General features: G+C 42.9%; 3 protein-coding genes and 3 long non-coding RNA genes across 19 annotated transcripts; 3 read left to right on the plus strand and 3 right to left on the minus strand.

Moving 5' to 3' along the window:
- Positions 1-20,348: 20,348 nt before the first annotated feature.
- On the minus strand, positions 20,349-23,349 carry LOC307210153. Its single transcript, XR_013835879.1, has 2 exons — positions 22,982-23,349; positions 20,349-21,556 (listed from the first exon to the last, which is right to left on the minus strand). It is a non-coding gene; the product is annotated as an uncharacterized lncRNA (long non-coding RNA).
- A 952-nt stretch (positions 23,350-24,301) lies between these two features.
- APOH (apolipoprotein H) lies at positions 24,302-36,741 on the plus strand. Its single transcript, XM_079965623.1, has 8 exons — positions 24,302-24,417; positions 26,383-26,559; positions 29,592-29,688; positions 30,281-30,357; positions 32,526-32,714; positions 32,835-33,014; positions 34,451-34,648; positions 36,403-36,741. Exons 1-8 carry the CDS (start codon positions 24,354-24,356, stop codon positions 36,471-36,473), a joined length of 1,053 nt encoding a protein of 350 aa, XP_079821749.1. The 5' UTR covers positions 24,302-24,353; the 3' UTR covers positions 36,474-36,741.
- Positions 36,742-41,905: 5,164 nt separating this feature from the next.
- Positions 41,906-252,331, plus strand: CEP112 (centrosomal protein 112). Of its 5 annotated transcripts, XM_079965385.1 has the most exons (27): positions 41,906-42,300; positions 45,536-45,680; positions 48,289-48,479; positions 49,737-49,906; positions 60,301-60,397; positions 61,575-61,649; positions 72,515-72,562; positions 72,657-72,734; positions 86,118-86,204; positions 90,215-90,314; positions 91,385-91,503; positions 91,675-91,818; positions 103,472-103,626; positions 104,429-104,558; positions 105,049-105,141; positions 106,373-106,432; positions 110,649-110,728; positions 133,002-133,137; positions 140,038-140,145; positions 147,018-147,200; positions 182,272-182,502; positions 201,202-201,264; positions 204,766-204,915; positions 228,136-228,225; positions 244,649-244,750; positions 248,701-248,765; positions 251,884-252,331. In XM_079965385.1, the coding sequence occupies exons 2-27, from the start codon at positions 45,572-45,574 to the stop codon at positions 251,885-251,887; spliced, it is 2,868 nt and encodes a 955-aa protein (XP_079821511.1). In that variant the 5' UTR covers positions 41,906-42,300; positions 45,536-45,571; the 3' UTR covers positions 251,888-252,331. The 5 variants fall into 5 exon arrangements, 4 of the variants coding, with proteins under 4 accessions (XP_079821511.1, XP_079821514.1, XP_079821512.1 ...); XM_079965388.1 differs by lacking the exon at positions 45,536-45,680; XM_079965386.1 differs by lacking the exon at positions 251,884-252,331 and having other exon boundaries at positions 248,701-249,013.
- Positions 202,249-277,855, minus strand: LOC307210110. 6 transcript variants are annotated; one of them, XR_013835831.1, is made up of 5 exons: positions 277,232-277,855; positions 263,586-263,716; positions 209,424-209,471; positions 207,819-207,997; positions 202,254-202,291 (listed from the first exon to the last, which is right to left on the minus strand). It is a non-coding gene; the product is annotated as an uncharacterized lncRNA (long non-coding RNA). The 6 variants fall into 6 exon arrangements; XR_013835832.1 differs by lacking the exon at positions 202,254-202,291 and having other exon boundaries at positions 207,430-207,997; XR_013835830.1 differs by lacking the exons at positions 207,819-207,997; positions 209,424-209,471; positions 277,232-277,855 and adding an exon at positions 277,003-277,136 and having other exon boundaries at positions 202,249-202,291.
- AXIN2 (axin 2) lies at positions 277,116-359,712 on the plus strand. Of its 4 annotated transcripts, XM_079965396.1 has the most exons (12): positions 277,116-277,246; positions 282,259-282,346; positions 312,912-313,861; positions 322,677-322,817; positions 334,435-334,537; positions 339,414-339,554; positions 339,980-340,488; positions 340,732-340,923; positions 341,246-341,476; positions 342,289-342,384; positions 345,483-345,650; positions 356,842-359,712. In XM_079965396.1, the coding sequence occupies exons 3-12, from the start codon at positions 313,038-313,040 to the stop codon at positions 356,966-356,968; spliced, it is 2,532 nt and encodes an 843-aa protein (XP_079821522.1). In that variant the 5' UTR covers positions 277,116-277,246; positions 282,259-282,346; positions 312,912-313,037; the 3' UTR covers positions 356,969-359,712. The 4 variants fall into 4 exon arrangements, with proteins under 4 accessions (XP_079821522.1, XP_079821521.1, XP_079821524.1 ...); XM_079965395.1 differs by lacking the exons at positions 277,116-277,246; positions 282,259-282,346 and adding an exon at positions 310,241-310,681; XM_079965398.1 differs by lacking the exons at positions 277,116-277,246; positions 282,259-282,346 and adding an exon at positions 310,840-311,027.
- A 117,240-nt stretch (positions 359,713-476,952) lies between these two features.
- LOC307210921 lies at positions 476,953-483,045 on the minus strand. Of its 2 annotated transcripts, none has more exons than XR_013836227.1 (3): positions 482,678-483,045; positions 478,223-478,302; positions 476,953-477,349 (listed from the first exon to the last, which is right to left on the minus strand). It is a non-coding gene; the product is annotated as an uncharacterized lncRNA (long non-coding RNA). The 2 variants fall into 2 exon arrangements; XR_013836228.1 differs by lacking the exon at positions 482,678-483,045 and adding an exon at positions 481,905-482,615.
- Between the last annotated feature and the right edge of the window lie 62,845 nt (positions 483,046-545,890).

Here is a 545,890-nt window from a genome sequence, read left to right on the forward strand (position 1 = left end):
TGGAGTTTTCCCAGTGCAAGCACTGGTCTATGCAGCAGGTTGTAAACTCTGTAGCAAGCTTGAATTGATAGGGAAGGTCATCCGCTGTTCCGTTCCGGCGGCAGCTGTGTCCTGACGCCCTGCAGTTTTAATTTCTGTGGAATCACCGGAGCAGCTGCGGCACATCACGCTTTGAAGGGAAAGGTGAGCGACTTCTTTGGCTCGGTGTCGGTGTGATTTTTGCTCTGGGATAATCGGCCACAGTCGCCAGCTGCGCATCCACACTCCTCTCTCTCTTACATCCCTTCATGCACTTGGCCAAATGACCATGGTTGGAACCGTTCTGCCTCCTTGGTTCCCTGTAACCCTTTTCACCAACAACATGCAGCCCCTTCTCTCCCTGAGGCCCTTTGCACTGGCAATGTTGACTGGCATTTCAGGACTCCCTGGCAACTCAGTTAATGCCATGATGATGAGCGATGCCTGATCTCTTGTATCTGGTGCTTGGGGAGCTTATCAGTACTTCCTCCTGTGTCTACCTCTATTTTTTTTACATTTGTTTTAAAATCCTGCAGCTGCTTGGATGCCTCCTTCATATTTTCAGCTTCTGCAATATGTGCCATAATGGCTTACCCAGAGGGTGGCTTTAAAAATTGCTTTCAGTTTATAGATAAGCTGTGAGCAAGGGCCTCATATTCCTGACCTGTTGAACGTATTCTTCTAGCAAGGCCTTTTTTTCGTCTGGAACTTGCCGAAACTCACTTCTCAGGTGGGCGCCATTGCCATTATAAGAGAACAAGGGAGGCGTTTGTGGTGAGTTCCGGCACCTCTTTTTCTAGAAAAATACTGCTGTCTTTTAGGATGATTCATGGCTCGCAACATTCACAAAAGCACACATATGGATGGTCCAAGCTTAAGAATTGGGGTTAGTCTTCAACTCTTACGCCCTGGTGACATAGCCTAGGCATCAGAGTCACCCTGTTCTAAATGCTAGGCAGGTTAGTGGCATTTGACATTTTCATGTACCTCACAAGAGAACATAATCACTATTACTCTGTAAGCAGCTTGTATATCTGTGTGCTTTTCCTAGTCTCAAATTCTCAGACGCTACACTGGGGGCTTTCCAAAGATTTAAACTGTAGCAGGAATCTCTGTTTCGTTGCTGTCATGCTCTGCAAAGTGCATAGCATAGCAATTAGTCTGAAGCTGAATGCCAGCAATAACGACTCTCTGCATTCAGAGTCGCACTCCTTCCCTGCAGTGGTGCCCTGTCGACTGAGGCTGTGCTGTGCTGGGAGGCAGAGAAATATTCCTTTCCTCGCTGCTGACTGGCCTGTTACCTCACAGCTGGCCGGTCTCACTGCAAAGCAAGCCAGATGTGTAGGAAACTGGAGGGTGGGTACCATGGCGATGTTCCTTCCTTCAAACATCTTGGCCTATTACTCGGCTTACTATCATGGAAGCAACAAAGAGAAATGGAGGCCCGCTGTTACCATGTTAGACTGTCTGTCTTCTGGACATGTTGGGCTTTGTGCTGCGTGAATGTCCCTCAGAAGATAGGAGGATACAACACAACACACCAGAAGCTTAGTGTTTAGTGACAAAAGAGAAAGATAATTATTGAAATGTAATACAAAATCAGAAGTGGCAGTAAAAGCAGTCAGACAAGGACTCAGGGAGAGTGAAGCTCACTTGATGATTGTGAGCCAGCCGCCCTCTCTGCATCTTACCTAAACCTCACTGGGAGGGTACAATGGGGGAGGCGAGAGTTTCACGTCCACTGCCCTGAATTCCTTGAAGGAAGGGTGGGATATAAATTAAGTCAAACAGTGGCAGAATACCTCTTTTGCACACAAAAGGTTCTAGTTGTAATGTTCTCAGGCAGCCAAGCAAGCCCCGATAATTACTCTCTGGCAGTTTTATGTTACGTTTATTTACAAAAACACATCCAGAGCACTGCTTCTCGCCTGCTCGCATTGATGAGAGTTGGTCAGTCTGAATCTCTGCCCCTTTAACAGAAGGAAAGACACCAGATTCCCTCCCTTCTCCTCTTGCCCTTCTGTGGTCCTCTGACCTTATCCAGTCTCCTAGAACAGGGAATGAGAGGCTGGCCTTCCCCCTCTCCACTTCCACTCAACACATTCTCAGTCCTCTGCTTATCTGCTGATTGCCTAGCAACACTCTGGCTGCCTCCTAACTCTCCCGCTCCTTGAGAGCTAACAGTGTCTTCTTTGGGAAGGGGGGGGGTCAAACTACCCCTTCTCAGCTCTGTTAGCCAGCTCTTATCTGCAGAGTCGGTCTCTCTCTCACTTAGCTCAATTTCTGAGTCTGACTCTTCCCCTCGGGTGAGCCATGTTCCTTACACTAGCATACCTCCAACATTTTCCCAATGAAAACGGAGATGTCCCCTCCAACATTTATCCAGTGAAAATAGGGACATCCCCTCCAACATTTCTGTGATGAAAATAGGGATGTCCTATTCCTTACCCTCCAACATTTCTTTGAAGAAAATAGCAACGTCTCCTCCAACATTTCTCTGATGAGAACAGGGATGTCCTATGTGAAGTCCTTGCATTTCTGGGAGTGTCCCTTGCCTGAAACTCTGGAGAGCTGCTGCCAGTCAAAGCAGGCAACACTTAACTACATGGGCCAAGGATCTGCCTTGGTATAGGGCAGATTCCTATGCTCCTAAGCTGGGGGTGGTGGGTAGAGAAGAAGCAAACACTGGCCAGGAAGGACAAAAGGGCTTCTGGATATTGGATTTCCTTCCCACCAGAGGTGGAACCCCTTTGCTGAAAGCAATATGGTTTTGCCTCAGTTCTGCTAATTAAATGCACCCAGGCAGACACATACTTTTTGTGTCACTTCATTAAGTGCAATGGAGACAGAGTAAGCAGACTCTGTGCTGTCTTCCCCTTTTCCTGCTGAGAAGGAGTTAAGTCCTGAATATGCAAGAGGTGTGGGGAGAGAAGAGAAGGCCGAGAGGGCAGTCCTTGTTAGCATCTTGCTCTACAGTGCACCAAAGAGTCAAATCTTTCTCCTGCGCGAAGACCAGGTGGCATGGTGATCTGAAAGCTGTCTGCCACAACAAATGTGCAAACTTCCATCCTCTGATGGAATTATGCTTCTCTAAGCGAAATGTTTTTCTAAGAGATTTTACAACCTTATTAAAATTCCTGGTAAGTAAGCTATGGGAACCAGGAAAGAGCCAGGGAATACAGAGCATGCAGTGTTATTTGTACAAAGCAGGAACTTTGGTGTGGTTCAACGTCTAGGCTTGATAGTTTGCTCTGGCTGAGCAATGAAAATGTATGCTGTTTGCCTATGTTACACTATGATTGCTATACTTAAGTGTTCCTTTCTTGCAAGCTGACGAGAAATTATTTCACCCTCTCTGAAGGCTGGGATCTGTAACTTGAAAGCCATTTTGTTTGTGGTCCACTTTAGCCGGATTCTTAATGGAACACTAAATCTGCAGTAATAACATAATACTAATAAATTATGTTGTCTTTATGTGAAGTTGTGATATGAACCAGTTCCATTGGTCTGGCATCAGGCAGTGGTTCAGTGGCTTGAGGAGCAGAACACTAGACATTGTGCAGAGCACAGAACTGACATGGTGACTTATGGCCATTTTGGCCAAGCATTACACATAGTGGGAGGGAGTTTTGCCACTGGGTGAACAGCTCAGCAGAGAGCTACAGCGAACCATGGTTCTCTGATAAATGTAGCAATATGGCACATGTATTTAATCGCGGCACCCACACTTTATGTTTTCAGGAATGCATACTTAAAACATCTTATGTGTGAAGTGAGGTCTAAATAAAATAACAGGAGGAAATGGTTTGATAAAGTAGAGTGGAATAACTCACAAGCTGCTTACAATATTTGTTGGGAATTAGAAGTTCCGCTCTCTGCTGGCTCCCCGTTCCCTTTTCTGATCAGATGATCTCAGAGGATCAGGCAAATGGATCACTCCTTGGATCCCCGAGGGTTGCTTTGATGAGTTCAACCCAGGTTCTACCTAACATCTCTATAAAGCTGCTGGAAGAAATCGTCTGAAGATTTAGAACAAGGTATCATCAACAAACAAGCAAACGGAGGGGAAAGGGACACGGGTGGCGCTGTGGGTTAAACCACAGAGCCTAGAACTTGCCGATCAGAAGGTTGGCGGTTCAAATCCCAGTGACAGGGTGAGCTCCCGTTGCTCGGTCCTGCTCCTGCCAACCTAGCAGTTTGAAAGCACGGCAAAGTGCAAGTAGATAAACAGGTATCACTCCGGCAGGAAGGTAAACGGCGTTTCCATGCACTGCTCTGGTTCGCCAGAAGCGGCTTAATCATGCTGGCCACATGACCCGGAAGCTGAACGCTGGCTCCCTCGGCCAATAAAGCGAGATGAGTGCCACAACCCCAGGGTTGGCCACGACTGGACCTGATGGTCAGGGGTCCCTTTACCTTTACCTATCATCAACAAATTGATGAGACCAGGTCTGTTTTTAACAACTGTGACACCTAAGATGTTGTCTGACATGGTCCAGAAGCAGCCATCTCTGTCCTTTTAACCAGCAGTGGACAGCTGTAGTTGGATGGATGAGGGCTAATAGACAAGACAGGAGAGATGCTAGTTATACATCTTGATTTGTCTAATTATTGATGACGCTTCATAGAATCATAGACTCAAAGAATTGTAGAGTTGGAAGGGACCCTGAGGGTCAACCCCTGCAATGCATGAATCTCAGCTAAGGCATCCATGACAGATGGCCATTTGATTGTCATTTGTTACTCAAGGCCATCCCTAGACTTACTTATAGAGGCTGGCTTGTTCCTAGAGACACAGTAGACAGTGGGATCCTATGGGATATTTTGCTATCTCCACCTCACTCTCTGGCAGCTAAAGTAATGAGAGTTTGCAACTATTTTCCACTGTTTGGTAAACATTGGACTTGACTACTGTAACTCATTTTGCATGGGACTGCCCTTGATGACTTTTCATAAATTTAAACACAAGCTGCTGCAGAATACAAGGTCCAGCCTTATTCTGGGAACAGATAGCTATCAGTTTGCTTCCAGGTTCAGTTCAGGTTGTTGGTTATAGAGCCCCAGCCCTCCTGAGTTTGGCCTGATGTTATTAGCATCTCTCTCCATAGAAGGCCTCAGCTTTAGTAGACCCCCAACTTCAAAGAGCTTACCCTTCTGCTCTCCTCTTTCAAAAGTACCGATACTGAGAGCAAACTACGAGGCTATATTGGTTTTAGCCCTTTGGAATTATGGTCCCATGGAGATTCATAGATGCTTTTCTCTATCAACTCTTAGGAAGCTGGCCAAAACCTTCTGGTTGATTCCCGCCGCCCCGGTGTCCCACCCATATAGTTTTTAGAATTAGGGAAATTGCTATTTTAATGGGACATTAGCTGGTGTAATGTGTTTTAATGGGTTGTTGTTCCCCTACATCAGCATGGAAATGGATCATAATGGAATACACTCTTTTTGCCCACTCTGTTTTAATATTTTAGCATTGCAAATGTTTTTGAATCTTTAGCTTTTGCCAAAGTAAAGTGGTATAACATTATTCAAATAAATAAATGCTCCAAACTTGGTTGCTTAAAGTATGCTGACACTTCTGCAAGAATCTTACGTAAATTTGAACGGGGGAGTCTGCTCCTCTTCTAGGTAGCAGCTTTTCACCAGAGCATATCATTCTCTGATGTTGCAGCGCATTACACAACATCATACTAGGTTTTGCTAGTGCAGGGATATTCAACAAGGAGTTGTGGCAGATCTCTGAAAAGCAGGAGAGACAGCCAATTGGAGATGAAGTGAGGAGGCAGCTGGCTGAGGAAGTCAACCATCAGAAGGGTTTGATTTATCTGGGCTATTGCTCATCAGCTGCGCTGACCACCAGTGATGAAGTGAGTCCTCCTCCTTGGTTAATCTACCATATTATCAGCCACAGGGCTGGAGCTGTTCCTGCTGAGGTGCAAAATGAGAATGTCTACATCAGCCTTTCTCAACCTTGGGTTGCTAGATGTTATTGGACTACAACTCCCATCGTTCCTATCCAGCATGCTCAGTGGTCAGGGTGATGGGAGTTCAAGAACATCTGGAGAACTAAGGTTGAGAAAGGCTGTTCTAGATCAAGGATAGCCAACATGGTGCTCTCCAGATGTTGATGGACTACAACTCCCATCTTCCCTAGTCTTTGACCATGGTGGTTGGGGCTGATGGGAATTGTAATTCAGCAACATTACCTGCCATTACCAGGCCCTCCTTTCCTGTGGAGACTTGTGACATGTATGTCTAAGGCACAGTGTGTAAAGAAGTCCTGGTTCCTATATATTTTCAGTGCATATGTCCCAAATCAGCTTTGGGTTACCTATATTGTCATTCTGCCAGTTACTGAGTACCCTGGCCCCGTCTAGCAGAACACTTAAGCTCATAATTAGCTCTGAACAACGAGATAACCCACACTACTTAATAAGATTAACTGCATGACAAATTCCCTGCTGATGCCACAACCTCAGATTAAAACTACCATCTCAAACACATTACGTACATGGGGCAGGACGGCCATTGACTCCATCCAGATTTCATTCCATATGTAGTCTATTTATGGCCAGAGTGGATTTCTATCAAAACAATGTGCAGGAGACACACACAGGGATGTTAATCTTGAACAATGTATACTAAACAGGAAGCCAGAACTGCACTGTCTGATCCCTATTGACTTGTTGCTAGCCAAGTATGAAGTATTTCAGTTATTGTGGACATTAAATATTATCCCCAATTTATGTACTATTTATGCAATTGGTATTACAATTCTTACCCAGAAGTCCGGCTATTGGTATGGGTCCAGCAAGCTCTGTTATGTGCCAAAAGCCATTTGCACACATGTGCAGTAGGACTTTTACGAAAGAAAGTTCCCCAGTATTGAATTTGAAGATCCTTCCGACACCTTGCTGAGTTTCAAGAACCGTGTCTGTTTCTGCTGTTTAAAAACAAAGTTTGAAATGCCTAGATAATTTTTGTGAGACACAGTTTACTCCTCATAAACCTACAGCGTTTCAAAAATGTTCATAGATTTTTAAAGTCCTTTTTTTAAAAAAAAATTCCATTACAGTCTGTGTGCAGTTGACCTCAAGAAGTGCTTCTCCAGTAATTATTATTTTTTCAGTGACAAGTTACAGCAAACTTATCCCAGCAGCAATAGCCTAGCATTTGGGGAAGCTGCAGATTTGCAGTCTTTTGTGGAAGGAAGTAGATCTAACCAGGTATGTATGTGTGTTTCAAGGACTAAACAACAGTGCAGTGATTCCCCTGCAGGAGGTACATTATGTGTTCACAAAATAGTGTGCTGTCGAAAAGGGGCCTGTGACAATATTTGAAGAAGGGCTGAAATGTTGCTGATGCATTCTTTTAAAAATGGCCATAGGTCCTAAGAGCAAGATTAGTCTGGGAACTGTCCTGTTATTCCTCTGAGCATCTCTTTACTAATAGCCCTTAATATTTATATAGCCATGTAACAAGGTAAAAGTTATAGGTAAAGGACCTCTGGACGGTAAAGTCCAGTCAAAGGCGACTCTGGGGTTGCAGCACTCATTTCGCTTTCAGGTCAAGGGAGCCAGCGTTTATCCACAGACAGCTTTCCAGGGCATGTGGCCAGCATGACTAAACCGCTACTGGTGCAATGGGACACCGTGATGAATGCCAGAGTGCACGGAAACACTGTTTACCTTCCCACCGCAGTGGTACCTATTTATCTACTTGCTAGGTTGGCAGGAGCTGGGGCAGAGCAACGGGAGCTCACCCCACCACGGGGATTCAAACCACTGGCCTTCTGACCGGCAAGCCCAAGAGGCCCAGTGGTTTAGACCAGTAACAAACATCCAAACTGCCCATATTGCAAATGAAAGGCTGGAGGAGCTGTTGAGGCAGAGAGAGAACAGCGGCTTGCATAAGTTCATTGCGGAGATGAAATTTGACTCTTGCGTTTCCCAGCTCGCAATCTTTTCCACGTTTACTCAGAAGTAAGCCCCAACGTGCTGTTTACTCCTAGGCCAATGAGGCTGGGGTTGCAGCCTTGGCCACTATGCTGCACAAATCACTTCCAGGAAGAAGAAATAAGGTGGAACATTTTCATGTGAGCACTGTTTTCAGATTGGGGATGAGCAACCTTTTTTTCCTGCTAAGGGTCAGATTCCCTTGGGGGGGGGGCAGAGTGATGGAACAACCCTCCCAATGCTGCATCTTTTTTTTTTTTTTAATAAATTTTTTATTAGATTTTCAGATTTTACACACACACACAAAACAAAAACAAAAACAAAACCATGTATAATTTCATATTCTTACTTTCTTTACCCCCTTTCCCTGACTTCCCCCCACCCCCTCTTCATACATCCCAATTCCAATAATTAATTCAGCAAGTTCTTATCTCCCATCTTTAACATATTATTATTATTTTTTAAAACTTAGCTCTTTTTACTTATCCACATTTAACTTATCCAATTCTATTATAAACATTAAATCCTTTTTCTGAGGTCGACCTAATTTCCCTTCCAAGAATTTCTCCCTTCGTATATTAATTAATTATATGTCATAATAGCCGAATGCAAAAATCATACAATTTTGAAATTCTATTCTCCCCTCCCTCCCTACCCCAGTTTCCATCCCTTCCCAAGCAAATATCCCCGAAAACAGTTCCTAGCCCGGATTCCTCACATCCGAGGCCTTCAAGTCTCTGTCAGTCTCTCTCTGCCGATTTTGTTGATACCCTTTTTTGTTGGTCCTCAGGTCTCGAAGGAGTTCTGTCACAGTCACATCAAATTTTCTTCCATCCAGAATATTTAAAACAATTGCTGCAAAAGGTCAGCTGATCTCCCATATTCAAAGAGGAAGTCCCAATCATATTTCTTTATTCTTTTAAATTCCAGTATTCCAAGGACTCCAGGGACTTCCTCCTTCATCTTTCTCATCTTTCGCAGATTTGTAATCCGAAGATCTTCTTCTTTATTTCCTGACAATATAGGCTTCTGATTTGTATTTTCCTGTAGTTTTTTCACTCCTTCTTTCCTCTCCACCAATTCCAAAAACGTCTCTTCTGGTTCAGCTGCAGATTCCTTATCAATCAAATCTTTTATGCATTCAGCAGAGTTGTTTGTTTTAGAGTTCAAGGTCATAAGTTCTTTATTCATAGCCGTACTCTGCTCCTGCAGCATTCCCACGAGAAAAAACATTTTTTCTATCTCTGCCAGTAATTTTCCCTCTGCAGCCATTGTAATGTCTCTAGTTCCCCCTAGGGGGATTCCAATTACTTGATAGTCCTTTTTCCAACAGTCCGTTACTTGTTGTTTATAGCTACGTTGTTTCCAACCACCTCAATTCAAATGCAACACTTTTAATTCAGAGAGTCATTAAATAACAAAGTTCTTAACTTTAGCCGCCCGTTTGACAGCTCCTTTGACAGCTGTCAAACTCCTTATTCTTTTTCCTCCGGCTCACACACAGGACGCTCCCGGGTTCGGGGGGGGGTTTACACAAAAACTTCCAAAATTCTTCACTTTCTCTCCAGCACAAGACTTCTTCTGTCAAATTCTTGGAAGTATCTTTTATCTGACGCCAAAAACAGTACTCTCCACCTTAGTTCTCCGATCCTTGCTTTAGATCGTTTGTAGGTAGGGGGGGTGCGGACTTCCCTTTAGCACATCCCCCGGTTGTACCGAATTCAAAGGTATAAATTTTAAAGTCCAAATTCCATTCTACTCACGGGTTGTTCTTTTTCCAGTCCGAATTTTGGGAAAAAAGTCAGCGCTCTCTGGCCATGGCTGCGCGGCTTCGCTCCACTGAAGTAGCGGTCTACTCACAGCACCACGCCACTCCCCGTACCCTCTCCGTAGCCTTTAAAAAGGCTCTTCGTGGGTCGGGGAAGGCGCTTAAAGGTGCCCGCCGAGTCACCAAGTCCGCAGGCTTCCGCGCCTGCGGTTTCTAAGGGTCCCCGCGTCGCCGGCGCGGCAAGACCCGTCTTCAGCAGAGCCGATTCCCTCCGGAGCTCGGAGGGAATCCGCCATTAGCCGATCGCGCTAACCCGGAAGTCCCTCCCAATGCTGCATCTTACCTGGGTGATGCTGAGGCGAGGCATCAGCAGGGAAACCCTTGCATGGACACAGCACTACACCTGCTGGTGCATCACACAGCTCAATGTTTCCTTGCCTTCCCCCAGTCTCAGCCAGTAAGCTTCCGTGTTCAAAGCAGGGCTCTGTGGGTAATCTTTTGGTGGCACCAGAGCCAGAACTGGTCAAGGCCACGCCTTCTCTTTCTTTCTCTGACACCCCCTTTCCTTGCTCTCTTCTCTCCCTCCCCACCTAGCAGGTTGCTGGGACAGAAACAGATTTTATTATTTATTATTTATTTATTATTAATACCCCACCCATCTTAATGGGTTTCCTCAGCCACTCTGGGCGGCTCCCAACAGAAATAATAAAAACAACAACAAAACATTAAAAACTTCGCTAAACAGATGTCTTTTAAAAGTAAGATAGTTGTTTAATGCCTTGACATCTGTTGGGAGGGCATTCCACAGGGCAGGCGCCACTACCAAGAAGGCCCTCTTGCCTGGTTCCCTGTAGCTTTGCTTCTTGCAGGGAGGGAACCGCCAGAAGGCCCTCAAAGCTGGACTGAATGATGGGGGTGGAGATGCTCCTACAGGTATACTGGGCCGAGGCCGTTTAGGGCTTTAAAGGTCAGCATCAACACTTTGAATTGTGCTCGGAAATGTACTGGGAGCCAATGTAGGTCTTTCAGGACTGGTGTTATATGGTCTTGGCGATAGTTTGATTTGTTTGCAGAGGATTTTTGATTCTGAAAATAGCCTGAGAGCTGAATAAAAGAGTCCAAGGCCTGCAGGTGCCACCCATCCCCCCCAACCCCTGTTCTGAAGGATACGCCCTAGCAGAGAAAACCATCATTACTTGGCGTAATTAGTTTTGTGCCTCAATTTTTCGTTTTCGCTTTTGCCTCAGAGCAGTTAGCTGTCAGCTAAATTTAGACTCTCTACTTGGTATCAGGCTACAGGCATAGCATAAATGACCTGCTAGGCTGTGTTTACAAAATGGGAGCAGTCCCAGCAAGTACACAGACCTGGGCAAATTTGTTCTGTAACAATATCATCCATTTTGAAAAGGGCACTTGCGCCCCCGCTGGAGTCACACACCCAAGCGCAAAGTGAAGAGGAAGGACCCCTCCGAGCATTTATCCACCTTCACACTTGGAAGTTGTTGCTTGTGTATAAAGGACATTGCAGCTGGCACAAATGAGCAGCTGGGGATTCGAAGCTCTCGTGAATCATCCATCTTTATAGCACCAGGCTCTCCCCTTCCATGCTGAGTAATATGTATCTTCCTGGAGAGTGAAAGGAAGACGCTGAAGAAAGTTGGCTGGGTTGTCATCACCTCACTTCCTCGTGCCAAAGACTGAGCCAATTCACATTACCTCAGACTCATGTAACCATAAGCATTGTGCTTATGGCAAAGTTGTCAGAGGTTGCTCAATACTGTGACACAGCCAGATATTTGGCGTGAGTCCATACTAATCTTTGCGCAACTGGAATCAACCCTCTGTGAGAGTGGAAAAAGTAATCCAAGGACAATAGATTTGGGTTGGCCATTTTGGGCAGTGGGAAGCTCAGGTTGACAAAGTGCTGCTCCAAAACCAGGTCCCCTAATTCTCTTTTCCAGTTTATTTTGTTTCATTTATTTAAAGAATTGCACATCACCTTTACCATTGTTGACATCCTGGTTGTTTCTTATGGCTATAGGAGCCTTGTACCAAAACACCTAAGACTTCTTCGTGGTTTTCTGTAGAGTAGAAATAGAGTCCTCCAGATGTTATTGGGCTACAACTCCACACCCTCCGACATTTCTCCAATGAAATAGGGACGTCCTAAGGAGAAGCAGGAGATTCTGGGATCAAATCAGAAACTGGGATGGCTTCTGTAAATTTCGGGACTGTCACTGGAAAATAGGGACACTTGGAGGGTCTGCAACTCCCGTAATCTCTGATCATTGGCCATGATAGCTGAGCTGGGTGGGAGTCAGAGCCCCCAAAAATCCAGCGCAGCAGTCAGCCGGTCCCCCACTCCTGCTTTAGAAGAACAAAGGGAGAAAACACTATTCCATAAAACAGGAAACTCCCTCTTTGACAGTGAAGCAGGGGCAAAAAGCATGCTGGGACTCAGATACATCGGCAAAGAAAAAGTGCTTTATATGTGTTGTATATGCATTATAACACTGTGACACCAGAGGGCTCTGTGGAGTTCCGTTTTTGCCAACCCAATTTCTCATACAATGTTTACAAGGCGTTTAACTGAAATTCTTCATTGATGCGTCTAGATCCAGGCATTGACTCACATGCTGTGGAATGTAATCATGACACTTGCAACTTCGTCTCACTCTGAGGTTGCTTTGTATGTGTTTCTGAGTCCCTGGGTGACTAGTTCGGGAGAGTAATGTGGTGGCAAAGGTCAATAGTAGGAAAGCTAATATATAATCCATGGTATGTAAACATTTCCAGCTAGCTGAAAGGGAAACACTGTTATTTTTTAAAGTCTATTCTTGGTCATTCTTGGACTATTTTCAGGATAAATGTGAAAGGCAATTCACCCAATAATGAATTAATTAATTCAAGAGGACCTCAATATACCGTGAATGAAAGTTTGAAGAGTGAATGGCTTAGTGGAAATGGTTCGGGGGGGGGGGGGGACACAGCTCCTTCAGGCCACAGCTGTCACTGTTATGTTGCCCTCCTCTGTGCATTTGCTTAACACAATGCGATCCTGGTGAAAGCCATTGTAATAGCTGCAAGGATGTTTAGATAAGTAGACTGCCCTGTCCTCGGGGCAGGCTGCATAAATAGTTAGGGTTTCATACCCACTTAGCTATAAAAGCAGATACAACTCAGAGATAGGGAGGGAAGAGGCAGATCAGTATTCCAGCATGTGGAGTATGGTGGGACGGCCGCAGAAAAACAGCACCTGTAAAAGAAAAGCCAAGATCCCATTGCATTTTGCCTGCCTAGTGATGGCCTTTGAGTTAGGTCCAAGGCTGCTGCATCCCAACACCATGACTTGGATGCTGACTATTGCAAGCAGAAAGAAGCAACAGGAAAGTGATTTTCCTTTCACCTCTTCTCCCATGCAACTTCCATGTGAAGCTCCAAAAGGCTCTGAAGATGTTTGGGGAATCCTTTTGTACAGACAGTGTGATTTGAGACATGCTGTGATGGCGGTGAATTATCCAAAATTCATTCGCTCATTCATTTTATTTGTATGCCTCTTTCCCCCACACACCCCCAAAAATTCATGCTCAAAGCGGCCTACAGCTTCCTACTTGGGAGGAAAGAGAACCAGCTATAAACTATGACCCAGTGCAGGACCAGGAAGATGAGGAGCTGGCAGTGAGGGTATCTCAGTGTCTTCGAGAGCCTTGCTGGTTTAAAAGCTTCCCACTGGAGATAGTGTTCACACTTAGTGCTCATTCTAGACAACAAGGGAGAAGCCAAAAGCCATTGGCAGCGAAGTCAATGCAATGGTTTTGCCCTTCTCCAACTGTTGGGATGGCTGATGCCAGGTGACAGCTGATGGAAAGAGGAGCCTGATCTACCTGGCTTCTCAGCAGAGCTGTTGGTGGCCTCTCTTCTTCTCTCCCTCTGCCATTGGAACACATTAAACCCAGAGGGATTGACTGCTTATACAGTGCATTTTATGGATTGTCAGGGATGCCCAAGTTCCCTCAACCTCACTTGTATTTAGTATCTGCGCTTCTTTAATTTTCTGATGCCACCAAATTACTCAGAATGCTTTCTTGGAATCTGAATTCTGAGTTGGAAGGGACTCCAAGGGTCATGTAGCCCAACTCACTGTGATGCAGGAATCTCAGCTAAAGCATCCATGATAGATGGCCACCCAACCTCTCCAGGGCTGGATTTAGGTTTGATGAGGCCCTGAGCTACTGAAGGTAATGGGGCCCTTTATATGTCCACCTGTCCTTTGTAAACAACTAACTGTCGCTGTTTTTTTGTGTTGAATATATGCTATATGGTAATTTATGGACCTAATAGGTATCTAGAGCCATTTGCACATAACAAAATATGTATTTTATCCAAGTAATTGTTGAACTGAAATACAGTTAAGAAGAAGTATATTTATAGTGAAATACAATTAAGAAGAAGTATATTTTGGGGGCACCCTAAGAGTAGGGCCCTAAGCTATAGCTTCTTTAGCTTATACGTAAATCTGGCACTGGACCTCTCCAAGGAAGGAGAGTCCACCACCTCTTGCGTGAGTCTGTTCCACTGTTGAATAGCTCTTACTGTCAGAAAGTTCTTCCTGATGTTTAGTCGGACTCTCCTTTCTTGTATCTTGAAGCCATTTATTCGAGTCTCACCTTCCAGAACAAGAGAAAACAAGTTTGCTCCCTCTTCCATGGGACAGCCCTTGATATATTTGAAGATGGCTATCCTATCTCTTCTCATTCTCCTCTTTTCCAGGCTAAACATACCCAGCTCCTTCAACCGTTCCTCATAAGGCTTGGTTTCCAGACCCTTGATCATCTTGCTTGCCCTCCTCTGCAAACATTCCAGCGTGTCAACATCCTTCTTAAATTGTGGTGCCCAATTCGACACCTCCTAGTAGCATGCGTGGTAGGCTTAGGCAGTGGCGTAGCGTGGGTTGTCAGCACCCGGGGCAAGGCAAGTAATTTGCGCCCCCTAACCCTGAGTGAGCCAGGTAGGGGCAGAGAGTTGCGAGTGCGAGCGCCCCCCCAGATGTTGCGCCTGGTGCGGCCGGCCCCCCCTGCACCCCCCACGCTACGCCACTGGGCTTAGGCATAAGATGGACACCAACACTAGAGACAGCGTGTATTTCAAACTAAATCAAAGGTTTACTAAAGGGATACTATTTACATAAGGAAATATCGATACAGCTTGGAGTCTCAAAGGTTCTGATGACTCAAGGGACTCTGTTGTTGAGAGTAGCCTCTAAATGACTTACCTCAGGCCAAATTCCTCAAGCCTCCACCCCAGCCAATTATTCCTACAAATCTGTCCAGCTACGGAGAACAATCTGCCTCTGTATCCCAAGGATCCCCTGGTTGAACTTCTGGCTGCTTGGACAGTTTAGCTCACTTGTGTAACCTCACTCTGGTAATATCTTTATATAGGGCAGCATCTCAGACTAACTCAGCCACTGGCAACCTTCCCTGAACTTCCCCAGACAAGTATAAATAACACACCGGGTGTTAATATGCAGGCCTCAATTCCCCCCTCAGCTATTATCTAGTCTTATTCTTCACACTTTCCTCCTCAGCACCTTTATTCCCACCAAATCCTCAACTGTCAAAATCGCAACTGTCTCTTTGACTTTCAGCTAACTCCAGACTCCTCAGACTGAATTTATCTGAACCAGGCCCTGCCTAAGAAAGTTTTGCCAAGAACTGCTGTTGGTTGCATGGTGTCAGGGAACTGACATCAGAGCTAGAGGTGGAGGCAGGGCTCCAAAGGGATGCAGGAGAGGGGACCAGCAGGGGTGAAGGAATTCAGCGTAACACCAGTAGAGAAGAGAATGAGATGGAGGATTTGGAGACAGGGCTCCGAGACCCTTCACCAGAGACTAGTGGAGAGAGCGCTGACACGCCTCTGCTTTCCCCTTACTTGCGCAGACGAGTTCCGCGCAGGGAAAGTAGGAGGAGACTTGACGTCAAACAGCTCTTATGCTGGAAAAGGTTCAAGAAACGCCCACTGACGGATTCTGCAAGCAACTGACCGGCCACGGAGTGTGGGCTGTCAGCCAAGGGATGGTGAACCAGGCAATCTAACTGAAATTGAAGGCAGCTTATGCACAAGTAACCCCTTACAACCATTACACATGGGCTTGTGACATCTTAACAGTACAATGGTACCTCAGGTTACATACACTTCAGGTTACATATGCTTCAGGTTACAGACTCTGCTAACCCAGAAATAGTGCTTCAGGTTAAGAACTTTGCTTCAGGATGAGAACAGAAATTGTGCTCTGGCGGCGCGGCGGCAGCAGGAAGCCCCATTAAGCTAAAGTGATGCTTCAGGTTAAGAACAGTTTCAGGTTAAGAAAGGACCTCAGAAACGAATTAAGTACTTAACCCAAGGTACCACTGTACAAGGCCGCAAACTCTTGTCACAGAGGACACAGGAGTCATTTCTCCCCTTCTTTCCAAACACAAACACATATCTGCCATTTCTCCACAGGTGCTGTTTCTCCTCAAACAGCAAAACAATGTTATTGCTCATCCAAATAGTCACCAAAATGTAATGAGTTGTGGACCCTGACTTGCAATCCTCAGGAAAAACAAAAACATGTTGTCAATTTGCTTTTGGGTTGACCTTCCACAACCATCCACATCCAGTGCTTCTCAAGAGGGTTCCCCAACTCTCTGGAGAGGCATTTTGGGGGGTGAGGTAGGGAAAGTTGGCTTCTTCTTTCAGTATTCAGGAAGAGCCCTCCAAGCCAATATCTGGGCACTGGTTTCATTTTTATTTGGAGGCCTAGAGCAGGCTTTCTCAACATCGGCCCTCCAGATGTTTTGAGACTACAATTCCCATCATCCCCGACCACTGGTCCTGCTAGCTAGGGATCATGGGAGTTGTAGGCCAAAAAAATCTGGAGGGCCGAGGTGAAGGAAGCCTGGCCTAGAGTTTCCATCTACAAATAATTGGTACCTTCAGGGCTTTTGTTATTAAGAAACAACAATAACAACACTGGGCTGTGTCATAAAACCACAGAATTCGTACCTGAATGTAATCACCTGCTATAAAGAGTAAAAGCAATGCTATCCTTCTTTGGGTGAGAGAGTAGCTTCTCTTTTTACTGTTGAGGCAGGAGTGCTCAGGATAGTTCAAAAAATGCCTTACATGGATTAAATTAAAAGGGCAAAATTTTTCTTTGTACTTTAGATCAGAGACTTAGATGTCATGTATAATTACACGATACCCTCCAAATAATACCTTGCGGAGAGAAAAAGAAATACATTTTATCTTTAGCTTAATTGGTTTGCTGACGCTTTGCCAGGGGTAACCATATACTATGAAGCACATAATCTCTTCTTAATTATTCATTTGCATTTACTGGAAAGAGTTTTTTTATTATTATGGATAATATACATTTGAACATTCCTTTGCAATTAATACTGCTAATCAGCATGTTCCTAAGAGCAATCCTAGACTCAAGTTATGCCAGTTGAGGGGCGATGGAATCTAGCAGAAACCCTGCTATGTTGCAGGTAGAATTCCAAAAATGACAGGGAATCTAGGGGGTTGCTCCCAAAACAGGCTGTTGTGGGTAGAATAGCAGATCTTCCAAGCGTCCCTGTTTTCCAGGGACAGTCCTGGATTTACAGAAGCCATTCTGGTTTTTTATTTGATCCTGGAATGTCCTGATTTCCTATACAGTGGTACCTCTGGTTGCAGACACGATCTGTTCTAGGGTGCCGTTCGCACCCCGAAAAGTCTGCAACCAGAACGGCGCTTCTGCACATGTGCGAAGAACGATAGAGCGCTTCTGTGCATGCGCAAACTGTGCAGAACGCTTCTGCGCATGTGTGAACCTTGCAGAACGCTTTTGTCCATGCGCGTGCAGCGAAACCCGGAAGTAAATACTTCTGGGTTTGCCGCGTTCTTAAACTGAAAAAACGCAACATGAAGCGTTTGCAAGAAGAGGTATGACTGTATTTTCATCAGAGAAATGTTGGAGGGTATGGAGTAATGTGATCCCCGAGCAAAGGAGATAAGTAACTAAACAACCTTTAGAAGACAGCTGAAGGTTCGTTCCCATGTGGCTGGACTTGACCTGTTAACATTTTAATTCCCCTTTAAGAGTGCATTGCATTGTAATCAAAATGGCAGCAGAGGTGAATTTGTGTGGGACCTGCTTGCCTGCAGGTTCTGCCCCTAAGGGTTGTTGGACACAATAATAATAATAATAATAAATTTTGCTTATACCCCACCCTCCCCAACCAGAGCCAGGCTCAGGGCGGCTGACACCAGTAAAATTACAATAAAAACATAATAGGGAAAAAAAACCAATTTAAAATACAGGTTAAAATGCAATTTAAAATGCAGCCTCATTTTAAAAGTAGCCCATAAATCAAAACTGTAAGGGGAGGGAAACAAGGGTCAGACTGAGTCCAAACCAAAGGCCAGGTGGAACAGCTCTGTCTTACAGGCCCTGCGGAAAGATGTCAAGTCCTGCAGGGCCCTAGTCTCTTGTGACAGAGCGTTCCACCAAGTTGGGGCTAGTACTGAAAAGGCCCTGGCCCTAGTTGAGACCAATCTAACCACCTTTCGACCTGGGACCTCCAAAGTGTTGTCATTTGTGGACAGCTATTGCAGGAAAGTATTACATATTGAAGGGCAAGCTGCAGTTCTACTCATTTCAGGGAAATTGCGCCACTGAATGGGGAATAATTTCAAGAAGCGTAGCTATGCTACCCTGCTACAGAAAACACAAAACCAGAGCCTTGCTCCTTAGAAGACCTAGAGATTATTTGATACCTCTTCTCGGTAGAATTTGACCAATTATAATTTAATTTCTCTTCCCAGTATAAAGCGGAAGGGAAGAAAATGGAGTATTGAGCATTTAGGGGCCAGCTAATGGGCCATTGACTCTGAAAGGTTTTTCTGTAGGAAACCTTTAAAAAGAAAGTACAGTAAATTAAGACTGCTTTTAGTTTTCCAGAGTATGTTGCGCCCTCTGGTGATCATGTTCAGAAGCACTCATATGGTGACTAAAGTGAGAAAGCTACTGGAATTCCTTGTGTCTGATTTAAACATACATTAGAAAGACATATAAAATAAAAAATAAAAATCCAGAGTGCCTAGATCCTAAAATCTTGAGATAAAAGGTGAGGCACAGGCTGAAGGTGATCCTGGGCTGACTTTTGAACATGAAAATGCAAGATTATTTTTCAATGTTCAAAAGCCTCCTCTTTGGTGTATGTAGGATGAGTTAAGAGACCTAAGGCTGTTGCCCTTCTTTCCCTTGGGGCCATAGCTCAAAATAGTGCAGCAGGTGCATTGCATCCCAAAAGTCCATGGTCTAATACCTGACATCTCCAATAAGCAGGATGTTTTGTTGTCACGGTCCGGGTTACAGGCAGCTGGAGTCCTGGCTTGGTATGTTGGGACCAGGGTAGAGGTCAGGAAGTGGGAATCAGCAGTCCAGGGTCAGCAGTCCAGGGGTCAGGTAGCCAAGAGTCCAAGGATACCAGGAGTCAGGAAGCCAAAGCACAGCTAGGGTGGGTAGCACATTGCTGTAGCAAAGAGCCGGAGGGAAATGCTGGTCTTATATACCCCTCCCAGCCCTTGCCACCAGGTGCTACAAGCATAGCTGTCAACTTTTCCCTTTTCTTGCGAGGAATCCTATTTGGAATGAGGGAATTTCCCTCAAAAAAAGGAAAACGTTGACAGCTATGGCTACCAGTCTTCGGTCAGGCCTCACCTGTGCGGCCGCGCCTTGCCCTTCCAGGCCAAACTCAGGAAGACCCCAGTCCTGCGAGGCCCTACCAGTCACAGGGCCTAGCTCCTGCAGGCACTCCTGACATTTGTAGCAGGACCCAGATACAGTGGTACCTCGGGTTAAGTACTTAATTTGTTCTGGAGGGCCATTCTTAACCTGAAACTGTTCTTAACCTGAAGACCACTTTAGCTAATGGGGCCTCCTGCTGCTGCCGCGCCGCCAGAGCACAATTTCTGTTCTCATCCTGAAGCAAAGTTCTTAACCTGAAGTACTATTTCTGGGTTAGCAGAGTCTGTAACCTGAAGCGTATGTAACCTGAGGTACCACTGTAATTGGTAGACAATGCCCTGCTAGATGAGCCAACGGTAAAATGCAGCATGCTACTTGGAAGTCAATCCCATTGAATCCAGTGGGGATTTACTTCTGAGAATACAGGCATTGCATCAGAGCAGATTAAAGGTAACTCAGGAAATCCTGAACAATTGATAGGTAGCTGTGCGCTCCCAACCCATGTGATGCATTTATTAATACTGACTGTATTCAGCATGATAAGCCTCGGTTTTTGATTTGATTTTTATTTCTTTGAAATCCTGCTCTTTCAGGATCTTAAACAAACATGCCACAGAACCTGGCTTTGTCTTTTATCAATATTCCTAGAGCCTCTAATGCAAGTAAGTTTGTATGAGCCAAGCCATCTTGGTTTCCCTTAATTACACTTGGCAGAACCTCAGACTTTTTAGAAACACACTTTGGGAAAACCAGTCTGAAAGCAGCAGAGTAATGTTCCTGCAGTTTCTCTTGGGCAACGATAAGAAATTACATAAGACGTGTCCAGTGGCAAAAATCGTGCAGTATAATCTTAATTTTTTTACATATAAAAAAGTAGAAACATTTAAAAATGTTAAAATCAGAATGATATACAATATGGATGGTTTGCTTATACAGAGAAAAATCTGTATCATTGAATTGAGGGAGCATCTCTACCCTCATTGTTCAGCCTGGACACTGAGGTCCAGCTCTGAGGGCCTTCTGGAGGCTCCCTCCTTGTGAGAAGTGAGGTTACAGGGAACCAGGCAGAGGGTATTCTCGGTAGTGGCGCCCGCCCTGTGGAACACCCTCACTTCAGACGTCAAGGAAATAAACAACTACTGTGGAACCCCAGTTGTCAAACGGAATCCGTTCTGGAAGACCGTTCGACTTCCGAAACGTTCAACAACCGAGGCGCAATTGCCAGTTGGCAAAATCCATTGAAAAAATGGAGAAATGCGCCTCAGGAGCTGTTTGACTTCCAAGGCGCGTTCAAGAATGAAAGCATTCACTTCCGGGTTGTTGTCTTTTGAAAGACGAAATGTTTGACTTTCAAAGCATTCGACAGCCGAGGTTCCACTGTATCTGACGTTTAGAAGACATGTGAAGGCAGCTCTGTTTAGGGAAGTTTTTATGTTTGATGTTTTATTGTGTTTTTAATATTCTGTTGGGAGCCGCCCAGAGTGGCTGGGGAAACTCAGCCAGATAGGTGGGGTATTATTATTGTTATTGTTATTGTTGTTGTTGTTGTTGTTACACACTTTAGCAAAAGATCACATTTTATGGAGCACCATAATAAAAACATAATAGCAGACAGCATAATAATAAAATAATCATAACAACAGTCCCCCACCCACAGCTCTAACTGGCCACAGATTATTTAATGGCCAAAGGCCTGGGTAAAGAGGAATGTTTTTGTCTGGTGTCTAATGACATTGTACTGATGGTGCCAGGCGAGTCTCTCTGGGGAGAGCATTCCACAGACAGGGAGCCATCCCAAAAAGGACCCGTTCTTGTGCCGCCACCCTCCTAACCTCTCAAGGAGGGGGTACATAGAGAAGGGCCTTGGATGACAAGTTCAGGGTCTGGGTTGGTTCATATGGGGAGAGGTGGTCCTTAAGGTGTTGAGGTCCTGATCCATGTAAGACTTTATAGGTCAGAACCAGCACTTTGAAGTGGGCCCCGAAACGAATGGGCAGTCAGCCAAGTTAGGACCAGGCTTGACTTTTTGCTTGCCTGGAAAGAGGACAGAGAGGAACATGTGAGTGTGAATGAACTAACCTACTGTACAAAGGGAAAATTCACACTTGTTGCATTGCCCACTTTTTTTGCCTCTCGCCCTGCCCACCACTGGATTGGTCCAGAGGGGAAAGTGGTCCTTAGGGAACCTTTTCATCCCATCTCTACCATAGCAGATACAGTACTTGTTCTGCTAGCACAGCAGCTGTGTATCTCTGCACTCCCACCATTGCGTAATTGGTATCTAGGATTTTTCTGTCCGTTGTTAAATAACAACAAACAGGTATGTGTTACAATAACTACGGAATAATACAGCAATGTCATTTCTTAAGGCCATAAGAACCGCATGTTGTTTTTTAATATTAAAAGTACTACTTTCTTGTTGTGGTCTGGATATCGCTGGCAAATTTTCTGTATCCCAGAGCCTTGGAAGCAATTTTTCTAATTATTCATCTGATCTTGTCAGCCAGATAATGTTTTGATCTGGCTAGTGATTCCACCCCTACCCCCAGTTAGGGCACTTTCCAAAACTTGGTTGTACCACTGTGAAATTGGCAGATGCTCTTTTAACTTCCAGCAACTGGCAATTAACATTCTAGCTTCTAGAATGACATGTCTCGATATGTCACCAGGTGTTTATCAAAATAGTTTTCCTCTGAATGGAAGAAACTCTTTCAGTTTTAAAGTGAGTTGATAACCAGTAATTAGTCTTATTTCAGAGATTATCATTGCCCAAAATTGTTTCAGTTTAGGGCACGCTAACCATATATGTTGGAGCCTTTGGTGAAGAGCCATAACTCATTGATGGAGCATGTGCTTTGCATTCAAAAGGTCTCAGATTCAGTCCAGATGAAGTCACATTTTTTTGTTGCCTTAGAAAACACATATTGTTGATTATACCTGAAGGAGCATTTCCACCCCTGTCATTCAGCCCTGTCATTCAGGTGAAGTAACAGGGAACAAGGCAGAGGGCCTTCTCGGTAGTGGCGCCCGCCCTGTGGTTCGCCCTCCCATCAGACGTCAAGGATATAAATAAATATACAGCTGAAGGCAGCCCTGTACTGGGAGTTTTTTAATTTTTGGTATTTTATTATGTTTTTATATATGTTGGAAGCTGCCCAGAGTGGCTGGGGCAACACAGCCAGATGGGTGAGTTATAAAAAGAAGAAGAGGAGGAGGAGGAGCTTTTTTCTGAAAAGGAAACAGAGGCCTGCTAAGAAAGAAATATCTGTTCTAGATTTCAGGTCCCCAGCACACAATTCTGTCTCCCACCATTATGGCAGTTTATTGGACCCTTTGAGAGCTGTAAAAGCCCTCCACAAAAAGATCTGTAAAACTGTCTCCTTCTTCTTTCTTCTTTCTCCTCCTCCTTCTCCATTTTATTCATAATTCATACTTGCTCCCTACCAACCCTTTTCTTACCTTGGGCTGCAGCTCCCTTCCGGCATCATTTATTCTTTTCAACAGGTTGGACACTGTAAGTGCTGAGCTATTCTGCCTTCTCTCTGTCACCTGAATAGCATTTCTCCATCTTCTCCACACAGAAGACCTATTATTTCTTGTCCTTCATCTTGCTTCAAACATAGAAGAAACATGCCTGTCAACTGTCCCAGAATATGTGGGACATCTGTCCCAAGAAGAATGGCAACTTAAGTTGAATATACACAACTTGCAGACCTAACATATAGAATAAGAGAACAAGAAGCACATACGTTTAAAGACTGGAAAACGTTTATTGAATATATGGGGAATACCTGTGTATAGCTGAAAGTGCTGGCAGCATTAAGATAAATTCAACAGTGTGAACAAGTTTTGATGGATGCAATGATAGAATACTGAATGGTATAGTTTTTGTAAAATATGCAGGGATTTATGATATGTAAAATGAACCATGGAAATAGAAGGGAAGTCATTGATATCTTAAGGATGTAGAATAGTATTTTAAATTGTAAAACAGAAAAGTTTATTTTATTCTCATATATGTGTGTGTGCGCGCGCGCGCGAATAAAATATGGGACATCCTGTTTTTTCTCAAGAGAGGACAGTGGTCAAAATGGCCTCCGCAAACTCATGCAATTTGGGGCTGCACTGGTTTTTATTTTGGGGGGGGACTGGTGCCCCAAGGCACACATTTTCCTAGGGGTGCCACCGCAAAAAAGGCCTTGCTCTGTGCTCCTACCAACATAACTTCCTTTGGTGGTTAGTCCCTCTGAAGCAGATCTTACAAGTAAAGAAACAACACTGAAACATTTTAAGCTACTAATATGAGCATAGCCTGAGTCTAGACTCCTAACAAAGGGATCATCATGTGCCAAGCCAGACATGACCTCTACCCACCCTCTCCCAGCTTACAACACTAGCAAATATTGCTCTGGTCAGTGACATTATCACTCTTGCTCTTGAGAAGAAAAGAGAAACTTGGCTAGTCTTAAGACTTGGGTAAGAAGAAACAACCTACAGTATCGCCTTTCAACCATCCCACCTCCACACCTGATAAAGATTGGGTAATTGAACATTCTGTCCAGAAAGGTACAGTGTACAAAAGATTCCCAAACAAGAGTGAACTGGAGCTTTAAGCGACTTTTTAAAAAAAAGTATTGCAAAATGTTCTGCGCACCTTTGCTTGTTCAGTCTGTTTGCCCTGCAGGTTTCGGGAATCCCTCTTTTCCCCTCCTTTTGTTTACGAGAATCAAAATAAACATGGGAAGTTAATATTTAGCCTTCCATTCTGTTTATTTTTAGGAGGCAAAGGACTGAGTTTGGACCCATTTGGGCAGCCTGTAACGAAGCAACAATGTCTCCTGTCCCACTCATCTTCTGGATGGTTGCTCTAGCCCACACTGTTCTTGCAGGACGTGGTAAGCATCTCTAATATTTTAACAGGACAAAAAGCAAACAAACCAGTCTGTGATAGCTTAGAGACTGAAATGTAATGTAGTATGAGATTTTGCAAGTAATAACCCATTTTTTCCTGGTGTTCATAGGAGCCAGCTCCTAGGGGCTGCAGGGGCTTCACACACCCCCATAAAATATTTGAGGGGACTGGGCCTCCACAAAGTTGATGGGCATTCCCATTCAAATGCTGTGTGTGCACTGCGTCATGGGATTGATTATGCATGGCAGGGCTAACCTGGGCAAGATGATTCCTATGCTCTGAAGAGTAGTGTGCCTTAATTTCTGTTGGAGCATGCTGGAAGGGACGCGGGTGGCGCTGTGGGTTAAACCACAGAGCCTAGGACTTGCTGATCAGAAGGTTGGCGGTTTGAATCCCCGCGACGGGGTGAGCTCCCGTTGCTCGGTCCCTTCTCCTGCCAACCTAGCAGTTGGAAAGTGCTTCAAAGTGCAAGTAGATAAATAGGTACCTCTCTGGTGGGAAGGTAAACGGCATTTCCGTGTGCTGCTCTGGTTCGCCAGAAGCGGCTTAGTCATGCTGGCCACATGACCCGGAAGCTGTACGCCGGCTCCCTCGGCCAATAAAGTGAGATGAGCGCCGCAACCCCAGAGTTGGCCACGACTGGACCTAATGGTCTTTCTTGGTCTTTTTTATGCTGGAATGTCACAATATGATCTAAATCTAACAAGTCACTGAATTTGACCTGCTTTGCTTAGTATGCATCTGCTTCCATCATTTAATTCAGTTCAGGTGTGTTAACCTGGTATGTAGGAACGGGGAATCAGGACAGACAAAGAGTTTGATGATCGAGAGGCGTTCCTCGAGAGACGTTCCTTTTTGGCCAGCCTCCAGAACCTCTCTTTTATTAAGTATTACAAAACATTGCCACCAGTGTGCTGGTAGCTGATTGGTTAACATACAAACAAAGGAACTCTATACTGGTATAGAAAGAGAACATCCTTTCACTGGTATATCATGTGAGGCAAGTGTTGTAAAAATAAAGACGCCAGCATATGAGAGAAGCTAACTTGACTTTACCTCTCTTAGAAAAAATTTAGCTGCTGGCACTTGTCAGAGAGCCGTAGCCTCATGAACTATGGATTAACTAAATCCCCTTTGCAAATCTGATTGCAAAGGTTATAAATGTGTGGCAAAATCTGGGAAACTGAATTAGTTCGGTATTAATTTCAAGCCTACATTTCTGAAAGCTTTCCTGTTTCTGCTTCTGCATCATCATAAATGGATTGTTAGAATATTAATTTTTAAAAGGCCAGAGTTCAGAGAGCAAGCCATGATGTAGCCTTTAGCAGAAAAAAGTCACATAAAAAGTCAGTGGTAAATATTGTAACATGGTTGTGATTTATTTATTTAGTGGATAGCGCCGGGCATGACTTCAGGGACATCAGATGTTTGAAAAGAAGGTGGGGAGATATTCACAAGGGCAGATATAGTTCTGTGAGTGGGCCCTCAAAGAATCCAGTAAAAGAAAGGTGATTTTGGTCGGTGCATTCTTATTGATAAAGCTTTCAGCCAAATAACTGGTGAAATATTTTCCCATCAGCACATGTAGCAAATGGGTCAAGTATAGATCTTCTCCCTGCCAATTTTCCAGTTTTTTTGGTGGGAGGAACCATATCCTTTTCCCCTCTTTCCTTTGAATTACTCTGAGCAGTAGTTCTAGTTGGTGGCTATAGTCAAGTGCCCGAGGGTCAACTTCATGTACTGATGGAGGTTGATGCGGGATTAAAATGGATCACAGTCCTGCTGCCAGTTATGCCTTCAGTACACCACCTTTATGTGATGAACCAAAGGCACAATGTGCTCATATTATTATTACCTGTTTATTTGGTTGCTTCAAAACATGGGGATGCTATAGCTGTTAATGAATACAAAGCCTGATAAATAAAGTACGGTACTTGGTGTCTTCTAGTCTGTCCCAGACCACCTGAAATACCATTGGCTACTGCTGACATACAGAAGGAAGAGTTCAATATGGGAGAGGAAATTACATACCACTGTAACCCTGGTTATGTGCCTTACTCAGGCTCAAGGAGTTATACATGCCCCTGGTCTGGTAGATGGCCTGTTGTTACATTTAGATGTATACGTAAGTACATTCTTTCTATAATGTGTCTTGCTGGTTTTTTTGCTTACCATAACCTATTCGAGTAAGAACTATTCATTTTACAAAATACAAAGCAAACCTTGTACAGTGGTACCTCAGGTTACATACGCTTCAGGTTACAGATGCTTCAGGTTACAGACTCCGCTAACCCAGAAATATTACCTCGGGTTAAGAACTTTGCTTCAGGATGAGAACAGAAATTGTGCTCTGGTGGCGCGGCAGCAGCGGGAGGTCCCATTAGCTATAGTGGTGCTTCAGGTTAAGAACAGTTTCAGGTTAAGACCTCCAGAACGAATTAAGGTCTTAACCCGAGGTACCACTGTATTTAGTTTGTATACAGAATCTGTCTGTCTTCAGAAACCCTTCTCTCTAATGCTTGATATCTTGTCCCTACTACCTCAGCAAAAGTATGAGAATTATATTTTATTAACTTCACCCTGGAAGAGGCAATACATTATACTCACAGGGTGTGTTTTAGAGCTCAGCTACGGTAACACTTTGCCACAACGGCTATTTCAAGCACGTGTAATAAGCTTCTGATTTCTGCAATGAAATCGCCTGGATATCAGTGTAGATACATCATCAGCGTCACCATCATAATTTCTATTGTTTATACTCCGCCATTCTGGCTAGGTTGCCCCAGGCACTCTGGGTGGCTTCCAACACATAAAAACACAATAAAATGTCAAACATTAAAAACTTACTGATACAAGGCTGCCTTAAGATTTCTTCTAAAAGTTGTGTAGTCCTTTATCTCCTTGACATCTGATGGGAGGGCATTCCACAGAGAGGGCACCACTGCCGAGAAAGCCCTCTGCCTGGTTCCCTGTAACTTCACTTCTCACAGTGAGGGAAGTCCCAGAAGGTCCTTGGAACTGGACCTCAGTGTCCAGGCTGAACAATAGGGGTGGAGATGCTCCTTCAGGTATATAGGGCCAAGGCTGTTTAGGGCTTTAAAGGGTCAGAAACACCACTCAGAAACATACTAGGAGCCAGTGAAGATCCTTTAGGATCAGTGTTATATGGTCCTGGCAGCTGCTCCCAGTCACAAGTCTAACTGTTACATTCTGGATTAGTTTTAGTTTCTGAGTCAAAGGTAGCTCCATGTAGAGAACATTGCAGTAGTCCAAGATAACCAGAGCATGTACCACTTTGGCAAGACAGAGATGGTGATGTGGTTAAATATAATAGTTTCAAGAAAGTAATGTTTAAATGTTTTAACTCAACCTACTGCAAGATGAGGACGCAGGTGGCGCTGTGGGTTAAAGCCTCAGCGCCTAGGGCTTGCCGATCGAAAGGTCGGCAGTTCGAATCCCTGCGGCGGGGTGCGCTCCCGCTGCTCGGTCCCAGCGCCTGCCAACCTAGCAGTTCGAAAGCACCTCCGGGTGCAAGTAGATAAATAGGGACCGCTTACCAGCGGGAAGGTAAACGGCGTTTCCGTGTGCGGCTCTGGCTCGCCAGAGCAGCGATGTCACGCTGGCCACGTGACCCGGAAGTGTCTCCGGACAGCGCTGGCCCCTGGCCTCTTAAGTGAGATGGGCGCACAACCCCAGAGTCTGTCAAGACTGGCCCGTACGGGCAGGGGTACCTTTACCTTTACCTTTACTGCAAGATGATGTTTGGATAGAAATCTCAACAAGCAGACATTTCCTGCCATAGGCAATTTCTCAAGGTGACCAAAAGCTATCTGTATTCTGTAATTGAGCCTAAAGCTGGATTGAATAAATCAAGGAAAATAACCCACATCTAGGAAAATCAGGAAGAAAGGTGCAACTATCTTACCCAAGAAAGGAAACTAGCTGGAAGTTTTCTGGTTCGGTGAGATTTAAAGAAAAAACAAAAAAGAGACAAGAATACATGTGGGTCATAGAATCATAGTACAGTCGTACCTTGGAAGCTGAAGAAAATCCGTTCTGGAGGTCCATTCAACTTCCAAAACGTTTGACAACCAAGGCGTGGCTTCTGATTGGCTGCAGGAGCATGCAATCAGAAGCCGCAGAGCCACATCGGACATTCGGCTTCCAAAGAACATTCACAGATTGGAACACTCACTTCTGGGTTTGCAGTGTTTGGGAGCCAAAACATTGAACTCGCAAGTTGTTTGGCTTCCAAGGTACGACTGTATTGTAGAGTGGAAAGTACCCCGAGGGTCATTTAGTCCAATGCAGGAAATGTCTGAATCCTGTCCACATCCTCTAGCTATGCAACCTTTTAAAATATCCATACAACAAGCAGTCCTCAGTGGTACATCCCCTCAATTTGTAATAGCTGTGGAATCCAAGGTAGAACAAACCCAAGTAGCGTTGTGCTGTGTTTCACAGCATAGTCACAATGGACCACAAAGTGGTCCGTTTATCGCCATCATATGTTGATCATCCCTTCTAAATAGTTCCTGAGAATTGCTTTTAACAGCTATGCAACGGGCAGAAACAATAGTTAAAGCTTTCCTTGCAAAGATGGGAAAAGCTGTCACTATTGATTTCTGCATGCCATGTGGTTGTTAAAAGCATTTCTAAGGGAGGGTCCCTCGTAACGTGAGCCTTGTACAAAACTGAAGTAAGGCAAACAGTTCTGAATGTGACTTTATGATGTGTGACAGGAACAGCTTTTGCACTGCAAGTTGCATCAGAGAAACAACTTAGGAACATTTGAATGCATTATTTCTGTTTTGCCAGTATTGTACGCTGGTTTCAGGAGAGTGGCGAGTCCTACATATCAACTGCTTCCTGATATATTTAACTGCAGGCACCAAAAATTAAACACAGTAGGGTCTCAGACATGCAGAAACAGGTACCTGACCACCACTGAGCTACCACTTTTACTCTGTAGGAGTCCATACTATTTAGGGATTTGATGTACTCTTCACGTGGTCACACACTTAAGTTCATTGGGTGCTAATCTATCCCCAAGAGATTGTTGTGATTAAAATACGCAGTGGCTCTTTTGGAATGACTTGAATGCCTCTGTTCTGGAAATGAACAAAAATAATGAAACATTGTCTTATACTAAAACAGCAAAAAAATGTTACTACCCTGGACCTTTGGAAAATGGAGAGACCGAACATACAGACCTCAACTACCAGAGTTCTATAAGGTTTTCGTGTCATCCAGGGTAAGTTGTGCGGCGGTGTTCTATTTAAAGGAGCGATTCCAATCCCATGGATTTTTGCTGTCCCTGCCAGGGACAGGTAGCATATAGGCAAGAAGATTAAAACCTCCACTGTCTTGTATATGGATCTGGAGAATGTTATGTTATTTTGTCTGAAAAGAAATAAGAACAAATAAACTGTTGTTACAACAAATATCCATGCCCAAATGTCAAAAAGCTTGGCAAGGGCTGCTGAATCTCATTCCAGTGGATGAGATTGCTGTTACTTGGCCATCTGTTGGTGTAGGAGTATGTAAGCTTCTGATTTAACACAGAATTGTTCAGTGAGTTATATGTAGCTTAGGCTATATTATGCATTTTGGTGTTAATTGGCAAAAGTGAGAATAGCCTCAAAGGCAACTCTTGGCAATTTTCTAAGTATATATTAAGTGTGAAGTAAAAGAAACAGCACCAAAATCAAGGCCATTACTGGGCCATATTAGAAACTCCATGTGGGATACCTAACCCAGCTGGATTTGTTTTTTTTTTTTTTTTGTCAATCACGAGTGCAAAATATTTTTTAAAACTGCTGTTATAGATGTGTTTTATTTCTCAGGTATATTCTTCAAGGGAAGAAAACCGCCCAATGCCTGGCAGATGGACAGTGGAGTGAAAAATTACCCAAATGCCAACGTATGTGAGAAATGGGTTCGTTATGTGTATGAAGATGTGACGGGCTGACTGACCCAATCACGGGGGTATCAAATGTAGCAACCTTTGTACATGTGTAATGTTAAGACATCCTGGATAAAGGTCTGGGTATCGTCTTGGATGTCTTGGAACCAGGTTATTTGAAGGACTGCCTGAACTCCTGTCAGATTAGCTAATCGTTGAGGCCTTGCTTGTGGGCCCGCTGGTTAAGGTCCAAGGTCCATCAGGTTGGTGCTTGCAGGAGATAAGACCTTCTCAGTGACGGAATTGCATTTGCACAGGAAGTGCGCTTAGCTCAATTGTTTTTAAATGATACACAGAAAAACCCATCTTTTTACATTCACTTTTAACTGATTAATTTGAGGTTCGTCTAGGGTATTAAGCATGATTTAACAGCTGGTGCTGTTTTTCTGTTCTATTTTCTATAATACAGCTACTTTTTAGAGAGAATTGTGAAATTTTCTTTTCATGTGTGTTTATGATATGAACAACCTGTGTGGTCTTGAAAGGTTATGTACAATTGCTTAAATAGATACTGTATGGGTAGCTTTTCCATTCAAAACAGTAGAGTCATACTCTCAAAATAGATAATTGTACAGTACTTCTACATTCCCCCCCCCCATCTGTTCTGGATTACGTCTCAATTCACTGCAGATGATTTGTGTGTGATTGTGTGTGCAGGAGGAAAATTCTTTTCCCTGAGTGGAAGTCATTCTGTGTCTGCAATTATTTCATTGGATTCAACCCACTGGTCTCACACAGCACTTTTGATATCCACACATTGCGAAGTACCCAATCTCTTCTCCACCCCTATTTCCATATTTTTCATATGCTTCTATGTTCCTGATACATCTCCCAATGATAAAACAGATAAAATCTGAGCAAGCAGCTTGCATTTTAAACTCACCTAAATCATGGCACTATCATGACTACAGGAATATTTTTTTTTATTGCTGATTCTATTTTGTTGCAGAAAAAGTTCGTGTATTTTAAAAATGTAAATAATAAAATGAGTTTCTGCAATCTTGCTGATATCTAGCCAGCCAAACTCTTAACAGGGCTTGTTTCTACAGCTTTACAGGTAGTCATTGTGGGCAGGGAGAATCCAGCAAGGCCCTTGATTTTGGCCCTGAGGTTCAGCTCTAGCTGCAACACTGCTTTCAAGCAAGCCTGTGCAGAGCTTGTCTAAGGCCCGGGGTGAGAGTCTTGTTATAATAAAGTTATAAACATCCCTGGCATGACAGCGTAAACCTCCTTAGCCCTCCAAGGCCAAGGCAATGTGTACCCGGCTGCCCCACACTCTGCATGGGCCTGCTTTCAAGTATAGTCATACCTTGGAAGTCAAACGGAATCCGTTCTGGAAGTCCATTCGACTTCCAAAATGTTCGGAAACCAAAGTGCGGCTTCTGATTGGCTGCAGGAAGCTCCCGCAGCCAATCGGAAGCAGCGGAAGCCACGTCGGATGTTCGGCTTCCAAAAATAGTTCGCAAACCAAAACACTCGCTTCCAGGTTTGTGGTGTTCGGGAGCCAAAACGTTCGAGAACTAAGCTGTTCGAAAACCAAGGTACAACTGTATTAGAACTCTCTCTCAGTTCTTAGAAAGAGAAACCTTTTTAAAAAAAAAAAATGATGGGGAAGACACTTGTTTAATTTTCTCTTTGTAAGAAATGAATCAGCATCACCCTTGGTGGTGAGTTATGTGAAGTACCAATTATATCCCATGTATATTTGAATTCCCCTCCCCTTTAATCCCTGAATGGCTACATTTCCCACTGATCTTTTACAATATCCGTGGAACTAATTTTGGCTAAACATATCCAAAATGAGCTTCAATATAGGAACAGAAATATATTGGGGGCCTCAGTGTGTTTTGGGGGAAAGCCTGCAGACTTGGTGTACAGTTGCCGTGTTTTGGTCTTTCACATTTACAATTCTCTTTAAGAGAAGTGCACTAGACGCCCACTCAAACTTTCCAGCCACCTTAGCTTATGTTAACTAATCAAGAGATTTTTTTTTACAGGTGAAGCAAATACTCCAACGTATCAGAATGAATTCCGTAAGAACAGGAGTGTTTTATAAGATATTTAGCCAAATAGGCACAAGAGTAAAGTTTTTACACTGTCTCAAATAAATTTGCTTTTTCCTCCAGCTGTCGTTTGTCCTCCGCCTCCAGTTTCTGAATTTGGAGCCCTTTCTTACCGTAAACTTGTGCCTGGAAATGTATCAGTCTTCCAAGACGTAATCAAGTTTGAGTGCTTACCGCCTCTTGCTTTGTTTGGAAACGAAACAGCCAAATGTCTGGCCAGTGGAAACTGGAGTGAACTACCTGAATGCAGGTGTAAGTCCTCTAAATATAATCTTGCTATTTGAAAGACAGTTTCGGTATGCAAGTTCTCTCTTTTCGCCCTTCCCCCATGGCCTCTAAACCATAGCAATCTTTTTCTTCCCCCTAACACAGCTGTAGAATGTCCATATCCAGAGCAAATAGAAAATGGGTTTATAAACTTTGCTCTTCGTCGTACTTACAAATACAAAGAAACTGTGCAATATGGCTGTAATCCTCCATATGTACTAGATGGGGCTTCAGAATCCAGCTGTGAAAAAACAGGGACCTGGTCAACAAAACCAGCTTGCAGAGGTAAAACTTAGCATCTGATGTATCTAACCATACGGCGGCTTTTCATTTTTGAAAAAGTGACCCTGGGAGGAATTCAACATAGCACTAGAGCAATTGTTTTCTCAGCGCAAGCTTTTCAGTTTGCCAAATAGAATGATCCCTTTCCTTCTCCCTTTGTGCACTGTTCTGGTAATTCTACAAAACCGCACACTCCTATCAGTTTCAGGGAGCGAAGGGGTGCATTTGAGGGGGGGAGCCTTGTTGTGGACATTCTCATATGGTCTTCCACAAGTGGAATTAGTTAGTGGAATCCCGTTCCCAGTTTTTCGGATATCTTTATGTCATAAAGCTTATGTATTTTTCATGCAATCATAAAAGTCAGCTGGTTGTGAGACAATGAACCTAGACTGTAAATACAAATCAGTGTTGCCTGTTGTGCTGTATATGAATTCAGCATCTGTAAGCTCATAACTCTTGAGCTACCCTCTGTATAGATGCCCATTAGGACTCCCCTTCCAAGTTGTTATGTGTGCCTACCTTAACAAGAACAATTTCACAGTACAACGTGAACACATCCGGGTTGCAGTCTAGGCAAAGCTACTTGTTGTTGTTTAGTTGTTTAGTCGTGTCCGACTCTTTGTGACCCCAAGGACCAGAGCACGCCAGGCACTCCTGTCTTCCACTGCCTCCTGCAGTTTGGTCAAACTCATGCTGGTAGCTTCAAGAACACTGTCCAACCATCTCGTCCTCTGTCGTCCCCTTCTCCTTGTGCCCTCCATCTTTCCTTTCCCAACATCAGGGTCTTTTCCAGGGAGTCTTCTCTTCTCATGAGGTGGCCAAAGTATTGGAGCCTCAGCTTCAGGATCTGTCCTTCCAGTGAGCACTCAGGGCTGATTTCCTTCAGAATGGATCGGTTTGATCTTCTTGCAGTCCATGGGACTCTCAAGAGTCTCCTCCAGCACCATAATTCAAAAGCATCAATTCTTTGGCAATCAGCCTTCTTAATGGTCCAGCTCTCACTTCCATACATCACTACTGGGAAAACCAAAGCTAGATGTTATTAATGTGGTCCATTGTTTTGAGTGGGGCTTAGAAACATTTACCAGACCCTTAAATATATTACATGTATATTTATAATGATATGTAATAGTTATCTACAATAGGTGCAATCTTACGGTTGTCAGTAGTAGACATCGCTTCTTGCACGTGATCTGCTGCTTAAGAACATGTAAGCAATGCTAGAGGGACAGAACCTAGGTTGCTAGGAAAATAACAATGATTACTTGAGGAGGCTTCATCAGGTCAATTTTGCTTGATTTATTCATAAAGCCATTTGTCTGAATAATGATGTCATTCGCCCCACAATTGCATTTGTATTATTGCTGAAGCATCTGACTGATCCAAGATATGTGCTTATTCAACCATACTGTTTGTATCCCTTTCCCACCCCCTTGTAGCACCATGTGCCATACCAGTAAAAAGGGCTACAGTATTATACAATGAGCAGAAACTAAAGGTGCAAGACCATCTCAGGAATGGAATAAAACATGGTGAGACCATCTGGTTTTTCTGCAAAAATAAAGAACAGCAGTGTAGTTACACTGTACCTACTCAATGCATAGATGGCACTCTTTCGGTCCCTGCCTGCTTCAAAGGTAAGATCAAGCTGGGTTTTCCACCCCCTTCTTGTAAAATAAATAAATAAAAATCATTTATTGTGGTCTATGTTAACCGGAAGCAAATTACTCAGCTGACAATTTAGTATGCTAAAGCAAAGTGCAAGAGACACTCTGTTTTTGTGTTTACACACCTCCTGTCATGTATTGGGATGCACTGATGTCTCAGAAGCTTAGGCTGATGAAAAGACTCCAAATATCCAGAGCACTGATCATACCATTTTGAAACACAAGAAAACAACCAGTCTGCCTCCGTCCAATGCTTTTGAGTGGGACTGAAGAACCAACAAGTGGGGAAGAGGGATTATGTGCAGTCTATACAAGCAAGCCTAGCTCTTCCATCCTGGGTAGAATCTACACACGTTAAAAATGTTGTGAAAATGCTTTTTTAACAAAAAATCGTTTTGAAAAATGCATTGAATTTGCTTTAGCTCACAGTCACCATCTAGTGTCACAATTGAATATTGCACTTTACAACACATTCAAAATGTATTACAGTGGTACCTCGGGTTAAGTACTTAATTCGTTCTGGAGGTCCGTTCTTAACCTGAAACTGTTCTTAACCTGAAGCACCACTTTAGCTAATGGGGCCTCCTGCTGCCACCGCGCCGCCGGAGCACAATTTCTGTTCTCATCCTGAAGCAAAGTTCTTAACCCGAAGTACTATCTCTGGGTTAGCGTAGTCTGTAACCTGAAGCGTATGTAACCTGAGGTACCACTGTACTTGCTGCTGTATAGCTGAGTCCCTAATCTCTCCTAAACAGCAATGGGAGTAGAGCAGAGGTGGTTATTTTCTGTAGTGTTCATATCCTGAGAGCAGTGCTTTTTTCTGGGGGGACACATACCCCTAAACATTTTGTGAATCTTTGTACTTTTGTCCATTTACTGGATTAATTTCCCCCAATTTGAACTATGAAATGGTGATTTTCTTGAGTCAAAATGAGAGTACCCCTAAACATTTTTAAAAGAAAAAAAAGCACTGCCTAATAGACAGCTCCCATCCTTGCCTAGCACAGAGCTTGGATAAGTCGCATGAAAGGAATTTAGGTTACCCACCTGCCTAATTTATTTTCTTCCTAAATTGACTTCATAAACACTGGCTGACTCTTTTCACTTCAGGGCTGGTATTAGAGAAGCATAGTTCTTGAGCCAAAATATATATGTAGAGGAAAGCCCAAAATTATGTATAAACATTCAGGTGGCAAGCACATACCAGGGGCTGTATCAAACATGGGTTCCATGAACTGACATGTGCTCATAAATTATTTTCCTCCACCTAAAGGCTCTCCAAAGGGTTGGGAGAACCTACCAAACATTGCAGGCTGTCTTATGGGGCTACAGTGGGGAAGGGAATCAACTGAAATCAGGAACTTTGTGTGAGCATTGCACAATTCCTATGCCAGATTTCCAGCAATTCCTTTCTTTTTGTGGGGCATAGGAATCTGTAGCTGGGAGGACAAGAAAGGAAAATTTGTCTGGGGGAGCTGCTTTTTGATCTCAGTATTCCCCCGCCCTCCCCCCAATGATTAAACCTTAATAATTTTATTTGGTATAGCTTTATTTGGAAAAAGAAAAATGCTATACCTTTGCCTGTTAATACACTAAGTTGCTTCATCTTTTGCATGGACTGATGATCACTGTTCTGCCCATCTGTACACAAAGCATATGAATATATGTGTATCATATTTTGAGTTACAAGTATCTTAACTAAATGTTCATTTTTTCTTTAATAGAACGTGGGTGGATTTCATCCTTGGTGAAAACAGATGTAGCAGACATGACACCATGCGAGAACATCAATTGAAGAGGATATCTCCAAGTGTTGTTTGAAAAAAGATGTACATGAATGGTACAATAGAGTTCCTTCTAGATAACACCTACATGCAAGCACAACCCTACCAGCGGATTCTAAACTGCCCCTTTACAGCAACTTTCCATCAAAATTGCCTTTAAGCTACATCATCTTGTGCTAATTTTGTCCTCATTCTTTTTAAGAAACATGCTTTTAGCCTGTCTACAGGAAATAAACATGTAGCAGCTAACATACAGTTGAAAAGCTGCATGAACCAGCAGTAGTTGATTGCAATGTTAATGTAACCAGGGTCTCTCTTTGTGGCAAATCAGTTTCAAGTATGATGTAATTACATAATTGTAATGGTTCTAGGGGTTGCTCGTGCGTAAACCGGCGCCACACCTGGCTGGGTTGCCTGAGTGAACCTTTTCTGTCCGGACAGCCACTCGCCCGTGGCTGTCTCAATCGCTGGCAGAATCCGTCAGTGGGCGTTTCTTGAACTTCTTCCAGCAAAGCAGCTCTTTGACGCCTAGTCTCCGCCTACTCTCCCTGCACGGAAGCCTTCTGCACAGGGAGGGTGTGGGCAGCGGAGGACCCGTGCTCTCCCCGCTGGTCTCCGGCGAGGAGTCATGGAGCCATCTCGCTGATTCCCCCATCTGCCCCCCTTCTCCACTGGTGCTACGCTGATTTCCTTCCCCAGAAGATGGGCTGCTTCTCTCCCTCCCAGGACGCTCTACGGAATCCCTCTTCAGCCCTCCCTCTCCCTCTGGCTCCGATGGCAGTTCCCTGACAATAATATTGCATTATTAGGTTTTAAATAATTTTCTTGATGAAAATGTTGTTAATTTGTGAGCTGGGCTAGAAAGGGCTAGCAACGAAGGGAGCTGACTACTGTTTTCTCCAGACTTCACCCAGCATAAGCACATCAGGGTATCTGCTACCTGAATGATCTGCTGTAGCCTTGTGGAATGGAACTTCCCCCAGGAGACACAGCCTGTGGAGACAACCATTGCCCCTTGTAGCTGGGCTAGGAGAAAAACATCTGGGTTTTGAAACAAGATCTCTCTCATCCCTGTGTATCTTGAAAGACATACCTGTGGCAGGCTCACAGTGTTCGTCTGTGTGTCTATCCATGCTCCTAGGTGCAGCATGGGCTGTACAGGTGTCAGCTGGCTATTTTTTAGATCCTGCTGTCCCTGGAGCCTGGTCTGATCAGGATGTTGGCTAAATAAGCAAATGCATGGACCACCTATTTCCCCAGACAGGCCACAACTGCTACAAATACCTACATGAATACACTTGGTGCTGCACACAAGCCAAATCAGGAGAGTTGTATTCATAGTGAAGTCCCTGGTATGCAAATCTCACATACTGGTGATGAAGCTGATGAAGTGGTATGTGAAGACAGGCCTCTGTGAGATCCAATGTGGCTTGGGGCTTTCCAGTACAGTGATACCTCGGGTTAAGAACTTAATTCGTTCCGGAGGTCCGGTCTTAATCTGAAACTGTTCTTAACCTGAGGTACCACTTTAGCTAATGGGGCCTCTTGCTGCCACCGTGCCGTTGGCACACGATTTCTGTTCTTATCCTGAGGTAAAATTCTTAACCCGAGGTACTATTTCTGGGTTAGCAGAGTCTGTAACCTGAAGCGCCTGTAACCCGAGGTACCACTGTATTGTCTTTGACCCACTTTAGATTCAGAATTGCCCTCCAGTCCCCAATTTCCTGGGAATGGTGACTAGAATGGAATAGCAGGCATTGCCCCAGGAAAACAGGCTCTATCATTTATATGCTGCTCAGATTCTTGATGGCATCAGCTAGTATTTCTGAAGCCTTTTGGACCTGAATGAGGATAAGGAATAAGGTGGGAAAATTGGGCAAATTCAAACTGGTGTCCTTTTCTGACAATGGCCAAGATCCATTGATCCCTGTAGGTGCTGAGCCACAATGAAGCAAAGTGCTGGAGTTCTGGTCAGGCCTGTAGCTGGTGCTGTGGGTCTGATGCCTCCCCACACTTATGTCAATGAATTGTTATGAATTGCTCCTGTATCCAGAAGCCAACACAATAGGATTAAGAAACGAAACATGAAAAAGGACAATAATAAAGTGTGTGCAGATCAAGCTACTTAACAATGTACCAATCAGAACATCTGGAGAGGGGGGAGAGACAGGGAACAAATATCTAGATATTTACAAACTGACAAACAAGTACATACCTCCCTGGTGAGATCTACTTTTTTAAAAACCTATATATTTTTTATTATTAAAGATTTGCTTGGGTTACAAAGCGAAATCTACTCCTAATATTGTGTAAATAATACTTAAGCATTTAGTAAGAATGGTTTCAAGCATATGCTTTTTCACTGTTTAAAATATTTTTCTGTTTCACAACTAATGCATTGCAAAACAGAATACGTCAAGAAACATGCGTGTTGACTGGCTCAAAATATCACAAAATGCTACTTGGCTGTTATATCACAGCAGGATTCAGGTTCTGTCATACTGATTTTCCAAACAAGAAACTTGAGGTTTTCTTGAATTCTACTTACCCCACCAATGGTGGCTCATTCATTCTACTTACCAATTTCCAAGATGGATGCATTAAAGCGCTTAAAACACTATTCTTCCAGAGTAAAATGATGGTATTTTTGTAATTATATCCCTTGGCAAGTAGAATAAAAATTATTACCCCAAAGCCTCTGAAGCTGTGAAATGAATTTTGTGACTCACATTTCAAACATGAAAGGTTTGCGCAGAAACCCTGAAATATTATACTGTGACTAGAAGTGTTTTCAAGAGTTTATTATGATGAATGAATCCTGCCTTTTTCTTTGTAGACAACTGAAAGAGTGCCTCAAGCTGTGTTTATGCTTCTTGTGGCAACCTGCTGTGGTACTTGCAAAGATAAGAGAGCATGGGGGGGGGGAGGTTTAAAAAAGCAGCAAGCTACGGTCTATCTAAATGAATACTTTTTTTACAATTCAAATTGTGAGTTGTATCACATTGGGGATTTGTACATATTCAACCATTGTATTTTCAGAATCAATACCTCTGGAGGGACGGTATGCAACATATGTTTAGTACAGGGACTTTCTTTTGTAGTTGGATTATGGTGAGCATAGTGACATCTGCCTTTTCACTCTTGGATAGAAATTAGGCAGGTTATCAAGTCACATAAATCTGTACAGGAATTCTTTCCCTTTTACAAGCTGTTCTCTTCTTCAGTCCTTGAAAATGAAGCTATCAAAATACAGTAACATGATCCCTTCGGAAATTAGGCCCAGGGTGACTTGTAGTTCCCTGGCCCTTCGTGTCTACTAGAGGTGTTGGGAAACTTTGGCCCTCCAGATGCGGTTGAACTACAGCCCCCATAATCTCTGATCACTGGTCATGCTAGCTGGGACTGATGGGAGTTGTAGTTCAGCAAAACCTGAAGGGCCACAGGGTAGCTATCCCTATCTGAAGTATGTTTACCATGTACATTCATGGAACAGTATAAAGAATAATAGCTGTTGTCACTTGATATTTAGCAACTTTTACTGGTCAATGACTGCTGAAACTGTATTGAGCAGAAATGGTTGGCATCCACCTGTCTCAGGATACAACAGAGTGTGCCTTTGGGACTGAAGTCAAACCGCTGGGAGAATTACAGCACCTGCTGTGGCTGCAGAGACCAATAGCCAAGAGACAGCGATCTGGGCTGAGTTAAGAATCCTCATCCAATTTGCATTTGCTATGAGTGGCTCTAAGGACAAATTATTGCCCAAAAAGCAGGATACAAATATAATGTAATAATAAATAAGTAAATGAACTGAGTGGGATGGACGTCTAAGTAAATACGTTTTTGACTTGCAGTGAAAGGTGGGAGAGTGGAGAGAATGGAAGAACACAAACGCAAAAGTTTTCCCTTTCAGTACCTCAAGGACCCAGGAAGTGTTCAGGCTGTCACTGAATATGCTGACATGAGGCTCATTTCTAGCCCTTGGTAATATACAGCAGAACAAACATGTTTTTGTGGCACTTCTTTACCCAAGATAGTGATTGTCTTCTTATTTTTTTAAAAAACACCATCACTGCAGGATACAGGCTACTGTAAAGTAAGTGACTGCAAGCAGATATAAAAGAATTTTAATAATGGGGGTGGGGAGGCCAGGCAGTAGCTCCTGGGAAGTGAAGCAGGGACAGTCTGTCACAGGGCTGGATTTAGGTTTGATGAGGCCCTAAGCTACTGAAGGTAATGGGGCCCCTTTTATGTGTCCAGCTGTCCTTTGTTGCTTTTTTGTGTTGAATATATGCTATATGGTAATTTATGCACCTGACCATTAGGTCCAGTCATGGCCAACTCTGGGGTTGTGGCCAGCATGACTAAGCCGCTTCTAGCGAACCAGAGCAGCACACAGAAATGCTGTTTACCTTCCTGCTGGAGCGGTACCTGTTTATCTACTTGCACTTGACGTGCTTTTGAACTACTAGTTCGGCAGGAGCTGGGACCGAGAAACTGGAGCTCACCCCGTTGTGGGGATTCAAACCTCCGACCTTCCAACCGGCAAGCCCTAGACTCTGTGGTTTAGACCACAGTGCCACCCGCGTCCCAATTTATGGGGCCCTAGGCTATAGCTTGTTTAGGTAAAGGTAAAGGGATCCCTGACCATTAGGTCCAGTCGCGGACGTCTCTGGGGTTGCGGCACTCATCTCGCTCTGTAGGCCGAGGGAGCCAGCGTACAACTTCCGGGTCATGTGGCCAGCATGACTAAGCTGCTTCTGGCGAACTAGAGCAGCGCACGGAAACGCCGTTTACCTTCCCGCCGGAGTGGTACCTATTTATCTACTTGCACTTTGACGTGCTTTCGAACTGCTAGGTTGGCAGGAGCTGGGACCCAGTAACGGGAGCTCAGCCCGTCGCGGGGATTCGAACCGCCAATCTTCTGATTGGAAAGTCCTAGGCTCTGTGGTTTAACCGAATCCAGCACCTCTCTTAAGGAATCACTGATATTTGCCACCCCCCTAATAGCAATTTACTCTCCCCCCCCATCAGCTGTGTAGCCAGCCACTCGGGCACCTGGAGCAGTGCGTGCCCTGAGCCGGTGGGCATCATATAAACAGCAACCATTATTATTATTATTATTATTATTATTATTATTATTATTATTATTATTATTCTATCCCGCCTGTAATAAATGTCCAGCGCCCACCACCGCCCTCTGCAGCTCCCCAGCAGTCTGTCAATTCTCCTTTGTCACCTGAGCCTACTGGCTCCGAAACCCCATTGATGACGGCAGGGCTCCAAACGGGACACGCAATTTCACACACACACCCCTCTTAAAACTCTCTTAAAACGGCGCCACTCCTGGCGAGGCCTAGCCGCTTTTCCCAAGCGCAGGCCGCGTCGCCTAGCAACCCCGCCGACGCAGCCGAGCTCGCTGCGCCGGAAGCGGAAGTAGTTCGGGCCCGTCGGGCCTGCCCCTCGCTGAGGGAGCCCGGCGGGAAAGGGCGGGGTTGGTTTGAACCGTTGGCTGCCTTTTGGCTGGTCTCCTGGCAGCCGCGCCGACTCTCCTCGGAGCCCCGTTTCTCGGGGTCGCGTCGTTCAGCCCCACTGAAATAAGCGGGGGGGGGGGGAGAGAGGGAGGCGCAGGTTTGGGAGGCCTGTGGAGGGTTTAGGACACTCCCTCAGTTCACTGCAACCACCGCAGACCCACTTCTGTGGCATCTCCTTGTAGCCTCGCCCTTGTGTGTGTGTGTGTGGGGGGGGTGGAGGGAAGCGGGGTTTGCCAACCTCCCTCTCTTTCTCTGCCAGGGGGCGAACCTTTGCCCAAAGCCTCGACGTCGTGGACTGCGCGAGGTAAACGGAGCTATGTTGTCATTTCTGTGCTTAAGGAGCTTGTTGCAGCCCTCCTCTGCACAGTTGCTTGGGAATAAATCCCATTTAATTGGATGGGGCTAATTTTCCGAGTAGGTATGCATAAGCCTGGGCATGGGCCAGTGCCGGATTAAACCCCTAGGCAGTCGAAATCTTGCCCCCCCCTCCCGCAAATTATCTCCTAATACTATATTTCATTTTTAAAGGTAAAGGGACCCCTGACCATTAGGTCCAGTCGTGGCTGACTCTGGGGTTGCGGCGCTCATCTTGCTTTATTGGCTGAGGGAGCCGGTGTACAGCTTCCGGCTCATGTGGCCAGCATGACTAAGCTGCTTCTGGCGAACCAGAGCAGCACACGGAAAACGTCATTTACCTTCACCTATTTATCTACTTGTACTTTGACGTGCTTTCGAACTGCTAGGTTGGCAGGAGCAGGGACCGAGCAACTGGAGCTCACCCCCATCACGGGGATTTGAACCGCCAACCTTTTGATCTGCAAGTCCTAAGCTCTGTGGTTTAACCCACAGCACCACCCGCGTCCCTTATTTCATTTTTACCAACCAATTTCAACAAACTGATTTCATTGCACAAAAACAAACCGTAGCCATTTGGATCCGTTGTGGCCCCTGAAAGGCATGAGGGGGCCTTAGGCTGGTGCTTATGCTGCCTATATGGTAATCCGGCTCTGGCTTTTGCACATTTACATTGGGGTGTTTTTTTGGCCCCATTGAACTTGGGGGGTGGGGTCGGGATGGGGGGACCTTGGAGTGAACGCGTTTATGGTGGGGTTAAAAAGGCAGCTGTCCTATGTACACTGATCAAGGTCCCATTGAACTGTCAGGCATATTTCTGCACAGATGTGCCAAGGATTGCGCTTGCAGGGTCCTTGCCTTTCCACTGAAAATCCCATATCAACAATTCTGTGTCTGTGTCCCACTATGTTTGGTAAGCGTTACTAGGGCATAAGGGTGCACAGGATTACTGCCTGAGAGATTTGCTGCGGCCATGTCATATACACATCCTTGTAGGGTGGAGATAAACTACTCCGGCCGGCCTGATGATTTGTTAGTGGGAGAGAAACGGCAAAATAATGCAATTAGAACAATGTTTTTAAACAGAACACTCAAATTGGCTCAAAGAGCTGTAGCCAGATTGTTTACCTGGGTTGGTTATAGGAAGCATACAACTCCAGTGGTGACTGGTCTGCTTGTGGGCACAATTTAAAGTGCTGGTTAGGATCCATAAAATCTTATTCGGCTTAGGTCAAGGATATCTGAAATACTGTAGTCCCTCATATAAACCTGCCAGGGCTGTGAGATCTTCAAGGGAGGCCCTTCCCATGCTCCCACCACCCTCACAGGCATACTTGTGGGAGAAGGCCTTCTCAGTGTCTGCTCCCAGACTTTGGAACTCCCTTCCTAGAGAAGTTAGACTTGTTGTCCTTCTCTGGCAGGTGAAGATGTGCTTGTTCTAACAGTCTTTTGGGAACTGAATGCTTTTAAGGAAAGGCAGGTGTTGTGTTTTTATTTGTGTTGATCTGTATGTGATCTCATATATACAGTGGTTTTTTTCTGGGGGGACGCAGGGGTATGCATACCACTAAATATTTTGTGAATCTTTGTACCTTTGTCCATTTACTGTATTTATTTCCCCCGATTTGAGCTATAAAATGGTGATTTTCTTAAGTCAAAACGAGAGTAACCCTAAACATTTTTTTTTAGAAAAAAGCAGTGTGTGTGTGTGTTCTACTAGTGTTTAATTGTTTTTTAATTATTGCTTTTAAAAAATATGTTTTTAGCTGTTTCTGTTTTAGCTGTAAGCTGCCTTAAGTCTCTGTCAGGGAAAAAGGCGGAATATAAAAAGATATAATAATGATAATACAGTGAAGTTTTTTGAGGATAAATATCTGTGTTGACCTGTGCTGAAAACCAATTTAGCTAAGCAAGTAAGCTCAAAAGAGTAACAATGTATATGATGTCAAGGAAGTGTTTATCTTATGTCTCTTGCTTATGATACATATTAATTGAATGTCAGTTCAATTTTAACCAGTGGAGGCATGCTTTCAAGTACATTGACTGCAGCTTCTAACTTGGCAAAGCAATGTTTATCTTATACTTAACAAATTCTGCACAAACTCCACATATAATTCTGATAGTTTTTTCGGTAGTATTACTGTTTGTCTTCTCCAAATTCTATTTAAACCCAAGAAGCTTGGTAACTGTAGCTAGTGTTCTAGGTGCATTTTGCAACAGGGAATTTCATTAGCGTGAGCAGTTTCTGAGGTCTGGGCACAGTACTGCGCCTAAGATTTCAGATTAAAACTGCAGCGTGGAAGGAAAGGAGGACCTTTTTCTGCCTCCCCACTTCCAGCTACTCTCTTAAGACTGGAGAAAATACCCACTTAACAATATTAAGGGGTAGGCAGGAAATGGAATAGGTCATGTGAAGAATGAACATAATATTTTAGATTCAGGTACGTAGCCTTGTTGGGTATCTGAAGAAGTGTGCATGCACACAAAAGCTCATACCAAGTACAAACTTATTTGGTCTCTAAGGTGCTACTGGACTTTTTTAATTTTTTAAATATATTTATAATATTTTAGCTGCTGTTCATTCATTTTCAGCTTTGTATCGTTATTTTAAAAGGTGGCCATAACCTAGGTTTAAGGTGCATTTAGCTCCTAGCTTTCATATCTCAGTTTCTCTGACTGTAGCTTATCCCTCACATAGCTACAATTTCCAGCACCCTTATTAAACTACATTTCTCAGGGTTCTTGGGGTGTGTGTGTGTGTGTGTGTGAAATGTGCTTTAAATATGTTTTGTGTATGCTGCCACTGTTACTGGTTTTCAATCCAGATCCCTGCTAGCTAGGGATGATGGGAGTTGTGGTCCAACAACAGCTGGAGACCCAAGTTTGGGAAACTCTGATCCAGATGATGGACATGATATATATCCCTGTCAGCAGGTTCTTCTTTTGGGAGGGCCATTTTGAGAAGAGTATGAGGCAGGCAGTATCTCACTTCCATCTGTTTTAGATGTCAAGTTCTGTTGACACACTACTACTTCCTACATTGCTCTTTAACATCTGTGTTGGCAATTTACAATGGACTATATTTGGCCCAAGCTGGGAGACCTGTTTGTTGAACTTTGCTGTGTATAAATAAAGTATTATTTAAAATAAAAGATTGCATTGTGTTTTTTGCATTGTGTTTCCAGTTATCCTTTTAAACACATCTATATTCCGATTGTTGAATGAGCAGAATGAGTGGTGAAGAAGAAACTTGGGAGAAACTGGATTCAGAATTTGATCACTATGTTGTGGATATGAAGCCTTATGTTTTGAAACTGCCTCACAAATCAGGTAAACATTAGAATGAAACAATATTAATATTTTATTTTGCCATTTTACAGTAGCACACTTAAACCAAATAAGATAAACATATATGCTCTTTAATCTTGGCTTTGCTATATGATCAAGAACCATGATCTTATAAATAAACTGAGTCCTAATTTATCTTATGGACTCATGGTATGTTGTGAATATTATGGTGGGGAGGGAAGAATGAGTTTTTGTCTGAGTAAATTTATCATATCAAAGCACTGCTTACAGTTGGATTGCTGTGTGTAGCATGCTTTATGTCTAGGCAGCTAAGACTAGTCTAACAACTTTGTGTGTCTTGAGCAAAAGTAACAAAAATCATATATGCTGCTGATCTTGAACTACTTCCCTTATACACAAAATACCCAGATCTCGGAGACATGGGTATAGTGATGGGGGATGTTCAATTCATTGAGGAAGCTTCATGCAATGAAAGAGTCTGGGAATCCAGTCCTGTCACTTGCTTTTGAAGGGCTTTCAAGTGCAGGGTCACAGTGCTGATGACTGCCCAATTCCAGTAGCCCTGGAGCATAGGATTGTATCCAACTCTTCTGCTCCACTTGCACAGCAGGCTTGCTGACTGATTGATTGAATTGATATACTGCCCTATACCTGGAGGTCTTGGTGCGGTTCACACAATAAAATCAAAATATGAAACCACAAAATACATAATCAAAATTAAAAAGCACAACCCAATAGCCGCCGCCCACAACTCACATTTTAAAAGGGCATAGGCTTCCTGAGCAGAACTTTACCCCTTTTCTCCCCTGCAGCCCACCCCACCCTCAAAATGGGGCAGATTTGGGGGCTGTATGGGCAGATGAGCAGAAGGGAGAGTTCTGTTGCGCAAGTAGAACTGTTTGCACAGTGTTGAATGCAACCCATAGGGAGGAAGCCTAGTGCAATATTCTTTGCTGGGTATAAAATTGGATTGAGGGATTAGTAAAATATATAAAATATGGTAAGTTAGGATTCGATGATGTGAACAGTTATTGTTGTTCCAAGAAAAGGGATACAGTCTCCCTGGCACTTGCGCTGTGTATAGAGTGCAGGTGATGTTGTCTAGTGTCAGTTTACTGAAGGAAGAGGAATGATGGAATAAATGCTTTACCAAATTAAATACTGAAAAGTGCTACAAATGTGCATAATCATAACATTTGTTTTCATTGTTTATCTTTTAAGCATTTCTGTTAATACTGATTATTCAGGCTCATCCTTCTTAATGATGTAAATATACTTTTATATAAAGAATTCCGGTTATTTTATGATTAATCACATAGAGATAATGAAAATTAAAAACAAATAGGATTTGTTGAGGATTATACCATTTTATTAAATTACAAATGATTTTTAGAAACTTCTCTTCCTGATCTTACTTAAAAACAAATAAACACTATAGCAGGTTAACTAATATTATTGCTATTAATGAATGAAAAAAGCATTTTTATAAATTTAGAGATTACAGACAGAGAATGGACTTACTATGTGGATGTAATCTACAAAGTGTAAGTGCTTGATAAATATTTTGTTGATCAGTTTTTTAATCCTACTAGTGGTACATGTTGTTACAGAAGAACAACCACTGTAATGCCATGAGAGGTTGCTGAATTTACTCCTCTAGTTAAAATATTTTCACAAGTAGGCTCAGTATATTAGTAACAGGATGTGGTTTTTCATAAAGAGGATAGAAAATTGTTTCACTTCCTGAAGAACACACATGACATTTTGGCCTTAATTCTGTAGAGGGAATATATCTGTATTTTATCACTAAATTTAATACCTTGTTCTTAAAATGCTTTCATTTATTGTCTCCCAACACAACCATGAAATGTATACAACATCACAAGAATTTGAAGGGGTATGCTTAGAAAAAAAATGTTGCTAAGGCTGTGGTGTGATTATACCACACTCTGATCCAAAGATTTAGATCTGTTTCATATATAGTATGAGAAAATCTATACATAAAATATGTATGATTTAGTGTATAAAAATTATAAAGGTGTATATTCAAACTTGTAATACACAAAATATACAGATGATTCACACATTACATTTTTTCTCTAACGTATATAAAAAAAGTCCCATGTGGCAAACTTTAAATCCATAGAGGTGTATTCTGTGGTATTGCTCAATTTTATTTTATTTTGCATTAATTCACTAAATCTGCTTTCATGTATCCCCTAACACCTTGGAACAGATTTATAATGTATCTTTGTGTTGCAGGGAAAGGGTGTTCCTAAAAATTACTTCTTGTTGCACTTATCCAAGCCTTACCATCAGCGGAATGATGCTTGAATAAAGCTCATAGCCTGTACTTCCTTCAAATTTATAAGTAGCTTTTACACGCAAACACATGCGTTAAGAGTCAAACTACCAGTATCCGAGTGCTTCCCTGTGTTAATTAGTCTGTGTAAGTGTAACAGTTTATGCAGTATTACTAACTTCCAAAAGATTTCTTTTGAAGTTTACATTTTACAATAAAACATTTTCAGCTCGGCATAAATTTATTTATTGATAGAAAAGGTAAATGTTTAGACCGCTGTAATATCAGCTTCTTACACTTGATACATTCCACCCCCACCCTTCTCAGAACGTCAGAGGTGTGCCCTTTGGATCAAAAAGCTTTGTGAGCCTTCAGGTGCAGGCGCAGGTACTGTGGGTAGGAAGAACCGGAACTTGTATGGAAAGCTGCTTCTGCATATGCTGAAGAGAGGAGTGCTGGAAGGCCCCTTTACACAGAAACCAGAAACAGGAACACTGAAAACTCTTCCTTCGTACATGGTAAATATGAAGTGCATTGTTATGGAAGGATAGTAGTTGTCACTGTATGAGCCTGAGGGCTTTTGATGCAGCAAGAGGCCTCACTCTCCCAAGAGGCGGCATGGTGTTTTTGGCAGATTCCCCCTTGCCCTGTCCTAGGGAATCTTCTCTAGGGCAATATTTTGGGAGTGCCAGGGGATGGAGAATCAGCAAAAATGGTTTCTTCTCATGGATGCCTCCCTCCAGTGCAGCTGTGCTAAGAACACTAATTGGATTTCATCCATAGTCATCAAGTTAACGTACCTATTTTGTATTTATGGCAATGCACACAGAGATCCTTTTGGAGTTGCAAACAGGACAAAACAATTTGGGATATGAATTCTTTTTTAATGCCTTTTATTTTTGCTATTGTTGCTTTTACTGTGCTAAACTGCCATTCTCATAGAAGCCTAGGGTAGTTTACAGCATAATAAAATACAATTAAGAGGTTTTAAAAGAACTACATATGGATACTGTTGTTCGGACTGCCTTACGTTATCACACTGCAGGCCATATCTGTTTTTGGAAACTCAAGTAGGGATGTACCTCCTGATCTCAAAGCATTAGATACTTGGACCTCATGCCATCCAGGGCTTTGTACACTGGTTCCAACACTTTAAATGGGGTCCAGTATCAATTTGTTTGTCTACCTGAACTATGGAACTCCTCAAAGTGCTTTACAACTTGAGCAATTTGAGAATCTATTCTGACATAAGCTAAGGCACAAGTACTCGGGTGTGTCACTGGGACACAGATGTATGGTGTAGTTGGTCTAAATTGCTGGACAGTGTTGGTGTTTGATGATAGCAAAATGCGTGACCATTTATGAAGGTTTTATATTTCTGGCTCTTCAATATGTATATAGGAGATAATGCAGCGTGGTAAGAGTTTGTGAAACCAAGTGAGAAGTTTAATACAGAGTTGACCTTCAAAATAAATATGAAAAGGTTACTCCAGCTGAGTCTGACATAAATGTTTTATTTTTAAAAATGATACTAAGCAAATGGCAAAGATAGCCAAGAAGCTGATAAATTGTGTTAAACACAGTCAAGGATAAGTTAGAACGGAAAGTCAAGTTTCTGAAAGGTTATCACTTTCCGGAATATGTGTAGAAGTATTTTGGTGATAATACATCACTTCTGTTGCCTAGGTCCTGGAAACTCATAGTTTATGAAGAGAAGCTAGGATATGTTCCTGGAAACTTAAAAGCGTTTTTATTTTTTAATTTTTTAAATGTAGTCTATCTACTTTGATGAACCAAATTCAGCAAGAGTGTGGAACAGCAGCCCAGAAGGTTTACCTGATTGGGTCATGGGAGAGCTGGGACAAAGTGATTCTAAAATGGATGAATCCTGGAAGGTATCTTTTAGAGAGGAGTCTGCTCTAGTAACCTCACCCCTTGGACACAGGTAAGAAGTGCTTTGCTAATCTACATAAATATATCCAAAACGAGTAACACTGAAAAGAGACGCCTTTGAAGCATGTTAAAACATCACCTTGGCACTCACGCTAAGAAATTGTGCTTACAGTGTAAATTGCAGAGAAGGGCCATAAAAGGCCTGGCTTGCACATCACATTAAATTATAGTTGAAATAAACTGGTTTAATGTGAATGTGCATTCTGCTGATACCACTCCTTCCTCACACCTGCTGATAAACTAAACCATGGTCTGTCTTTGTGTTATATCTGAACCTGGACTCGTGGTTTTTTCCTTGGCTTACTGCGGTAACCCAAGATTTGCTTTTGGATTGCTGCTCGTGGTTTGTTTGGAGAGAAAGAAATCATGAGGCAGGGCCTGCACGTAACATTAAGCCAGACCATGGCTTTGTTCCCCAGTGGTGTGGCAGTGGTGGTGAGGGACAAGCGAAGTGCTTATGATGTCAGCAGCAGCATGCATGATAAGAATGAGGTCCCTGTCTGCTTCATTAGGGCTTTTAATGATCTAGTGGGCATGCAAAAACACGGTATTCTTTTTCTGCCCTCATTTGCTTATTCTAATTTTGTAAAGCTCTTTATGCTTCTCAGTGGCTACCCCAAGATTTGTAAACCTATTCCTAGAGAGGTCTTCCTTAAGGTAAAGGTAAAGGTACCCCTGCCCGTACGGGCCAGTCTTGACAGACTCTGGGGTTGTGCGCCCATCTCACTTAAGAGGCCAGGGGCCAGCGCTGTCCGGAGACACTTCCGGGTCACGTGGCCAGCGTGACATCGCTGCTCTGGCAAGCCAGAGCCGCACACGGAAACGCCGTTTACCTTCCCGCTGGTAAGCGGTCCCTATTTATCTACTTGCACCCGGAGGTGCTTTCGAACTGCTAGGTTGGCAGGCGCTGGGACCGAGCAGCGGGAGCGCACCCCGCCGCAGGGATTCGAACCGCCGACCTTTCGATCGGCAAGTCCTAGGCGCTGAGGCTTTAACCCACAGCGCCACCTGCGTCCCAGGTCTTCCTTAGCACCCCCTTTCTTCCAATTCTTTAAAAGACTTTTTAATATACATTTAGAAAGCCTTTGGCATGTCATATCACCCTGATTTTATTATTTATTCTTCTTTAATGCAACCAATGTCTTTGGTTGCTTATATGGCACTTGAGTGTACACATGTTTCTGTGGAGGTCTTCCCTGGTGCTCACAGTGTCCCCTCCTCCCACTGAAATTAGGCTTCAAAGAAATAATAATTCGCTGTATGCACAGTGGCAGTGTGTTTCATACATAGATTTATAGAACTGTTGGAAGGGACCACAAGGGCCATCTAGGCCAACCCCCTGCAATGCAGGAATTTTTCACCCAACATGGGGCTCAAACCCAAGACCCTGAGATTAAGAGTCTCATGCTCTACCAACTGAGCTATCCCTCAGGTGATACCCATGGCAGTTTTCTGGTTTGCAAATGTGCCAGTAGGCCCCAGAAACAAAGACGACCCACCATGCATTAATGAGTGGAATGGTTCCACCAGTTATGGTACTTATTTTGTAGATTAGTTTTGAGTCTTAATTTAAGCCTTAGACATGTTTGCATGTTTAGCTTTTGGATTTATAGCTGGAGCAGAGTTGAGTAATCGAACTCCTATTGCCTGCTGCATTGTATTCTATTGTTGCTATGTTGTTGTTTTTTTAAGGCTGAGAGTATTTTTCTATTTTTTGTTAGCTTCTGTGGGCTCTACAGGAGGAAGTGTGGGGTATACAGTAATTACAGATAATTGTTCCTTGTTGTAAATGAATTTGAGATCCTGTGAAAGGATCAATAAAAGTAAAAGTCATTATACTGTGATTCTCTTTTGATGTTGGAATTTGCTGTGCAACAGAAGGATAGTTTTTGCTTTTAACTTAGCTGGTGGCTGTAAACTCGGCTGTGCAACTTGCTTTAGAAATTCACTTCTGTTATGCTTTCTGTCTATGCACCTCATTTGAATTGTAGACCATAGTTCAGGTATAATGCTAAATAATGGTTTAGTACTACTGTGTGGTCCAAACCACTGAGCCTCTTGGGCTTGCTGATCAGAAGGTCGGTGGTTCGAATCCCTGCAATGGGGTGAGCTCCCGTTGCTTGGTCCCAGCTCCTGCCAACCTAGCAGTTTGAAAGCACACCAGTGCAAGTAGATAAATAGGTACTGCTGCAGTGGGAAAGTAAATGGCGTTTCCGTGTGCTCTGGCACTCATCACGGTCCTCTGTGCACCAGTAGCAGTTTAGTTATGCTGGCCACATGACCCCGGAAAGCTGTCTGTGGAAAACACTGGCTCCCTCAGCCTGTGCAAGATGAGCGCTGTAGCCCATAGTCACCTTTGACTGGACTTAACCATCCAGGGGTCCTTTACCTTTACCAAGTACAGTGGTACCTCGGGTTACATACGCTTCAGGTTACATACGCTTCAGGTTACACACTCCGCTAACCCAGAAATAGTGCTTCAGGTTAAGAACTTTGCTTCAGGATGAGAACAGAAATCGTGCTCCAGTGGCACGGCAGCAGCGAGAGGCCCCATTAGCTAAAGTGGTGCTTCAGGTTAAGAACAGTTTCAGGTTAAAAACGGACCTCCGGAACGAATTAAGTACTTAACCCGAGGTACCACTGTACTACTGTGTGACAAAAGATTTCTGTTCCCACATATGTTTCCCTTTGATTAAGCATAGTTTGATATTGTATCTGAACTGACAAACTGATGTATGCTTAAAATCAGAAGCTGAAGCTGGTTTGTAACCCTGTTTTGTTTTTGTTTTTTTATAAATATTTATTAAAATTTTCAAGGTTAATACATAATAACAGAAAAAAGAAGAAAAAACAGGAATACAAGAATATAGAAAATTAAAAACAATTTAAAAACAAAAAAAAAACCAAAAAAGACATGTATAAATTCCATTTACATAGTTTCTTTTACCTTACTTTCAAGACCTCCTCATACCACCCTTTCTTATATTCCAGTTCAAAATTGTTTGTTCAGCAAGTCCTCACCATTAAATCTTTTGCTTATTTCAAGTCCTTATTTTCTATCTCTTAAGCATTACAGCTGAAAACCACTTAGTTACTATCCAACATCCCTCTAGCATTCCTTAATTTTACAGTGTTTCTGCAAATAGTCTTTAAACTTCTTCCAGTCTTCTTCCACCGACTCTTTTCCCTGATCTCGGATTCTGCTGGTCATTTCTGCCAGTCCCATGTAGTCGATCATCTTCATCTGCCATTCTTCCAGAGTGGGTAGATCTTGTGTCTTCCAATATTTGCGATGAGTATTCTTGCTGCTGTTGTCGCATACAAAAAGAGAGTTCTGTCCTTCTTTGGCACCAATTGGCCGACCATGCCCAGGAAAAAGGCCTCTGGTTTCTTCAAAAAGGTATACTTAAATACCTTTTTCATTTCATTATAAATCATTTCCCAGAAAGCCTTAACCCTTGGGCACGTCCACCAAAGGTGAAAGAATGTACCTTCAGTCGGTTTGTAACCCTGTTTTGAAAGGCAAGTGCAAATAATTATTTGCCAATTTGGATATAATAGCAAATTCTGACTTCTGCAAAAGAGGAAGTAGCTAGTTGGGAATATGATGTGAACATAAACTCATTGCTGTAGCTCTGAACCATGGTTTGCTGTTAGATATAACCCAGCCCAGAGTTTTCTTTGCAGCTGAATTTTCAGAGAACTGAAAGAAATCTGTGTTGGGCTGTATTTTTAAATGAGGGATGTAGCACCTTTCCTCAGTAAGACCCTACAGTCCTGGAAACATATGTTGGTTACACTTAATATTAAGAGTAAGGTAACTAAGAAGCATTGTGTGAACAAACTATTTGGCTGACTGCTACAGGAAATGCAAATAATTTGCTGACTGCTACAGGAAAAGCCAAATAATTTTTAACTGCATTTCTCTATTTCTAGATGCATATCTATAACTTGGACGCAGTCCTTGGATAACAGCTTGACTTTCTTTGCAAAAAGAATTGTAGATTTTTGCAATGAACTTTCTAGCGTGGCAAATGCAGTACTTGTTTGAATATAATTCCAGTTTGTTTTGTTTGAACAAAATGTTTTGATTACTTTGTTTAGAAGGGCATTTTTCTTACCATGATTTTATTCCTGTGATCTAATTTAGCCTCCTGTGGAGATTATGGGTAAAAAAATTTTTTTTAAGGTGTAACTTTGACTTAGGGCAAGCAGTTTGGGTAGGTAGCTAAAGTCAGTGTTTACTGGTCATGACCTGATTCATCATGAGTAAATATACCCCCCTCAACAAAAGACGAGTGTTTTTTATTTGTAATATTTCACACATGTGCTTTTTATGGTGAGTAATTTATTGAAACTTGGAGCTGAAGTCTAATGCCTCAAATTTTATAGCTCCTTGTACTTTGAAAAATCACTTTAATCTTAAAAGCTGTCCCCCCCTTCAATATGCGTTTGATCATTGTTACTAAAAAATCTTTGATTAAAACCTTATTTGTGAAGCATTTCTAACAACATTTTACATTATGCTGTTTGTGTTCAAGGCTGCTTTTTATTATTAACGATGTAGAATCCGTAGCACCCTTTTCTTAAGGATGTATTAGAGAAATCATGAATGCTTCATAAATACATCAAACTGTCCAACAGAACAGCCCATCTAGTCTCTTGAACTTTAAAAAATATCCAACATAACCTTTTTAGGAAGGTACTCATAGCGAGCAGAGGGAGGAATGAGAGGTGGTAGAGGACTTCTCTAGGGTCCTTAACAGCTATCCTCTGTCTTGATTTTTATTTTATTAATTTTTTAGTCAGAGCTTTCCCTGGATATGCTGTTTCCTTCATTCACTAGGAGAGATTCCCATTTCAGAGTCAGAATGCCTTCCTTTGGTTTGTATTGGGCTGCCAAAAGGCAGTGCTATTGATAATGAATAATATTTATAGTTTCATGCTTTCAACTACCCTGATCAGTAGCAAGTTTAGGTGGCAATCTTTACAGGAACAGCAGCCTTGAACAAAGTGAATATTGAGAGCTTAGGTATATGTTTGTAAAGAAACATATTCGGAGGGGGGTGGGGTCAGCATGGGAATGGACAGGCACTCAGAAAAATAGTGCCTTTCTTTAAGTGGAATTGATTCTCCCAATACTCACGCAAAACTCTTTTTCTAGCTAGCAGTTTGGCATGACTGCATTCTAGCTGCTAATCATCTACTCCCACCCATCTACTCCCACCCACTCCCAGTCAGGTGGGTTGGGAAGCCCTAAAATCCACCAATACATACATTATACCAGTGTCCTAGTTGGCATATTTGGCAGGATGAAACATATTTAGCTATTACAAAAATCATCTCACATTGCAAGACTGTCAAACTGTTTATGAGACTGGGTGAACCATTATTTTGGTTACTAATCTATACAATTCAGCAAGATGATACAAGACTTCTGAAATATGCAAGAAGGAAGGAACAGCTACATACACAGGCAGCATTCTTTTTTTAGCACAATGACTTGAATTGTTTTCTCATTATGCTCTAGAAATTGACCCACAACTGAAGCGGTAAAAAGTACGAATTATTTTTGGGATGGCTATTGCTGGTTTCTTGGTGTAAATGTCTGAAATTGTCAGCAGGTGGCGATCTTGTTCTGTAGAATAGACTAAAAGAGGTTCCTTATTTTTTTGCTAGCCAAGTTTTTTGGTAGGGTGGTCTCTGCAAGTATGTTATGTTGGTAGCTACTCTGTTTCCAACTGAATTAGTTTATTTCCTGAAGAGCTTTTCTTACAAGTTAAGGACTCAGAAGCATTAAACATTATTGATCAGAGGAGAATCAATCATTTTAATTCAGAAATGGTTGGATGGGTAGAGTTTAGTAGAAAAACTTCTCCTTTTTTTTAGGTCTTTATTGCATTTATTTACATAGGTCTGTACCAGGAATGGGAAATGGATTGCCTTCTAGATTAATAGGACTTCAGCTCCCATCAGCCCTGACTATTGACCATGCTGGCAGAGGCTGGTGGGAGTTAGAGGCACACTGGAGTGTCATAGGTTCCCCATCCCTGGGGAATGTGAACATAGAAATACAGAAAGCCTACCTTGTAAACAAGTCAGATCATTGGCCCATCTAGCTTTTTATTGCCTACACATACTGACAGTGACATTCTAGGACAGGATTTCCCAAGCTTTGGTCTCCAGCTGTTTTTGGACTACGAGCCTCATTGTTCCTGACTACTGGTCTTGCTAGCTAGGAATGATGGGATTTTAAAAAAGAAATGGTGAGGTAGGGTGATTTAAGCAGTAAAGGCAGGTATGGCCTTTTTTGTTTTGTTTTTACAACTTTTCTTTCTTTAAGATTTTTATTCCACTTTAAGTGATGTACTGTCATACCTCGGGTTGCAGTAGCTTCAGGTTGAGCATTTTTGGGTTGGAACACATTACTTCCGGGTTTCGCCGCATGTGCAGATGCTCAAAATGACATGCGCATGCACGGAAGCGGCAAATTGTGGCACGCACAGATGCGGGTTGCGTTCGCTTCAGGATGCGAATGGGGCTCCGGAACAGATCCTGTTCACATCCAGAGGTACCACTGTAGCTAGCCAGCCAACCATAGTCCCCCACAGTCCCTAGGATTGAATGACACGATGTCACAGGTAATGGAACATTGCTTAATGGCCTATGTTATAAACCAGCCACTCCCACTTTCTGGCTAGCAGGTGTGAGCCACCAAGGATTAGGTAGGGTTCTTCCACCACAAAATATCCCCACGACCACTTTAGGATCGCTTGACCAAGCAATAAACTTCCAACATGAATTGGAGCAAACTCCTAGCTAATATGCACCCATATCAGCGGAGTAGAATCTGAACAGGAAGTCTAATTGATTAGCATTAAGAAATGGTTCTTATAGCTAGCACTTTTTTTTTGTAGCAGTACAGTTTATGGATGAAATATAACAAGATGTTATGTACATTTCTAGCATGTTTTAATAATTTGTTTAACAATTAGGAGAAAATAGAATGTTTAAAAATTTAAACATTAATGAAATATTAAACAGGATTTTTGTTTTTGTATTCATCCATTATTCAACCAAATGGGAAGCTTGCTTCCTAGGCTTTCTTCTGAAATGAAAAGTCTGCTATATAGTGTATCAGATATGGCAGTTCTAAACTCTGTTCATCATTTATGATCACAGCAAGCTTGGGAAGGGAAGAGAACCTTTCTGTTTAGCTCCAAGATTCAGCGTGCCTGAGAGGTCCCTGCATGGTTCATAAGGTGGTCAGGCATTTTGGGAGCTGCACAAAAAAAACCTGTCTGACATGAAGTGCAGAGTGGGTGACAGCATCATGGGTCAAATAGAGAAGTCTGATGTGCCAAGAGCGGTTCTCTACCCTGATCTAGAGATACAAAAAAATCACCTGAGATGCTGAAGGTATCTTTCCTTGCCTCAGGGAACAGTATAACCCTGTAAGATGTTCAAAGCAGTCTTGAACACAAATTTCAAACCCCCATCACAGGCAAGAATGTCACTGTGAGAAATAGCCTGGCAGAAAGTGCAAAAGTAGTAACAGCTACTAAAGCACTGGTGTCAGTTGGCAATGTGGTTATTCTTGAATTGGTGGCTGGGATATTGAAAGGAAAATTCAGGAGCCAGCTGATGAAATTTGATGTTCATTATTATAAAATCCTATTTTTAAACAGGGGAACCTCTGCGGCATTTCTCTTCCATGCAAATGATAAATGTTGATTCAAAAAGAAGCAAAGCATTAGGGTGTTGCCGCAGCTAAGTATAATTTTCCATGGGCATTACAACTTGCCACGTGGACATGATGCTGGCCTGCAACTTGTGAATGCATAGTAAAATGTCACAGGCACAAGGTCTTGCTTTGGAGGCATTTATTTATGAAATCATTCATCAATGAATTTTCACACGTCACAAATTGGTCACAGGTCATTTGCCAGAAAACCTTTTTTTCCACTGTTTCCAATAAGTATTACCATAAGTTTGACAACTGCCCATGAAACATTAGCTGTTTATGTATATTGGTTTATGTATATTGCCACAGATGGGGAGAAAAGTGATACACACATTTAAAGAAAACACTTATCTAAGGTAAAGGTAAAGGGACCCCTGACAGTTAAGCCCAGTTGCAAACGACTCTGGGGTTTCAGCGCTCATCTCGCTTTACAGGTTGAGGGAGCCGACATTTGTCCGCAGACAGTTTTTCCGGGTCATGTGGCCAGCATGACTAAGCCGCTTCTGGTGCAATGGAACACTGAAACCAGAGCAGCTGGAGCGGTACCTATTAATCTACTTGCACTTTTGGTGTGCTTTCAAACTGCTAGGTTGGCAGGAGCTGGGACTGAGCACCGGGAGCTCTCCCCATCACAGGGATTCGAACTGCCGACCTTTTGATCAGCAAGCTCAAGGCTCAGTGGTTTAGACCACAGCGCCACCCGCATCCCTAACTTATCTAAGTGTAACTTATCTCAGTTACACATAAATTATTGAGGTTGCTAAACTGTTACATCATCATCATCATCATTATTACCATCCTATACCTGTAGGTCTCAGGACGGTTCACAGAATAAAATATAAAACCACAAAGTACATAATCAAAATAAAAACAACAACCCAATAACCCCCACTCCCCCCAAAAACCCACATTTTGAAAGGGCGCAGGATCCTCCTCACAACATTTAAAGTAAGACAATTAACAAATCTGGACAAGAGCCACCCGTTGGAAAGACCATGATCTCAGAAATGTCTGCAGCAATATTTATTGGCAACCAAATTGGCTGGGTGCCTTTCTGATACAAAGACAAAAATAGCTTTGAAAAAGGGGAGGGGGATAGCTTTGGTTGTTGAGTAGATGTAACATATTCCTCTTCCGCAAGGGGAAGGCCTGTATCTAATGTTGCAAATGAGTCCTCTTTGCTGAGTTTCATCTTCTTTCTTCTTGGCGCTGTTTCCACCGCTGATGAGCTTCCACCAGGTGGTTGTTTGTCCATGCCAGAAAGCCACCATGACTTTCTGGATCAGCCTCTTGGTCAGAGCCTGTATATCTGCCAAGGTCTGGAAGGATGCTTGGGTCACAGCTTTCAGAAACGAAATAACAAGAAAGCACTTAAACTAATATGCACATGTGGTGGGAATGCACAGCCATTAAGGAATTTTTCAATCTATAATGAATTAGAAAAGTTATTTAAGTTCTCATTTAAGAAAAAACCTGAAACCTTCCTCCTAGGCATAATGTCATCAGAAATAAAAAAAGATGTTAGACCACTTTTTATGTATATGACAGTAGCAGCCAGGATCTTAATTGCAAGTAATTGGGAAAGTGATAAAACACCTACGATAAATGAGTGGCAGGTCCAAATGATAGAATATCTGCAGTTGGCTATGATGACAGGGAGAGTCATAGGATATCTAAAACAGAAAGTACAGAAAGAATGGAAAATCTTTAAAGAATACCTGGAAAACTATTTTAATAATAAACATCTCCTGGAAGAACTAGAATGATTCTTGTAAAATAAGAAACATAATGCTTTTGGTATCTGATAAAAATAAAGAAAGTAATACAGTAATTTGGAACTGTGTGTGAAAGAACAATAGAAATAATAATACAATGAGTCTAATCGGAAGTTAAATGTGTTTATACTTTTTTTCAATTCTTTTCTTTATTAATTTCCTTTTTCCTTTTCCTTTTTTTTCTTTTCTCTCCCCCCCCTTTCTTTTCGTCTCCTTCTTTCTGATCTGCTAAGAAAGAGATAAAGTTAAACATGAAAAGTTGACTAACACAAAGTGATGTTTTGTAGTTTGTTAACTATTGTTAAAGATGGTCAACTGTAATGAATTGATGTTTTAGTTATTGTTGATTTATTGTTATTGTTGAATCTTAAATAAAAGTTATATTTTTTTAAAAAAAGCACTTAAACTACCAGTGGCATGCTTCTTGATTATTTTTGTAGGGAGGATCAAGGCAGTTAACAAATAGTTTAAGGTTAATTGGAATGAAATAGTATTAGTTAAGACAGGAAATATTATGTAAAGAAGCTTGCAAATGTTTCATTGGTCACTATGAATTATCTAGTATAACGTAATGTAGGAATATAATATCCCTGGATGTTCAAATGGCTGCAGCTGCTCCACCCCCCTTTGTTTAATGGCTTTATCTTCTATAATGCAACATATTTTATGTTTTGTTTTAATTTCATATGGCCTTTTAGTACCCTTGTGATGGAAAGGCATGATAGAAATATAAATAAACAAATGTTTTTTTTGTAAATTGCTTTGAGATGCCTCATGGGAAGTGATATACAAATGAAATAAATAAATAAACAATAGTTTTCAGTAAGCTCTAATTTGTTTTGTATTCCCCCCTCCCGCCTACAATAGGGAACAATATACATATAATGGGAAGCGAGCACTAAAGTCCCGTTCTATGAGTCCACTTCATCTGCCAGAAGAGAACAACTTTACCTCAAAAACACCAGTAAGATTATTTTCTCTTTTATTTTCTATTTGCAGTAAAATTTCTTGAATGGTCAGTTTGTATGCTGAAACTCATGAACCGTACAGGCAAGAAATTTGTGATAAATAGGACAAAAACCTTACATTTCATACAGAAATGTTACATGCCTGCTCTGGCACAAGGTTTCTGGCTTGCATTAAGCCAAAATTCCTCATTATGTCCTAACCAGTGGACTGTTTTAATGTCAGTTAACAAATCAGGATCTTCATGTTGAAATACATGGCAAGGTTCAATGGAGATTGGCTTGTATTTCAGCATGAAGATCCTGGCTTATTTTACTGGTTTGTTAAATGACATTTAAACAGTGCTGGACTTGTGATGGGGAAAGGAAAAGGGGTGCTTATTCCTGGGTCCATAAACCATGGTTTATGAAGCCAGAAATGGTGGTCTTACCTGGACCATTGCATTTTGACAGCGTGGGTTTTAAGGGAATGTTTTCATCAGATATGGTAAGTCATACAAACTTTGTTTCCGAAATGGCCCACTTGTGTGAGAAGGCCATCCTAATAATTTTCAAGGCTAGACTTGTGTATATTTGTAGTAGTTGCCTTCTACAGATTGCTGAGGAGTTGGGAGGAATTCTTTTGAGATTTTGTAAGCAAGTCACCAAAGACATGAATAACTGATTAGTTATGGGGCTTTAGATGATTGACCACGTTATTGATTAACATATTGGGTACTCACTGTAGCTGCATGATATAGAAATACCAGCAGTCAAATACAGTCTCATGGGGAGTAGTGGCATTAAACAGACACCGCTTGCTTTAAATTTATGGGACCTAGAGTAGACTGTTCAGAATAAAATGCAGTTCTCATTCCCGCCCGCCCCCCCATATATTTATTTAGCCTGTAATCCAAAGCACATACTAGGGACTAAGTTTCAGTGAACAGTGGGGGACTTTCTTGTATGTACATATACGTAGGATTGCACTGTTAGTGGCTAATGTGTTGGGACTTCTGCTTGGATTAGTAAATTGCCTGAGCAACTTCAATATGTGATCCACCTTGAACTGGAGCTAGAAAATGAATTTCCAACACTGGCCAACATTTCCTTATTAGAAATGATAAACTTTTTGCTTTGCTGTTTCTCCATGTTTGCTCCAGCTATAACATTTCATCTGAACATTTAATATTCCAGGAGGATCGTCACACACAAAAAATGTCTTTGGATGACAGTGACCTTGAAGCTCGTCTCAACAGTTGGAATCTTGGGGTAAAATAAACATGCATTTCTTTGATTTGCTGGCTTTAGAAGAAAATGCATTTGTAATTTAGTCTCAACAGTATGGTCACTAAGTGTCTTTTTAGGCCTGGTTCACATGTCAAATTAAACTATGGTTTAAAATAGTGGGACTGTGAAGTCCCTATTGTTCTCTTTGCCCATTCTTTTCTTTGGTTTGTTTGCTCCCCAGCCTGCCAAAGACTGGCTTTGCATTATATGTTTCCCTTAAACAAACCATGAATTGCCAGCCCAGAATGAATCTTGGTTTCTGCTTGTGGTGTATTTTGGGGGTAATGAACCATGAGCCATGGTTTGTACATAATGCAAAGCAAGCCTCTGGTTAGTTTCCTCTCTGGTGTGCCAATGAAAGGAGCAGGAGAGGAACACAATGGGTGCTTTCAAGTACGAGGCATTAAGCCACAGCTTATCTTAAACATTTGGTTTAATGTTATGCATCAGCCATAATGTTAGCATGGAAAGAAATTGGAATAAATCTTAAAAGGCTATGAAGATTCAGGTAGGTAGGCTATGAAGGTTATTGTTTTTGACACATCAAGGTAGGCTGAAATGATGAAATGTTCATCATTTGTTGAACAAATGATGCCACGGATTCATAACACTACAAGGGACGTTAAGCTGAGTGAGAAAAAAGAAAATTCCTCTACCTTTAGAATATTTGCATAAGTAAATAAAGGGAGCCCAGCTGGATCAGGCAAAAGTCCATCTCGTTCAATATCCGGCTTCCCAAGGCGTCTTAACAGATACCTCCTGGAAAATCCAGAAGCAAGGCATAAAGCCAAAGCGCTCTCACCTGCTATTGCTCCTCAAATTTGTTATTTGATCAGAATTTTAATGTCATTGGTCCTGGAGAATCAATGTAGCCATTGGTGCCATCTATCCTTCATAAATTTCTCCAGCCTGCTTTTAAAACAATGTAAGCTAGCTGCCATTTTCAAATCTTAGGGCAGCAAATTTCATACATTAATGTTGTGATGCATGAAAAAGACAAACACGGCCTGAATTTACTGGCTATCAGTTTCCTAGCAGGGAGGCCATTCCCCCACACCATACACTATTTTACAAACTTTGGTTTCCTCCCCCTACCTAACACTTTTTCCAGTCCGATAAGTTCCAAACATCATAGCCTTTTACTATAGGGAAGGGGTTTCAGCCTGATGATATTTTCAGGAGGAGTGGATGTGCTGGATCTGGTCAGGGTGGAAGGTATCCTGTTCCTGTTTTGCATTATAAAATGTTTTCCATTCTTCTGACATCGGTGGAAGGGGAGAAGTGCTGGTGTAGTTTTGGCCTTTGTGGGGGCATGCCAGAGAAACAAAGGGACTGTGGATCCTGCACATCCAAGGCCTCTCCCAATCTGCCTCTGACACACCCTTTTTTATCCTCTACTGCTATGGAAATACAGTTCGTCTCTGCTGGCAGGTCTTTCTGCTGCAAAAATGGGTGCTTCTCTGGGGGCACAAGTGCTTTTCTGGTGGTGAGCCTTCCTCTCTGCTGGAGGAGCAGTACGTACTTTACTTCAGTCACCCTTCAGCTGACTAAAGCCTGTTTTAGGAGTGCTCCCTAAGATCTATATTTCAGTATTTTGATTTAAAGTGTATGCCCCCCCCCTTTAACAGCTTCTCATCTTATGATCAAAGAGTGTAATCAACCACTGTTTACAAAGGGGGGATTTCCCATTGACTTCATTAGGAAATGGACTGTTTCCCAGTATTCTTCAATAATATTTTTTTTAAATGTGTGTGTATGTTTACAATAACAGTAGAGTGTTTTTGTTAGGATCTAATGATGCATATGTGCATGCTTAAGCTTGTTTGTTGTAGTTGATGAGATGTCTTGTTCTGAACATCATGCAGAGAGTCAAAATTTCCAGAATGTTTGATGCTGTGGGCAATTCTGTCCTGCCACCCTAAAAACCTGGTTCTTTTGGTGGTGGTGGTGGGGAGAAATATATGCAATGGTTACTCAAAGCTGAAATGCTTTAACAACATAATGTATCATTTTATAACCTGGTTAGGACATAAAATTGTACCATTTGACATTTAGGAAAATTAAATGAAAATGCCTTATGTTTGGTATAAGCAAAATTGCTAATACCCAGTTGTAGTTTACATTCTTTGTGAGTCTTGCTAAGAGCTTTGTTCTCACCCAACTTTTCATATTTTTCCTCCTTGGCTTTGGCACACACAACAGGTCTCTTGCAGTTTCTGCTCCACCTTCTTCTGAATCTTTTTCTCCAGGAAGGCAGGACAATCAGCTGCTTGTTTTACCATCAGTAGTAGGGTGTCCCCATCATAGACATATGAGAGAGGTGTAAAAGTTGACTGCAAAGCCCAGTGCAAGTATAAAAAGACAATAGAAACAGGATGCTTGTGTCCCATATCTCCAAACTAGAATAAAGGATAGTCCTCTTCATGAAGATGGTAGCAACTCCTAAGTGCAGAAATATTGGACTTTAGTATTATATATGTCAGTATTATCATGCTCTAATAGTGTAAGATTGCCCTACATAAAACTTCAAAAGCATCATTTTCATTCTAAAAAAAAAAATACTTCATAGGAATTTTTCTACTGTTTTCTAAACCTTCTTAAAAAAAATAAATCCAAATAGTTTTCCCCAGGTTGTCATTTGCAAAGATCAGACTTAAAAAGACAGCAAGATTTCTAAACTTTGATGAAAATTTCTTAGGGGGTATAAAAAGGGGGAGAACCCCCAATATTTCCATTTCCCATTGGCCTTCACATCTTCACTCACTTGGCCACAGGTTTTTGAGGAAGGAAGAAAACTCAGTTGACAAGTGCATAAACACTCCATACTGGGTCTCTCAGTGACTCTTTCCTGATTTTAGGTCACCAGATGTTGTTGAACTGCAACTCTTGTCATTCTCAGCTGGAATGTCCAGTAGTCAAATACGGTTGTGGTTCAACCAGTGGCGTAGCGTGGGTTGTCAGCACCCGGGGCAAGGCAAGTAATTTGCGCCCCTAACCCGTGGATTGTGGATTTGCGCCCCCTAACCCTACCTCCCAGATGTTGCGCCCGGTGCGGCTGGCCCCCCCTGCACCCCCCATGCTACGCCACTGGGTTCAACATTATTTGGAGACCCAAGATTGAGGAGGACTGCTTTTGGCCTTGGCCTTGCATAAGTTACAGTGGAAGCTCGGTTCCCAAATGAAATCCATTCTGGAAGCCCGTTTGGCTTCAGAAACGTTTGAAAATGGAAGCGTTTACCGGTACTTCCAGGTTTTCGGTGTTCGGGAACCGAAATGTACGAGAATGGAGGCGTTCAGGAACTGAGGTTCCACTGTAATGACATTTTGGAAAAATCCCATGCTGAAAGCATTAGCACTGGCTTGTTTGTTTGTTTTGAAGCACAGACAGCCTAAAAAATGTATGGCCCATATGTTTGCTTTTGTGTGTTACTGAGATGCAGATCAATGAGACAATCAATGTATTTATTACAGTAAGATGAAAGGGATTGGCTGATAAAATGCACTAAATACTATATTAAACAGTGTGGGATATTCTCACACATTTGTATTTGCATACAAATTTAGTGTTTTTCTATTGATCTTTTTAACAATTGATTCAAGTTCTCGAGACTGAAGCAAGTAGATGTGCCTCTTTGATTAGATAGGTAACCTAATTGGATTTTCTGCCTCTCCTTCTGGCTGGCTCTGCCTTTGACCTCATGGTTTCTGGCTCTTGGTCTGTTAATTGGCTGTGTTTTTCCATAGAACAGTGTTTCACGTGGTTTTGTATAATTGCTGCTGACCCTGGATAGCAATATGTTTCTTGTAGCACCAAAATGAGAACGATGCTCTTGAAAGAGTATGACAATATTTTTCGAGATGCGAGAACTTGGGAATCCAGTCCTGTTCTCATGTATTAGTTGTACAGGTTGTAGCAGGATTAAGTGCTAGAAAGAAGAGGTTTAATTCAGGACCCAAACACTTTTTACACTTGCATAAGTAATAGTGATGACATTGCAAAAGATTAAGGCTTGGACGCAGCTGAACAGTCCTAGCACTTCCTGTGAAGCCTAGATTTATGAGAAATTAATCTGATTACTTCGGATTAGTTACAGTTCAGGCTTAGGGGGCACCAGCATGTACTCTGGCTCTACTGGTTGAGATTGATGTAGTGTCTATGTTAGGACAAGTCACAGATCAGTTGTCACAGAGGCACTTTTTGGGCAGCTTCCTCTTCAATATAACCTGCTGCCTGCACACACCCAATAAAAGCAAATGTGTTTATGACATATCTGTCTCTTGAGATAGAGGATAGTGATATGTTTTTAAGAGGCAAGTGCTTCCTGGAATTTTTTAGAAACAAGAAAAAAGGTGTTTTTTAAATGGATAGTATAATGTCCGAGGTTGGATCCATTATACTGAAAATCAGGTGTAGTCATGCCAAAGTCACATTTGGTCTACCATCTTGATTCATAATGGCATCTGGCATCCAATTGTCAGTGGAAACCCCCCAGCTTGGGAACCCTCATGCTGAATTTGGTGATGTTATTGAGACAGCCAAAACTATGTCATAAAACATGCAAAGTTAAATCAAAGTGATATTTAGGTTTGCCATCTTGATTGAAAATGGGATCCAGTTTCCAAATGTGGATGAAGACCACTTTTCCCACCTTGGGAATCCTTTTCCTGAGTTTGGTGATATCTCAAGAGACCCATTGTGGTGTAGTGGTTAAGAGCGATAGAGTCGTAATCTGGTGAACCGGGTTCGCGTCTCCGTTCCTCCACGTGCAGCTGCTGGGTAACCTTGGGCCAGTCACACTTCTCTGAAGTCTCTCAGCCCCACTCACCTCACAGAGTGTTTGTTGTGGGGGAGGAAGGGAAAGGAGAATGTTAGCCGCTTTGAGACTCCTTCGGGTAGTGATAAAGCGGGATATCAAATCCAAACTCCTCCTCCTCCTCCTCCTCCTCTTCTTCTTCTTCTACTTCTTCTTCTTCTTCTTCTTAACTCAGAGAACAAAGGGAAAAATGGACAGACAAACTATTCTATACAATGTATAGTAGTTCCACTAAATATTGGCATCTATTTGCAAAATGTTTCATCATTGATTAATCTAGTGAAAACATGTGTATTTTAGTGTTTCCAAACCTTTAATAAATATATTACCATTATATTGTCGTCATGATTATGCTTGGTTCTCTTAGATTCAAGTTTCTTTAAACTACGCTCTTTTGAGATTTCTCAAATATGAATGCACTGAATGGGGTATGCCCATGGAGAATGAGGTCCACTTGCACAACAAGACTCCCTCCCCAGAGCAGATTTAGGGGGGTAAATCTCAGGGTTCCTGAGGGTAGGAAAGGGGGGAAAGTCCCATTTAATTCAATAAGTTATAATTAACCATAAAATCAGAAAACTGACTTGTTGAAATAAAAAGGTCTGTGTTGCTTTATAGGTTTTTTAAAAAACTTTCATTTAATTTCTGTGCTGCTTAATATATTAAACACATCTCTAAGAGGTATGCAGAAAATTGAAGCAACAACAGAAAACTTAAATAAAATATTACAAAAAAGGTTACGATAATACAATGTTACTAATATATAAAAATCAGTATCAGTTCATTTTCCTTCTGACAGACCCTCCCTCTCAGCCTCTGGGTTCTCACACAGGGTTCATCAAACTCCCAGGTCACCCACAAAAGTCTCACAACAAGAAGAGGTCCTGGAAACAGCTGGCATCACCCTAGTCTCTCATACTAGACTTAATTTTTATGAGCAGGCCCAAGGTGGATGATACTTCCTTAAGCTGCCCACAACTGCGTTCCATTCAACTGCACTCTCCACACCCACCCAGTTCCAGGTACAGCAAGTTTGTTGAGTTTCTCATTGGCTCCAAAGGATGGGGAAAAGGCCCCCTTCCACTCACAGCTCTTTCTTTACCCTTTGCCCTCTCCTCCTCCTCCATCTTATTAGATGCTGATTGCTGCTATGAGACATGCATGCATCACAGCCAAGAGGTTTTCTTTACTCAGCCTGATTAGGAATGAAAAACATGTTCCAGCTTAGCTGTTAAGGGACCTTGCTAGCATGCCCTGCTTTACACATTTTGATATTCAGTGTTATACCGATGGACTTCACCTGTTGGTTCTTTTCTTCAGAGTGTAAATATGTTTCCCTCCTGTTCTCAAGTGTGCTGGTATTGTCCTATGATTTTACTCACAAATTATGGTTATATATTCTAATCATGTTTTGATACATTTTGAAAAGCAGTGGACATACGATCTTGACTAATTTTGCCTTTCGTAATTGAAACTCTAATAGAAGATTATTAGTGCCTCTTCCTAAGCTTTTATTAACATATCTCATTGATACAGGACCACTGCAGATTAGACTTCGTGGTCTAGAATTTAAATTTGTAATGTGTAATAGAAAGGACTGACTGTCTACTGTTCTTTGGAGTTAAAATAGTGCTCTGTTGGCAAGCCTATACATACTTGGCCTGCAACTAGTTTTGTTATTTTGTGCGTTTATTTTAGTATCCCAGATCTTACTATTCTGGCTTGCAAATAATATTATGCTAAGTAGTGTTGAAATCTCTCTATTAATCCTTTCTAGTGGGAGTGAAACTATGGATAGTTCCCAGCATCTGTTCTACCTTATGCTTAATAGCTACTTTTGCATGATGCTTTCACTAACGCAAGACAAAGGGCAACACACCAAGATTCTGAATTTTGAACTTGGGCTGACTTGCCAGTTCAATTTGTATGTAAAAGAATCTGTCTGTGCTGTATGTGTACAACAAGTACAACATCTTCTTGACACCAGTCAACAGAGAAAGAATTAATCTCCACTCAAATACTGAACCAGTATGTAGATCCAGACTTATTGGAACAGACTTGTAGAAATCCATGTGGCTTAAGGTAGTTGTGATGAATTTCCTGTTCATTTCAATGGGTTTTCTCTAAGCATGCCTTTTCAACTCAAAATTACTCTAAGCATACCTTTTCAACTCAAAATTACTCATTATAAGGAATGGCAGAGGTTTAAATAAAGCAGGGATGGAGAGACACACAGGAAAAAGTGTCAATTTTAAACAATGGCAGAGATTTGAATTGAGCAAGTAGGAAGTGACACAGGTCCTAGGTGGCAGTTTAAAACAAGGTGCGAGTACATCAAGAAGAGTTTGAAAAGGCCCTGTTGTGTTAGATTTTTTGTGTTATCACTTCTATTTCTTCCTTTTTAAAATTGTTTGCTTATTTTCTTGATAAACAACCTCTCAGTGTTTTTCTATCCCTATTTTACTAGAACTTCTGTTGTTGTTTGTAACAGCCACTTTTTTCCTTTCACTGTACAGTGTCTCACTGTACTCAAATGTCTCCCTCTTCTATTCCTCAGCTGCTGCATGTTAGAGGGATAAAGGATACGAAGCCCTCAAATATACCATAGTGCCTTCACACAATGTGTTTCACTCCTGGTGCTGTGTATTGTCTTCAACGTGAAGTTCCAGATTCAGTGTAGTAATTTAGAACATAATTTGTTAACAAGCATCTACAGTGGTACCTCGGGTTACATACACTTCAGGTTACATACGCTTCAGGTTACAGACTCCGCTAAACCAGAAATAGTACCTCGGATTAAGATCTTTGCTTCAGGATGAGAACAGAAATCGTGCTCCAGCAGCACAGCGGCAGCAGGAGGCCCCATTAGCTAAAGTGGTGCTTCAGGTTAAGAACAGTTTCAGGTTAAGTACAGACCTCCAGAACAAATTAAGTACTTAACTTGAGGTACCACTGTATGTACAACATTCACCAGCTGAGCCTACCTTTCTTTAACTGAACCAACAAACTGGCTGACTTGCCCTTAGAAGTCTATTCATCTTAAAGATACAGCAATAAACAACATCATGGGCTGTGTGCTAAGGGGGCTGCAGAATAGGAGAGGACAAAGGCATATAAATGGGGGTGGTCTGTGTGCAAGAGAGTGTTGGAAAAATGTGGGAGGAGAAGGTGAAAATCAGGGTGCAAAAAAGGAGTAGGAGGGGATGGTGGCTTCATATTTGAGAGGAAAGTGAATTGGGTGCGTAGTAGTTGCAATGTGTGAGGGGAGGAAGATGCAAGACGTTACCATGGGGACGAATTGTTTGCAAGAGGAGCTGCATAAAAGGAATGAAAGTGGGAGGCAGGCGTGGTCATGGGGTGAAGATAAAAATGGGCACGAAGCAGGGTTGCACAGCAGAAGTGGCTTCAGAAATGGGGTTGGAAAGGTGAATAATGAGCTTAGTAGTTGCATGGGGTGGGAAGGGGAAGTGCTAGGGGGTTAATGGGAGAATGACAGCGGGGTTGGCAGGCAGAGTGAGCTGGGGTGCAGCCCCCCAAGCAAAATACAGTGGTACCTCGGGTTAAGTACTTAATTCGTTCCGGAGGTCCATTCTTAACCTGAAACTGTACTTAACCTGAAGCACCACTTTAGCTAATGGGGCCTCCTGCTGCCACCATGCCACCGGAGCACAATTTCTGTTCTCATCCTGAAGCAAAGTTCTTAACCTGAGGTACTATTTTTGGGTTAGTGGAGTCTGTAACCTGAAGTGTATGTAACCTGAAGCGTATGTAACCCGAGGTACCACTGTACATAAGAAAATTTTTTAATGTGCATATGTGTGCATGAATATATATATTACATGTATAACATTATTGCGAATATTCAGTTGTAATATGTTGCTTCTTTAGCCCTGTAGAATAAGTAATGGGAAGATTAATGAATCCTAAACCTTTTACATTAAATCTTTCCAAGCAAGTCTTTGCATCTCATGATACTTCAGTAGGGTGCAAAAACAGCCATTTCCCCCAATTTGGAAAATATGCTTCTGTTTGTATTTCTTTTGGAACTTAACATATTTTATGTTTGCTTGTGTGCCGCTTTCTTTTTTTTAATTGGGTGATACTGATTGTGACAGCCTTTTTGCTATGGTATTACTGGGGAAATGAGAAATTGTGAGGATGTGTAGCTGGAAAGGAATGAGCATTCAGACACAGCGTGGTTTGCAGATCAGTTTGAGTGAATGTAATCCATAAGCTTATGGACTGGAGGAGCATTTAATTTCAAAGTGCTGCTCCCTCTCTCTCTAAACTGGAAAATGCAAGACTTTGTGTAAAGGAACCACTCAGCCACATTCTGTTCATTTGTAAACAAGTGATGTTTACCTTTCCCACTTATAGCCTTACTTTATTTTAGAACTAGTTTATTGCATTTCATGCCAAATAAAATATGCAAAGCAGCTGTCAGTTTTCATTTCCATTAATAGCTGCATGTTTATTTGCATACTTCATTTTAAAAAATGAAAACTTTTTAAGAAATTAAGTGCCTTTTATATGAGGGATGGGGATATGAAAAAATATATGTCCTGAATACTTAATCCTGTGTTAATCAATTTCTGTAGAATTCTCATTGGAGTTGATTGTGTCTTCATAAAGGAAAAGCAGGCAGGAAGATGTTTAAGACTATATAATATATTCAAAGTTTTATAAAGTATTTTCAAGCCGAAGTGCTATACAATATAATAAAACCAAAGATGGGTCGTAGCTACAACATTACAATATTGTCAGATAAAGACCTGTTTTCATGCTAAGCTTTAAAATGGCCTTCAGGTGATCCTTGTTTCATGGAACTAAATTTTACTGTACTATTCATCTACATTGGCTAAATGGGAGGCACTGTAATTTGTTGGACAGGAGAGCTGAATGGTGGTAGGAACAAGTCCTTGTAGTTTTATCTAAGCAGTTGAAGTTTTATCTAAAAACAGAAGTATATTGTTGCCTTGAGTAAACTCTCCTCCCGCCCAAAATGCAAGATACAGAATTTGAAAATAAATAAGCACATATGAAAGGAGCACCAAGAAGAATGGAAGAAATTCAAAGATTATTTAGTTAAATATGCTAAGATAATATAAGTAGAACTATTTGTAAGTACCAAATTGGCCTAGGAGTTAAATATGTTAAATTGTATAACATTATGGATAGAGAATAATATGAAAAGAAAGAAAGATGTTAATTGATTAAGTTTATTTCATTTGAAAGAAGTATTGGAAAACTGCTACAATGATTTATATGGAAACTCAGCTAGGGGGATTTGAGGAAGTCACTCAACAATGATAACAAAATTGGGATTTTAACAGCTAGGATAAATGTTTGTTTGTTTGTTTTATACTGTAATTTTTTTTATGTCTGTTATAAATTTGGAAAACTGATAAAAAAAATTGAAGGAAAAAAGAAAATATGTTTCTCCCTCACAACATCCCTTAAAAAATGTGTGTATTCCATTGCCTCCATTGCTGGCCTGAATCGAAAGGAAGGCTATCTTCAGTCCAAAATCACTAGTATTTTAAGACCAAATGGTTACAGCAGTAAGGAGGAAAGAAGCAGGGTTTTATTTGGATATCAGAGGATCTTGGTTATTGTGGGGATAAAAAGGGGGCCATCAGTGTAACCTTGAGGTCCTTGGAAGAAAGAAGGAATATAAATGAATGTCAGGGAGACATTGTGAGGATTACTTTTCCTCACATCAAACCTTTTAAAACTTTCGTTGCTTTTGGTTCTCACCCCTCGAGGGCCTCAGGCAGGGAGTTAATGTTACAACTATCCTGTGAGGTAGTTTATCTGAGGGATTGTGACTTGTCTAAACTCAACCAGTAAGTTTAATGACTACGAGGGTTTGAATCCATTTTGTGATTTTTAGGATATGACTTTCTTATGAAATGAGGACATTTCTATTAAACCAGGCATCTTGGAACCGTTTTTCTGAATGCCATCTTTGAATATTAACAACACAATAAGAAGGATCTATGCATTTAACCTCTTGCAATTCCTCTCTTTCAGCTTGAAAATCCCAGATATTTACGTGAGAAACCTATACCATTTTCACTGGTAGGTTGCGTTTTTCTATTTTGCTTTGTAAGAATTTCTAGTCTACAATTGCCCCAAAGGCCATGCAAAGTTGACTTTTTTATTTTTTCAATAGATGTCACCCAGGATAGGTATGAGGAAGCACAATACTTCTCAAGAGGAACAGACATTTTCCCGCATGTTTGAAAAGGAGGTAATATATATGTATATATTAGCGGAGTTGGTAACCTGAAGCGTATGTAACCTGAAGCGTATGTAACCCGAGGTACTACTGTATTTATATTATGTACAAACACAGGGTGCTTACATCATCACAACGTTTTATTTATTTCTATTTCTATTTCTATTTCTATTATTACTACTACTACTACTATTACTATTACTACTACTACTTATTACCTAGACTTAAAAAGGAATCATATGTCACTGTCATGCCGGCCAATCTTAGAATCATAGAATCATAGAGTTGGGCTAACAGTCTCATTTATTTGTTTTAGTGAATGTGTGAATGCCTGTCTTTTAAAGCAATAAAAATATGAAAAACAAAGGGTTGGATCCAGGGTTCCTGTGACTAAAGTTCAAGAAGCTTCTTTGGATGACAGGCCCAGTACTAGAAGTGAAATAGAACAAGCCTTTTAATGTGATAAATGATGCTTCGGAACAGCCATCTTGAATCTCAGGCTCCTGTTTGCTATGGGTTGGTGATGCTCATGGAAAGGGAGGGGAGGCCGTTTTTACAGATTCCCTCTATAGCCTTCTGCCCCACTTCCCATGACCTACTAGAGTGTCCTTACAGCATTCAAGAAAATACTTTTTGAGAGGATGCTAGATCTTCTTCCAGTAATTACTGGAACCATTTAAACCAAATGACCCCAGTCCATTCTGGTGAGGTGCTTTAGTAGGATTTCATCTCCCAGGCCAGAATATCCACTAAGGCACCAAGGCAATTTCATCACCAAAGTGAGGCTGTGGAACCTGATAGAAATGGATTCAGGTAATCGCTTTCCTTCAGGAAAACCAATTTGTGGTTTAGTAATCTGGTTTTCAAAGAAAAGGCACAAAAAATCTTTGGATCCTGGCCACTATTTGAACAGAGCCTGATTGCATTAAAGAAATAGTGCCCTTGGTTATCTGTAGAACTAATGAACAGAAAGTCGTACTGGAATATTAAAAAACAGAAACTTGGCAAATAACTCATTTTATACCGAAGTTAACATAACCTGCTCTTGGACTTCTGTGGTTTTCTTTAAAACTGCAACATGACACATGGTTATATATTCATAAGTTCCACAGAAGTCGATAGGACTTAATTATGTGTAACTCTGCAGGATTGCAGCCAGTGTTTTCACAGATTAATTCAGGGAATGCAACCTATTTTTTTTTTTTTTAAGTATAATAGCAAGTTGTTCCGTTTGGGGGTTTTTTTTATAGTTTTGAGTCTATGTTGTTCTTGCTGGTGGCTGCTATTCTGGTACTTGCTCCCTTTTGGAATATATTATATAGAATAATTAAAAGTGACTGCTCCCTTTTGATGTCTTTGCCATACATGTAATGGAATCTTTATTTTCTGAGATGACATCTTGGTATTGAAATAAACATCCAGATTGTACCACATGTGTACATTTAAAGGAAGGAACCTCTCCTGAACCTGTTCATATACTGTATCTTAAGATTATTCTTAAATTTGTTGTGGTTTTGTGTCTCTTCCACACCCTGAGTTATTTTTTGTTGTCTGACGATAGCTCACATGTATTTTAGTGTGTGGTTTCTATAAGAAGCTTGCAAATACAACATGCTTTGGTATGTAGTTTAAGATGTGACTAAATGGCAAACTAGCTAAAAATGAACAGACATACGTAGTAAGCAGTCCCATGGTGAATGTATTGTGGTTTACCTTCTGCCTGTCCCACCCCAAAGTGTCAATACTTACTATGCAGAGTTGAGCTCAACTTTTCTGCTGAAAAGATGGCAGTGTTTTTCTGTATGTACATTTGGAATTGTGAATGGATTCATAATGAACATAAAGTAATGGCTTGGGAAGGAACATTCGTGACTAAAATAGGTTCATCTTGTATACAAGAAGTTCACCTATAAATGTGCTGCTCTCTTCAGTTTGATAACTTTGTGATGTCCTGCATTCCTTGAAGCTAGGATCAATAATTTCTTGTAACAACTGCATCTCATTTGTCACAGTGCAGAATCTCAGAATAAATATTTTCTGCTTGAAGCACATTAATATTTATTTTGGTGCTGTAACCATGGCATGGCTCAGAACAAATTCTCTGTTGTCCAGACCAGGGCCTCTCTATTGCTGTATATTGAACTATTGTTGCACATTGACATCACATGCAACAAGATGAGTATGAGGCAGGTAGAGATGTGATTACCGAACACAAGATTGAACTCTCCCATGAAACAAGCTGATGTGTAGGAAGCTCAGTCCTACTAGGAAATGCCTGGACCCTGTTGAGGGAGGAATTGAGTCTTGCTCAGTTTACATGTACTGAGAAATGGCTGGCACGCCCAAGCTTTGTGCAGTATTCCCTCCCCCCCCCCCCGCCGCCGCCCATGTTGGCATGCCACCATTGAGAGGTGGACGGAACAACCCACATGCCCACTTGACATCAAGATGGCATCAGGTGATTGACACGTGAGTGGTCCCACCCACCTCTCAGTGTTGGCACACTGGGGTGAGGGATATAAAGATCAGACTCACTGAGCCAAAAAGATTTCCCACCTCTGCTGTACAGTGACTAACTGTGAAATGACTTGCTGTTAAGGTCAAAATGTACAGTAAGCAGCGAGAGGGGTCTGGAATGAAAGACTTTAAAAAATAAATAAATCCCTACACAGCCATAGTCTTTGCTGGGTTACGTTAGGAAAATCAAAACGATCCAGCCATTGTGACTGGTATATGGGGATATTAGTAACCTATTTCACAGTATAAAAAAATTCCTCCCAGGAGCACCTTAGAGACCAACTAAGTTGTTATTGGTATGAGCTGGAAGGAATTTTTTTATTTTGTTTCGACTACGGTAGACCAACATGGCTACCTACCTGTAACTAGAACTATTTCACAGTGTTGTTAAGAATACAGAGGAAATATAGTGGAAAAGTGGAAGTTTCCATTCTTTTAATTATATTATCTAGCTCCTTACATTTCTTTTTGTACTTTTTAACTTTTCTTTGTATCTACAAACAGTTAGCAAGTTTTAAGGAAATACAGTTGTGGTATTGCTTTGTTGTATAAACTCAGTAATAACAAAGACCTTTTGCTTTGTAGTACAAAATGTACTCAAAGATGAAACTTTATTCAAATGGAAAGGTTCTAAATATAGGCCTTTTTCAGAATAGAAACTGATTGGCATCAAAATGGACTGGGTTAAATAGGATAACTGGCTCTTTGCTTTTAACCTTTCCCCTTCGTTCATAAACCATTCCTGCACCTGTTTTTACTCCCTAACAGCAAACACATGGCCTTCTTAGAATCATAGAATCATAGAGTCATAGAGTCATAGAGTTGGAAGAGACCACAAGGGCCATCGAGTCCAACCCCCTGCCAAGCAGGAAACACCATCAGAGCACTCCTGACATATGGTTGTCAAGCCTCTGCTTAAAGACCTCCAAAGAAGGAGACTCCACCACACTCCTTGGCAGCAAATTCCACTGTCAAACAGCTCTTACTGTCAGGAAGTTCTTCCTAATGCTTAGGTGGAATCTTCTTTCTTGTAGTTTGGATCCATTGCTCCGTGTCCGCTTCTCTGGAGCAGCAGAAAACAACCTTTCTCCCTCCTCTATGTGACATCCTTTTATATATTTGAACATGGCTATCATATCACCCCTTAACCTCCTCTTCTCCAGGCTAAACATGCCCAGCTCCCTTAGCCGTTCCTCATAAGGCATCGTTTCCAGGCTTTTGACCATTTTGGTTGCCCTCCTCTGGACACGTTCCAGTTTGTCAGTGTCCTTCTTGAACTGTGGTGCCCAGAACTGGACACAGTACTCCAGGTGAGGTCTGACCAGAGCAGAATACAGTGGCACTATTACTTCCCTTGATCTAGATGCTATACTCCTATTGATGCAGCCCAGAATTGCATTGGCTTTTTTAGCTGCCGTGTCACACTGTTGGCTTATGTCAAGTTTGTGATCAACCAAGACTCCTAGATCCTTTTCACATGTACTGCTCTCAAGCCAGGTGTCACCCAGCTTGTATTTGTGCCTCTCATTTTTTTTGCCCAAGTGCAATACTTTACATTTCTCCCTGTTAAAATTCATCTTGTTTGTTTTGGCCCAGTTCTCTAATCTGTCAAGGTCATTTTGAAGTGTGATCCTGTCCTCTGGGGTGTTAGCCACCCCTCCCAGTTTGGTGTCATCTGCAAATTTGATCAGGATGCCCTTGAGTCCATCATCCAAGTCGTTGATAAAGATGTTGAATAAGACAGGGCCCAAGACAGAACCCTGTGGCACCCCACTAGTCACTCTTCTCCAGGATGAAGAGGAACCATTGATGAGACCCTTTGGGTTCGGTCAGTCAGCCAGTTACAAATCCACTGAGTGGTAGCATAGTCAAGACTGCATTTTACCAGCTTCTTTACAAGAATATCATGGGGCACCTTGTCAAATGCCTTGCTGAAATCAAGGTAGGCTACATCCACTGCGTTCCCTTCATCTACCAGGCTTGTAATTCTGTCAAAAAATGAGATCAGGTTAGTCTGACATGACTTATTTTTCAGAAATCCATGCTGACTATTGGTGATCACAGCATTCCTTTCTAGGTGCTCACAGACTATTTGCTTAATGATCTGCTCCAGAATCTTCCCTGGTATTGATGTCAGACTGACTGGGCAGTAATTATTTGGGTCCTCTCTTTCCCCCTTTTTGAAAATAGGGACAACATTTGCCCTCCTCCAGTCTGTCGGGACTTCGCCTGTTCTCCAGGAATTCTCAAAGATGACTGCCAGTGGTTCTGAGATCACATCTGCCAGTTCTTTTAATACTCTTGGATGATAGATCTTTGAAAATAAGAAAGTTACCAACCAGCAGATTCTAGTAGCTCTTTTCTGTGTACTTTTGACATCAATTCAACTGTTGGATGACTGTCATCAATTAAAAACCATGGGTTCAAATAAAGAAAGAAGAAAGCAGCAAGAGCATGCTGATTTTCAACAGCTCTAGAGCAACTGAGAACAGATGGCAGAAGTGGTTCATTTTGAGAAATAGGAAAGTTCGCTTTGAACTCCGCCCATCCTGAATGCCACCCACCCATAAAGAGAAGGGAGTAAAGTTCTTATTTACATTCTGAACAATATGAAACCAAACATGTTTCTGGAAATTAGTTTTTTAACTTGTGTAGAATAGAAAACAAGTCTAGCTGTATAATGCCAGTATGATTTTAGTAGTTATAAACAGCTTTCAAACAATTGATTTAGTTGGTGTAAACTGTGGAGTTTTAGAGCCTTTTAGTGTTCCTGTTTAATTTTAAAGCTTCCATTCCGTGTTGTCATATTTTGGATTGCATCTTTAAAATTCTCTAATTTCCCTCCTTGAAAGTAAGGAATAAAGAAATGTATAATTTTTAATGAAACTTTTGCTAAGCGAAGATAAAGGTTTTCTGTTTTTTCTTAGTCTCACTAAGGAAAAAATAAATATTTTTGAATGACAAGTTCCTGGCTGTTCTAGCACTGTGGTACAAATATAAGAATGAACCAATTTCATGTTCTGGATACTTCATAGTTATTTTTACACAGTGTAATGCCATCTTGTGGTTGAATAATTGCATGTTAGGTGAAAGTACTGACTAAGTATTACTTTCATTACATCAAGGGTGCTTTATGACCATAGGGCAAATCAGGCTTTGACTGTGCTTTGATCCTCTGAATATTTCTTGCTGAGTGATGGGCTTTGCTGTTACCTTTGTGGAAACTTAAGCAGTGTATGCTTCTGGGGGAAAATCTTTAGCTATCTTTCCGATTTAGAACTAGAATCCTAGTGCACAAAGTAGCATTTGCAGCTGAAATATCTCACCTCTTTCTACCTTCAAATTTGAATCTCGGTAGCTCACATGATCGGACAGATATTGCAAGTCTCTTACTGTGAATTTTCCCCCAGACTCCAGAAGAAAGTCACAAAACACCTGTTATCAGTTGATATAAGACCACAACTTTTATTTAACACTATAACTGTAGGGTTACCCTTCCCATATCAATACCTCCCCTCTCCCTGCTTAGAGCAGAGACCAAATCAAGGGTATGTCCTAAACCGTGCATTGGGCTGATGACTATCTGAGCTATCCAATGGAGAAGGGAAGGAGGAGTCCTCTACATGCATATTGAAGACCATAGTCTTTGCTGTCTACAACACAAGCCCACAGAATACCTCAGCAAGGCCATTGGACAGCAGGGTGGGTGGTACATTCAGCTGTGATCTGTGAGAGAGTTTCTCCTGCAAGTTTCAAAGGCCTCAGAAGCCTGCTTTCACAGTAACTTGGTAGAGGGATTTTAATTTGGCTGTTCCTGTTCTGTGGAGATGCAACAGGTGCCCACTATCTGGAAGCAACTGAAGATATTTTTGTTCCAACAGGCTTCCCCAGCTGTGTCTTCACCATAAGTGTCTGCTTTGTATGGCTTTAGTTTTGTTTTAAATGTATTGGCTGGTTTTGTTCTTTTGAACTGTTCTAAATTATCTTCAATGTACAGTACCTTGAGCTTGAGAAAGCTGTTTAGAAGCCAGTTAATAAATAAGTGGTGGTACTAATAAAAATACACCCAACAGTATTCCCAGCCTGTCTCCATGACTCCATGTCAGACACAAACCCTCCTGTCCAGGTTTTAAGAGGAGAGGAATGAGATCCACTCTCATATTGGGACTTTTTCTGCCTATCCTCTCCTATGTGCCCCTAAATCTGCACTGGAAGGTTGAGGGAGCCCCCAGAACAAGTTTAGGGGGAAGGGGGGATCCTGTTGCATAAGTGGACCTCAGTCTACACAAACACAACCCACTTTACTCTGTTGAATTCCACTCAGTGTTTTCAACATTGGTAGAAAGTATTGTGCTGCCGTTTCCAAGGGACAGTTTGGTCATCATTGTTGCCATCCTTTAATGTGATAGTTAAAAGGTAAAAGGTTTGGATATCAGAAGGCAAGTGGTATGGGGAGAGAGAAACAACAGAGGAGTGGTAATCAATGTGGTGCACTTCAGATTACGTTGGACTTCAACTCACATCATTGTGGGCAATTGGCTATTCAGGCCAAGGTTGATGGATTGGGAACTGCACTCCCAAAATCTATGGAAGTCACCATTATGGCTTACTAGAGGGTTGGACGTTATTTGGACAGATGGGAACAGCTATGGATTCTTCATGTTTATTAATTTCCAGGGCATGGAAGGGAAACCTATTAAAATGATAGTGAATTATAGTTTATATCTGTTGAAGGGGAGACATTCAGACAAATCAAAAAACAAAAACTGCACAGCTGGACCATTCCTGAGTAAAGTGCATTACATGGGATTTAGCATCTTCATCTGGGGTAATCTGTTTGAAAAGTGTTTTTGGCAAAGTGACTTTATGGAAGTAAGGATTGTGGATGGGGGAGTGAAGACTTCTTGGGAATATAAACCTTTAGTTTAAAATATTTTTTCCCCAGGGTTGACATACATAAAACATTAGAAGCATAAAATCTTAGGTGGCATTTTCTTTTTGAAAACTCTCCAAACAGACATTTATATTAATAATGAATAGGTAATAGTTCTAAATTTTTAATTTTGAAGTACAAAAAGATGTAAATTTTTAAGTTTTCAAAACCAACACTCATAGGAATTTTAAGTGTTGCTTCTCTGTGGAAATTAAACGGCAAATGTAAAGGAAGGCTGTTTTTCCCCCATTCAGGCTGCTTCCTCTTAAACTGCAGTAAATTTTGAATAAAAGGAATTGCGTTGTTTACTTCTTCAGCAAAACATCAATAAATTACCACCCAATCCTCAATAAACAAGCTTCCTAAAGGTGCCTTTGTTGGGTAATTCCATTGTGACCAATCTAACATTTGTAAGCTGCTTTACATAATGTTTTGTGTTTTAGCTACTTTTATTTCATTCCGATTAACGTTGAACTCGTTGTGTTAATTGCCTTGATCCTCCCTAAAAAAATAATCAAGATGACATGCCACTGGTAGTTTAAATGCTTTCTTGTTTTCTTGTTTTTGAAAGCTGTGACCCATGTCAGACCCATGTCATTGAGGTTTTGCAACCTCAAGAATTTATCTGTAAAGTGTTTTCTCTAAAAGTGGCAAATGACCCCTGGCCAATGTTATATGTGAGAATTTCTTGATAGAAACCCCCAAATAAGTTCCTCTAAAGCAAGATCTTGTGCATGTGACTCTTTGCTATGAATTCAAAAGCTGCAGACCAGCATCAAGTCCATGTGAGAAGTTGTAACACCATCAGGAATTTATACTTAGCTATGGCAGCACCCTAATGATATGGTTCCGTTCAAATCAATATTTATCATTTCATTCATCATGTCACAGGAGTCCCCCCTTTTAAAAAGAAGATTTCATACTACTGAATATCATATTGCATCGCCTGGCTAACAATTTTTTTTTCCATTGTACCAGTCTCCAACTCAACAATAACAAAGTTGGCCACTGACATCAGCACTTCAGTGACTGTTTCTGCTTCTGTGCTTTATTTCAGAATAATTGCATATACTATAGGGACATCATTCCCTGTGTTTGTGGTGTCTATTTTAAATTGTGTTTAAAAATCATTTACTCTTTGTGTTCAAGACTGCCCTAAACCTTTCACATGGTGATAGGGCTTTTTTTCAGCAGGAACTCACTGTAACTCAGTCCTGGCACCTGTCAGGTGGACGCTATTGCCATTAAAAGAGAACAAGGGAGGTGCTCACTGTGAGTTCTGGCACCTATTTTTCTAGAAAAATAGTACTGGTTGTATTATTCCCTGAAGCATGAGAGCTTCGCCTGCCAAACCTCCCCACTAGGCCACTTAGGGCAAGCCATGGCCGCCCACCTACACCTGATGCCATATTGGTAAGGGCAGGGCTTGACTGAGAGGCTGGAGTCTGGAGGACTGTAGGCCCAAAACTGCTTTATCCAGCTCCCAAAGCACCCACCAACCAGCTGGTTGTCAGGAGCCTTTGAAGCGCTGCACAAAGCAGGAACCCAGTGCTAAGCAGTCTATCTCCCCCTTCATATCAGATGATACAAAGGGAGAGAGATCTTGCTGAGTTCAGGTGCACTAAGCAGGATCTCCATGCCCCCATTAGGAGAGGGGGGATTCTTCTTGGTACTGGGCTCAGGAAATCAATTGGGCACTCCAGCAAGCTCATTCCATCCCAAACTCAGTGCAAAAAGGGAAGACGGGGATATTCCCTTCCCTTTTAAGTCAGATCTTCTTGTGATCTCAAAGAGCTCCAAAGGCTTATGCCCACTTTCCTGTTAATAGGCCTGATATTGCTGCAGTCTTAAAGTGGAGGGGGGCGTGCAAATTCTCACAAAAGCTTTGTGGTCCCCCCCCCTTTAAAATTGCAGTGAGATTTGGCTTAAAAGAGACTCCCGAAGGCTTCTTCCTACTTTCCCTTTTAAGACCAATCTTGTTCCAATGGGAGTGACAGGGATTTTGACATGAACTTTGGCCCATGAGACAGATCTTGATAAGAATCCCATGGAGCCAGAAAAGTAGCCCTGGTGATAAGGTCTGGTCTTTGTGTGGTAAGAGTCGTCAGGTCCAGATATTTGGGCAACAGCTGGCCTGGAAAGGAATTGGTAAAACCTGGTCCAGTGTGGAAGTCCATTCCCACCATGCCTTGAATGGAGGATTGAACTAAATAACTTTAGTTTCAGTTCTGCTCATGGTCTCAGGAGTAGTTTGGTAGTCCCATGAGCAGAAAAAGTGTCTGGTAACCCCAGAAACCAAATGGAACTATTTTGAAATAAGTGGTTTAATGTTCAGTCCAAAGCTTAAGCAAGCAGGATATTATGAAAAACGAAAAACAAGTTGTTGATTTTAAAAAAATAATAATATTGTTTTATTTAAAAAGAAGCAAAGTGTGTGTTAGAGAGCACATAAAATCCATTTCATTGGTATCACTCTCAATAGCTTTAATTATAGGGAAAGAACAGATGTTTGACATCAGTAGTGTTTACATGCCCGTAAGGCTTAATTTCTTCATAGTTCTTTGTAAAGAGCATAAACAATGACAGAAACACAAAGGAATGAGCTGTGGCAATGATAAAAATTTTGCACTTGCAAACATTTCAGTATGGGAAGAATACACATAATAATCTAAAACATTATTACCGTTTTCTGTTTTTATCGACAGTTTTACCAGGAACAGTTGCTGCTTTTATTATGATTAATCAGCTTCATTGTTTTTCATTCTGAAAAAAAGACATAGGAGTATCATAATATTCTTTTGAACCTATTTTGGAGATGTATTTGCCTGTGTTTGGCACTAGGCCATTAAGCAAGAGGAGCTGATAAAACTTACTAATGTGTTGTCAGCTGTATACTGTAGTAAGAAACTAAAATGAGTGGTTGATCATAGACTAGATTTATTTGTTAGCCTAATAATCACAATATAGTTAACCAGCCTAACTTCATTGCATTCTTAAATTCAAAGGGAGTCTCACTTTTAGGGACACATTCCTTAAATTGGATTATCGATCACTTGCACCTGCAAATGCAACCACCTTACATTTTGTGATATCAGTTCTACATTCTTCTGTGTTTCTACAATGATTTATGGTGGAAAAGTTAAGAGCAGTCTGTACTGAATTTCGAACCTGAAATCAAGACTTAGCTTTATTTGGAGAAAGCTTAAATGAGCTCCAGGATTCTTTGTTGTTGTTTTTTTTTTTTTTGGTTTTGGCCTGTGCTTTTAATTCCCCCCCCAAAAAACAATAGTAGTTAGTTAATTAATTTCTTTCTCCTGTACTTCACACAGGGAACATGGAATGTTTGAGACCTTTCGTACGGTTACTTTCCTTGAGCCAAAGCTTTATTCTGAGTCATGCTGCCTTATAATATATGGAGAAGGTGACCATTGTCATCTCAGAAAAGATAAACTGAAGTTGTTAGGTGCTGCATATTCCCTTCTTGTAGGACATACAGTGAGGTGGGAAAGTATTTCCTGTTGTTATTCTGTCTCTCACAGCTACAATAAACCTACCATTAAAATTATGGACTGGTCATTTCTTCATCAGAGGGCAAACGGGCAAATTTAGCAGGGGATCAAGTACGTTTTCCCCTCACTGTATATGCCTCTTGTAGCTCAAGGGACATTTATGGATCTTGGCTTAATTCCATGAGGACTTCAGCCTAATTTAATGTGAGTGGCAAAGAGGAGAAAAAACAGGGAGGAGGGACAGAAAAAGGGAGGAGGAGGAGGAGGAGGAGGAGGAGGTGGAGAGAGAGAGAGAGAGAGAGAGAGAGAGAGAGAGAGAAAAGAAGCTGACTTACTCACTGTTTGTTCTGGCTCTGCCCACTGCTGACATGTGGCCTGCAGCAGGGAATGCAGTCACTGATTAAGAAATGTTTCCCATCCCTGGGCTAAAGCAATTGTTACAAACCTACATTAAAAATTGCTGTGCAAAATTTCACTTCAGGAGCAGCTTTAAAGATGTATGTTCTTGATAGATGAGGCTGTTTGTTGGGAAGACCTGGGGTTAATTGGAAGAGTCTCTTGAAACCACACAGTATGTCCCTGGAATTTCACAACATCATTCAGAGTAGGTGTTTGGGAAGGGGCAATGGAGTGACAGCTGCCAGAGGGGTCTCTAGTCCCTGAATGCTAGTAGAGTGCCACAACATCAGGAGATGATGATGATGATGATGATGATGATGATGATGATATATAAATTATTATTTATACCCCACCCTTCAGGCTGAGTTTCCGAACCCACTCTTGGCAGCTGCCAACAGAATATTAAAAACACGATAAAACATCAACCTTTCTGGGCTTCTGTACCTGCTCCCACAAACAGAGAGCACCAGCTCATTAAAGGCAAGCAGATCTGCACTGGCAGCCCCATTGTGCTCCCAGTACTCACAAACTGGGTGGAAGATTGATTTCTTGAATTTCTACTGGCAGTGGAGCTGGGTTGAGTATAGCTTCTTTGGAGCCTCAGAACTTGGGGCCATGGAGATCCCCAACAGTGGTGGTAGATAAAAGCTGTGACACTCCTACAGCCTCTGGGACCTGAGCAGATAACGGTTTCCTCTTCCTTCCATTGACAGGCATTGTGTGGGGTTATCTGGAGTGTAGCACCTGAGATGGTGCACTGGGTCATGATGCATCATCAGATCACACTGCTGGCATGTAGTGGCTGTCTCCATTTGGGGACATCTCCCTGGGTATTGCTGAGCAGCAGCTGTCTATGGAATGCCATTTTTGCCACACCCAGACCTATCATGATGAAAACACCTTGTGACATAATGGGCCTGTCTCCAGGATGCCTTGCCTTTCTAGCAGCCCTGGCCGGACCACCTCCCATTGCTGCCCATACCTGTAGGCACTTATGCCTTATTAGGATGCTGCAAGCTCCCCAGGCTGCTTGTTCACCTTGGTCCAGCAACCTGATGTCTAAGATTGTTCCTTCTGCCTTCTGGGTGTTTCATGGTATCCATCTGTTTCTCTGTTGAATTTCAAAACACACTTCAAGAAGATATGTTGTAAACTCCTATAAGAAAGTGGCATTTCTCACTTATGGCTGTGGTAAACTGATTGCAACTGAGAAAATGTAGAAGACCGGTTTGAGAATCCCTTTAATATAAACTATTAAATTCTTGGGCAATATAAAATAAAAGAGATCCAATCTTGCCAAAGCACATACATTATTGTTGGCTTACACTGGATGAACACCCCCCTTTTAAGGAGTTCTCTGTGTATTATAGTACTCTTTTTGCCTTCATTTGATTGCTTGGTGCATTTTGTTTTCAGCAATTATTTTTCAGTGTTAACTTCAGTGCCCAACATACTTTTATAATTATATACTGGTATTTGCATTTACAAGCATCTTGCATTTATTTAGATTATGTTTGTAGACGATATGGACAGAATTAGTGAAAGACAAGGCAGGATTATTTGAAGGGGCTGGATATTTTTCATATCCAGAATCTTTTTACTAAGTATTCAAACAGAATATATTTGTCTTTGCGGGTTTCAGTTTAAATTATTCATTGATCAGTTTTCCTGTTATTGTTTTGCACCTTTTTTTGTTTGTTTGCATTATTATTTTTATTTTGCAAGAACTGTAGGAAGGCAGGGAACAGTTGGGATGCTATTGCAGGTGCAGTAAGAGAAAATGGGAATTGACTTCTCTAATGCAAATTGAGACCAATATATGGGTACTTGCAAGTAGAAAACAGATTGTTGTTGAAAAAGGCTTTTTCTACTTGTCTAACTTCAGCTGAAACCATTTTCAGCAGATTGATATTTATTTATATAAATAAAATGAGTGACTTTTAAAATGTTGAGCTTATTTTGGAGGTTGGTAAAAAATAATAATAATATTTTGTTTCTCTTGAAACTGATCAATATATTTAAATTTTCCATTTGCAGCTGGAGATGAAATCCAAACTAATGGAAGCTAGAATTCAAGAAGAAAAGCTTAAATTACAGCAGAAGCATGATGGAGATGTTCAGAAGGTATAGTATATTGTGAAAAAGGTTTGAATGATGATTGTATATGACATTGTAGTGTGCAAGGAAATAATAAAAGTAAAGCTTTTCCTCAGGCAGTTTATCCAGTATTTGGCTTTAAAATGGGATTCCATTGGCTATGTGAAACGCTCGAAAACTGATATGAATGGGATTTTGTATATTGGAATAATAAGAATTTTTGGATGCAGCATTGCGCTGTCTTTTGTAGCTTGCACTGATCATGTTAGTATAAGACACAGTATAAGACAAAGGATTACAAACTACTTGGCCTTGGTAGGCAGTTCCACTTATATGGGAAAATGCACATATGTGCTTGCTTGCGCACAAGCATGAAAATTTGAACACTCCTAAAACCCTGTATTTTGCTACTGTAACCTTGTGGTGATGCATGAGAGAGAGATTCTGCAAATGGCTTGAAGCCTGCTGTCTAAAGGGCTGTGGTAAAAGCTTTGGCAACCACTGAGTTGGATTTCAGTAGATAGGGCTTGTGGCTATTTCTTTGTATTTGCCAGAACAGAAGTTGGTCCCAGTGGTGGTACAAGAGAGCACGTTATCTCCCAACTAGTTAATCCCATGCCAGATCCTACATTGGTAATAGCATTTGATTGTTGGAAACATTTCTCATTTTGTTAATAGGCATTCCATTGGCTCTGTAAAACCTTCCAATTACCAAGAAGTCTTGGTTTACTACTAGATTTACATCAGAAGGTCTGAGGGAGTTAATTTTTTTATTTATTTAGAAGAGTTTGCAAAGAGCACATAATGCCAAACACAGTTTAGTTTAATGTGGCTTAACATCCAATTAACTTCTGACTAGTATAAGCTACAATTCAGAGTATTTCCACTCTGAATGCATTTGATCTTACAACGCTCCATGAGCAGAAGGCCGCTGCCACATAAAGAAGGGTTTTCAGCAAACTGAAATCCAGAAGTCCACTTCCATTTGTGCAAGGCATTGCACAGTCCCTTGCGTGAGGTTTTGCTCAGCATCTCAAGATGCAAAAGGGCTTGCATGGTGCTGCAGGCTGTCTTCCACTAGTCCCTGCAAACAGTTAATGGGGCAGCACCACTTCCAGAATTTCTAATGCCCATGCACCTCTGGATCTAACCTCATGTTTTCTATGGGTTATGGAGTGATTCTCTTATGGGACCCTCTGAAGCAGAAGGGACATACTTTAGGGTACCATATTTGTCGCCTGAGGTATAGGAGTCCTCGGTGGTTAGCAGTGTCTTGTATCAGCTTTGGCTGGTATGCCTGCTACAGCAGCTCCTGGATAGGAACAGCTTGGCCACTGTAGTCCATGCACTGGTAGTCTCAAGACTGGTTTATGTGCTTTATCTGCAACTGCCCTTGGGCAGTCCGAAGCTTGAGCTAGTGTGGAATACTGCACCTAGACTGGTGGTGGGAACAGACAACCGCCAGCTCATTCCACAAGTGTTAAAAGATCTGTACTGACTTCCCATCTGCTAGCAGATCAGGTCAAGGTTCTCATACTGGTAGTGAACAAAGCTCTGAACAATTTAGACCCAGGACACCTTAAGAATTGTCTTACGCTGTATGTCCCAGATTGATTGCTGAGATCACGTAGGACAGTACTGTTATTGGGCCAGAAACATGACTCATGTCAACGAGGAGTTATTCCTTCCTTCAATGTAGTGCACCCAACTCTGTGGAGCTTCATCCCATTGGAAATTAGGCAGGTGCTGTCCCTTACTCACTTTCACATGCAAGATAAAAGTGGTTTTATTTCAGGAGGCCTTTGCGGTGTGAATGCTGTTTTGATGTTTTCTTCTCCAGTGTTTTAATTTATCTTTACATTTTGTGCATTGTATATTTTAATTTTGTAAGCTGTTTTGAGACCCAGATGTGGTGAAAAGGGGGGTATAAACTTTCTGAATAAATGAAATACATAAAATGCATGTTGTAGCACTGAGTATCTTGCAGGGTACTAGCAGGGTAATAATGGAAGTAAATTTGTTGTAATGACTCAGAGGGGATAGCAGTCCTGAAAATCTGTCAGAAGACTTGGTGAATGTTGGTTTTTCATGCTTGTTTGCTTTGTTTTAAGGCTATGCTGTTTGGGGATTTTTCTTATACTGTGTTGATTTTGTGTAAACTGTGTTGTGAACCTTTGTAGAAAGGCAGGGTATAAATTAATACGTAATAATGATAACATTGTTTGACCCCAAAGTATAAAACATTGAAGATTCTTCAAAAGGATTGTAATATTTGGCAATGTACATATTTTGTTAATTGGCTCTTGCCACTGTGTCTAGGTGCTGAATATGAGAGGATGTAAGAGTTTTGAAAGAATAACATGGAATGGGAGGTTGGTCAACCCAAGGCACCAACAGCTCCCAAAGGTGTCCAGTGTGAAACCACATCCTCTTAAACAGTAATGTTAGGATTGGTGTCAGAGGCAATATGATTTCTCAGTTAAAGTTCACTTGTACCAAAACTCTGAACTGAGCCTGGGGTGAGCAAATGTCCTGGGTGGTTGAAGATGAAGTGAATCTGCTGATGGAGACCTCAACAATGAGCATAGTCATGAATTCTCGCCAGGTCTCTCATATGTCAGCCAAACTGAGAAAGAAGATAACAGCATAAGAAAACTGAAAGATATGTTGGCAAGATCGGTGGCAATAGGTGATGGGATTTGGAGATGGTTGGGAAGCAGTTTCCCCTCAACTCCCCTCAAAAAAGTGGTCCTAATTGCTTTGAGCATAGTAAGAGATTAAAAGAAGAGCCAGTGGACTTTTTGCCTCCAGCCTGTAACATTACTATATATTTGTATTCCAGATGCACAGTGTGAGTGGAAGTAATGCCTTGCTTCCTTTAAGTTTATGCATTGCTGAGAGTGAATAGGAAATGTCCGTGTGTCATGAACTGAAAGACAGTGAGGCAGAACATTATTTTATAAATTTGTGGGATATCCTGTGGTATTTCATGACCACATGTGGTACAGTGGAGAGCTGGCAGTTTTGCAAATAACCAAGTTTTATTGTTACAATCAATGGAAGTAGACCATTGTCTAGGCCTGTAGGAGCCATAGTAGTTTGGGTTTGTATATTCAGCCCAGTACGAAAGGCATAGGGCTAGAAAACTTACATTTCTATACTATTCAGAATTGCGAGTACCACTAAATATTGGGTGAATGTAAAGGGAATAGAATATATTTTTCACAAAGGTGAGATTGTGGCCAGAGAATATGGCGGTGGGAATTATCTCAGGATTTGGGGAATCCACTGAAAAGTTTAAGCTGGTTAATAATCATAAATATGTACAGCCCTGTATTCTGGGGAGGTTTAGAACAAAAATATTGCCCTTGCTTTTCCTTTGAAACTAGTAGTTTTGTTTTGACTGACACAGCAGGGTCTCCAGATGAGATGTCCTATGGTATTCTAAAGTAAAGAATAATCCTTTTATTATTATTTTTTGTTTGCAGACTGAATACCGAGTTCTTTTGTAAAGAAAACATTTCATCTTGAATGTTTTCTTCACATTCTTTTCTTTTCTTGCTGGGATCCCAAAGGATTAAACAGAGCATTTAGCAATAATACTTACACTTGCATTTTAGAGTTCTCTTTCAGAACTTGTTAGACTTCAAAATTCTTTATATGATTGCAAAGGGATGTTGATGCCTTGGGGAAAATAAATCTTCTCAAAATCAGTCTTTTGTGTAACGTTTCCCTCTCTTTTCAGTTCCTTTCACAAAGGACATTTACACTAAAACTGTACGAGTCTTTTAAAAAGTTTTGTGCTGTTTTGACCAGCTGAATGCATCCTTTGTTTATGTTACATTTAGTTGCTCTAAATACTTTCTAAATTCATAAATCCTTATTAAGTGTGTGAGAAATACACACTTCATGGAGTTTCTTTTAATATACCAAATTTATCTTGGTTCCTGCTGATACTATACTGTATTCTGATTGTAGTCTTTCCGGTATATACTTAGCCTCATAGATTTACTAAGCATTGGTGATTTATCCTATAGATTTTGGACAGAAAGAATAATGAAACTGAGGTACTGAAGACCTTGTACAAAACTAAGCAGAGTGAAGCTGAAGAGACCATTCGAAAGCTTGAAAAAAAAGGTGATGAAGCATAAACGAAGTATTCTGGACTCAAAAGTATTAATTTTCACCTTATCTAACTAGAGGCAAATATTCAGGACTTTGTCAGAAATTGCTCCTCAAACTGGCTTTGCCATGGATTGCTACAGAACAAAAAAAAGAGCATCCCTGTTCTCTTTGGTTAGATCTTCTCAGCAGCCTTTGTAAAAGGAAGCAGGATGAGCCTGCTGGCGTGCTGGTCAACAGCTACTGTTAGGAGTTACTGTCTGATTTGGAGGGTATACCTTTGAACCTGCATAGAATTAATCTGAATACATTTGAAGAGTCTTAATTGTTTTGCTGTTAGAAGCATTTGAGCACCATGAGCTTTGCTCAAGTGTTTGGCTTGGTTTTCTAAAGTGAAATTATTTGGCTCAGGACTGTTCTGCCGACCCAATGAGTTTAGTGATGGGCACCCCCTCTCCACCACCCCAATACCAGCCCCCCCGTATCCTATGGAAAACTACTTTTGCAACTTGGGATTAAAAAAACAACAATATGGCAGCGTAGTCCATTAATCAGATGAGAAACAAACAAAATCTTGGTAGACCTATCTACTGAATTCTGTACAATTAGAGTACAGAAGGTGACCATTTTGTGCGGAGGTTTTGTTCCGCAGAGCATGCATAAATGCCCCCACCCCATTATGCCCTGCCCCCATTAAGCCCTGCCCTTATCCGGTCCCCATTCTGCCTTCTTCTGGGTCCTAAAGGATCCACATGTCGGCAATCGCACGTCAATTGGACATGTCTAAAATGGTCACCACCTGTAGTTCTTTGGAACCTGACCACCCTTTGTATTCAAAACATTTATATGTTTTATAATCACACTTATCCAGAAATAAATTGGAAGCAAACTAATTTATCGTTCAAGGTTTTTAAAGAAATGTAATCAAAGGCAGGTTTCACACATTAAAATGAAATGCCGCTTTTAAACAAAGTGAGGTCAGCTGGAACACTCATCTGATTATATCCGTTGCCAGATGTAATATCAGAAAGGCCCATTTTCTCATGTATTGCATTTTCTTCTTTTATATTTCTCTTTTCTGACAGTTCAGACGCTTGTCCGTGAGTCACAAGTTGTTAGAGAAGCAAAGGAAAAGCAAATTGCAGAACTAAAGAAGTTGTGTGAGCAAAGTACAGATTCCTTGAACAATGAATGGGAGAAAAGGGTAATCTGTGTTTTTTCCCCCCTGGATTCACTATAAATGTAGGAAGATATTGATATGGAAAAAATATTTCTATTTTTAAAAAATAATACATTGCCTTTTTATAATACCACAGCCATTTTAGGATAGGAGCTGCTGAATGCTATCCTAATTTTTGTGTGTGTTTGTGTATAGCTCCATAATGCTGTGGCTGAAATGGAAAAGGAGAAGTTTGACCTTCAGAAAAAACACACGGAAAACATCCAGGAATTGCTGGAGGATACAAACGCACGACTAAGTAAAATGGAAGCAGAATATTTGGCACAAAACAAATCAACTGTAAGTATTCCAGAATGTGGAAATTTGTATAGTTCAAGTGACATAAACGAGTGTATTGTAGTGCTGATATAAAAATTTAGGTAAAAAAATTATTTGTGTCACAGAAATATGCGAAAATATTGTCAGGCTGAGAATTATTGTAACTCTTGTGCAGTACAAGACTGTAAACAGTGACATTGCTTTATTAAACGGATAGTTGAAGTGGGAACACTGTGTCTCTTCCTCTCCCCCATCCTACTTCACACAAGGTTTCACTTCACCTCCATGTTTATTTTGAATATAATAGCTGATACATTTTACAGTTTATTGTAAGATTTTTATTATGAAATGGCAGTAGTGATTCAGAGCTCCAGCTAAAGCTTTTCTCCTACTTTTTAGTTCTATAGAGAATCAAACCTGTAGAGGTGCAAAACCTGTATTGGAGTGTGGGCCTTGCCTTTTATGGTATTATGGCTAATCAACAACTGGTTCCGCTTTAGGTCACGTTTTTTTCTGTATCATTGTAATAGTGGGTTTCCTTGAGCTAAAGTGTGGATTACTTTCCTGCAATGAGGAATCGTTGTTGTTGTTGTTGTTGTTGTTGTTGTTGTTGTTGTTGTTGTTGCTGCTGCTGCTCTTCTTCTTCTTCTTCTTCTTCTTCTTCTTCTTCTTCTTCTTCTTCTTCTTCTTCCATGCTATACATGCAGGTCTCAGGGTGGTTCACAGAATAAAATTAGAATATGAAACCACAAAGTACATAATAAAATAAAAACAACAACAACAACCCAATAATCCCTCACCCAACACATTTTCAAAGGGCATAGGATGTCAGTCAAATCCTGATTAAAAGGGAACGTTTTTGCCTGGTGCCTAAAGGTGTATAATGAAGGCGCCAGGTGAACCTCCCTGAGGAGAGCATTCCACAGACGGGGAGCCACTGCAGAGAAGGCCCATTCTCGTGTCGCCACATTCCAAATGTCTCAGAGGGCCTCAGAAGGTGATATCAGGGTCTGGATAGGTTCATAGGGAAAGTGGTGGTCCTTGAGGTATTGCGGTCCTGACGTGTTTAAGGCTCTATAGTTCAAAATCAGCACTTTGAATTCTGCACTACCTTAAGTTCCCAAACTGTCTTCAGAGGTAGCCCTACATATAATGTAGGTCCATGCCTTTTCCATATCTTTGCTCTCTATTTTCCAGTTTTAATGTTCTTAGCATGGGATATTTAAACCTATAAGTTTTATGCTATGATAAATCTGCTCTGCTGGTGTCTCCTGATTGTTCCATTGCCCCATCTTAATGTTTCTTCATGGATATTTGCCACATAGGATGCCAAGAGACCTTATCAAAAGAATTGCTCAGTTAGTTAGAAAATCCCCACTTTTTTATCTCCCTCCCCCCGAAGTGACCTACTTTCAGATCTGCAAGTTCAATCAGTTTAGTGTAGAGTGTGAAGAACACAGAGAATTGGAAGGTAGGGTTGGCCAGATCACTCTGTCTCTGGTTTGTATCTATGTCAAGTGTGTTTATTCTGAAGTCTGTTCCATCCCATTTCTGCAGTTAACTTGCAGGTTTTTTTAAAAAGCTAAATCTGTATGAAAATTCATAGATGCTTAAATATGTGAATAATCACGGAATACATCTTCAAATACCTATTTTATCTCAATGTACACATTTCTAAATGTGTCTTTTCATAAAATAAGTACCTTAGAATGCATTTTGGTTCTTTTTTTAAAAGCTAAGAACTGTATCACAAAATTCTGAGTGCCAAATCTGCAGGATATTTATGTTCCGGCCCTTATGGTAGTCCAGGAGGTTCAAATGAGGTCATTTTGCTTAAAAAATTCCTCCCCATCTCTGTTCTGGAAGGCAGAGATGTTGCAGGAAAACTGACACCTTTCTTGGGTACTGGCAAGTCTGGCAAGTCCGGTCATACATCGGGTTTAAGTAGCTTTGGGTTAAGCTTTCTCGGGTTGCGCTCTGCAGCGACACGGAAGTAACGGAGTGTGTTACTTCCGGGTATCGCTGCTCGTGCATGCGCAGACACTCAAAATGATGTCATGCGCATGTGCGGAAGCAGCAAATCGCAACCCACGGATGCAGGTTGCGTTCGCTTCAGGATGTGAACGGGGCTCTGGAACGGATCCCATTCGCATCCAGAGGTACCACTGTAGTCAGTCTTTGATTCTGGAAAATGATTCCTCTTCCTTGTTCTGAAAGGCTGAGCCAAACTAAGTACACAGCCAAGGAGGATGACTCCCAGATTGGTTGTGAGAATCACGGTGGTCAGTAAGACTTCACAGGGCAGCAGATTCTGTTTTAAAACGGTTTTCTTTTTCCTTCTTTCTCTTCCTTCATTATGATTGGACACACTAATCTTTCTCTTACCTCTTTTTGCTCTTTTCCAGTCTTAAGTAGTGGAAGGGCAGAGGGGAGCTGAAGTACAGCAAGAAGAAAGAAGTTGCTAGTGTTGTTTCTTCCCATCTCTCCCTGGCCATTAACTCATTAGGTGGCCTTAGACAAACCATTATCTCTCGGTGATAATTTTGGCCCTTTCTTCCGGGGCAGTTGTATCAATGTATACACAGCACTTGGAAGATTTGAAATGCTCTCTCTGACCATGTTTGCATATTACAGCAAGCCATGAGCTGATGCTCAGTGTGAATGAGCAGTGTTCTATTGCAGACTGTCAAATTCCTCCCATTTCACTCTGTCCTTACTCAAGCAAGGGGAAGCAAACCACAAGCAGCACTTGTTGTTCCTTTCCCCCTGCCCAAGGAAGGGTGAAATGAATCAGGAACAAGTCAGCAGTTCATGCTAAGTCATGGATTGTGGCTTTCCATGACAAGTGAACAGGACCTATAAATGCAAAGTATTTTGATTTATGGAAAGGGAGAACGTTCATCATCTTAAATTCTTTTCAAGTTATTGTTAGTGCTGGTAGTAGCTTCCATGTGTTGCGACTGAACTCTTTGCACTCTTCATGATATGGCATGGTTGTCTGTCCCCGCTCCCAGCATTGACAAGGCCTGTTGAAAGACAACAAAGACCATGAATGCTTTATTTGAGTTGTCATAGCATCAGCATAGTTATGGTATCGGAGGTTGTATTGCAACAGTGGGCACAAGTAATGACTTATTCTTATAGATTTGCAGGATGGAATGGTGTCACACTTGAGCAACGTTAGAAGATTTGAAAGTACTTGTTAGCAGATAGGGAACTGGGATTGGGAAGCTGTAACCCCTAGGGGGGAATCTCATTTAAAGGGGTCATCCATCATACCAGATTGGTTCCTCATGTAGATGGGAAGTCACTTTTCATCTTGCAATTCCCGCATGGTCCTTCATCATTTCTTTATTCTAGTTTGACAGTAGCGACAGAATACAAACTCATCGCAAAAGTGTCTCTCTGTTCTATGCTCAGGTGTTGATGTTTCACAAGGTTTTGTGTCTTGGTGTCCTTCCCTTCTGAGTCGCTTGTGAGACGAATTTTGTACTTGGAGTTTGCAAGGCAGGTATTTGTGCCTTAAAACTCAACAAGTCCCTTTTGACATTTTTCATCAGTGTGGCACATTTAAAGTAGTGATCATTTGTTTGATGTTGCCTTTAAAGCTCACTCAAATTTTAGATTCTGTTGTTAATGAAAGTTGAATTGGAAAAAAATTAGCATTCAAACCTTGGCATAGGTAATGATAAATATGGCAAGAAATGGACACAGTCTGTCAGCAGGATTGAATTTTAGAACCATCAAAAGCAGACAGATCTTGCACAGCAGCTCCTGATTTAATAATTAAACATAGTAGGGTTCAAGGTATGGCTTAAGATGAAAGACTAGACTGTCACTGAAAATTAGTTTCTCTTTTCTTATTATTTCAGACTCCCCCACCCCCCTTTTTCTTAGAGTCTTCTACTGTCAAGAGTGCCATTTGTTGTGCACAAGTGAATTTTGCTGAGTGATGAGACTTGCAAATTATATTCTTGACACATGCATTATTCTGTTATACATAGTTCTATTTCTGAGGAGAAATATTGCTATCTTAAACATACAGCAATAGTTATTGCTAGATTTTGGACCAGAAAAATTATTAGTATTTGACAAGTAAGTTGGAACAATGGTTTCACCCAAAAGTCAACATTAGATTTGGCATTTGACTCCTAATCCTTTTTAAGCTTATAATAAACATATAAATGGAATTTTAAAAAATATATTGGAACGAATTTGGGGAGGGGGATACACATGGTGGTGAATGATTCATTTTGGAATATTTGAAAATTGGCAGCCTTTGAAAACAGAAATGGGATTTAGAGACAGATGGATTTCTGGTCATGTTAGATATTACTCTCTGAACATAGCATGCACTGGAGTGACTCTCTGACTCGCATGATTCCTGTGTTTTGCTTGGCTGCTGTCCCTGAGCTGTAGGTGTAGCATCTTACCCAGCAAATCATCATATTCTCCTGTGAAAGACATCAAATTCAGGGATATCCCAGTAAGAATGAATGAAGTATTTGGCCAGGTTGGATATGTTGGTTTCTATTTCCCTCACTGAGCAGCAACTGCAGTCACAAGACATTGTTTTGCATTCCACAGTCCAAGTTACTGTTGGATTCCCACGGGAATGGGAGACTGGATGTGATATTCACTGGTTTCCTGTTTTTCACTGTTCTCTCGGTTTCTTTGTCAGAGAGACAGTTGCTTCTCTGCTCTCACAGAGGCAAGATGCATGTTTGTATTCTCTTAGCATAGAGTGTAAATAAAGTTAAGAATGTGGCACATACTGCTTATCCTTCTGCTGTGCGGACTACTCTGCTTGGGCTCAAGATACGACGAGCCTGTATCAGCTTCAGATGGGCCGAAGCTGGTCAAAATCTCACAGGATATTGCTTTCTACTGGGCGAGAGTGTGGGCTTTTTATAACTGTAAGTGGGCAAATAAATATATATCTGGAGGTCTTTTAAAAGCCTTCAAACAAGTAGCTTATTAGCATTCTCAAATAGCACGCAATAGTTTTGTATAAGAAGTCTACAGCAATAAGAATTATGTTTTACATACCAGCTTAATTTATCTTCTGCGATTCATCGCTTGATAAATAAACATTTATTTTGTTTCTTAAAACCACCAGCTCACATTTTATCTTCTTGTGCCTTTAGCCAGAGAGAAGGGTTATGTGAACAATGAAGTTTAGTTATCAGCAGGGCTGATAACTTGTTAAAAAAATTCTGTTAAAGAAAATTCTGCTTCAATAGGAGTTTGAATCTGATCTGTATACACTGGTACCTTGGGTTAAATACTTAATTCATTCTGGAGGTCCGTTCTTAACCTGAAACTGTTCTTAACCTGAAGCACCACTTTAGCTAATGGAGCCTCCCGCTGCTGCCGTGCCACCGGAGCATGATTTCTGCTCTCATCCTGAAGCAAAGTTCTTAACCTGAGGTAATATTTCTGGGTTAATAAGAGTCTGTAACCTGAAGCGTATGTATTCTGAAGCGTCTGTAACCCGAGGTACCACTTTACTGGGGTCTCCAAATTATGGCTGGGCTTGGTAGCCAACTTTTAGTTTCTGCTTGCCAGCTATGCAGTCTAATCATAATAATAATGCATAATAGTACAACAGTACATCAATTTATCAACACAGCTGTTGCCTATGTCATGTACTACATGGGTTGTTGTTATTTTTTAATTCACCTGAAATCCACAGTGCTTGTTTTTGACAATGCCTTCCCCCCCTTTCAAAATGTTGAAGACTATCCCTCTGCACCGCACTGCATCCCACCCAAAATATACATATGTTTTATATAAATTCAAATATTAAACATTTACATTGTTGTTTTCAGATACAACCACAACGTGTGGGGAAGGCGTGGTTCAGTATGATGTTTAATTTTTTGGCTGATTAATGAAGGGGAAATAAAGGCTTAGAAGCTACGTAACTAGGCTTCTACCGGTGGGAGCATTCCCAGTTCCACAAACAAGATGGAAGTGGGAAAGTGGGAAGGAAGCGGGGGAGACAACTTTCACTGACTCCTCCTTCCTCCTGCAGCCGTCTTGTATCTCATATATCTTCTCCTGAGCAGTTACCCTGGTAACATTATGAACCACATATTTTCACACATTCAGGCACCCAGACCTTTCAGTAGTCATATGGAGTTTTTATTGATGATTTGCTTTGTGTATATTGCTTTGTACACTAAATTTCATTCTGTTTCAATCACGCTTATGTGTAAAAGTTGAGAGATTTCAGCATTAGCATGTGTCTAAACAACCAGGTTGTTAGGCAATCATCTTTATTTCCTCTCTCATTGTTTTTCTTTGCTTTGAGGCAAAGAGTCTCAAGAAATCTGAAAGTGATTCACTGCCTAATAGCCACATTGTTTTCTCTTCCAATTACATGTGTTTACATTTCATCATAACAGGAATCAAATATCTTCCTATCCCCTGTATACAATAGGAGTTAAATATCTTCTTATTTCCTGTAACTTGCTAGATAGCAGATAAGATCTAAAACACTTGATACGATTCTGCTTGATCAGATTCAGCTTTAAATAAGTATTAGATATTTCGTTCAATCGCAAATTCCTCTTGTGTAACCTGGTATATTATGGAATTATGAACTTTCTTTTTTATGGTTTATGATTTTATTCAGCCATCACCACTGAATACCTCTTCACTTTTTTTGTACAGTATTTTAAAAATGCTTAATTCTAATGTTGCTTCCACATAATCTCTACTGCTTTGTCTAGTTTTTATTTTGTATTGCCCCTTGCTGTCTCTTACTTCCCCTTATTTCAGGTAACAGTCTGCCTGTATGCATAAACATCAGTAAAGAATTACTAGGAATTATAGAAGCGTACATTTGGATGGCTGGTTCTTCATTGCGAGGAGGCTTTCCAGTCTATCATTTTAGATGTCAAATTTACAGGGACAATATTTTCTCCTGGAGTAGGACACCTAGCATAGGGAAATTAAGTTTTTTGGGGGGCAGGAAGGCCCATCTCCTAAACTTACTTTTGGAAGAGGATCTTGCTCTTCCCACCTTTGTCATGGGCAGATAGACTCTGGCATTGTTCCTTACTTGTGGCAGTTTAGTATTTTGAAAGAAGGAGCTAAGTTAACAACTCTAGCCTAAAGAACAGAGTAGAGAGACTCCCCCTTTGGTCACACTATCCTGGCATACACTTCACTTGGAGATGGGAAAGAGAGAGTTTCCCTTAGGTCTCAGTTTTTCCACGTATAGTTACGTGCTGGCAATCATTCTTCATGGCATAGGCTTCTACTTCACAAGCACCGGTGGGCACATGAACTTGTGGAGTGACAAGTCTTGCATGTCCAACCTGGTGCTCTCCAGATGTTTTCAACTACAACACCCATGAGCCCCAGGCTGCATAAATTGGCCATGCTAGCTGGAGCTGATGGGAGAGGATCTAGGAAGCACCAGTAGGGAGGAAACTGGACCATAGAGTTCTTCAATAGGCTTTCTAAATGGCAGATTCCACAGATTTTGTCATTAGAATCATGGTTGCCTAAACAACCATGTGGTTCGATTCACCACAGAGGACACAGCCAGTACCAAATGTATGACACAGGAAGGTAGGGCACACAGTCATTTTCTCTCTGGGGATTGTCAGTGTACATGGAGAGTTTCAGTGCTCCTCAGTGTCCCACTCCCATAATGGTCAGAAGAGTCTTCACAACCTTTTCTCTTCCATGGTTGGTGTATTGCTCTACACAGTTGCATTAACTTTCAAGTCCCTGAGGGTTTTGTGGCATGCTTGGTTGGGGAGCTGCCACCTCAGCAGCTTTGTGAGAAAGGACTTATTTATGTGAGATGTTCAGGCAGCCACGGTGTTCAGGACATAGCTTTACCAAAACACTATAAGATGAACATTTTAACCTCTTCCGAGAGTGTCTTCAGGAGGCCTGCCTTACAAGGGTAGATCTGATGTGGACACTTTATTAAGTTGGCCACACCATTGCTAATGACCTATATGCAGAGATTATGTAATGAAGTTTCATCTTTTCCCTTTAAGATTACAATTCATTTTATCTCTGTCATCTAGGTTAAAATATATTTCCATTTGAATTTCTGACAGGCACATATTTCCTTCCATATGAATGTCTCCATTCTTTGTGATTGGTTGTAGAGCTCTTAGTCCAGGTTTTCCCTCTACGTCTTTGTGAAATTTTTGTGGAGCCTGGGGCAGGGTGTTCTCTGTAGTAGCACCAGAACTTTGGAATCTGCTTTCTTGGAAAGCATCCCACCCTGCCTCAGTATCAGAGTTCAGACAGGGAGTAAATATTTTAATTTTCTTGTCCTATTAAAATAGCTTACACTCTGTTGCCTTTGGTTTTTATTGTTTTTATATATGAGCTATTTTTTCATTTACAGTACATTGCCTTGAGTCCTTTTCTGGTAGAACATTTTTTTAAAAAGTAATTTTACTTGAAATCATCTAGGAGATGTGTTTTAATTTCTAGCCAGTGGGTTTATTGTTTTCATTATCAATGCTTTTAAAATGATTGTTTGGGCCCTTTCAGTTTTCTCTCGTGTGCCATTATGAACTGCTAACGGTTTCTTAAACAAGAAAAGTTTATTCTCTTTCGAGTGATTCAAGTTATTCCCCCCCCCCTTGCCAAATACTGTCCAATTGTCAAAGTGGGATATCCTCTTGATCTTATCATATGGCCAAATCTACTGGATACAGGATGTCTGAAAGCTGCTGTTTATCAAAAGCAGGATAGTAATCTCCACTGGCTACACAGCAAATCCTATAATTGAAAAGAAAAATGTGCTTGACTTTTTGTCCAAACAAATATAGTCCTTAAAGATGTGTTAAGAACAATTTGAAAGAATATATTTTAAGAATGCACTGCGTATGTGATGTTCGTGTTTCAGAAGATATAATGCAAGTGCTTTACCCAAGTACGAGCCATAAAAATCTCCAGTTTACAGAATTGTGTCAACAATAATTTCAGCTACATACTATAAAAAAGCACCGAGTTGATGGATGCTAAGTTTCACTTTAGCAGTGGCTGGAAATATTCATTCTTTCCACCTTCTGCCGCACAAGCCTTTGTTAACATAAAAATTGTGATTTGTGTGTCCTGTTTAAATTCCTGAATCCTGACCCAGCTTTGATATTAACCACTTGCCTGGTTGTCATGGGAGGCATCTGACCTTTACCAGTTGAGAGATCAAACCCTGCCCCAGCAATCCATTGGCTGGTCGCATTCAGGAAAGACTACTGTAATGTACTCTACATTGGGCTGCCTTTGAAGACTGTCCAGAAACTTTCAGCTGGTGCAGAATGCTAGTTGATAGTGAGTGTATGGTGATTGGAGCACAGGACACCAAATCTATACCAGTGGCACTGGTTGCCTGTACATTTCTGAGCAAGCTCAGAGGTTTTACTTGTATATTTGCCTATCAGGTCAGTTTGGCTGCTGGGCCTGAGAGATGGGACCTTCTCTGTGGTACCCTCCAGATTGGGGAACTCCACAAGGGTGTGTATGGCCTCTCCACTGCCGGTGTTTATGTGTGTCTTAAAAAACCTACCTCTGTCAAACCTCTTAAAGGCTATACTCTTAGAACTGGTTATTTTACTACAGATGGTTCTGCTTCTTAGGTGCTAATTTGTACTGATGCTTGTAAACTGCTCAGACTTTTAAAGGGTTGCGAACACCAGTGCTGTCGTTACATTCTATTTTATTTATGTATTGTTTTATGATGTTGTGAATAGTTCTGGGTGTGCAGTGCCCCGAAGAGCAACACCCAGATGATTAATAAATAGATAAATAAATTGCAGTGGGATGGCACCAGTGCATCTTTTGGACAGGAGGCAAGTTCAGCTCATTTTGCAATGGCCACTTGCTGTTCTAAGTTGCTCAGATTGTAATGCCTGGACCCATAGATCTATGAAACAGATGGCGTAGAAATTGCTTTTGGAATAAGAAGTGGTAGAAATGATAAGAGAGCCTGTGTCATGTAGTAGTTCGAGCGTCAGAGTAGGATCGGTGCGGGGGGGCGGGGCGGGACCAGGTTTCAAATCCCCACTCGGCCGTGAAGCTCACTGGATGACCCTGGGCCAGTCACTGCCTCTCAGCCTAACCTACCATTAATTAATTAATTAATTAATTAATTAATTAATTAATTAATGGTAGGTTAGGCTGAGAGGCAGTGACTGGCCCAGGGTCATCCGGTCATAATTAATTAATGGCTTATGTACATTCACTTTGTAAATGAATCATGTGTCTTTGCATTTTGGATAAATTCAGATAGCGAACAGCCTTTTCACCTAGGGGGCCAAGATTAAAAAATGGTACTACCATGCACCTGCTGCTAAAATGCTGCCTGGAGGCCCAGGAGGGAGGACCATGAGTGATGTTGCTGCCAGAAGTTTTTTTAAAAATAATAATAATGCAGCAGCGTTGAAGGGTTCAGGTTGTCTGTGTTGGGGACCCATCATCAGCACTATGCAAAAGGCTCCCTGACATCTAGTCCCCGCACAGTAGTGCTATCTAAAAGGAAGAAATAGCACATATTTGTATCATGGCATGATATATAGAATACTGCAGTGGCAAAACAAAAGTGCAGGGGCATAACAAACCTACTTTCAGATAAGGAACAAAGGAAAATGCTGATTCTAAGCTTCTGCTTCTGGGATATCTTTGGGAGAAAAAAAGGTTAAGGAATACTGTATTTTTCGCTCTATAAGACGCACTTTTTCCTTCCTAAAAAGTAAGGGGAAATGTGTGTGCGTCTTATGGAGCAAATGCAGGCTGCGCAGCTATCGCTGAAGCCAGAACAGCAAGAGGGATTGCTGCGCAACGATCCCTCTTCCTGTTCTGGCATCAGGGACAGCCGCGCGAAGCCTCTTCAGGGCAGCAAGAGCATGCCTCCCGATGCGCTGAAGAGGCTTTGCGTTGCTTTCGCTGAAGCCAGAACAGCAAGAGGGATTGCTGTGTAGCAATCCCTCTTGCTGTTCTGGCTTCTGGGATTCAGAATATTTCCCCCCTTGTTTTCCTCCTCCAAAAACTAGGTACGTGAGTGGAGTCCCTTGGATGGTGCTTTGTATGCCTCCTTCCAGCAACTACTGCAGCCGAGCTAGTGCCAAACGTACTGCTCTGCTTTCCTTTGGAGCACATCAGTGAAGCCGAGAGTGGGGTCTTGTCATCTGTCCACTTCCCAGGCTTGTGCCCCGGGGGGGGGGGTCACTTCAGTGTTGCTAATGCAGCGGTTTGACTTCACCTCCAGAGGTGCACTCCATTGTCTCTCGAGAGAAAGAAATGCCAACAATATGATGTCAGTATAATTCAGTTCTCTGTGTTAATAAATCTACCAATTCTTTACAGTCTCAATTTTTATAGCTTTATGATAAGATTAGGTATAAAGGTAAAGGAAAAGGAACCTTGGACCGTTAAGTCCAGTCCAAGATTAAGTATAGAGTGGTATATTATTCTCGAGCAACTCTCTATAATGACTCTCCCATCTGGAAATGAAAATTTGAAATTGTTTTTGAAATTTTGAATGAAAGGCTGTTCATTCTGTTTGAAGTTGATGCACATTTAATTTGTTTTGTTGTATGTGATTTGATGGGCTTGCTTTTCCAACCTTTGTATTTTCCATAGAGAATCTTCACATCAACTCAATTCCTAATAGAGTTTTAACCACTTTATTTAGAACCAGGTGGTCAAAGAGCTGGAGGCTCGTGTCCACCAGTTGACTGTGGAAGCGGAATCCAGTAATTTGCAGCATCAGAAGTTATCTCAAGAAAAGACCAGTCTTGAGCAAGCCTACCAGGCTGTGTGCACAGAACTCGAAGAAGTCAAGGCAAGGTACTTAATGAACATTTCCACTTTGGATAATAGGTGTAAAGTTATTCAGTGCTACCTGTAATAAAACATTAGTATTTAGTAATAACTGACTGATAAATGAAAACAAAAAGTTGCATTTTGAGTTTCATAAATATCTGGGTATGTTTTACTTTCCTATTTACTTGGATCACATACTGTGAAATAATTTCCTCACCTTCTGATGTGTTTCCATGGCGGTTAATTGGATAAATCAACGGTGATAATAATCAATAGCAGAGGTACAACTTCTAAGGGGGTAGTAATGCAAAGACAACAAACAATCTTGTGGCACCAAGGCACATCAGTGGTTGAGGAATTCACAGTTCTATGGAGAAATACAATGAACCTATAAAGAACCCAGGAAAGTCAGCAAAATAGTGTAGCGTAAGCATTCTTGAACTTCTTGTTCTCCTTGATCCGGATAGTAACTTTATGAGAAAAGTGAATGTATAAGCAAACCTTCATCTGCCATTACCTCAGATAATGTACTTGATCTTTCTCTGTTATTGGTTGCTTCTCACAGGATTTCCCAATGGTGGGTGTGGAGTCCCTGGTTGAAAATGGAGCTCTATATATAGCTAGAGGAATTGGTATATGAAACCGCTTGTTTTCTCATTGGTTGTATTTTTGTAAAAGCAATTCATTGTTTGAAGTGATTGTATTTTCATGCTTCATAAGAAAATGAAGTTTAATATTGTTCTGTTCATGCTGTAAGATGTGTAAGAGAAGAGAATGTTGTGTTATGTCAGATACCTCTGCTTAGATTTCCTTGCAATATTTGTAGATGCAACTCACTTCAGAAAGAAAAGGGGCGTATTGTGCAAGACTTTGAGCAGAACATTCAGACTCTACAAAGCAAATATGATGATGACATAGATTTGTTGAAACAGGAACATGCTCTTTCTGCAGTGAAAGTAAGTTCACACTCAAGAATAGGATAGGCTTATATACAGATAGGCTTATATATAAACAATATATTAAAGCAAGTTTTCAGTGTTAATTTTTGAGGTTTTATGCTTGCATACACATGTATAGATATGACTGGGTTTAATTTAATCAGCTGATTCTTTTCAGCTCCCTTAATATACTTAATATGCATGCATGTTGACAGGGTTGAAGTCTAATGTTTCAGTGTTAGTTTGTTTCTCTGAAGTGTGTGCACAATTTTTAATCAAGTGCCAATGACTATTCTAACAACACTGTTTAATCTATCAGTAACTATAGTAGTATTTGCATTTTAAGGACAAATGAAATATGGAGAGATTGAGTTTAAAAGTTTTCTGTATCTTTTCCAAGTAGATCATCTTCTCCTCCTCCTGTCTTTTAAGTTGAACTTTGAAAAAAGTTTATTTCTGCCGGAGCTAATACAAGACCAACATTCCCTTGTCTATTAAATCCCTACAGGCATCTGATGTGATTGAAGAATTAGAACAGTGTGTGTCGCAATTAAAACAACAGTTACTGGAATCAGAACATCAAAGGCAGCAACAGCTGAGGGTGAGCTCTGCATTTTTCACTCAGGAAAAATGATGAGCCTTTTTTTTTTCTTTTTTCGTTTTACTACTTTCTGTGATTTGTATGAATAGAATGCTCAAGTGAGAGAGTTTCTGGAGTTCTTGGAAATGTGAGCCAATCACTCAACATCCGTAATAATGGAATATGTTCTTATTTCTGGCTAAACCCTTTAAAGAAACTTGGGGGCTATTTGTCTTATTTCCTTGCTTATTGAACTGATATGAAAAGCGTATATATCAGTGGATTAAAGAAATGCATACAGTGAAGTTGAAAGTAATCCCTGTGTCTGTCTTACATAGTGATAGCTACATTTGTATAAATTAGTACATTAGCATAAACATGTCGCATGGCTCCTACATTTCAAATATTTGCTGCCTTTTCCTTGCTGTCCAAATTATGCCCGGCTCTTATTCTTTCTCATTCCTAACCAGTAAATTCACTGCATCTCCTTTTCAGCTTTCCACTGCCCAACATCCTTTCCTTTTTATCCATTAGCTGCCTTTACTACGGGTTGTGTAACCCTTTAGGGAGAGGAGCCCACATTATGCAGTTAACTGTTTGTGGTATTTTGCTCATGTATGCAAACCTCTCTCCCCACTTTGGGGTGGGGGGCATATGGAAACTGGTTCTGCATGTTTGCACACCTCTAATGGAATGCGGGTGGTGCTGTGGGTTAAACCACAGAGCCTAAGACTCGCCGATCAGAAGGTTGGCGGTTCAAATCCCCGCGACGGGGTGAGCTCCTGTTGCTCAGTCCCTGCTCCTGCCAACCTAGCAGTTTGAAAGCACATCAAAAAGTCCAAATAGGTACCGCTCTGGCGGGAAGGTAAACAGCGTTTCCGTGTGCTGCTCTGGTTCGCCAGAAGCAGCTTAGTCATGCTGGCCACATGACCTGGAAGCTGTACGCCGGCTCCCTCGGCCAATAAAGCAAGATGAGCACTGCAACTCCAGAGTTGGTCACGACTGGACCTAATGGTCAGGGGTCCCTTTACCTTTATCTTAATGGGAGACTGGAACTGGTGGCATCTTGAGCTCTGATTCCCACACCTTTTCTATAGACCAGTTTTTCACCTGTTTTAAAATTGATTAGCTAAGTCAACTCCCCGCCGTCTGATCAAACTTGCTGTTACATGTGCATTGAATATGGTTATCAGATAGTTCCAAAAGTTTTAGTTATCATGTAATCGTCAGTTCCTTGACCTCTATTTTTCAGGATCAAGAACAGACATATATGCAGGAGAAACTTCATTTAGAGAGAGATCTTGAAAAGAAGGTAATGAATTGAAGTATCAGTTTTATTATATGGAATATCCACTGTAACCATTAAAAGATTTATTTATAAACTGTAAAATGCAAATGTTGGCCAGAAAAGGAACACAGAACTGGTGAAATGTAAAAGCTTATCTGCCAAGGAGCGTTTTTCAATGATAAACCTGTTGATGTTTGTCAGAGAGCTATACTGTCTTGGTTAAGTTATAGTCATTAGCATATTTTAGTCCATAAAGTGGGGGAAACCCTCTTAGGTTAAAGATTTGAATAGTGCCCTGTCTGAATATGCTTAAGATCTTTCAGTAATTATTTTTAGTTATAATGACATCCAGATTTAAAAGGTTGAATTGGAAGATCTACTAACTAAAAAACAAATCACAGATTATATTGCCTGTTCTCCAAATTAATCGGTGAGGCAGAGACTGGAGGACACAGGCTCATTCCACCCCAATACAGCAGCTCCTTGTGCCAGATTGAGAAAAGTAATATTAAACTGTTTTCTTCCACTTTCAGTCTTCACAACCACCTCTTTGCTGACAAGCCTGTCCTTGAAATTTTCATGGCAGTCCATCAACCCCAATCACCCAGAATTCTTAGCAAAATACAGAAATATTTCACTTGAGCTGTATTTTTTTTCTATCAGAGTCTGCACTTTTGTAGGAAACAATGGAGAACACAATCATATATAAAGAATCCTGCAAATATCTCTCTTGATATCCAACACTTGTTGAAACTCTTAACAGGTTCCTGAGAGTACAAAAGAGTTATGTTTGATCATTGCTGTGTGTACATTCCCTTGCAGCGGTGTAGGAAAATGTAAATCAAGGCTGGCCAACTTTGCTTTTCCGGAATGCACATGATAGTGTGATTGTTTCAGATATATGTTGTTGGGTGCCTGTTGGCCATCACTCAGTTGATGTCTTGATTTAGAAGAGATGCCCATTAATGCAGCTGCCCACTGCATATACTACAGTGGTACCTCGGGTTAAGTATTTAATTCGTTCCAGAGGTCTGTACTTAACCTGAAACTGTTCTTAACCTGAAGCACCACTTTAGCTAATGGGGCCTCCTGCTGCCGCTGCGCCGCCGGAGCACGATTTCTGTTCTTATCCTGAAGCAAAGTTCTTAACCTGAAGCACTATTTCTGGGTTAGTGGAGTCTGTAACCTGAAGCGTCTGTAACCTGAAGTGTATGTAACCCGAGGTACCACTGTATAGTGTAGAGACCTGGTGTTTGAGCCGTTGATAGTTCTACATAGGTTGTCTGTGATATGCTAAAAGGACATGTGTGTCAGTAGCTCCCATAGAACTGATGATCATCAGATCTGGCAGTTAAAAATGTATTGGAAAAGGAAAAGTGTGGTTGTATTGATATATGCTTTAATTATTATTATTAAGAATAATAAATGTCTATCCCGCCCATTGGGCTGCGTTTTCCCAGCTACCCTGGGCGGTTTACAACATATATAAAAACGTAACAAAACATCAAACGTTAAAAAACAAAATATCCTATCCAACAACATACAAACCAATAAAGCAATAGAAATCAATAATAACAGCAGCAACAATAACAATAATAACAGTTTACAGTTATACCCAGATTAAAATAACCGCCAACCCCAACTAAACATTTAACCAACACCCGCCCAACAAAAACAAAACAGAGGAACCAAAATTAGAACCATTTAAAACATTTTACACGGGTGGCGCAGTGGGTTAAACCACAGAGCTTAGGACTTGCAGATCAGAAGTTCGGCAGTTCGAATCCCCACGACGGGGTGAGCTCCCGTTGCTCGGTCCCTGCTCCTGCCAACCTAGCAGTTCGAAAGCACGTCAAAGTGCAAGTAGATAAATAGGTACTACTCCGGCGGGAAGATAAACAGCGTTTCCGTGCGCTGCTCTGGTTCGCCAGAAGTGGCTTAGTCATGCTGGCCACATGACCTGGAAGCTGTACACCGGCTCCCTCGGGCAATAAAGCGAGATGAGTGCCGCAACCCCAGAGTCGGCCACGACTGGACCTAATGGTCAGGGGTCCCTTTACCTTTACTTAAAACATTTTAAAATGTTTTAGCCAGTTGTCCCAAACCAAGAGGTTACTTGCTTTGCATCAGGGGTAGCTATCTCATGGCCCCATGTGGCATCCCCAAGTGATTTTTGTGGCCCCTGAAAACCCCTGAGAATCCAATCACATTGAGGCTGTGTTGTCACATGGTAGAGCATAGGTTTGTGCTCTGGGTGGGGGGGGATGTGGGAAAGTTGCATTCAGTGATTAAAAAATTGCACTGAGATTGCCTTTTGAGCCCGTAGGTTTGACACCACCATCTTCAGCATTTTGTGTTCATTTTCTGGTGTGGGTGGGTGGGATGGATTCTGTTTTTGCCACGTGCAATTTTTTTGTCCACTGGCAGACGTCCTTTGAAGGGTTCTCCGGAGGATAATATATGACCCCAGGGCTGAAATTATTAGCCGTCTGTGGTTTACCTACAAGGCATAAAAACAGTCATTAAATGCAACTACATTAGTAGGGGCTAATTCAACAGACATATTCTACTGTTATTATTTTATTTATTGCAGCATATTAAGCTTGAAAACTCCACTAGACAAATGAGGAGAACTATCTCTGCAGCAGACATGAGGTTGACAGTTCCACATAGGTATCAGAACCATATCAAAGGAAGAAACAACTTTAACACCTATTCTGCCTTGGGCAAAAGCACTGGGAACATATGTCTAGCAAGTTTAAAGTTTTGACTGTTGGACCAATAAAGAAAAGCAGACCTCAAAGAAAAAGACCCACTACAGAGCAGAATTGCTAGCAACCAAACATTACAATCATAGGTATATTAGCTGGTCTTCATGACTTTCCATAACTTTTGACTTATTTAATTGAGGATGACATAGTGAGAAATATTTAGAGTATGTAAAATCTGTGATCACATTGGTCAAGAATGGTGAGATGGCAGCTTTCCATCTGCCTTGCAGTACAAGGTGGCAAAAGGGACAAAGCTCTCCCTGGCAAGTTCCACTAACAAGAAGTAAAATTTTAAAGAAACATTTAAAACTCTCAGTTATGCTGTTTTATTTCTTAACACTACTGTATTTTACATGACTATCTGGCTCATGCTCACTTAGCTTTGTCCCAAGGTCACTTGCATCACTGGTTGGGGTTACTTGCAACTCTAGTGGACAAAGGCAGGAGTAGGCTTTTACAATAAAAACATAATTGGGGGGGGGACAATTTAAAATACAGGTTAAAATACAATTTAAAATGCAGCCTCATTTTAGAAGTAGCCCATAGATGAAAACCGTAAGGCCAGGCAGAACAGCTCTGTCTTGCAGGCCCTGCAGAAAGAGGTCAAGTCCCGCAGGGCCCTAGTCTCTTGTGACAGAGCGTTCCACCAAGTCGGGACCAGTATTGAAAAGGCTCTGGCCCTAGTTGAGACCAATCTAACCACCTTGTGACTTGGGACCTCCAAAGTGTTGTCATTTGTAGACCTTAAGGTCCTCCGCAGGGCATGCCAGATATGTTGTAACACACAGTTTGGAAAGCTCTGCCTTAAATAAGCCCTTAATATTGGACTGGAAAACAAACTGGGACAATTGCAGATACAGTGGTACATCGGAAGTCGAACGGAATTCATTCCAGAAGTCCGTTTGACTTCCAAAATGTTCGGAAACCAAGGTGCGGCTTCCAGTTGGCTGCAGTAAGCTCCTGCAGCCAATTGGAAGCCACGGAATCTGTGTCAGATGTTCGGGTTCCAAAGAATGTTTGCAAACTGGAATACTCACTTCTGGGTTTGTGGCGTTCGGGAGCCAAAACATTTGACTCGCAAGGCGTTTGGGAACTTAGGTACCTCGGGTTACAGATGCTTCAGGTTACAAACTCCACTAACCCAGAAATAGTACCTTGGGTTAAGAACTTTGCTTCAGGATGAGAACAGAAGTCATGCAGTGGCAGTGGGAGGCCACATTAGCTAAAGTGGTGCTTCAGGTTAAGAACAGTTTCAGGTTCTCACTGTATGTGAGAATAGTGGTCTGTGCTGGTTAATGGGCAGGCTGCTGTATTCTGCATTGGCTGAAGTTTCAGAACCATCTTCAAATGCAGCCTCACATAGAGTCTGTTGTGGAAGACCTCAGAGAATGACTGGCAGTGACCATATGTCACGGTTATCAGGGTGTGTGATGGCTGGAACGTAACTCTTTTTCTTTTTTAAATGTTAGATGCATGGGTTGCAGAATGACTTTGAGAAGGAGAGAAAGGATTCTCATAGGAGAATACGAAAAATGGAAGACATGCTGAGGTGAGTAAAATGGCTCCAGAATGTTCCTGAGGAAGATTATGTTTTGTTTTTTAAATATTGATATTTTTATTGAAAGAATCTCGGCTAAAAAGAAATAAATTGATACAAAGGAAAAAAGGGGAGACTTGAGGGGGTGGGGAGAACAAAGAAGTGTATAAGAAAGAGAGAAATGTATACAGACACACAAATGCAATGTAATATACTCCCATACATTCCTATACATTATATAAATTCATATAGTGTTATTATCCTAATACATATGTAGGTTTTGTTGATACTGGAGTCATGCTTGTATCTAAATATACATGATGGAGAGAGGTGGTTCTTAGCCATCAAATAGAATCAGGAGTGGTGAAGTTCCACTTAACTCTGCTATTTGGATACTTTCACTATATCCTCATTTCTCAGTGTAAATAGAAAAGGGCTGTCTTCATTGTAGGCTCTTCTCAAGAAAAGGCATCAAACTCTTAAGAAGAGTGCTGTTCTTTCTTTCTACTGTCTAACCAAAAAGCGTCACCCAGTATATGATTAAAAACAGTTAGGTCTGGAGATTAACTTTGCTGCCTGTGTTAATTGTGCATATCCAGTTGTGGGTTTTTTATGGCATTTGAAAAGTTCCTGTTCATGGAGAGTTTAATGTCGCCTTTTGCTTATAGCTTTTATAAGCAGTAATGTAACAAAGCAAAGACAATGTGGTGATACAAATAAATATTGTATTTTGTTTTTTCAGTGTGAAATATAGATCTGTACAGAGCAGTGCTCTGTAAATATTCTTTGAGTTTCAAAAGTATAAAAACTATCTGAGCTTGTAGCAATATTTTTACCCTCTCTGTTGCTGCTTCAAGACTGTCACCCAAGTGCTCCCCCACTTTCCCCCTGAAAGTCAGGGTTTGCATGGACGTAATGATGGTGCACCTTATCCTATATAAAAAAATTCCCTCCAGTAGCACCTTAGAGACCAACTAAGTTTGTAATGTGCTACTGGAAGGAATTTTTTTATTTTGTTTCTACTACAGCCGACCAACACGGCTACCTACCTGTAACTTATCCTATATAACAGCATTACAAAACCATTTAAGATCTAAGTCAATGCTCCATGTCCTGACTCTGAATAAGTGAGTGCATTTTCCCATTTCCAACCCCCAACTGCTAAAGCTGTGTGCTTTTTTCAGCAGATGAAAGCTTTGGCAAAAACCACAAACTCTTCTTTTTAGTTCAACCCTAATAAATATTCCAGCACACTGAGATGAGAGAGCGTTTACACAGAGAGCGTTTAGTGTTGATGGCTGCAGTATTAATTTAAATCCCAAAGATGATGCTCATACTCACATTAAAATATTATCTTATGGTGTTCTCATGGTTCTTTTTAGGTAATAGCAGCATATAAAGGAATAAAGGTTGTATTGTGTGTTTTCAGGGAATAGATGTATGGCCTGATTCTGCACACCTGATAATCATGCAGAACCCAGAAGCATAGATTCTGTATGGGAAGGAAAGGGGGTAAAACAGCTATATGTTGAAAGGGGTGGGGTGTGTGTGTAGTGTTTTGTGTTTATTTCATGTGTGTGCTTATACTATGCCTTTATAAGTTCTCAACTTGGCAGATGTTTAGACTATGTACAGATAATTTTTCAGAGATTTGAGGCAATATTATAGGGGTCTTACTGCTTCTGGGCAATGTGCTTCTGCGTGTGAGCAGCTGTTTTGTTTCACCATCATCTCATATGAGACTGACTTGTAGTATTTCAAGCTCTGTGACAGAAAAACAGAAACATAGCCAGCACACTTGAGATAGAAATGTGTCCCTTTTAGCATGATTCTGATTGCCTGCAGTATGGTGCCTGTGACTGATAATATACTGCTTCCACTCCATGCACAAAGCAGTGATTTATGCAGCCCCTTAAAATGAAAAAAAAAGTGTGAATTTTATTTCAGGAGTGAAATTTACTAGATCAGAAGGTGACTCTGATCTGGTCTATTCAGTTCCACATTTCTTTTGAATTCTGGGACTAGAAAAAGAGCAGCTGCAAGATTCTTTTCTTCCCTCTATTACGTTCCTTCTGTTACTATCTTACAAATGCTTGCTAGATTAGGGCCACTGTGGCAGTGAAGATGTAGTCACTCCCATTAATCCAGAGAAATGGATATCGGTTATACCAAAAGCTGAACAGCAACTATTAAACAGCTTATCATCTCTCTGTGTTGCTTGAAAATCTAGACAATTGCTGCATGGTAACACTGATCTTAACCCTGTGGTTAGAGACTATAGATGACGGGTGGGGAACCTACCTGGGCCAAGTGTAGTTGGACAGGCCTCCCAATTTGGTTTTCTAGACCATTTTGGTCATGCCCAACCACCTTCCCTACATCTCACAAAGTTCAGTGCCTGCAAAATCCCTTGTGCAGTGTTTCCCAAGTGCCCAACCAATTGATTGCAAGCTTTGCAAGCCCTGCACTTTGTGAACTTTGCAATTCCATAGATTTCAGATTTTAATACAATAAAACACGATATGTAAGATATAAAAGAAGCAATAAGATCACAATTAAAAATCAATATGATTAAACAACCATACATAGGTGTATTCTTTTCACATCCAAACTAGAGTCAAATAAGTCATGCAGTTTGAGTTTTACTAGTTGCTGGCTTAAGAGAGGTGAACAATATTTTTAAAAAGGTAAAGGTACCCTGCCCGTACGGGCCAGTCTTGCCAGACTCTAGGGTTGTGCGCTCATCTCACTCTATAGGCCGGGAGTCAGCGCTGTCCACAGACACTTCCGGGTCACGTGGCCAGAGTGACAAGCTGCATCTGGCGAGCCAGCGCAGCACATGGAATGCCGTTTACCTTCCCGCTGGTAAGCGGTCCCTATTTATCTACTTGCACCCGGGGGTGCTTTCGAACTGCTAGGTTGGCAGGCGCTGGGACTGAACGACGGGAGCGCACCCCGCCGCAGGGATTCGAACCGCCGACCATGCGATCGGCAAGTCCTAGGTGCTGAGGTTTTACCCACAGCGCCACCCGCGTCCCCGAACAATATTTTAGGGCAGTTTAACAAATATCCTGTCCTTTTCTTCATGGGAAACTCATTCAGATTTTTTAAGAGGGACACAAATATGTTATTTCTTAGATAACAATCATAACACACAGTAGGACTGGGCGATATTAGCTTTTCAACATCATGGTTTATCGCCAACCAAACATCGCAGTTTGAAAAAACAATCTGCATTGGTCTCTGCCCATGAGGCACCTGGTGAAACTTCTCCAGCTTTCACCTTGGGAGCTGAGGTGATTTCACCCAGGCACCTGTGGGCTAGGACAACACAACTTGTTTGTCCAGCACAGCTGGGTGGAGGGAAGGTTCCCATTCCCCAGCTGAGACAGTCCCGCCATGAGCAGGCAGAACATCAGTGCTTCTTTAACTGCTTGCTGTGAGGAGCGCCAACTGCGTTCCCCTCAGCTGAGCAGTTTCATGGAGCTCCCACCATCGGCTCACGGGAGCCAGCGTTGGGCTGGGAGCTCCTTTAACTGCTTGGTTGAGGTAAGGGCAGCTGCAAACTTGTCCTCAGTCGAGCAGTTTAAAGATGCAGAGGGAGGAACAAGCTGTATCAGTGCCTCTCCAATACAGCTTGTTTATTCCTCTGCGTCGTATGAGGGCAGAGTGCAATGTTGGTTTCACTCAGCGGTATATTGCTGGTGAAACTGCCACTGCTCCTGAGTCCCTCTGCTAACAGCACTGCTGGAGAAAGGAATATACACAATTCTGCATAATCTACATGTTTTTGCGAAGCAATTTTGACCATTTTTATGCCCATTTTGCCCTAGTATACACATTTACATACAGATTACTTGGTTGGGGAGCAGCATTACAAGTTTCGTAGAAATGTGAATTTTGAAGGATGGCTTCAGTTTATGTATTTTTTCTGAATGTGGAAATTAGGTAAGGTTCATCTTTAAAGGTGAATCAAATTGAATTTTGTCCCCATCCCTACTTGGGAGTAAACCCCACTGAATTCACTTGGACTTACTTTTGAGTAGGGTTGCACTGTTTGTTGGTATATATGTTGTAGAGCAGAGATGTCCAACAAGTCGATTGTGATCTACTGGTAGATTCCCTTGAGGTTTTGGTAGATCACGGTCAATCTCTGGCTCCCTTTCCTTAGCGTCGCTAAAACTGACTCCTGCCCCGCCCCTCGCCCTTCCCTCCATTGTTGTATGATCTCTGGAAGGGAAGACGGAGCTTTCTCTGTGCTGCTGTTTTGAACCATAGTGATCTATTTGTGAGTGACTTTACCCCTTTGTCCCTTGCCTTTAACCCCCCCCCATGGAACTACCCGCAAAAAGCTTTATTTTTTAACACCCCCCCCCAACGGGGCTTCTCTACAACCCCTATTGTAGAGAATATCTTACTCTAAACTGTAAACACAGTACACTGTTAATGGCTTGTTTTCTCCAAAGCAAAACCATAAGGGTAGCAATTACCTTATGAGTCCCATCAGTGCAAGCTCTGTGCAAAGGCATTAACTTGCACAGTGGGACTTGCACAATGGGGCATTCTCCCGCTCATCCCCTCACAATCTAAAAGGCAATACAAACTGAAAAGGGATGGAGGTGGGGAAGAGAACTTAGGCATAGAGTTCTGGTAACAATCATTTGGAATGAAAAGATCTCTAGGATAGGATGAACTAAAAGTTACTATCTTTCAGCAACACTGATGTAGAGCCCCTGCAGATCCCGCTTTCTCTCCCCCTGTTCTCTGATTAAATGGCTGTTGCTAGATGACAATTCAGGGAGGAGCCTGATGGAACTGGGCTTTGAGTAGAGCAAAGGAGATGGAGCGATTTTGCAGTCCCATTTCTCTCTTATAACCAGGCCTTTGGATGATTAACATTCTGTCGTCTCTAAAATGTTTTTTTTTGGGGGGGGGTATTGGTTTTCATTTTGTTATATTTGTGCTCTCATTTTGTATTATGTTGTCAGCTGCCCTGTAATCTTTAGACGAAGGCATACAAATCAAATGAATGATTGAATGACCAGAGTTTGATTTGGTTGAGTGTTGTTCAAGCAAACAAATGCGGGTTTGAACAGGAAAAGTTATTAAGTTAAATAGAGCAAAGCTTTGTTTGTTTGTTTTAATCCCCTAAACCAATAAATATAATGTGAGCCTCTAAAAGAATTGTGTTATGCTTATGTCTACGGTAAAAATGCTATAATGACTGGTTTTTTCAGTCTGCCCATCAGATAAAGAAGCAGTCTTTAGGTATGTAGATTGTTTGTTGCAATAAGTTACTTTTTTTATTCTGTATCCACCTTTATGACAATTAAAGTTGTAGTTACATTGTATTCCAAAGTCTAGTCTGGCTCTTGCATTAAAGTATCATGTAACTAAATGTTTCCAACTAGGAAATAATAGGGTGGCCGCTGCTACTTTAAATTTAGGATGTTCTGTTCGTGACATTTTTTAATTTACTGCATACATTATAACTGACTCTGCCATATTTCATGCTTCTGGAAATGCCTGGCACATCTGCCACCCTTTCCATAAGCAATGGGGAATGTTTTCCATATCTCATGGTGAGTGCTTAGCATGGTCCAGGGAGACTGTGAAACCCTCATTGCCATGCACCCCCTGCATGGAGATGGTCTTTTACTTGAGCTATGTTCCTTTCCCCCGGCACCTTACTGGAGTACCATCAAGGCATGTTTCAAGGGAGGCACTGGCTCCTGCAACAAGCAGCCAGTCTCCATACAGCGACACTCCATCTGAAGCCACAGAGCCTTCATGGTTCTCAGTTGACTTCTGCTAGTAGGGGTATTTCCACAGATAAAGACTCCCTTCTGCCAGGGGACATAGGCCATCTCCTAACTTGCTCCAGCCCAGCAGATTTGGGGGTTTGAATTCTTATTAATGTGCCTATGCTTCCAGTGGAAGCTTGTTTAAAAAATACTCTTTACTGCTTTGCAGTTCTCGTAATTGCTGCACATTTCCTGTCAATGCTGATTTATATTTAATGTTGGCAAACTAGTCACTGCCATGTTCTCCTTAGTGGAAATTGCTTTAATATAAGTTAGTGTTTCTTTAGAAAGTAATTTAAAATGTCTACATGCCATGACTGAACACATAATGCCTATATAATTACTTAGGGCAAGGGAGGTTCTTTCTGATTACTGTATGTTAGTTGAATCATAATGGCATGTTATGAGGGACAGATCACTTATTAGGCTAAACCTTTCTTGATATAATCTCATTTGCAATGAATGCAGAAAATGGGGGGGCTGGGATTACATTGCTAAGTATATACAGAGTAGACACCAGATGCTGAAAAGTGGGGTTTTTAAGTGTGTGTTGAAAAAGCCGGGTTGGGTAGGTTAAGAAATGTAAAAAATGGTAAGCATAGTAAAAAATGAATAAACAAAATGACCTGGCCAATTAAAAATGTGTACAGGCATGCATGCAATGAAATTAAGATCCAGAGCATGTTCTTTAAGTACATCAGGGCCTATTAGGTACTTAGATGGATATTGTTAGGAGCACCATGTACGCTGCGCTTTAAGTGGGATATGTATTACATTAGCAAATAATTTAGTTCCATATAGCCTGCTTTGCTGTCAGCTCTGAAATGTTAGGTGTAATATTGGTGATTCAAAGATCTGATAGTTGTCTAAGCTATTTGCACAGGGATATTGTTTTCCGATATGTGACTTGCAAGTGCTGTCATTTGTTTACTTTTCCAGCTGTTCTCATTCTTTCACTGGTGATCTTTGCACAGGGACCTGATAGGTTGTGTGGTACATTGATTGATCTACATGAATGGCAGATCAACAACTAGTGGGCTGGCACAGTTCCATGAGTAACCTACTTATGTGTATGCTGCAAATATCAGAATAGGAATACACTTCATTCTTGTATCCTGTTCAGCTTAATTACACAATAAACTGATATTCCACAGTAAGGTATTGGTGTGATCCATAAATGGGGGGGGGGGGGGGTCGGGGACGACCGGGGACTACAGAGTTACTTCACTTAACACTACTCTCGTGTGAGATCAGATATTATTTTTCAAAGTGATCTCTACCCTTAGTGCAAGCTTGATTGCAATCCTCTACACCAGAGAAAGGGGACCTGTGGAGTTCTACATGTTGTGGACTACAACTATCACTGACCATTGTCCATGTTGGCTGGAGCTGACAAGAATTGGACAACATCTGAAGGGCAACAGGTGCCCCATCCCTGCTATACATAGTTTCCTGGGAGGAAGCCTTAACTGAGATCAGTGGGACTTAGTTATGAGTAGACATGCATAGAATTGCACTGTTACTATATTTGCTTTGATTGTAGTTGTTTTCTGCAAATATGTTATCCATAGGCCATAATTTTCCACTGACACTCACATAGCCTGTTGAGTGAAATGGGTGAAGAATAGTGCTGAAGCATTTTCAAACACACATTAAATTGTCAAAAGCATATGTGGATGTGATCTATGGTCAAGTGTTTGGTGATGGAGATTATGGTGATGAACCTTTATGTTACTTTCCTTACCTGTCTTGGTAGCCAAGCCTAAAGCTGTTGCAAGTTCTGATGTTATAGAGCGAATGCTCACCCACCAACTGCTTTAAATTAATTCTAATTTTGTTTTATGTAAGAAGGTAGTGCCACTTCTCTTTCTTCGGTGTATACATCTGATCAGATCTTGTTTAAAATGAAAGGCTTTGCACAATGTCAGTGTTTGGAAGGTCAAGCTTTACAAAATCTCAGTGACTGTATCATATACTGTAGAGACTTCTTTTCCACAATATGCAGAAGTTGGTATGAAATTATGATCATTTGGATAAGATAGCCCGTTAAGAATACTTTAAAAAAATTATTGTCTTGTTCTTTGGGAATACATGACTAAAAAAACAATTTTGTCTCTTTGTAACAATATGTGTTGGGAGTAATGTGATTCTTCGGTGACTTTTGAGGGTTTGAATGCTTAGTGTGCTTACTGAGGTGTTATTTTTTAGTAGATTGTGACATTGTGAGAAAAGTTGATAACACCGTTGTTGGTAATGGCAGGAAGACTTACATAACTTGTACAGTAATTGCTTGCCTGGCATGTCTTGCTTCATATGAACAAGATGTTTGTCATATTACAGCATTAGACTCCTGAAATGTCTTCATCGCCCATCAAAAAGCTTGTCCCCTTCAATTAAAGTTGTCTTGACATCTATTTAGGAATTATCACCCTTTGTATGATATATATGTCTAAATCATTGTGATATCTTTGTGGTACATCAATATGACGAGTACCTGAACACATCATGTTGAGCTTAATAGAAGAATTCAGTCACATACATAATCAAATTGTATGATAACCAGCAACCTCATTGCTTCTAGAACTCAGCATTCCCCAACTTCTAATATGAGAAAAGCCTGCTGGATCAGGCCAATGAACCTATCTGGTCCATCATTCTGTTTTCATAGTGGCCAAACAGATGACTGTGGGAAACCCCCAAGCAAGATTCAAACACAAGAGCACTCTTCCCCTCCCCCCCCAAAAAAATGGTTTCCAGCAACTGGTATTCAAAAGCATCACTGCCTCTAACTGTTGAGGAAGTCCAGAGTTATCATGACTAGCAGCCATCGATAGCCCTCTCCTCCATGAATTTCTCTAATCCTCTTTTAAAGCCATTGAGATTGGTGGCCATCACTGCCTCTTGTGGGAGCAAGTTCCATAGTTCAACTATGCGCTACATGAAGAAGTGCTTTATTTTATCTGTCTTGAATCTTCCAACATTCAGCTTTATGGGTTGTCCAGGAGTTGTCCTTGTGGAAACCCTGCTGGTCCTGCTTCAGTAAGACTTATTCTTCTATATGCTTGGTGTCAGGGAATGGGAGGCAGAGAAAGGGGAGAGAATGGGAACGTATCGAGACAAACCTCCATTAATTAGTAGTGGTTCTTCCTCGGACGAGGAAGGTGGTGAAAGGCTGTCAGGAGGCAATGAATCTGAGAGGGAGGAGGCACTTCCGGGGCTAAGCCACTCTCGTAAGAGAGGAAGGAGGGGGGTTGGGCTTAGGAGGTGGCTATGCGGGGCAAAACCGAAAGCAACTTCAGTCGAGGCAACTGACTTGCCATGACTGGAATGGACTTTCAAAGCTGATTGTAAATAGCATGAAAGCAGCAATAAATATGGCTGGATTCCCGGACTCTTATCTCCGCTAGCACTCACAACTCATCTCTGACACTTGGGTTTTTTGGTTGTTTTGTTTTTAAATCGCCCTCTCGACCAAGTTTCCCTGGGAAAGATGTTAAGCTGATCAGTCTGTAATTTCCAGGACACTCCATCCCCCGTCCCTTTTTAAAAAATTGATGTTACATTGACTACTTTCCAGTCCTCAGGTATGGAGACTGTTCTGAAGGACAAGTTACTTGTTCTTGTCAGAAGATCAGCATTTGAGTTCTTTGAGAATTCTTGAGTGAATTCCATTTGGACCCAGCAATTTGGCAGTTTTTATGTTGTCTGTTAGTTCTAGAATTTTGAATGCTTCCCCCCCCCACCCCTTTAGTGTGTTTCCTGCTTGGCAGGGGGTTGGACTCGATGGCCCTTGTGGTCTCTTCCAACTCTATGATTCTATGATTCTATGATTATAGTTTCACAGATTGTCCTTTTACATGTCAGCCTGCATACCCATGTGCCTTATCTTGTGTTACTAGCATTGGTGTTTTTGATCTAATGTACCCTGGGCATCAACTATAAATAGCTTATAGTTAAAATTTATAATATTCTTCTTTCAGAATTAGCTAAGATTTTACTGGTGCAAAATTCATAGAGAGCCATTTGTTGGGTAAGCAGATTCAGAGGCAACCCATAAGGTTTGGTGATTCTGTTTCCAAGCCAGACAAGACACAGAGCTGGAAATGGGCTAAACTGTAAGTGTGTATGAGAATGCTGGGGGAAGATATCGGATAAGACTTGCCTTCCATATTGCTAGTTACAGACCCGCCATTTTTTGCATAAATGAATATCAGAGATAACCTGTGGAAGATTTGTACAGAGCCAATTTTTTTTAGAAGTGGTGTCTACTTTAATGTTATTTAATTGTGGCTTAGGGAATGTGTCATTCATGAAGTCACTTCTGAAATTTTATATGGCAAGATTCAATTTTCTTCCTGCTTCCACTGGGTAGCACATCACATTTCTGTAGGAAGAAGCTTCCAAATCCTTTGAGATTGTGGTTTAGACCTGAAAGCCAGAGGTTGAACATGGAGCAGCCTGAATTAATATCCCGCTAGATACTATGCAAGGGGTATGCCCACTCTTTAATTACTCACTGTTATATATGTCAGGAACCAGAGTTTCACACCCCACGCCCAGCCTGAAGATACGCTACTGACTCAGAGGACTCTACTGCAGAAGACCAGGAAGACCTGAGACCTTGCTTTGTCTTACTGCAGACCAGGACGGTATCATGTGAATCCCTGAGATTCTGGAACCTCCATAACTAAATTGGAGAATGTCGAGGTTGTTTATTGAGTGTGGGTGTCACAATTGTTTTGACGTCCTTATCCTGCAGATCTAGGAACGCTGAGGTTTCTGAACACAGGGACCAAGTTTCTGAACATTTTAACATGGAATGGCGAAGCTGATATGTTATAGGGGCTCAATACTGTGTTTGTCATCATATAGATGCTAAGTACTCTGCTCATTAAAAGAGTTGTATCATGATGAGAGTAGTGATCTTTGTGATTTAAAAACAATGATATATGCAGGGCTGAAGAGTTTGATTATTCCCCCCCAACTTTAATATTCTTCCTCTACTCCTAAATCATTGGGGGAAAGCATCTGTTCTCCACTTGGTACTCTGAGCATCTGAAACCATTTAGTCCCAAAGCAGTCAAAGTTTCCATCATATTGTAAACATTCCTTTAGTTCTAGTGAACATGCTGACATAACCCTCACTCTAGGGGGCATAACGTAAAGTATGAACAGAAAATAGAAAATATGTGGAAACCTTTGTTTTATAGTTGCCATTTAAAAGAATAAGTATCCCGTTAACTGTTTCAAAACTGATCCCACGCCTTATTTCTCCACAGGGCCTGTTAATGCTAGTGAGATGCTTATAACTAAAACATAAATAAATTAAAAAACCTTTCTGCACTTGATTTCTCTTTAGGCCTATTTCGAATGTACTAGTGGATGTATCTTCAACAGGATAGGTACAGTAGGTGATGGATTCACCGCCATGATAAATAACTTGATGGTTACAAAGTAATATTACATGCTGTGAAATGAACGAGCATTTTAGAAGAATTTCTTTAGGATGTTTTGTTATTGTAACTGAACATATTGCATGCTCACATTGTATGTCATTGCCTATCAACTATTCTTATGCATCTAGAACCTTAAAATCATATTGGAGGCTATCCATCCAAACTGAATTCCCTCCCCACCACCCATCCCCATCAGAAATCCCACCCAGTGCCTCTTCCACTATAAAGTTGGGATGATTGTTATCAGGTAGGCCAAGCCTGCAGACCCAGACAATCACTCTGTAGGGCAAATTCCTCCCTGCCCCTGAAAACAGTGACCACTAAATTACCTAAAGGAAAGTCAATGCAGGGTTGTTGCCTTCTGAAAGGACAGCCCATAAATGAGTGCAATAAAGGGAGGGTAGGAGGGAAAGCGGGATGTAAACAGTGGGGTTTCCAATCCCCTGCAGCTCGCCTTAAATACTCCCAGAGTGGATCTGGATGGACAAAGTCTTCACCCAGGTCTGCCCCGGGATCTCCACCCACCAGGAGCTAAGCCTAAGTAATTGGCTCTCTGGGGTCTCGTCATGTTTCCCAGCCCTCCACATGGCTGAGAGGAGCAGTAAAATCACCCCGTCTGGCACGCTGAGGCTGGGAAACAGCAACATATTTCCCCATTACCCTGCCAAGGCTGTAAATGCCACTTCCAGTAGGGCTGAGGGTGAGGAAACAAGTCTTCTTTGCCATCCTAGACCGATACATATAAACCACACACTATGCTTATATTCTAAGCCTGCTGATATGTTAAAATGGGGTTGAAGTAAGTAACATGATGCTTTCATAAGCAATCCAGAAATTATAACTGTATCAGACTCTTAGGATTCTAGGAGATAGCAATGGGAGATGGCAGTTCAATGCTTTTACCTTTTGGCCTAGGGTTCTGTGCTGTCTCCTTTGTATTTAACAACTCGATACCATATTAAAAACATACATCAAAACACCTAACAATTCTTCCATATTCTATATCCATAATAATAATAATAATAATAATAATAATAATAATAATAATTTATTTATACCCCGCCCATCTTTCATGGGTTTCCCCAGCCACTCTGGGGGGCTTCCAACACAATATTAAAATACAGTAGTCCTTCAGATATTAAAAGCTTCCCTAAACAGGGCTGCCTTCAGATGTCTTCTAAAAGTCAGATAGTTGTTTTTTTCCTTTGAGATCTGGTTTACAAACAGACCTACAAACAACATTGTGAAAATAGATTTTAAGCAGCCAAAGCCAAAAACTAGGAGGAGAAACGTTCATCAATTTCTAATCAACATTATAGAATAGCATGTTGGTCAGTTAAACTAATGGAGCCCAGTTGTTTCCCGTAGTGAATAAACTTTTATCTCCATTTTAAAGGTATTTGCTTTTAAATGGCTATGCTGTATCTTTGCAAAAGCTGACATATTGATGGCAGCCAACTCCGAAGCCCCAGATGCTTTATCCCAGATCATCCAGGACCTGGAATAGGCTGCTCTAGATCTCCTTGAGGAGGCTGTGTTGGTCCTGATGGACTGTTGAATGTGGACAAACATAATTGCTCCTCATTAAGAAACAAATTGTTCCAGTGTTAAGGTGTTAGCCTGTTCTGAATAGGGCTTGAAAGATCAAGTTTGCAATTTGGAAGTACTATTTTCCATCTTTTCCTATGGATGCCTTTGGGATTTTGGAGTTCACTGTCATCAGTGTGTAGACTCCTACAGGAGTGGTTAAATTAACAAACTTGTTGATAATACAGAAATGGTCACTCAAAAACAAGAGACCTTTATCTTAGCTATTAGAAGAGACTGGACATCAGAATAACTGAAGCATTTGCTATTTTATTATGTTTATTATCAATTGCTGAATGTTTCCCTTATGGGTTTTGTTTTTGTTTTAAAACTGTTTCCACAATGCTGCAGGTAGATTTGTAATTTGTACTGATGGCAACTCACAATTATGCATTTATGATGGACCAGTCAGATCTGTAATATTAAGTTGTAGTGTGGAGTCCCCATATTCATTGTTCCAGCCAGTTGGCTGCTCTCCTCTAATTCTCCATTCTATTCCCACTCCCGTCAGATTTTCATTTGCCAGTCCCCCAACCCAACCAACAATCAGTCAGCATTTCTTGCCCACTAAACATGCTCAGTCCTCCTTGGGGTGCCCTTCAGGGTTTTGCTTGCTTAAAGATCTTTTGTTCTTCTGTTGAGTACCTCTAAGCTCGCTGGAACCTTTCTCTTGTGCATGGATGGTGCTGTTTTGGTTTTGGTGCAGAGTCATCAACATTCAGCCCGCCCAAAAGAAAACAAATAAAAACAGAATAAGAGAACTGTATAATAAAGGGACTCTGAGGACCATCTTGTCCAGCCCCCTACAATGATGGAATATGCAGCTGACTCATTAGGGGGATCGAACCTGCAACCCTTTGGGTTGAAGGGACACAGAGAGGCAAACACAAGTTGCCGATGAACTGAAAACATGACATTCAATGTTAGTGCCTTTGAATATGCAAAGTAAGTTTTTCTTCTCAGACTGTTGGCTGATACTTACATTATCTAAACCAACCAACGAACTCAATCTTTTAATTTTGTATTTTCGATATGCTAATATTAATAATAATACCCAAAGGAGTTTTCAGTTGTGGCTTAGTTTAGTACTAAAAATGCTGCATACAGTTTATTTGATGTTAACATCACCAAATACACAAAACTGTATACAATTCTTCAATTAAATGCTTGCTTTCTTCCACCCTAAACAAGAAATTCCATATTAGATTCAGAACCACTGAATAATGAACAAGCCTGTTGTCTCCTTAAATTTTTGGTTCATTTGTCTGCAGTGATGAATGCAACTTAGAATGCTTTCTAGCAACTTCACAATATTAAAGTGCCCAGGGACAGGACAGGGATGATGTTTTGAAGGCAATAAATATTTCAGCTTCACATTTCAGCCTTTCTTCTTTATTCCTTTGATCTGGGTTTGGTTTAGTTATCATTCTGCTTGAATGACTTCACACTGTCTCTTCCCCTCCTCCCCCTTCTCTGAACAAAAATAGTAATTCTGCACATATTCCATATGGTTGGGATTTTTTTTGCTGTACAAGATAGCCATTCTTTGATTCTGATAACTGCTGCTTAAATAATGTATTTAATTACATCTTAACTCCAGTGGATTGTTATAAAAAGGCTTATCTTTAATTATGCAGTTTATTGTCTGTTTTTTATTTCACAATTAAAGGACAGAAAAATGGCACAAATATGAAGGATACAGTCCTTCATCATGTGGATGCTGTGCTTGTGCATGGAAGGATGCTCATATGGCTCAATGGTGTCCTGTTTCTACCTACCTTCCTCAATACATGAACCTGAGAAGTACTGAGTCAGTGTAGCAGGCCAAGAAGGTGCCTTGGGGAGCCAAGGGGTGCCCATAATCTCATCCTCTGTCTGGTCAGGTTTCTGTGAGCTCCAAGACTTAAATAATGTGGCTCAGTGGGGAGGAAAAGCTGGATAAAGACGGTGCAAATATAATTTCCCTTCTTTGGAATGCCCTAGTATATTGTCTATGCACATGTCTGTAAACTGGTTTACATATCACTTTAAACAACAGTTAAGCATCGTTGTGGTATAAAGGTGAAAACATAGCATGCTGGCATATGAGGCTAAAATTGTGGCTGCTTTTCTCCTTCCGTGCTTCAGGGAGCTAAGCCATGGTTTAATGAGGGCTTGTGGTTTCTTTCCCCCAAAGAAAGCACGAGAAGCAAGCCAAGAAGCAACCTTCATGTTTTGTTTGCAGAGAGACAAACTCATCAACCAGAGTTTGGATGTAACACAAAGCCAAACCATGGCTTCCCTCCAGACAGCGAAGTAGAAGCTCAAGTAGGAAAGGAGCAAAATGGCTACTGCACCAGCATTCTGCATATTCATTTTAAGTCATAGTTAAGCATAACTGTGTTTTAAAGCAATGTGGAAACAGTCCTGTACAGTACACTGTGAGTAGAGAAGCAGGACTCTTCTGAATCCTGCAGGAATTTCTTGTCATGCAAGCATAAATAATGTTGAAAATGTGTCTTAAGTCACCAGTCGATGGCTGTTACATTTTGTTCACATTTGTGTGTTCTGCAATATGAGAACAGAAATGTTGGCATGTTTGAGGATACATGTGTTCCAGTGCACATCCCTAGAAGTGGGAACAAGAGTCTGTTTCCAAATAAGAGTTTAAGCCTCCACCCCAAGGGCACATCTGTTTATACCCTACAAAATAAACATATTTTACCCTGTATTTAAAAATCTTTTCACCAGCCAGAAGTTCAAATGTCCGCAGTTATTTCCATAGTTAAAAGCCCTCTAATAATGTTGGGTGATTCATATTGGCCTGTTTTAGAGAAGAAGACATACATCCCTCTGCCTTAGAATAGTAGAATATATAATATCAGAACTGATTGTGACAGTTCTTTTGAAGATGCAAAGAAGTCAGGAAGATGAGAGACTAGGGTGCAGAATATTTTCATATGTAATATTTTATCAAGGTGCCTGACAGATCTTTCAGATTTATTTCCATAACCTCGTATAGGGAGTGTCATTTATAAGCTCATTTGTATGATTTCTTTCAATGTATTTCCTAACAACAACAGCGCACAATATTTTGTATGTATAATACAATAAACTGAGGGAAAAAATAACTGGCTACTTCCCAGAAGATTTACAGCTGTTTGTAAACACTTTTAAATGTCTAGATGGAAGCTGCTGTATTTTACTCTCCTAATTTACAGTCTATTCTGCCACATAGCAGTTGTAGCATCTCAGGAGCTTGCTGAGATACTAAAGATGTGCACAAGTCTTAAGTACAGGAGCTAGATCATCATTTCCCTATCACTAAGTAAAGTCGGAGAAAGATGAGGCTCTTCTGGAAGTATACTTTGGAACTGTGATACCAAAACAGAAATGGACTATCCCAAACCCTTATTCTACAGTTGTCCTTAAGAAAAGAAACATAGAATTGTTCCTTCCCATGGAAAGCTTCTTGGGAGAAAGTAAGGCTGGATGGGATGGTCCTTGACCAAGACAGAAGAGTGGAAATAGTTTGCAGAAAAATGGGCTTTCCCTTTGTCTCCCAAATCCGAGAAATGTGAACATACACCCTCTTCCTTTTGCAGTGGCTCTTTATTTCTAGACTTCCATTACAGCCACAGGTCTCTTCTGTCTGTAATGTACCTGGAATTTCCAGTGGTAGCCTTGGCTTAGTAACTGTTGCTTAGCAACATGACGGCCACTATTCCTCTTTATTTTTGTCAGAATATGTGTATCATCCAGGTTTAGGTTGATGTTTCAGTGGCTTGTGTTAAGCAGCTTGGTGGGTCGTTGTAGGTCTCTGGGATGGATTGAGAAATAAATGACAAATGCTGCAAGCTCCTGATACTTTCAAGTACCTACGTACCTTAAGACAAAAGATAAAAATGATTCTTATTTGATTTATTAAAACCTGCAGAGGCTGCTCCCTTTCTTTTGGGCAGGAATAGTAATTAGAATACCCAGGAGGTTTTGGTGTGTGTGTGTTTTTTGTCTGAGAGGTATAAATAAATTGAAAAAGTCTAAGAGAAGAAATCAAGTTCCTGAACGAAGTTTCTCAGGATTTTCCTTGTAATGCATACTCTTGCTAGCGAGTTTTATTGGTATTTCATAAAGTTTGTCCCTGGAGTGGAGTGCAAAAACATCTTCTGCCTGATAAAGTTTTTAACTTTTATCCTGTGTTGGGAAAGTTATACACCAGTCAAGCATAAATCCATTCAGATTACGAGGTGTTTTAGGGCAAAGTGGGGGAAGAGATAAGGCTGGTTTGATCTACTGGGTTTTTAACAGAAACCTGTGGACCTGTTAAACCAAATGAGTCAGTTGCAAGGTCTTATCTCCCTAGTGTTTCTTGTGGCTTTTTAATATCTGAAATAAGTGATATGAAATGGCAAGTAGTTCCAGAGGACTGAAATAGTTGTTCTGTTAATTGATTTGCCCTTTACCTTATGCACAAAGTTATTGTTGAGTTGCAGTGGTTATTACAAGTAATCGTTTGTGTTTTGACATGTAGTAAGTCACAAATCTATTCTGAGATTATTAGTATACCAACCATTGGATCACCCCTAGTTTTAGTTGATCTCATTGTGAATATTTTGGTATTATCTCTTCTGTACAGAGTTGTTTTTATATTTTGGAAGAGAGATGGAAGTGAAATAATTGCTTAAACACTTAAGACAAGTATTTAGAATACATATTCTCACTTTATTTGTACATTTCTTCCTTAAATTGTTATTTATACTTCATAGTCATGTTTAAATGGAGATTATTTACACAATTCTGCTAATTCTGTAACCATATCCTTGATATATTGAGATGAAAGAATTTTTTTTCTTACAAATAAATTGAGGCCAAAGATTAAATTCGTGCTTTTATTATTCATGCCAGCTCAGTTTTTAAGGGATTTGAGTGATGTAACTGTATTGTATTGGGCACTGCAACAAGTAATACCGGGGGTGGGAGAGAGACCTTCAAAGTGAATATTTTAATGTTTCATGGAAACAACACTTCTCAATATCCTGGAGGGGAAAAGTTGCGAACTACAAATTATTGCTGTAGATGTAGAACTGGCTTCTGCACCCTGGAAAATCAATGGAAGCTGATTCCTGGCTGGCAACTTCTCAAGAGGTTGATGGTTGAAATACATCAGAAATGAAATCAGATTCCTGAAGCACAACAGATTTCAATGCAATTATCAAAGAGAGTAAGATGGAGTTCGTTGGTTGGTTTAGATAATGTAAGTATCAGCCAACAGTCTGAGAAGAAAAACTTACTTTGCATATTCAAAGGCAATAACATTGAATGTCATGTTTTCAGTTCATCGGCAACTTGTGTTTGCCTCTCTGTGTCCCTTCAACCCAAAGGGTTGCAGGTTCGATCCCCGTATGAGTCAGCTGCATATTCCATCATTGTAGGGGGCTGGACAAGATGGTCCTCAGAGTCCCTTTATTATACAGTTCTCTTATTCTGTTTTTATTTGTTTTCTTTTGAGCGGGCTGAATGTTGATGACTCTGCACAAGTACATGTTTTCCTAAACAGCTATTTGCAGCGAGCTGCTTTTTCATCTTTGGTAAGGGTGCAATCAAAACCCTGGCTTTGCAAGTTGGCAGTGCTTAACAGAACAGTGGGGCCAACACTGTATAAGCAGCCCTGCTGCTCACACCATCCAGGATGAAAGTGGGGGCAAATAACAGTGCCAGCTTGGAACTAGAGCAGAATTTAACCTGAATTGGGTGTGATGCACTCATGAAAAGGGGCCTTTTCAGGACTTTCTACAGGTTTCTATTAGTGGGGAACCCACTAGCAGCCCTTCTGCCTACCTGCCCATTTGGTGGGTGGGACAAAAAACTGCACACAATCCAGCCCCACACAAAGTGTGTGTATGTGTGTGTGGGGGGGGGGGTGTTGAATGGCAGCGTTAGACTGCAGTTCTACACACGTTGGAATTCAGTAGAACTTCCTTCTAGGTATGCAGCCAAAGCTAAAATTAACCACCATCTTTAAAAGACATAGGTAAAGGTAAAGGGACCCCTGACCATTAGGTCCAGTCGTGGCCGACTCTGAGGTTGTGGCGCTCATCTCGCTTTATTGGCCGAGGGAGCCGGCATACAGCTTCTGGGTCATGTGGCCAGCATGACTAAGCTGCTTCTGGTGAACCAGAGCAGTGCACGGAAACGCTGTTTACCTTCCCGCCAGAGCGGTACCTATTTATCTACTTGCACTTTAATGTGCTTTCGAACTGCTAGGTTGGCAGGAGCAGGGACTGATCAACGGGAGCTCACCCCGTCGCGGGGATTCGAACCGCCGACCTTCTGATCGGCAAGTCCTAGGCTCTGTGGTTTAACCAACAGCACCACCTGCGTCCCTTTAAAAGACATAGATCACTATTTTTTTAAAAAAAACCTAACACTCCAAACCTTTCAAAACTTCTATCTAAGCCTAGTAGAAATTATGCTATAGTTTACATGCCTATGAGCCTTTTTTGTTGAAATGTATAACCTGTGAGTTTAATCAACCTTTTACACACACACACCCGACGACAGATAGCCTGTCAGTTATATCAAATTCAGTTTGCTATGTTTACAGTAGAAATCATTGTGACTTCTTAACAGTGTAGAAATATGTCAGTATGCAGATCTGTAGAAACGGAAATGTATTTAAAAAGTAAGAATTTTGCTATATATAAAGGCAAAGCTAGCAACGAAATTTATTTACAAATATACAAATCTGGAAAAACAAAAGCAGGCATCTGTTTTATTTTTTGTCAGCCGTTTTGAGTTTATAAAGAAAAAGGGTTAACAGCTTTCTGAATAAAATAAACATAAAATAAATATATTACACGCATGTATTGTTACCGTATTTTTCGCCCTATAGGACGCACTTTTTCCCATCCAAAAATGAAGGGGAAATGTGTGTGTGTCCTATGGGGCGAATGCAGGCTTTCGCTGAAGCCTGGAGAGCGAGAGGGGTCGGTGCGCACCGACCCCTCTCCCTCTCCAGGCTTCAGGAAGCTATCCGCAAGCCGTGGGAGCCCGCGGGAGTTCCCCCTGGGCTCCCATGGCTTGCGCAGAGCTGCCTGCACCCCGAAGCCCCGGCGAGCTGAGCAGTCGCACTGGGGCTTCGGGTAGCTCTGCGCAAGCCGCGGGATCCCTCCCCCGGCTTGCGCAGCGCTGCCTCTTATCCCGAAGTCCCGGCGTGCTGAGCAGTCGCGCCGGGCTTCAGGTAGCTCTGTGCATGCCGCAGGAGAGCTCCCCCGGCTTGCGCAGAGCTGCCTCTTATCCCGACGCCACGGCGCGCTGAGCAGTCGCGCCCAGGCTTCGGGTAGCACTGCGCAAGCCGCGGGAGGGCTCCTCCGGCTTGCGCAGCGCTGCCTCTTATCCTGAAGCCCCGCGCGCTGAGCAGTTGCGCCCGGGCTTCGGGTAGCTCTGCGCAAGCCGCGGGATGGCTCCCACGGCTTGCGGAGAGCAGCCTGTTCTGGGGGCTGGGGTTGGGGGAAGCTTGCGCCTTGGGGGGGGGATATTTTTTTTTTCTTTATTCCCCCCCCCCCAAAAAAAAACTAGGTGCGCCTTATGGGCCAGTGCGCCCTATGGGGTGAAAAATACGGTATATTAAAACCATAAAGAAAGCAAGTTAGGTATGAGTCCTAGATTGGGGTGTGTGTGTAAAAATCAGATTTGTTTTATTCTCACAAAATAGTCTTTTTTTAAAGAAAAACCACCACCACCTAAGAATACTCACATATAAGAGAGAAGTTGAGAGGAAATGTAGTATAAACAATAACTTATGCCATAAATACAAGGAGAATTGAAAATAGGCATGCTTGTATTCATGGACAAATAGGACCTGCAATGTGGAGTGCTTCTGTTTGGTGCTCCAGCCAACTATTCATATTCTCTTCTAGGAAGTTGCTCTGGTCTCCCCACCTAGTTTTCCATTCCTCCTGACCAACAGGCAGCATACAGTGTCCCCCGAGCACATTCAGTCATCATTGGGCTACTTTGGACTGTTTCCTTCCATTCTTTTTTGTACGTCTGCAAACACTGGAGTTCTCCAAACCTGCCCCTTTGTGCATGAATGGTGCGATTTCGGATATGTAAGAATCTACACCTACCTCTGAACTTTGGAAATAGAGGGAATGATATATTGCTTTAAAACATGTCAGCTGCATGCATCATACCAAGATCAAAGGTTTTTACGAGAATAAGAACCTGTGCATAATTCTGAAAAAGACCATATTATGGTCAGTTGTGATACTTCAGTTTCTAATGCTCCTGAAAGCTGCATCTTTAGTCTTTAAAAATTAGTGTTCACTGTTTGACATTAAGATAAAGTGACTTGGGATAATCATACTCTTTTGAAGCATAAGTTGTGTCACCCATGCAAATGCTGAATTGATATCATAACTGCGCATTAAGAGTTTTCACTAAATTGACTTGAGAAGATCCCAATGTGTGTCATGTTCTCCATACTTAATAATCTGACGTATACCAGGCAGCAAATAATCCTCTTTCTTTCTTAGAGGAGATGGTGGAGGGGATATACTTCTGTTGATGTGTTAATGTATGCATATACTGTAACAATGCAGGCATATATATTCCAAATGTTTTCTTGATTAAATATCTTTGGATGATGTGTTAACGTTACTTAATGGAAGATTAAGGAAAAGGGTTCTATGGGGTACAATAAAGCTGCACTACTTAAGCTTCCTTGGTATAGCTGAAAACTTTGAAGGTGAAATAACCTGCACAAGAGCCTAGTCCTATGTTTGGGCTCTTTTTGGCTCCCAGTACATTTCCGAGCACAATTCAAAGTGTAGGTGCTGACCTTTAAAGCCCTAAATGGCCTTGGCCCAGTATACCTGAAGGAGCATCTACACCCCCATCGTTCTGCCCAGACACTGAGGTCCAGTGCCGAGGGCCTTCAGGTGGTTCCCTCACTGTGAGAAGCAAAGCTACAGGGAACCAGGCAGAGGGCCTTTTTGGTAGTGGCACCCGCCCTGTGGAATGCCCTCCCATCAGATGTCAGAGATAAGCAAGTACCTGACATTTAGAAGACATCTGAAGGCAGCCCTGTTCAGGGAAGTTTTTAATGTGTGACCTTTTAATGTATTTTTAATCTTTGTTGGAAGCCGCCCAGAGTGGCTGGGGAAGTCCACCCAGATGGGCAGGGTACAAATAAATTGCGGTATTATTATTAATAATAATATTAATATTATGATTATTACTACTCAATGAGCAAGTGAAAATAATCTCTGATTTACCATCCAACTTGTTGTTTTCTCCTTCAGAGTATTGCTAAGGGAAGTTTGGCATAACCATGGACAGGAAATTAAAGCCTGAGTACTACTTTAAATGGATAGGGTTAAAGGCCTTTCTTCTACACAAGCACACATGTTCTTTTATTTGATACTTGAACTATGGAAAATTTCTCTGACTTTCTAGGGAGAAGGAGGAGCAGCTGACTCGGGCGATGGAGGTACAGAGGCTGCATGCCCAGCAGGCTGATGCTGCCCTGGAGGAGTTTAAGCGGCAGGTGGAGCTGAACTCAGAAAAAGTCTATGCTGAAATGAAAGAGCAGGTGAGGAGGTCACAATGCCAGCCTTTCTGCAACTATCTGTCTCAGTGGGGAAGCATATTCTCATCTTATATTTCCAGAAACATACTTCACTTGATAGTGCTACATCAAACTCTTTCACAATGCAACGGCTTTTCCAGCAAGTCAGAAAAAAGGATGTTAGCCGTTGATTTATCTTTATAACAAAGCCAGGATTGACATTGCTATAAAACTATCCGTAGCAGTATTACTGATTAGGGCTTTTTCCAGAAGTTCCAAGAATAAAATACTAGTTTATGCATTGTTCTGGGTTGCATCTTATCTCCCTTTTTTCACATCTCTTATTTCTTCTTTTTAATGGAAAATTCACTTTAGATGTATCTAGCCAATCTCCGAAAGCCTGGCATGGTAGGAAACCTTTCTCCTCACTTCATTACTGAAGCCACTTGCATTTAATTTCAGTCTTGCAGTGCAGGTAAGGCACAATATTTCCTGTGAAAGGGTCATAGGTATTCTCTCGGATGAAGCGGCACAATGACTGTTTAAGGCAAATGAAAAGAAATGGAGAAAGGGCCATGTAAGCATGGCAAATAGCAAGTGATATATTTTTAAAACAAAAGGAAGGAGGGGAAACATTGTCATGTGAGGCTCTGTTTGTTGAGTGAGTTTGAGGAATCCCTGTACCACTGGAGTAGAGAGGAGGAAGGATTTCCCAGCCAGTTTCTTATAGGCCAGTGGAAACACAGGGATGCGGCAATATATCAGTGATGGGTGGGAGAGAAATGTGAAACAGGAGTGCAATTACTCCAGAAATTCTAAAGTATTTGTCTCAATATACGTATAGTGCAATATAGCCTTGTTCAGTGGTTCACTGGTTGTGTGTGTGTATATTGGTACATTTGTGAAACTAGTAAATAGCTTAATTTTTAGTTAGAAAAATATGGGAGGCAAAATGATAGCTGCAGGAGATGGTGTCTCCAGATATTAGGTGTTGGGCAGAAAGAATTCAAGTTGGATGGAAGAGCAGTGAGGCACCCCCTCTCCGCCCACAAAGGAACCCCTGGTAGGAAGGAACATCACATTTGCCAGCTCCTTGGGGATAATCTGTACACTGGGGAGTACACATAGTCTACACTCTGGAGCTGCTGAAGAAGCCACAAACTTTTTTTGAAAACCACCCAATAAAATAAATAGACTCAGGGCTTTTTTTTCCTTTAAAAATGTTTAGGGGTTCTCTCATTTTCCTACTCATATTGAAATACTGCCCCTCAATGAGGCCAAACTTAAATTCACAAAATGTTTAGGGGTATGGGTACCCCTGCGTACCCCCAGAAAAAAAGCACTGAATAGACCTGCTGACAAAAACATCTGTACTGCGTAGGGAACTGAGTCATATACTCAGTTCTAAGGCTGATTCCTTCAGCTCCCACACCCATGTTCATCACAGTTACAGTTGTTGAATTAAGGAGTCCTAAAAAGCAGAGACATCACCTTGCCAACAAAGGTCTGTATAGTTAAAGCTATGGTTTCCCCAGGAGTGATGTATGGAAGCGAGAGCTGGACCATAAAGAAGGCTGATCGCCGAAGAATTGATGCTTTTGAATTATGGTGCTGGAGGAGACTCTTGAGAATCCCATGGACTGCAAGAAGATCAAACCTATCCATTCTGAAGGAAATCAGCCCTGAGTGCTCACTGGAAGGACAGATCATGAAGCTGAGGCTCCAGTACTTTGGCCACCTCATGAGAAGAGAAGACTCCCTGGAAAAGACCCTGATGTTGGGAAAGATGGAGGGCACAAGGAGAAGGGGATGACAGAGGATGAGATGGTTGGACAGTGTTCTCGAAGCTACCAGCATGAGTTTGACTAGACTGTGGGAGGCAGTGGAAGACAGGAGTGCCTGGCGTGCTCTGGTCCATGGGGTCACGAAGAGTCAGACACAACTAAACGACTAAACAACAACAACAACAATTTGGCTGAGGGGTAGTGGGGAGCATGCTCTGGTTCATGGGGTCACGGAGAGTCGAACACGACTAAGATGACTAAACAACAACAGGAACAACATTTGGCTTGTTTGAAGTAAATATAATCCTCTGTTAATCAGTCAAAAATTCATGATTCTGCATAAGAGGCTCCTTGAGGAAATGTTGGTGTACCTGCCAACTTGTGTGTCTGATAGCCAACCTACACATATTTCCTACACCTGAGTTTTAGAACATATTTGGTCAAATTGTTGCTTGCTGTTACATCAGAACCAGCAAATTATGAACAGGCTGAGAAATTAAAGGTAAACCCCTGACCGTTAAGTCCACTTGCAGACGACTCTGGGGTTGTGGCGCTTATCTCGCTTTACTGGCCGAGGGAGCCGGCGTTTATCCGCAGACAGCTTCCCACTTCTGGCAAACCAGAGCAGCGCATGGAAACACCATTTACCTTCCTGCCAGAGCTGTACCTATTTATCTACTTGCACTTTGACGTGTTTTCGAACTGCTAGGTTGGCAGGAGCAGGGACTGAGCAACGGGAGCTCACCCTGTCGCGGGGATTCGAACCGCCGACCTTCTGATTGGCAAGCACTAGGCTCTATGGTTTAATCCAGCAGAACATGAGGGGTAATGGGGAGCATTTGAGCACATGGCTTAATCATTTAATGCCTGGTCGTGGTTTGGTGTTATTTTTGAATCGATTAAATCCACCTGTCACAGGGATTCGGTGTGCTAAATAGCCTGGGTCCAGGTGCTAAGGTAGACTTCACATTTGTTCTAATTAACATTGGAGCTCAGTTAAACCTTAAAGTTCTGCTGTAGTGCATGCAAAAAGGATCAACATGGTAAAATGTTGCAGTTCTAAGCCCATAGCTTTTATATTCTTAAATTTCTATTCATAGTACAATGTTGTATCAGAAAGAATTATCTTCTTTTTAATGTAGCTATTGATGGCATAAAGTTAAAGTTTTAGCAACACAATATCTTTTATATATCCTCATTTTTTCATTTTAATCTTTTATTGAGAAAGTAAGTGTGGGCAGTATTGTGGATTTTTCAGTTACTATAACCAATATTTTATTTATTAGACTATATAATTTATGGCTTTCTGATATTGTTACCATCTGCTTTTTATTTTGCCAAGGCTCATGGCTGTCGCAATAATCAGATGTTTGTTAATGGGGCTGTTGATAGAATGCTAACTATGGAGGTGTGTGTGTTTTCTCTCGGTTTGTGCCCAGTTCATCGCCGAATATTTCCGCGCTTTGATAATTTCTCCACATCATTTCTACCCTTAAGCCTTGATTCTGCTGCTATGAACCATGCCAGAGTTAAATGAATATAGTCATTGCCAAAGTTTGAACATATCACGAAACATGATGCATGTACAGTGGTACCTTGGGTTACATACACTTCAGGTCACATATGCTTCAGGTTACAGACTCTGCTAACCCAGAAATAGTGCTTCAGGTTAAGAACTTTGCTTCAGGATAAGAACAGAAATCGTGCTCCTGCAGCGCGGCGGCAGCAGGAGGCCCCATTAGCTAAAGTAGTGCTTCAGGTTAAGAACAGTTTCAGGTTAAGAATAGACCTCTGGAACGAATTAAGTACTTAACCCGAGGTACCACTGTATTGTTCACCGTTGGAGCTGTGTGGGGAATTCCTTTGAAGAAGTCCCTGGATGCATCTGTGTTCTTCTATGCACACAAACAGACACTTATGACACAATTGATTGTTGTAGTGTTCTTCATTTGTGAAGGGTGATTTTGATAAGTGGTTTCAAATCAACTTTTTCTTTGGTTTCCTTATGTGGTCAGTTAGCAATTCACGGCTGGTGTGCTGCCTGTGGACTGTGGACTTCATGATGGCTTAACCTAATCTGAAACAAATAAAAAATGGAAGTGAAATAATTGGCTACTGTACCAGAAGAAATGATCATATAAACATTGCCCACTATTTTAGCTCTAGTGCTTGTCAGTCTTGGCAAATGAGACGACCAGGCCACACTTTTCATTTTTATTTTAGAAAGGGATTTGGTATTAGTATTCTTATTTATGCAGTGCCATCCACATACGCATTTCCCCCCAGGGTAATATTAGTTTTAAAAAGAGGCTTTTATCTAAAATTCAACAGTTGAAGGAAGTATGGAGATAACAGAAAAAGGCAGGAAGAATGTGGGGAAATGCAATCATATGTTCTGAAGCTTCATTTTATGTGGGTCTGAGGACTGGGGTGTGTACTATTACATAATTTGTTCTAATGTGAAATACATTCTTTATCACATTTGTATCCCATTCTACTCTATCTTATGGAGCCAAGGGTTGCACACATGTGGTATTCCCCATTTCATCAGTGGGTCCGAGTCCCCCTTTTTGGGGTGAAAGATGAGAATCGCTGTTGAGACTGTTGTTGCTCTTTTTGCTTGCTGTTTGAAATGGTTTAAGTATTGTATGGCTTACTTGTTTTAATTTAAACCAGTGATGGCCAAACTTGGCCCTACAGCTGTTTTGGGACTACAATTCCCATCATGCCTGACCACTGGTCCTGTTAGCCAGGGATGATGGGAGTTGTAGTCAAAAAACAGCTGGAGGGCCAAGTTTGAGTTGTATTCAAGAACTGTATGAGTTGTATTCAAGAAGTCATGTCATTAGCTCAAGGACTTTCAACTGTGCAATAGAACTTCCACTCCCTATCCTCTCCCTATGCCCCTTCATCTGTTCTGGGGAGTTCTCCAACCCTCCAGAGCAGATTGTGGGGTAGGAGGAGTCCCGCTGCACAGGTGGAAATCATTGTGCTAACAGGGTGATTTGGTTGGATACAACCCTTTGTGTAACCCACTTTGAGACTGCACAGGGAAGAGTGGTCAATAAATGCACATAAGCAAATCAAAGACAAAATAATAATTATAAACAGGGGTGGTATTTAAATTGGATAAGGATTATCACTAAATAGGAAATAACTGTAACAAGTGGTTCTAACCGGGGACAGAAATTCTGCACAAGTTGAAATGTGACGTTATTAGAACTCCAGATTCCCCCCCCCCCACCCTGCCTTATCTTCTCAATACTGGCAGAAGATGTGTACTTCCAAGCAACCACCGCCAGAGGGATTATGGGTATCTTCCAGCTAAATACCTCTGATAATACTTCTGATAATCTTGGCCTTCCTTTATCTCTTGAGACTATGAACTCTTCAATCACAGTATTGATGCCCCTGCTATTCCCTCCCAAGTGTTACTATGGGATGTTACTCCTGCGAACCCTAGTTTCACCACCCCACCCTTTTTAAAAAACATAGTGTTTCATCAACCTTCATAGTCCAGTTAGCAGAAACCAAAAACAACACAGGATGTGGTCCCTCCATTTTCTTTTAAAAGAATACCTTTCTAAAAATATTGAGCACAAAGTGGTAGTAAAAATCAAAGAGTCTCAAATGTTTAATTACATAGCTAAGCAAAGACAAAATTAAAGGTGCTATACAATGCATCCTCTCTCTTCAACATCTGACTTGCTCCCTATGATTCTAAACAGAGCAAACATTTACCTTGAATTATAGTCTTTTTTCATCTTGAGGTCATGCTCATGAATTGGAACTTGGGGCACATGATGTTCTCCTTCCAGATGAGACTTCCTAAAAGCTAACCTCTCTGGATGTCCATTTGTATATGCCTTTCTAGATAGCTTCTAGCAAGTGATCTTTTTCATTTATTTACCTAAATATTATTACCTAGCCCCTTCTATGTAGCCCACAAGTTTTATTTGCTTTCAGTAGATTCTGTTCTAGGGGCTTCTGATGTCATTAGTTTTAGTACCCATCCACTACCTGGAACCCCCCCCCCATATATATCTTTTCTACTATTGTTTTTTTGGGGGGAGCCTGCTGACACCTCCCTCTTTGTGCATCAATGCTTCTCTTTTGGCTACGTAAACAAAGGCACTCATAGTTTGAACATCAGAAGTAGAAAGAGTGATGATTCTGCTTAATTTAGGTCTCTGGAAGCATGCATGACACAAATCTGACCACTATGCTGATAATACAAATAACTAAATTAGGAAATGAGTTAGGAGCATCACTTGCCTTTTTTCAGAGTCGAGCCATTGGTCTGTCTTGCACAGTGATGCCGACATTGACTGGCAGTGGCTTTCCAGATTTCCAGATAGGGATCTTTTCCCTACCTGGAAATACTGTAGATTATAAGTGCATGCAATTTTTCATGCACAAATTATTGATGATATTTGCTTGTTGGATTTTCTATGCCACTTCTATGTATCATACAATAATGTCAACTGTATTGTTGAACTGTATTATCGCATTCAGAATGCAAGGGCAAACAGGCAAATATTTGGTTAAACAATCCAGGTATATTTAGCAAGCAAGTCATGTCATGTAGTCTATAAGATAAAAAAAATGTAAGAAGCCAGGAAAGCTTGAGCAAAAGTCTTTCCTGAGTGCAAATATAATAACCCCAGTGATGACTGTTTTCAGAATCAGTATACAGTATTGCATTTAATTACTACAGACAAACACATTTATAATGAAATTCAAACACAGTTGCATGAGAGAGGAAAATAAAGATGGAATATTCTCCAGCCAAAGTCCAGCATTTTAAACTGCCATTGTTTTAAATTAAATGCTGCAACAAAGTATTTTAGACAAAATCTATTCCTCAGTTTTTCATGAGCTAGAGTCCGCTTCATCAGATGCAAAACTGGAGAGAGCTCAGCACTGGTTTCAGTCTCCCAGTGAAAATTACTAAATTTTAACTGGATTGTGCTGGTGGTCTTGTCACTACAGATATTGTATCCTTGAATCACCCTCAGCAACACACAACAATGCTGCAGGACCATTTTAAGCTGTTTGATGGCAGGAGAACTGTTATCAGCAGTGTCTTGTCTTGAAATAACTAATTTATATATGTTAAATATTGTCTCTTACTTTCTAGATGGAAAGAGTGGAAGCAGATCTAAGCAGATCAAAATCTCTCCGTGAAAAGCAGTCAAAAGAATTCTCCTGGCAGCTTGAAGAGCTCAAGCAAAGATATGAGCAACAGGTTAGCTAGCTAGCTTTAAAATAAATACATATTATAAACAACAGCTCTAGCATTTACCTTTTGATACAACTGGGCCCAACTTGCATTTTCTTCTTAAAAAATAATAATATTGGGTGTTGTTGACTTAAGTTTCACAGGAAGTTCATTAACACAAGGTTTGCATTCTTTTCTGTTGTTTACACTTGTAGCAAGGCTTCCTATTTATTTCCAGAGGTTTCAAATTGTGTTTGGTGTATATTGCTATATCTCAAGATGTTCCAGACCCTGGTTTGCTGAACTCGAAACTCATCTCCTTTGTTTAAATGCCATATTATCACTTCATAGTTAAAGCAAGCCATGTTTGTAAGCCAACAGCTATGGTTTCACACTAGGGTTTGTTGGCAGAAAACAAACCATGAGTTGCCCCTCTGCCAGAATATCTATATAAATTTCTCATGAAATCTTCTTTATGATCTTCTGCTAAATTCTTTTTTCTCATCCCTGGATGTCTGTTCTTTAAAACTTTACACTAATAGTTCATTCTGTTCCTTTTATGCTGTTTTTTTGGCAACAAACTACAAGATAACTTCAGCGCGAGTCATTTCTGAATATTTCTGAACTTTATCATGGTCTCTGCAGTGTTGTATATCGGTTCTAAATATCCCATTTAATGGTACCAACTTTTCATTCATGCGTTATGTAGAGTCAGGTTCTACAGCACTGTTGTGGATTTGTGCCTTGAAGGTTGTCATGCCTTTTAGGTAAAAGAGTGCATTCCAAAATGTTGATTAAAGTGAGTTATAATTGAGCCCTAAGACAAAACAGGTAGTGTATTCCTCTGCATTACATATAAAATGCCTCAGGTGATACAATGATGTTGCCAAGGCAAAGCCTGTGCTTTGAAATATACAGCCTGGAATGTTCAAATGATATCATGGAACATCATGGGCGACCTCTGTGCTTTCTCTCCATCTGGAGTGCAATGTCCCCAGCCCCACTAGCCTTATCCAAGATTCAGTATAATGCCAGCTGCAGTAAGTTGCTGCCTCAATGAAACAGATGGGAAGAGGGCCCATGAGTACTCCATCCTTACCTTTCATGTCTTTGCTGTGGAGATGCTGGTGGACCAGCTTTTACTGGGAGGTGGGGAAGATGTGGCCTTCTAAGGATTTATCAGCAGAAAATTAGCTTAATAGCCTGGGGTTTTTTGTGAGCAGTGGAGGGGCCTGTCATAGGTTGCCAGAAGGGTGGGTGGTTTGTTTTGTTTTTTTCCTGGAAGAGATGACTGGGAGCTAAAACTTCAGTCATGTAGCATGGACCAAAAACATGATGTGGTCATCTTAGATGCCTTGATTGATGAAGACTTGATGAAGGATTTTAGCACTCTAAATGGGACAGTTGTGAATGATGTGTGGATTCCAGAATGGACATCGCCCTAAAATTTGATCAATTGAGATTTGAATCTGATATCCTGATTGCAAAAATGTTAGTGTTATGTTTGGTTAAAAAACAGCAGTCCTTGGTCATGTTCATGAATTTACGTATTAGCTTACCTATTCTTTCTTCCCTTCTTTTGTAATTACTCTGGGTACTTGCTGGTAGAAGAGCATGATATAAATACCAAAATATTAAATAACCTCAACCCTTAGATTTGTATCCAGCAAAAATAATAATTTATTAATTTGACCATCAGTCAGCTGGATGCCGATGGTTCACAGGTTAAGGGTGAACCTGCCTTTGTTTCCATTACTTGGTATTCAGACAGCTATTTTGTTTCTGTGATGTGGAAGTCAATAATAAATAGCTATTGACAGACATATCTGTGGATATGTTTAATCCTTTTAAAAAGTAATCTAAGATGGTTACTGGTGCCATATAGTGGTAGAATATTCTGGTTAGACTGGTAAACCTTGCTTGATTTATTTATGTCAGAGATTTAAAACTCCATCCTGTGTCCAGATCAGAGCATGGGGCACCTTAGAACACAGCAAAGAATATAAAAAGTAATATAAAGTTAAATCCTTGTGCACCATTAAAAATGGAGCTTCCCACATAAGGTTTAACAGTGGCTAAAGTCAACATTGGGAATTGGCATTCCAAAGGGAGTTTATAGTAGGACACAATCTGAGTCTGAGAGTCAGTTTAAAAGAGCTCTGTATATTTCTTCATTGAAATGTCCTTCTTTCAACAAAATATGATGGCAAGGCCCATGTTGGTGCCAGCTAGACATCTCACTCAAATTCAGCTTCAGATTTGTCACTTTCCTTTGAAGTACCTACTAAGGTCATTTTTTAAAAGAGAAACTTTTTGTTTTTGGCTTTTACTTAGTTTAGTTGGTCTTTCAAATATACCAGCTGTAAGGAGAACAAAGTGTGTGTGTGTGTGTGTGTGTGAGAGAGAGAGAGAGAGAGAGAGAGAGAGAGTTCCTATCTGCCAGGAGCAGCTGCCTTAGATACTTCAAAGGTATTGGACACCACAGAGAAGGCAGCAGCTTTTCCTGCCTTTGAAACGGCTTCAGTGCCTGGGTCAGGCTTAAAAGACCCTCAGCACACAAAACTGTTATGGTGTGTATGTGTATATATTATACATTTCTCTTGCTGTTTGTGCATGTGTTTTGAATGCTTTTAATTTACACAAAACACCTTCTGGATGGTACTGACTGAAAGCGCTTTCATTAAAAGCCACAGGTTCTTGAATGTATAAATTCGCAGTATTTGGAATTTCAGAAATCCTGGGTGCTGTTCCAAACTTCTCAAACAAAGATATGCCAGGTGTATAATTTGATTCTCAACACTGTAACCATAATCCAAGGGGTATATGTTACCCCAAATGTACCTTTCCCCATCTCCTGTGGGGAGGGAAAGTGCATGCAAAGGCATTTCTCAATGGATACAAAAGCTTTCTTTAAAAGTGAATGGAACTACCATACAAGCAGATATCTGGATCAAGGCCTACAGATGCCTTCAAAAAGAGGTGAAATGCTAAATGGACTTTTTGGTAGTGGCACGCAACCTGTGGAACACCCTCCCATCAGATGTCAAAGAGATAAACAACTACCTGACATTTAGAAGACATCTGAAGGCAGCCCTGTTCAGGGAAGTTTTTAATGTGTTTTTAATCTTTGTTGGAAGCTGCCCAGAGTGGCTGGGGAAACCCAGCCAGATGGGCGGGGGACAAATAATAAATTATTATTATTATTATGCTTAAGTCCCATTTCTTTCCTTGTGACTTATGTGTTTGACATCCCGTTCCTATGCATCTGAGAACAAGGGCCAAGGTTCAGGAGTTCAGGATTAGCAAGAGCTGCAAAGTAGTTCCAACAAGTTTCCCCTCCTACTTGCCAAGGTTTTAATCAGTGGCAAAGAAATCCCAGGTATTCGTTAGAATCCATCTCCTTGCACACCACATCTTTTGAATTTTCCTGCTCTGTTCCAGCTAAATTGCTCCTGCATTCTGAGAGAAAGAGCAGGAACAATGAGGTCAGTACAATGCAAACACACTGGCAAGAGCACTGAATTGTCTCCACCAATGTTATTGCACCTTACTGCTGCCTTACTACTCCCCCACTCTCTCTGGTATAAAGTAGTGACATAGCCAGAGGGGAGGTCAGGTGAGCACTACAGCTCCACCATGCTGTCCTCCATTGATGCTAGGGGCAATTTCCTCTAATATATCTATATTTAAATGTTGTTTTTTGTTGTTGTTTAGTTGTATCTGACTCTTTGTGACCCCATGGACCAGAGCACACCAGGCACTCCTGTCTTCCACTGCCTCCCGCAGTTTGGTCAGACTCATGTTTGTAGCTTCGAGAACACTGTCCAACCATCTCGTCCTCTGTCGTCCCCTTCTCCTTGTGCCCTCCATCTTTCCCAGCATCAGGGTCTTTTCCAGGGAGTCTTCTCTTCTCATGAGGTGGCCAAAGTATTGGAGCCTCAGCTTCAGGATCTGTCCTTCCAGTGAGCACTCAGGGCTGATTTCCTTCAGAATGGATAGGTTTGATCTTCTTGCAGTCCATGGGACTCTCAAGAGTCTCCTCCAGGACCTCCAGCACCATAATTCAAAAGCATCAATTCTTTGGCGATCAGCCTTCTATATGGTCCAACTCTTTAAATGTATCACCCCTCAATTCCAGGTTTGCCATCCCACTGTAGTATATCCAAGAAATGAAACCCTAGATGGTTACTATACCAGGCTACAATTGGAAGACTTGTACAAGTGTGTCCCTGCTTCATCTATGAAGGATTTGGATCACCAGGGGTAGTGGCTAGGTTCAATCTCCACACTAGTAGTGTCACCAAATACAAAACATTACACTTTACCATACAAGTCGCTCCTTAAAGCATACAGGGTTTCTTCTCTCCAAGCACCACCCTGGGTTTCTGTAAATATTTGGACTTCCTCTTTGTTGTACACTCCCTTTTACAGTATCATAATGATGGATATTCTGCTAGTTATAGTGAAAACAAGCATATAGGAAAGAGAGGATACAGAAACTGATATTCGTGCTTTTCTCACTATTTTCTTTTTGATTTAAGAGTTCACAGATAGGGATACTTCATACATTTCTTTGATGAGCTGAAAGGGTTCAAGGCAATACCGCCCAAGCCATTTTGCAGCCTGAGGCAAATGGCAAGATGGAGCCTCTCCCCAGTCCTTGTACTACAGACTAGTCATTCACAGTGGTGACAGCACAGTGTCCTCTACTGCAGCAGATGGCACAAGCTAGCTTAGAGGAAGTAGGTCAGAACACATGGCACACACAGCTCTGTCCCCTACTTAGCATTTTGCCACCTGGAACCTCACTCTGCCTCATAGTAGTGCTGTCCCTGGTTTAAGGGGACTAGAAAGGGCAGCATGGGTGGACCACCAGAAAATCAGTTGGCAAAGGGAAAACCGTGGTGTCCGTGAAAGTCTTTCTAGTGTTGTTGTCATTTAGTCGTGTCTGACTCCTTGTGACCCCATGGGCCAGAGCACTCCTGTCTTCCACTGCCTCCCGCAGTTTGGTCAGACTCATGCTGGTAGCTTAGAGAACACTGTCCAACCATCTCTTCCTCTGCCGTCCCCTTCTCCTTGTGCCCTCCATCTTCCCCAACATCAAGGTCTTTTCCAGGGAGTCTTCTCTTCTCATGAGGTGGCCAAAGTATTGGAGCTTCAGCTTCAGGATCTGTCCTTCCAGTGAGCACTCAGGGCTGATTTCCTTAAGAATGGATAGGAGCTTCAGTTTTATTTTATTTTGACAAATATTTATGAGCCAGTTTTTAGAAGTTTGGAACAATGTGTCTTGATTCCGGCGCTCATTTTGCATGGAAGCGCATCCTGTTCTGTTCAAAGAAGCTTCCTTCCATATAAGTGGATTTAGGCCTTGATGTGTTAGATAAAAATGTGTGAGTATGTAGGCAAGGGCAGGGGAAATTAGCTGGTTTTTACTAATGCGTAATTCCAGGTAACTCACTGCTGAATGTATCTTTTTCAGGATTAGAATTACGATGCTTTGTTTTTATTAAACTGTACAAAAAGATGTAAAGCACAGTGTGTAACACAACACGATTCCCTTCTGAGGTTGGAAATAAAATATTTAAAAAACCACACATTTCCCCTTAGTCCCTGAATAGGGAGGGGGCGGGAATCTTTTAATTGCAGTGTTACAAATGCACATAACAGCCATTTCCAAGGACACATTTGCAGCTGCCGGTGGCAGAAAATGCCGACTTAAAAAATGAATGCTATCGCTTTAAGATAAGGTGCTTGCGCACTTTTACCCACACAAACAAGATCGATTTTGAGCAGACTCCTACTGTTTGCTTTCTTTTCTGAAGAAGAAGAGGAAGAAGTGGGATTCTCACGCTGACTATAACCAACATATTCTCGATAACGTGCTTTTTTTTCTTCTCCTGAAATCCACCAAAACTGAAGAAAAATCCAAGTGACTGTTCTTAGCAGCTGTGTGGCCTGGAGTTCACTAGGAAAGCTGGCTTCCTGCAGTCCCCTATTCATCACCTGCTTCAAAGGCAGCCTAGCTGGCTATAGTTTGCAGGCCAGGTAGGGTGCCATTGTGCACAGCCTGGGAGGATTAGTATCAAAGCTGCGGCAACCAGGCCCTTGGTCTCGGGCTGCCATTCAGTCTAGCAGGGAGAGGCTAAGACTGGCCAAGGTCATCGTATCCAGTGTGGTGTGGACTGGGAAAGGATCCTTCCTGAGAATAGAATGCTTCTTATGAAATCATGGCGCAAGCTTGCAGCACAGCAGGTTCCCTCCTGAAACACATACATCTGTTTATGTTGGTGTACCGTAGCTGACAGCGGAATAATAGAGCTCTTGTTTAATGTGTGTGTGTTTGTGTGCGTATATATATTTCTCTTTAACGAAAATAATATATGTACAGTCGCCTAGATGGGCTTTTATTTTGGAGAAGTCATAGCAAAATATTTTAACAGATTTACCGATGCTTTTGTGTGCAAGCATGAAGAGCAGAAGAGGCTGATTTAACCATTTTTAATCTGCGTCGCTGCTGGATGTCAACAGCAGGATACTTGGGGAAACGTATACAGAATGCGACAATGGCGTGGGATTTTTTTGGTGGTTTTTTTTTTAAAAAAAATTAAAAACCACACACACATTCTGACATCCATACAAGTACATTGCGTTTCAAGATGTGCCGTATTTGTTTAGCTGTCACGCTTAACAAAATTGCTCCGATTGTGTTTTTTATTTTTATTTTAAAAATAAAGACAAAGGTAATTCGAGGTAAGGATGACGTAATAATAATAATAATAATAATAATAATAATAATGTGAACTTGAAATTGTGGAGGGTGGGAAATTAAGCTGTAAGATGAGTTGTCATGACGACAGGGATGTTCTATTGATGAACTGTACTCCCCATTGTCCAATCAGATAGTAGAGCTGAAGCTGGAGCATGAACAGGAGAAGACGCACCTATTCCAGCAGAATAACACAGAAAAGGATTGCCTGGTCCGAGAACATGAACGGCAAATTGAGAAACTGGAAAAACAGCTTCGGGCTGCCATGACAGAGTATGACAATAAAACCCAAGAATGCAGGAAGCGAGATGTACAGGTAAATCAATAGCATTTCGAAAGTCATAGGCTTTTAAATAATACTATCAATAACAACAACAACAATAATAATAATTTTATGTTTTTCCAGTTTGGTGGTTAATGCACGCTTTTGATCACTTGCAAAACTGGCATATAAACACAAAATTTTCTCTCTTTTTCCTTCAAACTCTCCCTCCCCCTGCCACTGCAGAAAAAAGGCTTTAACTGCAAAAACCACAGGTAGCCAGATTAAGAATCCCATGGTGTGCAATAACTTGGCCTCTTATTTATAATCTTGTCTCATTTTCTTTCATGAAGGACTTAAGCGGCGAGGTATTTCCTCCCTCCCACTTTATCTACAATAACCCCCTCCCCCCCTTCGGACAAATCTATTTTCAACATATCTGAGTTATTCGTATGGACTTTTTTGTTTTAGTTTTTCTCCGCTGGCAGCCTGCAAATAGCTTGTGCTTAAGTTTCCGTTTGATTTCTTAATGTTTTGGGTTTGGGGTATTTTTTAAAATATTTTTTTGAATATTTTGACTTGAGTTCACCTGATGAACAGTTGAAATGCTTTGAATTTGGAGTTTTCATTAGGTATGTCTCCACCCCCCCTTGTATATAACCCTATGTGTGAATGTCTAAAAAACTGATATATATTATATGTAATCACACAAATGAGCACACACACACGCATACACATACATGAATGCATTCATATATTCACACTTCCCAGTTCTATGGTCACTGTTGGAAGCCATTTGGCAGAATAACCTCCAGCTGTGGTAGCATTTGGATCTTCAAACTTATGGATGAAATGTGGACTGTCAGCATGGAAAATTATCTTTATTAATTGTTCCGTTTGAAACAAATCATTTTAGTTCATTGTGTGGTGTTTGCATTTATCATGCAAGTATATAGGCGTAGTTTATTATCAAGAATATATGTGCTCTGAAAGCCTGAAGTAAAGACAATAACTTGAAAGCATGTATAGTGATGTGATATGTGTATCTATCTATCTATATTTATCTATCTGCATTAGAATAGCTTGGATAATTTTATACAGAAATGGGCTTCTTTGTTTCTGTGGGTTAACTGCCATATAGTTTTCGCGTTTTGTATTTCTTCCCCCATTCTGGGTGGAACATGATGGCCGTGTTGGCGCCGTTCATTGTAAAATCTTAACTATTGCATTGGTCCATATCTAAGCAAAATTAACAGCTTACTTTATTATTTTGCCTCATGAAAGTAATATCTTTTACAAATTGTGAGTATGGGGTGCATCTAGACCATTATACATTTTAATAAATACGTTAATATATTAGAATTATTGGAACCAGTGCTTTTCCTGCTAGTTGGATATTTGCAGTGGATGCAATGCACAAAAAGTTTGACTGTAATCAGTAGGTCTTAAGCATTTAGTCCAAGTTCAGTTGTAATCATTGGGACTTATTTAATTGTGCACTTCAGTTCCATTGACAGAAAATTATCTATGCCGAATGTTGCTGGACTGTACCAGGCAGGGATATGACTTTTGAGTTGTCACTGTTGAAGCTGTTTCATTACTAATCAGCTTGTATGTACTGCCTAATGAGTTCAATTCATGGTAGCGGTTGGCAATGATATTTTAAAAAATATTTATTTCATATATACAGTATTATTTTAGTAGCGCTCTAAATTATCCCTTAAGCTTGTATGCTTCCTGATGGTTCTGGTATATATTAGAGATTAAGCAATCCCTAATAAGCTTTCAAAATTGGTTGTTTTTCTATTGAAATGATTAAATTCCATGTTTATTATTTTTACTATTATTTCAGCGTAACTATCATGGCAGCTCAATAAGAGGAATGTACTTATTCACGACTAGGCCACTTGTTTCAAAATGCTATCTGATGACTATTACTTTTATTAGGATTTTTTTTTGGGGGGGGGATGAAGGACCAATCCTGTTGGATCAAACTGATAAACGGTAGTGATGTTACTGATAAAATATTCTATTTACACTTGGCTTTTCATACAATTGGTATTTAGTGATGTGTTTTACTGCCATCTGCTAAAGCGATTTAGATAGTGACATTAACAAAGCAATAGCAATGTGTGTCTAGGAAATCAGTATATATGAAAAAGTGTGACCCTCGTTATAAGGTGTAAGTTTTACATGAACCATGTTTGTACAGTGTGACTTCACACCCCCATTCCCTCAACAACATAGTGGAAGCCATTTTGTTGAGCTAGCTTCTTCATATCCTTGTAATCATTATTCGTCAGATAAACATATTTTACTTTTTCTGAAAAACCTGAATGATTCATCGTTTGGTTGTTTGCCGTTACGGCTATGGAGGCATTTTCCATGACTCTTCCACTGTAACCATAAGTGGATGCGTTTTTTTTAACCCTCCATATTGACGGGAAAGTTTCACAAAGTTCTGAAGAGAGGAGCATTTCGAAGAGTCACTAGAAAGGTTTACACTCTTGCAATGTACTGCTGAAGTCTTAAATTAACTACTGAAATAAACAAGATATTAGAGACATTATTAATATAAGATACATTCAAATTGGTTTGCAACTCAAGAATGTGAAACTTGTATGAATATTTGTTAATACTAGTTAATATCCCCACAATTATATCAAAATGTTGCATATGTCCAGTTTTCAACAAATTGTTAACTCAAACTGAATTTTCTTGATTAGAACGAATATCACTTTTATGTGGCCGATCAACAATTGTTTGTTTTCATTTTCATATACCATTTGAATTTCATTTTCTCATCACTATAAACACGTCTAACCTTTTATCTCTTGTTGGGTGATAACATTTGGCAACATCAGCTAATCTCTTAAGGGGATGGTCACCTCGACATCCAAGAGCATATCTTTAGGGTTTTTGCACTTGGCAATAATCCTTCACTGGCATTCTTTGCAGGTCACTAATTCCATTGAGGTTAAATAGCCTCCTTATTTTGACATTTGGGAGTAAATGTTTTTATTAAACTCGGTTTTAATTCACTATGCTAACACTTGTTTATGTGCATAAATACTATGTACTTTATTTACACACACACAGTGTAATTTCCTCCCAAAGGGGCCCAGGGCAGCAAACATTCAAATTATAAAACAATTAAAACATTTTTTTAAAAAAATGCAGTACAGATGGAGATTGAGAATAAATGTGTGCATTATATTTCCATCTTTGGAGTTATTTTAATAACCAATGAAAAGTACTCAAAATGTGACTTCTAAAAACTATAACCTTGTTATTACAAATAGACATCTTTCTAAAAGAAAAGATTAGTGCTCTCTTTTCTAAAAAAAAAACTTCATTGCCTTATAACCAATTTTGACCTAGCTGCCAGCAAATGTATCAGTTTCACCATCACACTCTTTCTTGATCCAGTTGTCACCTTTTCCCAAGTACATGACACATATTCTTGCCACTTCAAGGAGTGAACTGTTCACATCTGCTTCATAGTTGTATCTTCTTAATCCTTATTCCTTGGCTGTTTGACCTTTGGACAAAGAAGAAAGGAATGAACTTCAGAGAAATCACATTACTTTGTTCTGTTGTAAAATGGGCACCAAAAATGAAACCTTTTCTCCCATTTTCTGTTACAATGTGCTGCCCTGCCATTTTCTTCCACTCATAAATGTTTCAGCAATAGAGCACCAGTAATGTCACAGAGGATTAGTAGTTAAAAAGTTGATATACTGTCCACTTGTCCCGGAACAGTTTCCATCCCATAAGGTAAAAGGATAAATTCCATCTCTCTCTATATATATATATATATATTCAAGTTTCAAGATGAATGAAAATAATAGCTTTATTAGTTCAGAATACTTTCAAAACTCTCATAAAATGAGAGAACTGAGCTTGATGAAATAGTGTTTATAGCCTTCCTTGCATTCTGTTCTTGCTAGTTTACTCTATTTGCCTGTCTTCTTTTCTGTTGCCCTTTTCCTGTTGTATATTTTCCTACTTGGTTTCTCTTAAGCTTCACTGTGCTTTGCTACATTTTTCTTCCATTTCTTACTCTATCTTTAAAATTCACTTCTGCCACCTGTTTGCTGCTTAATGGGTTCTTAAGCAATCATGGTGGTAGTCCATTTGGGGTGTAGCTCTTGCCCCCTTTTTATCACTATTTATTTGAAAAGCTAGTTTTAATCTTGATCTATGGTAATTTCAGTTTTTATTGAGAAACAACCCCATGAAATCTTGCTACACGTTTCCTGCTTAGAAGGCTTGTGGGTGAGGGATATGCCTTTTCCTGAAGTCAAAGACAACAGAGAGACCAATAGAGACATGCATATGAGGCCCCTTGGCTTGCAAGCATGCCCCTTGCCCTCTGGTACAGTTGTGACGAGGAGATGCAAAGCTTTCACTTCTGTTTTTTTTTAATTTACTCCTTTCTGTTTTTGTATTAATCGCAGGTTGTCTTGTCATGTGAACCATGCAAACTTGAAAATCATAGCTATGGTTTGTGGAAGCAACTTGGCTTTCAACCATAGTTTATGCATCAGACTTGTTTTCAGTAGCCATAGTTAAGATTAACCAGAATTCAAAACTCAGGTGACATGCTAAACTGCAATTAAAGCACATCCTTCCAGTTTCCTCCTTGTGACCAGGCCAGAGGAGGAGAAATGGTGCAGCAGAGACTAGACTCATTTTTTTGTAATGCCAAACAATGGTTTAGCATTACGTCTGAATGTTGCCACAGAGTTGTAAGTGACTTTGGTTACCACATTGCACATTCTGCTTTAGTCAGTAGACAAGAATTTCAGATATTTATCCATTCGCTGAAGATGCTGTCAGTTTGCATTTTCTGTGATTCTCATTGTTAGGACAGCTATGATATCTGTTCACTTTTATGCATAGGAAATAAAAGCTACAATTATGTCTGGGACACACACACAGGAGTTTGTTTTTCAGTCATGGCCACACTGATGAATTAGGATGCAGATTTTATTAGTAAAGCTTTCATTGGGCCTTGCAGCCACCTTCCGTTTTTCACATCCATTTCCTGACCATAGCCTGCAACATGGGACCTTGTTTAATTGTTTTAAAAATGTATATGTTCCTGTTTTCTCTTCACTCTGTTTCACTCAGGGCATTTCTACTCTGCAGAGATCTAGGTCTAAGTCATTTGTTCTTCCTAGAGAATCTGAGACTTATAGGGTAGAGATCTCCAACAGTATTTTTAGCATTCTCATCAAATCACAGCTCCAATAATTGGGGAGGGAGCTGTGACTGTTAAAGTGGGATGGGACCAGTATAAATTTGTAATATAGACACGTTCCCACTCTCGTCTTCTTTCTTCCATTGCTGTTTTTCTCTTCATAATCCATGCAACACACACAAGGCTGGTTTGCATGTGATGTTAAATCATAGTTTAGTGTTTCAGAGACTAGCCTCAAGGAGCCTGAGCAAAACACTTGGCTTCTGCACTTCCTACACCTCCATGTGGCCTGGAGAAGGACTTCTGTCAAGTCTATTTTCACTTTTAAAGAATTTCAGCTTTGTATTAAGTAGAAACCAGGAATCCTAGATTTAAAAGAACTCTGGCTAGTTCGATAAACCGCTTTCATAACTCCTGGCTTAAAACTGGCTTATTGTGAAATTGAGTAGAGTTTATCTCGTATGTAATGCTAAGCTGAGCTTCTTGAAAGGTGAAACTAAACTCACTGAATCTCCTCCTCTGGGTCAAGTGGGAGGAACAGCCACAGCAAACTATTACTAGGTAACTTAAGATTCAAATATTAAGTGTGGGCATTATGGTAATCCAAAATCTCTGCCTCAGGTCTGGAGAATTATTCGCTTTATAGATCCATTAATTCTTAAGTTGCTTAAAAGATGTTGAAAATACAAAAAATAATTTGTGAATATGATTCTGAGTGGTTGGTTTTCTCAAGTGCTAAAGTGTTTTCCTATTTCTCGCTGCACAGTTGATCCCAAGGGACAAGCAACAAAGAGTAGGTGAAACAAAATCTCATTAGACCAATTTTTGTGTGTGTTGTAATATGCAAGCTTTCAAGTTTCATAGTATTCTTAATCAGCCATAATACTTTATTTTATTCCTTGTGTTGGAGCTTATTTACTAGTCAGCTGTGGATGTTTTCTCTAGGTTGATCCAAAAGAAGGCCAACATTCTGTTGAATTCTGAAATGCCGAACTTGGGAAAGCCCATTCCTTTTGAAGCCCAGTTGTCCATCTAGCCAAGGGAGCAGACTCTGCTTAGCTTTCCCCTTAACCTTTTCTTTGGATACTGATATTCTGTATTAGCCTTGTTATACAAGTATCTGAGAAGACAGTTCACTTTTACTTTAGTACTTGTTCCCTAGTTAGGTGCTTCTAGAGTTTTCCTATAGTACCCTTTGCACTTTTCCTAGTCTACAGGAAGCCTCTCTGTCCTTGCACCTGTCTGCTTAGCCCCCTCTGGCTCTTGGCAGAAATACAATGGAGTGAAATGGCAACTTCCAATCACAAATCAGGGATAATCTGTGGTGCTACTGTTGAGATCATGGAACAATGTAGGTACTTGAACTTGCCCACTGGGCAAAATTATTATGGGGACTCTGAATCAGAACCTATTGAACTCCTGGACTCTGTGCTTCAGAAAGCAAGCTTGTGGCCTTAATGATCAGTAGGTTTACATGAGATATAAGATGCCCTCTGACTTCCAAATTAACAGCAGTTAAAACCTTACCGTTCTCTGTTTCTCAGATACATTCTTACGGGAAGGCAAGCTTTCAGAACCAGGGATCATTAAAAAGGTGGATATTGGAACCCCATCATTAGTACGCACTATACATTTATATTTAGTACACACTATACGTTTAAAGCACATGACATCTCCCAAGGAATCCTGGGAACTGCAGTTTGTTAAGGGTGCTGTGAATTGTAGCTATGTGAAGGGTAAACTACAGTTCACATGATTTAGAGGGGATAGTCATGACCCTTAAATGTATGGTGTGCATGCAGCCTAAGGTACACCGGCAAAAAATTAAGAACCAGATCAGGACAGTCCATCACTAGGGTTGGACAGGTCTGAAACATACGATGTGGGCATGTCCAATGATACACATTTGTTTTGGTCTGACATTGTTGTCTGTGTCAACTTTGTACTAGTGAAATCCTTGATATTTGTTGATGTTTATGTGCTTTTAAATCAGATTCCTGTAGTGTGGGGATTAGCAAACAACAAAAGTGTGTTTTATGAGTCCTTGTGGTTGCTAAGACCTCACTGCCCTTTTTGCATTCAAACATATTCCTCACAAATGTGGATACCTCTCTGGACATTTGGAAGGCTAATATCTATGTTTAAATTAAGAGGGACTTACTGTATTATCAGTGTGTATTGATGGGCTTTCTTTTTTCTTTAACTCCTCCTTCCCATTTTTTCCTTGTTAATTTTTTTATGGGTTGGGCAGATCCTTTACAGTTGGTCTGGCCCAGGTCTCAGAGAGGATGAGGCCAAGGCTGTCCCATTCTGTTTCCAGATGGGTTTTTAATGGGAAATGCTTAAAAATCTGCCTGGAAACACACTTTTAAAAAAAGTATTTAGAAGGTCGTTTGAGGATTGTGCGTTGCCTCGATTCTCTCCCTGCTGCCTGCCACCTCATGCTTTGTGTTTTTTTTATAAAAATTTTTATTAAAGTTTATCATACCAACACAATACAATAATACAAACAAACAAGAAAAACAGAAAAAAGAAAGAAAAAATAAAACAAAAACATGTATAATTTCCGTGCCTTATTTTCTTATAACTTACTTCCCCGACTTCCCCATACCTCCCCTCTCTGTATTCCAATTTCTATTTTAATGCTTCAGCAAATCCTTACCCTTAATTTTAATTTAATTTTTAACCTTTCTTTTCTTTTACATATTCATTACCGCTGAAAACCCCATAATTTCTAAATCAAAGTCATTCTAACATTCATTAATTTTGCAATGTTTCTTAAGATAGTCCTTAAATTTGTTCCAATCTTCTTCCGCTGTCTCTCTTCCCTGGTCTCGGATTCTGCCGGCTGCCACCTCATGCTTTGAATACACATACAACAAGTTCCCCTAGGAGCAACAGGGTGTAAACAGAGGGCAGCCATATTTTGACTCCCGTAAAGTTCCCCAAGAGCCATAGAATGCCCTCAAGTCTCATCATTCTCAGGGGAACTTGCTGCATGTACATTCAAAGGTGCCCAAGCACTAGCTGCTCAGACTATGGGTGGTGCTCTGTTTTAGAAAATTTAAAAGGAGAAATGGGAGGGGGGAATAGGGGAATAGGGGAAGGAGGCAGCACACAACCCTTGAAGGAATAAAGAAATTACAGATTATGGAGCATTGATATGATCCAGGTCATGTTCCACCAGGATCAGATCAGGTGAATCTACTGTGGAATCCAAGACAAGCAGATTCCTCTCCCATCTCTATCTGACATAGCTCTTTAAAAGATTCAGTTACAGATAGGTAGCCGTGTTGGTCTGCCATAGTCAAAACAAAAAAAATTCCTTCCAGTAGCACCTTAAAGACCAACTAAGTTAGTTCTTGGTATGAGCTTTCGTGTGCATGCACACTTCTTCAGATATCTGTGTATCTGAAGAAGTGTGCATGCACACGAAAGCTCATACCAAGAACTAACTTAGTTGGTCTTTAAGGTGCTACTGGAAGGAATTTTTTTTGTTTTCTCTTTAAAAGAGTTAAGCATGAAAAACAGGAAAGGAGGAAGTACATTAAGAAGGTGATAGAGGCCCTGGCATTTATCCAATCAGGAATTCACTGCTGGTTTCTGCAAAAAAAAAAATTCCAACATAGTGCAGCAGACATATTAAGAAACAATCCTGGAAGTGGGTAGGAGAGGGTTTAGGTAAAGGAAAAGGAAATAGTTCTTAGACTTCTTTAAACATTAAAACCATAGCCACAGTGTCTGTGGTCTGCCTCCACAGTTGGAGGAAACCACGCTTCTGAATCCTGGTTGCTGGAAACCAGGGGAGGGGAGAGTGCTCTTGTGTTCGAATCCTGATTGCTGGTTTCCTAAAGGCAACTGTTCAGCCACTGTGAGAACAGGATGCTGGACTAGATTGGCCATTGGCCTGATTGAACAGGCTTTCCTAAGTTCTCACGTTCATGCTTTTGCAGAAAAAAATTGATTATACAGTTCCATTGATACTTAACACAGTTTGTGGTGCATGCATCTTTCTGGATTGTTCTTGGTTGGAGTAGTTTGGCACATGGCCTCCTGCTTATGCAAACTCCTAAGGCAACAAGTGTGCTGTGGCACCCTGGGGTGCCTTGAATGATGGTTAGGGTGCCGTGGGCAGCATCGGCCTCTGTCCTACTTTCCTTCCCTCCCTCCTGTGATGCCCTCCCACGTCTTTGCCTCCCAGAGGCTTCCACGGCTGTTTGTTGCAGCAGCCCTGGCTACAAGCTCCCCAGGCAAATGGTGCCTCTGGGGCTGGCCAGGGGGTGCTTCCCAGGGCCCTGTGGGGCAGTGTGAGGAGGCACCTCTCTTTGGTGTGGGGTGTGCAGCTCCAGGGGTGGTAGCAGTGGCTGCCTGGAGGACTCCCAAGGAGAGGCGAGAGGAGAAGAGAGGAGGCTGAGGGAACACTCCACAAGGGAGGGTATTCTAAAAGGGGTGAGGGGCTGCTGGCTCTGTAGGCAAGTGGTGACTTAACTGGGTTCCTGAGCCCCACAGGGGTGCTGCAGAAAGAATGTGTTTGGTCAAGGATGCTGTGGACCCAAAAAGGTTGAAAACCTCTGTCGTAAGAGAAAGAACTTAGGTTTCCTTTTGCAGCAGCCTCTCCATGTCATTTTCTAATACAGTGGTACCTCGGGTTACAGACACTTCAGGTTACATAGGCTTCAGGTTACAGACTCCGCTAACCCAGAAATAGTACCTCGGGTTAAGAACTTTGCTTCAGGATGAGAACAGAAATCATGCTCCGGCGGTGCGGCAGCAGTAGGAGGCCCCATTAGCTAAAGTGGTGCTTCAGGTTAAGAACAGTTTCAGGTTAAGAATGGACCTCCAGAACGAATGAAGTACTTAACTCGAGGTATCACTGTACTTGTTGAACAGCAGATTATTTCAAATAGATTCACCTAAAATAATATGGCTAACATTTGTTATTTAAAGCTTGCTACCCTATTCTGTATAGGTCAATTTATTTAGAACACATGACTGTCATTTCTTTGTTTTCAAAATCAAAGTAATTCACTCTTTCAGAAACAGGGAGCGCCTGAAAAGCTGTCAGTATTTTAACATTTTTTGTAGATTTTTTTAAGATGATAAAATAGCCGTTGGTTTCATAGCATGTCTTTAAAGCAGCATGCCTTTCAGATTCCTGAAATTCAGGTAGCAAGTTAGCTTGGGGGTAAGGGGAATACAAGAACACTATAGCTCTTCCTTTGAAGTACTGAGTCATTTTTTGGATCTTTCAACTCAGTTTGGCCCAAATTACAGACACTGTTCATACTTCAATTACTTTAAATTTGAGAATACTTTTTGTGGTACTTAAAAGAAGTCAATATGCAAAGGGTGATGGAGAAACTGAACTTATCAAAGACATTGTAAACTTAAATTTATTTGGTTGATATATTTCCATCTGTTCTACACTATCTGGTGGCAATGTATGACCAGGAGTTCACATATTTTGGCTTTTCCTAGTAGGCTGCTATTCTTTGTGCTTGCCACAGGGGCAGAGGTTTCTCATACCACACTAAGCTTTGGACTAGAGAGCAGCAGCATGAATTTGTTATGTTGCTTTTGTCTGTTGTGTTGAGCTTTGGAGTAGGCAGCCTCCAGAGAGAACCACTCTCTCTCCTCTTTTGCACAGGAGAAGAGAGGTATTGGAGCACACTGAGCTTTAGATCAGACAGATCTGCTGTTGCAAAGCTCAGCATAAGTTAGCGTGCTTGCCCTTCATTTTCTGCAACTTGTGGGAAGCTCAGGGGAGAACTCTCTTCAGTGTCTGTTATCCTACCTCACCTGAGATCTAGGACTATTGTCTCTAGGAAATGGATTTTTGGAGGTCTGGTGGTTAATGTCCAATTGTTTCGTTCTGACAAAAATGGAGGTTAAGCAGGCCAGATGTTTTTGTTTATTTAGTAGAGTACAGTGGTACCTCGGGTTAAGTACTTAATTTGTTCCGGAGGTCCGTTCTTAACCTGAAACTCTTCTTAACCTGAAGCCCACTTTAGCTAATGGGGCCTCCTCCTGCTGCTGCGCCGCCGGAGCCCGATTTCTGTTCTTACCCTGAAGCAAAGTTCTTAACCTGAAGCACTATTTCTGGGTTAGTGGAGTGTGTAACCTGAAGCGTATGTACCAACCTGAAGCATATGTAACCCGAGGTACCACTGTATAGTGTGCTGTGTGATCATTTGGAGGAATGGTGAATGCTTCCTATCTCATCTCTTTTTAAGCTTGAGGCATTTAGGATGAGAAACAGAAGGACTTGGACCAATCAATATCTCATAAGCAGAGTTTGTGAGAAGCCAAAAAGATGCTTGTGAATGTTTCTCATTCCCCATGCTACTATAGAGATAAGCAGGAAGATCATATTATCCACTCTGGGTCATCCTAGTCAGGAATTGCCTCATTAACCAGAGCAGGGTAACTAATGTGTAGTAACAGAGTGATTAACATTTCAAATAGGGAGTTCCGGGAAGCTTGACTTGTAGTCGGACTAGAAAGCGCATTCCTTATTTGTAACAGACGGGGAGGTACAAAATAGAAAGGACTTCTTGGCTGGAAGCCCAAGTGTTAAGCATCCCACTATATGCTTATCATAATTGTGTCTTGAAATCAGATTTTGGTTTGCTAAGATGAATTCCAGTTTCAGCTAAGACATTGTGTTTTATTGTGTGTAGATTGTGAATCACTGGTTTTCTCACTCCATTGTTTTGAATAAAGGTTGTTCTTGAAAGCTTCAGGCAGAAATATATAAAGTGACATCTTCTCACAAGTATTTTGATGCTGCCCATTTTTGTGTATTTGGTAGGAAATGAATAACAGGCAGAAGTTAAGTGTAAACAGAATAACAATGGAAATACAATATGATAGATAATGGTACAATATAAATTTGTGGGCTTTGCATATCACGTATAACTGAAAATGTGCTATATTTATAGTGTTCACCTGGTGTTTATTATTTTCCTTTCTTTTTTTTTGCTTCCGGAAAATTTTTAATTGTTGAAAGACTACTTTGTCCTTTGTACAGTTACAGGTTTTGACCATTAATCTATTTTAATCAGATATATATGATGCATTTTGTGGAAAGGTCCACTCAACATCAGCCAACCAAACACAAACTGTCAATTGGCTGATCCAGATTATGATCTCTTACATTGACATGTTGCTTATTCATCCTTCTTGAGGCTACTCCTCTGTTCAGTATTTCTCCCTTCTCTTTGCACTTTGGCAGATGCAGCTTGTGATTAAGTTAATGAGCTTGGAACAAAGTGCAGTGACTGGTGCAAATGTAGGATCTGCATATAGGCGGGCTGAGTGTAACCCTCTTGTCATGGTCTGACCACTTCCAGGGAGGTTTGGACTATTGTCTGCAACCTTGCCCTGCAGTGGTGGGGGACCAATTCAGATGGTCTGCCCTTGACACCTGTTAGGTCACACAGTTCTGCCTACCAGATGGTGAATGGCCCTCATAGCATGTTGAGAGCAGTTTGCATGGGGCTTCAAGAATAATGTTGCTCAACCCTATAGTGCCTTAGACACAGCAGTTTTTGCAAGTCCAGTTGAGTTGTCCAATGCAGCACCTTCCCATATTTTGTGGAATTAATTTTGGTTTATGTGTCTTGATGGTGTAGACAGGGTAATGATGTGACCAACTTCTTGCATTCTTGACCCCTGTCCATCCTGGCTGGTCAAAGCTAGTTTGTGTGGTAGGACTGACTGACTGACTGACTGACTGGGTGGGTGGGTGGGTCCAGGGTATGGTGAACATGGTTCTATTCAGTGGAATGGAGCCTGCAGCCCTTAAGCGGTAATGAAGAAACCCGTTATGAACTCTGTGGTTTACAGTAAATACTGCCAAGCCGCATTCTTGGGCACAGTGGTGCAGAGAGTGATGGCGGAGCAGTTGCAGGAGTTTCTTGATCTGGATTCTATCTGGATTCATTTCAATCCGGGTTCAGGCATGGTTTAGGGACTGAATCAGCTTTGGTCACCCTGATGTGTTGAGAGCAGGACAGAGAGGGAATGCATCTCTACTCCGGCTTCCTGACCTGTTGGCAGCTTTTGATACACCTGACCATGGTATCTTGGACCAGCTCTGTGGGATGGGAACTGGGGGCAGTGTTTTGCACTGGTTCTTATTCCTTCCTACATGGCCGTGTCTAGAGAACAGCATTGGGGGATTGTATCTTGGACCCACGGTCCTTGTGGTATGGTGTACCACAGAGCACAGTCCTGTTAAACAACTATATGAAACCACTGGGGGGTAGTTATTAGGAGTTTTGGAGCAAAAACAATGAGATACTCTGCTGATAGTCAGCTGTTTCTCCATAGCATCTGAGTCAGAAAAGGCTGAGCATGGTCTCAAACCTTGTCTGGATATAATTATGGAGTGATGGTTTGAGCAATGGGGTGATATGATAGCCATGTTCAAATATATAAAAGGATGTCACATAGAGGAGGGAGAAAGGTTGTTTTCTGCTGCTCCAGAGAAGTGGACACGGAGCAATGGCTCCAAACTACAAGAAAGAAGATTCCACCTAAACATTAGGAAGAACTTCCTGACAGTAAGAGCTGTTCGACAGAGGAATTGGCTGCCAAGGAGTGTGGTGGAGTCTCCTTCTTTGGAGGTCTTTAAGCAGAGGCTTGACAACCATATGTCAGGAGTGCTCTGATGGTGTTTCCTGCTTGGCAGGGGGTTGGACTCGATGGCCCTTGTGGTCTCTTCCAACTCTATGATTCTATGATTCTAAGACAGAGGCATGGTGGGTGGGTGGTTCCATTTTCCAGAAGATAGGTCATTGCTTGTTTTGGATGGGGTTACTCTTCTTCTGAAATAATAGTTTAGGTGTGTTTCTGGATTTATCTTTGTCACTTGACACTAGGAGTCAAGTGGCTAGGAGTGCCTTTTAACTGTTACAGGTAGTGAGCTGACTACGGCCAGTCTTAGGCAGGGGTAGCCCGGATGCAGTGATTCATGTATTGGTAAACTTAACATTTGATTATTCTAATGCACTTTCTGTGAGGCTACAGAAGCTCCAGTGCTTAAAACCTTGCACTGGTTGCCTATATGTTACTGGGTCAGATTCAAGGTTCTTGTAATAATTCACAAGGCACTTAACAACATGGATCCAGGATATCTTAAAGACTGCCCAATCTCTATCCCCGCCTGAGGGAGAGGAATCTGTGGAGGAGTCTCTGTTGGTGGTACCCCAGGGCTCAGATTCCTGGTGCTTAAATATTACAAGCTGCCCAAGCCTCCCAGGTGAGATTATATAGGCACCCTCCTTGCTGAATTTCAGGCATGTGGCTGATGCTTTCTTGCTGCAGAAGACATTTTAAGGTAGCGTTTGGTTTTATGCTAAATTATTTTTGTTTTATTGTCCAATTTTCTGTGTATTGTTTTGATGTACACCACTTAGAAATGAAAACAAGCAGTATATAAATGTATTAATAAAATAAACAAACAGGATGATCTGTGGCATGTAAAACTTACTTTAATAACAAGGTCTACATAGATAAATGGGACGCAGGTGGCGCTGTGGGTTAAAGCCTCAGCGCCTAGGACTTGCCGATCGAAAGGTCGGCGGTTCGAATCCCTGCAGCGGGGTGCGCTCCCGCTGCTTGGTCCCAGCGCCTGCCAACCTAGCAGTTCGAAAGCACCTCCGGGTGCAAGTAGATAAATAGGGACCGCTTACCAGCGGGAAGGTAAAGAGCAGCGATGTCACGCTGGCCACGTGACCCGGAAGTGTCTCCGGACAGCGCTGGCCCCTGGCCTCTTAAGTGAGATGGGCGCACAACCCCAGAGTCTGTCAAGACTGGCCCGTATGGGCAGGGGTACCTTTACCTTTACCTTTTACATAGATAAATAGTTGGTGTCCCCTGTAGCTTACTATAAATGTTTATGATGCCTGTAGCAGTTTTAATGTCAAGTGCTTTTTGTAATCACTGTTTCTTTTGTCATAACAACCTATGAGGTTGGTCATTACAATTTCCCATTTTCTACATAGACGAAACTTTCTGGTTTAGGCTGAAACTTTCTGGTTTAGCTCAGTGGTGGTTTTTTTGTGAGTTGTGATTCCACCTTGTTTGTATAGTTTAGTTTAGTAAATATAAGTCTTCCCACAAAACATTATGGTAATTGCGTCAACTATATAAAAGGTATTTTATTTGCTTCTCCACTACAGAACCAGGAAGATAGAGTTCTTCTTTCTTCTTTGGTGATCACTCATAGCCGAGTAAGATTGTCTTCCATAAACACAGTTTTAACAATGAGTCCGTAAGTGACTGTGGAGGCCAATTCTGGATCCACACGTCCTTCCACAGTGGGGACATTGGTTTCTGGGCGAGAATTGATTACAGTGTGGATTTGCCAAGCGTGCCTTCCTCTTAGCATGTTTCTCCCTTGCGTCCTGAGTTCGAGTGTCTTCAAAGCCCATGACACCTTTGGTAAAGGCTGTTCTCCAACTGGAGCGCTCGCAGGCCAGTGTTTCCCAGTTTTCAGTGTTTATACCACATTTTTTAAGATTTGCCTTGAGTCAGTCTTTAAACCTCTTTTGTTGACCACCAGCATTACGCTTTCCATTTTTAAGTTCGGAATAGAGTAGTTGCTTTGGGAGACAATCATCAGGCATCCACAGAACATGACCAGTCCAACGAAGTTGATGTTGAAGAATCCTTGCTTCAACACTGGTGATCTTTGCTTCTTCTAGTACACTGATATTAGTTTGCCTGTCTTCCCAAGTGATGTGTAAAAGTTTTCTGAGACACTGTTGATGGAATCTTTCAAGGAGTTAGAGATGGCGTTTATAAGTGGTCCATGTTTCACAAGCATACAGTAAGGTTGGTAGTACAATAGCTTTGTAAACAAGTATTTTGGTTTCCCTGTGAATGTCCCGGTCCTCAAACACTCTGCACTTCAGTCGGGAAGGTAGAGTACATAAGTGGCAGCCTATTGTCATAGCTGGACAGCTGCGCCCCAATCTTCAGTCCAAGAAGTTATACAAACTCCTACTTTCTTGGCTAGTAGAAAGGGGGTATGGAAAGCATGAAGAGAAGAGACTCATTTTCCCTCTTGCAGCTTGAAGTATGGGGATGGAATGTTCAGAATTTCCCTCTCCCACTCTCAGACCCCCTTGACACATACTAGCATCCCAGGAACCGCTTCCTCACAAGGCAATCCCACACCTCTAGAAGCAGAGAATTGTAGAGAGTTGGAAGGGACCTGTAGGGTCATCTGGTTTGGCCCCCTGCAATGAATGTGTGTGTATGTATATGAATTAATCCCATGGTTCTCCTTGCAGGGTACTTGTTGGGAAGGAAAGGCTTGCATGTTGAGTATTGTGAGGTCACACTGGCAGAAATCAGCTCCCTCTGCTGTACAAGGAGTGTATGCAGCAGGCCTTGTTTTCTCATGATGGGTTTGAGAGACAAAGAAATGGACAGAGTGGGGTATATAAACAAGCAAGAGAAGTGCCCTTAGTGTGTCCTGTCTTTTATGGCAAGTTAGAACATATTTGAGGGGGGGGGGTGTTGGGAGGAGTATCTCTTTCTCTTTTGTTTTGTTTTAAGAAGTGCAGAATACTACTCCTTACGTTTCCCATACATAGGTTCTGCTTCGTGGGATAGTAGACTAGTCTTTGGGATAATTCTATTTATTTTTTGTAATGTAGCACAGAGTATGCACGCAGATAGCTTTTTAAGCCTACTTTTTATGATGGGGAAGAAAGCTTCCTAATAATAATGAGGATGAGAGAAATTTTCACTGTGTCCAAATGATGTGAAGGAGATTGGAGGGGTCAGAGGGGTTTACTAATTTCCACCTGAAGAAACCTGAGAACAGAAATCTAATACAGAATCTGAAATGAAGTGCAGATTGTGCCAGCTATTTGCAGCATGTTCAAGGATATATCATGTAAAAATAATGTTAAAGCTGGCACAGTATCCTTAGAAGCATGTACCTCTTTTGTATATTGATGTGCAGAGCTGCTTTTGTGGCAGTGACTAAGATTTTATGAATTGATTGTGTAATTTGTGCATATTTGTAGGTTGTGGATAATGTTACTGCTTCCTCTCTATTGATATGGAGCACATTGTGGCTTAATGTTAAACCAACGTGCAAATCTGTTTTTTCTTAGAAATTTGTGTTCTAAAGGTTCTGTTGTTTTCATATATTTGGGTTACGACATGGATCCCCACCCTGCCCTCAATAAAGCATTACTTTGTTTTGACATCTTTGCCCATCAGCTAATTATAAAGGGACTCATTGTCGATGATGGCGTAAGCCAGTCATCACCCCCAAGAAGGGCATAAGTCAGTCTGATCATCAGTGGATGCATGCAAATTGGGAGAGCTCTAGTTCTCGCACCATTTAAAGAACAAAGCATGCAACGCACAATAACTCTTGTCTTTGGCCAGTCCCATCAAATTTACCATAAATATGTGAAGGAATCTAAATAGTGTGGGCTCTCTGTGGGCAAAGTTCTTATCTAGCTTTGTGAGAATGCAAAATAAAGTATTCATTTAACCTACTATAAAAATATGTATGCTATGCAGTTATAATCATATGTCATTATTCAGAAAATACAGCAGAAACTCTGACAAATTAAAAACAGAAGGATGTGTCTGCAAGGGCTTTTTCAGTCATTAAAAAGCTGCTTCACCTCTCAGGCAAACTATTTAATGGCAACTTCTTGCTCACTGTACTGACATCTTCAAAGGCTTTGACATCTGTCAGCCTTTGAACTGCCATTAAAAAATATTATCCCATTTCCATTCTTTTATGCCCATTTTTTTAATTATAGCCCTTCTTTCAAGTTGGGAACATGGTTGGTTTAAATGATGCTGTCCTTTCGTTTTCAGCCACCCAGCTGCGGTTTGAATAAATTGATGTCGAATCAAAGGCGGGACTTTAAAGGGAAAAGGTTTGATGGACTTGGACTCCGAACCAGATGAGGCTTTATGATGAAAAGGGTTTAATCCCAGCACAGGCATTGCTTCTATCAGTCGAGCAGTACAAAGCAATTCATATATATAGGTTCACGAGAAATGATCTATTTTTTAAAAAACAGCACAGATCTTTTCAGGACTTGCAAATGTGGCATTAGCTAATATTCAGAGCAGTGATTTCCTTTCATCCACTAGAAGCTTATGATTATAGTACAGTTCTCGAATTGGAAATGAGAGCTGCAACACAGATTTAAAGCTATGCTGTCTGATTTGTATTCAATATACATGTCACTGCGGGACAAGCTAGTCTAGGCCAAGCTGGTTCAATAAAAGGAACAAGCAGTTTCATCATTTGAGATTCAGAGAAGACGACAGGGAGAAAAAGCTGCCAATTAATTAGTACCAGCATCACCTGATGCTTGTGCAACTGCTCTTGACGGATATAGCATCTTTTCCAAAACTGTCCCAGAATCAGATTTTAACACTCACTTTATTTGAATAATAATTATTCCCTTGGCATCCTCCTGCAGTAAAATAATACGTAGCATTAACCAACAATGTGTAATTTATATTTGCAGCATCACTTGTCTTGTTGAATTTTTGGTTTGAACATCTTTCAGTCATGAAAATTATTGCTCTTCCCTCATAACAGCTGCCTTCATTAATGCTGTAATTATGTATGATTATGAGGAGATCAGAATACTTTTTTTAAAAAAAAAAAATATGGTTCGTTGCTTTATAATACTTTTTTTTTTTTTTACTTACTCTGGAATTTCTTATCTGAAAAAGATACTCAGCAGTGTTTCTGATCTCTATAGATGAAGGAATATGTTTAGTGAATAAACATTTACAAAAATTAGATGGGTAAGTGACATGGTACCATATCTGAAGGTCTGTAGGTGAATGTGTCAGAGCTCATCATTATCAGAGATTAAAGATGTTCTTGGCATAATCTCAACTCCAGAGATTTTGCTTTGCTTTTCTCTGATCTCCGGCCATTATAAGATAATTGATTCAGATTTGAGTTAAAAACTCTCAGGTGATTGTTATGAAGCCCTTGTGACTCATACTACTTAATTGTCAATTCTAAGGATGATGTTTTAGGACTAATTGAAGAACTGATAGGTAACAAGCACAAGGTCAAGATAGTATTCACCAAGGAGTGCATTCAGAATTGGAATAGAGGTTATGGAGAGGCAAGATCTTAAAGCAAATGGTCTATCTTGTAATAGTTTGTGGGCCAGAAAGTGTGGTTTTTACTATCTTGGGTGAATAGAATCATAGAATGGTAGAGTTAGAAGGGACCCTGAGGATCATCTAGTCCATCTCTCTACAATGCAGGAATATGCAGCTGTCCCATATGGGGATCAAACCTGTGACCTTGGGGTTATCAGCACCATGCTCTAACCAACTGAGCTATCTTTATTTGATAGGCTACGAAGCTAGCAAAATCACCACGTCTGTTGGTATTTAGTAGCCTTCATACAAAAGCAATAAATAGAATAACCAAAATGTGTAATACAGTGGTACCTTGGGTTAAATACTTAATTCATTCCGGAGGTCCGTACTTAACCTGAAACTGTTCTTAACCTGAAGCATCACTTTAGCTAATGGGACCTCCTGCTGCTGCCGCGCCGCCGGAACACGATTTCTGTTCTCATCCTGAAGCAAAGTTCTTAACCCGAGGTACTATTTCTGGGTTAGTGGAGTCTGTAACCTGAAGCGTATGTAACCTGAAGCGTATGTAACCCGAGGTACCACTGTATCCAGTTTGGGGCTATAAATTTCACACCTTTTGTCCAGTTTGGCTCCAAAATGCTCACGTCGTCCCAAAAAAGACCCATAACATATTGAAATAATTTTGGGAGCATCATGGCAAAGATGAAGAACAGACTGTTCAAGGTCTGTAAATAATGCAATGATTTTTTTAAAAAAAGATTTCACTTACAGTTAACATAGTTCCTAGAGTCCAAGATATGATCTGCCCTCTGCAAAGTATACACCAAAATGTTCCTTACTTAGCCTGTTATCCGACACTGATCAGTGATTGATCATATCCCTATTGAGGTAACTTTCTCGGTGTAAAACAATACTCCTCCCTCTCTTCATCTGTCAGCACGATTCCTTCCAATTATGGGAGCCTTAAAGCGGGGTAGTTGGTACCATCTTGAGGGATTACATTTCTTTCATAGCCTATAACCTTAGTAAAATTATTAGCCATGATGGCTGTCAGTAATGAGTAGCTTTTACTTGGGTGGGTGGGGACCTCTTCTACATGAAATAAAAGTTAGAGAGAGGAAAATGAAAGAAAACATGTACTTTTATTAAGTCAGTATGTAGCTACCATACCTTCATTCACAAATCATGAAAACTGCAAAGCTGAAGTACATTTTCTCCAGTATTTTAATCATAAAGGTCATTGTGAATATCATCTCTTTCAATGACACGTTCAATGTCATATTTGTTTTCATCAGCTTGCTTATTACAATGCTGTACAAGGCATATTGCTGTTCATTTCATTCTTCATACAGGTACCTGTGAGTGCTGCACAATATAGCTTACACCTTCAGGACAGCAGTTCCAGAACTGACACTGGAGTTGGCTTTCCAGTCAACCATTGTGTATTCTGTCTCTGTAGTAGAATTTCATAGGATTTTATAGGGAAACCATCACTGATACCAGGTTCAGCTTGAATGACAGTTAAAAACCACCTAGGTCTTCTAGGTTTTACTCAGACTAAATGCATTGAAATTCATGAGCATAAATTAGGTCCCCCAATCTCAGTAGCTCTGTTCTGAGCAAAACTTATTGAATATCACCCATAGTTTGGGATGGGTGGAGGGAAATAGTATTCATCACATGCAATTTGACATTGCTGAAAGCCACTGTGATTATTAATGGTATTTATAGCCTGGTTCTCATCAAAGTGATCTACGGCCAGGTCACCATAGTAGAAGAGAACTGTTTTCAGCTAGTGCTGAAAGAGGGACAAAGGAGGCACCAACTGAACTCTAGGGGAGCAGTATTCCATAACTGAGGTACCCTTGCTGAGGAAGGCCTCCCCAGCCAAACTTAAAAGCTTGGGCAGAACAATCAGTAGGTGTTATTTCAGAAAACCCAAGTCCTGAGCTGTTCAGGGCTTTGCAAATCAACTAACACTTTGAAGTGGGCCCAGTGACAAAAGGCAGCCAGTGTGAATTATTATGGACCAGTGTTACATACCGTATTTTTCCGTCTATAAGATGCCCCATGTATAAGACACCCCCTATTTTGGTGGCCTCTGATTTAAGAAAATGGGGAGAGATTTATCCATGTATAAGACACCCCCAAATTTTGGACATTATTTTTAGGGGGGGGACCTAGTCTTATATACAGAAAAATGCGGTATTTTGTGCAGAGATGCCTGTTAATACTTCAGCTGCTGTATTTTGTGATAGCTGCTGCAATACCTAGACTCCTAGGGCATGGGTAGGCAAACTAAGGCCTGGGGGCCGGATCCAGCCCAATCGCCTTCTAAATCCTGCCTGCGGATGGTCTGGGAATCAGCGTGTTTTTACCTGAGTAGAATGTGCCCTTTTATTTAAAATGCATCTCTGGGTTGTTTGTGGGGCATAGGAATTCGTTCACCCCCCCAAAAAAAAATAGCCTGCCCCCCCAAGGTCTGGGGGACAGTGGACTGGCCCCCTGCTGAAAAAGTTTGCTGACCCCTGTCCTAGAGTGTATTCAAGGGTAGCTTTGCATGGACAAATTGCAGTACTCTGAATGGGAGGTTACTAGAGTGTGGAGGCACTGTGTTCAAGCTATCGCTGTCCAGAAATGGCTGTAGCTGTCAAACCAGACATTTACAGATAGGTAGCCGTGTTGGTCTGCCATAGTCAAAACAAAATAAAAAAATTCCTTCCAGTAGCACCTTAAAGACCAAAAACCAGACATTGCTAGAAAAAGGCACCCCATGCCACCAGAACCATCTGAGTCTCCAGTGACAAGGTCAAATCAAGGTGTATCCCTAGACTACGTACCTGATCCAGGAATAGTTGAGTGTTGTCAAGAATAGGCTGGTGTTTCCCAGGTCTGACAACCAGCAATCCACAGCTCCTCCATCTTGGTGGGATTCAGTTTCAGTTTATTAGCTATCGTCTAACACAGGGACGTCCAGCTCCCAAGAGACTGCAGTCTACTCACAGAATAAAAAACTGGCAGTGATCTACCCCTTTTTTGGGGGGGTGTTCAGTTGTTGAGCTTTTTTTATGGAGGAATGTCCCGTTATGGAGAGGAAAATGTCGAAATTGAGATTAACCAACAGCTCGCTGTTGGACATCCCTGGTCTAACACATTACAGCTACCACACTGATCCAGCACCTGCAGAGCTTCACGTGTTAAGGGAGGAGCAGTAGCTCAGTCACAGAACACCTACTTTATATATAGAAGCTCCCAAGTTCACCCCTAGCATCCCCATAAACCCATAAAACTCCGAGAGCCACTGCCAGCTTCTGCTTTTGATCAGCCACAACTTGCTGTGTTATCTGAACCAAGAACTCCGATTAACTGTGGTTCGTTTCAGCAACACAGTTTCAGAAACCATGGTTTGAAGTTGTGCATTTTAAAGCTAAACATAGTTAAAGTTAACCACAGTGTCAGTTCAGACAAACTTCATTGATAAAATGATGGTGGTGAACATCAGTGGCAGGGCAACTCGTCTCATGGTCTCATCAGCATATGCATATACTTAAAGCAGAAAGAGTTAGCACTGTTTCTGCCAGTGCTTACAGTTAGATTTGTCCCTTGATTAAGGTAATCTTAGTTGAGTAATGAACTAAATTTGCATTTGAATAAAAAGAACAGTTCTGAAGCAATAATATTTGAGGAGGCATTCTCTCCTATTTGAGAGAGAGAAGGGGAATGCCTCTATATATAGTGTTTCCCTCTGCAAAATTTATAAACGCCTGTGTATCTGCACCCTGATTAATCATGAGTACTGTTTTAGTCAATTAAATTGATTAATCCAAGGTTGCAACCCTACCAACAATCAGTGCTATGTGTAGTTGCCTTTTGTTTCATATCCAGTAGGGGCAGATTGTTGTTGTTGTTTACTGAATTAATATTCCGCCCTATACCCAGAGGTCTCAGGGCAGTTCACTGAATAAAATCAAAATATAAAACCACAAAATACATAATCAAAACAAAAACAACCCAATAGCCTCCCCCCAAATCCCCACATTTTAAAAGGGCAAGGGATGTTGTTAATTTTTTTTGCCCACTCTTTGCCAGCATATCTCAGGGCAGGTTTCAGCAGTTAAAAATTCAATATAAAAACTTTTATAACAAATCACAGGAATAGGGTAGTTACCCCAAAAACACACCGGGGTAAATAGGTGCCTCTTCAGCATTTGCCGAAAGCTGTATAGTGAAGGTGCCAGACATGCCTCTGAGGGGAGAGAATTCAACAGTTTAGTTTATACTGGTTTGGTGAGAGGGGACTGGATCCTGCATTTCAATTTAAGTCATGCTGAGAGAAAAATAAAGGACATTTGGCAGCTGGCCATTACATGTTTCTTGAGAACTGATACATTATACATAATTATTTTTGATATACAGCCTGTGGGAAAATATGAACAAAACTATCCTGTGATGGTAGAGGGCTGCTGCTTTTTTTTGCTTTTTTCTGCTGCAAACTAATGTGTAATCACTTTGTGCACACACACAAAATAGGGAGTACTAATCAACCATGTTAACTTTAATTATTAGCAGTGCTCAGAATTCTTGGCTTTAGTCAGAACACAAAAATTTGCTGTTAAAAATAGATATCAAACATTTCGGTGGTCAGTGACTTATAGCAACTGTTTGTTGTGCTGGCAAAACTGCAAGCTGAAATGAAAAATAGGGAACCTGTGGCCCTCAATATGTGGGTGACACCAACTCCTTTCATTCCTAGCCACCAGCATTGACAGTGGTCAGGGATAATGGGAGTTGAAGCACAACAGCATCTGGAGAGCCAATCCAGTGGTACCTCTGGGTGCAAATGGGATCCGTTCCGGAGCCCCATTCGCATCCTGAGCAGAACGCAACCCGCGTCTGTGGTTGCGATTTGCTGCTTCTGTGCATGCGCGTGACGTCACTTTGAGTGTCTGCACATGCGCGAGCAGCGAAACCCGGAAGTAACGCGTGCCATTACTTCTGGGTCTCCATGGAGCGTAACCTGAAAACGCTCAACCTGAAGCGACTTTAACCCGGGGTATGACTGTAATCAAAGCTACAACAAAGCATAAAATTCACTTCACAAAGATACATGGTTCAGCTCGTATGTCTGAAACCACCTACATAAGCACAATAATGTGTTGAGCATGCACCAGAAACCTATTGTCTGTGCTACCTAAACTCAACAAGGAGGGAATTCCAAAGGGCATGTGCTGCAACACTGAAAGGCGCTGCTCTGAATGAGCTTGGAGGGGAGTGGCAACACTAGGAAACCCATGGCCAGATAGCACATTGGCAGTCCATGCAGTTATACAGTGGTACCTCGGGTTACATACGCTTCAGGTTACAGACTCCGCTAACCCAGAAATAGTGCTTCAGGTTAAGAACTTTGCTTCAGGATGAGAAGAGAAATCGTGCTCTGGCGGTGCGGCAGCAGCAGGAGGCCCCATTAGCTAAAGTGGTGCTTCAGGTTAAGAACAGTTTCAGGTTAAGAACGGACCTCTGGAACGAATTAAGTATTTAACCTGAGGTACCACTGTATCAGCAAAGGTGTTACAAGCTGTTGGTAGCTGCTGCATCCTGTATCAGCTGCAGCTTACAGACCTTTTTTTGAAGGAGGTCCCACATAGAATGCACTGTGGTAATCCATCCTTTGGGTTATCAATGTGGCCATGCTGTTCATGTCCAACAATGACCAAATTTAGTAAAAGGAGTTACAAACTATTAAGGCTGTCTGCCTCACCAATGACAAAGGTAGGTCCAGGAGTATCCCCACATTCACACGTTAAGATGGCAACTGGCCTATCTCCCAGACATTGAAGTAGAAATCTGCATGCAAATATGTCAGATATTTCAATTGTTTTGACAGCAAACCACCCTTTCTCATAATATATAGCTCCCGCCCGTGTAAAATGCTAAATTTTCTGCTTCCTCTAACCTCTATTACTCAGCTTTCTGCCTCTGCCACATCAGACAACAGTTTTTACTATACCATTTCCTTCTTTAACTTTAATGACATCAGAAGAGTGCTGCTCAGTCAGACCAGAGGTGCATCTTGTCTGGTATTCTGTTCCCACAGTGGCCAACCAGATGCCTATGGGAAGCCAACAAGCAAGACGCTTGGGATTCCCACCAACTGGTATTCAGAAGCATACTCCCTCTGTTTCTGGGGGTAGTACATAACCATCATATCTAGGTACCATTGATGGATTTATTCGCCACAAATTTGTTGAATTTCCTTTCAAAGCCTTCAAACGTTGTGATAGTTGTAAAATGCAGCCAGTTGGATTGTAACTTGCCTGTTTTAGAAGCTATAGGAGAATCTTTTGTTATTATGTGGACATGAATAAACTTATTTCACGGAAATCAATGGGCCCTGAAAAGTCCTCAGTTTTCACTGCATCATTTGCAGGAGTTTATCTTAGTATACAAATTGCATTTATTTAAAATATTTTATATTCTACCTTTCATCAAACAATATTTGCAGGGTGATTTGTGATAATACAGCAATTAAATATATACCTCTAAACCCATAAAACCTGAAATGAAAGCAGCTGTTTTACAAGTTGAGGATGTGCCTCCAATAGATTCACAACAGATAGCAAAACAGATTTCAGCGTATGCAAAATTTCAAAGCTGTCACTTGTAATGTATCTTACAGGAGAGCTTTGACATTTGTAAGCAGATTAGTGCTGTTAAAATTAATGGAGGACATATGCAAGTTAGCAACATAACACCTTACTCCTAGTAGACAATTTTTTTAAGGATCTGTCAGAGATGCTTGCAAAGGTGAAAGAAACTAGAAATACTGGGACAGCGTAAATGTCTAAGTATTTAACCTTCTATCAGTTGGATTTGTAAGCTACATTTTAAAAGGAAAATATGCAACTACATTTACCATCTAATCTTTCAACTTTTGACAACCTCAGTCAGAGTTATGATGGAGCTGATTTAGACTTTATAACATTAGACACAACTTCAAGAAGCACCAAGCAAATGTTAAAGTCAAATCCACAATTTCACTTGCCTGTGTGCTATATTTCATCTTCCTTTAATCTAAAAACCTTAAGCATTCTTGAGAGATCATAGCACTGTTGACACATTAAATAATCCTCTGCCTAACATATTTTTTTAATTATTTAAATGAAAATAAACTAGGGCATGATCTAGTCAAAGTATTCCTAGCAGGGATTCCATATGAACATAGATATAAATCTCCAAACTCACAGTAGATGTGTGTCAGACACTTCCTTAGCATAAGAACCCACGTTTTTGTGGATATAAGTCTCCCCTTCACATTTCATAGACTGAGGAAATCAGCAATTATTGTGTGTTACATTTGGCCCTCTTTTGCGTTGCAAGTCTGTATATAGACTTCTTAATGCATTGTATATGACAAATAACTTTTTATCTTCTTGCCAGTGGTGTTTGTGATAGAAGGAAGTGAAATCCAAATGTTTGTGTAGTGAGATGCACTTGATTTAATCTTGTTTGGTGCACACAGGAACCATACTATTCTAAGATACACTAGTCTGAGATCATTTAGGACTTTGAGAAGCAAACAGTTCAGCTCTTTGAATTGGGTTTGGAACCTACCGTGTTTTTCGCTCTATAAGATGCACCAGACCATAAGACGCACCTAGTTTTTGGAGGAGGAAAACAAGAAAAAGAAATATTCTGAATCCCAAAAGCGAGAACAGCAAGAGGGATCTGGCTTCTGGGATAGCCTCTTGCTGTTCTGGCTCATGGGATAGCCACGTGCAGCCTCTCCTGGGCAAGGGGAGCCTTCATCCCCCTGCCTGGGAGAGGCTGCGCACGGCTAAGGCTCCCCCAAGAGCCATGCTCCCTTTAAAGAGCGTGTGGAGTGTGTGTGCGGCTCTCGGGGGCTTTTCCCCAAGGAGGGAGAAGGGCAGCCACGTGGCTCTTTAAAGGGAGCGCTGAGCAGAGCCTGCCGCCTGCATTCGCTCCATAAGACGCACACACATCTCCCCTTTTTAGGAGGGGAAAAGTGTGTCTTATAGAGCAATAAATACAGTAATTGGCAACCACTGCAGCTTATAGGGGAAGGACCCCAAAAGAGGAACACGAAGCCTGAACATTATTCTCAGAGGATGGCCATGTATGATGATGCCTGACACATTTTGTAATACGTTTTCATTGCCTATGCCTCTTTAACATTTCCCAGGAATGTTTCAGCTCCAAAAGAGAGCACATTTGTAATATTTATTTTGAGATTTCCACAGTCTGAGATGTGGATCCTGATGGCATCATGTTTGAAGAAAGCCCTAGAAAGATTGCTGGGCATTCCTATGGGAGAGGAACCAGGTTTTAGCTTTACCAGTATCTCCTTAACATGAGGAAGTAGCCCTGCACTCCTTCTCTGACACTGAGGATGCAAGAAGGCAATTTCTGCTCACCCCCTCCCTTGGGTGGGCGGGGTTTGTGACACCGCACAACCTCCTGGTACAGGTGAGCCACCCACCTTTGTTCCAGGGAGCCATTGCCCTGCCCCCATCTCAGCAGGTCTATGGGCAGCCAGCTGGGGGTGGGGCAAGGGCCAGCATAAGGGTCCCTTCCACCCTTCAGACAGGGGTAGCAAGAGCCCCACCAGAACCTATGCCTGAGCAATAGGGTGTGGTCTTTTTAACTCAGTATATATACTCTCAGATGAGGCAGAGCAAGGGACAACCCCTTAGCTACACAGCTATGAAAGCTCACATTTCAGACATTTGCTGGCTAGAGCAATATTCATAGCTTGCTGCCCTGAGCTAACCAGTCACCAATACGCCATAAGGAGCTGACCATGGTCCTGTTCTCCTGCAAGTAGCCTGTTTTGTTGCCAAATCGTGCCAATATTCTGCTAGGTGGTGCCTTACTCCAGGAATACGAAATAGTTTGTCCTGGCCTGCAAAAGAGAATACATTTGAGGCAGATTAGGAAAGTCCTCTTTGCCACAGCTCAGACTTGTCCATTGAGAAGTACTGATCAAAAACTATGTGCAGTCTGTCATCCTGATCTTTCAAGGGGTATGACCCCTATCTAGACCAGATAATCTCACTAACATACTTCATCTATTTCATCTATATTCACTCTTAACTTATCTTCTAATGTGTTTTTAGTTTCACTACCAGCCCTGCAGAACAACTGAAGTTGGCCTAGAAATTTAGTCTCATTCAGAAATATATGGAGTTGATCAGCCACCACCTACTCAGTTGGAGAATGGCTCTAAATTACCATCATGATGATTTGATTATAGTTTTGCCAGAAAGGAACAGAAAATTGCCTTCCTTGGGGGTTGTGCTGAGCCCTCCCAAAGGTGTTTGCAATGCTCTAAACTCGTGGTGCCAGTTTATCCCAGCAAAATGTTTCAAGCCAGGATGGATGAAGATCAAATTGACACTACTGTCAAGCACGTTATATGTATACAGCAATGAAACTAATACAAGGAACCATAATCTGACTTTGAAGGCTCTTTTGACTTGGCTTTAATTTGTTCTAGTCAGTTAGATGCAAATGACTTTAACTGCAAACCACTTCACAGAAATGTCAAAGTGGACAATGAGGATCAAACAACATGTTGTGTAAATAGGGTTGTTGTTTTTTAACTAATACACTTAGAACTGGCCGCACATTTCATGTGTGTGTGTGCAAAATCAAGTATAGGGGGATAAACCCACACAGAAAACAAATATGTAGGTATTTATTTATTTAGTATACTGTTCTTCATCCCTAAATATCATAAAATACAAGATAAAAATACATAAAAATACAAGATTAAAAGCTTAAATTCCATAATAAAAGCAAGAACAAAAACCAAGAACCCCTCACCCCTCCCACAACACATTTAAAAGGGTATAGGATGATAATCAGCCGAAGGCCTGGTTGAAGAGGAACCTTTTTGCCTGGTGCCTAAAGGTGTATAATGAAGGTACCAGCCGAACTTCCATGGGGACAGCATCCCACAAAACAGGGGCCACTGCAGAAAAGGCTCTTTCTCTTGTTACCACCCTCCAAACCTCTTGTGGAAGGGGCACACGAAGAAAGGCCTTAACAAGTGTCATGTCTTTCTTTTTAAAAAGCAGCAGCTGGATCCAAATTGGAACTATTGCACGAGGGAACAATCTCCCAAGCTGCTATTTGCCCCTGCAGGAGTTCCTTCAGGGGCAAATAGCTTTGCAAGTAATTTTCCAAGAGAAAACTATCCTGGAGGAAGGGTTTAACCCTCCTTTACCTGATCCATAGTCTTGGTCTGGCTCAGGGTGCCCTGTGGCATTGCTTTTCTAAAGAGGCAGGGCCACTTTTCAGCAAGTCAGTTGAAAACTCTATTAACATAATGTGCCATTTGATTCTGAGGCTTCCCATTGACTTGGGGCCTAGTTAGAGAAACCCTTCAAATAATATTATTATTATTGTTTGTTTGTTTGTTTGTTTGTTTGTTTGTTATTTATACCCCGCCCATCTGGCTGAGTTTCCCCAGCCACTCTGGGTGGCTTCCAATCAAGTGTTAAAAACGAAACAGCATTAAATATTAAAAACTTCCCTAAACATATTTGCGCTGGGTAACACTGTGGACTCAGTTATGATAATCTTTTCTCCAGCCTTCGCCAATCTAATGCCCTTCAGATTACAGCTCCCATCATGCCCAGACAGCAAAAGTTGGTGGTGGCTACTCTTCTATTTTGGCACAATTGTTGTGCCTCAAAAATGTAAAGTGACTTGGACTTCTTTAAAACATATTAAAGGTAAAGGGACCCCTGACCATTAGGTGCAGTTGTAGCCGACTCTGGGGTTGCGGTGCTCATCTTGCTTTATTGGCCAAGGAAGCCGGCATACAACTTTCGGGTCATGTGGCCAGCATGACTAAGCCACCTGTGGCGAAACCAGAGCAGCGCACAGAAACGCCATTTACCTTCCTGCCGGAGCGGTACCTATTTATCTACTTGCACTTTGATGTGCTTTCAGACTGCTAGGTTGGCAGGAGCAGGGACCGAGCAACGGGAGCTCATCCCGTTGTGGGGATTTGAACTGCCGACCTTCTGATCGGCAAGTCCTAGGCTCTGTGGTTTAACCCACAGCGCCACCCGCATCCCTTAAAACATATTAGGTTTGCTTTAAAAGAGCCATATTCTTTTCTTGCACGACTCTGAGCAAGTAATCGTACTGACACAGCAAAAGGATTTGACCTTCTCTGGGCTACCTTGCCAGGCGCAGTGCTATGGACAAATCAAATCACCAGTGCTTAAACAATATAAAGATGTCTTTGGTCTTTTCCAAAAAGTAGATAAATGCCTTTTGCTCACTTTATGCAGGGAGTTATTTCATGGTTTTTATATGCTGTTGAATAACTAGTGGTTTAAGGTACGTTGGGGACGCGGGTGGCATTGTGGTCTAAAAAGTTGGTGACCCTCAGTCTGTGTTATCTGATGTGTAAGGCTCTCTGTCTTAGTGGTTCAAAAAAAAAAATTATTGCCATTTTTAATTTCCAGAGAGCATAGCTTTATGAAAATCAGATCACAGGCACATTCTTGTCAGTGTAAGCCTTTCTCACTCTACGCCTGGACTTTAAAGTGATAATCTTCTCACAATAATAGCCATTTATCTTCTCCCATTTTACATTTCCTCATTCAACTAAGAGTCATTTGCCGAGTTAATGTTCAGTTTTTGCTTTAGGCTGTAATGATTTTACAAAAGACATTTTTATATTACTCATATTTCTGCTTTCATAGCACTAAAGAGCCAAGTCTAGAGGTCTTCTATCAACATGATGGCATGACTAGTTGCAGCAGGTTATTAGCCTGACGTGACTTTGGAAGTAGCATAGCTGCCCTATTGGTTAAAAACCCACCTTGCCTCACTGCAGTGCCCCAGTAGGCATTATCATACCATTCACCTCTACTGAAACAGAAATTATCTAGGCATCTGATGATATTTTGCTGTGACAGTGCAAGCCACTATTTGTGCTGTTACAACTGAAGAATTTATTATTATTAGGTTGACATTACTACCGTGTACTAATTCATTCCTTTCCCCCATCCCATAAACCTTCAAAGTGCAATTCCAACTTGCACTCCTCTAGAATGTCTAGGGCTTATGTACTGTTGACAAGTCTGAAGACCACAACCATAGTTGTCAAATACTGTGGAAGAAAACAAAACCTAATTTATTCAGATGCTAGGGAATATAAATTTGGCTTGGCAGACATTTGGGAAAGAAGTACTTAGAGAAGAGCAGCGCAGAGATCATAAAGCGACAGCTGACACTGTAGGCTACTGAGAATGTGTTTTTAAAAGCAATCTTGTTATAGGGTTCCCTTCCAAATACTAGCTGTAGAATCTGAATACTAATAGGTAATTTCACTTTAATGGTACATAGTAAGCCTATTTCTCCTTTTGGCAATGCAAAATCTTGGTAGTATTTAAGACTTAAGAATCAATTCGAAACTGATTCCCTATATCCCTTTGGATAGCAGTGGCATTTATGTGGATGAAACTCTTATTACAAAACTGGGATTTACAGTTCAAAAACGTACATATTTTCTAGGTTGAAAACATATTTCCTATGCAGGCCCCTGTGAATTTCAGTGTTTGCTTTGCCATTAAGCACATTCTCATACATAAGCTGTTCGGTAAAAAATATTCTTGTTTAAAGCGGTGTATGCATAAAAATGAGGCAACTTATTATAAAGAAGAACATTTTTGCTTTACTGTTACAAAATGCAAATATTTGAGTGGAAAAAATCTGGGGGGAAACTACCAGAAATTATTCAATCACTAAAAGAACAATGGAGTAGCAATTCTTGTATGTATCACATTATCTTCATTCACTTTGTTCTCTCTTCCTTCTCAGACAAGCTGTTATCTTCTAAAGGAGCTCAACACATAATAGACGAACGTTAGAAATAATTAGACAATATGTTATGCAAAGCTTAGTGGAATTTATAGATTTTGGGGAGGGGGGGCACATTTAGCAATTTAAGAAAGAAAGAAAGAAGGTTAGCCAAACCCAGAAAACGCCATTATGTGCTGAGGGAGAAGTTACAACCTGAATGGGTCAAACTAGATGAGACTACAGCAGTTCTATACACTTAAAACTGGATCTTCCCCAAGTGCAGAGAAAAACAGCAGGTTTTCAATCTAATTTTGAAGATAAAGGGGTGTGTGCAGCGAGGGGCATGGTATGTTCCCACCTAAGGTGATTTTCTTCTAGCTGATTACCCTTTGGGTATTGAAACCCAGTTGGAGGGCAGACTTTGGGGAGATGTTGTTGTTTTAAAGGATGTTTTAGTATTCCTCACTGTTTTGCTTTTTTAATAACACCACTGGCACCTGTTTTGTTTATAAGATTTCATACCCGTCCTTCACCCAGAGTGGCTGGGGAAACCCAGGCAGATGGCCGGGGTATAAATAATAAATTATTATTATTATTATTAGGACAAAACCAGATATGAACCTGCTGCCATTACCATTACTTTTAACCCCTACAGTCCCTTAAGATCTCCCCCCAAAATATAATGTGTTGTTGAGTAGCTCCGTAATATTTGTGTAAAACTGACTATTCTTAAAAATCGTTGACATTCCAATGAAATTTAGTTTTGCCATACTGTATTGAACGCAACACATTTAAAAACAGCACCTGCTATTTTGTCCTTGATTGTTGGTTGTTCTTGTCCTTGATTCTTGTCAACTACTACTCAATTATTTATTTGTTTGTTTGTTTGTTTGTTTTAATGGCAACTCAAGTGATAAGTGTTTTGACAAGTAAGCCACAGAAGGTTTAGAAACTTACATACCTGAAATGATTTAATAAAGTGAAACAACTTTTTTTCAGATTATTTGTGCTGTGCACTATGAAATACGTTAATTGCAATGGATAGCTATTTGCTGCTGCTGTTTATCTCTCATTTATGCGTGCTTGTGGTCCCCAACTGCCAAGTAACCACGTAGCTATAATGTTTGCTCCTTCTAGTCCACATTGCCAAGCTCTGTAAGCGAGGGAAGGTAAAAAGGTGCAATTATGTATGTGAATTGCATACTAAACCATTTCTTTTATCAATTGAATCTTAGTCGTTTCCGACTCTTCGTGACCCCATGGACCAGAGCACGCCAGGCACTCCTGTCTTTCTTGAGATATATAGAGACCTCTTAATAGTAGCATAGTGTAGGGGGTCACGGGGACAGTTGTCCCGAGTGCAAAATTGTTAGGGGGCACAAAATTTCAGCACCCAATGCTGCCTCAATACAGCTGTAAGCTTCCATTGCTGGGCTTGGTTGAAAACAGCTTCTCCATGCGAACCAGGAAGTGACCTCTCCAGGCAATTGAATGACTCTTCTTATCTCTGTGGCTGTGATTTCCTGGGTGACGCAAACACCATTAGGCAGCTGAATGCACATATTCCATCGGTTTCTATCCCTCACTCCCACCCTCTGCACAGCCCTGGGCACTGGCAACCCACGCTACACCACTGCCTCTTAATGTATATTGAACCAAGTGTGTTTTACGAACTACTTCTGATTGAGTGTTGATGGATATGATGATTCACACGAGTGAGTGCATGATTATAACTCTCCATCTGGAAGTTCTTCAGACTTGAATACAGTACCCACAGTCAGCAGTTCACAATCTCATCCCAAAGCAGCCTTCCTTGCCCTAAATTCTACTGGGTAGGCTTGTTTTTGAGTCCAGATGTCACTGGTTAGTATGTGGGAGAGGGCCTTCTCTGTGGTTGTGTGTAGCTTTTGTAGCTCCCTACTCTGGGAGGTTAAAGTGCTCCCCACCCTACAGTTGCAGGCACTGTACTTGCTGGATTAAATAGACCTTTGCAACTGCCCCTGAATTTTTTAAGATTATTTTTATCTGTTGCACCTTTCTCTTTTTTTACTGTTTGGTTTTTATTGTTTTTTAACTGCAAATGCAGTGGAATGGCAAGAAATATCGTATTTTTCCATCTATAAGACACCCCCTTGTATAAGACGACCCCTATTTTTGGACATTATTTTTTAGGGGGAAAACCTAGTCTTATACATGGAAAAATACAGTAAATAAACAAATGCAACTGATTGTTTTTTAAAAAAAACCTCTCCATTTCTCAGTACATGTGCGTTAATTTATTTTTAATTTGCAACAGGTGTGACTAGATACTATTTATAAACAAGTTTGTGAGTTTATGATATGCAGTATTTGTGCAATCCAAAGGCACAGATCCTTTTGTTGTTGTTTTTGGAGGCCTCAGAGTTGCTAACATTTGCTATAAGTCATTATGAGGTATAAAAATAAGAATTATTTTCTAGTAAGTGATTTTCAACATTGCATTTTCCAGTTTTCCCTCGACTCTCAGGAGTAGGCCCACAGTCTACAATCTTGAGCATGCTTTTTCCTTGGAAATAAGTCCCACTGAAATAAATGCAACTTTTCCCCTAGTGAAATGCATGGATCAGGATGCGAGAGAATCTTGTTTCCTGATTTCGTGAAATATTATGGAATATTATGCTTGTAGCAAACCTCCTTTTAATTCACGGCTTTATGGATTACAGTCTTGAATAGGGAGCTTTAATGTGAGCACAAAACATGTCTGCGTTGTGTGCCAGACTTTATATGTTGGATGTATTTTAACAGCACATATACATACCTTCATACACTCTCACTTCCCCATAATTTAGGGAAATGCTTTCACACCTATGATGTGGTAGTTCTCTACTCAAAATGGTCATCTCATGTGTTTGTTTTTAGTAGAAAAACTAAACATAAAAAGTAACTTCTACTATCATTACTATTTTAAAGATCATTTCTGATATGGAAGCCCAGATCCACACACTGCGAGAAGAGCTCATTCAAGTGAATACACAGAGAAAACAGCAGCTAGTTGAACTTAGCCTTCTTAGAGAAGAAGAAAAACAAAAAACTCTTCGGGATCATGAGACTGCCATGAACAAGCTGAAAGTTGAGTCAGAAAAGATGATTCTAGATCTGCAAAGGTCTAATGCCACAGAAATGGAGATGGCACTCGAAAAGGTAAGCACGAAAACAGTACCTGACTTTCCCATTTCTAGGAAAATGACTGTGAAACTTGCTTCCTTCCTCCCTCCCTCCCTCTCTTGCTGTGGCCAAGGGAAGTAGACAAGGGAATAGGTCAGAGGTTTTCAACCTTTCTCAGTCCATGGCTGCCTGGAACTTGGCAGGGGGTTGGACTCGATGGCCCTTGTGGTCTCTTCCAACTCTATGATTCTATGATTCTACCGTACATTTATTCTGCCGCTCCCCGTGGCCAAATGTGCTCTGAGCCTCAGAAATCCAGTTATGTCACCCCTTGCCTGCAGAGCCATCCCTTTTCAAACACCCTCCCTTGTGGAGTTTTCCCTCAGGCTCCTCTCCTCCCCCCTCTTCTTGGGAGTCCTCCGGGCAGCTGACCCAGGTCTCTAAGCCACCCACCCCACCCCAAAGAGAGGTGTCTCTTCATGCAACCCCACCAAGGGTCTGGGAAGAGGATGCCCCCAGCCCTAGCGGCCTGATGGGGACAGAGACACAAGAGGGCATCAGGGGAGGGAGAGAAGGAAAGAGGGATAGAGGCCAGTGTTGACTGTGGCACCCCTGACCATCATTTAAGGCACCCTAGGGTGCCACGGCACACTGGTTGAAAAACCTCGCACTATGGTGAACAGCAATAGAGAGACATCTCCTTCAATAGGTGGTGACTTCAGCAAAGTGAATGTATTTGTAATAAGGGGGATCCTGCTGAGGGAGTCTGTCAGATGGCAAGGGTGGCTGCTCACGAGTAACCAGGCAGGACTCTGACCTGTCTTTTACAGGTTTTATTTAGGTGCAAACTATTTACAGTGCAAAACCCCAAAGTTCATGTCTGCCTCAGTCACTAGCAGAATCCGGGAGTGCCTGTTTCCTGGCCCTCCTCCAGCATAAAGGCCTCGTTACACCCAGGCTCTTCCTTCCCTCTTTGCACTTTAGACTTCTGCGCAGGTTGGGCGATGGAAGGGGCATGCTTCCCCCCTGGCCGGCTTTGCCAGAAGTGGTGCTGAGGCTCCCACCAGCATCCTCTGGTCCTTTCACCTCTTCCCCACTGGAGGTGGGGTTTTCCTCATCACCGGAAGAGGAACTGCTTCGCATGATTTTCGGAGGCTCCCTGTAACACAACTACCCCTCTGTTTCCCGTCCCTGTTCTGATGGCAGTTCCTGACAGAGTCATACCCAGGGGTTCCCTAAAACTAAGTGCCAGCGTTGTGGACAGATGTATATGTGTATGCCTGCAGTGTACACATTATATACATTATTATAATGCCCAACATCTCACCATATGAATAGGGTCATTTTGAGCACTTTAAATTGCACAAAATTCTTAATGTAAATTAAGAAAGCCTATTGAACTTGACATTTTGATCTCGTTTGTTTTGATTTTACTTTATTCTTTTGGGAGTGAGGGCATTGGCCACTGCTGTGGCAGATTCTCTGGTGCTGCTTTGACTTTATCTTGAATCCCTGATATTTATGGCCCTAATAAAAATGATACATTTTTTGTGGCTCAGTGTTAAAACTGCGTTGGAACTTCTCAAAATGCTTATCTCCATTGGTCAACATTCAGGTGTTTAAATGTTTTAGCGTGTATTAAAACACAATCTGCAATTTATTACAGGATGAAATGTAGCAACCAAATGGGGCAATTTGCATATAGAGTTGGAACAGCCTTTGTGAAACTGACATTTCATTTACCTGCATCAGGTTCTTGGTCTATAATTTTAAACAGCATTCTAAGGATTACGTTGGAAATCTGCCAGCCTGAAACCATTAAAGGCTGTGATCAACAATTCAGAATCTTTTTTGAATTTAAAGAAAGCTGCACTTGGCATAATTATTTAAAGCCAAGGTCAGAGAAAGTATTTAAACCTTTGAAATTCATAATTAAAGGATTAATATTAACTCATGAAGACATTGTCATTTTTGCTTAAAAGTTGAATTTGAATCTCAGTTCTTTTCTTTTCTTTGATCTTTATATATTTAAAGCATAGCAAAAGGAAAAGTTAACTTCTCTCCAAATTAAAGTTGCATTGCTTCATTGCTGTGATATATTGTCAACTTCTTTAAAAATGGCTGACTTTAATAATAATAAATACAACCAAAATAATTTCTGGTGTCAGCTGAAAAAGATGTATTTGCTAGTATTTGCAGGATAGGGATCAAAGTTAAATCCTTCTAAGCCCATACAACAAGTAGACACTTTAAAGGTGCTGACCTTTAAAGCCCTAAATGACCTTGGCTCTGTATACAGTAGTGCCTCGCAAAACGAAATTAATCCGTTCCATGAGGCTCTTCGTATAGCGGTTTTTTCGTCTTGCGAAGCAAGCCCATTGACAGCTTAGCAGATTAGCGCTATTAGCGGTTTAGCGGCTTTTAGCGGATCAGCTGATAAGCGGCTTAGGGCTTAGGAAAAGGGGGGGGGGAGGGAAGAAACCCTGCAGGAACTCGCAAGACATTTTCGTCTTGCGAAGCAAGCCCATAGGGAAATTTGTTTTGCGAAGCGCCTCCAAAACGGTAAACCCTTTCGTCTAGCGGGTTTTCTGTCTTGCGAGGCGTTTGTCTTGCGGGGCACCACTGTACCTGAAGAAGTGTCTCTACACTCATTGTGCAGCTGCAACACTGAGGTCCAGTTCTGAGGGCCTTCTGGCATTTCACTCACTGTGAGAAGTGAAGTTACAGAGAACCAGGCAGAGGGCCTTCTCAATAGTGGCGCCCGCCCTGTGGAATGCTAAGGAGATAAAGAACTACACAACTTTTAGAAGACATCTGAAGGCAGCCCTGTATCAGGATGTTTTTAATGTTTGATGTTTTGCTATCTTTTTAATATTCTGTTGGAAGCTGTCCAGAGTGGCTGGGGCAACCCAGTTAGATGGGTGGCATATAAGTAAATAATAATAACAACTACTACTACTACTACTACCAGAATGGAATAATTTCGGGTTTCGGGGTCTCGCATGTGCAAAAGTGCTAAATCGCGCAGAAGCGCCGAATCGCAACCCACGCATGCACAGACGCTGGTTGCGAGCGTGCATCCCGCACGGATCACATTCGCAACCTGAGCGTCCACTGTACCAGTTTAGGATTGAAATTTCTTAATGTTTCATAAAGGTGCAGAATATCCAAATATCCACCAGATATGAACTTCTGCTGTGAAATAAATAGTGGATAAGAACAAACATAAAAACAAGGATCACAGATAACCCTACATAAGGTTGAATAATATCTTAAGACGGGTATGGGAATTAGATTGGAAGCGATTAACCAAACTGGATCCTGATTAGCTTAGCAAATGTGCTAGCAATTTTATTGCTGCACCATAGCAAATGAACATTTCTGCACAAAACAACCTCAGCAAGATTGAAGGAAATGTATTTGAAACTAGTACAAAAATGGCACCTAGCACCGATTTAAATAGGGAAAAAAGTACAAAAATTGCTTAGCTAGATTAGATGCTGGGGGGGGGGGGCTGTTTATCCATGTGTGGTTGGAACTGTGAGAGGGCACCCAAGTTCTGGAAGAAGCCCTTTCAAGAGACAGCTGGATTAAATATTGCAGAAAAGTCCAGAACTGGCTTTATTGGATCTGTCCAAAGGGGAAAACCCAATCTTACTGTGTAATAATTTGATTGGATATTTTTTAGTAATGGCAACACTGTTGATAGCCAGATGCTAGAAAGAAGCCAACGACTTAATATACAAAAATAGTGCTATGTGATGTGGAAAGTAGCACTTAACGGAAAAACTAAGGCAAAGACTACAATTTGAAGGGGTCAGAGGAAAAAAAGAGACATTTGTGGTGGACTGGTGCCTGGTGCAATATATGAATGCAACCTCAAAAGAGAGACAAATACCAGTCTTATTCTGTAATTTGTGGTCACAATAACATCAATGGACATCTTTGCATTGTGTGCAGTTTCATGTCATCCCAAAGGACTCAACAAAGGATATAATTCCATATCCATAATTTCACTTGTTGCATTGGTCACTGGTTTGGGTGAGGGGGTTACTTTGAATTATGAATTATGATCTTTCTTTCAGCTTTTTATTTCATGTAATGTTAGAAAAGCAAATATGTATATATATCAACCATCCTACACTTTAAAAAAATATACAGACTGGGTATTGTATTTTGTCTGACTTCTTCAGAACACAAAAAAAATATTTAATGAGCTTGGTTATTAGATTTATGTCATGCAATATCTAAACATATTTAATACAATTAGATTAAGATAGAATTAATTTGTTTCTTCTCTTCAAATATATATATTGGCATCTGATAGGCAGTCATTCTAGTTCTACTAAATTATAATATATATTGTTTTGACAAATCAATATGCTGGAGGTAGGTCCTACTGGAGCTCAGATTGCACTAACAATTATTGTTGAAGTGGGGTGGGAGCAAGGACTTTGCATTACGTTGCTGCTGATATCTCCTTGGATATTTTGCAGCTGTGGGGCGGCGGTTCAAATGGAAAGCAAGTGACAATGGAAAGGTCACTTCCTTCCCTCTTGCACCTTCTCGGGAACAAATCTCTCTTCCCCACAGTGGAGAAGGTGCTGTTAGAGCTTTGTTACACATACAGCTGCCGTGTAATGTGTAGTTTGCCTTTCTGTCTCACAGATGTTACGGGTTGTGTCAACAGAACCTTTGGGGTAAACATTAGTTAGCCAGGTGTAATACAATGAAAAAAGCTCATGTGGATTTGTGAGTTTGCTGGACATTAGTAAAAGAAAGAGATCAGCTGTAGTTTTAAGTGGGTGCAGATGTGATTTTTGGCGAAATATATCTGTTAGTAACATTCGTCTTTGGAATTTACTTGGCAAAGAAAATAATCATTCAGAACGAATGACCCTAAAATATCAGTTGACATGCTAACAATACTCTAAGGAAGCAACCTTGGAACACTTCAAACATGTCATAAAACAGCTGTATTTTGAGCCATGTGCATTTTGAACCATATGTATAATATTGTGTGTGTGTGTGTGTGTGTGTGTGTGTGTGTGTATGCACGCACGCACACAGACACTTGTGCATTTTCTGTCCCTAAACACACAGTGCATGCACCTTCAAAAGGATACCACACTCAGTTCACCCTCTGGAGATGCTCACTGTCTCTTACAACACTAGAAGCTATCAAATCTGCCTGTACTGATGTTCTATTCAGTGAGAACAACTCTTGGTCACAGTAGCATGTTTGCAGCATGCTACTTCACCATAACTATGTGGTTTAAGGCCATGGTATTGCAGTTGAAGTCATATATATCTTGTTGCTGAACAATTTGCAAGAAGATGTTTTTCATTCCATTGGTTTCTGAATTTTAAATCACCTTTTAAAACCTTGCATTGTTTTTCCTTACTCTATATGGCATCTGCTTCTGTCCCATTGCTAATACTTCTATAGACAAGAATGGTATACTTGCTTGCAAGTGCATCTCTATTTAGCACATGCGGAAGGTAGCCAGGCTCGATTAAATGGCATGGATATCATGCTGACTCATGTTCTTGCACTCTGGACATCATCAGGCTGTGAAGAATGAGAGTAGCAGCTTCCCTGATCAGATTGCCAGAGTTCTGCCTTCCTTCCCCTGAAATCCCATATATAGATAGTTGACAATCTCTGCTCATCATTGTTGCCATGCTATTCTGCTAGGTCTGGAAGAATGATCAGTGCAAGCCTTTATTGTGTTGCCACATTGTTCTGTAAGAGAATTTTCAAAGTGGCCATTGCAAAAGAGGCAGGTGTACAGCGGTCAGCAAACTTTTTCAGCAGGGGGCCGGTCCACTGTCCCTCAGACCTTGTGGGGGGCCAGACTATATTTTGAAAAAAAATAATAAAGAACAAATTCCTATGCCCCACAAATAATACAGAGATGCATTTTAAATAAAAGGACACATTCTACTAATATAAAAACATGCTGATTCCCAGACCATCCGTGGGCCAGATTTAGAAGGCAATTGGGCCGGATCTGGCCCCCGGGCCTTAGTTTGCCTACCTACGGTCTACACACTGAAAACAGATCAGGTTTACATGCTAATCACAGCATTCTAGCACAAAAACCCTGCAACCCCCAATTTTAAGTCTGAAGTTGGCAGTGTAGAAACCGTACTCAGTTTTGCTCTTATCTGAAGTTTGCCTGGATTTCAACATTTCATTTCATTTTCATTATTTAATTATCTATTTTGTTTGTTTGTACCTTTTTAATGCAAATGTCCTAAGGAAAAGCAGGACATTCCAGTATCAAACCAGAAACCGGGATTGCTTCTGTATATAGGGACACTTGGAGGGTCTAAGCTATAGCTGGGAGCTAAAGCAGCTCTTTAGTACGGGACAACCCTTTTAATGTTGGAACTCCCCCCTCTCTCTCTCACCCCACAGTCCACCTCCATGTTGCCACAACTTTTTCTTTCTTTCCTAGAAATAACTGTAAATACCTGTCTTGGTAAGATTCTCCTGAGATAAAGCAGCAAGTTGTCGGCTTTTCCAAAATATCCTTATCCATTGTTTGTGTTTTGTTTTTTCTTTGCGTAGCCCCAAGCATCTATTATTTAACATGCCGTCCTTGCTTCATTGAAAAGCACACTACATCAGCATACAAATGCTAACTTGCCTGGGTTCATTACATCCTGCAGCTTAGCATATTTGTGTTTGTTTGCAAAATCCAGTATTTGAAAGCCACGTAGTCGTATATGCATTAGGAACCGTAGATCTCGCATTTGACATCTACAAAATCTCTGGCCATTATAAACCAGTTAGGTTACCGCAACACTCTTCAAGTCAGCTCGGCTTGCATGTTTCGTCCAAAATGCCGCTCGCTTTGAGGAATGTTCTTTCTTTTTACTTGTACTCGTTCTGCCTTCTTTGGCTGGATATGTTATGGTTACCAGATTTTTTTAAATGAATCTGGGGACACTTTTTTAAAAAAAAAAAACTGAGTAGCAACAAGGAGTCAGTAGTAGGGATGGTGAAGCAAAAGACCCTGGGCCCAAGCACACATGCATATTGTATAAAAGTGCAAAGCCCTTCTTTCACACCCTGTGAAACATAAATGTGCAGAGTTTTTAAAAAACTGAGCAACGGCGCACCGCCCGCCGTGACTCCTGAGCCTTCCCCAAACTCCTGCCCCCTTCTCCCTTTGTTTTGACCGATCGGGGGTGGGGGGCTCGGGAGTTGCAGGCAGGTGGCCGTTGCTGAGGAGGGGTGCAAGGCACACGGTTTCTCTGCCAGGTAAGATGTAAAGCCCTTCTTTCGCATCTTGTGAAACATAAATGCGCATAGTTTTTTAAAAAACTGGGCAACAGCCGCCCGCCTGCGACTCCCAAGCCTCCCCCAATCGGTCAAAACAAAGGAGGCAGGGGGCAGGAGATCTGTACTGCCAGACATCCCCAGTTTCCTGTTGGCAGTGGAGGCGGCGGCGGCAGTCAGCAGCCTGGAGCCAGCCTGGTAGCGCAGTTGGCTCTGGCTGGCTTCAGGAGCTGCTCGCTGCCGTGGCACCCGCCATTTTTCCTCTCTGGAAGTCCCCATGTGATGTGTTGAACACAAGACACATGGGGACTTCTGGAGAGGAAAAATGGCAGGCGCCACGGCAGCGAGCAGTTCCTTCAGCCAGCCAGAGCCAACTGCAGTACCAGGCTGCTTCTGGGCTGCTGAGGCTGCCACTGCCACGTTTCCCAGGGATAGATTTGCAAATCTGGGGACATTCTGGAGACGGAATTTGTCCGGGGACAGATTTGCAAATCGGGGGACGTCTGGTAACCCTAGGATATGTAGGATTGTTTCTCTCAATAATTCCCTTTCTCGGCAATTGAATAGTTCTAACCAGAATGTTGGATTTGTCCTGCGATGATGTTTACTTCAAAGCTATGCAACAAGGCATTGAAGTGAAAAGAAAGTGGCAGGCTTCCGGCCAACTTCCATTTCCCTGGGATTCTTGCTAGATTAGGCGGACCTTGTCTGATCCACCCAGTAAGACACTTGTTAATGCAAGAACGCATATGCAGAATCAGTTAACACAGGTTGGCAGTGGCTTGAACTATGAAGAGGTTCTGAGTGTGCATTTTTCCTTTGTAAATTTAAATTGGTGGACCACAGGGATTCTAAAGGCCAGGGAAGACTGATGTCAGGCCAGTCCTGATTTAGAGTACATGTTTCAGAAAATCGTTTTCTTCTTCCTTTGTCTCACCCTGACTTGAGAAATGTAAAAGATTTTAAGGATGGTGGGAATGGCTGCAAAACCAGGAGTTGCGTAATTTGATGCTTTTAGGCCTACACAGTCTTTTAATGTGGAAAAAAAAACCCCAAAGTGTTCCAAAATGACTTGCAGCTGCAGAACATGTCAGGGAATAAAAACCACCTTCATTAAATGGGTGAGAAAGAATTATAATTGTTTTGAAGTCTTTATGATCAGCCTGCATATGTTTCATTGTAATACGATACTAAAGTGCCTCAATTACGATTTGTATATTTTGGTGCCAGAAGGTTTTTTTCCCCTTATGCTAAATTACTAAGTTCTGTCAGCTGTTGGGCTGTCATACAGAGATACAGTAAATCACATTATATTTTGTCATGGATTACACAGAGAAATATATTTGGAAATAGAGATCAAAGTACTTTTACAATCACATTTGAGTATAGGAAGGATGTTTAACTTGTATAAAATCTGATTTAGGTGAAACTGTTGCCATTCTGGTGTGAATTTGAAATAAATTGGAGTGTGTGAGTGAGTGAGTGATTGAATTGGAGTGTCTTTGTGTGTGTAATATATATGAATGGAAGACAAATCCTGAAAACTGTTTTCTTTTTGATATTTAGTCTGGAGAAGTTAATTCTGACCTACAGCTGCAAACTGAGTACAGATAAACAATGAAATACTGAAAAACTAGAGTCTCCAAAAAGTCTTATTTATGTTTTTAATTGCATTCATGATTGAGCAATACATTCCATTCTACTTTTAATTGGGATTTTGCTGGACTTGCATATGATTAGTCATTGGTTTGGTAATGCTTTCTGGCTTTGTGAAGTTGCACTATTTTTCTTTTTTGAAGCTTTTGTTCTATTTAAAACTATTTAAAGTAATCCAGTGTAATCTTACTAAGGAACATTGATTACTTCATATCATGGATTTTGGCTGTACTTCAGAAAACAGCAGGAGATTTTGCATGACTTATCAAAGGCATTTATTAAATTATTAGAGCACACCCCCCCTTTTGTTAACATTTATATTTCATAAAGTCTTTCCCACAAAACTCAGCACTATTTTTTTGCACTAATCACACTGATTTCTTCTTAACCATTAGCATCTTTGCAGTTTGGTTTGCAATTAATTCACAGTTTCAACTTCAAAAGAAGCTCTTCCGTAGGCTTCTACAAAACGGTTTGCCTTTATTCATTTTCTTGTTACTTCTCCCCATCTCAGAATGAACCTATGTCTGGGTGCATGCAGAACACCAGCAGTTTGGAGACTGAACAGATTGGCTCAAATAAGGGTAGGGAATACACCATTGGTCCAGTATGCCAAAACCTCTCCATACACATACCTGTGGGCCAAGTTTGACAGATGGGTGAGGCTGCCCTATCATCACCTTCCATCACAATGGCATCACATGATCCACTAGCGAAAAGGGTGAGCAGTGCTTCCTGAGCACTGACCATCAGCTGATTGTCATCACAGGGGAAGACCTGTTTTTCCCATATCCAGGATAGCATTAAAATTTGGGAGTTTTGCTATTGACTTTGATAGCAGCAGGACTTACATATTTGCAAAAGTATTTCTAAACTGCCGATTCATAAAATGCCAGGGCGGGGTGAAATACCATTAAAAAATAAAAATAAGGTGACCGGCTAATCAAAAATAAAGAGCTGCAAAGGCCTGCTGGCATGAAAAGGTCTTCAAGAGACAGTTGAAAGTCAAAGCAAGGATGCCTGCCAAATCTCTGCTAGAAGAGTATTCCGCAGAATGGGGCTGGCAGTACTAAATGCCTGAGGCCAGCTAGGCCTCTGTAACACACGGGACAATTAAAACCTCACCTCTGAATGATCTCAGTGATGTAAGGGCTCGGGCAGTCCTTAAGGGTTCAAGTTTTTCAGGACTTTGTACAAGAAGAACCTTGAACCTGCCCTGGCAGTGTATGAGTGGCCAGGGCAGATGTTTTAGTAGAGTAGTTACATGCTATCTTTTGAGACCATGTCTTATCTCTGATCCTTTTTAGGATATATGGTAGAATTAGCCATTCTTGGAGTAATTTTCTTGACATGAGTCAAAACTATTCAGTGCTCCCCCCCCCCTTTTTCGTATAGGAGACTTCTGTAAGGAAGTTTTTTAATTATTATTTTTAGAATATGGACCCATTTACATTAGCCCTTTAATGTGCAGTTCTTTGCTATACATCAGAGAACTGTTGCTTCTTCCCTGGAGCAAGTCTTCCTTCTGTAGTTCCCTCCTTGCCTTTTAAAAGTATGCTTATATTTTTACTCAGCTAATTAGAGAATATTAACTCATATAGAACGATTGCCTTACCATTGTGCTTTTTAAAATATTGTTAAATTTTATTTCATCGTTTAACCGGCTGAAGCCTGTTCTTTGAAAAATGCATTGTGGAAAACATACTCAGAATGTGCTTACTGGAATTGAAGGAAGACTTTCACATATAAACTCCATAAGGAAAGAGGCCAGAGGTATTTTGGGGTGGGGTTGGGGATTAGATCATTTCTGAAAATGTGACCGAGTATTTAATTCTTTATTATTTTACTGAGTGCTACATTTGCTTGTGAAAAATCATCCCATTTAGAAACTTGATAACTAAACTACAGATCCTGCCTTTTGTATTAGTCTTCAGTCCATTTTTGTGGAGCAATTGAGTCATCACATCCATGAGAATTTACTGAGGTTCTAGAAAATCAACCTGTTCATCATTAAAAAGTTATGACTTCATGTTTAAAAAGGTAAAGGTACCCCTGCCCGTACGGGCCAGTCTTGACAGACTCTGGGGTTGTGCGCCCATCTCACTTAAGAGGCCAGGGGCCAGCGCTGTCCGCAGACACTTCCAGGTCACGTGGCCAGCGTGACATCGCTGCTCTGGCCAGAGCCAGAGCCAGAGCCAGAGCCGCACACGGAAACGCCGTTTACCTTCCCGCTGGTAAGCGGTCCCTATTTATCTACTTGCACCCGGAGGTGCTTTCGAACTGCTAGGTTGGCAGACTTATCCTTAAAATAAGGGTTAAAATGTGAGACATGTAATGCTAAGTTAAAGTCCCTTACAGGTGTACTAGCAATGCTAGTGGAATGGCTTCCATAAAGAAGATGTAGGAAGCCAGCTTGGTTCTTCTGGCTAGCTGCACAATATATTATTGCAGGCCTAATACACAACCAGTTGCACAAGCTTCCATTATTCTTGCCCTCTCACTGGCACAGCAGCCCATGCACTGGTGGTCAGATAGTGTTGAATGCAGACCAAGTAATAGGGACAACTCAGGAACATGGATTTTGGCAACTAGTGGGCAGTATGGGGTTGCCATATTTCAAAAAGTAAAATTCCTGACACCTGCAGAATTACTGAACTTTTTAAGAAACCCACCAGTTGTTTAGCTTTTGGGGGGAGCAGACCCAAATTTGGGGAAACCTACCCCCAAAATAGTGTTTTTGAACTGTTTCCACTGTTTTTCCCCATCACGTTGCCATACATCCGGGTTTTCCCTGACATTTTGCCGAGTCGGCAAAATTCCTCCCAGACACCATTTTTACAGCTAGTACCATCCATGTATAAAATACTTGGTACAATTTACAATGTATAGAATACCACTGAAGCCCAATAGAGAGGCCTCCACCTCAAAGAGCTTACGGTCTAGATGTGGGCAATGAAGAAGACAATAAAGGAAGAATGGATAGAGAGGGACAAGGATAACAAGGAAAGGAGGGGGGGACACAGACAGACAGACAGACAGACAGACATTTAGGTTTTAGGTCAGTTGCTGAATCAGTCTGCTTGGGTGTTCTGGTTGCCACTGATGTGCTCCACTGATGTGGTGTCAGGGACTGGGCAGAGGAGGAATAATAATAATAATAATAATAATAATAATAATAATAATTTTTATTTATACCCCGCCCTCCCCAGCCAAGGCCGGGCTCAGGGAGGCTAACAAGCAATAATAAAAACAAATTAAATGAATAAAATTTAAAAACAAGATTAAAATACAACATTAAAATATTGAAACATTAAAATATTAAAATGCAGCCTCATCACAGGAGGAGAAAGGACAAAGAAAAAAGAAAGAGGGGGAGGGAATCAAATTGGTTCCAAGCCAAAGGCCAGGCAGAACAACTCTATCTTACAGGCCCTGTGGAAAGAAATCAGATCCTGCAGGGCCCTGGTCTCATGAGGCAGAGCGTTCCACCAGGCTGGAGCCAGTGTTGAAAAGGCCCTGGCTCCGGTTGAAGCTAATCTAACTTCCTTAGGGCCCAGGACCACTAGGGTGTTGCTATTTATGGACCTTGAGGCTCTCCATGGGGCATACCGGGAGAGGCGGTCCCGTAGGTACGAATGTCCTGGACCGTGAAGGGCTTTAAAGGTCAAAACCAGCACCTTAAATCTGACCCTGTACTCCACCGGGAGCCAGTGCAGCTGGAAAAGCACTGGGTGAATATGCTCCCATGGCAGAGACCCTGTGAGGAGCCTCGCTGCTGCATTCTGCACCCGCTGGAGTTTCTGGGACAGCTTCAAGGGCAGCCCCGCATAGAGCGAATTACACTAGTCAAGCCTGGAGGTGACTGTCGCATGGATCACTGTGGCCAGGTCGGAGACCGCCTCCCCCTTCTGAACCTTCCAGGGAAGAGGAAGAGAAACACAGTATAGATTTACAACAGGGGTTTGAGGAAGGTAGCAGCTCAGAGGCAGATGAAGGGAAAGGTTGGGAAATCATAGGAGAGTCAGAGCAAAACCTGGCTGACATGTCATTAGAAAGCATTCCAGGGGACACACACACACACACACACAGAGAGAGAGAGAGAGAGAGAGAGAGAGAGAGAGAGAAAACCTGGTGAGCCTTGAAAGTAGAAGAGTAAAGAGCTCAAAGACAGAGGGCACGTAGCACCACCCTTAGAAGTGACGAATGAGGAAGTGGGAGAGACAGGGGGTGGAGATTCACTAGGGCAAGGCCATTATCCAAGAGGCTGTGTTCTATAGCCTCTGTCTATAATTACTGAATAATAATTAAAATAGGATGGTAAGAATCCTTCCCTTGTCTTTATACTTTCCTGGGCCACCATCCAGGAGCCGCTGACAGCCTCCTAACATGTGGACACTACATACATACATCTCTATCAAATCAAGTATGAGAGAGGGCTTCATCGGTAGAGACCTTGATCTAGTGCTGCCCCCCTGATTCATGGGTATTTTGTCATCATGTTGACTGCCCTTATTTGGATGTTGGTGAGTGCAGACAAGAGTGGTTTATGGACCAGGTTGAGAGCTGTTATTCACAAGTGCCTCTGGAGAAGATTTGTTCTGAAATGTGCTGGGCCAAACAAACCTTTTTCTGTACACCTTAAGGCCTCCATTTTTTCTTTCAGTGCCTTCTCGGTTGTTTTCCCCCTTCTCATTGTGTATGGACCAGAAATGATTGACTAAAGTGCATTCTGGTGAGTTAAACAAGCCTACCTTATGGTTTGAAGTGGGCTTGTTTGCTCACTTGAGAGCCTTTTAAACCAAAATCTCTGGTTCATATTTGCCAGGGTTCATCAAAAAATGAAATGAAATGTTTCAGAAGTTCTTCTGCCAGCCATGGGGAAGGAGGAGAGGTGTGCAAGCATTTCAGCATTATGTGTCGGTCAGCCCAATATTTTCCTTCCCTTGATTTCTCTGCCTGAGGTTGAATAGTACCAGGACAGGAAGGGAGAACAGTGGTACCTTTTCATTTCTGTGTGAGATGCCTGCTGATATTCTTGTGACATCTTCTAGATTGATGTCAGTGCATTACCTCTGGTTGGACTTGTACCTGAGGCTACCTTTCTAGATGCTTTGCCAAACTGCTTTCCAAAGTTTCAATGGATTGCAAAGATGATTCATTTATCAGTGAGTCGCAACTAGAAATATTTATTAAAGATTTGTTTTAGCAATGTCTTGTATGTTAAATGAGAATTGGGAAACTCAGTTGCTCATGTTTCCTGTTGCTTCAGACATTGTGCTTGTTTTAAATAACTTAGGTCTTCCGTCAATCAATACTTATTGGCTATTGATAACACTTAGGTAAGGAACAGTGTTTGCCTCTCCTTCAAAACGCATGAGATAATAGCATGCCATATGCCCTACAGTAACTGGGCAATACAGGGTGAGCTAAGGACATAATCATAAACACAGAGATTTGATGCCTATGTGGACTTCAGAGCTATAATACTTTAGAGAGACAGCTGCTCTTGCAAACTATGAGCCATTATGTTTTTGCCAAAACCAAACCCATTTGTCATTTCCGTTCTCCTCGTGGCTGCTCATCAAGGTATTTAGGAATGAAAACTTTCACTTAGGCAGCAGCCAGCTGCAGAGCTCATTCATTCAGGGAAACCACAACCCAGTGTTTATGATGTCAGAACTGATCACTGTATAAGCAATTGTTTGTAGTGTCACAAACACTGGCCCACAGCTCTGCTGAGTGAGTCAGACAAGAGGAAAGGAATGCTTCAAAAGTTCTCTTTACAAGACAAATATCTGTTAATCATCACTTTTGATCTGCTTAAGGAAGTTTAACATGGTTTTACCAGCAAGTAGTGTGTTTTCTGAAGAGTAGAGCTGGTGTTAAATTGTAGTGTATCTGTTAAGATATTACTGAAAAGAAAGCAGATAATACAACCTTCATTAGCACAGTATGAAGGCCTTAAACGATAGCACTGTACATCCTTTTGATCCAATTCCAGCTAACTGTTATCATTCAGGCTTTGGCTGAACATGGTGCAGCTTACAATATGGATATAATTAGTACAGAATGCTGACATATAAACGAACTGCATACCTGTAGCAGCTTTTCATCACTGGTAGAACGACAAGTGCATCAATTACACATCTCCCCACAACACTGGCACCCCTGCTTAAACACTTGCCCCTGTATTTAACTCATGAAACTTGATTTTAAAATGTTCAGACCTTATTGATGTCAATAGAATGTTCTTCCAAGGAAGCATGGGTATTACCAGAGCCTAATTGGAAAAAAATAGGGACGCAGGTGGCGCTGTGGGTTAAACCACAGAGCCTAGGGCTTGCCGATCAGAAGGTCAGCGGTTCGAATCCCCGCAACGGGGTGAGCTCCCGTTGCTCGGTCCCTGCTCCTGCCAACCTAGCAGTTCGAAAGCATGTCAAAGTGCAAGTAGATAAATAGGTACCGCTCCTGCAGGAAGGTAAACAGCGTTTCCGTGCGCTGCTCTGGTTTGCTAGAAGCGGCTTAGTCATGCTGGCCACATGACCCGGAAGCTGTACGCCGGCTCCCTCGGCCAATAAAGCAAGATGAGCACCGCAACCCCAGAGTCGGCCACGACTGGACCTAATGGTCAGGGGTCCCTTTACCTTTACCTTTAATTGGATAAAAGGGAAATCTTTCAGAAACAAGGCTTAATATAAAATATAAAATATAAAATACAAGTTTCTAGCCCATGTGGTTGCAAAGATATGCTGAAGAAATTCAGGCAATTCTTGTGGTAAAATGACAACGCTAAAGGGGGAACAAAGTTTTCCAGTAGTCTAGGGTGGGGCTTAACCTGCATAGCTGCTGTCCCTCCCCATCACTAGTCAAACTAGAATAATTTATGGGGAGATAATGCAAATTTGTTTGCTAGCAGAGTTTGCAGAATTGAATAAGTTTGGCAAATTATTTGGTTCAGAATGTACACAATGTTAGTCAGAGTAAGTTGCATACAAACAAAATACTAAAACAGGAGTTTTGTCTTCCATGGCAGGAGGTACACATTCAGCTGAGTATCACTTCTTTTTGTGAGTTCTACAAAGTTCTAAAACTGCTCTGGGGATTGGGGATTGGGGATTGTTACAGATACTAGCCAATTAGTGCTATACACAGTAGGCTTCTACTGCACAGTCACAGGACTGGTTTTCTGTTAGCTGGACGCTGCAGAGAATTGCTTGTCTGATCAGAATGCCATGTGTGTAATTCCAGAGTGGCCTCATCAGACAAATAGTTTTTTCATTTGATGACACCATAGCTTTCCCCTATATAAGAAGGCCCTCAAAATGTATTCCTGTTTACACAGTTCTGCCTTTGAGTGCCCAGGTTTGAGCCTGGGATATTTATTTACACGCAGCAATATATATCATGCCCTCATGGGGCCTGCAAGACAGCTTGTAACACCAATTACAACAATATACGATCCATGTTACAATACAGACTAAGAAAAAAAACCAAGCAAAACAACCAACAACCAGAAGCCAGATATAAAAATCATAGAGATGAGGAGAGAAACCAAACAAAAATAGTTTTAGCAGCACTCAAGAGCTCCCTACCCTTTATCTTTCTAGGCAGCGTACAGAACAGATGCTAGTTTCCACAAATTTGGTGGCAGTGTTGTGTTGAATGATCATTACTGCCTTTGCATTGTAATGGCATCTGTACTGCCATTCTCTCTGGTCAAACTGGTTTGGGGTGGAGTTTATGTGTGTTTTTCCCCAGTGTTTTCTCAGTGAATGCTTACTGTCATGGGTAGCAAACTTTACGTGAGCATGGATGCTGTGGGTGTCTAGAAGGGTTTGGTGCTGCACCATTCTTGAAGCTAAACTGCTTGTGCATGGGGTTGGTGATCATTGGGAACACTTAAGAGGGTGATATAAGTGCAGTGGTACCTCGGTTTTCGGAAGCCGAACGTTCTGGTTTTCAAACGCTGAAAACCCAGAAGTAAATGCTTCCGTTGTCGAAGGCACCTTGGAAGTCAAATGGCTTCCACTGCCATTTCTTCCAATTTTCTCCATTGACTTCGCAGACCGCCCTTTGCGCCTCAGTTGTCGAACGTTTTGGAAGTCAAATGGTCTTCCGGGGTATCACTGTATAACAAAAATGACTCCATCCATTTCACCCCCTACACTGCTTGCAGTCTAATTTGGTCAGTTTTGCATATATATTTTTTGAATACTAGAAGGACTGGGGGGAGTATTATTGTGTTTTTATATTTGTTGGAGTGGCTGGGGCAACCCAGCCAGGTGGGCGGGGTATTCTTATTCTGTCAAAGCCAGTAGGCTTCAGTCCTCAAAGCAACACTCCTCCTCTACTGTTAGATTTCTATAATTTCTGTATAGAGCTAGTCCCACAGCAACTGCAAGCTGTACATCTTTTTCACTGCTCCACACACACAAAAATAATTGAAAAAATGCATAGAGTCTTTGTATATACATGACCCAGTTTTACTCTGCCCAATGTTGAAGAGACTCTTTGGGCCCTAGCTCTGCCCTTGATCACCTGTGGGTGGTCTCCAGTACCTGCACAGTGTTCTTTTGGCATCAGAGGAGTTCATTGCTGGCACAGGCTAAGTTATTTTCTTTTTTATATTTAGTTCAGAGAGAAGTTAATTCTGACCCACAGCTGCAGAATTGAGCTCCAAAGTTGAGCTCATAGCTTTAGCCACAGAGTCAGTTCTTTTCACTGCTTGCTTTTTCTAATGCTTTTCTCAAAACTCAGTGGGCGTTGTCCAGAGCTTCTTGTCCCCTTTCATAAAAACATTCCACATCAGCACAATGATTGTCTGTGGTGTGCTGTGCCTAGTGCCTGCCTGCTCCGTAATGGAACAGAGGAGCCCATGCATCAGAGCTGTTGGAGCACAGCCACTGTGCTGTGTCACCTACAAACATTTACTTAGAACGTATGGCTTTGCCATTCTGCATCCAGAAACATGAGAACACTGAGCAAATTACTTGGGCGTAATTAGTTCTGAGAGATGTCTTTTTGGAACTGGTTATTAAAAGAAATCTTTATTTCAAAATTGTGGCCCAAGTAGGCTGGGGGAAAGGGGAGGTAGAGAAAATTTACGTGGTGTTTTTTGCGTGTGTGTGGTGAATTTCAGGAACTGAATTCAGGAATTGCATGTGATATCAAAAGCAGCAACGAACCCCCTCTTTCCAGATTGCTTTTTGGCTTATGAATATGATGTGAAAGATAAGGGGGGGGGGTCAAAGGGAAGCCAAGTGGTTCCATAGCGTATTGGATTTTTACTTCAACAGCCGCCAGCTTTCAGTAAAAAAAGGTGTAAGAATATGACAAAAGGAACTTGCAGGCGTCAGCTGGCATACAAAATCATAGAGTATGCATCACATTGTACCCTCACAGCCTCCAGTGGAGCTTATGGGTTTTTTCCTTCCCTTTTTTCTTCTCACAGAGATGAAGTCATCCTGATAAACTCTGTTTCTCCCCCTGTCTTTTTTTAATCCATAGAGTCCTTTATGTTTCTCTAATAATTGGCAGCAGAGGTACTATTCTCCTCCCCCCCCTGCCTTTCAAGTGATGAATAGTTGGCTGTAGATCAAAGACAAGCCCTAGCGGTTTTTTGGCTGCCACAAAAGGGCGTTGGAATTGGCAGAGATCCCAGCTGCTTAGTGATAGGCATGTAGACGAGGTGCCAGGCAATAGGGGTCAGTGGCAAAATGTCTGTACACGTTCTTCATCTGAGATAATCTGGTTTCCTTTTTGTGTGTGTGTATGTGTGTGTATTTCAGGCCAACAGCAGGTTGAAGCAGATTGAAAAGGAATACAGTCAGAAGTTTGCCAAATCTTCACAGGTAGGAAACATAAAAATAAAACAAAAAACCCCCCTACTTTTACAAAACTTGGGTTTTTGTTATCGGGTTATTGTTTTTCCCTTTTCTTTCAGTTTTCAAAATGAAAATAGAAATAAGGCAGACTTGCTTCTGTTCTTGCAGTGTTAGTATGTAAACCCAGCTCCAGTTGTTCCCATATTGTTTTGTACTTTGTTGATGAATACTTTTTGCCCTTTTTGGGGGGAGAGTAAGTGAATCAATGCTCTGCTCTATATCACTCAGGAAAGGCTCATACAGCTTCCTTGCTGGGTGATACAGGAAATGGTTGAACAAGGAACTATTGCGACCTGGTTTGCTTTATGCATGAACTGATTGGAAATTCAGAGGTGGTTGCTTGAAATATAATCTTACATATGATGCAAAGTGGCCTAGATGCTACTGAATCATAAAACATATTATCCTATCCAGTGCTTTTTTTTTTTTTAAGGAAAATGTTTAGGGTTACTCTCATTTTCCACTCATATTGAAGTACTCCCCCTTAGTGAGGCCAAACTTAGATTCACAAAATGTTTAGGGGTATGCGTCCCCCTGCACCCCCCCCCCCCGAAAAAAGCACTGATCCTACCTACCCACTTCTCTAATAGGAGCTATAGCAAGAAAAGAGACCTTTGGGAGGAATTCTGCCTAAAGACTGCTAATACTCCTAACTCCAAAACTTGGCGTGAAAATGGCGCAGCAATAAGAACCTAACTTGGCTGAACTGGCAGCCTGTAGGACTGACTTAATGATCCACAAGCAGGAACTTCTCTAGCTTTCTGCTGAAACAGCTGGCTGGAGTCCTTCCTGGTCAGCAGATTTTCATCAACCCCTTTTTTTTTTTTTTTGGAGCAAATCCACTGACTGGGAAAAATATCAGTCTGTCATTGTAAGCAGCGGGTCTTGTTCTGGGGAACTGGTCAGTGTTCTTGGTGATATCTGTTCAGAAATATTTCAGCAAGACGTGGAAATGGAGCAGAAATATTTCCTCCAAGACGTGGAAATGGAGCACCTATTGAGAGCCAAAACGCAAGGTCCAAATAATTTTATAAATAAATTAATCAGTGACTGCACCAAGGATGGGATTCAAACTGTACAAGCAGTTTCTATACATATCCTGGAGAACAAGTGGACATATTCTTAGCCTGTGTGTTTCTATTTTCTTTTAATCTGAGGAGGCTGTTGTAAGGGTTTGTACACGTATCACAGCCTTTTAGGCCACATTATTGGCACAGAGACCAAATTAAAATATTGGACTTCATCTTTAATTCTGAATGTCTTCACTTCTTGTGGGATTTGCATCAGCCTCACACTGTCATTTGAACAAAGTTTTCGTAATGTAATGTTAATAATAGGTCACTTGTAACTTTCATGTGGTCGGGCTGCTGACAACATCAGCCTAATCTAACACTCTCTGGCCTCTTGGAACATTTGCTTTTTAACACCCACACATGAAAAATAGATTCCAAGAAATTCTCTCTGAAGTTTGGGCAAAATAAACGATTACATTTTTCTCCCCTGAGATTTACTGCCCAAAGCATTTCCTTGTCTATCCGCTGCTTTCAAAAATTTCTTAATATATTATTAAAACATCACAGCTTTTTAACCCAGAAGAACCTTAGAGTCCCATCCAGGTATTCTCACCCTGTGTTCTCTCTGCAATTTTATCTTAATTAAGCGAATAATTTAAAATTACTTGAGCTGGATTCTTTAACGTATGTTTCCATGGACTCTTTTGGTGGGATTGGGTGTGCTTTTTTAGAGCATCCCAACTTCACAAGCCAAATGACTAGTCTAATGTTGTATACATCTGCACTGTTGAATTAGTGATTTAGTCCCAGAACATTGGGTAATTAGGTAGATGCACATACACAATTTTTTCTGCTCAACATGCCATTTATTTAGGACAGAAAGGCAGCCATGAGATGATTGTACCTTGTACAAGATTGTATAAGATTGTACAAGACTGTACCTTTATTCAGCTACAGATGAGCTCCTTTCAAGAAAGCATTTCCCAGTTGTGTTCCCTTATTTAATATATTTTCATATCAGTTCTTTACTAGGGACAACTGTTTCCTTTGAATTATCCTTGTTGTTGAAAAGCTGACAAACTGTGCTAAACAGTCTATATATCATTTATTATTATTATTATTATTATTATTGGTTACTCAGATGCATCTGGGCAATTTGATATTTTTAAAAATCCATTATGAACAGATGCAACTGGAGAATAAGTATGACAATATAAACAGCAGATTGTATCATTTGATGTAACAAGCCAGAAATGGAGTTTGAGGGAAGTCAACGGGGTGGGGGGGGATTGGAAAATGAATGTTTAGTAATGATGATGGATATTTGTTGCAAGAAAGAAAATCAATAAAAATTATTTATTAAAAAAGAGAGAGAATAAGTATGGCAAAAACAGCTGCAATAAAACAAAACAACAAACTAACAACAATAAAATCCCCTGCTCAAGCACGTACACAGTCTACCTCATCACAATACTGCCTTGTTTTTGTTCCCAACTTGGGTCCAGAGTTCTCTAGTGCAAACAAGGATTTTTATATATCGGTGACTGACTGTCATTACTGCCTGAACCCTGGGATGTTTTCTCAGAACTTGGCCCAGTGGAGTCTAGTAAGGCTTTCTCTTAAGTGAGTGTGCTGAAAGCAGTGGCCTTAGATAGAAGACAAGTATTATGACAAGCATGCATGCAGACTTTTGTGAGACTCTCATTCAAAACTTGCCAAATCATAGTAGGAACTAACTGCTATGTTAGATTAATTTCATAAACTAAATGTGATATGTCGTGGACCAGAGTCTAGAGGTTCCCCCCCCCAACAAAAAACCCACCCCTGACACAATTCTCTGCACATGTGTAGGGAATTTCCAGAGTCCAATTCAGACCACAGCTTTTGCAGCCCCTAAAAAACTGCTTCCCTTCCCTGAGCATGCGCTGCAATTGACTGCAGCTTCTTCAAGCTGGCAAAAGCAACTTCAAGAAAGTTGGCAAATGCCAACTAAACCAAAGTATCCAATGTTTATCATTTATATTGCAATTGTCATTCTCTGGGGGTTAGCTCAGAATGTCATGAATCATTGCTACATATCCTAACGTGCAAGAATATTTCAGACGATTGATTTTACAAAATCATTGCAGCGAAGTGGAAAATTGGAAACCCTTATTTCCCATGTTTTCTCATAACAAATGTGCTTTGTTCTGGTGAGTAAATTATTGGGGAATTTTATAGTGGAAAATTTTTTCATATATTTTTACGTTCGGCAATTTTATGCCATTCTGGGTCTTGCTGTATTTCTTTTCTCTGTGTAGAACGTTATGCTTGCTAGTGTTGTAATATGTTAATTTCAACTATTTAGTTTTCACAGTTGAGTTTGCTAACTCAGATTTTTGTGTCAAGTGTAAATACATGCAAAACATAAACTTCTTACTATTGTAGGAGTTTTAGCATGCTGTTTTCTTTTTAGATCATAGCTGAACTTAAGACAACCATTTCCTCTCTGACAGAGGAAAGCAGCCAGCAGCAGCTTGCTGCAGAAAGGCGTCTGCAGGATGTTTTACAAAAGTTTGAAGAAGAGAAGAAGCAGCTGATTAGAGATAATGACAGAGCAATCAAGGTAATCTTGGGCTTTGAGTCAATGATGCTACCAGCTGTTTGAGCATAATTAAAAGTTTTGAAAGCATTGACTGTGGCTGCATGAATGCATGTAGCATTCATGTTCTTATAGCGTTCAACAATTTCATTCACTGGACTTGAACTGTGATACATTTATTGACCGGTTTTTCTATGGGAAATAATTGGAGAGAAATTTACTGTAGTAATTTTTTTTTTTTAATAACAACAGTCAACCTTTAGGTATGGGATAGCATTTTTTGAAAATATTCTGGAACTTTAGGGTGGGATTCAAAGTACAGTAGCTTTATAGAGACTGCTTCGTAAGCATAAACATTTGTGCTTGCCTGATGGAATTGTCTCCCCTCTCATGCTGTTCTTGGAATACTCCTGACTCCCCCAGAGCTGATTGGGGGATGCGGAGAAAGGAGATGGCGAAAGCCCCACTGCAATAAATTCTGCTATTGCAAAGACAGCCCTTAGTGTAAAATATTTCCGTGTTGGGACATATACTGGAAAGCACTCAACCAGACCTGGTAAATTGACCCTTCTGATAAAGTTAGTGCCACGTTGCTTTGTGGTTCCTTTCCAAGTCAACAGCTATAAAAATAGGCACTATCTGGGGCCATTGTCCATCCATTTGAAGCCTCTTAAGAATGATAGAGGTGGACTGTCTTAGCCACGGGTAGGCAAACTAAGGCCCCGGGGGCCGGATCCAGCCCAATCGCCTTCTAGATCTGGCCCGTGGGCGGTCTGGGAATCAGCGTGTTTTTACATGAGTAGAATGTGTCCTTTTATTTAAAATGCATCTCTGGGTTTTTTGTGGGGCCCGCCTGGTGTTTTTACATGAGTAGAATGTGTGCTTTTATTTAAAATGCATCTCTGGGTTATTTGTGGGGCATAAGAATTCGTTCAGTCCCCCGCCCCCCCCCCCCAAAAAAAAATAGTCTGGCCCCGTACAAGGTCTGAGGGACAGTGGACCAGCCCCCTGCTGAAAAAGTTTGCTGACCCCTGTCTTAGCAACAGACAACAGAAGCATGAATAGTGTCATCCTCAGTAACTGCCCCATAACTGCAGTACTCTTCCTTTGGAGCCTCACCTGCCTTAAGGAACATCTTTTCAGAGCAGTGTAACGCCATTTGTTTTGGCTTGGTTTTAGGAGCTGAGTCAGTTTGGAGCTTCGGTTTTGGATTTAAATCTGTTCAGCAGATTTTAATTTGCCACTTTACATGTTTATAAATTTGTTTTAACTTACTAACACATGACTAGTCTCTGGGACTGAGTGGGCTAGAAATACGAACGAATAATGTCAGGATTTTCTAATTCTTTAAAAGAGCATTCATATTCTTGGTGTCACAGTGATATGTATGCATGTAAGTAGATGGAGTCGCCTTTGTGACTGTTTGTAGGCTTGGGGCCAGTTGGCCTTTTTGTTTTGCATCGACTTTCTCCATGCTGTCTCTGTCCATTAGATGTTGTTTCAAAAAAGTTTGTGTGCACCCGGATTGGTTTATTTTCCAGCTATTTTGCATTATTTCTTCTCCTATGAGCTATTTCAGTATAATGGGGATGCTTCAACTGGTATTTCTCCTAATTGGTATGTAGCAAAGATTCAGTGCCAATCCCCCATATAACTCAGGGTGTACAGATACCGAGGGGTGGGGGGGGGGTGGGCAGTACCTCTGAACAAGGGGGGAATCATGCAACAAAAAGATGTATTCTAAGCAATGCAAGTTAAAACTACCAGAATGAGCCAGGGTCATCTTAATTGTAAAGATGCCATAAGTGCTTGAGGACCATATTACGTTCTTCAAATTGACATCCCTGCACATGCTTTCTTGAATAGAAATGTACTGCGGTTACATTTAACTGCAAAACAAGGACTGCATTAAGTTACCGGTACGTTTTGGCCAGGTTTGCACATAATGGTAAATTCAAACAAAGTATGGCTTACCAGCAATGAGGAAACTGTTCAAATGGTGACTCCCTGAGAACCAGTTCTCGTATCAAGAACATTTGTGGCTTGTTCTTGTGGTTTGGAGAAAAATAAACCATTTGTGCTGGTTTCCACGTAACCCTATGGCAGTGCTCTGCCTTGTTTCCTTCTGGTGTGGCAAAAGGAAGAGGGTGGGCACAGTATGAGCAGGCATGTATGTGAATGCTTGCACATTCTTGATAAGCCATACTTCATTTAACTATGGCTTCCTGTTATATGCAGACTCAGCCTTTGTGGCAAGAAATCTTCCACTATGCTACTTTCATTATTTTTTCCTACTTTTTATATGGCATTCCATTTCTAACAGAATTTCAACATGTGTAAGGTGAGGATGAGACTTACCTTGATTTTCTCTGGTTTCTAAGGATCATGCTTAGAGAAGCAGCAACACATTTTCTTGTTCCTGATACTTCAGTCAGTGTGAAATCATTTCTTAAAGTGTTTCCCTCCAGGCAAATATGGTGAATGAAAGGTTAATCTCTGAGGGGCTACCCTTGCAAACCATTCACAATCTGAGTTACAAAGGAGGAGAAGCATCAGCCTTCATTACTAGACAAGATTGTGATTTGTATCATTTCGTAATTTTAGGGAATAGAATGATCCTCTGAAAAGCATCCTTCACCCAAAAGAAAACAATTATCCTCCAAAAACCTATTACAATGTGGAGAGATGATGCTCCTCTTCATATACAAGGTGCTATAATGTTTATATTCATCTGTTCAGTAAAAGGGAAGCTTTTTTTTTTAGTGTCTGTGTTTGCATTTATTTTATGAATTAGATTTAGGGATTGCATGTTATTTAGAATGGGCTGCTCACATTTGAAAACGTAAAACAGGACTTGATGGAAAAATCAACAACATGGCAGCTGCACTTTCCTGGAAGTGACTGTAATGCCGCTGGAAACTGTTTACCTTTGAGGGTGGCATCTTGGCCCTCTGGGGCCTGGGTGGAATCTGGCAGCTTATTGTCACTCCCATTGTGGCAGGTAAGTTCACTGGGCCCCAAATGGTCTTGCTGCCCTTCCTCACAGGACAGGTGGGTTTGATGTGCTCAGGAAGGTGGGTGGGGAGAGAATAGGATCCCAAATTAGCTGGTAAGAGCAACGGCAAGTGGAAAATGTGTCTGCTTTCTAGCACTTAGCAGTGATTTTTAGCCTGACTGAACCATGTCATTTCCCAGATTCTCACCTTACTGCTTCAGTCCTATATTCAGCTGCTCGCACTGAAAATTTCTTGATCATGAGTGGCGGCAGCTGTGAACCAGGTAGATTTGTGAATTGGCAAAAAGGTTGGCTGCAACATAATGCTATCTGTTAGAGGATGAAGGATGCACTCTAACTGGGTGAGGGTTTACACGAAGAGCTAATCTATTGAGGTAATATTTCTACTATGAGGATTGGGGGAAAGGTGATTTAAAAATACCTTCACCTTGGCTATGACCTTGCTGGCTTCCTGTTAGAGAATGAAAGCTCTCATGCTTCTCAGTGATCAGACGTGTTGCCATGCATGAGAATTACTAATCCCTTGAAAAGATCCTGGAATATTAACCTGGCCATCTCAGTACCAGTTATTCCCCCCCCCTCCCCCCCGCTGATAATAACCCACTCCCAAAGACAGGTTCTGTAACAAAACGGGAAAATGGTGACACCTGGCATGAGGTGGGCTTTTAGTGCCTTTCTTAGGCACTTCTCTCTGTACAAAACTGGATTTGGATGGGAAAAGACAGCATTGTCTCAAACACGCTCCATGACCTTTCTCTGCAGACTTGTTTGTTCTGCTACCTCAAGCTGGAAAGCAGACAGATGCTACAAAGCAGCCATGTGGAATCTAGACAAACCATTTCTGTTCAGCAAAGCCTCATGCCTAGTGCTTGATCTAGCACTATTAAGACCCGCCTGAAACCACAGTCTCCTGATCCTTGATGCTGTAATCAATATCATTTTGCAATGTGTCCAGGATGCTGGACATGTTTTTACATGATCTTTTTTGTATACTGCTTAAAGGTAAAGGTAAAGGGACCCCTGACCATTAGGTCCAGTCATGGCCGACTCTGGGGTTGCGGTGCTCATCTCGCTTTATTGGCCGAGGGAGCTGGCATACAGCTTCCGGGTCATGTGTATATATCATTTATTATTATTATTATTATTATTATTAGTTACTCAGATGCATCTGGGCAATTTGATATTTTTAAAAATCCATTATGAACAGATGAACTGCCAACCTAGCAGTTTGAAAGCACCTCAAAGTGCAAGTAGATAAATAGGTACCGTTCCAGCGGGAAGGTAAACGGTGTTTCCATGTGCTGCTCTGGTTCACCAGAAGTGGCTTAGTCATGCTGGCCACATGACCTGGAAGCTGTACGCTGGCTCCCTCGGCCAATAGAGATGAGCGCCGCAACCCCAGAGTCAACCACAACTGGACCTAATGGTCAGGGGTCCCTTTACCTTTATGTCACACTTGCCATTCAAGCAACACAGTCCAGGGAAAAATGCAAGTCTAGGAATGAACTGTGCCTACCTTCAAATGTGACCGGGAATATTGTGTACCTGTTGTGGAAAGGTTTCCCTGAAAATAGAAATGTTGCAAATTACTGACGTAAACAGACTGGTCTATATGTTGAAGTTTATTGCGAAAGAATTTTAAATTGAAGTTAATTCTTAAATAATGCCAGGTGCCATTTTTCATTCAACAGTACTTTTGGGAAATGTTGCATTTTGTCCAACATGGTACATTCCCAAAATAATGCAACAGTTCACCCAATTGTTGTTTACTGTTCTAGTTTTCTTTTTAGACAAGTAAGATGAAATTATGAAAGATTAACAGAAATGGGTTCCCAGGGACAGAAAGTAATACATGAAACAACTTTAAATGTGTTATGGAGAAGGCAGCTTTTAGAATGAATTTAATAGTGGGCTCCTAAGAATCAAGCATCATTCAGAATGATCCTAGCCTCAAAAATCTGGGGCATCACAAAAAAGGCTGTTTAAAAAGCCAGGATTCCACCTCTTCCAACCAAGTATCAACGAAATAGCCTGTACAAAAGCCTGTGTAGGCTTTCCAATTGTCAGGCTTTGTTCTGCTTCCAGAGACTTTCTGGAATTCTGCCTTTTTCCTTTTCTCTTCTGGAACAGCATTGACTTGGAGGCTCTTCCAGCAGTGTAGGTGGAAATACAATATGAACCAACTTTTATATTCACCACCAAAAGGCTGTGGGAGCATTTGGCATTTTCAAAGCAAATGTCTGTAAGCCTACAAATTTTATTGCTGTGCAGTAAAGCTATTTGCACCTAGTTTTCAGAGTTTGACATATTAATAGAAAGTTATAAGCATTTGCATTTTCAAATGAAATATTAAACTACACCTGATATTTTCAAGAAAGGTGGACAAGCCAAAACCTGTGAGAAAAAACATGGAGGGTGTTTGGTTGGAAGGTGTGACAGAAGATGTCAATGTTCAGGTTATTAGAACTGACCCATCCACTTCAGATAGCTTAGGAAGCAGGCTTCTATATCAGTCTGTAAAGGTGCTTTGCTCAATGCCCCTGCCAAGTAGCTTCTTAGATTCCTAAGGGAGCCCTACTCCTTAGACATATTCACATAGGATAGATCAATCAGTCAGTCAGTCAAAGGATATCAGCCATGTTGGCTTAATAGAAGCCAATTTCGGAGTCAAGATCCAACTGAATGCCAATTTTGGGAAGAAAGAAACAGCACCTGAGGACTATTGCCTCAATTTCCCTGTCTGTGGGTTTCCAAAGGCATCTAGCTGTCCTCTCTGGGATGCTGGACAACAAGGACCTTGATCTGATCTCGGAAGGCCCAGTGATGTTCTTACGCTTTTGTGGGGAAATTCTCTATTTCAGGCTGAGGGTGAGGGTGAAATTTAAAGAGCAAAAGAACATGCATGTGCTTCCATTGTTAGTAAACTGAACCTAGCCTGTTGAGACATTCATAATAATAATTATAATTATAATTATAATTATAATTTATTATTTGTACCCCGCCCATCTGGCTGGGTTTCCCCAGCCACTCTCGGCAGCTTCCATAAAAACAAAAAATACACTAAAATATCACAGATTAAAAACTTCCCTGAACAGGGCTGCCTTAAGATGTCTTCTGAATGTCAGGTAGTTATTTATCACTTTGACATCTGATGGGAGGGCGTTCCACAGGGCAGGCGCCACTACCGAGAAGGCCCTCTGCCTGGTTCCCTGTAGCTTTGCTTCTCGCAATGAGGGAACCGCCAGAAGGCCCTCGGCGCTGGACCTCAGCGTCCGGGCAGAACGATGGGGGTGGAGATGCTCCTTCAGGTATACTGGGCCGAGGCAATATGGCATTTTATATATTGCACTAAATCTCCCCAACTGCATTTTCTCAGCTAGCCTTTGGCCAATTAACTATGAAATCCATTATTGTGGTTCTGGAAGCATGTAGGTTTTCATAGTGTGCCCAACCAGGAAGAGAAAGAAGTGTTCTGTTTTACCATGTGGATGAGCTCAGAAAAACCTTGGGGTGCTATGCTTGCCTAAGTATTAACTACTCTGCCTTTTGTACTCTTAGCATAACTCCATTTTAAAGCCAGTTCTGCAAGATAGTACCCACCCCCCTTGCTAATGCACTGTCTGAAGAAAACTAAGGAGATGGATTGAAATCATTTTTACAGATTCCTTGATAGTTACCAGCCTTGCCATAACATCTGTATTCCCTATCTTTGGAGACTTAAAAACCACTAAGGGACAGGATGTGGTGCAGCAGTCAACAACACATGCCTGGTTCCTCAAGCACAGAAATTCCTTGCTTTTCCCATGCAACTGTCATAGGCTTCATCTGATACACTTCCCAACCCAGCCTCATTGGGTCCCTACTGCTGATTCTGCCCACCTGAGTCCTCAAGAAGATATTACTTCTCTCACATCTGTGTTTCCGGAAAGCTGTGCATGCCACATCGCTTGAGGCATAATCTGACACAGGAGTTGGCCTCCTATATCTAAAAGATATATAGTGGGGCTAGGGGAAGGGAGATGAAAAAGCAAGTTTGCTTGATGCTTTAAAAAAGCAAGAACAGAAAAAAGAGAGAAACAGATTGGACCTGTATCAATAAAAATTTGCATTGCCAAATCCTTCATACCTGATGCTCTTTCTACAGACTGGGAGTCCTTCCATCTCCAGGAGACTGTTTTTGGAGATGCTGGAGAACATGCTCATTTTCTCTAGCTTTAGTAAAAATGTAGGTCTCTCCTTATAGGGCTATATTTAGGTTCCTTATGTTTTCCTTTCTAAAGTTAATGTAATTCATGTCCTTGCAATTCCCCTGAGTAAAAACAGCAATTACTGGTGCCTATGCAATAATTTGAACCGTATCAGCAGGTTCTAATTGTCTGCATACCTGGTAACACCCTTCACCACTGCTCGCTACCAAGCCACCATGCTTGGCTCACAGCTGATATTATGTGTTTCCTCAGCTCCTCTAAAATACCACACGGTAATTGACCAAATTTGGTGAAAAGTCTGGAAACTAGGAAGGGGGTAGAGGGAAACAAAAGGTGATTGATGTTTTGAGATTATAGTGTGGTTTGAGTTGTCAAGGTTAATGCACTATACTTTGTGGAAGTGCTGCCTTCCTTTTTTTTTTTTTTAATACTCCGTTTTTTATGCCCTTCTGACTGTTTTCTGCTCAGTCCCCATGAGTGGTTTACAACAGTCCTCGTTTGCAGCTGGTGTTTGGCGTGCACATGAGCTTGGTCCTGCCAGCTCAGTTTTACTAGAGACCTAAAACTTCATTTCTTTCTGCAGCTACAGTTTTGCCTTCTGCTTCTTAAATTAGTGCCTTTTGCATCCAACTCGGCTGAATGAGAAGTTCCCCGTGTTTTCTTTTTTCAGTCAAGCATTCAAAATACAAATAGTACTAAGCCTTGTTACGCCGTGGTATCCTTGGTTTCGCTGCTGTTGGTATCTCAGCTGTGTAAGAAGGCAGCATTTTATTAGATGTGCGAGATGGTTTTGAAAGGGCTAAAACTCCCTACTTTTCTGCGCGCTTCTAATGAGAGAAGGCTGAGATGTAGCTGCACAAATGGGAAACCGGTGGTGCTCTGGAACTTGTTCTGTTTTCTGTTATTTTTTAATGCTTTTGCATTTTAAAAATGTCATCCATGCCTCAAAAATATTTGAAATTATATATTAAAAAGTAAGAGAAAGCTAAAGGGGCCCATCTTACCAGAAATGTGCCAAGCAAGCTTGGCATGAACTCATTTTGAATTGATGAAGTACTGTTCAAACACTCCTGCCTTCAGAATACTTTCTACCTGTATAGGAACATTGTAGTCACACGAAGGGATGGAACTGAACACCACTAGTTTCAGTATGTTTTCTTTCTCTGCCAAAGAGGCCAAGAAACTCGTAAAATCTCTGTTCCCTAAGAATACGGTTATTAGACATAAAATGGTTATTGCAGAAGAATTGCTTATGTCCTCTGCATGGCTTGTCAGTATGTGATGATTTTAACTTTCTTTTTACAGCTCCTCTTCGTTCTACTATCACCTCCCATATTCAGACTGCAGCTTTAAGTATCTCAGTAGAGTTGAACAAATTAAGGATCTCAGTATAGTTCAAATGGTTGTAGTCGAATGGTGAGGACAGTAACCATAAGGATTTGTGGTGCATATGCTCGTAGATGTATTTGATTAAACAGCTTTGACAGGAAATAGAGAAATGGGAGTAGTAACAGTACATTAAAAAAAAAAAAAACAACTGGCAAAATTGCTGGGTTCCACTTTGAAAATGTTTGGAACCTAGAGAAGTGAGTTCTGATCTGCCAAAAACAAATTGAATTCTCCTTTTCTCTGGCTGGAATAATAAATCTGAAATGAATTTCATTTATATTATTATTATTATTATTATTATTATTATAATATTAAAATATTCATATACTGCCTATTATGAAAATATCTCAAGATGGTTTACTATTAATGATACAATAACAATAAAATAGATCAAGCAGCATCGTCAGTCATTTCAAAAACTACGGAAAAGTTATGACAAGTGATTGCAGTTAGTGTCACGTGTAGTTAGATTCTAAATCTCTGAAACTTCAACCTCGCATCTGCAATGATTTAATGAACTCTGATTCCGGAAATCCATGAGAAATGCCACATTATCAGAACTGATGGCACCTATGCCAGGTTTCATTGAAAGTTTTACGACTTCTATACTAGGGTTGCCATATTCCCAAGCGTGAAAAAGGTTTGTTTTCTGCGACGTTGTTGAGCTTGTATTAGATTAAATGAGGTGTTTCCAATGAACTGGAAGTCGAAAACCACAGCTTTTTTTCAGCTGGAACTCCCCAGACCTCAGTTCTGGCACCTCCCCAATGGGTACCATTGTCATTACAGTGGTACCTCGGGTTTCATACGCTTCAGGTTACATACGCTTCAGGTTACAGACTCTGCTAACCCGGAAATAGTGCTTCAGGTCAAGAACTTTGCCTCAGGATAAGAACAGAAATCGTGCTACGGCGGTGCGGCGGCAGCAGGAGGCCCCATTAGCTAAAGTGGTGCTTCAGGTTAAGAACAGCTTCAGATTAAGAATGGACCTCCAGAACGAATTAAGTACTTAACCCGAGGTACCACTGTATAAGAGAAGAGAGGACTTCATGATGAGTCTTGGCACCTCTTTTTCTAGAAAAACAGTACGGGTCCAAACAATTTCTGTTAGGTCAGCAAAGTACTTATTATTACTTGTCCTCGGGGTTTTTGTTTCAGATATAATCCCTGCTCAATTATTTTGTTTTAGATATAATCCCTACTTTCATCCATCCTTACATAGCTGTTTGGCTTTATGTGGAGTTCACCTGTGCTAATTTTCAGTTTAAATGTTCACAAAAATCAAAGACCTACTGTTATTTGTAAGGCAAATTCCTCCTCTATCAGCCCCCAAAGTCTATAGATAGAGGAAACGGTGATGCAAATCAACGAAGTGGAATTAAAATCTGGTAAAATGAGCATGCTTATTTTTTAAAATCAAGTCTTCTTACCATTTTGTGAAAGGCTTTCAAAAACCTGACAATGAATATGAGTATAAAAGAAAGCTGCAGTAAATTTTCCATTTACATAAAAAATACTTTAAAATCCAGAAGAGCATGTGAAATGTAGATATGCTTTTCCATATAATTTATGCTGACAAGCATCTTTGCCATATCTTTCTGTAACTCACTAGATCAGGGACTTTGAGGAACAAGCTTTCTTGGAAATCAGTAGAAGTTAGTATGTCTTAAAAAGACACACACTCACATGCTACTAATGGAACTGTATAGCAAATATTTGAAAAGGCAGTCATCTTTTCCCTCAGGCTAATAAGATTAAGTTCTAATAATCTTTTTGACCAGCTGCTGAAGACATTAGTTTTCATATGTTTTTCTTACGTAAATTAGCTAAATCACAGTCAAATATTGAAACAAAATAAAAGAAAACTTAAAAACTCTTAGTTCACCCTCTTTATTGACTCTTAATTGCCTTTGCAATTGGACTACCTTATCTTAAAGGCTTGATGAAGAATTTTGTGTGACTTGACTGTCCTCCCTTGCCAAGCACTGTTGGCTCAAAGACATAATATTTAAAAGATTTTGGGTGCTTTTCACATCACAGATTGAATTGTCAGGCCATATTGATTCAAGCCAGCTTTTGCTCAGTTCAAATAGCAACAGGTTGCCATGAAAGTTAATACAGTTGACCTAAGGTCAGTTTTGAAAGTAAAAAGACATTATGAAACTTATTTTTTCTTTTGTGTACATGGAATACACAGAGCATTAATATTGTTACCTGATAGCACAGCTTATTCTGCTGTGGGAGGGATGCCCTTTTCTTCCTGCCAGTGATAATTAGCATAGACCCAAATGGTCCACTTTGTTTTAATATACCAAATAATAAATTTGGTTGGTTGATAGGCAAAGATCTTCGCCCAAGCGGTTACACTATGGGATGCCGCTTGGGACCAGTTTACTTCCACAACCGCCTAACCTCCTATTTGTTCACTCGACTACTTCAATCTGTTACAGATACCACATAATGCTTGTTCTTCTCTTGTAAGTAATTGTGTAAGAAACCACCTACACTATGGAACTCCCTGCCTATTGACATCAGCAAGGCACATTTACTGCACACTTTAGCGGTGCCTGCTTAAAATATTTTTGTTTAGACAAGGCTATCTGAACATGAAGAATGCTGGCATGTGTTTTAAGGTGGGGCAGGATGGCTCTGTGGTTTGCTGATCAGAAGGTCGGCGGTTCAATCCCCGTGACAGGGTGAGCTCCCGTTGTTCGGTCCCAGCTCCTGCCCACCTAGCAGTTCAAAAGCACGTCATGTGCAAGTAGATAAATAGGTACCACTCCGGTGGGACGGTAAACGATGTTTCTGTGCACTGCTCTGGTTCGCCAGAAGTGGCTTAGTCATGCTGGTCTCATGACCCAGAAGCTGACTGCGGACAAACGCTGGCTCCCTCGGCCTATAGAGCGAGATGAGCACCGCAACCCCAGAGTCGTCCACAACTGGACCTAATGGTCAGGGGTACCTTTACCTTTACCTAGGATATAAAAGCACTAACAAATATAGGGCGTGGTATTCAATTAAATAATTGCGTAAGCAGAATGATTTCTGCTTGGGCAATGGGAATTCCCCCTTCTCTTCTCCTCCCCTCCCCCCACACCATCCTCAGTTCTGCGCTGGCAGGTTGGGGGAAATCTAGAACAGATTTAGCGGCGTCTGGCGGGGGGGATGGGGAGGAAGGAGGGCAAGTTTTCTTGTGCAAGCGGAAGTAGTTTTGCTTGTGGAAGACGCTACTTAACGCTACTTTGAATACAACCCAATGCCACGTTTGTTTTATGATATTGGGGTTATTTATATAAATGAACTATATTGCACGTTACAATCTGTTAATAAAAGTAAATTTAAAAACAAACAAACAAGTAGTAGTTCTATGAAGCCTAATGGGTCAATCTCTCATACTCTTTTCTGCGATCAGCGTAATGGTCTGTTTGATACACCACAATTCCATGGATCCAATCACAATCTCATCCCTGCTAAGCATGGTTGTTGTGCCCTCTTTGTGACAAAAAAGGTCAATTCACTTTCCTTGCTGTTAGATTATCTGAGGTTCGTTTTCACTGTGGAAGCAGGATGGAATTGTCCAGTGGTACATTTTATAGCAGTCAGATGAGGACCCTGCCTCCCTCTTTTCCCTATTACCCCGAGAAAGCTGGGATTCAGCAGGGGTCAGGAGTGAGTTCAAGACTTTGCCAACAGAATGATTCTTAAGTCTTGCTGTATGTGATCTGGACCGAGGATTAAGCCATTAAATTCTTACCTGGCACTCCCTCTGATTAATTTGTTTTTTTGTGTGTGTCTGTGTGCTTCATAGTTCTGAAATCAAACCCAAAGGGCTGGTTGTATTTAAAGGGGAGAAAAACAACCTTAACATGTATGCTTTGAGACTGATAACAAACTCTGCAGTTCAAGCTTTAATAACTAGAGGGAAGCTAAGAAACTTCAAAAAGTGGTGTGATAATGTTTTTGACAATGCGTCAGCTAAATGTTAGACAGAATCTTTTAAATCCTCTCAATATAAGTAGTTTTAAATTGGAAGTTTTGAACTTTTCCCTCCACAAGTGTATGCTAAAGCTGTTCTGGTATCTTTGAGTTTAGAAGATCTATTTTCTGAAAAACATGAGTTTTTATCTAAGTTGTTTCCTCTTGCCCAACTGAAGCAAAAATGCATTAGATATCCTAACCAACTGTACTAGCAATACACCAATATTAATATTCTAGCCTTTTAAATATTTATCTAGAGGGTACTGTTTTATGCAGTGATCTCTGACCTTTGAGTGATCTCCCACTAGCACTCTTGACAGTAATCCAAAAGGCTGCTGATGTCAGTGGGAAGGCTTCTCAGTGAATGATATAATAGATCAGTGTTGGGGTGGGTGGGTGCTCAGTTTCAGTAGATACTGTATTTTTCACTCCATAAGACACACTTTTTCCCTCCTAAAAAGCAAGGGGAAATGAGTGTGCATCTTATAGAGCGAATGCAGGGGGGAGGCAGGCAGAAAAAGCCCCCAAGCTCCACATGGCTCTTGTGGGCTTTTCCCCAGGAGGTAGAAGGAACTGACGTGGCCAGTCAGTCCCTTTTCCCTCCACTTAGAAAAGCCCGCAGGAGCCACGCGCTCCTTAAAGGGTGCGCGGCTCCTGTGGGCTTTTGTGGGAGGTAGGGGTATTGCCATAGCCGTGCGCAGCCCCTCCGGCTGGAGAGGTTGTGCGCGGCTAAAGAGGAAGCCAAGACAGCGAGCAGGATCCATCCCGCTCGCTGTCTTGGCTTCTTTGCTCTTTGGAACTGAGGGGGAGGGGGAATAAGATTTTTTTTTCTTGATTTCCCCCTCTAAAAACTAGGTGCGCCTTATGGTCCAGTGCGCCTTATGGAGCGAAAAATACGGTAAATGTGGCCCTGCAGGCCTCTCCATCAGGTCCTCAGGACTCCCGCCAGAAACAAACAGTTGATTCAGAGGCTTATTTTGCACAGTCTCTACATAAAAATATCCTTTGGACGAAAAATATTTCCCCAATAGTTGTTCTACTGCAAAACAAAATGTCCCCCTTAGGAGTAGATAACTTTTTTCCCATTTTTTTTAACATGAGCTCATGGTGGAATTGATTGAGTTCAAATGCTGACAGGAGTATCAATTCACACTCAACCATATGGGAAGAAAACCCCTGACCCAACTGCCCCAATGTCAGAAAGGGTAGGGAAACCTGCTATCCTATTTGTTAATGGGTAACCCAGTTTTGCACTTTGTGTGACTGGGGGTGAACTTTGGTAATATTTCGTAATATGGTGCCCTGTGCAAGGCCAAAGTTTGGCGCCCTCAAATGGATATTCTCAGTTGTGGGTCGCCTCAATTTTGCGCGCACACCCCCCATTTTGACACCCTATGTGAAGGAACTGCTCACACCACCCTAAATTTGGCGCTGCTAGTAAATGCAAGCCCATCTGATCAGCTGAAGCTGTAGGCACCCCTGGCAATGCCAACACGACTGGCACAAAACAAAAAGGGAAAGGAAATCTTCAGGCCCCAGCTCCTTAAAAAGGGGGCAACTGCTGCCCTCCTAAGCAGATCTTCAGAAATGGTTAGACCCCTGTAGTTTTGGCAGGGGGCTTTGGAGGGGCACATAAGAAACCCCTGTGTTTGGCATGCTTTACAGATTGTGATGTTAACACGTTACCTGGACCTATTAAAACTGTAAGCACTGTTTTCATTTCTGATTTTGTAATTCCAAGAATCATTCTACCTTATTTCATTGTTTAGATTTTAATTTGCTCCAGAGTAAGGTGAAGAATTCAAAGGTATCACACTTCAAAGAATAAAACCGTTCTTGTTTCATTTTAATGGGGCTGTTCATAGGCATATGTTTAAGTATTTTTCTTAATCATTGTGTTCCAGTAGTCAGAAAAACTTTTTGAACAGTGCTGAAAAATATGAGTTGGAGAAAAGGATGAAACATAAGAAAATGTTAAGAGTCTTTAAAGAACTTCTTGAGCTTATAGCTGCCTGGGTTCCTAGATGAAAAACAGTATTTGAGTAAATTTTTAAGAACAGGGAATCAAACTAAACAATAACAATTTGTGTTATCAATTGTATTTTTTTCTACTTTACCCATAATTTACACAGCAATACTGTCTCTACTGCACTGTACAACTAGTTTACATGAATGTAATGGGCAAATTAATAGTGGTCCAGTTTGCATGCAGTGTTAATGCATCATTTAAAATAAACTTTGCTTTAACATGCACAGGTACTTTGCCCCTCCCTGGCTCCTGATAGAGCCATGCAGCAGAGAGAACATGCCTAAAACAAGCCAGAGTCTGGCCTATTGTAAGGTGTGAACCCAAGACCATGGTTTGTTCTCTCCAAACAAACCACAACTGGTAAGCCACAAACAAACCTTGGCTTCTAAGTCAAGACCAGGGGAGGAAACAAAGTGCTCATGTTTAATTAGAACAATCGTTTACTTTGAACAGTGGTTTCTTGTTATGTGTGAACCAGACCAGTATAAGGTGTGTCAAACCAGACACAGGTTTGTTGCTTGATAGTTCTTGCTCAGGAATGGATTCTTTTCACCACTTTCCCACATTGTAAGGTTCTTAGCATGTCAGTATCCTGCCAGGGATTGATCTCACAACTTATTCAACACCATGGGCTAAATCTACAGTGAGTTTGAGAAATACTGTTGCATTAAGAAGCAGGGGTTGTTCCTTTATGTGGTGGTGTAAATCCTCACTAGGATTTTTCAGTGTCCTGGAGAGATTGTGTATATGCAATACAAAAACTCTCCAATATATTTCAGTACTGGGTGTAGTACAAAATACAACTTTCCACCCTTGCAGACATTAGGGTCAATTTCAGTTTATCTCCAGCCCCTATTTTTTGTTTTCAGAATAAAGAAATAGAGACTTCAATACTGGAGTTTGTATTGGACAAGTAGCCCAATGAGTAGCGGAGCAATAATTCAACATCAAAGAGAGAGCTTCTTAGATATATTGGTATTTTGCAACAACTGCAAAAGTTCCCACCAGAAAAGAATTTTTCCATATGTGCACAGCAAACATATGCCTTAAGTTAACTGCATACACTTTTGTTTTGTTTTCCTTGTACAAAAAGAAAAAGGGTATTGTGTTATTAACATTTCTTTAAAAAAACCACCTACAATTCTGCAGTTTAAGAGGGATAAGGAGAGGACGTCTCATGGATCCCATGATCCCATTTTTAGCTGAAATCACCTGAAGTACCTGCTTTACAATAACAGATAATATTTTACCAAATGATTAAGAAGTTATAACTTGGTGGTATGTACAGAATACACCAGCAGTTATCAAAGTTTGCTGTCAACTTTTCCTTGTCTTGTTTTAGTACTATCATCAACAGGCCCACATTTAATTGGGGGATATTGAGCAATCACAGCGAGTATTATTTTACAGGAAGGCATAGGGCAGAAGAATGCTGGGTATAGATTTGCCCCATCACCAGTCAAAATAAATATGGAGACTACCCAACATAAAATACCACCGTTTTTGCATAAACCTTCCAAGACAGTTCTTTCACTGCAGCTCAGGAAGGCTTAGGGGTTTGACCATTACTATTTTTCCACAGCACTTGGAATCAACATAGACCTTCCAAGGCAGCAATATTTGTTTCTGTGCTATTCCCAGCTCACCTAAACAGGGGAAGAATCCCACTTTTCACAAAAAAACTGCACTTGGGTGAGGGGAGCTGAAATTCCCCTTCAGGCCCTTTTCTCCTAAACTACCTCCCTTTAAACTCCAATTCTTTGAAGCCCTGGTGCAGGGGTAAGGATATTACAGCTACAGATTTCAGCCTTCTAGGAGTCTGGGGCAATTCTGATGTGGTTGTCATCCTGGCAATGGGCTGCGTTGGCTCTCTCTCAACATTGCATCAGAAGAAAGCCTTGGATATTTCCACAGGCAGAAAATATCCACACACAACATGGCACTTAGGATTTCCACCGCCTCTTTAGGGGCTGCAAACAGGAAAGAACCTGACCTAGACATTCAGTTGTTATCAGGTATAAACCACTCTATTCTTCAGAAACGTGGAAATCGAAATCGAAAGAACCCTTGATAAGTGAATTTAAATTTCCTCCCTTTTATGCTAACTGCTCTGGTACACTGAGCTATATAATTTATATCCCTATAAATTCCTTCTGGCCTTTCCTAGCTCTGGCATTTTAATTATTTGCCATTGACTTTCACTCAGGATTTCAGCAAGCTACGTATGCTCAATCTCTTGCAGAAGGAAACAGGGGGGAAAGAATAGATTGTGGGAGGATGCTATCAATTTTATGAAGATAATGTTAAATTGCAGCTGCTTCAACTGATGTTCTCGCTTGCAAAACTTGTTGCCAAACATTTCTGACTGCAGCAACTTGAATTTAACTTAGATTGAATATCCACACATTTGGTCTGTTAAGTACATTATGAGTCAGAGGGAATTTTGAGTGAATTAAACTCCCAAACATTTACAAGTGCTATCATGTCAAACTTATTCATGTGGTAATGAAAAGTTTCCCTCCTCTTTCAAATACCAAGCCTAATACCCGATCATAGCCAACATTCCTTTAGGGCTTTTCCAGTGATGTCGCCCCACACCATAATTGTGCCAACCCCAATATAATGGTGGTAGCATTATAATCCTGCCACCCAAATACAGTCAGGGAGGAGCCTTGCTAGGTGGAGTTATAACGCTGCTCGTGTACTGTGATTTATTTATTTGTACCAGTCAGGGGAAATGTGTGCTGCAGACATGGCTGTGAAGCTAAGTAATACCACTAAATAGTATAATTAACTTTCTTTTAGCCCCATTTGCCTTGCAGTTCTATTGAAAAAGGAAAATGCTGTTCTGAGCTTCTTGATAGAAGGTTAGGAAGCAAACATAAACAACTATATTTCTCATTGTTTTTGCAGGCCTCACAGTAGGTCTAAGTAGTTAAACCTCTCCCTTCCAAGTTATCTTAAAGTGCTGTGGAGAGCCGTTTGGGTGGGTATATCTGTGATATTTCTCAATATATGCAAAGAAGTATTGCTTGCGTTCAATCAATTTCTCCAAGTTAAGCACTCACAATGTTAGATCTTAGAATTCAATCAAACCGTTTCACTTTCGCATTTTGTACAAAATTTATGAAATTGTTACCAAGTAGATGTTTTAATGACTCCATATCAAAACTACTCTGGTGTCCTATCTGCCTGAATAGAGTTTTAAATCTGTTTTTAAAATCTGCTGACCAAACTAATCACCTGTTTTTTGTTTGTTTTTAAGCATTGTTAATTGCCATGTTGGTGAATGAAAAATCTGAAAAGTCAGTCAGAATAATGCTTTCTCTACAACATTGTAAGAGAGTTTTGGAAGGTATTCTGAAGGAAAACAAGACCTTTAGGTGCATATCAGTCAAGATGCTGATGGGAAACTCCCTTGCCCACAAATGTCAGAACTCCTCTTAATAATCTTCCAGTAATAGTATCTGGAAAACCAGCATAGGGACAGTGAGACCACAGGAAGCATGTAGCAAAATCATTATTTGTACCTGCTATTTTAAAACTTGCTTTTGATTCAAATGTTGTAGCCACACATGGAAGCTTTTAAAAATTTGCTTCTACCTGGTAACTGCTCCACAGGAAAACCATAGCATTTTTAAGTGGGTCAGTTTAATTAAGTAGAGAATCTCATGCCAGTGCCAGCTGCCAGAAATGCACATCTCCAAGTAAACCTAGTTGATCTCCATGGTTAGCAGTTTACAAATGTAACTTCATGTTGAGTGATTAACCATATATGGTGGTAAAAATTAAATAAATTCTGAGAGCTACTTTTGGCGTCATTGTTTGCCAACAAAACGTGCTTAATGAACAGAACCAATGGCTCCATTCATGTGAAAGTGCAGTCGAACCTAGGTTCTCTAACGGCTTAGTTGTCAAACAGATCGGCTCCCGGACACCGAAAACCTGGAAGCAAGTGTTCCAGTTTTTGAACGTTTTTCGGAAGCCAAACATCTGATGCGGCTTCCGCTTGAGTGCAGGAAGCTCCTGCAGCTAATCGGAAGCTGCGCCTCTGTTTTCGAACAGTTTTGGGAGTCGAATAGACTTCCGGAACAGATTAAGTTTGAGAACCATGGTTCCACTGTATTGTTCTCAGCCTTGCTCTGCATCACAGTTTATCTCTTTTAGTGGAGACTGGATTCCTTGATAGTGGTAGGTCATAGGATCATCAATGAGAAAGTTGCATGGATGCTCAGTTCCAACAAAACCATTTTCCTCTGTATACTCACAAGGAAAAAAACCACCAAAGAGCCACCCCACCATGGCTGTCAGTTTTGACCTTGGTGATAGTATTATAACTGCAAGGCATTGTTCTATGCTGTATTTAATAATAAAGTATTAGGTGCAAGAGAAAATGTAATAAATCAAAGGTTTATCATTTATCTGGTTTCCCCACACTTATATCAATATATCAAAGTGATTATGCCTTTTTCCATAACTCTATAGTGCACTCACATTGTTACAGGAGTAGAGCTTATCTCATTTACATTTTTAAGTGCCTTTCAAAGTATGGAATATCTGTGCTAGAAAGCAAAACATTGCACTTCCTTGTTCTCTGGCCAATACAAAGCACATCCAAGGTCAGGTATGGTGTAAACATTCAACAGCAAACATATTTGCTTGTCATTTGAAAGCCAACTTGGCTGAAATAAAAAGCTATCTTTATAGCAGTGATGCAAGTCATCTCTGCAGCTGAGAGAATCTGATTAATACTTGTTCCTTGCACAGTGTAACTTTTAGTCATTATTTATCCCTTGAGGATAACACATCAGTCACTTTCATAATTCCATAGTGCTGCTATCATTCCATCAGACTTTATTTTTAAGCGACACTGTATGGTCCATCCCAACTAGTCATTTAACAGGAATCTGTAGGCTTTGGGTTTTAGAGGTTTGAACCTGAATGGTGTGTTTTTTTTCCTGAAAAAAATGCCTAGTGTATTATTGAGCAGTTGAAACTAGTGCAGTAAGCTTTTTTTGCTGAATCATGACTTCTGAACCTTAATTCTGCATTTAATTTTCAAAAGATGCTATATTGTGTTTCCAGAAAAAGCTGCCAAGTGCTGTTTATTACATTTTTAAATGTATCCTGCTTGAAGAAAGGAAGGCTAGCATATTAACTGCAGCAGAGGGCATGCAGGTTTCTGGATTAATATCCACAGCCCGAATCTCTCACTTGAATATAGAGTATTTCCCCAGCCCATTAACTCAAATTGCTTGCAAAATGTAGCATGTCAGTGATGCACCCAATAGTTCTTATTAAGAATCTGATTTATAAAGTATATCAGGTCTTCAGTGATGGGATTAGGTCTTTAGTGATGGAAACTGTAAATGACATACTTTCCCAAACTGGAGAAAAACTGACCAGATTGTAGGTAGTGCATCTTTATCCTGGAGCAGAATTGATGTCCCAGATTAATTTACATCTTGCAGGTGTCTTCTAGTGTCTGTCAAGTTGCTCTTCTTTAATAAAATGCACTCCTTTCTTTCATGTATGGGGAAAATTTCCTAGCTAACAGTGACCTTAAAGAGACCAGATAGGAAGGGCAACTGCCTTCCTTTTTCAAATGCAAAGCTATTGCATGTGAAGTAGCACCCTATTTTCTGAAGACCAATGTACCATCTATATATTTGGGGAAATGGTTTGCCCATTTGCTTGTATTCTGTGAGTTTGGATGCCTCTCAAGATATCGTCACCAAACTTTGCATGGGACTCCCAAGGTGGGGCCAGTAGTCTTTGTGGATGTTTGAACACTGGCTGCCATTTTGAATTGAATCTGAATTTGCCAATAAATTGACATGTCAACAGACTGCGTAAAAATTCTTCTGTCAGTTGTTAAACCATATGTGTCCTCATTTGTGAATTGTGATATTATTTTGAAGATGTATTTTAATATGGATATTATTAACAAAATGACTGCATGAAGCTTCTTGTCAAATCCGAACTATTCTCTGGGCAAATTAAAATAAGAATGCACACAAACTTCTTTCTGTATAGTTAAAGTACACTTTTCCCGCTGATACTTGCCACAGCTTTTAATTCCCAGTTCTACTTTTGGCACATCTCTTAGCAGTCTTAATTCCCATAATCCAGATCATAACGCACCACTGGAAGAGCAACAACGATGCCAAAAGTTACACCATGCCACCATTTAGAAATCCCAGGAAGTTGGAATGTAAAGTTCATTCCTTTCCCATTTACGCATATTATCTTTTTAGAATGATAATGATCCTAGGGGATAGTCTGAAGGCATACAATGGGGCAACTTTGCTGGAGTTTAGCATAGTCAGCCTGCTCTCATTAGTTGCATCAGACCTGTAATATGCATAACTTGTGGCAATTAATTTCAAACAAGTTTGAAGCCCATTCTTTACTCCATAATTTAGCTTTTTGGAAGCACTTGGTAGAGGGTGGAGGAACCCAAAGCACACAGATAATTAAAAAGTTCAGATGCTGTAATTTGTATGCTGTTAATTACTGATACAGTGTCATACTGCTGTTGAAAAGTAGGAGCATGTATGAATTTGGCGGACCCAGAACTTCAGAAGAGCATGGTACAACAACTGAGCCTTTTCACCTCATTGCCCAATGTAATGAAAGGGATGTGGGGACAAAAGACGGCATTACAGACCTTTCTTTTAACTGCCCTAACCTTGGTTCCTTTGGCAGCAAATGTTGCAACATGTGTTTTATGGTGGACTTCCATTATGGCACGCTGTGTATGTATGTAATGTATAACAATATGGAATTGTTAACATCTGAAGCTCTCTCGGTGTCGATTAAGGTTTTTGGCATCATAATATGTTAAAGCTTTACAGCATTAATGCTTTCAAGTTAACTCTTGGAATCACTTCAGAACAATTATGCAAGGGCTATCAGAAGTATTTTTCTTATCTTATCTGGATAGCCATTTTATCCTGTAAAAGATTTAAGCCTACTCTGCTCTGTTAATTGTCTAAGAGTTAGAAAGGGGATGATGTTAGATCTTTGTACTGCAAGTTATTTTAGTTGCTTCCAGTAGGATTAAAAGTTTTGCTCATTGAGAAGGAAGTGCTAAGTGTGCCACAAGCACTAAAATGAATCACGTCCTATGTTTTCTAGTTTATCCAGTCTACATTTTTTAGTGGGCAATGAGATAGAATTCAGAGATAGTGATGAGATAGTAATGTTCAGAGGTTTAAGTCCAATTCAAAGAGGATATGCAGTCCATTGCAAACTGCACATTCATTGCAAATTCCACATTCTATTATTAATCTCAGGGAGCAGCATTCAAAGTTGCACATCCATAGAAGGATTTCTCTTTGTGCAACAGAATTTTCCTCCATCCCTTCCCCTGGTGTGCCCCCTAAATCTGCTGGTGGGGGAGGGTGTCCTCCCAACCCTCCGGAACAAATCTGGGGAAGAGAGGGAAGGAAAGTCTCATTGTGTATTGCACACAACTATCTAACTGACACAGGTGGCGCTGTGGGTTAAACCACAGAGGACTTGCCAATCAGAAGGTCAGCGGTTCAAATCCCTGCGACATGGTGAGCTCCCGTTGCTCGGTCCCTGCTCCTGCCAACCTAGCAGTTCGAAAGCACGTCAAAGTGCAAGTAGATAAATAGGTACCACTCCGGCGGGAAGGTAAACAGTGTTTCCATGCGCTGCTCTGGTTCGCCAGAAGCGGCTTAGTCATGCTGGCCACATGATCCAGAAGCTGTACACCAGCTCCCTCGGCCAATAAAGCGAGATGAGCACCACAACCCCAGAGTCGGTCACGACTGGATCTAATGGTCAGGGGTCCCTTTACCTTTATCTAACTGAATGCTTCCCACAATCTGTTATCAAGGACACATTTCGCTCTTACATCTGAAAAAGATTGTTTACTTTGAAAACCTAGAATCCACTTTCTATCTAGTTGGCCCATTTCTCCAACTAGCTCAGTATTTTCCATACAGGCTGGTAGGGGTTTCTGATAGAAATATTCTCCCAGCCTTAGAGACTGAACCCAAGAAAGTGCTGCATGCAAGGCATGTGCCTAAGTGTTGAACTTCTGATTCTCGTTACACTGGATTGTTGGAGAGAGCCTACCTTTTGTGTGAGAGAGAGTTGATGTTCTTGGTGTTGCCCTCTGACTGGAGGGAGGCAAACCCAGAGCAAGACCCATGCAGAGACCCAACTCTGTGCATACGAAATGAATGCTTAAACTAGAAGCAATGGAAGGAACTTGCAATACAGCTGATGAGGACATGGAACAGAATTTACCATTCCACTCCCCACAGGGAAATGAGACCAGGTCAGAGCCATGGATCATATAAATGAGCAGGCTCCTTTGCAGGCTCCTGGAAGCCTGTTGTTGTTGTTCCCATGACTTGCCAGCAGTCCTAAAGGACACTAGTGTGCTTTGTTTTGACAAATACAACTGCTATCAGTGCTGCTGTAGAAAGGAATTAGTGAAAAGAAAGCTAATGGAGGCCACCACTCTGTTTGTCATTGCGGAATGCAGAAGACCCATGAGTTAAGCGTTCAGATGTTGCATTCATTCCATTTTGTTTCTTTCTGATCTTAAGAATGTTCATATCTGCTTTGTTTTGATATTTTTTCAGGGCTTGCAGGATGAAATTGAAACCTACTGCAATCAGGTTCGCTCTGTTCAAAAGAAGTTACAGCACAGAGATCTGGAGACACAGGAACAGGTAAAATGTTGTTGCTTGATAGATTTCTGCCCTTGGGCAGGGAGACTGCACGTATACTGGAAAACAATTTCTTGCTTGAAGACGCAACCACATTTTTGGCTGAATTTTCAGTGTGCTTTATATTTGTTTTTGTTCATAGAAAAAGAATTAAACTGTCTGTACCCTGGGTACAGGTTTTTATGTAGTTTTGTCTCTTTCAACCCAGTATTTCAGCTACCTTATGCTGTCAAATGATACATATTTATTTGTAAATGGCAATACTATTTGTAATATATGTTTTTAGGTATTTATTCAGGTGGTTAATTTAACCATTTTCAGAAAACCTATACAGGTGGCAAACATTTCACACAGGGCTTCTGTTTTTGACCTCCATGCGTATTGGCAGAGCATGTATAAGTGCAGCCAACCCCCTTACGCCCCCTATTACTCCCCCATTCTGCCTACTTCGAGGTCCAAAAGGATCCATGCATTGGTGATCGAGCATCAGTTGGATGTGCCTAAAAAGATTGATGCCTTTACACACCAAATAAAACTTTTAAGTAGAGATAAAATCATATTAACTATATGACATTCTCTTGCCCTCTTCTCTTGTATATTAAGTGCTTCTTCAAATGAGACATGTTATATTCAGATGTAGTGTTAAACCATGATTTAGTGTTACAAGGATCAACAGGTGAGAGGCCTTCCCTTCCTGGATGGGGAAAGAAGTTTAAAGCTTCTGACCATCAGTTTTGAACAAAAACTCACAGAAGTTTTAAACTCTTTTCTCCCTTGAAGGGTGGGGAAGTGGAAAGGGAACATTCAAGTCTAAACACCAGGGTTGCTCATGGTCATAATGATAAAACATGCTGAATAAATAGGAGTGAGTATGACTTGGGAATGCAAAAGGTAAGTACTGGAACACTGCTTTTTCCCCACGCATCCTACTCCTGATGAAGTGACTTGTGGGTTTCAAGTGCTATATAGATGAAAAACAAAATGTTTATTTAAAGGGGCATATGAAATATCATCCTGAGCTTTTAAGGCTGCAGTTGTACTGTGCACACTTACCGGGGGGGGGGGGGGAGACATTGAACTTAGACATCTGATTAGACATGTAGAAGTGGGCAACACAAGAAATACTGCAGTGTAAAAGAGAATAAAGAAATACTTATTCTTAGAGCCATGATATTTAGCCATGGATCCTTTGCTTGTTATGAGGATTAAAAAGTTTCTTTCTTTACAACCCCACATGTAAAGTTTTCAGTTTTTGGTCCAATGCCAAAATATTTGCTGTTCATTCTTAACTCTGTATACTTTGCATAGTTATATTGCAAGAACAGTTATCAGATAATCTGAAAGATTCTTTTTCCATGAGTAATGCTGTGGCTGTTTGCATTATTTAAAAGAGAGAAAATGTTTTCTGAGGGAGCGGTTCATTGTTTAAGGAAATTAACCAACTCTCTGATTCCTGATTTTTATACTCTCATGTTTATCATTCATTATCTTCTACTTCATATAGTCTATTATCCTTGCATTTTGTACAGCACGGGGGCTAGAATTATGTGGGGTTTAAAGTATCACACTAGGACTTGAGAGAGCTTGGTTCAAATACCCATTCAGCTGTGTAGTTATCACTATTTCTCAACGTAACTTATCTCAGTAAGTTAACATGATAATATGATGGGATGGTATAAAGTTGTATGCCACCCTGAGATCCTTGGAGAAAGAACAGGCTGAAAGGTAGTACATAATAAATCCTAGGTGTCCTTTAAAAGTTGCCAAAAATTCTGCCAAGACTTTAATTTTTATGCAGGCTTCCCATTTCCCCATTCCGTTCATCTTTCTGATCTTTATCTGCTACCTATAACTCATAATTCCTTCTGTCATTCTTAGTTATACATAAATGTCCACACGTTTTTATAACAAATGGGAGTTAAGTAGCGGGGCTGATAATAAGGTTATATGCATGTACAACAAATGAGAAGTTGCTGTGATGTGTTCCGATGGATTGAGCCCAGCTGCTTTTATCAGTCAGTGGCTTTGTGGGGTTTGCTGTGGTTGACTGGGGAGGGTGTAGGTTGGCTGCCATTGACGATCTGATCAACCCTTTCTTGGAGGAGTTACACAACATTCTGGAAATGGGTTGAACTGCATGTGAACAGTCATGTGATACCCACAAACCCATTGTGTTCTACTCATGGTAGACTCACTGAAACTAATGGGCCTAAGCCAGTCATGTCTATTAGTGTTAATGGGTATGCTCTGAGTATGATTTGACACTGGATACAACCCATTTTCTCCATGCTCTGTCCTGGAGGGGAATAGGTACACTAGTCAACAGCTCACTGGGTGTACTTCCAGCACACTGTTGTTTCCTATGTACATCTACATGCCACCTAGGTAAAGGTAAAGGGACCCCTGACCATTAGGTCCAGTCATGACCAACTCTGGGGTTGCGGTACTCATCTCGCTTTATTGGCCGAGGGAACCGGCGTACAGCTTCTGGGTCATGTGGCCAGCATGACTAAGCCGCTTCTGGTGAACCAGAGCAGCACACGGAAACGCCGTTTACCTTCCCGCCAGAGTGGTACCTATTTATCTACTTGTACTTTGACGTGCTTTCGAACTGCTAAGTTGGCAGGAGCAGGGACCGAGCAACGGGAGCTCACCCCATCGTGGGGATTCGAACCACCAACCTTCTGATTGGCAAGTCCTAGGCTCTGTGGTTTAACCCACAGTGCCACCGTGTCCTATGCCACCTAATCGGTCAGTAAATCAGCACATGTAAAAAGTGTTCCTTAATACCATGACAAATACTTTGTATGTTCAGCAGAGGAGAATAAAAACAAAAATGGGGATTTGAAACAAATTTTGTGGGAGATGCTCTTCTATTAGCTGCCTTCTCCCTCCCTACTATAGTTTCTAACTGCTGATTCACATAATGCATCACTGGAGAGTTCATCTGATGTCTATCACTCAGTGATACAAAGCTAAAAATATACATACAGCATTATGATATGGGAATAAGTTGAAGAATCCTGAAATGGTAGAATGGACTGTGTGTCTCATACACACACACACACACACACACACAGAGAGAGAGAGAGAGAGAGAGAGAATAGTAGCCCATTCCAGTTCAGCTAATTAACAGCCATGATAATTAAAGCACATCCCTAGTACTTTCCCCCCTAAGTGTACCAAATATTATTGTCTTGATAACACATTTTCTAAAGGTTCACAATTTGCCTTGGCACAATTACAAAAGGCAATTTCCTGGGCCTTTGCAAGTCTGTTTTGAGTGAGAGAAATGCAGGTTTAAATGGCTGCTGTTTTTCATTAAAAGGAAAACTCTTGTGTTTTGATTCTATAACAAACAAATGAATGAGACATGAAAAAAAATTGTTGTGTTTTTAATTAAAAACACAAGGCTGTTTCTCATTATTTCCTGTTGGGTGGTATCTTGGTTCTTCATGTTTGCCTTGTTTTTAGATGAGGCAACTCTCTAACTTTGTGCTCATGTCTCACAAGTTCACTAGAGGGCAAACTACACATTACTCTTCAGCCATGTGTAATGATGGCCCTGTGGCCTCCTTCAGTGCTGCAAAGTAAGTCCAGAACACAGGTGGGGTTACAAGCATTGGTGAGGGAGGGGAAAGTTTAGGGCTGTAAACAGTTAAGCCCTTGCTTCACTCCGGCCGCTTCTCTGATGCCTGTCACCCCTGCTAGGAAGAATACACCATTAGTGCTTCATTACGCAGACATGGCTATATTGTATTGTGTCATTTGTTCTTCAGATGAATGCACTTTTGCTTGGCCTTCATCTTAGCAGCATGCAAGGCATTAGCTTTCCCCACTGTGCATGTGAGAAATATTTTTAAACTTCTGTTAAATTTAATAGAATGGATCTCTAAAAAAGGCAGTATTGCTAAGCAAAATTGCCAGACCTAAATGTGGCTTCTGAAACTAGAAACCGAAGGAAAGTTTGACAGCTAAAACTTTTGACAGACACTCGTCAAAAAGGGATCTCTGCCTGAATGTACACAATCGCTAAGATCTCCCTTCTGTAGCTCCACCTTTATATCTCTGAAGACATTTAATCTAGGACAAGTCCCCAAAGCATCTTAAATAGAAGATAATTGGTCCCAAACTGAAAATCAAATATAATTTGTGAATATTATTAAAAGAATAAGGATAAGTTCCACTATCATTTTCACATTCTTTAATATTTATTTTGAAATAAATTCAAACACAAGAAAATGGAGGCTTGAATACGTTGTTGTCTAGAAATAGAGTGAAGTCTGTTTAGAAAATACTGATTCCATTTCATTCCACAGTGCAAAATGAAAACAGAAGTGATAATTGCAAGAGAAATATGATTCAATGGCACATTGAGTTTGCCAGTTGAATGTTTATTATTCTAACTTATTTTTTTGACCATTGGGTGTTTACAGTCTTCAGCCTAACTTGTCTGTGTCTATTCCAATTAAATAAATGTGTTCTCACACAACAGTGATGCATCTTTTGAAAAATTTGGTTGCTAATCATAGAGAACATTTGCCACATCTTCTTATTAAAGGAAACGTGATTGGTCGCAGGTTATGGATATAATAAGTTAAATCATCATGTTTATGTTATAATGGATCCTCTTGCTGCCTGTTTTAGTGGTTTAGACAGTAGGTATCAAATTTCTCTGAGACATTCTATTCTTTTACTTGTCGGTTGATCTCAAGATTGGTCTTGTCAGGTGCTAGAGGGCTCAGACTATGTTAAAACTTTAGAGACACTGGAAACAGCCCAATTGATTGAAATTATATGAAGGGAAAATGGGGAAGGGGACTGTTCACATCAGTATCACTAATGGATAAGTGAAAACCATGTATTGTTCATTAGATGAATACTGTGATTCTGTATTACTGGGTAGAACTTGTTTCTGTAACAACTCTATATAAGTGAAAGATAAAGGAAAGTAGAACCTTAAGTTGACTATCCAATTTTTCCTATCCACCACCATCCCATTTCCAGACCAAGTCAAGGACAGATGACAACTTGAGACAGCCCCATGGTTGTCATAGAGGCCATGAAGTCCTGAGCCAGAACATAGATGTTGAAATCAACCAGAGCTATCATTCTTAATTCCTCCAGCACACTCCTGAGATTACTTCCACCAGCTCAGTCAGAGAAGCTACTGGGCATCAGGGTAGATGGTACACTAGTAACAGCCCTCCCTAGCAGCGCTGTAGCTATTGGAGGGCTAGCTGGGTTTTTTTGTCCTGGGTGAAGCCTCCAGAGGGGCACCATTGAGGCTCCCAACCTGTGTGTGTGTGTGTGTGTGTGTGTGTGTGCGCGCGCGCGCGCGCAAATGCGCATGGAGGTCTTTGGCCAATCACCAGGTGCAGGCCCTCACAGCCAGCTTCAAGATAGGGGTTTCCTGGTGATGGAGATGGAAGTTGATGGATCTCAGCTACACTCCACTCCCATACTGGCCCTTGCAACCTCTCTTGGTGTTGCTCAAAAGTATCTGAGTAAGCGCGGTGCACTCACCCAAGTCTCAGAAAAACACACCCAGATCAGCACCCAGGATGAGTGAGGTCTTGTTGTGTACTGCTCTGGTGTTAAGCAACAGCACACAAGAGACTAGTGGCTTGCTAAGTGTCTTTGTAGCAACAGGGACAATTTGATTTCACAATCTGCAACGAATGTATATAGCAAAATCACCAAACACGGGAAATGAGGGCTAGGATCATTTTCTAAGCCCTTTTTTCCAGTCCTTTTATCTAAGTGGAAAGATACCAAAGTGGGTAGAGAGTTCTTGTACAAGCAGAACATTGCCAAAGAGGCCAACAGAGGTAAATGGTAGCTACAAAGAAGTGAACCTTGATAATCAGGCACAGTCTCAGAAAAGTACAAAGGTGAGCGTGCAGCTGCCGTGGCAAAGAACAGATAGTTAACGTGATTTGAGCAGCTGGAAATAGGAAGTGGAAAGAGGGGATAAGGGAGATAGAAAAGGCATGTAAACAAAGTTGAAAGGCACTGAGTAAACTTGCTTAAAAGGAAGAGAGTGAAATTTTGATAAGAATATTAAGTGACTGTGCCAGTGTTCCAGCATTGTTGAGATGTTCTGCAATTTCAGTTATTTATTTTCCTTATTAGGAAAGGACATGTTGGAAGATACAGCTTTTCTTTTTACACAATGAATCATTTTGCAGAACCATAGAAACAATTGAAGGATTTGTCTCCTTTCATGGGGCAGAATTATTTGCAATAGTTTAGAATGGGGCTGCCTGAGCTGGGCTATTCAGTAAAGAAAAAATGTGGTAATAGAAACACAAATGCAAAAATGGGCATCAGTAGACAAGAAGTGTGGTAGGTTCCTGATAGCTCTTCATCAGGAACAATATTTTAGCTGTCTAATGAAGTAGTGCTGAATTTCTCAACCGATGGGGTAACTCTTACTGAAAGCCTCATACATATGCTAACAGAGGAGACAAAAATTCTATTGTTAACCAGCAATATATTTGCAGCGCTGATTTGCTGCAGGGTACATTAGCAAAAAAACTGGTGTTGGAAGCAGGGTTGTCGTCGTTTTTACAATCAAGCAATATATAAACTGTCTGGAGTAAATATCGAGAAAAAACAAGGATCTTTACCCCTACATTAGTAGCATAAACGCTGCAATGGAGACTGTCTATTCCAAGCTGGTACTTCGGCTAATAATGACTATTTGGTGGTGGCGTGTTTTAAAGTTAATGTCTGCAGCCCTACTCAAAGCTTGCACAACACAACTTCAGCCATAGCAGAAGTGGACAATCAGTAATGTCTTAGGCAGGAACAAAAGATTAAGTCCAAAGTAAATGCAGAAAAGTAACTAAGCTATTAACTGAAATTAATATGTATCTAAATCACCAAATCTGCCACATACAAAGTATGGGATCTATGTAGGGTTTTTCTCTCTCTTTTTTGTAGTGGGATGGGAAGGAGGCCAGGATTCTATGATACTTGCAGCTGGTTGGGACATAATTTATTCTCCAACAGGCCACTTCTTAAAATTATACTTTGATCCTAAAACATTTCACTGGGCTATATTTCAATCCTGTTTTAATTGAGCCAATAAACAGTGTATGACTTTTATTGGTTATAATTCTGAGCCACCATTTCACTCTCAAGTTTACTTGCTTGTCGGTTCTTCTCTGATGAAGCCTCAGTTCCTCCTACAGTGACCAGCCAAGGATTTTCTATGGCGTCTCTGCTTATTTTGACCTTGAGCAAGTAATGCATCTTGACTTTAGGTTCCCGTGTATATAGATGGAAATAATATTGGTTGACAAGGGATTGTAGCGCATGATTAAGAACGTGATTAAGAATATTTTTCAGGTTTTTATTTTAGTGAATGTCTATTTTAAATTCTCTGCAACTGTGGAATTTTAGCTGAAATTGTTAGACACCCCCCCCAGCTGTACCCTGTGAGAAGCATTGGAGAACAGTATGATATGTCTGTCTGAAATTGAGAGTTAAATTGATTCCCTGTCCTTTTCCAAAAAGGGGACTTATAACATGAGAGCATAAGTAATTTATTTAACTCTCGCCTTCAGAACAGTTTCTTAACCTGAAACTGTTCTTAACCTGAAGCACCACTTTAGCTAATGGGGCCTCCTGCTGCTGCCGCATCCCAGAGCACGATTTCTGTTCTCATCCTGAAGCAAAGTTCTTAACCCGAGGTACTATTTCTGGGTTAGTAGAATCTGTAACCTGAAACGTCTGTAACCCGAGGTACCACTGTACTGAGAAAGAATTGGGCCATGGTCTGTTCACGGGTCAGGAACTGTGACCCCTCCATATGTTGTTGGATTCCCAACTGCCATCTGCTCCATCTAGCATGGCTAATGAACAAGGGTGATTGGAGTTGTAGTGCAAGAACATCGGGGGGCCGACACAGGTTTTCCAATACCTGATCTGCTCCCTCCTGCACAACAGCTCTTTGTTAGATGGGAATCCATATTTGGAGTCTGTAGATCTCTCACTGTACCCCGACCAAGCACCCAAACATTGCCTTCCATGCTTTGCAAAGAAGTACAGTCTACCTCCACCAAGAGCATTCTGCAGGTTGTGAGGGTGGATCATGCCCTTGCCTATTATGATCTTATATACATGGGCATTTAATTTTGAACTTGTTTAGGAACTGTCCATGTAAGGAACTGTTTGACTGATTCATTCATTCCTGTCTCTTACTGCCCTAGGAGAGGTGTGGGGAATCTTTTGCCCTCCAGATATTGCTGAATGACAACCTCCATCATCCAATGCTTGCTGTGGCTGATGGGAATTGTAATTCACCCCTGACCTATGCTCTTGTCAGATCAGTTACCCCAGAGTGGCTAAGAAAGACAGAGAGACAGAACTCATTACCTCTAAGAGAAGTGAAATGGCTCTCTCTCCTGCCAACCACCCTCCTATTCTTGGTGCTTATCTTCACTGATAACATAGTTTGAGAGCTAGTGAATAGTTAATAATGAATATATACTGGTACAGATTGGCTGCTTGGAAATAATCTGAGCCTTTTGGGGGAGGCCAGATGAAAAACTTAAATAACGCAATCCCCAACTCAACACCAGTAGCAAATGTAGAACCCTAGGTTCTTATGGTAAAACTCTGCAACTGTTCTTTGGCTGCCTAGGTCATATTGTTTGGGGGGGTATTCCAAGGGTATTATGGAGGCTCCCTCCTTCATTTCTTGAGGAGGGATGCATATTGTGAAACATATTGTGCAACACATCTGTCATCTCATGATAGAAGACCTTCAGCCACCAATATATTTTCTTTCAGAAGAAGGAGCTCATTGGCAGTAAGATTCCTGCAGAGGCAATGAAGGATTCTTTACACTGGCAGAATAGTCAAGTAGCAAGTGTTTTCTGACCACAGCTATGCCATGGTGTTGAGTGATGACTTTTATTCCTCTCCAACTCACGTAATCACAAGAATGCTGCTGTTATGTAGCATATTGCTTCCTAAGGTTTGCTTGGCTGCTTCTCTTTGGCAGTTATGAATTATATAAACTGTAAGTGCTTAACTACAAACAGAGGATTTTCCAGGTGGGTGATCTGGTTTTAGAAAGAAAAGACCAGCAGTCACTAAAATAATACGTTTTCTTGGAGACAGGCTACATGTTCAGACAAATCACATGGTGCAGCCCTTGGGTCATACCCCTTCAGAAAGCAGGTGGGGGAATTGCATGACTGAATAAAAAAATCTCCAAATTTATGCTCTAATCCTGGGCAATCTAGTTTCTATAGGCAAGGAGTCGTGTGTGTGTGTGTGTGTGTGTGTGTGTGTGTGTGTTATGTTTGGGTTCCCCCCTGTCATGGAGGAACATTCAAACATCACGCATTATGAAGTGGTGCAGTCCCAGACAAACCGCATTACCTGATTACAGTGGTAGCTCAGGTTACATTCGCTTCAGGTTACATACACTTCAGGTTACAGACTCTAACCCAGAAATAGTGCTCCAGTTAAGAACTTTGCTTCTGGATAAGAACAGAAATCGTGCTCTGGCGGCACGGCAGCAGCAGGAGGCCCCATTAGCTAAAGTGGTGCTTCAGGTTAAGAACAGCTTCAGGTTAAGTACGGACCTCCGGAACGAATTAAGTTCTTAACCCGAGGTACCACTGTATTTCGAATACTGTATGTACTCCTTCCCTTGGATAAGGATAGGGGGCGGGATTCAGTGTCTTTTATATATTTACTGAGTTTTATTTCATATACAATACCTTTATATATAGCTAATACAATTTAAAAAATAATTTTGAGACTTTTAAAAGAGCTGGATACTCAATAGGCAGCAGAGAAGCCACTTGTGCCAATATGAATACTTGTTAATACTTTGGAAATGTAGTAACTTCTGGAATCATATCTTTCCCCCTCCAGTAGAGCAATGTGATACTGTGAAAGTTGCAGCCTAACCAAGCTGCTGTCCCAACCCAAACTAAGACCCTTGGCTGATATTCCCTGGGGCCTTTCATCACCACCCCACTGTTACATAACCAACTGTTTGACTTCTTACACAGAGGTGTAAGTTTTGCTATTACTTTAGCCTCCCTAGGTAGGTGATACCTTTCAGTCCATAAGATCCACAAAATTACCAGATTGATAAAACACAGCACTTATTTTCTGAATGCCTGAAAATGAAAACACTGAGCTGTTCTGGTGTTTTGTTTCTTCTCAAGAAAATGTGTACCATATGTTAAGCAAACTCAAACACATTTTATTTAATGTTTTATTAGATAAAAAAAAAAACCCTCAAAAAGCCCCACCCTGAGTGAGTGGATGATTTATTCTGAAAAAGCTCAAATACCACACGGTTTTTAAAATGCACACAGGAAGGCAGGGTGGGAAATCACACATTTAGAACAGTTCTTTACCACGCTTAAATGGGATCACATAAGAACATGAGCAATGCCACCCCCACAGCCAAAGTTTTATACAAATACCATACAAGTACTGCTGAGGGCATGTGAGGCAATGATAAAGGAGAGTGCCTCTGAGCATATGCAGAGTCTGTTCTTGACCACTCCTTCAGCATATATGTCTTAAGATACCACTAAGATCAAGAAGACAAGACAGGAGACTTGTATTCAAGGTCAAATGAAATGGTTCCATACGTTGCGAACTGCCCTGTGATCTTCGGATGAAGGGCGGTATCCAAATCTAATCAGTCAATCAATCAATCAATCAATTTCAAATTGTGCATAATGATTAAAAGTATACCTTCCTAGCTGTGAGCTCTGTGGTTCCAGAGACCAAGGTATAGATGAGGAGATCCCCAGTTAGAACCTAACCAATGTGATGAACTCACTAGGTGGCCTTGGGTCAGTCATGGGGAGCTTGTATCCTTCCAGGTATTGCTGGACTATGGTTTCCAGCATCCTCGATGGTTGGCCATTCTGGTGATTGGCCACTCTCTTACTTTTGAAGTGCTTTGATCATCTGGAGCCACCCTGTTGAACGATGGTGATGATATTGGCTTAATTTTACGGTGCTGTGACAAAAGATCATTTAGATAATGTATAAGATGCGTTTTGAGCTCTTAGAAATAGGGTTCCTATTGAGGGTATTTGGCGAGCCAACATGGCTGTGATGTGGGATTGAGGTGATCATTCTGTGATATTATGGCAGTAGACAAAGCTGTATTGTAACTTTTGGAAGAAGAAGAAGAAGAAGAAGAAGAAGAAGAAGAAGAAGAAGAAGAAGAAGAAGAAGAAGAAGAGGAGGAGGAGGAGGAGGAGGAGGAGGAGGAAGAAATAATAATAATAATGATTGTTGTTCTCAGTAGGCTCAAGACCTAGCTCCTCACCTTGTTAAAATTCCAGCCGAATCCTATGCATGTTTACTCAGATGTAATATTATCAAAATATTCAGTGCGGCTTCATCTCAGGTGTAGGAGTGCAGCTTTAATCACAAAATGTTGCTCCAACAGTAATGGGATGTACATAAGTCAAGTCACAGTTCTCTGACCATTGACCTCTGATAGAAGTCATAATATAAATAAATAAAACCCCTGGGTCAAACCTAAAGCAGCCTTCCTCAACTTGGTGGCCTCCATGTGTCTAGGACTACAGCTGCCATCCATCCCAGCTTATTTGGTCCATCATAAGGGAGGATAGGGGGGACGCAGGTGGCGCTGTGGGTTAAAGCCTCAGCGCCTAGGGCTTGCCGATCGAAAGGTCGGCGGTTCGAATCCCTGCGGCGGGGTGCGCTCCCGCTGCTCGGTCCCAGCACCTGCCAACCTAGCAGTTCGAAAGCACCTCCGGGTGCAAGTAGATAAATAGGGACCGCTTACCAGCGGGAAGGTAAACGGCGTTTCCGTGTGCGGCTCTGGCTCGCCAGAGCAGCGATGTCACGCTGGCCACGTGACCCGGAAGTGTCTCCGGACAGCGCTGGCCCCTGGCCTCTTAAGTGAGATGTGCGCACAACCCCAGAGTCTGTCAAGACTGGCCCGTACGGGCAGGGGTACCTTTACCTTTACCTTTAAGGGAGGATAGGAGCTGTCTCCCTAAACATCTGAAGGGCACCAGGTTGGGAAAGACTGGCCTAAGGAAGGGGAGATCTGTTAACATGGTGCTTTCTCCTACTTCTTTACATGTGAAGCCTGCCTGCTATGACTTCATTGCCTATCCTTTTTGTTTAACATGCATTCAAAAGATTTACATCTCTCATTATTGCTTGAATTGAAACTGAGTGTCATATTCCCTTTTGCATTTATATTTTTTATTGCATCATACTATGTTTGGCAAGATTTCCCCCCGCTTGAATATGTTTGCTGGTACTTCAAGTAGGTCTTAACTTCTGTCACAGTCTTGACAATTAAACATAAATTGTATAGGTTTTGCAGATAAATGTACATCATAACTCGTTTTGTTTTCAAGTAAGTTTACTTGAAGTTCTTAAGCGTGTTGATTTTTAGTCCAAAGGGCAAAAGCGTTCCAGCAACTGTAACAAGTTTGTAGTTTAAAGATATGCCTCCTGCCAGCCTAGCAGTTCGAAAGCACGTCAAAGTGCAAGTAGATAAATAGGTACCGCTCCGGCAGGAAGGTAAAGGGCGTTTCTGTGTGCTGCTCTGGTTCGCCAGAGGCGGCTTAGTCATGCTGGCCAATAAAGCAAGATGAGCACCGCAACCCCAGAGTCGGCCATGACTGGACCTAATGGTCAGGGGTCCCTTTACCTTTACCTTATTAGCATGAAGCATCATGACACATGAACACTGTTGTAAGAACATGTGAGTTTGTAGGCTGTAACAACAATTTGTATCTAGCTCCCTTCTAATCTCCTTTTACACATCCGAGGCACAGTCCACGAATGTCACTCTTGCACATCTTTGCTAATTTGCGATTCTTCTGTTTGTTTTGAGGGATTTTATTTATTAAAAAGAAGAAGAATTGTGCAATAGAGGTTTGTGCTCTAGAGAAGTCTTCTGCTTTCGGCCTCTTGTTTTCCTGCTCAGAGCAGGCTTATGAGCAAGTGTCACTTTAAAACCAATTTTAGCCCACTTTAAACCTGGAATATTTTCCTGTTGTACACTTCCACTGCCCTTTGTCGGCTTCTTTGATCTTTCCTGCCATCTTCACCAATCTAGAGCCAGTTAAAAGCCTTCAGAAAACAAGCGTAATAGTCTCATGGAGTTTGCACCACTTTACAATGCCGAGAGAGAGTTTCATATATGACTCTTGGCCAACAACAAAGAAGACTAGAGGGAAGATTAGACTAGAATCTTTCCAATAAGCCAGCGCCCTACATGTGGGAAGCTTCTTGCATGACAGTCCATTCCAATACATCCTACCACACATTTCTTTTGAAGGTTTGCTTTGGGTCTAAGTACATACAGTGTCAGCCATCCAGGGAAGGACCCCATCACTTCTGGATCGTGTCTGGCATGCTGTTGAGAACTAATTAAATGTAAAAAGTAAGCTCCACAGTCCGTTAATGAGTTTACTGAAAGTATTCACAAATTTGATAATAGTTCTTCAGGAATAGGATACATTCACTTTTCATGAAAGGAACTAAAAGCAGAAAGAAGCTTCAGCTTAAAACTGTTTGTTTTGCCTTGACTACCTCAAACAAACTGCTAAACACAACTTCCAAAGTTTCATTTTCTCTTTGAAGTAAACTGCCAAATTACTGTTCAATCCAGTGTTCAGTGTTTCTTCATCTCACTGGCAAGAGAGTTGTGCAGCTGCTGCAACTGAACTCATTCAGCGAGTACTGTGACTCAAGTCATCCTATTTATTTAATATGAGCAGAGGTGGAAGGAAGGCGATTATGATGTGGCTATTTCAAAGCCTGTCACGAACATGCCGAAAAGAACCACTGTATAAACCCAAACTCTGCATTTAAAACAAAAAAAACAAAAACAAAAAAAAACAGAGCAACATTTTGATTATTGGTCCTGCTTGTCAGGTAATTCAGTGTTGTTTCAAAAATTCAATATACATCTTTAGTTCAGCTCAGTGATACTTTATATGCTAATGTATGTTGTTGGTTTTCTGTCAGTCTTGTCGAAGCCAGTATCTTTTATGAGTGATTGTGTCAGCTGGTGAAAGGGATGCTCAGAGCTATACATCTCAACACCTTCCTTACACAATGGAATGGCACCCCAGTAGTTATTGAGCATGATAATTTATTGTGTTTGAGAAACAATTATTTCTACATTGAACATGCTAATTTGGTACAAACTTCTATGCTGCTACATGTTAGAATGTTCGGATTAATTAGTAAATGAGATGATTTGCCCCATTTGAGTTTGTGAAATGTTTTAGCACTCGACTTCAGAATGCAGTGGTACTCAACTATATTTCGTTTAGTTGGTCAGTTTTATCCATTCCAACCCCCGTTCAAATAATAATGTGTCCTAAACCTACTGGAGTCTCTTCTCCTAATCAGTGAAATGGGAATGAGCATTGCAGTTTGCATAGCTAGATTGCCTCCATTGCTTTAGAGCCTTGATAGCTCAGCTGGTTAGAGCCTGGTGCTAATAATGCCAAGGTTGCAGGTTCGATCCCTGTTTGGGGCAGCTGCATATTTCTGCATTTCAAAGGATTGGACTAGATGATGCTCAGGATCCCTTCCAACGCTACAGTTCTATGGTTCTATTACACATGAAAAGGAAACGCCCCCTTTTCCAGATCAAAGGGGTGAGGAACCTTTATCTCATCCATCCCTTGTGAGCCAAGTTTTGAATGGCATGTTCTTAATCAGCCTTACTTGTCCAAAGAGGAAGGGGGAGAGTTGCATAGGCCTTCCTTTTGTTCTGAAAAGCAACAACTCTGTCAGACCGTAGTCGGTTTGAATGCATTTTATTTCAAAGTTTTGCTCTGAATATCTGAGACTGATGAAGAACTGACTACAGCAAAGCTGACTTCCAACATTCCTGTCAGATCCTAAATGTAAGGCCTGAGGATTGTAGTCTACAAGCCAAACCTTTTCTTTTTCTCTTCTCTGGGAATGACTATGTAGGCACGAAAGGATGAAGCGTTCACAGGCAGGATGCAGCCCTGTTGCTTTCCCCAAAAACAGTTATGCCAGTAAGAGTCATATTTCAAATGCTTTGTATTTCCATGGCATTATTCACTCTTACCTGTAGAGAAAGACACCACAAACTCTTCAAGATGCCCAAAAAGTTTTCTCAAATTAGCTTGAATTCTCATGGAATATTGAATCTTAGCATAAGTTTTGAGGTCACCGAAGGAACCCTCTATTCATACGATCTTTAAAAACGATTTGATGTTTTAAAAGGGAAGGGAAACCTTCCTTAAGAGAGGGCTTTTGCTTTTATTCATTTATACTTTAAAAGCATTGTGGGGACAGTAGGACAATTATTATTATTATTTTGCTCAGCTGCCATATTAATTTGATTGGGAATTGAAGGAGCATCAAGGAGTGTCTTGTAGGGTTTATTTTTTTTTCCTGCTAGGGAGATGTCTTTAAAATACTGTGTTGGCTATCATTAGGTCATTCGCTATTTTAGCTTTATTTAGCTTTATTACTCTACTGAAGGATACTTAATAGCACTGGAAAGCAGTCCCAAAATATCCAGGATGCAAAGGGGGGAGAAACAACACACACAATAAAACCGTTCTTGTAACTTTTCTATATATTTAAAAGGGGATACGTTGTAATAGAAAAAATATGCACTCCACCTTTGCTAAGAGAAGGATGGAAGAAAAAACAGCATGTGGGCCAGGCCTTGAAAAAAAAACAGATTCAGTGCTGAGTGAGTAGGAGCAGGAAGTGACTGCACATGGGTTTGGGGAGACTATACCTGCAATAATTTATTCAGTTTTTATGTCTTAGTTTTTGGTGGGAGAGACACAACATGTGTAAAAAGCTCATGTTGGCATCTTTGACACGATTCTTCAGCCGTTATTTAAGACTCTGAAAACAAGTTGAAGTTGACCATTTCAGTTCTAAACAACTTGAGATAACCACTTACCATATATTTTGCTCTATAAGACTCACTTTTTCCCTCCTAAAAAGTAAGGGGAAATGTGTGTGCGTCTTATGGAGTGAATGCAGGCTGCGCGGCTATCCCAGAAGCCAGAACAGCAAGAGATCACTGCGCAGCGATCCCTCTTGCTGTTCTGGCTTCTGAGATTCAGAATATTTTTTTTCTTGCTTTGCTCCTCCAAAAACTAGGTGCGTCTTGTGGTCTGGTGCATCTTATAGAGCAAAAAATACAGTAATTGAATGTAAAGAAGGAGACAACCTTGATTTGTCATGTGAGAGTACTCAGGGATCCTTCAGTTTAATGGAACACAACACAATTGTTTTCTTGTATATCTATACACCTTGCATATAGATTTGATGAATGTGGAGTTCAGACTGGGAAAAGTAGGCTGTGACAGCTCCCAACTGTGTGACCTCCTATTAGCTATGTAAATGCTCATATCTTTGGTTTCAGATGACTTCTATACGGCAGGAATATGAAACCAAACTCAAAGGTCTGATGCCAGCATCTGTGAGACAAGAACTTGAAGACACAATTATTTCGCTAAAATCTCAGGTAAAATCTGAAACGTCCCTCTCTTTGTAAGACTGGAACTGTGCACATCCTGACATTTGACGGTTCCAAGAATTGTCAATATATTTAATGGCACACAGCATCCCAGTTTGGCCATTAGTTGTACATAGTCCTAATTTTGGTTTCTTTTCCAGCCTGTTTTTCACCAGAATGGCTGATACTGTGGCTGAATCATTACTGCTGTATATGCAGTAGAATCATATGGGAAGAGGTCAAATTATCCCTTTGGGGGTTCATTAAAAATTCCCTGAAAGATAGAGCATGGTGGCTGTTCCTTAAGGTAAAGGTAAAGGGACCCTGACCATTAGGTCCAGTCGTGACCATCTCTGGGGTTGCAGCGCTCATCTTGCTTTATTGGCCGAGGGATCTGGTCTACAGCTTCCGGGTCATGTGGCCAGCATGACTAAGCCGCTTCTGGCAAACCAGAGCAGCACACGGAAACACTGTTTACCTTCCCGCCGGAGCGGTACCTATTTATCTACTTGCACTTTGACGTGCTTTCGAACTGCTAGGTTGGCAGGAGCTGGTATTGAGCAACGGGAGCTCACCCCGTCGTGGGGATTGAACCGCCGACCTTCTGATCGGCAAGCCCTAGGCTCTGTGGTTTAACCCACAGCGCAACAGGTAGGTTTATTTTTACAATGCTGCTATGCTTTCCACCATGAGGACCCAATTGAGGAAGACAATGCCACACTTCTGCAGTAAGACATTACTGACACACAAAAATGGGGCTTGTGCTCTCTGGTTCATTTTACCTATTTATCACGATGCTTATATTGCACCTTTCCTACGAGGAGTTCAGGATGCAATGTGATGCTCTCCTACACTCCATTTGACCCTCCCAACAAGCCTGCGAAGTAGGTTAGACTGAGACACTGCCAGTGGCCCAAGATCAATCAGTGAGCTTCATGGCTGAGTAGGGATTTGAACCCTGGTCCGACCCTCTAGCCCAGGGTTTCTCAAACTTGGGTCTCCAGCTGTTGTTGGACTACAACTCCCATCATCCCTAACTAGTAGGACCAGTGTTCAGGGATGATGGGGACTGTCGTCCAAAAAACAGCTGGAGACCCAAGTTTGGGAAACTTTGCTCTAACCCAATGACAGGGAACCTGCAAACCTCCATATGTTGTTGGACTCCCAACTCCCATCATCCCTGAGCATTGGTCATGCTAGGTGGAGCTGATGGGAGTTGGGATCCAACAATATCTGAAGGCCATGGGATAGCCATCCCTACTCCAACCATGGCATGACAGGGATTGCCTCTGTGTATCTATAGGAGCGTCTCCACCCCCATTTTTCAGCCCGGACACTGAGGTCCAGCACCCAGGGCCTTCTAGCGGTTCCCTCACTGCGAGAAGTGAGGTTACAGGGAACCAGGCAGAGGGCCTTCTTGGTAGTGGTGCCCGCCCTGTGGAATGCCCTCCCATCAGATGTCAAGGAAATAAACAACTATCTGACTTTTAGAAGACATCTGAAGGCAGCCCTGTTTAGGGAAGTTTTTAAGGATCAATGTTTTATTGTGGCTTTAATATTCTGTTGGGTGCTGCCTAGAGTGGCTGGGGAAACCCAGCCAGATGGGCAGGGTATAAATTTATTATTGTTGTTGTTGTTGTTGTTGTTGTTGTTGTTGTTGTATGTGAGTGCAGGCAGGGTGTAGGGATCAGAAGAATAAGAAGGGTGTAGAATAAGGAGGCACAGAGTGGCTGAATACAGTTCAGCTTGGCTGCACTGTTCAGTCCACTGCTGAGTGTACAACAAGCATTCCGATACTATGATATACTCATTCATTTTGGAGCAGGACCCTTTAGGAGCCATTTGCGCTCTACTTGGAGAAACTTGAAATACTTTGCTGCTCTCACATTCCTTTAATTCCAGAGCTTTTCAGGGGACGATCAAAAGGTTAAAATGGATATTTGTTATATGAGTTCCCACTGAATGAGGAGAGGAAACCTTTAATTTAAAAAATGTTAAAAAATCATTTTTCCACATATTTATTTGGTAAAATACTAGTTTGAAATGAGTTATTTTCTCGCTATAATTTCTGGCACATAAGACATTGGATGAAACACCACCAACTTTGAAGACAGGAGGAGCTCCATTAGAAAGAAACTTACTGTTAATTTTGCTTTTAGCCTCTGTTTATAAATACATAAGAGAAATAAAAATGGAACATTATATGGGATATCTGTGACCGAAAAGTTCTGTGTCCCCACTTGCCAATCATAAAAGGAGTTTTATAATTTCTAGAGGGAATGTCTTAGTAGCAAAAATATGGCATCTTAAAGACCAACAAATTTATCATGGCATAAGCTGCTATTGGGCTACAGTCCATGGAAACTTACACTGTAATAAATTTGTCTCAGTACAATTCTAACCATGTATTAGAAGTGGAGTTAGGATTGCAGCCTTGGTCCCCAGGGTTCCAGAAGACTCTTAGAAGCTTTTGCTTGTGGGAACAAATTTCTATTGGAATTCACTGCAAAATAAATAAATAAATAAATAAATATTTACTTACTTAACTTAATAAATTTCTATACTTCCCTACATCCGAGGATCACAGGGTGGTTTACTATATATATATATATATATATATATATATATATAACATAGTAACAAAAAAAAATAATGACATGTATATCGTATTTTTCGCTCTATAAGACGCACCAGACCACAAGACGCACCTAGTTTTTGGAGGAGGAAAAAATATATTCTGAATCTCAGAAGCCAAACATTTCCCCTTACTTTTTAGGAGGGAAAAAGTGAGTCTTATAGAGCAAAAAATACGGTATATAGGAGTTAAGAATTTAACTAGGAAACCTATTTTAAGTTAATAACTGTGCTTATCTAATAATTTTGCCAGTACAAAACATTGAAGAGGTGACAACTGGAAAAATCTGCAGCTTCCCCTGTAGTGAAGTTTGGAGTTGTTTGGTTTCTTTTTCCTTTTTATTTTTTTAATGAAATCTGATTTCCACCTGCAGGGCTTTTGTGAGTATACACAGCATTTCAAAGGAGCAAAAGTCACTCCAGACTCCTAATAGTGGGTGTTAATGCAGAAAAAGCCTAGCTGGCAGCTGCCAGTGAAATACAGTAGCCAGCTACAGACTGTTCAGTAAGCAGGGCTCCCTTCTGAAGCACAGGTGTCCTCTCCTTTGAAATTGCTGAAATTCCTGCTTCAAAAACATCAGACGGAAAGAGCAGTGGAATCCTTGCACCTGTCAGGGTTATTAATTGTTCCAGAGGAATGAGAGGGCTTGGCTGGGTAAAAGTACCAACCAGGCGGCTTTAACAATGAACAAATAGGAAACATTCACTTCTCAAACAAAGCTTTGCTTATGTTTAAAATATGTTGGCCTCCTCCTCCCTTCTGAGACTTTCAGTGTATTCTTTGTGTCCTGTCCTAGCATGGCACCAGTGCCCTGTTAGAGTATGCTTAGGATTTTACCTCTCTGGTGAGGACAGTCTGATCCTTTTTCTTTCTTTTTCCAAAAGGAGAATCAAAGGCAAAGGATTTTAATATTGCCTGCGATGTGTCATTGTTAACACTGAAATGGCAGAACATGGGAGCCTTGTACCCAGGCTTAGTTCCTAAACCCCTGAGTTCTTGTAAGCATCTATTAAGGCTGAAGTTTTTAAAAGTACACCACTCCCGACCGACATGTTCTTTCAAGGTGTTGCGCAGTTCTAGACTATATGTATGAATGTGGGTCACGGAAGGTGTTTCCATATCATGTAATTTGCTGGATTGCATTCAGGCTGCCTCCCTTGCTAGCGCAATGCACAGTAGCCACCAGCAAATAGATAATAAATGCAGATAAACCAAATTTAAATAATGAAGGTAAATGAATGGACACCTCTGGGAAACCACAACCATTGTTCGTCGGTCTTCTGTCAGCTGGGAGCCCCTTTGTCATGACAGCTGTGTTTTCCAGGTGAATTTTCTGCAGAAAAGAGCATCCATCCTGCAAGAGGAACTGAGCACATACCGTACCAGGAGGTAAGCCGATACTTCCTCTTCAGGCTGTAACACTTCGCACCTGGCATTGCAGAGCTGCAAAGTGTATTGAGAAGGACTCCGGCGCCTTGGCAAGTTTGAAAGCAGCTTACTGTTCGGTAAACAAAACGACTTTGGGAAGCTACGCCCCTCCCGTAACCCCCGTGCTTAGCGTTCGAGCAAGATGAGAACTTGCAGGTGCCTTGCAAGCCTGGGCCTCGCCTTGGCATTCATCGTGAGATGGTGGCTCAACACACCACCTCCGCCTTCGAAGGTGATGCAGTTTGTAATATTGCAGATTGTATCTTCAAAGCACCGGATCTTCACCCACTTAGCTTTACTTAGACATTCACACCATTGTGAATAAATAGCCACAGATGTTGCAACAGCAACTGCACCTTTGGGAAGGGTGATTCACATGGGTGATTAAGTGAAAGGGACCTTCCAGGTGATGTCACTGAAAGTTTTCACACTGATCACCCCTTATTTCTTCAGGGCAGGATATGCAAATAGGGTTTTAATTGAAACTGTGTGTATGGAAGATGTAAGACTGTAACATGAAAGCAGGGATATCTCAGATTTCTCAACAAGCTTCTCCATAGACCTTGGCCTCATTTAATTTCAACAGATAGCAACAATGAGGGCTAAACTTATGTGTGAGATTCTGGCTCAGTTTGAGCCTTGTGCTGGAACATTTTGTCCTTGTTCTGCCCCTTCCCACCTCCCTTCTTTGTGTATCACGATTGAAGACTTCCTCGATTAATTAGCCATAGTTTCCCCCAGTATGTCTGAACGGAGTAACTATGGTTGCCAAAACCAGAATAGGCCATGATCAGAAACCAGCTTCATGTCTTCAAATCCTGCCATGTTCTGGTCCTCATAACCATTGAGAGCAAGCAGTCGCCTACACTGTTTCCATTTTGGCACCTGTTAAAAACATTCCTGTTTAGACAAGCCTTACCCAGATGCTAAGGAAGTTGAGGCAGTTTTAATGTGTTTTAGTATTTTAATTTTTGTATGTTTTAAAGCAGAGCTGTAATTTTTCTTGATTTTTTTGTTTTATCTTTTGGTAAACCGCTTTGAGCTCTTTTACAATCCAGCAGTGTACAAATTTTATGAAACAAACAAACAAATATTTCCCAGTTCCTGCATACTAATTTGAAGCTATGGCTACTTGACCCAGAAGTCCTGAATGCTGGGCCACTGCTTTGCCTTTTGGAAAAGCAGAATTAGAGAGCGAAGGAAGAAATAATATGTAAGTTACTTTATAAAGCACTGTAGAGGTGGGGACATCACTCAATGGAGTGGTTTGCCTGCACACAATATATATTCTGCATGGAGAATCCATGTCTTATGAGCTTAGGTAACAAAAAAATTATCTCACCATCCACCATCCAGCATGTTGTACCTGCAGGTCTGTTCCCACATGCACAGAAAATAATAAGGGGCTCAGTGATGATGCATTGCAGATAGCACGTCTGAGAGGACTGACTATTCATACCAAAGATGAAAGTACGGCAAGCATTTCTCATTGTACAAGTTGGTTGAGGTCCCAAGAGCATTGTCTAAAGCAGTGTTTCCCAAAGTGGGCAATACCATGCCCTGTGTGCAGTTGGGGGGCACTAAATAAAAATAAGGGGGCGGTAGAAGCATAAAGAAAGAAGAGAGGAGAAAACAATTGAAAAACAGTTCATACATGTTCCATCTGTTGTGTAATGATGCTTACTGCCAGGTTGGGCTCTGTTGCGGGGGGACGACAACGCCACCCCTGGATCCAACTGGAGGCGAGAGGTTTTTCTGGGCTTTGGTGATCCCAGGCCCAGGAAGCTTGTCTGGCTATTTGACCAATGGCAGACAGGCTGCAAATCCAGCCCTGCCCCTTCATTTAAAGAAGGTCGATTTCCAGGGGGTGCTAAGTATATATTCCCCCCCCCTGAAAAGTGGGCAATAGGTTAAAACTGATTTATTAATTGGTGAAAGACGAGAATTATAATATATTAAGATAAATTATTAGGATAAAAACAAAGCTGGAAAGGATTTGCTGAAACACCTAATTGAACTAGAATACAAAAAAGGGAGGTGTGAGGAGGTCAAGGAAATAAGCAAAGGAAAGAAAGCTATGTAAAGGTTTGTTGATTTGTTGTTTTTTAAATTGTTTGTGTGTGTATTTTTATGTTTTTGTTATTTTTCTTTTTTCTTTTTATTTTTTGTAACTTTCAAAATCTTTATAAAAAAAGAAAAAGAAAAGTGGGCAATAGGCCAAATAAGTTTGGGAACCTTTGGTTAAAGCATCACCACCTATAAGGGCTTGAACCCATTTTCACTTCTATCTGCATTGCATCTCTTTACAATGGGTTGTATCTGGTTAGTGGCTACATTTTGATCCAGCAAGTAGTATCCCCTAATAGAGAAGTGGTTTTACTGGTGCCCCTGGTCCCCCAAACAGACTTCGGGGCGGGGGGGGAGTGGCAAAAGTTGCCTCACTCCTTGTTCCTTTAGTGGACAGCTTCTGTTGGAGCAACAGCACTGGATAAATTAGATTCTGTCCATTGTCTTAAATGCCAGTCCTGCTAGTCTCCCAACACTCAGGACCAGCTTTTCAGGGCATTAGGGTCCATAGAGAAGAAGGTCCTCAAATGCTCCTTTGTGCACATGGCTTTTTAAGATCCCAGTTGTTACCTTTTTGCATGCAGGTATCTCAGGTGACCATGTTCCAAATTGACTATTAAAGTCCTTCTAAGCACTACCTCTTCTAAGCACTACCAGGGACGTGGGTGCGCTGTGGGTTAAACCACAGAGCCTAGGACTTGCCAATCAGAAGGTCGGTGGTTCGAATCCCCATGACGGGGTGAGCTCCCGTTGCTCGGTCCCTGCTTCCACATGACCTGGAAGCTGTCTGTGGACAAACGCCGGCTCCCTCGGCCTATAGAGCGAGATGAGCGCGCAATCCCAGAGTCAGTCATGACTGGACCTAATGGTCAGGGGTCCCTTTACCTTTACCTTTAAGCACTACCTCTTAGTGAGGGCTCTGAACCCAGCAAGTAGAAAAGTGTTTGGTGTTTTCAGCATTGTCAGTAGTAAAGGGAACATTTGTGACTGATGAGAACATTTTATTTCTTAGGTAACTGTTGGAGCTGACTGGTTTCTTCAGAGGACTTCTTTTCAGCAGGTTTGAAGATTTGGATCTTGTGAAACTAATCTGAGAGATCAGTGGTTGTTTTGTTAAATCAGACAATGTAATTAAGTTTCTGAAAGCACATCCTTCATTCATAACAGTATTTTAAGTTACCACTTATTTGAATTATTTTATCATTATATTACAAATTTTAAAGCTTTTGATATATTGGATATCTATATATGTCAATATACTTACTGAAAAACTTAATTTTGTTTGCTCATTTTGCTTTTGTTACCAGCTTCCTGCTGCAGTTTGTTCGCTTTTACACATGCTAAAAATCACGTCCTTATTAGAATCATCATTACTATTATAGTGTCCAAAATATGTTAAAACATATATGGCATTATTTTCATGTTCACATGTTATGTAATATTAAAGTATTTTTTGTAGATTATGTTTCCACATTATTTCCATTATCAGTGACATATCATTTGCTGCAAGAATAGCTGCAATGATTCCTTTAATGTTTCTTATCGATAACGTCTTGTAAGATTTTGTATTTAGTAGAGTACACTTTTGTGGCTATATGGAAAGACTATATAATTGTTTCTGTTCCTTAGCTTGGCTAATTGATTGAACAATAAGTGCTTTCACTAGGGATAATAAGAATCTCTCTTAGTCTGGAGTGCATAACTTCTAAATAATTTGCTATAGCAAAACACTGTAAGTGTATTGTAGACTCTTGACAAGGAAACTTTTACACTGTTTTACAGGCCTTGGAAAAGTATTTCCCTACAATTCAGGTGTAAATGTTATTTGAGCAGTTCCTTTAACATTTAGCGTGGATTTCCTGATGGGTTTGGTAGGAAATCGAAGCTAGCAATATGAAACACTGATAGGGAAATTACAATGAATTGTCTACATCAGGAGTAGCCAATCTGTTGCCTTGCTGGACTGCAAAACATGCCCACGTCATCTTCCCTGTCACTGGCTATGTTGGCTAGGACTAATGGGAGTTGGAATCCAACAACATCTAGAGGGACCACATTGACACTCCCTGCTTTAGGCAGGATATTAGTAGTAGTAGTAGTAGTAGTAGTAGTAGTAGTATTTAAGGAAGCACATGCCTGGAGTGTGTTCCAACCTCCAAGTAAGGATAGGCAGCATTTGCTGAAAAGTAAGCCATTTTCAACCAAAAGGTTTCAAAGCTAAATTCTTCTGTATGTAACAATTTTTTAATACAAAACGTTATGTAAATAGCCACCCTTGTTTTCTTTTTAACTTTTTTCTTTTTTGAAATAATGATAATAATAATAATTAAAAGCATCATCAACTGAGAGGAGCACACACATGTATTTGCCATTTATCCCTTTGAAATATACAGAAGTAGTGATTAGGCAAGGATTGGGGCCCTCGTTTCATGTCTCTCAAAGCAAATGCCACATGCTTGTGCACCTTGCAACTCGAGGAACGTGGTGCTTACGTCCAAAATGTTGCACAATGAACTATTTTGAAACATTAGATGATAGGTTAGAAATAATAATAGTTTTGTATAGGACTTCCAAGGTTCAAAGTGCTTCAAAGGGACTCTGTAAGTCACTATTAATATTCCCCATTATGCAGATTGGGGTGGGGAAACGGAGGCTGAGAGTGGCTTGCCTAAGGCCATCTAAGACCATGACAAAGGTGAGATTCAAGCCTACGATTTCTGATTGGTATGCTGTTTTGCTGCTTTCAGGGTATATATTATTCACTTTACTTTATGAAGAGTATAGTCATTCACCCAATTTCATGACCACCGGTGCTCATGGGATGCCTGGGCCAGTCAGTCCCAAGCTAGGGTCTCCAGCTGTTGTTGGACTACAGTTCCCATTATCCCTGACCACTGGTTTTGCTAGCCAGGGATGATGGGAGTTGTGGTCCAGAAACAGCTGGAGACCCATCTTTGGGAAACCCTGGCCTAGGTCATGAGGTCTGCTGCATCGAATGAAGCCTTCTCTCAGTTAACTCAGCCAGTAGTAGATTCCCAACGGGTACGTTGATTCAGATATCACCAGATACCAACTTTGTGATGACATCACACACTTATCCTGTATAAGGGGACTGCTCTGGGGGAAATAATCACATTGCTCAAAGCTTTGAATTGAGGCTGACCCCTACTAATGTGTGGGCCTAGGCTTGCATTTGGAAGAGAACAGCACTTGTAGCAGCAAGTAACAGGGACATGACTTTCTTGGGAATGTAATGGAGCAATATAAAACCGACTCTTTGCTCAGACTGAGCAAACGTCTGGGCCCTGCAAAGAGGAGCTACTGTGGACACATCACTGTGTAAGTTGAACAAAGCCATAAAGCTTTGGAAAAAAATACTTGGGTGCTGGAATTTGGTGAGGCATGGGGTTTCCTGGGAGCACGTGCATACAGAGACTAGTGAGCTTGTGAAGCATAGCAAAACTCTCACTGGCAGACACAGGTAGGGGTAAAAGGATTCAGTAGAGACCCTGAAACTGGATGTTACAGACTTGCCCTGTCTACAGAGGAATAAACTTGTGGCATGAAGACTTTTTAAAACACAGGTTGCTTCCAGGTTATTATCAGGCAGTTAGTAGCAGATGATAGGCTAATGGATATTTTCCAATACAAGACTATTTCCTTAAGACCTCTCTCTCTCTCTCTCTCTCTCTCTCTCTCTCTCTCGTTTTTCTTCCTTACTTTCTCTCTCGTACACATATGCACACACATACATTCCATATCACTCATTCACAATACAGTATTCCCTGGTCACTACACAGTCTGTTGGCACATTAAAATGCAATATAAATAGATTGTTGAGTTCTGTACAAAATGTTTTTTCTTTTCTTTCCTTAAAAATGTAATGGTCCTAACTATTTCATCAATATAGATGGCATTCTGTATTTTATTGAGGTGAAGTATTGTTTCCCAGATAGTCACTTTTCTTTTTGTTACCCAAGTAACACGTGTTTGTTTTCTTAGTTATAATACCCTTGCCCCTTTTTTGGCTGTGCATGATATAACGGTGCTTTAATTGTAACATGGTAGGTTCATTTATTTATTTTCTCCTGCAGCAGAGCTGTTGCGCTCTTGTTAGTTGTTCAGCTCTCTTATAAAAACAACTTCAGTGGTTCATGCTGTGTTCAGCCTTTGCTCCTAGCAGAGAGGACTCCAACTCCGATAGGAAGAAAATATTTGTGATTGCTTTAATAACTGCTAAAGGTTACGCTGAAAAACACCAGGCACCCTCAGTGCTAAGCAGTTCCAGTAGATAATGCAGTGAGATTATGATTTCTCCGCCCTCTCAAGTCTCCATTTGCCAAAGGCACCAGCTCTGTTTCTGGGGTGGGGGCGCTGGCAGGGGAGAGGAACTGAGAACATCAAGCAATGTGTGAAAAAGTTTCGGAACACAAGGTCATTTTAATTCATGGTTTCCTTTTTTTAAAAAAAAACCTCATCTTTGCTCAGCTTTGATATTTTTTGTTCAGAAAAGTCATTCCTCTTAAAGCCTTGTCATTAAAGAAAGTTGGCTCTTTTACAGCACATTATCAAATAGAGTAGAAATTGTAAGTTACTGAAATGAAATTGCGTGATCAGTTCTAAGTCTGGTAACCCAAAAAAAGGAAAAAACAGTTTGGCTTTTGTGCTAGTGCTCCCTGCCCCCCCCCCCCCCAGTATTAGTGTTACAGCGAGGGTTTCCTACATTTCTTTTTTGTGCAACATTGTACAAACGTAGCCCATCCGCACTGCATTTTGTGTTTAAGTTTGGTAACCTAACACACACACTTAAAATTGGTTGGGCTTTTATGATGCTTGGGTTTTGTTTTTGTTTTTTGCTTTTGTGGTTTACAAAGCTCCCATAGGCTATACAAACATAACCAGCACCCCTTTGGGCTCCCCTGCACTGAAGGTTATGGGTTACTCCTGGGCTAGAGGGTGTGTGTGAAATGAACCAAAGGATGCAATTGAAAAACATACGGCAGAAGGGTATGGCTTTTTAAATGTAAAGCCAGAAGAAGCCAAACCATTGGTTAATTTGAGTGTGTGTGAGAGAGAGAGAGGGGGGGGGGGAGAAACTCATTTTCTTTACAATCTTAACATATGGGATCCTGGTCAAAATCTGCCCAACTCAGATTCACCCCACTGTGTTATAGTCATAATTACTGCATTCCACTCTTGAGAGAGAGAACAGAATGGGTTGTATCCAAAAAAATTTTACTCGGAGCAGACCCACTGGGTTGCACTCGGTGCTATTTTTCTAGAAAAAAGAGGTGCCACAACTCACCATGAACACCTCCCTCATTCTCTTAGGATGGCATTGGAGAGGTGCCAGAACCCACCTGAGAGGTTCCAGCAAGTTCCGGCTGGAGAAAAAGCCCTGGTTGAACTCAGCATAGCACTAAGTAAATTGTTGTGGAAGTAGAGCTATTTGTGCTTGGGCAAAGGGACTCTTCTCCCCCAATCTCCTCTCCCTGTGCATACTCTGAATTTGTTCCCCAACCATCAGGATCATATTTGGGCAAGCAGGGGGAGTCCCATCGTGCAAGCAGAAGTTGTTCCTCTTGTGCAAGGATTTAGTTGACTACCGCCCGTTGAAGTTAATGGAACTAAGATTGTCATTCCCATTAATTTTAATGGGTCTACTCTTGAGTATTGCATTAGGTACAACCCATTGTCTTTCCAGAGCTATCGCACAAGGGTGACAGACTCCTTAAAAGTATCTCAAACGGTAACAAGCTGGGATATAATGGGGAACCGTTCACCTTTCCTTCATTTTGGGGAGTCATATATATATATTACACACACACACACACACACACACACACACAGAGGAAAATCGTTGTAACTTTACACTGAAATGCAGTAGCTTTGTAGGACTAAGGTGGAAATTTGCAGACAGTAATGCACCATACATTTTCTTCTTAGAATTGTAAGCATCACAGATGTTACTCCTTTTTTCCAATAAATGAGCCTGAGTCAGGGGTAGCAAATATGGTGCCCTTCATATGTTGTGAGGCTCTAACTCCCATCATCCCTGAACATTTGCCATACCAACTTGCGCTGGTGGGAATTGTAGTCCCCACAGCATCTGAACGGCACCATATTGGCTTTTCCAGATGCAAACTATGTTAGTCCTGATCCAATATTCCCTCTGCTCATGAGAACTGCAGGTCATGTGTGAAGCTTTCATGTGACTCGTTTTCACATTAAGCTGCCTTTGGTATGGAAGTGAAAGGGGAGCCCTTGCTCACTAGAGAACTTGATTTGCACTCCTGCAATGTTAAAACCTGAATCTCTGTGACTGTAGTCCTATATATACACTTAAGTAAGTAAGAAAACGATGGAGCTTACTTCTGAGTTAGACACGTATAGGATTGGCCTGTATAACTTTTGTTGAACTGGTTTTGAACACACCAAGGTGTATTTCCCTGATAAAGGTGTTCAACACCAAGTATAATACATTTGTTTGCAGCCACACTCAAACTTTGTTTTCATTCAGTCATGGCCCTACTACCTGTGGAAGATATTGATTCATATAACATTATTTTTAAAGCACTAGAATGCTTTTGTAGACCATTTGGCCATTCCAGAGGGCTCCACAAGTGACATCATAGCTCCCGAAGTGTCAATTTTCCCACTTACCCATTTGGCTCACAGAATGTTTCCCAGGTGCCTGCCTTTGCTCAGAATCTTTCCCACCATTCCGATGATGCATCAAAAGTGTCTGAGGGATTCCTTTCCATTGTGCTTTAAGATTTGGTAAGGGAAGGGTTGGCATCATGAATGGGATGGCACGGCATACAACACACAAAGCATCACCATCTAGAAATAACACGGTTAATTTCCACCACACCTAGAAATAGCTAGATCACCATTTTCATATGCTATCTTGGCCCAGTCAGTAGGCACAAATTTCTAAAGTGGAACTGAAATTGCATGATTGAATAGTATTACATTGACAAGCATGATGTTCAAACACAGATGGAGGAGGTTCGGAAGCACTTGTGGGCCATTCCAGTACTAATGGAGGGTGAGAAGAGATTTCAGGGGTGCCAGTGGTACCCTTTAAAAGTTCAAAGGATTGGATATTCTAAGCTTGACTATGAAATTCAAAGTGTTGGATACATCTAAGTTTAGATTCCAAAAACCAGTGTATATTAAGAGCATTGTTGTGGTTCATTTTCTTGTCTCACTGCTCAGGGACAGGTGCACCTCAAGAAGAACATTTTTGTCATCTGAAACATAGGGGAGGGCGGTTAACCCCCCCCCCCCAATACCACACCTGTGAAAAAAGTTATGCCTCTGTAAATGCCACCATTAACTTAGCTTGCATTTTCCAGGGGACACATGCTTGCTTGTGTTCCCAAGCTTTCTCTGTGTTAAACATCCACATTCCAGCAGATTGCAGATCAAGAGGGAAACCCCCCCCCCAAAAAAAACCCCACCTTTCTCTGAAAGAGTTCAGTCAGGGTACTAGGAAGTAGCACTGGCACTCCTACATTGGCTCCCAGTCCATTTCTGAGCACAATTCAAAGTGTTGGTGCTGACCTTTAAAGCCCTAAGCGGCCTCGGCCCAGTATATCTGAAGGAGCATCTCCACCCCCACCGTTCTGCCAGGACACTGAGGTCCAGCATCTCCACCCCCACCGTTCTGCCAGGACACTGAGGTCCAGCTCCGAGGGCCTTCTGGCTGTTCCCTCCCTGCGGGAAGTGAGGTTAGAGGGAACCAGGCAGAGGGCCTTCTCGGTAGTGGTGCCTGCCCTGTGGAACGCCCTCCCATCAGATGTCAATGAAACAAACAACTATCTGACTTTCAGAAGACATCTGAAGGCAGCCCTGTATTGGGAAGATTTTAATGTTTGAAGTTTTATTGTGTTTTTAATATTCTGTTGGGAGCTGCCCAGAGTGGCTGGGGAAACTGGAATGCAGATGCGGCTTCTGCAGGTTTTGTTTGCCCGCCCCCCTCAGCTCCCATCAGCAAGGAAGCGGCTTGGAGATGCCACAGAACAATTGCTCCAGGGGAAGCTGTTTCTGATTATATTGCATTATGAGAAAGCATACCAGTAGTGCTTTTTTTCAGGAGGTACTCAGTGGTACACAGTACCAGCACCTCTTTTTGTTGTTGTTGTTGTTAAAAAGTGTGGCGCTTACTGTAACAACTTTATGGTGAGTACCGGCACCTAGGGGGGAACACTGCATACCAGCGAAGGTAATATGGATCATTTCTATAGAGGCAAAGGATAGGAAGTACCAAGTTGGCAGGCTTACTGTACAATCCTATTACACATTTACTCAGAAATGTGGTGTATTGTATGTCAATGGAGCCATCAGGTAAGTGGGTTTTGGATTGCAGTCTAGAGCTTCTTTCCTGTTGCCCTTTTGGGGCTTTTGATTTGCCCTTAAAATCTTTCCTGCAAGACATTCTCCAAACTAATAACGCTAGGCTCCTATCAACCCTTAGTGGCTGAGATGTAATGCATGAAACTTAACATTAATTACCCTGGGCATATCAACTTAAGTTGGTTTGTGACTGTGATAAATCTGTAGCTCTAAAATGCACAGTAGAATGCCTTTCTATAAGAAAAGCCCGGTTGGGTCAGACCAAAATGCCTATCTAGTCCAGGGTTCTGTGCTTCCCATGCACAGCACGTGGGAAGCCGCAAGCAGGATATTCAGGAAGCATCACTCTTTCCACTTATTATCACATTATTAACTGTTATTTATACAGAGCCATCACTGTATATGGCTCTGTTGCACAATTTAAGAGAAGGAAGTCTACTCTGAAGGACAGAGCTTTCCAAATTGCGTATCGCGGCATGCTAGTGTGTCAGCTACAGTGTGTAGGTGTGTTGCACAAATGCTCTTATAAGGGGTTAGTTTAATATCCGGTTTGCTAGTAAAATTGAATTACTGTGTCGCGAAATGATGCATGTCTTAAAAAAGTGTGTCGCCAACATGAGAAGGTTGGAAAACTCTGATCTAAAACAATGAATAAAGACGATAAAGTCAAAATCCTTAAGTTTAAATGCATGATTCACAAGACCAAAGAACCTCAGTAGAAGGACCTTTCTTAACAAAGTGCTGTCTAAGCCTGCTGGGCACTATCACCACTGAGAGTTCACTCTTCCACCACATCCTACATCCCCTTTGGGTAAAAAAACCCAACAACCCTCAAGTGAAGAACAGGCTGTTGTTGTGTAGTCTTGCCACTGATAAGCTGTCAACAGCTTCCTAGACTCCTCAGAGCACAGTTTTCAAACCATAACCAGGAGTGAGGAACCTGCAGCCCTCCAGATTTGCTGAACATCATCTCCCATCATCCTTGACATTTGGCCACAGTGGCTGGAGCTGATGGGAGTTGGAGTTCAGCAGCATCTGGAGGGCTGTAGGTGCTCCATCTCTGACCCTAATCAAATGGAACGTGTCTACTACCCTCATTCTTCAATTCTAGAAGATTAAATTCAAACCAGAAGACACCTATTTTTAGTGTTGTTGTCGTTGTTTAGTCGTTTAGTCGTGTCTGACTCTTCGTGACCCCATGGACCAGAGCACGCCAGGCACTCCTGTCTTCCACTGCTTCCCACAGTTTTGTCAAACTCATGCTGGTAGCTTCGAGAACACTGTCCAACCATCTCGTCCTCTGTCGTCCCCTTCTCCTTGTGCCCTCAAACTTTCCCAACATCAGGGTCTTTTCCAGGGAGTCTTCTCTTCTCATGAGGTGGCCAAAGTATTGGAGCCTCAGCTTCATGATCTGTCCTTCCAGTGAGCACTCAGGGCTGATTTCCATGTAAAATGTCTGTACCCAGCTACTGGTATTCAGATATTGTTATTTGTTGTTTAGTCATTTAGTCGTGTCCGACTCTTCGTGACCCCATAGACCAGAGCACACCAGGCACTCCTGTCTTCCACTGCCTCCCGCAGCTTGGTCAAACTCATGTTCATCGCTTATAGGATTATATTAAATGCTGCTGTTCTGCGGCTCCAAGACAGCAGACTTCTGCTTGCACAATATCATTTCCCCTCTTCTCCCCAGTGCACCCTGCTCCAGAGGGTTGGAGTCTCCATTTGGAAAAGATTTTCAGGGCACGGGAGAGGAGAGGAAGGGGAAGTCTTGGTGCACAAGTAGAACTCTCCTCTTGCAGCCCTGGATGCAACACATAGATCTTCAACCATTCTTGCATCAAGAAATCTGAGTGTAGAAGTCGAGCATGAAAGCAGTATACCTACAGAACAGTCCCATACTTCTCCTAGGTATGGTTTGATAGCTCTGTGCAAAAGATACTTGCTGGATACAACTGTCCAGATTCAGTTTAGAACAGGACTACTATACATTTCAGGTTTGTTTGTTTGTTTGTTTGTTTGTTTGTTTGTTTTTAAATGGAGCATTACTTTCACATCTTGTCTGTTTCGATCTTAAAATTGTTGCTTCTCATGTTTCCTACTCATGATTGGTATGGTGGAAGCCGGGTTGGCCAACAGCCAGAGCCAGTGATACATAGAGCCAACTAATTCTATTTTTCACCCCATTCTCTCCCTGCTGAGTGCTACAAGGGCAACACTGAGACAAAGGAGAAGGAAGCTATCAACCTCCAACCCAGACTGCTTTGTAACTAAGGGATTAGGCTGAGGGTAGGGACAGCTGGCAGCTGACAGCTTAGTAGGGCAAGCCCCCATTTGCCCTAATGGACCAGCCTCCATTCCCATCATCTATGTTTGCCCCCAGAACTAATCTCAGTACTGTACGTGGTGGTTGCATAACTGAATCCAGGATCTAAACCTGAATTTTAGACCAGGAATCTAAATTAAATTATTGTTTACCTTGTCACAAAAACAACCATTCCATCATCTGGGGTCCAATCTAACAACAGCACCTTAAGTACAAGACTGAGTGTGATAAGAGGTGTAACATCTTTTAATTCACTGGACTACTGCGCATTAAGTAAGAAATCTCTCAAAAGATCAGATTTGGGGGGATGTTCCTTGATTTAGCTTTGCTCAAGTTGTCACAGTGGCTACAAGGGCCTATGCTCAGGTTAGGTCCTTGTGAAGTACTGTAAACCATTACACCATGCTAGGCCTCTTGCTGGACTACTGTCAAGCTCTCTTTGCGAGGCTGCCCTTGAAGACCATTCAGAAATTTCCGTTGTTGTGCTATGTTGCCATTAAGGATCATGTTGCTTCCTTGTTATGTCTACTGCTTAGCTGTAGGCCGATTTCCTTATGCAATTTAAGGTGAGGGAGGTTATTACCTTTAAAGCCCCAAACAGCTTGGGGCCAAGTTATCCAAAGGGCAAAATCCCCCTACATTAATCAGTCTGAACTTTGAGATCATCCGGCAAGCCTGTCTTGTGCAAGATTTTTCCAATTGGTTGTTTGTTTACTGATCTTTTTATCTGCCACTTTGATTTTTCCCCCTGTTTTATTTGGATTATTTTGTTGTTGATTAGCTATTTTGCTTTTTATTGATGTTAGCCAGTATAGGAAGGGGAAAGAAGGGTACAAAATGCAACGTAATCAAATAACCTGGAACTCGATGCACCTTCGGACTTAAGAGAACAAAGGGCTGTGACCTCAAAGACCCAAACTAGTAGCTAGTTGTTTTGCTTTATAAGCGTTCCAAAGTAAAATTAAGATTACCAGTTCAGATCTAGTTTAATCTCCGTAACACGTTCTCAGTAGCTTTCATTTTTGAGATGTTTTAATTGAACAAGTAACCAATAGGTTGCACCAATCCTTGCTGGTCGTTTCCAGCAGTTTAAATACTTCACAATATCCTTGGGAGTGAGAGAAGACTGCATTAGGCAAACAGCCCAGAAGTGAATTAGCGTCATGGACAAATAAACCTTTGAGGTTTGTATGACCTACACATTCTCCATCTCCATTTCCCCCACTCACAGCAGCTAATGAGAAAACTCCACCATTTGCATTTCTGAGATTCATAACGCAATTTGCATCCTTGCAAAACACTCAAGCTGCAAATTGTCCTTCCGACTCTGACCTACCTCTGATCGTGAGGCATATGTACAGGGAAGAGGAGTCTTCAGTTTTAAGGGTCATAAACCAGATGTCAGGGTTATGACCTTCAGGGAACAGGGGATGGAATGCTGAGGATGATGGTTTATGGAACAGCCTGCAGAATCTGGTCCACAGTACATTAACATAATAATAGCTCTTGGTGTTATAGCACCTTCCAAAGACTTCAAAGCAAATTCAACAGGGCCTCAAATTGCCTGTCTCTCTTGAACCTGCTGGCTCTGCACTTTGTTCTCCACGGAAAATTGTTCCAGGTTGTGCCTGGGATGCTTCGAAAACATCTCTCAACTCTACATCTCAAAATAAGAACAGTACACACGAACACTACGAGGATTTTAATTCTTGGAGTGAGGAGGTTTAGTTGCTTCCTTTCTGTGTGAAACACCTTGATTAGAGTTCAAGGCAGAGAGGTAGACGACGGATTAAATAACAAATTTCAATGTCTGTGGGTTACACTTTCATTTTCTCATTTTTTTTTAACCTTTTCAGACAGATCTTTAAAACCTCAAATAGCAACTAAATAAAAGGAAACTGGTAGTTTTCTAGTGTGCTTTTGTGAAATTTCAAATACTGCAAGTCTAATATAATACATTAAATAAATAATGGAGGCCCGCTGTGAATCCAATGTAAGCAAGACAAAACCACAAAGCTCCATTGTACCTTTTCACTGTTCTCGGGAGATGCCAGTGAGGTTGAACTCTGCTCAAGGCGGCTGCTGCCAGGTATAGAGACAGTCCGGTTCCTCATATGGACGTGACTCGAATGTAGAGGCCGTCCATAATTCTCTTGCACTGTAAAAAAAGGGGGGTACAGGAGAAAATGAACATCTCTATCAAACGAAACCTTACAGCTGAGTCTCTTGTAATCCGACTTTGGATTTGATGGCTCCATTCCTTGAAAACATCTCCAACCAGGTCTGTAGCACCTGACCTGGTTTTCTGTTAGCATCCAGGTCCATGCCGGTGTGTTGGGGTGGATTTTTTTTAGAGCCCTCCAGGCGAGGGGCCAGCCTATCTCCAAGACCACCTCCCACTGTAGGAACCTCCATGCTGGTTGAAATCCTCTAATCAGGCTCTGCTCACTAAGTATGGTGAGATCACCAGACCCAGCACTTAGCACTAGCCAGTGTGAGGTGTCTGCTGCAGGCAGCTAATTTTGGGTGTCACGAAAGGGCAGCAAATGGTGAGTTATTTGTTACTGTCATATTTTTACCGCCAGGGAACAAACAGGCAAAGGGCTTGTTGGATTTTCGGCCTCAAGGGCCAGAATGACTATGCAACTTGACTTGGGAAGATGGGGCGCTATTTGCTGTCCTGCCTCAGGCTACAAAATATTTTGTGCCAACCCTGGAAATCAATAGCAGCTAAAAGCAGGGCTTTTTATGACAGGTGTCCCTGGTCTCTGGAATGACATTCTCCATGGTCATCAGGACTCTGTCTGAAATCAACAAGACTCTCCTCGTCCGGGAGTCGTTTGGAGGCTGATTTGATTGGAGCTGTTTTGTTTTGGGGCTGCTGGATTGTGCGGTGTGAGTTTGTATTTTGCTTGTTGTTTAATCACGACCTAAATGGGGGAAATAGGTCTAATGCATGCTCCAGCCGTAACAGCTGCTGGTTGTGCATTTGGTGGCAGTGTGCATAGGACTTGCATATGAGGGAGACACTGATGAAGAAATCAGTTTGAAACGCACTGAGTTCAATAAAAATGTTGCTTGTGTGTGTGTGTGCTTTCCTCCCTTCCATTCCTGGCAGGAGGTATGGCCAGTGGTCACAACCTGCTCCCTCCAAACACTTATGGACATGTGGGGTGGGTCATGTAATGTAGGCGCACACACAGAATTCTTAGAAAAATGAACTTGAGCCTGGGAAAAATGGTAGAGACATCGATATTCTAAGATAAATTGCTGGTTAAGAACACCTACTGGTGATCTCTTCCCCAAGGCCCCCCAAAACCTTGAACCTAGCCCAAATCCCTTGACTTCTAATGAGTCACTTGGGAATGTATGGCTCACTACACTGCTAGAAGCTTAGAAACTTACCTCTCAATACAGCTGGGGGAGACCACATGTAAACCTCAGTTATAGTCTGGAAGGATTACTCAAGTTAGCATGGTAGGGTCAGTATTGCCTCAGTTCAATCACATGAATTCAAACTTGAGGGGTAAATACAGATTTTGGTATTTACAAACTTGGTACAAATACAAACTTGGTAAATACAGATTTTTTTAGTGCTTATTTATTTTATGATATCTCTCTCTTACATTTTATATATTTGTTCCATCCTACTCCTTCCTTCCCAAGGACTTTGCACAGTTATGTCAGTTTACCTCATAACGCCACGAGGTAGTTCAGACTAAAACACCCTGTTGCCCAAGGGCCAGGTTGTAAGCATGAGGGGGAAATCTAGCAGTCTAGTCCCCTCTGGAATATTACCCTCTGAAATATCACTTTCCTTTTAAAAGTAAGTCTCTACTCCTGGAGGTATCAAAAGCATGCAGACAGTCGTCTGCCCAATGGCTCACTAAGAAGTAAATGTACAATTGAGTATTCCAGTGTTCTGATAACTGAGTACAAAGGGCAGAATTCAACTAAGTAGCCCCACTAGCAGATGTTTTTGCACAAGGGTGCTTGCTGGCACAACAGAGCTTTCCCTTCTCCCCTATGACCCCCAAAGTTGGGTTGGAAGGGGTAGAACAACCCCCAGAACAGCACACAGGGGGAGGGGTGCATCTGAACGACTTGTGCTGATGGAACAATTGCCATAGCCCTACACTGAATTCCTCACTGGGATAACTGACATGAATTTGGCCGTTAATTTTAGTTTATAAAAATGATATTTTACAAAATCACTTTTATTAAAATAGAATAAATCTCAAAACATATTAACATTTCAGAACATATTAAGCTGCCTGATTGATTGTTTTGCAGTCACTTTTTGTCTTCTCAGTACAGTGGTACCTTGGGTTACATACGCTTCAGGTTACAGACTCTGCTAACCCAGAAATTGTACCTCGGGTTAAGAACTTTGCTTCAGGATGAGAACAGAAATCGTGCAGCAGCAGCGCAGCAGTAGCTGGAGGCCCCATTAGCTAAAGTGGTGCTTCAGGTTAAGAACAGTTTCAGGTTAAGAATGGACCTCCGGTACGAATTAAGTTCTTAACCCGAGGTACCACTGTACACAAGTTCTGGCTGCAAATTTTCCCAGGCCAAGCATGACAGAGCAAGAATTTGAACCTCAGTTCCAAAATCCAAACCCAGTACTCCAGGTACCACCACTGTTTCAGGCTTTGCTCTAAGGGTCGTAAGCACTGTGCTTTCGGTTATATAGGTTACCTGGGAAATTTAGAATTGGAAAATTCAAAATGGAAATTTGCAATTTTAGGCACTTATGCATGTGGCAATTGCAGAAGAAGAAAAAAGTAAGTTTGCAGTGCAACATTTTCCTATGCCCTAGAGAGTGAACTTATTTGGCATGTTTACTGCACTTGTATTTAGTAAACAAAGCAAAACAACAACCTTGACACTGCCAAGCTTGCCCAATATTGCATTTGGCAATTGGCATCCATTCATTGTTGCAAATGAGCTTGTGAAACGGAAAATCTTTCACAGAAAAATAAATCACTAGAAAATTTCCCTTGCAGCCGCTCTTCATGCTCTATGCCTTTCTTTAGTGCTGCTTCATATGAATGCTGCTGCTGCTGCTGCTGCTGCTGCTGCTGCTAATAATAATAATAATAATAATAATAATAATAATAATAATAATTTACCCCAGCCCTTTTCCCTGAGAGGGACTCAAGGCAGCTTACAGATAAAATAAGAACAGCTAAAAACATAGGAAGAGGAATGAAATAAAAATACAGGTAAACATTATTCCTATATGCCGATCATCTCTATGTAGGAGAAAATGTGTGACATCATTCATGAGAAGCTGGGCAAGGGTTTAGATTACCCAAAGGTCATGGACCAAGCAGCCCCTGCCCTATTGGGTTGTGGTGAAAAACTCTTGTGCTGTACTTCAAATGTGATAAAGAGTAGACTTCCCTCCCTAAACCTCCATGCGAGAGTCTCCTCCAATTCGCCCAGGCTGTGCTAACATGCTGTGTGTGACTTTGAAAGCATCCCCCGCTTCCCACCACCACAATCTTTGTTACCTGGCCTATTGTGGGCTTGGCAGGGCCAATGGAAGAGTGGTCTGATTCGAAGTGCAAGTGCCAACCAAGTTTAAACTCTCCAGCTCCCCACCAGGAGGCAATTATTGCCTCGGTCGCTTCCTTTGTTCTCGGTCTGCCATGAACTGCGATCAAATTAAACAGGCCCTTGCCAAGGGCTCCTGCTCATTTGCAATAGAAACCTCCTCACACAAATGGCACCGGGGATGGGTCCGCTTAATTCAACAGCTCCTCTGTGTCCGGTCCTCTTTTCCTTCTCGCCCACCATGTTTCCCATGCCACGGAATTTCTCCATGTTTTCCCTCATAATTGTCTAGGGAGGAGCAATTCGAGAAATGTTGCTTGTCCAAGAATTGTGCTTCGGCTGGTCATTTATTTGTTATCATTTGCTAAAACTCCCACTGGAGCTACATGGCAGAAACAATTGAATCATCCTGGTGAATTAAAGCAGACAGAATTTTAATCATCTTTTTTTTTTAATGTATAAAGGAAATTGATTTTATTCCTAGGAGGGGATTCTGTGTGGTCTCGTACTACTTGCTTCTCTGGCTGAAACCCCAGACCTAGGATGAACTAATTAATTGAGTTTACTCCACACAATGCCTGGCAAAGGCCCTCTGTAGAAGCTTTTAGGGAAATGAGTAGAAATGCTGCCGAAACAGTTGTTTACAATGTCGTGAGGTAGCTTGGAATGATGGAGAGGCTGTGCATGCTGTTGCTTTCAAGCGGTACAATCCATAAATCACTGGCAGGCACAATATGCCAAAGGCCAGGTTGACTGCCTTGAAGTCAGCTGTGGCGATCTGGTGCTGTGGATTGGCTGCAACGGCCAAGGAGCTCACAGTTTCGTTTGCCGTAGTTTCTGCTCTTCCACAATGGATAGCTCTCCCCCTTTATTTGAGACAGGGGTGGGGAACCTTTTCCCACCCAACAGTTGCATTCCTCCACGGGTCACACGCCAATGGAAGGTAGGGCAAGAAGCAAAACTGGATGAATAGCTATGAATGCGATTTCTACACACAGCCATTTCTGTTGTTGTTGTTTACTCATTCAGTCGTGTCCGACTCTTTGTGACCACATGGACCAGAGCACGCCAGGCACTCCTGTCTTCCACTGCCTCCCACAGTTTGGTCAAACTCATGCTGGTAGCTTCAAGAACACTGTCCAACCATCTCATCCTCTGTTGTCCCCTTCTCCTTGTGCCCTCCATCTTTCCCAACATCAGGGTCTTTTCCAGGGAGTCTTCTCTTCTCATGAGGTGGCCAAAGTATTGGAGCCTCAGCTTCAGGATCTGTCCTTCCAGTGAGCACTCAGGGCTGATTTCCTTCAGAATGGATAGGTTTGATCTTGCAGTCCATGGGACTCTCAAGAGTCTCCTCCAGCACCATAATTCAAAAGCATCAATTCTTCGGCGATCAGCCTTCTTTATGGTCCAGCTCACACTTCCACACACGACTACTGGGAAAACCATAGCTTTAACTATACAGACCTTTGTCGGCAAGGTGATGTCTCTGCTTTTTAAGACACACATGCAAACACACAGGGTTATTGGCATCCATCTGTCTCAAGAGACAATGGGGTGCGCCTCTGGAGGTGAGGTCAAACTGCTGCATTAGCAGCACCAAAGTGAGCGCTCCGGGGCACAAACCAGGGCAGTGCATATGGAGGTCCTGGGCTGCCCAGACAACAGGCCCCCCCCCCCCTATCCTTCTCGGCCTCACTGATGTGGTCCAAAGGAAAGCAGAAAAATATGTTTGGCACCAACATGGCTGCAGGAGTTGCTGGAATTGCCCCAATTGAATCTTGTCCACTCAATCCACAGAAGGGAGCAGGTTAGAGCTGAGTACAGTGGGGACCAAAGGTGGACAAAGTACCCAAGAAGGTGTCCCCCACCAGAGGTACTACCCCTCCACTAACACTACACACACCCATCCAGGGAAGCACATTCCAGCTGGTGCTTTAACGTAGAATTGGTTCACATTTGCAAGATGTGTTCGACTCTTACTGTCGACCGTAAAAGCTGCTTGACAGTGGAATGGTCTCCCACTAGATATGGTGGACTTCTTCTTCCTTGGAGGTTTTTAAACAGAGGTTGGGTAGCCATCCGCCAGGGATGCTTTAGCTGAGATTGCTGCATTTCAGGGGGTTGGATTTACGATTACCCTTGGGGTCCCTTCCAACTCTACAATTCTATGATTCTAAGTGTTCAGTAATCGGGTGACGAGGGGGTTAAATTGCAACAGCTAGTGCTTCAGCAGGTGGCTTCAGCAGGTGGGACGCAGGTGGCGCTGTGGGTTAAAGCCTCAGCGCCTAGGGCTTGCCGATCGAAAGGTCGGCGGTTCGAATCCCTGCGGCGGGGTGCGCTCCCGCTGCTCGGTCCCAGCGCCTGCCAACCTAGCAGTTCGAAAGCACCTCCGGGTGCAAGTAGATAAATAGGGACCGCTTACCAGCGGGAAGGTAAACAGCGTTTCCGTGTGCGGCTCTGGCTCGCCAGAGCAGCGATGTCACGCTGGCCACGTGACCCAGAAGTGTCTCCGGACAGCGCTGGCCCCTGGCCTCTTAAGTGAGATGGGCGCACAACCCCAGAGTCTGTCAAGACTGGCCCATATGGGCAGGGGTACCTTTACCTTTACCTAGTGCTTCATAGTGGCTAAGTGAGTAAACGATGAATCGGGGAGTCTCTGGTAACCTCTGCCACAAACTCTTAGGCAAGCCATACTCCACCATGTTTTAGGGTTGCCATATTTCAAGAGGTAAAAATCCACACACAAAAAGTGGTTGTGCTTTTCGAGGGCAATCACCTGATAGCCCCTCCGCTGCCAAGCCCAAGCTGCCCATGCCAGAGCCCGGGTCATCCGTGCCAGAGCCACCCATGCACATTTTTTTTTAAAAAAAACCCCAAATCCAGGACATTTGCTTTAAAATGTAAAATTCCCCCTAGATGGGCATGTAGGGCCCATAAAAGAGGACATGGCTGGAAATTCCCAGACGTATGGCAACCCTATTTTACACATACATACATACATACATACAAACACACACACACCACCTGCAATACGAGAGACAACAGTGCTGCCTTAAGGAGCACGGTAGTTGTAAAGATTATAATAACTAGAAAATGGCATGCACCCTGCCATAGTGGCAGGTGGAATCTAAGCAGCCTGCTGGGGCGTGGGTGGCACAAATCAGTAGGGGGCGAGGCCTAGAGCAAAATCGGGTGGGGCAGCAAATGTGACTTTTCCCTTTGTACAGAAGATGAGTTTTCTACGCACACTCGCATGCCCTCCAATCAGGCAAACAGGAAGCAATATCAAAGTTCAAGGACACATTTCATCCAGGGGGAAAAATACTTAAGGAGGGTACAAAGCAGAGCTGGTGCGGTGTGTGGCCTAGGGAGAGGGTGTGTAGCTTGGGAAGAGTCCCAAGGGCCAGAAGGAAAGGCCTTGAGGGCCACATTCTGCCCCCAAGCCTGAGGTTCTCCACCCCAATGGTATGTCTTAGGTGGTTCTGGTTTTGCCCAGTCTGAACTGAAGAATGGGGAACTGCAGAATGAACGAAGGCATTTTGCACATTGTATTAAAACATAGTTAAAATATACTACGATTTAACGTAAACATGCATGCTGCTGAAATAGGTAAAATAGGTTATGTCCAGTCAAATTTGACTATGGGGTGTGGTGCTCATCTATGAGGGAGCCAGCGTTTGTGCGCAGATAGCTTTCCCGGGTTATGTGGCCAGCATGACTAAACCGCTTCTGGCTGAAATAGCATGCACTTAGCTCCTCCTCCTCTGCTGCTGCTGCCACCTGAAAACAAACCATGATCTGGCTTAGTATTGTGCTCAAACCCAAGCTTGTGGTTTGTTGGTCACCAGGCAACACACAGCCAAGGTTTGTTCTCGGCTTACTGCTCATAGTTGGGTTTTTTTTTGGGGGGGAGGGAACAAAGCATGAACCTGGATTTGGATGTAATGCTAAGCGGACCATGGTGAGGAGCAGGGGAGAAGTCACACACACTGTGTGTTTATCTTAAACCATAGTTTATATTAATGATTGCTGAATGTGATGTGTGAACCAGACCCCCCCCTCTGTGTGTGTGTGTGTGTGTGTGTGTGTGCGTGTGTGTGCAGTTGTCAAACGAAAGAGCAATAAAGATGTGGAGAGCCCCATCTATAGCCTTATTTTTGTAGAGACTTATTTACTGTTTGGAACAAAACTGCCATGCCAAGAGTAAAATGTTTACGGGGTGGGGGTGCACAGATGAACCATTTATCACTCATTTTGGGATCACCTGTGGTAAAATGCTCCTCAGTCTCCTTATTGGGAGAAATTAGCTAGTAGATTTTATTTTTATTTTGTTTATTAGATTTAAATACTGCCCTTCATCCTAAGATATCAGGGCTGCTCACAGAATAAAATACAGGACAAAAACAACAACAAAACAGCATAACTACAACTCCCCCCCTTCCCACAGACACATTTAAAATAAGGTTACCAGATTTTTTTTCAATGAATCTGGGGACGCTTTTCAACTTCAATGGATTTTGTATGGGGACTGATTTGTAAATCCGGGGACTGTCCCCAGGAAACAGGGACTTCTGGTAACCTTAATTTAAAAGGCTGTAGAATATTAATCAGCCCAAAACCTGGTTGAAGAGGAAATATAGATGATGTGAAAGACCTCAGCCTGGAGAGCTGCTGCCAGTCTGAGTCAACAGTATTGGGCTAGATGGACTGGATATATATAAGGCAGTTTTCCCATGGACTCTACACAATTGTGCATTGCCTTTAAGGAATTAGCTTCATGATACTTCTACTGTTGCTTTTTAAATTATTATTATTATTGTAAGCCTCTTTTGAGAGCCCCTGTGGCCACAAAGCAACTATTACATTTAAATATAAATAAACAAACTTGCCCAAGCTTAAGTGTGACCTCAAACATGCAAGCCCTCTCCTCTTTGCGCTGCCTGGAGCGTATCCAAGGGGCCCTTTCATTCCTCCCTCTAATTTAGTTTACTAGCAAAACGCAGCAGTGAGATTACTTTTTTAAAAAAAGAAAATATCCCTTCCATGCCTGCAGAGCTTAGAAGGAGCTGCCCCAGTGACCCGGTTCTTCCAAATCTCACCATTTGTCTTCCCTCAAAAGGGGGACCTGGAATTCCTGGCTACCTTGGAGCCTGTGGCCATGAGGACACTGCAGACAGGATTACAGAGGGGGCTTTTCTTTCTCTAGGCCGGGGCTGGGGGTTTGTCTGCATTTCTCTTCTGACATCTCATCTCCAAGGAAGCTCTCTCTCTCTCCCCCCCCCAATCCCGCCGCCGCCCACACCCCCCCACCAGCGAGCCCAGTCTTCACTTTCTAAGAAGGATGCTACCCACTGAGCTATTCAAAGCAGTTAAATGAGAAAAGGGGGTTAATAAAGCACATGTTGCGGGTGGGGTAGGGGGGGCGTAGAGAAAAGAAAAGATTAGAAGGGCTGATGTTTTGGCTATGGGGCCTTCTTTTGACCATGAAGTGGGGGGGGGGAGAGAACAAGATTATTGTTCGCACGCACACACGCACACACTCCTTTCCCACTACCCAAAGGACTTCATAGCCAGAATCCCACCACTAATCCAATTGTCCCTCACTAACAAGTTTTATCAACATAGTTCTGCAATTCTATGATCCCTCTCCTCCACCACACCCTGCCAGCCATCTCTGTAAGTAAGTAATTTTATTTACGGCCATAGGCCCATACAGGTAAAAACGACACATAAATAACAACTTGTGCACGTGGGGAAAACAGCCACTAAAGCACCACTATAACAATAAAATACTATAGAATAGAATGGCATACTACGCCTTAGTTAGCTTGTAGTGCTCCTTGGTGTCGCTTTTGGGTAAGGACAGCGACCAGGAACCTTGCCACTTTCAGGGTCGTATGAGTATCCTTATCCTGCAAGATTTGGGCAAGGTGGAATTTTGGTGGGGTGCCCTCTAGTTTCTGTATGATTGATCCCAACAAATTTGCCCGTGGCACATTAAACAGGGGGCAAGTGAACATAATGTGCTGGAGCGACTCCGGTGTCTCCTTATCACATTCGCACATGGTGGGGGCTTGGCCCTTTGAGAATCTATGTCTCAGGACGTTGGAGGGAAAAACGTTGAACCTCGCTTTGGTGAAGGCCAGTCTATGGGCAACTGTCAAAAGGGAGGAGAGGTATGATGGAACGCAGTAAGTTAATGTGATACCAATGTTCTGAGGCGAACAAACACCTCCCCCCAGCATATAATTTCGCTGTAGATCGATGTCATCTCTGCATTCTGACACCTCTTCTTTCCTTATTATTATTATTATTATTGTTTATTATCTTCTCCTCTCTCCAGAGTACATTTTCAGTTTCAGATAACAAGGTACCTATTCGTTACAGCCCCCCTCGCAACCTTTGCTTCACTGAGAGTTGTGATCCTAAACCACCCTTACATGTGCAAAGATACATAACATGGAGAATCTCTTCCCTCGAAAAAGACCTGAGGTGGTGGAAGGTAGACCTTTGAGGATCAACAACACCCCGGAATTAGGGGTGGGTGGGTGTCCTAATCCCACCCCCTTTCTTTCCAGACAAAGACATTCCATTCACTTTCCAGCATTAAACGGCTCAGACTTTCCGCATCCACAAGGCTTCCACGAAAACAGGGAGACGGGCGATTCGAAGTAATGGAGAAGTCTAGCGAAACATCAATTGACATCATCTCACGTTCTATTTCTAATCTTCAGGGATGAGGGCCCACAGTTAACAGAGCCAAATCAGCAATGCCCACCCACAAGGAAGGAGGTCTTGGCAAACCTGGGGTAGTTTGCAGAAGTAGATGGGAGTTAGAGGGGGAAGGACCCAAAAACGTCCCCATGATGGCTAAGCATGCTCAGTGTCCGTTAATGCCAACTTGACTGTTGGAGAGGGAGGTTAAAAACCGGGGTGGAGGAGATGGAATGGAGTGTCTAGAAAATTAGAAGCAATATAAATATAAATAGGATAGACAGATCCCTCTCATCGTCAGGATAGGGCGCTTCCTAGTTCACAGTAAGAAACTGTTTTTAAATATCCCCAGGAAAAGATGTCAATAACTGCCCATAGAAATCGGGGGGGGGGGGCTTAATATTGCTGGGCTTGGACACCAGTGCATCCACACACCCCCCCAACAGAGAGTTCCTGCTCTTCTAAGTTCTTATTTAGTGTGGTTATTACAAAACAACCCTGCCAATGGAATTCCAGAGTGAATTATCCCCAAGTACAGCAAGACCTACTACAGCCCTGCAGTGTAGGCAAGGCTTTATGTGATTTCTGTGCTGTTCAGAGGTATTAGGGCTCTGTTTCAGGTTGGATGTTAGGCAGAAATACAGAGGGTGTTATCCATTGCTTCTATCCCCACACTGCAAGTTGAACTGAGGCAGCAGGATACAACATCCCTGCAGTGCGGTTCACTGTAATATACCCTACTGCAAGCGGGAGGGCTGTGTTGAGTAACTTACAATATCCCCATTAGCATTGCAGACTTATTTAAATTGCGCCCCCCCCCCCAAGATCTCCTCTCATCTAAATCAAGTACTTAATTGACTTGCATACACAGCTCTCTTTTTTTTAAGCTATCTTTAAGAATTGCACATGAAGTAAAAAACAGAACCACATTAGAGCAGGGAAAAGTCACATCCAGTTTAGGCTTCATCTGCAGCTAACTTTTTTTTAGATTGTATCAGGGCCAGATTTAGGTTTGATGAGGCCCTAAGCTACTGAAGGTAATGGGGCCTTTTATATGTCCAGCTGTCCTTTGTCAGCAACAAATTGTCACTGCTTTTTGTGTTGAATATATGCCAGTGATATTTTAGGGAGCAGGCTAGCCCATTACTTACATCATAGGAGCCTACACAACACAACACAAACCACTGTTGCTGTATGTAGGATTTTATTTTATTTTATTTTATCTTATCTTATATTTTGGAAATGCACATGCAGGTTTTCTTTCCTTTAATTTTTTTGGGGCCCCCAAGAGAGTGGAGCCCTAAACTATAGCTTGTTTAGCTTATACGTAAATCTGGCACTGGGTTGTATCCATCAGTTTTAGGGGAACTGATAAAATACAAAACGTTGCTTCCAAGGATGGCCAAACTTGACCCTCCAGCTGTTTTGGGACTACAACTCCCATCATCCCTAGCTAACAGGACCAGTGGTCAGGAATGATGGGAATTGTAGTCCCAAAACAACTGGAGGGCCAAGTTTGGCCATGCCTGTCTGATAAAGGTTAAAAACTAAGTAAAAATGCTACATGCCGTGATGATTGTGTGATGCTGGAATCCCTCCCAAAACTAAGAGTCTTGTGCCACCTAAAAAACTAACAATTTCTTATGGCATCAGTTTACATGGATCACAGTTCGCTTCATCAGATGCCAATGAGTTGGGTAGGTATGTATGTAAGGGAGGGACACCAGGGGGAATGAAATGCAAAAAAGGATAGGCAGTGACAATTAGAGAGACAATTATGTGACCAATTAACAAGGCAGCGCTGGTGAAAACTGAAAACGCCCTACAACTTCTACCCGAACACACCACAAAATTCATTGTACATACAGCCCAAGCACAAATGAAGATGCAACCACATCTGTTCAGACTAATTGGGCAAGAGGCCAGCAACTTAAGGATTCACAGCAAACATTGGTAATCGACGCATTTAGTATGATGAAAATCAGCTCATCTCGATTCAAGCAACAGATAACAGAACTGAATTGCCTAATAAATTGCAATTTAGGGTTTCACAATGGAGTTTCTCTTTGATGTCCCTTTGTTTGAAAGAAGTGCAACTCAAGGTCAGTTGCAGAGCATTCTGGTAGACTGAAATAAGTTTCTGGACTTTGCCATAGTTGATATCAGCTTTGTGTCGATTTATTCCTCTTGCATCGATTGATCTGCTGGCCATGTGTTAAATGCTGGCAGCCGATGACACACAGCACTTTGGAAGACGAGCAATGAATTAACTGTGACAGTATGTCTGGCATTGCTAGGTTCTGCAGTAGTGTTGCTACTGCTTGGATATGGGGGCAAAGCTGGCCTCTTGACTTGTGTATGTGCCTTTTGCTGCTGATTTAAGTCGGAGGAATGGTCTGTAAGCAAGTACCGGCCTGCCACCCCAAGGCACTGTCATTATCCAGGACTGGCTGTAGATAAATGACGCCTCTTTCGCCCTTGCAGCTTGGAGCAGCCCAAATGGGCCCACCTCTCTGACTTTCTCAATTCCCTCTTTAAAATGAAAAATGCCCTTATTGGGAATGATGGTTCTCAGAGTCTCCTGAAGGACAGCATTGGATGTCAGGGTAGCATCTCCTCCTGGAAAAATGTGGGCATTTGCTTCTCCTGGAGTGTCCTGCCAGGGCCAGCTCAACCAAGAGGCAAGCTGAGGCAAACGCCTCAGGCAGCAGGATTCACCGCGGTGGGAGAAGATCCCTAATGTTGATCTTTCTTTTCCGCCTTGTTACTGATCTAGACCTTACCTCAGCCCTTCTTCTTTGGTGAGGAGGGGGATGCCATTTTGGGGTCCTCCTCAGGTGCCAAAAAGGGCCCTATTGTGAAATGGTGGCCTGGGAGAGGTGTGTGTTGTGAGGAGAATTTTGAGGGCCAGGTAGAGGGGTTTTAAGAGCCCATTTGGCCCCCGGGCCTGAGGTTCCTCACCCCTGTGTTATAAGCCTAACGTAGGATATTTTTCCTCACTCTCTTGGCACTTTCTTTTAAATACAAAAAAGAACAGAGGAGGGAAAATGTCAGGCCTCACACCGAAAAGGTGTGTCGTGAGGGACTGCTGCTAAGGCCGAATAAAAGTAGGCCGCTAGTGTGTAATGGGGAAAACCTTGCCTCAGAGAAAACACATTAATCTCCATTTACCTGTAATTCCCAGCAGCTGTCCTTCTCAGCCAGCCACTGGCTTTTGAAATGGGAGCAATTTGGTGCTGACCTTCAGGGAAGTGTTAGCCGTGCACCATGTTGAAAGACGAGGAAGGGAAGTAGAATTAGAAAACGGGGCTGTTTGGGAGGCCTCAGCCCTCAAATAGTTTTTTTTATCCCCCATGTTCTTCCAGTAAAAGACCAACAGAGATTCTGCTGCTTTGTTTACCTTGGGACATGCCAGGTAATCTCCTCAAAGTCACTCATAATCTTGAGCAATATTCAGCGGCTAGAGGGCTAGACCTTGAGATAGAAACCCTTTTTAAAGAAAGGTGTTAGAATAATGGTTGGGAAGCTGAATGCTGTGTTTGTTCACGGGGTAGGCAAGTGAGGGGGGAAGTTGTAAATGAAATTCACCCCTGGAAATGTGTGTGTGTGTGTGTGTGTGTGTGTGTGTGAGAGAGAGAGAGAGAGAGAGAGAGAGAGAGAGAGAGAGATCAAAGTTTTGCAGCTGATCTCATAAGGCTCAGCTTCCTGGGAAAAAGGGGATTGCTAATACTATGGCAGCTTTGTGACATGGGAAGTTTTGCTCTTGTGGTTGGAAATACTGTCAGGGTATAGAAGGGGAGGACACACCAGATGTTGTCCCACCAAGACAAAGAATAACGGAGAATCAAAAGTGAGAGCAGGGGCTGAAAGGAGGGATCGGGGGGTGTTTGTCTGCACACATGCGTGAGCACATGAACAGGGTATATTGGCTGTGACCTGGTGAGAGGCGGCCTGCGATTGCTACCACTGAATGCAGCAGTTCCTGTCAGTGAAACTGAAACAAGCAAAACCCAGAAACGTCTTCCCATCTAGGTTGGTAATGCTTGTGGAAAACACAGTTTAGAAGCTTCCTGGGTATTGAGCATTTTGTTTCTGCATTTGGCTCTTCAGAAATGTAGGGCCATGTTTACAGCAAGGGAATGTGTGCACAGAGATTTTCCTGCCTTCCCCTGCCCATCCTATTGGGTGTACTGAATCCACTCATCATATTGCTACAAGCCTTATGATCCTCTTCTGAACTAATGGGATCATCGGAAGGCAGAGCATCTTATACAGGGAAAACCCACAACCTCCCAGGCTTTCCTCCCAAGTACACACTAGGACCTCAAGACATTCCTATGTAGGCATGCCCTTTGATTAATTTCCTATATAGCAAATAATCTTGCTTTATAGTGAATTTTCCTAGGACATGACATGTGATGTAGTTTGTGTGTGGGTATAGTGATGGGTAGCCTGGAAGACATGGGGGTTGATTTTGTTTGCATAGGCTACTAAACTCAGAACAGATTACTCTTAGTGCTTTATCATGCTGACCTTGCAATTGATCATTAACACATTAGGGCACTTCCATTTGTGAGCAACCCTCAAGGCCATTTATGTTAATGTCCAAATGTCTGATTGTTGTTGCTGTGAAAGATAAAGAAACAGAGGCATTTGTAATGCAAATGAACATTCTGACTAAAACAGATACTACCTTCAGATTACAGTGGTGGGTTAAGTACTTAATTTGTTCCGGAGGTCCGTACTTAACCTGAAACTGTTCTTAACCTGAAGCACCACTTTAGCTAATGGGCCCTCCTGCTGCTGCCGTGCCGCCGGAGCACAATTTCTGTTCTCATCCTGAAGCAAAGTTCTTAACCTGAAGCACTATTTCTGGGTTAGCGGAGTCTGTAACCTAAAGCGTATGTAACCTGAAGTGTATGTAACCCGAGGTACCACTGTACAAACCTGGCTGAAGCAAGGAGCCTTAAACCAAATAAAAAAAATTTTTACGAAATGAGAAATAAAAAAATGCTCTCCCTCTACCTACTCCATTGAGCATAGTGATAACCTTCCTAATTATAGAATCCTAGACCTGGAAGAGGGGTGGCGCTGTGGGTTAAAGCCTCAGCGCCTAGGACTTGCCGATCGAAAGGTCGGCGGTTCGAATCCCTGCGGCGGGGTGCGCTCCCGCTGCTCGGTCCCAGCGCCTGCCAACCTAGCAGTTCGAAAGCACCTCCGGGTGCAAGTAGATAAATAGGGACCGCTTACCAGCGGGAAGGTAAACGGCGTTTCCGTGTGCGGCTCTGGCTCTGGCCAGAGCAGCGATGTCACGCTGGCCACGTGACCCGGAAGTGTCTCCGGACAGCGCTGGCCCCTGGCCTCTTAAGTGAGATGGGCGCACAACCCCAGAGTCTGTCAAGACTGGCCCATACGGGCAGGGGTACCTTTACCTTTACCTTAGACCTGGAAGAGGGTCTTGTGGACCTCCCAGTTCAGCCCTTGCTTGATGCAGGAAATCCAGACTGAGAGTTTCAAGACAGTTTGAAACCACCCCACCCAGGCAGCACTCGCCACTCCCAGCAATTTATCACCTTACAGACCCAGGGATTTTGCTGGCATCATTGCTCATCCTGCTATATTCTCTTCTCTACATCCTGATTTAAGCAAACATTCCTAAAAGACAGTCCCATGGAAGGATTCCTTTCAGGCTGTGCAGATATCTGGCCATGGTGCATTTTTTTTTTTTTTAAATTTCTGTTTGTTCTTTTGCTCTGGATTATGCAGGTCACTTTGTACCGGGCAGATACATAGAAAATCCTACCACGGGCTAAGGAAGGGGACACAGTGACCTCCTAAAAATCCATTGCAGACATGCCGTTTTCTGATAAGCAAGCACAGGGGGGCAGCTCTCCGCACACAGCAGAAAGAGTCAAAAGACGGCTCCTGGAACACTTCAGACCGCAAGCAGAGCAACAGCATTTTTGAATGCTCCCCACTCCCCCAGAGGTTTAAAGACAAAACAAACTCCTTTCGAGGCAAAAACAAGAATAGCAGGGAGAAATTCTAGACAACCCTGTCTCTGTAGTCCTTGGGAAAGCAAAAAGCAAAACACATTCAGGGGTGGTTTAATGCTCCATTTTATTTTATATATTTATTGGCTTACTGCTGGACAATAAACAAAGTATCCAGGCAGCGAACACATCCACGAAGCGGCATAGAAACACCTAGTCAACATCTGGACAGTGATAACGCAGTTACCGATGGCTGAGCGATACACCAGAAAAGACTTGTGCAAACAGGAGCGTTATGAAGCAGGCAACCAAAGCAAAGCATGGGTGGTGGTTGCTTAATAATAATAGGCAAAGATTGCCACAGTCCAGGTGCAAGAGCACTAAATGCTTTGTAGAAGCAAGGCAGGCGCCAGGTAGCATCCTTAATAGAGCCCCTCTGGCTGTACATAAAAATTGGACAGGTAGATATGGGGCAAGATGGTCCTTCATGTCAACTGTTCTCAAGGCTTTAATATACTGATAGTAAGACTGTGAATATAAGCAGCCAGTGCAGTTCTTTCAGCAGAAGTTTTTTATGCTGTTGGTGGGAAGCCCCCACTGGCAACTGGGCTGCTGTGTAAGGGAAGCCCCACGTTGCACTGATTTTGAGGTTCCCAATGTGCAGCACCTAAGCGACCCTAATTCTTTCAAAAGTTTATAGGAAGAGTTCCCAGCTTCCAAGACCACAGGGGCCTCTAGTGTTAGAGATGGATCCACCCCAGACGGCAAACTTGCTCCCTCGGGGGGGGGGGGTGACTGCATCCAGAACTGCCGGTCTCCCAGATCCACTCGCCTCCCCACAGCACCTTCATCTTGTTGCGATTCAGAGGGCAGTTTATTGGTCCCTGCCCAGGCCAACGCTTACATCCAGGCACCGGTTCCAGGTCTTGCACATCCTTCCCTGATTCGGATGAAATAGAGGAGGAGAACTCGGTGTCATCAGCATTCTGATAGCATCCCGCCCCAAAATGTATAACAATCATTCCCACTGGCTTCATTTCATATGGATTTTTTAAAAAAGCATTGGTGAAAAAATGGTTTTGTGCGTGGTACACCATAGCATAAAGCCCAGGAAGCTTCAGGTTGGAAAAATTGTATTTGAGGCCAGGTTGTTGATAAGTAAACAATTTATTAATTGAAATAATAAGAACGAGCTGTTACTAAAAACAGGCCTCAGCACAGAACCTATGTCTCTGCTTCTAGCCATGTGACTTAGTTACATACCCTCCAATATTTCTCCAATTAAAATAGGGATGTCCTATTTAATAATAGGGACGCAGGTGGCGCTGTGGGTTAAAGCCTCAGCGCCTAGGGCTTGCCGATCGAAAGGTCGGCGGTTCGAATCCCTGCGGCGGGGTGCACTCCCGCTGCTCGGTCCCAGCGCCTGCCAACCTAGCAGTTCGAAAGCACCTCCGGGTGCAAGTAGATAAATAGGGACCGCTTACCAGCGGGAAGGTAAACGGCGTTTCCGTGTGCGGCTCTGGCTCGCCAGAGCAGCGATGTCACGCTGGCCACGTGACCCGGAAGTGTCTCCGGACAGCGCTGGCCCCTGGCCTCTTAAGTGAGATGGGCGCACAACCCCAGAGTCTGTCAAGACTGGCCCGTACGGGCAGGGGTACCTTTACCTTTACTTTATTTAATAATAATGATAATAATAATAATAATAATAATAAAAAAAAAAAAATAAAAATAATGGATGATGATGATGATGATGATGATTTGTATCTGACCCATCTGACTGGGTTGCCAAGGCCACTCTGGGTGGTTTCCAACATATATAAAAAGGTAATATGACATCAAACATTAAAAAACTCCCAATACAGGGCTGCCTTAAGATGTCTTCTAAAGGTTGTAGAGTTATTTATCTCTTTGGCTCGGGGGTCACATAACTCCATACCCTCCAATACTTCTCCAATGAAAATAGGGACGTCCTAAGGAAAAGTGGGACATTCTGGGATTTCTGTAAATCTGGGGCAGTCCCAGGAAAATAGGGACACTTGGAGGCTCTCTAGTTTCCTCCTGCTCAAGGAAACTGTTTATTATAGAGCAGGTTTATATATATATATATATATATTAAGAAGGAGAGCACTAGGAACAGGTATGTCCCCACTGTGGAAGGACGTGTGGATCCAGAATTGGCCTCCACAGTCACTTATGGACTCATTGTTAAGACCGTGTTCATGGAAGACAATCTTACTTGGCTACCAGTGATCACCAAAGAAAGAAAGAAAAGACTTTCACTTTGTTCTGTTGATTCCGGCCAGAGCAAGGAAGGCAAAACAACCTCTCTCGCTTTACTTCCTGCAGGGCTAGGAGTGGCATGCCAGGTGTTTTGTTCAACACAGAACTGAGGGAAGGTAAATTAATGGGCGCCTCTTTATTTTTGTGCTGCCAGGGATGGATACAGCTGAGCCGAGTCATGCGTGCTGTCAGAACTGGCCCTTTGCTGCTTCGAGGATCTTCGGTGCAAGGCTTTTTAACAGGTACACCCCAGGGGCTGTATTGGATTGTGTGGCTGTATGGGGAGGGAACTACAGCCGTTTTCCCTAAATCATCTCAATCTCAGGAATAGGTTGCTCATAGGTTGTGCGTGCTCAAGATTACTTGTTCATTGTGATTAGAAGCTTCCACCATGGAAAACGCTGTCAAGAAGTCTATGTGGTGAGTGGGTTTCTCATCCTTTCAGTGCTTGCCTATGGACAGTGGCGTAGCGTGGGTTGTCAGCACCCGGGGCAAGGCAAGTAATTTGCGCCCCCTAACCCCTGGATTTTAGCACTCGAGTGCGAGCGAGCGCCCCCCAGATGTTGCGGCCGCCCCCCTGCACCCCCCCACGCTACGCTACGAGGGGATGGCGTCGGCGTCGGGGTGCGGAGGCTGCCCGTGCCCGGCCAGGCGTTGGTGGCGGTGTCGGCGCTGCTGCAGCGGCTGCTCCTCCTGCAAGCAGTGAGTGGAGCGCAGCCGCAGCGGCGGCGGCGAGGGGCGCGCGCACGCTAGGGCGCAAGGCTGGCGGTGGCGGCGGGGAGCCCGGCGGAGGAAGGAACTTGTCCCTTCCCTCTGGACTCGCGCCCCCCCCAAATGTTGCGCCCGGTGCGGCCGGCACCCCTGGCACCCCCCACGCTATGCCACTGCCTATGGATGAAATGGAAATTCTGTGCTGTGCTACTGACTTTTTTAAACAATATATTGCTTATTGCATGTTGCTGCCCTTGTTCTGCCCCTTCTCCAGATTGTTCAGAGCAGTGTACGTACACAGTTCCCTCTGAATCTCCCCTCGCCTTTATCCTCAAAACCAGGGGTGCCAACTTGAATAAAATATTGCGAGGGGGGCAGGTAAGCTCCGCCCCACATAATTGATCACATGATGCCACACACAATTTGAATGGCAATGTCCATGAACTTTGGGGAGGGGCCTCAAATATTTTATTGAGGGCGTGAAGGGACCTTGGCTCCTAGGAGTTGGCTCCTGTGCTCACAGAGATTGAGCAGGGCCACCCTAAGTCATCTGAATTAGTGCAAGAGCACCAAGGTTGCCCTAAGGGACGTGGGTGATGCTGTGCATTAAACCACAGAGCCTAGGACTTGCCGATCAGAAGGTCAGCGGTTTGAATCCCCGTGACGGGGTGAGCTCCCATTGCTCGGTCCCTGCTCCTGCCAACCTAGCAGTTCGAAAGCACGTCAAAGTGCAAGTAGATAAATAGGTACCGCTCTGGCGGGAAGGTAAACGGTGTTTCCGTGCGCTGCTCTGGTTCACCAGAAGTGGCTTAGTCATGCTGGCCACATGACCCGGAAGCTGTATGCCGGCTCCCTCGGCCAGTAAAGCGAGATAAGCGTCGCAACCCCAGAGTCGGCCACGACTGGACCTAACGGTCAGGGGTCCCTTTACCTTTTACCAAGGTTGCCAGCACAGCTTGTGCTTTAAGCCTACCTTTCTGTTGCAAAGCCATCTGTTTCCCAGTAGAGCTGAAAGGACTGGGGTTTGTTGCTGAGCTGCCCCCCCCCTTTTTTTGCTCGATGCAAGCGGAGAATCCATCTTGCTTTCCACCCGCCTTTTTTTTTTAAAAAAAAAGTGTTATGGACCATGTCAGACATCAAAGCCCTGATTAAGCCAATGCTTTAATTGTATCTTTGTGCTTCATTACTTCATCCCCCCCCCACCTTTGATGAAGGACTCTCCTCTTTGCTGGTACTCCCCCAAATTATCACCCCTCTGGTTTAGTTTTTAGTGCTAAGTGCTTTCTCCAGTGTGCAACCCCCCCCCCCCCAAATTTGAAGAGATCATATCTGCCCAGAACAATGTACCCACTTCTCCCCTTCTTCCCCTCACCCCCAGCTCCAAAAGAAGCTCAGCCAGTGTGGCTAAAGGCACATTCACACCTATTTTCGTGTTGCCTTGGCTCTCCTATTCTTATGAAGCTCACATTGATTATTGCCTTTAAATTCCTCAGTCCGGTCATAGATAAAAGGATAACCACTTCAAAGGGAAGTGTTAAGAGTTTAACCCCCGAGCTAAAAAGAGTGGACAACAAGGTAATTGAGGGTAATAACTGATCACAGACCAGCTTTTCAAAGGCACATGTGAATCCCTACTTTCAGATGGCTTTAATTTTATTAACATTTGTAGGAGCTCCTTGGCTTCTTGATGCTCTCAGAGTCATTACAAACTTCAAAGCTGGAGAAGGTAACACTCTTAAATGGGGAACCTGACACCAGGATGGAGATAGATAGATAGATATCAAATCCAAGTCCACAACCTGTATCCTAAAATAATCCCAGAAGAAGTTTTTTCTTTCTTTCTTGTCATTTGCATAGATTTCTGGCCACTTCCTCCCAGCACTGCTGTATTTCTGCCTGTGGTGCAGCTGTTAAAACTCAGAAGAGCCTTAGAAGGGAAAGCTAGCAACTCTGTGACCACAAGATGTTAGAAGCAAAACCCTGCTTGGGCAGAGTTTTATTTTATTTATCAAGTTTAATACATGTCTATATGGTCCTTCAATTTAAAATTCCGAGGGACTTTGCAATAACTAATTAAAGCACGATAAGGCAGTGCTGCAAACAATAAAAAGTCCTGTTGTTTTTTTAAGGGGGTGATATAAGAGGTTTTATATCTGTCAAGACTGGCCCGTACGGGCAGGGGTACCTTTACCTTTACCTTATAAGAGGTTTTAAAGCCTGTTCGAAAACTTTGAACACATCATTTGCCTAAAGCCTTAAGGAACTAAAAAACATGCCAGGGGGAAGAGTTGCACAACCAAAGTGCCCTCTCTCCCATAACCTGACTGCAGGTGGAACCCTTAAAACACACAGGAATTGACCCACATATGTGGCTGCATTAAGATATCCTGAGGTTTTTATGTCTAAAGCCTTTTTCAGATGACACCCCCCGGGAAAGAAAGAAAAAACCCATCCCTGCCCAATGCTTCTATGCCCATTCTCCATGTCCTCCCAGCAAACATGCATTCAGAAATAGCGTGAAACACACATATCTGTATATGTGCAAACCCACTTTCATTCTACCGTCAAATTTGCAGCCACCAACTGAGTGAGGTTAGCGGATGTATGAGCAATGGAGGCATGACTACTGTCCCACCATCCTGTATTCAGGCAACGCTTTTGAGTCATGAGGTTTATCAAACCACAGTGAGCCCTGCCAGACATACACATAGCAGTTGGAATGGGTTTGGTGAGACCCAAGTTGCACAGGCTCAACTCAAGACATCAGCCAATGCCAGCCAAAACAAAACGCCACTCATCGGCCATGTATATTTGTGTCCTTGTTTTGTGATATAAGCTTTGCTCGTTGTTATTGGCAGCTGCTTTATGTTGGGGTTTTTGGGGTGGGGGGTTGGAGATTGTTTCAATCATTGCTACAGCTTTTGAAATTGTTGTAAACCCACACTCAAATCAAAAAAAGTGATGAAGGTGGGATATAAATCTAAGTGAGAAATAATAGAGAAACTCTCAATGGTTACACCATGCAAAAATCATATATTTCATTTTTTAATGCGTATAAAACAGAGGGAACTGTTATAACGACAGATGGAAAGCGAATGGTGGAAAGTGAAACTGTAAAATGGGCTTGCAGGATGAGTGTGTTTGCACAGGGGTTCGAATCACAGAGCCTCCAAGTAAAGGAAATCAGGGTTGTCTGACTGCCCAGTCTAGTTCCAGATTTGCCAGGTTGTCTGGAAAATGATGGTTCCCCTGTTTACGTAATAAAGGAGTGTCAAATATTAAAAAGAGAATAGAAAAAACCATAGAATTGTAGACTTGGAAGGGATTCTGCACGTCATTTAGTCCAACCCCCTGCAATTTAGGAATCTCAACCAAAGCATCTATGACAGATGTCCATCCAACATCTGCTTAAAAACCTCCAAGGAAGGAAAGGCTACAACCTCCCAGGGCAGGCTGTTCAACTGTCAAACAGCAGCCAAACAGTTTGTACTGTCAGAACAAGCCTTCTGGATTTATTTAGCTACCTTGGATTCCAAAAGCAGAAGGGTTGGAGATGCCAAGTACCTGAGAAGTCACACTACATAACTAATGGGCTGTGTTTCATTTAGTGGGTTACAGGTTGTGCAGTCCTGAGCAAACAGTTATCAGAGTTGGAGGGAATCCAAGGATAAGAGCGGTCTCGGTTCAATTTTCCCACTTCTGGATTCTTTTCCCGAGCGCCTGGCATCCATCTTGCCTTTATTATTACATACCAAAATATTTTTGCTCCTCACTTGCATGTTTCTTTCCCGAAAAGCCTCCCTCAATAACTATTTCAAAGGGGAGATTTAATAATTTATGCTGGCACTTTTGTTTCAACTTTTCCCCCGTTCAGCAAATGCATGGAAATTTCAAGAAACTGTGGATCAATGTATTCCCTAGGCACAGGCAAACCAAAAAGAAAAGAAAAGAAGGGAATATGTTAATGTTAAGAGCTGTTGTTATTATTTTTGTGCTGCACTGGCTTCCATTTCCAGGCCCAAACCATGGTGCTGGTTCTAACCTTTACAAATCTGAGTGCCTTGGGACTCTGACACCTTAAGCGTCACTTTTTCCTGCACAAACCTGGCTGGCTACTGAGATGCTTTTTGGAAGTCCTCAGGTTGCCTGCCTTTTAAAGCGCAGGAAAGGGGAATGCCCAGATATTGTTACACTACAACTCCCATCATGCTTGACCATTGGCCTTGCTGGCAGGAGCTGAGGGCAGCTGACCTCCCTATATCAAGTACAGTGGTACCTCAGGTTACATACGCTTCAGGTTACATACGCTTCAGGTTGCAGACTCTGCTAACCCAGAAATAGTACCTCGGGTTAAGAACTTTGCTTCAGGATGAGAACAGAAATCGTGCTTCGGCGGTGCAGCAGCAGCAGGAGACCCTATTGGCTAAAGTGTTGCTTCATATTAAGAACAGTTTCAGGTTAAGAACAGACCTCCAGAACGAATTAAGTACTTAACCCGAGGTACCACTGTAAATAAATTAAAAAACTTAACTTAACGGACCAATCGAGTCACAGATAGCTCAGTTCTGCCCCCCCCCAAGTCCTACCCCTTTCCATAAATCTTGGCTATGCCCATAGCTGAGGGATATTGGAATGGAACAAAATTTGGTGGATGACAGATCCCCCATCCCTGTTTTAGAGCTAAGGCTGGTGTGAGTGACCCATGATGGGGCCTATTCAAACACACACACACACCCTTCATACCCTCCAACATTTCTCTGATGAAAACTGGGATGTCAGATACAACAACAACAACTTTATTATTTATAAACACACACACACACATTTGCGTGGTTGCCCCAGCCACTCTGGGTGGCTTCCAGTATATATAACATATTAAAACATTAAGCATTTTAAAAACTTCCCTTTTACAGGGCTGCTTTCAGGTGTCTTGTGAAGGTTGTGTAGTTCCTTATCATCTTGGCTCAGGGGGTCACATAATTCCATATCCTCCAACATTTCTCTGATGAAACTAGGGACATCCCAAGGAAACGCAGGAGATTCTGAGATCAAATCAGAAACTGGGATGGCTTCTGTAAATTTGGGGCTGTCTGTAGAAAATAGGGACACTTGGAGGGGCTGCACACTGGCCTACCAAATTTGAAATACCTTTAATTGGGCTCAGAAGAAGGTAACATAGAACAAAGGAAGGATTTCAATAGGCGAAGCCCTTTTCACTTTTGCATGACAAGCTGTGCTGGTCCAAACTCCTTCCGTACAACTCTTAAAGGGAAAGCAGGTCCACAATCCGTTTGTGCCTTGAAGGGAGGGTTGTGTGGGCACACTGCCTTTCAACTGCCCTTTGAGTATTATTACAGACATTTTCCAAGAAGAGGCCAGAAAGGAAACAAAGGTTTTCCATTCCTTTACTCCCAGGTCACGTTTGTAGGGTCTCCATGTGCATTTACCCCTGTGAGATAGATACATGCTCTATCCCTACTCTGGGAAAATGCACATCTCTTCTTTCACACCTGTCCTGGAACTGCATGGGAAGAAGGTGGGTGAGCTACTCAAATACACTCTGAATAATATTCAAAGTGGTCTCTCTTATGTTTATGAATCAGTGGCTAATTTCTCATGAATAAAGGACTCTGCAGTCTCACATCTTTTTGACTGAATCCAAGGTCCACAGGAGATCATTAACCTGTGACGCCGAAATTCAGGATCTTCCCCCCCTCCAAAAAAAAACCTGATGCCAAAGTTTTGTGATAATTTTGTGCTGCAAATGCCACATTTGTCACCACCACCCCTAACTTAGTAATTGACAAAACAAATTGGGGTCACAAGTTAATTCCAAAAATCCAAACTTGTCTGATTGACTCCAAACCGGTGCCAACGTTTTCTGCTAGTTTTGTGGCGTTTTGCACCATGGGCTAAGGCTGAGCACTCTTATTCACAATAGGGAAAGAGTCCCAACCCACAAAACCCACCTCCCATCCCTGAGGAGGACATAAAAAAAATCCACGCTCAAGCATGTGGCTTGTTTGTTACTTGCAGAAAGTAACAGGGTCTGTCCAATCAGAATCTGAATAACAATAGCAACAACAATGGGTGGATGAGAGTAATTGAGTGTTTGAGGCCATACAAAGCTGGGGAAAATGAGATTCAAAAGGGTGTATTACTAATGTGTTTATGCGTGTGTCCTCTGGCTTTACCAGGCAAGTTCCAGTAATATTAATGAGAGCTAGGCACGCAACTCCCTTGAATAGTGGAGGAAAAAAGAATACTCTATTGTCTTAATCCTGCCTGAAAGCTTTCTCCTGCATATGTCATGAGAGAAGTGTTGGTGTCCTACAGTGGAGGAGACCAAAGGTCTCATTCTCATGTCACCGCTGCGCATACCACTGCTATTGTAGAAATTAGATGAGCTGACTGTGACATTATATGGTTTTCTCATTCAAACGCTTTTGTGTAAAAAATGGGGGCTCCGGGAGAGGGGCAGGCAGGAAACGGCATAGCAAGTAGCTAGACCTGGATCCATGGTACATAGAAAGACAGTTTTGAAATAGCAGTGCAACATAATGAACACAATACTGCCCACCCCAAAATAAAGCCACCTCCTTTGGTCACAGGTACTGAAGACTTCGAAAAAGAAAAAATAGTTACATTTGGTTCAAACCCCAGCTTGCAAGTTGAGGTCATCTCACAGCCAACCAGCCCTTTTGTATAGCTGACAATAGGCTCATTAAAAGCACACCCAAAATGTGAACGTAATTGCTTATTACTCCAGACATGGCTAAAGACATTAGCACAAATTCCGCAGATTTATAATGTCCCATTGTCTTTTCATTACCCATGCATGCAGATGACATGAGAGTCCAACAGACCACAGGCACATTCCAGGCTATAAAGAACACAGTATTGTTACAGACTGAAGAATAGGTTATTCAAAAAATAAATATTTGGGAATACACACACACACACACACACACACACACACACACACACATGCCTGTGCAACTTTGTGTCTGCCTTGTGCTGTGGAAGATTTATGCTGCAATATACATATTTCTGATCTTGGGAAATGCAGGAAATCAACATGGCAAAATGGCAAAATGAAGAGAGTTTCTGATACAAATGCAGCTTTTGGTGCAAGCTCAGAAATCAGGATGCATTCAATTCAGCCAATGCAACTTTTGCAGGCAGACCACACACACAACCTTTCGGACATCCTTCCCAGGACCCTGTGGCGATGGTGGGCGGGGCTAAGACAAAACTGGACGGAGCAATGTATGCAACTCTTGCTTTGTACAGTAGGGTAGTTTCTATGCATGCCCCCTCTCTGTGTCTCTTCAGCTATACAGTGGTACCTCGGGTTAAGTACTTAATTTGTTCCGGAGGTCCGTACTTAACCTGAAACTGTTCTTAACCTGAAGCACCACTTTAGCTAATGGGGCCTCCTGCTGCCGCTGTGCTGCTGGAGCCCGATTTCTGTTCTCATCCTGAAGCAAAGTTCTTAACCTGAAGCACTATTTCTGGGTTAGCGGAGTCTGTAACCTAAAGCGTATGTAACCCGAGGTACCACTGTATATGTTTATTCAGAAGCAAATCTCACTCATTCCTAAGTTAGTTTCCATAGGACTGATTCCAGTTCCAGTCTATAAATATAACTGTTATTTCTACGGGACCTGTGCGAGAGACCTAACATGACATTTGGATAACGATAGAGGATTTTAGTTACAAGTAGGTAGCCGTGTTGGTCTGCCGTAGTCGAAACAAAATATAAAAAAATTCCTTCCAGTAGCACCTTAGAGACCAACTAAGTTTGTTATTGGTATGAGCTTTTGTGTGCATGCACACTTCTTCAGATAGAGGATTTTGTCACTCAAATGAGGATATCCTCAACAGCAGAGGATCTATATGCATATCTGTTTTTTAAAACTATAGTTACACACACACATGCATACATAATTTGAAGCTGCCTCATACTGAAGTTAAGCTGCTGGCCTGTCTAGCACAGAATTCCAACTGGAAGAGTATCTCAGGCAGAGGTTATACCCAGAGGTGCAAATGGCACTATGGTCTAAACCACTTTCAGGCTTGCCGATCAGAAGGTTGGCAGTTCAAATCCGCGCAACAGGATGAGCTCCCGTTGCTTCTGCCAACCTAGCAGTTTGAAAGCATACTAGCGTGAGTAGATAAATAGGTACCACTGTGGTGGGAAGGTAAATGGCGTTTCCGTGTGCTTGGCACTTGTCACAGTGTCCCATTGCTCCCAGAAGCAGTTTAGTTATGCTGGCCACATGACCCGGAAAGTTTTCTGCGGACAAACGCCAGCTCCCTTGGCCTGAAAAGCAAGATGAGCCCCGCACCCTATAGTTAAGTTTGAGTAGATTTAACAGTCCAGGGGTCCTTTGCCTATGCCCAGCCCCATGATCCTCTTAACTGAGGAATGGGGAACCTGTGGCCCTCCTGATATTGTTGGTCTCTGACAACTACACCTTTGAGCCCTACACTCCAGTGCTGCCTGGCATCACATCTCCTGAACTGGAGCTGTTTCCTCTGGATTCATTCCAGCCCTCTAAATACACCAACAGTGGCAGCAGCTGTAAAAGAACAAGAACCACAGTGAAGTGAACCACAGTTTTCACACCACCATAGTTTTGTATTGAATTGTATAATCTCATATACAGCATCTTGCAGATATTTTCGGTCCGGGGGGGGGGGGGTGGGACGATTTAGAAACCAATACTTCAAATTAAATTGTTCCATCTGCATAAGTGGAATTACATTCATCCAAACATAAAGGCCAAAAGCTGGAATACCTGATTGATGTAGGGATCAATTTATTAATTATGGGTTTAAAAGGATGGCTATATTAACTGGATTTTGACAAGCCATTCCCTGTGAAAGTACTGTTCAGTACAGTTGGAATGGTTGGTGTAGAAAAATCAAACACACCTCTCCATCCAGACATTATGATTAGAAGATATATTCCCCACCACCACCACCCTCAAGCAATGCATTTTGTGTCCACTAACAAGTAAAATGATAATAATAATTTAGTTAAATATCCTCAAAGATATTTTTATTCTTAGATTCTTAAAATTGAGAATGTTAAATAGAGTGAAGATTCTTTAGCTGTTGTTGTTGTTTATTCTGAAAAAGCGTCTCCACCCCCATCGTTCAGCCCGGACACTGAAGTCCAGCACCAAGGGCCTTCTGGTGGTTCCCTCACTGCAAGAACTGAGGTTGCAGGGAACCAGGCAGAGGGCCTTCTCGGTAGTGGCGCCCACCTTGTGGAACGCCCTCCCGTCAGATGTCAAGGAAATAAACAACTATCTGGCTTTTAGAAGACATCTGAAAGCAGCCCTGTTTAGGGAAGTTTTTAATGTTTGATCTTTTATTGTGTTTTTAATATTCTGTTGGGAGCCGCCCAGAGTGGCTGGGGAAACCCAGCCAGATGGGTGGGGTATAAAAAATATATTATTATTATTATTAATAGTAGTAGTAGTAGTATTGCCATAGCCAGCTAACTCAAACCAGTAATTGTCAAGAGGGAAATGGGGACTTCCAAGTCTTTGTTTGCTTTATTTATTTTGTAGAATTTATATAATGCTTGATTATGGGAAACCTCAAATCAGTTTACCAGAAGCAGATAATGTTATAAAATGCTCTGCTTCCCCCACCCCCTTCTCATAATAACAGGATTCTTTTTAGGGTAGTCTTGGACATCTCTACTTTAAGGGCTTTGATGTAAATTTAAGGATGCTGGATAGAAGACCATGAAACACACACACACACACACACACACACACACTCGTAGTTCTAGACATGGTGCCAAACCATTATTTAAGCTTCCAAACAAAACTAAGGCAACAGCCTTTAACTATCATAAGAAGCTTTTAGACAAACTGCTTCCTGAGCGCTCATCCTGAATTTATTTGCAGCGAGATTGGACAACATTGGCCGTTTACGGAGCATTCATTCTGACTTGTTCGTGTGAAGGGTAGATGACATTGCCTCAAAGCTAGTGTAATCCCACACTTTACGCTGCATTTCCCCATTACTTTTCTTACCACAAAAAAGGGCAGTTTTGGAGATAAGTGAATTTGTGGCCCAGGAAAGGCCAAATCAGTTTTAACTGTGCAACCCGTATTTACCAGGATGAGATCTGAAGCCAAGTTGAAAATAGTGACAGACTGGAAGCACCCATAGTCAGTAATATACAGCTGAATTGATGATGCACCTAGTTCATGAAAATGCAGGAGCAATACTATTTCTGTCTTCCATGTTAGGCACCTCTTATGTGCTATGTGTGTGTGGTTGTTGTTGTTGTTGTTTACATGGAACAATCACTTCAGAATGCAAAGGCTTAAATTGTACAAAGCTCCATTTCTTTATTTCCTGTTAATCACATCATTGCCCGCATTAAAGAGAGAGAGCGAGAATGAGAGAGAGAGAGAGAGAGAGAGAGAGAGAGAGAAGAAACCAACAACAAAAACTGAAACATGTTTATTTCATTTGTTTAATTTCAAGTTCTGAGCACACTAGCTGGAAACTATGCTTGATAGTTAAACTGAAAACATTTGGATTTCCTTTCCCTCTCTGTCGCCACCCCCAGTTAGATCACTTCATTCTTAGTCCAGGATTTAAGCAACATATTTTTTTTATAAAGCTATGGAAGCCAGACAGCAAAAACAAAAGGGATTTGCAGTTCTGCAGCATCAAATTGCACCAACTCAGCCCTGGTAATACACCAGATGTTTCATTCTGCCCATTTCTCTCTCTCTGTCACACAGACACACACACTTCCACACACACTAATAATAATAATAATAAATAATAATAATAATAATAGTAATGGCAGCAATGATAATATATAATAGCAAAACAGGCCACAATCATGCAACCCTCAGACTGACAGACTTTTCCAAAAAAACACGTTCCTCATACCCAGAACATTTTCCTTAAATGTGCTGGGAAATGCATATTCTAGTTTCTATGGCTTCCTTAGCACCCTTGACCTGCAGGTTTTTGCCTCCCAGTCCCGTTTCCATCTTCTTTTAGGCAGATTTGCTCTTGAGCATTCATCTGCTACAACTTCCTCCTCCTCTTGATGATTGCATGGAGAGATACTAAACTCAGAAGTGGAATAGGATGGAAACTGGTGGATGTCACGAAGCTGGAACTACTTTGCAAATAGGTTTGCAAAAAGTGTAATCAGCTCAATAAATATAGTAGCTCAATAATTAGGAAAGTTAGTAATTTGTTACATGGCTTGGGACAGGGATACCCGGGGTGACATCTTCCCCCACATCAACCTGCCACCCCACCCAACCCACTTCCAGGTGCTTCCACCACCTGAAGTTAGATGGCTGGCTAAGAACATGAGAAGAGCTTCCTGGATCAGGACAATGGCCCATCTAGTCTCTATTCTCATAATGACCAACCAGATGCATGTGGGATGGAAACCCACAATCAGAACCCAAGAACCAAGAGCACTTTCTCGTCCTGCGGTTCCCATCAACTGGCATTCAGAAGTGTTATTACTTGTCGAGACAGAGCAGAGCTGTCATGGCTGGTAGCCATTGGTAGCGTTCAATAGCCTTCTACAAGGCTACAAGGGGAAGGGCATTTTCAGCTATAACACCTTCTCCTCGGGGAAAATGTATTTTAGGGGCCAGCTGAATACCTTTTTATTTTTATTTTGCATCTTTGATACCTGGTTTTTTTGTTCCTGTTGCAATTGTTTTTTAGCCTTGTCTTTCTTTTTCCCTTTTTGTAAACTGTCATTGAAATTTTGAACCGGATAACAGCGTGAGTTGTTCACACATTACATTCAACAAGTGTAGAATTTGTGTACCGGTGTGGGCAAATAGCTGAGCTGCACACTTGCTCACATGTTGTATTGTGTTTATTGTGTTATCCTGTTGGAATACCACCCAGAGTGGCTGGGGAGGCCCAGCCAGATAGGCGGGGTGTAAGTAATAAATTATTATTATTATTATTACTACTCCTATTACTACCACTACTACTACTATTATTATTAGTTGAACATGTGTACCCAACAGTTGAGCTGTATAAGTTGCCTAGAAATGATTTTTGCTTGTCACAGGCAACCAGATATTTACCCCATTTTTCAGTGTATAAAACTGCCCCCCCCATGTATAAGACGACCCTATTTTTTTAAATTCGAAAAAATCGCCCAAAGTTGTTGAGTTGCTTGTGAGGCTCCGCAGCTCATAGCTACATCTTCTGTAAGATTGCTACTTATGTGTGATCAGGACCATGATGCCGTGAAATAACTATATTCACAAGTCATGCAGGTGAAGTGGATGATGTTGTGACTTCTCATTCCGGCACTAGGTTAAGAAACTGAGCTGCCCCATCACAAAGATCCAAGGTTGAACGACACCTCTGCTATGGGCTCCCTAGAATGACGACGTGGATTGAGGCGCAAGCCTTTCTCCATTCTCTGTGCCCCATCTTCAATAATACTCACTGTAGGAAGAAGAGCCCAGCTAGTTTAGCATCCTGATTCCCACAGGGGCTAGCCAGATTCCTATGGGAAGCCCACAAGCAGGTCAGGAGGGCAACAGACATCTCCTGCTGTTGTATCCAGGCAACGAGTACTCACAGGCATGCTACCTCCAACCTTGGAGGGTAGCATTCAGCCGTCATGGCTAGTAGCTATTTATGGAGCTGTTGTGTGAAGCGGTTTAGAGTACAGTATTCCATTTGCTACATCAGTGCTTTTTGTGGTTGTTAGTTGTGCCTTATTCCACAGTTTAGGAATCCATCACCTGCTCCGCCGCTCTCCAATCCATATTCCATCTTGGTGAAGAAAAGCAGTTGAGAAATGTTAATAGATAGCAAATCATTTTCATGTCCTTTATCAACTGATATGAAACATTTGGTGCAGGTGCAGGGCCCTTTTAATGTCATCTTAAAGGAAAACTGGCCAAGAAAAAGAAGGTCCCGATAGCGAGAATGTGCTGAACAAAATATCAAGGTGAAAAAGACTGGTGTGTGTGTGTGTGTGTGTGTGTGTGTAGACATTTGAGAGGATAAAAGGAAGAGAAAATGTATCTCTTATCGAGTTCATCCCCAGTAACAAAAGTGTGTTGGCTGACAAGGCTGGCTTCAAATCCAGTAAAATTGTGTGCTTTCTTCTCTCACTGAAGTCTGTTTCACAATCCTTTTTCTTCTTCTCACTCCCCTTGTTATAAGTGGGTGTCTGCGTATGAATAATATCATTAAAATTGTGTTTTCTTAAATGCAGGCAGATATGAAACTCAGTTTTTAAAAACTTTCTTGGCAGTTTGTGAACTTATGAATACTTTTTTCTTTTTCTTTTTTGGATGGTTCAGTCAAAAGGACACGGAGAATATTTTAATAATTCTCACAGTAACTTTGAATAACCTTACAGTGACTTTGATCTGTATTATGATCCACATTTTGCAGATGGAGGGGTGAAGCTAAGAGAATGGAGGATTGCCATCTAGTGAGTTCATAACTGAGGTGAAACTTCCTGCTTTGCCGATATTGTTTTGTAAGTCACTTTGGGTCACTTCTTGAGAAGAAAGTGACTAATTAATGCAAATAATAATAATAATAATAATAATAATAATAATAATAATAATAATTTCTTAGCTACTATGCTACCCTGGCTCTCAGTGTTTAGTCTAACCTTCACACACACACACACAGAGAGAGAGAGAGAGTTCGGGAACACAGATACTTTCTGCGATCAGGGACTTAATAGTGATGGCTTTGGCAGTCCCCCCTGGTAATAATAGTTTGGTGAGGGAGCAGTGGTCAGTAATTCTTAAGAGAAGTGTCAGAGTATGCCCACAAAAACACACACACACAGACCTAGGATTCTTCACGACACTAAAATTGATTTGAACCAGCATCTTCATTGTATTGTCTGTGAGAGATACAGAATACTCAGGGCATCCTTGCTCTGGCCCCTGCATTTTCTACACCTTTCAAGAGTGCCCCATTCATACAAACTGCAGAGCCATCATATCTCCCTCCCAGTCTTTACCAAAACTCTGCTTCTTTCTCCCACCCGCCTGCAAATCTCTCAACTTACTTTGGGGCCTTCAACTTCTATGCTACAAATGAGTTCTTCTTTTCCTCCCAGATATCTCACATTGTAGGGTGGTCCCCTAGCCCCCTTTCATCTGGATGGTACTGTGCTTGAAGATCTTCGAGTGCTCAAAATCTGGAATGACTAGGGAGGTATGGGGGACAAAATCAACAAGACAGTGTTTTTCACTCTGCAACCGGTCCTCTTGGGTTTCTTCTGATATCCTCTCTCTCTCTCTCTCTCTCTCTCTCTCTCTCTCTCACACACACACACACACACACACACACTGCTGGGTTTGGTGGTGCCCTCTGCTAGTAAGCTTGGGGCAGGAAGAAGAGAACTGGTCAGCTAGAAGAAAGTTTTCTATTACCTGCTGCTGGCTCTCTCAAAGGTTTCGTTCATAGCTTTTTACTTGGGAGCCTAGAGGCTAAACTACCTTATTTCCCCTCTTTTTTGCAAATAAAGTAGCCTAAACTGCTGCCAATGGCAACAGGAGAACAGCAAGAGATGGTTCTGTATTACATCTTCCTTTTCTTCTGTGTGTCCTCTAAACAAAAAACCTCTCTCTCTCTCTCTCTCTCACACACACACACAGAGAGAGAGAGAGAGAGAGAGAGAGAGAGAGAGAGTACGGTACCTTTTCCACCTGCAAAGGTGAGAAAACAGCTTGGTTGGTGTGCATATGTAATTTTGATCAGACAAATGGCAGGAAGGATATGCAATCAACTCTGTATCACCTTTACAAGGCTGCTCCAGTTAGCCATTGCTATAATGCAAGTCTTATGTTCTCCATAATGGGCAACTTTAGGACAAATGCGTGCAGTTGTCTTGGTGTTGGCATAGCAAAGGCAGTGCTTGCATGCTCGCATGGAAATGAAATTGTGCCATCTTGTCTGATGACTTCCCTGATGGAAATCAGCTCAAACCCAGGGGTACTTAAAAGGAGTTTGAGCAAGTAAAATGACAGGCATTTAAATCACAATTAAAATACTGTGAAACGTAAGCATGTGCCATTGTGTAGCATGAAATCTCCTCTCCCCCTTTCGTTTTTAAAAATATTGACTGTATTAAAAAAATTGCAGGAAGGAAGGAAATGCAGAACCTACATGTGGGAAGGAAAGGAAGCTGAGAGCAAAGTGGGTGGCAGTAAGGAGAAGACTGGGAAGGAAAAGAAGTTCCCTGCACAGGAAATTCTCTCCTCCCTGCTTATCTCACCCCTGCTGTCAGAGCTGCAGCTTCCTTGTGCTACTGATCTACATGCCTGGCTCAGGCAGGAAAGAGGAAGGAATCTCCTGCTGGCCAGTCCCTCTCCTTTCCAGCTTCCTTCTTCCAGCCCCATCTACATCTTCACTCCTGGCTTCAACACACCTTTTCCCCCTAGCTGAGCTGGCTGTGCACTGGCTGTGGCAAACAGGCTACGGCAACTGCTTGGCCTGATGCAGTATTTTTGTGAATGTTAAGCGGATCAGAGTATTTCCTTAAGACCATCCAGATGAGTTCCTATGGCAATCAGAGGTTGAGGGTGGGGAGATGCGCAGAGGCCATTTGTGTGAATGTGCCCTTGGGCACATTCCGCTCAGTGGAGAATGAAAACATGCAGTGCCATTTGAGATGTTAGTGCAGGAAGTGGATCAACGTGTGTAAAATGGGATTGCAGTCTTATACTTGGAGTTGCACTGAATTTAGTGAAACTTTTTCCAGAAGTAAAGGGTTAGGGCCAATGGTGTCCAAACTTTTTTTCAAAGAGGGCCAGATTTGATGAAGTGAAGGGCCGTGGGGGCTGTCCAAAGTTGTTGACCTTGAAGTTGGATTGAAGTTGTTGAGCTGTTTTAAGGGTTGGAGTTAGGCTGGTTAGGCTAGGTCAAGCCACACACTATATCTCAAGGATATTTCTTCTGGATAACTTTTTCATTCCTCATAAGTATAGCAACATGATAAACACAGCAGGGGTGGAAATCTAATTTCCCCCTTCGCTGTCTCCACCCCCCACCTTTAGGATGGTATCCTTTCGGTAGGCATATCTATTAACGATTGTGAAGTGACCAGAAAAAACGGTCCTAGCCTGTTCCTGTGTCTTTAACAGCAGTGTGGTAAACGGCGTTTCCGTGTGCGGCTCTGGCTCGCCAGAGCAGCGATGTCACGCTGGCCACGTGACCCGGAAGTGTCTCCGGACAGCGCTGGCCCCTGGCCTCTTAAGTGAGATGGGCGCACAACCCCAGAGTCTGTCAAGACTGGCCCGTACGGGCAGGGGTACCTTTACCTTTACCTTTACCCTGAGGAAACCAGCCACTGATATTTTTCAGAACATGGAGAATAAGGCTCACTGCTTGGAATAGGCTGCACTTGCAGCCCAGGCAGAATTGACACACACCAGCCCATGTCACAATTGACACCAGCTGATTGACAGGTGGGCATGGTTTGCGGGATATAGCCTTGTGGGCAAATAGTTCCCCACCCCTGGAATAAGCATTACCAACTGCTACTATGAGTGGCTCAAGCTACCGTTAAAGAAAGGTACAGGAGCAGAGACCAATGAAAAATTGGCAATCCTAATATCTCAAATATAAGCCCATTTAATTATTCAAAAAAGCAGTCATCAACAAGTCATTCCAGCTAGAGGTATAAGATCTCTTACTGAGTGCATATGTGTAGTCTAAAGCAATGAAAGGGAGCATTTGTCATCTACTGGAGAGATGGAAGGGTGGTAACTGAAGATCATACCTGTACTATTATGGTTTACTTTCCTCTGTCCTCCACTTCCTTGATCTGATAAAAGTGCCATATTGACTCATCCGGAAGCTGTAATTAATTTCACTTTGTGGCTTGTCACGTACTTTCTGACTTATTATAAAATCCACATATACATATGAACACTACTGAGAGGAGTTTAATGCACCTATGAAGCAATTTACAATTAAAACAAGAATAACTTCAAAGGTATTAACTCACATGTGGGCTCCAAGCCTCTCATGGTGTTCTATATACAGGGCTTTCCTTTCATTTTGATCAAACCTGTTCCATCACTTCAGCTGAAGTAGTTGCAAGCCTTTGATCTTGTTATCAACGTGACCACTGGTGAGAACGCTACAACTTGCATTGCGTGTGACAGCGTATATGGTGTCAGTTGCTGTGCCTGAATAGCAGGTTTTCAATTCTGGGTGAAATCTTGACTTCTCTCAGAGCCACTGCAATTTATACCTCTGGCAGGTACTTTCCGGTAACACATTCACTTTGCAGTAAAGAGGTTGCAGAGCACCTTTGTGGTGCTTCAGTAATGTCATGCATTTATCCAGGGTAAAGATGATAAGATGTTCTTTTAAACTAGCTGTGCTACTGACTTGATTTGCTAGTGGCTCGTTCGCAAGCCAGATGGGGGATTCCCCAGGTGATAATTCTGCAATTCACCAGACCAGGGCTGTGCTAAATGGCTCTGTGTGTGTGTCCCACTCCCTCCCTTATGAACCTCTCTCATAACTGGGTGCGATCTTGAGAGAATGTCGCCTGCAAAAGTCCAATGAAATGAAATAAAATGAAAAGGACCTTGACTTCCACTGTAGCATTGAGCATAAGCTCATTTGAACTTTAAAGGGTGAAGGCAGGTGCAGTAGTACCTCCGGTTGTGGATGGGATCCGTTCCAGACCTCCGGTCGGATCCCAAGGTTTCCCAAGGAGGCACCGCTTCTGCACATGTGCGCAGCTCAGTAGAGTGCTTCTGTGCATGCGCACGCAGCGAAACCCGGAAAAATACTTCTGGGTTTGCCGCATACCGTACATATCCCGAAGGATACGTAACCGGAGGTGAACGTAAATAGAGGTACCACTGTATAGTGTTTTAGAGCAGTGGGGCCACTCTGGAAGCATCCTCTTCGCATACAGAAGATCCCTGGGCTCAATCCATGGCATCTCCAGTTATTATTAATTTTATTTATTTATTTATTTAATTTTAATTTATATCTCACCCATCTCGCTGGGTTTCCCTTACCACTCTGGGTGGCTTACAACATTATATATATATACACATACACATACACATACACATACACACACACAAACACTCTCTCTCTCTCTCTATATATATATATATCAAATACAACAAAACACCAAACATTAAAAAAAAATCCTATACAAGCAACAAACAAACCAATAAATCAACAGAAATCGATAACAACAACAAACAGTTTAAAGTTATGCCCAAATTAAAATAACCACCAGCACCAACTAAACAGTTAACCAACACCAACCCGACAAAAAACAAGACAAAAGAACCAAAATTAGTGCCATTTAAAACATTTTAGAAACATTTTAGCCAGTTGGCACAAACTAAGAGTTATTCTAGCAATGTCCCTCCTGCCTCCCAGGAGCCTTTTTTAGCTGTTCAGGGTGAGTCTGGGCCCTGCCCCTAGGCCAGGTGGAAATGGGCCTCCCAACATGGAGGAAGTACCGGTATTTCTTTCTTCCAGCACCCAGGCAGCAGCAATTAGGGTTAGGGAAGATTCCTGTCTCAAATCCTGGAGAAGTACTGCCAGCCAGTTTTACATTCAGTGGTGTCCAAACTTTTTTCAAAGAGGGCCAGATTTGATTAAGTGAAGGGCCGTGGGGGGCGACCGAAGGGCCAACCAAAGTTGTTGACTTTTTTATGATTGAAGTTGTTGAGGTTTTTTTTAGGATTTTACCCCAGGAAATAAAATGCCACAGGGGCCGGATTAAACCAACCAACGGGCCAGATTAGGCCCCTGAAGTGGACTTTGGACATGCCTGGTTTACAACATTGAGCTGAATGCACCAATAGTTTTGTCTCAGTAGAAAGCAACTTCCTATGTAGCCAGTACAGCATGAAACTCTTAATCTCAGGGGTATGGGCTTGAGCCCCACGTTGGGCAAAAGGTTCATCTGCATTGCAAGGAGGTTAGACCAGATGACCCACATAGTCCCTTCCAACTCTACAATTCTATGATTCCTATCATATCATCAGAAACACCCCACAATCCCCAGTGCAGATCTGCATTATAAAAAGTTTCTTCTCTAATTTACTGTATATGGGAATGAAAGAGAAGATAAAGCATTCACCCATCCATGTTTAATTTTTATTTTTTTAAAAGTTAGAGGGTGGTGGGCAGAGGCAGTAAAATCAGTGTGTTAATTCACTGATATGCTTATCAGTCACGTCAGTAGCAAACTGGGAAGGAAACCGGTCTTATCCCACCGCAGAGGAACATGCTGTGTGCTCTTTTTATATGTCTGACTTCACCCAAAAGTTTCTTGCATATTTTTTTCTGCATTGGCTTCTGAGTCAGACATTTTGGAATCATTTCCTTCTTTGATTCTGCTTTACTTTCTGTTGCTTTTTGGACAGTGAGCGCCCCCCCCCCCCAAACTATTGCTTTTGGATGATAAGCAGAAACTCACACATAAGACGTGTGTACGTCGTGTGTAACAGCAACAGTAAACTGAGGGTGTACCATTGGCAGAGTGGGGCAAGGTTATTTGGGTCAGTTTTAGGTTTTAAGTTGCTGCCTTGTATCACTTTCGCTGCCTTAATGAATAGGTGACAGGCAAAGAAGCAAAATATGAATTGTTAATTTTGCCATCTGCTCGATCTGGGAATTCATTTCCATTGGCAGACTGGAGAATCGGATGGAAATTCAAAGATATCCAACTTTCATGCTGCTTGTACAAGCTACGTGTCTATCGGCTTCCCTCTAGGCCTAACAAGAAGGGCATCTATGTGTAATTACAGAGATGATGAAATTTAGGAAACTCTTGACTTTCAAGCATGAAGGAAAGCATGAAAGGGCTACTTGTTCCTGCATTTCCTTATCTAGTCCATCAGCCTAGCTTTTAGCAGTGCACATGCCCCAAGCGTTACAAATTATTGTATGGTTTTGTTGGTAAGAGTTGATGTTGCTCCAAACTGGCAAAGATGGGAAGAGGTTACGCAGAGACAGCATCACGAAATGGTCTCTATAAAGCATCTGGGATACCCCTGTTGTGTTTACCCTTTTCAGCTCAATCCATTGTTTTGTTTCATCTCCAACCATAGCAGTCATCCTCACTGTTAAACTCTCCCACAGACCACAACGGATCTACTATAGTACAAAAAGCGCCCTGTGGAGGGAAAAATGACCCCTGTGCATTTCAAAGGCTTTGTGTTTACACAGTCTACACCACACTGGCAAATGAGAAGGAAACTTACTTGGAAAGATGTGTGAGGCTTCCCTTGGAGTGCTTTTGTGTCTTGCAGTACTTCTGCAGGGAGGGAAGTCCAGTTGTGGAGCAGCCACCAAGCAGGCCTATGCGAATGCTCTTGTCACATGGTTTGCATGCATGAATAATGCCATAACTGTGGTACCTTCAGTCGGCCTTAACAATTGCAGTCATGCAGAGGAAGAAATGTGGTTCATAGATCATAGAATCGTAGAGTTGGAAGAGACCCTGAGGATCCTCTAGCCTAGTCCAACCCCCTGCAATGCAACTGTCCCTTACAGGCATCAAACCTGCAACCTTGGCATTATCAGCACCCCACTCTAACCAACTGAGCTATCCAAGCTGATCCTTGTGGATGGCCTGTTTAGGAAATCCAAAGTGGAACCTTTAACTTAGAAAACCTGTGTAGACTATGCAGTGCTGAAGTGACATGAGTCCTGTGGATCGTGATTCTCCAGAGGTTAACAAAGAAATCCCAGCACGGGTTACAATAAAAACATGCTACCAAGCCCAACTGATGTTACTGAAAAACTGAACACCAGTTCAGCACACTAGCAAGTAGTAGTAGTAGTGATGATAATGATAATATCTATACCCCACCCGTCTGGGTTGCCCCAGCCACTCTGGGAAGCTTCCAACACATATAAAAACATAACAAAACATTAAAAACTTCCCAATACACAGGGCTGCCTTCAGATGACTGTGTAGTTCTTTATCTCCTTGATATCTGATGGGAAGGCGTTCCACAGAAATGGCACCCCTGCCAAGAAGGCCCTCTTGCTGGTTCCCCATAACTTCACTTCTCGCAGTGAGGGAACAGCCAGAAGGCCCTTGGAAATGGATCTCAGTATTTGGGCTGGATGATGGGGGTGGAGACGCTCCTTCATGTACAGAGTGCCAAAGCCATTTAGGGGTTTAAAGGTCAACACCAACATTTTGACTAAAGGTCAGCACATCTGACTATGAGGACAGGACAAAGTACTTCCTTTTGTCTGCCTCGAGTCTCCCACCATTCAGCATTAGATCAGGGTAGACAATTTCCAATTGTGCTTTTCAGATGATGCAGACTCCCATCATCCTTGGCCATTGGCCCAGCCCCAGCTGGCTGGGGCTGACAGAGGTTGCAGTCCAAAACATCTGGAGGGCACCATGTTGGCTACCCCCCCGGACCCTTGTGACTGATCACAACTAAGTGCCATGCTCCTACGGATGCAGCCAGGCCAACCCTCTGTGCAGCCGGGGAACTTTGCTCACATACAAATGAATAGTCGGTTGCACTCCCGTCTCCCCCTTCGTCAATCCATTCGTTTGAACATATGTAAGGAACTGGACGCGGGTGGCGCTGTGGGTTAAACCACTGAGCCTAGGGCTTGCCGATCAGAAGGTCAGCGGTTCAAATCCCTGCGGCCGTTGCTCGGTCCCTGCTCCTGCCAACCTAGCAGTTCAAAAGCACGTCAAAGTGCAAGTAGATAAATAGGTACTGCTCTGGCGGGAAGGTAAACGGCATTTCCGTGCGCTGCTCTGGTTTGCCAGAAGCGGCTTAATCATGTTGGCCACATGACCTGGAAGCTGTACGCCGGCTCCCTCGGCCAATAAAGCGAGATGAGCGCTGTAACCCCAGAGTCGGCCACGACTGGACTTAATGGTCAGGGGTCCCTTTACCTTTAAGGAACTGGGAAAATATTGCCTACGAAGTGTGCTCATGCACCCTTCACGATAAAGCATCCAAGTAATACTTTACTTTGTACTTTGAAAGAGCTTTTAAAAATGACCCTCGATAATACATGCGCGTTATCCTATGCGGCTGTTTTTAAGTGGAAATGTGGTGTGGCTCCGCATCGGGGCAAGTTTTGCAGGCAAGCGCTGCTAAGCCAGCAAAACTTTGTTCATTTCCGCTTCGAGATTCTTCATTTTCAAAAGGATGCGCCCCCATCCCCCTCGCTCTGCAGAGAGCCTCGTGGCGCCTCCTGCGTTTTTGAAGCTCGCCTAAGCGAAGGCGGGAGTCCCGTCGAAGCTATAGTCTCAAACCCGCTCAAGCCCCGCCCATCCTCCGTGACAATGGCCGATGTGCCCGCCCACCCGAGAGCGGAGCGGAGCGGAGCATTCATTAATAAAGGGAGAGCGCGGGGCGGCACCTCCTCCGCGCGCTCTGCTAGTGTATCAATCGTAAGCATGTGCGTCCGCCGCCGCCTCCCCGCCACCTGACTGTCCAATCAGAGGATCCCGGCTGGGGAGTAAGAGCTAGCTGAAGGGCCAATGGGAGGTGCCTGGGCAACACCCATCGGCGCGGTTTGCGGTGCGAGAGAGCGGCCGAGTTGCCAAACGCGGTGATCTGTGGCTCCCTCGATGGGGCGGCGGGAGGTGCTTGCGTTTGGCACGCAAGCTGCAGTTTGGGAGGCAGCGCGCGGCGCCTTTCCTTCCGCGGCAGGCGAAGGGGTGGAGTATGGCTGCAGTATGGCTCAAGGCATGCGTGTACCTGGATGCGAGTCTTCCCACAATCGAATCAGATTGGGAACGGGGCGATGTGTAAACAGAAGTCTCCTTTCCCTTTGCCCCAGATCTTTCAATCTGGCAAAATATCCGAGGCTGGGAGGACAGCTATGACAGGGCCTTTCTCCTATCTGCGAGTCTTGGTCTGGGAATGTCAAGACACCTTCCCCAACGCTGTCATTTACTCCAAAGACACCCAGTTCTAGGCGCCAGGTATCGCAGACACCTCTGACATTGTCGCCAGCCGTCAGATGCCCCACTCGCAGCCCCGACATGTGTAAATCTATTTTACCATTTTGGTGTACAGTGGTACCTCGGGTTACATACGCTTCAGGTTACATACACTTCAGGTTACAGACTCCACTAACCCAGAAATAGTGCTTCAGGTTAAGAACTTTGCTTCAGGATGAGAACAGAAATCTTGCTCTGTCAGCGCGGCAGCAGCAGGAGGCCCCATTAGCTAAAGTGGTGCTTCAGATTAAGAACAGTTTCAGGTTAAGAACGGACCTCCAGAATGAATTAAGTACTTAAGCTGAGGTACCACTGTATATGATTGAAATCAACATCAAGTTGGTTAAATTCTTTGAATTTTATTTAAACCTTAGTCAGGATTTGGCCCAAGCCAACTTCTAGGGGCTGGGGTACATTTTGCCCCCCCCCCCCCCCGATAAAGTATTTGAGGGCCTGCCCTCCCCCCTTTGATGGGCTTTGCCCTTCAAATGGTGTGTGCATGCTGAATCATGTGATCGATTACCGTATGCAGGGTGGGGCTTACCTGGGTCCCTCCAATATTTTATTCAGGTTTGTACCATTGGCCCAAGCGACAATGGCCTGGTTGAGCCATTCTACATGATTGCTGCTTGCGTTGCGGGTTGCTGCATGAAATGCGTCCAACAGCAAAATAAATGAATGTTTGTAATTATAAAAGTTGGTCTGGAGGGCTAATTATAGGCTGCATGCGTTCCAAGGGACTTAACATAAATTGCATTCACACAAAAAGGTAGCCGAATCTGACACAGAGCCACGTGATGTGTTGATGGAGTTGTTGTTCTTGCATTAGCCTGTAAGAGTGCTGCTCTTAAGGGATGCCTTTGGTCTTAGTAAGACTATGGCCATTTAGGTCACTTAGACACACATAAGCTCATTTATATGAATGTATTTGGGACACGTAAAGCCTGGATACTAGAATTGTGCTTTGGAATTGCATCCCCATCTGCACTTATGAAAATAAACCATAAGAAAATAACACAGATAAACTTACATCTGAGTCATTCACAGACCCTCCCAAGTGTCCATATTTTCCAGGGATAGTCCCAGATTTACAGAAGCCATCCCGATTTCTGATTTGATCCCGGAATGTCCCGCTTTTCCTAAGCACATCCCTATTTTCATTGGAGAAATGTTGGAGGGTATGCGACCCCAAAGCCAAGGAGAATAGTAACTATACAACCTTTAGAAGACATCTATATAGCCCTGTATAGGGAAGTTTCTTAATATTTAATGTTTTATTATGTTTTTATATATGTTGGAAGCCACCCAGCGTGGCTGGGGCTACCCAGTCAGATGGGAGGGGTATTCATAATAAAATTACTGTTCTGTTATTATTATTATTATTATTATTATTATTATTATTATTATTATTTAGGATGTCCCTATTTTCATTGGAGAAATGTTGGAGGGTATGCATTCACAGATCTTGTGCACATTTACCTCTGAGTAAATAGCTGGGACACAGGGTGGTGGTTGTTGTTTAGATCTGGTGACACATTTCACAAGGATGCTCAAACCCCCCACATACATATGTCCTCGAAGAGCTTCCAAGACAATGGCCAAACATCCTCCAACAACGGGGGAATAGCCTGCTTAATACTGTCTCCTAGGCATCCTGCCTTGCCTTCCCTGCCCAGCCAATGGGGATCCAAGGGATGGAACCAGCCATGATGCCTGGGTAATGCTTCCTCTTGCCCTGTAAGCTGCTAGCATAGACCACAGCTGTAAATCTCACAGAATGAAGTTGATGCCCATATACAGTAGTACCTCGGGTTAAGAACTTAATTCGTTCTGGAGGTCTGTTCTTAACCTGAAACTGTTCTTAACCTGAAGCACTACTTTAGCTGATGGGGCCTCCTGCTGCCACTGCACGATTTCTGTTCTCATCCTGAAGCAAAGTTCTTAACCCGAAGTACTATTTCTGGGTTAGCGGAGTCTGTAACCTGAAGCGTATGTAACCCGAGGTACCACTGTAGTGGCAATGAAACAGAAAGGTGAATCAGTGCTCCATGTTCAAAGAGCCATGAGACACATTCACATTGTACATTCAAGGCTCATGGCTTCCCGCAAAGAATCCTGGGAGTCTACTCCCTCACAGACCTACAGCACCCTTTACAAACCAAAGCTTCCAGGATTCCCTGGGAGAAACCACGTGCATTTAAATGTATGATGTGGATGTGTACCTCGGGTTACAGACGCTTCAGGTTACAGACGCTTCAGGTTACAGACTCCGCTAACCCAGAAATAGTACCTCGGGTTAAGAACTTTGCTTCAGGATGAGAACAGAAATCATGCAGCAGTGGCAGCGGGAGGCCCCATTAGCTAAAGTGGTGCTTCAGGTTAAGAACAGTTTCAGGTTAAGAATGGACCTCCAGAACAAATTATGTTCTTAACCCAGGGTACCACTGTACCTTGCATTTGATGAAAATTATCCTAAGTAATTAGCAAAGATGCACAAAAGGCCCACTTCATCTAGCTGCACTTCCTTCCAAAAAATGTGTGCATGGTTTTCATTTAATTGCCCTGTGGCAATAATCCAGGCACATTTACTTGGGAGTAATTCCATTAGGCTGTAGTGGGACTGAGGATCAGGCTGCAAACCACCTAGATTTTTTATGGTACCTTCCCTTAGAGAGAGAAAAAAAGGTCCTGTGGTTCCCCGTGTTTTTGTACAGCTCCTAGCACAATGGGCTGGGTCTCTGGGCTGTATGATAAAAACTAATTATAGTAATGTGATTAAAGGCCATCTCTCTACTATTGAAGGGGGTGGGAAGAGAATACCCCGGTGGCCAAGTTTTATTCATGCGTATTAGTCTTGCTTGTTTTGTAAATGTAATTAAAAAATTAAATCCCTTAAAAATAAGCACGTAGAATAGATGAAGACAAGAAAAGTGTGTGTATACGGTATGTGTGTGCGTGCGTGTGTGTGCCCGCCCGCCTGTTCGCACCCCTGCGCGCGCATAAAGGAGTAAATTAAACGAAGAGGAAAAACAGACTGGAACCGCTGAGTTCAGATGCATTATGGCACTGGAACTTCCATAAAGTTCAGAGGTTTTGGATTTCCGTGTTCTGAGGCTGCCTGTAAAATAAAATTTAAAAAAACGAAAAAGCTCTAAAAGACAACAGACCCAGACTTCATAAGGGGACTGAGTGTAGTGGGGGAAGGGAGATGGATTGGCCCGAAACCTGCACGCCAGATCCAATCTCTAATTAGAACCTTTTGTCTAAAGTCTTTTCTAAAGCATTCCGTGTCTGTTTAATATTTAACATATGGGGGGTGGGGAAACAGAGTTTTGTTGGTGTGCCAGTTATATTACAATCAGATATTGTTTAGTTAAGATGCAGAATAAAAAAGAAAGGAAAAGGAAAAGGCCAATTTTCTTCTAACATGAAACTTTAAAGAAGAAAAGGCAGTGGGGGGGGGGAGCGCGCGGGAGTGGGGGGGTGGGGGACTCTACCGCAAAATGATATCACAGTCTTGCACTACTAAAGTTGATCATTCCATCCTCCCTCCTCTCCCCGCACCCCCCCCCCCGCGCCGCCCGCCACCTCTCCAAAAGAGCAATACAGCAGTTGCTCTGCATTGTATGGGAAAATAAAAGGAAGAGAGTTCAAACAGCAATTGATATTTATCTCATGGGGTGAAGGAGGGGCGGTGTGTTGGAGGTATGTGTGTGTGGGGGGGGAAAGGATAGTTTGCAAAGAAAGGGCTAAGTTGATTGAGCAACGAACGGGTTAAAGGCAAGGGAGTGTAGCTGGCAGAACCGGGAGGAGGGAATGTTGCCTGTCCCTTTAAGGTTCCTGCAGCACTGAGAGAATTGCAGGGATAATACGATTGGGGCGGCAGGATCACTTACTTCTGACGTTCCAAAGCCTGGGGGAGTTGGCTAGAGATTGTTTCCCTTTGATAAGGTCCTGGCAACTTGGTAGCAACTCAAGAAGCAATAATAATAATAATAAAAATAAAAATCTAAGCGCTTCGGAGTAAAATAAAAAAGAAAGAAAGAAAAACCATCCAAAGTATGGGGGAATAATTAGTCCCTGTAGCTGCCGAGCAATGCCAGTACGTAATGCCGGTTGATCTTGCGATAGTAAGAACTGTATACCTTTACAGATGCACACACACAGAGATAGAGACACGCACACACACATATTTTATTTTATTTTAAGGCGGAAGGTGTTGCCGGAAAAAAGGACGCTTATCTCCCTTACAGGACCGTTCTCTCGGTTGTTCACTTTGATGTGCACAGTTAAACCCACAGCTCAGTGTTTGTTGGAATAGCCCGGAGGACATTTGGTGCATGGAATGACTGCTTGAAACAGGACCTGAGTTGAAAGAAGGGGGGCGGGTGGGGGGTCAGGAGAAGTGGGGGAGGGATCAGGTCTTTTGATATATATATATATTTATTTTTTTCCCCTCTCCCTTTTCCTTTCGGCTTAAAGAAGAAGCGGGGCGTGAAGGAAGGGAGAGGATCATGCTGAAACTCCTCTCTCCCTCTCTCCGCTGATACGTTTCGCGTGCAATGTCCTGCTCTCTCTCTTTCTCTCCCCCTCCGCTCCCCCCTTTTAAACTCTCAGATGCTATTATGAAGCATGAGAGGAGGCGGGTGATGAAAATATAGGGGGAATCGGCGCAACGCTGCGGATTACTTTTCTTCATTCTGTAAAGGGGGAGAGAGAGAGAGAAGGGGGGGTGGGAAGGCTAAAGGAGGTGGGTTTTTTTTTTAAAGGAAGTACCGAGCGCCCGTTTACGGAGGGGGCGGGAAAAGAAAAAGAGAAGAAGAGAGAAGGGAAAAAGGACCCACTAAAAACTACTGGATCAATGGTAAGTTGCACAAGAATGTACGCGATTCCCCAGCTGCCTGCTTGCCTGTTTCTCTATCCCCCCCCCCCCGCGCCCGCTTTCTCCCGATCGCTTTGATGTCCTCTTGGCTTGAGCTTTGAAGTTGTTAAGGAAAGCTATTTATGCGTTAGTTATGAGCAGGCAGGGCTCGGTTGAGGCGATAGGCGAGGGTTTTGTACGCGAACAATAATAAACAGCAGAGGTGTGTGTGTGTGTGTTGCGTTTGTGTGTGTTCGAGAGACGGGAGAGATCTGGGGAAGGAGTGGGGTCTTGCACAGGACAAGCCCCCCCCCACTCCAACCAACGCACCCCAATTGCAGATATCCCGGTAAGGTGTGTGCGTGGGTGTGGGGGGAAAGAAGGGTCCATTTTCAGATTTGGACTTTTCCGATTGGGAAGGGAGGTCGAGATCAAGGATGTGCATTTCTTTATGTGCCGGGGAGGCAGGGATGCAGCGAGGATGCGAGGACTCCCTGCCTCTTCTCCCTCTCCCTCCCCCCCAACTCTTCCTTTACACCCCTCCCACTTCTCTCGGCACCCCCTGCGAACTCCAAAGAGGCGCTGCAGGCTTACTTAGGGGTCAGTTGTTGCACAGGGCTCGGAGAAAGCAACTGGCTTAAGACTTCTCTGTGGCTTTCTCGCTCTCTTCCCTCCCTGCTCTCCCCACCTTCACCCTCCCAATTCCTCTTCTCGGTTCCTGAGATCTCTCTGCCTTTCCACCCCCCTCTCCCCTCCAGTCAGTCGCCATTTCTGGAGGGTAACTTACCACCACCCCCCTCTTTTATTTTTACCCCCCTCTTAAGGGTTGCATTTTAGCAGCTCCCTGGACTACAATGTCTTCTTTTAAATCCTCCCCCCACCAGTCGCCCTCTTACTCGCTCACTCTCTTTGATGGGGGGAGCTGGAGAATATAACAGCCGGGCTTGGAATTTCTGCACGCGTTCAGGTACATTGCAGGAGAGAGGGGGAAAATACTTTCTTGGCAGTAGTTTGTATTTGTTTGTTGTAAAGGCAAGCAGGCGTTTAAAATCTCCACTCCTGTCCTGAGGTGGTGGTGTGGAGAAATGTCATCTTATGAGTAGTTCTGAACTCTTCACATAACATCATAAACCAACTTTTTAAAATTGGATGTTGGTTGGTTTTGTGTGTGTGTGTGTGTGCTTAAATAAACTGGTTGAAGTCTTTGCAATCCCATTTTCTCCTGAGTGAACTAAGGAAGGATGTTTGGAAGAAGCCACAAAACTTCTCAAGATCTTATTAATCCATCTTTAATGGTGGAAACTGGCTAAGTTTGAGAAGAAAAAGTGCATGACAACCCGAGCAAGGGAGGTGGTGGTGGTGGGGAGGGAGAATTGGAATCCTTTGCTTCCAAGTGGTTGGAAGTTTTTAAACATGTGGATGTCTTTAACATGTGAATGGTATAACTTAAGCAAGTCCATGAGATGCCTTTGAAGGCTGTAGGCAACTGATCAGAAATGAGTCAGACAGACCTAGTTTTTAAACTTAAACACTACTGTGGTCAAGATTCTCTCCCCCACCCCCATTTTCTTTTAAACACTTTCTCAATATGCCATTTGTTTTTTTCAGAGGAGCATCCAGCATTGTGCTTAGAAGGGTTTCTGGTGATCATAATCTAAATGTTTAAGGAGTTGAACGGTTTTGGAGGAGGGGGGGGCAGAGAAATGGAAACCAGATGCTGAGGAAAGCACGTTTTGTTCTTTGCTTTGAGTTATCTACTGAAGAAAGAGGGAGGCAAAATTTTGAAGGATTTGTGTGTGTGTGTGTGTGTGTGCTTGCACACAAAATAGGTTTAACAACACAAGGGATCCAGTATTGTTCCTGGGACTTCTCAGATGTTATCATTAGTAGGAGGGAAAGGTTCACAGGGGGGTTTCTTTTCTTTTCTTTTGCGTGTTTTGATTTTATAGGCAATGCAATAATTAAGACTTCATTTTTGTTTTTGCCTCCGCCCCCACTCCTTTTGCTCCCTCCACACCAAAGTTAAAAGTGTGCCCAGAGTTCAATCTTCCTCTTTGAAAAGCGTATCTGATACTTTTGATTAGCACTGCAGATAGCTGCGGTTGCCTCTTTATTTTAATGTGAAGAGTTGAAAAGCCTGTTTACTTTTTGTCTTTGATGTTGGGTGGATCTGGTTTTGATTAGATCAATACTTCCCCCCCCTCTTTCTTTTCCTTTTTTTTTTTCCTTCAAGAGAGAAGACTCTGAAGAATCCCCTGCTGACTTGAGGAATAAAAGAGAGAGGGAGAGAGACAACACACAGACAGATTACTGAGGAACTTAAAAAGAAAAAGTCCAGCCAGAAGGGACTCCCGGAACCATGAGCAGCGCAGCATTGCTGACTCACCTCCCAGACCCCAGCAGCAGCTTCAGAGAAGATGCCCCACGCCCCCCTGTACCAGGGGAAGAAGGAGAGACACCATGCCACCTGGCTGCCACTTTGTTTGCCATGAAAAACCAAAGCTTCAAGGCCATGTCAGTTTCTTCCACGCCAAGGAGAAATGAAGATGGCCTTGGGGAGCCAGAAGGCAGCGCATTCCCAGACTCTCCTCTAGCACGATGGACCAAATCCCTGCATTCCTTACTAGGGGATCAAGATGGTGCCTATCTCTTCCGGACCTTCCTGGAAAGAGAAAAATGTGTGGATACTTTGGACTTCTGGTTTGCCTGCAATGGCTTCAGGCAGATGGACCTTAAGGATACCAAAACTTTACGAGTAGCCAAAGCTATATACAAACGGTACATTGAGAACAACAGCATTGTCTCCAAACAGCTCAAGCCTGCCACTAAGACCTACATAAGGGATAATATCAAGAAGCAGCAGATCGATTCTATAATGTTTGATCAGGCACAGACTGAGATTCAGACAGTGATGGAGGAAAATGCTTACCAGATGTTTTTAACTTCTGATATATACCTCGAATATGTAAGGAGTGGGGGAGAAAATCCTGCTTACATTAACAGCAATGGACTGGGGAGCTTAAAAGTTGACTGTGGCTATCTCCCTACCTTGAATGAAGAAGAGGAGTGGAGCTGTGCAGACTTTAAGAACAAACTTTTGCCATCCGTGCTAGGGCTATCCAGTAAGGCATTGAGGGCTACAGCAAGTGTCCGGGCTACAGAAACTGTGGAGAATGGGTTCAGGTAAGATAACTTGCTTTGAATGACTTTTCGAGAGTCTGTTGCTCCTTTAAACAAATCTTGCAAAGTGGGTATATGTGCACATGCTTGTCCTTTGGAGTAGATTTTGGCAACGATACTTTTTTTTTTAATGAACCTTAACAACTTGGCATTTATTTCTGGCTTGGTGGGGAGGGCTGTCTTTCTCCATAATAAAGAAAGCAGTACATTGTGGTTCTTAAGACCCACCAGTTCCTAAAGCTCTCTTAGACATCAAAAAAGAACTTCAAAGCGACTCTTGTTCTTTGAGACATGCGTTAATTGTTACCACTTTAAACCACATTAAGAGGAGCTGGGAAGAGCACCATCTAGGCATGTGAATGAGTAATGAAATACTAGTTTGCCAGCTTCATCCCCAGCTAGTGTCGAAATATGTGGATTACATATAGAAAATGGGAAGCAATTATGTGATGATGGAACGAGCCCGTGTGACTGAACTTTGTAACTTACAAGGAGACATGAAACACATGTATTCTTGGAGAATACCTTGTGTGGCTTGCTATCGTGTCTTTAAGCCAAAGGAAATCTGTTTGGCCAATGAGATGGCTTCAGGTATGGGACATTAGTGTTAGGGGCAGAATTCCAACCGCTGAGTAAAAGAGGTGTGTGCTCCAGGTATATAGGAACTGAGTTGGACCTTTGGTTTCTCAGGCTCAGAACTGTCTACAGTGACTGACAGTGGCTCTTCAGAGTTTCAGCCAGGAACTTTTCCTATCCTGACCTGGAGATGAACCTAGGCCTTTTAGCATGCACTCTACCATTGACTGACATTGACTGACATTGATCCTAGTTAATGGAATTCAAGCTGCATTAAAAGGTGGTCCTATTCCCAATTCAGTACGCCAGGACAGTGATATGAGACCCTTCTTTGGTGGCATAGGCTGATGAAAGTGGGCAAGACCAGTTTCTTACAAAATGGCAACACCAGCGTATTCTTTCTCTATCTTAATCGTGACAGAGTGTTATAATCTTCTGACACCTTATTCTCTTTCTCCCCTCCCTTTCCCCTTCATAAATGGGAATTGGTTGAACAAGGATCTATAGAGCAGAAGGACCTGCTCTCTCCCTCTCCCCTCTGTTCTGTGTATTCTCTCTCTTGCTTTGGGAGTTTCTTTCTCAGTCTGGTAAGTATTTGACATCTGGTTTACAGGAATTTTTGTGAGTGTTTCTGTGATTCATGGGACATCAAAGGGCTTCAGGCATCTCTTCTGTTTTCAGCTTGTTTCAACTATGGCCTGCCTCTAAGAGGAGGGTTCTTGAATTGCATCTGTTGTGTTTCTAGCTTGCAGCAGTGTTTATGGTTTTTTCCAGCGATAGGTTTGGAAAGGCAGCTGGTTCTAATTTGGCTTTCACTCACACCAGGGCAAATCTGCGGGGGCTCCAGATAGGCGAGGGGCTTCTTCTAGTTCTTGGCTGTACAAATGGCATCAGTGTGTGTTACCCATTTATTTTAATCTCTGTGGAGGTATATGCTTGCTCAAGCCTCTGTTTGCCCCAGTATCTTTCTGTGGTAAAGGCAAGTTTTCAAGTTTGAAGCCCTAGCAAGCCAATTTTCTTTCACAACCTCTGAACTGTACCAGTTGCATGAGCCTGACAACCATATTTGCTGTTGCCCAGATCAAACAGTGTTTATATGTGTTTATGCATGTGTATATGTGGTGGTGGTGGGGGTTGTGTGTGTACACACACACACACACACACACACACACACCCCTGCACACACCTAACACTCTCCCCAAGTTGAGATGACATTGTAGAAGGCATTGGCATGTCTAAACTCTGTTGACACTGAGGTGGCAGAAGGCATGGAGCTATTAATGTCAGTGCCACTCTGAAAAACACCAAGCAGGTAACTTTCTGTTCAGATGAGGAAACTTCATTTGAACCTTCAGCCCACCCAATTCATGCATGCTTTTGATTAGGCATATATTGATGGAGCTGGATAGCTCAGCTGGTTGAAGCATGGTGCTGATAATGCCAAGGTTGCAAGTTCGATCCCTGTATGGGGCAACTGCATTGTAGGGGGTTGGACTAGAGGATCCTTAGGGTCCCTTCCAACCCTTCAATTCTATGATTTTATGCTGAAAACCTTCCTTTTAAGCAGATATGTACTTTGTGCTGCGCTGTTCTCCAAAAAGGCAAGAAGTTGCTTCTCCTTTTTTTTTTTTTTTGTCTCCTTGACTGGATTCTTGTATCTAACTGAACTGAGAGCTTGGGCTTGAACCTGGGTTCCAGTTCCACTGCTGCCTGCCATGGACACTTTGTGTGGTCTTTGGCAAGTCGGTAGGTCTCAGACTCAGTACCTCAGCTATGAAATGGGAATAATATCCCATAGGGGAGGGTAGGCATGGTCTCAGTAAAGGCTGCCAAGTCCTTTGCCATTTAGAGGTGCTGCTCTTAGCAATTTCTGGACTAGAATCTCATTGTTGTTACCAAAGGGAACTAGCTGAGAAGCCTTTTCCCCCAAGCCAGTGGTCACCAGACATTGCTTCTCCTCCTGTCTCAAAGATATTAAAGTCCAGTAGTTTTCTCAGCTTGTGGATGAGTTGCTGTTATTTGCCTAGTCTGCTAGCAGTTGACAAGTGAATCCCCTTTCCCCTTGGCTGGTGTCTGCAATGTGTCTTCATCTTTCCGGACCTGTAGGTAACCAAACTTTTAAAAAAAATATTAATTGGAGGTTGTTTTTAGCATGTAATCTTTAATGAGGAGTGTGAAGCCTATTTGTCTCCCTCCCCTGGCTGTTTTCTGCTCCTAGGTTAGGTTTGGCGAACACACTTTCTTTACCCCAATCACATCCTCATGCTGTATGTGTTATAAGGTATTTTTATGAATTTGGGATTTCCCCGAGTCAAAATAAACACTTCGGACTTGGTTTAGGTGTCTTCCCCTCTTTCTCAGGGCTGCTTTGTGTATTAATTGCTTCCTTGGAATGAGGATCTTGATGCTCTTCCACTTTCAGCAGTTCAGTGCAACAAAAGTGAAATTGAAAAAAAGTTTTGTTTACATTGGATTCTGAATGTATCACACAAAAGTTAATGTGCACAAAACTGCCCTCTTACGGCACACTCATATACCATAGCAGCCAATAAGGTAGCCTCTCTGCTGTTAAGTTTTCTCTTGTAAAGTTAGTGAAGCTCGCCTTCCCACCACATGGGGCTATAGCTAGCAGATGGCCCACTTTTGCAGATTGGCACTTATTTGTGGGGGAAGGTGTTGGAACCGAGATGGCTTCAGTTATCATAATAAAATTAAGCCAGGAGGGGAGAAAGACAAATGTGTACATGTGTGTGTGCTTGCACACACCAAGCAATCGGGTTTTTGTTTTGTTTTGTTTATTTGGCAAAGTAGTGTGATGAAAGCTACATATTTGCTTCCCCTGACAATTATAAACACAATGTTTCTGACCAAAAACCATTTGCCAGACAATGTGGCTGAAAATTCACACGATGTTTTCTCAACAGCAGTGAGAGCAATCCAGAGCTTTCTTCATATACCTCTGATAACCCACCTGAACACCTGTGGAATGCCAACTGCAGTGCAGCAAAGCTTAGCTTCCTAATTTACAAGGCTCCCTGTATAGACTTTCCATTACTCTGGTTGAAAAACCAAGATCTGAGGCTACTTATAAGGCTAGAGGCTAATCCCAGAGGAGAAAACAGCTGTGCTGTTCAGGGTGTTGTTGGGTTTTTGGGGGGTTTTATTGCAGGGCTACCCACAAAAGACACCTGGAAAGATAAGTTCTGTGTGCTTTGTCTATGACACAGGCTTGCTCCCCAACACAGCACAGGGAGTGACAAACAAGTACCATTTTTATCAGTATAAGTGGTAGTAGTTTGAGAAACTTGAGACATTCTCCTTGAAGCTGAAGGGGAACTGCTACATGATTGTGGAAAACATTTGTCAGTATTGTGTCCTGTGGAGGCACTTTTTTTGAGAGAGAGAAAAAGAGAGTCCATGTAGAAATTTACACCGGAGACTCTGCTTCACACAGGAATTAAAACTCCTTTAAGGCAGCTTGATAGCATCTGGCTACAATTAAGTTTGTAGTGTGGTCAAGATCTTTCTTTTTTTTTAAAAAAAAGTGGCTATGAAAACATCCCTAATTGGTTTACTTAATGTATGTGGGGATTTTCTGTACAGATCTGTTTTAACTGGGCAAAAAAATAAAAAGAAATTTATTGTTTAATGATATGATTGTATAAGTTCTGAGGAGTGGGGGAATGGCATTTTGCTAGCTAAATGTCTTGGTAATTTCTTGTGCTTTGAGTTTCTGCTGACTAGTTTAAGGTGATTTATAGATCCGTTGAACTTTGGAGCAGGACTTTTCCAAAAGTTCGGCATAGCTTGGGAAGTTGAGCTCTTCCAAAAAGATTTTGGAGATATTCTCTCTCTCTCTCTCTCTCTCTCTCTCTCTCTCTCTCTCTCTCTCGTGGCTGCCTTACAGTATGGAAGAGCTTCCCCTTAACCTTCCCATAGGGATGACATGTAAACATAAACTAACAGGCGGCACGATTAAGGACGTAGCAGCATGACATGCACTTTAAAAGGAAGGTCTGTAGGATCCACTTAAGGAGCAGGCTTGGTTCTGTACAGATGGCGAGCATCTTGCAACCAGATACCTTACAACAATAAGCCCTAATGGGCCTGCGTTTTGTTAGAGCAGGACATGAAGCTGTTTCAAGGACAGTAATAAAAAGTAAAGCCTTTATCCTTCCCCCACTCCCACCCCACTTCCTTGAAAGACCAAAAAAAAACCCAATAGCTGCCTTAAGAATGTCACGGGAACTTTACAAACATAGATAAGTTTTTGTTTTTTAAAGGTACAACATTTGGATGCTGCTTCCCCTTGCTTCCCCCCCCCCCCTTTTCAGAGTAACTTTCAACTGGAAACATGTGGGGCTGATCTGTCTTGAAGATCTGAAGGATCTGATCCCCCCCCCCCCCCAGTCTTCTGTCACTCTTTGGTTATCTCCCATTCTTTCTTTCTTTTCTTTTCTCTTCCCTGCTCCCTTCCTTCATCTTTTGAATGTCTTGATCTTCCCACTGAAATATCTTTGTGTGCTTTGGGAAAGAATGTGTTCCCAGCTGCGCTTAAATACCTGAGTCTTTTGCAGCGAGGCCTCCTGCAAAGGCCAGCTTGAGATGTGGAGGCCTAGAACTTCAGTCATGCTGTTTGCCGTCATAACTTGAAGAGGGCTGTCTGTCTGTCTCTCCCTCCATCTCTCTCTCTCTCTCTCTCTCCCCTTCCCAAGCCCCTTTCTTTGCTTAAGCCTTCGCAAGGGCTCATGTTTTCCCCTTGCCAGTGAAATGGAGGAATGCAACACAGCAGGAGGGGAGTTAAGGGGAGGGTGGGAGGACTTGTTTGTGAGAGAACTGAGTGAAGACTACTACTGAAGAGGTCGAAAGTGGGTAACCGGGGCAAATGGAAACAAAGGGACCAGAATACTACTACTAGGGGAAGTGCTGCTTTTCATTAAGACTACCAGGCTGCTCACTTAACTCAGGCCTGATGCCTCCTCCGATCTCATTGCAAGTGGCTTGGTGGGTTGTTTTTTTTAAATAACAAAACCCAAAAGTTTTTCTCTTTTATGTTTAGGCCTTAAAGAAAGACTTCCCTTCCCTCTCTCCCTCTCCCTCTCCCTCCCTCCACCCTGCGCCTCCCAAGTTGCTCACAAGTGACTCCAATTTTGAGCAAGTGACTGTCTTAGAATTGAACAAACAGCAGGCCATGGGAGCCTGAGTGGATCGGAGTTGCCAAGCTGAATTTCTTCAGAATGAGGGATGTGGTCTGCCTCTGTGATGTCTCTTCGGTGGAATGTTATGGAAGTGGTCGAATAAGGGGTGTCCCTTTTTAATGTTCTGTAGAGCAGGCATCTGGAGTAAGGGGTGATGGCTTGAAATGAGGAACATCTGGCAAACTTAGTCTGGATTCCAGGCGTTTGGATTCTGTGTGCTTAAAGGTGGTGCTGTCTATATAAACAAGGCCTTCTGAAAACGTTTGGCTGAGAGCAGTGATCACAATCCTGTAAATGTTTTGTCAATCCCTAATTTAGTCTTTAATAGTCCATGGTGATTAGGGTACAGAATATAAAACACAGGTGTCCATCCCTATTGGTCTCCCTTTGCCAAACTGATGCCCTCCAGATGTTTGGGACTCCTTGCTCCTTTCTTCCTCAGGCACCATGGCTGATAGGAGTTGTAGTCCAAAACATCTGGAAGGTAGCAGGTTGGCAAAGGCCATAAATTGTTATGTTGCTGCCTTGTTGGTCCTACATAATGGCTCCCTTTATTGGACCAACTTGGTGGGGATACAAAACTGAAATTTACTCCCCTCTGTGATTTGGATTGGAAAAGATTGCTCTTCACTTATTATCCCCTTATTATCGCTTTACCAATGCAGAGCTCTCTGTATATAGGGCCACACTTTCTTTTGCAGCATCCTCTGAAATAAGATGTCAGTCGAACCATTTTGAGATAAGACCATCTGTAGAAGTTATATTTGTTAATTTGACATGCTTGGGGACCTTTTGAATCCAGAGCTGAAAATAACCTGAAAATACTGCGGGCACTTAATAATATTTACCACTTTTTCCTTAAGCACTTCACCCTAGCTCAGAGTTTCCCAAACTTGGGTCTCCAGCTGTTTTTGGAATACAGTTCCCATCACCCCTGGTTCTGCTAGCTAGGAATGATCGGAGTTGTAGTCCAAAAACAGCTGGAGACGCAAGTTTGGGAAACTTTGCTCTAGCCCAGGCATAGGCAAACTTTGCCTTCCAGATATTTTGGGACTACAACTCCCATCACCCCTAGCTAACAGGACCAATGGTCAGGGATGATGGGAGTTGTAGTCCCAAAACATCTGGAGGGCTGAGTTTGCCTATGCCTGCTCTAGCCATTACAACTGTCTTGTACTGCTGGCACAGATTTGAGGCAGAGAGAGAGAAGGAAGGAAAGGAAGGAAAGGAAGGAAGGAAGGAAGGAAGGAAGGAAGGAAGGAAGGAAGAAAATATGCTTTTAAGGCCACTTGATGAGTGCATGGTAAAGATTCAGTTTCAGGGCATTCAGCTGCTGTTCTTAACTGCCTGGCCCTAGCTCACTTGTCTAAAATCTTGCATTGCCCTTTTCTGTAGATCTTAGATTCCCACTCCTATTAGCCCCATCATTCATAGCTAATGGTCAAGGATAATGGGAATTGTAGTCCGGCAGCTTATGGAGGACCACATTTCCCCCATCCTTGCTGCAGATGGACCAGGAATAACAATGCACATGTATTTGGGTTTAAGACACATTGGTGTGGGAAAGTAGGAGTTGAGTGTTTTTGTGAGGAGATCCTAGCCCAATTCGAAATGTTAGGGAGTAGAACAAACCTAGAAAGGAACTTGTCAAAATATTCATGATAGGCCCTGCATGATCACTAAGGCTCCAATCTTATTCCTACTTACCTGTGAGTAAGCATCCTTGAACTCACTTACTTTTTGACAGGCACGTGTAGGATTGTGAAAACTGTAAAAGTGTTGATGGCTAGAGTGTTGTGGCAGGACAGTTTTCTCTCTACCACATGGAGACCTTGGTAGTTGTTTCTGAATCTCAGTTTGTTATGTGGGAGTATCCGAGACAAGCTGGATCTGTTCACAATATTGCCTTCCTTGTGAGTCTTGCCACTAGTCTGGTATATTGGACTAAAAGCAAGGAGGTTGTGGTCTAAGTCCCCACTCAAGAATGAAGCTCACTGGTGACCTAGGACTGGCCTCTATCCTTCCTTGTGGGGTTGTTGTGAGGTTAGACCATGGTGCTGATAACGCCATGATTGCAGGTTTGATCCCCATATGGAACAGCTGCATATTCCTTTGTTGGACCAGATGATCTTCAGCATCCCTTCAAACTCTACAGTTCTGTGATCCCTCAGTCTAACCCAGGCTTCCTCAACCTCGGCCCTCCAGATGTTTTGAGACTACAATTCCTATCATCCCTGACCACTGGTCCTGCTAGCTAGGGATCATGGGAGATGTAGCCAAAACATCTGGAGGCCCGAGGAAGCCTGGTCTAACCTGCTTCATAAGGTTGTTGTGAGGATAAAATAGTGATGGAGGATTTATGCTGCCTCTTCTCTTTGGTGGAACAACAGGAGAAAACATGATACTTTTTTGTGTGGTGCCATAACAAGGGATTTCATGAATCCACCATTTTAAAACTGTATGACAGCTGACGGCTTTAAAATACTCAGTGACTTTGTAGATCATGAATGGGGAACCTTTGGCTCCCAAATGTTGCTGTTCTTCAACTCCTGTCAGCCCCAGCCGGCATGGCCAATGGTCATGGATGATGGGAGTTGTAGTCCATCAACATCTGGAGATTCACCATGTTTGCCACCCCAATGTACACAAACAACTTGCTTTGCTTCCATTCCATCTACACAGCACAATGAAAGCTATTATACACAAATGGGTATGCTGTGAACACAGACCTACACAGGTAAACAAGGATTTAGTAGCATGGGTTTATTTCTCCTATATATTACAGATACTTCTGGCAGATCACATGCTGGTTAGCCAGCTGCTTATGGTGGGTGGAAAATGAAGGCCGTGATCCTAAACACTTCTTATTTATAAGCGGTCCATTGAAGTTGACTGAGTTACTTCCAAGCATTGAGAATATTAGTCATTTAGTTAGTCTTGTGTGCACATATATAACTTAGCTCATTGCTCTTTGGCTTTTTTATGTGTGTATTTCCTGAGTTCATGGAAGAGTAACTGAGCTTTCACTTTTTGCTTGTCTCTAGGTCCTTTAAGAGGAACGATCCTGTTAACCCTTACCATGTGAACTCTGGCTATGTCTTTGCTCCTGCCACCAGTGCAAATGATAGCGAAATATCTAGTGATGCTCTGACTGATGACTCCATGTCTATGACGGACAGTAGCGTGTAAGTATTTCCCTTGGTTGAATTTTTTGAAAAACTGTTGGTTCTTAAAAGAATCCTACCTGACCATGATCTCTGCTTTAATTTTCTGTTTAAAATTTTGCTACCCAGTTATATTTCTGATGGATTCTTTACCCACCATATTGCCATAAACTAGGAGTATGGTTTGAGCACAGTGTGTATGCCTTTGACGCAATGGTAGGAAATGACTCTCTCATTTCCATCACTTTGCAGGTATTCTCACCCAACTCTCAGGTGAACAACCTTGTTCTCCCAGTAGGACTAGAAATCCAGCCTTTTACCCATGGGATGTATCCATAATCGTCCCCATAGCCACAATTTTGCCCCAGCCCTTGTCTTTTTTAGGACTAGGTGTAGTCTTATTATCTAATTAACAGTCGTAAAAAAAGGAATTGCTTCCTCTAGGCGGTGCTTTCTGAGGTTAGCTGCTGAACTTAGGAGCGATGCTCTATTGACCCAAAGAGTCAACAGCCTTCTTGGGCTGAACCTGGCTGACTTTACTTCTGTAAGAGGGTGGAGGCTGTTTGGAATGTGATGACAATTATTCCTTAGTATCTGGGAGAAGGATGGGAGGAACAATCTGTGCTGTAAAATTTGTGGTCTTCTACAGAGAAGGAAATGGGAAGAAGTTTTCTGTTGTAATCTGCTTTAGCCATACAACTATGTACAAGGGCAACTACGTACATTGTCAATGGTTTTTCTCTCCCACCTCTACTTCATGTTGCATTCCTCTTCCTGCTGCTGGGTAGAGAGATTGGACTTCATTTCTAAATATCCCAAAGTGCTGTGAGGATAGGGGAGCATATTCTTTATTTCCAGTAGAAGGAACGCTTTTTGGAGGCAGGTTGGGGTTGGGGAGTGCAAAGTAGCCTGGTTTTAACTTAGCATTGATATACATATGCACACAAACACACACACAATTCCCAAGGTCTTAACTTGAAATGCTTAGTTCTGCTTCCCATGCATGCACATATCTGGAAGCAATTCCAACCCAAAACAGTAGGACTTAACTTGTGAGTAACAGGATTGTACTGTTAGTGTACCCATGGTGGTTTGGAAACCTTGAAGGTGGAAGGAAACGCTTCGCAATTCCTTGTAATCCTTTTGGTGGCAGGGGAAGAATATGCACTTTTTAAAATAAAAAAGTCTCTAGATATAAAATAGTGCAGACTTGGTTATCCACCCTCCTTCTAATATGTGTGCAGCACTTTTTTTAAAAAAATGGTTTTATGGAAGAAAGAAGAAACCCATTCCTGCCTTACCCCGCTTTCTCGTTGAACAACATCGGCCTTGCATTTTCTTAAAAAGCTGCATCACTATTTTATTTCTCTTTGCCAGCTGGGCTGCGGTTTGTATATGTGCTCGGTGTGTCAACAGAGCATTCACTGGGTTAGTCATTTCTGGACCAGTGTTGGGTCACTTGGGACGAGCAGGGCTAGGATTATACCCTCTCTTCACAGCAATGCCAATTGTGGGGCCTTCTACAGATGAGAGCACTGAGTGAGAAATAAAGTGCATGCTGGATGAAAGGCTTAACTGAATCGCTTTCAGCCTATTGTTAGTCTAGGGGAGCTTAGAGGGGATAAGAGGGTAGCAGGCTGCTTTGAAATTTACTTGAACAAGTGAATAGGAGCTCCCCATAAAGCCGGGCATGAAAGGAGCCTGGCTGTTTTTTCCTGCCATAACAATAGCCAGTACAGGCTGTGAGGAGCAAGGGAAGCTTGCCTGATTAAACTGCTGGGAGCTTCAAGATATGGGGAGTGGGGGTGTTGTGGAGGTGGTGGTGGTGCTCAGGCCGGAGGGGGGGCGGGGCGGGGAGCCAACCTGGATTTCAATAGGGCCCAGAATGGTTATATGGCTTTAGAGAGCAACCTGCAAAAACTCAAGGCATTTAACCAGTTCCTGCTGAAAACTGATCCCAAACTCCCCCTTCCCAACCCTCTTGAAGCCTTTGGAAAGGTTTGAATTTCCTGTGGTGTTGTCTCCAAACGACTGAGGAGTTTGTGTGTGTGTGTGTGAGAGAGAGAGAGAGGGGGGGGGGAGGAAAGTGGGACACACACTTTTTCCAGCTCTGTGGCGTCTCAGTGTTGTAAACTCCTAGAAGCAGAGCACGCTGATAGGCTTCAACAGCTGTTGCAAGCTGCGGTAACACTAGCACGTGTGCCAAGTTGTTTTTGTGTTTGAATTTCCTTCCCTGCCATGGGTGTATGAAAGAGAAACTTGAGCAAAAGGGAGGAAAGCGGGGAGGGCGGCGTGTTCCCGCTCAAGCCGCCTTCTTTTCTTTTCTTTTTGCTTTTGGAGGGGAGCGATGTTGGGAGAAAAGTGAAATCAGCTGCTGTTGTGGTTCATTTGTCACCTTTGATGATGTAGGGGCATGGTTTCGTCGCACTTTTCCTGTAGCTTCCGTGCCAACAAATTTGTGCAGCAATGCACCACTATACTGTGTGCGTGCGTGTGTGCAATGGCTTTGGTGGGGTGCAAATCAGACAACAGAACACACAGACATCTGAAAAGCCGGTATGATCTGGTCTCTTGTTTTCATGGTGGCCCCCAGGTGGCATTCCCAGCAAAGAAAATGCACACAATCCTTCTCCCCCCCTTTTCCTGAACTTACATTTAACCCAAAGGATCAATGTTGCGTTTTTGTTTAATCTGCCCCTTTTTGGTGTTAGCCACAAAGCACCCAGGCAAATTCACATTTCCATTTCTTGATTGGAGGGAAGGGGTGAGGGAGGGAGGGAGGGAGAGACGAAAGGGGGACTTTTTATTATTTGGTTATATCTTATTTATGGATTTACTTTGGACACAGGGGAATACTGCTGAGCAAACTTCAAATATTACCTTATCTTACAAACCAGGCTTTTGATGTTGGCAAGATCAGAGGCTCCGTTTCAGAGCCATTGCCAAATGAAGATGGGAGTGAATGCATATGCGCACAGAGTCTGATATTTCAAAAGAAGCAGTGAAACTACATTCAGGTTAGGTCAGGCACATCTAAGTCAAAAGGCTAAGATAATTGGCTCAGCTTAAATGGCAGCTGACTGGAAAGAAGACTTCAAAACTAGTGTTTCCCCAGAAACAGATTGGCTTAGTACCAGACTGGTTAGCTAAAATGTTTATAATTAAACTGTGCTATTCAGTGCCTAAAACTATGCTGTTCTTCAGCCCAGAGTTGGATTTAAAACACATGCACACCAGGAAATCTAGCACAAATACTGTGCTTCTGGAGAAGGGAGGGGGGTTGGATTAACATGGACATCAGAAGTTGTATCTTTTTCCCTGTTTTTCTTTTTAGGCAGCAGTATTAATTGTGCGCCGGTTTTGGATAGCATTTTATCCTAAAACACTTTAAAATGTTTTCAGTTTTGTCGAGATGCATTCAGTCAGTGACCTTTGGTTTTTGTTGTTGGCTTAGAGTTGTGCCCAATGTTGGTCCTACTCTGAGCAGGCTCACTGAAATTAACAAACATAGCTAGCTTAGGTTTGCTAATTTCAATGGGTCTACTCTAATTTCAATGGGTCTACTTGGTTGGCAACAGCCCTTAGATATGTTTTTTCTGTATCAGCTCTGGGTTCCGCTAATCTTCTAAGGAACTAGCATGGTATCTATGAGGTGATGCTGTTTTAGCCTCACACCAACTCCTACAATATATTTTATCCTGATAAATTGAGACTTACCCAGATGAGCTTTATGGCTGGGCAGGACCTCGCTCATTCAGGTCCAACACTTCTGTGCCATTCTGACTCAGCTTGTAAAAATGCTTTGCACATTCTCTTTTTCTGTGATCTTGCAGCTACCTTATGAGGTGCAGCCGCCATTGTTCTCGTTTTTTTTAGATGGCAGAGAGACAGGCAGGCAGGCAGGCAGGCAGAAACTTGGCTAAGCCCACCCTGTGAACCTTTGGCTGAAACAGGGCTTGAGCCAAAAATAAAAGTCAAGAATTCTCTCCCTTGTAACCTCACTTGATCTTCTTGGCTACCCTTGTTAGACTTGAAATTCAAGCACCAGCTGCCCGTCTTTTCTGTATTTAATGCGTTATGGATTCTTACTTTCCTTCAATGCCCTTTTATTTTAAATACCCAAGAAACGGAGTTTAGGAAGCTTGTTGCAAGCCCTCATTACGATTCTCAGTTCCGTTTCTCAGGGCTGTTCAGTAACGCCACCCTTCTTTTTAAAATGAGATTCGCCAGCCCTTTCTATTTAATTGTAATTAACATCTCCCACCCCCCATCCCCCGCAACCAAGATAGCTGCTTGTTTGAGTGAGCCAATTAAGAGGACACCCTCATTTACCCAAATTGTGGTGTTAGGGAGCACTCACAACATTCGGGCTAATCGGGGAGGCCTCAATGAATAGGAGAGGAGTGCCACATGGACACTTAGACTGCCGCTGTGCATCATGGTGGACTCGTAGTGAATGTGTATTGGTAAGTTTCCATTTAGAGCACCTTCCCTTATCGCAAGGAAGATGCTCCCTAAATGAGACAAAATAAAGCCAAGTAAGAAAATGCCCAACTGTGGCACCAAGCTTTTGGTGTTTCTATCCTCAGAATCTATTTAATAAAGCATCACATAGGGAAAAAAGGCAGTTAGTGGAAGGGAAAGCATTACGTTTCCATGTTTCCCCTGGCTCACCATTCCACCCCACTAGGTAGCATTCAGTAACAACTGGACATATGATGCTTTATACCAGGCACCCCCAAACTCCAGATGTTTTGGGACTACAACTCCCATCATCCCTGACCACTGGTCCTGTTAGCTAGAGATGATGGGAGTTGTAGTCCCAAAACATCTGGAGGACCAAGTTTGCCTATGCCTGCTTTATACAGAGTGAAGCCCAGACTGGCAGCAGCACTTCATGGCTTCAGAGCTGCTGCCTGAGATCATTTAAATGGAGTTGCGAAGGACTAAACACAGGACCTCATACAGGCAAGCCGTATGATTTCCTATGGATCCCCATGCACTGCTCATTATTTGACTTTGCTTGTGCTGCAACACTGCTAGGACTACCCAGTCCTATCCATACAAGTGGCTCTCATTCATCCCTTGTCTACTATTCCTCTGTCAGGCTGTAGTGCAGGAGTGAGGAACCTGCGGGGGCCGCCAGATGTCGCTGGCCTGCAACTCCCATCATCCCCAGTCACTGGCCATGTTGGCTGGGGGCTGTTGGGAGATGGGAGTCCCAACAGCATCTCAACGGGCCACAGGTTTGCCACCTCTTGCTCCTTTAGATGGCAAGTTCTTTCTTGCAAAGAGATCTGCCTCTGTGTGAAACTCTGTTGATATGGAGCATGGGTCATTCTTGACTGAAGCTTCGGGGGTATGCAATTGCATCTAAACAGCATGTATTTGGTAAAACAGCCTCCCCACCTGCCTCTGCCTTGATGGAGTTGCCACATTCAATACACTTGACAGTTCAAATACACTTGACAGTCCAAAAACTGCTAGGATGCTTTTGCCTTCAAAGAGCTAAACTTTGCATCTCCTCCCCTTTGGGATACTTGGAATGGGATCCTAGCCTGTCTTAGATTTATGGCTGGCATTTCATTTCTGCATCCACTGGAGCTTAAGTGAAGACATAAGAGGTGTTTGCGCGATGTTTCTTTCTTGGTTGTCCAGCAGCTTTCTTGGCAGAACCTAAAGAACAAATGTAGCAAACTGGGAAGGGAGAACAAACTTCCTCCTGGTTGATGGTGCAGCTGTCTCTTACTTGAGCAAGCCATGTGAATTGTTTTTGCGACATGCTGTTTCGTCTGTCCAAATGTTGCATATGTATTTTTGCTGTATGCCAAGTAATTCCAGTTCAAGTTGACGAGAAAAATCCTAATAGTGTGATCTTTTACTTGTCTGCTCAGAAGTAAGCTCTGTGGAGTTCACTGGGGCTTTCTCCCATTGCAGTCCTACAAAGGATCCAAAGGTCAAACTCTGTTTGACTCTAAGACTTGGAGCAGGAGTAATCAGTATGGGATCCTCCAGAGGGTGTTGGATTACAACTCCCAGCAGCCTCAGCTACCGTGGCCAAAGGCCAGAGATGATGGGAGCTGTGATCCAACAACATCTGGAGGATGCCATGTTGACTGCCTCTGGCTTAGAATCTAAGCAAACCACACCAAAGTTCAGCATTAGCAAAGAAGGGAGCCTGTACCTACTCTAGTAGCAGACATAAGCCACACGTTTCAGGGTCAGATAAAGTGAAGAGGCTGGCTTTTTCACAAACCCATGCATCACTGCTAGAGAATCAGAATAGGAACACACCATCTTACAATGCACATTTTTCTCACCAGCCTTAGAAGTATACACCTCAGCTCTTGAAACCTGAATGAGATCGCTCCTCTACAGCAATCTTTCCTAACCATGTGCCCATAGATACTGTTGAACTACAACCTTCATCGTCCTTGACCTTTGGCCATGCTGCCTGGGGATCACAGAGGCTGCGTTGTAGCAGCGTCAGGGGATGTAAGGTTGGGGAAGGTTGTTCTACAGCCTGGATAACCACCTCTAGGTGACGGGCCAGATCCTGGATTTACCCACCCACAGTGGGCAGGGCTGCCCACCTATCCATCACTTGATGTCTCCATGATTCCAGGTAACCCATTTATCCTTTGCAACATGGCTTGAGATCAAGCTATGCTGCAAAGGAAGATCCAGGTTGACCCAAGTCCGTGCTGATCAGTGACTTCAAGCCCTGCTTTCGGCAGGGGTTGGTTAATTTCCTGCATTCCCCATTATGGCTATTTATTTACTTGTTCCATGTTTGAATCACTCCCCTTGAGGCACCTCAAAGCGATTTCTCCACCAGGACTTCTGCAGCACAGCCAAATCCTGGTGTCTGCTTAGCCCCTCTTGGTTGCTGTGTCCATGCCTGATATGGTGTCTGGTGTGGGGCTTGTTGCTCATGGTTTGGGGAAAATGCCTTACAGGGCCTAATTGGGGTGGAGACTTCCCACCACCTGCCCTACAGCTTCATCAACATCAGTGGAGAAAGCCGTGGAGGAATTTCAAAATGATGCCATTGCCTGTTCACAAAGTGCTGTGTCAAGAGGGTGGCAATCCAGGATGTCAAACCATGGTATGAAGCTGACTTGAAAACCACAATTGTGTTCGCTGTCTAAGGTTACAGCTTGTTTGGCAAACTGCAGATTTGGGCACTGTTGTGCCACTCAAGAGGCTTCTACTGTGTGGAAATGGGAGTGACAAAGCCGAGGGCTGAGCAGGTGGGGAAGCAGACAAGTAACTAAACTGTGGTTTGCCTGTCTTCCATTTGGAAGCTCTCAACTATGGTTAGCACAAACTATTTGGGTGCCATCTTTGTTTCCTCCATTTCTTGGAAGGTGGAGGCAGATGAAATTGCACAAATGTTAAAAATGCTCCACTGACCACAGGGAACACCAGCCAAGATTGAATGCAAACAATGCATAATGCTTTGGAAAGATGTTTAGCCGCTGGCCATGGCAAGTCTCCACACCTTTGCTGTCCAGATGACACTGCTAAGGGGGTGCTTTCTGGCAGTTGTGTAAGACTGTAGTTGGAACTTCTTATGTGTGGAAGCAGCCTCTTTTGGACTCTTCAAGAATTCTGGCCTCTGTAGATTAAAGCTGACACTTAAATTGCTTCCAGAAAACAACATGTAGCCAATGCAAATGTTGGAATTGTAATGTTCCATGAGCACCTCATCCACCCAGTCAGGAAGCAGGTTGTTTCATTCCACACCAGCTGAAGATTCCAGTCGCTCAAGAAGTAGCCCCATGGAATTACTTTATTCAGATATATATTTTTTTGCTTTTTGCTTTTGGGGAGGCCAAAAGGAACAGACGTCCACTCTCCCAATGAAACTATTTTCACCAGATGTGAATCTTCAGAAAGAATTTTGAGAGTTCCGAATGAAATGCTACATTTAAAAGCTCCACAGCCCACAATAATTTGGTGAACAAACCTCATGCCTATGTGGAAGTGGGCGAATGAGCAATGACTTGGGGGTTGGTTTTTTTCTTTCACCCAGCAAACCCACAATTGCTGATTTGGATGGACTGTGCAGCTTTCATACAACCCAGCATGTATTTGCTTTATAGCTGTTTGGTACAGCGTCCAGTATTCGTCCACAGAGCCATTCATATTTACACATCTGTTGGGAGCAAATGCTTTGTGTACGTGAAAAGGTTGTTTCCTCTTCCGGGAAGCAGGGGTGCCAGAATTATTTAAATGAATGCAAATTTGAAATTGTCCATTGATGACTGTTAAGGCTGAGTAGAAGAAACAAATTGCTTGAACTATCTAGTCAGCCTAGATAAAGCTATCTAGAAGAAACCCCTAGTGACTGATCAGTTATTACTATCTACAAGTAAAATTTGGAGAGGTGGATCACATCCCTGTCTAGAAATATTTATTTATTGATTCCCCGCAATGGACTGTGGGGTGATGCAGGGGCTGTTAAATATTTGGGAAACTGAGCATCCTGTTTGTTTGGAGCTGGTGTTGTTCTGCAGGGCCGGTGCAAATTCTGGCAAATGCTTTTATCTGAAGCTCTGTAGTAAATAAAGGATGCCTTCACAGCAAGTCTGCATGTTCTTTCTCCTTGTCAGACAAAACAGATCTTTCCACAAATATTAGGCCTGATCTGTGTAATATGTGTGCCATTTGGAAAGCCCTTGTCTGCGCTCCATGTATCCCTGGTTGTGTTTTCTGCAGCTATGGCATGCATTGGCCCATTTTGTGGTTCAGGTGTCCAGGACATCCATTGCTCATGTGCAGTTGTCAATATATGAACGGCCCAGCCTAGCGCAGATGGAAAGTGCATTGAAATGGGACTGGACATGCATGGAAAGCTTTGCTGGGAAATGGAGAACCTATGGCCCTCTAGATGATCCCAGGCTACGAGTCCCATCATCCTTAGCTGTTGACCTTGCTAGGTGGGGGCTGATGGGAGCTCAAGTCCAACAACAACAAAAATTGGGCTGGCAACCAGTGCACTGTTTTTTTCTTGAAGTGTAATTGTGTTCAGCAGGACATTACTATTCATAGAGTCATAGAATTACAGAGTTGGAAGGGACTATGAGGGTCATCTAGTCCAACCCTCTGCAACAGAGGAATCTTTTGCCCAATGTGGGGCTCAAACCCACTACCCCGAGATTAAGAATCTCATGCTCTATTGACTGAGCCTAAAAAGGTTTGTGTGTTGGAACACCCTTAAAGAAAGCACCTATCTAGGGTTGCCATATTTCAAGAAGTGAAATCCCCCCAAAATGAAGTTTTTAAGCTATTCCTTAGGAAATTTGCCCCCCCCCCCAAATCAACAGTTCCCATATGCATTTTCCCAGTCATTTTGACCAATTTTCAAAAAAATTCGCTCAAATGGCATTCTGGATGGCAGCCCTAATTTACGTATGGCAGCTTTCATTTATACTAACACTCATGTAGTATGTAGTCTCAATGACTTTTGGAATAATAGGCTCTACAATAAAGATTATAGAGAAAGGCAACCATGGCACATCCTTTGGATTTAGGCTAACAGTAATGCATGCACAAAAGCAGGCGATATCCCTATCACAGCAGCAAACACAAAATTTGGCTACTATGCACACATTTTAAAAAGTTGTGGGGGGGGGTTCCCTGATTGATCAGGGTTCCTAGGTGCACACACAGGTGTTTAAAGACACCTGTATATTGTACAGGCTTTCCTTCTTAAATGACAGAGCAAAGATGGGGAGACCAGTGGCTCTCTAGATGATCTTGAAGGAGTCCCCCTCCCATCATCCCTGACTATTGGCCAGCTGTCTGGAGCTGATGGGAGTTGGAGTCTAACAACACCTGGAAGGCCACTGGTTCCCCATCCCTGGGCTAGAGCCATGAAAGTCACAGTGAAGGCATGCAGTGGGTGAAAAGAGACCTTCCAAGGATGTCCCTCAGACATGGAGCAAGCCTAGCTTTGCAACTGAAGTGCCAGGTGGGCCTGTCTAGGAAAAGAATTCTGGCTTAGTCATCTGTCTCTCATTGATTGTGCCAAGTTGCATGTTGCAGTCTTCATGACGAGCCAGCCAGTCAGACCAGGCATAGCCGGCTTGTGCTTCAGATCTACAGAACTACACCAAACCATAAGCCTGAGATTGATCCTGGAGCAGAAACATTCATTCAGGCTCAATGCAGTGAGGAAATTACAGAGTGGCCCTATTGCTCTGAAATGTTGCATGTCTTCATCCTAAGTTACACATAGGCACACAAACACAGAGGGGGCAAACACAGGCTGTTCACATTCACAGGTTCAGCCCACATTGGGACTTACAGATCCCACCACTGGAAAATTCCACAATTCCTGCTTTCCATATTACAAAAGGAGTAGGGACAAAAGCCATACCACTCTACCAAACAGCAGCTGTTCTTCCTGTTTTCAGTGCGCCATATGTAACAAGACCCCAGTTAGATGTGGTATGCTGGCAGGCAAAACCATATTCCAGTTTGCAATATGCCTTTTTATTCCTATTTGTATCCTAATTTACATGCATATACAGACACCGAAACGAGCAAACTCAGTAAAGAAATTATCAAGAGGGGGAGGCATAGTAACCAGATTGCAGAAGTTAGGAAGTAGAACATATTGTCATTTTGCCCTGCAGGGTTGTTTTTGTTTTTGCACATAGAGATTTCTTTAGGCATAAGCTCTCTGCAACTTGGGGCCTGGATTTCTGAAGAAACACTTGCTTTTTGTATAGACCTGCTCATTTGGTAAGATAATTGGAGCAGGCTTTTCTGGTGAAGCTACTGCTAGTTGAGGCACAGGGTGTGACAACCCAACGGAGGGCCTTTTCTGTGTTGGCTCTTGGTTTCAGGAACTTCCTCTTCTCTAAAATGAGGTGGATGCCAACCGTGATGAACTTTTATGCAGGCCTTCCTGTTTATTCTGGCATTTGCTGGCTACTAATTCTAAGCTCAGAATAATATACATTGCTAGTTAATGGAGGATGTAATTTGTCCGTGGTTTCTAATGTTTTAATATGTATCTGTTTGTACTGGAATGAATAAATATCATGCCACCATTCTGATTTTATCTGTACGATGTGTTGTTAGCCAGTCTAGGGTCCTTCAAGAGGAAAGGCAGAATATAAGAATTGTTGTTGTTGTTGTTGTTAGGCGACTTCCAACATATATAAAAACATAATATTCTATGAACGACTCAAATATTATTCAGTTGATGAGCAGTATATATAAACTCTTAAAGTAAATAAAAGAATAAATATTTTTCAGCGGTTTGACTGTGGAAGAGGAAGAAACCGTTTTGACTGCAACACATGACTAGTTATCTGAAGGCCCAGCTCCAAGTTTGTGTAGGCCTGTGGGCAAAAGACAGCAGATTGGTCAAATACTCAGCCCAGCAACCTGCCTCTCTGTTCTACAGCCACCTACGAGAATCTCTGAAGTAGGGCTGTCAAATTCTCTTTTCTTAAATGAGTGAAGGAGGTGGAGTTTCAGGGCTGGAGTTTGAGCCAGTCCTATTTAAGCACCCTTTTTGTTGTTGTTGGGCAGCGGGAGATGCTTCCATGTTTGTTTCATTGCATCTTAGCTGAGTACCTTGTTTGAAAAATAACAATTTGTATCCCTTTACTTCTAGTGATGGGATCCCTCCATACAGACTCGGGAGCAAAAAGCAACTCCAGCGGGAAATACATCGGAGCGTCAAGGCCAACGGTCAAGTTTCTCTACCTCACTTTCCAGTAAGTACTTGAGTTTGTTCAGGCGATAGAGAGAACCCATCAAGACTTACTTGCCCTAAAAGTGTGCTAAGCAAAACTGGGAAGAGAGAAGCCCCTAGAAATAGCAGTCTACCAAAATGCAAACACAACACGCTGGCTAATAACTGTTAGTAAATATATAATCGGCATGATGTCATTCAAAATATACGAATAAGCCACTTCAAAACTCTGTGTGTGTGTGTGTGTGTGTGTGTGTGTGTGTAATACAACGCATCTCACAAAATATACAAGTAACTGCAACTTGTTATATGTATCAGAGTCAAACAAAGATCAAAGATCACTTCATCAGCAGCTACATTATCCAGTGATACCCACTAGTGTGATCTTCACTAGTATGTATATTTCATTGATAATTATTCGCTGATAAAGACTTTATTCCGAAGCAGTTGAACTATTCCGAATGCACTGTCCTTTCCAGACTTTTGTGAGACGTCTTCCTTTGAGAGACGGTTTGGCGTTCCTCGCTATTCTTTGGTTGTTTGAATCTTTGTTTGACTCTGATACATATAACAACTTGCACTTACTTGTATATTTTGCGAGATGTGTTGTAATAGATAGATAGATAGATAGATAGATAGACAGATAGATAGATAGATAGATAGATGATAGATAGTTTTGAAGTGGCTTATTTATATATTTTGAATGACATCATGCCGATTATATATTTACAAACAGTTATTAGCCAGCGACTTGCATTTGCATTTTTGTAGATTGTCACATTTTGCAACACAGGGGTTTGTGTTTCCTAGAAATGGCACAGCAGGCTCACTGCCCACATCCTATGAATGGTGCTTACCTGGGGCAACTGGACTCATCTTCACTGGAGGCAGTAGCGATGGAGTTCCACGCTTCTTCCAACCAGCATAAGGGGACATAGGAAACGCCCTGTTTGTCCATCCAGCCTAGTTTTGTCTACTCTGATTGGCAGCAGCTCTTCGGGGTTTCAGGCCAACAGCCTTTCTTATCACCCGACTATCTGATACTTACTGTTTTTCTTTTTACACTTGAGATGGAGGTTCTTCTGCATGCAACACACATCCTCTTTCATGGGGGCTATGTTTCCTCTCCAGCTTTTTTGCTCTTTGTGTTCTATGGACATAAAAACCTCTCAGAGGCAAGATAGGCCTTGTCATTAAGCTTCCTTCATAGTGTGGCGGCGGCAGTAGGGACTGAAGCCAATCTCTGTTCATATCTGAGCTACTTTGTCCAGTCATGACACTTTGATAAGGTTATGCAATCTCTAGATAAATTTAGCCTTGATGCCTTTTTGAGCCATTCCTTGTTGTTGCTTGCTTCAATATAGGAGAGAGATGGAATGCTGATCCGTTGGGTGGTGTTTGGTTTGGCTTGGTTAGAATGCAAAGTTGCATCAGCCTAAAATAAAAGAAGAGGAAGGAATGTACAAGATGGTGGAAGACAGATCCAAGCATCCCTCCCTCCCTTCCTTCCTTCCTTCCTTCCTTCCTTCCTTCCTTCCTTCTATAGCTAAACAAGATACCAGGTGCCTTACACCAGCAGCTATCCAACATGTTTAGATAAGCTTCCTAAAAATGTACTTCCAGAGTTTCATTCCTGGTGCACGAGAAATTCTTTCTAGGTTTAAACCTGAAAGTTTTCTGCCTGCCTCTTTCCCCTCAATGTTTCCTTTTTGCTGGCTACGAAAAACCCGTATCCTTGGCACTCTGAGTACCATATGCTAAGGGCAGTGGGCAGGTCAAAAGGTTACCTGGCTGTTTCCTTCATACTCTGCCCTGTGAGCTTCTAAACTAGGTATGGGCAAGCCTGTGGCCAGGGGTGGACTTTGGTAATAAGACACCCTGTTGTTGTTTAGTCGTTTAGTCGTGTCCGACTCTTTGTGACCCCATGGACTAGAGCACGCCAAGCACTCCTGTCTTCCACTGCCTCCCGCAGTTTGGTCAAACTCATGCTGGTAGCTTCAAGAACACTGTCCAACCATCTTGTCCTCGGTCGTCCCCTTCTCCTTGTGCCCTCCATCTTTCCCAACATCAGGGTCTTTTCCAGGGAGTCTTCTCTTCTCATGAGATGGCCAAAGTATTGGAGCCCCAGTCCTTTCCTTCTTCCAGTGAGCACTCAGGGCTGATTTCCTTAAGAATGGATAGGTTTGATCTTCTTGCAGTCCATGGGACTCTCAAGAGTCTCCTGCATAATTCAAAAGCATCAATTCTTCGGCGATCAGCCTTCTTTATGGTCCAGCTCTCACTTCCATACATCACTACTGGGAAAACCATAGCTTTAACTATACGGACCTTTGTTGGCAAGGTGATGTCTCTGCTGAGAGAGGACAAAATTAGGCGCCCCTCCTAAATATTTCTTATTTTCACAAGTATTGAGTAGATACCCCTATACGTATAGGATGATGATGATTTCGTGTGTCCCCCAACTCTGCATCCTGGGGGGGGGGCACCCGCACCACCCTAAATCCAGGCAAAAATGATGGGAGCTGTAGTCCCATAGTGTCCGAAGTGCCACTGTTACAGAAGCACCTGCCAAACAGTAGGCCTCTGAATCCCAAGTGAGGAGGGTGGTCTTGCACTCAGGTCCTGCTTTTGCAGTCTTCTTATGTTGTCACATATCTTTTGCCCCATTGGAAATTGGAGACCTGACGGATGTTTGATATGATCCTGCAAGACTTCTCTGTATGTTCTTTCTTGTTTCCATTTTCCTGTATGACTCATTTCCAATTTGACATACTTCCCCCCTCCCCACTGTGTTCTCTTTTCACACTGGGCTCCATGTGCCCAGCCACCATTGGAAAGATGAATTCTGGGTAGAACTCCCCCTCCTCTTCCTCCTCCCAAACACTGCCTCTTTTCTGAGGACATTGAATATGGACTTGCCTTCTGGTATGTTTGCACCATGTTGATTAGCTCTGAAGAACTGATATGAAGTGTCCGCCCTCCTACCCATTTTAAGCCACATGAATGGAAGGCTAGGAGGGAAATGGGGGTGGGGGTGGAGAGACTCTTCTTAAATCTCTCCCCTAACTTCCACAGCTGCTTTCCACCCTTTCTTTCTTTTTTTTTTCTAAAAAAAGGGATCATGCTTTGCATTTTCTGGTCTGCTCCAGGACGTCAAAGAGAGAGAAACACACCAGGAGAAATCCTGTGTTCATTGAAGTCACTGGGAGTTCTGCTATTTGTTTGAGCAGAGCCAGGATTTCTACCACCACTTACAACTTCTTGGCAGGAAATAGACATCCCAGCCTCTGCAAAGGAAAGAGGATATTTGTACCAAATATCTGCCTTCGAAAATTAAAAAATAAATAAATAAAACCAGTGTTTTTTCTGCCTCTTGGTTTTCAAGGAAAGCAGCTAATCTGGTTCTATATATTTTGGAAGGTTGGCTTGCCCTCTCCTTTAAAGTACAGAAGATTTGAGGGAGATGCTGGTGTGATTCTTCTAGCGAGGCATTTCTCTGCAAAACTGTTTACCCAGACAAGTGCTTGTCTCATGATTTGTGTAACCAAATCCCTCTCCTTATGTAGTAGAGAAAACATTAGTAGATAGGTAGGTAGGCAGATTGATAATTTGAGGTATACGGAGATGTTTTGTGTATGTGTGCGCTCTCTTTATTTATTTATTATATTTCCCTATCCCTTCCATACAGAAAGTTCTATGGCCTCCGCTTGTAAATTAGATTATTTTGTCCTGGGGCGTGCAAATCGACTTTCTCTGTAAGGCAGTGCTTTGATCAGGGAACTGAATAGAGCCAGCTTGTGTAAGAGTGACAATTTCCAGCAGAGTGGCCTTTTTCTACCCTCACATCATTTCTGAAGCTAAGTGGTTGCAGGAGAGAGAGAGAGAGAGAGAGAGAGAGAGAGAGAGAGAGAGGCGCCCCACCTCATCTCATGGGTAGTATGTGAAAGAGCTGGCAGTTCGGCTTTCTGCTTTAAAAAATAAAAATAAAATAAAACGTGTGTTTGTGTGTGTGTGTGCCTGCAGAATTTAAGGGTAAAGGCAAAAAGAAACAGAGGGGAGTACTTGTGGGGAGATGAGAGCAGCGATTGTGGGTGGGTGGGGGTCTTTCCTAGCTTCTTTTGGCAGAGATTCTCTCGCCTGCTTTTTTATATTCTACACTTGATTTGGAGATGTTCCCTTTTCCCTTGATAGATCTGCTTGAGGCAGCCACGCTCAGCAGTGTAGCACTGCTTGCCTGCAGCAGCTTCCTTCATTTTCTGTACAAAGAGATGGAGGGCAGGGAGAGGGGGGGAGTGAGAGAGAAAAAGAGAGAGAGGGGGAGATCTAGGACACTGTTGAGACAACACTACCTCAAAGGTGCCCAGTGTGCAGCCAGGAAATAAATTACCAGCACTTCTCTGATCTGCAACCGTTTGACTTCTCTTTTTCTCCCCCCCTCAGTTCCCTTCCCTTTCCCCCCCCCAAACATCTTATTATATTTTTTTTTAATTTCCAACTCCTTTCTGTTTATACTCCACTTTTATTCCTTGAGTTAAAGTCTCTCCCTCCCACCTCCGAGTTTTTCATTTGATGTTTGACAACAGTCTTTGAAGATTTTCTACTTCAGAGTAGTTACTGATGGGCTGGTTGTACTACAGAGAGAACAAGCAGGGTTCCTCGGAGTGCGACCAACTGCTCCTGCCGAAGGCAAGCGCTATTGGGGAGAATGTCACTCCATGAGGCCGCGGCAACGGCTCATAAAAATCCAGAGCAGACCATGCCTGGTTGCGGACTCCTTTTCATCCAAACATGGAGACGCAACCAGCTGAACGGGGCCAGGAATGCCGCATGGGCTGAGCTGCCTCGGCTTCCGCCGCCTGCTAAACATGGCTCGCTGTTTTTGTCCCCGCTCTGTGTAGCGAACCCACCGCCTTCCTAAGGAAATGACCCCCGTGGAACCGGCCACCTTTGCAGCCGAGCTCATCTCTCGGCTGGAGAAGCTCAAGCGGGAGCAAGAGACCATGGACTGCTTGGAAGAGAGGCTGCAGCAAATCACAGAGGTAGGTGGATTAACCCTTTCAGGGGCGGACGCCTGCTGGGTGGCAGCCTCCCTTGGCTAGGAGGAGGGAGGAAGGGAAGGAGGGGGTAGCAGAGGCGGGGGTTCGAAGCGGGATGTTAAAAGATGGCAAGACCACAGGGCTTCTTCGTTCCTACTTAGGGGCAAGCTGTCAATTCTCCTGTCTTTAAAACCCGAAAATGCGAATGATTCCCTCTTCCCGTTTTCTCTGCATGCCTCTTGGTATTTAAAAGACAATAACGGGCCTGACCGCCCCCCCCCCTTGTAGGTCTGTTATCTCCTCTTCAGGCTGTTAATGCAGAAATGCATAATGTCTGGAGCAGTTTCTCAACCGTCCTTGGTCAGCTTTTCAGATGGATGGATGGATTGATTGATTGATTGATTGCCCTTCGTGTTTTGCCCTTGAAGGATGAAGAGAAGGAGGCATCCGACGCACCTGCGGGTGCACAGCCTGGCCGAGAGGTTGGGGCCAATCAGCACCCCCCACACCCCCTTGCCCTCTTGCCCTCCGGCAGCTACGAGGACGACCCTCAGGCAATCCTAGACGACCACCTCTCCCGAGTGCTGAAGACCCCGGGGTGCCAGTCTCCTGGCATGGGCCGGCACAGCCCTCGTGCACGCTCTCCGGACCGCCTCCCCGGGGGCAAGTTGCTCCTTGCACCGGGCACAGCCTCGATCCCCACAGCCTGCGCCCTCATCGGCAAAGGATTTATCACGAAGCAGACCACCAACCACGTTCACCACCACTACATCCACCACCACACCATTCCCAAGACGAAAGAGCAGATAGAAGCGGAAGCTGCCCAGCGAGTCCAGTGTTTATGTGCCGCTGGGGGCAGTGACTATTATTGTTACTCCAAGTGCAAGGGGCACACCAAGGGGGTGGACCTTCCTATGGCTCAGCTAGAGCCGTTTGGGTAAGTTTCCTCTGGTGGTTGAGCATGGGGAAGGGCAGGTGTCAGAAACTTGGCTATAGTGCTGTGACTCACGCCGTGTTCTGTAAACAATGGGTAGCTGTTGGTAGTTTATGAAATCGCAAAGAGCTGGGGATTACGGGGAAGAGGAGGAGAGCCATGGTGCTGTGTGTTTCTGGCATAAGCTAGCAGAACGGCAAACAAGCAGCAATCTTAAGTGCTCTTCTCTTTTCTTTCTCACTGAAGCCTCAGCCGAACCGGGACACTACCCAAAAGGAACTGTAAGCTACCAGATGGCATCATTCTGCCAGGCGGGGAAGGAGGAGGGCTCTCCATACCACCAGGAATCCAGCTACCTGGAGGGGAGGCGGACCGCTCTCAGAATGTCTGGCAGTGGATGCTGGAGAGTGAAAGACAATCTAAGCACAAACCCCATAGGTAAATATAAGCTGTCTGCAACACTCTTGCTCCCGGTAAATATTTATCTATTACACAGCTGTCTATTTTTACAATCACTAAAAACAAATGGAGCTCTTTTGCTCCTCCGGTTTAATATGAAAGCTGTTCTGCGGAACCAGAAAAACCACAAAAATGTCATGTTTTTGGCAAGAGCCCCTTTTCATGTTATGACAGACTTTTTCTTTTCTTTCTTTCTTTTTTTGGGAGAGTTGAGTGCACAGAACAGAAGCTGCTATTAAACTCATATTTTCCAGCTTTTATAACCTTGTTCCTTCCCTCTCCCCTGTCTTCTTCTCTGCAGCACACAAAGCACAAAGAAGGCCTACAATTCGGAGTCCACCAGAGGCATGCCTGGCGAGCGCCTGGCCCGTCACCACCTCTGGGGGAGCAGCAGCCACCCGCGTGGTGCTCAGCCTGCCCACCCTTTCGTCCAGGATCCTGCCATGCCCCCGCTGACGCCGCCTAACACTCTGGCCCAGCTGGAGGAAGCTTGCCGCAGGCTAGCGGAAGTGTCCAAGCCACAGAAACAACGGTAACCTTCCTACAGGTTGGGTGCTGGGGTGCCTCTTTACTGCCCTTACTGCAACATAGGTGCAAAAGGTCTTGCACATGTGAACATTATCTTCAAAAGTTGAATGTTTTCACTTCCTTATCAGATAGCTGATGGTTTGTGGCAAGAAAATAAAGCAAATTGGGCTATGTTCTTGCAGGCTCGTGTCTGGTGGTCAGTCCTGAGAATGAAAGATGGGAAGGATGTGATGCTAATTCATGTGGTTCATTTAGCCCTCTTGGAGGGGTGACTTGGGGCTGAAGCACAGCGGCCACCTCTTTGCCCCCTCCCCGACCTTAATGCTTTTGTCATTTTCCAGTCCAGTTTGAGCTTCACGCAACCCTTTTTAAGATGGAGAAGAAACAAAACTTCTTAACAGCTGTAAAAAAAACCACACAGTAGCTTTATTTGTAAATCCCCTTGCAAGTTAATGCCATTTTAGTTGGGCTGTCTTCATCCTAGTGGAAGTTTATGGCACTGCAGGTGATGTGAAGATCTGGTGGTGCAAAGCCACAAAAGGCCTAGCCATTAAACAGAACATTGCCTTAGAAACTATAATCTCCCGTTCTTATAACAAACAATTAGAATATTGAACTCTGCCCTTGTTTGTTTTTCTTAAACGTTTTGTTGAAGTGAATCCGGTTACTTGGTCAAAGAACCTTGCTGTCTTTCACTGGAAAACTCAGGCATAGTTTTAACTGTCTGCCCTGGATATTAGATATACTGGTGGGATTTTAACACCCTTAATCATTCTTCCCTTTCTCTGCTCCCCCTTCCCGCTTTTCAACCTTTAGATGTTCAGCTTCGAGTCAGCCCAGGGATCGCAACCACTTGACTTCTGTACCAGGAGGAAACAGTCCTTTCTGCAATGCAAGCATAGCGGCAGAAGAGTGAGTGTTGCCATATGCAACATCTAGCTTTGGATATCATTCATTACCTTTCAAAACTTGTGTTTTATCAGTGGGGTGGTGCTTTGAAAATGTAATCTTTCCGTGGCAGCTAATGCTTGGTCTTTCCTCTTTTGAGGGGGGTGAAAACAGAACAAAACATTTTTTTCCAAATCTTGTCTTCTGATTTTTTTATTTTTTTTAAAAGCTTGCATTCCTGTAAAGTGGACAAAGATTGGATTAGTCTAATTACAGGATAGTTCTTTTTAACAAGAAATCTGCTACCGTCTAAATAATTAAAGTTTTCTTTCTTACGCTCTTCATCTTAAGCAATGAGCAATGTTTGAAGTCCAGGCTAAGCCACCTGACTGTAGCCTTTCATTTTTAATTGGTTGACCTTAAGTCCACCAGCTGTCTGTGCGAGTAGCTTTTTTCCTCTTCCTGAAGCCACTCTACAAAGACTTGGAACAAATTAGGAAGAGTAAATTACTGTGGAGTAACACTTTGTGACCTTTTGACATGCCAAGTCAATGTTGCCTCAGAAGTTGCCTGCATGGCATTCAAAGCGGCGTTGCTATTCTGCTGAGTAACTGATTTGTTTGTTATTCCCTAAGAGGGTCGATCTTCCTTGGGAGTCCCAAGGTGTGAGGAGAGCCTAGCTATCTGCTGCTCTTGCCATTGGCTCCACAACATCATGGCTCCAAAAATCTGCTTGACTGTAACTGCACCACAAAATCTGGTGCAACAGGCACATCTCTTACCTGGACACAGCAGTTTTTAATATGCATGTGTTGGTACACATAATGAGCAGCTTCCTAATTCACATCAGTGTAGAAGAAAGTATGGTGTTTGCCTTGACACGGAAGTGAATTGGAAACCTCTGCTCATGTGAAGCTTTGGATTTATTTTATTTATTTAGTAAGAGATTGCTATACCATCCTTCTCTCTCTCACACACACAAGTCGCAGAGCAACTTACAAAAGATAAGGCAATAAAAAAAATAATAAGCAAAAAGATTTTTAAAAATGTATAACTTAATTTAACCATGTATAACTTAATTGACAGCATCATAAAAATGGCTTAACCATTCCACCTCTAAAAGCTTGACGGAAAGAGTGAGTTCTTATCTGCTGTCTAAAACAATATAAAGTTGAGAGGTCATTCCGCAGATATGGGGCCACCACCAAAAAGGCGCGTGTGTGTGTAGACAAGATTGTATTCCACATTGTTGTAGAGGCTTGGAAATCAAGTTAGTTTCCAGAGGGATAACCATGTTAGTCTGTTGCATTAAAAACAAGGAGATCATTGATAAAATGCAACAAATTGGTAAAATGCAGTTCAAAACACATAGATGAACGCTTAAAAATCTAACCACTGCTGAAAGAAAGTCCAGAAATTCAGCATGGAAAAATACAGAAGCTTCACAGGCAACTAGTTTCAGAAGATGTTCTCCATCAATTTATATTACTATAAATCCATGGAGAATAACACTGCAGTTTCTTAGTTGGTTCTGACTGAGTTTAATTCTTCATCCACAATACCTGAATGAGCACTTTCCCCCATATAATTTGGCCCAGATCCTGCACTCATAATCCTGGACCCTTGTTGTGCCCCCTTCATAAGAGGTCCAGAAGGCACCATCGCATATCTTTAGGTGCAAGGCAAAAAAAATTCCTCTGCAGCCAGGCCTTTGGTCTTTAACTATCTGTGGCCTTTTAGAAGTGGGCAAAATGTTTTTAATGTATTTCTTTTTTCTTTTGGCTCTAACATATCTATGTGGGTTCATTGCCTGCATGTTTGGTTGTAAATTGCTTTGGGTTGCCTTGGGCAACTGCCAAATTTAAATAGCAGCAACAACAGCAACTCCTTCTGAGAAGGTTACAGAGTGCTGGGAACGATAGTGGAAAGTTTCCTCAAGGGCTATCTTTTCTCAGAATTCACCTGTATACCGTTTAGTTCCTAAGAAGTCTTACACAGTCCTGAGAGCTCAGTAATTCAGCTAAGCTCCCCAAAGGAACAAACACTCTAGTTGTCTATGGCAAAGTGAACCTGGCTGAGAAGTGGCTAGAAAGCACCTCAGCCAGACTCCATGTAGTTGAACTGAACCATTGCATACATGGGGAGGGCTAAAGCTCCAGTGCTCAACTTCCCCCATTTGGTCTATTCTGTTGGTGTTTGGAAATGGACAGCAGGGTTGTGGTTGCTTTTAGGTTGATAAAGGAATGACCAAGCTCATACAACATATAAACAACAAATTAGAGGTGGGAATGAGACTGACATTGTGCTCCAAGGAGCGTTGCCATGTGGACCAAATTGACTTGAGCCTATAAAGCAGGGATGAGACACCTGAGGGCCTCCGGATATTTCTGGACCACATTTCTCATCATCCCTGCCCATTGGCCATGATGGCTGGAGCAGATGGGTATCGGCGTATGGACAGGCAATATCAGAAGGTGGAGTGGGGCAATGGCACTCACCTGACCCCTGGTTGCCTCTGTTGTTGCTGCATATTGGAACAGAAAGGGGGAGGTTGGCAAGGCGCAAAAGCACTGGTGTGAGTAGCAGGTTAGTTCCACTGGTGCGTTTGCACTGCACCAGCCTCACTTCTACCTTGCTCCCTCTCCATCCCTGTATGCAACGGCTACATGGGCATTAGCAGGTTAGGCGAGTGCCTGCCCCCCACGCTGCCATCCACTATAGGCCACAGGTTCTACAACCCCAACTGTAAATCTTTAGGCCACAAAACATGTTCAGTGGCTAGTTTGAGATTTTTACATGGGTTTCAGGTTGGCAATTAAAGCTTGTGCATTTCCGGGTTCAAAACTCCACAAAGTATGCTGGTCTTGCCCCTTGGCTTTAATGCTCTGTGTTTAAATGCAAATCCCATCCTCTAACCATCCACTGGTAATGTTTATCAGGCATGGAGACTTTCGGAGTTTGGTGTACTAACAGATATCAAGCGTATGCATTTATTTTACTATCCAGCTAATATAGGTGGTTAGGTGACTATATATGCTCCTCATGAAGTTGTGCTCTCTGACTATGGCATAAATGCTTTCTAAATAATGTCTATTTCTTTCCTCCCTTCTTTTATGTTTCAGTCACAAAGAACCAAAGAAACTCCCTGTTGCTCACTCTTCCCAGCCTAGTGAGTTGGTTGTCACTTATTTTTTCTGTGGAGAGGAAATTCCCTATAGGAGGATGTTAAAGGCCCAGAGCCTGACACTTGGGCACTTTAAAGAGCAGCTGAGCAAGAAGGGAAATTATAGGTAAGCATATTTGTGGTTTCTTTCTTCTTCTTCTTCCCTTGTGTTTGCAGAGACTGTGTGCCAAAATAACCAAAGATATATTTCTAAGCATCCTCCCACAAGGAAAGGCTTTTGATGGTTGGCTGCAACTTTGCTCACTAGTCTGTCTGAGTTTCTGCTGTCCTCTTTGTATTTACCCACCAAACCAATAGTAGTTAAGAGGTGGATTGGTTGCTCCAGCAACCAGACTAGGCCTCACCTATATAGATAGACTATATAATGATGTTGTCAGCGCAGTTTCCTTTCACAAGCGGATGAGCCACAATCTAGCGTAATAGGTATTCATTCATTCTGAGTTCATTCCCTGGCTATTGCTGCTGCCTTAGAAGTGCTTCTGGTTTTGTTTGTAACAAGTAATTTGATTTCCCTGCAATCGATTTCTCTGTAGCTAATTATTCCCTCTTTGCAGTTTGCAAAATGTAAATAATCAGCTTCAGAGTAAAAAGCTGCTGAGGGGTAGTAATGTTTATTGCGCATGTAAGTGCTTCCTATGAGATCACAGCTATGTGTCTCTATTTGCAAGGGAGGTGATAGCGTCTGAAGTGTGTTCTTCCTTTGGTTAGGTGATTCTGGGGTTTGTTTTGCACGAGGCTATGTAAGCAACTAAGCCTTAAATCAAAGTCCTGCTTGCCCATGGAAACAGACTAAAATGATAAACCCTAATTTGTGAAAAGAAATAAGCCACTTTGATTTATTGTACTTGGTACGCTATTTGCTGAAGGTATCAGGCACAAACTGTGTGAGGAGAGGTGTAGGTTTCACAGAATGTACTGCAAACTAGATGCTACGAAATTAATATTGTAGTATTGAGTGAAGATTTTAGATCCTGAGGTACATATCCATCTCTTGGACAGTACATAGGATCAACCGGACATGCAGCTCACATTTCCTCTGTTGGCACGTCCTGTGTAAATACCCAATGTGTGAATGTGCCTTTAGTGAGATACGCCTTAAGTTGAGATTGCTGCATTGCAAGGGATTGGACTAGATGACCCTTGGGATCCCTTCCAGCTCTACAGTTCTATTGTATGATTCTATGTGCATTTGGAATTTGTGTTGCCAAATGTCCCTTAGTCAGGCAGACCCACTTCTCACATTAGCCAAGGTGTGAATGTCTGTAGCTGGCAGGACTGCGACAGTGGGAAATGTATGAGCATCAGTGGAGGGGCTCAAAACCCAGATTGGAAGCTGTGGATTCATTCTACCGCAGGACCATATAATTACGCACATAGCTATTGTTTTCCTCCCTACCCTTTGTTACTCTGAACCTCCTGATCCTCTGTGTCTTCTCCACTCACAGTTGCCCTGGTGCACTTGAGTTTTTGCCAAAAGCTCACAACATGCCATTGGTTCCTTTGGAAAACTTACTGCTTTAAAGCCAGGGGTAGGGGGTCTTGTTCTGCTCCAGACATTGTTGGACCACCACCAACCATCAGCCCCAGCCAGCATGCCCAATGGTCAGGGGTGATAGGGGTGCAGTCCAGCAGCATTTGGAGAGCCACCCCTGCCTTGATGTGTTTTCTGTGTTATGAAGACATGCCCTGCCTATGTATTAAGGTCCTCATTGGAAGCTGTCCATCTGCCACCAGAGGAGAGGCAGGAAGCAATCCAGGATAGGGCCTTTTGCTGTTACTGCCTGAGGAATGTGTGCTCTAGGGAGGCTTGCCTGGCAACCAACTCTGTCTTTATCCTTTTGCCCTGCTTTTTTCTTTTTATTCCTCCAGGTTTTCAGCACATTGTAGCTTTACTCTGATGTTTTTTATCTGGCTTCTATAGCCATTTGTTGGTTATCACTCTGGGTTGTTTGTGGTGTTTTTTTAAATCACTCTGAATCGCTTTGAATCTGGTGCCCATACCAGATGGAAAGCAGAATATAAACGTGTGAAATTGCAGCATATAAAGTCCATCCCTACGGGGCAGCACATATGCTACCAAAGTGGTGTGTTTGCTGATGGGAATGCGAACTAAAACTCTCCAAGGGGCAACCAGCATGTGGCAGGCAGTATCCATGTGGTTTGAGCTGCCAGTGCTTTTCTTCCTTGCTTCCTCAGCCTGAAAATGACAGATTTCCCTGTATGGACAGCTGTTGTGCAAGTGCATGCATAGCTCAGTTGGTTTGAGCGTGGTGCTGATAATGCCAAGGTTGCAGGTTCGGTCCCCGTAAAGGGACAGTCTGCGTATTCCTGCATTGGCAGGGGATTGGATCAGATAATCCTCAGGGTCCCTTCCAACTCTACAATTCTATGAAGTGGTGGCTGAACACACCAAGGAGAAGTTATTGTGCATTTTGGGTTCCTGGTAGCACTGGGAATCACAGGTGGGGAGAATGCTGCTTCACTCAGGCCCTGCTTGTGGGCTTCCTACAGGCATCTGGTTGGCTACTGTGAGAGCAGAATGATGGCCTAGATCAGGGGTTGTCAACCTGGTCCCTACCGCCCACTAGTGGGCTTTTCAGGATTCTAGGTTGGCGGTAGGGGGGGTTCTATGGTACAAGCTGAATCCTCCTTCCATCGAGCACTGTTGGGCGGTAAGGAAATTTTACCATCAAGAAAGATGCATTAGTGGGCAGTAGGTATAAAAAGGCTGACTACCCCTGGCCTATGGGACGCGGGTGGCGCTGTGCGTTAAACCACAGAGCCTAGGGCTTGCCAATCAGAAGGTCGGCAGTTCGAATCCCCGTGATGGGGTGAGCTCCCATTGCTCGGTCTCTACTCCTGCCAACCTAGCAGTTCGAAAGCACGTCAAAGTGCAAGTAGATAAATAGGTATTGCTCCGGTGGGAAGATAAACGGCATTTCCGTGCGCTGCTCTGGTTTGCCAGAAGCGGCTTAGTCATGCTGGTCACATGACCCGGGAGCTGTACGCCGGCTCCCTCCACCAATAAAGTGAGATGAGCGCCGTAACCCCAGAGTCGGTCACGACTGGACCTAATGGTCAGGGGTCCCTTTACCTTTACCTTACCCCTCGCCTAGATGGTACATTCAGCTGATCAAGCAGAGCTCTCATGTAAACTTGATTGTAGAACTCAATGAACATAGGCCCTTTTTTCACTGTGATGTCCAGTCCGCTGGTGCCAGTTTTACGGAATGGATCTATGCTCCCCACCACCAATCTGAGTGTAGGCTTTTCGTAAATTGCCTTAATATGTTTTCATGATGAGCATAGAGGAAAGCATAGTAGCGCCTGCATCTCTTGTACATAGCAAACATAGGCCCAGATTAAACTAATCTGGTGTGCTAGTGGATGCTGGCTCAAGGGCTCCTGCTAGCACAATGGGGCTTCCCCCTCCCCTCCAAATCCAGGGTTTGAAATTAGCAGGGCGCCGGGCGCATTTTGTGCCTAAAGATTCTCCATTTGCGAGCACCTCAAAAAGTCTTAAGTGCCATATTTCACGCCTGGCTGACACTCAAGGATTGCTGAAATGTATGTGCTTTGAAGCCTCGGAGTATATGTTAAGGATAGACAATATGTTAAGGAGTTTAACAATAAAGAGTACAGCGGTACCTTGGGTTAAGTACTTAATTCGTTCTGGAGGTCCGTTCTTAACCTGAAACTGTTCTTAACCTGAAGCACCACTTTAGCTAATGGGGCCTCCTGCTGCTGCGCTGCCGGAGCACGATTTCTTTTCTCATCCTGAAGCAAAGTTCTTAACCCGAGGTACTATTTCTGGGTTAGCGGAGTCTGTAACCTGAAGCATATGTAACCTGAAGTGTATGTAACCCGAGGTACCACTGTAGAGTGTTTTGAAAACCGAAGTAAGGTACCAATATTTTTTGTTGTAAACACAAAATTAAAACATGTATTCATAATTTATGCTAAGAAGGTGATATTAACAATGTGTCACTTATGTGAATTGCGTATTAGCACATGCTTATCAAAATGATTAAAAAAATGTTGCCGACCGCCTGGGGCAACGAGACATTCTGTTTTGGCACCCACAACTCAGGTTCTAGAAGCCATTTGGCTCCTAGCTTTTCTACCCCAGTTTCTAACACTGTTCAAATCTGCTCCCCATCCCGTCCCAAGCACAAAAAAATTCAGGACCACACTCTAAGGAAAACCTAGATTTCTGTTTGCATACCATGTCTCTGTGGCATACACTGCCATGAATGGAGTGGAGACATGGGTCTGAAAACATATAGTGGAGATGAAAAAGTCCCAGGGGCAGGGAATGAAAAATTCTATTTTAACCCCCCCCCCCGTGTTTTTCCTCATTTCCCTTCAATTATTATTTTTTTTTAATGGGGATCGTGAAACACTTTCTTTTACAATGATGAACAAAATGTTTAAGACAAGGTGTTCATCTATTCACTCCCCCTCCCAAATGATTTCTAAAAGTGTGCAACAGGAAAACCTTTATGTAAGACTATGTACAGTATCCCATCGTTACAATTCCTGTATTAAGTCCTCATCTGTCAACTGCGAGTGCAACTCTCACCTACAAGAGCAAGATCCATCTCTGTCTCTTGGAAGGCACTCCCATTGTCACAAGAGAAGGAAGAAGATTCTGATGCCTCGTTTGATTATGGCCTTCCTCTTGTTGGAATAGTTGGAAGTGGGAGAAAGTAGAGAGCGACAAAATTTTGTTGCCGTTCAGTTCACACTGCTTGGGGAGGGACACACCCCAAAACACCATAATAAATTCAATTGTTAAATATTGTCTGGATGAACTGTAACTTTTAATATACCAAATATGATAATTATATAGTAGACCAATATACATAATGCATAAAGTTACAAAGTGACTTTTGATATGCAAAGTAGTTCATTCCCCATTTATCCCCAAATTTCCCTTCTTTCCTGACAAAACCCTCCCTCCTCCAATGACTTCAAAATTTCCAGAATTTTTTAGATCTCTTAAGTAGACACAAAGCCAGGGGCCTTGAATTTGCTTACTGTGTATTTTATGGAAGTCAGTGATGGGAAAATCAGAACCGGATCATTCTGATAACCTCTGAAGAACTCCTAGAATGAAACTGATGATGCTTAGCTGAGGTTGTTACCATTCCTATAGGACAGGGGTCAGCAAGGTTTACTTCACCTGGGCCGGTTCACTCCAGTCAGTGGAGATCCCTTCATGGGCTGGATCACGCATGCGCGCCTGCGATTTCCGCAAGTCCCCGCGCTGCGCTGTGGTGGTTTAGCGCAGTGCGGGGGGACTCGCTGAGCGGGTGGCTCGGGCCGGTTAAACGACCCCCATTGGCCACTTGTGGCCCATGGGCCTTAGGTTGCCGGCCCCTGCTATAGGATCGCGCTGTAACTGTGGTTAGAGCATTTTAAAGTGACAGATAACTTTGGGCTTATTATTTCTTTGACTTTTTTACGCAATGTGTACAAAAGGAGCTGAGGCCAAAGACCAGTGGGGAGAGAGAGAGAGAGAGATGATAGACATACTGTACAAGATTCCCATATATATATATATATATATATATATATATATATATATATATATATATATTGAGGGGAGGAATTTTGTACAGACCCAAGGTAAAACTAATTATCTGAATGTGTTGCTCCCTCAGGGAATCATTTTGATCCAAGCTTTGATTATTATTATTTGGGGGTGGGTGGGTGGGTGGGGGGAGAAGAGGGGGACGAAGAGCGAAGCTGCAGGTGACCTTCAAGGAACAGGGCCATATATACTGCCCAGAGTTGCAGGCATTGCTGAGGGGAAGGATTGGCTTGGTTGCTCTGGTCACATCTGGCATTGATTTTGTTCCAAGGCACACTTAATAAGCATGTCTTTGAAGCCTGTGCCTTTCATTTTTAACACACAAAGGCATGCATAAATGGTTGACACTCAAAATTCTTTATTGAACGAGTCAGTCTGCAACAACGTAGGTACCTCGGGTTTCTGCTGAGGTACTCTTCAGCTGCGGCGGTGTGAACTCAGGGGTGGGTATGTGCCTTTGTTGATTGTTTTTAGGGGAAATATTAGGAGGCGATATAATATTTTTGGAGTTTCTCTCTCTCTCTCAACACACACACACACACACACACACACAAAATATCAGAAGCATGCCCTTACACTTAACAAACACACAGTCTCTCTCTCTCTCTCTCTCATTCACTCTGCGTAGTGTTGGGTAACATGGCAGTAGTTCAGAAAAAGAGCAGTAACTCCAAGCCTTGTAGACTGTATGGGTGCCAGATGTAGAAAAAGCGGGGGGGGGGGGGGAATGGGGGGGAGAGACATGCAACAGAAGAGGGGGAGAGAAAGAAAGCAAACCTTGCCACATTTTTTCAAAAATTGTTTCAATGGAGAGAGTCCCCCCCCCTCCACAAGCAAATAAGGACCTCCTGATGTGTTTTAAGAGGTTGGGGGGGGGAGATATTAGTTTGCATTCTCCCTCACCAACCCCCCCTCCCCCCCCCTTTTGCACTTCTCTGTGAGAAATAAGGTTGTAGTTATGGAAAAGGTCAGCGTGTGGAGCTCCCCCCTCCTTTTTCTTCTTTCTTTCAAGAAAATAAAAATGTGGCGTTCAAACAAAGAATTTTGTCAACGCTGCCAGAGTTTTAAGATCAAGGGGGAAGTTATTGCTACAGCTGTTTATCCTCTTGGAAAGGAGGAGATAAAACGGAGTGAAAGTCCTTTTGTACCTCATTCAAAGTCCCCCCCCCCCCCCCCCCGCTCCTCATTTTTCCTCTCTGGCCTGCTAGCTTGAGGGATTCTAGAAGGAAGTTTCATTGTATTTTGGTTTTGGATCAGCAAAAGGAAGGCTGGTCGGTGGGAGAATTTTGGCCTCTTCTGAAGTAAATGGATTTTGTTACATCCATGGGTTCATCTGAAAGTGACAAAAAAAGTCCAATGACTGAACAGTTTTCCTTTTCTAACTTGATTAAGAGACCCATCTTGTTATCTCCCTAATCAAAGTCAGATAAATAATACCTCCTGTCAGATAAACCAGTCTCTTGTTGGTATGTTCAGAGGTCTTAAATATCAAAGCAAAAACGGGTGCTCAAGTAGATTCCTAGCCAAAGAAAGTTGCTTTATAAGAGGGAATTCAAAGTTGAGGGGATCCTTTAAAATATGGTAGAAAATGAGCTGCCTTTCCTTTGAATATACTTCGTTACTTTAAAACTTGGGTGGTTCTTGTTGGTGTTTTCCCCTTAAGGCTGATCGGATAAGAATATTTCCTTGCCTGTGACTGCATGGCAAAAGAGAGCTCCTTGGAAGAGGGCGAGAGATCAGCCTGGGTGCAAGGAGGGGTGTGTGTGTGTGTGTGTGTGTGTGTGGTAGTAGACAAGCAGGCTCCCTAAATGCTAACCCTCTGAATGGAAGGCCTTCATTTTGTGCATATGCAATTAAGCAGCCTGAGAAGGAAGAATGCTGGAAGGGGGGATAAAAGGAACCTTTAATCAAGAAGCTGAACGGTCTAATTCAGGATAATAGAGGGGTCCTTACTGTTTGACACAAGAGGGGAAGGGGCGCTATTTTTTTATTTTTTTTTGTCTGCATGAGCACTGGCTTCGTGATCTAACGATCCCAAGCCTGAAGAAAGGGAAAGCGGGACACTCCTGCTTGACCTTTCTGTGTCAAATATTGCAATCTAAGCCAAGATTGCTCATTACGCAGGGGGCCACTCGGAAATATCGAAGCAGAGATGTAGCAATCTCTGTCCTTTTTAAAAGTGTTGTTCTGTTTTTGGATGTTCTTCTTTGGAATGTGTCAGCAGTTTGGAGCTTTTACTAAAAAAGAAAAAACAACAACAGGCCTCAAATGAAATATTCCCGGTTTTACAATGTGTAACTTTTCTCTCTTCTTCAAAATCCACTTTAGTAAAAGTCTCAAAATTGTAGGAGCGGCGCTGTATAAAGTTTAGTCATATGGCTAAATTGGAAATAATGGGTTTTGTTTTGGATTTTTATTTCCTTAAATCAGATGCTTGGCCAGGGAGAAACTTTGCATTCCTGCTGCCAATATCTGTAAGTGGTTTAAAGAACTTTCCCAAAGGTGCCTCCTCTTTCAAAAAATAAATAAAATTTTAATTGGTACATTCAATTTGTTTTTTTGCCCTTCTTTTGTTTTTCCAAGAGCTTTCCTCTTAAGTTGCATTTATATGTCCAGAGTGTGATATCTCTAGTCTAAATTGTGTAGATCTTTGAGCTGTGGAAGCTCAGCTTGGTTTGGGAGGGCAGTTCACTGCTGTAGGGCCTGTTCTCATGGAGACTGCTTTGTCAAAATATATGTGGTTGAGCAAAATCAGTGGTGCTGGTCTCGCAAATGATAAAAGACAAGATTGTGGGCGTTGATATAAACCCAGGGGTCACCAACCTTTTTCAGCCATGGGCCGGTCCACCATCCCTCAGACCATGTGGTGGGCCAGACTATATTTTTGGGGGGGAAATATGAATTTGTATGCCCCACAAATAACCCAGAGATGCATTTTAAATAAAAGCACATATTCTACTCATGTAAAAACACCAGGCAGACCCCACAAATAACCCAGAGATGCATTTTAAATAAAAGGGCACATTCTACTCATGTAAAAACCACACTGATTCCCAGACTGTCCACGGGCCGGATTTAGAAGGTGATTGGGCCGCATCTGGCCCACGGGCCTTAGGTTGCCTACCCCTGATATAAACTGAGGCGGTAAACCAGACATTTCCTGATATTTGAGAACCATGTGCTGCAATCACCTCGTTGTGGTCAGAATTGAACTTGCGCTTCCAAGTTCCAGTAAAGCAGATTTGCCTCCCATTTCAGGGCTTCAGTTCACTGACTCTTCTTTCCCATCTGCTTGTACACAAAGATTTATAGAGCACTTAATCAAATTACACACAAGTTGTGCCCACGACTTACAAGAGGGTTACGTTCTGGGGATCACACCTAAAGCCATAATTAAGGTAAAGGTAAAGGGACCCCTGACCATTAGGTCCAGTTGTGGCCGACTCTGGGGTTGCGGCGCTCAGCTCGCTTTATTGGCCGAGGGAGCCGGTGTACAGCTTCCGGGTCATGTGGCCAGCATGACTAAGCCGCTTCTGGCGCACCAGAGCAGTGCACGGAAATGCCGTTTACCTTCCCGCCGGAGCAGTACCTATTTATCTACTTGCACTCTGATGTGCTTTTGAACTGCTAGGTGGGCAGGAGCTGGGACCGAACAACGTGAGCTCACCCCGTCGTGGGGACTTGAACCACCGACCTTCTGATCGGCAAGTCCTAAGCTCTGTGGTTTAACCCACAGCACCACCCACGTCCTAGGGTACAATGGCAGGTGGGATTTCCAAAGCCTTTTTTCCTGGATAGGACACCTGCCTCCTTTCTGCCCCCCTTTTAATTTTTTAAACATTTCGGCCAAGTGCGTAAAGCTGAATGCACACAAGTGAAATGCACCTAAGTTTGCGGGTTTGCTGTACATAACAAAATTAACACAATAAAACACAGCAGAAATCCCAAAGCCTGTTTCTTACCCACAGATAAAACTTTTAAAAGCAATTAAATAATGTGTTCTGTGAGGGATTGTTGAAATAATAATAATAATAATAATAATAATAATAATAATAATAATAATAATACCAATACCAATATAGCAAGGGTGCTGATAATGCAGTGTTGTTTTAAAGTGGTCTATTGCAAAGCTTTGGCACAGAGAATGACAGTAGGGTTTTTTGAAAAGCGTGGAGGTTTAAAACCTGGCCAGTGGATAACTCTGCTTGAAATAGTCTCAGCAGCTTCTGTGAAGACACAAACTCCTTCCAGTCCAGCATTTGTATATCTTACGACAGGAATATAAAGCAGAATACTGAGTTGTGATAATTTCTCTGTCAGCCCAGCTCTCTCAAAACAGCTTGGGCTCAATTACAATGCTAAGGTCCAATCTGAACTCCCTCTCCCTCTCCGTGTGTGTGTGTGTGTGTGTGCGTGTGTGGCACCCCTCCTGTCCCTAAACCAAAGGCAGGCAACTAGACTCCAGTTCCTATCAGCCCAAGCTAATAATCAGAGATTATGGCAGTTGTACTCCAACAATATCTGGAGGGTCACAAGCTCCCATTTCCTGCCCCCAAACCCTACATAAAAGCTACCAACCAGGGCAAGGTTCACTTGCCATGCCCAGGCTGTTTTTCAGTAGTATCTCTTTTGTAACCGTAATGTGTGCCTTTAGGGTGAATCATGTGGATAACTAAGGTGGTGCGTGAGAGTTAACAACATTATAAGATGCAGCAAGGCTTTTTTTGAGGATCATATTTATGTACAGTGGTACCTCGCAAGACGAATGCCTCATAAGACGAAAAACTCGCAAGATGAAAGAGTTTTTCGTTTTTTGAGTTGCTTCGCAAGACGGATTTCCCTATGGGCTTGCAAGTTTGTTTCCTTTGTCTTGCAAGTTTGTTTCCTTTTTCTTGAAACCGTGCATTCAGGGGGTGCAGTTGCAACTTGACTTCGAGGAGCAACTCATAGCATGCGGTGTGGTAGCCTTTTTTGAGGTTTTTGAAGACTTTGGTGATTTTTGAAGCTTTTCCAAAATCCGTGCTTCGCAAGACGAAAAAAATCGCAAGACGAAAAAACTCGCAGAACGAATTAATTTCGTCTTGCGAGGTACCACTGTACTATGTCAAATAGCAGTCAGGTAATGCCAGCCTGTGGCAAATGGATCACAATTTGATCACAAGATGAGCTAATGGCCACTTTCCTTAGATGCCTTTATAAAAGGGGCTTGGAAGGGGTGGAATTCACAGAGTGTAGGGTTGATCAATGGTGGTAGCCAAATTCAGAGGCACTGTGCTGTTGAATATTAGTTGCTCGGGCCAGTTGGGTGTTCTGTTATCTCCTACCTTGCAAGAGGATGCTAGAAGCAATTGGGAGGCAGCAGATTATGGCTGCTGAACTTCATCTTTGGTTTGATCCAGCAGGTTGCTTTCAATCTGCTTGTGGGCTTCCCACAGGAACCTGGTTGGCCGCTGTGAGAACAGGATCCTGGACTTAGATGGGCCATTGGGTTTTCTAATGTTATGTTCAGTGTTATTTGTCTCAATTCTGCCTTAGCTGCCCATGGAAACATAAGAGTTTGGTGTTTGGGCAAGGGGTGTTGGGCTCCTATGACATTCTGGATATGGAATGTTGGGTAGATGCTTGCTACAGACACTTTCAAAAACAGCAATTCCAAAATGCTCTTCATTTATTTTGCATCTGTTGATCTTATTGATTCCAGGTATTACTTCAAGAAGGCAAGCAAAGAGTTTGACTGCGGTGCAGTTTTCGAGGAAATCTGGGACGATGACACTGTTCTGCCAATGTACGAAGGAAGAGTCCTTGGGAAAGTGGAGAGGATTGACTGATAGATTGACTGGCTGGCATTGTCTGTGTGAGTGTGTTTTAAGGAGACATAAGCTAAAAGACGCTGGCTTTTGGACAAAACCACCAAACAAAGCTTTTGAAGGAAGGGTGGAACCAATGAAGAAAAAGCAACACAGACAAACTAAGGTCTATGAAGACTTTGCCAAATCAGCCTTATATTATTATTTTTTAAAAAAAGGTGTCGAGCTGGGTGCAAGGATGTTAACAACCCCGAACTATTTATTGAAAACATGACCACTCTGGGTTATTGAAGATGCAGACCATGTTTTGAAAGACTTCCATATATAATATATGGCTTCCTGGGGATCCCAGACCTTTTGGACTAAGAGAAACTGTGTATAGCTTACCTTACAGTAATCCTTATTGATATTTATTGAACAGTCTGGTTTTTTCCCTTAAGTCCAGTTTTTGGACATGCTGCTTTAAACAATGGAGAGAAGAGAAGATGTGATATGGAAAAAAGGGGTGGTTTTATATTTTATTATTTACTTTGTTTCCACTATCTAAATCATTAGAATTTTGTCTTTTATTAAGAAGAAAAGAAAAGTGAATTCATTTCTGCCACCTTAGAAAACAAGCTGGAATCATGTTCTGTCCAGCATTATTCCTCCAGCTGTTTTTTTCTTGGAGGAAAAGGGGAGAAGAGGGAATATTGTCTTACACATTTGCTCTTCTAAAAATTGGTAGATTTTGAATCAATGCTGCTCTGTTTGTTAGGTCTGGTTCAGATGTACAATACTCAGTTGCCTATCGGTGGTTAGGAGATCAGGATCACCACATAGCTGTTACATTCTTCATCCTGCTCCCTTTCCCCACGAATCCTCTTTTGGGTATAACCACAGTAAAGGTAAAAGGTAAAGATCCCCTCAATGGTGAAGTCCAGTCAAAGACAACTATGGAATGTGGCGCTCATCTGCAGACAGCTTTCCGAGTCATGTGGCTAGCATGACTAAACCGCTTCTGGCACAGCAAAACACTGACGGAAGCCAGAGCGCACGGAATCACCATTTACCTTCCCGCCACAGTGATACCTATTTATCTACTTAGGGTGGTATGCTTTCAAATGTCTACGTTGGCAGAAGCTGGGACAGAGCAACGGGAGCTCACCCCGTCGTGGGAATTTGAACCTCCAACCTTCCGATCGGCAAGCCCAAGAGGCTCAGTGGTTTAGACCACAGCGCCACCCACGTAACTACAGTGCAGGGTTATATCTGCCCTGATGGTAATGCTAGCTGTTATTATGTTTAGAAAAGTTTGCTCAAGCCTGCTTCCAATCATGGTTGTGAAGTTTGGTTTGAAGCTCACCATGGCTACCGTTAATGATGGTCCAAAGGAATGCTGCACCTTGGTGAGCTTGGGGAAAATTCACTGCAGGAGAGGACGAAGAATGAATACACAAGCCCATAGGCGTTCCTGATCCCCCTAACCATGGGCAGATTGAGAATGTTGGCTCTGCACCAGACCTAGCAGTGTTCTCATGGGATAAATATAACAGCTACAGAGGGTAATAACAATATATGGGTCTTATCAGTCAGTTTCTGTGGCAAGAATATACAGTTGTCTGTATTTTTGTAGCATTGCAGTATGCAATGCATTGCATTGCTTCCAGTGTCTTCAGCAAAGCGTCCTATAGCAAGTCCCCAAGTGCAGAATTATGAAGTTAATGCGGACCCAAATGGTTCATATAGTCCAGTTTTATGAAAAGCGGTACATGAAACCATCCAGTTCACATAAACACCAGTGTAGCCAGATCACACACACAACTTTGGTCTCCAGCTGTTTTTGGACTACAGTTCCCATCATCCCTGACCACAGCTCCTGCTAGGGGTGATGGGAGTTGTATTCCAAAAACAGCTGGAGGCCTAAGTTTGGGAAACCCTGAACAGAATGTTTTTCAACGAAATCAATGATGCTTTTTTATTTATTTATTTGAAGAAATGTAGTCACATTTTCGGTAGTGGTACTTTTCAGTATGGTAAACTGTATTTAATAGGCCAAACCGTCAAAATGTATGGTGCCCCATTCCATTCCATTATAGCAAATGGAAGCTAGTGCCCTGTTCAATCCTGCGTAGCTTGCTTCCAACTTTCTAGATGATGAAATTACAGCTCCCCATAATAAAAGATTCTACTGAGCTATATAAGGGCAACAGAGTCTCTCGCTTTGGGTGTGTCGTTGTTCAAACTATCAAATACATCCTCTAATTGGATTGTGTGTATTGTGGCAAAAAAAGTTTTTTTTAAAAAAGCCCCACCTACCCACCCCGAAAACACATTTTATTTCTATTGTGTTTTGTTTTTAATTGGTGCATTGTATGCCAATGTTACATTTCTTTTGTATAATACGTCTGTATATAGTGTAGGAAAGAATGTGATGCGAAAACGCTATTAATACACTATCTCTAGTGTGTGTTTTTAAGAAAAACACTTCAATCAGTACAGTACCTGTGCCTACATGGTGTTAATATGCCATGTTACGCCCTGTGTTCAGGGTCCAAACTCTTCCCTTCTTTGTGTAAAGGGGTTTATGTATAATATATTTTATGCCTTTTTACTACAAGTCCTTGTACTTTATGACTTTTGCCATGACATTTGTTCTACTTATACTGTAAATTATGCATTATAAAGAGTTTCATTTAAAGAAAAAAAATTACTTGGTACAATAATTATTGTAATTAAGAGATGTAGCCTTTATTAAAATTTTTATATTTTTCAAATTAATATAATCTTTCCCCCTTTTTTGTTCTGCTTTTTTTAATCTAAGGGTCTTTTTGTTGTTGTTGTTGTTGTTGCTTATTAGAGCAAGTTTCAACCATCCAAACCATCCTAAATCCAGCAAAATACATTCCTAGGAGTTTCATTTTAAGAACTTTGTTGCGTGGGAAGGGGGAGGCAAGGGAGACTAAAAGGAAAATGCAAGGGGTTGAATTGAGTGGTGGGTTAATTAACTGGGAGTGAAGAAATCATAAGTAAGTTATCATCTTTAGACAGCTGTCCTAAGATCACTGAATCTCAAACCACAGGAATCCAGGCAATTTTGGGAATTTACAACATTCTAAGTTTGAAAAGTTGAAGTAATGAAAGTTGAAATCTCAAGCGGTTTTACAATGAACCTTAATTTAGCCTTGAGACCCTGGATGCCAGGAAAACATGGCTCATTTTGCCTTCAGGCAAAGAAGAGAGTGTCTTTGAGCATATGCAGGGTTCTGTTTCCTCTCAGTTTAAATGTTTTGATATTATCTTACTAATAGTAGCTAACGTAAGTATCTACAGTCACCTCCTATGTATCTGAAAGCAGAGGGACTAGGACGAAACATGTCGTTTTGGGCAGACTCAAGTCACAGCAAATTAAGCCTTGAAAAGTCCATGTGGGTAACCGTCAAAGCAGAAATAACTAGACCCTAGGCATAGATTAAATCAACGTGTATCACATCATATAAGAGGTCTTCAGGGCAAGGTTTGAGGTAGTGCTGGAAGAAAAATGGTGTCTCTCTTGAGTCACTCAGCCCCATTAATGCTCATTAACACAAAGGTGGCCTTGTCAAAAAGGTATATAGCCCTGGTGTCCTACTTCAGTAAGAAGCTAAACAACACTTACCTTACAGTCCCCGCTGAAGAGAGTGACTTCTGAAGTCAAGAGGAGCTTCTAACGTTCTCACAATGTGCATTAATGGTAAAATCCAGAGAGCCACAGATCCTCTTACTGTAGAGGGTTTTTGGTTTCTTCCAGACATGGTCCTAGGAAGTTTCCCCCCAAACTTGGGTCTTCAGCAGCTTTTGGACTACAATTCCCATCATCCTTGACCACTGATCCTGATAGCTAGGGATGGTGGGAGTTGTAGTCCAAAAACAGCTGGAGACCCAAGTTTGGGAAACCCTGATCTAGAGTGTAACTATATCCTATTCCTGTTCAATAGGGCTTGTCCTAGCAGCATATTTGATCACTGGGCTGTAAGCTCTAAATACAACGGTACCTCGGTTAAGTACTTAATTCATTCCGGAGGTCCGTTCTTAACCTGAAACTGTTCTTAACCTGAAGCACCACTTTAGCTAATGGGGCCTCCTGCTGCTGCTGCACCGCCGGAGCACAATTTCTGTTCTCATCCTGAAGCAAAGTTCTTAACCCAAGGTACTATTTCTGGGTTAGTGGAGTCTGTAACCTGAAGCATATGTAACCTGAGGTACCACTGTATAGATTTCCAAATGCTCTCAGCCAATTGTTTCTGCATTCTGTAAAAGGACTTGGATATTGAAACACACACACACCTCATATTCAGTTTCTGCATCCTTCTCATCTTATGATTCAGGAATTTAATTTTGTGACCAGTCACATCTCTTCAGATGATAATTTATACCTGGTGAAAACCTCTGCTTCACCGTAGTGCCCATCTTCTTGCTACCTGACACCTAAGACCTCTCTTATCTGTGACTTGCCATCCATTGCAGTGCCCTTTGTACACCCCGTGTTAAAAACTTGGGCTTTCTTTCCTTTGTGTCATCCAAAAATGGCATCTAGTCCTTCCTCCGCCCTCTCCCTCTTCTGCTCTTGCCCAGGTAGTAACAGTGCATCTGGAATTATTTTGCCTGTGAGAGGAGACTTCATTCCTAACATGAGAAAAACTTCACACTGAGTACACAGGGCTAAGAACTGAATTCTCAGTTAAAATAAAGCTGCAGGCGGTTCCCCACATTTAAATGGATTGCTGTCTTTATTAAACACCTCAAGTTCGCGGGTTCACCTTAATTGATGAGCTGGACATAACAGATGGGTAGGCAGACTTCAGCAACATGGGGGAAGAAAGTTATTTTTCTCTCCCAATTCTACCATCAAAGGTTAGGAACTTAGACTGCACGGTAGTATTATTTCTTCTGCTGCTGCTATTAAAATGAATCACACTGAGTCTAATTCTTCTTGGGAAGATGAATGTGTCTGAGTCAGTTTGAAGTCCTTCGCTTGCCATATAAGCCTTTGCATCTTCATATATCACTATTCTGAAATACTCGCCTCTCTCTTTTCTTCTTCTTTTCTTCTTCTTTTCTTCTTTCCTCTCTTTTTGCCCCCCTGGATGTCTGTAGAAACAAAAAATAAAATGTCTTCAAATACATGGCAGGCTGTTTAGTGGAGATAAAAGGGTGTTTGAATAGTCCTTTAAAAATGAATGAGAAGTGGAAAAACTCTCTCCTGTTTTGATTGTAAGTCGGATGTGGTGATCATTAAATACCACCTTAATATGTCGCTTTCAAAGAATGGCACCACCTTAACTATTTCAGAAGTGCCGGTCCTGATCCTGTACTCTGATGCAGATTGACCTGACCAGAATGATGCAGGGGTTCCTGAAAGTGGTTCCTGGAGCAGTTTTGAGCTGTTCTTTCAAGCACTGTTAGAACGCAGAGAACTTGAGCTTTCATTAAACAATCAATCAAAAAAAGTTCTGACTCTCACACTTGCTGATATCAGTGAGAAAATATGACAGCAAAGATATTAAAGCACCCGGAAAGAAGACATACCAAAGGAAACTTTGTCTAGAAGTCGACCGATTTCATCAGTCTTCATATTGACAAATACTGGCTGAAGTCCCCAACCCCAGCACTTTTAATAAGAGACCATTCATAGAATGTCTGCACAGATTTTCTTTTTTAAAAACCAAGCTTCTATCTTGCTGCAGTTTGTTTCTTGAGTACGGACCCCGCCATGCCAAAAGGATGACCCACAAAATTTTGTGCCTGTCATATTCACCCATTTAAATATGTGTGGAATATCTTGCTACTGGCAAATATAGATCACTTACAGAAAATAAGTTTTAAAAGGAGTTTATACTTTTTAAAGGAGCGTCTCCACCCCCATCATTCAGCCCAGACACTGATATCCAGCTCCGAGGGCCTTCTGGCAGTTCCCTCACTGCGAGAAGCCAAGTTACAGGGAACGAGGCAGAGGGCCTTCTCGGTAGTGGTGCCCTCCCTTCAGATGTCAAGGAAATAAACAACTATCTGACTATTATAAGACCCCTGAAGGCAGCTGTGTCTAGGAAAGTTTTTAATGTTGGTCCTATTGTGTTTAAATCTGTTGGAAGCCGCCCACAGTGGCTGGGGTAACCGAGCCAGATGGGCGGCACATAAATAATGAAAGTATTATGATTATTATTTATTATTTCCAAAATACGCCTTAAGCATTTCATTTCATTTTGTATTGACCACATTGTGGGTATGGAAAAGTGTCAGCATGTTCAGTTAGTCTCACATGTCCTGACAGTAAACGTGCTGAGGTCTGGAGGATCGCTTTGCTTTGTCTTCTTAAGCACTGAATCAGAGGAAGGGCTTTTAATATTTGAAATGTATTGAACAACGAATGGTGTCCTGTATGTCTTGGAGGCCTCCTCCCCTTTTGTTCCCTCATGAGAACAGAAAGCAGCAAAGAGACACAGAAAACAGAGGGGGAAGCCATGTCAGTTAAAGCGGTATAAGAATGCTTCGTAGGGTTGCCATATTCCGAAAAGAAAAGAGGACACATTTAACGACTTCTACTTTTGGATCACTATGATGACTCTAACCATGAAAAAGAGGACGTGTCCTGGAAACAGAGGAAATATGGCAACTCTAGCCAATGTAACCTGAGGTTCTCAGAGAATGAACTTTTAAAGGGCCTGCTTCCTGAAAGGAGTGGTTTCCCAGATCAAAGGAATGGAAGAGCTGCTCTCCAGGGTACTTTGTCACAGGGTATCTGGGGCTGAATGGAAAAGTACAGGCATAGGCCAGGTAAAGGTAAAGGTAAAGGGACCTCTGACCATTAGGTCCAGTCGTGACCGACTCTGGGGTTGCGGCGCTCAGCTCACTTTATTGGCCGAGGGAGCCGGTGTACAGCTTCCGGGTCATGTGGCCAGCATGACAAAGCTGCTTCTGGCGAACCAGAGCAGCACACGGAAATGCCGTTTACCTTTCCGCCAGAGCGGTACCTATTTATCTACTTGCACTCTGACGTGCTTTCAAACTGCTAGGTTGGTAGGAGCAGGGACCAAGCAACGGGAGCTCACCCCGTCGGGGAATTTGAACCTTCTGATTGACAAGTCCTAGGCTCTGTGGTTTAACCGACAGTGCCACCCGTGTCCCCAGGTACAGAACTGTATACAGTCTCTCAGATCATGCCCTCTTAGGCAGCCCCATGGTGATAGAACCTGGCAGAGGGAAATCTCCAGTGCCTCCTCCAACCCCAATTCCCAGTGGTGTTGATGAAGGGTTAGCTGTTGGGCTGCAATCCTATAGCCTCCCCACCACCTTGGGAGTAATCCCTATTTATCTTAATGGGACTTAATTTTGAGCAGACGTGTGGAGAGTTGGAGGTGGGATAGCAGGAATACCAATGCACTTTGAAGGGTAAATGTTACCAAAAATAGCAGGTCGTCGTCTTGATCTGCTGGAAAAAAACCAAAAGCCACAGTGCAGTCATACTTTTAATAGGACTAACTAACATTGCAACATTTTGGCTTGTCCTAATAAAGGTGTTGCCCTGCTGTGGCTTTTGGATTTCAGCCAATTCATAGCAAACTTTAATTTAATTAGCTGGGGAGCATATGTATTCTTCCTTTCATTTCACACTGGTTTGAACGGTTGCTTTTTGCCTGCATATGAAGCCCAGCCTAGAATACCTATTTGACTCATACCCTCCAACAATTCTCTGATGAAAATAGGGACATCCTATTCAACAACAACAATAATTTTATTATTTATACCATACCCATCTGACTAGGTTGCCCCAGCTACTCTGAGTAGTTTCCAACATATAAAAACATAAGAAAACATTAAACATTTTTTTAAAAAAACCTTTCCTATACAGAGCTGCCTTCAGATCTCTTCTAAAGGTTGTATAGTTACTTATCTCCTTGGATTGAGGGTTGCATAACTCCATACCCTCCAACATTTCTCTGATGAAAATAGGCACATCCTAAGGAAAAGAGGGACATTCTGGGATCAAATCAGAAACTGGGTCGGCTTCTGTAAATCCAGGAGTGTCCCTGGAAAATACAGACACTTGGAGGAGTTCCTCTATGGGATCCACAAAAATGTTCCAGGGTGAAATCCTTCCTTGAAACATTGGTTTTCCCTGGCCTTAATAGTTTGGAATAATTTCCACTGACCTCCTCAGACAACCCTCCTTTTCTCTTTATCCTCTGTATATATTTATAGGCAGCACGTACCGTTAACTTTTGCATTGTGTAGTTCAGTGCTTTGAGTTGATAAAATTTGACACACACAGAGAGAGAGAGACAGAGAGAAAGACCCTTTGGGATTTCTAGCTTCCTACATTTGTCTTGGGCTCTGCAGGAGCCTCGGATGCTTCTGAATTCTACAGCTCACTCTTTGAGACGCACATTTGCTCACAATGCACAGGCAGCTGGTACAGCAGCCATCACATTTGCAGTCAGAACCAGTGCCAGATTTATGTATAAGCTAAACAAGCTATAGCTTAGGGCCGCACTCTCTTGGGGCCCCCAAAAAAAATTTAAAGGAAAAAAAACCCTGGATGAACATTTCCAAAATATAAGATAAAAACAAATAAAATAAAACCTACATACAGCAACAGTGTTTTGTGTTGTGTAGGCTTCTGTGATGTAAGTAATGGGCCCCACCTGTTAGCCTGCTCCTTAAAATATCACTAGTTTGCTCATTTCTATATCAATGACTTTGATAAAATACATATGCAAACGGCTTTAGATACCTATTCGGTCCATAAATTACCATATAGCATATATTCAACACAAGAAACAATGGCAATTTGTTATTGACAAAGGACAGCTGGACATACAAAGGGCCCCATTACCTTCAGTAGCTTAGGGCCTCATCAACCCCAAATCCGGCCCTGGTTGGAACACTTTCGTTTCGTACTTCTGCACTTGTGTTCCTTCAAATCGCACCAGCAGACACTCTGCAGGCTTAACCGTGTGTCATGTTCATTACTCTCCCGGCAACATCAGGACCATCTTTACCTGTGGAGAATATTTGTGGGCTTGTTGGTTTGCCCGCTTAGTCCGTGGAGAGTAACGTACATAGGGAACCATTCCTATACAGATGGCGGGCAGGTGATTTATGAAGGGGTAGTCATCTTAGTCTTTGGGAGCAAAGACAACAGAGGTCTTTGTAACACCTTGAAGCCGGCAGATTCATTGTGGCACAAGCTTTTGCGGATCAGAGAGCCCGCTGCATGCACCTGACAAAAGTGGACTGCACTGTACAAGATCTTATGCCACAGCAAATCTGTAACAGTACAATCCTAAACATGTCTATGCCGAAGTATGTCGTGGTGAATGGAAATGGATTTATGCCCAGGTAAGAGGGGGTTAGGATTGCAGGCTTGGGGCCCCTGCAGATGACTTCTTCATTGAGCATTCATGATTATTAGTTTGTACCAAGTTGATGAGGAAGTTAGATTATATCCAGTCTTAATTCAGCATCCATTCTAATTTGTTCATCCTGCAATTATCAATGCGTTTCCTGATCACTTTCTAAACAGCAAACAGACCAATTCTTTTTTTCTTTTTTTAAAAAGTGAATACATTGCAGTAGGGTGACAGAGCCCTTTAATCTATTTTAACTGGCACGTGCTTGAATCCCTCCTGCAAAGTAGTGACTGGAGACACCCTTAGTTTTTAAGTTGCCATGAGACTCTGGTGAGTTATATCTTGGGGGCTCATGACTCCCATTTCTTAAACGTTGTGTGTGTGGCAGGACAGTGTTTCCATGGTACCAAAATGTAATTCCAGTGCCTGCATAGCACGCTAAGGCCACACGTCTGCATTGTACATTTGAAGAACTCTAAGCCACTTTAATTGGACTGCAAGATCAAACCTATCCATTCTGAAGGAAATCAGCCCTGAGTGCTCACTGGAAGGACAGATCGTGAAGCTGAGGCTCCAATACTTTGGCCACCTCGTAGGAAGAGAAGACTCCCTGGGAAAGCCCCTGATGTTGGGAAAGATTGAGGGCACAAGGAGAAGGGGACGACAGAGGACAAGATGGTTGGACAGTGTTCTCGAAGCAACCAGCATGAGTTTGACCAAACTGCGGGAGGCAGTGGAAGACAGGAGTGCTTGGCGTGCTCTGGTCCATGGGGTCATGAAGAGTCGGACACGACTAAACGACTAAACAACAACAACAACAACAACAACACGCCACTTTAATACTCATGGATTCCCCCAGAAGAATGCTGGGAACTGTAGTTTGTTAAGAGTGCCGAGAGTTGTTAGGAGGCCCCTATTCTCTACACAGAGCTACCATTCCTACAGTTCCTTGGAAAGAAGGATTGGCTATTAAACCACTCTGGGAATTTCAGCTCTTTTGTGGCGGAGTGTGTGGAATAGGGGGTCACCTTAACAGCTCTTACCACCCTTAACAAACAATGGCTCCCAGGATTCTTTGGTAGAAAGCCACAATAAACAGTTGTGCTTCAATTCTATGGGTTGGACGTGGCCTCTGTTGCCAGTCTGCTTTTGTACATAGAAGAGGAGTGCATGTGTAGGCAAACTAAGGCCTGGGGGCCAGATCCGGCCCAATCGCCTTCTAAATCTGGCCTGCGGATGGTCTGGGAATCCCCGCGATGGGGTGAGCTCCCGTTGCTCGGTCCCTGCTCCTGCCAACCTAGCAGTTCGAAAGCATGTCAAAGTGCAAGTAGATAAATAGGTACCGCTCCGGTGGGAAGGTAAATGGCGTTTCCGTGCGCTGCTCTGATTCGTCGGAAGCGGCTTGGTCATGCTGGCCACTTGACCCGGAAGCTGTACGCTAGCTCCCTTAGCCAATAAATCGAGATGAGCGCCGCAACCCCAGAGTCAGTGACGACTGGACCTAATGGTCGGGGTCCCTTTACCTTTACCTTTAGAATGTGTGCTTTTATTTAAAATGCATCTCTGTGGGACATAGGAATTCGTTCATCCCCCTCCCCCAATATAGTCTGGTCCCCCACAAGGTCTGAGGGACAGTGGACCGGCCCCCTGCTGAAAAAGTTTGCTGACCCCTGGAGGAGTGGATACCCATCTTGACTTGCCTCAGTGAACGAAATGTCTTGGACTAACCCTGTGTAGTTGGGTGGAGTGAACAAAGCTTTGTTTACTACCTGGATGTTACGTAATATATCAGGAGACAAGCATTTGCTGGGAGCAAGCGAGGAACGAGAGAGTTTCGCTGCGTGTGACAGATTCCCAAAAGGAAGCAAAAGCAACTTGTCATGTATTTTTTTAAGAGCAGCGATTGCTTTGCAGATTTGCAACGAATGACTCTTTTTATTGTCAATTAATTAATTAATTAATTAATTAAAAAAATACCCTCACAACTGTCCAATATTATACTACCAGGTCTACATTAAATTATTTGATTAACTAGCCAGCAAAGAGTGTAAGAGGGTTATAGCCAGAAGGCACTTCAGAGTAATGCCTTGATGTTTCTGAGTGGGCATTAGTGGTTTTTGAAGGCAGGAGAGTGTTTTAAAAATATATTAAACCCTCCTTATGATCCTGCCTTAAAATCTCCCCACAAAAAAAGCCTAAACACTGGAATTCTCTGCCAAATGGAGTGGGGTGGGGGGTGGAGAGTTCAAAGAGATCAGAGAGTTTCCATGTAAAGTTTAGAGTTTATGGCGTGACTGTTGGCTACGGAGCTTCACTGTTTGAACTCTTGTATATTAAAAACAGTTTCCTTGCCTTTCACAGGATTCTGAAAGACAAGAGAAAAGCGAAGGCCTTCCTCTGCTGCAACATTTCCAGACTTGATTGATTCCTATCTATGGACTTTATCTTTTTCTCGTCTCTTTTTATCATGTTCAAAAGCAGAGGGAATCCAAAGAAAAGGCATGGTAAAAAATTTTTTTAGGATGTGAAACAGAGATGAGACACTTTTGTACCCTCCAACAGTTATCTGAGGAAAATAGGAATGTCCTATACAGTTTTCAGTAGTACAGTGGTACCTTAGGTTACATACACTTCAGGTTACATACGCTTCAGGTTACAGACTCCACTAACCCAGAAATATTACCTCAGGTTAAGAACTTTGCTTCAGGATGAGAACAGAAATTGTGTAGTGGCAGCATGGCGGCAGTGGGAGGCCCCATTAGCTAAAGTGGTGCTTCAGGTTAAGAACAGTTTCAGGTTAAGAACAGACCTCCGGAACGAATTAAGCACTTAACCTGAGGTACCATTGTAGTAGTGGTTTTACTATTTATACCCCACCCATCTGGGTTGCTTCCAACATATATAAAAACATTAAACAACCTGAAACATTAAAACATTAAACATGTTAAAAACTTCCCTATACAGAGCTGCCTTCGGATGGCTTGGGTAAGTCCATACCCTCCAACATTTCTCTGATGAAAATAGGGACGTCCTAAGGAAAAGCGGGACATTCCGGGATCAAATCAGAAACTGGGATGGCTTCTGTAAAACCAGGACTGTCTCTGGAAAATAGAGACACTGCACTTTCCCCATTTTTTTTTTTAAAGTCAGTATAAAAAATCTCTGCAATCCTCTTCAAGATCTCATGCTGAAGATATCTCAATGGCTGCACATGAGCTAGCTTTCTTTGCATGTTGCCAAGAGAGCACATCTCTCCCCCTCTGCCCTGAGCCCCTGTTATTTTGAGAACCCTGACTCTTAATGTCCCCATTTGGTCCAAGAAGGTGAGCTGGTGCAAGAGAGGTCACAAATCAGTTGCAAGCGTGCACGAGATTTCCTCTCCTTGGCATGGGCAAAAGGTGTCGTCGTTACTTCCAGCAGGCATGGGACCTCTGGAGCATTTCAATGTATTCCTTCCTACCAAGTCCCAATGGAATGACCCACACTGTGCAACCATGAGAGTGGCAACCCACATGGCCTTTGGCTTAGAATCAGTTTGATTCCCTCCCCCTCTTTCTTTTTCCTTTCTCCTCCTGTGAAGAGGCTTCATCCTAATGTTTTAATGTTGTGTTTTAATCTTGTTTTTTAAATTGTATATTAATCAACTTGTTTTGATTATTGGTTGTTAGCCGCCCTGAGCCGGGTCTTGGCTGGGGAGTGTGGGGTATAAATAAAATTTATTATTATTTTTATTATTATGGTGGGGCAGAGCTGCCCTCCTGGCACCAGCAACACTGACAGGGTTGGGGTGGGGCAAGGGTGAGGTCAGAGTTGCTTGGAAATGCCACTGGAAGCACCAGGTTGTCTGCTCGAGCCCCCAAGCAGTGGAGACTCAGCAGTCCCAGCCCTACATCAAATGCATCACCGCCCGTTCAGGTGGGACCCACTTTCCAAGGGGGCACTTAGGAACCTCACATACATTTTTCACACTCGGTGTAGGAAAATGAAAAATCCCACTGGCAGCGCTGGATATCCCCTCCCTCTCCTCCTTCCTTTGACAAATCTGAAAAAGAAGACTCTTCAGCTGTGTTTGGCAACTTTTTTCCTCCTGACCATATTCATCTTATTTTTTGTACCCGCTTTTGCAAGACGCCCAAGGGAACTCCTTGCTTCCCCCAGCATAACTTCCCTTCTCCCAGAGAGTTGTCGTCTTCTTCTTCTTCTTCTTCTTCTTCTTCTTCTTCTTCTTCTTCTTCTTCTTCTTTCTTCGGTGATCAGTCATAGCCAAGTAAGATTGTCTTCAATAAACAAGGTTTTAAAAGTGAGTCCGTAAGTGACTGTGGAGGCCAATTCTGGATCCACACGTCCTTCCACAGTGGGGACCTAGGTTTGCCGGCGGGAGTTGATCACAGTGAGGGTTTGCCGAGCGTGCCTTCCTCTTAGCATGTTTCTCCCTTTCGTCCTGAGTTTGGGCATCTTCACAACCCATGACACCTTGGGTAAAGGCTGTTCTCCAATTGGTGCACTCACAGGCCAGTGTTTCCCAGTTGTCAGTGTTTATACTACATTTTTAAAATATAAATTTGCCTTGAGAGAGTCTCTCTTTTGTTGACCACCAGCAGTACACTTACCATTTTAAAGTTCAGAGTAGAGTAGTTGCTTTGGGAAGACGATAATCATGTATACCATATGCAGAATCCATATCATGATATCGTTTTCATAATTTTTGACCTGGCAATCATGTGTGTGTGTGAGAAAGAGAGAAAGAGAGAGAGAGAGAGTATGTGCTATGCAAAAATCACAATGCAGGGGAAACCGTGAAACCAGCCAATGCCTCTACATAGTTCCATCCTTATTTCAGACATCGTGATATATCCTTATATCGCAATGTTTAGCTGGTGACATATTGCAATGTTGAAAGCCAGCCCTCGTGACCTGAGGAGCTCACTTTGGTGCTGCTAATGAGCAAGACTGACTTCACCCTTGGAGGCACACTCCATTGTCTCTCGCGTCAACAACCTTATTACGTAGGTTGCTACAGTTTGCCTATCTCAGAATCAAGGAATACTCACAATTTTACTAGACGAAACCAGTACATCTGGTATCAGTGCTATTGCATGTGTGAACATTCTGGTGTTTTCAAATCCCATTACTGAAAGAATTGCTAGTATATATTTGAAAGGCTAATTTTCTGGGTAATTGCTTTATAAAGCAATTAAGCGCAAGGGGGTGGGATACAACATGAAAGACAGCATGTGCACATTAACTTTAAAAAGCTCTTACTGCACCCAATAAGCCAGTGGACAGCTGTGTGTTCCCAAGATGCTGTATTCTCACTGTCACCCATGTGTGAACCACCTGAGAATATCCCTCTTTGCCACCCCTACCTTTGGGGTCAGGGGTGCATTAGGAACTTCAAGGATTGATGGGAAAATGTGAACTTAATTTTACATTCTGTTTCTCTTAACGCCAGCCCAGCTCCAGTAAAATCAGATTAAAATGCCTCCAGCTACTGATGTTTGGAGGTATTTAAAGTCAGATCAAAGCCCCTTTAACCAGTCCTTTTTGGTCGCACATTTGATGAGAAACACAGGTGCTCTAAAATATTAAGCTAGCAGGCTGGCTGATTCTAGATGCTGCCTTGAATTCTTGCTTCTGATCCCTTTAAATATCAATCAAGAGGAGAAAATGATGTTTTAATAGACTCGGAGATTCCCTCCTCCCCTTCCCTGTTCTGGATGTGATTTGAGTTGCTTCCCATTCAGAGTTATTAAAGTTTAGGCTTTCTGCTTTTTGTTGATCGTTACTGTGGAAAGAGCCTATCCCTTGTGAGGAGATACTCTGTTTAAAATTCTGAATACGCTCTGCTTGATGAGCCTAGAGGACAGAATGACCTTGTTGGCGACATCTTCAGCAGACTGTCTGCCTTGTGTGTGTGTGTGTGAGTGCATGCACGATTTGGGCGCATACACCTGGATTTTGCAAATTCTACTTGAAATCTGAGCATGCTCAGTGCATGAAAATGTTAGCATTTGTCAGACAACTTGGAAGAAACAAATCCAGGATGGTTTGAATGTCACTTTCCCCCATTTTGCTAAGGAATATGCTAAACCAGACCTGATCAACGATGAGGAATCTTATGCCTAATACAGAAAGGGGGGGGCACAAATAAATAACAACAACAATAACAACACTTTTAATAGTTATACCCCGCCCATCTGCCTGGGTTTCCGCAGCCACTCTGGGCGGCTTACAGCACATTAAAAATTAGATGTTAAAATTTTTTCGATACAGGGTTGCCTTCCGATGTCTTCTAAAAGTCAGATAATTGTTTATTTCCTTGACATCCGATGGGAGGGCGTTCCACAGGGTGGGTGCCACTACTGAGAAGGCCCTCTGCATGTATTCCATGAATTTGCATCTCCTTGCAAATTGAGAACTATATATATATATATATATATATATATGGCATTACCAAGGGCAAGCGAGAAGGGGGTACCCTGGAATCACTCTAGGAAGGGGTAAAGTCAAGGCCCGTCTGATATATGTGGCTGCCTGAGGAGGAGGAGGAGGACAATATGGTCCCCTCCTGGACAACCGTTCCATGTAAAGAAGCTGCCCACTGAATCTTCCTTCCACACAGGGCAATGGGACCCTGTTCTCATCACCCAAGGCCATCAGGCGCCTTGTCTGTCATGCTCCATACAAAATCAGCCATTTGGCATTCAACTAAGATTCCTGGCACACATCTAAAATATGTCTGGAAGTCACTTCACTTACTTAATGTCTCTGTGCCTGGCTACTGTTCAAGACAGAGGAGCAGGGCCAGTAAATAAGTAGCATCTCTTGCTAATGAGGGAGTTGCTCGCACCCATCCTCATTTCTGGACTACTGTTCTCTTCTCTCTTCCATTTCAGAAACGGAACTTGCATTGGATGAAGGGACTGAGGAAAGCTTCCCCCCCACATTCCGTACGCATGCTGGCACCTCTCAGGCCTTCATATGTTGGGGACTGATGGGGGCTTTCATGTGCATTCAACTGAACGCACTTAGAAGCCATCATGTGATCAGGAATTGGGATAGAGTCCTCAGTTGAGAGCTGGACCATAAAGAAGGCTGATTGCCGAAGAATTGATGCTTTTGAATTATGGTGCTGGAGGAGACTCTTGAGAGTCCCATGGACTGCAAGAAGATCAAACCTATTCATTCTGAAGGAAATCAGCCCTGAGTGCTCACTGGAAGGACAGATCATGAAGTTGAAGCTCCAGTACTTTGGCCACCTCATGAGAAGAGAAGACTCCCTGGAAAAGACCCTGATGTTGGGAAAGATGGAGAGCACAAGGAGAAGGGGATGACAGAGGACGAGATGGTTGGACAGTGTTCTCGAAGCTACCAGCATGAGTTTGACCAAACTGCGGGAGGCGGTGGAAGACAGGAGTGCCTGGCGTGCTCTGGTCCATGGGGTCACGAAGAGTCGGACACGACTAAACAACAACAACAACCTCAGTTGAACGAGTCCTCAGTTGAACAAGTCTAGAAGCCATCTTCAGAACTTGCAGGCTCAATGTCTGAGAGGAAGAGGCAGGTCCAGAGAGGGTGGCAGTAGGGTTTGTGTTCCCACCCAGCCCCTCTAAACCCTTAAAACTTCATGAATTTGAGTAACTGCCTGAAGAAAGTTATATAGACTTCCTGTGCCAAACCTACCCCTACTACGTTTTGTGAGATTTCCATCTATTCGTAATTTGCCGCATCAACATCTATTTAAATTATTGACCCGGACTCCTGCAAAATGGCATACAAGCAAAGGCCAAACTACACAGCGTATGTGGCCATGTGCTTCTCTCTCCTGAAAGTTGCACAGTTTTTGTTTAACTGAAAAACAGCCAGTGACGTCAAAGGGACTTGCTCCAAGGTACAGGATTGTTTAGCTGCAGGGAGGAGATTTTGGGGCAACTTCCTGACTTCAAAGCAATAGGATCTGTCCTTTAATTGGTGCAAAGGCAAAGTCAGGCTGACTCAAAGGCCCGGTCACAAAGGACTGCCCATAAAAACGCGCCAAAAATGCTATTTCTTTCTCTTTCCAGTGCCATACTTATTATTCACCCTCTGTTGTCTTCTATAAAGGATCCTGTGAAATTAATGATCTAGCTGTGGAATTTTAAATAGTTGCTTCATGACTAACAACATGTGCTCTATATCAGCGCAGACTTTGTATTTACATACTTCTCATGATAAATCAACATATGGTTCTTGTTTTGTGAAAGTAGAGTGCCTCATATCGTAGCATTATTCTCTTATTAATATTCCCTTCCTTTCAGAAATGTGGCGGACGAAACATTTCTTTCTAATGACTCTTCAAGGAACAGAGAGGAAAACAACCTGCTATAGTTGGCATTTTGACTCCTGCTTAACTAGACTCACCATCGCTAAGCATAGGGACATAGGAAGCTGCCTTATATTGAGCCTACTGGCTGATCCAGCTCTGTACTGCATACACGGACAGGCAGCAAACTTCCAGGGTTTCAGGATATTAAGAGACCTGCCTGGAGATGGCAGACATTGAACCCAGGGTCTTCTGCATCAAAGCAGGTCCTTTACCACTTGAGTGATGGCCCTTCCTTTAGATCATAGAATCGAAGAATTGGAAGGGACTGTTAGGGATGAAGGCACTGAGGAATTGGGGTCCTACAGGTGTGCCGGTATGTACTTGTTATGTACTAAGTTGAATAGGATCCAAAATGCAGCAGTCTGATTGGTCCTAGAACAATAGGATCCTGCAGCAGTCTGATTGGTCCTAGAACAATAGGATTCAGAATGCTGCAGTCTGATTGGTTGGTCCTAGAACAATGCAGCAGTATGATTGGTCTGCAGGAGCCACCCAATCCAGCTCCAGATGGAAGTGAATCCACAACTTGATTGGCCTACAGGAGAATTCTGGAATTTGCCAATCACGTGCAGCCCATTGTGTAAATAATATATATAAAGCAGATACTTTGGGGAAACATTCATTCCTCCTCACCACTATGAGCTGAATAAAGAGCATGAAATCCACTCTCGACTCCGAGTATATTTCAGTACTAAACCACTTTTGCTTCAGCCCTGCTAACAAACTTTCTTTCATGCTCACCAGTTTTTTCTTCTCCAAGCCCATTTTTTTTTTGCAGAGAGATTATTTGTATATGTCAACGACTCTTCCTCCCGCCCCGTTTCCTGTGATCTGTTTAATCGCTCGATACAAAACTTCAAAACCTATTTTTTATTTATTTCTTTTCATTGCAGCCCCCAACGCCTGCCCTCCTTTTCCTTGTTTGTAACATTTTCATGAGGTGCTCTATGTTGTGTGTTTTCTACACACAAATGGAAGCCAACACCAGCCTTTTCCCACCTTCTTTATTTTTGGCCTGCTTATGTACTAGTCACAAAAGTCCTTTGTCGTTTCGTCATGTTCCTGTTTCTTTCATCCTCTTTGAACCATGGTGTATAATTCCTCTCCTTTGGTGTTTACACCCTTTGGATTCCACATTCGGTTCATATCCACCATCATATGTCACTTAGCCAAGCTAAATACACGTAGCACTTTTTCTTTTTAATCTTTCCTCATAAATCAGCCCATACCTTTCATCGTTTTTATTTCCATTCCCTGAATCATATCCAGTCTGTTGACACTGTCCTGCTATTTCAGTACCCGGAAAATAGGTAACGTTGTGCCAGTAATGCTGGATCCTTGCAAACTTAATTAAAACAAACCTACTTGTTTTGATTAACCCTAGTCATTTAGCGGCCCTGGGGCTTGATCTTGCAACCTTTGGCTAATACGGGTAGGGCTTACTCATGCTAGCAGGCACATTAATTTCACTTGTGCTAATGAGTGAGTAAGGGATTCCTGGATCAGCATCAATTAAAAAAACTGCTTTGAACTACTACACTTACTCGTTCCATTCTGCAATTTTGCATGCATCACACAGAGGGAGGGAGTTGGGAAAGTGTTTGGGCTACCCCCCCCCCTTGCTGCCACGCCTCTTACCTTCCTTTAATAAAAAGGCCTCAACGCTTCTTTTCCTTTCTGCAGAAAATTTACTTTTTCAAATAGTATGTTTGCATTCAAGTTTTAATTTGGGGGGGTTTCTTTTTGTTCCTTTGTTTTAACGCACGCATTATTTATTTTTGTAAGACGCTTGGAGTTACATTTTGAAAAAGAAAAAAAAGTGACAAATAAGTTTAATAAATGAATTTTTATTTTATTTTTTTTAAAAAAACCACACTATAGTGTAACAATCTGTTGTGAACCACCTTGAGGGGTTATTTGACAGCCAGGATAAACACCTGAAAAATCAACAGAAAATATGCGAAAATATACCCCCCAAGGGGGGTTGCCTGTATTTTTTGAACTAAAATTTGTCACACATCTAGTCACAATTGTTCATTTAAAAAAGGGAATATGTTAATCTGCCTTCTACGGAATCAGACCATTGGCCCACCTGGCTTCAAATTATCTGCAATGGCAGTGACTTTCCAGGGTTTCACGCTGGAATAGAGTCTTCCCTACCCCTTCCTGGAGATGATGGAATTCGAACCCAGCACCTGGCTCTGCCGCTGGGCTACTGTTCTTCTTTCCCCTTCCGCAACTGCAGCCTCACTTCTGAGGAATCAAATGTGAGGTGCTGCTGTAAAGCTATCAAGCGCCAATCTGCAATTGCTTTATGTTTCCACAGGACCGAGTGGAGCATTAATAATAACCAGTATTCGCATTAAAAATGTGCAGCATATTAAAAAGATTGGGGGGTGGGGTGGGGGAGAGAGAATGCAAAATATGCCGTGGTGCCTGTGCAGTTCTCTTTCTTTTCCTTTTCCTCTTTTTAATGAGAGGGTTGGGTTCCCAGCCAAGTTTCACATTAAAAACTCTAATAATAAAGGTGACAAGAGTGCTATTCTGGAGGAAAAGTGAAAAATTCCAACCGAATCTGACTTTATATTGGCATAAACATGAGAAAAGTCAGATTTGACACTTTTTATTAATTAGTATGTTAAGGGATCGTCTAAAAATGGTTTTCAGGCGTTTTACGAAGCAGAGTTTTTCATAGCCTGCTGAGTATTTAGGGACAGTTTGGTCATAATGCTGATGGACTGATAAACCATAGTTTATTGACTCAAAAAAGGGACGCAGGTGGCTCTGTGGGTTAAACCACAGAGCCTAGGGCTTGCCGATCAGAAGGTCGGCGGTTCAAATCCCCACGACGGGGTGAGCTCCTGTTGCTCGGTCCCAGCTCCTGCCAACCTAGCACGTCAAAAGTGCAAGTAGATAAATAGGTACCGCTCTGGCGGGAAGGTAAATGGCGTTTCCATGCGCTGCTCTGGTTCACCAGAAGCGTCTTAGTCATACTGGCCACATGATCTGGAAGCTGTACGCCGGGTCCTTCGGCCAATAAAGCGAGATGAGTGCCGCAACCTCAGAGTTGGCCACAACTGGACCTAATGGTCAGGGATCCCTTTACCGTTACCTTTATTGACTCAAAAATGAGGCCTGCTCCCTCATTGCCCTGTCCTCTCTGTTAAGTTGCAGGTGTTGGACAACAGGAACCGGATAAGCGTGCTGCTGAAGTGCCTTGTTGATCGTGCACTTGTAGTCAGCGCAGATTCTCACTGACCCATCTGGCTTGACAGGCGTGACGATGGGGGTTTCCCACTTGGCGTGGTCAACCGGCTCCAAAACTCCTTGGGCGATCAGTTTGTCCAGTTGTTCGTCCACCTTAGCCTTGAGAGCAAAGGGAACCTGGCGTGGCTTTAGCTTGATGGGGGCGACTTGTGGATCAAGGCTAAAGGAGATGGGCGTACCTGTATATTGCCCCAAGGTGCCGTCAAAAACCTCAGCAAAGTCTTTGACCAGACCCTCAGTCTCTGCGTTAGAGATGCAGTTGATGCCGGTGACTTCCAGGCCGAGGGCATCAAACCAGTCTAGCCCTAGGAGGCTTGCCCGCTGACCTTCGACCACCACCAACCGGAGCAGGCCCGAAAAATCATTGAAGGCGATCCGGAACCGGCCAACGCCTACCACGGGAATGTCGTTTCCCTGGTAGTCTCTCAGGTGTACGTGGTGAGAGTCGAGTTGCCTTTTGGACACTCTGGGTACCAGTCTTTTGATGGTGCTCCATGACACGATGGACAGGGCAGACCCGGTGTCGATCTCCATGTCACATGGAGCTCCTTCAATGAGCACCGTGACGTTCAGCTTGCGTCGCGTAGGCGAGTTGGTTTGGCCAATCGTGGTTCCAGACGGGCAGCGGCAGTTGGTGAGAGCGAAACAACTTTCCTTGGCAGACTGGAGTGAAGACTTGGACTTGCGAGTCGATGAAGGGGGGGTGTCAGACGGAGCCGATCGGCAGACCTTAGCGATGTGGCCCCTTCTGGAACACTTCCTACAGATGGCGTCTCTGAATCGACACTTGGCACGGGAATGGTTGCCTCCGCAGCCGGCACATTCCGTTTGGCCCTTGGACTTCTGTTGGAACTTCCTGAGCTCCCGCTTTGTCTGGTGCACGTCATCGTCTTCACTGGAGGATGCCTCATCACTGCTGGCCTCTTCATGATGCACCGGAACTGGCTCCCTAGCAAGACGCGGGCTGCTGGACTTGCGGATCTCCTGGGCGGAGCGTTCAGCAGCTTCTGAGGCCACAGCCTCCTCAATGGCTTTCTGTAGCGTGAGGTCTGGCTTGGCGAGGAGACGCCGTTGCAGATGGATGTCCCGGACCCCGCAGACGATTCGATCCATCAGGGCATCATCTAAGTCTCGGAACTCACAGTGCATTGCAACCTGTCGCAGGGCGGTGGTGTAGTTGTTGATTGACTCCCCCTCTGTCTGGTTCCGGTGGTAGAACGCATGGTGGGCAGCAATCTTGGACGGCTTTGGTGCGTAGTGGTTGCGGAGCTTCTCTTGGATCGTGTCCCATGGTGTTGCCTGGACTGCTTCAGGCGCAACCAATGCTCAGGCCGTCTCAAACACCTCAGGCCCACAGAGGCTGAGGAATAGGCCCCGCTTCCGATCCTTTGATACTGCTGTCAGCTCGTTGGCTTGGAGGTAGCAGTCGAACCGAGTGAGGTAGGAGTCCCATGATTCAGAGGCTGGCGCAAATGGCGGTAGAGGCACAAGTGAAGCCATGATTCCGATGCCGGCGTGAAGGGCGATGGATGGAACACAGTGCTCTTAGCCAGAACAGTCAGCTCTGAATTGGTTCTGTCCAGTGATTTCGCTCAGTGATTTCGCTCTGTGATTCAGCTCAGTGATTCAGCTCAGTTCAGAGGCTGGCCGCATCTGGCTGTGCTCTGATGTCCATCGATCCCACCTTCGTCGCCAGTGTTAAGTTGTGGGTTGACATAGCAGACGACACAGCGATTTCTCCAAGTAGCTCTTTATTTTGTAAGCTGGAATAGAACTGACTGCAAACAGCTCAGCCGGCCTGCTTTTATAGGCAGCCGGCTGTCAACATTGTAGCAACAACAGCCCAGAGTTCCTGCCTAAAATAACTGACGTGGACCTGAGTGAAAACTATCTACAGACCTGAGTGAAAACTATATACAGTATCCCCCTGCTGGCCCAGGGTGAAACTTCACTACATAACACTCTCTGCCTCTGAAACCAATGCCATAGTTTGTCTGTCATTTAATCCATGCTTACTAACCAGGATATGAAACCCAAAAATTGTGGTTTAAACAAGCCATGATATCAACACCAAAGCTGGATGTGCGAGAGGAAGTGTAAGGAGATATCATATGGCTCCCCCAACTGCGAATATCACCGTGTCTGCGCTGGGCCATAGTGGTTCGTTCAAGTCATTTGCCGTGGTTAGTCAGCAATCCTTCTTATTCTCCTCATGGTGCCCTCCTGCATCTACCACCACCACCCAACAACAAAACGTTTCAGCAAAAACCATTCAGCGGCTACTGCATTTCTTCAAAAAATTGCTTGCCTCAAAATGATGGGGACACAGAAACAAAACGAGGAGCTATCTTACTATTTTGAAACTTCTTAAAACCATGCTCTTCTTCCCACCTGCTACTTTCCCCCCTGCCTTGGTATTTTTTATTTGTTTTGAATGAATTATTTTAGCCATGTGCGCCTTGACTTCAGATAAATTCCAAAACTTCAAACAATGTTTATGATTATTTATCACCCTGTCGGGTCTGGCCCTCTCCAGTTGTGAAGCTCTCACAAGTCCTTGCTCATACTGCAGAGGACAGGAAACGAAAAACTGAAATAGATACTATTACGAAAACGCATTGGGAACAGCACATTACATGAGCTTATTCCTACAAATGTATGGTAGGTTATTAGGTAGATGTAGAACATTTCAGTAGCATTTTTCATTATGGAGGTTTACCTCCTCAATATTCTGCAACAAACACAGGAAGCAATTCCTCATTGACACTCTTGAAAGTCTCTCTCTGAATAGTTCCTACCCAAGCTCAGGACTACTTCACAAATCTCTGGCAAGAAGGTTAATCAATACTTGGGTTGTTCCTCAGCTAAATGTGTAAGCTGCCTTAACTGAAAAGCATTGTGTGTACAACAAAGTCAACTCTGTGGGGCCAAAGTGTGTTTGGGGGCTGGCAATATCTGTTGCAACATGTGCATGATGTCACACACATGCCACAAGCAACAGGGCCTCTCAATTTTGAGTGCAAATCAGCCCCACTGCATGTGTGAGTTGGCCTCAGATGATACAAAACTTCTGCTAACTAATCTTTGGCATTCACACATGCGTATGACTTGACATCACAATCAGCGGGTCAGAAACATGCATGTGTGAGCAGCAACCTTGCAAATCTCATAAGAAAGGCACCTCTAGAGGAGGGATGGGGAACCTGCGGGGAATTCTTAGTCAATCTTTCCACTCAAGGAACTCTGGAAACTGTAGCTCTGTGAGGATAGGGGTTCTCCTAACAATTCTCACCAGCTTTAACAAACTACACCTGCCAGAATTCTTTGGGGGTAGCCATGAGCACTGAAATCTGTCATAGTGCTTTTAATATATGGTGAGAATGTGACTTAGGACTGACAAGAATCAGGAGTTTGCTGGCCACACCTCTGCAAGTGGATTACCTTCTGACGCACTGTTTGGTGTGGCCTAAAACTCTCCAGGTTTATGACTCTGGGTAAATGGCTGCCAATGGAGGTTGCCTTCACAATGGCCTCTGCTCCATCCCCTCCCCACCCCTCCAAGGCTTTCTTCAAGGAAGCTTGGCTGCCTTTTAAGCTCCTTTGCCTCTCCGTGAGGACACCACAAACCCTTAACAAATAGCCAGTGATAATAAATACCATGGTGAGATCAAACAGATTCTGAAATGACCTTAGGAAGCCAGGCAGATGCTGATTTTTTTTCTTCTTTTCATAAAAGTTTCCCCTTCCCCCATCTGGTCGATGTGAATCCTTCACATATGTGAGGGGCCCTTGCAATATTAAGACACGAAGAGAAGGCCTCTGCATGTGCCCAGTTTTTGTCTAGCAAATGGGAGCCATCTTGTTAGGGCCTGAAGGCAACTTTACCTCACCAAGGCAAGGGTACTTTGGCCACCTGAGGTGATGGGTTTGGGATACAGGCAGGTAGAAGTAGCTTGCTGGATGAGGCGGGGCTGCTGCGCCAGCTACCCAGCAGGTGGGTCATTGTTACTTATTGGGAGGAGAGCTTGGCAGCCATTTTGGGTGCTATGATCCCGTGCCATTTCACGCCGAGAAACGCTTTTCGCGTGGCAACCCAAAACACACATTTTGGGGTGCTATGCGAATATGCCTCCCCGCAAGTCATGTGACTCGCATGGGAGCATGGACAGGAAAATGTGCATCCCAATTTGGGGACGAGGTGTTAGAGGTTTGCATTTATATTAGTATACACTGTGCTGACCTCCTACCACTTTGCTTTTCCCTTTCCCCCTCTTGGTAATTAACGGCGGCCCACATGCTGGGAAGATAGCATAGCGACTCCACCACGCTTAGTAAGCTGCTTCTGCAGAAAGACCAATTCTGATTCAGGGGGCAGAAGCTACTAGAAAGGTAATCTTATACGGACATGATTGAAGTAAATGGGAGTTGTGCAAGCTGCTTTTTTGAAAGTCCCATTCCTAGGAGAACTTTTAGGTGCACTGTGACCTTCCAAGTGTCCCTATTTTCCAGGGACAGTCCTGGATTTACAAAAGCCACCCCAATTTCTCTTTTGATCCCGGAATGTCCTGCTTTTCCTTAGGACATCCCTATTTTCTTTGGAGAAATGCCGGAGGGTATGGAGTTATGAAACCCTCAAGCCAAGGAGATAAGTACCTAACTATACAACCTTTAGAAGACATCTGAAGTCAGCCATGTATAGGCAAGGTTTTTTTAATGTTTAATGTTTTATAATGTTTTTATATATGTTGGAAACCACCCAGAGTAGTTGGGGCAACCCAGTCAGATGGGTGGGTTATAAAATAATAATAATAATAATAATAATAATAATAATAATAATAATAATAATAAAAATAGGATGTTCCTGTTTTCACCGAAGAAATGTTGGAGGGTATATCATTAGAGTACAGTGGTACCTCGGGTTACATATGCTTCAGGTTACATATGCTTCAGGTTACAGACTCCGCTAACCCAGAAATAGTGCTTCAGGTTAAGAACTTTGCTTCAGGATGAGAACAGAAATCGGGCTCTGGTGGCGTGGCGGCAGCAGGAGGCCCCTTTAGCTAAAGTGGTGCTTCAGGTTAAGAACAGTTTCAGGTTAAGTACGGACCTCCAGAACGAATTAAGTACTTAACCAGAGGTACCACTGTATATGGGATGCTCCTACTTGGATTTTCCATCTCACCACCAAAATGTCTTGGGCTGGCCCAGCATTAGCCTTCTGTCTTCCCTCTGAAATCTATGAATGCCTTTGAAAAAGGGAGTGAACTGTTTTCTAATAGTCCTGTCATGGGCATTCATCACTCTGAGCAGCAGAGCATAGAACCAGGTTGTTAAAAGCTCTTTAAAAATCCTTGACCCATCTTACACTTTTTAGGGAGATAGTTCTCAGGAATTTTCAGTTTTTTGAAGAATGTAGGATTGAAGGTTTTGTTTTCTTGAACAAAATATGAGAAGGTAAATCTTCGTACATAGTCAACACTGTTTTTCCCCAGTAGATTAAAATATGCTTGTGTTTGAGTTGACTTTGCTCAATCGGAGTGAATGGCAATTTGGGTTTTCCGTGGATAACTATTTGTTCTGATTTAGAGGTAAAGAGTGGGTTTTCTTGGGAAGGAATAATAATAATAATAATAATAATAATAATAATAATAATAATAATAATATTTATACTCTGCCCATCTGGCTGGGTTTCTCCAGCCACTCTGGGTGGCTCCAAATAGAATATCAAAAACACGATAAAACATCAAATGTTAAAAACTTCCCTGCCTTCAGATGTCTTCTAAAAGTCAGGTAGTTGTTTATTTCTTTGACATCTGATGGGAGAGTGTTCCACAGGGCAGGTGCCACTACCGAGAAGGCCCTCTGCCTTGTTCCCTGCAACCTCACTTCTTGCAGTGAGGGAACCACCAGAAGGCCCTGGGTGCTGGACCTCAGTGTCCAGGCTTAATGATGATTGTGGAGATGCTCCTTCAGGTATACTGCGCCGAGACTGTTTAGGGCTTTAAAGGTCAGCACCAACACTTTGAATTGTGCTCGGAAACGTACTTGGAGCCAATGTAGGTCTTTCAGGACTGGTTTTATATGGTCTCGGCAGCCACTCCCAGTCACCAGCCTAGCTGCTGTGGATGAGCCCTTAGAAATGCTGAAAATTAAGTGGTATATAACTGAATTAAATACATAAAGTTCTCAACGAAAGCTTAGCTGGGGACCCTCCAGTGCCAGATTACCAAATAGGCAGAGTAGGCACTGGCCTATGAGCCCATGTCTTTTAGGAGAAACAATGGATCAAAATAATATTGATTTGATCTTGAAAGAAAATTACAATCAAGCTCCCTTAGTTCAATGTTATGCCACTAGAGCATGCATACGAGCCCCCCCCCCCCGAGATTTTGACTGCCCAGGTGCTTCCCTGGGGTTTATTCCAGCACTGGGAACCTGTGGCCGTCCTGATGTTATTGGACTCCTACTCCCATCAGCCTCAACCAGCATGGCCATTGGTCAGGGATGATGGGAGTTGTAGTCCAGAAACATCTGGTGAGCTTCCATGATTGTTACCCTGATGTACACAAATAAATGGCTTTGTTTCCAGTCCATCTACAGCACAGTGAATACTACTGGACACAAACAGCTGTGAACAAAAGTCATACAAGTCAACAAGGGCTAACTTGCTTGGATTTTCCCCTTCCTATATATTACAGATACTTCTAGCAGAAGATCACGTGCATTGAAACTTGATCTATTGATAGTCTTGGAGTTATAATGAAAATTGACACCTATTTTTCTGTGAATAGCTCTGCTACTCTGATGAATTTAGTTGGACTAATGAGAAAGCTTAAAGAATAACTTTCTGCCCGCAATGGGTTTCTCTCTCTCCCCCCCGCCCATCTTTTGGCAAAATAATAAGGTTCGTGAGGGCGTAACCTAAAACAGACATTTTATAAAAGATTCATCCTTGAACAAAAACATGGTGAAAGCATGAAATCAGGAATAGACGACAATCAGAATTCTACTTGAAGTGCTTTATAGTAATTATTTTAAAAAGTACTGACAAAAGAATCTTTTCAATTGCAGAATAGCTAGCAAGGTCTGTATGGTTCAAGGCCAAATAATTTCTGCAGCAGGGGGAAAAAAAGCCCACCTTCAGTTCTTCAGCTCTGATCTAAGGTATGTTAAATCAGCACATGTTTCAATTACTGCCTTCCACTCTTAAAAAAAAAAAAATTAAACCAAGGAGATGAAGCGTTTCAGAACAATACGTATAAAACAGTCTCTATAGAATGTAGATTATCTGCGGCCAAACCCTGATTATCTGCTGTTGCTTGTACATGGATTTCAACTGAGGGGTATTCTTTGTAATTGAAAGTCATTGTGGTTTGAAACGAATAACAGAAACTGATTATAACTTTGGGTTCAGTAGATTTGTTCAGTGGGGATTCATTGGCTGTTGGCACAAACGTTTTTGTAAAAATACGCCCTACGTTCCCGTTGTTCAGTTTGTGTTGCTTGTGACACTTGGGTTTGCTTTGAACGTTACCGTTTGTCTTGTTCTTCATGTCTTCATGTCCTTCTCTTCGTATGTTTTCCACGTTGATGTGCAAGGAGTGGAGGAGGAGCCATAAATTTTTGGGTGGTGGAGAATCATAAGTAGTTATGCTGCTTGCCAGGTGATAAGCAGGTATCCTTACCTTTGGGTAAATTTACTTGATGGCAGCTATGCTACAGCTTGCTGCTTGAAATGGCAAAATGACATGTCCGCCGGTGAGCAGATTTGCATATAGGTGGTTGCATCAGCTTGCTATATCAAGTGCCTGGAAGGAAATGTTTCCTCATAATATTTGTCCAGAAATCATAGAAATCATTACCCTGCAGTGCCATGATTTTCCCATGGCAAACCCTAGATTTTGTGTCTAAACCAGGGGCACAAGAGAAAGGGATAGCAGATATCTCTGGGTTTTCCTAGCAAACACTGTCCCAGACACAATCTCAATAATAGTCTCTGGTGCACATCCAGTTGTTGTCTGACTACTCCTTCCACCCTAAAAGACCCCTATAGTGAAGCCCTCAGTCTGCCTTGTGGTGTGCACTCAGCTATTGGCTCTGGATGTCTCGCTAAGCTCAGTGCAGCCTTGTGGTGGATCAGGGATGAAGAAGGTGAGTCTGGGGTTGAGAAAGGGCTTCAGCTATGGTGCAGGAGGCTAGTCAGTGTGTAACTTGGATGGCTTAGCTGTGACACCAGGCTCTTAAGCAGGGCCGGATTTAGGTTTGATGAGGCCCTAAGCTACTGAATGTAATGGGGCCCTTTATATGTCCAGCTGTCCTTTGTCAACAACAAATTGTCACTGTTATTTTGTGTTGAATATATGCTACATGGTAATTTATGAACCTAGGGGACGTGGGTGGCGCTGTGGTCTAAACCACTGAGCCTAGGGGTTGCCAATCAGAAGGTCGGTGGTTCGAATCCCCGCGACAGGGCGAACTCCCATTGCTTGGTCCCAGCTCCTGCCAACCTAGCAGTTCGAAAGCACGTCAAAGTGCAAGTAGATAAATAGGTACTGCTCCAGCGGGAAGGTAAATGGGAAGGTTTCCATGCGCTGCTCTGGTTTCACCAGAAGCAGCTTAGTCATGCTGGCCACATGACCCAGAAAAACTGTCTGCAGACAAATGTCGGCTCCCTCGGCCAGTAAAGCGAGATGAGCGCCACAACCCAAGAGTCGTTCGTGACTGGACTTAACTGTCAGGGGATCTTTACTTTTTAATTTATGAACCTAATAGGTATCTAAAGCCATTTTCACATAGCAAAATAACCAGTCCATGCAGAATGTAGGCACCCTATAGAAACATCAAGTCAAGGACAAATAGACTGAAAAATAGTTTCTATCCAAGAGCTGTGGCCTTTTTAAATGCTGTAACTCGATAGTGTGACCTGGGAGTTTGATGGGTGTGGGTGTGGGTGTGGCTGGAATGTGGTTTGTTTGGTTGTTGTTGTTGTTTTGCTTTTGTTGTTTTTAAGGGATGGCATCCAATTTCGTTGCACTTGTGCAATGTTGCACTTGTGTAATGACAATAAAGAATCTATCTATCTATATATAGAAATGAGTAAACCAGTGATATTTTAGGGAGCAGGCTAGCAAGGGGGGCCCATTACTTACATCATAGGAGCCTATACAACACAAAACACTGTTGCTGTATGTAGGTTTTAAACTTTTTATCATCATTTGGAAATCTAGTTTTTTTTCCTTTAATTTTTTTTGGGGGCCCCCAAGAGAGTGGGGCCCTAAGCTATCGCTTGTTTAGCTTATACGTAAATCTGACACTACTCTTAAGGGTCCCTGATGGTGCTCTCTGCAAATCCTACTCTTCTTCTTTGTATGAAACTCTTCTCAGAGACAGAGTTATGATTGGGCTGGACTCTGATAGAAAGGGAGGGGGCAATCATTTTTGCCGATCCCTTCTCCCCCCTTCAGCAACTCACATTGCCACCTATGCTGCACCAAACCCTCCAGAGCGGCTTTCCAGGGGCTGCAGTGGGAAGGAGGAACTGGCAAAGAATGGCTCTCCCCGCACTACTGAAGGAATGCCCTGGCAGCGGATCAGAGGCAGATTTAGGGCAGTGTGACCAGTTCCTCCTCTCTGGGCACCAAGCCTAGGAGATGCCACAGGGCGTCTCAACTATGACGTAGTGAACTGAGCAGAACCGGAGGCATGAGAGGTGGGGGCGCCGAATTTTGGCCTCTCACAGGGCACCGCTGAAATTTTAAAGACCAATGTCCTCCCCTCAATGGATTTCTGCCTATGTGAATTCTAGATCCAAGCCCCATGCAGCTATGTACAGCGGTACCTTGGGTTAAGAACTTAATTCGTTCTGGAGGTCCGTTCTTAACCTGAAACTGTTATTAACCTGAGGTACCACTTTAGTTAATGGGGCCTGCTGCCGTGCTGCCACCGCGCAATTTCTGTTTTCATCCTGAAGCAAAGTTCTTAACCCTATGTACTATTTCTGGGTTAGCTGAGTCTGTAACCTGAAGCGTCTGTAACCTGAAGCGTCTGTAACCCGAGGTACCACTGTACACTGCAACTGGCCCTGGGCTCTTGAAACTTGCCCACACGGCAAATTCGAGCAGTGGCGTAGCGTGGGGGGTGCAGGGGGGGCCGGCTGCACCGGGCGCAACATTTGGGGGTTAGGGTTAGGGGGCGCAAATTCATGGGTTAGGGGGCGCAAATCCATGGGTTAGGGGGCGCAAATTACTTGCCTTGCCCTGGGTGCTGACAACCCACGCTACGCCACTGAATTCAAGGCATATGGCCGCTTCACATGTTGCAGTGAACACGCTAGATCTGTGGAGGGTATGCATGAAAACTGAAGCATGTGCCGCCACCCTGTTTGTAGCACCAGCTGAAGTGAATTTCGAACCCTTCCTTACTCAAGCTAAGTCAACATGCTACTTATTGGATTCAATGGGTTTTACTTCCACGCCATGCTCTGGTGCAGTCTATGTTGTTAAGGAAATAACTACTGCCATGATTTAGTTTGGCGCTCAGGCATAATGTTCCATAGTTGGACTTGTCCTCATACTGACTACAGAATTTATGTGGGTAAAGCCAGCTAGCCCAAGGAGTTACAAGAGAAAACCAGTCCCATTCCCCACAAGCCGACTGCCATTTATATCTATCAACCATAGTCGTTTGGGAGACAGATGACATTTCTCTTCTCTGTGCTTTTTGTGATATTTGAAGAGACTGGGAAGATCAGCGGGGGGAAATGTAGAGAGAAAGACAAACAACTAATTTTCTGTCTTTGGGAGGGGGGAGTTGTCTATTGTGTTTGTATATAGATAAATATTGGCATATTTACTTTGGCAGCGTTCACTCTGCTTAATGCTGTCTGATGTTATAGTGCCTCGGTTCTTTTGCTTCCCAGAAGATGAAAGGGATGTTTTTTTGCACATGCATGATAGTAACTTGCTTGCAACTTGATACCAGATTGGTAGAACTCCCAGCCTTCATTTTGGAGCAATTTGGGATTTTACTGAAACAAAACCCACTTTCTAAGTAAGGCCAAGGAGTTCCCAGAAACTATTTTAATCGACACAGAGCTGACATAGTTTCGCTTGTAGCGCTCATGCCCCAACTCATCTCGCTGCCTACTGTTCTAGTCCTAATTCATGCTGTTTCCCCCCCTTTGGGGGTCTGAAGTTTGACTTTCAAAAGCTTCTGGCCTTCCTTAAATCTAGCGCTGACCCTCACTTGAAAATGCAGGGTTTAAAGCTGAAACTCTCCCCCTCCCCCCCCAACACAACATCAGATTTTGATTTTAAGCTAACTGTTGAGTTTTTGCTTCTAAATGCCTTTCTCAAAATTGTTTCAATGTGTAGCTTTTCTGAAACTTTATTTCCTCTTTTTGTTCTGAGGCTTCCCTGGCTTTGGACTCCCATCCCAGATCTGTTATTTTCTTTTTGTGCAAGAGCGCTCTCTCTCTCTCTCTCTCTCTCTCTCTCTCTCTCTCTCTCTCTTTCTCTCTTCAGGAGAACCAAATGGCATGGCACTTCACAACAGCAAATGGCCCTTTTTAATGGTTGACCTAATCATCCCTCTTGCTTTGTACCTCGACTCCACCTTATTTCGAGCTGTTTGACCAGGAATCTGAGCCAAGGGGCTCATCGGTAATGCCCAGGGCCGGATTTAGGTTTGATGAGGCCCTAAGCTACTGAAGGTAAAGGGGCCCCTTATATGTGATATTTTAGGGAGCAGGCTAGCAGGCGGGGCCCATTGCTTACATCATAGGAGCCTACACAACACAAAACACTGTTGCTGTATGTAGGTTTTATTTGTTTTTCATCTTATTTTTGGAAATGTACATCCAGCTTTTTCCCCTTTAAATTTTTTTTTGGGGCCCTAAGCTATAGATTGTTTAGCTTATATGTAAATCCGGCACTGACTGTGCCAGAGGAAGAGCCAAGATGGTGGGTGGCTCACTTAGAGGAGCACGAGAAAAGGAAACCTCAGAGGGAGAAACCAGAATCTCCGGGATACAAACACACGTTATGGTTAGAGTTGCCATCTTGTAAGCACCAAAGTTTAAGGAAATCAGCCCTTAAGGAAATCAGCCCTGAGTGCTCACTGGAAGGACAGATCGTGAAGCTGAGGCTCCAGTACTTTGGCCACCTCATGAGAAGAGAAGACTCCCTGGAAAAGACCCTGATGTTGGGAAAGATGGAGGGCACAAGGAGAAGGGGACGACAGAGGACGAGATGGTTGGACAGTGTTCTTGAAGCTACCAGCATGAGTTTGACCAAACTGCGGGAGGCAGTGGAAGACAGAAGTGCCTGGCGTGCTCTGGTCCATGGGTCATGAAGAGTCGGACATGACTAAACGACTAAACAACAACAAGCACCAAAGTTTAGGAGACATGTAAACAAAATTCTGCATCATCGTGAATTGACAATGAGCAGAACACAAAAGCTCAGCCTGAGAATTAATGTGACAATACTGTGTTGATGTTCCCCAAAACAAAGCAGACTTTCAGAAAATCAGAGTCCAAGTTAATTTTCAAGTTGGAATAGGACCTGGTGTGTGCTGAAGGTTTTATCATTGTGCCCGTCAAAGCACCTGAACTTCTGTAGCAGGCTATAGATTGCCTTCCTTGGAGTAATCCAAATGGTAGAGAGGTAGTTGAGAAGATCCAATCCCATAGGTGCAGGGTTGTTTCTAGGCTCCAGATGCTGCTCCTGTGCCTATGGTTACCAACCTACTGAGGAACCCACATGCAGCTGTTCCTGGTGACTTTTTGAGGTAGAAGCCTCTAGGTAGGCCTGGGCAGGCCTCCACAAACATCCATTCCAGGTTTTCACTGAACTCTTGTAAGCACAGATTCTCGTCCAAGTGGGTCTAGGAAAAGAAGGAGACCTCTAAACCCACCTCTGGAAGCCTCGCAATCCTGGATTCCAGTGGCATTTGTAATGATGAGGGAAGACTGGGGTTAAGTACAATGTGGAGCTTAACCACATTAGCACCTGCCTATAAGTCTTCCTACCTTTTGTTCGAACCAACTGTAAAGCTATTGGAGGGTAAGATTTAAGTGATGAAACCTATTGGAAACGCCAGTGTTAAAACTGTTGAATTACAATCTACCAGGCAATTAAATTCCATCTGAAATTGAAATTATGTTTGTTTATTTTTATCACGCTAGACGTGCTAGATTTGCGTAACAGTGCCAGGTTTTTTTGTGTTACCACCAACACTACCTTGTTAATCAGCTAGTGTAATTGTTTTTGTTGGGGGCAATTGTCGCTGTCTGTCAGGCTCAACCTCCTCAACCAGAGGTCCCCTCTGCCAAAAACTTGAGAAAATGACTCATTCTCCTACTTCCATGCACTCGAGCATTTCAGGTGTGTGTGTGTGTGCGTGTGTGTGTGTATGTGTATCTATCTATCTATCTATCTATCTATCTATCTATCTATCTATATCTATCATCTATCTATCTATCTATCTATCTATCTATCTATCGGTAGAGAAAAGCATGCACTGTGAGCTCAAAGTCTGTGGTTCAACTTTTGCTTCAGCCATTAACTTACTGTGTGACTTTAAGCAAACTAAAACCCATAACCCACCTCCCAATCTGCAATAGCTGAATCATGATACTGACCTCCAGGAATGTGGGGAGGATGATAGTGGCTGAGTGGTTTTGCTTTTTAGTCTTGTGGCAATGTTTAGCTCTTTCTCTGTGTGAAATGATTTGCCTGTTCTTGTGTTGGGTTGTTCTTATGTTTGCCTTGTTCTTATGCTTGGTTGTCCAAGATTTTGCTATTCCAGTGGGTTGTAATCAACATGATCTATACTGTACATCAATGTAAGGATATTTCTTTGCACAGTGGAGCCCTAAATCTGTTCTGGGGGTTCCCCCAAACCTTTCAGAGCAGATTTGAGAATGGTGTGGAGGGAGGAGGAGAAAACGCCCTGTGTGTATTGTTTTTTAATCTGTGTGTCACCTAGATAACTTTTAATGAAGCAGCTAATACAAATGCTGTTATGTTGTGGGTGAACATATCAGACGGCACAGCGATTCTTCAAACAGCTCTTGTTTATTCACAGGCCAGAACAGAACTGAACTGAAGGGTTCAGCCAGCCTGCTTATATAGAGCTCCACTAGAACGCAACAGTAACCATTTTCTGTAACTATCCAATCACTGAAGTCACTTTCGATCCCTTATTTCCATATGTGGACTTGAGTGAAAACGATCTACAGTATCCCCCTGCTGGCCCAGGGTGAGAACTTCAGTACATAACAAATGGATACATAAATCACACATGAAGTGCTTTGGAAAAGTGCCATGTAAATTACTAAGAATTTATGTGGAACTTTCCCCAAGCATTTCACACGTGGTTTATGAATGCATTTATGTTCACTGCCTCATTAAAACTTATCTAGGTCATCCTATGAAGACCGCAGCAACTAACCTTGGAGAAGACCGCCAGTCAATAGGAAGGGCTGTAATGTCTTTTGGAGGGCATGACACTGTTTAATGCAGTGCAGAGACCTATTTTGGAGATGGCTTCTATGAAGGCATGAGCAGAAGGCATTAAGACGTTACACTGCTTTTGGAGCCCCTGTTGTACTTCAAGCGTCCCAGTGGTTAATCTCTGCAAAGCCTTCCTGCAATTAATTACTAAGCTGGCCTCCTTCGTAGCATCAAACAAGCATGGCTGGAATGTGTTTGATATAGAGGTGGTCAGGCATGGAATGGGGGCGAGAGATGGAGGCACCGCGGTTTTTGTCTTGCAGCAGATTTTCATTTCCTCTCCACTATTGGTCCCCTGTTCTTTTCAGCCACCCTGCTTCTTCCCTCCAATAAAATGAAATGACCATGACATACCTCCTGAGAAGGACCTGACGCCTTAATAAATCAGTTGTGCTGCCCAGCTTGCAAATGATGTAAAACATCCCTTCTAAGGGTTAAACTTGACATGATGCTGAATGTGTTGTTCGGAAGATTATCAGTTGTTGTTTTTTGGAAAGCTAAAAATAATAACAGGTATGTCCCCCCTCACCCTGCCCCAGCTTCCATCAGGACTGTGCCACATGGAGGTTTGACTGTGGGCCCAATGAAATCACACCCCACACAAATACTATCCTAGAAGAAAATGGCCTTACTGGCACCAAGGGGAAATTCCCACCCCAGGGTTAATAGCAGTAGAGAGGGGTTGTTGGCACCTCAGCAGGAGAAGAAGGGGTTAATCTTCCCTCTGCACAGTACCAATGAAAATCAGCATACACATGCTTTTTTTTTTTAATCGATAGCTCCCTAACTATGTGTTTAGTGTCAAAACTAGTTTGCCCTTACAGTATTAAAAGCAGTTAGACTATTGGTACTCCTAGTTTACTGGGTAGAAGGCACAGCGAGAATAATACAGTGTCACACTTTTAGTGCAAGCATTTCTACATACAGTGGTACCTCGGGTTACAGACACTTCAGGTTACAGACTCCGCTAACCCAGAAATATTGCTTCAGATTAAGAACTTTGCTTCAGGATGAGAACAGAAATCGGGCTCCGGCAGTGCAGCGGCAGCGGGAGGCCCCATTAGCTAAAGTGGTGCTTCAGGTTAAGATCAGTTTCAGGTTAAGAATGGGCCTCCAACCTACCTCCTGGGAATAACAGATTTGGATTTTCCGCAACAGAGGAAGGGTATCTTTTTATATGCGATGGCGGCAGCAAGAGTTCTGATCACGGCAAAATGGAAGAGTAATGAAATCCCCTCTATACAAGATTGGAACCAAAAGCTGACAGAATATGCCGAATTAGATGGTCTGTCAGAAAAAATAAAGAATAAATCAAAACAGGAATTTGTTTCAAAATGGGAGGTTTTCAAAGAATATCTGAAAAATAAATATAGTAGTTTAAATTCTGTTGCAGCATTTGAGGAACTTCAGTAATAGTTGCAAGGTAGATATAAGAAATTAGATATATTAAGAAAAAGTTTAATTATGAGAAAAGGGTGTATTGGCAATAAGTAATATGAAATCGAAATATGGAATAGACAGGAGGTTGGGTCTTTAGTGTTAAGTCCAATATATGTTTTATTGTTTGCTAAGAAAATTATGTGTCTATGGTTATTCCTGTGTGTAATTTGGTATTTGTGTTTTTTTTCTTTTTTCTTGCTGTATCAAAAAAATAATTTTTTTTTAAAAAAAGAATGGGCCTCCAGAACGAATTAAGTTCTTAACCTGAGGTACCACTGTACTAGACAGAATGAGATCCTCTCCTGCCCTGTGTGTTGTTCTGGGCGTTCTCCTGAAACCAGCCACCGAGCCAATTTTGGGGAGCATGTGGAGAAGAAGGAAAGCTCTGCTGCCCTAGTGGGACTCAATGCATTGGCTCCTGCTAGCACAACTATTTAGTTGAATCCAGCCCAGAGAGTGTACATACAGTAACTGTTGAATTTGTGGCAATGGATGCAACATGTTTGGCTGGAGCAATGTTTATGTATGTAGCACTTCTACCTACCAGACAATAATATTCTACTTTCTTGTTGTCTTGTTGCTGCTCTGAAAAGTGTCGTATTGTTTTCGTTTTAAGAAGGAATCCGAAACATCGGGAAAGGCCATAGCTTAGTGGTAGAGAATCGACTTTTCATGTAGAAGCCCATGGACATAGCCAGGATTTATTGGGGGGGGGGGGACAGAACACCCACCCGTCCTGTTCCAGAACTGAGCTACCTGTGAAGCGATTGGTTAGTTTGTGGAAGCCACGCCTATCACACAGTCTCGTCGCCAGTTGAGTTGCTAGAATGCACCGCAACATTATTCAAGTGACCCTGGCGAGCATTTCAATTTCAAATATTCTGATTATTTCTACTTTAAGTATTCTAATGGAGAGAAAAGATAACAGACTTTCTGTATTCCCTATTCTCCAGATGATGGGCCTGGATGCAAGAGGTGTGTTTTGCAATGCAGTTTGGAGACTTGGTTATTGTCTTCAGTAAAGTCAGCCATACCTAATGGTAATACAGTGGTACCTCGGGTTACAGATGCTTCAGTTTACAGACGCTTCAGGTTGCAGACTCCGCTAACCCAGAAATAGTACCTCGGGTTAAGAACCTTGCTTCAGGATGAGAACAGAAATTGCACAGCAGCGGCGCAGCAGCAGCAGGAGGCCCCATTAGCTAAAGTGGTGCTTCAGGTTGAGAACAGTTTCAGGTTAAGAACGGACCTCCAGAACGAATTAAGTTCTTAACCCGAGGTACCACTGAATAAGTTTAAAATGTGGGAAACTCCCTGTGCCACAGACAAGTTTTGAAGCCATTTCTCCCCCTTTCTTATGAGTGAGACTATGGACAATCATTTTTTAACACCCCTTGATTAAAATACATGGTAGGGCAATGCTACATGTACCAGATCAAATAACTTTGTCCGTCAGATCCAGCCTGTAGACCATCAGTTTCCCTTTTCTGCTCTTGAGGAATGTGCTGCTTGGATGACTCGCCGTGATTTAATAAAACTGTTCTTTAAACAAGTATTGCCCAGTGCTTCTTATCTACTGCATGTCTTTGTTTTTATAGCTTGTTCAATATTTATATCCTATTAGAATCAGGGCAATCTGACATTTTTACAACTTTCCCCATCTTGGTCTTGCAACGAGCCATCCTTCCAGCATCCCATTCCCCATAGTCCAACATTTGTCTAAGGCATAGTTGGGGAATCTGTGGTCCTTCAGATGTTGTTGGATGGTGACTCCCATCATCCTTGGCCAGGATGGCCAGGGCTGATGGAGTTGATGTCCAACAACTTATGGAGGGACCACAAGTTCCCAGTCCCAGATACAAGACCCAACCCTTTCAGAGTGGCTTCTTCATGGCCCAGTTTCATGGTGCTTCAGTAACATCTGCATGGAATAACTGTGTAGGAGAGATGGATAATCTGGCTCCTTTCCACATCAAGGTTACCTGCCCCCCTGGGAGAATTTTGCATTAGCCCCACTCATGTGATCCTCCAATTCAAACATCACCAAACTGTCAGGTTCAGCCATGGTGACGCAGCTTCTACAGTGCTCTGAGCTGGGCCTTACTGCTGATCACTTGGGAACTTGAAGAAGGAACTGGCATCACTTCTCTGGGCTTATTTGAGCTCCTATCCACTTCCTGGCTGAGGGAATGCTGATAGCAACCACTGACCACTGTGCTTGTGGTCAGCGCATGCCAATGAATACCAAAGCCTAGATACAGGGAAGACACTGGTGGCGCTGTGGTCTAAACCACGGAGACTCTTGGGCTTGCTGATTGAAAGGTCGGTGGTTCGAATCCGTGCAACAGGGTGAGCTCCCGTTGCTCTGTCCCAGCTTCTGCCAACCTAGCAGTTCAAAAGCACACCAGTGGCAGTAGATAAATAGGTACCGCTGCAGCGGGAAGTTAAACAGTGTTTCCATGCACTCTGGCACTCATCACAGTGTCCCGTTGTGCCAGAATTGGTTTAGTCATGCTGGCCACATGACCCAGAAAGCGGCCTGAAAGCGGAGATGAGTGCCACACCCCATAGTCGCCTTTGACTGGACTTAACCGTCCAGGGGTCCTTTACCTAGATATAGGGAGGTATCTAATGCTTACACTTGTGCAATGGGACAACTCCTCTGTCCTCCCCCTGAGTGTGCTCCGAACCCTTCCAAAATCTGCTCTGGGATCTCGGAGAAAGAACAGATTTGAGGGAGGAGTGCAAGGGGAGGAGAAGGGAGAAAGGCTTTTTGCACAAGCATGAATCCTAGCTCTGAGGGAATGAGCGACTTAGTGCTACATTGGATGCAACCCATAGCTTACACCATTTTTGCCTCAAGATTCCAAAGAAACTACTCCTTTCCATCAGAATAGGAAAATGCTGGAGTTCAGTCTACCACATCCTTCTATTCTCATTCATTTCAGTGGAGTCTGCTTGGAAACCACGCTGAAGTGCAGGGCGGCTGTGGAGCAGATGGGCTTGTTCAATTCCTCTCAAATCAATGTTCTGAAACATGTTTAAAAAGGAGCGAGTGTGTGGGAAGCTAAAACAATGCTTCGTGACAAACACTGAATTGCATTAGTTGTTGCTTCTTCTCACAGCAAAGCATACTTTGTGGGTTGTTATTGAATGCTTTGGAAATTCTCTTTCAGTCTCATTTCATCTGAAAAGCTATCATAAAGAGGTGTGTTAATGAACCACACATTGATGTATGTAGCTTATTAATTTCTGTATCTCATTTCTTTGAATGGGGGCGATATTTGGTTTGGTGTGCATTTTAATATGAAACACTTACTTCCAAGTAAATATGCATTAAGATAGGCTGCTTGAGTCTTGTTTGTGCATGCTTGGAAATTAATCCAAATCAACGAGAATGGTTGTTTACACTTTGCTGGTTATTAAATGCTACAGATGATCACGAATGATTTTAACAGTATTTATGAAATGGTATATATATATATATCATCTACCTTCTTCCATGCCATATTTTTGGAAGTCATCAATAAATATTCTATAAAGTTAAATTTAACTGTTTTACCAATGGACCATAACACACTCGCTTTCACATTAGAAGCTTAAACTGCTCCATAAGTGTAATTGCAAGTTTAGGACTAGGGTGCTTAAGACAGCAAGTCAGTAGCTGAATAGAACAGTGGATTTCTGAACATTGCCTACCTATGGGAATGTTACTTTCCCCCTCTGCAACCTTATATAAGTGCTCTTGCTGTTTATATATGCAATTTGGACTTGCAAATCCTCTTCGGGATTCCTTTTCAGCCAGCCAACCATGACATTTCCCCCCAGAATAATCCATAGTATTCCTCCTTCCAGTTTTGTCCACGACAGTCAGCAGCATTCTGCGCATGCTCAGTGCACATTGAGTTGCCTCTGCCAACTGCCAGCCCCAACAATATTACAGGATCAACCATCCTTCCCCCACTACTAATCCAGAACCCTGATCCTCATCAGACAAAAGGACAGAGGGAAAATGAAACACAGAACCCTGTGCTTTGTAATATATACATTTTACCTGCTCTCTTTCTCCTTCTAGGGCAGCTAGTCCTTCTGAAGTTCTTGGACCAGGGAAGGCTAACTCTAAAAATGTGCAAGGGTTTTTTTGTGTGTGTGTGTGTGTGTGTGTGGAGACTCTCAAGCCTGTCTCAGGAATGTCACTTTGATGTTCCTTCCGTTGTGGGTAATGAATCCTTCAGAGCCGAGTATGACTGTCTCCTAGAGCTCCATTAATCATTGTAAGATGAAGCCTAGTTCTTGCTCTTTTTCTCAAGGCAGCAAACCCTAATGAAGACTCGAGATCTTAGGGAAGTGCCCCCCAGACACAGCTAGCAGCACAGTTGACAATAAAGCAGCACATTTTTCTTCTTCCTTGCTCCCAAGGAAACTTCTTTCTGAAGTCTTCGGTTGGGCGGGCTTTGTTCCAGGAGAAATACCACTGTCTGAAAGCACCCACAATTAGCAGGGGAAGGGCAGCGGAGAGAGAAGAAAGAAGCCCTACTTTGCCACCTGTGCTTGGAACAAAGGGACCACAAAACCCTTGGATAGTATGTCACAGATATTTTCGAATGCCCTTTTATCTTGATGGTGTGGCCAGAGGAATATTTGGGTTCTTACATGTTGTCCTCAGATGCACACTGGGGTGTCTTGTTAGGACTACAGTGGTACCTCTGGTTACGAACACTTCTGTTTGTGTATTGAGGTCCCCAAGCCATCCCAATAAAACATAATTCACACAGAATTTTTGTTTAAGGTTTCTGGCATAATTTTGGCCACAACTTCATTAAAATACCAAAAAATAAAAAAAAAATAAAAATGTGAGTGATTGCTTAGGCATTGGTTGCGACTATCTGACCCCGCACGGGGACAGACTGATATTCGCATGCCTGCAAAAGTCAGAAAGAGAAAACATTTTGGGGAGAAAGATGAGGCTGGGAACCATGCCCTCACCTCTCCCCAAATGCTCCCAGGGACTCTTGCGTGGCCCTAGCCCCTTGACAGGGGTTCGGACAAGAGCATGGCGAGCCCCTGGATTTCTTTAACGGAATACCATTGCAGCAGCAGCATTGGAGGGGCAGGCACAGCCAAACCATGCCCCTCCACCAACCAATTCATAAAACCAATGCCTAACCACAACCTTACAAGTTGTGACGATTTGCTACACAGTAGGCAAAAACCATGGAGTTTTCTTGGCAGGGATACTGGAGTGGCTTGCCGGTTCCTGCTCCAGGTGGATCACGTTTGGTCAAAACTCTCCACTATGACCTGTCCATCTTGTGTGGCCCTGCACGGCATAGCTCATAGCTTCTCTGAGTTATTCAAGCTAGTGATCCATGAAGGGGCACAAGGAGAAGGGGACGACAGAGGACGAGATGGTTGGACAGTGTTCTTGAAGCTACAAACATGAGTCTGACCAAACTGCGGGAGGCAGTGGAAGACAGGAGTGCCTGGCGTGCTCTGGTCCATGGGGTCACGAAGAGTCGGACACGACTAAACGACTAAACAACAACAAGGCAAAAACCAAATGGCACCAGCCAATCTGCCAAATGGACAAAATTCCTACTGGGCCCCTGCCCCAAACGCAGACGACCCCATGACAGGCATAGCAAGGCCAATGCGAACAACCCTAAATATAAGGAGGGTGGGTAATCCGATGCGCGCAGAGAAAAGAGGAACCTCAACGCTGCGCGCAGGGAATATAAATCTTCTGGCTGTCAATCACAAAATGGCAACATCAAATTCTCCCCAACGACAAGAGGAGCCCAATCACAACGGTGGCCAACTACCTTTACCCGCCCAGCAACAGTGGGATGTCTTGTTAGACCCCACTGCAACACGTGCTCTCCATGAAGGAAAACATGCTTTACAAATGCTTCAGGTTACGAGCTCCGCTAACCCGGAAGTAGCTGCTCCTGGTTGTGAACTTTGCCCCAGGATGCGACCGAAAATCGTACGCTGGAGGCCCCATTAGTGAAAGCGCGCCTTAGGATAAGAATGGTTTCAGCTTAAGAACGGACCTCTGGAACTAATTAAGTTCTTAACCAGAGGTACCACTGTAGTGCCTTTGCTGAGGGGGAAAAAATAATTGGAAATAGGGACAAAGTATGTGAGGTTTGTGGGAGGCCCCTCAAAATGTAAACTGGCTAAAGCCCTTGTTCAGGTAGGCAGGTGGTGTAGAAAGATATTGTGGCCTCAGTTACTGGAGGGACAATTGGCATTTTTTTGTTAGAAGATCAGCAAATTCACATCTGAGTTCTTTGTGAACTATCAGGTGGATGCCAATATTGGGCGATCTGTCAGCTTTTATTTTGTCTATTGGGCCTAGAACGTCATCTCTCATCACCTCTGTTTGCCTCAGTTCCTCAGACATCCAGCCAGCAGAAATTACTTTAGGCACCGGGATCTGCTCTATATCTTCTTCTGTGAAGACAGATGCAAATAATTTGTTCAGCTTCTCTGCAATCTCCTCACCCTCCTGTAGCCCATCTCTGACTCTGTTGTCATCCAATGGTCCACCTGCCTCTCTAGTGGGTTTCCTGCTACTAATGTATTCAGATATTTTTGTTGTTGTCCACCTTTATGGTTTCAGCAATGTGTTCCTCAAATTATTATTTTTAGCGTTCCTTGCTGTCTGCTTGCATTTCTTTTACAAAGTTTGTGTTCCTTTTTGTCCTCCTCATTTGGTCAAGACTTTTATTTTTTAAAGGAAGCCTTCTTGCCGGTAATAGCTTCCTTGACTCTGCTGATTAATCACAGTGGTATCTTTTTGGACCTGGTAGTATCTTTTCTGATCTGTGGCATACACTCTTGTTGAGCTTTCGAGATGATGTTTTTAAACAAATCTCATGCATTTTAGAGTGATCAGCCCCTCTTGGTTGTGCCTTTCAACTTCCTTCTTACCAATCCATTTTTTTTTTTTTTGGGGGGGGGGAGAAACTTCCTCTTCTGAAGTGAAATGTGACCATGCTGGATTTTCTTGGAAACTGGTCATTTACATGGATATTTAATTCAATAGCACTATGGTTACGGCTCTCGATTTGGTTTAACAATACTTACATATCGCACCATGTCCTAGGCTCCACCTAAGATCAAGTCTAGGTTTGCCACCCATCTTGTCTGTTCCATGACAAACTGTTCTGGGCACAGGAACACATCTGTAGCCAGTTTCCACCCATTCCTATAACAAACCCTCAGATTATTTGTCCACAGCATCCCTGCTACTGATTAATAATAATGGCATCTGCATTCAGTGGGTAAGTGTATTGCCAAGTGACTTTGATAATCATTATTTTTGTTGTTAAGTCATTTAGTCATGTCCGACTCTTCGTGACCCCATGGACCAGAGATTGCCAGGCACTCCTGTCTTCCACTGCCTCCCGCAGTTTGGTCAAACTCATGCTGGTAGCTTCGAGAACACTGTCCAACCATCTCGTCCTCTGTTGTCCCCTTCTCCTTGTGCCCTCAATCTTTCCCAACATCAGGGTCTTTTCCAGGGAGTCTTCTCTTCTCATGAGGTGGCCAAAGTATTGGAGCCTCAGCTTCAGGATCTGTCCTTCCAGTGAGCACTCAGGGCTGATTTCCTTCAGAATGGATCGGTTTGATCTTCTTGCAGTCCATGGGACTCTCAAGAGTCTCCTCCAGCACCATAATTCAAAAGCATCAATTCTTGAGCGATCAGCCTTCTTTATCATCTAAATCATTCTTTTAAACTGGTGCAATTGACCCAGAGGCAGTACAGTTTGTAAGACCAGGACAACATTGTTCCTAATGCACAGTCAAGTCTAGATGACACCATGCAGGGCATTTTGCCAATAAAGGAAACTCTAAGTAAAATAATTTGGGTTAGTAGCTCAACCAATTCCATGCCCTTTGAGGCATATTCCATTTGGCATAAGTGAAGCTGGAAGGGGAGGGGGGAATTCTGTTTAAAGTTCTAACAACAAATCAAGAGAGTTGTAAGGCAGAATGTGGCTGGAGGAACATGGCATGATGTTAGTATTAGATAAATCATTTCTCCTCCACTCTGGAACACCGAAAAGGAGTATGAAGAAAGTACGCTGCTAATAACCACCAGAAGCTTCTGTTTATATATATTAAAAAGATTGTACATGCTGTTTTCACACAGCTCTGCCTCAACCCAATAATAAAAAGACATAAAAACTGACATCCCGAAATGGATGTAATTAGGCTTCTTCTCTCTTCTTACTGTGTGATCAAAGTAAAAGTCTTACACCCAGCTTTGCTACATTCCTTTTGTCCATAGTACGATGACAACCACTGAAAATGGCGCCCCATCATAGTTGTGGTACTTTATTGCTTCTACTTCATTAGGTGCGACTAGGCTCCTGCTAGAGGAAAATTAAAGCAGGGTGATATTCTGGTTAAATACCAGGGCACTTCTATATATAAAGGCGTGGCATGCAAATTATCCGCATCACAGGGATCCAATCGCATACCAGCAAAGTCAGGTTGCGCAACTGGAGTCGATTTGGTGCTCTTGCAGAATGAACCCGCCTCACCCTTAAAACCATACTTTTTTTAGATAGGGAAAGTGAGGAGGAAATGCACTGGAAAGTATGGGACAGCAATTGTTCCCTGCAACATCGCATATCCTCCAACATTTCTCCAATGAAAATAGGGATGCCCTACTTAATAATAATAATAATAATCATTTTATTATTTATGCCCCACCCATTGGACTGGGTTGCCCCAGCCACTCTGAGTGGCTTCCAATTAATAATAATAATAATAATAATAATAATAATAATAACAACTGTCTTTATACAGGGTTGCCTTCAGATGTCTTCTATGGGTTGTATAATTACTCATCTCCTTGACTTGGGGGGTGACATAATTCCATATCCTCCAACATTTCTCCAATGAAAATAGGGATGTCCTAAGGAAAAGTGGGACGTTCTGGGATCAGATCAGAAACTGGGATGACAGAAAAAGCCTGACAGAAAAGACAGGTCATCAGCTGGTGTCATAATGCTGAATGCCACCCACGCTCCTAGGGGAAGTGAGGTGCTACTGGGGAGAGCCTTTGGCAAGGAAGGCTTCCTCAAGAGTTCTCAGATCACAGCCAGGTCAACAGGGAGAGGAGCTATCAAGGATGCTACACCGTGAGCCTTCAGATCATGCCCCAGGTTACTAATTATTATTTAAAGGATTCAGAACTAGCAGTGTAATTTTATGCTCGTTTTCTTGGGGGGGGGGACCCCAATTAAGCACAATAATTGCAATGAGTCTACTCTGAGTAAAAACTTAGTTGGCCTACACATTCTAAGTACGGCCAGCTTCTGCAGGATGGGTGTCCTGCGACATGCTATTACTACTTATCTATTATAACACTTTTAGAAATCCTCATTAATCCTTTGGAATTCCAGGCATTTCCCCCTGCCTCCTCCCTCCCCACCCCCCAATTTTCAGCAAATGGAAAGTGAGACAGTTGGGTGGGTGTGGGGAAGGTGCCAGGGGAGGGGGAAAAAAACCCACACTATTTGCCTTACAGAGTTCATAAATGAGCCCATCACCCTGTACTAGAACTGGTATAATTTTATCGGGATGAAAACCATTCTCTTTGATCTTCTCCAGTTCTTAAATCCAGCAGTTGTGTATTCGAACATCAATGGAAATGTGGTTTCAAGCTTCCTCTTTCATTATCTTTCTCAAAGATTAAAAGAGAAAGAGAGAAAGAGCAAAAGGGGGAGGCATTTCTGAGCTTGGAGATGAGGCAATATTTTTTACTGTAATTTCTTTATCTGATTGCATCCTGTTTACCAATGCTGCTGTGTGGAAAATACCACACTTCACTGGTGAGTTGTTTCCCCCCACCCACCAAAATGGCATTACACACGCACACAAACACAGAACTGCCTGTGCTTTGCTCTTTTATTGCGGAAGAGATAAGGTTGTTACATGCTATAGCGTCTGACTTTGTCTCCGTGTGTGACCTACAGGAATCACGATGGAGATCGGATGATTAAACTTCCCTCCTTCATCTTTGGCAAGAAAAGGCAGTGGAGCCAAAGGACAGCCTACTTTATTTTTCTGGATGATAGAATTGCAGTCTGGCATTCCTGCCAGGCTTCAGATATTGCTAACTACTCTGAAATGCTCCCTCTGTGTCATCTTAGCCTGTAGCGTTGCTCCACAGTAAAAGCAGGAAATAAAGTGTGTATGTACACACAGCCAGAAAGAACGGGTGGGAGGCAAACAGGTCCCCCCCCCTTTCTCTGTTTCTTTATCATCTGTTCTGCTAAATATTAGGCACTAACCTCTGGTGTTATTTGCTGTAATTTTGAACGCACTCCCCATCCCTCAAAACACCAGAACGTCTCTTTCATTTTTCTGACCATCTTTGGATTCCTTTAGTTTTCAGAGGTGGTGTTGCATTACCTGTGGCCGGCCTACAGGGGGGCATCACTTGCTAGGCACTTAAAAGATAATGGAGGGCATGGGCTTGTGGGACAAATTTGCATGAAATTTGCATAAGCGACTTTATATTTATAGATGCAAAATGAGATAGTGGGTGGTCACAGTCACAATGGAGCTGAACTTTGCAGCAGAACCACAAGCCCTGTAAGCAGAGTGAAAGTAAGTAAATAAATAAATAAATAAATAAATAAATAAATAAATAAATGGAGGGGAATAGGAAAGAGATCTGGGGCCTAGCACAAAAGTGTTGAGAATTTCCATTCCACCTTAAGGAGCAGACATGGAACTGTTGCGTGTCACATGTCTGTTTACATACCAGCACAGCTTGCTGGGAACTTCTGTTGTGTGTATAGCTCTGAGAAGACAAAGAGAGAGTCAACATGTTTCTTTGCCCTGATTTATGATTAATAAATCCGTAGTTGTAGTATGCTTCCACAAGCCTCATGCCTATTCTGTGTGCGCAGTTCACTCTGCTGAAATAGTGTGCCCTGGCTTTGAAGCCCGGGTCACTGATGTACATTGGAGTAGAGGCCAATGGGTCTTCGCAGTGGGATGGCTGGAAGGAGATGACCCAGCTGGGGCTAGCCCCCTGCCCCAAGACAATGTTGCCGGCGGTCTGTCAAGATTTTGTAATTCCACACCCCCCCCCCCAGTTTTTGTTGGCAATCTACTTCATCTATGTAGGATTGACCCCCCCAAAAAAATGCACCACTGTCATTTCCAATAGACAAGTAAGAACTGGGAAAACCCTGTTTTATTGTAACATAGTCTCATTATCACCTTATAATATTCAAACAATGCGTCCAAAAACACCAGCTTTTGTTGAGGACCAGGATGGGGAAGCTATGTGGTCCTCCAGGTGTGATTTGGGCTACAACACCCTTCACCCCAACCATCAGCCATGCTGGCTGGGGCTGATGCGAGTTGAGGTCCAATAACAGGTTCCCATCACTGATCTAGGGGCATTAGTTTTCATGCTGTTCCATTCTGGTACTCGCTTTTAACCTCAATGTGCATCATGCCATCCCACTGAGGTCCAGCTCCAAGGGCCATCTGGTGGTTCCCTCACTGCGAGAAGCGAAGTTACAGGGAAACCAGGCAGAGGGCCTTCTTGATAGTGGCGCCCGCCCTGTGGAACACCCTCCCATCAGATGTCAAGGAAATAAACAACTAGCTGACTTTGAGAAGACATCTGAAGGCAGCCCTTTTTAGGGAAGTTTTTAATGTTTGATGTTTTATTGTATTTTTAATATTTTGTTGGGAGCCTCCCAGAGTGGCTGGGGAAACCCAGTCAGATGGGTGGAGCATAAATTATTATTATTATTATTAAAACACATGCATCTTCTTTCTCCTTTTTCTACTTCTTTGTGTGGATTCAACTCTTTCTCTATCATTCTCCTCTATGATCTTGTCATTTTCATTTATTGGTTTCTTTCCTTAAGTGTTAATGTTGCTTGGAACATGACCTTGCTGTAGATCAGAACCCCTCATTTAAAAAAAAAATAACAACTGTGTGTTTGGGCATGACTGTATTACGGCTAAGACACATCTCATAATTGGTGCAAGTAGTTATGGGTCATGTTTGATTTTGCCCAATGCGTCTCTAATGGGATAGCACGCACATTACATTGCCCTATTTCCCTTATCTAGTATTGCACTAGATGTTTATTTTTACTAAAATCAGGCTCCCATAACCGTCATCTGCCCTGACTTTACATTCCCCCGCCACTGCCACTTAATTAAGAAAAAATAGAGAACAAGATTTTGGATGTGTTTTTGCGCAATTGTACAAATACAAAACTGGCACTCAATTGTTACGGAAGTGTCATCAGTTCTGTCCTGGACTATGCAAGCATGATGATAGGACTTCACCATGCAAATCATGAAGGCTGGATAGGTGCTGGAATGGGAAGTGATCTACAGTGGTACCTCGGGTTACATATGCTTCAGGTTACATACGCTTCAGGTTACAGACTCCGCTAACCCAGAAATAGTACTTCAGGATGAGAACAGAAATCGTGCCCCATTAGCTAAAGTGGTGCTTCAGGTTAAGAACAGTTTCAGGTTAAGAATGGACCTCTGGAACGAATTAAGTACTTAACCCAAGGTACCACTGTACTGAAAACGCATCTTGTGAGTAGAGCCCTGAGAACTAATAATTTCTGGGAGATTTATTTATTTTCCAAGTTCCAAGTTCAGCAAACAGTTACTGCTTGTTACCTGCTTTCAATTACACCATCACCTAGGCAAGTGTGTCAAAAGCTGCTCCTTTCCTATTGTACACGAGGTGCTGTTGCCATGGTGAAAGAACCGGAAAGGTGTTTATAGTACTATACAACAGAAATTCACTTTGATCTTGGCCAAAAAAGAGGCCACCAGAGAGCACCGATTATGATTGCTGAGATTTTTCTTAGGAATTTCCCTGTGGGGTTCCACAGAATTCCATCATAACCCAGCTCTTGCTCAACAGGAGGCCAGTGGGTGCAAAAATATTGGGTGATGTGTCATCATCTGTATGCTGAAGACCTGCTTCTGTTCAGATGCCAGAACTGCAGACTTGACTCCAAGATAATTGAAACTTAATTCAGATACGAGACTGAGATAATTAAGGCCCTGAGATTTACAGGAAGTGTAGTCACACTAGTCCTTGACTCATTTAGGCTTTCATCTACGAGGTGCTTCCATTTAGCTCTTCCATTTGTACTCCGTTCTTCCTCCCAATGGGACGTGGGTGGCGCTGTGGGTTAAACCACAGAGCCTAGGGCTTTCCGATCAGAAGGTCAGCGGTTCGAATCCCCACAAGCGGGTGAGCTCCCGTTGCTCGGTCCCTGCTCCTGCCAACCTAGTAGTTCAAAAGCATGTCAAAGTGCAAGTAGATAAATAGGTACCGCTCCAGCGGGAAGGTAAACGGCGTTTCCGTGCGCTGCTCTGGTTCGCCAGAAGCGGCTTAGTCATGCTGGCCACATGACCCGGAAGCTGTACGCCGGCTCCCTCGGCCAATAAAGCGAGATGAGCGCCGCAACCCCAGACTTGGCCACGACTGGACCTAATGGTCAGGGGTCCCTTTACCTTTACCTTTACTTCCTCCCAATGAGCTCAGGCCAGGGGCGGAAGAAGGGGGGTGCGGTGGGGGCAGGCTGCCTCGGGTGTCACCACTGAGGGGGTGGCAAAATGGCGGGCAGCAATCACCGCGGGGCCTGCAGCACGCCTGAGCCATGCGTCTCTCCTGGGAGTGACGCAGCGGCTTTGGCGCCCGCAGGCTCTGCGCTGCCCCAAACTGTCCGCCCACTGCCTCCCTCTCAGCTGTAGGGTGGCTGAGTGAGAGGAGGCAGGCAGACTCCTCGGAGGCCCCACAGAGCATCCTGCCCCGGCTCACCCCACCCCTGGGCGCAGGCACCCGATTGGCTTGCTCTGCTGCTGGCTCAGGTCACTGTTTTTATCCTTATGACACCCCCACAGTGTAGGTTAGGACTGCCCCCCCCAACACCTTGGGTAATTCACAAATCCAGCGTTCGTATGGAGCCCCCAGTCGTATCATGGACTATTGACCCATACACCACTAATCCGCTGCCACCAACCAGGTCCTCTACAGTAAATCACTTAATCTCAGTCAGGTTCTTAAATTAACAAAGAAGAGTGTAGTTTATTGCAGACACAAATAAACTTTAACTGCATTCAAAACATTGTTACTCTTTACCTTCTTAGTCTTATTTTGATCCTGTCTCTAACTCTTCTACCTCCCCTCACACAAGAACCAACGGCACTAACTGTCTCTCTAATTCCAACTGTCTGCCAACTGCCTTTCCCAACTAACCAACCAACTAAAACCAACCTCGGGCTAAGCCCTTTTATAAACAGGTAGGCTCCACCTCTGGCTTTTCTACTGGTCTACGTATTAACTCTTTCTCTCCCCCTGTACAGACATTTTCAAACGAACGGGCAAACGCCACACTGGCCCTGCCCCTGATCAGCTTGCTCTGCTGCTGGCTCAGGTCACTGTTTTTATCCTTATGACACCCCCACAGTGTAGGTTAGGACTGCCCCTCAACACCTTGGGTAATTCACGAATCCAGCTATCCAGTCACTGCCATACTGAGACTTGCCTATCATAATGCATTCTATGTGGGGCTGCCCTTCCAGAATGAAGCTTCCTGATACATGTCAGATGCTGGGGAAATTTTTACATCAGTACTATTCCATTGTATGAACTACTTTCCTACAGTGTTCCAGGCCTGATCTAATCAACAGTACTTTAACATTGCCTCCTACCATTTATATTTTTAAAATTTACTTTGTTGTAAAAAATATGAAAATAAAATGAGACAGCCTTACAATACTATTTTGTTAGAAAAACTAACACATATGAAACTATTAAATTAGAAAGTTATTGTTACTCATACTTACAGAACTCTACTATATTAAAATTTCTAAAACTTAGCTTGTTCTGTGCAGCAAATAATCCACTCTGATAGATATTGCTAATTTTCTTTTTACATAAACTCCATTTATCTAGTTCCTTTTGATAGTTTTTCTATTATTTAACATAGTTGTTCATCAGGTTTAACTACTCCTATATTTTCCTAATTATATCAAGTTTATTTGTTTTACAGGTATTATTCTAAGCTCAAGCATATAAAAGCCTTGCTATAATCAGAATGTAATGATCTATAAAGTTCACCCTGAAAACTTTCTCTTATTATCTCAGCAAGTTCTTTATCTTTATCCCGATCTGCATCTATATTGGATTTGTAATTGTTTGAATATATGAAATTGTTTTCAATTGCCTGTATATATGGAATTGTTCTTCTATAGAGGATTGTTCTTCATTGTTGATGTTTTCACTGTGAAGTTGCTCTGAGATAGTTTACGGGAAGCAGCAATTCGTAAATTGTCATAAATAAAATGAAATGACTCCAAAACAATTTGGCTTTATTACCGCAAATGCTAAAAAAAATCCCCTTTTGTGGCTTTGCAAAACCAGCAACTTTCCACCTCCCGCTTTCTTTGTCGCCTCCTTTGTGGCATATCTGAGAGCAGCGCCTTGGCTGTGACCTCTACACACTGCCAAGTCTGAATCGTGAGAGCAGGTAAAGAACCGTTCTCAGGGGGAATTTAATGTGGTGCTGTTATGAACATTCCACCAGTGCAATCCTTTCTGCTTTCCCGATGGAACAATTGCTCCTCTCCTCCCTGCTGCATACTGCTCTCGGGGTTCTCCTGACTGCCCCCCTAAATAGGGAATCGGGAGAGGACACAGGCGAAGGAAGCGGGGGGTGGGCTGCATTGCACTAGTGGGACTGGTTGCGCTGGCTTCTGTAAGCACAGGTGCTGAGTTCAGGCCAATGGGCTCCCCACCTTTTGAACACTTTCTTCAGCAATTCACAAAGGCCAAAATGGCAACCAAGAACAAAGCAAGGCGTGCTTTGGGGGCAAGAATTGAGTGCCGGTGAGTGAGCAAGGGATTCTTGAGTGTCTAGCTTTAAAAATAAACTGGGATGCCCAGTTATGCCCCCCATCCACTCCACCGCTCTTAACAAAAGAACACTTTATTAGCCTGCATCAGTACCTCTGTTGGGGGGGGGGTGCATTGTGCTCCTTCTGGGGTAGTTTGTCCATCTTTGGTCCCCACCCTGTACTCAGTTCTCACCTGTGGCTCCTATGTCAGCATATGATAGTGGCCACACCCCAGGAATGGCTTTGACTGGCCTGCTAAACCAGGTGACGGGGAGCTGATGCGTCTCAAGCCCTTGGTGAGTTAGGGACTTCCCCTGCATGCGAAATAGTAAGTTGTGGGTGGACATAGCAGTTGACACAGAGATTTCTCCAAGTGGTTCTTTATAGTAAGCTGGAACTGAACTGAACTGCAAACAGCTCAGCCGGTCTGCTTTTATAGGCAGCCAGCTGTCAACATTGTAACAACAGCAACCCAGGGTTTCCCGCCTAAATTAACTTACCGTATTTTTTGCTCTATAAGACTCACTTTTTCCCTCCTAAAAAGTAAGGGGAAATGTGTGTGCGTCTTATGGAGCGAATGCAGGCTGCACAGCTATCACAGAAGCCAGAACAGCAAGAGGGATTGCTGCTTTCACTGCGCAGCGATCCTTCTTGCTGTTCTGGCTTCTGAGATTAAGAATATTATTTTTCTTGTTTTCCTCCTCCAAAAACTAGGTGCGTCTTGTGGTCTGGTGCGTCTTATAGAGCGAAAAATATGGTATGTGGACCTGAGTGAAAACTATGTACACAATACCCCTAGTGGCCAGGGTGAGAACTTAAGACGAAAAGAAGCTCCTGTGGATTGGGCGGTCGAGACCAATTAGTGGGTCCAACGGTCAAGAAGGCAGCTTCTGCACATGATGTAACTGGAAGTAAGGGGAAGATTGGGCTGTCTTGCAGGATATCTTCAGGAGAAGAAAAGGCTGAGGAGTGGACCCAGAGTGGAGTCCCTAAGACAGTTGGATAGTACCTTGTACGCCTCCTTCTGGCAACTCCTGCAGTCAAGCTGGTGCCAAACGTATTGCTCTGCTTTCCTTTGGGCCACATTAGCAAAGCCAAGAAGGGGGTCTTGACGTCTGGGCAGCCCAGTACCTCCAGACACACTGCCCGGGCTTGTGCCCCAAGAGAGATCACTTTGGTGTTGCTAACACAGCAGTTTGACTTCACCCCTGGAGACACACTCCATTGTCTCTCAAGACAGATATATGCCAACCATGTACAGTTTGATAGGTGGCTTGAGAATAGTTGGCGTATGGTGGTTACAATGGGTATGTGTCCAAATGGCTGTGTCCATATGGAGCACAGTTCTCACTGTACAGTGGTACCTCGGGTTAAGAACTTAATTCGTTCTGGAGGTCCGTTCTTAACCTGAAACTGTTTTTAACCTGAGGTGGCGCTGTGGGTTAAAGCCTCAGCGCCTAGGGCTTGCCGATCGAAACGTCGGCGGTTCGAATCCCTGCGGCGGGGTGTGCTCCCGCTGCTCGGTCCCAGCGCCTGCCAACCTAGCAGTTCGAAAGCACCTCCGGGTGCAAGTAGATAAATAGGGACCACTTACTAGTGGGAAGGTAAACGGTGTTTCCGTGTGCGGCTCTGGCTCGCCAGAGCAGCGATGTCACGCTGGCCACGTGACCCGGAAGTGTCTCCGGACAGCGCTGGCCCCTGGCCTCTTAAGTGAGATGGGCGCACAACCCCAGAGTCTGTCAAGACTGGCCCGTACGGGCAGGGGTACCTTTACCTTTACCTTACCACTTTAGCTAATGGGGCCTCCCGCTGCTGCTGCGCTGCCATCGTGCGATTTCTGTTCTCATCCTGAAGCAAAGTTCTTAACCCAAGGTACTATTTCTGGTTTAGCGGAGTCTGTAACCTGAAGCGTCTGTAACTCGAGGTACCACTGTACTTAGTTGTTGTCTTGCTAACCTGGGTCAGCTGCCACTGTAGATGGATTTCTTGGAAGTGGTCACTTCCTTCATGAATAGAAAACAGAAGTCGAACCATGTTTTTCTGTTTGCCCTAAGAACAACTTTTCTGCTTGAATCATCACTGGAATTCAACTTGATGGAGCTCACTAGAATGTTTTTTTGTACCTATTGGTTTGAGTTGTTCTTATCCTTCATTGTACATTAGCCTGCACCTTCCAGAACTCTTCATTCATGCACAGGCATGAAGTTCATTATCCATTGCGCAATCCCAATTGAGAATGTCAACAATTGCTTCAACGTTTTCAGTTGCCGCTCCGTGACTTTTGCCTCTAGGCAGGTGTCCAAGACATCCCAGGAATCTTCCTCCCAATAGGCTTTTGTATCTGGGAACTGATTGTTGCAAAACATAAGTACATGCCATTATTCTGAGAAAACCTTTTTCCCTTTACACAGAACGTACAGCAGTGTTACAGCTGATAATGAGTGCTATATTTGCCGGCCAAAACTTCACTAAGCTCAGTTCTATTCTGGTGAGAAATGCAGGATGAAAGCAGCTTGGATGTTCAGTGCTTACGCTGCTTTTAGTACAGAGGAATCTTCAGTGTGGAATTCCACAAATGCCTATCACAGTCAGAAATGACAGTCTTCTAGATGATGGTTTTTATCAGCGGGTGGGAGGCGATGAGAAACTTTGCAGCGGCAGCTTGAATCCTGTTCCTCAGTTACTATATCCACGTCTCAGCATTGGTTGATATTAGATTATTGGTTTCCTGTCTGTGGATTTAGCTTTCCATTGGCCTGAATCTCAGTTTAGCCATTTCAAAGTTAAGGAAATCATTATGGAAATATCATCTGGGAGAATATGATCTGTGTACATCTGCTGAATGATGTAAAGGGGTACAAATCACATCAGTTTTCATCAGCCTTGGTGCTGACCTTTAAAGCCCTAAATGGCCTCAGCCCTGTATACCTGAAGGAGCGTCTCCACCCCTACTGTTCAGCCCAGAAACTAAAGTCCAGCGCCAAGGGCCTTCTGGCGGTTCCCTCATTGCAAGAAGTGAGGTTACAGGGAACCAGGCAGAGGGCCTTCTCGGTAGTGGCGCCCTCCCTTCAGATGGCAAGGAAATAAACAACTGCCTGAATTTTAGAAGACATCTGAAGGCAACCCTGTTTAGGGGAGTTTTTATTGTTTGATGTTTTATCGTGTTTTAAATATTCTGTTGGGAGCCGGCCAGCATGGCTGGGTAAACCCAGCCAGATGGGCAGGCATAAATTAATAAACAAATAAATAAATGTTATTATTACTACTACTATTTTTTAAAAGAATGGCAAACTGCCACAAGCAGCACCTTACTTGGAGTCTTGGAAGCTTGACTACCCTACGTTATCCTACAAGTGGACCTTGAGCTTGTTTGGAGGTTCTAGCAGGGGAGCGCAGCCATCGTATACCCTTGACAGAAGAACAGTACACTCCTTCTATCCGGGATGGTCGTCCTCTTCCACCGAGTGCTCAGTTTTGGGAGGGACGCACATGTAGCAGTAAGGGAGGAAGGGGACATCCGCCTAGCCAGCCAGATCAGCTGAATCAACCCTGGCAATCAATGGGGTAACATATGTTGCAGCCAGACAGATTGTCGTCCTCTCTTCTTCTTCTTCTTCTTCTTCTTCTTCTTCTTCTTCTTCTTCTTCTTCTTCTCCTCCTCCTCCTCCTCCTCCTCCTCCTCCTCCTCCTCCTCAGGTAGCACGGCCATTCTGGATGCTGCACAGCAGGGCTGCCTTTCTCAGAAGCAGACTCCTCAGATAAACTCAAACAGGAACAGTACTATTTTTCCAGAAAAATAGGTGCCGGAATGTACCATGAACATGTACCCTTGTTCCCTTATAATGGCAATGGTGCCCATCTGAAAGGTGCCGGAAGGGACTTCCGGTGAGTTCTGGCTGAAAACAAAAGCCCTGGCTTTATTTAAAGGTAGTGCACCCCAATTGACATTTGCTCTGATTGAGCACTAAAGAGTGGGTTTTTGAAGTGATAGTTCTGGGGCAAAAAAAACCTCACACATACTCGGACACAGAGCTTTTAAGTGCGAACCTGTGCCTGCCTGCAAAAAGCAGGGCATTATGGGACGGTGGGGGTGGAGTGAGCAAAGTTAGAGCTGATCCATGGGCTCCTGTGCCTCTTCCACAGTCCTAGGAATACCTGAAAGGGGTTAGCATATGAAGGTGGCAGGAAGTTGAGGTTTCCTCACCCCCAGAGATTGTTTATGCTCACCCGCTCTATCATCATATCGGCTGCTGTTTAGTCAATACACATCACAAAATAAGCTCTGGAACAGCCGCACTGCACCTCTGTTTCCCTGTAAGAGCAATCTCCCAGTTCTTGTCCTCGTCCCCGTTGCCATGACCAGCAAATTAATGTTATTTTAAGATAGCCATGATATCAACCCACAACTTGTGGTGGGCCAGGGTTTGAGGGTGGTGTGTCGGGGAGGCAAGAGCTTTGCCCGAGTGTATAATGCCTGTGTTTATTAAGGGCAGGTGTTTGCCTTTTTCTTCCATAAATTCCTGCTGCCCCTTAAACAAACAAAAATAAATAAAAAGACAAAGTTCAGAACGAAACTGTTCTGTCATTAACCTTGAACTTAATCATCTCTGCATTGTTTTGATGTGGTTGCTTTAATATGCTCCATGTTTAAAAGGGTCAGGGTAGAGCGACGTAAGTTTTTTGATCTTTGCTGAACCACTTCTGTTCTTCATCACTTTAATGTCGTATATTCTCTCACTAAGGTAGCTGAGCCCCCTTTTTCGGACTGCGAAATTGGGTGCAGATGGACGGCTGGAGCTGGGCTTTCTGTCTTTGAAAGCGTCTGCAGCTGTGGCTGGGAGAATTCCTCCGATAGATTGAGAAGCTTCTTTTAGCAGGATCATGCCTGACCGGCATACAACGAAACGCTGCCGTGGTTTTATAACTGTATGCCTTTCAGCGTGTAGCTCTTGCCTACTCAGCAAAAAAGAGAAGATATTGCCAGCCAAATTCAAAGGGGCGAAGGCATTGTGAAAGGATGGGTGACTCCTCCTTCTTCCTCCTGACCAGCGCATTGTTATAAAGATAAAGGACCCCTGACCATTAGGTCCAGTCGTGACCGACTCTGGGGTTGCAACGCTCATCTCGCGTTATTGGCCAAGGGAGCCGGCGTACAGCTTCCAGGTCATGTGGCCAGCATGACTAAGCTGCTTCTGGTGAACCAGAGCAGTGCACGGAAATGCCGTTTACCTTCCCGCCGGAGCGGTACCTAATTATCTACTTGCACTTTGACGTACTTTCGAACTGCTAGGTTGACAGGAGCAGGGACCAAGCAACGGGAGCTCACCCCGTCGCAGGGATTCGAACCGCCGACCTTCTGATCGGCAAACCCTAGGCTCTGTGGTTTAGCCCACAGCACCACCCGCGACATGCTAAAATCTAAATGAGATATTGTGAAGGGGATATCATCCATTTGGAAGCAAATGGTCTGCTTCAACCCCTTTGTCAAACAGAAGCTTCAACATGGTAGAAAAGCTTGAAGAGAAATTGTAATCAGGCTTTAGGTGTAATCCTGTCAAATGTCCGCAAACAGGACCATTGCTATGCACTGCCTTAAAGCAATTACCAGCTAGAATCCCTGCGTTTGAGAGGGGTGTGTTAGTAGCCCAGGAACTTCGGGTGCTATTTGGTGTGCAAACAGAGAATGGGAGTGCTTTTTTCTGGGGTTACACAGTACCCCTAAACATTTTGTGAATCTAAGTTTGGGGTAGTATTTCAAAATGAGTCGGAAAATGAGAATACCCCTAAACATTTTTTTTAGAAAAAAAAGCACTGGGTATGGGGCATACCTCGCCTCAACTAAGGGTGATATAATATAGTTCCCAGTCTGTGTTTCCACCTAGCATCAGATTGCCTCCATTTTCTGTCCCCTCACAATCAACTTGATTCTAAATCTCCATTTTGCCTGAGCACATTCGCTGGCAACGTCTAGGAAGTTAGGGCAGAAGGCCTTTCCAGTTCCCATTGGCAACCTCTGCAGAGATGGACAAGGGAATACCCCAATCAGTGGCCTGCAACCTCTAATGTTGGTTTTTGCTTAATCTTCTTGGAATACTATGTACAGTTCTAGTCACTCCCACCCCCCAAAATAATATTATTATTGTAATGGCCCATATGGCTTTAAGTTTTATTCATCCAAAAAATGATATTGTAGATTTAGAAAAGGTGCAGAATAGGGAAAGTAACATGATTAAGTTGGGAAACATAATGTTTACACCCACTTTAAGTAAACATTATAGTGTTGGGGGGGGGGCATGATAGAAGGGCATAAATTAGGGTTGCCATTTTTCAAAAAGTGAAAATCCAGACACAAAGGTTGTTGAGTTTCTTTTGGCAAAGTTATTTTTTTAGCTGTTTTGTTGTTGTTGTTGTTGAATCTCAAAAAAAGAACAATGAAGTTTTTGAGCTATTTTTAAGGAAATTCACCCAAATCTAGACTTCCGACATAGGTTGCCATATACGTCTGGATTTCCCCAGATATTTCAGCGATTTCTGACTGCCGTATTCCGGCTATGTCCAGCAGCCCTAGAAATTTATGCATGCTGGAGAGAAATTGGATCGAAAGAGGTTTTTCTCCCTTTGTCAGTACTAAAGCCTAGGGTCATCCTATGAAGAGGGACAGTGAGGGATTCAAAAAAAGGCCTAAGGACTTCTTCACATATAGCACCTTGTTAAGCTACCACAAGATATAATGATGGCCAGCTAGCTGGATGACCTTCAGAAAGGATAAGACAAATTCATGGAGGGAAAGTTCTATGGAGCTGGGCCTCAATGGCTGCAGCCTCTCCTCCTCCTCCTCTTCCTCCTCACTTGCTCTCCAGAAGCCAATACAGTGGTACCTCGGGTTAAGAACTTAATTCGTTCTGGAGGTCCGTTCTTAACCTGAAACTGTTCTTAACATGAGGTACCACTTTAGCTAATGGGGCCTCCTGCCGCCGCCGCCGCACAATTTCTGTTCTCATCCTGAGGTAAAGTTCTTAACCTGAGGTACTATTTCTGGGTTAGCAGAGTCTGTAGCTTGAAGCGTCTGTAACCTGAAGCATCTGTAACCTGAGGTACCACTGTATGAGGTGCCCAAGGGAGAAGGCTATCAGAAGCAGCCTTGGAGAGGCAACAGGATGCTTCCTCACAGCCACCACCGCCATTGCTCGAGACAAGCGCTGGCTCATCCGCCTGCCTGAGCTCAGTGGCGGCAGCACTGGTGAGGGAAATAGAGACATTCCGGGATCAAATCAGAAGCCGGGATGGCTTTCGTAATTCCAAGACTGTCCCCTTGAAAATCAGGACACTTGGAGGGTGTGGGTCACATCCACATAGCCTGTATGGGCAGTGGCAGAGCAAGCCAATCGGGCGCTTGGGGTGGCCAACCACCCATGGGGGCAGGGCCAACTGCCTTCGGGGTGGGGCCTCCAAGGGGCCTCCGAGGAGTCTGCCTGCCTCCTCCCACTCAGCTGCCCTACAAACGGTGGGCGGACCATTTGGGGCAGCCCAGAGTCCGCAGGCGCCCAAGCCACCACGTCACTCCCAGGAGACACGTGGCTTGGGTGTGCTGCAGGCCCCGCAGTGAGTGCCGCCCAGCATTTTGCCACCCCCCTCAGTGGTGATATCCGGGGCGACCCGCCCCCACCTCACCCCCTTCCTCCGTCCCTGTGTATGGGCACATACACTTGTGTACATTAGTTGGGACAGGTTATGATGGCACAAAGAGGTGGTGCCTGCAGAAGGGTCAAGTTGCTCCCTCTACACTTTTACTTATAATGTGTGAAGAGTCCTGAAGTGACCAAAAGATCTCCCTCTCCCCACCCCCTTTTAAAAAGTCAAATATCATGTCAGGGAGGCAGAAGTAATTGATCAGAAAGGCGATTTATTGCTTTTCTCTTCAGATTCTAGGGTAATTACTAACGACTGAATAGCACTCAGATGGGGAAAAGTGTACATTGGGAAATGGAGTCAAAGCCGTAACATATGCACTCTCTAAAAGTGCTGAGAAAAATAGAGCAGTTTTATTTTTTTTCCCCATTTGCCGTTGCCTTGCTGCTCCCTCCACCTACTGGGTGTGTGTTCAATGAGAGGCAATGGGAAAGGAAATGCAGAGAAGCTGCATAATGATTTAAAGGGGTTTTAGGAAAATATTATCATTCTTAATGTTTGTCGGCATGTTGCAATTTTCTTTGAACCAGAGATTGTTTAAATTCCTTCTTTCTTTGAAGACTTAATATTTCCCTTCATAAAGATTATGGAAGCTGCCTTGGATAATTTAGGACTTAGGAGCGCTATTTGGCTCAGCCATGTGCATGGATTTGATTTCCAACCTTTGCTAGGTGGAAGGTATGGGTGGCGTTTTTTTCCCTTTTTCTTTCACCCCCAAATTGCAGAGTGCAGGGATATCTCTGTAAGCTCATGATCATGAACTGCTGAGAAGTTATCCTAATTTTACTCCTGCAAAACTTGCCTTTTGATTTGTTCGGGCAGAGTGTGTGCTCTGATTCAGTTTATTGTGACTGGTAGTGTTCCTTTAGGACAGGGGTAGGCAACCTAAGGCCCGGGGGCCGGATCCGGCCTATTTGCCTTCTCAATCCAGCCTGGTCTGGGAATCAGCGTGTTTTTACATGAGTAGAATGTGTCCTTTTATTTAAAATGCATCTCTGGGTTATTTGTGGGGCCTGTCTGGTGTTTTTACATGAGTAGAATATGTGCTTTTATTTAAAACGCATGTCTGGATTTTTTTGTGGGGCATAGGAATTCGTTCATTTTTGTCTTTCCCAAAATATACTCCGGCCCACCACATGTCCTGAGGGATGGTGGACCAGCCCACGGCTGAAAAAGGTTGCTGACCCCTGCTTTAGGAAGCCTTCATTCCTGGGATGAAGTGGTTAAAAGCCTGTGTATTGACATTTATGAAAATATATTGGTTTCTAGCCCCATGTTCCTTAACAGAAAGTATAAAGAGAGAATCCTGCATGTGTGTCCAGGAAATTCAAGGAAGCATTTATGTCAATTTCATCATTTTGTTTTGTTTGTTTTTTTATTGAGGGGAAAAAAATACATGAACAAAGACATACAGATACCACAAATACACACAGAGACACATATGCTACATATACAAACTAGAACAAGACACCTTACCCACCCCATGGCCCCCCTCCATCATGGCTCAACTTCCTTAATTTTTAACTTAATTATTTCATTGTATTTCTAAAAATCTTCATCTCTTACAACCATTTCTGATTTTATTTTCACCTTTCCTTTACATACTTAATCTATACTTGCTAACCGTATAGTTATATTCACACATCCACTTTACACCTTTAATCTATGCATATTGACATATTCTTTTTAGAGCAGCATTTTTCCACAATGGTTTCAGAGAAGACCAACAGAACCTTCATTCTTCTTTTGCCTTTCTAATGCTCCAGAGCCTGTTTACCTATTGTAAATGGCATCTCAAGATACATAAGGTTACTCCAGGTCTTTCAAGTGACTGCAACCAGAATCTCCCATGAAAATGGATACATGCTTATTTACAGGCCTTGGTATACACTGCTTAAGTATATGCAATATGTACATTTCATCATTTTGGAGAGTGTGTATTGTGTACTTTCATCGAAAAAGGGGAAGATGCCCAAAAGTAGCATGTGCTGAGAGATGGAGGCTGAGTCAGAGAGAGAAAGGAAGAAATTGGTTCTGCCTCAGCCTAATTCTTTCTTTCTCCTTAGTTCAGGGGTAGCCAATTATGTGGCCATCAATTATGTGACAATGGGTATAGTCAACGGTCAGGGGTGATGGGAGTTGACCAACATCTGGAGGGCACAACATTGGCTAGACTTGGATAGTTAAGTGCAAGTGATTTGGTACTTGGATGGTGAGTGACCAGTAGCAGCTCTCTCCTTGCTAGGAAGATGGGGCTAAGAGACGACTGGGAGATGATCTTTAGCCACAGGTGACTGTAGCAGTTGTCAGAACTGAAAGCTGCTACAGGCATGACTCCTGGTGGTGGTTCAGCAGTTCTGAGACCTCTAATCAGCAGTCTTTGGCTATGGATAATACATGGAGAAAGAACAGAAAGACATTGCACAATCTTTTAGGAGAAGTAAGAGAAGGAGATACAGTCTCACAAAGCTACTTGTGTGGGAGTCAGGGAAGATAATAATAGCTTTCCTCATTCTTTTTCATGTACGTGAGCCCAAAACATCTAAGCAGGTATTTAGGTAAAAATTAAAATAAATATGCATTTTATCCTGGGAGAAACACACACACACACACACACACACACACACACACACGCCAGTCAGAAATCTGCTGATTCTCAAATGTTTTCAATCCCACAAAGCCCTTTAAAATTTCATTCCTTGACCTTGCTATGGACCTTGGTCGCCATTGAGGGGCCTGTTTTTTTCCACTTGGCAAATTGGTACCAGCTACTTGGTTTTTTGTCTACCTCATAGCAAATCATCACAACTTGCTTGGTATTGGCGGTTAGGCATTGGAATTGGTATTGTTATGTAGATGGAAGAGAGGAGGAAGTGCCATCACCTGCCCCACATATTGAAGGGTAGTCCGATAAAGGATTCCGGGGGGTGTGGCCCTGTCCGAAGTCTATGGAGGTGAGGGCCTAAGGCATGCCCCCGAGCGGTGACCCCGGGGGAGTTCCTAGTTGATGTGCATCAGTAGGATTCCCCCTACTGGTGGTTAACCCTTCCCGGACTTCAAGCGGACGGGCTGAAGCCGGATATAGTGGGTTAGGACCAATGCCTAAGCCAATACTGCTCAACACCTGTAACCAATAAATTTGTGGCCTTATTTAGCCCATTAACCTTAATAATTGTGTCATGTATCTTTATTTCCATTGGGGGGGAGGGACTTGACCCGCAAACATCTTTAAAAAATAAGATCCCTGCTGTTGCTCTCTTAAATATGCCAATACATTTCTTTGCGCAGATATGATTGTCATACGGTTGTAACTGTTCTGGCCCCTGAATACAACTCTGATACCTTTGGGGTGGAATTGTGAATACTTTCAAAAGCCAGTTATGGTTATTTGTCTTAAAAATTATGATCCCAACAAGGCATCTTCTAATGAAAAGTTGTAACTCAGGAGTAGAGCAGCTGTTTTGCATCCAAAAGGTCCCTTGTTCTATCCCTGGTATCTCCTGGTAGGGTGTCTTAAAAGGACACACTTTCCATACCTCCTTCCATTTTTCTCCATCAATACTCTCCTCCAGGCCCACCTCCCATATAGATTCCAAACTGGTCAAATCTCCAAAAATAATATCAACTAGGTTTAGATGCTACAAACCCTTTCCCCGTGGGGCCTATATTCAACAATACAGTGGTACCTCAGCTTAAGTACTTAATTCTTTCTGGAGGTCCGTACTTAGCCTGAAACTGTTCTTAATGAGAACAGAAATTGGCTCCAGCGGCATGGCAGCAGCAGGAGGCCCCATTAGGTAAAGTGGTGCTTCAGGTTAAGAACAGTTTCAGGTTAAGAACGGACCTCCGGAACAAATTAAGAACTTAACTTGAGGAGTGGTACCTCGGGTTACATACGCTTCAGGTTACAGACTCTGCTAACCCAGAAATAGTACCCCGGGTTAAGAACTTTGCTTCAGGATGAGAACAGAAATTGTGCTCCGGCGGTGCGGCAGCAGCAGGAGGCCCCATTAGCTAAAGTGGTGCTTCAGGTTAAGAACAGTTTCAGGTTAAGTACAGACCTCCGGAACGAATTAAGTACTTAACCTGAGGTACCACTGTACAGTATAAGTGAAAATGGCATATAAAATGTATTGTATTGAGGCAAATAGCTTGCAAAAATGTCTGTACTGTGCAAAACTACATATAAGAATGTGCATATTAGGAGGAATGCATGCTAAAATGCAAATGAATCTTGAAAAGGACTTAGCGGGGGAAATCTTACAAACCTGCAACGCTTTCTGTGATGCAGAAATGTAGAGAACTGAACTTAAGACTGGGAAAATGAGAAATTGAGAGAGAAACCAAAATTGACAGACTTGTTCATTCCTACTCTTGTGTAATAAATTGGTCTAAGAAGGAGGCTTTGCCTTGTCAACAGATTCTTGCTTCTCCTCTCTCTCTTTCTGCAGTACACAGTGAGGCAAATCCTGTTTTCCGTGTTTCCGATGACAGTGTTACAACACCCCTGCCATTGTGTTAGTGATTGCAATGTACATTGCTCCAGATTTACATGAGTATACACTGACAGGAGAAACAAGAGATTGATCTGAAGCCCCTTGAAGTCAAGGATATTCCTTTCATTGACTTCAATGCATTTTGAAAGAAGCTCCAGCTCCTTGGAGTCATAAGCATATGCAGTTTCATCTCCTTGGCCACCCCCCACCCACCCCCCTGCCCCAACACAGATGTTAACAAGTACTTAGGGATGTCCTTTTAATTCTGACTTCCTGTGCCTCCAGCTTACCAACCACAATGGCATACCCTTCAACATTTCTCCAATGAAAATAGGGACGTCCCAGTCTATTATTATTATTATTATTATTATTATTATTATTATTATACCCCACCCATCTGACTGGGTTGCTCCAGCCACTCTGGGCAACTTCCAACCTATATAAAAAATAATAAAACATTAAACATTGAAAAAAACCTTCCCTATGGTTGCCTTCAGATGCCTCCAGGTGCCATAAGAAAGCTGCAGAGATAGCGCAGGACAGTGCGCACCCCAGAAACGATCTCTTTCAGCTTCTCCTGCTGGAAGAAGGTACAGGGTTATAAAGACTAGGACTAACCGCTTGAGAAACAGTTTTCATTCAAATATGATTTTGGTTTTAAACGCAGTCTCTATGGGAGTATATTGTATTTTGTTGTGGGGTGTCATAATTTTAGGGATTTTTTCAATTTCGTTGATCTGTATGGGGCAATGACAATAAAGATTATCGTATCGTATCGTATCATGTCTTTTTAAGGTTGCATAATTACTTATCTCCTTGGGTCGGGGTTGCATAACTCCATATCCTCCAACTTTTCTCCAATGAAAATAAGGATATCCTAAGGGAAAGCGGGACATTCTGGGATCAAATCAGAAACCGGGACGGCTTCTGCAAATCTGGGACTGTCCCTGAAAAACAGGGACACTTGGAAGGTCTGCTAGTAACATTTGAGTGCAACGCCAATCTTTACGTTCCTTTATCCTAGAAAGATAAACTAAGCCTGGACCCTATGACTGCTGGGTCTCAGGAGATTTGCTGATGGGAAGATGTGATGAAAGCCACTGGCGTCCATTTTGTCCCGTCCAGCAAAGCAGTCCAGGTGACTGAGGAGCTCCTGCCCCCTCTGCTACATCTGCTGATTCCCTTTCAGTCCCACGCTAGTTGCTTTTCCAATTAAGGCGCAGATGAGGCCCAAGCCATTCCTCGCCTCTCATCCATTTCCCCCAGCCCCCAATAACCATTAGAACATCAAAACAATTTTTACAACCAATAAACCAAGCTACTTTGAAAAGTGAGGGGAAGGGATCTATCTGGAGTCACCGAGACATTGTTAGGATCTCTTTGATCGAGGGGGCCTTAAATGGAAATTATCAAATGGTGCTTTAAAACATACACCCTTTTGTTTGATTAGCCTGCTGTAGATAACCTTTATTAAACCTGATCTAAAATTACAGCCATGCACTGGTGCTTCTTTGATGCCTTGGCTGTTTCATTTCCTGTTTATACTATGATACACGTTGCACTAGGAGATAAAGCACTTCTGAGGGATATTAAGACATGAAAGTCCCTTGGCTATTTGCTGGCACTGTTTTGATGTTTTCTTGCTCTCTAGAAATTAGCATATCCTTTTCAAAGACTGCCTCTGATGAGAGTAATCCTTTGCCATGATGTATTTGCTAAAAGTCATAAATGATAGTATATTGTGTAAAGAAATGACACATAAAAGGAGCCCTGCTAGATTATTGATAATGAGGCAACTTGTGCAACTCTGCTTCTGGCTTTTATAAAACACATTTTTGACACCATAAATGCATCAAGCTTATATTAATGAGGATTTAATACTTCGGAGATTCCCCCCCACGCCCCAAAAGTGTGTGTATGCATCTGTGACTCTCACAGAACAATTTTAAAAACATACATATACCGAGAGAGAGAGAGAGAGAGAGAATGCTTTACTAGGACATTTAATATTCCCACTAATTTCAGTGATTATAATATATTAAGTTTCTTCTGTGTTAGTAATGAAGAGTGGCAGAAGGACCCATTTTTGCCTTGGCTTTACCAGGTTGAAATTGTGTCGGAATGCTCCATCTGTTCATTGTGATGGCGTCTGTTGCTTAATGAGGATAAACTGCAGTGAAGTCATATTGCACAATCAGTTTATATTCTCAGCAAGGCCTTTGACCATTCACATAAGATCCGTCCACCAGGAATTGCTCCCACACAGCCTCATTCACACCAGCAGAGCTTGCTCAGAAGAAGAGGCGTATGGCAAATCGTACTTACTGCCAATAAGGTGGCACCACTGGAATCAATTAACGTAGCAAGTTCTATTTCTTTGCTGCTAAGAATATTCCATTAAAATAAACCCACCAGTTGCACTGCTCTGACATCCTGCCCTTTTTATCCAACTCACCTTCTCTGCAAACTAATTAACATCGCTTTGCAAACCCTGACCTGCTAAATGGAAGCCCAGACCGTTGCAAGAACTCATCTCCTCTGTAAGCAAGATACACGAATCAAGTCTGTGCAAGAAACCAGCCGCAGCTCGATTAGGAGTAGGATCGACCAAAGAAAAGAAGAAAGCCTGAATCAGCTACTCTGTTTTGAAATATGGTGATAAATGTCATGTTCTGGACATTAGCGTTTAAGAGTATGTTTTTTAACATCGAGCCCAATGCTCGTATACCTAGCATGGGGGGGGGGGGGGCTGGTTCTGAAGGGATCAAATAGCAGTGACTTTCATCATGAAAGGGGGAAACTAAACACCCTTTTCCTGTATTTTTGAAATACTACTACTACTACTACTACTAATAATAATAATAATAATAATAATTTATTTATACCCTGCCCATCTGGCTGGGCTTCCCCAGCCACCCTGGGTGGCTTCCAACAAAATATTAAAATACAATAATCCATCAAACATTAAAAGCTTCCCTAAACAGGGCTGCCTTCAGATGTCTTCTAAAAGTCTGGTACAGTGGTACCTCGTGTTAAGTACTTAATTTGTTCTGGAGATCCGTACTTAACCTGAAACTGTTCTTAACCTGAAGCCAATGGGGCCTCCCATTAGCGTATGTAACCTGAGGTACCACTGTAGTTGTTGTTCTCTTTGATATCTGGTGGGAGGGCGTTCCACAGGGCGGGTGCCACTACTGAGAAGGCCCTCTGCCTGGTTCCCTGTAACTTGGCTTCTCGCAGTGAGGGAACTGCAAGAAGGCCCTCGGTGCTGGACCTCAGTGTCTGGGTAGAATGATGGGGGTGGAGATGCTCCTTCAGATATACTGGACCGAGGCTGTTTAAGCCTTTAAAGGTCAGCACCAACACTTTGAATTGTGCTCGGAAACATACCAGGAGAAAGGCAAGGATCAAGAAGACAGGTGGTTGGTTTCACTCATCCAAGCAGCCTGTCCACATCTTCGGAGGTAACAGATTGGAATTGATCCCACGCAACTTGACTAGACAGGACTCTAGCACTCTCCCGCTCCGGCCCTGCTCCCACGGTGGAGTCTACCTCTTCCCGAATCTGAGCGACTTTATCTGCTAAAAACTTTGCAAAATCATTGCAGGAGATCATGTGGCCTGTACTGGGCCCCGATGGAGCAGGTGGTTCCGCTAAATTGCGAACCACTTGAAAGAGTCTCCTGCTGCTGTTTTCCGCAGATGCAGTAGAGGCGGTGAAGAAGGTCTTCTTCGCCGTTGCTATCACCACTTGATAGGCTTGACATTGAGCTCTAACCCATGTCCAGTCAGATTCAGAATGAGTTATCTGCCACCGGTGCTCTAGCCGTCTCAGCGATTGTTTCATTGCCCTCAGATCCATGGAAAATCACAGGCTGTCCGGGCTCCAAACAGTCAATAGCCCTGGTTAACTCCACATTCCAGCGGGCCACCAGGGAATCAGCTGAAAGGCCATCAGCATGGGATAAAGCATCCCCTACCACTCTCTGGAAACCATTTGGATCCATTAAGTGGTGGGGGCGGACCATCCGAATCAGTCCCAAGTATGTTCTATGACCTGAACAGTCCTGTTTACTTGGATTATTATTATAATAATAATTTTTCTATACCACTCTTGAGCTGATGATCACGTGGCAGTTCACAACATTATGATAATTTTAAATAATTTTATTATTTATACCCCACCCATCTGGCTGGCACCCTCTTCAGCCCATGAAGCTCCCATGAAGGCTGAGTGTGGGCCAGTCTGATTTTACCTCACAGGGTTGTTGTGAGCATAAAAAGGGGAACGGGGAGAAACATGTACAACACCTTGAGTTTCATGGGGAAAAGATGAGGTGTGTATGAAATACTAAATAAAAAGAAGAAGTGCATGGCAGGAGGTCCACGTTTTCATGGCTTGAAAAACAATGCTTGGTCCCTGGACGGGTATCTTCCCTTATTTTTCAAATACCACTCGTTTACCAAATTCGTAATTACCTCAGGAGCATTCATCAGCATGACAAATGATTACAGAGACCTTCTAAAAACAGTTTTAAGCCAACAACAGTAGGCGGGAGAGAGTTGGTAAGAACGTCAAAGTCGGAATTTCAGCTCGGACATCTGCTATGTTAGCTGTAGGGCAAATCTTATGGAAAGAAGCCATTTTGGATTAGTCTAAAAGAAAGAGTGATTATCTAAGGGAAAGAATGTGTGTACGCCCTCCAGGAAAAAGGATCTGTACAGAGATCCTTGCCAGTGGCTTTAGGAAGCTTTTCCCATTCTTTTCTGTTTGTTACCTCTTGTATTATGTTCACTGCGACAGGCATGCCTCATCAGATCAGCTCGCTCGCATAGGTAAGGATTTCTGCTGAATCACAATTCATTAAAACCGACTGAGCAGCGATGTACACACAAGCCCTACTTCATAAGGGTATATTCTGCTCCAAATAGCATGCATGTTTCATCCTGAAAGCCGGGTGGTTTGTTTCCCCTTCAGGGATCTTTTCCACTCTCCAAACAAGCTCCCTCTGCCACTTTTGCAAATTCAAAGCAATCAACCTGCTGAAATACCCCCAAATTGCTCAGTCACTGAGAAAGTTTTATATACCATCACCCATCAGGTGTGGAATGATGCTCAACAGCTGGAAACAGATTTGCCAGATGTCAGTAGACGCACAACCCAGATAACAGACTTTGATGGTCCAGATCTGCGGGTGCAAAGAGAAAGCAGTGCAGATGTACCTTTTGCGTGATTTTTAAATTTTTTTATTTGCACTGCAAACTGCCTTGAGGGATATTTAAACGGAAAGAAGAGATTGAAAAACATGCCCCCGATGAGTAAATAATGACAAAGCCACACCAGAACCCTTCTATGAACCAAGGCCACGTACGGTTGGAAGCTGTAAGGTGGGACATTTCCCCTTTTATAACAAGTGGAGTCAATTGACTTCACTGCATTCTCATCACATTCTCTAGACAGGACTGGCTGGTAGGTAGAAAGTCCTACAATAGGTGGAGCCAGAGCCAGTGATAGTCATAGCCATCTGATTCTAGTTTTGGCCCTTATCCTCCCTTCTGCTGAGATCTGCACGGGCAGCACAGAAACGAAGATGGAGGTTGGCTGACGGCAGACTGAGGTTGGGGGAAAATGCACCATTTGCCCTAAGAGACAGCCTCCACTACAAACCAGCAAGGGCTAGCAGGGGAAGCGAATTAAGGTTGCCATGTTTCAAAAAGTAAAAACCAGGGCACCCTGAAAGTTGTTGAGCATTTTTTAGGAAGACCCCAAAATTGTTGAGCTTTGAAGTGCTTTTTTTTAAAAAAAAAAAACGCCACAGTTACTGAGCTTTTCTGTTTACAAAAAAAAGCCAAGAAGACACAATTCTCCGATTGACTCGACGTCTTTTGGAAATTCCCTCCAGGCGTCAATTCCGCCTTTGAAATCCCGAAAATATGGCAGCCTCCAACATTTCTCCAATGAAAATGGGGATGTCCCATTCCGTAATGATGATTTTACTAGTTACACCCCACACATCTTGCTGGGTTGCTCCAACCTCTCTGGGAAGCTTCCAACATATATAAAAGCATTTTTAAAAATTAAAAAACACTTCCCTATACAGAATTGCCTTCAGACCCTACCCTCCAACATTTCTCCAATGAAAGTAGGGACATCCTAAGGAAATGTGGGACATTCCAGGATCAAATCGGAAACCGGGATGGCTTCTCCAAATCAGGGATGTCCCTGGAAAATAGGGACACTTGGAGGGTCTGTAAGTTTTGCTTCTGTAGTAAGCCAAAGGCACCAAGACACAAGCCTCTTTATGATGAGTTAACTAATTATTTGGATCGTTGAAATAAATAGCATAGAATAACAGGACATGGTCTCAGGGGTCATTAATCTGGTACCCATGAAGGTGCCCCCAAATCCTAAGTTTGTGTGTGTGTGTGTGTGTGTGTGTGTGTGTATACACATATACTTAAATAACTCTCTTGCCCTTCTAGAAAGAAGGTTATGGGGCAAAATATGCAGGAACCTTCTAAGCAATTTCTAAGAGTGGTGTAGCCACCCCATGCATTTTGTTCTGCTACTGTGGAATGTTCCCTGTTGTTACTAGATAGCAATGGCATCTCTCTGTGCGTGCGATCGCCATAATCAGAACCAGCAGACATAGCTGACTTCCCATGGTAAGCATCAGGTTGTCGGGGATGGTTGTCTCCTTAATTTTGTGTTACTATGCTGCCCTTTGCAGCTATTTTGTGTTATGTCATGCCCCTCCATGGCAGCCATTTGCAACTGGCGTTCCCAGAACTCTCTCCAAAGTCAAAATGTGCCCTCCAATCCAAAAAGGCTGGGAATCCTTGCACTGTATGATTGACTCACCCAGCTAACAGCCTTGGAATGACTTGTGTTGTTGGGTTTCCCCCTTACTGAGATTTGTTCGTCAATGCTTTTAAACCTGCACTTTGATACCTAAAGGGAAGGTTGGTTCACACACCTGACTTATTTGTTCTGGCTGACTAGCAAAATGCCATCTTTTGACCAGCACAAAACAGCCACTAAGAATCTCACTGTACCAAAACAGTCATGGGAACTCACTTCACAGTGTAGAGAAATTTGCATGGCAGAAGTTTGCCCTGGTTTTTCTAAATGGAACCTAAATGTTAGTTCACACAAGCACACTCACCGCTTCCTCCTCCTGGTGGCAGCTAAATGTGTGAACAGGGTACATTTTGGCACACCACTAATTTAGTCTCTTCTACAACTACAGATTCTCACCATCAAAAGCATCCCTGAGACACTTTTCCATCCATCAGGATACAAAGTTTGGAGACCAGTTGGGGTGGACATTTGCGATACTACTACTACTAATAATAATAATTTATTATTATTATTATAAATGTGGGTTAAAGCCTCAGCGCCTAGGACTTGCCGATCGAAAGGTCGGCGGTTCGAATCCCTGCGGCGGGGTGCGCTGCCGCTGCTCGGTCCCAGCGCCTGCCAACCTAGCAGTTCGAAAGCACCTCCGGGTGCAAGTAGATAAATAGGGACCGCTTACCAGCGGGAAGGTAAACGGCGTTTCCGTGTGCGGCTCTGGCTCGCCAGAGCAGCGATGTCACGCTGGCCACGTGACCCGGAAGTGTCTCCGGACAGCGCTGGCCCCTGGCCTCTTAAGTGAGATGGGCGCACAACCCCAGAGTCTGTCAAGACTGGCCCGTACGGGCAGGGGTACCTTTACCTTTACCTTTACCATCTGGCTGGGTTTCCCCAGCCACTCTGGGCAGCTTCCAACAAAGATTAAAAATACATAAAAATGTCACACATTAAAAACTTCCCTGAACAGGGCTGCCTTCAAATGCCTTCTAAATGTCAGATAGTTGTTTATCTCTTTGTCATCTGATGGGAGGGCATTCCACAAGGTGTGTGCCACTACCGAGAAGGAACTCTGCCTGGTTCCCTGTAGCTTAGCTTCTCGCAGTGAGGGAACCGCCAGAAGGCCCTCGGTGCTGGACCTCAGCATCCATGACAAATGGCCATCCAACCTCTGCTGAAAAACCTCCAAGGAAGGAGAGTCCACTGTCAGGAGTTCAGCCTACACTCAAGTAGGACCCTGGCAGAGCCACATGCCCAACTGGCATGTTCCCTCCCTCCTGGTCGATCATTTGAGAGCTTCATAAGCTTTCTTTGGGCCAAACATCACAGCGACTGGTGCCAACTGACACCGGCACACTTGGGGATCCGCAGAGTTTGCGCAACTTGCGTAACAGACCTCAGCAACTCAGCATTTTGGCTAATCTACTTTATTTACATATCAACACACACAGAGCACTGCAACATGGCTCCCTCTCTCTCTAGCATCAGACAGCAAAGAGAAAAAGAACAAAGGATAATAGTCCAACTTCACGGAACACAGTAACACAAACATCCTGTCTCCGTCACTTCCCACTCTGTGGAGTCAAAACATATACCGTCATGTGATAGACAACAATCCCATGACTGCAGTCATGGAGCAGGAATTCTAACATCCTCCCCCAATTCATGATCTGTGTTGCAATCATCAGTGTACTTGCAACAACCATACAGATGTCATACACACAGTATACCTCTGTATCACCCGTTCCACCCTTGGAACTACCCAAGGGAGACTGTTCTACGGTCAAAGACAAATAGATCCAAGGTGTTTTTTTTACTGAGCACATTTCAAAACCTGTCCAAAGACCCATCTACAACCTTTTTTTTAAGTTTTTGATAGGGTGGGATGTAATTTTCATGGTAGCCCCTACTGAGGGGATAAATTCTGCAAAGTCAGAAGGACAGTGGTTTTCCATTACAGTTTCGGGGTGTTTTTTATTATTATTAAAAAGATACATTTAATCTCTATTGATTTATGGGCAATTTGTATGAAAATAGCATACATTGTAGAGGTACCCTTAGGTAAGAAATCTACTATATTATAGGCAAATGGTTTTGGGGGGGTTTTGTGACAAAGGTCCGTATAGTTAAAACTATGGTTTTCCCAGTAGTGATGTATGGAAGTGAGAGCTGGACTAGAAAGAAGGCTGATCACCGAAGAATTGATGCTTTTGAATTATGGTGCTGGAGGAGACTCTTGAGAGTCCCATGGATTGCAAGAAGATCAAACCTATCCATTCTGAAGGAAATCAGCCCTGAGTGCTCACTGGAAGGACAGATCCTGAAGCTGAGGCTCCAATACTTTGGCCACCTCATAAGAAGAGAAGACTCCCTGGAAAAGACCCTGATGTTGGGAAAGATTGAGGGCACAAGGAGAAGGGGACGACAGAGGACGAGATGGTTGGACAGTGTTCTCGAAGCTACCAGCATGAGTTTGACCAAACTGCGGGAGGCAGTGGAAGACAGAAGTGCCTGGCGTGCTCTGGTCCATGGGGTCACGAAGAGTCGGACATGACTAAACAACAACAGCAACAAAGTGTCCTTTAAAGCTGATTATGGAAGGAGACCAAATGGGATTCGCTTCCCTCCCTGTGGTTTTGTGGGCAATGATTTTATTATGGGGCGTAGGGGGGAAGCATACACTATAGAGGTGCCCTTAGGAAACTATCCTGGAAATTTCAGAAGGATAGTTGCAAGGGTGAGGGAATTATGATGAACGAAATAACAGCTTCAGGCTTCTGTTCAGCTCAATTGGCATTAAAAGTCGCAGAAATGAAGTGCAAAGTGGATTTGACAAAAGTGGATGTGTGGGCATATAGAACAGGACTCGAATGCCCAGCATTTTCTAAGCAAGCACCACTAGGCAGAATTAGCAAAGAGCCCAGGCAGTGGCGTAGCATGGGGGGTGCAGGGGGGGCCGGCCGCACCGGGCGCAACATCTGGGGGTTAGGGTTAGGGGGCGCAAATCCACAGGTTAGGGGGCGCAAATCCATGGGTTAGGGGGCGCAAATTACTTGCCTTGCCCCGGGTGCTGACAACCCACGCTACACCACTGAGCCCAGGACAGACAAGAGCAAGGTGATACCTTACTTCAATGTCCTCTCCCCAAAGCACTGGCATTGGAGACCTCTGGTAAAATCACTCCCTCTTATTTGAAGCCAGACCTGCCAGTCACAAATACCTCCCTCCCTCTCCCCATCCAGGCATTTTCCTTATATGGCCAGCTCAGGGTAAAATATCTCAGTTTTCAGACTCTTTCTCTCTGTACTGTATTTTTAAATGTCTGAAACACCTGAAAATGTTTGGAGGTGCTTGCTTTGATTTGGAGAGATCCTGGTTTGGCTCAGGCATCCTCCAAGTCTAAGGTTTTGGTTCAAGATCCATCCAAATGTGACGTTCATCCCTACTTATAGTCTGCCATGTTATAAATCAGAATGTGTGTATTCTGGCAAGGCTGTAGAGGCTGAAACGAAGCACAGAATCTAAACACCCAAGAAATTTGACTTACACACGATCTTCCTGAATCCTTTTATTGTTAGAAACAAAAAGGTGTTTGCACAGAGCTATTGTTGCATGTGAGAAGAATGTGGGGGGTCACTTCCCCTCACCCTGTTCTCATCATGGTCCTTGGGCAACCTGCAAGACCTCTTTAACTAGTAAGACAGAAAGAAAATGACCAGGCAAGGATAGCATACCAACATTCCTCAGGTGAAAATATGGACATTTCTCACTCCCCCACTACTGACCCTCTTCAACTCACTATTTTTGGGGGTCTCCTCTCCCTGCAGAGCGTTTCCTGTAAGAAAAAGGACCACCACCAATGGGACACAGCACACATGCCTTCCTCCATCCTGAGAAAACCCTTCAACCCCAATTTTATTTCATTTTATTCCTTGGTAGGTTTACAAAAAGCAAAAAGCACACACGGCAATGCATAAATTTTTGAAAGGGGCAAGATATTATTATTATTATTATTATTATTATTATTATTATTATTATTCCATTTAATATTATACATTCACATCACCTTTATCCACTATACCGCCTTGGCTCTTAGAGCTTGTTGACTTCCTTCCCTCCCACCTCGTGGCTTTCAGAATTAACCTTTATATCCTTGCGATTTATACATTTTCCAATTCTAATGACACTCACTGCAGAGTATCTCAAAAATTTAAATAAATATAGAAAGGTAGAAAATTCTTCATTACAAGTCTTCAGGCAACCCTGCTGGTGATGTTAATTGCTTACAATGATCTTTCAGATATCGTATGAATTTACTCCGGTCTTTTTGGAATACTTGTTTGTGCTGGTTTCGGATTTTTCCTGTCAGCTTCGCCAGTTCTGCAAAGTCCATCATCTTCATCTGCCACTCTTCTTTCGTTGGTACTTCTATTTATTTATTTTTTAGATTTTAATAATTTATTTAACATAATTATTGCAAAATATAAGCAAAATATTGCAAATACATACATAAATATATATTTCAGATACACACACATATATAAAAAAAGAGAAAAAAGGAAGAAAAGAAAAAAGAAAAAGAAAAAATAAAGAGAAGAAGAAGAAGAAAAGTTGGAAGAATTTCTTCCAAATTTATCCTACAAATATCACAATAATAAAATTTCATTGATTGACTTCCATCGCTTACACTGCACTTCCTATATACATTTTAAGCAAGTCTGTTTCCGTTATTCTGTATTTTTCCCATACGATCGCACACAATTATTCTAATCAATAAGTTTTCCAAATCTTTCATAAATCTATTTTAAACACAACCAATACCTTACATTTAAACTTTGTCTACATAAATAATCATTTAAACATTTCCATTGTTTCTGGATTATATTTTTTGGTTTTTGTCTTATCAAATCAGTCAACTTTGCTAATTCCAAGTATTCACATGATTTATTCAACTATTCTTTGTTGGTTGGAATGTAATTTCCTTTCCAATTATTGGCTATTAATATTCTTGCTGCTGTTGTTGCGTACAAGAAAATATTAATTTTGTCATTCGGGATGTCTCCATTCAAAATTCCTAATAAATACGATTCTGCTCTTTTATTATGTGATGTTTTTATTGTTTGTGCTGGTTTCAGATTTTTCCTGTCAGCTTCGCCAGTTCTGCAAAGTCTATCATCTTCAAATGCCACTCTTCTTTCGTTCTAGAAAGGGGCAAGATTAGACATGGATGTGCAATGCATAATTTTTAAAAATCAAGACTTCTTGTGCTTCGTTCAACTTCCTCTTTATTCCTGACCAGCAGCAGCTTCTCCTCCTCCTCAGCTGCTCTCCAGCAGCTGCTCTGAGCTGCCCAGGGGAGGAGGCCAACACTAGCAGCCATGGGGAGGCTATGGGATGCTCTTTTGCAGTGGCAGCTGCTACTACCTCTCAGAGCAAGCACCAGCTCATCCTCCTCTCTGAGCTTGGCAGCAGAAGCACCGACAGAGAAAACAGGGACATTCTGGGATTAACTCAGAAGCCCGGGTGGCTTTTGTAATTCCAGGACTGTCCCTGGAAAATCGGGACACTTGGAGGGTATGAGTCAGCTTTGTCATAGTACCACCAGTGGTTTTGAAAATCTTTTTAAAAATAATAATAATACAGTGGTACCTCTGGTTGCGAATGGAATCCATTCCGGAGCCCCGTTCGCAACATGAAAAGAACGCAACCTGCAGCTGTGTGTCTGCACACGCGCAGGTTGCGATTCGCGGCTTCTGCGCATGCGCGTGACGCCATTTTGCACTTCTGCGCATGCGCGAGCGGCGAAACCTGGAAGTAACCCTTTCCGGTACTTCCGGGTCACCGCGGGATGTAACCTGAAAGAACATAACATGAAGCAAACGTAATATGAGGTATGACTGTAATAATTTGCATTTCTGATACATTTCAATACAAGCATAATATAAACATAAATAATATAAAAAAGAACCTCTGCAATAATAAAAGATAGAAATTTAGAAATAACAACAACAAAAAACTCCAGAAAATCAGAAAACATTCCTTGACCAACTTCCCTTCCTCTCCTTCCATGGTTCCTTTCACCTCCACTTTCTTGGTTCAGCCAGTCTATCACAATTCCTCATTTTACCTCTAGTTATTACTTAACACTGCTGAGAATATTACCTGTTAGGTTGATTCTCTGCTTATAATACTTTTTCATATACTCAATAAAAAATACCCAGTCCTCCGCTGTAATGGTTCTAGGGGTTGCTTGTGCGTAAACCGGCGCCACACCTGGCTGGGTTGCCTGAGTGAACCTTTTCTGTCCGGACAGCCACTCGCCCGTGGCTGTCTCAATCGCTGGCAGAATCCGTCAGTGGGCGTTTCTTGAACTTCTTCCAGCAAAGAAGCTCTTTGACGCCTAGTCTCCGCCTACTCTCCCTGTGCGGAAGCCTTCTGCGCAAGGAGGGTGTGGGCAGTGGAGGACCCTTACTCTCCCCGCTGGTCCCCGGCGAGGAGTCATGGGACCGCCTCGCCGATTCCCCCATCTGCCCCCCTTCTCCACTGGTGCTACGCTGATTCCCTTCCCCAGAAGATGGGCTGCCTCTCCCCATTCCAGGACGCTCTCTGGAATCCCTCTGGAGCCCGCTCTCTCCCTCTGGCCCTGATGGCAGTTCCCGGACATCCACATATTCTAACAATTTAGTATGCCATTCTTTTGTTGGTACCTTATCTGTTTTCCATTTTTACACTAATAACACACGTACGGCACTTGCCACATACAAACGCAAAATTCTCTCTCTCTCTTTAGTAACTTTTGTTGTTATTAACCCCAACAAAAATGCTTCTGGATTTTTAGAAAAGGGTTTTTTAAGAAACATTTTTAAAAGTTCATTATGGATCATTTCCCAATAATTGTTAATTATACTGCACAACCACCACACATGGTAGAATGTTCCCTCTGCTACCTTACATTTCCAGCAGTTGCCCTTTATTGATTTTGATATTTTTGCTAGTCTGTTTGGCATTAAATACCACCTGTACATCTTCATGAAGCTTTCCCTAGTGTGTAAAGGTGAAGGTAAGGTAAAGGGACCCCTGACCATTAGGTCCAGTCGTGACCGACTCTGGGGTTGCGGTGCTCATCTCGCTTTATTGGCCCAGGGAGCCGGCGTACAGCTTCCAGGTCATGTGGCCAGCATGACTAAGCCGCTTCTGGCAAACCAGAGCAGCGCACAGAAACGCTGTTTACCTTCCCGCCAGAGCAGTACCTATTTATCTACTTGTACTTTGTGCTTTCGAACTGCTAGGTTGGCAGGAGCTGGGACCGAGCAACGGGAGCTCACCCCATCACAGGGATTCAAACTGCCGACCTTCTGATTGGCAAGCCCTAGGCTCTGTGGTTTAACCCACAACGCCACCCGTGTCCCTTAGTGTGTAGCATGCCGTAAACCCTAGGTTTGCTTTCCACAATTGTTCCCATAATGCAAAGTCAATATTATGTCCTACGTCTCTGGCCCAACTTATTATTGAAGATTTCACCATTTTGTCCTTTGTATCCCACTCAAGTAGTAGGTTATATACTTTAGATAATGTTGAAACCCTGGAGCCTAATAATTCCCTTTCAAACTGCGAGTTTTGTTCCGCAAATCCTGTGTGTGTGTGTCTAACGAAAATAATGCATTCAGCTGATGGTAACTTAACCAGTCTGTCACCTGGTCTTCTATCTCACCATGGTTTGGAAAACTGTTGCCCAGCCACACATCTACATTTTACAATTTAACATACAAATATCATTTTGCAAAGGGTTACAAAACTCCTATCTGTGCCAATGCCCTTTTGGTTCCTGTTGTATCTTCACATCAGTGTTATGCCACGTAACAAGAAGGGGAAGGACTGAAAGTTAGCGGTAGAGCATCTGCTTTTCATTTGGAAGGTCCCAAGTTAATCCCTCGCATCTCCAGGTAGTTCTGGGAGAGGCCTATGTCTGAAATCCTGGAGAACCATTGCCAATCAGTGTCAACAGTTCCGAGCCTGATGGACCAATGGCCTGACTCATTGTAAGGCAGTTTCCTATGTTCCACTTTAGCTAAATCTCCAATTATCTTTTACGGAGCTTAGATCTCCACTGAGCAATCTCGGTAAATGAAATGGTAATGTATCTTCTCGGAGCATTATTTGAATCAATGTTTAGTCAGCTGCAGCATCAGATCTCTTTAAGTTCCACATGACCCAACTCGCTGTTTCGCTAGACTTCTGATAAGCAAGGCGCTGTTGTTCTTCTGAATTAAAATTAGGAATGCAGGAAAAGACTGGACGGGGGCATGTCCAGTGTAGCAACTTGCAGAGAGATACAGCGGGAGGCCTCGCCTGACAATTGTGGCATGTCTCTACAGTGTGATTGACACTGGGAATTAGCTGGATTGAGAAGGGAGAATGAAAGGAGGGACATCTGGTTCCATTTTTCCTCGTGAAATTATCTCCCACACTGACCAAGCAGGGTCTTCTCTGAAGTGTCTAAATGCAGAAGACACATACACACATGTTTGTTATCAAACGGTATTGTGCAAAATTAAATTGGCTACTTTATGGCGAAATGGAGAAGGAGAGCAGGCATTTCAAACATATGTGCTCGTCTTGGTGAGATCTGGAAGCCATCACTGCCCAAGGATGGCTACTTCAAACTATCGACAAATAGTTAAAAGGCCGCTCAGTCAGATGAATAAGCAGGGCTGCGTTTAATAAAGTTATCAAGAGCATAAGAGTATGGGGGCCACGGCCTGAAACTAATAAGCTGCTTGGTGAGCTTGAGATAGTTCATATGTGCAAAGCATTCCTCTAAAGGTGACCTGTGAAGGAAAAGCTCCGTACCAAATTCCACTAACTGCCCCAAGATGTGCATGAAACACGCCCCTTGGCTAGGCTTAGGCGGCTAGGCTGCAGGCAGCTCAAATCTGGCTAGCACAATAGCTTTCAGAAGCTCCCAGTCTCCATAGCTAAGGACAGCAAAGTAGTTTCTCCCACAGCTCAGATATGGCCGCTACAGAGAAACTGGGACGTATGCATCAGGCTGCGAGAGCTCATCAGGCATTGGGCACAGTTTGATTAGTTCATACTGCAATCGATGGGATTTCAGCTACTAGACATCCTTGCACAAAATCCCATCTCACCCCATGTCGATCAATTTTTGAGTTATGAAAACGAAGGTGATGACTTCATCTAACCTGAATGGGATGCCAAGTTTGTTTCTCCACTACTTCGACATCAGCTGGATAGCTCAGTTGGCTAGAGCATGGTGCTGATAGCGCCAAGGTTGCAGGTTTGAACCTCGTAAGGGACAGGACAGCTGAATATTCCTGCATTGCAGGGGGTTGGAGTAGATGCTCCTCAGGGACCCTTCCGACTCTATGATTCTGTGACTGATGAGTCCGTGTTACCTAGCGTTAGGTAGTCTGAAAGGGATCTGAGCTGCGATGCAAAGTGTCATGCACACAAAATCTTACAAAGTTTAAATTGCTTCATTATAGAAGCAGCTGGTTAAGTTCGGCTTATTTGCCAGCTACCTTGTCATAGCAGAGAATTTGTCTTCCTTTCATGGAACACAGGTTTAATTGTGGCTAGGTACATGATAAAGGAGTTGTAGCGCATTGCCAAAGTGCTTGTCTTACATGGAGAAGCTGCCTGCTACAATTCCAGGTATCTGAAACGGATGGATCTCTCGAGTTGCTAGAAAGCCTTGCATTTGAAAACTGCTGCATGGATCGCTGCTCTGACTCCATAGTCAGATTTATATATGCTTAATCCCAAATAGAATCCAGTTCAAATGGGAAGGCTTATTTGCTGGGGAGAAGTTCCAAAACAATGAGGTCACCACCAAGAATGCCTCTTTGTGTGAACTCCTCATACGGATTTGGTGCACACATTATGTCATGAAGGCATTTGTAGCGAATTGTGCTTCACACAAACAGGTACGCCTGCTTAAACAATCTCCTAACAAACTGTTCTCTGGAAATCATAAAGGTAAAGGGTAAAGGGACCCCTAACCATTAGGTCCAGTCGTGGCCGACTCTGGGGCTGCGGCGCTCATCTCGCTTTATTGGCCAAGGGAGCCGGCGTACAGCTTCTGGTTCATGTGGCCAGCATGACTAAGCCGCTTCTGGCAAACCAGAGCAGCGCACGGAAACGTCATTTACCTTCCCGCCAGAGCGGTACCAATTTATCTACTGGCACTTTGACGTGCTTTCGAACTGCTAGGTTGGCAGGAGCAGGGACCGAGCAACGGGAGCTCACCCCATCGCGGGGATTCGAACCGCCAACCTTCTGATCAGCAAGCCCTAGGCTCTGTGGTTTAACCCACAGCGCCACCCGTGTCCCACCATTGGAAGGGACCCCGAGGATCATGTTGAAGTCCAACCCTTACAATTCAGGAATATGCAGCTGTTCTATACGGGACTCGAACTTGGAACCTTGACATTATCAGCACCATGCTCTAACCAATTGAGCTATCTTGGTGAATATGTATATCTCGTATACAGTGGTACCTTGGTTCCTGAATGGCTTGGCTCCCGAACAAATTGGCTCCCGAATGCCGCAAACCAGGAAGTGAATGTTCCGGTTTACGGACGTTTTTTGGAAGCTGAACGTCCGACACAGTTTACACAGCTTCTAATTGGGTGCAAGAAGCTCCTGCAACCAATCAGAAGCTGTGCCTTGGTTTTTGAACCGTTCTGGGAGTCAAACGGACTCCCGGAGCAGATTAAGTTTGACAACCAAGGTACCACTGTACTTTTAAAAGCTTCCTTTTAAATCCTTGGGCCAATCCCCAAATTTCAATGGGTACAGCATTGCAAGGATGTGGCAGTGGCGTAGCGTGGGGGGTGCAGGGGGGGCCAGCCGCACCGGGCGCAACATCTGGGGTTAGGGCAAATCCACGGGTTAGGGGGCGCAAATCCACGGGTTAGGGGGCGCTAATTACTTGCCTTGCCCCGGGTGCTGACAACCCACGCTACGCCACTGGGATGTGGGAGCCCTATATAAAGACAACAAAAATAGAACAGGCACTATTCAGCAAAGTTTAACTTACAGTTGTTATCTTGATTTCAGTGGGTCTAACTCTGAGAAAAAAATAGTTGACTCAAGGATTGGATTCAGACTCATTTCAGCACAGTCCTCATTGAAATCAATGGGGCTTCAGTCGTCATCCTAACTAACTTTGATTTCACAGGGACTAAAGTGCAACTAGCTTAGTCTGAATTCAACCCAAAGCCAATATCCTACATTTCCTCTCCCCCCCCCTTTCATTGCACAAATTAGAGAAAACTAACTTAGTGGAACTGTAGGCATCTAAGAATAGCTTTGATTCTGCTAAACATTTACAATTCTGTTTTATGTATGTAGTCAGAAACAGAGCAAGGAAATACAAAATGTACATCTCTAAATGAACCTGAACACCAAGGAGCCCTCACATATCTCCTCCGAACAAATGCATGTTGCAGCTAAATCTCAAACAAGAGAATCACAGAGACTCAATAGCCATGGATGCATGGAAGGAAATCAGACATAGGTTGGTTTTTGTTGGGGGCTGTACTTTCATGTACTGTAGCTTAAGAAAACCTCTGACGGCTTACTATCTCCTTATTTATTTTGACACCTATAATTGGTTTCAGTTCTCTTACTTTTAAGGATAATACCAGTTGAGTTAAATGGGTTTTGGGGGGGGGAGGGGTTTAAAAGCAGAAAAGTAAGTTTTGGAAACAGAAAATGTGTGCCAAAAGATGCGTGGTTGTTCTTCGCTATAATAGAGTGAAGTTTTTGAAGTGGAGCAGTGAGGAGCTTTGCTAGGCTGCCAACTGTAGCGACTTCCAATGAAGAAGTGGGCCCAATTCAAGGTACTAGTTCTTATGTTTTTAAAGCCTTTAGTGAGCTGGGTTCTGGATTGCTGTGGGAGCATCTTCTCCCCTATGTTCCTTCTCCACCTCTCCCACTTTTAACATAGTAAGAACACACAGCAAGTATTAAATAAATAAGTAAGACTCCTGCCAACCTAGCAGTTCGAAAGCACGTCAAAGTGCAAGTAGATAAATAGGTACCACTCTGGCAGGAAGGTATACCGCGTTTCCGTGCGCTGCTCTGGTTCGCCAGAAGCGGCTTAGTCATACTGGCCACATGACCCGGAAGCTGTATGCCAGCTCCCTCGGTCAATAAAGCGAGATGAGCGCCCCCAACCCCAGAGTCGGCCACGACTGGACCTAATGGTCAGGGGTTCCCTTTACCCTTTAAGACTTGTTGTAAGCTTTTTTAGGCTGCCTCTTGGGAGCACACACCTGAATGTGCTCTGCTTGGGCCCTTCCTTTATGGCTTTTTATCAACAACTCAGAGCAACAACAACAATAATTTTATTATTTATACCTTGCCCATCTGCCTGGGTTTCCAAAGCCACTCTGGGCAGCTTACAACATATCTAAAAACATAATAAAAACATCAATCCTTAAAAACTTCCCTAAACAGGGCTGCCTTCAGATGTCTTCTAAAAGTCAGATAGTTGTTTATTTCCTTGCCATCTGAAGGGAGGGCACCACTACCGAGAAGGCCCTCTGCCTGGTTCTCTGTAACTTCACTCCTCGCAGTGAGGGAACCACCAGAAGGCCCTCGGAGGAGGACCTCAGTGTCCAGGCTGAACGATGGGGGTGGAGACGCTCCTTCAGGTATACAGGGCTGAGGCCATTTAGGGCTTTAAAGGTCAGCACCAACACTTTGAAATGTGCTTGGAAACATACTGGGAGCCAGTGAAGATCCTTTAGGACCAGTGTCATATGGTCTTAGTGGCCACTCCCAGTCACCAGTTTAGCTGCCACATTCTGGATTGGTTATAGTTTCTGAGTCACCTTCAACAATCCTATGAATGTCTGCTCAAAACTCTCATTGAATTCAGTGGGACTTGCTTCCAGGTAAATGGGTAAGCACACTTACATTGGAGTAAGTTCCAATGAGTACTGTGGGACTTGCTTTTGAGAAGATGTGTAAGACTGCATTGCTAAATGAGTTTTTTCCCCATGAGAAGAAGCTTACTCCTTGGGTCTTTTACACCGAATAGAATATTAAACCCTTAAAAAAAAAAACGTAATTTGCTCTTTGCTTTCTTATTTTTATATTTACGTAATTAAAAAAAAAAATTGCTTGAAGTGTCTAAAATGGCTTGGAGATGTGGTTCAGACTATAATCCTGTACACACATACCTGTGATTTAAGTCCCATTGGACTCCATAGGGCTTACTTTTGAGTAGGCATGTATTGTACCACATCATTTCTCGAGTACATTTCTCAGAAGAAATACTGATTTCTGCTAAGTCGGGGGAAAGGCTCCGTTTTGCTTGTCGGCTACAGGTGCTTAACTATAAGTGAAATTTTCAGGAAATCAAGATGGGATCAGAAAGAGAGGAAGTTAATGTAGCTGGTTTCCTGGAAGATGCTATACTGTTCTTTTCTTTTTTAAACTACTTCCATTGTGAAAACTTCAAAATGACTGTATTAAGTTGCCAGATATCTAAAGTTGTCAAATGATTTTAAAAAACACACACCAGGTTTAACATTTGCAGTTGCGGATGGGATAAAGCGGTCACTCAAAGATTGCCTATTAGGAGTTCACAGTATTCTTATTACAGTAATAGAATGCACAGCTTAATGAATCTGAGAGCTGAGGATCTTAAAACCTCCTCGGGATGTGGAAGATTTATAAGGATTCCAGAGAGCCTGTTGGAATTATGGATATAACGTTAACGTTTACAACAGGGACTTTGTTCTCCTTCATGCAGGCTGTGGTGAGCACAGCTGAATTTGGGAGAGGATATTAGACCCATCCTCAGCAGGACAATTCCGATATGCTGGCTAGCATTAAAAAAGCAATTTAAAAAGCATAATGCTCAGGAAGCACCTAATTTTACTGCCAGCTGGGTGTTAAATTAATTGCGCATATATAGAAAGCAGCAGAAGATAAGAGGCAGCTAGCCTTTGAAGGTATGCACTTTGTAAAAAGTGCTTTTGTTTCTCTGGTCTAAGGTGACTGCAGTCACCCTCATAAAAGATGCTCCGGTCAGCAGTGGAATGATAAAGCAGAAGATTAAGCTAATTTACTTCTGGCAGATTTAAATACAGAGTTCTGGCGATGAAGCAGAATTCAAGGCCTTGGCCTCATAAGAGGCTGTACCAGCACTACTGAACAGAGGTACGTCAGATCATGCAGCAAGGCTGCATCATCAAGATGGGCATTAGCACTGACAATACAAGGATCTCCTGCATTCAGGCAGGACAATCCATACCCTTCAAGTGTCCCTATTTTCCAGAGACAGTCCCGGATTTACAGAAGCCATCCTGGTTTCTGATTGGATCCTGGAATGTCCCTCTTTTTCTTAGGACGTCCCTATTTTCATTGGAGAGATGTTGGAGGGTATGGGCACTCCAGCCCTGTGCGAAAGGTTCCTTTCCACATGGACACCAAAAGCATTGAGAAGGAAGCAGGGCCACCACACCTGCTGGCCATGGACCTGACCTGATACCCAGATGCCTGGCCTGCTAGCACATCAGTGCCCAGGGCCTTCTGGTGGTTCCCTCACTGCAAGAAGCAAAACTACAGGGAAACAGGCAGAGGGCCTTTTCAGTAGTGGCACCCGCCCTGTGGAATTCCCTCCCATCAGATGTCAAAGAGATAAACAACTACCTGACATTTAGAAGACATCTGAAGGCAGCCCTGTTCAGGGAAGTTTTTAATGTGTGACATTTTAATGTATTTTTAATCTTTGTTGGAAGCTGCCCAGAGTTTCCCCAGCCAGATGGGTGGGGTACAAATAATAAATTGTTGTTGTTGTTATCATCATCATCATCATCATCATCACCACCACCCATTCAAGCAGCCACACATCATAGAATTGTAGAGTTGGAAGGGACCCCAAGGGTTATCTAATCCAACTCTCTGCTAAAGCATCCATGACAGATGGTCATCCAACCTCTGCTTGAAAACCTCTAAAGAAGGAGAGTTCACCACCTCCTGAGGGAGACCATTCCACCACCGAACAGCTCTCTCTGTCAGAATGTTCTTCCTGATGTTTAGTTGGAATCTTATTTCTTGTAACTTGAAGCCACTGGTTGAAGTCCTACGCTCCAGAGCAGGGGTCAGCAACCCTTTTTAGCCATGGGCTGGTCCACCATTCCTCAGACCATGTGGTGGGCCGGACTATATTGGGGGGGGGATGAACAAATTCCTACGCCCCACAAATAGCCCAGAGATGCATTTTAAATAAAAGCACACATTCTACTCATGTAAAAACATGCTGATTACCGGACTGTCCGCGGACCGGATTGAGAAGGCGATTGGGCCGCATCCGGCCCATGGGCCTTAGGTTGCCTACCCATGCTCCAGAGCATTTGGTGTTCAAGGAGGTATTGCAGACACACACAGCACTGTGTACTTAATCTGTTGCATGTCACTGGCCCACCTCATCTCTACACACTCTAGAAACTTTCAGAGGGACAAAGGGTTTTTAAAAAGAAAAATCCCACTGCTTGCATTAAAGTGCTACTGCAGTAATCTCAGCAGTGCTGAATCACCAGTCTGCTTTTTGCAAAAGGCGCGGTGTCTATTTTTACACACATTTAAGCTCCAAATATCACGGACTGCCATTGTTGCATCTCATTGCCATTTAGCTCTCACCTTACCATTTTCTCCATTTTATACCTGCCAGCAAAGTCTTCACGCAGCTGAAATAGGTTTGAGTCAACAAAACTTATAATAAATCTGTTTAGTCTCTAAGGTGCCATAGGTGGTTGTTATCAAGTGGTAAAAGGTAAAGGTAAAGTTACCCCTGCCTGACAGCGCCAGTCGTGACCGACTCTAGGGTTGTGCGCTCATCTCGCTCAAGAGGCCGGGAGCAGGCGCCATCCGAAGACACTTCCGGGTCACGTGGCCAGTGTGACGAAGCTGCAGCTGGCGAGCCAGCACCAGTGCCGCACACGGAAACGCCGTTTACCTTCCCGCTATAAAGCAGTACCTATTTATCTACTTGCACTTAGGGGTGCTTTCGAACTGCTAGGTGGGCAGGAGCTGGGATTGAATGACGGGAGCTCACCCCGCCGCGGGGATTCGAACCGCTGACCTTACGATCAGCAAGTCCTAGGCACTGAGGTTTTACCCACAGCGCCACCCGCGTCCCTTTCAAGTGGTAGTGCTATTCAAATTGGGCTGCGTCATAACCTCTGATATATGAGAGGAGTGGCAGGCAGCTCTGCATTGCAAAGAGGAAGCCATACAGCATGTACTCAAAGGGATTTAAAATAAAAATAAATCATAATAATATCTATTTTGAATCAGGGTTAGAAAGCAACAAGATTTCAAATGTACATTTGTTAGATCAGGACAGACCCTTGGAAATGCATAGAGCACCTTCACTGATGGGTTTTTGGTGTTGTTGTTTAGTTGTTTAGTTGTGTCCAACTCTTCGTGACCCCATGGACCAGAGCACTCCAGGCACTCCTGTCTTCCACTGCCTCCCGCAGTTTGGTCAAACTCATGCTGGTAGCTTCGAGAACACTGTCCAACCATCTCGTCCTCTGTCGTCCCCTTCTCCTTGTGCCCTCAACTTCAGGGTCTTTTCCAGGGAGTCTTCTCTTCTCATGAGATGGTCAAAGTATTGGAGCCTCAGCTTCACGATCTGTCCTTCCAGTGAGCACTCAGAGCTGATTTCCTTCAGAATGGATAGGTTTGATCTTCTTGCAGTCCATGGGACTCTCAAGAGTCTCCTCCAGCACCATAATTCAAAAGCATCAATTCTTTTGTGATCAACCTTCTATATGGTCCAGCTCTCACTTCCATACATCACTACTGGGAAAACCAGGACTGTTTAAAGACCCTTTCACTGATGCCTTTGGGGAAAACTGGAAATGCTTGATGGACACCAGCTGAAATCAAACCAATGAATTTGTTGCAGTTAATAGGCTGTGTGTGTGTGTTTTAAAATGTATAGATGTATTAATTGTTTGAAGTATTGTGCTATGATTCGTTTTATTGAATGAAAATGCTGGATGTTCAGAACTCAGATCTGCATATTTTGCAATACAGTTCTCATTAAAAATACCCATTTAAAAAAAAAATACATATACAGGGCTTTTTTAAAAAATAATAATCTTAAAAGCATTTGTCACCCTGGGTCCCTTTGGGAGAGAGAGTGGGACATAAATTGAAGGATACTACTAATAATTTTTTGCACTTTTTGATTAAATAGTGTTTTAAATATGAATTTCTGTAAGGATTTAAAAAAAACAATCTTTGATTAAAACAGAAAGAGAATTAATTATGTTTGTGTTCTGAGTTACTTTAATGATTGAATGGGAGTAAACAATAAGACAAAATCAGTATTAGATTCAGAAGGAAGTACCGTATATGTGTCACATGAGTGAAGATACAGGAGATTTGCCTCCTAACATCTTCATCAAGGTAACCACCACAACCCTGAGATCTGCTTCCTGGTCAGTCTCCACCAGTTCAGATCTTTGACTGTGTTTGTGAAATTTAAACTTTCTTCTCCCCCTGCACCCCCAATTCACATTACTTTGCACTTGCTTACATAGAATTACGTTTTTCATTTCCCTGCCCATTCACCCAGTATGGAGGGATCGTTTCAGAACTCTTTGCGATCCCTTTATGCTCTAACTAGCCTGAACAATTGGGTATCACCAACAGGCTTGGCTACCTCACTGCTCACCGCTAACGGTAGATCATTTCTGAACAAGTTAAAAAGCACAGGTTGATCCTTGAGGGAACTCCAATGGGAGAACAGGCCTGCTCTCTGCTTCATAGAACAGGGACTCCAAAATTGTGGTCCAGGAGTTTCATTGAGTGGTCTGCAGAATGTAAACATTAAATAATCATATTGATCTTACATTGTGTTTTCATTGTTTCTTTTATTACTTATATTTTATTTATTGTATGGGTTCTGTGGAACACATTTAAAAATCATACAGCATCTAGCAGACCCTCCAAGTGTCCCTATTTTCCAGGGACAGTCCCAGATTTACAGAAGCCGTCCCATTTTCTGATTTGATCTCGGAATGTCCCGCTTTTCCTCAGAACACCCCTGTTTTCATCAGAGAAATGTTGAAGGATATGGAGTTATGTGACCCCTGAGCCAAGGAGATGAGTAACTCTGAACCTTTAGAAGACATCTGAAGGCAGCCCTGTATAGGGAAGTTTCTTAATGTTTAATGTTTTCATGTTTAATGTTTCATTATGTTTTTATATATGTTGGAAGCCGCCCAGAGTGACTGGGGCAACCCAGTCAGATGGGCAGGGTATAAATAATAAAATAAGTTGTTGTTGTTGTTGTTATAGGATGTCCCTATTTTCATCAGAGAAATGTTGGAGTCTTTGATTTAGTACAGTGCATTACATTTGCTACAAAAGGCCAAAATAATAAATAAACCATTCAGTGGTATCGCCATCTCCACCTGCAATTTTTGTGGGGAGTTTAAGAATCACTGTTCTAGAACACAGGAATAAAAAAAGCTGTCCTATTGCGAATCAGACCATTGTTCCGATTCCCAGAGTATTTTAACAACCAATCCCTCTTTTCAGGAAACACTGGACATTGTAACTCTCTGAGGGAAATAGGGATCTCCTAACAACTCTCAGCACTAGAGTTCCCAGAATTCTTTGGGGGAAGCCATGACTGTTTGAGGTGATACGGTACTACTTTGCATGTATAGCATACCCTCCAACATGCTGAGGCCGAAAACCGGGATGTGTGTCTTCCTTGCTGCACTCCTGTGCAGGTCACATGATCTGCACTAGAGCACAGAGCCCAAAAACAGGATCTCCCAATTTAATTGTGGAAGTTGAGGCATATGGTATAGTGAAGATGAGGCCTATGTGAGGGTAATTGAAGTCACCCATCACTACAACATTTCCTCTTAAGGATGCCTCCTGGATTCCATCCTCCATCTCAAGATTGTTACTGTTGTTAGCCGCTCTGAGCCCGGCTTCGGCTGGGGAGGGCGGGATATAAATAAAAATTATTATTATTATTATTATTATTATTATTATTATTATTATTAAGATCCCTCTGAGCATGTCCACATCCTTTACCATAAGTGCTATGTTAGCTTAAATCTTGGTTGGTCTACTTTCTTTGTTCCTCCTTTTTATTACAGTGGTACCTAGGTTTTCAAGTGTCATGGAAGCCAAATGTTTTGGTTTCTGAACGCCGAAAACCCAGAAGTAATTGCTTCCGTTTTCGAACGTGCCTCAGAAGTCAAACGGCTTCTGTCGTGTGTTTTTCAATTTTCTCCATTGACTTTGCCCCTCGGTCGTCGAATGTTTCGGAAGTAAAACGGTCTTCCGGAACAGATTATGTTCGGCAACCGGGGTACCACTGTACTGTCCTGTCCATAATTTCTGAGGAGAATCTATGTGGCCTGATCCAATGTAGAGTGCCTTGGACCTGAGTCCCATTGAATTCAATGAGGTATACACCCAACGAGGCCTGTCCTAGGACTCCAGCTTGAAAGGCACGGAGACAGGGAAGGCAGCAGGTCCCTCTGGCACGCAAAGTCTGCTTCTGCCACTTCTTCTGTGAAGCACCAGCTTGCTGACCAGTAATTAGCTTTGCTGAAGTCCTGCCTAGCAGCACTAACTACAAAGGCATGCAGTTTTGAGGAACTTTTCTCCTCTCTTTCTTCCCCCGGAATACATAAGAAGCCTTTCTAGGCATGATTGCTTAAGTCCCTCCTGTGATCTCACACAGTAGAGTTAAAAAGTGGATTAAGAAAAAGTAATAAGCTAAAGAAAAAGAAACATAGCGCTTTGCTCATTTATTTTATATATTAAGGGGAACGCTGACCTTTGTGATAGCTTTTCTCTCTCCTTCCCCCCCCCCAACCCCTGCCTCCCCTAGTATTCACTAGTGATGAATAGAATGTATTTGGAGTTTAAATGAAACAGAGCACTTTGAAAAGACAGAAAATTAGCAACATATGGGCCAAGCAACCAAAGAGAGATGAGAAAAAGGGAGGTGGGGGCGGTCGAGGAAGGAAAAGGGAAGAAGGGCGAAAGGAATTTCAGAAGTCGCTGTGATCTCACGGAATAATATTTTAATGTGTATCTTTTCATATTGTTATTGTGGGAGGTCAGGACACTCTTGGACATCTCCTAGCAGTCAGACCTGATTTATATCTTTCTTTGTGCGGTGCTGCTGTGCTGTGCAGGAAATATCAGGGTGTCTTTAGACATTCCACAGAGGGAACAAAGAAGCACATGACTCACTCTTCCTTTTTTCACACTTTATGTGTGATGTACGAAGCAGGTGGAATGCCCCTTGAAAGTAGGTGTGCGCTTATAGGATTCACTGTGGCTGGGTTGGGGAGCCAAGGCTGAACACCACTGTTCAGCCGTGCGCGGTGGGCGAAGAAGGTACCTCTTTTGCTTAACAGCAAGCGTGAAACCTCGTACATAGCAGGAAGACATTCAACCAAACACACAGAGGAAAAACTCCCTCAGAACCACACAGCCAATCAGAGCACATGTTACTTCAATAAAGACCACAACGGTTGCTCCAAGTGGCTGCTTTAAGTCCTTACCAGTGACAGGTAAGACAGTGGGCAAAGGAGGGTTGCAGAACAGGAGAGAGAAGTGGATTCAGAAATGAGAAGGCAAGCTTAGTAGTAGCAAGGGTTGGAAAGGGGAAGCTCTAGGGGTTAATGGGGGAATAGCAGAGGGGTTGATGAGCAAAATAATAATAATAATAATAATAATAATAATAATAATAATAATAATTTCTTTATACCCCGCCCATCTGGCTGGGTTTCCCCAGCCACTCTGGGCGGCTTCCAACAAAACACTAAAATACAATAACCTATTAAACATTAAAAGCTTCCCTAAACAGGGCTACCTTCAGATGTCTTCTAAAAGTTTGGTAGTTATTTTTCTCTTTGACATCTGGTGAGAGGGCATTCCACAGGGCGGGTGCCACTGCCGCGAAGGCCCTCTGCCTGGTTCCCTGTAACTTGGCTTCTCGCAGCGAGAGAACCCCCAGAAGGCCCTTGGCGTTGGACCTCAGTGTCCAGGCAGAACGATGGAGGTGGTGACACTCTTTCAGGTATACTGGACCGAGGCCCACCCATCTGACTGTGTTGCCCCAGACATACTTATACATTCCCGCATAGGGAAGTTTTTAAATCTGGAACACAACACATTATACTGTACATTTTAAAACTTCCCTATGCGGGACTGCCTTCAGATGACTTGGGGGTTGAATAACTCTGTACCCTCCAACATTTCTCTGATGAAAATAGGGACGTCCTAAGGAAAAGCGAGACATTCCATGATCAAATCAGAAACCGGGACGGCTTCTGTAAATCCTGGACTGTCCCTGGAAAAGAGGGACTCTAGGAAGTTTCCATCTGATTGGGGTGGACTGCTATCTTTGTGTTGGCAGCAGTCTTGTCTTTTTTAAACAGCTCCAAAGCAATGAAGGAGATTGCAGTCTGGAAATGGATGGGATGCTTAGGCTGCAAATTCCCCACCAATGCTTTATGGGAGGTTGAGATGTGGTGGAACGTCAACAACAGTTGCTCCTGAGTGTCCTCTCCAGGGGGTTATGGCAGAGGGATTGCTGAGGGGAGTCAGAACAGCCCTTTGTATTCTCCTGCTTCTGTGCATGTCCTGCCACACACTGCCTTCCTGGAAAAGAGAAGGTGAAGTGGCTTCATGAAGGAGAAGATGTCTTTCACATGGAACTGGCGGAAATGACTGGCAGAATCCGAGACCAGGGAGAAGAGTCGGTGGAGGAAGATTGGAAGAAATTTAAAGACTATCTACAGAAACATTGTAAAATTAATGAATGTTAGAAGGATGTTGGAATGAAGTTACGTGGTTTTAGCAGAAATGTTATAAGGGTTTAGGAAAAAATAGACTGTTAATTGGTGAAAGGAGGGAAAGTAAAGTTACATTATATTAAGATAAATTACAGAACAAAAAGTGGAAAAGATGGAAAGGACTTGCTGAAATAGTTAACTGAACTAGAATACAAAAAAGGGAGGTGTGAGGAGGTCAAGGAAACAAGCAAATGAAAGACAAGTTATGGGAAGATTAGCTGTGTTGTTTTTTTTCTTATTGTGATGCGTTGTTTTGTTCTTGTTTGATATGGTGTTTTTACTTTTTCTTTTTGTAACCTTTAAAATTTTAATAAATATTATTTATATCGAGAAGATGTCTTTCAAGAAAAGTGCCATAGCACACAATCCTTCCTGCTGCTGGTTGTGGGTTAATTCTAAGGCTAAATAGTTTCTTTTTGGAGTGTGAGGGGAGAATCTCTGGTGTCCAGAGGCAGCAGACACCAAAATGCACCTCTTGAGAAGAACAAACCCTAGTTTTTGGCCCCAAACCAGTTTAATAGCTGAAGTCATCTCACAGATTATCACCAAGCCGCTATATCATTATTATTTGAAAGGCCCTTTTGAGTGTGTATGTGGATAAAGGCATATTTCATGAATAGTGTATAAATGTATCAACTGGAAGGAGTGTGAATGTGGGGGGACTTCATGACGTAAAATCGTTTAAAGAGAAGAGAACGCTGCTTTCATGAATCCCACACATGGAATGTTAGTTGTACAATGGGAAGTGACTCTGTCTAGGGGAAAAGATTGGAGCTATTATTTCCAAATGCACAGGAGCCCTCATATTCATTATTGTAAGCCACTGTACATCATGCGCCAGAAGAGAAAGCCAAATGGCACAAAAAGAATTCAGAAAAATCTAAACTGACCATTCATGAATGAATGCCAACATTCTAAAAAGATAGAGAAGGGTTTTTGGGGGGCACAAAAAGAAATCCGTGCAAAGGAAGGCTATGAGGTTTGAAATGTGTGACAATCATCATCATCACTGAAATCAACCTGCTGCATTCCAAACCAAAGAACTGACTTGCGGATCCTTTGCAAGCTGTTCAGTTCAGATCAAATAACTTGATGAGGTTTTCAGCAAGGGTGTAATAAAGAAGAAGAAGAAGAAGAAGAAGAAGAAGAAGAAGAAGAAGAAGAAGAAGAAGAAGAAGAATTTATTTATACATACATACATACATACATACATACATACATACATACATACCCTCCCATCTGGCTGCGTTTCCCCTGCCACTCTGGGTGGCTTCCAACAAAATATTAAAAATACAATAAAACATCAAACATTTAAAAAATCCCTAAACAGGGCTGCCTTCAGATGTCTTCTAAAAGTCAGATAGCTGTTTATTTCCTTGACATCTGATGGGAGGGCATTCCACAGGGCGGGTGCCACCACCGAGAAGGCCCTCTGCCTGGTTCCCTGTAGATTCGCTTCTTGCAGTGAGGGAGCTGCCAGAAGGCCCTCGGAGCTGGACCTCAGTGTCCGTGTTGAACGATGGAGGTGGAGACGCTCCTTCAGGTATACTGGGCCGAGGCCATTTAGGGCTTTAAAGGTGAACACCAGCACTTTGAATAGTGCTCGAAAACGTACTGAGATTCCACACATGCAGTAGTACAGAGATTTGCCAGCACCACAGACTAGCATAACATTGCAACGGATGCCATCATCATAAATAAAGAGATAAATATTATTCCTTCAGGGTATATGCTGCACAGGACTTTAAGCTGCTGTTCAGATTTTAGGGGATGCGGGTGGCACTGTGGTCAAAACCACTGAGCCTCTTGGGCTTGCCAATCAGAATGTTGGTGGTTCGAATCCCTGCAATGGGGTGAGCTCCCATTGCTCGGTCCCAGCTCCTGCCAACCTAGCAGTTCGAAAGCAAGCCCAAAAGTGCAAGTAGATAAATAGGTACCGCCCCAGTGGGAAGTTAAATGGTGTTTCTGTGCACTGCTCTGGTTGCGCCAGAAGCGGCTTAGTCATGCTAGCCACATAACCCGGAAAAACCATTTGCAGACAAACACCTGCTCCCTCGGCCTGTAAAGCGAGATGAGCGCCTCAACCCCATAGTCATCTGCAACTGGACTTAACTGTCAGGGGTCCTTTACCTTTACCTTTTCAGATTTTGTGGGATGTGTGTGTGTGTTTTAATAGGATAAACAGGACATTTGTGTCGCATTACCATGAGTCCATCAGGGATGTTTGTTGGCATTGATTTCTTATTCCTGAACCACTAGAAGGAAATGCAAGCGTTGTCTGGGTTATGTTCTGGGAATCTGTATGTGCATGACAAAAAGAACCTTGAAGAGATGGGGACTGCAACACCAGCAGTATCTTTGCTGCCACTTTGCAGCAGCTGGAAAGCCTCCTTTGCTGCAGTCGTATTCCCACATGCATGCTTGTGATTCACTGAGTGTTGTTTCAAATGATGAATGAGCCATTATTATGCGTTGATCACCACAAACAGAATATTCATGTCAAACAATGTCAGCTCAAGCACACTGCTTTTCAGAGGGAACAGTTTGCACATTCTCCCATTAAGCGAAGTGCACGCCGAGTTCATAAACTGGGTAGAGTTTTTCTTTCATTGTCCCAGCCTTGCTCCCACCCCACCTCACGCCGAAACAAACAAGCCCATATGGGAAACAGTTTTGACTGGGGAGAGTGTCTAGGAATCTGTGCACTGCTACGATAGACGATGACTATCAACTCTTGAGGTTTCTGAAAATCGCTGTGCAGTGGCTAAGGAGACAGTTTTGTCTCTAACTCAGAAATGTTGCCTTGACTCTGGTAGAGATGACCTCTCCATTATTACCTCTATTGCCATGAATGCATTTCCAAATCACTTTTGTGACAATTAATGCAATGTGGGAAGTGACTCTAAAAGGCTGCATTCAGGAGAAGTGGAAAGACACACCGGGACGGAATGGATTTACAGCAAGATATTATAAAGAAATTAAATACACCCTACTTGTGCCAATGAAAGAAGTTATGAATAAGATATTAATATATATATAATATATTATATACACTTCACCCCGGCTTATGCAGTCCCTCCACTCTTCTAGCACAGCTGCCATGAAGAGACTTGAAATCCCTGCTTCCAATCTTAGTTAACCACAGTTTGGTGTTCTGTCTTAACCCTAAACTGTGGTTCATCTTAACTACAGTGCTTTGAAACAATCCGACTTTGTAAACTATGGCTTGAAGTTGGCTTGTTTGAAACAAGCCACGGTTAAAATGCATCTTGCAAGGTTCGGACAAAAGAACAAATAAGAAGTGGAAGGGAACACTTTTGAAATCCTCCACACCAAAGGAGACAAGAGGATAGGGGAACATGTATGTATGCCTGGGCAGATGCTACTCTTATTCATGTCACAGTAAACTGCAGGTAACTCATGACCTTTCCACATTTAACTTGTGTGCATTAACTTTACATGTTTGGATTTATTTTTTAAGGAAAGCAGGTGGGCATCTGGGAAAGGAAATTCCACATGCCATTGCACCCTACGTGTTTTGACAATACACGATTTTGGCTATATGTGCTGTCCCCGAAACATACCGTACTTTTCCATGTATAAGACTAGGTTTTTTTCTTTTAAAATTATGCTAAAAAGTGGGGGTTCTCTTCTACCTGGATAGTGCATAGGGTGGACATTTGATTGGTTGTTGCTGCGGCTGTCAGTGGCTATTAGGTATGTTATTGGTTGCTGCGTCAGGGGCTGGTGTTGATTGGCTGGCGCTGCAGCAATTGGGTGGGCGATTGGCAGCTTCTGTCGGCAAGGGGACAGTTGATAGGGGCAATCTTCCCCCCAAAAAACCTCAACAACTCTATGCCATCTCCCCCCATTTTCTTATATTTGAGTCCCCAAAAATAGAGGCTGTCTTATACATGGGGGCGTTTTATACACTGAAAAGTACGGTAACCCCTGCATAAGTTGAGGGCCACTTGTATTCTCATTTGCATTTATTGGTTCATTCACCTGAATGAACCAATAAATGAAAATGCATGTAGATATATATACGTATGCATGTTCATGTTGGTTTTTCTTTTGCTGTTTAATCACTGTTTAGTTCCTGTCAAGATGATACCTAACTGCCACTTTTTATGTTGGGAATCTGCCTATTTGTATCTTGCAATGAAAGGGTGAACAAAAAAATTCTAAAAGAGGTAATACGATCTGAAGCTGCCATGCTGTATTGTAGCAATTCCCAGACTTTGGTCTTATTAGTCACAGGTAGCGCATGAAAAGATTTGGCAGTGTTCTTCAAAGGGTGACTTGGTTATATGATACTACGTCTTCTTCTTTTAAATAGAAAAAAAGGCAACTGAAAACAAATAACCAGTTGATTCAAACAACCACTTGCCTATTGCGCCGTGACTTTGCAGTCACCTCGAGGAAAAAATGTGGTTGATCTGGGTCATGGGAAGGGGTCCCACAGATGTCAGGATGGCGGATTAACTTGAATTCAACAAATCTGATTGTTCAGGCTTGCTAATCCTGCCCAGGCTGCCATTCCAATGTGTCGCGGGGCCTTTTCTCAAGCCCAGTTAAGAGAGCGCAGCCCAAGGCTATAACCCTCAACCCATTAACTTATAAGAAAGCAGAGCCAGGATCAGACTGCCAGTCACCAAGGTGCAGAATACTCTTGGAAGCTCCTCCTAAAGAAATCAGATGGGTTTTACCGCAAAGGACACCGTCCCGCTGACTTTTTAAGATCAGGTTCAGGTCAGAAAGGTTTGTCAATATATTGGTCAGTAAAATATAGTATGAATTATTAGAAATCGTGCTCATAGCAAGAAGAAAAAAGAGCTGGGAGGGAGGCAATCCCTTTTTAGCAATTGGGTCAGGAACTGTAATCACCTGTATATTGGAATTAAAGTCCTAATTCTGTTCTTAACTAGAGCATTGCTGCTGCTAGATGTGTTGTACAGGCAGATGAGCCTTAGCACTCTCAGCAATGCCGTACAGTGGCATTCCTGCATATGAATGCATATAGACCTGCCAGCTTCAAAAGAGCAATATAGATTTGACATCTGATATGCAAATGAAGTTGCAATCCTGTCATTTCCTCCGGTTCTGTCATTACAGAGCAGCACGATCAAAAAAACGAAGAAGAAGAAGAAGAAGGGGTGTTGGGGGAGGGAAAGGACTGTGCCCACTTCAAAGAGAAATGTTAACAGTTCTGGTGAGCTAATACTGTTGCTGATAAGGAAGCGAACTTCATTATTCCATCGTAGTTCCCATTTCCATAGCCTGTTTCTATTTACTTTTAGGTAAACACATTCTATTCCCCCATCACCACCGATGTTTTCCCCTTTCTTAAAAAAAAAAAAGCCAACAGTTTTATTTTTTTAGGGATATATGTTTATTGGAGATAAGCTGTCTTTTTTTCTTTTTTCTTTTTTGTCTTTTTCAAAATGTCCAGAATGCACTAATTGTATTGGGGGGGGGGGGAACAATGCACTCTGCATGAACAATCAACGTGCAACATTCCACACAAACCACTTTGTTGCTTATTGCTCCTTTGATGATCCTTCTTTCAACTTTACCTCCCTCCCTCCTCTCTTTTTGGTGTGTGCAATTGTCTCTATTTTTAACAGCTACAGATCTAGCCCTGGTAGACAATACGCTAAGAAACGTTTCCTCCCTGCATGCTTTAGACAAATAATACAATCTCAATCGAAAGCAATGGAAGGATCATTCCTGCCTTGTGGGCATTTTGTATTTTAATCTACCAAGAAGTTTGGGTTAGTGTTTTCTTCTTCTTTCTTTCTTTCTTTCTTTCTTTCTTTCTTTCTTTCTTTCTTTCTTTCTTTCTTTCTTTCTTCTCCTTCTTCTTTTGCTTTCCATAAAGTAATTCCAAACTGTAAGCCACAGACTGACCTAACTACTTATTAAAAATGGTAATATGCTTTTGTGCTTTGATGTCTGGTGAACAATAAAAGGGAGAGCGCTACTCTGGGACACTCTAATCCTTTATTTGTCACTAAGTTATGACACCCAGCAGAGCTGTGTGACAGTCCAAATCAATCATTCCCTGCACACTGCAGGCCTTCTCTGCCTCCTGCAGAGCCTATGCAGTTTAATTAGCTATTTTTTTTTCCACACTAGCATAATGTACATCTGCAGCTTCAGCAAGAAAAAAAAGAGAGAGAAAAGAACGGAGGATATTTCACCAGGATGTAGCTCTTAAAAAAAAAAAAAAAGTTCAGTCTTTTCTGAGAGAGAAAGTCTGTAAGAAGAAACATCACAATCCTTTGTGATTTTATTTTACTTTTTACTTCAGAGGAGATTGCAGTGGAGATCTACTGGACTGAGTGCTCTACACTGTTAAATGTACATCTAATTTAACGTTCTTTAAAACCCACACAAAGACCTTTTCAGCTAAAATGCAGCATTTTAAAAGCTTGCTCTTTCATAATGGTCAGTCGTTTCATTTGTGTGTGTGCATGCACATGCATGTGATTGCTTGATCATGTTCCTTCCAGGACTGCTTCTGTATATTTAAAGCAAAAAAAATGTATTCAATGGGATATTTATTTATTTTTTTTAAGTTCCCTTTGGCGATTAGCTATCTCTGCCTCCTCTGCTGGAATTAGCCTTTGCTAAAACCATCAAAGTCAAGAGAAGATTGGTCATCTACACCAGACCAGGCATCTGGTCCCCTGTACCTGTTAATTTGAATATTCATGGTGTGGCGCTGGGCCTGTGACAAAGGAACACCCCTTTAACAAAGCACTGAAATCAAACACCACAGGACCAGCGGTGGAGAAGAATGTGTGTGTGGGACCTTCCATGCTGCCAGCCTGAGACACCAAACAATGGTTAGTCTTGGATCAGAAGTTCTTTAACAAATGAGATCACATCATCTTTGGGGAGACAGGGATCCTCCAGCAGTGCAAACATGCCTTGGTTCTACCACGTTGCTCTGCACGTCTACAAAGACTTTAGAGGTCACCTTCAAAGGTGCTTAGGCCCCAAGACTGAAGCCACTGATTGTGGCCAACTTGCCCCTGTGAAGCTGTTTGAGACGTAAGGCGACTTACTCAGAGAGGATGAAATTTAAATACCTTCAGAATGAAAACCAAGATTGACATGTCCATTGGGAAGTCCACACTAGTCTGATGTAGCAGAATTTCTCATGTCTCTTTAGGAAGTTGTAGTTTTTAAGATGTTGGCATTGTAGCTGAATTAATTTTTGAGAGGGCACCAAAATCCTGAAAAGGCTCATCTCTTCAGTGGATAATATGAAATATAGTGGTACCTCAGGTTACATACGCTTCAAGTTACAGACTCCGCTAACCCAGAAATAGCGCTTCAGGTTAAGAACTTTGCTTCAGGATGAGAACAGAAATTGTGCAGCAACAGCAGGAGGCCCCATTAGCTAAAGTGGTGCTTCAGGTTAAGAACAGTTCCAGGTTAAGAACAGACCTCCAGAACGAATTAAGTTCTTAACCCGAGGTACCACTGTAACATGCTAAATGCACATCTTGGAGATAAAGGTAAAAGGTAAAGGACCCCTGGACGGTTAAGTCCAATCAAAGGTGACTATAGGATTGGTGCGCTCTTCTCGCTTTCAGGCCAAGGGAACTGGCGTTTGTCCACAGACAGCTTTATGGGTCATGTGGCCAGCATGACTAAACCGCTACTGGCGCAACGGAACACCGTGACAGAAACCAGAGGGCCTGGAAACACTGTTTACCTTCCTGACACAGTGGTACCTATTTATCTACTGGCACTGGTATGCTTTGGAACTGCTAGGTTGGCAGAAGCTGGGACAGAGCAATGGGAGCTCACTCCGTCGTGGGATCATCAGGTGTAGACAACTGAGAATTTAGTGATGTTTCTCAGTAGAGGTGCATATTAGTTCTGAGACAGTCTCTTACTAGCAAAGGATCTGCTTTTTGTCCAGATTCATTTTCCTTTCTTACTGTTAATACTTTTAGCTTTGTCCAATTAGGAACTAGGAGTGGCCGACCTAGTTCCAGGACAAAGTTCTTGCCTTCTTACACCGGGTATCATTTCTGGCAGTAGAATAATAAAAGTAGAACGCGGAGTTTTACTTCAAACATGGCATCACAGACAGTTGTCTTTCTATGAAAACATGCATATGGATTGACTTCCACAATCATTTTTTAACATAATGGTTACCTGGTGAAATTAATATGAGTTGATGCTGAGGGAGACGAAGGACGAAGAACAGTCCCATTGTGAAGTCTCTCAATGGCTGCCACGTTCCTCACTCAGCACCCCCTGGATCAATCCATGTTTCAAATAGATAGTAAGAGACAGTAGGTAGAACTCAACATGGCGCTAAGTGTATGGAGAGAGGTGCGCTTGTGCAACAAGACCTCTCTCCTGTCTCCCCCCTGCATGGGGGGAGGGGAGGAAAGTCCCATTGCATGAGAGGACCTCATTCCATTCATGCATACCTGTTATCTTTTCTGTTTTGTATACTTTTTACTTTATTTCCTTCTTACGCCCACTTATCCTCTTTATATATATTTGTATATGTATTTTCTGCAACACAATGCCACAATATTTTTATTTAGATCATAATGACAATGTAAATGTGGCATTATACACCCCTGAGACAACACAGGATAAAGAGTTTGCTGTCTCTGCTCTGTTGGAGAAGCCATAGTATGGTGGGGACCTGTTTCACATGTGGTGAGTCTGCCCCAGAGTTCAAAGCTTTGCATCGGAAATCTATGAAGCAAATTTGGGCATCGCTAACACTATTTTCCTCCCTGAGGTAGTGTTAGCACTGCTTTTTATATCAATAAATGTACACATTCAGTGGAACCTTGGTTCTTGAACGTCTCCGTTGACTAACATTTCGGAACTCGAATGCCGAAAACCCAGAAGTAAATACTTCCGTTTTCAAATGCGCCTCCAAAGTCAAACAGCTTCCGCTGTGTGTTTTTAATTTTTTTCAATTGAATTTTCCGACAACCCTTTGAGCCTCAGTATTCAAACACTTTGGAAGTCGAGCAGTCTTCCGGAATGGATTACATTCAAAAACCGAGGTTCCACTATATAAGGAGGCTGTCCATTTTCATCTAGTTGTGGCCAGGTTGGGAGTGGCCAAGACTGAGAAACAGAATCTCACTTCTCCATATAAGATTGGGTCACTGCGGCATGAATAATTCTGCTACTGAAGAGATTGAGCCCTCATAGCAGGCCGATGGGGGAACTTTGTGGGGTTCTTGTACCCATTCTTACAATCTGGTTGATGTCTTCAGGCCATTGGCACTCCTTTCGGAAAGACTTGTGGAAACAATGGGGAGAATGCGATACCAGTGAGAATCTGCACGTGTCAAACCTGATCCCTCTGCAAATTGTACTGTCATGGAAATGTCATGGAAATGTTGTGTGCTTATTGTTGCATATGTTGCATAGTCAGAAGAAACCAACCATTCAAAAAGTTGGCTTCAGACAAGCCTCTGAGGGCTTTCCACGGATGAGGTTCGGCGAGTGATACCAAAGGCCCTTACTTAGGGTAAGAAGTGCTGCTACAAGGAGTAAAGTAGAACAATGCCTCCCCTCTAAACAAAAAAACCTCATTCCCCTTTGACTGCAACTGGTAGAACAGCATAAATGGTGCAAGTGAATGATTGCAACTGGAATTCTGGACTGTTCAGCTATGACATGAAACAGGATGAAGCAAACTGCTTCAGGCAACACCATAGTGGGAAGACATTTCAAAGCAGAAACTGGTGTTGGGGTTGGTGCAGATTGACTTTCTTATAGTGTTGGCACCAGCAAGCAGGGGTGTGTGTCTCTGTGTGTGTCATTTAGGCTTCCTCCATGCAGCAACATGGCTGGTACTGTTGTCACTGCAGCAGTGGCGTAGCGTGGGTTATCAGCACCCGGGGCAAGACAAGTAATTTGCGCCCCCTAACCCATGGATTTGCGCCCCCTAACCCGTGGATTTCCCTAACCCCCAGATGTTGCGCCCGGTGCGGCCGGCCCCCCCTGCACCCCCCACGCTAAGCCACTGCACTGCAGCTCCCCAAACAAGCAACTGCTTTATCTCATATATGCAAGCAGGTAGGGACACAATGCAACAAAGCTTGTTCTTCCTTCACCTGTTTTCCCTTTGCTTCCTCTTGCTTATCAAATACGTTTCTGGAGCCACTAGTTTGTTTATTTACTCAACGAATTTTTCACCTCATTCTTCAGCCTAAAAAGACCCCCAGGGAGGCTTTCAGTGTTCAATCATAAGAAGACCTGCTGCCCTCAACGTTAAAAGACATGATGCAAAAGAAAAGAGGGTTGAGAGGGGAAGGAGAGAAAGCAAACAGGCACCAACAAAGTCATTCTAAGTGTTCCTTCTAGTAGGGTAGGGAAAAGAAAGTTCTCAGAAGTCGCTTCACTTAGGTTGGATGGGTGAGGACTGTTCTCTCTCCTCCTTGCCACAGTGTTCTTCCTGGGAGGCAAGGAAAGCAGCACCCCATTGGTTCATGGTTCCCTAGCCAATGGCAGAGGTCCTACTCTGCCCTAGACTAAGGTTACCAGACGTCCCCTTTTCCCAGGGACAGTCCCCGGATTTGCAAATCAGTCCCCATACAAAATCCTATCATTCCTATTGAAGTTGAAAAGTGTCCCCGGATTCGTTGAAAAAAAAATCTGGTAACCTTACCCTAGACTGCCTCCTGTAACTGGGGACATGGGCCAAGATGAATCAACGGTGGAAGCAAACTTGGACAACCCTTCAACTAGAGGACTGTGCTCGAAAGCCTTTCATTTAGAGAAATGTCCCCTATAAAGTAGGGCACATGGCCACCCCACCCCAAAGCAGCCTTGAAAGGCAGCCCCACAGATCCTTTGCATATTCTCCAACATTTCTTCAATGAAAATAGGGACATCCTATTCCACAAGGGACGCGGGTGGCGCTGTGGGTTAAACCACAGAGCCTAGGGCTTGCCGATCAGAAGGTCGGCGGTTCGAATCCCCGTGACAGGGTGAGCTCCCGTTGCTTGGTCCCTGCTCCTGCCAACCTAGAAGTTCGAAAGCACGAAGTGCAAATAGATAAATAGGTACCACTCCGGCGGGAAGGTAAACGGCGTTTCCGTGCGCTGCTCTGGTTCGCCAGAAGCGGCTTAGTCATGCTGGCCACATGACCCGGAAGCTGTATGCTGGCTCCCTCGGCCAATAAAGCGAGATGAGCGCCACAACCCCAGAGTCATCCGCGAATGGACCTAATGGTCAGGGGTCCCTTTACTTTTACCTATTCCATAATAATAATAATTTTATTATTTATACCCCGCCCAACTGACTGGGGTGTCTCAGTCACTCTAGGCAGACTCCAACGTTTATAAAAACATAATTAAACATCACACATTAAAAACACTTCCCGATATAGGGCTGCCTTCAGATGTCTTCTAAAGCTTGTATAGTTACTCCTTGGCTCTGGGGTCACATAACTCCAGTGCTTTTTTTCTGGCGGTACGCAGAACCCGAAACATTTTGTGAATATAAGATTGACCTCACTGAGGGGCAGTATTTCAATATGAGTAGGAAAATGAGAGTACCCCCCCTTTTTTTAGAAGAAAAGCATTGCATACCCTCCAACATTTCTCTGATGAAAATAGGGACATCCTAAGGGAAAGCGGGATGTTCCAGGAGCAAATAAAGAAACTGGGACGGCTTCTGTAAATCCGGGACTGTCCCTGGAAAATAGGGACACTTGGAGGATCTGCATTTGTTGTTATTCTGAAGAAGAAGAGGAAGAAGAAGAGGAAGAAGGAGGAGGAGGAGGAGGAGGAGGAGGAGGAGGAGGTGATAAAACCACCAGATCGTATCTCACTTGTCCCCCACCTCCCAGGCCCCCAGTGGCTGCAGAGGGAGAAATACTGATGAAATGGCGGCTCTGCAACTTGGACGATGCAATTAACTCCTGGTGCTTGCTTCGCGTTATCAAGTGCTGACAGAGCCACAAGCAGAATCCGTGCCCCATCCAGATACAGAACTGGAAGTTTTATGTGTTTTGCCAACAAGGATTAAAGAGCAAAGGCAACAAGACTTGTCATGCTAATAATAAGCACTTGAGGGAAACCGTTGATGTGTCTGCAAAGAGCAAAGTCAGAGAGAAGGGTGTGTGGAAGGGGGGGGGGGGTTGGAGAGAGGAAACTGGCTCAAAAACAATCGAGAATTTACTTTTCATTCTCCTCCCAGACACTATCCAAAACACACTCTGTGCCTGCTTTTATAAAAACAGATGCATAGAAAGGAAACATGAAATGCCTTCTCGGTGAGGGGGGTGGGGGTGGGATGGCAAGGAAATATATTGAAAAATATGCAGATAGCCACAGCTCTATTCATGTTTCTTTTTAAAAAAATTAAACGGAGGTGGATTAAACAAACAAGCATGAATCTTTGCACCAGAATCCTTGTTGCAAAGCCAGGCGCTGCTGGGGCTTTTGGCTTCTTACCCTGTTTCTATTGTGAAGGTGGGAGCCCTGCAGAATGGCATCACTGCCGTCCAAATTGGGCACCATTGCTAAAAGCAGGTTGCTTCTCGAAGCCAAGAGAAACCAAACACTTTGATTGAAAAAATATTTCTGTGTGCAGAGGCTCTGGATCTAATAACCCCAGAGGCCAATTCGTAGGTGTTTTTAGTGAAGCAGTAAAATAATCCCCAACTTAGAACTGCTCTGTTCAGTACTCCACACACACACCCTCTCTCTCTCACACACATACATACACACAACAGTTTGTCCTCCTTGTCACCAGCATACAGTAATAAGAATATGAAGTACGGCAGCCTACAGCAGAAATGCAAGGCAATCAAAAGGTAACGGTGAAGGACCCCTGACAGTTAAGTCCAGTCGCGAATGACTCTGGGGTTGCGGCGCTCATCTCGCTTTACAGGCTGAGGGAGCCGGCATTTGTCCGCAGACAGTTTTTCTGGGTCATGACTAAGCCGCTTCTGGCGAAACGGAACACTGACACCAGAGCAGCACACAGAAACGTCGTTTACCTTCCCACCGGAGCAGTACCTATTTATCTACTTGCACTGGCGTGCTTTCAAACTGCTAGGTTGGCAGGAGCTGGGATTGAGCAATGGGAGCTCACCCCATCGCAGGGATTCAAACTGCCCATCTTTTGATCGGCAAGCCCAAGGCTCAGTGGTTTAGACCACAGCACCACCTGCATCCCTGCAAGGCAATCAAACAGGTTTTAAGTTGTTCCCAGGTCGACAGAGAAGTATCACTGTCCCAACAATAGATTCACAAACTCCCCCTTTAGCACAGCTCAGAATCAAATCAATTATTTCACCCCCAATTTGTGACCCAGGCATATCATTCAAGCAACAGCTATTAGACAGAGAGAGAAAAACCAAGCAGAACTTTTGTTTTGCTATGATGATAGCTCCTTTTTCATTGCCTAACGCAGGGTTTCCCAAACTTGGGTCTCCCACTGTTTTCAGACTGCAGTTCCCATCATCCCTGACCACTGTACCTGCTAGCTAAGGATGATGGGAGTTGTAGTCCAAAAACAGCTGGTGACCCAAGTTTGGGAAACACTTAATGAGATGCTGCAAAAAGTGTGAGCCATGGACGTGCTCATGTGGGCCACACCAAAGAGGTAGAATGGCATTGGAGGAGTCTGAAGTGGAGAAATAAATGGCTGTTGGCCCATTCCCCCACTCCAGCTTTCCCCCTGAAAAGACCTCCCCCTAAGTGTTAGATAGATAGATGATAGATAATAGATAGACATAGATGATAGATAGATAGATAGATAGATAGATAGATAGATAGATATAGATAGATATAGATAGATAGATAGATAGATAGATAGATAGATAGATAGATAGAGATATAGATAGAGATATAGAGATATAGATAGATAGATAGATAGATAGATAGATAGATAGATAGATATAGATAGATAGAGATTTTCTATAAGTAACAAGAGTACATTCAGTGTCTCTATTTTCAAATTACAGTCTTTCATGCAGGTCAATAACAGTCAATTTGAGACGTTTTTCTTGTAAGCAATGTGAGGTTGAGGCAGTGGTGTACCGTGCATTGCCAATGCCCAGGGCCAAGGGAAGGTGGGTGGGTGGGAGGGAAACAGACAGAGTATGCATGTGCATCCAACTAAGGGCATCTGCATCACCCAAGAGATTGCAGCCACAGAGATAAAAGAAGAATTGCTCCATCGTCTGGAGAAGTCACTTCCTGGTTTACATGGAGAAGCTGTTTTCAATGGAGCCCAGTGGCAGAAGCACACTGCTATATTGAGGCAGCACCAAGTCTAGAAAGGAAGGTTAAGACTAAGATATATGAAGGCAAACGCCAACACCTTTTCCCCTAGTTAAATTCCACACCAGGCAATAATTCCTAATTCTGATTATAATAATTCTGATGTGATCATTTACCCCATGGGTAGGCAAACTAAGGCCCGGGGGCCGGATTCGGCCCAATCCCCTTCTAAATCTGGCCCATGGATGGTCCGGGAATCAGTGTGTTTTTACAGGAGTAGAATGTGTCCTTTTATTTAAAATGCATCTCTGGGTTATTTGTGGGGCCGGCCTGGTGTTTTTAACATGAGTAGAATGTGTGCTTTTATTTAAAATGCATCTCTGGCATATTTGTGAGGCATAGGAATTCGTTCATTATTTTTTTCAAAATATAGTCCGGCCCCCCACAAGGTCTGAGGGATAGTGGTCTGGCCCCTGCTGAAAAAGTTTGCTGACCCCTGATTACCCTAACCAAGATCTTGGGGGGTACAGTAATTACTCCCCTGCCATGCACTTTTCATTGTGGAAGGTCCACAGAAGACAACCTACATAGTTCTTCTAGGACAAGGATGGTTTACCTGTCACCTTGCCGATGTTGAACTCCAACTCCCATCAATTCCAGCCATGTGGTCAAAAGTCAGGGACAATGGGAATTGTGGTCCAGCAACATCTGAAAGGCTAAATGTTGGCCAGCCCTGTTCTAAGTGTAATTTGCACAGTAATAAACAATTCCCCCAGTTTTCAGCCACTTACTATTTACAATTATCTATTAATTTCACCCAACGTTGTTTACAAAGTGGTTCCTGCTTGAAAAGGAACAGAATTGGGTTCTTTGCTGTAGGAGATAGCACCTGGCAATCTAGAGTTAATTGAACTTCTGGAACAGAAGGAGATGCTAAGAGAGGAATAGGACTCTTTCTTTGGATCAGGGATGGGGAACATGTACCCCACGCTGATGTTTCCGGACTGCATGTCCCATAATCTCAGACCATTGATCGAGCTTGCTAGGTCTGATGGCCAATGGAGTCCAATAGAATCCGGAGTGCCAAAGATTCCCCATATTGCAAAATGAATATAAGAGCAGCACAAAGGAAGGACAGATTATCACATTTTCTGCTGAAGATTTTGCAGAAGCAAGACCCCTGTGAGTTTGATTGACAAAAGGCTGGTATATTTTCTGCCTTTGTGCAGCTGGCGCTTCCAGCAGACCTTATAACTGACCTTCAACCTGAGATCCAAACAAAGGGCCGTCCTCCTGTCCTTTTTGTGACTGAAGCCTTTGAAAGTCTCTAACTTCCTGGCACTTGAAAGACTTTCCAACAGGGAAGGTAGGGATGGAGCTTCTGCAAAGACTTCTATCAATGGGGAGGCCCCATCTTCAAAGCTTTTGTTCTACAGGGTGCTGGCATCCCTTCTGAGAGTTGCTAGTGCTAGAGGGGATTCCTTCTTGAAAATCCTTCAGATCACAGAGGGGGGAGTCCCGCTTTGAAGATTCTCACCAGAGTGGGGCCAAACCTCCTATTTTGCATTGCCTTTCAAAAGTATGGCGTGGGGGGTGGGAAGAGAAGAAGGGAGCGGACTGGGTAGATCCGCTCTTTGCAAGGTATCTGGTTGTGCCAACCTGCACTCAAAGCAACAACAAGGCAACGAGTTCCTTGCCGAAGTCCCATGCCGCAAGTGGTGCATATGTTCAATTAACAGAGTTATGCCACCAGCAATTTAGATAGGCGTGTTAAGGATGAACTGAGGTCAAGCATGTTTCAAATGGTATGTTTGCTCCATCAAGCCATGGCATGCTGCAGCGAGTGAGAATGCTTCCAGCAAGGAGTCTGCATTTTTCAAATGAAGTAATAAACAGCTCTTGTTATTAGTGGGATAATATTAGGTATTCCCTTCCCCCTGCAACACACACCAGGCTTTTGAGCTGCTTTAGGTGGTGGTGATGGTGACACATCATTAGGGCATTATTGATGAGAAGTGAATCAGCGTCCTTGCTTTCTTTTTCTCCACTTCAAACATGCATTAGCTGCGTGGCATGGTGGTAAAATGCACCAGCGGCTGGCCTATGCCTTCAAGAAGCATCATATGGCTTTCTCTACCTCTTCACCTCGAAGTGAGGAAAACTGCAAATCTGAGCTGGCAAAAGTCTTCCCTGCTCAAAGAAATCAAGGAGAACAGTAAAAAGGAGGGCTCAGGAATACAGCTCCTTCCTTGTTCGGTTTCTGGCTTTTGCAATCTCTCAGGGATCAGGACTAGGAGGGAATCTGTGCTTGAGACCTTGGAGAGCTATTGCCACACCAGTCAAGAGATGAGAGGCAGCTTTCTATGAAAACTAATCTCATTCCCTCCCTGATGTGCTCCTTTTTGACACGGGCAAACAAATCACAAATTGCTTTCACCCACCTGGCAGAGTCTGGGAATAACTATTCTGTGGTTGAATGTACCACTCAAGATAGGTGAGTTCTGCTGTGCTTCCTGGACCTTCTGTGACCTCAAGGACAATTCCTCACGGGATGCACTGAAAGGACTGCGGTGTCTATGTGGACAATCCACAGCAGAAACCTTGGGAACATGTAGCATTATAGGGTAGTTACAGGTATAGACAAATCTGTAATGGACTGGTTTGTTTTGGAGGAACAAAAGGAATCGGGAAGGCAAAGATATATCAGTCTTTTTGCTGACAAAACAGACCTATTATAGGATCATATTTGCTCTAGCTAGTTTTCTAGTTGCAGTTTTGCCTGTTAAAAACAAATGGGTGGATTCCATACGATGGGCTGCCAGCATGATTTACAACTGGAGGAGGGAACCTCAGCCAGCTGAGACCCTTCAGTCCTCTCTATGCAGCCCCTGCTCAGCACACCCCTTCTCCTTGGGCCACACCCCTCACCAGGCCTACTTTCCACTCTTTGGGGTGTTTGTGATTGGCTGGGATGTGTCCCTGTACTCCCACAATGCCTCTTGCTTGTCTGGGTGGAGACTAGTGTGTGATTCCGAGTAGAAACTAGCCTCCTGTACAAAGGTAAAATTTGCACTCATTGCTCCAAACACACCACATGCCAAACACGCCATGTGATGCGGCCCCTGCAAGATTGTCCGAAAGGCAATGTGGCCCTCAGGCTGGAATAAGGCTCCCATCTCCTGATTTGGAACTATTAAAGAGGATTTAAAAATGCCAGATAGTGGGGGACCAATAGTGTAGGGTCTGTTCTGTTGCTGAAGCATTGGATTACCGTATTTTTCGCTCTATAAGATGCACCCGACCATAAGACGCACTTAGTTTTTAGAGGAGGAAAACAAGAAAAAAATATTCTGAATCAAATGTTGTTGAAGAGGCTTTGTGTGGCTATCCCTGAAGCCAGAACAGCAAGAGGGATTGCTGTGCACACACATTTCCCCTTACTTTTTAGGAGGGGAAAAGTGCGTCTTATAGAGCGAAAAATACAGTAAATTTTTAAAGAGGAGAGGGGAAGATCCTGTTTTAATATAATTTTTTTTACTAGTTTTTTTTTTTTAACATATCATTTTCAACAGTAATTAAACATACTTTTACATCTTATTCAAATTTTTGACTTCCATCAATCCTGTCTGAAAATTTTCCAATCTAATCTCTCAGTATGCATTTCTTAGGGGAAGATCCTGTTTTAGTTGTTTTTGAATTGAGCGTTATAGTATTTTATCACTGTAAAATATATTGGGTTTTGCCATGATGTTTTTGCTTCATTTTTAATTAGAAACATTTATAGCTTGCTCGTCGTTTAAAAAACAAATCCCAGAGCAAGTTAAAATTAACAGCACCAGCTCAATAAGACAACCAGTATTACTTAAAAACTCAACTCTGATACAGCATGAACCAGATCAGCACATCTGTGAACATATGTCCATCGCCCCTACCCAAATTGCCATTAGCCTGAAGCCTGGGTGATTAGATATGGTGCCAAAAAGCCATCAGCACCAGCCAGATCTGTAAGGGGTGGGCACTCCATTGTTAGGGTGTCAGGTCTGTGAATATTGTGAGCGGCCTCATAATGCACACCTGGCAGGTACAGCACTATTAAGGTGATGTTCCCAGCCTCTCCTGATATCCAGGCAGGTGTATATAGGAGCAATCCAGGTCTTAACCCTGGATATTTATCTTAATAGGCTGAGTTTTAATAGGTGAACAGGGTATAATTATTGTATTACTGAATGACTGGCAATGGACTTGGACCAAGCGCTGCAGATTTGGAAGGTTCTTGCATAGTTCACAGTTCAAACTTAAGTGCATCACTTGAAAGTCCAAAAGAAAAAGTTCAGGAATGAGCAACACTACAGTTGGTTTAAATTTCCCCCAAGAGCGTATGGGGTGTGTATGTGTGTGATTATGTGAGATGAAAAGCTATCTTAATCATGCAAACAGGCTTCTGAGTTTTGCATACTCAGTGCACATCGGCCTCTATGAGTTAATTTACACATTCTGGAGAAAAGCCCGTTTGGTTCAGACCACAAAATGCAATGCGGGACTGAAGGCTCTCTCCAACGCTAAGGTCAAAGTCCAGGAATAGATTTCACGGTGGGGAGAAATGTTCCAGGTTAGCCTTCTCTTGAGTGACTTTTTCTGTGTTCGTGGAGGTGTTCTGAATTGTGTGTTCAAATAGGCAGGGCTTACGTTCTGAAATGTTGTTATACTGTGCCCTGTTCCTGCCTAGGTCATAGCTCCTCCCTGAGGACAGCAAAATTTTGGAGGGCCACTAAAATTTAGAGTAGGCTCAGCATTAATCTTCCTTCTTTCTACCTCATGTGCTCCTGGGTGTTTTGGTTTTAATTGTTTTAACTGAAGGATTTTCATAGACAACAAGGGTACATACAACTTCTTTGTTCTAAATTCATTGAGTCCTTTCTACAAGATCAGCTACAATCGGTGTGAGAGGCTGCTGTCGTCGACATTGTGAGGTAGGGTGGGGGAAGTAAATTAGGGAGCAGGGGGAGGAAGAAGGGCGAGATAATAATTTTCCATCCTTTTGTTTAGTGTATGTGTAGAGTTTTGATGCCAGCATCAGGAGGATAGTTATTTAGTTATCTATTTGTTTGTTTGTTTGTTTGTTTTTATAATAATTTTTATTAGTTTTCCAATTTTAAAACAAAACAACAACAACAACATAAAAACGTCAACAAATACAGACAAACAAATATAAGTTCTTAACCTCATTTTCATAAGCCTCCTTTCTCGGACTTCCCCATACCTCACCCTTTTTGCATCCTTATTTTACAATTTTTCAGCAACCCTTTTAGCCAATTAAATTTAAATTTGTTATCTTTCTCAATTTCACCTTAAATCATCAAACATTTTCAGCTGTAATTCTGCATCTTCCTTCCCCTTGACATTTTAGCACTCATCAATATTGTAACAGTTCTTAAGATAAGCTTTGAACTTCTTCCAGTCTTCCTCCACCGTCTCTTTCTCTTGGTCGCGGATTCTGCCAGTCATTTCTGCCAATCCCATAAAGTCAATCACTTTCGTCTGCCATTCTTCCAGTGTGGGGAGTTCTTGTGTCTTCCAATACTTTGCTAGAAGGATCCTTGCTGCTGTAGTGGCGTACATGAAAAAAGTCCTATCCTTCCTTGACACCAATTGGCCGACCATGCCCAAAAGAAATGCCTCTGGTTTCTTGTGAAAAGTACATTTAAGTACCTTCTTAATTTCATTATAAATCATTTCCCAAAAGGCTTTAATCTTTGGGCAGGTCCACCAAAGGTGAAAGAAGGTGCCTTCAGTCTCATTACATTTCCAACATTTATTATTGGGCAAATGATAAATCTTCGCAAGTTTGACTGGGGTCATGTACCACCTGTAAATCATTTTCATAATATTTTCTCTTAGGGCATTACATGCCGTGAATTTAATACCGGTGGTCCATAACTGTTCCCAGTCAACAAACATAATGTCATGACCAATGTCCTGTGCCCATTTAATCATGGCTGATTTAACTGTCTCATCTATTGTATTCCACTTCAGCAACAAGCTGTACATTCTTGATACATTCTTAGTATTGGGTTCTAACAGTTCTGTTTCCAATTTCGATTTCTCCACCTGGAAGCCAATTTTCCTGTCTTGTTTAAAGGTTTCCATTATTTGGTAATAATGAAGCCAATCTCGCACCTTGGGCTTTAATTTCTCAAAACTCTGTAGTTTAAATTCACCACTTTCTTGTTCTAAAATTTCAGAATATTTCGGCCATTTGGATTCCATGTTAAGTTTCTTCACCTCCTTAGCCTCCATAGGTGATAACCACCTAGGAGTTTTATTTTCCAACAAATCCTTGTACCGAATCCAAACATTATATAATGCTTTCCTAACAATATGGTTTTTAAAACCCTTGTGAACTTTAACCTTGTCGTACCATAAATATGCATGCCAGCCAAACCTATTATCAAATCCTTCCAAATCCAGAATATCTGCATTCTCAAGAAGTAGCCAATCTTTCAACCAGCAGAAAGCTGCCGATTCATAGTACAGTCTCAAATCCGGCAGGGCAAACCCCCCTCTTTCTTTTGCATCAGTAAGTATCTTAAATTTTATTCTGGGCTTTTTGCCCTGCCAGATAAATTTAGATATATCTTTCTGCCACTTCTTGAAACAATCTAGTTTATCCACAATTTGTAATGTCTGAAACAAAAATAACATTCTAGGCAATACATTCATTTTGATCACTGCAATTCGGCCTAACAAGGAAAACTTCAAATTCGACCATATTTCTAGATCTTTCTTTACCTCTGTTCAACATTTATCATAATTGTCTTTAAATAAGTTCACATTTTTAGATGTCATGTTAATCCCCAAGTATTTTACTTTCTTTGCCACCATTAACCCAGTTTCATTTTGGAATCTCTATCTTTCAACATTTGTTAAGTTTTTTTCCAGAACTTTAGTTTTTTGTTTGTTCAACTTAAATCCTGACACCTGACCAAAAAATTGAATTAACTCTAAAACTCTTTTTGTACTAGTGTCTGGCTCTTGTAAAGTCAATACTAAGTCATCTGCAAATGCCTTCAATTTGTAGTGTTTAGCTCCGACCTGAACTCCTTTTACCAGCTGGTCCCCCCTGATCATGTTCAACAAAACCTCCAGGACTGATATAAAAAGTAATGGGGATATCGGGCACCCCTGCCGTGTCCCTTTTTCTATGGAAAGTTCATCAGTAACCACATTATTTACAATTAACTTAGCCTTTTGTTCAGAATATATTGCACTTATATCATTTTCAAACCTTTGACCTACCCCCATCCCATGGAGATTCTTCTTCATAAACTTCCAAGAGATATTATCAAAGGCTTTCTCCGCGTCCACAAAAATCAGGACTGCCTTCGTGTTAATATTTACAGTTAGCAGTTCCATAATATCAATTATGTTCCTTACATTATCTGATAAGTGTCTTCCTGGGAGAAAGCCTGCCTGGTCCTTATGAATCTCCTCCATTAACACCCTCTTCAGTCTTTTTGCTAAAATGTCAGCAAATATTTTGTAATCCACATTAAGTAGTGAAATAGGGCGGTAGTTCTTGATCTGGTTTTTTTCGGTTTCAGTCTTTGGTATAAGTGTGATGAAAGCTTCTTTCCACGATTCAGGTGCCTTTTCCCCCTCTAATATTTCATTACAAACCTCCTTAAGCAGCTGTACTAACCATTCTTTCAATGCTTTATAATATCTGGAGGTTAGTCCATCTGGTCCTGGAGATTTCCCTAGTTGCATATTTTGAATGGCACCCTCCACTTCTTGGTCTGTTATTTTCTCATTTAAAATCAACATACTTTGTTGCGAAATTTTTTGTAATCCATATTTCTTAAGAAAATCTTCCATATCTCCTTCATTTTCCGGCCTGTTTGTTTGTTTGTGCAGTGTGAGAAATTTGGGAGCCTGGAGCATGGTTGATTGCATTCAATTGTTGTTGTTGTTGTTGTTGAAGATAATAATAATAATAATAATAATAATAATAATAATAATAATATTTTTTTAAAAAAATTATACCCCACCCATCTGGCTGGGTTTCCCCAGCCACTCTGGGCAGCTTCCAGCAAAATATTAAAATACAATAATTCATCAAATATTAAAAGCTTCCCTAAACAGGGATACCTTCTGATTTCTTCTAAAAGTCAGATACAGTGGTGCCTCGCAAGACGAAAAGAATCCGTTCCGCGAGTCTCTTCATCTAGCGGTTTTTTCGTCTTGCGAAGCAAGCCCATTGACGGCTTAGCGGATTAGCGCTATTAGCGGTTTAGCGGCTTTTAGCAGCTTTTAGCGGCTTAGCGGATAAGCGGCTTAGAAAAAGGGGGGGAGGGGGGAAAATCTGCAGGAACTCGCAAGACATTTTCATCTTGCGAAGCAAGCCCATAGGAAATTCGTTTTGCGAAGCACCTCCAAAACGGAAAACTCTTTCGTCTAGCGAGTTTTCTGTCTTGCGAGGCATTTGTCTTGCGGGGCACCACTGTAGTTCTTTGACATCTGGTGGGAGGGCATTCCACAGGGCGGGCGCAACTACCGAGAAGGCCCTCTGCCTGGTTCCCTGTAACTTCACTTCTTGCAGTGAGGGAACCACCAGAAGGCCCTCAGTGCTAGACCTCAGTTTCTGGGCAGAATGATGGGGGTGGAGACGCTTCTTCAGGTATACTGGGCTGAGGTTGTTTGAGGCTTTAAACTTTGAATTGCGCTGGGAAATATACTGGGAGCCAATGTAGGTATATTGAATTTATATACTGCCCTATATCCGGAGGTCTCAGGGCAGTTCACAGAAAAGATCACAATACATAAAATCAAAATACCGTAACACACACACCCCAAAAGAGCCACATTTTAAAAGGGTATGGGATGTCAATCAGGTCAACCAAAGGCCTGGTTAAAAAGGAACGTTTTTCCTTGGCAAATTGCTCTTAAAAGAGAAATGAGGTTAAAGTTTTCAGGTCGCTGAAGTCTACCCTTGCATGCTACAGTTCCAGAAGTTTGGCTGTAGACAGGCATATCCACACTGCTCTGCTGCCTGCATTGCACAACTTTAGGGTGATGTACAGGATGAGCCTATCTGCCGGAAAATCCCCCAGAGCCACCTGGAAACATACTGGGTCCATCAGCCTCCAAGAATGGACCATCCCAATAGTTTCCCCCACCTCTCCAGAGTGGAAAGGGTCCTGAAAATCTAGATCTCAACAGGAAATGATCTGCCCATGTCATGGGACTGGTGTCAATATCCCCCACTTTCAGATCATCCTCTCCCTGCCCAGTTGAGAAAACAAGGTCCAGAGTGTGGCCTGCTACATGCATTGGGCTGGTGACATCTTAAGACAACCCCATGGTCATCATAAGATCCCTTATTTCATCAGTGGAAGTTCTACCCATGGCAAAGCAACCTAAAGTGTGGTGGGCATTTTCTACCATTGCCCCTGCACTGTGGAAAGCCCTTCCCTCTGTCATATTTGAAGCATTGTCTATTTTAGTTGCTTCCGATGTCTTGTGAAGACATAACTTTCTGCCCAGATTTTCCCTGACCCATAAGATCACACCCTTGTTTCTGAATTCCTCTTTTTATCTGTTCCTCTTTCCATCTGTTTTTATAATGTTATTTTACTTTCATTTGTGTGTGTGGTTTTATTGTCTTGGTGTTGTTTCTTGTATACTGTTTAGAGGTTTAAAAAAATATCAAGCTTTTCAGAAATCTTTTTGAATAAAAGTTCAATGGGACTTACTCTCAGGTGGGTGCACATAGGTTTGCTGCCTTAGTGAAGTTGGTACCACAAGATGGGACAAAGGCCACTGGCTTACAGTACAATATTTTGCATATTTATTCAGAAGGAAATCCCACTGTGTTCAATGTGTCTTGCTTCCAAGTAAGTGTACAGAGGAGGGCAGCCTCAGATGGCTTTTTAAAGAAGGATTAGTCAAACTCATGAAAAATAGCTTCCAAGAAAGCGCACTGCTATATGCAAGATGTAGGATTGACACAAAGGATGGTGACTGGAATACTTTATTTTTTACACACCTAAGCAAACATTACATACCCTCCAACAACATTTCTCCAAAGAAAATAGGGACATCCTATTATACACGAGAAGGAGACCATTAGAAACCTCACGTTGCTGCCTCAGGGCCTGGTCTCTAAAGCCTCTGTATACTGGAACATACAGTCGTTCCTTGGTTCTCAAACAGAATGCGTTTCAGGAGTCCGTTCGACTCCCGGAAACATTAAAAAACCAAGGCGTGGCTTCTGATTATCGGAAGCTACAGAAGCTGTGCCAGATGTTCGGCTTCTGAAAATCGTTTTAAAACTGGAACACTCACTTCCAGGTTTCGATCGTTCGGGAGCCATTTTGTTTGGGAGCCAAGGCGTTTGAGATCCGAGGTATGCCTATAGAGTGGTACCTTGGGTTAAGTATTTAATTCGTTCTGGAGGTCTGTTCTTAACCTGAAACTGTTCTTAACCTGAAGCACTACTTTAGCTAATGGGGCCTCCTGCTGCCGCTGCACCGCCGGAGCACAATTTCTGTTCTCATCCTGAAGCAAAGTTCTTAACCCGAGGTACTATTTCTGGGTTAGTGGAGTCTGTAACCTGAAGCGTATGTAACCTGAAGTGTATGTAGCCCGAGGTACCACTGTACATGAAACAAGGACTGAACTGAAATACTACAGTTTACACCAGGAGATGCAGTGGGAAAAGGCTTCCCTTTGTGTGTGATTCTTGGAGACACCTGGTTGGCCACTGTGGGAAACAGGACTGGAGCGACCATTGGTCTGATGTGGCAGAGCTCTTCTTATGTTTGTTCTTATGACCCTGACCTTAAAAGACAATGGCAAAACAAGCTGCCCTTTTGTTGGAGGCCTGGCTGCTGGGTATTATCCATACGACACAAGTCATCGTGCCTTTTCAGCTGCCTCCTGGTCACACACCTGCTCCTCAAAGCCCCACAGCACAGGAGTCCTGTGTGTGTGTGTGTGTGTGCGCTCCACAGCCAAAGTGAAAACGCAAAGCCTGAGAGAAAGTGCAGGTCTGTTGTTCCTTTGTTCAAACACCGGTCATTTGTTGACTCAGGTGGCCATTGCGGCGGACGGCATTAGGACGAGGCAGGCATTGTCGCTCCGAACAAGTGTCCCTCCAAATAACCGCTGCTCTGGGTTTTTGATACCTGGAGTGAGGATGCACATGCCAGGGAAGAATGTATCAAAAACATGCCGCTGACTCAACATCAGAGGGAACCTCAAAGGGAGAATGAACTAGAACAAAGAACAAAAACATTACAGAAGTGCCACACTGGAGGAGGAAAAAGGAGGAGGGGGGAAAAACACACAAAAAAACACACCACCCCTCTGTACTAACAACAGGAACAAGGTCAGCCATAAAAACCAGAAGAAAAGAGGGAAGTCTCCAGAAAGCATAACAAACGAACCACACAAAACATGCCAGCCATATTCCTATTGATCCCCCTCCACACACAATATGAGCTCCCATTACAATGTTTTGTTTTGGTTTTGGAGAAAGAAAACGCAGAGGGGACGAGTTCTAAGAAGGGAGCTTGGGGACAGTATGGTCGTGGGTGGCATGGGCAAAAGATTCCTACCTTGCAGGGGGTTGGGCAAGACTGTCCCTTCAAACGCCACAATTCTATGGGATGGCATCAGAAGAAATAAAAACCAAAAAGAAGAGAACAGACATGCAAGACAGGGAGCTCAATGAGGTGCTACCACTCTAAGGTCTCCAGAGCCCTTGGGCAAGGGGCCCAACTGGCACCCTTGTTAGTGGGACACAACTGGGTTCTGAGCACTCTTCAAAGTGTTGGTGCTGACCTTTAAAGCCCTAAATGGCCTCGGCCCAGTATACCTGAAGGAGCATCTCCACCCTCACCATTCAGCCCGGACACTGAGGTCCAGCTCTGAGGGCCTTCTGGTGGTTCCCTCACCGTGAGAAGCGAAGTTACAGGAAACCAGGCAGAGGGCCTTCTCGGCACTGGCACCCGCCCTGTGGAACACCCTCCCTTCAGATGTCAAGGAAATAAACAGCTATCTGACTTTTAGAAGACATCTGAAGGCAGCCCTGTTTAGGGAATTTTTTTAATGTTTGATGTTTTATTGTTTTTTAAATATTTTGTTGGAAGCCACCCAGAGTGGCTGGGGAAACCCAGTTGGATGGGCAAGGTATAAATAATAAATTGTTGTTGTTGTTGTTACCAGGCCAACCCTGGTCACCAGTGCTGCCTCTAGTTCTTGAAGAGACCATCACCTCGGGAGATAAATCAACTGGGAGACTTTCTACTCTTCTCTCTCTCTTCACCCTTTCTCACCTTCCCTTTCCTGAAAGGAAGACAAAAGAGAAGAAGCCTAGGTCAGGGGACTTGGATTTCTTTCTTTCTTTCTTTCTTTCTTTCTTTCTTTCTTTCTTTCTTTCTTTCTTTCTTTCTCTTATTTATTTAAATTATTTTATTATACAGACTAAGATATTGTTCATGGTGATAAAGCCCCTGATTGGAATAGAATGTTCAGCTGCTCCTGGAAGTAAAAGGTTTGCAATCCAACTTCTGCGAGGGAAGCGAAAATTGTCTGCTTGGCTGGGATCAAAATCTCACATAACAGGAGGCTGAGAGCCTGGAAGAGGGGCCAGGAAATAGGGGAGATAAAGGACAAGGATCCCAAAGGCAAGGGTGGTGGTGGTGAGGTCAGGTTGAAGGAAGGGTGAAGAGTTAAGAGACATTCGTGTGCCACATGTTCCTGTCACAAAATTATATTCTGGAACTGGGTCTAGTTTATCATTGTTTTTATAGGCAGCATTTGATTTAAGGTTGAGGCTACTCCGGTAACACGTGCAAGAGACCAAAATATGGCAAAGCACCTCCATCTGCATAGCCTTTGCGCGAGGCAAAGCTTTGTTGTGTTCCGTCAGATTCCTCTCCAAGAGAAGGGGAGTCTTCTGCCCGCACGCCAGAAGTATTTGTTTACAGGATCGGGCCCCACCATTTCATTTTAAAGCAGGCCCCCTTCCTTTATTTATTCCTTTATTTATCTCAGCCCCCTTGCCTGTGAAGTTATGCTTGTTAGTGAAAGGTGAAAGGCTTTTTTGATATCTAAAGCCAATGTTACAATGAGCTTTTCTCCCCATGAGAGCACCTGGTTCTCATGTTTAATGAGTAAACACAGGAAAACAGAGACTTGAAGGCTGATTGTTCTCACCATCATTACTTCTGAACCCGACATTAAAGAGAAGTAAAAGACAACGGCACAGCAGTTCTTTGTTTTTTCCACCACACTTCCTTAAACAAAACAAAACAAAACAAAACAAAACAAAATCTGTAATGAGACGCATTTGAAGTCTTACTTGGGGGACAATCTTCTAGATTATAATTGATAATTTTTCCAAAGCAGTATTTTTTTTGCGGGGGGGGGGGAGGGTACAGATTGTGTAATAATAATTACTTGTTTCTTTTGAGGGGATAAATAAAATATGAATAATGTAATTACTCCCTAACAAAATGTGGAGAGCTGGTTCCCCACTGCTCCATCGACTGCAGCGAGCAAAGAGACAGGATTTCAGGAGCCAATTTCCATGTGGAGGATGACATGCTACAATTCCTCCCCACTTACACGTGCCACATTTTGCCAGCAGAATCATCCGCATTAAAGGAAGAGATTCTTTATTTATGCAAACTCCCTCCTCCCCAATTAATTCTTCTTAAAAAGAAACAAATTGCCAGTCACATAAGTTAGAGTAGTGACGAGCGGAGAGAAGAGTCATTTGCGGGAGGAAAAAAAAAGATTATTATACAAATTCTGGGGAGAGACTTCTTCCAACCAACTGAATTTTTACTCGCTGACCAGTGAAACTATTGTTCAGGCAGTATTGGGATATGAAGATAAGTAGAGCCTGCTGGATCAGGCCAATGGACCATCAGATGCATCGTTCTGCTCCCAAAATCCAGATTTGGCTCTGCTCTGCTCATGGGCTACTATTTCCTTCGTTGGAACATAGGACACTGGCTGATACTGAGGCAGCCCTAAGGACCACCTAGTTACGGATTGTTTGCACCAGGGTTTCCCAAACTTGAGTCTCCAGCTGTTTTCAGACTGCAGTTCCCATCATCCCTGACCACCGGTCCTGCTAGCTATGGATGATGGGAGTTGTAGTCCAAAAACCGCTGGAGACCCAAGTTTGGGAAACCCTGGTCTACACTGAGTGGCAGTGCCTTCTGCAGGGTTTCAGGCAGAGTTCTCTCCCAGCCCTAGGGATTGAACCTGAGACATTCTACATGCAGTGCATATGCTCCATTATAGAGCCACCTTCCTTGCTGTTGGCATTGCCCCCAGCCTACTGGGCTGAGCCCAGGCTTTGTGTCTGACATACCAAGTTCTTTTCTTGCTCCGCCTGCCTCCATTCTGCCCCTGCTATCGAAGGCCTTCTCCATGTTAGAGGAAGGTACGTCCAGACAGACTGCAGTTATTTGTGGAAGATATTTTAATGCCCACCTGATTTGGGTATTGCTCCCTTTCCTTCCCTCTACGCACAGTGGAGAAGATCCCTCCTTCTGACTCACTAGGTAGGCCTTCCCTACCTCAACACCTCTAGAAAGATGTGTAACATCCAGCACCTTAAGGGAATGTAGAGGCTTATTGTATCTCACAGGTTCCCTTGCTGCAAGAAGCCAGGTTACAGGGAACCAGGCAGAGGGCCTTCTCAGTAGTGGCACCCGCCCTGTGGAACGCCGTCCCACCAGAGAAAACAACTACCAGACTTTTAGAAGACATCTGAAGGCAGCCCTCTTTAGGGAAGCTTTTAATGTTTAATAGATTATTGTATTTTTAATATTTTGTTGGAAGCTGCCCAGAGTGGCTGGGGAAACCCAGCCAGATGGGCAGGGTATAAATAATAAATGATGATGATTATGATGATGATGATGATGAAATCTAAATGCCTATTTCCTCTCATTCATCGTTTAGCTGATGCCACACACGTAATCAGAAGGAATTTTGAGGTTGCAGGATCTGTTTCCCATCTCCAGTGGATAATGAAGTGGACAGCTAATACACAGTTCCCATGTATGCAATCCAGATATGATAGTTCACTTCCTGTACATACATTTGCGTTCTCTCTCTCTCATAGGTCTGGTTCAAATGTAATAATCTTGGGCTACAATCCTGTGCACACATGTCTGGAAATAAGTTCTACTGCACTCAGTGGGACTTACTTTTGAATTAGTATGTACAGGATTTCATTGTCAGTCTAATAATTGTGGTTTATTAGACCAAGAATGAATGTTGGGCCCATATATACTTCCTTCTTCCCTTCCTTCTCTCTCATGCCATAAAGAACACCAGGGTTTGTTAAAACACAGCTGAACCAAGAAACAGTGGTTTAACCAGCATCTAATCCTGGTTATTTATATAAAAAAAAGTTTTATAAATAATGTTAGATGTGCCAAAACGGGAGGAGAGATGTGACAATGGAGTGTGTGGCCAGAGGGCATATTTTCTTTCCAATGAATCAAGCTGCAACTGCACTTCGAATACTGTGCACAGTTTTGGTTGCAACACAAAAAAAGATGAAAATATGCCCCCCAAAAGCAAACAAAATGATCACGAGACTGGAGTGACTCAGTTTAGAGAGAAGGTGAATAAAGAGGTGTGTGATAGAAGTGTTTAAAAACATAATACTAGAACCCATCTGACGAAACTGAATGTTGGAACAGTTAGACAGACTTCTTCACATAGTTAAACTATGGGATTTGTTACCATAAAATGCCATTATGCTTGCTAGCTTAGATGGCTTCCCAGAGGGATTAAAGAAATCCATGGTGAAGAAGGCTACCGGAGAAACATGAGGGGAAGAGTGCTATCGTCCTCATGCCTCCATGGGCATCTGGTTGGACACTGCAGAAACAAAATGCTGCCCTTGATCAGCCTCTGGTCTGATCCAGCAGAATTCTTACCATGTTCTAAAGAGAATTCCCTTTAGCCAGTTCACATAGATCCACTCCATGAACATTCAAATATGCCTTCCAGAGTATTTCGCTCAGGAAGATAAGTTGTTGTTGTTGTTTAAAAAAACCACATTCCTGGGAACAGCAGCATAAAAATGTAAAGACTTTAGAAGACTTCAAGCCACTTTTTTCTTTCCTTAATTTTGTAAACTTTCTTTATCAATATTTAATGGCATTTTGATATTTGCTGTTTGGTAAAAGCTATTCTTTAAAAACCACAACTGCAATGTCAATTTTTCATGTGGAAAGAAGACCCTCAGTGGCTTTGTTTATTTTCATCCTCAAAATATGGGGGGCGGGGGGCGGGCAGGAATCAAAATGAAACGGAATAGACTTCTTCTAACTGTCATGCAAAATGCATTTAGCATGGCCATTGATCAGCTCTTTTGCTTCTTCATGGGGCATCTCTACATTTTAGCTTTTCCAATAACAGTTAGGCATTGTGTGCTTTGTTTTGTCCAGACTCTCCAGAGGGTCTTCTGCTCTCTTTCTCTGAATTTTCTTTAATGGTCATGATCAAAATGCAAAATATACACAGCATAGGCTGCCCACACTTTGCAACCTGTGCACCTAGCTGTTCTGACTGTGCCAACCATGTGCTTGAGGGGAATGGGGTCCTGAATACAATATATCCCCACCACACACACAACTGAGGAGAGGAGGAAAACTCAGTCCTTTTACCCAGAATTGATTCTGCCACAGCTAACAGTGCACAGTACTTGCCAGACAAGCAATCTGTTTGGACAAAGTCAATAGCATCCACCTGGCATATACTCCTTAGAAAACTGACAAAGAAATAGCAAGCATATCATAGTACAGGGGAGCAAGCCCATGGCCTGGCCTCTGCAGCCATTTGTATTGGTCTGTCATCCTCCTCTCACATTTGGCACCTCTGTTTGAAGGTGCTGCTTCTTTTTCTGTCAAAACATCACCAGTAGAAGGTTTTCGAGGAAACATGGAGGATCATTGAGCCACTCTAGATCCTTCTAACAGTGTCCCCTTTACTGATTTTTAAGATGTGGCCACCATCTTGTGTTATACCATGCCACCACAGCAGCCATTTTGTTTTTTGCCAGGTCCAGGTGGCAGCCATTTTGTGACTGGCACCCATAGCCCTTTTTCAAAACTTCCAAAGAGGTTGGCAATCCCTAACTTAATACCAGATCCGACACATGGCATTTGTACCAGCAAACCAAATCTATGCTTCCAGTATGCACTTACATTTTTTTTCTCCACAGTTACAAACGTGTCCGAAGCCATGAATAAAGTCACTAATGCCTAAGTTTATCAGTCCAGAAATTAAGGGAAGAATGAAGACTAGGAACAGGCCTCTAGAAGGGCAGGTGGATCACAAAATATTGTAGAGAACCTGTTAATTTGGGGGAGGAGGGTAGATGGGCATAGGAAGAATTCACAAGGAAGAACTTCTAGCAATTTACGTATTTCAAATTGATCCTCCTTTGCTCACATTTCTTTATAGATATGAAAAGATACTGTAAATAAATAAAATATGTTATTTTTTTTCATCCCTGTGCTGCCAATCATATGATAAAAGGAGCCATTATTTTACGACCCCTGTGGTTGTCTGTCTGTCTGTCACAATGAACTCAAGAACAACAGACATCTCTGTGTCGCTTCTAATTGGTGCACCTACTGCGTTGTCTTCTGAAGGATCCAGTGTTGATTTCTTGCAAATACTTCATTTTCCAACAGGTTGTTTCTGGGCTTGCAACAGAACGCAAGGGTGTCCTTCGGGACAGGATGGCCCAGTTCTGTCTTCTGGAATACTGTCTGCTGTGCTTCCCCCTCCAGGCTACCAATGGCAATGCCAGCATGGCTTGACATACTCGCCAATGTGGCCTCCTAGTTACACAGGGAACTGCAAACATTCAGCTGAACCAATCAGCTTAATCAGGGCAACAGGATTATCCAATTTTGCAATGTACAATGGTGGAAAAACTAAAGAGAATAGCTATTCCCCCTTGTCCATGGGTGATAGCCAATGCTGTCTATGTATAAGCAGATTGGCTTTCCAGTGGTGCAACGGGATGTTCCTCCCACCGCTCACCTCGAAGCTCCCCACACTCTCTCAAAAAATCTCTGCTGGAGGGTTGGGGGGGAACCCTCTGGATCAGATCTGGAGGGAGCATTGGGATCTGCAAAGACGAGGGGTGGAAGGTGAGTCCCTGTTGCATGAGCAGAGGTCTGTAGGAATATGAACTCGGCGACATTAGTAAAGAAAAAGCGCTTTACGTGTGTTATAATACTGTGACACCAGATGGCGCTGTGGAGTCCCGTCTTTGGCCAATGTGATTTCCCTCTATGAAGTTGGCAGTGTGTTTTCCCAAAACGCTTTTTTTGGTGTGTCTAGATCCAGCCTAAATAAACCACAGGATCAGAGCATATAATCCAGTAAACAAAATGTTCCACCCAGCATTGACAGAGCATGTAGGCCGGGCCCCCTCAAGATTTTTTGGGGGGTGGCAGGGCCCTCTTGAAACAAATATTGAGGTGGCAGAAGACACCTCCACCCCTAGAGCTGGCGCACCTCGTGCTTATATAAGTATATAGCTTACTATTTACTATGATTTAGTCACCATTAAGGGTCATGGCCACTAGTCCCATCACCTGCTGGCAAATAGAAGGGTAAGAAATGAAGGCAGTGAGAGATTTTACTTTCTTGGGTTCCATGATCACTGCAGATGGTGACAGCAGTCACAAAATTAAAAGACGCCTGCTTCTTGGGAGAAAAGCAATGACAAACCTAGACAGCATCTTAAAAAGCAGAGACATCACCTTGCCAACAAAGGCCTGTATAGTAAAAGCTACGGTTTTCCCAATAGTGATGTATGGAAGTGAGAGCTGGACCATAAAGAAGGCTGATCACCGAAGAATTGATGCTTTTGAATTATGGTGCTGGAGGAGACTCTTGAGAGTCCCATGGACTGCAAGAAGAACAAACCCATCCATTCTTAAGGAAATCAGCCCTGGGTGCTCACTGGAAGGACAGATCGTGAAGCTGAGGCTCCAATACTTTGGCCACTGCATGAGAAGAGAAGACTCCCTGGAAAAGACCCTGATGTTGGGAAAGATTGAGGGCATAAGGAGAAGGGGACGATAGAGGACAAGATGGTTGGACTGTGTTCTCAAAGCTACCAGCATGAGTTTGACCAAATTGCGGGAGGCAGTGGAAGACAGGAGTGCCTAGCGTGCTCTGGTCCATGGGGTCATGAAGAGTCGGACACGACTAAACGACTAAACAACAACAACAAAGGATATGGATCATTAGGTATAATGATCCTGGTAGATCAGAGGGAAGACCTACCTAGTCCTTCACCCTGTTTACACAGTGACCAAACAGGACCTACATATAACATCACTCTCCCCATTCGGAGGCTGTCAGGGGCTGGACTGAGGAGGAATGATGGGAGCCGCACCCCCCTTCCCTTGAACCTTCCCAAGGGCAGCAGGACAGTATTGATTTAGAACAGTGGTTTGTAGAAGGGCAAAGTCCAGAGGGGGAAAGCTGGGAAATACTGGGTGAGGAACAGCTGGAAGAGGAAACACCAGGAGAGAGAGAGAGAGAGAGAGAGAGAGAGAGAGAGAGAGAGAGAGAGAGAGCTGGCAGATGCAATGTCTTTGGACAGTATTCCTGACCCCCCTTCTCTTAAGACTAGACGGGCTTTGAGAGTGATAGAACAGAGAGCGCAGCAGCAGCAAGCTCAGATTTCCCAATGCAGGAGTGACGTAGATTAATGGGGACGGAGGGGGTGAACCTTTACTGGGAGCAATGCCATTTCTAGAGAGATATGCATTCCTTTGTCTCTCACTGTGATTATTAAAGAAACTAACTGGTAAGAATGCTCCTTTCGTTTGATCTGCATATTTACTGCCACTGGGGGAGGGATCTGATCCCCCAAAGCCTGACAGAGCCATATTGCCCTCCAACTGTGGAGGTAAAGCATGTTTGATTTGATGACGGTGGTGATGATGATTAGACTGTGGGATGGATAGATAGATAAAAATGTTCCGTGCAGGGAATGCTTCCACCCATTATAGCCATGGCACCTGGACATTCCACTGTCCATCTTTGTAGTTAAAAGACCTATAGGCATAAGCCATGCAGTTGAGGACCCAAGGGTGATTTTCTCTTTGGGCTGATGGTCTGGCTGCAGAAGGCTGCAGATGAGATGCTGTGCATTTCTCCACATGTTACTTCATCTCCAGCCAGTCACACAACTGGTGGGTTCCCCCCCCTCTCTCATGCAGTTTTCCACATCTGTTTGAAGATATCTTTCCTCTGATCTGCTGCTGCTGCTTTGGAACTTTAACAGACCAAGGCAACAGGGGCACATTCCCTTCCCCTTTTGCTTTCACATCCTTAAGAGCACACCTCCCTCCCCACCAAAATCAAAAAAAACATAAACAGGTCCCCTTTTCAAGGTGCATTAAAATATTCACAGCCTCTACCTCTTCAGTTTGGCTCAGTCCCAACCTTTTCAAGGGGTGGTTGTATTTTATAACATCTTAAAGACTAACCAAACCAGGTGTATTCCAGAGGTTGTTGGACTGCCCTCTGTTAAACTTATATTAATTACCCTGCCTTATCCTACAGAGCTCTTGTGAAAATAAAATACAGGATGCCCTGAATTCCTTGGAGGAACAGCGGGAGAAACCACTGTATTAAATGTTTTAGATACATATATTTCATAAAGAAAATGGAGGAACAGTACAGTGGTACCTCGGGTTAAGAACTTAATTTGTTCTGGAGGTCCATTCTTAACCCGAAACTGTTATTAACCTGAGGTACCACTTTAGCTAATGGGGCCTCCCACTGCCGCCACGCCGCCGCTGCGTGATTTCTGTTCTCATCCAGAAGCAAAGTTCTTAACCCGAGGTACTACTTCTGGGATAGCAGAGTCTGTAACCTGAAGCGTCTGTAACCCGAGGTACCACTGTACATAACAGAAATGCCAATGGCATCCATTTATCTCCTGTCTCAAGCACATCTAGGGAAATCAGGATCATGCGTCAAAGTGAGAAGCGAAGAGCAAAACTCGAGAGTTTTGCTGTTGTGCTGAGTCCTCCCATCCTCACAGATGTTTCAAAAGTTCTTGTTGTGTTGCAGTGACAGCTTCTTCTTCTTCTTCTTCTTCTTCTTCTTCTTCTTCTTCTTCTTCTTCTTCTTCTTTGCTTCCTCCCGACTGCTCACTTCAAAAATGAGGACCAGCAGTCCTGGAAAGGATCCCGCTCAAGCAGCCGATTCTGTGACCTTTCTCCAAGTCTACTGAGTGATGGCATCGGTTCAGGGGAAAGAGGAGGAAATTGGTGCCGCAGCTCTGCAATGATCAGACTGCCACAAACAGAAACTTGAGAGGGGCTGGCTGGCTGCTTGGCTGGACCAGAGTGTGCACACTGTCGCTTTTGACACTTTGAAGCCTCCTCCTTTTTGAAGCCAGGCTTCGTGGTTTTTAGGGACATGATGAAAGAAGGAAACAACTTGATTCCTCCACCCACCCACCCGCACCCCCCGGAGAATTTTGTGATTATTAAGAAACGCGAAGTTTGTTTCTGGAGAAAGGGAGAGTCATATTGGCACTGTGCATCGTAAAACACTGGGGGGAAGGGAAAATACCCTGGTGCAATGAGGAGGAGGATCACAAATAAGTTGCTAGATATTGCTAGCTGTCGTGATTTTATAGGGAGATTCAAGCTATCTAACCAATTCCTAAATTGCTAATGTCTTAGAAATTGCCATGTCATACCAAAGAAGGATTTTCTCTTTAGCTATTCGTTTGTAGTTGTTGCTGTTTTTTAATCTATGTGAAGGAACTTAAAAAAAAATAATTATTAACCATTTCAACATAACAAAATATCAAAACATCTCATATTCATCATTTTCCCCCATTTCCCCCCATCTCCCCATCAAACCCTCCCTCTCCCCCCCAGACTTCCCTCAGCTCTCTGATTTCTCAACTCATATTGTTCTCTGCTTACTGTAAAATTGTATAAATCCTTATATTATAATATAAATCCTTATATTATCTATCTACTACATTAACAATCAATAGATTTGTGTATGTTTATTCAAAACCTGCCAAGAAGTCCAATTCGTTTTGTTGGCTTTTTAAGTAATATGTGAAAAGTTCCCATTCTTCTTTAAAGTCACAGTTGTCCTTATCTCTCAATTTGTATGTCAATTTAGCCATTCCTGCATAGTTTATCAATTTCTCTTGCCACTGTTCTTTGGTCGGGGTTTCCTCATTCTTCCATCCTTGCTGCTATGTGTAGGAACTTTTAACCATTCTTTGTTCACTTGGACTTAAGTGTCAGCAACCTGGAGCTGCTTTTCATTTGGCAAAAGGTTGTTGTTCAGGAGTAGTGGTAGGAATTCACTTTCAAACTACAGTGGTACCTTGGTTCCCAAACTTAATCCGTTCTGGAAGTCTGTTCCAAAACCAAAGCGTTCCAAAACCAGGACGCACTTTCCCATAGAAAGTAATGCAAAATGGATTAATCCATTCCAGACTTTTAAAAACAACCCCTAAAACAGAAATTTAACATGAATTTTACTATCTAACAAGACCACTGATCCATAAAATGAAAGCAATAAACAATGTACTACAATCACACAATCAATCAATCAGTCAATCAATTAGTAGCTGAACTGGGTTCCACACAGTCACAAAAACAACCAAAAAAGAGCCGCAAAAAACAAAAACGCAAAATAAATAGCAAAAACAGACAGACCTCAGCGTAACACTCAAAACGGAAGTGTGGCACTCAAATCGGAAACGTAACACTCAAAACAGAGCACGTTTGGCTTCCAAAGAAAGTTCGCAAACCAGAACACTTACTTCCGGGTTTGCAGTGTTTGGGTTCCAAGTTGTTTGAGTACCAAGGCACTTGAGAACCAAGGCACCACTGTATGTTGGTGATGGCCAACAACTTGGGCAGCTTTTTTTAAAAAAAAAAAAGTATAAAAAAAGGATTAGATAAATTCATGGAGGACAAGCTTATCAGGGGCGATGTTCTTCCTTCACTGTTGCAGGTCGTATGCCTCTGAATATCCATTGCTGAGAACCTCAAGAGAGGAGATTCCTGTTGTGCTCATACTTCTGCTTGCAGGCTTCCCATAGGCATCTGGTTGATCTTTGTGAGAACAGAGATGCTGTATTGGCCTGATCCTGCTTTGTACTTAGAAGGTCTCAGGTTCCATACCCCACTTCTCCACTGAACAAATCTGAGGTAATGAGATATTTCTGCATTGCAGAGGGCTGGACTAGGTGACTCTCAGGGTCCCTTCCAACTCATAGAGTTTGTAAGAGTCTGTAATCCAATATTTGTCGAGGGATGATACTCCCGAAACTACCAAGATTGTTTCAGGATACCTAGCCGAGATCTTTAAAGCTAAATCTACAATTACCTGATTTATTCAGTGGTGGTTATCTATTGTATGTGTTTGGATTATCAATGTATTTGGGTGACTTTGCATGATTTTTATGATTTTACTGTTTTCACTTATATGCCAGTAAAGGCTAGAAAAGAAAAGAAAGAACTCTACAGTCATGTGATTTAGAGCAGACCCTTACATTGTGATATTAAGGGTTTATCTGCATTAATTATTTCTGAAATAATTTTTATTTGGTTTTACAAATATAGAATTATAACAGTACAATACAATATACATATCCATAATTAGAGATTTCACCGAATCTCTGGACTGCCCACCTTCTCCTCCATGAGTCCTATTGTCATCCTTTTTAACTGCATATTATTTCATAATCCATGTTTTATGTCTCTCCATTTTGTCCATGTATTTGCTACATTACAAGTGTTATTGTGATCCTGCTAGTATTTTCATCTGCTTACAGTGGTTCCCTTATTTCTGAATAACTTTCAGGATAATTATTTCTGGACAACTTAAAACTCTAAGAAAATCTTAGTCTTTCCTCCTCTCAAGACTCTTAATTGTTCTATTGACATTAGAAATATTTAAATATTAAGTGGTTTAGAAATACATATAAACAAACAAACAAACAAAAATGTCCTGCACAATATAAGGTTGGATGTGAAGTGAGAAAAGGACCTGTAGCAGGAAATTCTTAGCACATTGCCATACCAGAATTTCCAGATTTATTTCTTTATAATTGAAATTCTTTCAATTTTTTAAAAATTATTAACAATTTCAACATAACAAAATATCAAAACATATCATATTCATTATTCCCCCCCTTTTTCCCACCTCCCCATCAAACCCTCTTTCCTCCCCCCCCCAAGACTTCCCTCAGCTCCTCTCTCTGATTTCTCAACGCAAGTTATTCTCTGCATACTGTAAAATTGTATAAATACTTATATTATCTGTCTATTATGTTAACAATCAATAAATTTGTGTATGTTTATTCAGAACCTGCCAAAGAGTCCAATTCATTTTGGGTTTTTTAAAATAATTTGCAAAAAGTTTCCATTCTTCTTTGAAGTCCTTATCTCGAAGTTTATATGTCAGTTTACTTTCAATATTTTTTTTAAAAAAGGTTTCTTGTGAGGTGTGTGTGAGAGAGAGCGAGAGAGAGACACCCTGTCATACTCATATTGAAATACTGCCCCTCAATGAGGCCAAACTTAGATTCACAAAATGTTTAGGGATATGCGTCCCCCCCCCAGTGCCCCCCCAGAAAAAAGTATTCTACTAATATAGGCACTGATATGCACACTTTACACCTGCTTATGCTTTTTTTTAAAAAAAAAAAAAATTACTTGGCCTGAAAACTACATTACAAAATTCAGAGAAGTGCATATTGGGCGATTTCATATCTAGATGCGAACTAAAGCGTCGTCCCACTCACCCACCCCGTTCCTACACACAAACACAGCATATAGACAAACACAGCCTTTTACAATGCATACTTCCTTCCCACGCTCAGCCTTTCGGATGGAGTGGACCGCAAGTCCTGTGAAAGTCACCCTGACTTTCATCCAGCCTAGTAACTTTCTCCTGACCCCGCACAAACCAGCACAAAGAAATGAGCTCTCGGTGCCTTTCACCTTGCACTCTCCATATGAAATAAAATACAGTGAAATTAATCCCAGCAGGAGTTCCATGCAGTAGAGAACTGATTCATATAGGCAGAAATAGAAAGAATGGCTGAGATGAAGAACATGTGGTTTCTGGGTTTTTTTAAGCAGGGAGGTGGTAGATCTAAGCAATGAAAGCATGTTATCAAAGCTGTTGGTGACATTTATTTGTCGGGAAATTGCTGAGTTACACACACACACACACACACACACACACACAAATATATGGTGTTGTTAAATAAATTCCACTTCAACATTTTGCTGCATTGGACTGTAAGGTTACTAGATGTCCCCGTTTCCCGGGGACAGTCCCTGGATTTACAAATCAGTTCCCATACAAAATCCATTGAAGTTGAAAAGTGTCCCCGGATTCATTGGGGGGAAAAAATCTGGTAACCATACATTGGAGGCGACTTTGGCCTGATCCAGCAGGTCTCTTCTTAGGTAGAGCATCTGCTTTGCATCTAGAAAGTATTGGGTCCCATGCCCCACTTCTCCACTGAACACTATGCAGCCAACTCGGATGCGATGAGCAAACTTCATGGTTGGCCAACAAGGACTCTGATAATTGGTAGGGGGATTCTGTGTCACATGTGTTCACACCTCCATGAGCTTTCCTCTAGCTGGGAGAAGGAAACGGGGGACCCAAATCACAGACAATTCACAACTCGGAGCATCTAGTGAGCTCGCTGCTCTGCTAGGAGCCAAAGAGTAAAGGTAAATGGTAAAGGGACCCCTGACCATTAGGTCCAGTCGTGGCCGACTCTGGGGTTGCAGCGCTCATCTCGCTTTATTGGCCGAGGGAGCCGGCGTACAGCTTCCGGGTCATGTGGCCAGCATGACTAAGCCGCTTCTGGCAAACCAGAGCAGCGTATGGAGACGCCGTTTACCTTCCCGCTGGAGCGGTACCTATTTATCTACTTGCTCTTTGACGTGCTTTTGAACTGCTATGTTGGCAGGATCAGGGACCGAGCAACGGGAGCTCACCCCGTCGCGGGGATTAGAACCGCCGACCTTCTGATCGGCAAGTCCTAGGCTCTGTGGTTTAACCCACAGCGCCACCCGCGTCCCTTAGGAGCCATGAATGCACACTGGATTTTACAAGGAAGCTAAGCCAAGTCTCATAACATACACACACACAGAGGCTGATGTGGTGTGTGCACAGACACAAAACAAGTCCTTCACTGCCACACCTTGCCTTGACACTTGTAAGCAACAATCTCCAGAAAGCTCTCATTTTTTTCCTGGTAGAAATGGTTGGTAACTAATCCTTCTTCCAAGGCTTGGCACTAGCAGAGCCACACAGCCCCCCCCCTCCGATCTACCCTTCTTTCTCATTCCTATGATATCTCTTGTTAATTGCAACCAGCAGGGTTTCCCCCCCCCTCCCTCCGCCTCTTGCTTCCCTGTCAAGTTGAGCCCGTCTGCCTCTGAGGATAACGGCCAGTCTAGGGACTGTGTGTTACATGCAACACCCTCATGGCTCCTTATTAAATGATAGTCAACCTGCCTTTGAAACGGTTTGTCTTTCAGGCCATCTGAAGTCGGACAAATTGCTCTGCACTGCTCTCTCTTCCTCTCCCATCAGTCATATTGATTGACAAAAACACCATTTACAAGGGGAGGCGGGAGAAAGAACTGTGGAGGGAGATGCACAGAGCAAAAGGGAATTAATGAAATAAATAACGTGTGTGAGGTTTGGGTTTGGTGTGTTGTTGTTGTTGTTGTTGTTGTTGTTGTTGTTGTTTTAAATCAATTCTCTGTGACCGTGTATGTGCGCTTGTTTTTGTTTTATTTTAAAAACCAGTTCTTTGTATACGGCACAAAATGAAATCCTAAATTTGAGTACAGATGCTCACTTTGGAGGGAAATGTTGAACGGAAGATTGGATTTTGTATACACAAGCACATCTGGGTTATACCTGGGGCAGGTTCTGGCTTCGCTCTGCTCTATCTATGAAAGTATGGCTTTTTGTTCCTGTTCAGCTCTGAACTCCCTAAAAAACATGTATAAGATTGATCTCCATCAGGGAGGCCTCCACACCCGCCCGCCTCCTGTCCCCCAAAAACAGTACTTCTGTCTTGTCAGGATTCAACCTCAATCTGTTAGCCGCCATCCATCCTCCAACCGCCTCCAGGCACTCACACAGGACTTTCACCGCCTTCACTGGTTCTGATTTAAAAGAGAGGTAGAGCTGGGTATTATCTGCATATTGATGGACACCCAGCCCAAACCCCCTGATGATCTCTCCTAGCGGCTGCATGTAGATGTTGAGAAGCATGGGGGAGAGGACAAGAACCCTGAGGCACCCTGCAAGTTCTACTAGCTTTGATTCCGCCCCCCCCCCAAAAAAAAACCAGGAGCTTCTTTTCATTGGATCAGCCCACTGACCTGTCCGGGTCAACATCCTCTCTCCAGCCAATAGCAACTCTTCTGAGCTTCTCTTCCTCTAATCCTTATCTGAACCGGATTGCATTGAAAACTACCGGGCCCATGCTTTCATGCCTGTGGAAGAGGAATGATGCTCGCCCTAGGACAGGAGGCCTCAATCACACATTGTATTATGTTCCCAAGAATGGAAAATAGTCCCCAAAGAGATGAGGAGGTGGTTTGTGGTTTCTGGAGGAGGAAATTTGATGCAGGTTTGTAGCACGATCCCTCCTACCCCCGGCCCCCTTGGTGCATGAATGTGAGACTCAACAGTCATTGTGGCTGAGAAGGAAACCCAGCCTGTCCTTCAAAGAGACATCGCTGTGTGGGAAAGAGGGCAGAAGCAAAGCCAAACCATCTGTAATTCCACCATGACAGTTATGCTGCTTCCCAAGTATCCTGGCTCTGGGTACAGCATGTAAAGCCGTCCGCAGCTCCCTTCCTTCTAGCACAGCCCTCCTTGTGTGTGAAGGCCCCCAGGAGCTACCCCCAAAAATAATTACGCACATGACACGGAATTTAATTTTAGGTTATTGGCATAATTTTGGCCACAACTTTATTGATTACAGATAGTGAGTGGTTTGTTTAGGCCAGGGGTCAGCAAACTTTTTCAGCAGAGGGCCAGTTCACTGTCCCTCAGACCTTGTGGGGGGCCAAACTATATATTTTTTTTGGGGGGGGAATGAATGAATTCCTATGCCCCACAAATAACCCAGAGATGCATTTTAAATAGAAGGGCACATTCTACTCATGTAAAAACACGCTGATTCCTGGACTGCCCGCGGGCCGGATTTAGAAGGCGATTGGGCTGGATCTGGCCCCCGGGCCTTAGTTTGCCTACCCATGGTTTTTCACATATTCCTTAAACTTCTATACAGAATAGACAGTTAATGCATGCAATATGCTCTGGGCACTTAAGAAAGATGTTTCATATATGCTGAAGTCACGGTCCTTCCTTGCGCCAAGATGCTGCACTTTTGCGCAAAGGGATCACAACAGGGCTTAGCAGAGCCTTGTTTCTCGATCCACAGTCGCCACAACATTGCATGTGCGCAGAACCAGTGCCCAATGGAATGGGCAGTTTGTGCATGCTTCTCGTCTCTCTTCCCACCACTCCCTTTTTTTTGGGGGGGGGGGGTTCCCTAGCTGAGGTCGAGAGGCCTTGCTTTGCATCTCTAGTCAAAAGTATCCAAGAACAGCAGGTGACAAACACATCCTCTGCCTTAGACCCTGGAACATTAGACAGGTCTGGGCTAGGTGTACAAATTATCCAACCTGACAGAAGGCACCAAAAGCCTGCAAACAGTACAGTGGTACCTCGGGTTACATACGCTTCAGGTTACAGGTGCTTCAGGTTACATACGCTTTAGGTTACAGACTCCGCTAACCCAGAAATAGTACCTTGGGTTAAGAACTTTGCTTCAGGAGGAGAACAGAAATCGCACGGCAGCAAGAGGCCCCATTAGCTAAAGTGGTGCTTCAGGTTAAGAACAGTTTCAGGTTAAGAACAAACCTCCGGAATGAATTAAGTACTTAACCTGAGGTACCACTGTATACCTTTAAAGCCCATTCAAGGTGCATTCTTTCCCTCAAAGAATTCTGGGCCGCTGCAGTTCACCCTCCCAGAGTTGCAATTCCCATCAACGCTTAACAAACTACAGCGACCAGAATTATTTGCAGGGCTGTGTGCTTCGAAAGTGCTCTAAAAGCATGGTGTGCACCTCTTTGGGGAGTGGGGAGGGTGCGGGAGGCACAGGGACACCACCCCTACCCTGCTAGTGCATGAACCTGTTTGTGTGCTGCCCCCTAGAGGAGGGGGAGGAAAGAATAAACTCCTGTCTGAGCCCCCAAAGGGCTGCTGACAGATTGTGTTTACAGCACTGTGCTAGATGGAACCACAAGTCTTGCCACATGCAGGCACTACTGCCTTGCACAAGGAAGGGTCGTGCCCTAAGCATTAAGGTTATTAATTTTCTAATACATGTGGACCTTTTGACCCTTTGCTCGAAAACGGCGGCCTTTCTCAATCATCTTTTTTTTAAGCCGAAGCTCTGTGCTTAGCTATTATTCAGGAGGAACATTATGTTGACATTAGCATGTAGGTTTTTGAAAAGACAAAATAACGCGCCCCCCCCCCCAAAAAAAACCTCCCTGCGCAAGATAGAGAATGTAACATCGTGACCATATAGCACTGTTGAATGATTAAAAATTTAGATGACTGCCTTTGAAACAATAAAAAAAGCCTTGGAAGCTTCTTAATGAGCAGCTATCAGAAATAAAGCTTTTAAAACTTCAGAAAGTGCCTCTGTGGAAATTTCATTGTCTTTGATGCTGTAAAATAACTGCAGGGTAGATTCATTTTAAGTTCTCTTTAGCATACTGGTAGTTCAGAAATATTGGGAGATATCTTTCTTAGCAATATGTGGGGAAAACAATGTCTTGGTCGCTTTCATTTATCTGCAATTTGACAGGAGTGCAGTTTATTAACTTGAAAAGGAGACAGATACATTATCTGAAACAGAGAGACTATCGTAGGTATTGCCTTCTTTTTATACCAGTGGGAGTCTGTGACACTTTGAACTCGCTCACCATTAAATGCCTTCCTGAGTTGTTGAAGAGCCTTTAAAAAGGAAGCCTGCACATTTATGATGTAAATTCGTTATTTTGACAGTCTTTGAAATCTGTCAAATTCACATCCAATTTAATGCTCACCAAAAAAAATAAAATCTTTTCTTTTAAAATACTTTTCTTTGGAGATTTTTTCAAAGCCATTTTCATGTAGAAAACTATTGTTATACCTAATATATCCTGAAAGTGGTTTAGCAAGGAACTTATATGATTCTGTTTTAAGTCATGTCAGCTTTTAAAACATGCCATTTCTTCAAATAAGCTTTGACCAGGCTCACTCTTTTTCTCCCCCATTAGTTAAAGTATGCTTGATATCCATGAATACAATTAGCTACAATGGATAATATGGTCCATTTTATCATCAGTCAAGTCAAATCAGAGCCTTTGGGGTTTTGTTGAATCGACTAATCACCTACACAGGGGCACCTATAGATATCTGATGTCCTTTGGAAATGCTAATAGGAATTTGGGGATAGTATTCCTAGCCAAAATTCAAATTTGGGCCACCCCACCCAACATATCTCTAGTTACATTATGCCGGCAGATGTTTCCACTAAGCCATCTGATGTCTTAATGAAGAGAGGGTAGTTTAAATACTCCAAACTGCTGTTAAAATTAAACTACTCAATTTTGATTTGAAGGGCTGAATATTTATTATGGATATGTGTTTGGGGAGGGTGCAGGCCGATTCCACCATCAGAAGGAATCAGATTAGTTCTGATTGAATCCCAGACTCCCGTCTATTTCAAGTCAATCTCCAAGCCTAGCAAACATCCTTGGGTTTCCTAATCCTTATTACACAGCGGATGCTCGGCTGTATCTTCACTTCTTTATCAGTTTGCAAGATATTTTCAAATTGGTACAGAGGTCTTCATGCAGATCTCCTTCAAAGCAACATACAGAGGAGGCTCTGTTAAGAGTTTCAGAGAGTGTTTACAGATGTCTTATCAGTGGAGGGAGGGAAGGAGGGAGGGAAGAGGGTGGCAGGGAGATGGAACAAATTCCCCCAAAGCAGGCACACAACAGTCCTAATCTGCAGAAGGCATCACGCACACAGGAGGTTCAAAGATCTTCTTCTAAAAAGAAACAAATTAAGTTGAGCTGTTAGTGGTTCATTCAAAAAAAAAAAAAATCAGTGGCAAGATATATGGGTTTGTGTGCTCGTGTTGTGATATGTATTTCTGAAATCTACTGTGAAACCTTTCAGATATATATGTGTGTGTATATACACACACACCATTTGTCTCCATATGTGATGTGCTAATTACAAGCCACGGCAAACTTCCACATGCCAGATGAAGGAGGAGAAGACACTCTTTTTCAGGCCCTATATAGACCTAACTCTGCAACAGTGTCTGGAGATAATTTATTGCTGATTGCTTGAAAAGAAGAAGTAGTACAGTGGTACCTCTGGTTAAGAACTTAAATCGTTCCGGAGGTCCATTCTTAACCTGAAACTGTTCTTAACCTGAAGCACCACTTTAGCTAATGGGGCCTCCCGCTGCTGCTGCACCACCGGAGCACAATTTCTGTTCTCATCCTGAAGCAAAGTTCTTAACCCGAGGTACTATTTCTGGGTTAGCGGAGTCTGTAACCTGAAGTGTATGTAACCTGAAGTGTATGTAACCCGAGGCACCACTGTACCTTGGAAGCTGAACACCTTGGATCCTGAACAAATTGGCTCCTGAACGATCGAAACCTGGAAGTGAGTGTTCCGCTTTTCGAGAACGAGTGTTCCTGCAGCCAATCAGAAGCCGCGCTTTGGTTTTCGAACTGTTCTGAGAGTCAAACAGACTCCTGGAACCAGAGGCGGAGCTAGCTGCTCTGGCACCCGGAGTGGCACACATGCTATGCACCTGGGGATGAGACTAGCTGCCCACGGGGGTGGAGCAAACATCCCAGAGGGGCGGGGCAGTGATGTCACCCCCCTCAGGAATGACGCCCAGGGCAGACCGCACCCACTGCACCCACCTTCCTCCGCCAGTGCCTGGAACGCATTCTGTTCGAAAACCAAGGTACCACTGTAATAATATTAATAATAATAATAATAATAATAATAATAATAATAATAATAATAATAGTATCTACTTGGCTCAGGGGGTTGCATAACTCCATGCCCTCCAATATTTCTCAGTTGAAAATAGGGACGTCTTAAGGAAATGTGGTATATTCTGGGATCAAATCAGAAATATCCGGCTAATGGGGGGTTTACAGTTCAGTCAGCTTCAATACCTGAGGATGAGAGGAGTAGGTGTAAGCGGGGGGGGGGGGGGAGTAGTCAAAAGCTCATGTTATTTATTTGTGGAAATGCTATATGAGAAGCACCAATTATCAAAGGGACCAATCAGTTTCCGAATCCGCCAATTAAAACAGGTATAACAAAGAAACGGCGGGGTGCGCTCCCGTCGCTCGGTCCCAGCGCCTGCCAACCTAGCAGTTCGAAAGCACCCTCGGGTGCAAGTAGATAAATAGGTACCGCTTTATAGCGGGAAGGTAAACGGCGTTTCCGTGTGCTACTCTGGTGCAGGTTCGTCAGAGCAGCTTCGTCATGCTGGCCACGTGACCCGGAAGTGTCTGCGGACAGCGCTGGCTCCCGGCCTTTAGAGTGAGATGAGCGCACAAGCCTAGAGTCTGTCAAGACTGGCCCGTACGGGCAGGGGTATCTTTACCTCTTTAACAAAGAAAAAGATTATAACGAAGGCATGAGCTGTTACAATAACATTGTACACCTGGTCGTCCCCAAGAAGTGTGCCTTAACTGACTGAATTATGTTCGAATTAGAAGGTTAAGGGCTGTGCCGACCATACCAGCCCAGCCGCCAAATAGGTGATATAGGGTGCCGATATCCTTATGGTTAGTTGAAAATAGTCAACGAATTAAGGACACAGGTAGGGTGGTTGAATGGTCAGGGGGGTGGCTGTAGACCCCCACGTGGGGGTTTGATTCCCTCTCCTATCCGAATAGGAAGAAGCTTTGTGGTGTTTACACGCCAAAATGCAAATTTGGAGAAGTACTATAAAGGTTCTGGGGCTTCCTCCATTTTTTTTTCCTAACGAGGGAAGGGGTGGATGGAAACTCGCTGGGTTGGGTTTTTAGCTGTTAACTAAAATTTTGTTTTGTTGTTTTGTTGTTTTGTCATGTCCGGCTCTTTGTGACCCCATGGACCAGAGCACTCCAGGCACTCCTGTCTTCCACTGCCTCCAGCAGCTTGGTCAAACTCATGCTGGTAGCTTCGAGAACACTGTCCAACCATCTTGTCCTCTGTCATCCCCTTCTCCTTGTGCCCTCCATCTTTCCCAACTTCAGGGTCTTTTCCAGGGAGTCTTCTCTTCTCATGAGGTGGCCAAAGTATTGGAGCCTCAGCTTCAGGATCTGTCCTTCCAGTGAGCACTCAGGGCTGATTTCCTTCAGAATGTAGAGGTTTGATCTTCTTGCAGTCCATGGGACTCTCAAGAGTCTCCTCCAGCACCATAATTCAAAAGCATCAATTCTTTTGTGATCAACCTTCTTTATGGTCCAGCTCTCACTTCCATACATCACTACTGGGAAAACCATAGCTTTAACTATACGGACCTTTGTTGGCAAGGTGATGTCTCTGCTTTCTAAGATGCTGTCTAGGTTTGTCATTGCTTTTCTCCCAAGAAGCAGGCGTCTTTTAATTTCGTGGCTGCTGTCACCATCTGCAGTGATCATGGAGCCCAAGAAGGTAAAATCTCTTACTGCCTCCATTTCTTCCCCTTCTATTTGCCAGGAGGTGATGGGACCAGCCTGGATCAATCTCCAATCAGGGGTTTGTTTTTGTGTGTGTGTGTGTGTGTGTGTGTGTGTGTGTGTGTGTGTGTTGTAGAAACTAGGGCTGGATCTAGACACATCAAAAAGGCGTTTCAGGAAAACGCATTGTAAACCTTATAATGGGGAATTTCACGTTGCCGAAAGACAGAACTCTACAGCGCCATTTGGTGTCATGGTGTAATAACACATTTAAAATGCTTTTTATTATTATTAATGTAGCTGAGCCCTAGCCCGTCGAACAAAAGTAAAATTTGCACCCATTGCTCTGTCAACTTTGCCTCTGACCCCACCTCCTACTGCCATGTGGCCCTTCAAAGAAGGGGATGCGGACCTGAAGCCGGGAAAAGAAAAGTTCCCCACCTCTCCATTAGACTGTGATATGTGCTTGATGTGTTGCAAATGGGTCATTAGAAATTAGAATGGGGTCTTAATGAGCGCCTCAGGGATCTGCCCAGTGTCGAGAGCTTACTAAAACCATGCAACGGGCAATCATTTCTGCGGCTCCTAACCCCACCCCATGTCCCTGTCGCCATTACCCATCATCAGTTCTAGAGTAACAACCAATCACATGCATGGGAAAAATACTTCCAAGCAGAGCCTGATTGGCTTGGCCTCGGTTGAAAATATCCTCTGCCGCAGAAACCACCATGACATCAGGCTGAGGGAGAAAGGATGTCCCCACCGTTGGGCCTTAAACAACGGGGTATTTCCTTCGCAGCACAGCTTTCTATAATCACGCTTAAGTACAGGCTCGTTGTGGTGAGAGGACTGAGTCACCCCTAGTCATTGATACATTTTTTCCCACGGAAGAAGGTTTCTGAAATGCAGACCACGCAGTTAGAAACGGTGACCTTTTTTTTGTTGCTGCTATTGACTTGCAAAAGATGGAACCAGATCAGTCGTGCTGCATCTTTTCTGCCCCCTTTTCCCACAGCAAAAGTTACGTTGTGTAGTTTGAAAACACTTGCAATGCTGTTATTTTTCTCTTGAGCATGTGTGTGTGTGTGTTGTGTTGTCCCCAGATTTTTCTACACACAGAGACATTTTCCCTTCTTTGTTTTCAGCATTCTTCCACCATTTTCAGTGTTTTGGATACTGGCCACATTTGTTTCTACTCATTTTTATAATTACACAGAGCATCAGTTGTATCCCATGGAAGTGATTATATACATTAGCAAGGAGACAGAGTATGTACCATAAGGAACATAGGAAGCTGCCTTTTACTGAGACAGCAACTCACCAGGGTTTCAAGCCTTCCTCAGCTCTACCTGGAGATAGAATCTGGGACATTCTGCAGTGATCTTCAAAATAATAATTTTTAATGGCTTCTCATTATCTGTTCCACACAAGATATGGTCCAAAGGGCCACTTCACACCTGTGCAGGGGTGCCAGCTTGAATAAAATATTGAGGGAGGCCAGGTAAGCCCTGCCCCACCTAACCGCAAGATGTGGTGCGTATTGTGATATGCACACACACCAATGCACATCAATGGGAGGCTGCTCCCTCAAATATTTTTTGGGGGAGGGTGAAGGGACCTTGGCCCCTAGGAAATGGCTCCAGTGCACCTGTGAGCTTTGAAGTCATTTCATCAAAGAGGAGACCTTCTTGCTACATGGGAAACCACTTCTGAGGCTCTTCTGAGCTCCAAGCTGGTTTTGATCAATTTCAAACCACCTACTTTCCACAAAAGTTTCCCTAAAAAAAAACCCTAACTATAAAAAAACACAAATTAAGCCAGAAGGCTCTTTTTGCATAGATTTGCTTGTGTTATTATTGTGGTTATGATTAGGATCATGGTTATTTATACCCAACGTTCAAATACAATTTCCTTGGGCTGCTCACAGGAGTGCACAGCAACAACAACAACAACAACAACAACAAAAAGTGGAGGGACAGTGGTAAACATCACCACTCTTTTATTCAATTAAAAGCTTAAGAAATAGGGCCATTTGGTTTAGAGAAGGGAAAGTTAAAAGGGGATTCAACTGAAATATATAAATTCAGTTTAGGAGAGAATGAAGAGAATACAATCGTCTGCCCATCCAAAGCACTTTCATCATTTTTGCCCTGTTGTATAATAGTAATCTTTTGCACAGGTATGAAAAACCTGTGACTTACCAAATACCTGTTTGGCTCCAACGTCCATCAGCCCAGATGCAAAGATAATGACCACCAATGGCCAATGATATGGCTGGAGAGAGAAATTGTGCCTGATAGCTATCAGAAGCTAATAATTGGGTGAGTATTAAAAGGATCCATTGGGGGACAATTCTGGCCTTCCTTAGGCACTTTTTAAACAATGGCATGAGGACTTCCCCATGGAAAGGTCATTTGCGGTACCAGGTTTATGTCAGACATAGTGATCAGATTCCCCCCCCCCCCACGTGACAACTCCTAGGCTTCTGGCCTCGCTTCTCCAAGGGCCACCCTCTAGACCTGGCCTAAAACAAAGCAGTATAAAAATGTGAGGGCAAGCCTACAGGAATGGGACCACAGCTCAGGAGTAGTTTGTATGCAGTAACCCCCAGGTTATATCTTACCATCTTTAGCTAAAAGCATCAGATAGCAGGTAACACGAATGACCTCTGAGGTCATGGAGAGGTAGGGAAAAATGAGGTAGATGGACAAATGTCTGCTCCTCTTTAAGGCAGATATCTATGTCCCCTAAGTGTCTCGTGCCAGGTAGATGTTGCAAACAATGTGAGAGGATAACATGTTCACAGTGTCCAAGGCTAAGTGTTGGAAGCGCTACAGCAGGGTTCATTCAGTTTGTAATTTAAGAGTTAATTATGTTAGTGTTAAAGTGAACCAGGCCAGACTGTGATGAGTGGAGGTGTTGCTTAGCAACCAAGCAGAGTGGTAGGGACTTCAGTGAGGTCACATGTGCTGTCTAGTACTGAGGAAGTTCTTCCTCTGTATGTTTGGTTGAATTTCTCCATGCTATACACAAGTGAGAAAAACAAAGCCTCCTTGTTTCTTTCTCCTCAAACTATACACTAGCTTTTATCAGTATCCCAGAAAAGGTGTTATTAGGATTTGTTTTCTCTCTGAACTCCAAAGTGAATTTGCTTACAGAAAGATAGAAAAAATACCAGCCAGGAGGAATTTATCATCAAGCTCAGATAAAGACTGTCTACTAGGGATACAAAGATTGTATCAGAGCTGCCTCCAGGTCCCAGCTCACAGAGGACCAACGCTAGGCTGTAGTTATGTACAAAAGTCTTTATTGAGGTTCAGTTTCCATTTTAAAGCCGCAGCGTGCAGCTCTACGTCTCGACCTTAGACCGGCGAAGTCCCGTCTGAGTCTCCTCCCCTTCCACACCAGTTTAAGACTCTCGCTTTGCTCCACCTCTTTCTAAGTTCCTTTCTCCTCTGGGCCCTCCTGCCCGCTAGGGTCTCATCCTTCCTGGACTCCTCTGACGCTGACCCTGACGATTCTTGCCCCTCCTTCCGGTGGGCTTTAGGACCTGGTTCCCTATCCGGGCTACCTTCTGTGCCGCTCGCCTGTACCTTTGAACTTGGCGCGCGCGCCCAGCCTGCAACTTTCCTCTTGACCGTTAACTCGCTCTCTGATGGAGACGTGGTCAACCCTGACTCATCTTCTCTCGCTGGTGGTGCATATGTGGGCTCTGACACCTGGAACTCCTCCCCCCCACTACGCTCTGGTGGGGAAGCTGGTCCTGATTTCCAACTGCTGCTCTGGGAGTCCCCGCTGGCCCCTTGCTTCTGGGGTGTCCCCCTTGGCTCGCCCCTTGCCCTGCCCATCGGCGCCCCCTTCTGTGAATCTTCCGATTCGCTGGAGAGGCTCATGGAATCTATCGGGCTGCTGTCATATTCTCCTACGCTGCCCTCAGATTGCTCCCCCTCGCTCTCCATCTCTTCTCCTCCCTGCGCTCCCACTGAGTCCCTGACAGATTGTCTCTGGACTTCAGCAGCAATCCTGCAGCATGGTTTGACCCAACAAGAAGGCAAAGCCAATGGTGTGCTCCCAGCGTACCCATGTGTGTGTATATATATATATATATATATATATATATATATATATCTCAATATCAGGTTATTTCCCCCAGGGATGATGGGAGTTGTAGTCCCAAAACATCTGGAGGGCCGAGTTTGCCTATGCCTGGAGTAGAGCATGCAATACCCCCTTGTATAATACTGGCAGCAAGAGCAATACACAAGAAATGGCCTTTCGGAAGTAATGGACCAAATCAAGCTTTCAAAAATACAGTAAAGAGATGTGTAGCAGACTCAGACTACAATGATTTTTGTTGGGGAGTGTTTTTTTTGTTTGCTCTGTTTTTGTTTTTTAACTTTTTTCTCCACTTGCATGTGAAGAACTCAAACTTAACGATTCTCATCACAGACACACAGACACTGTTAAGTTGTGGGTTGACATAGCAGACGACACCGCGATTTCTCCAAAGCAGCTCTTTATTTTTTTAGCTGGAACAGAACTAAGCTGAGGAGCTCAGTCAGCCTGCTTATATAGAGCTACAGAACAGTTGTAACTGTTGCAACGTTCTAAAACTATCCAATCACTGAACGTCACTTTTTGATCCTTCATTTGCATAACTATCTACAGTCTCCCCCTGCTGGCCCAGGGTGAGAACTTCAGTACATAACAGACACGTTCTGAGATTCTGAAGAGGAAGGCAAACCACCCAGCCACGTCTTTTATCAATACTTAAGTCTGCATTTTTTTGCTCTTCAACATCTGGGTTTCCCTTCGGGTAAAATTAAAGGCAGATGCAAATTGTACCGATCACTGAAAACTTAACACACACAAACACCATGAAAAACAATTTGACAGGCAAAATAAAATGGAAAGTAAGTGGGCATTTTCCTAGACGGGACGAAATGGAAAGACTCTAGCAATAAGGCACATAATTTCATCTGTTTCCTATAGAGATATGTTTGGTAAAAGGTTGCCATACAGCTGTTGTTGGACTCCAGTTCCCAACATCTCCAGAAACTAGCCATTTTGTTTGAATTTTCAGCATTCTAAGAAGCAAACACAGTTTCAGGTTAAGTACGGACCTCCAGAACGAATTAAGTACTTAACCCGAGGTACCACTGTATGTACTTTCCCCTCCTCCCAGTATTAAAATAAGGGAAGCCATTTAAAAATGAATTTGATTGTATGGTTTTTTTTTAATAATAAAAAACCCCTAAACACTATTTTGCTTAAGGGAACTTTCCCCACCCCCCCTCAACTAGGAGGAAAAGTGATATGTTGTGTTTTCATGTTTCATGTAATTAAAGAAAAGCTCCCTTCTATTTTTCCTGAATATTTCCTCTGCGTTCAGCAGGTGGGACTGCAGCACCTTCAGACTAGCCAGTAATTCCCTGCAAGGTGCCTTCATATAGGAAGGAAACATCTGTTTACAGAGACCCAAAACAGATTCCTTGGTGTTCCATTTAACATTCCATAGCCAAGCCAGTTCCCTTTAAGTGGCAATTCTGCGGCTAGGTTGTGCCAGATTTAGGTATTTACATTTGTGTGTTCTCTCCTTTGACACTTAAAGATCCTGAGGCACAGATACGTGTATATGCAGCACACTGACACATCCATCTAATAGTTTGGAACACTTTTTAGACTTTCATGTTCTGACCTGCTTCCAAGAACTGCCTAGGGATTGCTTTATTGCTAAGGACATGTTGCTTGTGAAGTTCACTGCAAACGTGGAAATTCAAAGCATTTTTGGTTAGACGTGATTGGACACAAAGGCCACTTGATACAGCCTTCTTGACTGGATGAATGCAAGCCTTAGAATCAAATTTCTAGTATCAGTATTCCAAAGCCAGAAAGTGTCTCTTTACAGCTCTCTTCCAGGATCATTTTTTAAAAAACAACTGCTTAAGCAAATGTTCTTGCCCGTAATATTCATTAGCTAGCAGATTTGTTGGGGAAAGCAAATGTGGAACCAAAATGAACACATCTGACATAAATTAACTTAAAATGTGAGTCACACTTTACATTTTCAGCCCAGTCCCATGCAAGTTTACTTCGCAATAAGTGCTGCTGTGTTCTAAAGGCCTTGCTCACAGGTGATATGTGCATAAGGGGTGGCACCTAAGTTTCCACCAACAAATGGTTTAAACTTAAAAGGTTTATCGGTGGACAAATTAATGTTAGGTTGGTTTCAATTATAGAAATGTTTCCAAACTATTAGAGGTGTGCTCCAAATCTCATGACCATGACAAACATGGTGATGCCCCAATATGTCACTGTCCCAACAATAGATTCACAAACTCCCCCTTTAGCACAGCTCAGAATCAAATCAATTATTTCACCCCCAATTTGTGACCCAGGCATATCATTCAAGCAACAGCTATTAGAGAGAGAGAGAGAGAGAGAGAGAGAGAGAGAGAGAGAGAAACCAAGCAGAACTTTTCTTTTGCTAAGATGATAGCTCCTTTTTCATTGCCTAATGCAGGGTTTCCCAAACTTGGGTCTCCCACTGTTTTTGGACTACAATTCCCATCATCCCTGACTTTTGCTCCTGCTAGCTAAGGATGATGGGAGTTGTAGTCCAAAAACAGCAGGAGACCCAAGTTTGGGAAACTCTGGAATGGAATAACCCAGGGCTGCTGAGTACAAGACTGCAATGGTACTTTCGATCTAATTATTTTCCAGCTTTTCTGCTGCAGTCGCTTACACATTTTTCTCTTAAAAACAAGAAACCCAGTGAGTATATTGATGTGGGGGGCAAGTGGGAAAGGACCACCCAAGTGACTGGGCACTGAGAACAGTGAGAAGAGTTGAATGACAATGCCTTGAAAAATCTTCTCTCTCTTTTTAGCGGCTTCCAGAGAGAATTACACAGTATTGTCTGGTTCAAAATATGTTTTTAATGGGGGAGGTCGTGCAAGAAGCACACCATTTTCTAATTACAGCCGAGGCAGAAAGCATAAAACCAAACGTCGCGGAGCTTTCCCAAAAGCGAAGGTGCACTTGCAAATAATATATGGTGCAAATCGTTAACTCAAGCCCACAGAATAATATACAGCCCCACAATATCTTCACTTGAAAGGTACTAAATATAGGAGAAGCCATAAAATGCCTTCTGCTACTGTTGTTTCACTGCTGAGGGATGTGGCGGTAAGGAACCAAATTCAATCAGCCATTGGCTAATAACTCAGAATGTTACCAGCAGGACCCATTATTTAAAATAATGACACTGAGAATTAAATTTACGGTGGGAATTTGCGTGTGTGTGTGTGTGCGTGCGTGTACACACCTCTTTATTGTTTGAGGAATCCCACTCCTGCATTTTCTTTTTTTTTTTTTTTTATAATAATTTTTATTAATTTTCCACACAGATAATGAACAGCAATATAACACAATATAACTTCATACTCATCAGTTCATAACCTTTTTTCTTTGACTTCCCCATACCTCCCCATCCCTGCATCCTTGTTTAATAATTCTTTAGCAACCCTTAAATCCATTATCTTAATTCCTTTTCGTAAATATTTCTTAAGTTTTTTTTTTTTGTTTACTGCTGCAATTCTTTACTTCTTACCCCCTGACATCTTAACATTCCTCAATTTTACAATTATTTTTAAGATATATTTTGAAATTCTTCCAGTCCTCTTCCACTGTCTCTTTCCCCTGGTCCCGGATTCTGCCCGTCATCTCAGCCAGTCCCATAAAATCAATCACCTTTGTTTGCCATTCTTCCAGAGTAGGTAATTCTTGCGTCTTCCAATACTTTGCCAGTAGAATTCTTGCTGCTGTAGTGGCATACATAAAGAAAGTCCTATCCTTTCTTAACACCACTTGGCCCACCATACCCAAAAGGAAGGCCTCTGGTTTCTTAGGAAAAGTCCACTTAAGGACCTTCTTAATTTCATTATAGATCATTTCCCAGAAAGCTTTAACCCTTGGGCAGGTCCACCAAAGGTGGTAGAAAGTGCCTTCAGTCTCATTACATTTCCAACACTTATTATTAGGCAAATGATAAATCTTTGCTAGCTTGACTGGGGTCATGTACCACCGGTAGATCATTTTCATAATATTTTCTTTTAAAGCATTACATGCAGTAAATTTAATACCGGTGGTCCATAATTGTTCCCAGTCAGCAAACATAATATCATGACCTATATCTTGTGCCCATTTGATCATAGCTGATTTCACCGTTTCATCCTGTGTATTCCATTTTAACAGCAAGTTATACATTCTTGATAAATTCTTAGTATTGGGTTCCAACAATTCTGTTTCTAATTTTGACTTCTCTTTCTGAAATCCTATTTTCCTGTCCTGTTTAAACGTCTCATTTATCTGATAATAATGCAACCAATCTCGAACCTTAGGTTTTAGTTTCTCATAACTCTGAAGTTTCACCCTTTCACCATCGTATTCTATGATCTCATGATATTTTGGCCATTTAGAATCCATATTAAGCTTTTTTACTTCCCTAGCTTCCATTGGTGACACCCACCTAGGGGTTTTACTTTCCAACAAATCTTTGTATCTAATCCAAACGTTGTACAATGCTTTCCTTACAATATGGTTTTTAAAACTTTTATACACCTTTACCTTGTCATACCATAAATATGCATGCCAACCAAAACTATTGTCATACCCTTCCAGATCCAAAATGTCAGTATTCTCAAGAAGTAGCCAGTGTTTCAACCAGCAGAAGGCTGCTGATTCATAATAAAGTCTTAAGTCAGGCAGGGCAAACCCCCCTCTATCCTTTGCATCAGTTAAAATCTTAAATTTAATTCTGGGCTTTTTGCCCTGCCAGACAAATTTTGATATATCTTTCTGCCACTTCTTGAAACAGTCCATCTTGTCCACAATCTGCAACGTCTGGAATAAAAACAGCATTCTAGGCAATACATTCATCTTAATAGTAGCGATTCGGCCTAACAAGGAAAGTTTCAGCCTTGACCATATTTCCAGATCCTTTTTAACTTCTGACCAACATTTTTCATAATTATCCTTAAATAAGTTCACATTCTTGGATGTTAAGTTTACCCCCAGGTATTTTACCCTTTTTGTAATTTCCAAACCTGTTTCATTCTGAAAACTCTCTCTTTCTTCCATTGTTAAATTTTTTTCCAACACTTTCGTTTTTTGTCTATTCAATTTAAAACCTGCTACTCGACCAAATGTTTCAATTAATTCTAATACTCTTTTAGTACTAGTGTCTGGCTGTTGCAAAGTCAATACTAGGTCGTCTGCAAATGCTCTTAATTTATAATGTCTAACTCCGACCTGAACTCCTTTAACCAACTGGTCCTTTCTAATCATGTTTAACAAAACCTCCAGGACCGATATAAAAAGCAAAGGGGATATTGGGCAGCCCTGTCGTGTACCTTTTTCTATAAATATTTCTTCTGTTACCACATTATTTACAATTAATTTGGCCTTTTGTTGAGAGTATATTGCACCTATACCGTTTTCAAAACCTTGTCCTACCCCCATCCCTTGGAGATTCTTTTTCATAAAAGTCCAACAAATGTTGTCAAAGGCTTTCTCCGCGTCCACAAAAATCAAAACTGCTTTCCTATTAATGTCAACGTCCAGCAGCTCCAAAATATCTATAATGTTCCTCACATTGTCTGACATATGTCTACCTGGGAGAAAGCCTGTTTGGTCCTTATGAATCTCTTCTGCCAACACTCTTTTCAATCTTTTTGCCAAAATGTCTGCAAAAATTTTGTAATCCACATTGAGTAAAGATATAGGGCGGTAGTTTTTAACCTGGTTCTTCTCAGTCTCTGTTTTCGGTATAAGTGAGATGAAAGCCTCTTTCCACGATTCAGGTGCCTTTTTCCCCTTCAAGATTTCATTGCAAACTTCCTTCAATGGTTGTATCAGCCATTCTTTCAGCATTTTGTAGTATTTGGCCGTCAGGCCATCTGGTCCTGGTGATTTTCCCAATTTCATATTCTGAATGGCACCCTCTATTTCTTGTTCTGTTATTTCCTCGTTTAAGATCCTTTTACTTTGTTCTGAGATTTTTGGTAAACCGTATTTTCTGATGAATTCTTCTATTTCTTGCTCGTTGGTTGGCCCTTGTGCATACAATTTCTTAAAAAAGCTTTGAAAACAATTATTAATCTCGTTGGGTTTGTGGATAATCTTTCCATCCATTTCTAAACTTGTTACCGTATTCATTTTCTGCCTTTTTTTCAATTGCCATGACAGAAGTTTCCCACATTTATCCGCTGATTCAAAAGTTTTTTGTCTCATTTGCTTTATCTTCCATTCTATTTGTTGGTTCATGAGTTCCATGTATTGCATCTGATGAAACTTTATTTCTCTCAAAATCTCATGGGACTTTGGTTTGGACCTCAACTTCTTCTCTCCTTCTTTTATTTTTTCTAAATTTTTTTCCTTCTTTTCATTTTGTTGCTTCCTCTTAATAGAATTTTGTTGAATTAGGAAACCTCGCATCACGGCTTTGCTTGCGTCCCAAATTATTCTTTTTTCCACATCTGTTTTCCTGTTGATCTCAAAGTAATCTTTTAATGTTTTAAGGGCCTTCTTATGGATCTCTTCATCCTTGAATAGGGTGTCATTCATTCTCCATCTAAAGGAACCAGTTGTTGTTAGTTTCATCTCCATCTTGACCGCATTATGGTCGGAGCACGTTTTTGGGCAGATTTCTACTTTTTTTGTTCTTGACGCCAGACTACTAGAAATCCAAATTTGGTCTATTCTTGTCCATGTCATTTTTGCTTCTGAGAAGAAAGTTCCCTCTCTCTCTAAAGGATTCTTTGTTCTCCAAATGTCAATCAAGTCCATTGTTTCAGTCATTTCAAAAAAGATCCTTGGTAGTCTCCCTTCTTTCGAAATCACTTGTCTCTGTGCTTTATCCATGTTTGTTGAGACAACTCCATTCATATCTCCCATCATTAGGATTTTATAATCTAAAAAGTCAACTAATGTCTCATGCAACTTCCTAAAAAATTCAGCCTTCCCTTCATTTGGGGCATAAACTCCCACAATTAATATCTTTTCTCCTTGAATTTGTATTTCAATTGCCAGGTATCTTCCTTGTTCATCTTTAAATATTAATTTTGGAGCCAACTTTTCCTTTGCATAGATCACCACACCTCTTTTCTTTACTTTGTCTGATGAGATGAATTCTTGACCGAGTCTCTTATTTATTAGTAATTTCCTGTGTATCCTGGCAATATGGGTTTCTTGCAAACATATTATGTCTAATTGTTCTTTCTTCAAAATGTGAAAAACCTGTCTTCTTTTCCGAGGAAGGTTCAAACCATTACAGTTCCAACTAAGGAGTTGCAGAGACATTTTGTATTTAGGTAGCTGTTCCTCCAACTGCTCCAAGCTTCTGCTCTTCCTCCGATGGTGGTAGTGAAAGTCCAAATGACAAATTTGCTATATCGGGTGGTTCCCTCTCCTCCCACTCCTGCATTTTCAAAGAGGTTTCTCAGCGATGGACCAGGCTTTCAGACGATTTAAGAGAAGTGGAGGCAGGGCTGAATTTTAAAAAAGAGAAGTGTAGCTGGCAGATCCTTCCAGATTTACAGAGGCCATCCTGGTTTCTGATCTTATCCCAGAATGTCCTGCTTTTCCTTAGGATGTCACCCAAAAACTGAGTGGTTGGTGGTTGTAGGGTTGACCACGGGTCCTACTTTTCAGGGTACAGTTCTCTGTTTGAAGGTGTCCCAGTCCATTTTATAAATAAGTAACCAAACAATTAAACCCCTGTGTTGCAAACAATTATCAGTAATACCCAAGGCAACACGATGACCAAGTACAACAATGTGATGTCAATATAAACTCTTTATATAATCTATACAGAACATTGAACAGTATAAAATATATGAAATATGCACTCTCTGCAAAACCAAATAAACAGAAATCTTATAAATCTCTGAAAGTCACAAAACATGCACTCTTGATGGATTCTCTTGAAACATAGAACCAAATAAACGTAAGTCTTATAAGTCTCTGAAAGTCTTTTTAGACTATGCAAGTCTCTAAAAGAAGCAATGGGTAAGATTCTTATCTGGTGACAACAAGCCATAAAGCTTTGTTTTATGACGTCCAACGCTGCCAAAGTGGTCCGCAAACAGACTTATTGAACAGTGATTCCGGATATACCCACTGTTTTGTGGAATTCTTCTTCAGTACAGCAGAAGGATACAGAAATGCTTTATAAACCCATCTATATGGTGAATGGAATTGTATAACAACAACTGCTATGGAGCAGTGGTCATAAAGTTATTTATTTTATAAATAAAGCAGGCAACCAGGTCACCTGATCCATTTCTATTTAAACTTATTTCCAAATGTGCATCTTTTCATCTGAATCAGCAAGCACCAATTTGCAGAAGGAGCTTTTGACTATCAGTGTTTGCCCCTCCTCAGAACATCCTGTGTTTTGATGTGGTGGAAAGATCACCTGAAGTCACAATCCAGAACTCCCTCACGGAGTTCTATAAAGATTAGTGGTGAGGACATCTATGTAAGACAAAGGCCAGCAGCTAAAACAAACCTCGCTGACACGAATTGGATGTTGCTGGAAGCAAAACTCAACTCCCCACTTTGCTTTGAAGTCCTCTTATGCACTTGACGTTGGAGAAATTGGTTTGGCCAGACAGCCTGCAGCTTTTTAGCATACACGATCTATGAAACTGATCAAGGAGAGATTGCGTAAACAGGACTCTGTGTCTCTTTTCCTAGAAGCTTGCGAGACAGTATCCTCATAAAATCCTTTCCTCCACCCTGATAGAATTGTGGCACACTCTCTCGGCTCCAGGCTAATCTTCAGTCTAAGGAAACTGGCTGCACTCTTCAAAGCAAATGGACTGCAACTCAGAAGATCTGAATGCAATTCCTGTCTCCATTACAGACTTTGTATGTGACCTTGATTGAGTCACTTAATCTCCCTGAGCCTTGCTTCCTCAGCTGTTAAATGGGTATGTTGCCTTGTCCTTCAGCTAATCCTTTTTCTCTTTATGTAGCCAACAACTTCTTTGGAGAACAGTCTTTATCTTACTCGATGCATTGATACTGTGTTTACAATGCAGGAAGAATCCGATTCCTCTAGATTTTGAACATTCCCCTTTAAGTGCAAACCTATACATGAAAGCCATGCAGTGGGGAAATGTAATTAAAAGTTGCATCAACATTACTCATTAGAGAAAAAGCGATAAAGACTTATGAAGGAGCATCTCCACCTCCATCGTTCTGCCCAGACACTGAGGTCCAGCGCCGAGGGCCTTCTGGCGGTTCCCTCGCTGCGAGAAGCCAAGTTACAGGGAACCAGGCAGAGGGCCTTCTTAGTAGTGGCACCTGCCCTGTGGAACGCCCTCCCACCAGATGTCAGAGAGAAAAATAACTACCAAACTTTTAGAAGACATCTGAAAGCAGCCCTGTTTAGGGAAGCTTTTAATGTTTAATAGGTTATTGTATTTTAGTGTTCTGTTGGAAGCCCCCAGAGTGGCTGGGGAAACCCAGCCAGATGGGCGGGGTATAAATAATAAATAATAATTATTATTATTATTATTATTATTATGAGTCAAGGAAAAAAAACCTCTGCAAGGTAAGTATGAATGTTGCATGTGACTTATTGGCAGCTGACACTTAAAAAAAAAGTTCACATATAGATATATAGATTCATGGCTAGGCTGCATCTGCAGCCGCACAACCGGACACCTTCATCTGCCCCAGTTGCAAAAAACATGTCTCTCCCGTATTGGTCTAAAGCCACAGCAGACACTGCAACCTTCCAACAGTTTGACTCCACCCCCAAAGGCACACTCCTCCATGGTCTCCTGAGACAGGCAGATGCCAACAACAACATGTACATGTGCTTGGGTACAGTGGCAGAACTGCCTATCCATAGCATGTGACTGGTACATACCCTCCAACAGGTGGTGCTGTGGTCTAAACCACTGAGCCTCTTGGGCTTGCCGATCAGAAGGTTGGCGGTTTGAATCCCCGCAACAGGGTGAACTCCCCTTGCTCTGTCCCAGCTCCTGCCAACATAACAGTTCGAAAGCACACCAGTGCAAGTAGATAAATAGGTACCGCTGCAGCGGGAACGTAAACGGCGTTTCCGTGTGCTTTGGCTTCTGTCGCAGTGTCCCGTTGTGCCAGAAGCGGTTTAGCCATGCTGGTCACATGACCCGAAAAGGTGCCTGTGGACAAATGCCGGCTTCCTTGGCCTGAAAGCGAGATGAGCGCTGCACCCCATAGACGCCTTTGAATGGACTTAACCATCCAGGGGTCCTTTACCTTTGCCTTTTTACTCTCCAACATTTCTCCGATGAAAATAGGGATGTCCTATTCCATCACCGTCATCATCACCATTTTATTATTTATACCCTATCCATCTGACTGGGTTGCCACAGCCATTCTGGACAGCTTCCAACATACATAAAAACATAATAAAACACTAAACATTTTTTAAAACCCACTTCCCTATCAAGAGCTGCCTTCAGGTGTCTTCTAAAGGTTATATAGTTACTTATCTCCTTGGCTTTGGGGTCGCATACCCTCCAACATTTCTCCAATGAAAATAGGGACGTGCTAAGGAAAAGTGGGACATTCCAGGATCAAATCAGACACCAGGACAGCTTCTGTAAATCTGGGACAGTCCCTGGAAAATAGGGACACTTGGAGGGTCTGCTGGTATATTTTCCCCAGGAGATGTAAAGAACCAGGAGAAGGAATTCAATGTCACACAATTTTGAGCGTTCTGTCAGTGCAAGACATGTTCGTTTTGAACGAGGTCCAAATCTCACTGAAATGGACACTTTGGCTCTGGATCTGGGATTTCTCCAAAGCAAATGCACCCCCATTATATAAATTCCTTCATGACAACGATAATAATAATGTTTTGGAAGGATGATCCTTAAAAGAAATATTCACTTTCTAGTTCCCAATCGGAGGTTAATAGGAAAAGGGAGAAGGGCAGCTGAAGGTCTGCGGCTGTGAGGAAGAACACAAAACAATTTTATTTGAACACATATGGTGAGAAAGGGGAAGACTTTTCCTAGTTAAGTAGACAGGCCATTTTTATAAGCCTCTCTTAAGTGCATGAAAATTGCTTGTCTTCTTAAGAGCAAGCCCAGAATTCACACCTGTAAGCTGGAGCTGCTTCATCCCTTCCAAGAGTTGGGGATGGCTAAACAGACACAAGACATCTTAGGTCCGTTTCTCTGCAGCTGCTCTAGAAAGGAAACCAAACACTTTCCTTTACACTGGATTACTTTGGAAGAAAGCCGCGTTTGTTCGAGATGGCCTGAATAGTGATTTTTGTTTCAAAGGACTGGCTTTGTATCTCTGCCTGCCTTCGAAAGGTCCTGGAGACTCCAAAGCAAAACAGCTTCACAGGAAATCATTTGACATATGAGTCAGCTGGACCGAAAATGATGTGCACAGATCTTATAATGAGAAGAAGAAGAGGAAGGAGAGGAGGAGGAGGAGGAGGAGAGGAAGAAGAAGAAGAAGAAGAAGAAGAAGAAGAAGAAGAAGAAGAAGAAGAAGAAGAAGAAGAAAGCTAGTCAAGTCTTTTGACAAATTGTCCTTATCCCTTTGGCACAACCTGTCAAAAGTCTCCAGCTTCTTCAAAATTTGCTAATATTTCAGTAGTGGAGATGCTACATTTTTTTGCCTGACTGCTGGTGGATCTGATGGTTGTAGCATCACCTCTCTCGTATTATAGGTAAGGGAACATGGATGCAACTTCCTGTGGAAGAACACAAGGTTTGTATGCACAAGATCTCAGAGTCCAAATGTGGACTCTGCCATCTCCAAAGAATCTCAAGTCATGAGGCGAGGGAAAAACTGAGATCCTAAGAGCCACTCTCCATAAGAGTCATTAGCATTTGGGTAGATAAACAAAGGTCTCAAGTAAGGAGAGGGAAGAAATTCAGTTCTTGCATTTTCATGGAAACCATACACGAGCGCCAACCATCCTTCAAAATGTTCACTTCTCCAAATTTCGCAGTGCACGTCTCCAGTCAAAGCATGTGTGCAAGAATGTGCATACTAGGGAAAAGTGGGCATAAAAATGCATATCTGTGAAAGCAACAGACCAAGATGGATTATATTAGAAGGAAATGCTTTCAAAAATAGGCAAAATGTTTATACATTGGGAGAAATGTGGAGTAAAATACTGACAAATTTTCATGAGGACTTTTTTTTTTAAGCAAACAGATGTGGAAATGTTATGAGCTGAACTTCAGACTGGGGAAAAACTGAGAAACCGAGAAACCAGGGTGCCCCTATTTCCATTGGAGAAATGTTGGGATGTCCCTATTTTCATTGGAGAAAATTTAGAGGGTTTGGGGCAGATTTGTTCAGCCCTGGTTCTGAGTTAGTATAAAGGCATGTGTGTGTGTGTGTGTGTGGTCATGAGATCTAACAAGGCATAGCCTGGCTGTTACGATTGTGGGTTGTGACTGTACACATAAATGACGCATGGGCAGAGGTTGATATGAAGCGAAGGAGTTGTAGGCGGGCAGGATTGTGAAGCACTTTCAGGTCCAGGATTTGCCTCCCAGCACCATCTGCCCCTTCTGCCTCTTCACACAAAACTGCCCCACCCACTTCACCGCTGCTCAGTGGCAACCTATCACTTTTGCTACGCCATGCAATGGTTACAGAGTGACACCTGCATTTCTTGTCAACCTCAACCTAGTACACAGGGCCATCTTTTCCGGGGGTGCAAGGGGTGCGGGGCACCCGGGTGCCAAATTTTGGGGGGCTCCAGGCACCTGCCACTAAAGCCGCCCAAGCTCTTAACTATCTACCTGTTATGAAATAATAAATAATTTTCAGCAAGAGTCTTAATAGTACAAGGATGGAAGAATGAGGAAATCCCGACTAAAGAACTATGGCAAGAGAAACTGATGGACTACGCAGAATTGGCAAAATTGACACACAAACTACGTGACAAGGATAACTGTGATTTTAAAGATGAATGGGAACCCTTTACAAAGTACTTAAAGAAGCAATAAAATGAACTGAACTCCTTGGTAGGTTTTGAATAAACATTTACTAACTTTTTATTGATAACATTTAGGTAGATAAGTTAAGGATCTGTACAGTTTTGTAACATGCAGGAAATAACATATGTTGATAAACGAGAGGGAGGAGCCGAGGGAAGTCTTGGGGAGGGGAGGGGGGGTCAGGTTGTTTTGGGGGAGGGGGAAAATAAGGGGGGGTTCAAGGATGATATGCTTTTTGATAAAATGTTATATTGAAATTACTAATAAAAACATTTTAAAAATGAAATAATAAATAATTTTGATCAAGCTAGAAAAACAAAATACATATATACCTAGGTATTACCGACACAGATACCTACTGACTAGAGGACTTTCAACTTTCTGCGCTCATTTACCAAAGACGTGGGCAGCCTCCATGGGGCCGGTGCCCCTCTCCTCGTCCCCCTCCTGGTCTTGCTCCAGGCGGTGCTCCAGGGTGCCCAGACACGCAAAGGTGAGATGCTCCTCAGGTGGGCACCCCCCTCCTGGCCCAGGACCCTCCTTCTCTCTCCCCCCCCCCGACCCTGCGCTCTAACGAGCCAGCTTGAGCGCCAACGGAGAGCCACACCGGGGAAGGGGAAATGCGTGCGGCTAGCTGCCCTTCCTAGACCCCGAGATGGAGCGGGCTTCAGGGCTGACAGGCTGAGCGTCACTTCTCCTCACCGGCATGGCAAAAAAATTGTTTTTCCCCTGCTTTGGCAAACTCCTCTGCCCCCTGCCCTAAGGTGTAAGCATGGTGTCTGACATAAGCATAATAAAAGTTAATTTGGGGCTAAACTAAATTCGGGGCCCTGAACGGATCTTTGCACCCCGGTGGCACATATGCGAAAGAGGACCCTGCTAGTATAGAGTGGATGTAGAGAAAGGGAGACTTGGCCTTCCATGGGATTTGGGCTGGGTTGCAAGCCCAAAACCACAATTAAAAATGTGTGTGTGTGTTAGCTATTCATATTCTGCCTGATATGCAGGCATTTCAAGACAGGGACAGTTGTATCATAAAATGCAATACAATCATACGCAAAGACAATTAAAATCAAGTCCAATCAAGCAGCCAGTAACAGTACAGTGGTACCTCGGGTTAAGTACTTAATTCGTTCCGGAGCTCCATTCTTAACCTGAAACTGTTCTTAACCTGAAGCACCACTTTAACTAATGGGGCCTCCTGCTGCCGCTGCGCCGCCGGAGCACGATTTCTGTTCTCATCCTGAAGCAAAGTTCTTAACCTGAAGCACTATTTCTGGGTTAGCAGAGTCTGTAACCTGAAGCGTATGTAACCCGAGGTACCACTGTACTTAAAATTCTACATCAGCAGACCCTCCAGGTGTCTCTATTTTCCAAGGATACTCCCAGATTTACAGAAACCATCCCAGTTTCTGATTTGATCCTGGGTTGTCCCACTTTTCCTTAGGATGTCCCTATTTTAATCAGAGAAATGTTGGAGGGTATGGAGTTATGTGTTCCCCGAGCCAAGGAGATAAGTAACTATACAACCTTTAGAAGACATGTGAAGGTTTTTTTTTTAAAAAAAGTTTGATGTTTTATTATGTCTTTATATATGTTGGAAGCCACCCAAAGTGGCTGGATGGGGTATAATATAACAACAACAACAACAACAACAACAACAACAACAACAACAACAACAACAACAACAGGATGTCCCTGTTTTCATGGGAGAAATGTTGGAGGATATGTAAACAAGGTAGATGGCATCTCTTAAACTCACTGAATTCAACTGCATCGATGAATAGGGAGGTGGGCAAAATATTTGACTTAGAAAATATAAGTTTGCAATTTGCCAAGCAAATCGGAGTGGAAAGACTTGACTGTTTTTTCCCCTCCCAGATTTATTCCATCCCCATCATAAATACTTGGTGTTCCTGTTGAAGGGTTACAAGCATGACCAACATCCACTATGAGGGTGTGAAACAGAGCCATCTAGTGGCGACATGATAAAGTGTCTGCTTTCAAACCTGCAGAAAAAGGAAGCTTAACATTAGGGGGGGCGGAGGTTTCCTGTTGCATGTTAGTTGTGACATGTATCAATACCTGTTCACTGCGGCATATGTTAGTGGCCCTATTGGCTTGTGCTTGCCACCATCTCTTTGATTCTGCCACAATATTACTCAGACTCAGCAGCACAGGCCCCGCTGACAGTTTCTGTTCCACCCTGCAAATTGTAACGAGGTCATGATAACTTTATTCGTTTCTTTGGCTCTAATCTTTTCAAAGAACAAAAAAGAAGTACGGGAAGTAAACACAGTATCTATTGTAAACGTGTGGCTTCTGTATTAAGATGATCAAAGCACATTTCCTGCACATATGAAGCTCAGATGCAAAAGTGATTTTTTTGAACTTAAATAAATAAAAGATTGAGCTTTTTTTGTGATGCAAATTCCAAAGGTAAAAAAAAACCTGCCTGATGTGCAGTCTGAGGCACCGTGGGCTAGTTAATCAGAAATGGTTGTCCTTCCATTGTGTGTTGCTGTTTCCCTTGATATCGGATGCATGAAGCCTTTCTTTGCTCTCATTTGCACAGCGTACTTTCATGTGCTAAGGTTTTAAAAGACTCCCGGAACAAATACATGCTTATTTTGCTATTCTGACAATACATGCTACTTGATATCTGTGTGGTTGCTGGCTGCTGCTAGCAGCTGACGATGCTGCGAGACTGTCAGGATCCCAACCCGCAAAGAACACTGAAAGAGCCTGGATAGATCATGCCAAAGATCGACCTGATCTAGCATCCTGTTCTCACACTGATTAAGCAGATGCTTATGGGAAGCCTATAAGCAGGTAAGGTACAGGTAAAGGACCCCTGGATGGTTAAATGCAGTCAAAGGCAACTATGGGATGTGGCGCTCATCTCACTTCAGGACGAGAAAGCCGGCGTTTGTCCACAGTTTTCAGGTTCATGTGGCCGGCATGACTGGTGCAACGGGACACCGTGACAGAAACCAGAGCTTATGGAAATGCTGTTGCGGGGATTCGAACCGCCACACTTCCAATCGGCAAGCCCATGATTCCCAGCAACTGGAAGTCAGAGGCAACACATCAGGAACACACCTCCACCACGACTAGCGGCCATACCCTCCATGCATTTGTCTAACCAACATTTTGAGCCACTCGGATTTGCAGCCATGATCACATCTTATAGTAGCAAGTGCCATCGTTTGTTTGTTCATTTACGCATTTACAACCCACACTTTCAAAAACCTATATGAAGGCCATCTACAACCTATGAGGTTCCGGGGGCGGGGGGGAGTAAAAACATCTATAAAAACACCGTTGCAAATGACAACGAATTAGCTAAAAAGACAAAATTCCTATTGCTAAGGCCCATATGGTTCAGAGACATCTGAAAGAAGGGAGGTGGTAGCAATTTTTTTGAGGGGCCACCACTCAAAAGGCACTCCATGCACCTTGGGCAGTGGTGCCCAAGAGCATACGAGCCAACTCCAGGGGGCCGTGGGTGCTTGGGCACCCACAGTAATATAATTGTGGGGGTCAGGCACCCACAAAGTCAATGAAAAAAGCTGGCAGGCAGCAGCGGTGCTGCATCCGAGAAGTTGTTCAGCTCCACCCTCTTCAGCCAGTCAGCAAAGCATCCTTTCCCAGGGGGAAAGAAGGGTTCCTCACTGGTTGCGGATAGGAGGAGGAAGAGAAGTGGCCACCGACACTGGCTGCTGCAACATGGACATGTGACATCACATGCACACGCCTGCACATAGCTCTCTCTCTCCCTCTCCCTCTCCCTCTCCCTCTCCCTCTCCCTCTCCCTCCCTCCCTCTCTCTCTCTCTCTCTCTCTCTCCCTCTCTCTCTCTGGACTCAGCGAGGTAAATGTAAAGGGAACCCTGACTGTTAGGTCCAGTCGTGACTGACTCTGGGATTGCAGCGCTCATCTCGCTTTACTGGCCGAGGGAGCCGGCGTTTGTCCGCTTCTGCAGACAGTTTTTCTGATCGGCAAGTCCTAGGCTCTGTGCTTTAACCCACAGCGCCACGTCCCTTGGGTGCAATGTACCAAAGGCATGAAGTTACAACACAATATTTTATTGTGCAGGGGGCTAGAGTCCAGTTCATCAGAGGCATGAAATGTTGCCCTCAGTTTGCAAGTGCATTAAAAAAATTAAAAATACAGACCCTGCAAGTGTCCCTATTTTCCAGGGTCAGTCCCGGATTTAAAGAAGCAATTCTGGTTTTTTATTTGATTCCTGAATGTCCCGTTTTACCTTAGGACGTCCCTATCTTCATCGGAGAAATGTTGGCGGAGAAATGTTGGTCTGGCAGGGCAAAAAGCCCAGAATTAAGTTTAAGATACTAACTGATGCAAAAGAAAGAGGGGGCTTTGCCCTGCCGGACTTAAAGTTGTACTATGAAGCCGCAGCCTTTTGCTGGCTAAAAGACTGGCTACTTCTCGAAGACACTGACGTATTGGATTTGGAAGGGTTTAACAATGCTTTTGGTTGGCATGCATATCTATGGTACGATAAGGTTAAGATCAATAAGGTCTTTAAGAACCATATTGTCAGGAAAGCAGTTTTTAATGTCTGGACAAAATACAAAGACTTACTGGAAAACAAAACTCCGAGGTGGCTTTCACCTCTGGAAGCTAAGGCCCGAAAAAGACCCAATATGGAGGCCAAATGGCCAAAATATTGGGAAATATTAGAAAAAGACGGAGATAATTGGAAATTGCAGAGTTTGGAGAAAATGAAGGATAAAGTGCGAGACTGGCTACACTACGCTCAGATTAAAGAAGTCTTTAAAAATGACAAAAAGTTAGGGTTCCAGGTGGAGAAATCGAAGTTGGAAACAGAACTGTTAGAGCCTAAGACTAAGGTACTTTCAAGAATGTATAACTTGCTGTTAAAATGGAATACACAAGACGAAATGGTTAAATCGGTTATGATAAAGTGGGCTCAGGATATTGGGCATAATATTATGTTTGAGGACTGGGAAAGGTTGTGGACCACTGGGCTGAACTTCACTGCATGTAATGCTTTGAAGGAAAATGTAATGAAAATGATATATAGATGGTACATGACCCCAGTTAAACTTGCCAAAATATACCATTTGTCTGATAATAAATGTTGGAAATGTAAAGAACACGAAGGAACATTCTTTCACCTCTGGTGGACTTGCCCTAGAGTGAAGGCCTTTTGGGAAATGATATATAATGAGTTGAAAAAGGTATTTAAGTATACCTTCACTAAGAAACCAGAGGCCTTCCTTCTGGGCATTGTCGGCCAGAAGGTGTTAAAGAAGGACCGAACATTTTTTATGTATGCAACAATGGCAGCAAGGATACTTATCGCTAAGAGCTGGAAAACTCAAGATCTACCCACACTGGAAGAGTGGCAGATGCAGCTGATGGACTATATGCAACTGGCCGAGATGACTGGCAGAATTCGAGACCTGGGAGAAGAGAGGGTTGAAGAAGATTGGAAGAAATTCAAGATTTATCTACAAAAGTATTGTAATTTGGTTGAATGCTAAGAAGGATGCTAGATCATAAATAATTGCCTACCATTGAATTAGATTTGAATTTGACGATAAGTGAGATTGAGGGAAACACAAAATTTTTGGAGATTAGATTAAACTAACTGAACAAGATTTAAGAATATAAATAAGATGCTAAATTGCTGGAAAAAATTTATAATGATGTAAGTGGGAGTGGGAGACGTGAGGGAGTCCAAAGAAGTTCTGAAAGATGTGTTATGATCCATGTTATATTGTTTATTATTTTTGCATTTGGTATTTAAAAAAAATCTCAATAAATATTTATAAAAAAAAGAAAGAAAATCTTCGCCTGTCAACTTAGCACAAAAAGAACTCTGGAAGAGACCTTACAAGAACCATCATTGAATTGCACGCAACCTAAGATGTGCAACTGCAACCGGGGCACCTCCAAGTTGAAAATCAGCCATGTTCAAACCCTGTGAAATAGAAACATGCAGCTAAATGAACACAACCAATGGGATTCCCCCCCCCCCTTTAAGCCATCAGTGCCATTTCTTTAAGGGGAAAAAGGTTCCCTGTGTAAAACCTCCATGAATGAACAATGCACAAGCAACATTAAGCAGCACTGCTTAAAGAAAAAGGCTAATAATCTTTGTTGAAACAGGACCTGGGCACCTGCAAATTCCACCTCCTCCTTCCAACCTCAGCTTAATTCTGTTAGATTAACTCTGTAAGTAACGCTTTACTTTAAATCTGGAAAATCAGTTCCTTTAGCAGAGAACTCCTAACCTTTCGGCTGCTTCTTCAAATGAAAGACTTGTGTTTTCAGAAGTGTGCTTCATTTCCATTAACTTGCCAGATGTTCAGGTCCAGTTAGTGGGCATACTGCATACATTTTAAAAAAGTGATTAATCCTGATATTGTGTATGTGAGAGAGGGAGGGAGGGAGGTGGAATCTACACATATATAAAAAATGTTCTGAAATGTTCTGTGGTCTAAACCACAGAGCCTAGGGCTTGCTGATCAGAAGGTCGGTGGTTCGAATCCCCATGACAGGGTGAGCTCCTGTTGCTCAGTCCCTGCTCCTGCCAACCTAGCAGTTCAAAAGCACGTCAGAGTGCAAGTAGATAAATAGGTACCGCTCCAGCGGGAAGGTAAATGGCATTTCTGTGCGCTGCTCTGGTTTGCCAGAAGTGGCTTGGTCATGCTGGCCACATGACCCAGAAGCTGTCTGGGGACAAACGCCGGCTCCCTCAGCCTATAGAGTGAGATGAGTGCCGCAACCCCAGAGTTGTCTGCGACTGGACCTAACGGTGAGGGGTACCTTTACCTTTACCTTTAGGGCTCAATATAATTTGGAAGGTGCCTGGCCGGAGTCCATGTTCTGGCTAAGTCGTGATGCATATGGCTGGAACAGCAGCTGTGTGCCAGGGACAGAGACAGCATGATGAAGGCGGAGGCCTTACACTTTCCTTGCATGCAAGATTGGTGGTGGTGGGGAGCAGTCAACACATGTTTTTCCTGCAACAAATACAAGAAAGAGTTCAGTGGCACCTCAAGGACAACTGATTTGAAGGCATCCATTGTTGACAGCTTGCCGAGCAGGCCTGGGTCTGGTCAGTGTGCCTGAATGAGAGACTGCATAGGAACTCCATGCACACTGCCTTAAAACCTATGGCAGGCAGAACGTTGGGTGCAATGTAAAGGGGTCCAGTTGTGGCCGACTCTGGGGTTGCGGCGCTCATCTCGCTCTATTGGCCAAGGGAGCCGGCGTACAGCTTCCGGGTCATGTGGCCAGCATGACCAAGCCGCTTCTGGCGAACCAGAGCAGCGCACGGAAACGCCGTTTACCTTCCTACTTGCACTTTGACGTGCTTTTGAACTGCTAGGTTGGCAGGAGCAGGGACCAAGCAATGGGAGCTCACCCCGTTGCGGGGATTCGAACCACCGACCTTCTGATCGGCAAGCCCTAGGCTCTGTGGTTTAGACCACAGTGCCAGCCGCATCATTCACCCTGTTTTAGGACAGAGAAGGTAATGGCAGAGTGGAGTAGCGCAGGGAAGGAAGAGGGTACCTCCAACGTGGCGAAAGATATATCTAGTGCCACAGCTGGAAGTGACGCCTTAGCATCAGACCCCCAGGTCCTATGACTAGATAAAGCAAAAGCTTCTGCACTTCTCCTTTTGATTATGTTTCCTCCTCTGCTTTTTCCTTAATGATTGCTGATGTTTGTTCCATCATACTGTGAGCATACCTACTAGATCAAAATAGCCAGTCGTCTAAAAAAAAAAATAAAAAAATGCCCCCTCCCCGTTTAGGCCTTTGTTCTTCAAAGAAACCAAATAATCTGAATCCTCTGAAAAGCTCAAAGGGTGAAGGCAAAGCATCGGGGCTGAGAAGAACAATGGGGGTGTATCCCCCAATGGAGATACGTGTCTACATCTCTGCATGGTTATTACAATATTAAAAAAAAATGAAAAAAAAAATGCGGGCCTTGTACTGGAAAATTCCTGGGTCAATTACTGTCGCCCCGGGGAGATTTCCAAAGATTTCTTTTATTGTGATTTAATGATTCTGTGCAGCTAACACACACGCTTTCACGCACAAAGGTGAGTTTTTGCATTGCACTCTGTGCATCCTGAGTGCTAGATGGTGGCGAGAGAAATAGTTCAAGAGCACTTAGGTTGCAATTCTGCACTTAGCTTTAAAAGGAGGCCTTGGTTTCACTAGGACAGGCAAGCATAGAAGGCCTGCTGGGTTGCAGGTTTCAAAGAGCTTCTTCCACTTCAAAGAAAAGTAACAGGTTGCCTGGTTAGGTCCAATGGATGGGCAATCCACCCACACCTGAAGCTTCGGTAAACCTGTACAGGGAGCCTCATGTAAGGTGGCCACCCCTACACAACATCACAAAGACAGGTCATCCAAGTGTCCGTATTTTCCAGGGAGAGTCCCAGATTTACATAAGCCATCCTGCTTTCTTATTTGATCCTGGAATGTCCTGCTTTTCCTTAGGAGAAATGTGCACTATATTCATCGGAAAAATGTTGGAGGGTATAGTAGGGTGTCCCTATTTTAATCAGAGAAATGTCAGAGGGTATGGAGTTATGTGACCCCTGAGCCAAGGAGATAAGTAGCTATACAACCTTTAGAAGACACCTGAAGGCAGCCCTGTATAGGAAAGTTTTAAAATGTTTTATTATGATTTAGATATGTTGGAAGCCACCCAGAGTAGCTGGGGCAACACAGTTGATGGGCAGAGTATTATTATTATTATTATTATTATTATTATTATTATTATTATAGGACATCCCTGGGAGCATGAATGAAGACACAGCTTTGTATAAAATGTGTATCTGAATGTTTAGACATACCAGTGTTCTGACTTAAATGGAAATACATCTCACCATAGCAGGGAAGGCCTACTTAGCCTGTTGTCCAGATACTAACTGCAGATGGGCTTTGTTATGTATTCAGTGGTCTGCGTTTGCCTGAGCTTGAGTCTGGACTAAGGATTCTGAGTCCCTGTGTTCTGATTCGATGCATGATATCCAATCACAGAACATTTCAGGATTTGGGCCTCTGCCATTGGCCCTTAAACTCTGAGTCATGATTCGCAGCTTGGAAGTTTAGACAGCCAACCACGTTGGGACTGGGAGTGGCCCAGGCCTTCAGAAATGTATATAAGCAGTTGCTTTGCTCCTGTTGTCTAGTTCTGTTAGTTCTTGCTGTTATCACTGTGTCTTGCCTCGTGGGAACCCACATACACTTCAGGTTTCTGCTAGTGCAACAGCTTGAATGACTCCATCCCTCAGAACTGACATAGTCCCTATTCTCAGGCTAACCATCTGAAAGCAAGACATGGTGCTATGAGGACGACTATGGAAAGGAGAATAAAAGGAAAGGATGAAATCAAGTGTGACAAAGCCAGAGTGTGAATCACTGCTGGTCTTTATTTCTGCCTCATACTGGTGAACTGCCCATTGATGGCCCCCAAGATGGAGGGGCCAGGTCACATGACAGACCAAGCAGGCAGACAGAAATGGCGTCGCTCTCATTTTTGTGTGAACAATCGCAAGTCAGGTTCAGGATCTGGTTCGCCACTGTGGAAAACAGGAGGCTAGATGAGTTGAGCCTTTGGTCCAATCTGACACGGTTCTTCCTATGTTCTTACAGCAATTAAAGGAGGAGGGTGGGCAACAGGACATCTAATGCCAGGGGAGGGAGGGAGCTCCGGAACACAGTCTGAATTGTCAGGGGAGAAGAAAAGTCTGACCTTGTCTCCAAGGCAACAGCAGTGCCTCAAGAGATCTTGCAAGTACATAGCTGGACTCTCCCCATGTTTAAAAGCATGATGAGTAGGCAGGGCTGATGGTTGGAACAATTTCAAGCTCATGTGCATTTCCACATGACAGCTCCTGATCCTGGAATCCTGACTCCCTGGCCTTGTCCCAAAACTGCCTTTAGGGAACTGAAGCTTCTCTCTTGAGTTGGCTTGATCCTGGCCTCATTGCCGGCACCCGGAGAAACCTGGGCTAATTTCTGCTCTTCTCCCACTGCCGAGTTTGAACTGCCAGTTTAAAGGTTGGCTTCTGACGTAAAGAAAGTGTGCCTGTCTTTCTTGGGTGGGAGCTAGGACACAACCTCAATGCAATTGGCCGATACAATGGTACGAAATAGCACAGCAGTAATATAGAACAAAGGGATGCAGGTGGCGCTGTGGGTTAAACCACAGAGCCTAGGACTTGCCAATCAGAAGGTCGGCAGTTTGAATCCCCGCGACGGGGTGAGCTCCCATTGCTTGGTCCCAGAAGGCCTAGCAGTTCGAAAGCACGTCAAAGTGCAAGTAGATAAACAGGTACCGCTCTGGCAGGAAGGTAAATGGTGTTTCTGTGCACTGCTCTGGTTCACCAGAAGCAGCTTAGTCATGCTGGCCACATGACCCGGAAGCTGTACGCCGGCTCCCTCGGCCAATAAAGCGAGATGAGCACCGCAACCCCAGAGTCATCCACAACTGGACCTAACGGTCAGGGGTCCCTTTACCTTTAATATATAACAACATATATGAAATGGACTTGTAACCTGTGCAAAACTAGGCTCACTTTGCAGCCAAAATAAAACATTAAAAAGCCCAAAAAATAAAAATGTCCCCGTGAAGCTGAATCTAAAACGAATGCGCTGTAGAGTTTTTAGCTGCTGAGTTCTCCAAATTGTACCTTATTTCATTGCTTCACCAAAACCCAGCTTTATAATATCTAGTGGTTGGCAGGGTGTGTAGCAGGAGACACCAAGGTTTGCATCTTTCCTCCCTGCCATTTAAAGGTATAGGTGGCCCTGTTTCCCGGCTGAAACACCTTGCAAACCTGCACACAACGCAGCTGAAGAAATCACAGCTCGAACCTGTCCAACACTGGAAGCTACTTTCAGGCAGTGGAGGAGCACGGTTGCCCCAGTTAACAGCCCAAGGCCCGGCCCTCTAACCAAGAAACGTTTCATCCCTTTGGGTGCCAAGGTCCGATTCATGCCGCCTCGCCTAAATGATCTAGCTTGCTGCAAGGGGGCTGCAGTCGTCCTATATGGATATCAAATAAGGAGGATCTGAATCGTGTCTATCAAGCTAATGCTCTTTGATCATCAGCAGTCACTCATTATTTACACATCAAAGGAGGGATGCTCAACTCCAGAAGGCTCCAAGTCAGCCTAAAAAAGAAAGAGAGAGAGAAAGGACTGGCTGAGTATTTATGTCTTCAAGAAGTGCAGTCATTAAAAAAAGAAAGAAAAGAAAAGAAAGAGCTAGTCAACCTCCTGAGGGTAGCAATGTCTTATGCTCCAACAATTTATGCACGTCTCATTCAGCCCATTGCTCTGCTGTTCTCCAACGAGTTAAGAGCTGCCTTCATTTCTAATGTCATCAAGTAATTCTACCTCTGTTACCCCTTACAAAATTATCCCATAGGATGTCGTCTCTATTATTTACAGCTTTCTCTTAAAGTTGGTATTATAGATTTATCATAGGGCTGCAGAAGAGAGAAGCGTCGAGGGGTTAGAAGGAGAGAGGGGAGGGGCGGGGGAAGGCTATTCCCACTGCGTTTCCAAGGGAGACCTCCTATACCTGGGCTCTGCTTCTTTGTCGCCATCTGCGTCTCCCCAGAGAACGTTGTTTAGGAGGCCCAGGACGAAATTTTTGCACTCTCCCGCTTCCCCAACCATGACAAGAAAGAAAAAAAGGGTGGGGGGAAAGGTCCCCCACTAAGCCAGCTAAAAGGAAAGCTGGGGTAAGAAGCAGGAAAAGACAAAAATTTTGCCTTAGTGTCAGGGAAAGGGGGAAAGAATTCAAAATGGAGGTTTGTTTTGCTGAGGCAATCCGAAAAGGAAGGCAGGGAAAGTTCTGTGGGGACTTAAGATGGTGTGGATTCTTTAGGAGTCCTCAGACAGGCTTTCTATGAGGTCAGATTAAGTACTACATATGTCTCAGGAGGACGCGGATGGCACTGTGGGTTAAACCACAGAGCCTAGGACTTGCCAATCAGAAGGTTGGCGGTTCGAAAGCACGTCAAAGTGCAAGTAGATAAATAGGTACCGCTCTGGTGGAAGCGGACCCAGAAGCTGTACGCCAGCTCCCTCGGCCAATAAAGTGAGATGAGCACCGCAACCCCAGAGTTGGCCACGACTAGACCTAATGGTCAAGAGTCCCTTTACCTTTTATGTCTCAGGAGGAATAGTGGCTACTCATGAGTATGTGACAGTGAGACAGAACACAAAGCAATCTAGGCAAAGTTCATCTCAAATGGCCAGCTCTTGGCAGCAAACAGGCATTTTTCTTTCCCTTTCAGACACGTTTATGTTATTCTACATCAACCCATTTTCATTTGTGTCTTCCCTTCTCTAGGCATGCAGGAGGCTTATTCAGAATCAGGGCAGAGCTGGGAGTCATACTACAGACAGCACCTCTGAGCATGTGCAGAATGCTTTCTGACCACCACAGATAGCGCTCCGTGTATCTACCACTAGAAGAGGAGTGGTTGCATCAGGTCTATAGTCCCTTCTCCTCCAGGAAAGAAACTGTTTAAAGGTAATTATTACCTTTTATATTTATATACCCTGCCCATCTGAATGGGTTTCCCCAGCCACTCTAGATGGCTTCCAACATATATAAAAACATCATAAATCATTACACAGTAAAAGGCTTCCCTATATAGGGCTGCCTTCAGATGCCTTTTAAAGGTTATATAGTCATTCATATCCTTGATATCTGATGGAAGGGTGTTCCACAGGGTGGGTGCCACTACTGAGAAGGCCCTCTTCCTGGTTCCCTGCTCCCAGTCACCAGTCTAGCTGCTGAATTCTGGATTAGTTGCAGTTTTCGAACTGATCAGAGAGATGAGAAGTTGTCCTTGCCCTCTCAGAGTCTCATCCTGGAGCCTCTGTGAACTCCTATGCATTGCCCAATGTAACGTAGAAGAGAAATGGTCCTGTCAAAGGCAGATCCACACCATACATTTAAAGCATATGACATACCCCCAAAGGATCCTGGGAACTGTAGTTTTTTTAAGGGTGCTGGGAATTGCAGTTCTGTGAGGGAGGAAACTACATTCCCTGGGATTCTTTGGAGGGAGGGAGTCATGTGCTCTGAATGTACTTTAAATGTATGGACTGGATCTAGACACATAAAAAAAACGTTTCAGGAAAACGTGTTGTAAACCTCATAATGGGAAATCATGTTGCCAAAAGACTGAACTCTGCAGTGCCATCTGGTGTAATTAAAAAAAAGCTCTCTCTCTCTTTTAATTTTTTTTTACTAATGTAGCTGAGTCCATGGTGTGGATCTGCCCGTATATAGCAAAATGAACAAACACTATCAAACAATCCAAATACAATATCAGTCTCTCAGAGACCAGGAACCTAACTGAATGAATCAACCACTTTTGTAACTAAAGCAAAAGTATGCCCATTTAGGAAAATGCAGAAATAAGAAGAATAGTTCTGGAAGATATAGCAGTGACCACAGTTGTAGGTGAATTTTAAAAAACCCCACAGAATTAGATAAATTCATGGTTTGTAAGCAGCTTTTTTGATAGACTTGACAGAACATCTATGTACAGAAGAAGTATACATACCTCTGAATACAGGCAATGAGGACAAACTGCAGGAAGAAGGTCCTTCCCCTTATTTCTGGGCATCCAACAGTAGTTAGCTATTTTTGGAAACAGAAAACAGGGGTTGATGGGCCTTTGGTCTCTTGTATAGTGGTACCTCTGGTTAAGAACTTAATTCGTTCTGGAGGTCTGTTCTTAACCTGAAACTGTTCTTAACCTGAGGTAGCACTTTACCTAACGGGGCCTCCCGCTGCCGCCACCACGCAGTTTCTGTTCTCACCCTGAAGCAAAGTTCAGGTACTATTTCTGGGTTAGCAGAGTCTGTAACCTGAAGCGTCTGTAACCCGAGGTACCACTATATTCTTGTGACTGCAGCAGCACAACCCAACCCAACTTCTGATTATTCAGAAGGAAGCCCTACAGAGCTCCAGTGGGATTACTTTTGTGCAAACGTGTAAAGGAGCACAGCCGTCCCCGAATTTATTTTGGCATTAGGCTGAGGAAACCGAGAAAGGGAACAATGTCACATGTACGATCAACGTGAGATCATTATATCACAAAAGCTTTCAACACCGTCTCGTAAAACTGCAGCAGAAATATCTGGATGTATTTATAATGAAAGACATTTTTTAAAACAGCCATATAGCTTTTAACATCCTGGACTTTTAACCAAAGGCTTAACCTGTGAAAGTTACAGTGCTATTCATATTTAAATCCAATCAGTGCTTTTTATAGGGCAGAGGAAAATATATCCAGACACATATCTCTCATATACGTTTGACATGCATTAAATCTCGCAGGAGAAAGATACATAAGTTTTAAAATGAAGTCAGTGGGCGGGAAGTGGGGAAATCTAATAGGCATATCATCCTGGCTGTGGGTACTTTTCAGGAAGAAAAATTAAAATTCTGCGCGCAGGCAATCCAAATTCTGCGCAAAAGCCTGTGCAAACCAAATTCCGCAGCATGTATACAAATGGAGTAAATTCACACAATGTATAATTTTTACATAAATGGGATCCTCATAACAGAGGGTCCTGGTTGCGCCCGGGACCCAAGAGCTCACCTGATAGGGTTAAAATGGGGGGAGGAGGAGCAAGAAGTCCTGGCCATTCACACCAGGCAATTTTAGCCAATTGCCAGTGGGTGGCGTGATCCCAGATGCTTTAAAAATGGCAGTGTGATGCAAGGAGGGGCACTTGCTTCACACTGTTGAACACCCGCCCACCCTCCCTAGTTTAGGTAGAGTCGCTTGGCCTTGCTTTGGTTTGGGTCGCCTGTTTTGGAACAGGGGCTGGGTAGGAATTTTTCCATTTGGCAGATTGGCTTTAGCCATTTGGTTTTCACCTACCCCTTAGCAAATCGTCACAAATTGTAAGGTGGTGGTTAGGCATTGGCTCAGTTAGATTGTGGGGAGGGGACGTGCAGCCATCACCTGCCCCTCCAGGAACTGGGTATTCCATTAAAGGAACCTGGGGGTCCTGGATCTCGTCCGAAGTCCGCTTGAGGGGCTAGGGCCATGCCAGGACCACAGGAACCCCGGGGTGAGCTTAGGTTGGTCCTCATCGACCTAGCTCCCTCATTTGGTTTACCCCATTGGACGATCACCTTGAGAGGTGGAGCCAGTTATAGTTGGGAGTCAATGCCTAAGCCAATACTGCTCACGTGATTGTATTTCAATAAATTTGTGGCCAAAAATGTTGCCCAAAAACTTAAACTAATATAAGTGTGTATTTATTTTGGGGGTGGGTCTTGGGGCCTTGAGACGCAACCTATTTTGCAAGTTCAAGTCCAGATTGCATGGTTATTTAAAAGGCCTGGGGAACAGAAAGATCTTCACCTGGTGTCAGAGAGACCACAGAACTGACACCAGGCAAACCTTCCTGGAAATACTGTTCCATAAATCGGAAAACACCCTTTCCATGGTGGTTCCTGACCTTATTTGGTAGGGGCACCTATAGCATGGCTGCCAAAGAAGATCTTAAAATGTGGGTAGAATGAGAAGATAGCACTGAGAAAGTAGTCTTGGAGGAAAGTGTGGTGGCTGATATGGTAGGGAAATGGGAGATCGCTGCCATCTTCCACTTCCTGGAAGACCAAACTCTGTTTTTAGAGACACCACTTTCTTTACATATTTTTCCCTCTTGGCTGGCAACTTGCCAGGTCTGGGGGTTAGGCAGCAGTCCTTGAGAAGGTGGGAAGATTTAGCTCAGGGGCCTCAACCTGCTGGTCGCAATAGTACGTGGTTCTTTGCAGCTCAAGTCACAGTCCGCGAGGAGTGGCAAACTTTTAATCCAGCAAACTGCTTCTTTTTCAAAGGCATCTTTGGAGAGACAGAGAGACTGAGAGAGGAGAAGCCTAGAGGACCCTTCATGTCCATAATTCTTTAGCAGTCCTGACAAAGTGGAAGCTCTCACAGCAGCTTAATTAGATAGGAAAAGCACATGGAGGTTATTAACTAATTATGAAGGGAAATCTCCAAAGCAGCTGCCTGTTGTCATCGCAAGTGCTCTTAACTAATGACTTTGAAAGGAGCTGCCCCCAGAATCCACTGCAAATTGTTTCAGGTTTTTAAGGTATTCAGCCCCCTGTCCCACATTCCAAGGCTTGAGCAGAGAAAAGACACTGTATACTCAAAAGGCGTGGTAAAGGATGCAAAGGAGCGATAGCCTGTCCTCAGATTTTACGGACCAGAAACAAACACAAGCCCTCCTCTCATCAGCTTCCCTGTTTTCTGTGAATGTGATTTTTGTGCAGAGCTGATTTTTTTTTACGCTGTATCCACATCCCACCAATACAAGGTAACAGGAAGCATGTCAGCAATTTCAGATTTTAGGAGGTGAAAAGAGTTTTCCAGGGCAGGCTGGCTCTCCTGTTGGATTCATCCATAGCTGAATTGCAAGAAAGTTTCTAAGTGCATCAAACAGAATGATTAGAATTATGATTATTAAAAATAGTCTCATAATGAAAATTCCAGTGGCTAAGATGCCCAGGACACAGATGTGAGAGGATGGGACTGGCAACTGCCCCCAAGCTGAGGACAGGTCTGTGGCTGCAATCTCACTCCTAATATTGAAAGTGGAGTCTGAGTGCAAAAATTGGGTTACAGGGCCAAAGTAAATACAATACAGTCATACCTCGGGTTGAATGTGCTTCGGGTTGAACGCGTTTGAGTTGCGGTCCGTGGCAACCCGGAAGTAACGGACGCGTTACTTCCAGGTTTTGCCGCTCGCGCATGCGCAGACGCTCAAAATGACGTCATGCGCATGCACGGAAGCAGCAAAATGCGACCTGCGCATGCGCAGACATGCCATCACGGCTTACATTGCATTCAGGATGCGAACGGGGCTCCAGAACGGATCCCGTTCGCATCCCGAGGTACCACTGTAGTCATATCCCTCTCTGCTGGGGCTTAAGGCTCATGATTGATTGATTGATTGATTGATTGATTGATTGATACCCCGCCCATCTGGCTGGGTTTCCCCAACCACTCTGGGTGGCTTCCAACTGAATATTAAAAACAATACAGCATCAGACATTAAAAACTTCCCTAAACAGGGCCGCGTTCAGTTGTCTTTTAAAAGTAAAATATTTGTTTATTGCCTTGACATCTGCTTGGGGGGGGGGGTTCCACAGGGTGGGCGCCACTACCGAGAAGGCCCTCTGCCTGGTTCCCTGTAACCTCACTTCTCACAGCGAGGAAACTGCCAGAAGGCCCTGAGCACTGGACCTCAGTGTCCGGGCTGGATGATGGGGGTGGTGACGCTCCTTCAGGTATACAGGACTGAGGCCGTTTAGGGCTTTAAAGGTCAGCACCAACACTTTGAAGAGTGCTCAGAAACATACCAGGAGCCAATGAAGACCTTTCAGGACCGGTGTTATGCAATCTTGGCGGCCACTCCCAGTCACCAGTCTAGCTGCCACATTCTGGATTAATTGCAGTTTCCAAGTCACCTACAAAGGTAGCCCCACATAGAGCACATTGCAGTAGTCCATGCAGGAGATAACTAGAGCATGCACCACTCTGGCAAGAAAGTCTGCAGACAGGTAGGGTCTCAGCCTGCGTACCAGGTGGAGCTGGTAGACAGAGTTAAGTCAGGCAACAGCAGGTCAAGGTAGGTCAAGTCTATTAAGCAGAGAGCCAGGAAGTCAGGACTAAGGACAGCTCCCACCTGAAGACTTGTGTAAGCTGGGAAGGCCTACTCAGTTGTTGGTCCACCTTCTTGTTTTTGCAGCAAATGTAACTACTGGCTTCTGTGAGGCCAGGAAGATGAAGGTGCTGTTGGAGACTGATCTCTTGAGCCCAGGATGATGCGGTATGGCCACATCTTCTGGCAAGGAAGGTATCAGAGAAGGTACTGAAGGGTCACTCCCAAATGAAGCAGACCGAACCCACCCTCCTCTGATTCTTTGTCAGGGGCCACGGTATTCAGAAGTGCAATTTCACAATTTGCTGACAAAATGCGTTTGAGACAGACATGGGCACAGGATCTGCAAAAAGTATCGATCATGTTGCCTGTCATGAGATGCAACCGGTCTTGAACTGGTCCAATGCCAGTGCTTCTGACAGGAAGTATTTATAGGATGCTATTCCCAACCCGTTAGTAAATTGCGCAGCAAGGACCCATTTTAGCGGTGCAGTTGATTTTCAGTGACAGAAATCTACAGGCATCCAAAATCCCTTAATCTGGGAAGCTGGGTAAATGGAGGTGAGGAAGATGTCTGAGACACCTTATATCTTACTTTGTAATATGCTCATCGTGGAACTCAATCCAACAGTCAACAAACAGATCAGTTTGTAACTATAATTAATAGGTTTCCCTGTGGTCTCTAATAATCCACCCCAGAACAACACAGCCTCTGTTTTGCTGAGGTATATTAGAAAGCTTTGGGGGCTGTTTCAGACAGAGCCTTTTTCATGAGACCCATTCATTCAACACCTTTATAAGGGTTGCGGTCGTAGGGAGGGGGCAAGTTTACACAGATGCTAGTGTCCCCGGGATCTGCTAGCAGGTGCCTCCTAACTTCATAGACCACCCTCACGCTGAAGGGACTCTTTTTACTTTGAGCCTGTTTGAGTTACATGACGGTGGTCTTTTCACCTCTCGCACAGCCAGTGATTTATGACCTCCTTGTTGATAATGCCGAGAGAAGGGAGGGGAGGGAGAGAGTGACTGTTTGCAAAGCAGACCAGTTTCAGAACGCCTCTTAAACATCCCAGATCTGATTTTAGCAGTTTTGCGCTCTGCAAAACCCAGGGTGTGCATGCGCATGTATGAAAGGAGAACAGAAATCTATGAAATCCATTCACATCATTAAATGCTGCTTGCCAAAGACTATGAGGCTTTTCTTTAGAATCGAGCCGTTAGGATGCCATAAGAGGGGTGGCACTCAAACTAGGGAAACGGAATGAGTTGTCCTCTCTCTCTCTCACTCACTCACACACACATGTTGACACTCAGAAGTCAAGAATGTTCCTTCTTGCAAGTCAGCTTTGCAAATCCCATTTGCAAGATCTGATACATATCTTCATCCCTCATGTAAAAGTCAAATTCCACCTGTGTCAAGTGCTCTCTTATGCAGAAGCTTATAAGCACAGATCACGGATTTGCTGAAATAGTGTTCAGGCCTCAGGCGCATAACCAAAGACGAGGTTTTCGATGCTGTGATTGCTTCATAATTTTCATGTGAAAGCTGGGGGGGGGGGCCTTGTCCAAGTAAGCTGGCTGGTGGGAGGGGGGATCTCTGGCAATGGGGCATCTGAAGGACAGGATTGATAACCATGAGAAGAACTAGGCACCCCTCCCTCCCATCCACCAATTTTTATGAATATGCCACTTCCCCATTTGCATTATGGTTTGTTGAGATGTGTAGTTCTGTCCCCAAAGGATAAGGAACAGCGACTAGCTTTACTTTCATTCAGAGAACAGGTACGAAAAGCTGCAAATGGCTGTTGGTGTACCAGTAAGCACTCCATACTTCCTCATTACTGTATTAGTGTTAGTACACTAGTTCTGTTTTGGATGGCATTTCAGATTTTTGCAGGTTATGATTCAACTCACTTTCCACACCCTGCCCACCTCATGTGCCTTTCAAAGTGAGGTGGCCAAAAACCGACTCTATTTCTGTGGCGATTACTAAAGACACACAGAGAGATTATACCAGCTCCTTGGTCTTCCAGTTGTTGCTAGGGCAACTGTTTTATCAATATCTATTCATTCCTGGCCACAGTATATTTATTGATTTAAATATTTCTAGGCTGCCCCTCAGCAAAATGGATTGATTCCAGGAATGTTTATGATAATTAGAACACAGACATATACACACACACTACAGGGCAACAAGGGCTCTAGATAAGCTATGTGTTTATGAGGCACAACCAGTCGGCTTGGATAACACAGACTGTGTACACACTGCACCTTCAAAGCACTTTTTCCCACTCAAAGCATTCTGGGCACAGTAGTTTCCCCTTCACAGAGTTACAGTTCCCAAGAGCTCTTAACAAACTACAGTGCCCAGAATGCTTTGGGAAGGGGGAAATGTGCTTTGAGTGTACTTTAGAGGTACAGCCTTATATATGTGGATGAATGGTGTCCTCTAGGGATAGCTGTTTCTCCACAATTGCCCACCCTGCCTGCAGATTCTCTTCTTTCATCACAGGCAATGATGTAGATTTTTTTCAATTCCGTTGTCCTGTATGGGACAATGACAATAAAGATTATTGTATCGTATCATATCTCTCCCAGCTCCCCTTCCCTTGCAGTAGCCTTAAAAATAAATACAAACAACCAGTAAACAAGTGAAATGGATAATAAAAGCCACCACCTCATATGGGCATTGTTCATATTAGATTGCATGGTTATAACATGCAAGCTTGTTGATGATGAAACATAAATTTAAAGAATGGAACCCTTCGTACACTTTTCAAATGGGCCTGTCCTCAATAAACATCCTATTCATTCTTCTGATTAAACACTGAAATATGCAGCACTGGTTGTTTTTTTTTTTTTTTGGGAAAACCTCACCTCATCCCTTTCCTCACATTTATTCCTTCTTGCCAGGGAGGTGGGGGTGTTTCAGATCCATTTACCATCCCCATCGGTTGAGTCTACCACTCAGATTCTCTCAAGCCTCTTCAATTATTTCCCCCTTTCTCCCTCACCAGCCACCCAAATGCCCTGCGATTCTCTCCACCACCACCCCACTCTCGCTTTTGCCCTGCTTGCTTCGCAGCTATACACCTGTGCCACACATATCTAGATATGGCACGGGCCATCATGCCCACCTGGAAAGGTTTTCAAGCCAGCTTTGCAAAGCCGCTTTCCAGCCATGCCAGGAAGTTTTGGAAACGCTCAGTTGAGCCAAAGGGGCTTGACAGAAGATGAAAAAGACCCTTCCCTCGCTCCCAAGCCAGCTGATGTTCCTCCGGCTGTGTGTGTTAAATTACAACCCTGCCTCCTCAACTTTGTATCGCCTTGGCACACAGGTGCAAGCGAAAGCCTTGGGGCTGCACCACACTCTGCTTTTCCCAAAGTATTGCAATTACAAGAGAGCTCTCCGGCAGGGCCACTCCTCTTTGAGCAGAGGAAAAGTTACCACCTGCAACGGATCAAAGTTTCCTCTCTCTCTCTTCCCAAGAGAGCCCCTCGGTTTGCTTGCATGGGTTGTTTATGATGCTTTCAGCGGTAGTGGTTCTAAATTGCCCCAGAGTGGTAGATCTTCCTTTTACTATTACAGTGGTACCTCGGGTTACATACACTTCAGGTTACATACAATTCAGGTTACAGACTCCACTAACCCAGAAATAGTACCTCAGGTTAAGAACTTTGCTTCAGGATGAGAACAGAAATCATGCTCCGGCGGTGCAGCGGCAGCAGGAGGCCCCATTAGCTAAAGTGGTGCTTCAGGTTAAGAACAGTTTCAGATTAAGAACGGACCTCCGGAACGAATTAAGTACTTAACCCGAGGTACCACTGTAGTGGAAGGACACGGGTGGCACTGTGGGTTAAACCACAGAGCCTAGGACTTGCCGATCAGAAGGTCGGCGGTTCGAATCCCTGTGACGGGGTGAGCTCCCGTTGTTCGGTCCCTGCTCCTGCCAACCTAGCAGTTCGAATGCACGTCAAAGTGCAAGTAGATAAATAGGTACCGCTCTGGCGGGAAGGTAAACGGCGTATCCGTGCGCTGCTCTGGTTCGCCAGAAGCAGCTTAATCATGCTGGCCACATGACCCAGAAGCTGTACGCCGGCTCCCTTGGCCAATAAAGCGAGATGAGCGCCGCAACCCCAGAGTCGGTCACGACTGGACCTAATGGTCAGGGGTCCCTTTACCTTTACCTTTACCTTACCACTGTAGTACTTTTAATCCACAGGTGGTGGAAAAGGAGAGCTTGCTATTTTGCTAGCAAGCTAGAAAGAATATTCCAGGATCTAGGGTGTGAATCTAGAGCTTCCCAGCTTCGAGTCTGAGCTTGCCAAATGATATCTACATTTTTGCTCCCTGATATACCCCAACCTCCCTGGGACCCTCAAGACATTTTGGACTACAACTCCCATCAGCCCCAGCTGTGCGAGTTAGGAAGGCTGGTGTAGTTCAACCTATTTCAATTGCTTAGGGTGGGGAGAAACAATTAATTTAAAACAGCAAATACAGTGTAACTTCATGAAACCCCAAAGGTAAATAGCAAATGTTTAGTCCTATAATAGTTTAGCCACCATTCCTCTGATCAGGCCCACAGGACCTCCCCATTTGGCCCATGAGGCCATTTCGGCCAAGCTATGCCCACCTGCCCCCCACTTGATGTCATATGTGATGTCAGGGGTGGGGCAGGTAAAGACCTGTCTCAGCTGAAAGCTGAGGTTGCAGGCCCTGCAAAACCAATTTTCAGCTTATCATTGGTACTTTATGGGTTCAATGCCGCACTTGCATTCTAATGTGGTATAGTCCCAGGAAGGCTGTACCATGTTTCTCTCTCCCTCCCTCCCTCCCTCCCTCCCTCCCTCTCTCTCTCTCTCTCTCTCTCTCTCTCTCCAGTACAAAACAGTACAGTGGTATCTCAGGTTGCATACACTTCAGGTTAGAGACTCCGTTAACCCAGAAATATTACCTCGGGTTAAGAACTTTGCTTCAGGATGAGAACAGAAATCGTGTTCTGGCAGCGCAGCAGCAGCAGGAGGCCCCATTAACTAAAGTGGTGCTTCAGGTTAAGAACAGTTTCAGGTTAAGTACGGACCTCCGGAACGAATTAAGTACTTAACCTGAGGTACCACTGTACTGCAGCAGCTGCCATTTTAATGATACCTTCAGGTCAAGCTGCCCATTCTGAATTCGCAAACTCCCGATTTTGTAACCTTATGAATGCAAATCTCATTACACTGGCTTAAGTCTCAAATTCTCCAGGTTAATTGATGTGAAGGTCTCATTAATTCAAAAGGGGGCTGATGTGACTTAAGTCCAAATAATCCAATTGGCCTGCGGATCAGAAGGGGCTTTCAGAGAGTGCCTCAACTCGACAGTTTGCTCCTCCTGCAAGCAACAAATGTTGCTGTCGCATGCCACATCTATGGTCATTGGCTGAATTCACTTCTCGCTGTTACCAGAAACTTGTTAAGCCAGTACCACGGGACTATAATGCCAGCGTAAATACTGAGGCAAATGTTTACATTTAAAGCGATCCCATACAGAAGAAACAGGCAGCAGTGGCAAGCCACAATAGCAGCTTGACTCCTAGGTAATCACTGCCTACAACCCTGGACACAGGGGCATTGGAAGGGGGTGCGGTGGGGCGGTCTGCCCTGGGTGTCATCCCAGGGGGGTGACAAAATCCCCCCTGGGCAGATCGCCCCTTGGTTTTGGAACGCTTTGGTTTTGGAACAGACTTCTGGAACGGATTAAGTTTGAGAACCAAGGTACCACTGTAATGGCGCAGCCAACAGCAGCTTTCTTGTGGCACCTCAAGTGTAACCAGAGATCAAAACACTGAAAAGAAACAACAGACTCTCCAAGTGTCCCTATTTGCGGGGGGACAGCCCTGGATTTACAGATGCCGTCCCGGTTTCTGATCTGATCCTGGAATGTCCAGCTTTTCCTTAGGATATCCCTATTTTCATCAGAGAAGTGTTGGAGGGTATGGAGTTATACGACTCACAACCCCCAGAGATAAGTAACTACAACCTTTAGAAGACATCTGAAGCCATCCCTGTATAGGGAAGATTTTTTAAAATATTTAATGTTTTATTATGTTTTTATATATGTTGGAACCTGCCCCAGAGTGCCTGGGCAACCCAGTCAGATGGGCAGGGTAATAATAATAATAATAATAATAGTAATAATAATATGGAATAGGACATCCCTATTTTCATTGGAGAAATATTGGAGGGTATGCAACAACTCCACTGCACCGGTAAATGTGAGAACCAAATCTACTGACCTAATCCTATACACCGATTTGGAAATAAGCCCCACAGAGTGCCATGGCGGGGGTGGGGGGGTCCAAGAGAATGTTTGCAGGAGTCTGGATAAGCATGATTAGGACTGAGTTGCACGTTTCCTGTTCCCAGACTCAACACTTTGGCCATTGCACCACACATTCCCTCTCCTCTCTTCCTTCTCTACCTAGACATCCCAAGTAATACAGATCGGAGCCCAGCACGTATTATGGTGGGCGCTTGTCAAGCCACACAAAGAGTAAAGGAATCACAATACGCCTTGCATTTTTAGCATGGCGACAAATCCTTGAAAACCCTCTTGGTCCTCCGCCAGTTATTTATCCCCTCCCCTCTACCAAAGCTTACCAAATAATTCCCCCTGCCTGAATAACTCTGCAGTGCGTTTGAAATTCAGATGCAGGCTTTTTCTTTTTCTACTTCTTCCATAGAAATGGCATGATGGCAAATGATGAGGGGATTACATTTCACTTCAATCAGCTCAACCCCAACCCAGTAGGGGATGAAGTCCCAGCGGAAAATATACACAGAGTTCCTTAGGTCCTGATTTGAATCACTTTGTTTTCCTTCCAGACTCTGTGAGTGTGTGTGTGTGTGTGTGTGTGTGTTGCGAGCAGGAGATGGTGGGAGGGAGGAGAGAGAAAAGGAAAATATAAAAGGAGGAGGAGGAGACAGAATTTGGCCTCAAATAAAACATTTTCTTTTCAACTTGCACACTTGAAAATGGCTCAGAGGAAAGAGCTGGAATATTGTAATATCAGATGCTGAGGAGCAGGCCAGAATGCTCCCCTTTTTTTGCGGGTGGTGCTGGTGGTGGGGAGTGAAAAAGCCAGGGAATGGGTTAGAAAACTAAATGCAGCCCGAAGAAGGAGGAGATTTGCTGCATTTGATCTCCTCAGTCATTGAAACTTCTTGATTAGTTCCACTGGGGCCTGCTCATTCTTCTCAGTCCACTGGGAAAGGAGGCCTGTGCGGCACACAATTTCAGGTACAGACTCACACTATCGCTTCCTCACACGCATTGCGACAGGGAAATCCAGTTCTGATGTAACAACTCCCACCCACCTTTCTGAAGTCAACTGGAGAGCTGCCATTGTACCCAGTGTTATTTTTCTAGAAAAAGAGGTGCCGGAATTCACCATGAATGCCTCCCTTGTTCTATTATAATGCAATGGCACCCACCTGAGAGGTGCCAGAACTGAGTTCCAACTTGCGGGGTGGGGTGGGAAACAACAACAACCCTGGTTGTATCCTTCCTCTGGAGTCAGGCTATAGAAAAGTGATGGGGGTAGCCCACTCTGGCTAATCATTCTCCCATGGATGTCCTGGCATGTTTCAGAAAAAGTGGACCTATGCACACCCCTTGAACGTTTCTATTTGCTCATTTTGTTCACTGTTCTTGGTGTTTTGTCCCACCACCCCAGTAACTTTCACATGAGCAACCTCCACGCCACCCTCATGGTCAGGTCTAAGATTATGCTTGCAGTGCAGAAACAAGGAACCCGTGGCCCTCCAGATGTGCTACTGGACTCCCACTCCCCATCAGTCCCAGCGAGAATGGCGAATAGTTAAGGGTGATGGGAGTTGTGGTCTACTGATATCCAAACCTTCCAACAATTCTCCGATGAAAATGTTGTTGTTGTTTAGTCGTTTAGTCGTGTCAGACTCTTTGTGACCCCATGGACCAGAGCATGCTGGGCACTCCTGTCTTCCACTGCCTCCCGTAGTTTGGTCAAACTCATGCTGGTAGCTTCGAGAACACTATCCAACCATCTCGTCCTCTGTCGTCCCCTTCTCCTTGTGCCCTCCATCTTTCCCAACATCAGTGTCTTTTCCAGGGAGTCTTCTCTTCTCACGAGGTGACCAAAGTATTACACCTCAGGTTCCTGATGCAGAAATCAAGGAGAAGACTGACTGTGTGTGTGTGTGTGTGTGTGTGTGTGTGTGATGCTGGAGCATTAGATCCAAATCTATTCAGCCTCTTGTGATAATAAAACCTCTGAAAAGATGTGTAAATTTAAATGGTCCTTGAGAAGGTGCCATTGGGCAGTGGGATTGTTGCTTTGAAATAAGCCATTATTTTTCACTTTTTAAAAAAATCACTTTATTTGATGGGCAACGTGATCAGAACTATAGAGGAGCAGTGACAGCTTGTGGTGCAAATGAAAGAGGAGGAAGGAAGGTGTCTGTGCTACAGTTATAGTGATCCTGGGGACCTGGGGCCTTTATCAAACCTGAGAGACAATTCACAATTACCCCCAAAACAGTTGTAGATCACGGGTAGGCAAACTAAGGCCTGGGGGCCAGATCCGGCCCAATCGCCTTCTAAATCCGGCCCGTGGACAGTCCGAGAATCAGTGTGTTTTTACATGAGTAGAATGTGTGCTTTTATTTAAAATGCATCTCTGAGTTATTTGTGGGGCATAGGAATTCGTTCGTTTCCCCCCCCCCCAAAAAAAAAAAAAATATATAGTCCTGCCCCCCATAAGGTCTGAGGGACAATGGTCCGCCCCCCTGCTGGATAAGTTTGCTGACCCCTGTTGTAGGTCATATCACCGCCTGTCCCCTAGTGGACACCCCAGGATTTGATGGGGGAGTTGTGTGTGTCAGGTTGCCAGCTCTTCAAGCAGCCTCTCATCTAGGCCTTTAACAGGAGCTTGTTCTGCAGGAATTAGAAGATGAAGCTCTTCATAAGACGGAATTAAAATGTTATCCTTATGCTAATTGCTGAAGATCAAGAGGCGCTTAAAGGCACAACTAACAGGGACCAGCTGAAAGGCTGGAGGCCCTAATTCCATGTCTATAAATACTTTGTCAGGATGCCTCAGACAACCACGACTTCCCCGTTCTTGTCTCCACCACATACTGTTTCCTTTCCAATGTTATTATAGTTGCTGTATCAGGTGCATTGCACAAGCCTGGCCTGAAACTGAAGAGCCAGAAAAGAGCCTGCGAGTGGATGAGGCCAGCTTTGTAAGTGATGGCAGATGCCTGGTCGATGCCTAGCTATTCTCATGTATGTGAACAGCTAGCCATGTGAATCAATGTGGGGTGTCTCCAAGCCAGAGGCACATCTGGAGGTTGGCTTGGAAATGATCCACGCACAGCTGTGTTAATCCACATGGCTAGCTTTTCATGTGCAAAGGCAGGTCTCGGAGCTCAGCGGTAGAGCACCTGCTCTGTAGGCAAAAGATTTCAGATTCAATCCCTGGCAACTCCAGTTGAAAGAATTTCAGGTCACAGGGCTGGAAAACATGGGAGAAAGAGAGCCACTGCCAGAGTAGACAATTCCAGGCTAGATGGGCAAATGTCCGGACTAAGGATACAGCAATTTCCATTTAAAAGCCAGCAATGTGGAAGCCACCTCTGTAGAATGATCATTCCATATTCTGGGTGTGAGAAATTGAAAGTTCCCATCAGTGGAGGGATCCCTGAGGAGATTTGTATGGGAGGAGATGACTCTTGAGAGGACCTTTTCCTAGGCCATTTAAGGATTTAACCATCAAACTTTGCACTTTGAATTCAACCTGGAAACAAACTGGAAGCCCCCCAGGCAACTTTGTGGCTGCCTTATTCTAGACCATTTGAAATGTCTGTGCAGTCTTCAAGGGCAGCCTCACAGAGAGCATATTACAGCAGTCCACTCAAACCTTGAATGACTGACCAGGTTTGATATTACAGGCTTCAAGAAAGGGAGATTCAAGTTAGAAAAAAGGAGATTCCGACTAAACCTACAGAAAAACTTCTTGACAGCAAGAGCTGTTCGACAGTGGAACGGTCTCCCCTGGGAGGTTGTGGACTCTCTTTCCTTGGAGGTTTTCAAGGAGAGGTTGGGTGGCCACCTGTCATGGACGCTTTAGCTGAGATTCCTGCATTGCAGGGTGCTGAACTAAATGACCTTTGGGGTCCCTTCCAATTCTATAATTCTGTAACATCTTCAGAAAAGGGCAAATAGTTCTCAACGTTCAGTGTCCTCCATCCCTTCCTGTCCCCTGCTGTGTAACTGTGATTTTTGTCAACATACTTTTTTTTTGGGGGGGAAGGGCTGAATGGGACCAAATGATCTTATTAAAGCTGGCTGGGGCTGAGAGCACCAGGCCCAGCCTAATTCATATACCGTACATCCATTTAACAAGCAAACTCATTGATAAACAAACCACCTGATGCTTGCGCAGCAGAAAAAGAAAACACCTGGTTTTGCCAGTGGCTTGATAAACCAGTATCTTTAATCTCAACCTGCCCCCCCCCCCCCATTTTTTACCTCAGATGACTGAAGTACACACTCTGCGAGACCCTCTGCTCCATCCACACTGGCAATAGTGACTAGGCTTTGATGTCCCCCTCATTCAACAGAATGTTGTTTAGTTCAAAGCAGAGAACAGAGGCACCTTCTTTGCTTTTAAATTATTAGCTCCCTAAGTCTTCTGTAATGATATAGTTTGACTGAAGTGTGCAGTTTATTAACTGCATAAAGATGATATTATTAGAGTGGAGAAAGGCAGCTGAAAGTTTTGCCTTTCGGTTCAACAGCAGGGGTTTTAAATACTTTGATCTCAATCAATGCTAAATGTCTATGAGAGGGGGGAAGAGAGAGAGAGAGAGCACAGCTGAAATTACCTTTGGCACCGGGGCTGCATCAATTATTTAGCTCCTTTTCTTAAAAATTAAAGTCTTCAACTTTTACCCTAATTTCTTCTTCAGATTCTTCCCCTTTCATCTTGGGTGGACTGGTGGGAGGAGTACAAATTGGAAGACATTTTGCTGCATGCGCTAATAGAAACCAAGCTGACCTTACCCCCGAAAGGTCTAGTTTCTGATTGTGCCTGGGGACAGATTGATATTGGCAGCCATTTTAAGCCAATCAACATGAGTCAGTTTCCTCTTATGATGGCCAAGCATGCTCCCAAAGAGCAGCGGACCAAATATTTCATTTTGCCATTAGCTTCCAAGCCAGGCACGGCATTCCTCAGCCTCTGTGACTTAGCCCTTAAATCCATGAGGCTGGATCAAGCGGCCACCTCAGGCGGCAACCACACACCCGCCAAGGTGTGGCATCCACATTCTGCTGCCCAGCTTCCAGAATAGAGAAGGACTAGCAGCAAACTTTTGACTTATGGTGCTGGTGCTGGAGGAGACTCTTGGGAGTCCCATGGACTGCAAGAATATCAAAGCTATCCATTCTTAAGGTAATCAGCCCTGAGTGCTCACTGGAAGGACATCCTGAAGCTGAGGCTTCAATACTTTGGCCACCTCGTGAGAAGAGAAGACTCCCTGGAAAAGACCCTGATGTTGGGAAAGATTGAGGGCACAAGGAGAAGGGGACGACAGAGGAAGAGATGGTTGGACACTGTTCTTGAAGCTATCAGCATGAGTTTGACCAAACTGCAGGAGGCAGTGGAAGACAGGAGTGCCTGGTGTTCTCTGGTCCATAGGGTCACAAAGAATCAGACACGATTAAATGACAACAACAAGCAGCAAAGCTCTGTAGAACACCTCCCTTATTGCCTAGTTGGCGAGAGAGGACGCATTCAGGCACCTAGCTTTGCCAGACAACTCCCCCACCCCCAATCTGGAAGTGTGACAGGGCTTTGCATCATCTTCTCCTGAAGGGAGAAGCCAGTGCAAAGCTTCGCCACCAGTCTGGAGGGCAGGGATCCCAAAAGGATGTCCACCACAACCCAACGAGGAGATTTCTCCTTAAGAAGCCCTTATGGAGTCTCCCGCCCCCGCCCCCTGGCTTATCACGCGGGTAGCAATAGGGTGTTTTGCCTCAGGTGCTGAAATGCTTTGGACTGCCCACGCTCTTAAACAACTTTAAAAACTGGGTTTCTGACTATCTCCTCTGTCAAGAGATATAGATAATATACCCAGTCCTGATCTCCTTGGAGGAAGACAGGCTGCAAACATGGTTAATATTGTTGTTGTTGTTGTTGTTGTTGTTGTTGTTTAGTCA

The sequence above is a fragment of the Podarcis cretensis genome (genome assembly GCF_951804945.1).
Source record: "Podarcis cretensis genome assembly, chromosome: 2".
NCBI lineage: Eukaryota > Metazoa > Chordata > Lepidosauria > Squamata > Lacertidae > Podarcis > Podarcis cretensis.

Excerpts from the sequence above, each read along its gene's own strand:
- APOH (XM_079965623.1), top strand. The coding sequence starts at position 24,354 with ATGTCTCCTGTCCCACTCATCTTCTGGATGGTTGCTCTAGCCCACACT. Across the intron at positions 32,715-32,834 it reads TGAACTACCTGAATGCAGGT|CTGTAGAATGTCCATATCCA; the intron begins GTAAGTCCTCTA and ends CCCCTAACACAG. Across the intron at positions 33,015-34,450 it reads AACAAAACCAGCTTGCAGAG|CACCATGTGCCATACCAGTA; the intron begins GTAAAACTTAGC and ends ACCCCCTTGTAG.
- CEP112 (XM_079965385.1), top strand. The coding sequence starts at position 45,572 with ATGAGCAGAATGAGTGGTGAAGAAGAAACTTGGGAGAAACTGGATTCA. Across the intron at positions 45,681-48,288 it reads GAAACTGCCTCACAAATCAG|AACGTCAGAGGTGTGCCCTT; the intron begins GTAAACATTAGA and ends CACCCTTCTCAG. Across the intron at positions 72,735-86,117 it reads CCCGCATGTTTGAAAAGGAG|CTGGAGATGAAATCCAAACT; the intron begins GTAATATATATG and ends TTCCATTTGCAG.
- AXIN2 (XM_079965396.1), top strand. The coding sequence starts at position 313,038 with ATGAGCAGCGCAGCATTGCTGACTCACCTCCCAGACCCCAGCAGCAGC. Across the intron at positions 322,818-334,434 it reads TCTATGACGGACAGTAGCGT|TGATGGGATCCCTCCATACA; the intron begins GTAAGTATTTCC and ends CTTTACTTCTAG. Across the intron at positions 334,538-339,413 it reads TTTCTCTACCTCACTTTCCA|CGAACCCACCGCCTTCCTAA; the intron begins GTAAGTACTTGA and ends CGCTCTGTGTAG.